The sequence below is a fragment of the Scyliorhinus canicula genome, chromosome 14 (assembly GCF_902713615.1).
Source record: "Scyliorhinus canicula chromosome 14, sScyCan1.1, whole genome shotgun sequence".
Lineage (NCBI taxonomy): Eukaryota > Metazoa > Chordata > Chondrichthyes > Carcharhiniformes > Scyliorhinidae > Scyliorhinus > Scyliorhinus canicula.
Window position 1 is genome coordinate 59399155 of NC_052159.1, and position 535913 is coordinate 59935067.

The 535913-nt window shown below is 44.7% G+C and overlaps 3 protein-coding genes across 8 annotated transcripts; 2 read left to right on the forward strand and 1 right to left on the reverse strand.

Annotated features, from left to right (window-relative positions):
* Positions 1-37031: 37031 nt before the first annotated feature.
* ddx10 (DEAD (Asp-Glu-Ala-Asp) box polypeptide 10) lies at positions 37032-347368 on the reverse strand. Its single transcript, XM_038818958.1, has 18 exons — positions 347127-347368; positions 331470-331530; positions 328476-328606; positions 325707-325865; positions 318713-318833; positions 314594-314783; positions 306541-306667; positions 305249-305411; positions 301113-301197; positions 286451-286552; positions 278544-278631; positions 277557-277645; positions 271054-271679; positions 200368-200486; positions 197014-197172; positions 168164-168214; positions 90762-90907; positions 37032-37783 (listed from the first exon to the last, which is right to left on the reverse strand). The coding sequence occupies exons 1-18, from the start codon at positions 347334-347336 to the stop codon at positions 37579-37581; spliced, it is 2832 nt and encodes a 943-aa protein (XP_038674886.1). The 5' UTR covers positions 347337-347368; the 3' UTR covers positions 37032-37578.
* Positions 347369-374111: 26743 nt separating this feature from the next.
* Positions 374112-447827, forward strand: LOC119977749. 3 transcript variants are annotated; one of them, XM_038818957.1, is made up of 6 exons: positions 374112-374445; positions 409478-409635; positions 423596-423764; positions 426135-426192; positions 429731-429851; positions 439474-447827. In XM_038818957.1, exons 2-6 carry the CDS (start codon positions 409596-409598, stop codon positions 446592-446594), a joined length of 7509 nt encoding a protein of 2502 aa, XP_038674885.1. In that variant the 5' UTR covers positions 374112-374445; positions 409478-409595; the 3' UTR covers positions 446595-447827. The 3 variants fall into 3 exon arrangements, with proteins under 3 accessions (XP_038674885.1, XP_038674883.1, XP_038674884.1); XM_038818955.1 differs by lacking the exon at positions 374112-374445 and adding an exon at positions 399176-399693; XM_038818956.1 differs by lacking the exon at positions 374112-374445 and adding an exon at positions 399534-399847.
* A 31957-nt stretch (positions 447828-479784) lies between these two features.
* poglut3 (protein O-glucosyltransferase 3) lies at positions 479785-509518 on the forward strand. 4 transcript variants are annotated; one of them, XM_038818301.1, is made up of 8 exons: positions 479786-480142; positions 480665-480862; positions 490414-490694; positions 490797-491007; positions 497841-498037; positions 498296-498490; positions 501042-501146; positions 508563-509518. In XM_038818301.1, the coding sequence occupies exons 1-8, from the start codon at positions 479935-479937 to the stop codon at positions 508686-508688; spliced, it is 1521 nt and encodes a 506-aa protein (XP_038674229.1). In that variant the 5' UTR covers positions 479786-479934; the 3' UTR covers positions 508689-509518. The 4 variants fall into 4 exon arrangements, with proteins under 4 accessions (XP_038674230.1, XP_038674231.1, XP_038674229.1 ...); XM_038818304.1 differs by having other exon boundaries at positions 479799-480021; XM_038818302.1 differs by lacking the exon at positions 498296-498490 and having other exon boundaries at positions 479785-480142.
* Positions 509519-535913: the final 26395 nt, after the last annotated feature.

The following is a 535913-nucleotide window of genomic DNA, read 5'->3' on the forward strand; positions in this document are numbered from 1 at the left end:
CTTTTGCAGCATGTCCATTTTCCCTGCATCCCCCCCCTATCCCCATATTCCCCTTTTTCCACCATTATCCCCCATTTTCCCTCTCCCCATATCCCCCATATCCCCCTCCCCCATATCCCCCATATTCCCCCTCCCCCACATCCTCCATATTCCCCCGGGTGCAGGAACCTCCAAGGGTCCACCCCTCCCATTTCCACCATTAGCCCAGCTAATACCTTCACCCCCCTGATGGGACCAGCGAGCGCGGCCATGATCTGTCCAACCGTGGCTCCTGCACCATGTTCTAGTCCCGTTCCCCCCCCCCCCCCCCCCCCCCCCCCCCCCCCAACTATCAGTTTGTGTGTGTCCAAGTCGGGGATGGCCCCAAACACCTTCTTTGCGAATCCCACATCGTTCCAATTGGGGCCATATACACTTAACAGCACCACTAATCTCCCCTCCAGCACCCCTGTCACAATCACATATCTACCCCCCTGATCTGCCACCACCTTGTCCATCTGGAAGCATACCCTTTTGCTGACCATTACCGCTACCCCTCGAGCCCTTCCGTCAAATCCAGAGTGAAACACCTGACTAACCCAGCTATTTTTAAGTCTCACCTGGTCTTTCACCCTCAGGTGAGTCTCCTGCAGCATTGCTACATCGGCTTTCAAACTATTAAGATGCGACAGCACCCTTGACCTCTTGACTGTGCCTCCCAGCCCCCTCACGTTCCACGTGACTATCCTAACTGTGGGTCTGTCACCCCCCCCACCCTTCTTATCCACCATCATCATACCACCGGGCCCCGCCCCATGAGCCTGACCCATCTCTATCCATTATTAACATCAAACCCCTTCCCCCCATCCCAAAAATCCCCCCTACATTTCCTCTCGAAAAAACATCTCCCAGCATCAGTCCCTCCCCCTCACCCCCCCCCACACCCTCCCTCCCCTCGCTCACCTCGTAGGCCCATTGAAACCTGCCAACCAGGCTCCAATGTCCGCAGCCCACACATAGTATTTCATAACCAGTGTTTGTGTGTGTTATAGTCTGAGTTGCAGAAGACTTAATTTCTCTTGAATAAATTATTTAATTTTAAATCTACCATTGTTGTAATCTCACCTTCCTTCCATTGTCCGCTCTGGGTGAGTCACAATAATTGCCAGGCCATAATTCCGTAGTCGAGGACCCAAAAGGAATCTGAGTGCTTTGAACACGCTCACTCAAGAGAGGCTACTGGTTAGGAACAAACAGTGATCCCTCTTTCTCTCTCTCTTGTTAAGTTGCATTAGTGGGGCACTTCCGGGTGACATTTCACCATCAACAGGAGAGAGACTCACACAGACGTAGGTGGCTGTCAAGGTAACTGGTGTGGCATAAGGACAATCCCACTGGTTAGGTATAAACAGTGAGACGTGTTCCCTCTCTCTTGTGAAGCGACACTTCTGGGTTGTGGTTTCAACACCTGTAGGAGAGAGACACCCACAGTTATCTGTGACACCCAATACCAGCCTGTTATGGAGTAAAGGAAACCCTTCTCGTTACAAGGCATAGAATTGCGGATGACCCAGAGAATACCGGGTCGGGCCCGCTAATGATGTGCCAACACCGTTTACTGTATGTGCGGAGTGGAACGCACTGACACCGTTGTCATGGCACTGGAGAATCGCGATTTGCCGTGAAATCGATGCCCGCCACTATTTGAGCATCGGACACGATTCTCCACCAATTGCAGTTCCTGATTCTGGCGTCAGCCGACAGAGAATCCCGCTCCTGATCTTTTGTGTCTACCTGAGAAGGTGGGTAAGACCTTAATTTAATGCCGCATGCAAAATAAACATTTCTCACACTGCAGAACTCCCTCAGTGGATTTACAGTCTAGTTTATGTGCTCATATCTCTGGAATGGGTTTCAACCCACAACGTTCTGACTCAGAGGCAACTATGTACCACGGAGACAAAAATAATTACTAAGTAGGAACCCCCCCATGAAATTATAAAATAAACAATTTACATGCCAGTTTGAATTTATTAAAGGTACACTGTACAAATACATTCATTTGAGGATTTCTTGAGTATCTTCACTCTTTGTTAAAATGATTGATAATGCCCCTCACAAGTGGCACATTGTGAATATGGAAGAAAAGAATGAATGAACTTGCATTTATACACTGCCTTTCCTACATTCAGGGTAACACAAAGCGCTTCTCAGCCAATTAATTACTTTGAAAGTGTTGTCTCTTTATATGATAATAGGCCTCGATGACAGGCTCAAGTGCCTGAAGTGAGGCTTGAATTCATGATATTCTAACTTAGTTGTGAGTGCCACTACTGAACCAATCAGACACTATTTGGTAATATGCTGGCAAAATAAGTGTTGCAATCTCAGTGTCAGTATCTCTGAGAAATAAATTTGAATTTCCAGTTATTAACTGAAAACACCACAGGCGTGATCTTCCGACCTCATTACCCTCGCGCTCAAGTGTAATGAGGCCGGTGAATAGCGGGAGAGGCCAAATATGAGACCCGCGCTGGGTGGCAACCAGTTTGCAATGCGGCCGGCCCGCTCTCATAGGCAAAATCGGGACCTCGCCGTAGCATAACATGAAACAATTATCACCACTTTCCATACAGTCAACGAGAGCGACCGCATATCCTTTCAACCTCCCGTCATTCATCATCCAATTAGTATTCGTTCTTAATATCAAAAAGCTGGTGGGAGGGATTCTGTGGGGAGCCGAGGAGGTGAGTAGCCATCTTTGAACACAGACAAAGAGCCCGGGTGTGCTGGACATGCCATCCCAGTGCTCGGTGGGGGTGGGGGCCCCTCCGCAGGGGTGGGTCACCATTGGAGGGTGGGGGGGGGGGGGGCGGAGGCACAGGGGGAGCAACTGGGGGGGCAATCGCTCGCAGCACCACCATGCCAACCCCTGGATCCCAACCCCATTCTGGGGGCAATCCTTGTCCCTCCCCATCTGCCCCACTGATCACCCATAAGCCCCCCGACCAGTGAGGACTCTGGCTGAAGGCTATCACTAATAGGGAATTGGTAATCATGGGTATGTGAGTACTTGACACATGCCAAGAGGGTTAGAACATAGAACATAGAACATAGAACAGTACAGCACAGAACAGGCCCTTCAGCCCTCGATGTTGTGCCGAGCAATGATCACCCTACTTAAACCCACGTAACCCGTATACCTGTAACCCAACAATCCCCCCATTAACCTTACACTACGGGCAATTTAACATGGCCAATCCACCTAACCCGCACATCTTTGGACTGTGGGAGGAAACCGGAGCACCCGGAGGAAACCCACGCACACACGGGGAGGACGTGCAGACTCCACACAGACAGTGACCCAGCCGGGAATCGAACCTGGGACCCTGGAGCTGTGAAGCATTGATGCTAACCACCATGCTACCGTGAGGCTCCCATGGGTGGGTGGGCCATGTCGCATGTGAGAGTCATTGCCTAGCATTTCAATCACACTTTGATCCCTGGACACTGTTTGAACACTGCGGGAGGCAATATCACACACTCAACATCCAAACACCCAGGGGATTGGACACAGCTCCGGGGACATGTTCACGGCCAGAGGGTGAGTGAGGCCACGGGAAGGGGAGATACCTGGAGAGATGGGAAAGGGACCAGGGATCAGTCCGCATTACAGAAGAAAGTGAGAGAGGCATCATGGTGGTTGTGCAGAGTTGTTTAATGTGCTGCACAATACCCCAACCCCAATAGTGCCACCCCATCAGCCCCCAACCCCACCCCCTACCTCCCCCAACCCACCTCCTACCCCAGTGCCTTCAGTGATCGTCAACTTGCTTGGCCCTCCTAGCTCTACCACTACGTCTAGGTGTTTCCCCAGAATGCACATCTGACGGGGAGGCAGCCAGCTGTTTTTCTCATCCCATGGCCCTCGATGCCCCTGGTGGGTGTCCTCTGGGGCCATGCACAGCCATGCCACCCTGTCCCATGTGTTGACGCAAAGACACAATCTCATCAGAGGGGTGGAACTCAGAGGAATTGGCGGCATGGGATGGGTCTGGGTTGGTATCCAGAACCCCCTCCTCCCAATCGGTTTACATAGGGCCCTGGGGTTCTCCTTGGTATGGAGGGGCAGCTGGTTTGAGCCCTGGCTGCCCCTGCATCGCCTGGCTCTGCCAGCCCTGGCGGTTCCCCGAGGTCCGCACTATGGTGTCGACACCCTCAGCGATGCTCCTCAGTGACTGGGACATGCTCCGCAGTGCCTCATCCGTGCCCATCTGAGAGCGGGACATGTCTCACAGAGCCTGGTACTGGGTCACATCCCCCAGCGATTCGGACCTTCTGCCGATACCCTCAGCCATAGCCGTCACCGACTGCGCGATGCCTTGGACACCTTCACTATTGGTGCCGACGGCGTGCACCAGGCTGTCCACTGCGGTCGCCACAGTGCCATTCATTGCCGGCGACATCTCCTGCGTCCGTGCCCTCTAGGATTCGCCCAAGCAGGGACGGATCTGCTGGAGTGACGTTGACATCTCCCTCTGAGCGGCCTGGCTGCTCATGACCATCACCAGCAAGTCCAGGTAACCCACCCCCAGAGGCTCAGCATCAGGCTGGGACCCAGTTGGGTGCTGGGATCAAGCAGCTCTCTGTCTGCTGTCTCACCTGGGGGGTTCCTGCCTCCACCTGATGTACATCATCAGCTGTGAGGTGCTCACCAGATTGTTCCCCAGGAGCCTGACCACTAACATGTCCCACCGAGATGTAGAAGTAGAACAGTACAGCACAGAACAGGCCCTTCGGCCCTCGATGTTGTGCCGAGCAATGATCACCCTACTTAAACCGACGTAACCCGTATACCCGTAACCCAACAATCCCCCCATTAACCTTACACTACGGGCAATTTAGCATGGCCAATCCACCTAACCCGCACATCTTTGGATGTGTGTATCTGTATTGGTGGAGGATGGGGATGACAACTGTACAGTGACTATTATGGTGTCGTCCTCAGAGTTCTCCTCCCCGGGTGGCTTTGAAGGATTGGAAAATGCAGCGTGGCCTGTCTGTCACATACTCTTCTGGCCTAGATTTGTTTTGCATTTTTTTGGGAGATTGGAGCAGTGTCTTTTGGTCTTGCCGGCTCTTGGGGCCCTTGAGGCACCTGAGTAGTCAATTAATGGCCACTTATCAGCCTCATTACTCCCCCACTATTTTCCCCATGCAAGCAGAAGACCACACCAAGTTGGTAGCCTGGCAGCTTTAGGTGTGCGGGTTGTTGTCAGGCAAGGCCGTATGCCTCCTTTGTGGGTTACCTGTAACCCCTCCCTCTGAAAGTCATATCACCCCTGGGCCAATGGCTGCGACCGGCTTTTAAAAAATGTTGGCCAAGTCCGTCTTTCAGAATGCCGGCCAACCCGTGCATGCGTGCCCCTTCAACAGTGCGCAGGCCGGGAGCCCAGCGAGGTAAACTGCCTTCTCCTGATGTCAGCACGCTGACCCAGGAGCAGATTCTTTTTTTTAAAATAGATACGGTCTTCCTGCCTGGAGCGGCAGCAGAGAGCTGGTCACAAGCCCCGCATACTGACATCACGTGCTCTGTGCACGGGAGAGATTCCTCCATTTTGAAAATGCCATCAGTGCTATGCGTTTATTAATTGTGGCCACTGCAAGTCTGAATGCAAAGCCCATGTGTGCTATATGCAGGGGAGTACTGGCAAATGAAAGATTAAAACCTGGAAAAGTTCAATGACATTTGAAGACGTGTTTGAGGACAAACCTCTTGATTTTTTTCAGTGAGTTCTTAAATCATCAGCTGAAGTCTTTAGCAGAAACGCAACATTGAATGACTAAGCAAGTGAGATCGTGACGACCAAGCAGGTTGACCTGTCACATTAAAGGTAAGTACAAATGGTGGCTCGCGAAGGTAGGCGGGCGTGGGTCACGAAGGTTGGCCAGTTGGTAAAAATGGGTCCCGGGCAAAAAACTTTGAAACCCATGGAGTTAGTCCAACTTCAAATATTGGAAAGACATCAGAATCGATTATTAAGGAAAGCATAGTTAGTATGGTTGCATGAAGGGAATATCATGGGCTGGATTCTCTGCTCTCCGATGTTTGGCGCCGGAGCGGAGAATCCGTTTTGACGGCAATATCGGGAGCGGCGCGGTTTTTGTATTCTCCGCCCCTGAAAGCGGCGTACTCTAGGATGACGCCGCGCCGATTATCCACGGCCTTAGGCCATTGCCTGAGGCCCCCCCTCCCCCCCGCCGGCCCTGACTAGCCGGGTTCCTGACGGAGTGGGTTACGTGTGCTCGGACCGTCCAGGAACCTCGCGTGGCTGCTGCGGACTCAGTCCGGCGCTGCCACAGTCAGGGGACGGCTGAGCCGTGGGCAGGGGGGCTTCATTCGGGGCTTGTGGGCCCTATGGGTCGGCATCCAGGCCGAATGGGGGCACTACTTTTGCGGTCCGGATCCGCCATGTAGCACGGCGCGGATGCTGCGGTCATGGAAACGGAAATGCTCAGGGCTGTATCGGCAGCTAGAGCTGTGAGCTCTAAGCTGCCTCCCAGCTAGCCCCCAGCAAAACAGTGAATCAGTGGCTGCTTTGCGCCAGTTTTCCTGGCGTAACAGACCACCGTTTTCACGCCAGCGTGCAGACTTAGTCTCCAAAACGGAGAATCCAGACCCATGGGTGCGATCTAACCAAAATAAAAATTGAGTCTGTTCTGGGCAGGAATCAAGGGGCTGTTCCTGGCGCTACAAGCAGCCCCCGCCCCGTGACCACACTCAGTCGCCTTTCCTGCACGGAGAGCTCTGCTTGCCAGAACCCTCAGTGCAGGAGGAGATTGGGATGGTGTTTTTAAATGGTGCCTTGATCGCTCAATCCCTCAACGTGACCCCTGGAACCCCCCCAATTCTCCAACTCACCTATAAGGGAGTCCTCAGGCCCCCTTCATCCCACCTCATACGACGATCGCTGGCATAGGCAAGATGCCAACCTGGCACCTTGGCACTGCCGGATTGGCATCCAGGTGGCACAGCCAAGGTGGCACCACCCGGGGGCCTACAAAGCAAAGGGATTAGATCCCAAAGTCTCGGGTAGATCAGGTGAACGCATGTTAGAGTGAGACCAACTATTCACTCTAATATGCTAATTTGCCAAATACTGATCAAGACCAGAATGGGCAAATTGAATGCTGGATTTTATTTCAAGGAGGATGAAGTTTAAAAGGAAAGAGGTGTTTCTGCAACTGTATAATGTATTAGTGAGGCCACATTTAGAATATTGGATACAGCTTTGGTCCCCTTATTTAAGCAAGGATATATTATCATTGGAGGCGGAATAGAAGAGTATTATTAGGATGGTCACAGATATAGGAGTCTGCCATACGAGAAAGGATTAAACAGGTTGAGGTTATACTTCTTGGAATTCAGAAGCAATGAATGATGATGTGATTGAAACATAAGCAGCTGAATTCTCCGTTCCTGAGACAAGTTGCTGATGTTGGGACAGAGTTTATGGACTTCAGCGACAGCAAAACTGGCGCCGCACCTTGACTGATACAGTTACTGTTGAGGGGCTAGAACCGGCGCCACGTGGAACACAATCGATTCCCATGAGAAACGATGCAGGATTCACGATTGACACTCAGGAGGCTAACAAGCTGCAGCCGCATATACAAGATGGCAGCGGGGAGAGCGACGCCCTGTTTCACGGACGCCGATCTGGAGACCCTCCTGGACGTGGTGGAGGAGATCCCTGTACCCCTGCCCGGGAAAGAGGCTGCCATCCGTCGCCATTCGCCGTGCCTGGGTGCAGGTGGCAAAGGTGATCAGCGCCACCAGCAACACCATCCGGACTGGTCTGCAGTGCTGTAAAAAACTGCATGGCCTCCTGAGGGCAGCCACGGTGAGTAGGCAACGCTGTGCTCCTGGCACCAACACCCATCTTACATACCCGTAACCCAATCCCCCACCCTGAGTGCGAGTGAACCCCGCCCACACGCACCACATGCACATATCGGTCGCCATGGCCGGGTGCCCTGACCACTGAGGCCATCAGCTACCCACCCCCTGGACTGTCTAACACTGTTGTTTTCTGTTTCCCCCCACCCCAGGAGAAGGCCAATATCTACTGCTCACCACACAGCTGATCCAGTGGGATTACTCCCGAGGGGGCAGACAGTCGGAGGGTGGGCCGACCCCAGGGATTAGCTGCCATCCTGATGGGTTTCGGGCTTGTGGAACAGACAGTCCCATCGATCGTGGAGATTCAGTCGCAGAGCCAGGAACTACAGGAGTGGTTGTCGGCGAGCACTCGGTAACTGCAGGTGCAGTTGGAGAAGCCCCACCGCATGCAGTAGCAGGAAGTGGTGCCAGGCATGCTTCACATGCCGGCCAGCGCTGCACGGGTGCTGTCCACGGTGGAGGCATTTCGGACGGGCATTTCTAAGGCCACGGGCATCCAGGTGCTGGCCGAGGCCCAGGACAGGGTTGCTGCCTCACAGGAAATTGCAATGGCATGGCCAAGTCACAGCAGACTGGGAACGTCGGTGGCATTGCCCAGGTGCTGGCTGATATGGTGAAGCCACAGAGGGAGGTGGCCCTGTCCCAGAGGGAGATGGTCCAGTTACTGGATGATGAGGTGGTGGCACAGTCAATGGTTGATGTGGCAATGTCCAAGCCAGCAATGGTTCACTCCCATTGTCTCTGGCTGCGAGCATGCAGATGCTGGTCATGATCAGAGCAGGCCTCCAGGACTGGCAGTGCCAGGTGGCAGGGGAGCCTCAGGGGATAGCTTCGCTCACCCCCCCCCCCATCATGTGGAGTTGCCTGGGGGCCATTGGGCACCTCGAGGGAGGAGGTGACGCGGGACCTGACCCGGTGACTCCTGCAGGGGAGCTGCCAGAACAGCCGGTGCCTCACCCCCTCCCCAACCACACACTTATGACCCTGGCGCATCTGGAGGGCAACAGGTAGAACGAGGTGCCACCATGTCACCTGAGGTACCTGAGCAGCAGCCAGGCCCATCCAGGGGGGATCACAGCAGGCTTCCTCCACTCCTGACGCACCATCTGGGGGTCCATCAAAACATACCGTTAGGGCCCATAAGGCCAGGAGGTTAGACACCAGTTAAGTGAGCACGAGTGCAGGGCACAGATTAGTTGCAGGAGCTAGGGCACGTATCTGTAAATAGTTGTGCACATTAAACACTGCTACAACGTGCCTGGGTGCTCTGTGTGAGGGGTGGGCTTGTCTGGGCTGGAGAGTGGGTGCGGGGGGAGGAAATGGATGGACAATGGGGCCTGGGCTCCCCACACTGCCCCCCTCCCCATCCCGACTGTCCCCATCATTGTCAACTGAGGGATCCAATGTCACCCTGTGCTGGAATGGCCAGCTCGCATGCAGGAATCACTCAGGTGGCCGGTATAAAGCGCTACCATGGGCAGGAATAAAACATTGCCAAATGATTCGGAGCACAGGCCTCATCGCAGAGCGGGTTCTCATCATTCTCCATCCCTCCCATGGACCAGACCCAGTGTTACTGCTAACCCAGGGCCCACACCTTGTAGTGAGACAGGTATGTATCAAGTTGCAGTCCGATGCGCACTGGCTGTGGAGCATATTTCATGCAGCCTCCCCTGCCTAGGCCCCATATCCTGTGTGATATGCCATCAATGAACACACGACGAATAGTGAATGTAACTGAGGCTTTAATAAACTAAACAGAAAGCCTCCTGGCCTCTGAACCCGAACTGGGGCAGAGGTGGAGACCAGCCACCTTTATACCGGGCCCGAGGGGAGGTGGAGCCATCGGGCAGTGGTTTACTACATTACGCATAATACAGTGGCCATTTACCACAATACACATATTATACACTACAGTGGTTTACCACATTCACCCCCTGTTAAAAAAAGAGACTAGTGGGGGTGAAGTGGACTCAAAGATCAAGACTGTCGGAGGCCTTGACCTTCCACCGTGATCGCCTCAGTCCCGGCTGTGGGGTGGGCACCGGTGTCGAGATCTGCGCGTCCGGCAGCGTGTTGTCCTCTTCTTCACCCAGTTATTGAGTAGGTGGAGGGGGGGGGGGGGGGGGGTGTATGGGCTGGGGTGGTGGTGATGGGCCTGCAGGTGCCAGTTCTTGAGGTATGTGGGTAGAGGTGGGGGAGATGGTGTAGTGTCGGGGGTGGTGGTGATGGTCGCTGGGGAACCTGCAGGTGCCCAATCTCAGAGGGAGACTGTGTCCTGTCGCCCGTCCTGGTGTGCCACGTAGGCATATTGTTGATTGGCATGGAGGAGCAGGACCTTCTTGACGAGGGGATCAGATTTATGACTCCTCGCATGCTTCCAGAGGAGGGCGGGCCCTGGGACTGTCAGCCAGGACGGGAGCAAGACTCCTGAGGTGGACTTCCTGGGAAAAGCAAACATACGTTCATGGGGGGTCTTGTTGGTGGCAGTGCACAGGAGCGACCGGATGGAGTGGAGCGCATCAGAGAGGACATCCTGCCAGTGGGAGACTGGGAGACTTCTAGACCGTAGGGCCAGGAGGACGGCCTTCCAGACCATTGCATTCTCCCTCTCCACCTGTCCGTTGCCCCGGGGATTGTAGCTGGTCGTCCTGCTGGAGGTGATGCCCTTGCTGAGCAGCAACTGACGCAACTCGTCGCTCATGAAGGAGGAACCCCGATCGCTGTGGATATAGGCGGGGAACCCGAACAGGGTGAAAAGGCTGTGTCGGGCCTTGATGACGGTGGCAGAGGTCATGTCAGGGCATGGGATGGCAAAGGGGAATCATGAGTATTCGTCAACAACGTTGAGGAAGTACACGTTACGGTCAGTAGACAGGAGGGGCCCTTTGAAGTCGATGCTGAGGCGCTCAAAGGGGCAGGAGGCCTTTACCATGTGTGCTCTGACTGGCCGGTAGAAGTGCGGTTTGCACTCCGCGCAGACCTGGCAGTCCCTGGTCATGGTCCTGAATCTCAATGGAGTAAGGCAGGTTGCGAGCCTTGATAAAGTGAAAAAAACAGAGACCCCCAGGTGACAGAGGTCATTGTGGAGGGCCCGAAGTCGGTCTACTTGTGCGCTGGCACATGTACCGCGGGATAGGGCATATGGGGGCTCATTGAGCTTCCCAGGTCGATACAGGTATTGTAGTTGTAAGTGGAGAGCTCGATCCTCCCCCTCAGAATCATGTCGATCTTGATCTTGCCCTGCTGTTAAACATGAAGGCATCCGACCGTTGGTCAGTGAGGAGAGTGAATCTCCTGCCGGCCAGGTAATGCCTCCAATGTCGCACAGCTTCCACAATGGCTTGGGCTTCCTTTTCAACGGAGGAGTGTCGAATTTCGGAGGTATAGAGGGTACGGGAGAAGAAAGCCATGGGTCTGCCCGCTTGGTTGAGGGTAGCGGCCAGAGCAAAATACGACGCATCGCTCTCCACCTGGAATGGGATGGACTCGTCCACAGCGTGCATCACGGCTTTGGCAATTATCTGCCTTGATGTGATTGAAGGCCAGTCAGGCCTCAGCCGTCAGGGGAAAAATGGGGGATTTAGTAAGAGGACAGGCCTTGTCCGCATAATTGGGGACCCACTGGGCATAATACGAGAAGAACCCCAAGCATCTCTTCAGGGCCTTGGGGCAGTGGGGGAGGGGGAGTTCCAGGAGGGGCACATGCGGTCGGGGTCAGGCCCTAGGACTCCGTGTTCCACGACGTAGCCGAGGATGGCTAGGCAGGTGGGGCGGAAGACGCATTTTTCTTTATTATATGAAATGAAATGAAATGAAAATCGCTTATTGTCACGAGTAGGCTTCAATGAAGTTACTGTAAAAAGCCCCTAAGTCGCCACATTCCGGCGCCTGTCTGGGGAGGCTGGTACGGGAATCGAACCGTGCTGCTGTCCTGCCTTGGTCTGCTTTAAAAGCCAGAGATTTAGCTCAGTGAGCTAAACCAGAGTTTAGCGGTGTGGAGGAAGTGCCGGAGTTTTTTGTCATGGTCCTGCTGGTCATGGCCACAGATGGTGACATTGTCTAAGTACGGGAACGTGGCCCGCAGCCCGTACTGGTCAACCATTCGGTCCATTTCTCTTTGGAAGACCGAGATCCCGTTGGTGACGCCGAAGGGAACCCGGAGGAAATGTAGAGGCGGCCATCTGCCTCGAAGGCAGTGTATTGGCGGTCCTCCGGGCGGATAGGTAGCTGGTGGTACGTGGACTTCAAGTCAATTGTGGAGAAGACTAGGGCAGCACGGTGGCCTAGTGGTTAGCACAACCGCCTCACGCCGCTGAGGTCCCAGGTTCGATCCCGGCTCTGGGTCACTGTCCGTGTGGAGTTTGCACATTCTCCCCGTGTTCGAGTGGGTTTCGCCCCCACAACCCAAAAATGTGCAGAGTAGGTGGATTGGCCACGCTAAATTGCCCCTTAATTGGAAAAAATAATTGGGTAATCTAAATTTATAAAAATAAAATGTAGGAATGGATTGCGCATGCGCAAATCGCTTTTCCTTTACTGTGCGCTTTTTCGTAAACTGCGCATGCACGGCTGGCGCATGCGCAGATCCCTCTTTGAGCTGTGCGCTCTTTTTGTTCAATTGGGCATGCGCGGCTGTCGTTTCCTGCGCATGCGCAGACCCAGATTTGCGACTTTTGTTCCCCGGGCTGTTTAAAATGTGCTCAGACGCCATTTTAACTTCTTCAGACCGATGGAATTGTGGAGAAGACTCGATACTGCGCAGTCTGGTTGACCATGTCAGATATGCGGGGGAGGGGTACACATTGAGCTGCATGTACCGGTTAATGGTCTGGCTGTAGTCGATGTCCATCCGGTGCTTCTCCCCAGTCTTGACGACCACCACTTGGGCTCTCCAGGGGCTGGTACTAGCCTCAATGATCCCCTCTCGCAGGGCTCCCGGGAGGCAGAGGAGTGGTCCCAAGATGGCGGCCTCCATGAGTCCCGCGTGGCGGGTGGCATCGGAGATGGTGTCAAATATGGCAGCCCCCATGGGTTGCTCGTGGCGGGTGGCGCGGCAGCTGGGGGCGGCCCTGGCAGACAGCAGGCAGCGCTGCTAGGCCTAGACGTTTTAGGGAGAGATTACGCCTAGCAGGCTTTCGCAAAGTGGCCCTTCCTCCCACACCCGTTGCAAGTCGCGTTCCGTGCAGGGCAGCGTTCTCTGGGATGATTACCCTGGCCGCAAAAGTAGCACTTCGGGCTTCCGGCATTGGTGGGCTGCTATGCGGCACAGGCTTTTACTGCACCTGGGTCTGATGATGGCAGTTCCCACGAAGTCCACGAGAGTGCTGCGCAGTCGGAGGTGTAGGCTTCCATGTTCTGGAAGACCACCTCCAGTGTGTTTGAGAGCAGCACTGTCTCTGGGAGGCCGAGTGTACCCCCTTTTAGCACTTGCTGGCGGATGTAGTTTGATTTCATGCCTGCGACATAAGCATCCATGATCAATAGCTCCGCGTGTTGGGTAGCCGATACCGCCCGGCAATCACAGTTCCGGCAGAGTACACGCAGAGCACGCAGGAATTCCGCGAGTGATTCCCCAGGGCGTTGTCGTCTCATGGCAAGAAGGTGCCTAGCATACACCTCGTTTACAGACTTCACGTATTGTCCCTTTAGCAGCATTATCGCCTCCGTATACGGGGGGGCGTCCCTGATGAGAAGAAAGACTCGTGGGCTCACCCGAGCGTGGAGGATCTGCTTCTTTTGGAGGTCGGTGAAGTCTTCGGTGAAGGATCCGAGGTACGCTTCGAAGCAGCTTAGCCAGTGCTCGAATGTTGCAGTGGCGTCGGCTGCCTGTGGGTCCAGCTCCAGGCATCAGGCTTGAGTGATAAATTCATCCTAGAAGTTTAGTTTATTAAATTGATATGCCCATCAATGAACACACGACGAGTAGTGGACGTAACGGAGGCTTTAATAAACTAAACAGAAAGCCTCCTGGCCTCTGATTCCGAACTGGGGCAGAGGCAGAGACCAGCCACCTTTATACCGGGCCCGAGGGAAGGCAGAGCCATCGGGCAGTGGTTTACCACACTACACATAATACAGTGGCCATTTACCACAATACACGTACATTACAGTGGTTTACCACACTGTCCATGGCTTTTAAAGCAGACCAAGGCAGGCCAGCAGCACGGTTCAATTCCTGTACCAGCCTCCCCGAATAGGCACCGGAATGTGATGACTAGGGGCTAGTAACTTCATTGAAGCCTACTTGTGACAATAAGCGATTTTCATTTCATTTCATTTTCATCCTCCATTCATCCGCATCCTCCTGGCCTGGCGTTCATTCTCCTCCTCCAGCACGTCACCTTGAATGACCCTCCCAGTATCATACTGGAGGCCCCTCCAGAGCTGTCCAGGCACCTGAACTGCATCTTCAGGAGGCCAAAGCACCGCTCGATCATGGCCCTGGCCGCTGCATGGGCATCGTTGTAGCTGGTCTCTGCTTCAGTCTGTGGCCTCCAGATAGGTGTTATCAGCCACGACCGCAGTGGATAACCCCTGTCGCCCAAGAGCCAACCCCCCCTGCCAGGGGGAGGGGCATCTTGAACATGTCAGGATTCGTCGAGTGTGCCAGGATGAGGTCCTGCCCAGGTACCTGGTGCAGGCGCCCGTGATGTGCAGCTGATGGTTACATATCAGCTGCACGTTCATTGACTGGAACCTCTTCCGGTTTGTGTAGAGCAGCCTGTCATCTGCAGGTTCTCGTAGGGCAACGTACACCCCGATCACCCCCTATACTTGGACCATCTTGGTGATGGCAGTGAACCCTGCTGCCCGGGTATCCTGGTGGGCTCAGTTCACATTGAAATGAATGTTTAGTGCTGACTGGGCATTCATGGGCTTTGTGACAGCGTGGATACATCTCTGCACCGAGCTCAATGAGATCTCAGACAGGTCCTAACTCGGCATTTGGAAGCACCCCATGGTTTAGGGCGGCTGTCACCTTGCTGGCCACAGGGAGCAGGTATCCTCCCCATTCCCCATATGTTGCACTGTCTCCCTACTCAGCCAGAGTCCTCGAATGACAGGTGCTGCCGGTACACGCGAGGCCTCATGTGGTGCCTCCTTGGCACCCCCTCCTCCTCGGTCTGTTGGGCGGCCAGCTCTCCATCCTGCCAGGTGTCACCTGTTCCTCTGCAGCACACTTGCTTTCCCAGAGGAAACCCACACAGACACGGGAAGAATGTACAAACTCCACAGTCACCGAAGGTTGGATTGAACCCATGTCCTTGGCACTGTGAGGCAACGGTGCTAACCACTGTGCCACCGTGCTGCCCTAAATTATTATAAAAGATTAACCCACCGAAAGAATGCTCTCTGATGTCACCTGCCTCTGCTCACTGATTCTGAATGGGAAGAAAAAGTGCAAATTGACAAACATAAAAGCTTACCTAACATCAGGACAAGCAGGCCGGGTTAGAGCTGTCCTGTGATTTCACATTCAGCTGTTTCAGCACAGCGCTTGCAGCAAAGGACTGCAAAAATACTGGAACTGAAGTTCGAACTTGGAGCTCTTTCAGCATGCAAGTCTGTGCACCGGGGCGTCTGCATAGTCCCGATGCGAATGTGCGGTGTACAATCTCCATATGCCAAAATACACTGGTACACAAACAACAGGTATAATTTCAGATTGAAATTAAATCATGTGTCAGGAAAAGATCTGTTTGCAATGGTGGAAGTGTCATTGCAATGAAAGGTCCAATTCCAAAGAGAAACATGTCGGCCTGTCCATTGAATACAAACCCGATAATGATGAAGTGGCCTTTACAAAGCAACAGAGCTCATTTGGAACAGCGTGGCCATTGTATGAACAAGAGCATGGAAATTCAAGGAAGGGTGAAAAGATGATAGCATCACTATGTATATGTAATCATATTCAGAAAAAGAAAATTAGGAATGCATACAATTCAGGCTTTAAGATAACCGACAATCAGTAGTCGAGAAAAAGAGTTACTTTCCAGACAGAAAATGCAATTGGTAGAATCAGAAAATGGTTACAACACAGATCATTTGCCCATCGAATTTGTGCCAGTTCTCTGCAACTCAGCTAGTCCCACTCATCCCCCCCTTTTTCTTGTAACCCTGCATTTGTTTTTACTTCAGATTATTATTTAATTCTCTTTTGAAAGCCAGAAGATTGAATCTGCCTCCAAGACTCTCTCAGGCAGTCCATTCCAGATCCTAACCACTCGATGCATAAAAAAGGTTTTACTCGTTTCACCTTTAGCTATTTTAACATTCACCTTGACTGATTCCAATAGCACTCGAACATTCTGTAAATGGAAGTTTCTCTATCTACCTCCCAGAGAGACCCGTGATAGTGCACTGGATTAAACACCTTTTAGAAATCCACATGCCCATCACCCTCATCAATCCTCTCTGCTATGTCATCAGAAAACTCAGTTAAGTTAATTAAACACGATTTGCATTTCACCAATCTGTGCTGGTCATTATTGAGATTAAATAATTGGTTTATAGTTGTTGGGCTTATCCTTAGAGTTTTTGAAACTTTTACAATTCTCCAGTCCTCTTGACATCACCCTTATGTCTAAGGAGAATTGGAAGATTATGGCTGGTGCCTCACAATTTCCACCCTTAACCTCTCTCAGTATCTCGGATGCATCTGATCCGTTCCTGGTGACTCATCAACGTACAGCCAGCCTTTCTAATAACGCATCTCAATTAATTTTTTGCCCATCTGGGCGTTCAGCTGTCTCCTCTTCCATTATGGTTTTGGCAGCAACATTTTTCTTGGTAAACACTGAGGCAGAGTACTCATTTAATACCACAGCCATGTTCTATGCATTTATGTGTAATTCCCCATTGTGGTCCATAATTTGTCCCACTCTTCCTTTTACCACCTTTTTATTATTTATATCCCTTTGGAAGATTTGGGGATTTTTCACACACAGCTGCTGGTATCTTCTCATACGTCCTCTATTTGTTTCACTTATTTCTTTTTACATTTTCCTTCTGAACTTTCGATATTCTGCCTGGTCTTCACCTGCAGTCAACCTAACATTTCTCTTTCACTGTTTCATCCAACCCTCTATCTTTCTCATCATCCAGGATTAACAATGGCATAAACCAAACCTGAAGGAGAAAAGTCTCATGAAAATATTTAATTTTCCATACAAATAATTCCTATCTGCATAATGTATATATATATATATTGTGTGTATATATATATATATATTGTGTGTATATATATATATATATATGCGCAGCAACATTTTCTTCCAGATTTTGGATGAGATATTAAACCAAGGTCTGTCTGCTCTTTCAGGAGAATCTAAATTATCCCGTGACACTACTTCAAAGAACAGCAGTGGAGCTATCCTTGTATGCTGGTACCATGATGTGTTGGGGTAAGCTGGGTCTGTGAAGACTGCATTTACCATAGCAGTGAGATAGACAGGCTTCCAACACTTGGAAAAATGCAACTCTATTTTATTGAACTACCAACTGTTAAACATACTTAGACTGTGGGTTGACACTATGCTGAGTTGACTGGAGACCTGAGGCTAACCTGACCAGACTATCTTACTACCACATGGTGTATGTTCTAGTTGTTGCTCACGAGCTCTGACTGTCTCAGAGGCTGGATCCCGAGAGAGCGGGAAAACTAGTGCCCTCTGGCTTTATAGTGGCCGTGTCCTGTCTGGTGATTGGTTGCTGTGTTCTGTGTGTTCATTGGTCATCCTGTGTGTCAATCAATGTCTGTCTGTGCACCATCATATACTTGTGAGTATATTATGACAGTAGTATTTATTCCTCAATCAACATCAGAAACATAGATGCTCTGGTCATTATTATGTTTCTGTTTCTGGGACATGCTGTGCACAAATTGGCTGCCATGTTTCTTACATTGCAGCAGTGACTACACTTCAGAAACACCTTGAGGTGTCTGGTAGTCAGGAGAGATGCTGTATAAATGCATGTCTTTCTTTATTCCTTGCTCATAGTGATCCTCTATTTCAGGTTGTCTGTTCTAATTGTGAGCCACTCTGATGATGTGGCATATAGCTTCCCAGTGCAGAGCAATTCATTTATGGGGAAATCACCTGTTTCAAAAAGGCCCATCGGAGTTCACAGCACAACACCAGACCATTAGGCCCAATGTGCTTGTCAGATCATTGCTATAACATTCCAATACAAATGTCATTATTCTCGATTCTCCACATAGGCTCATGTCCCACTCACCCCACCTCACCATTCACTAGCTCACTCACTCGCTGAAAGACACGGTCCTTTAAAAACTCACTTGAACACAGAAGCTGCTGGTAGAAAAAGTGGCATGTTCTCCCTTCTTCCATCTCCTTTTGTGCCCAATAATCTTTTCCCGTCGATGCTTCAGCCGGGACTGGAAGATACGGTTGAAAAATTTTGAAAGGATGGGTTTGCAGGAATGTTCATGGCAGCGTCAATGTACTCAGCATTGACACTGACTGCAAGGTTTGGACCAAAGGACAACTTGCGAGTTGTCTGCACAGTACCTCCCAAGTTGCTGCACATCTGGGCACCCTGAATGTTAGTTTAGGACCATGAAATGGAAGGCCTTGCTATTGGGCAGGTATATCCCAATTCCTGAACTGATAGAAAAATCAGCACAAACAAAGAAGGCAAATCAGGCCAACTAGTTCACCTTTCCTCCTTCTTCAATCAAAGTGTCTAACTACATCTTGAATGAGCATTTGCCTCCATAAGCCTATCTAGAAGACGGTTCTTGGTATAATTAACCATTGCATGAAGTGCTTCCTGATATCAGCTCTGAACTTGCCATTTGCCAGTTATTACTATTGTCCTGTAGTCACGCTTTAATTTGACATATTATCCCAGATTGACTATTTAAAAAACACTTAGCATCTAAAGATGCACCTACATTGCTGGTTCAGCAATTCGCATTTCACATTGATGCTGAACAATAGGTTGTATGTCCGTGTGGAGTTTGCATGTTCTCCCCCACCCCCACAACCCAAAGATTTTTATTTTTAAAAAATAAATTTAGATTACCCAATTATTTTTTCCAATTAAGGGGCAATTTAGCATGGCCAATCCACCTACCCTGCACATTTTTGGGTTGTGGGGGCGAAACCCACGCAGACACGGGGGGAATGTGCAAACTCCACACGGACAGTGACCCAGAGCCGGGATCGAACCTGGGACCTCAGCGCCGTGAGGCGGTTGTGCTAACCACTAGGCCACCGTGCTGCCCCCCACAACCCAAAGATGTGTAGGATAGGTGGATTGGCCACGCTAAATTGCCCCTTAATTGGAAAAAATAATTGGGTACTCTAAATTTATAAAAAAAAACAATAGGTTGTAATAGATTGGGGCCTGAGCTGCCTCCTCTAATGAACAATGACACTTTCCAGAGGCATCTGTCTCACACCACTTCAGTCTGACACTACATTTGAATGTAATTCCAGTTCAATGTCAACGCTGACTTAATTTAAATGTTTAGGAAGCAGAGATTCTTTCCAATATTTCAAGAGTTAACTTTTAAAATTGTGGGAAACTTGTGCATGAGAAAAGCACTGCCTTAAACAGAACCATTAAAATTCCAGCCAGACTAATCCAAGCAAATTGAACAGGCTTCTGTCTGGTTAGAACTCAAATTGCAAAGACCAGACTCAGATCAGCACCGACATAGAAAATAAAGCACACTGGCTATTCATTCCAACTAATAGGCGGTGAGGTTTATACTCCACACGTCTCCTCCCTTTCTATTGACTTCACCTCAACCTTATAGCTTCTTTCTACAGTATTTCCTTTCTTTTGAAAGCATCTAAAATATTTGCCTCAATCACTTTCTGTGGTAGCAAGTTCTGCAATAGAACCATTGGTAGGTAAAGAGATTGCTCTTTATTTCTTCATTGGATTTGTTCGTAACTAGTTTGTACCTTCGGTTCATAGATTTGGATTCTCTCACAAGTGGCAGCATTGTTGCTCCCTGCCCAACCCATTTGTAATGTTAAAGGCCTCTGCTTGAAGGAAAAATAAATCTAACCTATCCCAAGAGCTGGAATCACCTCAGTTGATACCATCCTTCAAAATCTTTCAGTATTTCTATGTCCTTTTTGATGTATGGATGCGACTGTATGAAGTATTCAGCTTCTTCTCTGGGTAGCACCCTTGATTATTTGAGGGTCACCAAATCATCGCTGCGATTTTACTACATGGCAGGATGAGAAAGTGGCTCCAAATATACCTCGGCCAGAACAGGAATAGACCCCGTTTTGCTGGCATTGTTCTGAACCACTAATGGGCAGCACGGTGGCACAGTGGTTAGCACTGTTGTTTCATGGCACCAGGGTCCCAGGTACAATTCCCCGTTTGGGTCACTGTCTGTGCAGAATCTGCACGTTCTCCCAGTGTCAGTATGGGTTTCCTCCGGGTGCTCCAGTTTCCTCCCACAAGTCCCAAAAGGCGTGCTGTTAAGTGATTTGGTTTAGCACAGGGCTAAATCGCTGGCTTTGAAAGCAGACCAAGGCAGGCCAGCAGCACGGTTCAATTCCCGTACCAGCACCCCCCCGAACAGGCGCTGGAATGTGGCGACTAGGGGCTTTTCACAGCAACTTCATTTGAAGCCTTCTTGTGACATTTCATTTTCCCCTATTACTACTGCCCTCCCGCTTTATTCTTTTAGCTATCCATTGAACATTTTGTCTTCTGACTCCACATGTCCCTACTATTGTCTTCAGACTATGTTGGACCTTATCAAAAGCCTTTTGAAAATCCAAGTATATTACTATTTATCTACTATTTTTGTTATCTCTTCAAAGAATTCTATCAGGTTAATAAGCATTCATTAGACTTTCGATAACCAAACATTTTATTACTTTTCAATGTTTTCACTTCTTTTAATATAGATTCCAATATCTTTCCTCTCATAGAACATAGAACAGTACAGCACAGTTCAGGCCTTCGGCCCACGATGTTGTGTTGACCAATTTTCCTAATCTAAGATCAACCTAACCTACACCCCTTCAACTTACTGCTGTCCATGTGCCTGTTCAAGAGTTGCTTAAGTGTCCCTAATGGCTTTGACTTCACCACCTCCGCTAGCAGTGTATTCCACACACCCACCACTCTCTGTGTAAAGAACCTACCTCTGACATCTCCCTTATACCTTCCTCCAATCACATAAAAATTATGTCCCCTCGTGACAGCTATTTCCACTCTGGAGAAAAGTCTCTGGCTATCCACACTATCCACGCCTCTCATCACCTTGTACACCTCTATCAAGTCACCTCTCTTTCTTCTTCGCTCCAGTGAGAAAAGCCCGAGCTCCCTCAACCTTTCTTCATAAGACATGCCCTCCAGTCCAGGCAGCATCCTGGTAAATCTCCTCTGCTCCCTCTCTAAAGCATCCACATCCTTCCTATAATGTGTCAAGTTGGCTTGTTTATTGTTCCCATGTTCCATTCTACCTCCCTTTTTGTTTTGAGGAACAGTAGCTGCCCATCACCTGGAGGCACTATTCCCATCTATATTACACACATATATATAGAACATCAAATATACAGTGCAGAAGGAGGCTATTCGGCCCAGCGAGTCTGCACCAACCAATTTAAGCCCTCACTTCCACCCTGTCCCCATAATCCAATAACCCCTCCTTAGAATACAAGACCAGGGATCTACTTCTGAGCCAGTATAAGGCTCTGGTCAGACCTCATTTGGAGTATTGTGAGCAGTTTTGGGCCCCGTATCTAAGGAAGGATGTGCTGGCCTTGGAAAGGGTCCAGAGGAGGTTCACAAAAATGATCCCTGGAATGAAGAACTTGTCGTATGAGAAACGGTTGAGGACTCTGGGTCTGTGCTCATTGGAGTTTAGAAGGATGAGGGGGGGATCTTATTGAAATTTACAGGATACTGCGAGGCCTGGATAGAGTGGACGTGGAGAGGATGTTTCCACTTGTAGGAAAAACTAGAACAAGAGAGCACCATCTCAGACTAAAGGGATGATCCTTTAAAACTGAGATGAGGAGGATTTTCTTCAGCCAGAGGGTGGTGAATCTGTGGAACTCTTTGCCGCAGAAGGCTGTGGAGGCCAAATCACTGAGTGTCATTAAGACAGAGATAGGTAGGTTATTCATTAATAAGGGGATCAGGGAGTGGATGGGTGGGGGAGGGGAGGGTCTCGGATATATATGAAGTTATGGGAGCAGTGGAGTCGCAGACCGAGGAGCTGAAGCTTAAGTGGGAAGAGGAGCTTGGAGATGAGATAGAAGAGGACTTATGATTGGAGGCGTTGAGCAGGGTTAACGCGACCGCAACACGCCAATTCAAGGTTGTCCACCGGGCCCACATGACAGTGCCCCGGGTGAGTAAATTCTTTGGACTGGAGAACAGATGTGCCAGGTGATCGGGAGGACCAGCGAACCATGTGCACATGTTCTGGGCAAAACTCAGGGGGTACTGGCAGGGATTCCCGGACATTATGTCCCGGGTACTGAAAACAAGGGTGCTGAGTCCAGAGGTGGCAATTTTTGGGGTTTCGGAGGACCCGGGAGTCCAGGAGAGAGAGGCTGACGTTTTGGCCTTTGCTTCCCTGGTAGCCCGCGACAAATTCTGCTGGCATGGAGGGACTCAAAACCCCCGAAGTTGGAGGCCTGGCTATCGGACATGGTGAGCTTTCTCAGTCTGGAGAAAATTAAGTTCGCTCTGAGAGGGTCACTGTCAGGGTTCGCCCGGAGGTGGCAACCATTTATCAACTTCTTCGCGGAAAATTAATCATCAGCAGGAGGGGGTTAGGGTAACGTAGATTAGGGGGGGTAGTTAGGTGGGTCCTTGTAGAAGGGGAGCTGGTTTTTGCACCATGTTGATTGTTCTTTGCACACTGTTTTGTATTGTTGTTGTTGTTGTTTACTATGCCAAAATGCCTTAATAAAATTGTTTATGGAAAAAAAATAAGGGGATCAGGGATTATGGGGAGAAGGTAGGAGTATGGGGATGAGAAAACATCAGCCATGATTGAATGGCGGAGCAGACTCGATGGATCGAGTGGCCTAATTCTACTCCTATGTCTTAAGGGCAATTCAGCAAGGCTAATCCACCTAACCTACACGTCTTTGGGCTGTGGGAGGAAACCGGAGCACCCGGAGGAAACCCAAGCAGACATGGGAAGAACGTGCAGAGTCTGCACAGTGACCCAGCGGGGAATCGAACCTTGGATAGCCACTGTGCTACCATGCTGCCCTAAAGCTTAAAAGAATATTAAAATAGTTGTGATAGGGAGAAAATAATAGACCAATGAACAAAATTGAAAGGGGAGAAAGCCCCAGGTTTTGGGTGACTTTGTGGGGTTTGTATGTTCTCCCCGTGTCGGTTTCCTCTGGGTGCTCTGATTTCCTCCCACAGTCCAAAGATGTATAGGTTAGGTGAGGTTGCGGAGAGAGGGCAGGGTGCTCTTTCAGAGGGTTGGTGAGTATCGATGGGCAAAATGGCCTCCTTCTGCACTGTAGGGATTCTATGGTTTGGATGATGTGCACTCATGGATATTCAAGGAAACAAGGGTGGAGATAGTAGAGGTGCTAATTTAGATATATATATTGTACAATATCAATATAGGTTATATTGTATGTATATATATATATATATATATAGTTATTTAGATATATATATATATATATAGATATACAAAATACAGTTCTGGAGCTTTCTCCCCTTTCAGTTTTGTTAGTTTGTCAAATTATCTTCTCACTCTCATAACTACATTATTATTATTTTAAGCTTATTTTCTAGTTGTCTGTTTTGTTATCTTATTTAGTAAAAGCTGAGGTAAAGTAGTCAATACTCCTGCCCCCTCATCCTTATTTTAATTTTCCTTTTATGTGTGGGTATCAAACACTATTTTAATGTTCCTTAATAATTTGATCGCATTGTTTCCCTTTGCCTTACTGATTCTCCTTTTTTTTATAACTTCTCCCCTCAGCTTTTCATGTTCCCTTTTTGTCCTTTCCTCCTTTAGTGTCGAATGACCTTGTACACATCTGTTTTATTAGATTCCATTTTTCCTTCAGTGCCCTGTCAGTAGCTTACTTGTTTTTTTGGCTTTTAGTGAAACACATTTCTCGAGAACTCTATTGATTACATTTTAAGATTTTTTTGTGTCACGGTTTTTCTTTATTTTCACCCTTATTTCCAAGGGGCTGGTTTAGCTCACAGGGGCTGGTTTAGCTCACAGGGGCTGGTTTAGCTCACTCAGCTAAATCGCTGGCTTTGAAAGCAGACCAAGCAGGCCAGCAGCACGGTTCGATTCCCGTACCAGCCTCTCCGGACAGGCGCTGGAATGTGGCGACTAGGGGCTTTTCACAGTAACTTCATTGAAGCCTACTCGTGACAATAAGCGATTTTCATTTCATTTTCATCTATTAGTTTAGTTGTTTTCCTTGTCTCACTCTTAATTCTAATCTCAAGTTTCAGATGTTGCCTATGCATTCTTATATGCCGATACAAGGCTTCATCTGGACTCAAAATGATGGCTCTTTTCTCTCCCTACAGATGCTGCCAGTCCTGTTGAGATTTTCCAGCATTTTCTCTTTGGTTGCTTTTAAGTTTGCTGTGTGAGGTTATCTCATTTTTCCTCTTAACTTTATGATACTACAAACTTAATCCTGATACTATGGAGCAAAGTAATGCCCCTGGTCTGCACCACTTCCAGGTCTTGGGATGTTTCTCCTGTACCTTTGTTTGTCATTTGTTCTTGGGATGTTGCAATTGTTAGCTGGGCCAGCATTTGTTGCCCATCCCTAATTTCTCTTGAACTGAGTGGCTTACTAGGCCCCTTCAGTGGGGGCAGATAAGAGTCAACCACATCCCTGTGTGGGTCAAGAGTCACATGTAAACCAGACCGGGTAAAGACGGCAGATGGGTTTTTACGACAATCGGCAATGGTTTCATTGTCACCTTTAAGACTTTTTAAATCCAGATTTTTATCGAATTCAAATTTCACCATCTGCCATGGTGGGATCCGAATCCAGGACCATAGAATCCCTACAGTGCAGAAGAGGTCCTCTAAACTGTACCAAGATGCAGCCTGATCAGATTACTGTACAGCTCTTGAGGACTGCAGATTTATATTTTACTGATGTAGCAACAGACATAGACATTTGTTTGCTTTATTCATTACTGCTCTGCAATTACTGGATAGAAAAGAACTCACATTTATATCAGCACCTGATATTACGCCCCCAAGCGTTTTACAGCCAATGAAGTACTTTTGAACAGCAGGCATTGTTGTAATGTAGAAAACACAGTAGCCAGTCCCACAAACAATGTGATTAATAGTTATGTGTTTTTATGGTGATATTGATCGTGAGATAAATATTGACTGGGCAAGGACATGGTCAGTGTTGAATTTATGACCATCCCCGGACCTATTTCAGGCTGTCTCCTAGTTCGGTCCACACGTTTCACTAATGGTTTTAAAAAAGATTGTGTGTAATACCTTGCGTTGTTTGACTTGAACTCATCTTTGCCCACTTGCACATTTTATTTAAGACTTTCTGAAATTCCTTGGCTGTTTTAGTGGATTTTGTCATTAGAGCAGTTACAATTCCCACTTAAAATGCAGAATTATAGCTTGCGAAGTCAGAAAAGAATCTCATTAACATACACTGCACTGTTACCCAGAGTAGTTTGGAAGGACATCAAAAATACAGCAGAAACACAGATACTAAAATCTAATTTTGGTTGACAATGTCGCAGATATTCTTTATTGCTGTACTGCATGTTCCATCTAAGGTGTTTGCAGGGCAATTTGCTTGGGTTGATGTAAATCAAAGGCACACTGCATTTTGCTTTGTTGATGGCTGTGATGAAGTAGACAAAATTGGTATTATTCAAAAATTACCAACCCCATCTCATTCCCGATACTGCCAACTCAAGGAGTAAACATTTTCTGCAATCTCTTCAATGCCCAACATTGTAAACTAAGAGGATAATACTTCCAAGTTTGTTGTGGTGGCAAATTTTGAAGTTGTGCCCTATAAATCTAAGTCCAGGTCATTATTATTGATCAGTGGCACTGATACCAACCCCCAAGCCCACCGTATACTTCCCGAGAGTCTGAAGAATAACCACTACTCTCAGTTTTACTCAAGTCAATTTCCATGCCACCACTTTCCCATTTGTCCCATGGATTTTGACTTTATTGACAAGCCTGTCATGTAGCACTTTGTCAAACGCCTTTTGGAAGGCCTGGTGCGCCATATCAACTAATCGGTTGGCTATCAAAAAAACCAAATCAAGTTAGTTAAACACGGATTGTTGTTAACAGATCTGAGCTGGCTTTTCTCAATTAATGCACTTACCCAATTCTGTTTTTAAACACTTTCCCACCACCAAGGTTAACTAACTGGCCTTTTACTGTTGGGCTTATCCTTACACCCATTTTAAACCAGGGTGTAAAATTTGCAATTCCCAGTTCTCTGGCACCACCCGTGTAGCTGATGGGTTGGAAAGATTATTGTTAGTGCTTCCAGAATTTCCACTCTTACTTCCTTCAGGCTTCTCAGATGCATTTCACCTGGTCCTGGTGATTTATCAGCTTACAATACAACCAGTTTCTGAATAACTCTTCTTTATCCAAATTTTAGCCCAGCTGGTGACTCACCTATCTCCTCTTTCATTATCACTTTGGCCAGTATTTCTCTCCTTTGTAAAGATTGCTCACTTGTGCCTCAACCATACCCGCTGCCTCCTTGTGCAAATCACCTTTTTGCTCCCGAATCAACTCCACCCCTCCTTTTACTATTTACATGCCTATTAAATACTTTTGGATTCCCTTTTATGTTAGCTGTATCTTACACATTTTTTTGGTTTACCTTATTCTACATTTCTTGATTCATCCAAGTATGTCAGGCTTTGCTTGTCCTATGTTTTCCCCCTCATGGCAATGCACCAATACTTGTACATGAACCAGTTCCTCTTTAAAGGCAACCTATTGTTCCATTACACCTTTGCCTGACAAGCTTTGATTTTAATTTACCTGTGCCAGATCTTCTTTTACAGCACTGAAATTGATCATTTATTTTGTTTTCATTTTGGATTGCTCCTTGTCCTTTTTGATAGCTAACCTAAATTTTAAGATATTATGACCACTATCCCCTAAATGTTCCCCTGCTTCCTCTTGATTCACTTGACTTACCTCATTCCTGATGACTAGGACCAACAATGCCTCCTTCCTCTTTGGATTGGAAACATACTGATCAAGAATATTCTCCTGAACATGCTTCAAAAACTTATTTCCCTCACTCTTCCCTTTGCAACATTATCCCAATCTATATTGGGATAATTAAAGTCAACCATTATAACTACTTAATAGTATTTGCACCTTTAGTTTCCTGGCAAATGTGTTCCTCTTTATCCAGATGGTGGTCTATAGAACATACCCCAGAGGGTAATGATATCTATATTGCTGCTTTACCAATACATTCTGTAAGATGATCTAGAGTTTTTCATTTTAGCCGTTAAGTTTTCCTAAGTTGCACCTTTGGAGTTCTAACTTCACAACAAGCCAAAACCAAATATCTGTTTCTGACTATGATCCACTTGCTGGCTAAAACAAAGATAGAAACATGCAAGAAGTGACTGTACAATATTTCCATAAGGCAGCCTAGAGGCTATTTAAAACTACACAAAGTCCTTTCAGCTTGAGCAAGCCACTTGATATATCATAGAACCGTGGCTGTGTGTGACAAAAATCTTTGGATCTTCACTGTCTTCAGGTGATGTCCCAGAGGACTGGAGAACAGCCAATGTTGTTCCTTTGTTTAAGAAGGGTAGCAAGGATAATCCAGGGAACTACAGGCCGGTGAGCTTTACATCAGTGGTAGGGAAATTACTGCAGAGAATTCTTCGAGACAGGGTCTACTCCCATTTGGAAGCAAATGGACGTATTAGTGAGAGGCAGCATGGTCTTGTGAAGGGGAGGTTGTGTCTCACTAACTTGATAAGAGTTTTTCAAAGAGGTCACAAAGATGATTGATGCAGGTAGGGCAGTGGATGTTGTCTATATGGACTTCAGTAAGGCCTTTGCAAAGGTCCCTCATGGTAGACTGGTGCAAAAGGTGAAGTCACATGGGATCAGGGGTGACCTGGCAAGGCGGATACAGAACTGGCTAGGTCATAGAAGACAGAGAGTAGCAATGGAAGGGTGCTTTTCTAATTGGAGGGCTGTGACTAGTGATGTTCCGCAGGGATCAGTGCTGGGACCTTTGCTGTTCGTAGTATATATAAATGACTTGGAGGAAAATGTAACTGGTCTGATTAGTAAGTTTGCAGACGACACAAAGGTTGGTGGAATTGTGGCTAGCGATGAGGACTGTCAGAGGATACAGCAGGATTTAGATCATTTGGAGACTTGGGCGGAGAGATGGCAGATGGAGTTGAATCCGGACAAATCTGAGGTAATGCATTTTGGAAGGTCTAATGCAGGTAGGGAATATACAGTGAATGGTAGAACCCTCAAGAGTATTAAAAGTCAGAGAGATATAGGTGTACAGGTCCACAGGTCACTGAAAGGGGCAACACAGGTGGAGAAGGTAGTCAAGAAGGCATACGGCATGCTTGCCTTCATTGGCCGGGACATTGAGTATAAGAATTGGCAAGTCATGTTGCAGCTGTATAGAACTTTAGTTAGGCCACACTTGGAGTATAGTGTTCAATTCTGGTCACCACACTACCAGAAGGATGTGGAGGGTTTAGAGAGGGTGCAGAAGAGATTTACCAGGATGTTGCCTGGTATGGAGGGCATTAGCTATGAGAAGCGGTTGAATAAACTCGGTTTGTTCTCACTGGAACGACGGAGGTTGAGGGGTGACTTGATAGAGGTCTACAGAATCATGAGGGGCATAAACAGAGTAGATAGTCAGAGGCTTTTCACCAGGGTAGAGAGGTCAATTACTAGGGGGCAAAGTTTAGAGTAGAGGTACGAGGCATGTTTATTTTTTACACAGAGGGTAGTGGGTGCCTGGAACTCGCTGCCGGAGGAGGTGGTGGAAGCAGGGACGATAGTGACATTTAAGGGGCATCTTCACAAATACATGAATAGGATGGGAATAGAGGGATACGGACCCAGGAAGTGTAGAAGATTGTAGTTTAGTCAGGCAGCATGGTCGGTACGGGCTTGGACGGCCGAAGGGCCTGTTCCTGTGCTGTACTTTTCTTTGTTCTTTGACAAGGGAACTTTTGTCCATGACCCCAACAGCACAAAATCCGAAACTACCCCATCCCACTTTGCCAAGCTCCATTAGATCCTCATTACCTGAAAACTGACCAGAATTCCCATCTTCGCTTTAAACCCACCACCTCCCATGCCTTGCCCACCCTGCATCAGCCATCTTTGCTCTTAAATAACTGCCACTCTCTTCAACTTGCTTCCCACTTCCTCCCCTCTCTCAGTGGTTGCCTTTCCTATCGTTGCAGTCTAATCTCGGACACTGCCTCCCTCAATTATTCCATTTTGTCAATCCCTCCCGGTCTTCAAAAGCCATTTGAAATCCCTTCTGGTTAACCGTGTTATTGTGTTTCTCAACCTGTGTCACACTTTTCCCCCTCCTGCTCAGCATCCATCGTTTTTTAAAATTTGATCATAACCTCTATACTTTTATAAAAAATAATTTTTACAGGATGTGGGTGTCGCTGGTTAGGTCAGCATTTAATGCCCGTCCCTAGTTGCCCTTCAGAAGGTGGTGGTGAATTGCCTTCTTGAACCGCTGCAGACCTTGCGCTGTAGGTACACACACTGTGCCGTTAGGGAGGGAGTTTCAGGATGACTTCCGGTTGCGGCTATGCGGAGCTAAGCCGCACGTTTGGCATCTCCCGCTACTAAAGGGCTTTCGGGCCTATTTGAGGGCCCCAAACGGCGCTGTTTCGACAAACCCCGGTGGGGGAAGGTGTTTGGAGGAGCATTACCCGAAATTTATGGTGCTCACCCGGAGTGGGGCAAAGGGAAAGGCTACAGCAGCTCCCCAAGAAAAGCGGGGGAAGAAGGACAAAATGGCGGCCGGCGGAACACCCGAGGACTGGTGGAAGTGGGCGCAGGAGCAGCAAGCTTCTCTTCCTGCACTGTTTTGCGGAGCTGAAGGCTGAGTTGCTGGACTCCCTGAATGCGGCTACCAACAAGCTGCTTGGGACCCAGGCGGCCCAGGAGGTGTCCATTCGGGAGTTGCAGCAGCAGGCCGCTGAGCGGGAGGAGGAGGCCGTGGTCCTCGTGGGAAAGTGGAGTTGCACGCGGCACTTCACAAAAAGTGGCAAGACCGCTTAGAGGAGCTGGACATTCGCACGAGGCGAAAGAATTTGAGGATCCTGGGCCTGGCGGAGGGGCTGGAGGGTCGGATCTTCCGTCTTATGTGACCACGATGTTGAGCTCGTTGATGGGAGCGGGGTCCTTCCATTTACCCCTGGAGCTTGAGGGAGCCCACAGAGTGCTGGCCAGGAGGCCCAAGACAAATGAACCCCCGCGGGCGGTACTGGTGCGGTTCCATCGATTTAGTGACCGGGAGTGTGTGCTGCGCTGGGCCAAGAAAGAGAGGAGCAGCAAGTGGGAGAATTCGGTAGTGCGAATCTACCAGGACTGGAGTGTGGAGGTGGCTAAGCGGCAGGGCCGGGTTCAACCGGACGAAGGCGGTGCTGCATGCCAAGCAGGTCAGATTTGGAATGCTGCAGCCTGCGCGTCTGTGGGTGACATATAAGGACCGGCACCACTACTTTGAGTCCCCGGAGGAGGAGTGGGCCTTTGTGCAGGCGGAGAAGCTGGACCGAACTAGGGTCTGGGGGCACACTATGGTCGTTGCTGTTTTAGCTGTTGCTGTTTTGTAATTTTGACATTTTTTTTTATGCTGGTTTTTTGCTCTGTTTCCGGGTTTGTCTGTTGGGTATGGTTTTGGGTTATGTGGGGAATATTGGGGGTTTGTGTTTTTTATTTTCTCTTCTGTACGGGGCTGGGGGTTGGGGTGAAAAAGTATTTTGGGGAGCTGCATCAGAAGGGTGGGGTGTGGCAGTATGAAAGCGCGGGCTTTCCTCTGGTTTCCCGCGCTGAAGCGGTGCCAAGGAGGTGTGACAAGAGGGGGATGACCCCATGTCGGGAGGGGCCGGGTTTTGACGGGAGTTGCCGGGATCAACAGAAGTCAGCTGACTCACGGAAGTACAATGGAGGGTGTGTCGCAGATAGGAGGGGTCCTAGCCTGGGGGTGGGGGGGGGGATACTGGGTTGCTGCTGGAATGGCCAGGAAGGAGCTGGTGTGGGCCGGGGGGGGGGGGGGGGGGGGGGTGTAGCGGAGAGGCGTTATTGCCATGGGGTACGGGTCGGGCGGGGCGCACTGGCCTGGGGCGAGCAGTCGATGAGCTATGGCTAGCCGGCGGGGGAGAGGGGCGGGTTGCCCTCTGATCCGGCTGATCACCTGGAACGTGAGGGGGCTGAATGGGCCGGTTAAGAGAACTAGGGTATTTTCTCATCTGAAGGGGCTGAAGGCGGACGTGGCTATGCTCCAGGAGACCCACTTGAAGGTGGCGGACCAGGTTCATCTGAGGAAGGGGTGGGTGGGGCAGGTTTTTCACTCAGGATTAGACGCGAAGAACCGGGGGGTGGCGATTCTGGTGGGGAAGAGGGTGGCGTTCGAGGCGTCTGAGGTGGTGTCGGATAAGGAGGGCAGATATATTATGGTGAAGGGTAGGCTGCAGGGAGAGAAGGTGGTGCTGGTTAATGTATATGCCCCGAACTGGGATGATGCTGGCTTCATGAGGCGCATGTTGGGCCGCATTCCGGACCTGGAGGCAGGGGACCTGATCATGGGGGGGAGACTTTAACACAGTGCTGGATCCCCCACTGGACCGGTCCAGTTCAAGGACGGGTAGGAGACCGGCGGCGGCCAAAGTGCTGAGGGGGTTTATGGACCAGATGGGAGGGGTGGATCCTGGAGGTTTGGAAGGCCGAGGGCGCTGGAGTATTCCTTTTTCTCTCATGTCCATAGGGTTTATTCCCGAATAGATTTTTTCGTCCTGAGCAGGGGATTGATCCTGAAGGTGCAGGATGCCGAGTATTCGGCCATAGCAATTTCAGACCATGCTCCGCACTGGGTTGATCTGGAGGTGGGGGAGGCGCAGGACCAGCGCCTGCTCTGGCGCCTGGATGTGGGGATGCTGGCAATTGAGGAGCTGTGTAAGAGGGTCCGGGGAAGTATTGAGGGGTATCTTGATACCAACGACACGGGGGAGGTCCGGGTGGGGATGGTCTGGGAGGCTCTGAAAGCAGTGATCCGGGGGGAGCTGATTTCCATCCTGGCCCATAGGGAAAGGAGGGAGAGGGCGAGACTGGGGGGGGGGGGGGGGAGCTCCTGGATGTGGATAGGAGGTACGCGGAGGCACCGGAGGAGGGGTTGCTGGGGAAACGGCGTAGTTTGCAGGCCAAGTTCGACTTGTTGACCACCAGAAAGGCGGAGACACAGTGGAGGAGGGCGCAGGGCGCGGTATAAGAGTATGGGGAGAAGGCGAGCAGGATGTTGGCGCATCAGCTCCGTAGGCGAGATGCGGCTAGGGAAATTGGTGGAGTGATGGATAAGGGTGGGAATGTGGTGCAGAAGGGGGCAGAGGTAAACGGGGTCTTTAGGGACTTCTATGAGGAACTGTACCGGTCGGAGCCACCGATGGGGGGGTGGGGGGTGGAGAGCTTCATGAACAGGCTATGTTTCCCAAAGGTTCAAGAGGAGCTGGTGGAGGGGCTGGGGGCGCCGATAGAGTTGGAGGAGCTAGTCAGGGGGATTGGTCAAATGCAGTCAGGTAAGGCGCCGGGGCCGGATGGGTTCCCGGTGGAATTTTATAAAAAGTATGCGGATCTGGTGGGCCCCCTGTTGGTGCGAGCCTTCAATGAGGCATGGGAGGGGGGCTTTGCCCCCGACGATGTCGCGGGCACTGATCTCTCTGATCCTGAAGCGGGATAAGGACCCCTTGCAGTGTGGATCATACAGGCCTATCTCGCTCCTCAATGTTGACGCTAAGTTACTGCCGAAGATCCTGGCCACCAGGATAGAGGACTGTGTGCCAGGGGTGATACACGAGGATCAGACAGGATTTGTCAAGGGATGGCAGCTCAACACCAATGTGCGGAGATTGCTAAATGTTATTATGATGCCGGCAGTGGAGGGGGAGGCGGAGATAGTGGTGGCGCTGGATGCAGAGAAAGCGCTTGATAGAGTTGAGTGGGGGTACCTGTGGGAGGTGCTGGAGCAGTTCGGATTCGGGGAGGGGTTCATCAAATGGGTGAGGTTGCTCTACGTGGCTCCAATGGTGAGTGTAGTTACCAATGGAAGGAGATCGGAGTACTTCAGGCTCTACCGTGGGACCAGGCAGGGGTGCCCCCTGTCCCCCTTGCTCTTTGCTTTGGCGATTGAACCTCTGGCTATGGCGTTGAGGGAGTCAGGGAGGTAGAGGGGTCTGGTGCGGGGTGGGGAGGAACATTGGGTATCGCTGTATGCGGACGACCTGCTGTTGTATGTGGCGGACCCAGAAGGGGGAATGCCGGGGGTGATGGAGCTGTTGGCGGAGTTTGGGAGCTTCTCGGGCTATAAGTTAAATTTAGGCAAGAGTGAGGTATTTGTAGTACACCCGGGTGATCAGGAGGAGGGAATTGGGAGACTCCCGTTTAAGAGGGCAGTGAAGAGTTTCAGATACCTGGGGGTGCAGGTGGCCAGGAGTTGGGGGACTCTCCATAAGCTTAACTTTACCAGGCTGGTGGAGCAGATGGAGGAGGAATTTAAAAGGTGGGACATGGTGCCGCTATCGCTGGCGGGTAGAGTGCAGTCCGTCAAAATGACGGTTCTCACGAGGTTCTTGTTCCTCTTTCAGTGTTTGCCCATCTTTATCCCTAGGGGCTTTTTTAGGAGGGTGACTAGCAGCATCATGAGCTTTGTTTGGGCGCATGGGGCCCCGAGGGTGAAGAGGGTCTTCTTGGAGCGGGGTAGAGATGGGGGGGGGGGGGGGGGGGGCTGGCGTTACCCAATCTCTCGGGGTATTATTGGGCAGCCAATGTGTCGATGGTGCGCAAGTGGGTGATGGAGGGGGAGGGGGCAGCATGAAAATGGATGGAGAGGGCGTCCTGTGGAGATACAAGCCTGGGGGGCCCTGGTAACGGCGCCGTGGCCGCTCCCTCCTACGAGGTATACCACGAGTCCGGTGGTGGCGGCTACCCTCACGATTTCGGGGCAGTGGAGGCGACATAGGGGAGAGGTGGGGGGCTCGATGGAGGCTCCATTAAGGGGGAACCATCGGTTCGTCCCGGGGAATATTGATGGGGGGTTCCAGGGTTGGCACAGAGCAGGCATCAGACAGCTGAGGGACCTGTTCATTGATGGAAGGTTTGCGAGCCTGGGGGAGTTGGAGGAGAAATTTGAGCTCCCCCGGGGAATATGTTCAGGTATCTGCAGGTAAAGGCGTTTGCTAGGCGGCAGGTGGAGGGATTCCCTTCGCTTCCCGCGAGGGGGGTGAGTGACAGGGTGCTTTCGGGGGTCTGGGTCGGAGAGGGGAAGATATCTGATATCTACAAGGTAATGCAGGAGGTGGAGGAGGCGCCAGTAGAGGAGCTGAAAGCTAAGTGGGAGGGGGAACTGATCGAAGATGGGACATGGGCTGATGCCCTGGAGAGGGTTAACTCTTCCTCCTCATGTGCGCGGCTTAGCCTCATCCAATTCAAGGTGCTGCACCTGGCCCACATGTCCGGGTCGAGGATGAGTAGGTTCTTTGGGGGTGAAGATAGGTGTGTCAGGTGTTCGGGGAGTCCAGCGAACCATGCCCATATGTTCTGGGCATGCCCGGCACTGGAGGAGTTCTGGAAGGGGGTGGCGAGGACGGTGTCGAGGGTGGTAGGATCCAGAGTCAAGCCAGGCTGGGGACTCGCGATTTTTGGGGTTGGGGTGGAGCCGGGAGTGCAGGAGGCGAAAGAGGCCGGTGTGCTGGCCTTTGCGTCCCTAGTAGCCCGGCGGAGGATCTTGCTACAGTGGAAGGATGCGAGACCCCCCAAGCGTGGAGACCTGGATCAACGACATGGCGGGTTTTATTAAGTTAGAGAAGGTCAAATTCGCCCTGAGAGGATCGGTACAAGGGTTCTTGAGGCGGTGGCAACCTTTCCTCGACTTTCTGGCTCAACGATAGGGTACGGGGTCAGCAGGGGGACGGGGGGGGGGAAGAGGGACGATGACTATGTTTGCTTATTTAATTTTAATTTATTTTTAAGTTTTCTTGTTGTTTACTGGGTTTGGGGGTGTGATACATGCGTTGATACGGTCTTGGTGGTGTTAGTTATTATGGGGTTATATTGTTGCTTTTCATTGTTTGTTGTTATATTTTCTGTAAAAAAATTCCAATAAAATTTTTTTAAAAAAAAGGGAGTTTGAGGTTGTTTCCCTAGCGACAGTGAAGGAGCAGCGATATATTTTCAAGTTAGGATAGTGAGTAACGTGAAGGGGAACCTCCAGATGCTGGGATTCCCAGGTATCTGCTGCCCTTGTCCTTCTAGATAATAGTGGTCATGGGTTTGGATGGTATTGTCTAAGGAACCTTGCTGAGTTACTGCAGTGCATCTTGTAGATGGTACACATGGCTGCCACTGTTCATCGCTGGTGGAGGGATTGAATGTTTATGGAAGGCAGAGCAATCAAGCGGCTGCTTTGTCCTGGATGCTGTCAAGCTTCTTGAGTGTTGGTGGAACTGCATTCATCCAGGCAAGTGGAGAGTATTCCATTACACTCCTGACTTGTGCCTTGTAGATGGTGGACAGGCTTTGCAGGGTCAGGAGATGAGTTACTCGCTGTAAGATTCCTAGTCTTTGACCTGCCCTGGTAGCCACAGTATTAAAGCAAATTACTGCGGATGCTGGAATCTGAAACGAAAGGGAAAGCTGAGCTTTGACAAAGAGTCATCGGACTCGAAACGTTAGCTCTTTTCTCTCCCCAAAGATGCTGCCAGACTTGCTGAGATTTTCCAGCATTTTCCCTTTCGTAGCCACAGTATTAATGTGGCTAGTCCAGTTCAGTTTCTGATCAATGGCACACAGAGGGGAAAGTTGTTTTGGCTGCAATATCTTAGTACTTTACCACTATCATGCTAAAATATCAATGGTTCTACAAACAAAAAGTAGCAGAATTGTTAATATGTTGATCTGCTGCCCATGCACTTTTATAAGCCAATTAGCTGACAAGCTTATTCTATGCAAACACTAGGAAAGTATGAAATCTTTCTAGGGCAGCACGGTTGGCGCAGTGGGTTAGCTCTGTTGCCTCACGGCACTGAGGTCCCAGGTTCGATCCCGGCTCTGGGTCACTGTCTGCGTGGAGTTTGCACATTCTCCCCGTGTTTGTGTGGGTTTCGCCCCCACAATCCAAAGATGTACAAGGTGGGTGGATTGACCACGCTAAATTGCCCCTTAATTGGAAAAAAAAATGAATTGGGTGCACTAAATTTATATTAAAAATTAAAGGCCGGAGCAAAAAAATCCAGGTTCGCCCAATGCAAGGACTGAGGGAGCACAGCATTTAGGGCAGCACGGTAGCATTGTGGGGAGCACAAATGCTTCACAGCTCCAGGGTCCCAGGTTCGAAAACAGCTTGGGTCACTGTCTGTGCGGAGTCTGCACATCCTCCCTGTGTGTGCGTGGGCTTCCTCCGGGTGCTCCGGTTTCCTCCCACAGTCCAAAGATGTGCAGGTTAGGTGGATTGGCCATGATAAATTGCCCTTAGTGTCCAAAATTGCCCTTAGTGTTGGGTGGGGTTACTGGGTTATGGGGATAGGGTGGTGATGACCTTGGGTAGGGTGCACTTTCCAAGAGCCGGTGCAGACTCGATGGGCCGAATGGCCTCCTTCTGCACTGTAAATTCTATGGGAAAAAAATCGATATTGCTAAAAGTTGACTTACAGAAATGCATGTTAATTTCATGTCATTTTTAGGGAAAGATAACAGCAAGTTAAATAACAAAGATCTATTACAACAAGTAGATACCGCAAGGCTGTGTGTGAACAGAGCAGACAAAGTAAATTGGGAGTACAAAGCACTCAACTGCAGAAATAAAACCTTTTATTTCAGACATATTTTTGCCCCAACAGCCTGGAAAATTAATGTCAGCAGACTTGCTCTTGTCCGTTCATTTTAGTTTTCCAGCTACCAGCTAACACCTGTGTGTAAATGGTACTTTATTATATATTGGTTGCTCCGATCATGCAGAAGGTGCACACACAGGAATCTATTTATAACTTACTGACGGCTGGCTTAATTTTCTCAGATACTCTTCATATCTGAAACCATTTATGAGTTGCTTGGAATTAAAACATTCATAAGAAACTGTCAATTATATAAATTCAACATTTTAACAAGAAAAGTTCTTCAGAAAGACCAAGTTTCGTCGTCCAGTGAAGGGTTACAAGATTTTTCACTCCTGCTGTAAAGCAGACAGTGTCTTGGCAGTCATCTACAGATCTACAGAAGCCTGTTCAGAAAGCATTCATCACTGTCAGACAGGGACCACCTGCTCTGGTTTGATTGCAAAAGCTCGAACGTGGCCAGCACAGTAAAAGGACTGACCCAGAAAACCGCCTGGGGACTGCAATTAGTTTCTGCTGTTCAACAGATGAAGCACCAGCTCTTCATCTTCAGCCAGAGACAGACCCGTGTCCAATGGCCTGTGCTCATCAGAGTCAATTTCAGAGTTCATTCTCCTCTTCCCCTTCTGAGCTGCTATCATCTCTTCACATTCGTCATTGCTACTGCAGCTATCATTTCTCTTCCTTTTGAATCCCCCTTCAACTGGTTTGCTGCATTGAAGATAGAGAGATGAAAAAAAAAACAAATCAATGGCGGTCTTTAAGCACGGCAATAAATTATCTATATTACAAGGTGAATCAATTATTTAATTTGGAAGATGAATTTTAGCATTCTGAAACGAAGGTAATCTATGAGTGGCACAAAGGAAGTACCCGATATCAGGACTCAGCAATCGTCACCTCGCTGAAGAAACTTAATTAAGCTGCTAATTCATTCCTGCCTTCGGCTTATTACAGGCAGAGTGACCGTGAAATATTTCTTTCAATTCATACAGTCTCGCATAAATTATCGCGCTAATGCATCCACAAAAATACAGATTTGTTATACTTTCTGGAGTAAATGCACATGCAATCAGGATTCATTGGCAGTTAATAAAGAAATTTATGATGCAAAATAGATATACTGTCTGTTGCACAGTGCTTACAGCACAGAGGGTCAGTCAGCTCAGCTGGCTAGATGGCTATAGTGTGATGCAGAACGATGCCAATAGCATGGGTGCAATCCCCGTGTCAGCTGAGGTAGTTCATGGAGGCCTGCCTCCTTTCCTTATCCCATGCTTGATTCAGAGTGATGTTCCTCAATCTACATAACCAACTGGCTCTCTCTAATGGGAAGAGATGTGTTGGGTCTTTGTTGCATCAAGGTTAAGTACCTACCTACCTCCTTACAGCTCAGAAACAGGCCTTTTGGTCCAACAGGTCCGTGCCAAAGTTTATATCCTACATGAGTTTCCTCCCATCCATCTTCAGAAAACCCTATCAGCATGGCCGCTTCTGCTCCTTTAGATGTTTATTTAGCTTCCCTTTCAGTACATTCAATGCTGGAAGCCCTAACTACTCCTTGTTGGAGGTTTCAAATTGTTGCCACTTTTGGGTGAAGAATTTCTCCTTGATTCCCTGCTGGATTTATTGTGGCTACTTTGTATTAGAAGTACCTATTTCTGGTCCCCTGTACAAGTGGAAACACCTTCCATACATTTCCCCTCTCAAATCCTTTCACAATCGTAAAGACCTCCATCCGGCCATTGCTCTATTTTCTTTGTGCTAGAAACATAACTCCAGTCTGTTCAATTTTTCATCCCTCAGGACTGATATCAGGCGATATGTTTCACCCCTCAGGCCTGACGTCACCCAAGTAAATCTGTTTCTCACCTTCGCCAGTGTCTCTATAGAATTTGTACAGCATTGAAAACGTAATCAAACTTAGTCCCAATGTGGTCCAATGGAAGACAAACATCTCTGCCTTTCAGTTCCATCCCTCGAGAAGTGAACCCAATGTTTTGCTGACTTTTTAATGGCCTTATTAACCTGCATCACTGTTTTTGGTGATTTGTGCATTTGTTCTTCCATTGTCCTGCAAATTCATTCAGACACTTGGCGTCGGTGGCTCCCTTATTCATACTACCAAAATTGCACCACTTCGTACCTGTTGTAATATGTACACACACATTGCAATGTTATCTCGGAGAGCAACACCTCTAAGTGCAACCATTTTATCACCGGCAGAGCTCATGTTCGGCGGACTAGTGTGTACCAATCTGCCTATCTTATCCATTCTACTCTCTCAGAAACTAGACTAGTGTGTTTAAACTAGTGTGTAAACTAGTGTGTTTAAAGCTACAAGAGAAAATGACCAATGTGCACAATAAAAATGCAGGTACAGAACTGACAAGCTGAGACAAGTTTATATCCAGGATCCCACAGAAGGTAGGTGACAACCAGCCAAGGTGACAAGGATTTGTTCAGAACCAAGGTCCTAAGAAGTCATTACAAACAGTCACCTACGGCCGGAATTGAACCCGGATCCCTGGTGCCATGAGGCAGCAGTGCTAACCACTGTGCCACCCCAGAAAGGAAGTGTGTTATGTGATTCTGTTTTAGTTTCACTTCGGCCTGGAGCACAGCACAGACTCTGCTAGATTGTTAATTATTGTCAAATATCAGTGTCACACAAAGCAAGTGCAGTTTACAAACATGTGCTTACAGAATTCAATAACCATATATATGACATCCCATAGAATTAATCATCTGACAAATTGCTATGAACTTCTCAGTTTGGCAAATATAATTTGCAGTAAAATTTAAACTTTTTTGAGCACAGTTAACTAATGCTTTAAAATTTTAAATTTGGAGTACCCAATCATTTTTTTTTCCGAAGGGGCAATTTAGCATGGCCAATCCACCTACCTTTGGGTTTGGTACATCTTTGGATTGTGGGGGTGACAGACAGACAGACAGTGAACCGGGGCAGGGATCGAACCTGGGTCCTCAGAGCCATAGGCAGCAGTGTTAATCACTGTGTCACCATGCTGCCTTTAAAGAATAGCTTGGCAAAACTGGTTAAATCGACCTCTAAAAGCTAATGCACATCAAATCCATCTCTGTTTATTCTCTCTTAATTCAATCTTTTCTTCCCCTCCCTATATTTCTCTTTCTGTACCTGATTGCACTAATTCACACACCTTCCCAATCTCAGTACTTAAATCTCTACGGATAGATTGTTGGTACTGCAGTTAGTTGAGTTCCCAGATGCCCCATTGCTCTCACCACACAGTTATCACCTTACTTTTAGATACACGTTAAGGCGGAAAGCATTTTGAGATGCAGCTAATTGACAGCATGCACTCAGGATGCTCTGCTCCAGAAAGATTTGGTGCATAATTAAGAAGGTGTAGAGTAGAACATTGGGAGTATTTCGACACGGAACATGTACCGTTGTTAACTTTATCTCTAGCATCCTAAGCTGTTAATTCTCCTCCCGTGAAGCCCGACAGATCTATTGTTCCCATTACCAATGAAGTGATTGAAAATATATCACAACAACCTGCCAAACTCAATGGCAACTTTTCACATTGAATTCACTAAAGCCACATACAGATGTCACCTCCTCAGCTGTAAATGCTATTGCTGCTTTCTCCGAACAGTTAATCACCTTTGTCTCCGTTTAAGCAGCAGGTTATCTCTTTGACAATCAGCATCTACTAACTCATGCTAAACATTTTATAGGAAGCAAGAGTTGCATTGATGCAAAGTTAAACATTTTAAATGGTTAACAATAACTTGGAAAAATAAAAGAACATTTAAAATATATAAACTGTGAACTAAAAATGTATAGCAATAACATTCCCTCTAAAATACTGAGTTTGTTTGTAAAGATTAGAGTGAACTGGTTCCTTTATTCCATTTACGTGCATTGTCTAGTGTCACTGTTGCTTAAGCAGCAGGGTAGCTCAGGCTACCTTTAAATATGTATGATTATAGAATATTTTCTCAGTTTGGACCAGTTGCTAAAACTGGAATGGTATTCTTATGAAATGAATTAATAAGGAATAACATTTTTTTTTAAATCTGTCTTAATTAACACTTAGAATCATAAAAGAGTTAGAGCACATAAGGGTGCCATTCAGCCCTTTATGCATCTCTGCTAGCCCCCTAGAACAGCAAATCAGCTGCTCCCAGGCCCCCATCTTTTCCCCATGACCCTGCAACTTTTCCCTCCTCGAGTGCTTATCCAATTTCTTTTTGAAAGCCATAACTAAACCTGCTTCCCAGCACTCTAAGGCAGCGCATTCCAGATCCTAACTAGTCACTGCATCAAATTATTTTTCCTCGTATTGTCTCGGGTCTTTTGCCATTCACTTCACCTTCTGAACCCCTCCATTAATTGGAACTGTTTTGCTCTATCTACTCTGTTATAGAGCCCTCATGATTTTGAACACCTCTATTAAATCATCTCGAAATCTTCAGTTCTCTAAAGGGAACAGGCCCACTTCTCCAATCTATCCACATAACCCTCATCCCTGGAACCATCCTTCTAAATCCATTCTGTGAACATAGAACATACAGTGCAGAAGGAGGCCATTCGGCCCATCGAGTCTGCACCGACCCATTTAAGCCCTCACTTCCACCCTATCCCCGTAATCCAATAACCCCATCTAACCTTTTTTGGTCACCAAGAGAAATTTATCATGGCCAATCCACCTAGCCTGCACGTCTTTGGACTGTGGGAGGAAACCCACGCAGACACGGGGAGAACGTGCAGACTCCGCACAGACAATGACCCAGCAGGGAATCGAACCTGGGACCCTGGCGTTGAGAAGCCATAGTGCTATCCACTTGTGCTACCGTGTGCCCTTTCTAAAGCCTTCAAATTCTTCCTGAGGTACAACACCCAGATGGCACACAATATTCCAGCTGAGGCAAAACCAATGTTTTATAAAGGTTCATCATAACCTCCTTGCATTTGCATTCTATGCCTCGATTTTTAAATGAAAATGAAAAAGATATGCAGGGTAGGTGGATTGGCAACACTAAATTGCCTCATAATTGGAAGAAAATAATTGAGTATTCTAAATTTATTTTAAAAAGTATTTACAAATCCCAGGATGGTAAGATGGGGCAGTGTTTAGCACTGCTGCTTCACGGCGCCGAGGACCCAGATTCGATCCTGGCTCCAGCTCATTGTCTGTATGGGTTTCTCCCCGTGTCTGTGTGGGTTTCTCCCCCACAATCCAAAGATATGCAGGGTAGGTGGATTGGCAACACTAAATTGCCTCATAATTGGAAGAAAATAATTGAGTATTCTAAATTTATTTAAAAAAGTATTTACAAATCCCAGCTTCCCATTTGGTTTGTTAACTGCTTTCTCAACCTGCCCTACCGCCATCAATGATTTTTGCACATATACTGTCTCTCTGTTCCTGCACTTCTCTTACATTTGCAACCATTATCTAATATTGTCTCTCCTCATTTTCCTACCAAAATGCACCATTTCACACTTTTCTATGTTAAATGTCATCTTCCACGTGGCTGCCATTTCAACCAGTCTTATGCTCTCTTGTAGGCTATCACTTTACTCACAGTTCACAATAGTTTCACATTTGGTCATTTTAAAATTGTGACCTGCACACCTAAGTGTAGATCATTAATATATATCAAGGAAAGCAGTGACCTGGCACCAATCCCTGTGGAACCACACAATATACACCCCTCCAGTTTGAAAAATGGCCATTTAACTACTACTTTATTTCCTGTCACTCAGCTAACTTTGTATTCATGCTGCCACTGCTCCTTTTATTCCAAGAGCTTTACCTCTGCTGGCAAGCCTAGTATTTGGCACATTGTCAAGTATCTTTTGTTTGGAAGTCCATGTACATCACATCTTAAAAGTCTGATTTGCTCTGCATTTATACTCAAAAAACAAATCACTCTTAACTGAATTATGATAATTGCCCAAATGTCACCAAGTAAGTACTAAATAAATACTAAATAAATTATCAGGGTCTGGAGAGAATAGACAGGAAAGAGTTTCCCATAGTCGAAGGGTCAATTATCAGGGTTCACGGATTTAAGGTGATTGATAGCAGGATCAGGCGGGGTATTATGAGAAACTTTTTCACCCAGAGGGTGGGGTGTGTGTGTGTGAAATGAAAAATGAAAGTGGAAGCTGCTGCCTGGTTTGGTGATTGAGGCACAAACCCTCTACTCGTTAAAATATGCCTGGAGTTGCACCTGGAGTCCTGGAGCCTGCAAGGCTACGGGCCAGCAAAGACACAATGAGCTGAATGGTCTCTTTTAGTGCCGTAGCTTTTCCATGGTGCAAAGTATAAAAATGTTCAGTGAAGATTTAGCAAACAGCAACATAAAATCATAAAGGACAAACACAAGACATTTTCTCAAGAAAATCTTCTGAAAATGGATTTCTGCCACAACCTTAACTTCCCAATAATTTTGTACTATCACCATCTCTGCTCCGCATCACTCCTATTCAAATATTCTACTGCCCTCTTGACTGCTATTTGAATAGGAATTCTTCCATGAATGTCAGCTCATTCAAAAACTTCGCAGTCCCCATTCTGGCTCACATCAAGTCCTGTTCATCAGCAGCCTTGAGCTCATTAACTCACACTGGCAGTGTGGATGGAACTGCCTACATTTTTTTAATTCTCACCCTTATATTCAATACTTTCCATGGCTTCAACCCTCCTCATCTCTGTAACACACTCCAACCTCTCACATCTCCAAGATACCTGCTCTCCTCCAATTTCAGCTTCACAATTTCCATCACCCTGGTGCTTGGTGGCTGTGATTTCAGCAGTCTGGGTCTTAAGCAAGTTCTTGTTAATATGTCAAAAAACAACATGCTGAAATTTCTGGATTTTGGACGGCAAAACTGGGAACGTGTTGGCTGCAGGGGCTAGAATTTCCATTTGTTTCTGTCCATGACCAAAAATTCCAATGGGAATAGAGTGCACAACTCTTGCACTCATCTCTCTTCAATCCGGAGTCAGGGGTCAGGCTGACAGGGTGATGTCATTCCAGCTGTCTTGTTGCCAGCATAAGATGCATTTCCATAATGCAGTGGTGTACAAAGGTGGAAAGGCCCAATTAATCAGTTGCCTTTAGAGAAGCAGCAAAAGACTAGGGGATTAAAAAATACTTTTATTTGTGGTCTACCCAAAAGCACACAGCAAAGTGCCACTCCAATATTCCAGATCTAAATGATCAAATTCACAGAACTTGAATGTTTCTGTGTGACAGGAGTCTGGATGGTAGCACAGTATGTGGAGGGCTGAGGCCAGAGTTTAATATTAGGATGTAGAAATGAATGTATTGGTACTCCTTCTAGCCTTCCCTAAAAATCGCTGTTCAAGATGTACAAGAATTGCACGCAGGACAAAAAACTAACGGAACCTTCTCCCTCAAAACTGCAGTTCATGATGTACAAGAATTGCGTGCAGGGAAAAAATTAAAGCAACCTTCCAATACGATGCACATCAAATAATGAACAACCGTGTTTTATGAAGAAAATTTTCTCCTTAAACAGGGCAAAAATGATCAGATCTATACACTGACGGATTTGCAATCATTTACCTGGCTTTCCAAATACTGAATTCAAAGGATGTGATCATCAAGCTGAGAGCAATTTTTAATAAAACTTCCCACTATAATTACTACACCATACGTGAGGCTAAGGCATGTGCTGATCACTGGGATTACCAAATTATGTTTACGAAGAGGAAATTACTACATCACAGTATACCCAAGGTTTGGAAGTACAGAAAACAATTTAACTGAGACAATATACTCACAATTGATCTTAATGCATTTTGCAATAATGTTAGAAAAGAAGATCAAATTAAGGCAGCAGGTAGGAACATTTAGTGACAGAGAAGATACTCTTTCTTTTGCAATGCTGGAAAGGCTAAAATAGTTTAAAACTGTCAATCAATACAAATGTTATTTTTTAAATAGTTCAGAATGTTTCATTTAATACACTCAGGATCCCGTATTCTCAAATATATTGCTGAGTAAATAATCAAGTAAAAATTTTGAAAAAATTACCTTCCAGGCATAGAGTTCTGTAATTGCAGTGACAGCACTTGGCGCATACACTTAGCATTGCCATTATTCTAAGAGATTGGGAATTTCATGAAGCCTTTGGTCATCTGACCTAACATCTCCTTATGTGGCCTGGTGTTATATTTTCTTTTGCAGTGCCTCTGCGAAGTTCCTTGGAAAGTTTTATTTTTTTATTTAGTGCATTTAATGTAAATTGTTGCAGACAATTAAGCAGATGGTTCGATGGTTTTATATAAATGCTTCAAACAAGAATGTTAATTTTGCTGGCTTGTCTGAAAAGACTATTGAAGCTCTTGCATCTTCATAAAACAGAATCGCTCTGGTGAAACGCTTGCTGCAATCACTGCCGGCTCAATGATATCACATAGCCGGCTATACCCCATGGGCTGCTGACTCAGCTAACTCACCTGCTCACACAGCATTCACAGAATCATTGAATTTACAGTGCAGAAGGAGGCCATTCGGCCCATCGAGTCTGCACTGGCCCTTGGAAAGAGCACCCGACTTAAGCCCACGCCTCCACCTTATCCCCATAACCCAGCAACCTCTACTTAACCTTTTTTGGACACTAAGGGCAATTTAGCATGGCCAAACCACCTAACCTGCAAATCTTTGGACTGTGGGAGGAAATCGGAGCACCCAGAGGAAACCCACGCAGACACGGGGAGAACGCGCAGACTCCGCACAGACAGTGACCCAAGCTGGGAATCAAACCTGGGACCCTGGTGAATGCTCCCACCACCACTATTGTTCATATGGAGTTGAATTTTTTTACGTTTCGTTAAGGACTAGAATTTATATTTTAGAAGGCTATTTTCTTACATTAACTGTCGCTAAAAAGATAGCTAGCTCTTCAATTTTTACTTTCCATCCATATTTTTAAAAAATACAAATGTGTACATACGCAAGACGTACATATGAAGTAGGAACAGGAGTAGGCCACGGCCCCTCGGGCCTGCCCTGCCACTCAATAAGATCATGGCTGATCTGATGGTAACCTCAACCCCACATCCCTGTCTACTCCTGATATCCTTTCACCCTCTTGTTAATCAAGAATCTATCTACCTCTGCCTTAAAAATATTCAAAGACTTTGTTTCTAATGCCATTTGAGGAAGAGAGTTCCAGAGACTCACAACCCTCTGTGAAATTTCTCCTCATCTCTGTCTTAAATGAGTGACTCCTTATTTTTTAAACAGTGACCCCTAGTTCTATGTTCTTCGACAGAAGGAAACATCTTCTCCAAACCCATCCTGTCAAGATCTCGCAGGATCTTAAAGGTTTCAATCAAGTCGCTTCTTGCTGTTCTAAACTCTAGTGGATGCAAACCTAACCTCTCCAATCTTTCCTCATAAGACAATCCACCCATTCCTGGTATCAAGTCTTGTAAACCATCTCTGAACTGTTTCTAATGCATTTACATATGTATTTAAATAAGAAGGCCAACACTATACACAGTACTCCAGATGTGGTCTCACTAGTGCCCTGTACAACTGAACCTCCCTACTTTTGTAATCAATTACCCTCACAATAAATGATAATATTGTTATTTACTTCCTGTGCCTGTATTGTGATTCATGTACTCGGACACCCAGATCCCCCTGAATCTCAAACCACTGCAATCTCTCACCATTCAAATAATAAGCTTCTTCCTTGTTCTTCTTGCTAAATGGACAATTTAACATTTGCCCACATTATACTCCATTTGCCAGTTTGTGCCCACTCACTCAAATTATCAATGTCCCTTTATAACCCCCTTATGTCTTCTTCCCAATTAATTTTTCTATCTATCTATGTGCCGCCAGCACATTCAGCAACCATACCTTCAGTCCTTTCATCCAAGTCATTTATATAAAGTGTAAAACATTGAGGCACTGATCCCTGTAGAACACCACTTTTTACATCGTACCAACCAGAAAAAGACCCATTTATGCCAACTCTCTTTCTGTTAGCTAGCTAATCTTCTATTCATGCCAATATTTTACCCCCTATGCCATGAGCTTTTATTTTCCACAATAATCTTTGATTGGGGGGGGGGGGGGGGGGCACCTTCTCAAATGCCTTCTGGAAATCGAAGTACAATATATCCACTACCCCTTTATCCACGGCACATATGACTCTCCGAAGAACTCCAATAAATTGGTTAAATATTATTTACCTTTCACAAAACCATGTTGACTCTGCCTGATTGCCGTGAATCTTTCCAAGTGCCCTGCTATAACATCTTCTTAAAAAATTATTAAAACATTTAAAAAAATTCAGAGTACCCAATTATTTTTTCCAATTAAGGGGCAATTTAGTGTGGTCAATCCACCTACCCTGCACATCTTTGGGTTGTGGGAGCGAAACCCACACAGACACGGGGAGAATGTGCAAACTCCAAACGGACAGTGACCCAGGGCCGGCATTTGAACCCGGGTCCACAGCGCCATAGACATCAGTGCTAACCACTGCGCCACGTGCTGCCGTTCTGCTATAACATCCTTAACAATGGCTTCTAACATTTTCCCTATGACAGATGTTAGGTGAACTGACCGATAGTTTCCTGCTTTCTGCCTCCCTCCCTTTTTGAATAAAGAAGTTACATTTGCTATCTTCCAATCTAATGGTAACTTCCCCGAATCTAGTGACGTTTGGAAAATTAAAACCAATGCACCAACTATGTTATTGCCACTTCTTTCAAGACCATAGGGTGAAGTCCATCTGGGCCAGAGGATGTCAGGCTGTAGACACAATAATTTGTTCAATACCACTTCCCTGGTGATTGTAATTTTCTTGAGTTCCCCCCTTCTTGCCATTTCCTGATTTACAGCTATTAGTGGAATATTACTTGTGTCCTTTGTAAGGTAAAATATCTGTTTAATTCATCTGCTATAACCCTATCTTCCATTATCAATCGCAGTAACAAATATAGGTTTAGTTTATTTCTTTCTAACAGCTGTTCGAAAAGCCCATTTGCAGCAACATTTTATATTTGAATAAATATTTTCAGTATTGAGTATCTATAATCATTTTTTATTAGGTTTCCCCCATTTTTTCATAACAACAAACACAAGTAACAGAAGAATTGATGCAAAACTGGTACAGACGTAACAAGAGTTATTGCCAGCAAGAATACAAGCAAAACAATACAGAATAAACTTGAAACAGGTCAGTTGACGAACGAGAGCCCAGAGCTTAAAAGCCGAATCAATCCAACAACGATATACCATAGTGAGTGGCGAAAAGAGGGTAAGGTCATACTAATATAGAAGGATAACAAACTAGGTCACACACCCCCTCCCCCAAGTGTAGCGGTTCAGACTAACAACTTGAAATGGATTAAATGGAGTTGAACTAAACTGAATTCGCTCATGGAAAGCTTAACAGAAGCAAATCAGCCAAAGTGAAGCCCAAAAATTTAAGACAGGGGTTCCATACTTTACGAAACGCATCGCATTTAGAAAGGAGAACAATCCATGGGAATGCATTCCATAGTCAGCCTATATTGGTTTTGGATCGAGGGACATTTGTCACTAATCCAGCTGCATAGGATATGTTTACGAGAAGCAAAGGTTAGAATATTATGTTGCCCTTTTTCATTAGAATTCTGTCTTGGAGACCTAGGATCAGAAATACAGGATTAGCCTCTACGGCTCTCTCAAAATTCCTCTCCAGTTCCCTGACTACACCTGACCAGTCGGATTAAATCCCGATACAGGCGCATGGTATAATCGCCCTCGACTACCTGGCACCTTAGGCACATCAGGGATAAAGCGTATAGAGGGAAAATGCCTGTTCTGCTTCAATGACAAGCCAGATGGATGCAAAGTCCATCCTAACCTAGTCTCTGACGATCTTGGAAGAGAGGCCAATTGGTATAACCTAATAATCGGGAGGACCAACCCGCCAACCCCCCAAATAAATGTGCTGATCGTTCCATTAATTTCTTTGATGACCCTAGCTGACAACAGAATAGGCAGCATTTGTAAAGGATACAGCAATCAGGCAAATACATTCATTTTAAATAGGGTAATCCAGAGCAACAGGGTGGCGCTGTGGTTAGCACTGCTGCCTCACATTGCGGAGCACCTGGATTCCATCCCGGCCCCGGAGTGGAGTTTGTGGAGTTTGCACATTCTCCCAATGTTTTCATGGGTCTCACCGCCCCCCCCCCCCCAACCCTAAAAAGATGTGCAGAGTATGGGATTGGCCACACCAAATTGCCCCATAATTGCAAAAATTGAAAAAGATTAATTAGGGCAAACCTCTCAAGCCATGAAACCAGGACCGCCAACCACCGAGCGAGATCCCATCTAATAGCCGCAATCCGTTTTGGGAAGTTAGCCCCATATAACTGATCAAAGGAAGGGGCAATGGAAACCCCAAAATATTTAAATCCTATGGGGGACCATCAAAAGGGGAAATTAGCAAGGGGTGGTGGGTTATCCCTCAGCTGCCCCCATCAGTATGACTTCTGACTTAGTAAAGTTAGTCTTGTGATCAGAAAATGCACTAAAACCGTCCACCACTCCATTAGCAGGCACCAAAATGCCAGGATTCGATACAAACAGCTGCACATCATCTGCATAAAGCATGATCTTTTGCTGTTTCATCCCACATTCCAACCCTGATATTAAAGGTCCGACCTAATGGCCTCTGCCAGTGGCTCAATGGCCAGCGCAAACAACAATGGGTGGGCAGAGGGCAACGCTGCCTAGTCTCTCTCTGAGCCCAATGTTCGATGACTCTAACCTGTTTGCAAGCACCATTGCCATGGGACCATGATATAATAATTTAATCCACATATGAATATGGGGAAAAAGTCAGCAGGATTTTGGCCCATCAGCTGAGGAAATAGGAGGAGGTGAGAGAGATTAGGAAAGTAAAGGATAGAGGGGGGGGAAGGTGGTTTTGGATCCGGCGGGGGTGAATCTTGTGTTGTAGGAGTTCTACAGTAGATTGTAAAAATCAGAACCCCCAGCCGGGGAGGAGGGTATGAAGTGATTCCTTGGGGGCTGGAGTTCCCAAGGATAGATGAGGAGTTGGTGGAGGGTTTGGGAGCCCCAATTGGGCTTGGGGAGGTTTTCGACGGGTTGGGGGCGATGCAATCAGGTCAGGCCCCGAGACCCGATGGATACCCGGTTGAGTTTTATAAAAAGTTTTCCGGGTTGCTGAGGCCGCTCCTGGTAAAGGCTTTTAATGAGTCCAAGGATCTGGGAGTGCTCCCCCCAATGTTATCGCAGGCATCGATTTCCCATATTTCGAAGTGGGATAAGTATCCGGAGAGTTGTGGGTCGTATAGGCCGATCTCCCTGTTGAATGTGGAAGCGAAATTGCTGGCAAATATCTTGGCCACACGCATAAAGAATTATGTTCCGGAGGTAATAGTGGAGGACCAGATGGGATTTGCCTCCGAGGACGAGGTGGTGGTGGCCATGGATGCAAAGAAGGCCTTTGATCAGGTGGAGTGGAGGTACCTGTAGGATGTCCTGGGAAGGTGCAAGTTGCGGGGTTCGGGCAGGGATTTGTGGATTGGGTCTGGTTGCTATATCAGGCACCGGTGGCAAATGTAAGGACCGATCGGGTCCGGTTGGAGTATTTTAGTCTGTGCAGGGGGACAAGGCAGGGGCGCCCACTCTCCCCACTACTGTTTGCCCTGGCCATAGAACCTTTGGCAATGGCACTAAGGACATCGAACATGTGGCGGGAATAGTGAGAGGGGGGGGGGGAAGAGAGCATAGGGTCCACTCTATGTGGCTGATTTGCTCCTGTATGTAACAGCCCTGTTGGGGGGGATTGCAGGAATTATGGGAATATTGTAGGAATTTGGCCGGTTCACAGGTTACAAACTAAGCATGAGCAAGGGGCATAGGGGCAGCACGGTAGCATAGGGGCAGCACGGTAGCATAGTGGTTAGCATAATTGCTTCACAGCTCCAGGGTCCATGGTTCGATTCCCGGCTGGGTCACTGTCTGTGCGGAGTCTGCACGTCCTCCCCGTGTGTACGTGGGTTTCCTCCGGGTGCTCCGGTTTCCTCCCACAGTCCAAAGATGTGCGGGTTAGGTGGATTGGCTATGCTAAATTGCCCGTAGTGTCCTAAAAAGTAAGGTTAAGGGGGGGTTGTTGGGTTACGGGTATGGGGTGGATACGTGGGTTTGGGTAGGGTGATCATTGCTCGGCACAACATCGAGGGCCGAAGGGCCTGTTCTGTGCTGTACTGTTCTATGTCTATGTTAAAGAGCAAGGTCTTCGCGATCCAGGCAAGGGGGCAGGAGAGGAGACTGAGGGAGATGCCATTCAAAGTGCTGGGAAGGAGTTTTAGGTATCTGGGGAGTCAGGTGGCAAGGGACTGGGGTCAGCTCCATAAATTAAATTTGGACAGGGTGATTGAGCAAATGAAAGGGGACTTCCGCAGGTGGGACGTGCACCTGCTGTCCTTGGCAAGGAGGGTACAGACTGTGAAAATGACAGTCCTCCCGAGATTGCTGTTTGTGTTTCAGTGTCTCCCGATCTTTATACCCAAGGCATTTTTTAGGAAAATGAACGCGGCGATCTCGGGTTTTATATGGGCTGGGAAAGTCCCGGGGGTAAAGAAGGTCCGTTTTGAGCGGAGGGCCCTTCCGGACTTTATTAACTACTACTGGGCAGCTAATATTTCGATGGTTAGGAAATGGGTAATGGGGGAGGGGTCTGTGCGGGAGCGAGTGGACGCGGCATCATGTAAGGGCACGGGTCTGGAAGCTCTGTTAACGGCACCTCTGCCGTTCTCGCTGGCTCGGTACTCCACAAGCCCAGTGGTAGTGGAAACCCTGACAGAGTCGGGGGGGCAATGGAAGCAGCACATGAGGTTGGAGGGGGCGTCGGTGTGGTCACCAATCTGTGACAATCGGTTCGCTCGGCTGCGGGTATGGGACTTGTCCGGAGGCAGGTTCCAAGCTTCCCTCGCTTTCCTCTAAGGAGACTACAGGATAAGGTGATGTCTAAAACAGGGATTGGGGAAGGGAGGGTCTCGGAAATATATAAGGAATTGATGGAGTGGGAAGGGGTCCTAATCGGGGAGGTGAAGAGGAAGTGGGAGGATGAGTTCAGAGGGAAGTTGGAAGTCGGGCTAAGGGAGAAGGCCCTGAGGAGAGTCAATGCATCCCCACCGTGTGCCAGGCTTAGCCTGATCCCATTCAAGGTGGTCCACAGGGCTCATAAGACTGTGGCCCAGATGAGTAGGTTTTTTGAGGAGGTGGAGGATAGGTGCGAGGGAAGTCTAGCGAATCATGTACATATGTTTTGGGCGTGTCCAAAGCTGAGGGGATTTTGGCAGGGAATCGCCGATGTCATATCAGAAGTCCTGGAAGGGAGGGTGACTCAGAGTCCAGAGGTGGCAATATTTGGAGTGTCGGAGCCCGGGGTGGGGAGAAAGGCCGACGTTTTAGCCTTTGCCTCCCTGGTGGCGCGGAGACGGATTTTGGTGGGATGGAGGGACGCGGAGCCTCCGAAGGCGGGGGTGTGGGTCAGGGACATGGCAGAGTTTCTCAGGCTAGAAAAGATTAAGTTTGCCTTAAAGGGTTCAATACAGGGGTTCACTCGGAGGTGGCAGCCGTTCATCGACTTCTTTAAGGAAGGGGCCGTTTCAGCACAGTGGGCTAAACAGTTGGCTTGTAATGCAGAACAAGGCCAGCAACTGGGTTCCCCGAACAGGTGCCGGAATGTGGCGGCTAGGGGCTTTTCACAGTAACTTCATTGAAGCCTACTTGTGACAATAAGCGATTATTATTATTAAAACTGACCGTCGGCAGAAGGGGGGGGGGGGGGGGGGGGGGGGAGAAGGAGAGGCATGGCAGTGAAGAATAGGGGCGGGGAATCTAAGGTATGGGTAGCTCGGAGTTGGGGGGGGGGGGGGGGGGGGGGAAAGCGAGAGAGAGAGAGTTGGGAGTGTTACTGCAAGGGTTTTGCGTGTTAAACCGCTCTGTTATTTAGAATATTAATATGATGAAATGTTAAAATTATAAATGCCTCAATAAAATGTTTTCCAAAAAAAAATAACAATTGGATCCACTTAATATATCCACTCAAAGCCTCGCAACATATAAACCAGACAATTTCACTCAACTCGGTCAAACGCTTTCTCTGCATCCAAGGAAATAACCCATCCATCCAGAGCATGCTTCGGAAAATCCGGAATCACATTTAGAAGCCTTCTAATGTTATTACTCGAAAATCTTAGAATCCATAGAATCCCTACAGTGCAGATTGTGCCAATCGAGTCTGCACAGCCCCTCCAAAAGAGTAGTCCTACCTAGGTCCACTCCTCTGCCCTATTCCTGTAACCCTGTTCATTGAATATGGCCAATGCACCGAACCTGCATATCTTTGGCCACTAAGGGGAAACTTAGCATTGCCAAATCACCTAACCTGCACATCTTTAGACCGTTGGAGGAAACCAGAGCACCAGGTGGCAACCCACGCAGACATGGAGAGATCGAGCAAACTCCACAGAGACATTCACCATAGCCAAAATTGAACCCAGGCCACTGGCGATGTGAGACAGCAGACTGACCACTGTGCCACCATGTTGCCCTAATTTACCGTTTTATAAACCCCATCTGGTCCTCCCTCACAATTGGAGGCAGGATGTCTTCCAGCCTCTTGGCCAGAACCTTAGGTAACAGTTTCAAGACGACATTTAGAAGAGATATTGACTGATAGTAGGCACATTACTCCGGGTCCTTATCTGCCTTCAGAACCAAAGACGTATTGGCCTCACGTAAAGTTGGCGGCAACATTCCAGACTCAACAGTGACAATACATATCCACCAACGGGTCAAACAATAAATCCTTAAACTCCCTATAAAACTCAAACCCAAAGCCCTCCGGTCCTGGTGCCTTACCTGGTTTAAGCTCCTTAAAAGCCTTTGATACATTCTTCCTGGAAAGAGAAGCATTAAGAGCCCCACGTTGGTTTTCCAAGGTCCCCAGCAGCTTTATGGAAGAGAAGAAATGCTTCATACCTGCCAATTCGCCACCAGAATGCCCAGGCTTGTGTAATTCTGCATAGAATTGCACTGCATAGGGTCAACTCCACCTCCACGTGCGCAAGGCTCGGCCTGACGCAACTAAAAGTGGTACATAGAGCCCACTTAACAAGAACTCGAATGAGTAGGTTCTTCCCAGAGGTGGAGGACAGATGTGAACGGTGCCAAGGAGGCCCGGCCATCCATGCCCAAATGTTCTGGTCCTGCCCCAGACTTGTGGAGTACTGGACTGCCTTCTTCGAGGCAATGTCCAAAGTGGTGGGGGTGAGGGTGGAGCCATGCCCGAAAGTGGCGGTCTTTGGGGTTTCAGACCAGCCAGATCGATTTCTGGGGAGGAGGCAGATGCCCTTGCCTCCCTGATCGCCTGCCGTAGAATCCTGTTCAGCTGGCGGTCAGCAGCACCACCCAAAGCTGCAGACTGGCTGTCCGACCTCTCGGAATCTCTCCAAATGGAGAAAATCAAATTTGCCATCTGAGGGTCAGACGACGGCTTCCACGGAACGTGGGAGCCATTCACTCAACTGATCCGGGATTTGTTTGTGGCCAACAAACAAGCAGAAGAAAAACCAGATAGCCAAGAACCAGGGGAAAGCAGCCAAAGCATGAGAGGGGGAGATAGACCGGGTGGAACTCAATCTAAGAGGAAGGAAAGGCGAACCACGGGGGTGGGGGGGGGGGGGGGGGGGGGGGTTGCAGGGAAACGTTAATTATCTTGACATTCACAGGAACAGAGAAAGGAGAACACAGGCGGAAGACGGGAGGATCGGCTGAAGCGGTAGTGTGCACAATAAGACAACGGGGGCAAAATCCGTCCGGGAGAAGCGAGGGGCAACACCGGCAGCTGACCCATTCGAGGATTGCCCTCCGGAATTGTCTCTCCGGCACAAACAGATGCCTACTTATACATATTTATCATACCCTGTGTACATAACGACAAATATACTTTGTTCAAAAATCCAATAAAAAACATTTGTTAAAAACAAATTCTGCACAAGAGCTCCATTTATCACTTCTGTATTCGTCACCCTTTCCCTCCATCAAGCCGCACAGAGGGGATCGTCCTAGAGTCAGCCTTTTCTTTGTCAAGCAGGCCACGTATTTGCTCGGTTTATTCCCAAACTCATACAACTTCTGCCTGGCAAACTTTTGAGCTTTTCTTGACCTGCTGAGTCAATAATGAGTCCAAAGCCACTCCTCCCTGTATCAACCTCCATAGAATCCCTGCAGTGCAGAAGGAGGCCATTCAGCCAATCGACTATGCACTGACCGTCTGAAAGAGCAATTTACCTAGGTCCACTCCCCGATAAAACCTCCTTCAACAACTGCCTATTGAGAGTCTTGTTAAATCTGTCCTCCGCCAAGCAACCGTACAACTGCAGTTGGTTCTCCAGCATCTTGTGCCTCTTACTAGCTGCGTATAAAATAAATTGCCCCCTTGCATAAAGTTTACACATCTTCCACAAAATGGAGGGGGAGATATCTCCGCTCGAGTTAACAGAGAGGAAAAACTCCAACTAATTTTGAAAATTGTGCAGTATCCCTTATCAGGGAGGCATCACACCTCCACACATTCTTTTTTTTTTTAATTTAATTTTTTGTTAAGAGATTACTCAATTATTTTCTTTTTTCAATTAAGGGGCAATTTTAGTGTGGCCAATCCACCTAGCCAGCACATCTTTGGGTTGTGGGGTGAAACCCACGCAGACACACGGACAGTGACTCAGGGCTGGGATTCGAACCCACATCCTCAGCGCCACAGTCCCAGTGCTAACCACTGTGCCATGTGCCACCCCGCATTCATGTCGAGAGGGCTCGAATACAAGAGCAGGGATGTACATCTGAGACTATTTAAGGCTCTGGTCAGACCCTAATTGGAGAATTGTGAACAGTTTTGGGCCCCATATCTAAGGAAGGATGTGCTGGCCTTGGAAAGGGTCTGGAGGAGGTTCACAAGAATGATCCCTGGAATGAAGAGCTTATAATATTAGGAGAGGTTAAGGACTCTGGGTCTGTTCTCATTAATAGTTTAGAAGGATGAGGGGGGGATCATATTGAAACTTACAGGAAAATTCGAGGCCTGGATAGAGTGGACGTGGAGAGGATGTTTCTACTTGTAGGAAAAACTAGAACCAGAGAGCACAAGCCCAGACTGAAGGGCCGATCCTTTAAAACAGAGATGAGGAGGAATTTCTTCAGCCAGAGGGTGGTTAATCTGTGGAACTCTTTGCCGTAGAAGGCTGTGGAGGCCAAATCACCGGGTGTCTTTCAGACAGAGATAGATTGGTTCTTCATTAATAAAAGGATCAGGGGTTATGGGGAGAAAGCAAGAGAATGGGGATGGGAGAAATATCAGCCATGATTGAACGGCGCAGCAGACACGATGGGCCGAATGGCCTAATTCTGCTCCTATGTCTTACGGTCTTATTATGCTGACGTCCCTAACCTCGATATCTGTAATGTCCCGCTCCTTGGTGAATACCAATTCAAAGTACTCATTAGGGTCTCACCCATTTCCTCTGACTCCACGCAGAACTTCCTTCTTTTGCCCTTGACTAGGCCTACTCTTTCTCTAGCTACCCTATTGATCCTTATGTATATATAAAAGGCCTTGGGATTTCCCTTGACCCTGCTTGCCAATGACATTTCATGACCTCTTTTAGCCCTCCTACTCCATTTGAGTTTGTTCCTACTTTCCCTATATTCTTCAAAAGCTTTGTCTATTTTAGCTGCGTAGACCTTATGGATGCTTCATGTTTCTTTTTTCTAGTCTCACAATTTCCCTCGTCATCCATGGTTCCCTATTCCTGCCATTTCTATCCTTTATTTTCACAGGGACATGCCTGTCCTGCACTCTAATCAACTGTTCTTTAAAAGACTCCCACGGATCAAATGTAGATTGGCCCTCAAACAGCCGTTCCAAATCCACATTCTCCAGCTCTTGCCGAATTCTGTTGTAGTTAGTTTCCCCCAATTTAGCACCCTCACTCGAGGACCACCCTTGTCCTTATCCATGAGCATTCGAAAACTTACAGAATTATGATCACTATTCCCAAAATGTTCCCCTACTGAAACTTTGGTCACTTGGCTGGGCTCATTCCCCAATACTAGGTCCATTAAGGCCCCCTCCCTGGTTGGACGATCAACGTATTGTTTCAAAAAATCCTCTTGGACACACTTAACAGATTGCCCTCCATCTGAACCTTTGGCACTAAAGGCATCCCAGTCAATATGGGGGAAATTAAAATCACCCACCACAAAAACTCTGCTATTTTCACATCTTTCCAGAATCTCACTACATATCTGTTCTTCTGTATCCCCTGGCTGTTGGGAGGCCTAAAGTACACCCCAACATTATGATTGCAATTATGTCCCTCCTGCAATATGGTGATCAGGATTATACACAAATTTCCAGCTGTGGCCTAACCAACACTTTATACAGTTTCACGTTATATCTGTTTTTGTAATCAATACCTTTCCCAATAAAGGAATGTATTCCACATGCATTCTTCACCACCCAGTCTACCTGCCCCATTCAAGGACCTGTGGATATGCACTACATGGTTTCTCACTTCCTCTAACCCTCTCATTATCTTCTAATTTGATTATTCAATAATAATAATAATGTATTATTGTCACAAGTAGGCTTACATTAACACTGCAATGAAGTTCCTATGAAAAGCCCCTAGTTGCCACACTTTGGTGCCTGTTCGGGTACACTGAGGGAGAATTCTGAATGGCTAATTTACCTAACCAGCATCATTTGGATCCAATTTGCCACATTCCCCTGTATCCTCATGGGATTTTACCTTTCTGACCAGTCTGCCATGTGGGACCTTGTCAAGTGCCTTACTAAAATCTATTGTGACCACATCCACTGCACTTACCTCCTCATCAATTCTCATTACTTCCTCAAAAAATTCAATTAAGTTAGTAAGTCATGATTTTCCCTTAACAAAACCATGCTGACTATCTCTGATTAATCCGTGCCTTTCTAAGTCACAGTTTATCCTGGGTTACTGAATTGATTGTGATAATTTGCCCACCACGAAAGTCAGACTGATAGGCCTATAATTATTTGACCTATCCATTTCACTCTGTTTAAACAATGGTATAACGTTTGCAGGCCGCCATTTCTCTGGTACCCTGTCCAGATCTAATGAGGACTGCAAAATTATTCTCAGGGTATCCGCTATTTCTCCCTGTCTGTCTTTAACAACCTGGGATGCAATCCATTCGGCCATGGTGATTTATCCACCTTCAATGGTGTCAGTCCCTCCAGTACTACCTCTCTTATTATGCTTACTGTATCTAATATTTCACACTCCTCTTTAACTAGAATGCCCGCATCATCCCTCATCTTGGGTGAAGACAGAGACAAAGTAATCATTACGAATCCTGCCCAGATCTTCTGCATCAACAGACAAGTTACCTTATACATCTCTGGCAGACACTACCCTTTCCTTAGTTATTCTCTTGTTCTTAATGTACTGGTAAAACATCTTTGGGTTTTCCTTGATTTTAGCTGTCAATATATTTCCATATCCTCTTTGTTTTCATGATTTCATTTTTTTATACTTCACCCCTGTATGTTCTACTCCCCTCAGCTGTGTAAACATTTTCTGCTTTCTCTTACCCTGTATGCTTCTAGATAACCAAGGCTCTAGATTTGGCAGTACAACCCTTTTTCTTCGTGCCCAAAGCAGCTCATTTTTGAATGCTTCCCACTGGTCTGTCTGATTTCCCTTCAATTAGCATTATCCAGTCAACTTTCGCCAGATCGCTTCTCAGCTTTGTAAAATTTGTCTTTCCCTAATTTAGAACTTTTACTCCTGTTCTATTATTATCCTTTTCTATAATGATGCTAAATCTATCATATTATGGTCACTATCTCCAAAACGGCCATTCACTGCTACTTCATCCACTTGCCCAGCTTCATTTCCTAAGACTGGAAATGTACTCCCTTTCATCGGGCTTGTTACATACTCACTTAAAAAGTTCTCCTGAATGCAGTTTAAGAATTTTGTGACCACCACACTGTGTGCATCCCAGTTGATATTAGTGTAGTTGAAGTCCCCAACTGTTACCGCCTTTTTGTTTTTGTACTCAGAAGTTGGCCGGCATGGGTGCTTTTCTATCTCCAACTCACTGTTTGGGGGTCTGTAGTATACTCTTAGTAGTGTGGCTGCCTGTTTTTTATTTTTGAGCTCAACCCATGTGGCCTCTTCACTCCTCACAGATGTAATTGATTCTTTAACCAAAATGCTACACGCCCACCTTTTCTTAGCTCTTCTCTATCCTTTCGGAACAGGATAATTTAATTCTACATATGAAGTTGCAAGAAATTGATGTCCACTTAACAGGGAACTTAGATAATCTCACAGTTACTTCTACTGCAAAATGCAGGTCAATTTATTTTACATGTTCGCCTATCACTTTTACCATTAAGAGGGTGGCTTTTCTGAAGCATTTCATAATATATTGAAATATATTGAAAGCCAACATTTTTTATTTTGAAAAATCTGTTTTGCATTATTTTAGTTATTGCGGTTCAACCTAGTGAATGTTTTCACACCTCCACTGGGGTTACTCTCTTCCATTCAATCCTTCCCATTCAGACCTTCTCTTGCACAAAATAATTCCACCTGTTAATCACAACATGCTCACATAAGAATTATTAAGTAACAATATCGTGCGACTCGGCCAATGTTGTCTACCTCATACGCTGCAGGAAAGGATGTCCCGAAGCGTGGTACATTGGCGAGACCATGCAGACACTGCGACAATGAATGAACGGGCATCGCACGACAATCATCAGGCAGGAATGTTCCCTTCCAGTCGGGGAACACTTCAGCAGTCAAGGGCATTCAGCCTCTGATCTTCGGGTAAGCGTTCTCCAAGGCGGCCTTCAGGACACGCGACAACGCAGAATTGCCGAGCAGAAACATATAGCCAAGTTCCGCACGCATGAGTGCGGCCTCAACCGGGATCTTGGATTCATGTCGCATTACATTCACCCCCCACCATCTGGCCTGGACTTGCAAAATCCTACCAAATGTCCTGTCTTGAGACAATTCACACCTCTTTAATTTGGGATTACCCCTATCTCTGGATCTGTAAAGATTTGATTACCCGCAAATGCTCGCATTCCAAACATTGTCTGGCATCTTTGACTTTGTATATACATATATATATATATATATATATATATATATATGTTTCTGGAACATACCTCTTCATTCACCTGAGGAAGGAGCAGTGCTCCGAAAGCTCGTGTTTGAAACAAACCTGTTGGACTTTAACCTGGTGTTGTAAGACTTCTTACTGTGCTCACTCCAGTCCAACGCCGGCATCTCCACATCATACAAAGACAGGAGAGAGGAGCTGACCAGAGTTGATTGGAAAAGGAGCCCAACAAGGAAGACAGTGGACCAGAAATGGCAGGAGTTTTTGGGGGATATTCGGGAGGCATAACAGAAATTCATCCCAAGATGGAAGAAACATGCTAAGGGGAGGACAAGGCATCCATGGCTGACGAGGGAAGTCAAGCACAGCATAAAAGAAAAAGAAAAAGTATATAAAGTGGCGAAGATTAGTGGGAAGCCAGAGGATTGGGAAGCCTTCAAAAGCAAGCAGAGGACAACTAAAAAAGCAATAAGGGGGGATAAGATGAAATACGAGTGCAAGCCAGCTAGCAATATAAAGGAAGACTATGAAGTAATATAAAGGAAGTTGTGAGGGTTCAGTCGCAGTTAGGCAGGCAAATGCAATGTTAGCATTCATGTCGAGAGGGCTAGAATACAAGACCAGGGATGTACTTCTGAGGCTGTATAAGGCTCTGGTCAGACCCCATTTGGAGCATTGTGAACAGTTTTGGGCCCCGTATCTAAGGAAGGATGTGCTGGCATTGGAAAGGGTCCAGAGGAGGTTGACAAGAAAAATCCCTGGAATGAACAGCTTATCGTATGAGGAATCTGGGTCTGTACTCGTTGGAGTTCAGAAAGATGGGGGGGGGGATCTTATTGAAGCTTACAGGATATTGCGAGGCCTGGGTAGAGTGGATGTGGAGTGGAGGTTTCCACCTGAAGGAAAAACAAGAACCAGAGGACACAATCTCAGACTAAAGGGACAATCCTTTAAAACAGAGATGAGGAGGAATTTCTTCAGCCAGAGGGTTGTGAGTCTGTGGAACTCTTTGCTGCAAAATGCTGTGAAGGCCAAATCACAGAATGTCTTTAAGACAGAGATAGATAGGTTCGTGATTAATAAGGGGGTCAGGGATTATGAGGAGAAGGCAGGAGAATGAGGATGAGAAAAATATCAGCCATTATTGAATTGTGGATCAGACTTGATGGGCCGAGTGGCCTAATTCTGCTCCTGTGTCTTATGGTCTAACATTCCCGTATCTGATACCATCGAGCTATGGTCCAAATTAATATGTCCAGTTTTTCGTAACTATTTCTACTATCCTTGTATAATTCCTCTCATACTGTCAATTATAATATCAAACTAAAGTTAATAATTTATTCCCTTACCTTAAAAAATAATTAAATGTATAATTCTCTTCCAGTAGTATATCAGTTTAACTGATCTTCCATTTTCAATTCAACTCCTAGCTCAAATCAATATAGAATTAATTTTTAACCACAGCAACTAGCATGAAATAATTTATTTAGCAAGACCACCTGACCCATTTTCCAAAAATGTAATAAATTATTTATTTTCTACAATCATACTTTATTTCAGTACTTAATTGCTACTTTTCTTCAAACACTAGTAAAATAATTTGCTAACAACTATCATTATACAGATTCGACATCTTAATCAAACATCCTTAATCCATGTAGATTTTGAGAAACAAGATGAACTAGTTATGTTAGGTGTGAAATTCGGCCTCATATCACACCCATTTTCCACCAGGTTCAATTTAGGGGGCCAATATGCTGTACCAGAACAGCATCAGAAACATGCCCATCATATTGGTCTATTCTTTCCTGGAGACTCTCAACAGATCTTTCAACCTACAATCAGGTTCTGCCCATGCCAAAGGACCAAAACAACTCTTTCCAAGTCAGAAAACACGTTACGGGATGTTAACAAAGTTAAACTACCCCTCTTCATCCTTCCTGACCTATCTGCAGCCTTTGACATGGCTGACCACACCATCTTCCTCCTCCATTGCCTCTGCACTGTCACCCATCTGGCACTGCACATGCCTAGTTCCATTCTTATCTATCTAATCGTACCCAGAGAATGAAATTGGCTTTGTTTCCTACCCCAGATCATTATCTCTGGTGTTCCCCTCCACCAAGGATCTGATTTTGACCCCTCCTATTTCTCATCTATATGCTGCCCCTCGGTGACATAATCTGAAAACACATATACCATGGCACCACCCAGTTTGACTTCAACACCACCTCGCTCCATGGTTTCATCCCTCCTCATCTCTGTAGCCTCCACCAACCCCACAATCTTGCAAGAATTCGGCACTACTCCAAGCTTGGCTCTTTGAGCATCACTGATTTTAATTGTTCCACCTTCAATTGCCAAAACGCTAGGCTCTGAAAATTCCTCCCCAAGTTCCTCTGCCTCTCAGCCCCTCATTTCGCAAATAAGACACTCCTTAAAACCGATCGTTGACCAAACAATGGTTCACCTTCCCTAATATCTTGTGTGGTTCGGTGTTAAATCTTGCTTTAATTATAATGCTCCTTCAAAATGCATTGGGATGTCTTATACACAAATACAAGCTTTTGATGTTTTGCTGTAGTGTGGTCTAATGCCATTTTTTACAATCCAAATTGGAAATTGGATTACCCCAAACACCCAGGGGGATGGGATGGGTGGGCTGCCTGTTAAATTGGATTAACTTGTCGACATTCAGTCTAACCATTAATCCTTAAAGGCAATGCCGGAGTTCGCAATTGGGAAGGCTGGGATGTTGAAGAAGTCCGCCTCTCAACTTTATATGAAAATTGACGGCTGCTGCTGCTGCAGGCCACCAAACACCCCACCTTCTTGACTGCTTCCCGTGAATGACATCCGGGGCCACAACTGATAATTTATGTGGTCCTTCTAGCAGCCTCTTTAGGCTCCCATAGCATAGGCAGTATCTAGTTCATGCCCTGATCCAAATTCTCCTAGTAAAGCAATAACCCCTCCCCTTTACAACTCACTTCCCTTGGTGTCTGAACCTAATTTATTTTACTTCTTCCCTAAAGTTTGAGTAAAGAAAAGTAATTAGTTTGATAGAAAATACTACAGTATTGCTTAGCAATATAAAGGTAATTTATCTGCAAATAAAATCACAAAGCACTCATGGATAAAATTATAGAACTCACAGATGTATTACAGAACTAATGAAACATTAAAATCTTCACAAATGGAGAGACTGGAGAAAAAGTTGCTGAAGTTAACGTCATTTGCATAGTTTTTGCTTGCACTTAAGTTTTATATGATGGGAAGAACAATCCATTATTCGTCCTTTCCCAAAGATACCAGTTCATCAGTAAGCTGGAAACCTGAACCTTAACTTACGGGAAAAGAATACAAAACAGATTAGGGTGGGAAGGATAAAATAGAGGAAGTAGAGATAAAGGGAACAATATCCAAATGGGAGAATGAGACAAAATGGTAATCCATATTTATTTACATTTGCATGTGTGTAAACAAAATAATGAGTAGTATATGCATGTGTGCAGATGACACTAAGTAGTTGCCAAAAGTTACCATGAGCAAGTCCTGAACTAGAAGCAGGAAGTTACAAAGGGAAACAAGGCAGACTAAAAGGGCGTGATTCAGCGATCTGGTTGCACCAGGCGCAGATCCACCGGGGGGGGAGGGGGTCAGAAAAATGGGATGTGCCTAAAAGGGGGAATGGGGAAAGATCGGGGCTGCTTGGCAAAATGGCACCCGAAATCCCTCTAAGTGTGGCCTCAACAAAGTCAAAAAAAGACAACAAAGTGCCGCTGGATAGCGGGATGTTTCTCGCCATTGCAGCCACCAAGAAACACCTTGCGGAAAGCAACGTCACTGGACTTTAACTAAGGTCCACTAAATCACACCCAAGGTTTTAAAAAAATATTTCACGGAACATGAACATTGCTGGCAAGGCCAACATTTATTGCCCATCCCTAGCTGCCCTTGAGAGGGTGGTAATGAGCCACCTTCTTAAATAGTCCATGTATGCTACACCTACAGGACTGTTACGGTAACAGGTTTTCAATCCATAGTGAAGGTTAGTTATAGTTTCAAGTCAGGAGGGTGCATGTCTGGAGGCGAACTTGCAGGTGATAGTGTTCCCATGCAGACATGACTTTGTCCTTCTAGGTGGTAGAGGTTATGGGTTTGGAAATTACTGTTGAAGGAGCCTTGGTGAGTTGTGGCACTGCATCTTATAGATGGAACACACTCTGACACTGTGCATCCGTGGTGGTGAGAGTGGATGTTGAAGGTGATGGATGGCGTGCTATTCAAGTGGGCTGCTTTGTCCTGGACAGTGTTGAATTTCTTGAGTGTTGTTCGAGCTGCACTCATGTAGCTAAGTGGAGAGTATTCCGTTACACTCCTGACTTGTGCCTTGATGATGGACAAGTTTTGGGAGGTCAGGAGGTGAATTATTTGCAGCATAATTCCCAGCCTCTGACCTGCTGGAGCCACTGGTCCAGTTCAGTTTCTGGTCATTGGCAAGATGTTGATAGTGTGGGATTCAGCAAAGGTATTTCCATGGAATATCAAGGGGCGATGGTTAGATTCTTTGTTGTTGGAGAAAAGTGGGCAAAGCTCTGTCAGGTGAGAGTTCAATATGAAGGGATTTGAGGTTATTTACTTCAGATTTGAGAAAGACAATTTATTTCTAAGTAGCAAGTTCTGAGCTGTTGTGTAGAGTTGTAGGTATCCATTTGTGTTGATGGCTAAAAGCTAGTATAGCAATCCAAAAAGTAATCAAAAAAGCTAATGGGATGTTGCACCTTATCTCAGATGGAATGGAATACAAAAGTGAAGAATTTGTTGAGATTCAGTCAGATTGTATCTGGAGCACTATATTCAGTTTCAGGTACAGAAGCTCAGTGGAGGTCATCAATATGAGGGCTTAAAACGTCAAAGTATGAGGACATCAGGATTCATAAAAATTTGTTTGAACTCAGGAGTTTAGGTTAAGCAGTGATGTAATCAAAGTCTCTAAAATGACAGACATTTAATAGGGTAGTAGCAGAGAAACTATTTCATGGGGTGGAGAATCCAAAATCTTACAATTAGAGCTAGGCAATTTAGGAGTGAAATTAGGGAGCACATTTTTCAAAAAGAAATTGATGAAAACCTGGAACAGGGAGGTAGAAGGGGGGGAGGAGTTGCATTACTCGTCAGAGATGATATCACAGCTGTGATTAAGGAGGGCACGATGGAGGATTCGAGCACCGAGGCAATATGGGTGGAGCTAAGAAATAGGAAGGGTGCAGTAACATTGTTGGGGCTTTACTACAGGCCTCCCAAAAGCGAGTGTGAAGTAGAGGTACAAATATGCAGACAGACTATAGAAAAATGTCGGAGCAATAGGGTGGTTGTGATGGGAGATTTTAACTTCCCCAACATCGAATGGGATTCATGTAGTGTTGGAGGCGTAGATGGAGCAGAGTTTGTAAGGAGCATCCAGGAGAGTTTTTTAGAGCAGTATGTAAATAGCCAACTCGGGAGGGGCCATACTGGACCTGGTATTGGGGAATGATCCCGGCCAGGTGGTTGATGTTTCAGTCGGTGATTACTTTGGGAATAGCGATCACACTTCCGTAAGTTTTAGAATACTCATGGACAAGGACAAGAGTCCGAAAGGAAGAGTGCTAAATTGGGGAAAGGCAGAGTATAACAAAATTCGGCAGGAGCTAGGGAATGTGGATAGGGAGCAGCTGTTTAAGGGTAAATCCACATTTGAAATGTGGGAGTCTTATAAGGAAAGGTTGATTAGAGTGCAGGACAGACATGTTCCTGTGAAAATAAGAGCTAGAAATGGCAAGATTAGGGAACCATGGATGACGGGTGAAATTGTGAGACTAGCTAAGATGAAAAAGGAAGCATTCATAAGATTGAGGCAACTCAAAACTGATGAAGCTTTGGAGGAATATCGGGAAAGTAGGACGAATCTCAAACACGCAATAAAGAGGGCTAAAAGGGGTCATGAAATATCTTTGGCTAACAGGGTTAAGGAAAATCCCAAAGCCTTTTATTCGTATGTAAGGAGCAAGAGGGTAACTAGAGAAAGGATTGGCCCACTCAAAGACAAAAGAGGGAATTTATGCGTGGACTCAGAGGAAATGGGTGAGATTCTTTTTTTTAAAATAATTTTTATTGAAAAATTTTGTATTTATACAACAACATCGAACCATAATAAAATGCCAACAATAACAATAATAATAGCAATCATAAACATTCGCCCCTCCTCAATGAACAACACAACATATTAACAACAACTTAAATTAACACAATGTTAAGTTACATAACCATAGAAAAAAAATTTAAAACTACAATAAGGAATACCCCCTTAACCTCCCCCCCTCATCTACCCCCCTTCTACCCCTCCCCACCTCCCTCCTACCCCCTACCCCTCCCCCACCCCCCATCCCCCTCCCCCACCCCCACCCCCACCCCCCCTCCTGTACCCTCCCCGCCAACGACAATGGCAGCATGTCCCACCTCTTGAACTCCTCCTCCATCTGATCCACAAGCCTGGTGAAATTATGCTTGTGAAGAGTCCCCCAGTCCCTGGCCACCTGCACCCCCAGGTACCTAAAACTCTCCCCTGCCCTCCTAAGGGGGAGCCTACCAATTCCTTCCTCCTGGTCCCCAGGGTGTACCACAAACACCTCACTCTTGCCTAGATTTAGTTTATAGCCTGAAAAGCTCCCAAACTCAGCTAACAGCTCCATCACCCCCGGCATCCCTCCCACAGGGTCCGCCATATACAGTAAAAGGTCATCGGCATACAACGACACCCTATGTTCCTCCCCACCTCGCACCAAACCTCTCCACCTCCCTGAATCCCTCAACACCATCGGCAATGGCTCGATTACCAATGCAAACAACAAGGGGGACAGGGGGCAACCCTGCCGGGTCCCTCGGTAAAGCCGGAAGTACTCCGACCTCCTCCCATTCGTGGCCACACACGCCATCGGGGCCTCATATAGCAGCCTCACCCATCTAATAAACCCTTCACCAAATTCAAACCTCCCCAACACCTCCGATAAGTACCCCCACTCCACTCTATCGAAGGCCTTCTCTGCATCCAGCGCCACCGCTATCTCAGCCTCCCCCTCAATCGCCGGCATCATGATGACATTCAACAATCTCCGCACATTTGTGTTCAACTGCCTTCCCTTCACAAAACCTGTCTGATCCTCGTGTACAACCTCTGGCACACAGTCCTCTATTCTGGTGGCCAGGATTTTTGCCAGCACCTTGGCATCCACATTAAGGAGAGATTTGGGCCTGTATGAACCACACTGCTGGGGGTCCTTGTCCCTTTTTAAGATTAACGAAATCAGCGCCCGCGACATCGTCGGGGGCAAAGTCCCCCCTTCCCACGCTTCATTAAGTGTCCTCACCAGCAAGGGGCCCACTAGGTCCACAAACTTTTTATAAAATTCCACCGGGAACCTATCCGGCCCCGGCGCCTTCCCTGACTGCATCTGCCCGATCTCCTTAACCAGCTCCTCCAGCTCAATCAGCGCCCCCAACCCCTCCACCTGCTCCTCCTGCACCTTCGGGAAAGATAGCCCGTCGAGAAACCTCTCCATTCCCCTCCTCTCCCCCGTTGGCTCCGACCGGTATAGTTCCCCGTAAAAGTCCTTGAAGAACTCATTCACCTCTACCCCCTTCCGCACCACATTCCCACTCGTCTCTCACTCCAGCAATTTCCTTAGCCACATCCCGCTTGCGGAGCTGATGAGCCAGCATCCTACTCGCCTTTTCGCCATGTTCATACACTGCCCTTTGTGCCTTCCTCCACTGTGCCTCCGCCTTTCTGGGTGAGATTCTTAATGAGTACTTTGCATCGGTATTCACAAAGGAGAGGGACAAGACAGATGTTGACGCTAGGGATGGATGTTTAAATACTCTAGGTCAAGTTGTCATACGGAGGGGGAAATTTTGGATATTCTAAAAGACATTAAGGTGGACAAGTGCCCAGGACCGGATGGGATCTATCCCAGGTTACTGAGGGAAGCGAGGGTCGAAATAGCTGGGGCATTAACAGATATCTTTACAGCATCCTTGAGCATGGGTGAGGTCCCAGAGGACTGGAGAATAGCTAATGTTGTCCCTTTGTTTAAGAAAGGTAGCAGGGATAATCCAGGGAATTATAGACCTGTGAGCTTGACGTCAGTGGTAGGCAAACTGTTGGAGAAGATACTGAGGGATAGGATCTATTCACATATGGAAGAAAATAGACTTATCAGTGATAGGCAGCATGGTTTTGTGCAGGGAAGGTCATGCCTTACAAACCTAATAGAATTCTTTGAGCAAGTGACAAAGTTAATTGATGATGGAAGGGCTGTACATGTCATATACATGGACTTTAGTAAGGTGTTTGATAAGGTTTCCCATGGCAGGTTGATGGAAAAAGTGAAGTTGTACGGGGTTCAGGGTGTACTAGCTAGATGGATAAAGAACTGGCTGGGTAACAGGAGACAGAGAGTAGTGGTGGAAGGGAGTGTCTCAAAATGGAGAAGGGTAACTAGTGGTGTTCCACAGGGATCCGTGCTCGGACCACTGTTGTTTATGATCTACATAAATGACCTGGAGGAAGGTATAGGTGGTCTGATTAGCAAGTTTGCAGATGATACAAAGATTGGTGGAGTTGCAGATAGCGAGGAGGACTGTCAGAGAATACAACAAAATATAGATAGATTGGAGAGTTGGGCAGAGAAATGGCAGATGGAGTTCAATCCAGGCAAATGTGAGGTGATGCATTTTGGAAGATCAAATTCAAGAGCGGACTATATGGTCAATGGAAGGGTCCTGGGGAAAATTGACGTACAGAGAGATCTGGGAGTTCAGGTCCATTGTACCCTGAAGGTGGCAACGCAGATTGATAGAGTGGTCAAGAAGGCATACAGCATGCTTGCCTTCATTGGACGGGGTATTGAGTACAAGAGTCGGCAGGTCATGTTACAGTTGTATAGGACTTTGGTTAGGCCACATTTGGAATACTGCGTGCAGCTCTGGTCGACACATCACCAGAAGGATGTGGATGCTTTGGAGAGGGTGCAGAGGAGGTTCACCAGGATGTTGCCTGGTATGGAGGGGGCTAGCTATGAAGAAAGGTTGAGTAGATTAGGATTGTTTTCATTGGAAAGACGGAGGTGGAGGGGGGGACCTGATTGAGCTCTACAAAATTATGAGAGGTATGGACAGGGTGGATAGCAACAAGCTTTTTCCAAGAGTGGGGGTGTCAGTTACAAGGGGTCACGATTTCAAGGTGAGAGGGGGAAAGTTTAAGGGAGATGTGCGTGGAAAGTTTTTTACGCAAAGGGTGGTGGGTGCCTGGAACGCTTTACCAGCGGAGATGGTAGAGGCGGGCACGATAGCATCATTTAAAAGGCATCTAGACGGGTATATGAACGGGCGGGAATAGAGGGAAGTAGACCTTGGAAAATAGGAGACAGGTTTAGATAAAGGATCTGGATTGGTGCAGGCTGGGAGGGCCGAAGGGCCTGTTCCTGTGCTGTAATTTTCTTTGTTCTTTGTCTTCCCAAATGGTTATGGGTGCTTAGTTAATTAGAATTTTCAACTGAGATTGTGAAATTTTGTTACATAAGGGATCAAAGGCATCTGAATGAAACTGGTCGGCATGGTGGTTAGCACTGCTGCCTCACAGCAGGAACCCGGGTTTGACTCTGACCTTGGGTGGGTGTCGGTGTGGGGTTTGCACACTCTCCCTGTGTCTGCGTGGGTTTCCTACAGGTCCTCAGGTTTCCTGCTCCAGTCCCAAGTTGTGTGCAGGTTAGGTGGATTGGCCATGATAAATCACTCCTTGGTGTTCAAAGATGTGCAGGTTATGTGGACTGGCAATCATAAATTACTCCTTGGTGTTCAAAGATGTGCAGGTTAGGTGGGGTTACAGGGATAGGGCAGGGAAGTGGGTGAGGGTAAGATGCTCTTTCAGAGGGTTGGTGCAGGCCTGATGGGCCGAATGGCTTCCTTCTGTACTGCAGGGATTCTCAGGTGCAGATCAGCCACAATCTAACTGAGGGCCTACTGTTCCCAGTTTCGATGAGGACAGATGGCTAGAGGGTTAAAAAGAGGAGACACACTGATGGAGAGGCAAAGCACCCATTTCACAAAAGATTCACAAACCTTCCTGTGACAAAGTTATAATCCTCCTCATTACTCTTTACCTTGTATTTAATTCAAAACTATGACATTTTATAATTTCCATTTTCCACTCAATCTAAAATACTTCATGCTCGAGTTTAATTATTGCTTGCAAATGCACAATGGCCTGTGCACTCCAGTTAAATCAATAAAACCAGCTTAGTCTTTTGAAAGATATAGACTACAATGCGCAGCTTTGCAGTCTGAATGAAATCAGCTGTCTAGTTAAATTACACCACCAATCCTTCAGTGCTGCTACACTGTAAAATGGGAACTCCATAATCAAAAAGATCAGCTAATGAGGGTTCCTTCTACTAAGGGAATTCAGCATACTGCAAGGATTTCTACAGAAGCTCATCGTTACACAAAGAAAAGATTTAGTTCTATTGTTCCTTGCACTGCTGATGTTAATTGTTACGGACCAATAGCTTTGATGCCTCACTGTGAAATATAACCTACAGGATTTGACTGAACTGTTTAGTAAAGATTAATAATTACAGTCTTCCAGCACAAGGCTTTTCATGTCACCTTCACCGAGCTGCTTTAGCCAAGTTGAAAGACATTACCGCTTCTGCCCCAACTTCTCAAATGACCCAGCGAGTTAACCTCGTGAGTAGGTGAGTGATTTGGACCAGCAAGATCTCAGGTTCAATTCTAGTCTTTGCCTAGTTAACCGATTAGTGAATAGCAGCAAAGTGTTGCAATTGGCCTCAACTTCCAGAGTTTGGGAGGTTGACTGCCTACAAAATGCAGGCCATGTTTCCTGCTACTAATGGGTGCTTGAATTTTGGATGAAGGCAGAGTCAGGCTGGGCTGTAATCCGTGAATGGTTAAATATCCTGTCACCATCGAGATTCACATATGAATAGCAGTCCCTTTGGTCTTCTTCTTCGATAGTCTTTCGGGATCGAGGATGACTTGCTGCCACTCTGGTTCAATGGATTCTGAGATGGGTGACAATTCCAATATGCAGCCTGCAAACCCTGCCACATGCAGTGCAGATGGTGCTTGAAGGGTTGGGTAGATGAGTTGCTTGGAGGTTTGTGCACTTCCTCTAATACCTTGATTTTGCCTCTGACGATTCCCGGTGAGTCGACGGGCAAATAGGACCTCTTCAGGGCTGCTTTGAGGACATCCCTAAAGGTTTCAGCTGTCCTCCGGCAAGTCTCTGCTGTGACCTCATTCAGAATACAGCAGTTGCTTTAGGAGTCTGTTATCAGGCATTTGAACAACATGTCCTGTTCAGCAGAGCTGGTTTTGAGTGGTTGGTGCCTTGATGCTGGAGCTGTTGGCTTGGGAGAGCCTTTCTTGCCGCTGGATCTGGAAGGCCGAGCAAAGATACTGAAGTGTTTCTTCTCCAGTGCTTTAAGGTGTCTGTTGTAGGTAGTCGAAGTCTCTAAAGCATACAGGAGTGTGCGGGACATTGTGCCTGGTAAACCATGACTATAGTCTTAGGTTTGATATCCTGCTCCTCATATAGTCTCTTCCTTAGTTAACTGAAGGCTGAGCTGGCACACTGATTTTAAATTATGTTGTCTATGTCTGCCTTCATAGAAAGAAGGCTCCCAAGATACTGGTGCTTGTAGAACCACACTCCAGCCATGATGCACTGTTTTCAACTTCTGGTGGCGGTCATGTGAGTGGTCGGACCTGCTTGAAGGCGTAGAAAGAGCTCGTTTTACCCGAAATCGGGTGCAACTTTGACAGAAAGGTGTAACTGAAGGTCGGAGGAGAAGTTCCCTCCTGGATGGGTGTGTCCGTTAAACATGGATTTGAAAGTGCTGGCCAAGTTAGTGGCGGGAAGGATGGAAGGTTGTGTCCCGAGTTTTGGAGGACGAAACAGACTTTGTAACGGGCAGGCAGCTTTCTAGTAATATAAGGCGCTGTAAAACGTGATCATGACCTCGTCGAGAGCCCAGGTGCTGGAGGTAGTGGTGTCCATGGACACGGAGAAGGCATTTGACCGGGTGGAGTGGTTTGTGGAGTATCGGTTTGAGGTCCTGGGAAGGTTCCGGTTTGGGCCAAAGTTTGTGGTATGGTGCACGGAACTTTGAACTGTATAGGGGAACAAGGCACAGGTGCCCGCTGTGTCCGCTGCTGTTTGCGCAGTTGAGAGAGCCTCTGGCAATGGTTCTTAGGGGGTTAACAGAGTGGCGAGGGAATACGAGGGGACGAGGGGAGCATCGGGTGTTACTATACGTGGATGAGCTACTATTGTATATTTAGGACCTGCTGGAGTGCATGGAGAGGATCATGGACCTGTTGGGGAAGTTTGGGGCGTTCTTGGGATATAAGTTAAATGTAGGGAGAAGCGAAGTGTTCAGAGTGAATGAGTTGGGTCGGCGGGCCAATCTTGGGGGGATGCCATTCAAGGTGGCCAGAGGCAGGTTTAGATTCCTGGGGATTCAGGTAGCAAGGGAATGGGCAATGCTACACAAATGGAATTTAACAAAACTGGTAGAGGTTAGGGAGGATCTGAAGACGTGAGACATGCTACACTTGACTCAGGCAGGGAGGGTCCAAGTGGTGAAGATGAACATTCTGCCAAGGTTACTATTCATATTCCAGACATTCCCGATCTTTGTACCGAAGGCCTTCTTTCAAAAACTGGATATGATTAACTCAGACTCTGTATGGGCAGGGAAGGTGCCATGGTTAAGAGGACCCTGTTACAGAGACAGAGGCAGAGGGAGGGTTGGCGTTGCTGAACCTGCAACATTATTACTGGGCATCGAACGTGGAGAAGGTGAGGCGATGGAGAGAAGGAGAAGGGGTAGAATGGTTTAGGATGGAGGAAGAATCCTGTAGGGGAGTCCAGCTTGAGGGCTATGGTGACGGCGGCATTGCCAATGGCGCCAAGGACACACTTGGAGAGCCCTGTAGTGCAGTCCACAGTGAAGGTCTGGAACCAGCTAAGGAAGCACTTTAGGATAGAGGGGATGCTGGTGTTAACGCCATTGTGCAAAAAACACGGTTTTGAGCCGGGGAGGGATAGATGGCATGTATAGGCAGTGGGGAGAAGTGGGCTGGTTAAAGTGAGGGATCTGTACATGGAAGAAGGGTTTGCTCTTATAAAAAGTGTTAGAATCTACCTTTTTAGTATAAATCTACCTTTTTAGTATATAACAAGTGTAAAGGAATAAATGGCCCAAGATTTAAAATGGCTTCTTGAAATGGTTTGTTAAAAAACCCACATTGCAAACAGGACAGTAAAAATGCTGAATCCCATGAGAAATATCAAGATAATGAGGCCAGGCAGACCAAGGACATATTTTGCTAATTTAAAGTTTTTGGGCTATATTCCCAGAAACTATTTGCATGACAATGGATATGGCTCATAAGGAAGAAGGCTTTCAATTACCTCATATTAAATATTTGATGGACAGACATCTTAATCGAATTGAATTAACTGTGTAATTACTTTAACGCAATCACAGCCAGAAAAGGGGAAATGCACGGGTTACAGTAATAATCTTATAAAGTACATGCTGCTTTGAACAATTCATTCCGGAATCATCTGACTTAATTTCTGAAGCTATTTTCTGCACTATCGCTTTGAACAGCCATTTTGTTTATTTTCAACTTTTCACAATTGTGTATTCAATTAGAAGAAATATCAAGAGCTGTAATTTGTACTGAAGTCAACTCAGTACTCTATATTTGCTTGAACAAAACGAACTTTGAAAAAACTCTGTATCTGCAAGAAAACTGACTTGATAAAAGACATCTGCAAAACTAACTGAATAAAAGACAATTTACTTCACGCATGAAGCTCAGTTTCAAAGCCTGTTGAGTAATATATAAAGTGCGGTGACACATAAGATATTAACCAAAGTATAGACCTATCATAAAGGAACTGAAGGAGAGAATAGAGCTCCCAAGAGGAAGTGGGTTTAGGTACCTCAGGTAAGGGACTTTGCACGGAAGGTCTGGAAAAAGTTCCCCAGGTTGCCGAGGTACACCCTGTTGAAGCGACTGCTGCTTCCAGATGTGGAAGGGGAGGGCAGGATCAGAGACATATATGCGTAGCTGGGAGAGCAGGGAGGTGAGCAGGTCATGAAGATTAAGGAGAAGTGGGAGAAGGAGCTGGGAGGGGAGATAAACTGGGGAGTATGGAGTGAGGCACTCCAATGAGTATATGCGACCACCTCGTGCACAAGGATGAGCCTGACACAGTTCAAGGTGGTACACAGAGTACATATGACTCAGGTAAGAATGAGTGGATTCTTCCAGGGAGTGACAGACGAGTGTGAGAAGTGTGTGCGAGGACTAGCAAATCATGTTCATATGTTCTGGGGTTTCAAAAAGTTGGGGAGATTTTGGGCAAGAGTGGTCGCAGCGCTAACAAGGATAGTGGGGGTGGAGGTTGAGCCGGGCCCATTGGTGGCTATATTTGGGATTATCGGAGAAACCAGAGCTGATGGAGAGAGGGAGGCCTTCGCCTCCCTGATTGCCCGGCAAGTATTCTGCTGGAGTGGAGGTTAGCAACCTCGGTTTGGCTTGGGGGGGTGTTTCTTGTATGACTTTCTTCGGTTGGAAAAGATTAAGTACGAATTAAGGGGTTCAGCAGAGGGCTTCGAGGCAAGGTGGGGGATGCTCGTGGCTGTGTTTGAGGAGCTGCCTGTCACCAGGGGATTGGGGGGGTGAAAAAGGGGAAATTCCGTACAAACTGTATAGCTGTGTGTTGGGAAGTTTGTTCCCCAAATTGTTTATGTTTTGTAACCTTTTGCATACGTTTGGAATAAAATACGTTGAAAAAAAAGAAGCACCGTCTTCAGAGGAAGGGATGAGTGGGAAGAAATTGGCAGGAATAACTAATGAAGAGAGGATTATGTGCACAACTAGCAATGTGAATAAAGCTGCAGAAATGCTGGGAACTCTTAAAAAAAATTGACCTGCCTTGCTTAAGAGCAAGGATAAATGGGTCATTTTCTGGTTGCCGAGATGTAATTAGTGTGGTGCCACAGGATTTGCTCCCCCCCCCCCCAATTATTTACAATCCATATTAATGGCTTGGATGTAGGGATAGGAGGTACTATAGCAAAGTCTGCACTAAAATAGGTGGGATAGTAAGTTGCAATGAGGAAATAAGAAATTTATAAATGGATATAGATAGGTTAGGTGAGTGGGCTGAAATGTGACAGATGGAGTTTAACGTAGCTAAGTGTCAGGTTATCCATTTTGATCAGAAAAATAGAAAGGCGACTTATTATCTAAATGGAGAGAAACTTCGGTGTAGAGGGATCTGGGTGTCCTTGTGCATGAATCTCAGAAAACTAGGATGCAGGTACAGCAAATAGAATTTTGATCTTCTAGCTAAAAGGATAGAGTGTAAAAGTAGGGAATTGCTATTGCAACTGTACAAGGCATTGGTGAGATCCCACCAGGAGTACTGAATAGAGTTTCAGTCCCTTTATTTGAGGAGGGACGAAGTTGCATTCGAGGTAGTTCAGAGGAGATTCCTTAAATTAATTCCAGAGATGAGGGATTTGTCATACGAGGAGAGATTGAACAAGTTTAGGCCTATACTCTCTAGTTTAGAAGAATGAGAGGAGATTCAATTCAGGTATCCAAGATGATAAAAGGTAGAAGCACAGAGGATGCTTCCTGTTGTGGGGCAATCTTGAATGAGAAGTCATAGTTTTAGGGCAAGGGGTAGCAGATTTAAATCAGAGATGAGGAGAAATTACTTCACTCAATGGGTCTTGAGTCTGTAGAATTCACTACCCCAGCAGTGGACACTGGGACTTTGAGTAAATTTGAGAAAGAGAGACAGATTTTTAATTAGTAATGGGTTAAAGTGTTATGGAGAACGAGCAGAAAAATGGAGTTGAGGCTGAGAGGAGATCAGCCATAATTGTATTGAATGGTGGAATGGGCTCGAGGGGCTGAATTGCCTACTCCTAGTTCCTACATTCTTAAGCTGTTGACTACATGAAAGGAACAGAGAGAAATTACATTAGTTAATTGTTACAACATTAAAACATTATTTCCATGTTTCTAACCTCTGAAACCTTGGAAAATAATTCACATTCACCCAACAGTTGAGTTTTTGGGTGCTACTTACTAAACATTAGAATTTTCATGCATTTTCTATTCATGTTACTTGTTTTGTACTAAAAATTGGTATTCTTTAGCAAATGCCATCAATCCTGAAACATTAGCTAATCGTGCAAACAGACATTTGTTGCACAGACTGCTAGGCTCATTCCTCACTTAAACACCTGACTAAAGACACAAATACAATTTTAAACTGACAACATTGAATTACCAATCATAAATAGCGCATATTATGAAGGACTAAAGGTCAGTGAACTCAGACTTAATTGCCTAATAGAATATTGTCTGCTGTATTATTATTGTAGCTAGAAAATTGTTTTTAGTTATACCAGATCATTATTATAATGGTAGATATTTGATACAGATTACAGATGGTTAGAACAAATGTGTGGCCTCTCTTCCTAATTCATGCTAGGGCTTTAGAAGTAGCTACAGTAAACCTAGCATTTGAACCAGAGTTATCAACTGTTGGTAAACATTAGAAATAAGGGATAGTTTTAAGTGGGTTTAATGGAATGTTTTGGTGCCTGGAAGGGTAAAACCTACAGTTAGATTCATGTCGGACAAAGGTGGTTGTATGTCCAAGGGCTGGTTAAGTTCCAAATGTGTTTCTATTGTCTTAGAGAGGGATATGGTGTGAAGAATAAATAAAAGGCATGGAGGCATTGCTTAGCAACTTGGGCCTTGTAACGTCGAGAAGTTTTTATAAGTTTAAGTTAGCATATTTGATTGCAGTAGGTAGTAAGAGAGGAAGAAGCCCTCAGCTCTGCTAGAAGCAGTGGTTTTAGAAGGTTAGAGAGAGAACATCTCTCTCAGCTTTGATAGAAATAAAAGCCATATCATGGAGTAATGGTTAAGAAAATAAGTGTAGAGATCTGAAGAACAGCTAGTTAAGAAAACTAGAAAAATGAAGAGAAATTTCCAAGAAGTCTGAGGCTAAAGGGACGGGAACAGAGCAGTGTTCAGTAATGCCAGGCCGAGCTGAGAAGACGACTGGGATGCCAGAAAGATATTTGAAGTGATTTTCAGATTTGTGAGATTTTACTACAACCAATGGAATGGGAGTTGAAATGCCTATGGAAATCAGTGGCTGGATCTTAAGAGTTTTTGTAAAAGCAGTTACGAAGAAGGAAATTCTAAAGATGTTAGTGTAAAATCCTGGATTGGATTCACTGTTAAAAGGGGAGTGGAAGCTTTGTATGAAGATGTCATTTGAAAAACCTGGTTTGGACCTAAGGGAAAGCATACTTGAGAGAGAAGATTTCAAATGTTGTCATTTATCTCAAGAGGCTTGGAATATAAAAGCAGGGATGTACTTCTGAGGCTTTATAAAGCACTAGTTAGGCCCCATTTAGAATACTGTGAGCAATTTTGGGCCCCACACCTCAGGAAGGACATACTGGCACTGGAGCGGGTCCAGCGGAGATTCACACGGATGATCCCACGAATGGTAGGCCTAACATACGATGAACGTCTGAGGATCGTGGGATTATATTCATTGGAGTTTAGGAGGTTGAGGGGAGATCTAATAGAAACTTACAAGATAATGAATGGCTTGGATAGGATGGACGTAGGGAAGTTGTTTCCATTAGCAGGGGAGACTAGGACGCGGGGGCACAGCCTTAGAATAAAAGGGAGTCACTTTAGAACAGAGATGAGGAGAAATTTCTTCAGCCAGAGAGTGGTAGGTCTGTGGAATTCATTGCCACAGAGGGCGGTGGAGGTCGGGACGTTGAGTGTCTTTAAGACAGAAATTGATAAATTTTTGATTTCTCGAGGAATTAAGGGCTATGGGGAGAGAGCGGGTAAATGGAGTTGAAATCAACCATGATTGAATGGTGGAGTGGACTCGATGGGCCGAATGGCCTTACTTCCGCTCCTATGTCTTATGGTCTAAAATGTGTTTTTGGGAGTGGAGTTTGGAAACTTTCACGTGACAATCATTTGGGGGGATTCTGGGGAGATAGCCATACCAACGTGCACTGGGGGTTCAGAGCAGAGTGTATCTATCTGACCACAGTCATCTTGTATGCTTAAAAGGGCCTTTTTTGTGTTAATGAGACCATTGTAGCTTAAGGTGTACTTTGCAATCCATGTTACTCTTTAAATCTGTGCATATTTGCTAAGCTAAGGGGGGGGAGGAGTAAAGGAGTATTTTACTCAACTTTCATGTTTAATAAATGTTTTTTTCTAATTGGCAGTCCTGTGACTTTGCTTCCCCACGTTTTATTTAAAAAAATAAAAGTTAGGGGGCTGTATTCTTCGCTGTCGGGATTCTCCGTTATGCCGGCAGCACACCCACGCCTAGGGATTTCCCGACGGTGTGGGGATGCCCACAATAGGAAATCCCACTAGCGGGCTGGTGGGACAGAGAATTCCGCTGCCGGCGGGGGCACTAAGGAAGCAAGCATAGCCTGAACTATTGGCACGAGTCTAATTTTTTTCAGTGAAGATCATGTCACGAAAATGGATTCTGATAATACCCTATAGCCAGGTTTGATGGGAACAGTCACAGATGCACATGGCGTGATAGTTTTGTTTTATTAAAAAACCATTTATGAGATGTGGGCGTCGCTGGTTAGGCCAGCATTGATTGCCCATCCCTAGTTGCCCTTTAGAAGGTGGTGGTGAATCATCTTCTTGAACCGCTGTAGTCCTTGAGGTGTAAGTTCACCGACTGTGCTGTTCTGGAGGAGTTCCAGGGTGTTGTCCCAGTGACAGTGAAGGAATGGCAATATAGTTGCAAATCAGGGTGGGTGAGTGATTTGGAGGGGAACCTTCAGGAGGTGGATTTCCCAGGTATCTGTTGCTCTTGTTCTCCTAGATGGTAGTGGTCATAGGTTTGGAAGGTACTGGCTAAGGAACCTTGGGGAGTTACTGCAGTGCATCTTGTAGATGGTACAAATGGCTGCCACTCCTTTGGTGATGGAGTGTTGGAACGTTTGTGAAAGGGGGAGCAATCATAGAATTTATAGTGCAGAAGGAGGCCCTTCAGCCAATTGAGTCTGCACCGGCTCTCGGAAAGAGCATCCTACGTCAGCCCATGTCGCCACCCTATCCCTGTAATCCAGTAATCCCACCTAACCTTTTTGGGCATTAAGGGCAATTTATCATGGTCAATCCACCTAACCTGCAAATCTTTGGACTGTGGGAGGAAACCGGAGCACCCGGATGAAACCCACACAGACACGGGAGAACGTGCAGACTCCGCACAGACAGTGACCCAAGCCAGGAATCAAACCCGGGACCCTGGAGCTATGAATGAACTGTGCTAACCACTGTGCTACCATGTTGCCCTAATCAAGGGGGCTGCTTTGTCCTGGATGATGTCAAGCATCCTGAGTATTATTGGAGCTGCATTCATCCAGGCAAGTGGAGAAATTTCCATTACACTCCTGACTTGTGCCTTATAGATGGTAGACAGGCTTTGGGGGGGTCAGGAGGTGAGTTACACACCATAGGATTCCTAGCCTTTGACAAGCACTGGTAACCACAGTATTAATATGGCTAGTTCAGTTCAGTTTCTGATCAATGGTAACCCCAGAATGTTGATTGTGGGGGATTCAGTCATGGTAATGCCATTGAATGTCAAGGGGCGGTGGTTAGATCCTCTCTTGTACGAGGTGGTCATTGCCTGGCACTTGTGTGCTGCGAATGTAACTTGCCACTCGTCAGCCCAAGCCTGGATATTGTCCAGGTCTTGCTGCATTTGGACATGGACTGCTTCATTATCTAAGGAGTCACAAATGGTGCTGAACATTGTGCAGACATCCACACTTCTGACCTTATGATGGAAGGCAGGTCATTGATGAAGCAGCTGAAGGTGGTTGAGCCTGGGACACTATCCTGAGGAACTCCTGCAATGTTGTCCTGTAGCTGAGATGATTGACCTCCAACCACCACAACCATCTTCCTTTGTGCCAGGTATGACTCCAATCAGCGTAGAATTTCCCCCCCGTGATTCCCACTGACTCCAGTTTAACTAGGGCTCCTTGATGCCATACTGGGTCAAATGCTGCCTTGATGTCAAGGGGCAGTCACTCTCACCTCACCTCTGGTATTCAACTCTTTTGTCCATGTTTGAACCAAGGTTTTAATGAGACCCAGGCAGAACTCAAACTGAGCGGCTGTGAGCAACGTATTTCTGAATTGTTATTGTTTGCCAAAACAACAGATATAGTGCAGCTTCAAGTTGGTTGCTGTGTTCCAAGAAGTGAAAAAGGTATGGATAAAATGTTTTGGCAGATAGTTAACCTAGGTTAATGACAGTAGCAGGAAATGTTGTTAAGGTGGAAGCAAGTGGATTGGGGGCAAATAGGATTTGGAGTTTAGGCTATTACAGGGAAGGTGATCATCGTGCCCTTTTTAGAGCAACGAACAACTAATCCTCTTCTCTACACTCTCCCTATGGACATGCATTTCCCTGCTTCAGATAATTAACATATCTATCTCATTTCATTTAAAAATCTCAACCATACAACCTTCCAAGTAAAGGCAATTCTGTTAATCTGTCAGCTCAATCTTGGGAAACCCCATTAAAGTTTGTTTTTAAGATGAATCCCCAGGTTTGGTTGTGTACCAACGTCTTGAAAGAATTGGACTGCAGAATGTGTTGGCTAGTGCTTTTTATTGGCAATAGACATGAAATAACATATTTTGGCATTGAATGCCATTTCCCATTGGTGCTGCCAATTTTGTAGTACCAGAAGGTTACTTGCAGTGAATTGATACGATCTAGAGTTTTCCCTGATGCATAAACAACAGTCACCTGCAAATAGTCGCATCCTGTTTTTAACTTGTTAGGAAAGTTGTCTATGTTTGTCAACAAGATTAAATGGTCCCAACACAGCATACCAACACTCTGGAAAGAGCATCATGAGGGGAGAATGATTCCCCAAGACACAGAACACTCTGGAAAGAGCATCATGAAGGGAGAATGATTCCCCAAGACACAGCACTTTGTCTTCTGTTGCTTGGGAAGTGCCAGATCCAAATTAACAATGTTCCCCTGATTCCATAGTAATAGAACAAAGAACAAAGAAAAGTACAGCACAGGAACAGGCCCTTCAAAGTTTGAATGAGAGCTTTTCATGAGGATGTTTGTCAAAGGCTTTTGAGAAATCTAGTATTGCCATGTGAGTGGTTTCACCACTTTTGAGACTTGAAGCTAGGCTATCGACAGTCTGTAAAAGCTACAATTTGGTAGATCTTTTTAACCTGGAGAGCTTGCTGACTAGCCATGAAGATAGTGTAAGGTTCAAAGTGCTTCATGACATGAGAATGAACAATATGTTTAAGCAATTTGTAAATGACACTGGTGAGAGATACCAGACTGTAGTTTCTAGATGACATTTATCCCCTTTTGTGAATATGCTGCGGCTATTAGCTTGTCTCTACATACTGGTCTGGTAAGTAGCCGATGTCGATTGACTCTTGAAAGAGATAGTATTGGAGTTAGTATTGGAGCCAGTTACTCAGGTACTACCTTTATGATCCAGGGAGGTATTTCATCCGGGACTTGGCAGCAGTTCAGGATTTTACCAATGGCAAAACCCATGTTACTGCTCCCTAATGGACTGTGGTCATCTTTTGCTCCAGGGCGAGCTCAGGAAGCTCCTTGTACTTAATCATGAAGGAATATATTTCTTCTGCTGAAAGAGACAAATTTTCACTGCACAAAATCATTGTTTCAGGCAATGCTCGGCTTGATGATTTTAAAGCCAGGGCATGCTACAAGTTAAAAATATCAAGTCAAAGTTGAAAACTCTGAATTGAAATGAATTGTTGAACCCAGAGGACAAAAGAAATTGTGGCCTTGTAGAGTAAAGGTTTGCGTTTCACTACAGGGAACAGTGCAATATGACTGAAAGAATAAAAATACTTGATGGTAGCAATGGAATTGTGGGGTGGAGCGGGTGAAAAAAAAATATGTTGTAGAGAATCTTAAAAGGGTTAATAGAGCAACTAGTTAAATTTATATATTTTCTTCATGGACAAAGGAAGATATAGATTCATATCCCTAATCAATTCCTTGATGGAAAAAAAAATCCCTCTCCCCTTTTACAAAGAGAGTTTATTCACCAGGATTTAATGGTTTTAACAGTGTTGCTGTAAAAGGGGTTTTTGTAAAGTGAGATAATGATGGCAGCTCTTATAAAAATAGTACAACTATCAAACACTTTTCAATCTCTGCTGTGAAAATGTTTCAATCCATTAAAATTTCTCAGTCCCACAACCGATGAGCTGTGTGCGCCAGGAAAGAGGCAATTAAGCTAGAAAGAATTTTCATGTATTTGAAAAATAAAACCAAGCAGACAATTCATGCACAGTTGGCGGAGACACTTTGGAACAGAAATTGAGACAGATAACTAGAGGTTAAAATTCATTCCACACGGAACAAAAATGTGAAGCATTACGAGATGATTTCTCAACCATGAACAACTGTAAGAAATATGATATAGCAGTAAACCTTGATGCTCAAAGGTGATACGCAGCAAGCATTTTAGGTAATCTTAAATGCTCATTTCATCTATATTTCAATGAAAATATATGTTGCAAAAATCCCAGCTGAAAAGTATTTTATATATTCTTTATCTGCTTCTCATTTATACAACCAATTTAAGCATAAATGACATGGATGGCTCCTCAACATATTGCTGCTTTCAGCTTTGCTGCCATAGTAATGTTTTCAAAAAGGATGAGTATGAAGTAACCCCATGACAACAATTATGTGTGGGAAAGCAAATTGCATTTTAAAGGTAACAGTGGAAAGCAGACATGGAGCTACTGGGACTGAGTCACAATGGCTTACTTGAAATCAAACATCACGATATACCAGTCACAATCCCAAATTCACCTGGATCTCCAATTACTATGAATGTTTTAACTCATTCCATGTTTGAAGAATGTATCCTATTGCTAAAAAAATATATTTGGAATTGACTGATAATTACCTGAATCCACTGAGAGTCAGAGGCAGGATGACTGACAAACAAATCTCAGAATCAAAATGGCAATTATGGTTATAAGACTGGTAACCGAGAACATTGGAATAACCAATAACTTTAATGTAACAAAACATCCCAATGTACTTTGCAAGACATGTCAAAGCAAATATGCTTCAATATGCAAATATCCAAACATTATGTTACATGAAGAGATATCAAAGCAGATGACCACAAGCATGGTCAAAGAGATAGGTCTTAGAAAGCGTCTTTAAGGAAGAAAGCAGAGGTTTTGGGAGGGAATTCCAGAGCTTAGTGCCGAGGCAGCCAAAGGCACTGCCGCTAATTTGAGATCATAGAATTTACAGTACAGACCATTCGGCCCATCGGGTCTGCACCAGGCCTTGGAAAGAGCACCCTACTTAAGCCCACAACTCCATCCTATCCCCATAACACACCCAACCTTTTGGACACTAAGGACAATTTATCATGTTCAATCCACCTAACCTGCACAACTTTGGACTGTAGGAGGAAACCGGGGAACCCGGAGGAAACCCACAGAGTATGTGGGTAAGGCCAGATTCAGAGCAGATGCTGATTACAGAGATACACAGATTTGAAAACAAGGTGAGAATGTGAAAATAAGAGATTCTGATTAAATGGAGGACTATGTAAGTCAGCAAGCACAAGTCACGACATACGCAGCAGAGTTTTAAGTGCTTTCAAGCTTAGAGTGTAGCATGTGGGAGGCCAGCTAGCAGTGCATTAGAATAGTTACATCTAGAGGTAACAAACACAAGGGATGATGCTTTTAGTCGTAGAAGATGAGCTGAGGCAGCGTGAAGCCTGGCAATATTAAGGAGGGAGAAATAGGCAGTGTTAATGATGATACGTGTATGACCATCAGCCAATTGTTAAAATATCCCAAATTCTAGCATATGATAATGGATTGAGGTTAATGTTGGGTAAAAAAACATTGTACAATTCTGAGGCGTTTTGCAGCTAAACCCATTTGAAAATCATGATCTCTGGACTGCAGTTGGGAAGAAATACTAAATTGCAGTTGCAAAGATCCATGAGGTCCAAGGATTATGCAATACAGCTTGAACATCTTTATGTTCTATCAGCAGCCATAAACTTCACATAATCATATAATAGTTAGAGCACAGAATGAGCCCATTGACCCATTGTATCTGTGCTTGCTCTCCAAAGAAGCAATTTACCCCATGCCACTCCCGCTTTCTCCCCATAACAATACATTGTTCACTCTCAGGTAATAATCAAATTCTCTTTTGACTGCCTCAACTGAACCTGCCTCTATCACACTCTGAGGCAGTGCATTCCAAATCCTAGCCACTTGCTGTTTTTCTTCAGAGAGCCATTGCTTAAATCTTTGTCCTCTTCTTCTGAACCTTCCACCAATGGGAACAGTTTCTCTCGATCTATTATGACAAGAGCCCTCATGATTTTGAATACCTCAAATCAAACCACTTCTGAACCTCCTTTTGTCCCAAGAAAAACAGTCTCCAATCAATCTATAGAAATGAAGTTCCTCTCCCTAGAACCTTGTGAATCTAAGGAAACGAAGGAAATTTGGTATGTCAGCTACGACTCTCAACAACTTGCACCATTGAAATCATTCTTTCTGGTTGTATCACAGCTTTGTTTGATTCCTGCTCTGCCCAAGACTTCAGGAACCTACAAAAGGTTGTGAATGGAGCCCAGTCCATCATGCAAACCAGCCTCCCATCCATTGACTCCGCCTATAATTCCTGCTGTCATCAGACTTTTGAGTGGACCTACCTCGTACTAAGTTGATATTTTCTCTACACCCTAGCCATAACTGTAACATACATTCTGTAGTCTCTCCTTCCTTCCCTATGTACGGTATGCATTGTTTGTACAGCATGCAAGAAACAATACTTTTCACTGTATACTAATACATGTGACAATAATAAATCAAATCATATCAAATCAAAATCTTATCTGCACTTCCTCTAATGCTTTCACATTCTTCCTGTGTAGCACCCAGAACTGGGCACAAAACTCCAGGAAGGCCAACTCAGTGTTCTGTATAAGTTTAACATGATTTCCTTTTAGTACTTTGTGGCCCTATTAATAAAGACTAGGATGTAGTATGCTTTATTAACCCGGGTGGTGAACCTGTGGAATTTTCTATCACAGATGGCTGTGGAGGCCTGGTCATTGAATGAAGAAGGAATTGGGTAGATTCCTGCACTCTAAGGGCAGCACGGTAGCATAGTGGTTAGCACAATTGCTTCACAGCTCCAGGGTCCCAGGTTTGATTCCCGGCTTGGGTCACTGTCTGTGCGGAGTCTGCATGTTCTCCCCGTGTGTGCGTGGGTTTCCTCCGGGTGCTCCGGTTTCCTCCTACAATCCAACGATGTGCAGGTTAAGTGCATTGGCCATGCTAAATTGCCCTTAGTGTCCAAAATTGCCCTTAATGTTGGGTGGGGTTACTGGATTATGGGGATAGGGCAGGGGGTGTGGGCTTGGGTAGGGTGCTCTTTCCAAGAGCCGGTGCAGACTTGATGGGCCGAATGGCCACCTTCTGCACTGTAAATTCTATGTAAAGGCATCAAGGGTATGGGAGAGAGTGAGAGTATGGTGTTGAGAAAGAGGATCAGCCATGATCATACTGAATGACGGAGCAGGCTCGAAAAGCCTAATAACCTACTCTTACTCTATTTTTCAATGTTTTTATTTTTCTAACCACTTTTTCAACCTATCCTGTCACCTTCAATCACTTATGCACATATACACCTAAGTCCCTCTGCTCCTGCAGCCCCTTTAAAATTACATCCTTTATGTTATATTGTCTCTCCATGTTCTTCCTACCAAATTGAATCACTTCACACCTTCCTGCATTAAATTTCATCTGCCACTTGTCCTCCCATTCCACTAACCAACCTATGCCCTTTTGATATTTTACACTCGCCTCACAGTTCACAATACTTTCAAGATTTGTACTGCCTGCAAATTTTGTTTTCCCTGTACACCAAGGTCTAGGTCATTAAAATATATTTGGAAGAGCAGCCCGACATCAATACCTTTCTTCCACTCCAAAAATAACATTGGCCACTATTCGGTTTCCTATTACTCAGCCATTTTGTAACTCTGTTGCTACTGTCCCTTCTATTCAGAGCTCTAACATAGCTCACAAGCCTGCTGTGTTGCACTTTATCAAATACCTTTTGGAAATCCATAGATACCACAATAACAGCATTATCCTCATCAACTTTCACTGTTATTGCATCAAAAGACACAATAAAGTTGGTCAAAGTGCTGGGCAGGCCATAATTTGACACAGATCTTCCTGTGAAAGGATCTTCAACACCTGCAAGTACGACTAAACCTGTGAGAATGTTTAAAGTACTGTTCATTGGAGCGAAGGTTAAGTTGGTTCAGCAAGTGGAATACCGTGGTGCCAAGTGAACATCGTCACAAAGTGGGAAATTCCATCATCAAGTTTGTCCACTTTTGTGAAACACAAGATGAACAGCTTCGAACAGTTTGACCAGTAGGCATTCTCTCCAGCAAGAGGATGAAAATGGCTGCCTATCCCAACACTGAAAACTCTGCTAATGAGGTTCAAGGCAGCCCGAGCAGACAACGTTTCCATCTCCTGTCCAATCCTTTTACAAGGTCAGGTCATTGTAAGGTGTGAACAAATTGAATAAAGACTTTTTCACACAATTACAGGGACTCTTCCTGGCCTACCCTTCTACACTCCCCATTAAATCTCGGTTGCTTTCCCAGCTTGATGGTGATGGTAAGTATGTAGCACCAGGAGGCTACAATATTTTTCTCTCTAGCCGTTCCTTAACCAAGTGGATTTTGTTCAGTGACTGTATGCTACTGATGCACACTGCACCAGCTAAGACCACAGGATCTGCTTTCAGTTACTGCTCTGGGCAAAAATATTAAAAGTCCCATCTCTTAGAGATAGAATACAAATTTTAATAAAGGCATGAAAAGGCAGAAAAGGCAAATGGTTGGAAAAATGTAGTTACTTCTTTGAAACATGATTTTTTTTAAAAGGTCTATTTTGAACATTGCAAATAACAGTTACCAAGGGAGGGTGGCATGGTGGCGGTGGTAAGCACTGCTGCCCCACGGCACAGAGGAGCAGGGTTCAATCTTGACCCCGGGTCACTGTCCACGTGGAGTTTGCACATTCTCCCCATGTCTGCATGGGTCTCACCCTCACAACCCAACAAGATGTGATTATGTGAGGACAGCACGGTAGCACAGTGGTTAGCTTTGTTGCCTCACGGAGCTGAGGTCCCAGGTTCGAACCCGGCTCTGGGTCAGTGTGTGTGGAGTTTGCACATTCTCCCCGTGTTTGCGCCCCCACAACCAAAAAGATGTGCAGGATAGGTGGATTGGCCACATTAAACTGCCCCTTCATTGGGAAAAAAAAATGAATTGGGTACTCAAAAAATTTTTTTTTTTTTTTAAATGTGATTAGGTGGATTGGCCACACTAAATTTCCCCTTAATTGGGAATAAAAGAATTGGGTACTCTAAATTTATATAAAAAACAGTTACCAAGGAATAAAAACAGTGGATGAATTTTCGTTGCAAAACGCATTTCGACTGCTTCAATTGGTTCATCAACAATCCAGTTGTGAAATATGTATTTGGATTCCCCACTTCTAGGGCGGAATTCTCCGCTCCCGGGAAAAATCGGGAAGGCTGTCGTGAACTCGGCCGAGTTTCACGACGGCCTCGGAGGCCGCTCCTCTCACCTTATTCACCCCCACCCAGGGGGCTAGGAGCGGCATTCCATTATTCTCGGCCGCCGGGCCTTGACACTTGCGTCAAGGCGGCGCGCCGAGAATGACACGACGGCGGCGCCTATGTCAGCCGCGCATGCGCAGATTGGCCGGCCCCAACCCGTGCATGCGCGGCTGACGTCACGACGGCTGAAAACCGCGCATGCGCGGTGGCCGTCTTCCCCTCCGCTGCCCCGCAAGACGTGGCGGCTTGATCTTGCGGGGCGGCGGAGGGGAAAGAGTGCGTCCCCTTGAGACGCCGGCCCGACGATCGGTGGGCACCGATCGCAGGCCAGTCCCCTCCCGAGCACGGCCGTGGTGCTCACTCCCCTCTCCGCTCCCCACAAGCTTCAAACGGGCCTTTGGCGCCCATGTTCACGACGGCAGCGACCAGGTGTGGTTGCCGCCGTCGCGAACCGGTCGCGAACGGCAGACCGCTCGGCCCATCCAGGCCGGAGAATCGCCAGTCGGCGTGAAAAACGGCGAGCGCGATTCTTCCGAGCGGGGGGGGGGTGGGAGAATCGCGGGGGGCGTGAAATGAGTCACCCGGCCCTCCCGCGATTCTCCCACCCGGCGTGGGGAGCGGAGAATTGCGCCCTTAATGTTTGCAAGAAGCAATAAGTATGGGCAGGAAATGCTCACCATCAGCAAAATTTGCAATTTAAATGAATTCGGTCAGAACAAAAGGATTTATGAGTAGATTGATTACTACAGTATATTTGTATATATAAAGTCACACTATAAAAATAATTAGTTTGTGCGCCAGACATTTCCAATTGTACAGTAAAGAAAAGGCTGTCAATTTGAATTGAATGTCATTTAAGAATCCAGGTTCCTCAATAGACAAGTTTGGTTAGTTCTTGTCTAGTCACTAGAGGGTGTAGTTGCAGTGTCATAAACCCGAAGGTCCAGACCCCTTCCTGCAGAGGGTCTCATGTTTGTGGCTTTGGTAGTTCCATGAAATAGCTGTGGTACATTCAACTCTAACCAGCACGGATGGAGCAGCAAATGTCAGAGGAGGAAGGGGTGTGGATCATTGGAGAGTGCACTGGGAAACAGATGTGGCCGTGGTGGATGAACAACTTGAAAACTAAAAGGCTAAACATGAAAAATAAATGAGCCTAAAAGTACTTTATTGCTTGTGTTGTTTTAAACATCTATGTTTATCTGATCTACATGTAAAGTTAAATAATTCTAAATGAAATGTACATCTCAACCTTCAGAATGCTTTCCAGTGGTATGCCAACACCAAATATTGAGTCTCCCACTTTCATATTAATATTACAGGTTCCGGGCATAATTTATACCCTAATCAATTCAATGAAGAATAAAATATACTGCTGGAGTATCAATAAAGCATCTTGCTTAATAAGACACATGAAAAAATGCATTTACACTACTCAAGGAAAATGTATTCAATTATTAAATCAGCACTTTACAAAGGCTGTGAAGAAAAGCACTTTGCAATTATCAAGTTGTAATTAATGTCAGATTATGAAGTGCATGTCTACTGGTACAACTGTCAGAGTAGCTTTTGCAATGTGAGCTAGGCACATCTTTAAAAGAACAGGGACAAGAAGTTGCATTGGACAGAGTGTACCTGAATGCGAAAATTTCCAACATTACAGGCAACATACTGTATTAATATCCAGCGGTCGAGAGAATTAGATTTAGTAATCCATTTAGACACATTATATTGAAAGAAAATCAAACCAAAATAAAGGCAAAATTAACCTGGGGCTAATACAATCAAATAAATAATCATGCTGGTAAGGCATAAGCATTTTCCTATATAGAGGCAGAGTGATAAATCAAGAAAACATTTACGAACAAACAAAAAGGATCTGTCTTTTGTTTTGTGTCAATAAAGATATATTTCAGTGAGGCTAAGATTGAAGAACATCTCGTCAAAATCAGACATTTTCTGGCTCAATTTGTGTATGGAAATATTCTGTTTAAAAATGGAAATCTATGGTCTCACACCTTTGTTCCAGCAGTGACGGGACTCAATTACTGTGCTGGTCTCAATCTTCACAATGATTCCTGTAGTTTCTCAAGTACACCATGGTCACAAATATATCTACCAGAATGACGCAATCCTTTTCATTGTATGTCACAAAATAGCTACCAGAATGATGCAATACTTTTCACTCTATGTAAAGTGAAATTAGTTTTTCAATTTAGCACAAGCTTCTATCGATTTTTCTTCTTTTGTTTGCTATAAAGATACCCAAGGCTGGTACAACCAACACCAGCCATAGCTCAGTTAAAGTATGCAGCAGTGAAGACATGTCACGTTCAGCACATTAGTCTTAACTCATTACTGGTATTCAGGGAACACTTTCAAATGATTCACACTACTTCCTCTTATGCCAGGACGAGTCAGTACCTTGTGAGAAAAGAAGAAATGAGATTCCACTGTGCAAAGTGAACTAACCTGCGATTGTCTTCAGCTTCAGAAATATCACGGCTGTCGTGCTCCTCATAATCTCGGCATTTATCAGGATCAGGAAGGTCAGCGGGGTCAAAATCATCTGAAGCATCACTCTGATCAAGGTAAGCAACGGTTTCCTCTTCAGATTGCTAAAATATCAAGCATAGTCTAATGGTTATTTAAATAAATAAATCTCAGCATAATAGTTCTTTATATGTGGTGCATCATGCAAAACTTTAGGAAATGTTGTCATTTTCACTTTGTCCCACAATAACTTCCATTCCATCTCACAATAAAAAGCTTATAGACTACAAAATTAAATGCACTATTACCATCAAGTGTTGTGAGATCCATTTTCCTTAATATAATGTGGCAAAAGCTAAGGGTTTGGAGACCTGTATAGCGAAGGCCCATGTGCTCAAATCTCTTCACTTGGCAAGTTGCACAGTGCAGATTGTGGATTGTACACAGCAGGAGAGATGGAATGTCTCAAGTGAACATGGGGCTGCTTCATCCTGGATAGTGTCCATAAGACCATAAGACATAGGAGCAGAATTAGGCCACTCAGCCCATCTGGTCTGCTCCGCCATTCAATCATGGCAGATATTGCTCTCATCCTCATTCTCCTCCTTTCTCCCCATAACCGCTGATCCCCTTATTAATCAAGAACCTATCTATCTCTGTCTTAAAAACACTCAGTGATTTGGCCTGCACAGCTTTCTGTGGCAAAGTGTTCCACAGATTCACCACCCTCTGGCTGAAGAAATTCCTCCTCATCTCTGTTTTAAAGGATTTTTCCCTACTCGTGGATACATTCTCTCCACGTCCACTCTATCTCGGCCTCTCAGTATCCTGTAAATTTTAACAAGATTTCCCCAACCCCCACATCCTTCTAAACTCCGATGAGCACAGAACCAGAGTCCTCAACCACTCCTCATATGAATAGTTCTTCATTCCAGAGATCATTCTTGTGAACCAGCTCTGGATCCTTTCCAAGGCCAGCACGTTCTTCCTGAGATATGGGGCCCAAAACTGCTCATAATATTCCAAATGGGGTCTGACTGGAGCCTTTTACGGCCTCAGACGTACATCCCTGCTCTTGTATTCCAGCCCTCTCGACATGAATGCTAACATTGCTTTTGCCTTCGTAACTGTCGACTGGACCTGCATGTTTACCTGAATAGAATCATGAACTTGGACTCCCAAGTCCCTTTGTGCTTCTGATTTCCGAAGCCTTTTCCTGTTTAGAAAATAGTCTATCCTTCTATTCTTCCGACCAAAGTGCATAATCTCACACTTTTCCACATTGTCTATCTGCCACTTCTTTGCCTACTCTCCTAGCCTCTCCATATCCTTCTGCAGCCCCCTGCTTCCTCGATAATACCTTATCCTCTACATATCTTTATATAATCTGAAAACTTAGCAACAGTTCCTTCAGTTCCTTAATCCAGATCATTAATATATATTGTAAACAGTTGTGGTCCCAGCACCGACTCTGGGGCACACTACTGGTCACCATCTGTCATCCTGAAAATAACCCCTTTATCCCACTCGTTGCCTTCTCCCAGTCAGACGATCCTCTATCCATGCCAGTATCTTACCCTTAACACCATGGCTCTTAACTTATTTAATAGCCTTCTGTATGGCACCTTGTCAAAGGCCTTCTGGAAATCTAAGTAGATCACATCCACTGGTTCTCCTTTGTCTAACCTCCTTGTTACCTCTTCAAATAATTCTAACAGATTTGTCAGACATGACCTGGCCTCCCCGTGACAAAGCCATGCTGACTCAGTCCTATTTTATCACTTCCAAGTACTCTGCAATCTCATCTTTAATAATGGACTCCAAAATCTTACTAATGACCAAAGTCAGGCTAACCGGCCTATAATTTCTCATCTTCTGCCTCACTCCCTTCTTAAACAGCGGTGTTACATTAGCCACTTTCCAGTTCTCTGGGACCCTTCCTGCCTCCAGTGATCACCACCAATGCCTCCACAATCTCCTCAGCTATCTCCTTCAGACCCCTGGGGTGTAGTCCATCCGGTCCAGGTGATATAGCCACCTTCAGACCTTTCAGTTTGCTTAGAACCTTCTCCTTAGTGATGGCCACTCCAGTCACCTCTGCCCCGATTCTCCTGGAGTTTCTTTGTTTTCTATTACTACTTCCCCAGTCTCATTTTCCATTGGTTCAATGTCTATTCTTACCTTTTATATATTGAAAAATACTCTTCCTATCTTCTTTTATATTGCTAGCTAGCTTACACTCATTTAATTCCCCCCCCCCCTTGCTTTTTTAGCTGTCCTCTGCTCGCTTTTAAAGGCTTCCCACTAATCCACACCACTGTGTGTGCTTTTTCCTTTGCTTTTAGGTGGTCCTCGACTTCCCTCATCAGGCATGGATGCCTTGTCCTCTCCTCCGCATGTTTCCACCTCCTTGGGATGAATTTCTGTTGTGCCTCCTGAATATCACTCAAAACACCTGCCATTGCTGTTCCATTGCCTTCCCTGCTAGGCTCTCCTTCCTATCAACTCCGGCGAGCTCCTCCCTCATGCCTTTGTAGTTACCCTTATTTAATTGTAGTACAATTACATCTGATTCCAGCTTCTCCCTCCCAAGCTGCAAGGTAAATTAGATCATATTGTGGTCACTGCCTCAAGGGCTCCTTCACCTTATGGTCCCTAATCAACCCTGCCTCATTAAACATCACCAAATCCAGAACTGCATGTTCCCTGGTGGGGTCTGTCACAAACTGTTCCAAAAACGACATTCTGCAAATAAGTTATCCGCTGCATAATTCTAAGCCTCTGACCTGCTCCTGAAGCCACTGTATTTTTATTGCTGGTCCGAATAATAGAATTCACAGCGCAGAAGGAGGCCATTCGGCATATCGAGTTTACACCAGCCTCTGAAAGGTCACCCTATCTAAGCCCAAACCTCCACACTATCTCCGTAACCCATGATAAATTGCCCATCGTGTCCAATAAAATGTTGGGTGAGGTTATGGGCTTAAGGGGATTGGGTGGAGGCGTGGACTGCTCTTTCCAAAGGCCGGTGCAGACGCGATGGGCCGAAATGGCCTCCTTCTGCACTGTAAATTCTATGAACCCAGCAAGCCCACCTAACTTTTGGACATTACAGGGGAATTTAGCGTGACCAATCCACCTAACCTGTACATTTTTGGACTGTGGGAGGAAGCCGGAGCACCCGGAGGATGCCCACACAGACCCGGGAATCGAACCCGGATCCCTGGTGTGGTGAAGTAACAGTGCTAACTGTCAGTATATACATCCAGGTATATGATGGTGTGCAGACAGGCAATGATTGACACACATGATGACCAGTGAGCACACAGAACACAGCAGCCAATCAACAGACAGGACACGACCACTATAAAGCCAGAGGGCACTAGTTTTCCCGCTCTCTCGGGATCCAGCCTCTGAGACAGTCAGAGCTAGTGAGCAGCAACTAGAACAAACACCATGTGGTAGTAAGATAGTCTGGTCAGGTTAGCCTCAGGTCTCCAGTCAAGTCAGCATAGCGTCAACCCACAGTTAAAGCACGTATTATAGTTAAGTGTTCAATAAAATCGAGTTGCATTTCTTCAAGTGTTAGAAGCCTGTCTCTCTCACTACTGCAGCCAATGCAGTCCTCGTAGACCCAGCTTACCCAACACACCACTAACCACTGTGCCTCCCAGTTAAGTTTCTGGGTGAACGGTAAAACCCAGAATACTGATAGTGTGGGATTGAGCGATGAACTGCATTCTCCCAAACAATTTGTTGAATACTGTAGAGACATTCATGCAACAATGGATAATACAGACAAATAACATATTCTGTTGTTCTAAAAACTGCAAGAGACTGTTCGACATAAGAGCAAGAGATCACAGTTAAAATCGCTTATGAAAGGCAAAAGTGGCAGGAAAGAGAGGGCGCGTGGACAAGGGAGGAGAGAGCAAGCAAGCGGGTGAGCGAGAAGAGGGCGCATGGGTGAGGGAAGAGGGAGTGCACGGTGAGGGAGGAAAGGGAGATAGCGAGAGCGTGGGTGAGGGAGGAGAGCGAGAGCGTGGGTGAGGGAGGAGGGAGAGAGCGTGGGTGAGGGAGGAGGGAGAGAGCGTGGTTGAGGGAGGAGAGAGAGTGCGGGTGAGGGTGGAGAGAGCGTGGGTGAGAGAGGAGAGAGAGCGTGGGTGAGGGAGGAGAGAGAGAGCGTGGGTGAGGGAGGAGAGAGAGCGCGGGTGAGGGAGGAGAGAACGTGGGTGAGGGAGGCGAGAGTGTGCGGGTGAGGGAGGAGAGAGAGTGCGGGTGAGGGAGGAGAGAGAGTGCGGGTGACGGAGAGTGGGTGAGGGAGGAGAGAGAGAGCGTGGGTGAGGGAGGAGAGAGTGTGGGTGAGGGAGGAGAGAGAGAGCGTGGGTGAGGGAGGAGAGAGAGAGCGTGGGTGGGGGAGGAGAGAGAGCGTGGGTGGGGGAGGAGAGAGAGTGCGGGTGAGGGAGGAGAGAGAGTGCGGGTGAGGGAGGAGAGAGAGTGCGGGTGAGGGAGGAGAGTGAGGGTGAGGGAGGAGGGAGAGGGCGGGTGAGGGAGGAGAGAGTGTGTGAGAGGGAGGAGAGAGTGTGTGGGTGAGGGAGGAGAGAGTGTGTGGGTGAGGGAGGAGAGAGTGAGGGTGAGGGAGGAGAGAGTGCGGGTGAGGTAGGAGAGAGAGTGGGTGAGGGAGGAGAGAGAGTGCGGGTGAGGGAGGCGAGAGAGGGCGGGTGAGGGAGGAGAGAGAGTGAGGGTGAGGGAGGAGAGAGAGGGCGGGTGAGGGAGGAGAGAGGGTGGGTGAGGGAGGAGAGAGTGTGTGGGTGAGGGAGGAGAGAGTGCGGGTGAGGTAGGAGAGAGAGTGGGGGAGGGAGGAGAGAGAGTGCGGGTGAGGGAGGCGAGAGAGGGCGGGTGAGGGAGGAGAGAGAGTGAGTGTGAGGGAGGAGAGAGGGGGCGGGTGAGGGAGGAGAGAGAGTGGGTGAGGGAGGAGAGTGTGTGGGTGAGGGAGGAGAGGGCGGGTGAGGGAGGAGAGAGTGTGCGGGTGAGGGAGGAGAGAGAGTGTGGGTGAGGGAGGAGAGAGTGTGGGTGAGGGAGGTGAGAGAGTGCGGGTGAGGGAGGAGAGAGTGTGGGTGAGGGAGGAGAGAGAGAGCGGGTGAGGGAGGAGAGAGTGTGGGTGAGGGAGGAGAGAGAGTGAGGATGAGGGAGGAGAGAGGGGGCGGGTGAGGGAGGAGAGAGTGTGTGGGTGAGGGAGGAGAGAGTGTGTGGGTGAGGGAGGAGAGAGTGCGGGGTGAGGTAGGAGAGAGAGTGGGGGAGGGAGGAGAGAGAGTGCGGGTGAGGGAGGCGAGAGAGGGCGGGTGAGGGAGGAGAGAGAGTGAGTGTGAGGGAGGAGAGAGGGGGCGGGTGAGGGAGGAGAGAGAGTGGGTGAGGGAGGAGAGAGTGTGTGGGTGAGGGAGGAGAGGGCGGGTGAGGGAGGAGAGAGTGTGCGGGGTGAGGGAGGAGAGAGAGTGTGGGTGAGGGAGGAGAGAGTGTGGGTGAGGGAGGTGAGAGAGTGGGGTGAGGGAGGAGAGAGTGTGGTGAGGGAGGAGAGAGAGAGCGGGTGAGGTGAGGGAGGAGAGAGTGTGGGTGAGGGAGGAGAGGAGAGTGAGGGTGAGGGAGGAGAGATGGGGGCGGGGTGAGGAGGAGAGAGTGTGTGGGTGAGGGAGGTGAGAGAGTGCGGGTGAGGGAGGAGAGAGTGTGGGTAAAGCAGGAGAGAGAGAGCGGGTGAGGGGAGGAGAGAGTGTGGGTGAGGGAGGAGAGTGTGTGCGGGTGAGGGAGGAGAGAGAGTGGGTGAGGGAGGAGAGAGAGAGAGCGGGTGAGGGAGGAGAGAGTGCGGGTGAGGGAGGAGAGAGTGTGCGGGTGAGGGAGGAGAGAGTGTGTGGGTGAGGGAGGTGAGAGAGTGCGGGTGAGGGAGGAGAGAGAGTGCGGGTGAGGGAGGAGAGAGTGTGGGTGAGGCAGGAGAGAGTGTGGGTGAGGCAGGAGAGAGAGAGCGGGTGAGGGAGGAGAGAGTGTGGGTGAGGGAGGAGAGTGTGTGCGGGTGAGGGAGGAGAGAGAGTGGGTGAGGGAGGAGAGAGTGTGTGGGTGAGGGAGGAGAGAGTGAGGGTGAGGGAGGAGAGAGTGCGGGTGAGGTAGGAGAGAGAGTGGGTGAGGGAGGGAGAGAGAGTGCGGGTGAGGGAGGCGAGAGAGGGGGTTGAGGGAGGAGAGAGAGTGAGGGTGAGGGAGGAGAGAGAGGGCGGGTGAGGGAGGAGAGAGGGTGGGTGAGGGGGAGAGAGTGTGTGGGTGAGGGAGGAGAGAGTGCGGGTGAGGTAGGAGAGAGAGTGGGGGAGGGAGGAGAGAGAGTGCGGGTGAGGGAGGCGAGAGAGGGCGGGTGAGGGAGGAGAGAGAGTGAGTGTGAGGGAGGAGAGAGGGGGCGGGTGAGGGAGGAGAGAGAGTGGGTGAGGGAGGAGAGAGTGTGTGGGTGAGGGAGGAGAGGGCGGGTGAGGGAGGAGAGAGTGTGCGGGTGAGGGAGGAGAGAGAGTGTGGGTGAGGGAGGAGAGAGTGTGGGTGAGGGAGGTGAGAGAGTGCGGGTGAGGGAGGAGAGAGTGTGGGTGAGGGAGGAGAGAGAGAGCGGGTGAGGGAGGAGAGAGTGTGGGTGAGGGAGGAGAGAGAGTGAGGGTGAGGGAGGAGAGAGGGGGCGGGTGAGGGAGGAGAGAGTGTGTGGGTGAGGGAGGTGAGAGAGTGCGGGTGAGGGAGGAGAGAGTGTGGGTAAAGCAGGAGAGAGAGAGCGGGTGAGGGAGGAGAGAGTGTGGGTGAGGGAGGAGAGTGTGTGCGGGTGAGGGAGGAGAGAGAGTGGGTGAGGGAGGAGAGAGAGAGAGCGGGTGAGGGAGGAGAGAGTGCGGGTGAGGGAGGAGAGAGTGTGCGGGTGAGGGAGGAGAGAGTGTGTGGGTGAGGGAGGTGAGAGAGTGCGGGTGAGGGAGGAGAGAGAGTGCGGGTGAGGGAGGAGAGAGTGTGGGTGAGGCAGGAGAGAGTGTGGGTGAGGCAGGAGAGAGAGAGCGGGTGAGGGAGGAGAGAGTGTGGGTGAGGGAGGAGAGTGTGTGCGGGTGAGGGAGGAGAGAGAGTGGGTGAGGGAGGAGAGAGAGTGGGTGAGGGAGGAGAGAGAGAGCGGGTTAGGGAGGAGAGAGTGTGGGTGAGGGAGGAGAGAGTGTAGGTGAGGAAGGAGAGAGAGTGCCACGCGGGCAAGGGTGGAGAGTGCACGGGTGGGAGAGGAGAGAAAGTAGAAGATGACGATGTTCGGGCAGCTTACATAATGTGGAAAATGTAGTATTTTTCTGGGTGATGAATAATAGCTTTCACATGAGACTCTTCAAGTATGTAAAAGACACCAAAACATTCTCTACGTCTGACAAAAATGGAGCAAGACAAAGGCACAAGAAGCAACAGTAAGTTTAGGAGAGGCAGTATAAGTGTCTGCCATAGAGATCAAAGAAACAAAACATAATGTGCTGCAGAATGATCTTTCCACAGAAGCTACTTTCACTTGAAACCAGCAGTTCTTATTAGGATGGAAACAGTACACACTCAGCTCGACGGGAGCTTTTTAAAAGAAAATGATCAAAATTTTAAAATCCTGCTATGGGCAGGATCCTGGGGAGAACACAGTTTGAAATGCTCGAGTAGAACTAGGTCAGATGGCATCAGCGATCTTCATCTCTAAGTACTTTTAGAATGAAGACACTTTGGATATTTAGAAATGGACTGAACATTTGTCTTCCATCCATTATCTGCTATAGCTGGTACCAATTTGAGATTCAGAGAAGATAATATGGTTTTTTTCGTGGTTGTGCGAATTGTGTAATGCTTGTGTACACTAAAGTATTAAGACACGACTGCAGCAACCTTGGTGCAGCATAGATGACAGCGATTAGTGATTCGAAGAACCATCCAGCTAAAATTATCAAGATATTCATATTTATTTCAAAACATACAAGTAATAACTACTAAGATATCCTAGTTGCTATTTCAAATAGTTGTCACAACTACACTCCGTTATATACAAACTGTTGTCTACTACGGATTAACAATTTTGCAATCAATGCCAAAACGGTAGCACTCACTATGACTTCAAATGTAGCTGCCCGCAAAGATGTAGTGATTTTGTTTTGGTGGATTCCACCTTTTCAGATGTTCGCTTGAATCCATAAGCCAAATCAAGGGGATCTTTTTAAATCATAATGCAGAAATCTGACATTGCCCAAGTATAAAAGTTAGCTTCTCGAGGCCAGTGAGGGTGTTCAACAGTAATTATAAACTGAGTGCCCCTTAAACAGTTATACCTCATTCAACAAAGTGCAATTTTTGCACAGAAAAGCTAAAATCCAAAAAGACAAAAAAATCTCATCAGTTCAGAACTTCTGCAACTTCTGTATCACCACATTTAACTGTGCGTGCATGGACTCCAAATGTTGCTGTGAAGTAGTGATACTGAACGCTAATAGTTTTGGTGGCATTTTCGACCCCAAAATACTCTTGTCTAAGTGGTCTCAGTGGAGTTTTTAAAACCTGAATCATACTTAGTTTCAAAAATAAATATACAATCATATTGCAGTGACAGAATTATATTGCTGTGGTAGAATTTGATTAACTATCTGTACATTCAGGGATGATTTCAAAACTGCATTAGTGAAAACATTTTCTCCAGACCCCTGTACTTGCAACAAGTACCTTAAATCAAGTCTTCTGGCAGAAGAGCTCCCAGTCGAGCTCATTTGTCACTGTTGGGATCTACAGACAGCTTGATGCTACAGGTAATGTAGTGTGACATCAGCAGCTAAGAAACTGCTCCAAAGGCCACATAACTTTGCTGATTTTCTTTAAGTGTCAAGGGATACTTGACCTAAAGGATTGGTCAAGTATGGAAAGAATGAATTTAACTGCTTTTACCAGATTCTGATTTCAAAAATATAAAATGGCCCCTGGGGTAACAGAATAGTCTTGTTAGATAATTTGTTAAAAAATCTTTTCTCCTATAGCATAAACTTGATAGAAAAGCAATCCTGAGCAATCGATGTCCAAATACCAACCTTGTTGTAACTTTAAAAAAAGATTAATCTGTCCATTAACTTTTGAGTGCAAAAATACGGCACGATTTAATCAAAATGTTTCCAAGTGTGGTAGCAAGCGGGAATTGCCGTGAACATCCCGACACTCGGTCCGGCTATGCTTTCATCGTGATAAAATATTAATTGGTCCACTTAACGAGACCCCACGGGCCTCTTGCTCCAAAACATTGTCCCGCCGACTGATTCACGGGGACCATGCTCACCAGCCCCCACCAAAAAGGGAGAGCAGCACTTCAACTGAACTTGAACAGCCAACCCCATTCAGCTGACAGCCATGCCGCCGAGATGACTGACCCCATGATTCGGGGATGCCAACCTGGGCAGAGTACTGGAGCGGCAGAGGCCAGACGGGATGCCCTTTTCACCCGAGGGCCAGTGCCGCCTGGGAGGAAGCGGCTGTCAGTTCGGTGAGCATAACCAGGAGGACCGTCATCCAGTGCCGCAAGACGGTCAACGACCTCCAATGGGCCGCTCGGGTGAGTTCAGAGTGCACCCTTGATCCCCCCTCCCACCCCTCAGAGAATGCGCCTGCAACCGGCCCTCCCAGCACCGTTCTATTCCCCGGATCCAGAAGGGGAGGCCGGCAATGACCCAAGGTATACAGGTTTTTCGAACAGATGACGGACAGAGTATGCCACAGGAAGCTCCACCTCAGCAAAGTGGCGGTGCAGCATCTATGCCTTGTTCTTGCGGACTTGGCATCACGTTGAGGAGGATATCCGCTCCCCGTGACCGTCAAGCTCACCGTAGCCCTGAACCACTATGCCTCAGGATCACTCCAGAACTCGAGCGGGGACCTCTGTGGCATCGCACAAGCTATAACCCACAGGTGCATCCGTGAGGTCACGGATGCCCTGTTTGCCTGAGCAGCGAACTTTACAAGCTTTGACATGGACTAGACCTAAAAATATGCCCGGGCAGTGGGATTCTTCGCCATTGCTGGGATTCCCCAGGCCCAGGGGCTATTGGTTGGCATGCATTGCACCTTGCGCTCACTGGGGTGCCAGGGAGTGCCCAACGTCAACGGGAAGGGGTTCTACTCCGAACATCCAGCTCGTGTGTGACCACCACATGAAGACCATGCATGTGGGTGCACGCTTCCCACGGTGTGTCCATGACTGCTACATCCTCGGGCAGTCGGACATCCCCGGCCTCTTTGAGGATCACCCCAGGATGGTCAGTTGGCTCTTGGGTGATAAGAGGTGCCCACTGAGGACCTGACTAATTACGCCAGTGCAGAGACCTGATACAACGAGGCCCACATGGACACCCGGGCTGTCATTGAAATGCAGTTCTGACGCCTTGACTGCTCTTGTGGTGCACTGCAGGACACCCCCTAGAGGGTCACCCGCTTTGTGGTGGTCTGCTGTGTCTTCCACAGCTGTGCTGGAAGTGGAGGGGGAGGAACATGTGGCCACCTCTGAGGAGGAGAGCCAGCCCAGGGAGGACTCACAGGACAGCCAGAGCATGGAGGACAGACAGGAGCAACAAGGCTCCAGCAAGCCCGGAAGGCCAGGGAGGCCCTCATCCTTGCCTGCTTCACAAAGGATGTGGTGCAGGCCATTATTCCTCCTCTCCCCGACTTCCAATCCCCCTCTTGCCCCTCCATCCCTCTTCTTCCTCCCCCCCCCCCCCATCCCTTCCCCCCCTCTCACCCCCTAAAATTCCCACCCTCCCAGGGTCTGTGTAACATCACTCCTGGGTGATGGGACTGTGGTGGCACTGTCAGCGGGTCACGGTCGACGACAGGGGGGGCAATTGCCAGGAAAGTATAAACGTCCGAGGGGCAATTTCCCTACACTGGGAACCATCCAAAAAGGCAACTTAAATCGCAATCTTCAGATGGTTCCGGCTCTGTTCCATCAATAGTTACCCAGAAAAGATTAGAATAATTAAAACCATTTCTAACTTCCAGGTAACTATTTTACAGGTCCACATTGAGCCTCCACGGTACACCTCCCACACCCACAGGGAGTGCCTCCACCCAAAGACACCCCACCCTCCCTCGGCCTCCACCCCTCTTCATTGCCTTCCAGAATATTGGAGAGATTGGGGTGGTGACCTCATATTACCGACCCAACATCATCATGCCTTATTTTACATTCATGCAGATGGGAGGCAGCTGTTCAATTTGCAGCCATATAAATGCATCCACCTGAATCTTTCTATGCTTCTGTGAGATCAAATTTAAACTGTGGACAATGCTGCTCTCAGATCTGTAGACAGGCACAAACCAGGAGCAAATTCCATCAAGTGTAAATAACCCTGACAAGATAACAGCACAATCTCTTGAAAAGACGGAATTAAAATGTCAAATTAGATGGAATTTCGAGTTCAAAATTATGTATAATGAGTCATCATAGTCTGCAAGCTCAAACCTTTATTTTAAAATACCACATTGCTCATGGGATGATTTCAACGGAGACAAAAATAGAACTCTTGGCCTGTTAGAAATATATTTTTATATATATATATATATATATATATATATGTTAAAAGACCCGTGGCCAAGTTTTGTAATGAATTAATGTACTGAAAATGAAATGGTTGCTTGGAGATGGTTGGGCTGTATTACTGACCTAGAGATGTTAGTCACGTTAAAAGCTATCTTTGATAGGAAAGGAGTCATTTATATCCAATTTCAGTGTTGATGAACATTGTTTGTTGCTGTGCCTTGTGGTGCTAATCTCCTTGTCACCTTACTTGATAAAGTGAGAAGATTTTCTTTCACAATGTTCTTCAAAGCAATTCAATAAGCTATGATCTGGAATGCACCACCTCAAAAGATGGCAGAAGTAGATACAACAGTAACTTTCATATGGGGATTGGATAGATCATTGAAAGAGAGAAAATTGCACAGCTATGAGGGAAACCCAGGTGAGTGGGCCTAATTGGATAAATCTTTTAAAGAGCCAGCACAGACAGAATGGGGTGAATGTCCTTCTTTGTTGGCGTTATGATGTTATGAAATTACTTGAACATCAAAGAGGAAAGATGTGATTGGAATACAGATATTGTAGTGCTCTCAGATGCTTATGCTCATCATATTGTAACGGTTACAGTTATCGAACTCTGCAATGAACAGTTAGGTTCTTACCAACAGGGATGGTACATTACCTACCAAGAATTTCACAGAAAGCCAAGCACACCACAGACTCTTTTGGAAAGTCAACACAGTTGAAGGTAGTGTAAATTAATGATTGGATTGGACATTATTTTTTGTGAATTGTTTTTATTCGAACATAGATCTCAACAATATTTTATTCTGCACAAAGTGGACTTGTATTATGAATATTTCCTGCCTTTTCAATGTAGTGCACATCCTTTGTGTTCTCCAGCAAATTAATTTAACTGGGGTAAAATGCTGAACAAAGGCTATGATAACTCAGTACAGCAAAGAATAAAAGATGTAGGCATCAGTTCCTGGGACACTGTCTAATGAAAACTGTCTTCAAATTATAAACATGAGAAAAGAGATGCTGGAGGATGATCATTACTCTAGAATCAAAATTTACTGCTGCTAAATCAGCTGTGCTGCCTCCTTTATGTTAGAGAAAAGTTAAGCCAATTTTCGTCAGGTCTTTGTGCAGAGACTGCAGCCCAAGGAGGTAAGGAAACAGCATTTTCGTCTGAGTGTCTAAGCTACCTGGTGACATGAGGAAGATATTTAACACTACAAAGCACACTCTGGACAACCAAATGTTTTCCTCTATGTGGCTTGATTCGGCCCTCAAGGGATACAGAAATTAAGAGGAGCACCAAGATTTGGTTTGATCATAGATCATAGAGGATCATGGAATTTACATTCCAGGAGGCCATTTGGCCCATCGAGTCTGCACCGGCCCTTGCAAAGAGCACCCTACCTGAACCCACACCTCCGTCTCATCCCCGTAACCCTACCTAACCTTTTTGGACACTAAGGGCCATTTAGCATGGCCGATCCACCTAACCTGCACATCTTTATACCGTGGGAGGAAACCAGAGTACCGGGAGGAAACCCACGAGAACATACAGACTCTAGAATCAAACCTGGAACCCTGGAGTTGTGAAGCAACTGTGCTAGCCACTGTGCTACAGTGCCCTCCCCATCTTCTTGATGACATCATAGCTCGGAAATTCTTGCTCCGGTCTCTCCTCTCCTTTCTCCCTGACCACTCAATTCCAAAGTGGAGCTGCAGTGATGTCAATCATGTTAGAAATTTCCCACGGACTCTGGGGCATCACTACAACGTAGTCTATTATAGTGCGGAACTCAATATAAATGTATCCTTGCACTTATCATTGCCACACATCATTTGTTTATGTATTTTACTTTGTGTTAGTCGCTATAGTAATAGCTTTAATCGTCTCCTGGTTTGAGAGACATCAAAGTCAATCCTCATTCCTGCTTTGTAGGTGAGGTGACTGAATCACTTGTGTTCAGGAATTTCATGAATACTCACAGTTGTGCCGGTCTTAAAAATCTCTTCAAAAGCAAAAGCTTCTTCTTTTTGAAACTTTTGCCTCCCTTTTGCTGTTTACCAGATCGCTCCTCTCCACCCAAACACTTTTATGATAAAGACTGAGATGTAAAATACTCTCATATAAAATACAGGAATCTCAGTGGAGAAGGCGGAATACATGAACTGGGTAGAGAAGCAAGCATTACAAACTCGCTGAATCTAAAGTTTGGGGTTCCGATGCTTTTTTTCTCTCTCAGCCCAAAACACAACCAGCACCTTACACGTCTCACCTAGGATAAACATAATGCTTACATAACTATATAAAGTTTTATATACCATATAATGTTCATCTTCGAAACCCATGACCACCATCACCTAGAAGGACAGGAGCAGCAGATACCTGGGAACCCCACCCCTGGAGGTTCCCCTCCAAGTCACTCAACACCCTGACTTGGAAATATATTGCCGTTCTTTCATGCAGTTCCTTCACCCAACCTTTGTTGGGTCAAAATCCGGGAACTCCCTCCCTGTCAGCACAGTGGATGTACCTGTGTCTTCAGGGACTGCAACAGCTAAAGAAGGCAACTCACTACCACCTTCTGAAGGGCAACTAGGGATGGGCAATAAATGCTGGCCTAACCAGCAACGCCCACATCCGTAAACAATTTTTAAAACGCAGTCCCACCTATAACGCAGTATCAAGCTATGGGCCCTGGGACCGCATGATAGTGGGGTGCCAGTTTGATCAAATCACTTTTTAAAAATTTTACCAAGAGCGAAATAAAGATTTTGACATATACATGGCACTAAGGTAAAAGCTGAAATATCATTAAACTAATTCTTTTAGTTTGTTTAAGAAGCTAGATCTCAAGAAAAACGGAGGCATTTAACAACATCCCACAAATATAACATTTTTCAGGGCCAGGTCAGTTGTTCAACAGTAGTGATTATTCAGATCGCTACCAAAAACCCAGTAACAGCTCATCAAACAAGGTTTAGCTTTTTGAGATTTCCAATAGCACCTAGAAATGGAAAAGGGGAACGATGTCACCAAAGCGATTGATGTTGCCCTCTGCTAACTCAGGATTGGGGTTCCACAGAGTAGCCTGTGGTGCAGCAGTGAACGACTAACCGCAGCTTCAGAACAAAAATGGCGGCGAAAGCAGAGTTCGCTGTCAAAAAAACCACAAGTTCTAGATTTGCGTCACTATCTCTTTCCGCACACTTCTGTTTAATGCACGATTCCAATCCAGCTAACAAAATAAATCACTTGATAATGCTTGATGCAACAGAATTGTGCCCAGGATCACTAAAAGACATTACACGATTGAAACAAAAAGTTTATCCCACTCCATTTGCTTAGTTCACTGCTATAGAATATTTTCATACCATTTCTAAGACTGTGTGTTGACAACACTAAACCAGGAAGAAAACCATAGAAACATTCTCTCTTGGAAACAAAAAAAAACTCAATGCAAATATCACTGCACAATATAGCAAGTAATTGTTGCAATATCAGGAAATCCCAAATGTTCAACCACTTGGAAAAACAGATGAGAGGAATCAATCTGCATCACTGAGCATGGACACAGCTAGATGCTACATTGCAGGGAAGTGGGAATCTAGAGCTGTCCTGAAGGCATTAGAAATTCTGGAAGGTCAAGCTTGGGAACATAACTTTCAATGGGATATGGAAAGCAATAAAATAGAGCGGAAGATAAGAACAATAACAACCTTATTTGGGGAAGTAAGAACAAGGAACTTGAACTGGGTGAACAGCCAGGAAAATGTAATATTAAATTGAGGGTGCAGTGGTTAAAAATTGCCAAAGCATCAAAGGGATATAAAATAGTTAACAAATCCTGGGCTTTCTTCAATGAGTGATAATTGCTGTAGGTTACAGTACTATGCCACTTACAGATTCCATGTATTGTTCAGTAAAAGCAGATATTTACACATCAGTATACCAGAATATTACTGCACAGCCACATCAAGTCTGCAATATATTAGTAGTCACATAATTTTATCCTACTCATTTGCAAATTTCCGATTCAGTTAACCTTTGCAAACAAGTTTAATTCCTTTTGAAAAGCATTTATGAATAAGTTTGTAGTGGAGAATGATAGATACTTATCACCCTTTATGTAAAGAATTCTTCTATATTTATTTTAGATACTCTCAAAGAAATAAAGATTTTAGCAAGATTTGTGCCATCTCATTAGCATGTGTCTTGCTGACTAACAGGAACGGTTTATCAATATTGAAAACGTCAATATCACCCAGCTTTAGTGGAAAAAAAGCTTCAACTTCTCAAATCTCTCTTTATAACGACTTCACATAGAAAAAGTGGATAAAGATGCACCAACGTTTCCACAGGATACAACCATGATTAAGGGGTTATAAGTTTCTTATCATAATTGCAACTCCTCAACTTTGGTAGCATCCTTGTTGAATTGTTACTGTATCTTTATCCATTGATTGATGTAATTCCAATAAGTGGTTCCCAAAGCTATATACAATGCTTTAACTATGGTCTAACTATCACCTTCTTATTTTTGTACTATATTGGGAGAATGCTCTGGGTTTCTCTGGTGGGGAGCTTGGACGTGGGAAGGGCATTTAATGAGGTGGTGTACTTGAATCGTGTTGTCCTGTTTCTGCCAGGATTAAGTTCTGGACGGGAAGGCCCACAGTCAACCCTCCTGTCCCCCTGCCAATGGAGGTACGTAAGTAGTCAATTAATGAGCACTTAAGGGTCTCAACCACCTATGCTGGTAACCCAGCTGCAGGTAGGCCTATTGCTATATGGTTTCCACGACAGCTAAAACCGTGTGGACATCTCCAGGTTGGAGGGAGGTCCATCATTTAAAGGCACAAAAGTCCTGATCGAGGAACTGGGCATCAAGAAAGTGTGCCCAGAGAACCAAGCCCTGCCCTTGCTGCCAACCCCTTCGTACTCCTCTCCCCACAATCCTCACCCAACAAGCCCCCCTCCCCCACCTGTCGTCTGGACCTCTCCATAATCCCTGGACTCCAGCGCCTGTCCTTCCTGCAGCAGCCACGACCTGCCTACTGAGCACAAGAACTGCCGGACTTTGATTGGCTGGCAGCTCTCAGTAGGCAAGACTTCCACCCACAAGTGGAATTCCAGGGGAACAGCCGCCACTGGCCTCACCATTGCCTAACTGGCTTGTGGTTCAGTAGGTCTTCCCAAAATGAGGCAGCACGAGTCTCTCGTCGGCTCTCCAGCTGGTAGGCGAGACCCCCAATGTCTCAACAGGATTCCGCCCTGTGCATCTACCTTCCTGTGTGTGGCCTCATCTATTTAGGATGTCACCTCCAATGTATCCATTCACAAAAAACTTTCTGCTCTCCCACTTCATGTAAAACCAATTCAGTTAAGGTGTACTAAATCTCCATTACAAATTTCAACAGCATTTTATCCAGATTACTTGTATGTAAGCACAGCAAATACAAGACTGGCCTAACAAATCCTTGCAAAACACTACTCATCACATCTTCCAGTTGGTGAAACTACCTTCTTTTTCTGCACTTTACCTATATATTACCACATTCCTCACAATTCCACGCACCAATATTTTTGCCATAAATCTCTTAAACGATACCTTATCAAACGTTTCTCGAAAATCTGAACAAACTATGTCAACAGTATTTCTTGTAGCTTTTTTCTATTTTGTTTTGAAGAATCCTTTAACAAACAGTCTTGTGTCCAGCGTAGATCAGTGATCAAGGATCAGTGATATCAATGGGCCCTCTTATGTGGTCAGAATGCTTTAGTTTTGTAGGAGCTGACATTGCCCGAGATCTACTTGTTTTATAACATCCCCATGCATTTTGAGCTGTATGCGCCGCCTTTGTATCACGGACAGTTGACAGTTAAAATAGAAATGGCAAAGCCTACTTTAAATCATTAAGCAACTTTATGCCACATTAAAGTAAATAGTTGTAATTAGGTTCACATTATTCACTTCATACAACTTGGTGCTGCATAACGATTGTGTTGCACTTTCACACTCGGCAGGGTTGCCTTAATCTCTCCAACCAGACTTAACCACCCAGTGCTCGAGTTTAAAAGCCTGACCTCAATGTCAGTTTTCAGTCAAATTGACTTCCCCCTCCTCCAATAGTGATGTTCATCAGACCAACTTTTTAATGACCTCTTCAAACAAAGAGGAGTGTTACTGCTGTAATGATGTGACTGGAAGGTCAAATTACTTTTCACCGGATGTTAATTCAGAAACCCCTTTTAACAAAAAAAAAGCAAACACACATCTGTTCTTGAAAATTTAAAACATAAAAGCACCATTTAAAACTATATCCAATCAATGGAGAAAGTTAAAGGATCATTATACGTTATACTTCACTCTAGAATACAAGACCAGGGATGTACTTCTGAGGCTGTATAAGGCTCTGGTCAGACCCCGTTTGGATGTATTGTGAGCAGTTTTGGGCCCCATATCCAAGGAAGGATGTGCTGGCCTTGGAAAGAGTCCAGAGGAGTTTCACAAGTATGATCCCTGGAATGAACAGCTTGTCGTATGAGAAATGGTTGTGGACTCTGGATCTGTACTTGGAGTTTAGAAAGATGAGGGGGGGGGATCTTATTGAAACTTATAGGATACTGCAAGGCCTGGATAGAGTGAACATGGAGAGAATGTTTCCACTTGTAGGAACAACTAGAACCAGAGGACACAATCTCAGACTAAAGAGACGATCCTTTAAACCAAGGATCTTCAACCTTTTTTAACCCATGGACCCCTTTGCCTCTTAATTTTTTTTGTGGACCCCCATAGCCATTCCACAGAAAAAAACAGCTTCTTATATTTTTACGGGCTTTTGATAATAAGTGAAAAACACGACTAAATCCTGATTCAACAAGGTAAGATGATGGAAAAGCTATAACGTAGAGCTGTGCTTTATCCCAGAGTAGTGGGTACTTTTTTTGCAGTGTCATTTGTTTTCCATATATTATGCTTCCCATCTTTGAATTTTGCGTGCAATATTTCATCACTTTGTAATTCAATGAGGGTCTCCTGTAAAGAAATGTCTACATCGGCAGCATTAACTTCAAAAGGAATTGCCACCCAAGTTGGTATATCCACCATGAGTAGGTCACTAAACCGAGTTTGCATATTTTCATGCAAATTTTCCAAATATTCAGCATAAATTAGATAGATTATAATCTCTCTTTGACCTTTGTCAGTGCGAGAGAGAGAGAGAGAGAGAGAGAGAGAGAAGAAGGTGAATATTCATCATGAAAACAAACATCTACGGTCGCTGCCTGCTACCTGAGAAAAGATGGGTGATTTTCACCTCCGTTTATTCTAGGTAACTTTAAATTTACGACACTGTCAAATGTAAAGTTTTTTTCTTCTACTTGATTGCCATAAAAAATTCATAGCTACATGAATATTTCTACTTTTAGTATTTTAATATGGCGTAGATTACTGTAAAAATGTAATTCTCAGTAATAACAATTGTTCTGAAGTAGAATTGCTCTATGGACCACTAAAATATCACCGTGGACCCCCGATTCGGTATTTTTTTTGTGTGGACCCCCAGTAATGTTACACCCCCAGGGTCCATGTGGACCCCGGTTGAAAATCACTGCTTTAAACAGAGATGAGGAGAAATTTCTTCAGCCAGAGGTTGGTGAATCTGTGGAACTCTTTTCCACAGAAAGCTGTGGATGCCAAATCACTGAGGACCTTTAAGACAGAGATAGATAGGTTTTTGATCAATAAGGGGATCAGGGGTTATGGGGAGAAGGCAGGAGAATGGAGATGAGAAAATTATCAGCCATGATTGAATGGCGGAACAGACGCGATGGGCCGAGTGGCCTAATTCTGCTCCTCTGTTTTCTGGCTAGTCATAGTCCACAGGTTATTTGGTGTAATCAATTCAATTCCAAACGTTAAATAAGCTAATAACAGTACCTTCAAATTATTTGATTAACATCAGATCTTAACAGAAACTACATCCCCTGAAAATATTAACAATGGTTTTTTTTTTGCAATCTCAGTCCTGAAAATCACCAGCAAAAACAATCACTATACATAATTCTGCTATCCTGCAAATCAGTTTTACATAGTTGGAGATGATCAGGTGTATAAAGACCGGGGGCGCGATTCTCCGACCCCTACGCCAGGTGGGAGAATCGCGGGAGTGCTGGGCGATTCCCGCCACGCCGCCCTGGCACCCGTACGCGATTGTCCCATCCCCCCCTCCCAAAACGGCATGCTGAGTTTTACGACAGGCCGCTCGGAGAATCTAACGGTCGAGCGGCGATTCACTGGCCTGGATGGGCCGAGCGGCCTGCCCAATCCGACCGGTTCACGCCGGCGCCAACCACACCTGGTCGCTGCCGGCGCGAACAGCGCGCGAACGCTGCGTGGGCGGCCTTTTGGGGGGGGGGGGGGAGGAGGATCGAGCACCGGGGGGGTGCTCAGGAGGGGTCTGTCCCGCGATCGGTGCCCATCGATCGGCGGGCCGGTGTCTATAAAGGACGCACTCTTTTTCCTCCGCCGCCCCGCAAGATCAATCCTCCATGTCTTGCGGGGCGTCCACGGGGAGGACGGCAACCGCACATGCGCGGGTTGGCGCCGGTCAACCTGCGCATGCGTGGGTGATGTCATTTAAGTGCCGCCAGCCGCGTCATTTATGCGGCGACGCTTTGACGCAGGCGCCGAGGTCCATCGCGCAAAATTGATGCGGCACCGCTCCTAGCCCCCTGGGGGTGGGAGAATAGGGGGCGAGGAGCAGCCTCCAACGCTGGAGTGAAACATTCCGGTTTTCACTCCGGCGTCGGCACTTAGTCTCCCGTTGGGAGAATCGCACCCCGGTTCTTTTCTACATGTGCATAATGCCCCACGATAATTGACAACGGCCCATTTTGACATTGAGTTGTTTCTTTCCATTAGTATACTTGTGTCATTATGTTATTTTGTGCCCCAACACAAGATGCTCTGAATCAATTTAAGATGTTCATCTGGCTGCAGGAGTTTACCTTTCTGATAGCCAATCAGAAGGCCCTCAAGTATTTGTGTCTCTGTGGTTGCTGATTGGGTCATTCCAATTTGGGAATGCTGTCAATTATGCAGACCATGTATACTGGCACTCTTATTAACAAAGGCGATTTATGATGTTTGGTAAGAAAATCTGTGAAATCATGCTTGAGCAGTCCTCCACCTGATTTGGCAGAGGTCGAGTCCATTTGGGAAAGGGGTTAATCATGGATCACTGCAATCTTCCAAAGTATGCCTCGTAGACTGACTGTTCACAAACCAAATTTTGATGAGAAGAAAATATTCTCCAATATTGTGGGGACATTCTTCAGCACTAAGGGGATGCTGTACTGTGCTATTTTTCAGACGGGACATTAAACCGAGGCCCTGTCTGTCGTCTCAGATGGGCTTAGAAATTCCAAGACACTATTAGGAAAAAGAGCAGGGGAACGATTCCCGTTATCTTGGTCAACATTTATTCCTCAACCAACATCAGTAAAAATAGATTTTCTGGTAATCATTGCATTATTGTTTCTGGGAGCTTATGGCATGAAAACTGGCTGCCACATTTCCTACATTATAACATGGACTACACTTCAGAAGTATTTGAGGGGCTGTAAAGTGCTTCCTGAGGTTATGAAGACTACATAAATTAACTCTTTTTAATCTTTCCTTCAAGTTATTTCACATCCTTCATTTTGGCCTGCGTTTGAACTCCCCTTCCTTCAATGATATGAATTCCTGAATTCACATTATGACTAGCAAACAGCATGATTTAGTAAATAGTACTGACTGGCTCAAGCTAGTCAAATCAATCTATTGTCAAAGCTTTCTTGCCCTGCAGGTTAATGTGGCAGAATGTTTTTTTTAAATCTATAGCTGTACAGAATACCCTTGATTACTAGATGTAAATTTATGCTCTTTGCTTTACATAAAATATTGTTTTGTTGGCAGCAATATTGAGATGCCTCAGTCAATTAATCTAACAAGTTCAGTTACTGTAATAGGAATGCGATGAGACCTTTCAGGTTTTCACTGGGATACCACCTATAGCCACAAGAATTTGCAGAAACTGTATATTGCTCATTCAATAAATTCAATTTTAGATATTTAATTTAGGTCACAGCTCATTAGCTAAATTTAATACATTTTCCAGGAGCCACATTTATATCGGAGGTAAAATGCATTCTCAATAAAAGCACTTAGTATTTGAACAAAGCTGATTTGAAATTGTGCCGGTAGGAGTTCAATTCCTGAGCATTCTGTATCTTTTTTTTTTATTTTTGTTTTTTTTTTGTTTTTTTATAAATTTAGAATATCCAATTCATTTTTTCCAATTAAGGGGCAATTCAACGTGGCCAATCCATCTAACCTGCACATCTTTGGGTTGTGGGGGTGAAACCCACGCAGACACGGGGAGAATGTGCAAACTCCTCACAGACAGTGACCCAGGGCCGGGATTCGAACCCGGGTCCTCAGCGCCGTAGGCAGCAATGCTAACCACTGTAGCATTCTGTATCTTAAAAAATATTTTTACTCTCTTGACTATTTCACATCACCACTGGTCAACTATTTCAGTCATGGGGAACCCAATAACACTGATCATGGATTGCAGCATGTGATTTTTCAACATCTGTATTTTTCAGAATCCTAACTCTGCTGTCTTCGCCTCACAAAGACCACAAATCAATTTGGCCAAGGAACAAATCTTTTCAAAACATTAGGTCGCAGTCCCACAGCTGCCTAGCGAACATGCAACTTTACTGCACAGACTTGTATAAATCTGAATTTACTGAACTATTTCACAGCACATTAACAGTTCCAGGTATAAGATTCTGGTTCTTTTTCCGCTCTGCATCCTAACTTGAAATTTCATGACTTGTACACCAAAGGGTTTCATGTTTACCAGTATGTTTTACTGTAACTGCAAAGTGTACAGAGTGGGGTTACACTAAGGAAGTGGAAATAGATCAACTTGTGTGGTTGGGAGTTTATCTTTGCATCCAATATGATTCCAGGGTTGCAAACAGTCTGGTCCAGCCTCAAATTCTTACCAAAGAGTGGGACGGAGTCTATTACAATGGAATTGTTTGTGGTGGGGGTGGACTTTCTCAGATCGAAAGAGATGACCTCGCATTTTTTCAAATTTAACTCTATTTGAGATAATTCCTCATTATAATGAGTGAATTTATTTGAGAAATTTGGAATAAGATGCAAAATCATTGAAGTACTTTCACATTTGTTTTCTGACAAAAAATTGGGTTGTGATATAAATTAGTTGTGTTTTCTTTTTCATAGCCGCCTTCACCCGTTTAATCTATCACAAATCATTTCACAACTAAAAGATAGATCAGGCCAAATTTGGGAACCTGCCATGTGTGAAACTATAGACAAAGATTAATCAACATGCACTGCATCGGGGCACCAACACGCAACTACTGATCAACCGTTCCCTTGTTATTCATCATTATGACGTTGGATCTGATGAACAATAATCAAAGGTGGCAGCTAATTTGAAAATTACAATGGACAATGCAGATCTGGGAAGGTCAGGATTGACATATTGTAATTGAGGTCAATGGTGCTTTAATAACACTCAACCAGTCAACTTCAATGGTCATAAACGGAAATCATTTAATTCAGACTAAAGAAGTGAAAGATCAAAGAATGTTTACCAGACTCAGCAGCAGCAAATGATTGCTGATATTTTTCTGTTGCCACAACCTTATTCATCACTATTCATGATCACCATTAACTTGTATTATGATATTGCAGAAAACTGTTAGTCTGCATTCAGCGAAGCATTTAACAAGATGCTGAAGTGCCATCACTGTTAACAGGAAGATGCCATGAACATTGATATCATCCAATCTATAAAACAGTACATCAAATAACAAGGATGCTTTGTGTGCTAAGATTACCATAGGTAATCTGTGGCTACAATTAAATTTCTGATCCAAAACTTGTGAAAGGGCAAATTATCACTTAGAAGTAAAACTATTTTTAAATCAACAAATTAAATGACACACAAAATATTTTTAAAGTTCCAGTAGTAGTAGCTTTTTGAACTATCAAAATGTGTATTCTGCTTCTACAGACATTTGGTTGACAAAGTTTATCGACCTGTTATCAAATATTTCAGTTGTATACAATCAACAAGTCATCCAAAATCAGCCTTTGGCAGCCTTACAATGAGCACAGGAAACATCCACAACAATATAAAATCACAGTCTCTAAAATTATTTCAGTTCAGAAATCTACTGAATACAGAAAAACTGAATTGGCATAGTCCAAAATTGTGCAGGTAGGTGGGGTTATGGGGATGGGACGGGGGAGTGGGCCTGAGCAGGGTGATCTTTTGGAGGGTCGGTGCAGACTCGATGAGCTGAATTGCTTCCTTCTGCATTGTAGGAATTCTACGATTCTAGGTTGAGCGTTTCTGGCCTTTTGTTCAGATTTTACAATTACCCTAGTTATCAATGATAACTAAAATAATACATAACAGCATACTAATACAGATAATATTTTAGGTGCAGACATCATAGAATGCGACCGAATAGTATCCCACGAGTTGCATTGCATGTTTATTTTACATTAGTTTACTCTTCTCAACATTTTGTTTAGTGACTTTGAATTAATTACTTTGCTGTGTTATTCGTATTATTCCCGTGCTGTGGGGGACTGAGGTGGTGAGCAGCCATTACCATTTTACAGCATGCAGCTCAAGGGCACTGGAGCTACTGCTCAGGGCTTTGGGCTTGCTCAAGGGAATGAAGCATTGCAGGTCGGTGGAGGTCGTTGGTCTTCTTCCAACTTTGGCGGCATAGTAGCACATGGTTAGCACAGTTGCTTCACAGCTCCAGGGTCCAGGTTTGATTCCTGGCTTGGGTCACTGTCTGTGCGGTGTCTGCACGTTCTCCCCATGTCTGCGTGGGTTTCCTCCGGGTGGTCTGGTTTCCCCCCACAGTCCAAAGATGTGTGGGTTAGGTGGATTGGCCATGCTAAATTGCCCTTAGGTTAGGTGGGGTTTCTGGGTTACGGGAACAAGGTGGAAGAGTGGGCTTAAGTAGGGTGCTCTTTCCAAGAGAGCCGGTGCAGAGCCGATTGGCTGAATGGCCTCTGTCTACACAAGAAAAGTAGACGGCTGTCATCCTGGCCATGCTGCCACTCCCTCCCAGGTGGTAGTGGTGATCTTGCTAATGGGCCTCCGACTCCCTAGGTGGAACAGGATTTCATGTTTCGTTTCTACGGCGTCGAAAAGCCTGGCCAGATCTGCATCCCCAAAGCGAGGAGCGTGTCTGCACGCTGCCATACGTGCATTTTAGCTGGGAGTGAGTGCTGAGGGAGTGTTTAAAAGCAGCTGCCCCTTGATAGCGACAAGACGCTGAGGCACGAGTCTGGCCAATCAGATGGTGAGTGCCAGTAATGGCGAGAAGCTCCTGGGGACTCATTTCCGGCACTAGGTGGCATTAAATATGGGCTGCAATCTTGCTAGACAGCCAATGACACTGTAAGGTGCAGCAACTTCATCAGCGGAACAAAAACGAACTGGACAAAGTTGTAAAAGGACATATTCCATTTTAAAAGGGCAAGCTGCTGTTCAGACTATGTCTGTAGGCAGACAACAGAATATACAAAAACAAGCCGGGCCATGAGTGATGACAGGAAAATTATGCAGGAAGATTAAACGGCCCAAACTTACTCCAAGAGGGACAATTGGAATGCAAATCATTTGTTGCCCATGCCAGACAAAATCACAGTACCTTAATGGGAAAACGATTAAAGTTGCCTCCAGCAACCATTTTCAAGAGATCAGTAGCCTCCGGAGACATTATGAATCTTTGTTGGGACACTAATCATATCTATGCCATCCTGTCAGCAATCAAGTGGCTTTTGATCTGGAACATAACTGTGGGAGGGGTCAGTACGCTCCATCCAGGCTTTTTGCCCTTAAAGATAAGGGACTCAGGGACTGTTTTAATTCTCTCCTGCTTGACACACCCTTCACTTGCTGTGAGCAGACCACAAAGACCAAAGAAACACCAGGATCACAGCCCAGCAGCCACACGGACCAGCCAGTGTTGAGGAAGAGCCAGAAATATCCATATCAGTTGGACTTTTCTTCCTGAGGACGGGCAGCATACTCTCTCAGCCACAGAAATCCCCAATTAGTCTAGATTATTGAGGTTTAGGGTGGGTGAGTGGATATATATGTATTTATGTTATAGTCTGAGTTATAGAGGACCTAATTCTCTTGAATAAATTATTTAATTTTAAATCTACCATTGTAATCTCACCTTCCTTCCATTGTCCGCTCTGGGTGAGTCACAATAATTGCCAGGACATAATTCCATAGTCAAGAACCCAAAAGGAATCCGAACGCGTCAAACACGCTCATTCAAGAGAGGCTACTGGTTAGGAACAAACAGTGGTCCCTCTTTCTCTCTCTCTTGTGAAGTTGCATTAGTGGGGCACTTCCGGGTGACATTTCACCATCAACAGGAGAGAGACTCACACAGGCGTAGGTGGCAGTCAAGGTAACTGGTGTGGCATAAGGACAATCCCACTGGTTAGGTATAAACAATGAGACTTGTTCCCTCTCGCTAGCAAAGCTTTCCCAGTGCGACACTTCTGGGTTGTGGCTGTAGGAGAGAGACACCCACAGTTATCTGTGACACCCAATACCAGCCTGTTATGGAGTAAAGGAAACCCTTTTCGTTACACCTTTTTCTGTTAAATTGCACCCATAGTTTTCCTTTTTAGAATAAAATCTCCAGTTACCAGTGAATAGTACTCGAGTTATCAATGGCAGAAAATTTACCAAGTGAAGGGATTTACAACAATTTATACTTAGAATTGTAGAATTTTACAGCAGAGAGAAATTTGAGGCCATCCTGTGAGTGTTGACCCAATGATGCGGCTTTTCACCATCAAATTCCTTTGTCTTACTCTTTAAATTTCATTTCCTTGAGTATTTCTATTACTTCTTTTCAAAACCATCACTAATTCGCTGGTAGAGGATCCCAGAGTAGCCCCGTGTATAAAAGTATTAACTTCACTTTATATGGCATCTTTACTTTAATGAAAAGTTTCACAGTGGTATACAATGGCAAATTTAACTAATACTAGCGTCGTTCAGCCACTTGCCGTTTCCATTCATAAAAACATGAATGGAAACGTCAAGTGACTGAACAATGCGAGTAAAGCCAGCTGGAAAGCTGTTCGAATCGCGAACAGCTTTCACAGCAGAATCCACTCTTCCCATCTTCCCATCAGAATACTACTGATTGTGACCACAGCATTCTGATGGGAAGATGTTCAGCCACTTGACGTTTCCATTCGTGTTTTTATGAATGGAAACGGAAAGTGGCTGAACAACGCGAGTAAAGCCAGCTGGAAAGCTGTTCGAATCGCGAACAGCTTTCACAGCAGAATCAACTCTGCAGAAACCATACACAATGATACCATTTGGAAGTTTTAGTTTCCAAAATTAATTTCCAAAAAAGTCACTCGCATGATACATGAGGTATACCATAAAATCATGTTTTGGGGACGAAAATTTAGGGGTCGCATGATACGCGAGATCGAAGGATACGCGAGTATATACGGTAGATATGTCTGATTGAGTGTTTTATTTAGTTAGGAAAATTATTCTTTACAGTCAAATAGCAGCGGGATAGAATTTCCCACTGGGATTGCCCAACATCTCACTGCAATGTGGCTGAACTCCACGAGCATTTCTGCTGAAGCTGTGGTGAGAACAGAAAAATCATCTTGGAAATTCCAAGTGCATAGTAACTGCACAAAACGACATTCAGTGGTGGCCGTGATGTGGGTGGTCGCACATTTGGTGGCTCATGCTCGTGGTGGACTTTTTGGACCTTTTCTCTTGGTAATGACGGAGTTGAGTGATTGTAAAAGGTACATGAGGGGTGGAAGAAGAGAGTATCCCACCGGTGGACCAGAAGTGATCGAAAAGGAGGGAACATCTGTTGAAAGCTGGTGCGGAGCCTGCGACACATGAGAAGATGGCGGAGGGTCAGGATCTGAGCCTTCCGGCCCAGTGGTCGACTGATCGGCTCGTGAGCTTTCTCACGAGAAATGTGCCCAGCAGAGGAAGGGGAGCTTGGAGGACCTGGTCAGGGTGGTGGATCTGATAAAGGTGGGGATCGACCGCATGGAGAAGAGGTTAGAGGCCCAGGGCCAGGTGATCCAGAAGGAGGAGGAGGCGGTGGGGGAGCATGAGGAGCAGCTTGCCTCGATGGCTGCGGAGATGGGGTTGATGCGAGATTAACAAAGGAGACTGCAGGAAAAGGTGGAGGATCTGGAGAATAGATTGCGCAGGCAGAACGTTAGGACCATCGGCCTGCCGGAGGGCAGCGAGGGAGCAGATGACGGATCATATGTGTTCGAGAAGCTGCTGGCTGAAGGGGCATTTGCTCAGTCCCTGGAAGTGGACCGGGGGCTTAGGACAGTAATGAGGAAGCCACAAGGGACCGAGCCGCCGAGGGCGATGGTGGAGCGACTGCACCGGTTCCTGGATAAGGAACGGATTTTGAGGTGCGCCAGGCAGACAAGGCGCCGCACTTGGGAAGGCAGCGAGCTGCGTATCTATCAGGGCCTGGGTGAGAGCTGGCCAAAAGGAGGGTGAGCTTCAATAAGGTGAAGACGTCCCTCTTTAAGGACAGGAATCGGGAGAAGTTAGCCGGGGGGGGGGGGGTCGTTATGGGGGTTTGACGGCAAGCTAAGGCCCAAAACCAAACTGTAAATAAATGCCTATAAACATGTGCCTCGGCCATATTGGGGAATGTAAAATATGTATGCCGGCTAAAGGGGGCGGCCACAGTTATTATTACGAAGATGCTTACCTGTAAATATATATGTTAATTTTTGCGTGTTTTTTTCTCTCTCTCTCTAACAATTTGTAATTTGTTCAATATAAAACATGAAAACCGAATAAAAAACATTTATAAAAAAAAAAGAATGGGGTGGTGTTTGGTATGTTATACCCAGCACATTTGTGGGCAACATATGAAGGCCGGGAATTCTACTTTGGGTCGCCAGAGGAGGCTATGGAATTTGTTAGAGACAATGGACTGGCAGGAGAAGGAGGACATTGAACTCTGGAGGAGATGTTCCTGTTTTGTATTTTTGGTTTCTTCTGGTTTGTATGAACCATGTTTGCACTGTACTCGGGCCGTTGCTCTGTTTTGGGTTTGTTTTGTTCTTCATGGGGCTTGGTGGGTTGCTCTTCTCTTTGCGTTTGATGGGGATTTTAAAGTTTGCACTGGGAGAATGATTGGGGGGGGGGGGGGGGGGGGGGATCAGTGGGGGGTAGGATGCAAAGCGCCATGGGCGGGGGGCTACCAGGCTAACTGAGCAGGTTAGTTCACGGAAGCGGATTGGGAGTTGATCAGATAGCATGTGTTGATGGTGGTTGGGATACAAAGAACAAAGAAAAGCACAGCACAGGTACAGGCCCTTCGGCCCTCCAAGCCTGTGCCAACCATGCTGCCCGTCTAAACTTAAATCTTCTACACTTCCGGGGTCCATTTCCCTCTATTCACATTCTATTCATGTATTTGTCAAGACGCCCCTTAAACGTCACTATCGTCCCTGCTTCCACCACCTCCTCCGGCAGCAAGTTCCAGATACCCACTACCTCGGTGTAAAAAAGCTTGCCTCGTACATCTCCTCTAAACCTTGCCCCTCGCGCCCCCTAGTAATTGACCGCTCTACCCTGGGAAAAAGCCTCTGACTATCCACTTTGTCTATGCCCCTCATAATTTTGTAGACCTCTATTAGGTCGCCCCTCACCCTCCGTCGTTCCAGTGAGAACAAACTAAGTTTATTCAACCTCTCCTCATAGCTAATGCCTTCCATACCAGGCAACATCCTGGTAAAGGATGGTTATCGGTGGGGGGGAGGATTGCTGACGGGGGGGGGGGGGGGTTGTTGAAGGGTGACATGGTGAGGGTTGATGATGGCGGGCACCCGAGGGCAGGCCTGAGGAGGTGTAGGACGCGGGCTGGAGGCTGGCCCAGAAGGACTATGCTATGCTTGATCGGAGGGCGGGGAGGGGTGGGGGTGCCCCCTGACCAGGCTGATCACTGGAATGTGAGGAGGTTGAATTGGCTAGTCAAGGGGGCCCATGTGTTCGTCCATTTGAGAAGCTTAAAGGCGGACATGGCACAGGAGACACACCTGAGGATGATGGATCAGACTAGGCTGAGGAAGGGGTGTGTAGGGCAGGTAATCCATTCAGGACTAGACTCTAAAACAAGGGGGGGTGTTGTAGCGATTCTGATTAACAAATGGGTGGCATTTGAAGTGGGAAGAATAGTGACGGACTTGGGGGGAGCAGGTAGGTTATGGTGATTGGGAAGTTGGATGGGATGCTGGTGGTGCTGATAAACATTTATGCAACGAACTGGGACAACGTAGCGTTCATGAGGCAGGTATTGGGGACGATCCCTGATCTGGACTCGCGTTGGCTGATTATTTGGGGGGGAGATGAGAGAAGAGACTTTAGTACAGTTATGGATCCAATGCTGGATCGGTCGAGTTTGAGGACAGGGAGGGTGTCGGCAGCTGCGAAGAAACTAAAGGGTTTATGAAACACATGGGGGGTGGATCTGTGGAGGTTTGGGCGGCCAAGAGCAAAAGAGTCCTCATTTTTCTTCCCTCATGTACACAAAGTTTACTCCCGAATTGGCATTTTGGTTATGGATAGGACATTGCTGGCAGGGGTGGTGGATGTTGAGTACGCGGCGATAGTAGTGTCGGATCATGCCCCGCACAGGGTGGACTTACGATGAGTAAGGGGGGTGGCCAGCGCCCGCATTGGAGATTAGATGTAGGGCTGTTCGCAGAAGAGGAGGTGTGTTTTCGGGTGAGGGAGGCCATTCAGAGGTATGTGGGGACAAATGATACGGGGGAGGTTTTGGCAGCTACGGTTGAAGGCAGTGGTGAGAGGGGAGTTTATTTTGATACGCATACAGGGAGACGGCGGAGCGGGTTGAGGTGGATAGATTAGTGAAGGAGATTCTCCAGGTGGACAGGAGGTACTCGGAGGCCCCGAAGGCGGGGTTGTTGAAGGAGCGGTAGAAGCTGCAGATGGAATTTGAGTTGCTATCTACAGGAAAGGCAGTGGGGCATTTGAGAGGGGCGGTGTACGAATATGGGAAGAAGGCTAGTAGGATGTTAGCACACCAGCCAAGGAAGCGGGAAGCGGCGAGGGAGATTAGGAAAGTGAAGGACAGAGGGAGGTATACGATCTTGGACCGGGGGGGGACTTTTAGTGCAGGTTATATGAGTCTGAACCCCCCCAGCCAGGGTGAAGGGGGGATGAGGTGGTCTTGGGAGGAATTGGAGTTTCCGAGGGTGGAAGAAGAGCTGGTGGAGGGTCTAGGGGCCCCAATTGGGCTGGTGGAAATGGTGGAGGGGCTGGAGGCGATGCAGTTAGGCCAGGCCCCAGGACCAGACAGGTACCCAGTGGAGTTCTATAAAATGTTTTGAGGAGTGCTGGGGCCCATGCTGGTAAGGGTGTTTAATGAAGCTAGGGAGTGAGGGGTACTCCCCCCGACGATGTCACAGGCCTCAATTTCTTTGAAGCGGGAAAGGGACCCGGAACAATGTGGATCGTACCTTCTAAATGTCGATGCCAAGCTATCGGCCAAGATCTTGGTCTCAAGAATAGAGGACTGTGTGCCAGGGGTTACAGGGGAGGACCAGACAGGGATTGTGAAGGGGGGCATTTAGCGGCAAAATTAGAAGGCTGCTAAATGTGATTATGATGCCCTCCGAGGGAAGGGAGGTGAAGGTGGGGGTCGCCATGGATGTGGAGAAGACCTTTGACTGGGTGGAATGGGAATACTTACGGGAGGTCCTGGGGTGGTTTAGGTTTGGGCAGGGTTTTGTGGACTGGGCCAGGTTATTGTACCAGGTACCGGTAGCGAGCATACGGATGAACTGAGTGAGCTCGGATTATTTTAGGCTGCACTCTCCCCATTGTATTGAGTCACTGGCGATGGCGCTGAGGGCATCAAAGGACTAGCAGGGGATACCGGGGGAGGGGGTTGGAGCAGAGGTCTCACTATATGCAGACAACCTACTTTTGTATATTTCTGACCCGCCGGGGGAATTGGAGAGATAATGGGGATCCTAGGGGAATTCGGCTGGTTTTCGGGGTACAAATTGAATATGGGCAAGAGAGAGGTCTTCGCGATTCAGGCGAGGGGACAAGAGAGGAGATGTGGGGGGTGGGGGGGGGGGGGTGTCATTCGAGGTGATGGGAAGGAGCTTTCGGTATTTGGGTATCCAGGTGGCTCGGGAGTGGGAACAGCTACACTAGCTGAATTTGGCTCGGTTAGTGGAGCAGATGAAGGGGGACTTTAAAAGGTGGGATATGCTCCTGTTGTCACTGGCGGGGAGGGTGCAGACAGTAAAGATGACGGTTCTCCCGAGGTTTCGGTTTGTATTTCAGTGCCTGGTTATTTTTATACCCAAGGTTTTCTTTAAGAGGGTGAATTCGGTGATCTCTGCGTTTGTGTGGCGGGTAAGGCCCCGCGGGTAAAGAAGGCGCTGCTGGAGCACGGTCGGGGGTGGGGGGGGGGGGGGGGGGGGGGGGGGGGGGGGCTGGCCCTACCGAATTTCAGGAACTAATACTGGGTGGCGAACATAGCAATGGTTAGGAAGTGGGTAGTGGATGAGGGGTCGGTGTGGGAGCGGGTGGAGGCGGACTCAAGCCCGGTGGTAGTGGCGGCTGTGGTGATATGCATCACTGTAAATCCACAAGGGGTTAATGCAAATACACTACGACTAAGTAAACACTAGAGGGAGCACCAGAGATGTCATGACATGCAGACATACAGCTAATGAACACATCGAATAGGACACGACCAATGGGCAGTCAAGACACCCAGAGGTGACACTACCACACGGGGGCATTACACAAGCCATATATAAGGATAGGGCACACATGCTCTGTCTCTTTCCACAAACAGACACTTAGAGTAGGATAGGGGCAGAACAGAAACATCACCCACCACGTGGCTTAGAGCAGACTGGTTAGTTAGACTGAGTTACTATAGCAAGATTAGCAGGAAAGTCAAACTCATGCTAATGGTTCAATAAATCACATTGAACTTACTTCAAAGTCTGGAGTATCTTTTGGTCAAAGCTGCATCGAGTTGCAGCCTGTGTTATCCCAGAGCACATAACACATCAGCGGCCTCGAGGGTGTGGGAACAGTGGTGGAAGCACATGGGAGTGGAGGGGGTGTCGGTATGGACACCTATTTGTGGCAACCACCAGTTTACATTTGGGGGTGGGCTGGATGGGGGGTTCTGGAGTTGGCAGCAAGCTGGGATGGAGTGGTTTAGGGACCTGTTTATTGACGGCAGCTTTCTGTGCTTGGAGGAGGAGTTTGAGCTGCCCGTTGGAAATGGGTTCCGATATCTGCAGGCAGGGACTTTGTGCAGAGGCAGGTTCCGGCCTTACCTCACCTACTGCCCCAGGGAATACAGGATAAGGTAGTGTTGAAAATGAGAGTGGGGGAGGGGAAGGTCTCAGAAATTTATAAAGAGCTCATGGAATGGGAGGGAGCCCCGATAGGGGAAGTAAAGCCAAAGTGGGAGGAAGAATTGGGCAAGGGGTTAGAGGCGGAGTTGTGGGAGGATGCTCTGAGCAGAGTCAACATGTCCTCATCATGTGTCAGATTCAGCCTGATACAATTCAAGGTGGTCCACAGAGCGCATATGCCTGAGGCCCGTATGAGCAGGTTGTTTGAAAGGGTGGAGGATAGGTGTGAGCAGTGTATGGGAGGGCCCGCAAATCATATCCACATGTTTTGGGCATGTCCGAAGTTTAGGGGATTTTGGCAAGGATTTGCCGAAGTCATGTCAACGGTATTAAAGGCACGGGTGATTCCAAGTCCAAAGGTGGCGACTTTTGGTCTGTCGGAAGACCGGGGAATCCAGGGGGCGAGAAAGGCTTATGTTTTGTCCTTTGCCTCCCTGATAGCCCGGATACGGACCTTATTGGTGTGGAGGGACTCAGAACCCCCGAAACCGGGGGTATGGGTCAGTGACAAAGCTGGGTTTCTCAGGCTGGAGTAGATCAAGTTTGCCCTGAAAGGATCGATGCTAGGGTTCGCCCAGAGGTGGCAGCCATTTATCAACTTCTTTGAGGAAAATTAAGCTGTCAGCAGATATAAGTTTGGGGGGGGGGGGGGTAAAGGGTAAAGGGAAAGAGGATGGGGGGAGGGGGTAAAAGGGAAAGAGGATGGGGGGGTAAAAGGGAAAGAGGATGGAGGCATGGGGGGGGGGGAGGATTAGCGAACTGTGTATGTAAGCCATGTTTGCTAGGTTTGGTTGTTGGGTGGGTGGGTGTTATTTGTTTTGTTGCTTTTTCCTCTTGAAAATTGTTAAAATTATATATGCCTTAATAAAATATTGTCAAAAAAAATTACTGTAAAGGCAAACTGCGACATTACTGTCATAAATCACCCATAAAATAAACTATTTGAGGTCATTGCTGTTCTGGCGGTTGACATGTTGACATGTTCCCCAATTCCCCTTTCCTACTAACTTTCCCACCTCAACTATCCCCCCCCCATGCCTCTCTCTTTCCTTCCCCCCCCCCCCCCCCCCCCAACTTAACTGGCCACAGAACCTGCATAATTAAATTGAACAAGAAGTCTAGACATTTTAGTGTCTTCGAAACCATGCGGCAAACCAACTAGGAAACTGTAGCTTTGACCACAATTCGCTTGAAGCTTTCCTATAACTTGATGCACGAGAAAACATTTTTTTGTGTTTAATTTTTCACAAATTTCAAGGAGAATTGGGTTTCAATAGAACAACTGGTTCCAAAACCAAACGAACACCAGTCTGAAACACCAGTAATGCTGCAAACTTAAGCCACTTAAGCCGTGGCATTTAATCCCATCGGGGATAACTTCCTGGCTCCCCAGGGTTGGATCTGGGGGCTACCCAGAAGAGCTAACTTCCCCATGACAACTGAACTGCTCTCCAAAGCATCCGACAGTCATTTAAATCACTAGCTTCAGATGGTTTCGCCAGTGTTACACCAGTTGTTACTCTGAAAGAATTAGAAGAAATAAAAGCACCATGAACTTCAGCGTAATTATTTTAATTTCCCCAACCGAGTACTGCACGGGACTACCCCTGACGTCCCCACATCACCCACCCCCAGCTAAGCATCCCACCCAGTATGTCCGACGTCCGACAACCCCCCCGTCCCCCAGTCGACTGACTCCTCCTCGCTGTTCGGCTCCCCCCAGTCGATGTCCCTGATGTCTGAATCCCCTCCCTGATGTCTGAAATCCAGCGATGCCCAACTCCCCAATGGTCGAATCCCCCCCTCACCTGCAATACCCAGATCACCCACCCCCACATCCCATTCACTTACCTTAGAAACTGACCATCTCCCTGGCCTGTTATTTTTGATAGGACATTTAAACTAGTGACTCGAAAAGAGGGCGGGGGTGGGGGGGGGGGGGGGGGGGGGGTGTGTGTCTTCATTCACCTGCTTTGTTTACACTTCACTGCTGGCGCTTTGCTGCTTGAATCTCACCTAGCCTGAGTCAGGTAGGTCAGGCGAGACAGGCAACTTTAGAATTTAAGCACTGGTCAGTCGGTACGGAGTGACAATCTGCCGCTGATTGCCACTCAGAAGAAGTTACAGCCCAATGGTTTTGCTGGAACATTACTTGACCACTTTTCTTTTGCCCAGGGTACTGCTTTCAACTTTAACAGAGGAGGAATTCTCCTATAAATTGAAGTGCTAGCTTGCTGTTATACTTTTCAAACCTGAAAGGTAGCATTTACTGAGAATTCACCATCGTGCAAGCCTAACAGTAAATTAGTGCAAATTATAGCTCCAAAGGTTTGCTGGATTTTCCCGAACAAAACACCCGTAAATGTAAACAGCGTGTCAGTGGCATGCATAGGTTGGATCCACCATTCCACCATTAGAAAGCACTTTCCTTTCCCCTCCCAATATTTCATTTTAATCAATTATACTTTTACTTTAAATATGGGCTCCATTAATTTGGTAAATATGCTTTTAAACCAATTTTCAACCAAACATAATCAAAGGCTGTTTAACAATTGCAACGTTGTGTTCCCACTCAGACAACTATGCTAGAGTGCCCATGAAGCTCAGGAAAGGCTGCTGTTGAATTCAAAGTGTCGCAATAAAATGAAACAGGACGAGAAATGTTGTACAGGCTTGTATCACTCTGATGTATGCTAGACCTTGTGGAGTTCAACTGGTAAGGTTTATAGCCACTTATCGAACAATAAAACTTTGCTACTAGAAAAGGCTAAAGACACTGCTTCCTGAACACTAACAGAACAATTTTCATGCAGACATACCTTGATGGCATTTACTTAAAGCAAAGTTCAGATAAAGGGAATGTTTTGCTTGTCACAGAATGATTTGCATAATGAGCCTCTATTCCTTTGTGACTATTGCTCCTCATCAACAAAATGTGATTTGTAGCTCATTTTATAATTTAATTCCAAACGTTCTTGCTTAAACTCTAACCGTGCAAATCTGGAACTTAATATTCATATCCGAAACACATTCCAAAATATCTTGCATCTAAAACTGTTAATCAGTTCTGCCTTTCGCCCTCAAATCTCAGTGAAAATGCTTTGTGACTATAGCAACAGCTCCAACCGTTAACATCTCAGTTCACCACATGCCCCATCAGATCAAAACACAATGCTGACAGCAAGACCTTAATGGTTGTGACAGTTCACATTTCAGAGGGAAAAGGCACCAAAGTGTGATTTCTTTTCTTTTAAATGGGAGTTTTTACATTAACCATTCTGCACTTCAAATTATAATGAATTGGTTATATTGAGTTGTACAATATCATTGTAGTTTTCTTTAGTGGCGCTTATAGAAAGCAGCTATGCAATAACACTGGCTTTTCATCTTTCTCCAGGATTCAAATTAATATTCATCAATCTGTTGCCTCAAAATCACTTGTATTCTGAAAGATTAATGTTGAGATGGGAAAATTACTAACTAGTAATAAATGGCTGCTACGAAGATTCAATAACATTGCAAATGCGGGGTAGCTGCAAAGGTCCTCACTCACACACATTAACGACCCTGGAATTTGTCCTTTTTTTCTACAAGGCAATGAATCAGCATTTTGGCTGAGGAAAATGCCTCATTATTTCAGTTTAGATGTAATGCATGGCTCACACATATTGCAGCTCACAGTCCCAATCAGACGACATTTGTATAGTCAGTTTAAGATAAACCTCAAGTACTAGTGAAATAGAATTTTACTTTGGCTTGATAATCCACTAATGGAAAGTAGTTGATTAATTAAGGATTCACATTTCAACAGGGGAATAACCTGGAGCAGCATTAAAGGTGTTGGAATGATGTGGCCATACTGTCAGGGTAATTAACCTTGAAAACGTTCCGATGATGTGTCAACTAAGCAATGTGAGTGAACTGTTTATGTCAAGCAAATTCACTTCAGGAGCATTACACTAGCAAAATTACACAGCTGTTAGAAAATGACAATGAAAGAAGGAATCAGCATTTCCTCAGCCTTAGCTTGTATTAATTTGCAGTTGTATAAATCATGGCTCCTAATAAGCACTTTTCGAGCATGAACAAGGGCGTCATTCTGACAGAAAGCATTGTCGTAATTACATTTACTCAAAGGTACAGTTACATTTCAAACAGTTTCCCTATTTAGCACATGAGGAATGATGGAAAATAACTGGTGGCAGTAATTTTTTGTTTTTAAAGGAAAAAAGTTTCATAAATCTATCTAATCTGCTGTCCATTTAGTTTAACGGGAAAGCAAAATCTATGGCAGTACTTTCTGTTCACAGGGCAGACAATTCAAGAAATGGAAACTTGACGCAACAGTCTGGGGTGGCAGTGCTTTTGCACAACTCGTTGAAGAGAATTCCAGCATTCTGGGACAGGTCTCCAGCGCCAGATCCCAATCAGCGGGGCCGTTCGGAAGACTATGTCCAGTTTGGGTGCCTGAGTCTGCCAGGAGAGCTGAGACACTTCCAATCTTCTATCTTCAGACATGTCACCTTGAAGTCAACTTTACTCCCCAAAAAAACCCTCCCATCTCCTCCCCAATCCAAAGAAGTGCCACTAGTTGCTCATTAGGGACTGGTTTAGCACACTGGGCTAAATCGCTGGCTTTGAAAGCAGACCAAGGCAGGCCAGCAGCACAGTTCAATTCCCGTACCAGCCTCCCCGAACAGGCGCCGGAATGTGGCGACTAGGGGCTTTTCACAGTAACTTCATTGAAGCCTACTTGTGACAATAAGCGATTTTCATTTTTCATTTTCATTAGACAAAACTCCCTGTGAGCAGTGAACACCACCATTAAAATACAACAACACATTTGTACAAGCTCCCAATTGTAGCATGGAGACTGCTAATAGATCACACAGCACTAAAATGGAGTTTCAATTGGAGGTGCAAAGGTTCGAAACACAGGCAATAAGAGCAGGAATAGACCATTTGGCCCCTCGAAGCTTGCCTCCCTATTCAATTAGATCAAGGTATCTGATCAGTCTCAACACCATTTTCCTGCACTATCCTCATATCCTTTGATGTGATTGCTATATAGAAACATATTGATCTCCGTTTTAAATATAGTCAGTGACTGAGCCTCCACAGCCCGCTGGAGTAGAGGATTCCAGAGATTTAACACCTGATGAGTGAAAAAATTCTTCCATAATCACAATCTTAAACGGCCTATCCCTTATTCTGAGACTGATACCCTGGTTCTAGGCCTCCCAGCCAGAGGAAACATCCTTCCTGCATCAATCTTGTCGGGGCTTGTAAGAATTTTGAGCGTTTCGATGAAATCACCTCTCAATCCTCTAGAGACCACAGGCCAGTCTCTTCAATCTCTCATCAGCAATCTCCCCTCAGATTTATCAGCAACTTCCTGCATTTCTTTGTCACAATCGTGCTAAGCACCAAACTCTGGACAGATGTGCTCGCAGTCTCAGCGGATGTGTTAAGCTGCAGTGTATTCTATACATGGCCAAATGTGTAGATAATGAGAAAACACTTAAACGCTTGTCACCTAAAGACTAGGTCTGAGACGATGAGTAGAATGGCCGACACAGCAGTTTGTGATGTGTTAATATCTTAACACGCTAAACAGCCAAGTCCTTTATCACACACCAGCAATTACTTCCCATGAAAAGCTTGGACAGCCCACTGAGGTTGATTCTCCCTCCAGGGTGCTGAGTCACACTTTAGCATCGATCAGATCTCTCTTTTCCCAGAACCATTTACACTTTATGCTGCAGGTTAGCACCAGGTCTTGAACGTGAGCCAAAAGAAAGTCCCTACTGCTACATGGCTAAATGGAAGGGCAGATAGACTTTACATTTTTTTGATTTTATACTAGGTATTCAATAAGGGTGCATTGTCCTCTTTGAACCAGATTGTATATTTCCCATAATTTTATATTTTATGGCTCAATATATTAAAACAACAGATACGTTTTCCTTAGTTGCCTCTAAACATATACCACAATTCTTCAGTGCTTTCACAGTGAACACTTGAAGCAAGTTATTGATAGAACAGTCTCTCTACTAGCTTCAAACTGACTAATGACCTGATTGTTGAGAGCCTTAAGGTCCATACGAGAAATGTACAACCACAAAGCTGTGTATCAAATACTATAGCTTGTCACAGACTCTGCTCCTTCTCAAAGATCTGTCATTACACTCCTCCATTCCAAGCTACCTTGCTTATTCAGTCTAGAGTGATCATAGGTTTGGAAGTTCAAAATGAATAACTTAGGCCAATAATTATTTGTTGCTTGACAGGAATCAAAACCCAGATACAAAGTAGCGGACGTCAGCTTCGTAGGTTTGAGTGTGAATTTCTATACCTTGCCAATACCAAAATTAATCATAGACATTGCGGCCGAACATAAACTAAACGAACACAAAATAGTACTTTGGTGTCACTGAAAAGATATGCAAGTCCAAAAATAATTTATCTTTTCTCAGCACGGGCTCAAAACACTAACAAGATTAAAATGAGCCTACGATTATAATTAGACAGAGGATATTGGATAGAAGTTTTGACTATTAGGGGGCTGGCAAAGTTAAGCGAAAATGATTTCCACTTGTCAGTAACAACAGTGCATAAGTTTGAAATTACCAGCAAAAGATAGAAGGGAGATTAATAGATTAATGTACAATGAGTTGTTAGGACATGGAATTCCCTACCATAAACAGAATAGGTAAATTTTAAAAGGGAAATCGATAAGTATTTGAAAATAAATATCAATGGCGACAGAGAAAGGGCAGGGAAACGCCAGTAATTGAACAGATCTGAAGAATGCTAGTACAGCCAAAACGCCAGTCTTCTGCACTAAAACATTGTTTGCGTCAAACTGCAATTTATGAGTTTTGATTGCAAATTTTTAATTTGATGCTGAAGAGATACTGGATCTGCTATGAGGATAAGGGAGCGGTCTGGCAGTGCTGTTTAAGTTTTGTTTACTGGCTGGAGCTCATGTCAAATAGAAGTCCACCACTCTTGCTTCCCCCACAACCATGCAGCCTCAACTATTATTTTCTTTTAACTTTTCCCCCATCCCATGGACTTTTCAAACATTGCTAAATTCAGCCCAAGTTATACTTCCCGTGCAACTGTAAAGGACAGAAAAAAAGTGGGAAGAAGCAAGAGAAAGAGCAATGGCAGAGATGGATCATGCAACATAAATATAACTAATTGCCCCTGGCATTGGACAGGATGCAGAATATGAAGCTTGACTCCAGATTAAACAAGGCACCAACATTCTGTTGAGGCTGGTTCACTATGAATGTTTTCTGGAAATGGGTATGAAATCCATTACTTCTCAAACATTAGTTAAACTAGATCACCACAAGTCTCAACTTGTGCAGAAGGACATGGCAAGTGGCCTCTACATAGCAGGGAGGTGTCATTTGAAAGTCTGAACAATGGTGAGGGAAGTTACAGATGTAGATCAAATCACAAAATTACAATTTTGAAACCATTAATCGATCAGTTAACAACTGATCTAAAGCAAACTTGAGTAAAGAAAAATATGCATTGTGAAAAATATTCACATAGAGTCCACATAAAGAATCTTGTATCCTACAAGTAGATGACAGTTATCATTACTGCCACGATTCAGGGCAGCACGGTGGCACAGAGAGTTAGCCCTGCTGCCTCATGGCGCCACGGTCCAAGGTTCAATCCCGGCTCTGGGTCACTGTCCGTGTGGAGTTCGCACATTCTCGCTGTGTATGCGTGGGTTTCACCCCCACAACCCAAAGATGTGCAGGCTAGGTGGATTGGCCAGGCTAAATTGCCCCTTAATTGGAAAATATGAATTGGGTACTCTAAAAAAAAATTTTTTTAATTACTGCCACGATTCACAGAAATGCTGTGCCCATATTTTGGATCCTGCTTGGACAGCAGTGCCTGAATGGCAGCAAACCTGCCTGGAAGGAAATTAATGGTAGCCCATCCTGAAGTTGAATCGGGCATCTTTAAAGGACTAGTTCTGAAATAGTGCTCGTACCAGGAAAATAGCCATTCAAGCTGGAAGAGTGAGTAGGAATATAGTGGTAATAGGGGCCAGTATAGTCAGGGGGATAGAAACAGTTCTCTGCAGCCAAGAGCGAGAGCCCAGAAGGTTGTGTTGCCTGGCCTGTGCCAGAGGTCAGGACAACAGTTCTGGGCTAGAGAGGAACTTCCAGTGAGAGGGGGAGGATTCAGTTGTCATGGTTTACATAGGTACCAGCGACATAGGTAGAATGAGTAGAGGTTCTGCTTGAAGAGGATGAGCAGCTAAGGGCAAAATCTCTGGATTATTACCCGAACCATGAGCAAATTGGAGTAGGATTAATCTGATTAGAGATTTAAATGTGGCTCAAAGATTTGTGTGGAAGAATGGTTTCAATTCACAAGGCAATGGAAACATAATTGGGGGAAGAGGAAGCTGTAACGTTGGAACGGTTGTCATGTGAACCATGCTGAGGCGTGTTTTGGTGAGGTGTATAACTAGGGCAGAAATTGGGGGGGGGGGGGGGGGGGGAGAGGTTCATCAAGTGAGCAAAGGTGTGACAAATTGGAGAGGACAAGGTAAGCAAGGTAGCAACAAAGGAATTAATAATCAGATTGTGGAAGGGACAGAGCATACAAACTTAAAAGTGTGCCAGCAGATAAGGTTGCAAAAATAATTTTTAAAAGGCAGAATTAAAGGCACTCTATCGGACTGCACACAGCATTCTTAATGAGGTAGGCGAATCGAGGGCACAAGTAACCAAGTATGATCTAATTACCATTATGGAAACATAATTGCAGGGTGACCAAGGCTAAGAACTGAATGTTCAAGGGTTGGGAACTGTATGTCCAAGGGTATTCGAGATTTAGGAAGGATAGGCAAAAGGGAAAAGAGCTGGGTTAGCACTGTTAGTAAAGGATGGGATCAGATGTAGAATCAATTTGGGTAGAGCTAACAGCAAGGGGCAGCAAACATAGACAGAAGTTGTTTATAGGCCAAACAGTAATCATAATGTTGATAGAAATCAAGAAAGCAGAGGTGCATGTAACAAGGGTGGTACAAAATTCATGGGAGACTTCAATCTACAAGGCATGGTGGAACAGTGGTTAGCACTGCTGCCTCACAGCGCCAGGGACTCCAAGCTCTGGTGATTGTCTGTGTGGAGTTTGCACAATCTCACTGGTCTGCGTGGGTTTCCTCCCACAGACAAAGTTGTGGTTAGTTGGATTAGCCATACTATATTGCCTCTTAATGTCCAAAAAAGGTTAGGTGGGGTTATGGGGATAGAGAGGGGATATGGGCCTGGGTGGGCAACTCCAAATATGAGTCAGATTATAGGAGGGAGATAGAGAACCGAGTGGAGTAACTTCTTCGGATCTGAGAGGTCAACGGTTATATTAGATCAAACCCTGAGTCAACTTGAGTGCACATCCTTGGGTTTCCTGGATATTAATATAGCCTTTCAAAGACTACAGGGAGTCAGTCTTTTAGAGCATATATGGCCTGCAGAAGAATCACCATCTCAAAATTTTCTAAGGATGGTCCTTAGGGGCGGCACGTGGCACAGTGGTTAGAGCTGCTGCCTATGGCATTGAGGATCTGGGTTTGAATCCCAGCCCTGAGACACGTCCATGTTGAGTTTGCACATTCTCCTCCTGCCTGCGTGTTTTTCACCCCCACAACCCAAAGATGTGCAGGGTACGTAGATTGGCCAAGCTAAATTGACCCAAGCTAAATTGACCCTTAATTTGGAAAAAAAGAATAATTGGGTATTCTAAATTTATTTACAAAAAGAATGGTCCTTATGATTCAGGATAGATTACAAACCCTGTGTATTAGAATTGTAAAGGGAGAAGTGAAGCCAGAAACAGCAGTTGGGAAAGGGGCGGCAGCCAGGTAGGGAGAAAAGGAGGATGAGAAAAGGAATAAAACAAAAGGAGAGAAAGAAAAAATGAGGGAAAAGAGAGGCAAGTCAAAAGTAGTGCTTTGAGAAAACTAGAGTGCTGGGACTGATGCGTCTGTTTTAAAGCCAAAAAACAGATTTTTGTACAACTAAATAATGGGGTTGAAAGTTAACCATACATGATGTCACCATTTTTCCCTGAGGAGCATTGTGCAGAAATGCATCACTGTTGTGGAGAGAGGCAGCAATTTTTTTTATAAATTTAGAGTGCCCAATTCATTTTTTCCAATTAAAGGGCAATTCAGCATGGCCAATCCACCTGCAGTGGACAGTGACCCAGAACCTGGGATCGAACCTGGGACCTCGGCGCCGCGAGGCAGCAGTGCTACCACTATGCCACCGTGTTGCCTGAGAGGCAGCAATTTGTTTGTATTTCTTAACTTATTTTGACTAAAGTGATTCTACAGTCCACATGGCCAGGTTTCAATCCACAATTAAGGACATCTTTAAAAAGCTATTTTCTCCCAATGAATTATCTGCTGTTTTGTTAAGCACAGAAAATAATTAATGGGCAAATTGTTATGAAAAGCACAATGTGAAGACTAACGTGCTGAGATAAATGACTGCATATTTCACAATGCATAGCAAGCATCATATGCCACTGTCAAAATTTGGCTATATATTTCATACTGAAAGGAAATACAGTGCTTTGTATTTGCAATTTTATATCTTTCAGCTTCACAAGGGCTTGGACTGCATTGCTGCAATGATCCTGAATACTGAAGGGAAAGCCTCTTCATCACAGAGTTGGTAAACAGACAGATATTCAGTAAACAACAAAGTTCTGGGTTTGTGGATGCAACAGCAGAAAAAGCAGGTCATTTCAAACTGCAGCGTATTTCATAAGTTCATAATATATAGGAACAGAATTAGACCATTCGGCCCATTAGGTCTGCTCCACCATGGCTGATATGTTCCTCATCTACTACCTACAATGTTACAGGCCAAGAGCTGAATTGCGATAACAGCCAGAGCATCTCCTCCCTAGAACACATGACCTAGGAGCGGGAGTAGGCAATTTCACAGTATAAGAAGTGAGCTTCTGTTTGAAGACCTATATGTTGAGAGTATGAGAATTTTTATTGATGTATCAAAAAGGATAACAAAGTGCACGACTCACTATTTCACACATAGCACTGTTCATTTGCTTGCTTTAATTCAATAAACCATCTGCTGTTTGGAGTCTGTGATACTGTCTGACAGAGTTTATGTTCAATGTGCTTTTCATAGAGGATATTCATGTGGTGGCACATAACACATTCCATTTGTTGATATAAAGTGTGAGGATTCTCAGAAGTGACCTGGGGGTCTTGAAGTCGAGATACTGGGCAGGAACCATATACTCCAGATCATTTGAGACACAGTCCATGTATGGGAGTAGTGGGTGACAGTGAACTCAAGGTATAAGAACTCAAAACTTACCTCTGGTGGCACACTGAGATTTGAACACTCGGACAGAAGGCTTGTTGAACATTGACAATTTAAAGTTAGCTGAAATTGTTTTCAAAAAAGTTCATAATTTTGGATATAAAAGAGTTGGTGTTCATTTATTTGACTCCAAAAAGAATACAAAGATTGGGCACTCCAGCTCGAAATAATGGAACTGGAGGTCAAGAATATGGTTCAAGGAGAAGAAAGAATAAGGGAGGTAACACTGCAAATCTGAGGAGCCTTTAGCCACCATCATTCTTTGCAATGGAATTTTCATCTTAAATTTCTCCACCTGCAGATGCCATCATAAAAAGTGGATTATTCGATCATGCCTCGAGTTAGCTCTTCTCCAAATTTCTGCTCAGTGTTTCAACCCATTCTTCCATGGAAAGTATTTTTTACTTCAAAAATTATCTCTTGCAGTCTGTACTTGTTTAATCTCCTCCACAGTGTAAATGAAATGCACCCCACCACCAGAAACTCCAGTATAATACAGAACTTATCCTCTGAAGAGCAATTCTTGAACAGAAAGAACGTGAGCGTCAAGGAGGGGAGCATAAGAAGAATGGAATTTACTACTGGTTTAACAGTCATCTTTCAATACCACTGGCTCCTCTAAGGTGTCCAATCATTTCCAACTTCTAAGGCGCTCTTTATTTTTAATAAATCCAAACTTCCATAATGATCTAATAATCTTTATTATTGTCACATGCAGACTTACATTAACACTGCAATGAAGTTACTGTGAAAATCCCCTAGTCGCCACAATCCGACGCCTGTTCAGGTGCACAGAGGGAGAATTCAGAATGTCCAGTTCACTTAATAAGGACGTCTTTCAGGACTTGAGGGAGGAAACGAGAGCACCCGAAGGAAACCCACGCTGACAAGGGGAGAACATGCAGACTGCACAAACAGTGAGCCAAGCCAGGAATCAAAGTCAGTTTCCAGGTACCGCAGGTTTGAAAGTTTATTACAGCAGGACCTTGACAGGCCTGACATTTTTGGTCAAGGCAGTAGACATTTTAATAGTGTAGTTTCTCCATATCGCATTCCAAATGAAACTTCCCAAAGAGCTTTAAGCTACTGCCAATATAGAACATAGAAAAATACAGCATAGAACAGGCCCTTCGGCCCACGATGTTGTGCCAAACTTTTGTCCTAGATTAAGAACAAATTAATCTACACTCCATCATTCTACCGTAATCCATGTACCTATTCAATAGCCGCTTGAAGGTCCCTAATGTTTCCGACTCAACTACTTCCACAGGCAGTGCATTCGATGCCCCTACTACTCTCTGGGTAAAGAACCTACCTCTGACATCCCTCCATATCTTCCACCATTCACCTTAAATGTTAATAATAATTAATAATAATCGCTTATTGTCACAAGTAGGCTTCAATGAAGTTACTATGAAAAGCCCCTAGTCGCCACATTCCGGCGCCTGTTCGGGGAGGCTGGAACGGGAACTGAACCCGTGCTGCTGGTCTTGTTCTGCATCACAAGCCAGCTGTCTTAGCCCGCTGTGCTAAACCAGCCCCTGTGTTGTCAGGTAAATGGCAAATTAGGGTAACATGGTACCACAGTAGTTAGCACTGTTCACCCCCCCCCCCCCCCCCCCCCATGGTCGATACGTGGGGTTTCCGCTTTTGCTTTTGGCAGATAGGGGAGGGAAGGAGGGGGGGTTTCCTCCAACCTTCGGATGGCATATTTTATCTTTTCCAGGTGGAGAAATTCTGAAAGGTCAGCAAGCCAATCTGCAGCTGTGGGTGGTGCTGCTGATCACCAGCTGAGCATGATTCTTCCGCGTGAGATTAGGGAAGCGAAAGTAAGGGCATCGGCCCTCTTCTCCATGTGCCGCTCTGGCTTCTCAGATACCCTGAAGATTGCCACATTTGGGTATGGCTTCACCCTCACCCCCACAACCATGGACATTGCCTTGGAGAAGGCTGTCCAGAACCCAACAAGTTCGGGACAAGTCCAGAACATGTGGGTGTGGTTGGCCGGTTTCCTCTGACACCGTTCACATTTATCCTCCACCTCCAGGAAGAACCTGCTCATTTGGGTTCTGATCAGGTGTGCTCTGTGTATCACTTTGAGCTGCATGAGGCTGAGCCTTGCGCAGGAGGTGGTGGAGTTGGCCCTGCTCAATGCCTCGCTCCAGATTCCCCACCCCACTTCTGTCCCCAGTTCGTCCTTCCATTTCTGTCTGGTCTTGTCCAGTGGTGTTCAGGATCTGTCCAGTAGCTGTCCAATTATTTTCCCACAGAGTCCCCTAGGTTTTGTCTCCTTAGTTAAAAACATATATAATCAAATTAGAGGAAGATCATAGAAGGTTCAATCGATTCATTCCTAGGATGAGGGGCTTATCTTAAGAAAGTTTTGACAGGTTAGGTCTATACCTGTTGGAGTTTAGAAGTTTAGAAGAATGAGACGTGACCTTATTGAAACAAACATATGATTCTGAGGGTTCTTGATGGGGTTTATATCGGGAGGATATTTTCACTTGTGGGAGAGACCAGAACCAGGGACACAATTAAAGAATAAGAGGTCGACTGTTTAAGATGGAGATGAAGTGAAATTCTCTCTTTCAAAGAGTCATCAGTATGTGGAACTCTCTTCCCAGAAAGTACTGGATCCTTGGACATTGAATTTCGACAAGGCAGCCAAGTCTTATGGGGGACAGATGGTAAAGTGGAGCTGAGATACAACCAGATCTTATTGAATGGTGGAGCAAGCGCTGAATAGCCTACTCCTAGCTGCTATGTTCCTATGTCATGTGTCACCAACAGACAGCAATTACTATGCAAATTGATACAACCAAATTTCTGGCATGCTGACAACTATTTGTTGCCAGCAGCCAAGAGTTGTTTTTAAGGGTGCAAAGCAACACTAGTTTCTGAACATGGCTACTGCAGTTTTTCTGTGGGCATTGCATAATCAAGGTTGTACTGGACTGCTCTCAGCACTATTTGGAATTCAACAATGAAAAAAAATTGAATATAATGACAATAAAACATTTCTCGGTGAAACTGTACAAAAATGACGGATAGTTTTTTGACATCCAGATAAAACAGTGAGATGAGGAGAAATGCAAATGAAAGCCCTAATCGCTGAGCTGCAGAAAACTAATGCGAAGAATAGTAATCCCATCACTGAAAACATCAGGGCTGCAATACTACAAGGACAGACCATTAAACAGATTAGAAGTTTGGAAACTTGCTCCTAATAATAAATAAAATATGAAACATTCATTTGTTGTTTCCTTCTCTGGTCAATTGAATGACCTCTTTGATCTGTGTTTACTTCAGAGATCTGATAAGAAACAGATGACTGATGGCTCTGTCATTTCTATAACTTGATTGTGGTAAGTAAGGTGACCACTCTGACTTTGAATCACGCTTACGCCTTTATTTCTCTTCTTGGAAAGAGCATGATCATAAACCTCCAGCTGCTCATCTCTTTACTTCTCCATCACACTCTGCCCTGGGCTTCCTACATTGTTAAAACAAACCTCAAGGAAAGCACCTAATTTTTATCCCAAAATTTTTTATCACGATTTTATACCTTGACGACAACTCCTATTTTCTCACAGAGTAGACCTTGACAACAACTATTTTCTCTGAGAGAGATGGGGTGTTCAGAGAGCAAGGGGTAGCCAAAGCCACTGCTAATAAAAGAGGAGAGGGCTAGTGTTTGATCTCCTATTGGTAACATCTCTGTGTCCATCCACCTTTTTTCTGTCAAATTTATGTCCATATTACCAGACTTTCTATATTTCCTTCCCCCTATTCTGTCATTTTCATTGGACCCATCGTTTGACATCTAAATTACTCTGTCCTCCAGTTTATCACACTCCTTCCAAAATTGTTCTTGTGGTATAAGAGCCTAGCACATAAAGGGTTAATGTGAGACTTAGTAGAGTACTGCCCATACACTGGTGTAAGAGAAGACATGACCCAAATCTAGGAATCAATGCACTGTTGGACAGAACCGTGTGGAGAAGCAAACATATGAAATAGGGGGAGTCGGCATCCGGTCCATCAAGCCTGTTCCATCATTCAACAAAATAATGGCTGATCTATTGATGTTTCAAGTTTCACATTCGCATCTACCCCAAGTAACCTTTGATTTCCTTGCCTAACAAGAATCTATCTACCTCTGACTTGTGAATATTCAATGACCCCACTTCCATCTCTTTGTAAAGCAGAGAGTTCCAAAGTTGCACAATCCTCAAAAAAAATTTCTCTTCATCTCTGCCCTTAAGGGCAACCCCTAATTTTCAAACAGTGCCCCCTCAATCTGGACTCACCCACAAGAGGAAACATCCTTTTCACATCCATCTTGTCGAGACCGCTCATTCTAGGTATTAATCTAGTAAAGCTCCTCTGATCCGCCTCCATGGAGGCAGCCGCTAGCTTGAACCTTTACTGTAGCTATGTATGTAGTTTCTAGTAGTTAATAAATACTTCCCATTTAACTACCCAAGACTACGACTATTTTAACAACACCTACCAAACTACGCCCAACACCCAACAACATGGTGACAGTGAATGGAACAACTCAAAATCTTGCAAAAACTGCAGAAAATAATTAAAAGCCTGAACAACTGAATGAAAAATCAAAGAAACATCTGAAGTAAAGGTTAAGACATGATGGTGCAGAAGGAAATCATCACAGGAAAGCTCCAAAGAAAGACTTGGGGCAGGATTCTCCCAAAAGGGAACAAAGTCCCCTAGTGAGCCAGAAACAAATAGCTATTCAACGTGACTCGCACATAGCCCCGTTTTGTACACTGGGGATCTCCACTCGCTGGAACTCTCCACTGTAGCGAGAGATCGAGATGCCATTAAGCAACCCTCGACCCTCCCCACCCAGAACTCAATATGAGAGGACACCCCCCCCCACCCCCCCACTGCGAGCAATCTCGGGCCCAATCACACGCGCACAATAATTGCCAACCTGTCACCCTGGCAGTGCCCAAACCAAATGGTAGTGCCACCTGAGCACCTTGACAGTGCCAGGCTGACAGCTAGGTGGCACTGTCAGATGCCCAGGTGGCACCAGCAGTGCCAGGGCACCACTGCTCGAAGGGCAGCTGGGGGCTTCCGATTCCCTGGGAGACTCTAACGAGTCCGTTCCATCTGGCCCGCGTTTGTGGGGACCACCGCTAAACGCTGCACATCCAAGGTCTCTGAGGCGATGGGGTTGAATCCCAAAGCCTCGGGTACCTCGGGAACCTGCACATTAGAGTGAGGCTTACTGCCTCGCTCCATTATGCAGATTTGCAGATGGGCAGGATTCACATCACAACATTTCACGAGATTGCGTTGAATCTCGCGAGGCATTGTGAGCTATGTAGATCCCAGGAGCAGGGTCTGACGGCTTTCAGTGGTCATGCTGCGCCGCGGCAAGCTGCTTTTCAGGCATGGCACGGCCCTTGGAGGCTGAAGGTAGAAATTAAATTCCTCACTGCAGCAGAAAACGCTATTGAATCCCATGGAAGCAGTTTCAATAGCCAGAATGTGCAGAGTCAGTAGATGTAATGGGGGTGAGCCAAAAATTTGAAATTCGGGAGAACACAAGTCCTGAAGAAAGTTAAATACTGCAATTGTCAGAAATTGCTGTTTAAAATCGCAGCCCCAGAATCCTGATTTTTCAGCTGCCGCTTGAATACGTGGCGGTCGAGCACACTCTGAACCAAGAAAATAAAATTAATTAAAAATTAACCATGTCCAAACAGGCAAAGTTAAAAACCTACCAAAAGCCGACACTTACACAACCCAAGAACATGGTACTAAAGCTGAGATGACTAATTAGTCGATCCAGGCAGCCATTGTTGAAAAAATTTAAAAGCTGAGTTTGCAAACACCATTATTGCGGGAGGTCATCAAATAGGGCAAGCACGGGCAACACTTCGTGCAGAAGTGCATGGCGGTTCCGTCTTGGATTTTTACAAAACTCTTGATGCTGAACCTGCGATTTAAATTTTTCTAACCCTGGAACAGAAATGCACCATTCCAGATTAGTTTGGACTCCCGCAAGGGTTAAACCTGACACAAAATTGGGCCTCCTAGACAAGAACATTTGAAATTACCGAGCACAGGTGGCATGGTGGCACAGTGGTTAGCACTGCTGCCTCACAACGCCAGGGATCTGGGTTTAATTCTGGGCTTGGGTGACTGTGTGGAGTTTGTACGTTCTCCCCGTGTCTGCGTGGGTTTCCTCCATGCTCCGGTTTCCTCCCACAGTCCAAAGATGGATTGGCCATCATCAATTACCCCTTAGTGTCCAGGGACGTGCAGGTTAGGTTACAGGTATAGGGCAGAGTGGATCGGTGCAGACCTGATGGGCCGAATGGCCTTCTTCTGCACTGTGGGGATTCTGTGATCTATCCAGCCTCAGTAGGAAATCAGAACAAGTCCGGATTTTTTTTTTTAATATAAATTTAGAATACCCAATTTTTTTTTCCCAATTAAGGGGCAATTTAGTGTGGTCAATTCGCCTACCCTGCACATCTTTTTCGGTTTGTGGTGGCGAGACTTGCGCAGACACTGGGAAATTGTGCAAACTCCACATGGACGGTGACTCGGGGCCGGGATTGAACTGGAACAGGATCGATCAGCGGCATGAGTTAGCAGTGGTCACCGTGCTGCCCTAGAATAAGTCCAGATTAATACATTTTAATACTCGTTCGGTGAATTTGCTGTCAAGTAATCCTCATTCAATGCACTGATGCAGTCTCAGCCAGCTGCGCCAAACAAATGGAAAATAAGCAAGTAATCAGAGAATTGGATACAATTGTGAAGCTAGCAGGAATGAAGGTTTAATTTTTGAAAAAAGAAAACATAAATTCAGGCATTGTAAAAAAGATGCAACAGTTGATGAATTACGAGGAAAAGCTAAATGCGTATACTCAAGTTAATTTAACATTCGAGGAGAAACACTAAGTGGCAGCACAGTAGCACAAGTGGATAGCACTGTGGCTTCACAACGCCAGGGTTCCAGGTTCGATTCCCCGTTGGGTCACTGTCTGTGCGGAGTCTGCATGTTCTCCCCGTGTTTGCGTGGGTTTCCTCCAGGCGCTCCGGTTTCCTCCCACAGTCCAAAGACGTGCAGGTTAGGCGAATTGGCCATGCTAAATTGCCCTTAGTGTCCAAAAAGGTTAGGAGGGGTTATTGGGTTACGGGGATAGGGTGGGAGTGAGAGCTTAAGTGGGTCGGTGCAGACTCGATGGGCTGAATGGCCTCCTTCTGCACTGTATGTTCTATGTTCTAAAATCTAGAATGTTGTGCCTGCGAGTGTGGTGGAGGCAGGTTCAATTGAAGCATTTAAGAGAGGATCGGATTATTATCTAAAAAGGAAGAATGTACAGGGAAGAGGCTGGGGAGTAGCACTAGGTAAAATACTCATTTGGGGAGCCGACGCAGTCTTGATTGGCCGAATGGCCTCCTTCTATGCTCTAACAATTCTGTGATTTGCCTATTGAAACTTATCCACCACCATTTTTCTCACTCACTTAATTTATCAATGTCTCTTTTGTAATTTAATGCTCTAAATTACACTATTTGCCGTACAACTAATCTTTGAGTAACCGCCAAAAGTGGATTTATGGCTTTCTATTGTGTTTTAAGACATTAATAAATAAACAGTTGAAGCCCCAATGCCGACTCTTTGGGGAAATCGCTAGCCACTTCCTACCAATTCAAGTGCATTTTCATTTTCAATCTGCTAATGCCCAACCAGACAATAATTTGCCTCTTGTTTTTCAACTCCAAGCTTTAATTTTAACCATTTTTATGTGGAATCTTATTGAATACCTTCTGGAAATCAATATAAACTACATTTCATGGCATTTCCCCTGTCTACTACTTTAGTTACTTGCTCAAAAAATTAATTAGGTTCATTAGCATCCATTGCAAATCCTTGTTTGCTGCCTCTAATCAGTCACTATGTCCTTTATTATGGATTCCCCACAACCGTGCCAGCCTTAAAGGTCTATAATTTCCCAGTTTCTGTGACTTTTCTTTAATAATGGAATTACATATGCAATTTTTGATCCCGAGAACTTAGTTCAAAGGCTATTAGGCATAGGAAATAAATGCTGGGCCAGCAATTAATTTTTTTAAATGTTCCCTGGTAGAATGGGGAAAAAAAAAAGGTTTTCTTGTATCACTATCCAATAATAACGTATTTAAATTATCAAATGTGGGTTCTTTTTAGCCGTTGTGGATACAGTACACAAGAAATATGATGAAATCAGTCATTTGTGGCTTGCTGCACAATCTCCATGTGGAATATCTAAAGAACTGGCTCCACCTATATAATCAACAATACTAGAACTGCAATATTCTCCAAAGAATAGAAGGGAATATTTTGTGAAATCAATGCTGAGGCATAACTAGGATGCTGTTGACGATCTTTTGCTGACCATTGATTTTTGAAAAAAACCATTATGTTTGAAATTGTTCATGCTATATAACGAAACAGAAATTAGATATTTTCATTCTTATAAAGTAACGGTGAAGTAATAATAATTAATAATAATCTTTATTAGTGTCACAAGGAGGCTTACATTAACACAACAATGAGGTTACTGTAAAAATCCCCTAGTCGCCTCACTCCGGCGCCTGTTCAGGTACACTTAGGGAGAATTCAGAATGACCAATTCACCTGACAAGCACGTCTTTCGGGACTTGTGGGAGGAAACCGGAGCACCTGGAGGAAATCCCCACAGACAAGGGAGAGTGTGCAGACTTTGCACAGACAGTGACCCAAGCCGGAAATTGAACCCGGGCCCCTGACGCTGTGAAGCAACACTTTGCTGCACTGGTACTAACATTATTTTTGCTTTACAAATCGTACAAATATATTGTGTTCTGGAATACACAATTTAAATGGAGAAATATTAAATAATATTGTGCACAAAGATGTAACTTCCTTCAAAGAAATGTTGCGATATATTCAGGGTGGCACAATGGCGCAGTGGTTAGCACTTCTGCCTGACAGCGCCAGGGACCCAGGTTCAATTTCTTTCTGCACTGTAGGTATTCTAGGATATTAAATTGGTGCTTTACAGGACATTCCCCTTCTTCAAGTCAGTTTAAATGTTGGAACATATTTGTTTGTTAGCCGTCTAATTTGGTTGTGCTAACATGCTGTTTACGAGTAAAGCAAACACTTCCAGTCCGCACAATTCCAGTAAACTAAACTAATGTAGTCATGCGCACTACATTGTTACATGGCACATAACATCTGGCAGTCGTCATTACATCCTTGATCCAAACATGGACAAAAGAACAGAATTCCTGAGGAGAGGTGAAAGTGACTGCCCTTGACATCAAGACAGCATTTGAGTCTTAAGTCAGGGAACACCAGCAAACATTCCTGGGAATCCGGGGGGGGGGGGGGGGGGGGGGGAGGGAATGCAGTCACACCTTGCACAAAAGGAAAATGGTTGTGGTTGTTGGAGGTCAATTATCTCAGCCCCAAGGCATCACTAGGAGTTCCTGCGGGTGGGTGGTCCTCAAACCAGCCAACTTCTCTTGTTTCATCAATGATCTTCACTCCAGCATAAGCGGAGAAGTTCAGATGCTTGCTGATAATTATAGAGTGCTCAGTACCATTCACCACTCCTCAAATGCTATGCAGCAAGATCCAGACGACATCTACCAGGCTCATGTCAGGAGTGTGCTGGAATACTTTGCACTTACCCGGATGAGTGGAGTCCAAATAGACTAAAGAAGCTGGGCATCATCCAAGACAAAACAGTCCACTTTTGGCATCACATACACCATTTTGAACATCCACTCCCTCGAACAGTGTGCACATAGTGGCAGCAGAGTGTACCATATACAGGATGCATTGAAGCAAGGCATCAAGCCTCCTTAAAAAGTTCTTCCAAACCTGTGACTACTATCTAGAAGAACAAGGGCAGTAGATGTGTCGATACACCATACTTACAAGTTTCTATTCAAATAACAGATTATTTTGGCTTGGCCGCAATATTACCGTTCCTTCCTGCGTCACTGGGTCAAAGTCCTGGAACTCTTAACAGCACTGTGTTTGTATCGACAACATACGGATTACAGCGGCTCATCACCACCTGCTCAAGGGCAATTGGAGATGGGAAATAAAGGCTGACCGTGTCAACAATACCCACATTTCTTAAGAACAAATTTAATAAAAGACCTCCTTAAACCCAGGAAGTCATTTCAGTTAAAAAAACAAATATTTATTTAGTTTGTTTGAAATAGAGAGGGTACAACAGCTGAGCAGACATCTCTTTTATGACCAAGGAATGTCAGAAGGCAGCTCATGCTTGAACGTTTTCCTACTCTGCAATTCAAAATGTGAAACACCCAATAATGGGATCCTCACCATGTAAAGCCCATTTACAAATTCACTCTGTATCCACAGTGTAGGCCTGTAGATGTTAACCATAGAAAAGGTAAATCATGCAAAAATACAGTTGAGACCTTTTCCAAGGTACACTAGATATTTAGCAAATCCTCAATTAAATCTGCAGACAACATTTCACTTTTAGATGGTTGAGGACCATTCTCAAAAATGCTCATGTTGCGTCACGGAGGAATGGGGCATTGATCTATACTCCAGGTTCTCCACATAATGAATACCTAATTTCACATGTGTTCCCAGGGCAAATGCTGCTGAACAGCAAGCACTTTCCTGGGAGAGAGGATGAGGCAGGGAGAATGTACACAGCCAACTTTAAAACAATGTGATTTACAGTTCTGTCATCTTTTCATATCTGTATGATATTGTACTAATTGTGATACCAAATACCTATCGAATACCTGGTCTCATTGAGAAGCAAGAAAAGAAAGCAGCACTGAGTCCAAGTTCTGGGAATCCAAGTTCTGGGAATCCAAGTTCTGGGAATCCCAGTTGTGGTATCTCCGACAGCGGAATGGCTCAGAGAATGCTTGGCTGCAAAGTCCTTCCCTTTAAAAGGGTATCCAATATTTCATGCAATAGTCCAACTGTTACCTAACCCAATGTTCAATATAAATATATCATTCCTTTGCTTTCATATTCAATGCCCCCATGTAAAAGCAAAATAACACTATTGCCTTTTCATTTAAAATGTTCTTCTTTACACCATTCCATTCACAAACATACAACTTCATATTTTGATTTCCCACCCACTAAGTACCACCCTGTATCTTGTTCTCATGTTTTTGGCTTTCACAAATTGCTGACCTTTATCCTGCTATTAACACCTACGCTGTGCCAATACCTTATTTCTTTTTTTTAAAAAAAGGTATTATATTCCAAACACATGTAACAACTACAGAATACAAAATACACAGTCCATAAAATCAACAGTCCACAGTTTGTACAATTTTTCCTCCTTTACCCTCTGACTTCCAACCTTCCCCCCGCCCCCGAACCCCTCAAATAGCGCCATGAACAACCCCACTGCAACTCAAAGCCCTCCTCTCACTCCCTCAACTTGAACTTAACCTTCAGCAATCGGAGAAAGTCGCACAAGTCCCTCAGCCAAGCCGCCACCTCCGGAGGTGTATCCAACCTTCAATTTAACAGGATCCTTCACCGGCAATTAGAGAGGCGAAAGCTGCAACATCAGCCACTTGCCCAAGCTCCAGCACTTCTGACTGCCCAAATATCAACACCTTTAGAGTCTGGCTTGTCCACCCCTCCCATATCTTGACGTTGCCTCCCAGTATCTCTCCATGTCTTGCAGCCCCAGAACATATGCGCATGATTTGTCATCATGGCCCTCAGACTGGATCCCCTGCAGGACCTCCTCTTCCAACCTGACCACCTCCAGCCCCTCTCGCCACCATCACCTCACCTTCTCCACATTCACAGCTCAATAATAATACGCCAACCCCCCCTTTCTGTCTCTATCTCTGCAACAGAGCCCTCTTCACCCTTGGCACCACCCGCCCACATGAACTCCAAGATCAGTGCCTCTACCGTCCGGAAGAAGGCCTTGGGGAGAAAGATTAGGAGGGTGTGAAAGACAAACAGGAATCTTGGCAGCATATTTATCTTCAGCAGCTGCACCATTCCTGCCAGCTTTGCCCCACTTCTTAAAGTCCCCCCCTAATGCTATCACATTCCACCTGTGCATCGTTGCCCACTCTCGCGCCACCTGAATCCCGAAATACCTAAACCTGTCTCTAGCTACCTTAAACTGCAGTGCCCCAAATTGGCCTCCCACCCCGCCACATTCACCGGATACACCTTGCAGTCCCATAATCCTGCCCATACTCTCCAATGGGTCCAACACAAAGAACAACAGGTTGACCGCGTGCAATGACACCTGATGCTCCCTGCCCCATCTCTCAATTCCTCGCCACTGAGCAGACTCCTGAAGGGCCATCAGCCCTTTCAATTGCCAACGCAAATAAGTGGCGAGAGCGGGCTTCCTGCTTCGTTCCTCTGTGCAATCCAAAAACCTGGTGAACTCATCTCGTTCGTGCGCATTGAGGACACATACAACAGATGCACCTATTCCACAAATTTCGGCCCAAACCAAACCTTCCCAGAATTTCAAACAATTACCTCCACTCCACCCGATCAAGGACTTCTCCGCATCCATAGAAAATAACTCCAGCGCGCCCCCCAGTACCCCCCTCCCCCCCTCCCCCCCCCCCCCCCCCCCCACACCCCCCAACTCAGTCACAACTACATTTACCAGGCTCCTGATGCTTCCAGAGAGCTGTCTGCCCTTCACAAAACTCGTTTGATCCTCAGAAACTACCCTGGCACCCACCTCTCCACCACCTTTTCCAATACTTTCACATCCATATTCAACAAACAGATGGGCCTATATGACCCACACTCCAGTGAATCATTCACCTTCTTCGGGATCCGTGTCATCAAAGCCTGTGTCAATGTCTCTGGCAACTCCCGCCTCTCCACCGCCTCACTAAACATCCCCAGTAAGTGAGGTGCCAACTCTGTCGCAAACACCTTATAAAACTCTGCCGGGAGGCTGTCTGGCCTCGGGGCCTTCCTTGACTGCATTCCCTTGATACTATCTATCACCTCGCTCAGCTCCATTGGCTTATCCAATGCCTGTCTCTTCCCTTCCTCCAAGTTTGGGAACTCCAACTCATCCAAGAATTGTCCCATCCCCCTTTCTGTCTGCCTGGCTCAGCCTAATACAACTTCTCGTAATACCCCCTGAACATCTCATTTATGCTCCCTGGCTATGACACCATCTCTCCCCTCTCTGCCCGCACCCGTACAATTTCCTGAGACGCCACCTGACGCCACCGCCGGTGGGCCAACAAGCGGTTCGCCTCCTCTCTGAACTCAGACTGTACCTCTCCCCCCCCCCCCCCCCCACCAGCTGCCCCACCACTTTGCCCATCATCAACCTATCACACAGCCCCTGCCTCCTCCACCACCGCCCCCCCTCCCCCACCCCCCGCAAGGTGTCTCCTACCCATCTCAACTATCTCATTCAGCAGTCATCTGTGCTCCTCCCTTCTATCCTTATGTGCCTTGGGATCATCTTGAACCACAGCCTTTAATGCCTCCCAGAAACTGGCCGCTGGCAGCTTCCCATTCTGATTAAGCTCCACATATTGTCTCACCTTTTGACAAAATGCCTTATCCGCCAAGAGGCCCGGATCTAACCTCCACCCCGTCCTCTGCACCTGCCCCGAGCTAAGCCTCACCTCGAGCCAACGTGGCGCATGATCCATTATCACAATTCCTGCAAAACCCGTCCCCACCACCCCCATCAGCACCACTCGACTCACCATCATCAAATCTCTCGAATACATCTTATACACATGCGAGAAGAGTACTCCCTCCCTCCCGGGTTCCTGAACCTCCACAAATCCGCCACCCCTACATGCTCCATAAATTCTGCCAACTCATTTGTCATCCTCGACCTTTCCGTTGACTTGGGTTCCATCTGTTCACCTTCGGCTCCATTACACAGTTAAAATCTTCGCCCAGAATCAGTTGCTGCGTATCCAAGTCAGGAATCACTCCCAATAACCCTTTATAAACCCAGCATTGTCCTAGTTAGGCACATATACGTTGACTAGCACCACTGGCATCCCCTCCGGAACCCCTCTCACTATCGCATACCTTCCCCTGGATCCCGCACCTCCCTGCCCCCACAAACCCCGACCTCTTGTTCAACAAAATGGCCACCCCCTCGACTTTGAATCAAACCCGAGTGAAATACTTGCCCTACCCACCCTTTCCTCAACCTCACCTGATCCGTCATCCAGAGATGCATCTCCTGTAGAAAAATCACCTCTGCTCTCAAACCCCTCAGGTGCACAAAAACCCAGGACCTCTTGACCGGTCCATTTAGCCCCTGGACGATCCACGTCATGACTCTTACCAGAGGTTTACGCCTCCATTCCCCTATAACCATCCACTATTATCTCCTACAAGTTCTGCCTCATTTAATCCCACCTAGAACCGGGCCCCCCTCTCCATCCATGACCACACTCCGCCTTCAACTCTGGCACATCGCATTTCTCGCCACCCCCAAACCTGGCCACCCCTAGTGACCCTCTCCGCCACCTCACCTCCTTTCACTATCATTCCTTGCTAGCGTGGCAACTCCCGCCTGAAGGCCCCCCTTGCACATATCCCACCCCTCCCCCCACCAGTCCCTCATTAGCCTGTGCAACTGACCCCTTACCCCATGAATACCAACAAAACCATCAACCTCCCCCAAAGAGTCCGTCATACACGCCCCTTACATGAAAAAGGCATCCAAATTCACAAATCACCTCCTCCCAAAAAAACAAGACAAAAGGCGGGGGTGGGGCCAACTGCCCCATTTACAACTCCCCCCCAAAATTCCCCCCTTTGGCAACACACAACTGCCATCGCATCCAACAATTTTGCAGACGTAACCCCTCCATCACACACACACCCCCGTTCTCACCAGTTCATGGTCCCTTATAAAGTGATTCACCTCCACTGGCATCTTAAAATAATACTCCCAGCCGTCGAATGGAACCCAAAGTCCTGCCAGGTATAGCTCCAAAAACAAATCTTCCATCGATACAACACAGCTTTGGCTCTGTTGAACCCTGCGCCTCTTAGCCAGCTCCGCGCCAATGTCCTGGTATATCCAGACTCAATTACACTCCCAGTCACAGGCTCACTTCGCGCTGACCCACCTCAGACTCGTATCCTTGTCCACGAACTTGTGCTGCCGTAAAATCACCGTCCACACGGGCTGCCCTGCTCTTGGCTTCTGACTCAAGGACCTGTGGGCCTGATCCACCAATTGGGCCTTATCCAGAACCTACTCCTCCATTAGCGCAGTCAACATCCGTACATCGTGGCTCCCGTTCCTCCCACACCCTCTGACAATTCGCAAGTTCTGCCGCCTAGACCTGTTGTCCTGCTCCTCCACCCGCAATGACTTGCATAGATCCCCTAGGAACCACACCTCCGCCTCTAAAGACACAATCCGATCGCTCCAGACGGCCATCACCTTCATGCATCATCACCTCCTGTGTCTGTGGCACTTCTCCACGCGGTCCAACGACCATTGCAGAGGTGCCACTGCAGACTCAACGGCCTTCGACAAGTCGTCATGCATCTCCTTCCTTTGCTGGTGAAATTCCTCCTCGATGAAGCTCATTAACTGCTCCATCTAAGGCTTCCCACTGGCGGCAACCCTTCCCCCTCCACCATTCTCAAAATTGGTGTAGCGCCACAGATCTCCTCCAACTCCTCAGACAGATCTTTAACTGCCTTCTGACAGGTCTGACAGCCAGTAGGCATGTCAATCTTGGGGAGAACCTTTTTGTCTACACCTTCCGCACCACCTTTCTGCCAAAACTACCCCACTAATGGGTTAAATGTGCACAAACCAATGCCTTCAAGCCAGAGCTGCCCTGTGTGCAACCACTCACTCCATGGTACCAATACCGTGTTTCTTTGCTATCATTATCACTCCTTTTGCCTTTTGTTCCATTACAACTTTGACATTTTATTTCCCCCACCCTCTAACTTATCCTTGACCTTCCCTTTGGTCCACCTGATCCTCCTCCCTTTTGCAACAGTGTAAAATCCATCACATTTCTACCTCTTTTCTGTTCTGAAGAGTCATCTGGGCTCAAAACATTAACTCGGTTTTTCTTTCCACAGATGCTGCTGCCAGACCTGATCTCCAGCATCCACAGGATTTTGCTCGAATTCACTTTTCACCACATTGAACCAGGGGCTGGTTTAGCACAGGGCTAAATAGCTGGCGTTTAAAGCAGACCAAGGCAGGCCAGAGGGCGGGTTCAATTCCCGTATCAGCCTCCCCAAACAAGCGCCGGAATGTGTCGACTAGGGGCTTTTCACAGTAACTTCATTTGAAGCCTACTTACGACAATAAGCAATTTTCATTTAATTTCATTAGCCACTCGTCTGTCCACTTTACAAACTCATCTATATTCTTCATCGTAGTAGGCTTTGTCCTCAAATTTGTATCAGATCTCCAGTATTTGCAGTATTTTGCTTTTATTCGCAGTTCTCTGCATTGAACTGCATTAGCCACTTTCCTGACCATTTAATCAACCAATCAAGATTCTTCCTCATGGTAGGATTTGTCCTTGAATTTTATAACAAGCTAATATTTTTTTTATTACTTTTCCTGGGCTTATGCCCAAATCCTTTATTGAATGGAACGTAAAGAGGTCCCAGCACAAATCTTAAAGGTATAAAGTGACCCAGATTCTTGCAACCTAAAACACCCAAGTAATCTCTTTATCCATGTAGGTATGCTGCCATTAATGAAAAGTGCATTAATTCTCTGCTGCAGCAATGTTACCCCATTTACCCAGTTGTTGCTCCAAACTGTTTTTTTGGTCTTTTATATATACAGTTGAATACCTTTTAAGTTTCTCCTGTTTGAACCCTCAGTTAGCCAGGCAGTGAGGAACAGAAGTCTCTGCACCGATACAAGTTAATTTACAGAGATTTGCATTACACACATATCATGCACCTCCAATTCAATAACCAGTTTCAACCTACTTTGATATATATGAACACAGGTGAAACTTGAATTAATGCCATCACCTGAACACACTTAAGTACCCAATTAAAATTAACACTTTTTTTTCCCTTTCCTTTTATCTTTTCATATGGATTAATAAGCAAGAGGCATACGTTTATGGTACAGAGGGATATATCTCCACCACAGAACTGAAGATATAATTTTCCATAACCTATTCCAAATTGTGGTAGGTGGAGTATCGCTGAAGACCACAAATCATGGGCATCAAACCTTAAATATTGTTCCCCTAGGCTTCCTCCATATTGCGCAAAGGGAAAAGTCTTCTGCTGATATGGTGTGAGAAAGTCTTTGTCTTCCCAGCTGAAGATGAAAATTCTCTATGGAAAGCATTATTTACCTAGAGTACGGCATTCAATTTATTAAAGTTACAAGCCTCTATGTTTTCTGCATTCAATTTAACGGCACAGTTAGAAAAAAAAGTTGAATAAAAATAGGTCATTTTTTTGGGTTAAAGAGAACAATATTTTTCAGACACAATATTTACCAAAGCTGGCAGATAAAGCCGAGATTAATATTTAAACACCACATTTTAAAATAATTTTATAAAGATTTCCTTGCACATCAATACAGGAATAATGCAGAGCCTGAAATGTACATTGCATAAAATCTGTTCGGTGACACACAACGCTCAGCACAGCAGAAGCTCCTTAATGGGCATATCCGGTGGTGAGCAAAATATTTCTTGTTAGTTGTTCCTTTGAAGCAGTTGCCATACAAAATACAAGAAAGATTCCATACCTGAGCAAGTGTTGTTTAAAGGAATACAGCAAAATAAAGTTTTATAACGACCCTTTCCTTTTTTATGTGGCATTCATAGTGGGGATGTAACCTTCTCACTATGATTGTCACATCGAAGAGAGATATACATTCCTTTCAGATCCTAATTGAATTTCAAACCAGGCAGTTTGATCAAATGCTTGACAGTTAACTGTTAATCACCTGGTGTATTTTCTATGGTAGTGCCGACTTGCCAACCAATCAGCACTTTCTTTCCATACAATATAAATTGTTGTTTTCCCTCATATTGGTATTCTTGCAAAATGTCCTGATGAGTGCATGATGAAAAGCTTCGATGTCTCTCTTTTTTTCAACAATACTCAAGCTCTGGATTTCCAACCAACTATTACAAAAATATTAAACTCCTATATCGGTCATTGAAAACTGCTGGAATTGCAATGTTGAAATGTTATGTGATAAGCAGATGCAGTTCCCCATCTTACCTGCAGTTGGTCCCCTAATAAGACTTTCCTTGGCAACATAATCAATGAGCTGTCACAATCTTGTCACATTGTTAAATCCATCTGTACCACTAGGTGGAGCTAGAGAGAATTATTATCCCTCTGACAGCTTTTTGCTCAGAGCCTGTTGCCGGTGATCTTGAAAGTATCTCGATTTCTTTAACCTTTGTAAAACTACAGTTGTACAATTTTGAAAATTCTCTCCTTTCAAGTCCCAATGGTTCCCAATGACTGCAGCATCCATCAATCTCTTCCACCACAACTGAATTAGCCCTTAGCTGTTCCGCAAGCTTTCCTCCTGCATTTTTCCAGCGTGATGATATTCACCCATTCCTGCACTCTCAGCCTAATCTTTGATATTTTAGTTCTGTCACAGGACTGCCCACCGTCCCAGCAAAGGCCCCCAAACTCCAGCTTTTGCATCACCAAACTCACATCCTCCTCTTCGTACTCCCAGAACACCAGAGGACAAACCTAATGCCACTGAGCCAACAGTATTTGGTTCCTGCTAGCTGATATTTGAAGCCTTTGCTTCAAGTGGCAACTTCAAAAATACCTGCAAGTTAGGGTTTCATTGGTGCTTGAATATCCGAACATTACAAACAAGTCCTGGAATGGGTCAGCACCGAAGGGGGAGAAGAATGTCATTGGTGGTGGCAGCACTGGAGGGCATAGGTATGGGGTACCAAGAGAAATTAGTGTCTTACAGAACTGGGGTGACCCGTACGAAAGGCGGCATCCCAAAATTCATTTTCTGGCTTGGTGTCTGCTAACTATATGCCTAAACATGGCTGTTAGCTTAAACAATTCACAGCTAAGGCATACATTCCTCAATAAAGTAATGTATCACAAAAACTAAACGTTTAAGCTAAAATAATGCCACCCATATAAAAACATTTAATAATCTTCATTGTCACAAGTAGGCTTATATTAACACTGCAATGAAGTTACTGTGAAAAGCCCCTAGTCGCCACATTCCGTTGCCTGTTCGGGTACACAGAGGGAAGATTCAGAACGTCCAAATTACCTAACAGCGCGTCTTTTGGGATTCTGGGAGGAAATTGGAGCACCTGGAGGAAACACACGCAGACACGGGGAAAACGTGCAGACTCCGCACAGACAGTGACCCAAGCCGGGAATCGAACCTGTGTCCCTGGCACTGTGAAGCAGTACTAACCACTGTGCTACTACACCGTAATTGAAAGTTTAACAAATTGAATAAAACATCCACAAATGTTAAATGAAATTCATGGATTGGAGCTGGTCAAGCCAGGGATTCGTCAGATAAGCCTTAAAAAGAAATAACTTGTGTCCATTTCGTCATTTGTAAAATGTTTTTTTTTAAGTCTAGCCACTGTTGTAATGTGTGGAAACATAGCAGCCAATTAGCACACAATCACATCAAACACAAACACATGCGATCAATGCCTGGATAAGCTGGTTGCATAGTCTGTACTTTGCCTGTTGCAAACAGCGGAAGGGACATGCTGTTTGATACAATCTGCCAGTTTTTGGAACATACACGATCCGCCAAGTAATCGGGTCATGGGTGTGAGACCTTGCTGAGTTTCTTCATTTGGAGAGAATTAAGTTCGCCATTAGAGATATGGATGAGGGGTTCTTTGTGAGATGGAAGCTGTTCATCAACTTTTCCAAGAAGTATTAGAACGACAGTGGGGGGAGTAGGGGAGGGTGACGGAGTACAGTAACTATTGGTTATCAAGGGGTGGGGGACATTTTATTTTATTTTTTAAAATTTGGGGGGCGTGGCTGATGTAATTGTATATATGAGGTGTTTCAGATGTGTTAAATTGCTAGGGTGTTATATGCATTGTTAATATGTTATGGAATGTTCAATATTGTTTTGTGTTATTGACTTCTTGTTTTTGCATTTTCTGGATATACCTTCAATAAATTATCTTGCTTTCCACACCAACCGATGTCATGTCTGGGTAAATCAGTTTCTTTGTCTTCATTTTTCTTGAAAGAAAACTCAAAACCTTCCGGCTTACTTCAATCTATTTTCCAGTCTCAGACCACTCCTGCTACAGTGAGTTTTTAATAAAAGAATCTTCACTTCCTTCATTCAGGTTGTTATGTTTCAGTTTATCACAGGTTATTGCGAACTGTAACGATTTTCTGACCCAGATATTGAGCACTGCTTGCTCAGCCGAATGCAGTGAGAAGTGGAAGACAGGTCATAGCCTTGCTTGATGCAGATTCTGGTAAATGTCAACTAAACAGCTTTCCCGACCAGTCACATTGTCAAATGCTAGTGAACAAATTCAGTGGGCAGTAAAATCTGATATTTGGAGCAGAGTGGCAGGTTTGATCATGATGTGGAGATGCCGGCGTTGGACTGGGGTGAGCACAGTAAGAAGTCTTACAACACCAGGTTAAAGTCCAACAGGTTTGTTTCAAACACAAGCTTTCGGAGCACGGCTCCCAGAAGGAGCCGTGCTCCGAAAGCTCGTGTTTGAAACAAACCTGTTGGACTTTAACCTGGTGTTGTAAGACTTCTTACAGGTTTGATCATGACATGAACATTATGAATTATATTCATCATTATCTTTATGCAACAGATAAATTTCATGAAAAACATCCTAAAATACAAAAGAACATGACAATTCATTTACTCTGAACGTTTAAATACTCTTAGCCATTAATTACTCTTCACTAAAAAAATCTAATTGTAACTCAATCAGTTACAGTGGGTGAGATTCTCGGTTTGGAAGACAGTGTTCTCCCGCTGAGGAGAATTGCCAACAATTTATGTTCTCCCTGGGATCGCAAATCAGGACGTAATTCAGTACTCAAACTAGGTGGGATTCTCGGGGACTCCAGCTAACGGGCTGCCATTTTGCTCAGGCAACCAGATAGCGAAATCCTGTGGCCGGAGCTCAAGCCTGTGATTGTAATGCACATACCTCTCTTTGATGTGGCTGATGTTTGTAAACATTGGGGTTTCAGCACTTAAGAGTCACTCACCTACAAAGGGTGAGCCCACTACTAGAAATGAATGAATGGCTTGCAGCTGCAGGATCTGAAGTGTTTAAACACAGGTTACAGCTGCTCTCTTTCAAGGAATGGGCACATAATGCCTCCCCGTAAGTGTTACAACAGTAATTTCACTGTCCCTGGGACTGCTATTTAGGGGTCTTTTTTAATGGGAATCCAGATTTTGAGATTCACTGCCGCATCGGTGACCCCACTACCAGCAGTGGGCTGGGAGAATCTAGACCAGTATTTATTCTCTATAAATATAATAGCACTCTCGTCGCATGTAGTATAAAGCTGCTGTGCTGCACAACTTGGAGAACTTTTGCGTTTGTCTAATTTTGGCCTTTTGTGCACCATTGACTTCCTTTGCACCTCACCACTGTGGTCGTGTCTTTATCTTCCCAAACCTTTGGAACTTTTTTCCTTCTTTTCCTGCCTCTCACCTCTCCTTCAAAACGCTCCTTTAAACATTTTTTCCTTGGATTAATGTCAATTTTTATCATCCTCAGTAAACTGGCTGGTACTTCATGGGGAATCACAGGTCAAGACCCTAAAGATATTTTTGCCATCATGGATTTAACTGCAGAATACTGCTCTCAGCAGGTTACCAATCTGCCCACATCCAAACTTAACCAATCTGCATCTCAACAATGGGCACCATTACAGCTACTCTTCAACCAACCCATCTCCCCTGACTCCCATTTCTGAGTAACATTGCACCCCCTCTCACCCCTTCGTCCACCCCCAACAGGAGGGTAATTGCAATGGGTGAGCTACTGGAGAAGGTCTACTCCAACCCAAGTCTCAACCTTGTTAACCCACCAGCAATGTACCTTCCCTCACATCATATATGTGGTCAAACCCAGCATGCTGAGTAATGGCTGGGGACCTATGACTGGAGGACTGGCAATTGAAAACATCCACCCTCTCATGGTGGACCCCACTGCTTGCTTCCCCAACTTTGATCTCCCATGGCAACAGTGGCCTCTTTTAAACCATTTCCACACTAGCCAAGGCCTCTGTGCAGCCACTCAACATCAGTGGGGCCATCAAGACCATCCAGATTTGTAGGTGTGGTAAAGTCCAAACAATGACTTGCATTGTCGAGGAGTGTCATTTAGCTAAACCTGAAGGCAGGTTACAAATATCGAAACAGCACAGATGACAAACAGCCGCTTTGAACAAAGCTTTTCAGACTAACTTATGTCACGTTTGGGTGAATCAATTTCTTTGTCTTCATTTTTACTTGAAAGAAAACTCAAACCCACTTGCTGACTTCAATCTCTATTTTCTCAATCTCGGGCCATCCATGGTGCAGCGAGTTTTTAATTTAAAAAATCTTCACTTCCCTCATTCAGGTTATATTTCAGTTTATCACAGGTTATTGCAAACTGCAATGAATTTCTGACCCAGATATTGAGCACTGCTTGCTCAGCCAACTGCAGTAAGAAGTAGAAGACAGGTAATAGCCTTGCTTGATGTGGATTCTGGTAAATGTCAACTTAACAGCATTTCTAATCCTCCCTATCGTAGGTCCTCAGCTGTTACTCCCAAGTGCGAGGTGCATTTAACTATATGGAGTGACGTGAAGGATGCTAGCATGTAGCCACTGTCAAAACTGCTGTTTAGCTCGGTGATTAAACTATATAAATACATTTTTGTTGTGGAATATTTGATGTTAAGGGTGCTATATTAATGGCAAGTTCTTATTTTCCAAGACAGCTGACTTTAAATTACACCATCGCTGATCTTAGGTGAGTTAAAGTATTACATTTTCAGATCATCAAATCTTGTTGCAGTCACTCAAAAGTTTTCAATATTCCTGACCCAAGCAGGTTTTAACGTTCAACACACAAAAAACAGCAATGCACGGCCGGACTTGCCAACTACAGAACAGCATATTTTATGAAGTCTACAGAATGTTTGACAGGTTGTTTTGTTACGAGTCTCTTCTCTGAAGTTGCATGATTAAAAAGATTTACTACCTTGTTTACATCTATGGGGTGGATGGTAACATTTATCACAAAAATTGGCAAAGAGCTAATCTTGAAAGAGCCAATTAAAGATGCATACACTTCATTAAAAAAAGTAATTTCTCATCTATTTCCATGTGGACCGTGCAAAAGGAAATCAAATTGAAGCACACCATCACTCATTAAAAATATTACACCACAGGAATTACAAACCACTGACCCTTCTCCCTAGACGGCCAACGAAAGGTTGGTTAAGTGCTTGTTCATGAAAATAGTACCTCTCTAACATATTGCACTGAAATGAAAAAGGCTGCTGAAGCACTTTGGATTAATGGTTATTTCTACAGTTATTAATTCAGCTCCCTCAAATGGCCAGGCCAGACTCAGTCAGTTCATCAAATCCATTCTTACAAGAAATAGGAGCAAGGATACAGCACAGTTATTACCACACAGAAAGAAGTAATTTGACACAACGAGTCAATGCCATCCCTCTCCGAGCAATCCAATCAGTCCCAGTACTCTGCTCTAACCCCGTACCGCCGCAAGTTTATTTCTCTCAAGTGTCCATCTAATTTCCGAATTGGTCTTTTTTCCCCAATGTTTATCAAATTATCTCCAAAACATTACTTATTTACCAAACAGTGCCTCGAAGCTGCTCTGCCATTCAACATGCTCAAGGCTAATCTTCTGCAGTAACTCCATTTCCCTGAATGCTGCCCATGTTCCTTCATCCCTTGATCTTGCTTTTATTATGCTTAACCTTGAAAAAAGATTTGATAATTCAGAAGGTAGCCTTTTCATTACCTCTTAATTTAAAAATGTCCTATCCATCTGTTCTTCCAAATCAGTGAAAACACAAACAATACATGAGACTGATTAAACGTAATGTGCATGTAATTTGGAGAATGCATGCATGAAGCTCTGCTATTCCACTACAGACATAAACAGGACTGCATGTCTGTGCTCTCTATTAAAATCCCTGCAGAGCTGATATCAATACCTCACTAAATAGCCGGAATAACACGATGCAAGCATAACAAGAGTTCTGCCTTTTTCAGAATTTCAGTCAAAACATAAAAAAATAAACTTTAAATTCATTCAATATTTTCTTTTTTTTTAATAAACATTTTATTGAGGTATTTTTGGTATAGTAACAACAACAAAATAAACAATATACATGAAACCATAAACATAAAAGCCGTTTTACCTTTCGTACAGGTCCCACCCTTATACCCCTCCTATTCTAACCTAAACAACCCCCCCGGTCTGCTGACGATTAATTTTCCGCAAAGAAGTCGACGAACAGTTGCCACCTCCAGGTGAACCCTAACAGTGAACCTCTCACGGTGAACTTAATTTTCCCCATACAAAGAAAGCTAGCCATGTCCGCTAGCCAGGTCTCCGACTTCGGGGGCTTGGAGTCTCTCCATGCTAATAGTATCTGTCTCCGGGCTACCAGGGAAGCAAAGGCCAGAACATCTGCCTCTTTCTCCTCCTGGATTTCTGGATCTTCAGACACCATGAAAATCGCCACCTCTGGACTCAGCGCCACCCTTGTTTTTAAAACTTTGGACATGACATCCGCAAACCGCTGCCAAAATCCCCTAAGCTTTGGACATGTCCAAAACATGTGGACATGGTTCGCTGGTCCTCCCGCGCATGTTGTGCACCTGTCCTCCACCCCAAAAAATCTGCTCATCTGGGCCACTGTCATGCGAGCCCGGTGAATGACCTTAAACTGAATCAGGCTGAGTCTGGCACAAGTTGCGGTCGCGTTGACTCTACTCAATGCGTCCGCCCAAAGGCCCTCCTCTATCTCTCCCCCCAGCTCCTCCTCCCACTTTCACTTCAACTCCTCAGTCTGCATCTGCTCTAATCCCATAAATTCATTATAAATATCAGAAACACTCCACTCCTCTTTCCATCCTCTGGAGACTACCCTGTCCTGAATCCCCCTTAGCGGCAGGAGCGGAAAGGTTGGTACCTGTCTACGCAGAAAGTCCCACACCTGCAGAAATCAAAATTTGTTTCTCCCCGCCAATGCAAACCTCTCCTCCAGCGCCCTTGTATTCGGAAAGCTCCCCTCTATAAACAAGTCCCCCATCCTCTCAATCCCCGCTCTCCACCATTACCGGAACCCCCCCCCCCATCCATACTCCCTGGGCAAATTGGTGTTTATCACCAATTGGGGCCCAGGCCGATGCTCCCACTGCTTCCACATGCCACCTCCACTGGCCCCAAACTCTCAGGGTCGCCACCACCATGGGGCTGGTGGAGTGCCATGCTGGTGGGAGCAGCAGAGTTGCAGTTATCAACGCCCCCAGGCTGGCGCCCTTACAAGGAGCCGCCTCCATACGCACCATGCAGACCCCTCCCCCACCACCCACTTCCTGATCATGGCTATATTAGCCGCCCAGTAATAGTTGCTCAAATTTGGCAGCACCAGCCCGCCCAATCGCGACTCCGCTCAAGCATTACCTTCCTTACCTGCGGGGTCTTGCCCGCCCAGACGAAGCCCGTGATAACTCTGTTGACCCACAAAAAAGGGACCGCAGAATAAAGATGGGGAGACACAAATGCAAATGGGAATCTCGGGAGGACCGTCATTTTCACCGTTTGCACCCTCCCGGCCAGAGACAACAGAAGCGCGTCCCATCTCCAAAAATAGTCCTTCATTTGGTCCATTAGCCGGGCCAGATACAATTTATGCAGCCGGTCACATTTCCACGCAACTTGGATGCTCAGGTACCTAAAGCGTACCCTACTGACCTAAATGGCAGCTCTCCCAGTCGTCCCTCCTGAACCACAAATATCTCACTCTTTTCCATATTTAGCTTATACCCCGAAAACCGGACGAATTCTCCTAGAATCTTCATGATTTCTTCCATCCCCTCTACTGAGTCCGAAACGTACGGAAGCAGATCCTTCGCATAGAGCAAAACCCTGTGCTCCACCTCCACCCCCCCCCCCCCCGACCAGTCCCTTGAGGCTCTCAGAGCAATTGCCAACGGTTCTCCAGCCATCGCAAACAACAGTGGGGAGAGGGGGCATCCTTGTCTTGTCCCCCCCGGTGCAGTCTAAAATAGTCCAAAGTTGTCCTATTCGTCCATACACTTGCCACAGGAGCTCGATACATTCACCTGATCCAGTCAATAAAGCCCCGCCCAAATCCGAACCGTCCCAGTACCTCCCACAGAAAATCCCATTCTACCCGATCAAAAGTCTTTTCTGCATCCATTGCGATCACTACCTCCACCTCCCTACCTTTTGGGGGAATCATGATCATATTTAACAGCCTTCTTACATTGGCCATCAATTGCCTACCCTAACAAACCCAGACTGGTCCTCCCCATAACATCCAGAACACAATCCTCAGTCCTGGAGGACAAGATTTTGGCCAGCAACTTGGCATCTACATTCAACAGGGATATCGGCCTGTGGGACCCACACAGCTCCGGGTTCTTGTCCCGCTTAAGAATCAGCGAAATCGTTGCCTGTGATATCGTTGGGGGGCAGCACCCCTCTTTCCCTTGCCTCATTGAACATCCTCAACAACACTGGCCCCAATATCCCAGAGAACTCTTTATAAAATTCCACTGGGTACCCGTCCGGACCCGGGGCCTTACTCGCCTGCATGGCCTTCAAGCCTGCCACTATCTCTTCCAACCTGATTGGGGCCGCCAGCCCTTCTACCCGCTCCCCGTTGGGAAATTTAGTCCCTCCAAGAAGTGCCTCATCCCCTCCGGCCCCGTAGGGGGTTCCGACCTGTACAGCCTGCTGTAAACATCTCTAAATGCCTTATTCACCCCTACTGAATCACCAACCAGGTTCCCATCTCCATCCTTTACTTTCCCTATCTCCCTAGCTGCCTCCCTCTTCCTAAGCTGCTGTGCAAGCATTCTGCTGGCCTTCTCTCCATGTTCATAAATCGCCCCATCGCCCTTCACAGCTGTTCAACTGTCCTCCTTGGGGTCAGCAAGCTAAACTCCGCCTGCAATCTTCACCGTTCACTTAAAAGTCCTGCCTCTGGGGTCTCTGCATACCTCCTATCAATCTGTAATATCTCCTTTACCAGTCGGTCCGTCTCTGCCCTGTCAACCTTCTCCCTATGAGCCCCGATCGAGATCAGCTCCCCCCTGACCACTGCCTTCAGTGCTTCCCAAACCACCGCTGCTGAAATTTCCCCCATGTCATTGACCTGCAGGTAGCTCTGAATGTATTTCCTCAGCCGCTCGCACCACCATCCACCAAATGTCCCACATCCAACCTCCAGTGTGGGCGCTGGTTAACGTCTTTGCTAACCTGCAGGTCAACCAGTGCGGTGCATGGTCTGAGATTGTAATCGTCGAATCCAGTACCCCCGCCAGAAAGGCCCTGCTCAAAATAAAAAAATCAATCCGGGAGTACACTTTATGCACGTGTGAGTAGAAGGAGAACTCCTTCACCATCGGCTGCCCAAATCTCCATGGATCCACACCACCCCACCAGCTCCATGAACCCAATTAGTTCCTTTGCCATTGTTGGCACCCTGCCCGATTTCGAGCTTGACCGGTCCAAGCCAGGATCCATAACTGTATTGAAGTCCCCTCCCATGACCAACCTGTGAGAGCCCAGGTCCGGTATCTTTCCCAGCATCCTCCTGGTACTGGGTTGGATTAGGAACCAGGTCAGGGAAATTCAGTCAAGCTAAAGCAGCTCAAATTTTGTCACTGTTGGGTTGCAAGAAATCATGGGTGTCAACTTCACAGGAGTGCCATTCAGCCACCCCGTACTGACTTGCCTGCTCTTAAATTCTGAAGCACCTGCCTCGTCCGACCTTCATGACTGATGCCAGGTGAAGCTCTCGGGCAGCAAAGCATGTGCCCAGCTCCAGTGGCGAAGAGTGAAAGATGTGGAGCGAAGGAGGACCTAGATGCCACAAAGCATGTGAGTTTAAAGGTCCCATTGAAAGAGAGACAGTAATTTCCCACGGTAAGTGAATGGAATGTGGAGTCTGGGTTCCGATGTCGGTGAGATGGGGTGGGGGAATGATGTGGGAATAGAAGAGGAGCAGATACTGGTAATGACGCAAGTGAGTAAGGAGAATAATGTGAATGAGTGGAGCAGCAGTGAATGATATAGCCATGGGTTATGAGATGCACTGGGAGTTAGCTGATGGGAGAAGCTCAAAATGATGGAGCAGGGTACAAAGCAGGAACTACTCAGGTCCTTGCAAACCCCACAGCAAAATACAACTGAAGTTGCCTGTGTTCTCTCCAAGTTAACCATGTGCAACAGTACAAGAGATCCACTTGTATAATTCTAGAATAAACATATTTGTTAACTATGATACTGTTTCATATTTTTCAAAATACACATTTTCTACTTTATAATCTTTTCAGAAAGACGGTGCAACTCTGATCTAGAATTAAGAATAATACAGAACCACGAACTATGACTCAATTCATTACATAATCTGAGAAAAAGTAAAAATTGAGTCATTGTCATTCCAGATCTTGAGGCAATGTCCAAAATAATTTAGATAACATCTAAAGCTTTTGAAAGAAAAGGTTTTCATCAACTATCTGAGTTAATGTAACCCAGTCCCTGTAAACCAAAAGCATGTTTACTTTAAAGTTTCAATAACTTGTTGTATATTCCTGTGAGACTCTTACTCCAGTTCACACTATAGTTTTGAGTTATCAACCCAATAAAAAATTATCAAAATTGATATGGATAACAGAGTAATTGAAAAGCTATTTCATTAGAGTTTATGCAGACAGAATTTTACATCTGTGTAGACATGTTTTTCATTTCTTTCAGTTGTCCAATGCACCATTATTTGGGAATCACCAAAGGATTTATCCTCTACACACTGATCTTCCTTATCAAAACTGGCAACATCAGACATGGTGTCAATGTCTACAAGTATGCTGCGTGCATATGCATATACACTCAGCTCTTTTTTGCCTTCCTCCACTATCACTGCTGTCAGACTGTCCAACAACCAGTCTCTAATGTGCTGCAGGAAGATCAAACCTTTGCCCTTGTGCGCATGGTGGCGCAGTGGTTAGCACGGCTGCCTCACGGCGCCGAGGACCCGGATTTGATCCTGATCCTGGGTCACTGTCCGTGTGGACTTTGCACATTCTCCCCGTGTCTGAATGGGTCTCACCCCCACAACCCAAAGATGTGCAGGGTAGGTTGATTGGCCACGCTAAATTGCCCCTTAATTGGGGGGGGAATGGGTACTCTGAATTTTTTTTTAAATTACCTCTGCCCCTTCACCTCCTTGTTCTCCTACAAGATCCTCCTTAACCAGTCACACATTCCCCATCTCACTGTTCAACCTCTATCGCCATCACCACCAGAGCAGAATGGGTCATGAAGAGAAGTGGAAGCAAAATAAGAACAGGCTAAATGGAGAATGAGCAGGTGCCTGATTAAGATGGGCCGGCAACCAAGCTTGCCCAACAGAGGAAGAGTTAAAATTCTGAGTGGTTTTAGCAGATAAGAATCAGCACCAATAAATAGTTGACAAAATGATTGTTTTTTTAAAAAAAAAACAAAATGTCTTCCCAAGGGCCTAACAGCAATGGCTGCAAAAATTTACTTGCAAGAAGCTAGCATCCCATACTTAGACCCTGTGCTGTAGTCTTGGTCAAGACATCACAATTCAAATTGAATGCAGCTTTTATCATTAAGCATGATTCATAGGTAGATGGGGCATCAAGTTATCAGAAGCTGTATTGCCAGCAAAGGCTAGGTGGCTAAAAATCGTGATGTTTGTGCAACATGCTCGAAAATTCACAATTAGTTTACTCCACCCTGATATAATTAACCTTTTCTGATACTATATTCTGCACAATGGGTTTAACAACATTAAAAGTTGTAAAATTGTAATCTGAGACTTTGGCCAATGTTCTAAAATACAAGAATTCACTTGGCTACCTGCCCAGTATTATCATTCATACTACCAAAAAGAGGTTTTGTGGTGACCAGGATTTATGCCTAGAGCTGCTTGGTTCTCCACCAAGATAATTTGTCACAGGCAACTTGCTCAATTAAGTTCTCAGCAGCAAACATTTCCTTCCTCTCATATTGCATGTCAATGAATATGGTCCCAGGAAGACTCACTATAGGTGTTCGATAGGACTCCTCCAGATGTAAAGTAACTTGTTGCTATCACCACACAAACACCTCCTGGCACCACAGTCAAGGGTCATTTTCTCTGGTTCATATTTAGGAAACTAAAGATTTCTGAAATTTTACTTTTGAGATCTCAAACAAAAGTAGATTTTATAATACATGAAGACTGATATATTGTGTGGTGGTTTACAGATTACTATAGATTTTTGCTTCAGCTGTCAATATCCCTCTGCCAATTTGAAAAGAAATGCCAAGATAAAATTACCTTGGGTAATGACTGTTTTTAAGACTTAAGTGGAAGATTAAATTTATTTCATGTATCCTAAATATGTGTATTTTACAGTTTTGAAGAGTCCCTACCCTAAACATTATCTTATCTCTTCTCTCCATAGATACTGCCGAGTGTGCTCAGAATCATTCTTGGCCACCTGAGTCGTCTTAAATTTTTTGCGCCCTTAATCATTTCCTTAAGCCAAACTATCACATTCGCCCCATTGCTGTATTCAAGTAATGCAATATGAAAATCTCATTTCTCATTCTGCAAATACAAAATGCTGCTCATTCCTGTTGTGTTTTCTTAAATATCTTCTCTTTCACCTTATGCGTACACTCAGTTTTTACTCACCTTGATGACCATGTACATGAAAATATACTTGCACTGCTTTAAAAAAAAACACACCTTCGCTTTGTTAAATGTTCTTAACTAATGCAGCTAGCAAAGCAAGCCACAAACAAAATTTACTGCAAGTATCATTAACTTACTCAAGAGATTCTGATCTTCGTTGGGATGATGAAAACGCAATGTAATAATGATATATAGAAGTTTTTAAAAAAGGATATATTATTAGGACAAAATGTAAACATTCACTTGAAAGCGGTCTGAAATACTGTCCTGTCCAGGATAACTAATTTACAACATGCTGTAAAACATCTGAGTTGACATAGATGCACACCTCAATGTCAGTCCACAATATAAATTCAAATAGTTGACTTGTATTAAAGTAGGTATTTTTAAACAGATGTCTTCTATTATTGTTGACCTATCTGCATTTGTAATGTTGGCTACATATCAAACATGCATCAATTCTGCCCTACCAGCAGGATAGGTTCCCTGGAGATTAGGACACTGCACACAAAGCAATGTAGTCTGTGAATTCAGGTCAAGCCTGGCTAAAAATAACTCCTGCTGATTAGTACCTACCATCCTTCCTCAACTGATGAATCAGGACTCTCCATCTATGACATCAATTGGAGGAGGTTCTCGCAGCACGCGGACAAGGGAGGCAATGACTTCAATGCAGTGGCCTTGTAGTATTTCCACCCACCACTGACAGAGCTGGCCAAGTCCTGGAAGGTACTGCTGGGATAGCATCATGTGCTGAAGGAACTAACTCGGGGAAGTAACCAACTTGAACATGTTCTCACCAACCAACATACCACAAATACATCTATCTACATATTTGGATGGGTACTGCCAAAACAGACACCCCCAAACTTCCCTTCAGTGAAAGAATCATGCTGATTTGGACATCCACTACCAATCTCATGTACCCATGAGCACAGCCCATTCTCACACATCCACTCATGATTCAGAAAGATTTAACAGTCAGAACACTCTAATGCACTTTATCACGAGGAGGTGGAAAAGAGAACTTGGTGTACACAAGCATCTCATCACATGCTCAGTAAATGTGGATAAAACGTGGATAAAGCAAATGCACTCCACACCTCCAGAAAAGTACCTTATTCTGCTGTTTGCCAACAACTTGTGGTGCATTTACAATTCTCACGAACAGTAACCTATTCATATCAGAACTACTTATTTCAACAGGACTCTAAACGAAACATCAGTTCAAGACCGCGACAGACTGAAAATTAAAAAACAAAAACAGGATTTGTATTCAATGAGCAAAGGATCTGTTATGATAACTCAGAAAAAGCTAAATGCTATTAAATTACTTCTAAGCAGTGATCATCATATCAAAATATTACTGGTATAGCCTTTGCTAATCAATTCATCCTAAAGTTGATTAAGGCAGCTGAAACTCTTAATATGATTGAAGCGGCTACTGCTGGAAGTCTATAGTTAGTTCATTGTTTTCATTCCTGAAAGTCAAGGGTGCAAATTGTGTTGGAGACATCCATTACAAAATGGAAATCATTTTAAGGCTGCATTTTAAAATAAAAAAGCAGTAATGTTCAATTGTCACACTGCATACATTTAGAACCTATTGGGAAGTCAGTGTTGATAAATTCAGTGCCATATTAGTTCTAGTTTGAATGCCTAAGCTGGAGAGGTAAACCATCTGTATCAAGTTATTAGTAGACTGCGTCTAGGATACTTCAATGTTGCTACAGTGTGCTATATTTGAATTATATACTTCCAACTTATAAGAAGACTGATAATATACTTACACTTACATCTTTCTTTCTGGTTGCCTGCCTTGCTGCTTTCTCCTTGAGCCTCTTTATCTTAAAACAGAAGAAAAATGAATTCATTTTGTTGAATCGCAATAGCCACAAAATACATAGTAAACCAATCCTTTATGTTCAATAATTTTTCAGCAAGAAGTAATTTCCATTTCTTTATCGCCTAGAGTATCAACCCTCGCTTCATAACCATTTTTTGCTTTTTGTGATTTTAAAGGTTTCCCATGAGGTTTGAGTGGTGCCAAGTATTAAGACCTGTGGTAATTCTGCCCAAGCTAACAGAATAAAAATCTCTTTTGTCTGATGGTTGAAAGTTCCTAACTCAAATTATTCTTGGCAGTCTCAGTCCAGTTCCTATTGGGATGGGGCACAGTGCATAAAAGTGAAATCAATATAAAATTTACAGATACATAACCAGGAAAGAGACAAATACCCTATGCTTATGAAAGAGGACAGGCCTTAATGGTCAAACTCAGTGGATACATTTCAGAGAGAAAATGGATTAATTCAAAGATTTTTTTGCAAATAGTTTCAAGTCTGGAAGAACTTAGAAACAGAAGTAGGCCATTAGGCCTCAAGTGTGCTTAGCACCCATTCAATTAGACCATACCACCTAACTCCATTTACTCACCCTCGCCCCACATCCGTTTATGGCTCTAATTTCTAGGCTATTTCCCCTAAACCCAAGATTCTGCAACCAGTTGAGATTGTTTCACTCTATCTAACCTGCCAGTTCCCCTTAAAATCTTGGGAGCAATTGTAAAGAGTATGCTGAAATATCTAAATTTCAAGGAATATAATCCTAATTTGACCTAATTTAACCCTTGGAGTTCAGGTATTATGCAAGCAAATCTACTCTGCACTTTGTCCAAGACCAATAAATTCTTCCTAATTTTTGGTGGCTGGAATTAAACACAATACTCTACAAATGATGTAATCAGGGCTTTGCATATCTTAGCTTCACTTCTAATCCTTGTATTCTATTCCTTCAGATCCATCGGCCAATATTTCATTATTTATATTTGTTGCAATGTCCACGACATTTTAATGGTCTATGTACATGTGCCATTATGTTTCTTTGAACTGTGTGATGAATGTAGAAATTGATATATATTACATTTCATATTTGTGGCAGTAATGTTAGTAAAAACTCTGGTTTGAAATGCATATAGGGTGTGTCTATTAAAGCTGTAATTAAAGAGTCATAAAAGGTGAGGTAATTATTTCTCCTAACCACTTACTTGATTACAGATAAAAGGGCTAATAGAATAGTGTTCTGATTGCTGGAGATTCTCTGGAGTGTAAATAATTTATGAGGAAGTGGTGTTTAGTCCTGTGCTAAGCATGTCATGGAACTTCGTGGGATACAGATGATGTAACTAATGGGAAGAGCCAGATCTGTCTGTAGTTTTGCAGACTATTATAGGATTTTAAGTTAAACAGCAGTTTTGTCAAATGCTGTTAGATTGAGCCAGTGTACAGGATCTGATCATGAAGGCAACTTTCTCCAAAAGTTTCTACACCTCTAAGCAAGTAAACATGTTGTGTTAACTTTATTTACAAATGGCATTTGAACTGTATTGGGTTGCTTAATTGGAATTAGTAGCAGGTATAGCTAGGAAGTTCAAATATTCCCTTTCATTTAAAAGTGTTTAACTGATAATTGTAAAGCCATTAATTTGATGTTAATGTGGTTAATTATGTGTTTAAATTAAAGTTTGTTTTAACATAAAAGACACCCATTGGTCAGAGTCATCACTCCTGGGGTGAATAATCCGTTCCTCAGTTTTACAATTTTTTAAAAAATGCTTGGGGTTCTCGTCTGGTATCCTAACAACTGCAACTACTTCCAGCTTTTCACCATTTGAAAAGTACTCCGATCTATCAATATTAGCAAATTTTCCTATATTGAACTAATTTGAATTCTGCCCATTTGCCACATTTCTGCCCAATTTATCTATTAGTATCTCTCCCATAGTTTGCTTCCATCTACATCACATACAAGGTTGCCTATTGTATCTTCAGCACATGTGCATATATGTGGATTTCTATCCTGTCATCTCAACTGTTAGTAGTTACAGTGAACAGTTGTGGTCCATCATAGATCATTGTTTGACTTTTTTGATTCTATTAGTCTTAGCCTGCCAATTAGAGTAGATACTCATTATCTCTATTCCCTGTTTCCTCCCTCTCAGCCAATTTCTGAACCTAGCCAATAAATTTCCATAAATTTCATGAGCTTAAACTTTCACTAACAGTCTCTTATGATGGCCTTTGAGAAATGCCTTCTGGAAGTCCATGTAAACGTCCACAGACATCCTCCATCTGTGACTTTAGTCATTTCTTCAAAACATTCAATTTGGTTAATCAGATAAGACCTGTTCGTCCCAAATCCATGCTGGCTACCTCTGAACAGCTGAAAACATTCAAGGCGTTGAGCAACTCTATTCTTAATTATAGCTTTATCAAGTTCCCAACAACGCATAATGGGCAAAGTGGTCTACAATTTTGTCATTTCCCTCTCTCACCTTAAATAGCAGAGAGACATATACAATTCTCCAATTAAAGGAATGGTTCCTGAATCAAGCGACTTTGGAAAGTCATAGTTAAGGCATTAGCAGCGCTCTCAGAGGCTGCAAAGGAATATAGACTGGTCGGGTGAGTGGACAAAAGCATGGAAGATGGAAGACAATGTGGCAAAGTGAAAAGTTATCCACTTTGGTTGGGGGGAAAAAAATCAGAATTCATTTGAAAGGTGAGAGAGTGGGAAACAATTGCATTCAGAGGATCTGGGTGCCTGATACATGGAATAACAGAAAATTAACATGCAGGTGCAGTCAATAAAAAAAATGGTGTATAAGAGCAAGGAATTGTTACTACAGTAATGCAGGACTTTGATGAAGCCAATGCTGTCTGCTGTTTTGATCTCCTTACATAAGGAAGAACTTTCCCTAGAGGAAGTGTGACAAAAGGTTCACTATACTTGTTCCAGGAATAAGGGGTTGTCCTAAGTGGAGGGATTCAGTAGAGGAGAATCTAACTGAAACTTAAAAGTTACAGAATCATAGAATGGTTACAGTACAGAATAAGGCCATTCATGTGATGGCTCTCTGCAAGAGCAACTTTACTAGTTCCAGTGTCCCACTTCTTCCCTGGAGCCCAACAATTTATTTGCCTTCAGATAATGATCCAATTCTCTTTTGAAAGGCAAAGATTGTCCAGTATTTTCTGTTTTTGTTTTAGATTCCAGCATCCAAAGTAATTTGCTTTTACCTCTGAAAGAGCACCTACCACGACCCAGCCCCCGCCCTATCCCAGTAATCACATCTAATCAGCACATTTTTGGACTGAGAGGAAACCAGAGCACCCAGAGGAAACCCTTCCAGATACAGGAACAAAGTATAAACTCCACACAGACGGTCACCCACTATTACGTGGCACTTTATCAGACATCTTATGGAAGTCCATGCAAAACCTAAGAACCGATTATCAACCCTCTCTATTAGCTCATAAAAAAACACAATCAAATTAGCTAAACAGGATTCACCCTGAATAAATATGTAACAGCTTTCCTTAATTGATTCATATTTTCCCAAATAACTAACAATTTTGTCCCTATTATCATTTTTAAAATCAGTCCAGCCATTGAGGTTAAACTGACTGGCTTCATCATGAAACGCGGTTTTGAACAAAGCCCTGTATCTAAGGAGGATTCAAAAATTATAGTCAGTGCCTCTGCAATTTTCACCCTTACTTCTCTCAGTATTCTCAGATGCAAGTGATCCAGTCCTGGTGATTATCAACTTTTGAGTAACAGAAAACTTTCTAATACCTCCACTGATATTTCGCCTATCCAATGCCTCAACTACCTCCTCTTTCGCCATGACTTGTGTAGCCATCTGGGATGGCCACTTTCAGAACATAAAATAGGCACTCAGAGACTCTAGGGAAATGTGGACAATACTAAATAACAAGCAGGCACAGAGCCTGAATGTATATTTGGGAAGCAGTTACCAGACGGAATCGAAACTCTGGGTCGATTAACACATTGATGGCCCATCTCCGAGGAACAAAGGACTAACACTCAGATAGTTGATACTGTCGCAGACATCTTGGCGCCAGTACCTCAACCAAAAGACACAAAGCCAGGCCAACGGCCACCTAGGACACGCCCAGCCATCAAAGCACCCACCACTTTATTGGTTAAGATCAATAACAATGATCAAGAAGCTGCCCAATTAATTGGGGCCAAGTTTAAGGCCCGCCTAATAGCATGCAAAGCCCCTCCAAGTATCAGAAGGAACCCTCACGAGAGATTCGCTCTCTTGGATTTGGCTCTCAGGCGGAAAGACCCATCCACCAGCATCACCAGAAGCAAGTAAGTCAAAGGTCAACGCTCGCTACCAGACGGACGACCTTTGCTGTTCTCATGTTACCTCTTCGAACCCAACAGCCTCAGATCCGAACAACGGCCATTGTTCCTCTGACTAAGTGGGCACCCAAAGTTAAGTATAGGCTTTTGCGTAAGAGATAGTTTCGTTTGTAGTACTGTTGTGCATAAGTAGATATTTTTGTGTGTAAATAAATAGTATTGACTTTGAACTAACTGGTGTATTGGTTCTTTGATCAGTATTCGGGTTTGTGGCGGTATCGAGAGATACCTGGCGATTCGAAAGTAAACATAATTATGATTAAGGAAGGCGACCATATTGACTGCTATATTTATAGCAAGTAAACCGGGCAACACTTGGCTGCATAATTCCTTGGTAGAGATGTAAACTGAAACACTCAATTTAGTATCTCAGCCATGCCCACTGCCCTATGTGCAAATCCTCCTTTTGGTCCCTAATCAACCCCAGTCCTCCTTTTATCACCCTTTATCTATTTCTACGTCAAGCAAAGACTTTTTCATTTCTTTTTGTTAGCTGCCGGTAGCTTCACATACTCTCTCTTTGCTTCTCATATTTCCTTTTTCACTTCCCTTGGTGCTTTATACATTCAGCCAGTTTCTCTCTCTTTGCTTCTCATATTTCCTTTTTCACTTCCCTCTGTGCTTCATACATTCAGCCAGTTTCTCACTTTTATTATCAACCTGACATCTATCACCTGACACTCTATTTCTTTTATCATTCACAGAGCTTTGCTTTGTTTGTCCTTCCTTTCTCCCTTGTGGGAATGTTCCTCAACTATACCTGAACCATCCTCTGATTCTAATTTACCTGGGCCAAAGCTGTTCTCACCCCATTGAAATTGCCCCTCTCATTATTTTTACTCTGGATCATTCCTAGTCCTTCTCTAGGACAATCAAAACCTTATGAAACTAAGAACACAATCAGGCCAAGCACAAGAGCGTACTAACAAGTCACCACCAACACGTCACCTGTTTCACCAGAGGCCCAAACATCCTGGAGCACTGCTACACAAATATCAAACATGCCTACCGCTCTATCGCCCGCCCACACTTTGGCAAATCTGACCACAAGGCTGCGCTCCTGCTTCCGGCTTATAAGCAAAAACTGAAGCGGGAAAATCCGTCAAAGAAAGTCGTGCATTGTTGGTCTGAGGAATCAATGATCTCCTACGCGACTGCTTAGTCAGTGGACTGGTCAGTATTTAAAAACTCTGCGACCAGCCTGAACGAGTACGCCACCACAGTAACTGACTTCATTAGGAAGTGTGTAGAAGGCTGTGTGCCAAAGAAGCAAATCCGCGTATTTCCCAACTGGAAACCCTGGATGAACAGGGATATCCACTGTTTGTTGAAGTCTAGGTCTGAGGCGTTCAAGTCAGACGACCCAGACATCTACAAGAAAGCCAGATGTGATCTAAAGAAATCCATCAAAGATGCCACAAGACAGTACCGGACCAAGCTCGAGTCCCAGGCTAGCCACATGGATCACCGCCGACTATGGCAAGGTCTGCAAGACATAGCGGGCTACAAGATGAAGGCATGTAAAATCGTTTGCTCCAACGCACCCCTCCCTGATGAGTTCAATGCATTCTATATCCGCTTTGAGCAAGAGGTCAGCGAGAGTGAGCCCTCCACCGCAGAAACTGCGGGTGAACTTGTATCTGAGATCACCACTGCAGACGTCAGAGCAGCCTTATCGAAGGTCAACCCACGGAAAGCCACTGGCCCGGATGGGGTACCCGGACGAGCACTCAGGTCTTGCGCGGATCAGCTGGCGGGGGTATTCGCAGACATCTTCAACCTCTCTTGACAACAATCTGAGATCCCTATCTGCTTCAAGATGATGACCATCATCCCTGTACCAAAAAAAAGCCAAGCAGCGTGCCATAATGACTATCATCCAGTGGCTCTGACATCCATCATCATGAAGTGCTTCGAAAGGTTAATCATGGCACGAATCAACTAGAGCCTCCCGGATTGCCTTGATCCACTACAGTTCGCCTACCGCAACAGCAGGTCCACAGCATACATAGAACATAGAACAGTACAGCACAGAACAGGCCCTTCGGCCCTCATTGTTGTGCCGAGCAATGATCACCCTACTCAAACCCACGTATCCACCCTATACCCGTAACCCAACAACCCCCCCCCCTTAACCTTACTTTTTAGGACACTACGGGCAATTTAGCATGGCCAATCCACCTAACCCGCACATCTTTGGACTGTGGGAGGAAACCGGAGCACCCGGAGGAAACCCACGCACACACGGGGAGGACGTGCAGACTCCACACAGACAGTGACCCAGCCGGGAATCGAACCTGGGACCCTGGAGCTGTGAAGCATTTATGCTAACCACCATGCTACCGTGCTACCCCAAGATGATACGTCATCTCCATGGCCCTGCACTCTACCCTGGAACATCTAGATAACAAAGACACCTATGAGAGACTCCTATTTATCGACTACAGTTCAGCCTTCAACACCATCATTCATACGAAACTCATCTCCAAACTCCGTGGCCTTGGCCTCGGCTCCTCCCTCTGTGACTGGATCCTGAACTTTCTAACCCACAGGCCACAATCAGTAAAGATAGGCAACAACACCTCCTCCACGATCATCCTCAACACCGGTGCCCCACAAGGCTGTGTCCTCAGCCCCCTACTATACTCCTTGTACACCTATGACTGTGTAGCCAAATTCCCCGCCAACTCGATTTTCAAATTTGCTGATGACACCACCATAGTGGGTCAGATTTCAAACAATGACGAGGCAGAGTACAGGAATGAGATAGAGAATCTGGTGAACTGGTGCGACGACAATAATCTCTCCCTCAATGGCAACAAAACGAAGGAGATTGTCATTGACTTCAGGAAACGTAGTGGAGAACATGCCCCTGTCTACATCAATGGGAACAAAGTAGAAAGGGTCCAGAGCTTCAAGTCTTCAGGTGTACAGATCACCAGCAGCCTGTCCTGGTCCCCCCATGCCGACACTATAGTTAAGAAAGCCCACCAACGACTCTACTTTCTCAGAAGACTAAGGAAATTTGGCATGTCAGCTCCGACCCTCACCAACTTCTACGGATGCACCATAGAAAGCATTCTTTCTGGTTGCATCACAGCTTGGTATGGAGCCTGCTCTGCCCAAGACCACAGGAAACTACAAAAGGTCGTGAATGTAGCCCAGTCATCACGCAAACCAACCTCCCATCCATTGACTCGATCTATAATTCCCGCTGTCTCAGAAAGGCAGCCAGCATAATGAAAGACCCCACGCACCCCGGACATACTCTCTTCCACCTTCTTCCGTCAGGAAAAATATATCAAAGTTTGAGGTCACGGACCAACCGACTCAAGAACAGCTTCTTCCCTACTGCCATCAGACTTTTGAATGGACCTGCCTCGTATTAAGTCGATATTTTCTCGACACCTTGCTATAACTGTAACATTATATTCTGCAGTCTCTCCTTCCTTCCCTATGTACAGTATGCATTGTTTGTACAGCATGCAAGAAACAATACTTTTCACTGTATACTAATACATGTGACAATAATAAATCAAATCAAAATCAAAGGGCTTGAGAGGAGCATTACTGAGAAAATATGTTTCCTCTGGCTGGGGAATTTAGAAGACAGTCACAGAATCATCACTAAGAGGTTGGCTATTTAGGACTGAACCGAGGAGAGATTAACTAAATTTGCACCTGCAATTCATTCAATTTGTTCTTTGTACTCCTAAATTAACATGCTTTTTATGCTTCAGCCCAAAACAAAAGTACTATAGAATCCTGAGATAATCAACAAAACAAAAGAGTAATACGTCCGGATAGGTTTTACAGGTTCCCTCTTTGTTTACTATTTTATTGTTAGCATCGAATGGACTCAAGTTTCCTTGACCTTAGAAGTTGACAGAACAAACATCATGGCAGCAAATAAGCCATCTGATGTCTGAGGAGATGTCGAGGAGTTTATTAAAATTTATGAATGGATATGTGAATAGTAACAATGAAATAATGTAGATTTACAATAGGTACAGTTAGTTATTCCACCTCCAAAAGATAGATAATAAAATGATTTGTGTTAAATTTTATGTGACCTCCTAAACTTGGCATAAGGTTACTGACTGATCTGGTGTTTCACTTCCACATATTCTCTCTCACTTAATGAAATGAAAATGAAATGAAATTAAACTTAGCAGTAATGCTTTCAAATAGACTATTTAATTTAAACAAAATAGACTGAGCTCTATTTTCAAAATTGCCCAGGACAAGAGATTTAAATGTAACTCAAGTGACCAAGGATAGGCATGAAGTAGATGGTTAGGAAACAGGAGGGTGGAAGGCAATGTCTTTGTTCTTTGCAGTTTTTGGTTGGAGGAAATTTCTGCTCCTTCAGGACTAGTTGGGTCTTTGGAGTTTAACTGGTTGGCAGGATGTGACGAGTAGTGCGCCACAGGTATCCGTTATGGGACCTCAACTTTTCACAATTGATATAAATGACTTGGATGAGAGGACTGAAGGTATAGTTGCTAAATTTGCTCATTACAGAAAGATAGGCAGGAAAAGAGGGCATAAGGAGGCTTCAAAAGGTCATAGATAGGTTAAGTGAGTGGGGGAAAATCTGCAAATGGAGTATAATGGGAGCAAATGTGACATTGCCCATTTTGGTAGGAAGAATAAGAAAGAAGCATATTATCCAAATGGTGAGAGATTGCAGAGCTCCGAGGTGCAGAGAGATCTGGGTGTTACAGTGCATAATGACAAAAGGCCAAGTAATTAGGAAAGCTAATAGAATGTTATCATTTATTTTACAGGGAATTGATTACAAAAATAGGAAAGTTATGCTTCAGTTGTACAAGGCATTAGTGAGACTACATCTGGAGTATTGTGTATAGTATTGGTTTCCTTATTTAAGGAAATATGTAATGCCTTAGAAGCAGTTCCGAGAAGGCTTACTAGGCTAATACCATGAATGGTTGAGTTATTTTCTGAGGAAAAATTGGACAGGCTAGGTTTGTATCCAATAAGGTTTAGAAGAATAAGAGCTGACTTGATCAAAACCTTCAAGGTCCTGAAGGTTATTCACAGGGTGGATGATTCCCCTTGTTGGAGAATTACACGTCACTGGTTAAAAATAAGGGGTTGCTTATTTAAGACCGAGATGAGGAGAAAAGTTTCCTCCCACAAAGTCATGCGTCTCTGATACTTTCTTCCTCACAAGGCAGTGGAAGCAAAGTCTTTGAATATATTAAAGGCAGAGCTAGATAGATTCTTGATTAACGAGGTGAAAGGTTATTGAGGATAGGTGAGAATGTGGAGTTGAAGTTACAATCAGATCAGACATGTTCTTATTGAATGGAGGAGCAGGCTAGAGGGGCCGATGGGTCTACTCCTGCTCCTAATTCACATGTTTGAGCAGTCAGAGCCATGCTATGGTGAGACAGAGATAGGTGCTGTCAGAGTACATGTCGATCTTGTCGATTTTTCAGATGATGTGACATGCAGCTAAGAAACAGGAAGAGAACAAGGATGGACCCTTAGATGACTCAAGATGATAGCGCAGTAGCAGAAAAAAGAGCAATTGCAGGTGATTCTCTGGCTCCTCATGTGGCAGCACCTGCATTTAAAATTTGTCATCCCGGTTTTCAAGTTTGACCATGGCCTCTCCTCATAATAATAATAATTTTTATTGTCACAAGTAGGCATACATTAACACTGCAATGAAGTTACTGTGAAAAGAACCTGCTCGCCACTTTCCGGCGCCTGCTCGGATACAGAGGGAGAATTCAAAATGGCCAAATTACCCAACAGCACACCTTCGGGACGTATGGGAGGAAACTAGAGCACCCGGAGGAAACCCACGCAGACATGAGGAGAATGTGCAGACTCCACACAGACAGAGACCCAAACCAGAATTGAACCTGCAGCTGTGAAGCAACAGTGCTACCCACTGTGCTACCATGCCTCCCCCTCTCTCTGTAACTTCCTCCAGCCCCACAAACCTTCATGGTTTCGGACCTCCAATTCTGGCATCCTGCACTTCATCTGTCCACCAATAATATCTGTGCCTGAGGCTTTGGAATTCCCTCCCTAATTCTCCCCTCCTTGTAAACTTATCCTTCCTCTTAAAATACTCCTTAAAACCCAGCTCTTTGGCTAAGCTTTGTTTACCTTTAATAATATGTCATGGGGTTTACTATCAAAGTCTCCTTGGTTAATTTCCAGTGAAGCATCTTGGGAAGTTTTGCCATGTCAAAGCGCATTAGAAATGTAATTTGTGGCTTTCTAATGGGGTTAGGAAAGAGCTGCTGACCAGATGAATTCAGAATGATGTAAATCCCCAAAGGGAATAAATCCTGGATATTTTCTTCTTTAGATGATGGAATGTTCATTTTTATCCAACGGTTGAACAAATGAGGAAGAACCAATTTTTATTTGCAATTAGGTTCAAATGAACCATTTCCCATGTTTAATGAGAACATATCGCTCACAAAGACATAACTTTTGTTCATTTTTAATTATCATTTCTTTTTTGTAAAATGAAATGCAGTAGGTTATGTATTGGCTTTTACAAGCTACATTTTACAGGCCACATTGGCTGCTTCCTGACCAATATAGATTTATATTATCTTCAGAAAGATCACAATGACATCATTCCTTTAACAACTAGAACATTGGCTTACATCAAGCAAAATTAGAAATCTCTAGCAAACAGCCTTGCTGCATTTCAAAGAAGTCAGTATTATTCCACTTAAAAGTCCTCAGTCAGGTTTGGTTAATCATTTGAGACTCCCTACAATAAATTGCCTGCTCTTATTGCCACAAGCTCGAAGGGAATTTTTTCAGTATTAATCTCGAGCATTACTATAAACATTTCATCCGCCCCTCAGCTCATCATTTATAGCAAATCACTGTCCTTATTAAATCAATGCCACTTCCAAGCAGCTAATCTAGCCATTCAAAATATCTATATCTCCTGTTGCAGATTCTTTACAAAATGCTTTGAATCAGCAAACCAAACTTTATCTAGAATCACTGTAAACTAAAAGTAGAATCCAGCAGTTCTACTTTCAAATTTGCGTGTCAAAATAGCCATTATTTAAAATAAATGGTGCAAAGCCTCCAAGATATCTGACATCAACCTATAAATAAGGGCTGGCAACTAGCTACGTATGTTTCTCTTGCAATTCTCCTATAGAGTGAAGCACTGTGTGGGAAAAGTGCATAACAGATATACAGCTAATGCTATTTTCCCACATTTGCCTGCATGGTGCAGAGGTCCATTATAATTCCAATACTTTTATTGATGCAGTGATGCATAATCAGAGAAGAAGTCTGCCCTCTGGGGTGGAAGTATCATTGCATTATTTCATAGAAAGTAAGATAGTTTCACTCCATGTAGTAGCCATTATTCAATGCTCACCACAGCACTAAAACAAATTATTTCAACATTATTTCATTATTTTTATGACCTTGCTGTGCACGGTTTAGCTCCTGTGCTTTGCAACATTACAAGGATGCTTACACTTCAAAATAATTTGCTGGCTGTAAGCACTTTGGGATATCCTGAGGTAGTAAAAAGAGCTACCTACATAAATGCTACCTTGTTCTTTCTTTCTACAACACTTTTTGTCACTTTAAACTGCATGCGTAAAGTGTTGATGGACCGTGTTTGTGCAGATAGAAGAAATGAGACAGATGTCCTCAGTGGGATTGAAGTGCTGAAATAGATTGACTTTAAATCTCTAAGACCAAGCAGGTAAATAGAAAAAAAAGGTTTTGCACTCAGCAAAGTAGTACTGCTGTGTTAAGAATATAGAAATACTGCACATGAGATGTGTGTATTATAATTCAAAATGACAAGACACGTGCACAAAGGTTCAATTGAGTAATTTAAAGAGGCAACCTGTGTGAGTATCAATTGTAGATTGTTAACTGAATGGCTGAGCTAGGATCAATGAGGAGACCAGTGATAAAAAGCCATAAGTAATCATCTTTAATACTTATAATTCTTCTCGGTCACATGTCAAGTGCAATTTGTGTATTCCACGTGAAAAGAGAGATGAATCAAACCTCCAACTTTCTATTCCAACACCAAAGTGGATGTAATTTGAGATCCTGCACTTTAAAGCAGCAGGACACAAATAATGACTACTTTCAGTGTCAGGCACGTCATTCAGGTAATCTGCTCAGCTGCCAGTTTCAACAATCAACCAACAGCATTCTTTAAATCAAATGTCTCAGCTGGAAAGTTTCATTTAAAATCTACAATACACTTACTTTATACCAGAGGTTAGCCCTCAGTGGATCTATTTGAAACCTGGGTGCCATGCAATCTAAGTGATACCTTTCTGTAACTATTTCAGACTCAGAGTTTGGCCCACAGTATGGATTAAACTTTGCTACATTGCTATAAATTATTCCTTCCTCCTGGGTTCGTTCCCGACTCTGGGTCACTGTCCGTGTGGAGTTTGCACATTCTCCCCGTGTTTGCGTGGGTTTCTCCCCTACAACCCAAAAGACGTGCAGGGTAGGTGGATTGGCCATGCTAAATTTCCCCTTAATTGGAAAAAATGAATTGGGTACTCTAAATTTATTTTTTCTAATTTTTCCTTCCAATTCCATTGAGCAACAGGTTCCGTGAAAAACAAGTCAAATGTGAACAATTTTTAGCTATAAAATGATTTATTACTAAAGCACTGTGGTGCATTGTCCACACAAGTAGGAGAAATGTGATGCCCTTTCCTTTCAGTTTCATATAGTTACAGGTTATTTTTATTTTACATTGTTAGGAAAAAAAAGAGTTTTAAGAGCTTTACATTTGTATTGGTAAACTTTTGAAATAAGGTATAATTTTAAGTCGGTTTAATTTAATGTTTCTGAGTCTAAAAAGGTAAAACCTACAGTTAGATTCATGCTGGTCAAATTGGGTGTTGGTTTCAGTTCCATCTGTGTTTCTATTTTGCTTCGAGGGGTTACAGCTCAAAGAATAAATAGGCTGGCAGAAGTAGCAGTGGTTGTTTAGAAACTGGGGGCCTTGATCCAGGGGCAAGGATGAGGGAGATTATGAGATCCAGGGGCAGGGATGAAGGAGATTATGACGATTATGGGGGAATTTGGTCGGTTTTCGGGATACAAACTGAATATAACGAAGAGTGGGATGTATGTAGTCCAGGCAAGAGGCCAGGAGGGTCGGCTGGGAGAGCTACCGTTCAGGTTAGTGAGGGGCAGCTTTAGGTATCTGGGGATACAAGTGGCGCGCGACTGGGGCCGGTTACACAAGTTGAACTTGTCCCAGCTGGTTGAGCAGATGAGGGGCGAGTTTCGGAGATGGGATGCGCTCCCGCCATCACTGGTGGGAAGGGTGCAGACGGTTAAGATGACGATATTGCCGAGATTTTTATTTGTGTTCCAATGCCTCCCGATTTTCATATCACGGTCTTTTTTTAAGAGGATCAACAAAATCATTTTGGGCTTTGTTTGGGCGGGTAAGTCCCCACGGGTGAAAAAGGTGATGCTCGAGAGGAATCGGGGGGATGGGGGGCTTGCCCTGCCAAAATTCAGTAATTATTACTGAGCGGCCAATATTGCGATGATAAGGAAGTGGGTGGTGGGGACGGGGGCGGTTTGAGAGCGGATGGAAGCGGCCTCATGCAGGGGCTCCAGCTTAGGGGCACTGATAATGGTGCCATTGCCGGTCCTGCCGGCGAGATATTCCACCCGCCCCGTGGTGGTGGCGGCCCTGAGGATCTGGGGTCAGTGGAGGAGATCTGTTGGTGCAGTGAGGGCGTCAGTTTGGTCCCCAATATGCAACAATCATCGGTTCACTCCGGGGAGCATAGAGGGGGGATTTCGGGTGTGTCAAAGGGCGGGGATTGAGAAGATGGGGGACCTGTTTCTGGAAGGGAGCTTTCCTAGCTTAAGGGCGCTGCAGGAGTCGTTCAGGCTGACAACAGGGAATGATTTCAGATATCTACTGGTGCAGGACTTTCTGCGCAGACAGGTACCATCCTTCCCACTCCTGCCACTCAGAGGGGTTCAAGATAGGGTAGTGTCTAGGGGATGGGTGGGGGAGGGGAGCATCTCGGACATCTACAAAGAATTAATGGGGGCGGAGCAGACGCATACAGAGGAGCAGAAGCGTAAGTGGGAAGAGAAACTGGGGGGCGAGATGGAGGACGGCCTATGGGCGGAGGCGCTAAGCAGGTTCAACAGCGATCGCTACATGCACAAGGCTCAGCTTGATCCAGTTTAAGGTGGTGCACCCGCCGCACATGACAGCGACCCAGATGAGTAGATTTTTTGGGGTGGAAGACAAGTGTGTCAGATGTGCGGTGGACCAGCGAACCATGTCCATATGTTCTGGGCATGCCCAAAACTTTGGGGATATTGGCAGGGGTTCGCGTACGTCTTATCTTGGGTATTGAAGACAAGGGTGGAAATTAGTCCAGGGGTAGCGATCTTTGGGGTGTTGGAGGACCCGGGTGTTCAGGAGGAGGGAGAGGCAGATGTTCTGGCCTTTTCCTCCTTGGTAGCCCAGCGACGGATACTACTGGCTTGGAGGGAGTCTAGGCCACCGAAGTCAGAGGCCTGGTTAACCGACATGGCGAGCTTTCTCGGCCTGGAAAAGATCAAGTTAGCCTTGAGAGGGTCGGTGTCAGGGTTCGCCCGGAGGTGGCAACCATTCATTGACTTCTTCGCAGGGAATTAATCGTCAGCAAGGTGGTTGGGGGCAGGGTAGTATAGAGTAGGGGGTTAAATAAGCGGGCCTTGGAGGGACGGATGTCGGCGGCTGTTTTTTTTTGATTATTGTTCTTTGCACTCTATTGTTTTTTGTACTGTGGTTGTTTGTTATGCCAAAAATACCTCATTAAAATTGTTTGTTAAAAAAAAAGATACTGCGGGCCTTTTAAGGTAGAAAGGGTTTTAAGTTTTAGTTTCAGCTGGATATGTTGCAGTTGGAGACAGGTCACTGGGGAGAGAACATCTCTCAACTTTGCCAGAAGAAACACTGGGCAGACCAAGTGACCTTCAAAGGGGCAGACATCCCCAAGAACCAGATACAGTCCAGATAACCAGGGAATTGGGACATAAAGAATGTCTGAAGTTAAGATATATTGTTCAGGAGAATTCAAGGGAAAGTAAATAAGGTGTTGAATTAAAGAGACAGTTGCAGTAGCCAGAGTTAAACCAGAGGTAAATCAAAAGCTTGATGTCATCTTAACAGAGTTTGGGAATCAGTAGTTAAAGCAATTGTGAACAGTTGGACAACAGTCAAGACAAAAAAATTCTAAAAAAGGGAAGTGGTAAAACCTGGATACTGGATTCATTGTTGAATGTGGAGCAGAAGCTTTGTTTAAGAATCATTTGGAAAACCTCGACTCGATTCCAGAATGCAAACCACTAATTGAAAATACTATTGTGAAAGAAGATTTTAAAGCGTGTTTTTGGAAATGCAGCATGGAAATTATCATATGACAATCACCTAGGGGGATTCCAAGGAGAAATCCACAGACCTTCACTTTGGGTTCAGAGCGAAGTGTGTATTTGACTACAGCCATCTTGTGTTTAAATGGATATTGTGCTTTGAGACCATTGTACATAGATACATAGAAGATAGGAGCAGGAGGAGGCTTTTTGGCCCTTAGAGCCTGCTCCGCCATTTATCACGATCATGGCTGATCATCCAACATCCTGCTTTGTCCCCATAGCTTTTGATCCCATTCTCACCAAGTGCTTTCTCTAGCTGCCTCTTGAATATATTCAATGTTGTAGCACCAAATACTTCCTGTGGTAATGAATTCCACAGGCTCACCACTCTTTGGGTGAAGAAATGTCTCCTCGTCTCTGCCCGAAATGGTTTATCTGAATCCTGTGGCTTAAGATATACTTTATAGTCCATGTTAATCTTAAAATCTGTGTGTCATTCTTAAGATAAAGGAGCAAAGATAAAAGTAAACGAGTATTGTAGCATAATCCATTTTCATATTCAATTTTTAAAAATTCCTGTTGTGAAAACCAATTAGCAGTCCAGTGACTCCGTTCCTCCACGTTTTACTTTATTAAAAAAATGAAAGTTATGGTCTTTTTAGCCAGGGTTCCATTCTGGAATCTTCTCATCCCATTATAACATCAACTGGGATTGTAACAATATCTCAACCTTATGATTTTTTTTATAAGATTATGCTCCTACTGGTAGGAATATATTGTGAAATACCATTGTGCTAACTCCCTTAAAAAAATATGATGGCCCAACAATAAAATTGGATAGAATTTTGTTTTTTTCAATTAAGGAGCAATTTAGCGTGGCCATCCACCTACCCTGCACATCTTTTTTTAAATAAATTCAGAGTACCCAATTCATTTTTTCCAATTAAGGGGCAATTTAGCATGGCCAATCCACCTACTCTGCACATCTTTGGGTTGTGGGGGCGATACCCACGCAAACACGGGGAGAATGCAAACTGCACACGGACAGTGACCCAGAGCCGGGATCAAACCTGGGACCTCGGCGTGTGAGGCTGCAGGGATAACCCACTGTGCCACCGTGCTGCCCATACCCTGCATATCTTTAGACACAGGGCAAATGTGCAATCTCCAACCACTGCGCCACCCTGCCACCCCCCGAATTTAACAAAAATAAGACCTTATTTATGAAGCACCTTTAATTTGGTAAAATGTACCAGACAAATCACAAAAGTGTTGTCAAACAGAGAGTGCACACTAAGTCACATTAGGAGGTAACAGATGAGCAACGGTTTTATCAAATGGGGTAATTTTTAAGGAGCTACTTTACGGAGGAGATAGGTCCCATACGTTTACAGGATGACAACTGCAAAACCAAGTATTCTTAAATGCGAGGAGGGTTTCTGTCTCTACCACTTTTTTAGGCAGTGAGTTCCAAACCTCCACCATTTTCTGGGCAAAAACAATTCTCCTCACCTCCTCCCTAATCTTTCTGCCAATTACTTAAATGTGGATACTTGGTTATTGACTCCAATGCCACTACATCTTTCCTCAAATAAGGAAGCCAAAATTGTGCATAATATTGTTTGGGGATCTACAGCATATTTTCAGGTTTCGGGTAAGAGCACCTCAAGTGCTGTAACCTGCAAGACTATGGGCCAAATGCTGGAAAGTGCGATTGGGCTGTGGGGCTCATTTTTCAGCTCGCACAGACACAATGGGCCAAGGGGTCTCTTTCCATGACATCAACCTTTTATGATTCAAAGAGCAGTTGAAGTACAAATCAGACAAGATTCTCATTCAATGGCAGGACGGGTTTAAGGGATTCAGTGGTCTGCTCCTGTTCCTATGTATTCAAGTCAAGTGGATCAAACCTCTGAGATATCAGGGCCCCCATTGACATTGTAATGTACACTTCCATTTGTGCATCAATCCTGCAAAAATAAACTTTTAGCAGCTACTTAACTAGCTATAGAGCAACAGATAGTCTTAACAAACTTGGCTATTCTTTTATACAGTTTCTTGTCTCTAAATCCTCAACATAGCAGGTAGCTCATTTTAAAATGGAATGTGAGGCATTCACATTGTATTTCATCCCACACCACCAAGTCATTCAATATATATTCTACAATAAGCATTTTCCTTAAATGTGTCTCTATTTTTCTCCCAGCGTAAAGATAGATCAGTTAATTTTCTGTTTCTCAACGGAATTCACGAGTCATAGGTCTTCTTCATTGTGTTAATGATGGCACCTGAGGTATCAATTTTGCAATATATTCACTCAGTTTCACAACAAAATATCTACTCCTGTTGAAAAACCTTTCCAGTTTTGTTTGCAGCAGTCCAAGTCTTCTGAAAACTGCACTTGGGTAATGGACTCTGGGGAAAAAAAAGATTCAGCCCAAAATGTACAGATGTTGAAATCTTCTACAGACACTGAGCATGTAGAAAATGAAGTGACCAGACATGCAACTGATAAAACAGATTGACAGATAGAGTGACACCTATTGGATTGAAAACAATACGCTTTCTAAGCATAAACTTCAATAGAGATGTGGAAATAAAAACGGAAATTCTAAATTGCTATATGGGTTTGCAAAGTATAAGACTGTTTTAACACAAATCCATACGTGGATACACTTATTTTAGTGACAGGAATGGGTTTTTCTAACGTCATGACGAGAATAATTACCAAAAATGAGAAAGTACAGGGAAGGTTCCATTTACACTGAAAGTGGAAAAGACTCTTATAAAAGACGAGTGTCTCAGGGAGATCTATCTTCTCCCCTTTGAATAAGCTATTCTTCAGTAAATGGTGTCCAAATGATGCTGCATATAGAAGGAACAATTAATTGACATGGGAAAGACAACAGAAAATTCAGAATCAAATGCAAATAATTTAGCTGAAAATTATTTCCAACGTTTACTGAGAAACAAATCAGAAAAGGCCTTACAAATATCGTGGATCAAGTAGAATCTATAAGCTTAGAATATGGATTGAATATGAACACCAAAAACAATGGTAGTTAGAAGAGGTACATTTGAAGAAACCAGAGCGAATATCAAAGTGGATGGTGTCACTCTGGAACAAGTACGTAAATTAGAGCAAATGATACCAGAAGAGTGCAGATGTGATGCTGAAGAAGGCGGAAGACAGTCAGAAGTCATTTCATGAAGGCAAAGGGTGTGTCAATAACAAGAAAGCTCAAGCTTGAAACAAGGAAAAAAAACTTGTCTGGTTCCACATTGTATCCACTTTCCTGTATGTCATGAAAAGCTTGACAATAAATGAAGGTCTGTGGAAGAAAACAGAGGCCTTTAAAATGTGGCTACTGAGACATTTTTTAAATCCCAAATACTGTCCATAAGACATACAAAGAGGTATTTGAAATTGGAAGGACAGAAATAATTCTAAAAAGTGACATCCAGAAATGAAAATGTTAATATTTCAGCCATTTGATCAGAGTCTTAAAGTGATGGAGATCTCTTAAATAAGGCAAAGTTGAGGGCAGCAGAAAGAGTGTTTGAGCTAAACCAGGGGTGGGCAAACTACGGCCCGTGGGCCGCATGCGGCCCGCCAAAGGTCTTTATGCGGCCCACCAAGATCAAGTCATTAAAAAAAAAAAAATTTTTTTTTTAAATTTTATTTTAAAAAATTTTTTTTTTAAAATAAGGTTAATTGGGGGGGGGGGGGGGGGGGCTGTTGGGTTGCTGGTATAGGGTGGATACGTTGACTTGAGTAGGGTGATCATTGCTCGGCACAACATCGAGGGCCGAAGGGCCTGTTCTGTGCTGTACTGTTCTATGTTCTATACGAGGCGCCCAGAATCATAACCGGGTGAAGCGCCATTTTTGAAAAGTAGAGAAAAAGAGGGCTAAAGGCAGGATGCCGCCGGGGGAAGCGCTGAGGTATATGCCGCACGCTAATTGGTTACAACCGGGACTATTAATTAATATACTATGCGGCCCTTTAAAATTGTGAATTTCTGAAAGTGGCCCTTGCACGGAAAAGTTTGCCCACCCTTGAGCTAAACATAGTCAGATGACAGACACTGAAGGAAGAGACAAATTCAGGTCTGATATTTGGAAAATCTTCTTCACAATGAGTGATCAGCACCCTCAAAGTAGAGGGGGGGATAAACCCAACGATGCTGCAGTATGGGGACTTTGGGATACTGCTGGATGAGTAAATTGAGATGAACTAAATGGTTTCTCTCATTCATAATTATTGTGCGATAGAAATGAAAAGAAATAGCTTTAACCATAAGTCTGTGGCACTGTGGAGGGAAAGGGGCATCTCTAATACCTTAATTGTGAAAGCGCTGGAATTTCATATTCTTTGGGCATTGTTTATATCCAAGCTATTGCATTTTGTTTTAAATTTGTGAAGGCCAGTGAATCTGTTTCAAGTGTTTGATGGCCAGTAGATTTGCTCCCATCTTCAACGACTTCCCACTCCATTTATAATATTTAATTTCTGCTGATGATCAGGGATGTCGTATTTTCTGTACATTATACTGATCACCACAAGCATAGAAAAATCTAGAAATTAGTAAAAACGTTTTCTCAATAGGCCAATCTCTAGGGATCAGTTTTATTTGTTGATCTATTGATACACTTAGTAATTGCCACATTGAAATAAATCTTTCCAAACTTATTCATATTTGGATTTTAGGCACTCATATATACTAAATCTAGTCACCAATCATCTATTTGAATTCCAGAGCGGCAGTGGTTAGCACTGCACCGAGAACCATGGTCATTGTCCATGTTGTCCCCGTGCCTGCATGGTTTCACCCCCACAGCCCAAGGATGTGCAGTGTAGGTGAATTGGCCGTGCTAAATTGCCCCTTAATTGGAAAAAACAGAATTGGTTACTCTAAAAAAAAATTCAAATCATCTATTTCCATTCGAAACTCAAACTTCCCATTTTGCAAAACTTGCAAATAAATTACATGTTGTTTTTAACAAAGTTTAAAATAAGTCTCAGTCTTCAGAAAGATATAGCAAAACAATTGCCTTATTCTCAACGAACTAGAGCACTTTTGGCATACAAGATTGAAACATTTCCTATGTCTGACATATTTTAACTTGCAAAGCAAACTCCACTGTGGTTTAATTAAACCTGGATCGAACCTGGGACCTCGGCGCCATGAGACTGCAGCGCTACCACTGCGCCACCGTGCTGCCCTTTCTGCACCACATATGTCCAATACTCTCAAAACCTAATTCATAGAATTTGTAGAATTTACAGTGCTGAAGGAGGCCATTCGGTCCATCGAGTCTGCACCGACCCTTGGAAAGAGCACCCTATCTCAGCCCACATATCTACCCTATCCCCGTAACCCAGTAACCCCACCTAGCCTTTTTTGAACACAAAGTGAAATTTAACACAGCCAATCCACCTAACCTGCACATCTTTGGACTGTGGGAGGAAACCGAACCTCCCAGATGAAACCCACACACACACACGGGGAGAACGTGCAGACTCTGCACAGTGATCCAAGCCGGGAATTGAACCTGGGACCCTGGAGCTGTGAAGCAACTGTGTGAACCACTGTGCTACCGTGCTGCCCACTATTTGTTCACTCACCTTCATTGTGCTTATATGCAACAAAACACGAGGGTAGAATCAGATTCTCTCATCGTCATACAATCCAATACATAGGGTGGACAGTTTACACTCCATACATTCAGTTTCAAATCTTTTAAAAATCTTTAGTTGTCCTTGTGACAAAGTTATAAATACAATAATTACTATAAGTGATGCAAGTTTAAATTTCTCTCAAACGCTGCTCGCAAAAAAAATGATTTAGAAACAGATTCAGAAGTAATTGATCATATTTTGCCTAAAAGCATCCTTTAATGCATCTGAAAGCCTTGCAGAAATACAATTTAAAGAGCTCCTGATGCAGTATTTTGTCCCTCATTATATTAGGATAAAAACTGAGTTAATGCCTTTTATCTTTGAAGATGTAGGTTTTAAGCCTTTAGAGAACATATCCAAAGGCAGCCTTGGTTTCACAGTTCATTTGAAAATAACTCAAAACTGCAACTCATTGAAAATTTTCAATTTCAATCTTAATTTTTAAACAAAATGTAAATCTTCCAAGTTTGAATTAAAGACTTACCTTTACATGCTGATATAATATTGCAAGTACTGACTTGTTAATGTGGTGCCTTTGAGAAAAAGATCCACATATGTTTATAAATCAGCACAATAAACACCTCCACCTGGAAGTTCCCCTCCAAGTCACTCACTGTTGACTTGGAAATACATGGCTGTTCCTTCACTGCCATTGGGTCAAAATCCTGGCACTCCCTCCAGAATAGCACAGTGGGTGTACCTACATGACAGGACTACAGTGGTTCAAGAAAGCAGTTCACCATCACCTTCTCATGGGCAATTAGAGAGATGGGCAATAAATGCAGATCTAGCCAGTGAAGCCCACATCCGTAAAAATGAATTTAAAAAAAATAAATTAGTAAAGTCAACAATATTGTGAGACTGGAATGCAGCCAGTAAGGTCTTTGGTTTCAAGGTCTCCAGATTGGGTCATTAACCCACAGACAATAAAAACCTGCAATGAGACCGAAAACAGAAGTAAGAAGAGACCAAGGACATCTGTGCCTGGAGAAGTTTGTTCCAACTCTATGGGACGTTACATGATTGGATGAGTGTTGCTGCAATTTTTAATTTAAAAAATTTTTTGTAACTTCTATTCTTTGATTATTTTAAATGACTGATTCCATCATCCACCTGATTATAACCCATGTCACGTCTTGCATTCTCAGTTCTAGGTAAAAAGCCTCAATTTCTAATGCCCAAGTGAAATCCCTCATTCTGTAATGACCAAATAAAAAAGAACAGAATTCAGCGGGGAATTCATTGTCCAGAGGCATTCCCAGAATCTATTATTCTAATTGGATGTCATCAATTAGAATTCAGAAGACCAAAAACGGAATTTTCCTTGATCTGTGGAAGGAGAGAAATTGCCACGAAGTAGCCATTGGTTTTCTCTCAGTGTGAGTTAGAATGCTGAGATACACAGTGAGGCAGAAAAACACACAAAGGTGGCTGACGGAAAAAAATTTTTTAAATTTAGAGTACCCAATTATTTTTTTCCAATTAAGGGGCAATTTAGTGTGGCCGATCCACTTACCCTGCACATCTTTGGGTTGTCGGGGCGAAAGCCACAAAGACACGTGTCACAGACAGTGACTCAGGGCCGGGATTGAACCCTGGACCTCAGCGCTGTAGGCAAAAGTGCTAACCACTGCGCCACCGTGCCGCCCATGGCTGAAGGAAATTAAATGTCACCCAGATGCAAAAGAGTTCATGCATATTCTGGGCTTCTTGATCCAATAGCAAAATGCTAAGGATGCTGGAAACAGAATCAGCAAATGCTGGAAATACTCAGCAGGTCTGGCAGCATCGGTGGAGAAACAGGATTAACATTTCAGGTCAAGACCCATCATCTAATGAAAGGTCACAGACGGGAAACATTAACTTTGTTTCTCTCTCCACAGATGCTGCCTGACCGGAGTATTTCCTGGATTTCCTGATGTAATTTTCAGATATTCATTTCATTGGTGTAATTGCTTTCAAGGCTTAACTAACACATACCGATAAGATCGTGGTTTCAGATTTGACTGAAACTTACTGTTACTATTTGACAATCTAATTTTCTTTTTGCTCTGGGCAGGTGCGGAGCAACAATTACCGACTTGTACCATAACATGGAGTCAAGAAGAAATGTAATTAACTCCAATCTTTTCACACAAACAGGAAATTAATCCAAGAAAAATATGCACAAAATTCTGAAGCTGTAGCGTTTTCTAAATAAGCTCAACATTGTAACCGTTACACGAAAGCTGCAAATGTTCATCATCATTCATAGCTGTCATTCTTTAACCTTTCATCTGCCGAGAGATGATAAAAACAATCCTCATCCCTTCTTTACAGAATATATAAAGCACTCGACAGGGATCCAGAATGGAGATTGGCGTGTGAGGAAAGAGAAAAGTCTAGACAAGGTAGGGGGAGTGATGCACTATCAATTACGACGAGACGAGAGTAGAGAGTAATCGAGGCTTTATTATGCAGAGATGTGTTGCCTCCTGCAGCTGCTGCCGAAATGGCCGCAGCTCGGTGAGCACACACATTTATACTCTACCTACTGGGCGGAGCCAGCAGGCAGGGATCTACCCTCGTACCTGTAGAAGAGGAGCCTTACCGTATTACCTCGAAGACACGTATTATGCAAACAGTGGTGACTACCACATTCACCTCCTGCTAAAAGAGAGTCCAACGGGGGTGGTGGAAAAAAACTATTTACAAGTATGCAAGAATTTGAAGTTTGCAGTATTTTGAAAAATTCACAAGTTTAGCCGTTCGGGTGCCTTGAAACTCGACTGAGGGCGCCGCAGTCCCGGTGGTGATGCAGACGCGCGGCTTGGTCGCCTGTGACTCCGGGAGGGTGTTGTCCTCGTCTTCATCCCCGGGTGGAACCAGTTGGAGGACGGATCGTCCTGGGGCGGGGGGCGCCGGGGCAATCGGAGGGGAGTGGTGTGGAGTCGTGGGTGGGGATCCAGCTGGTGCCAGGTCCCTGAGGGAGACTATGTCCTGGCGACCATCGGGGTACGCCACGTAGGCTTACTGCGGGTTTGCATGCAGCAGCTGTACCCTCGCGACCAACGGGTACGCCTTGTGGATTCGCACGTGCTTGCGGAGGAGAACGGGTTCTGGAGCTTCCAGCCACATTGGGAGCAAAACCCTGGAGGTGGACTTCCTAGGGAAGGCAAGGAGACGTTCATGGGGGGTTTAATTAGTCGCAGTGCAAAGTAGCGATCGAATAGAGTGGAGCGCATCGGGGAGGACCTCCTGCCAGCGGGAGACCAGGAGACTTTTAGACCGCAGGGCCAGTAGGACGGCCTTCTAGACCATCCCAATCTCCCTCTCCACCTGCCCGTTTCCCTGGGGGTTGTAGCTGGTCATCCTGCTCGAGGCAATGCCCTTGCTGAGCAGGAACTGACGCAGCTCAGCACTCATAAAGTAGGATCCCCGGTCGCTGTGGATGTAAGTGGGGAAACCGAACAGGGCGAAGATGATGTTGAGTGCTTTGATGACCGTGGCAGACGTCATATTGGGGCATGGGATGGCGAACGGGACTCTGGAGTATTCATCAACCACGTTCAGGAAGTACGTGTTTCAGTTGGTGGAGGGAAGTCCATGCTGAGGCGTTCAAAGGGGCGGGAGGGCTTCACCACGTGCACTCGGTCCAGCCGGTAGAAGAGCGACTACCACTCTGTGCAGACCTGGCAGTCTCTGGTCATAGCCCTGACCTCCGAAATGGAGTAGGGCAGGTTGCGGGCCTTTATGAAGTGAAAGAACCGGGTGACCCCTGGGTGACAGAGGGCATCGAGTAGGGCCCAGAGTCGGTCCACTTGTGCGCTGGCACATGTATCTCCGGATAGTGCATCGGGTGGCTCGTGGAGCTTACGGGGGCGATACAAATCTCGTAGTTGTAGGTGGAGAGCTCGATCCTCCACCTTAAGATTTTATCATTTTTGATCTTGCCCCGCTGCATATTATTAAACATGAAGGCAATCTACCATTGGTCAGTGAGGAAAGTGAATCTCCTGCCGGCCAGGTAATGCCTCCAATGCCGCACAGCTTCTACGATGGCTTGGGCCTCCTTTTCGACAAAGGAGTGCCGTATTGCGGAGGCATGGAGGGTGCGGGAAAAGAATGCCATGGGTCTGCCTGCCTGGTTGAGGGTGGCGGCCAGAGCGACGTCGGATGCATCGCTCTCGACCTAAAAAGGGAGGGTCTCGTCGACCGCGTGCATCGTGGCCTTGGCGATGTCGGCCTTGATGCGGTTGAAGGCCTCGCAGGCCTCAGGCATCGGGGGAAAACTGTAGAGTGGATGAGTGCGCGGGCCTTGTCCGCATAGTTCGGGACCCACTGGGCATAATAGGAGAAAAACCGCAGGCACCGTTTCAGGGCCTTGGGCAGTGGGGGAGGGGGAGTTCCATGAGGGGGCGCATGCGGTCGGGGTCGGGCCCTAAAACTCCATTTTGCACAACCAAGGATGGCTAAGCACTTGGTGCTGAACACGCACTTCTCCTTGTTATACGTGAGGTTCAGGAGTTTGGCGGTTTGGAGAAATTTGAAAAGGTTAGCGTCATGGTCCTGCTGGTCGTGCCCGCAGATGGTGACGTTATCTAGGTACGGGAAGGTGGCCCGCAGCCCGTACCGATCAACCATTCCGTCCATCTCACGTTGGAAGATCGAGACCCCATTAGTGACACCGAAGGGGACCCTAAGGAAATGGTAAAGGCGGCTGTCTGCTTCGAATGCAGTGTACTGGCGGTCTGCCTTGCGGATGGGGAGCTAGTGGTAGGCAGATTTCAGGTCCACTCCACTGTCGAAACGACCCGGTACTGTGCAATCTGATTGACCATATCAGATATGCGTGGGAGGAGGTGCGCGTTGAGCTGCGTGTACCAATTGCTGGTCTGACTGTAGTCAATGCCCATCCTCTGTTTCTCCCCAGTCTTTACCGCTACCACTTGGGCTCCCCAGGGGCTGTTGTTGGCCTCAATAATGCCTTCCCGCAGAAGCCGCTGGACCTCCGACCTGATGACGGTCCTGCCCTGGGCACTGTACCGTCTGCTCCTGGTGGCGACGGGTTTGCAATCCGGGGTGAGGTTTGCAAACAGGGAAGGTGGGTCGACCTTAAGGGTCGTGACGCCGCAGACGGTGAGGGGTGGTAGGGGTCCACCGAATTTTAGAGTTAGGCTCTGGAGGTTGCACTGGAAGTCCTGGCCGAGTAACAGAGCAGCGCAGAGGTTGGGGAGGACGTAGAGTCAGACTTTTTGAACTCTACGCCCTGGACGGTGAGGGTGACAATGCAGTACCCCCGGATTCCCACGGAATGGGATCCGGTGGCCAGGGAGATTCTCTGGGTAATGGGGTGTACCACGAGGGCGCAGCGCCTTACCGAAGCGGGGTGGATGAAGCTTTCCGTGCTCCAGGAGTCAAGAAGGCAGGATGTCTTGTGCCCATCGACTTTCACCGTCGTCGCCGCGGTTGCGAGGTTGTGCAGTCAGGACTAGTCGAGCGTGATGGAGGCGAGTTGCGGTTGGTGTTGGTAGGCCCCAGGCTTGTTGGCAGCTGTGGCAGGTGATGAACGGCCCGATGAAGTCCCCGACGAGCAGGGGTACTGAGGCGCCAACCAAAATGGCGCCGAAGATGGCGGCGCCCACGGGGCGCACATGACGGGCGTCGTTAAAGATGGCGGCACCCATGGGGCGCACATGGCAGGCATCATTAAAGATGGCGGCGCCCACGGGCCGCACGTGTTCTGCTGGGAGGAAGATGGCGGCGCCCACAAGCCGCACATGATCTGCGGGGACGAAAATGGCGGTGCCCATGGGTCGCACGTGGGGGGTGCAGGAACAATGGGCCTGGATACAACAGCGATCAACCAGGCCTGGCACACGGCAGAGATATGTCCCTTCTTTCTGCAGGCCTTGTAGGTTGCGCTCCACGCCGGGCAGCGTTGTCGGGGGTGCTTTGTCTGCCTGCAGAAATAGCACTTGAGCCCCCCGGGATGGCTGGCTGCCGGCGGCGCAGACTTGGGGTTGGTTGGGGGCGGTTGCTGGTGGGGCCCACAATGTCCATGAGGCCACTGTATGGTGGGGGTGTATGCCATGCGGTCGGGGGGGTTAGTGAGTTTGCGAGCTGCCTGGTCACGCGAGGTCGAGCGTTCCCCCCCCTTCTAATAGGCACTGGCGGATGTACGCCGACTGCATGCCCGTAACGAAAGCATCCCTGATTAAGAGTTCTGTATGTTCCACGGCCGAAACTGCCTGGCAATCGCAGTTCCTTGCCAGGATGTGCAGGTCACGTCAGAAATCGTCTAAAGACTCACCGGGGAGTTGCTGCCTCGTGGATAGGAGGTGCCTGGCATAGAGTTTGTTGACCGGCCGGATATAGTGTCCTTTCAGAAGCTCCATAGCTTCAGGGAAAGTGGGCACATCCCGGATAAGGGGAAAAATCTCGGAGCTCACCCGCGAGTACAGGATCTGAAGCTTCTGTGCGTCCGAGGGCTCTTCAGCCGCTGATCTGAGTTAGCTTTCGAAGCAGGGTAGCCAGTGGTCGAAGGCCGACACAGCATTGTCTGCTTGAGGGTGCAGCTGCAGGCGATCTGGCTTAATGCTTAGTTCCATCGTTGTAATATCTCTGCTTAATAAATTGATGCACTGTCAATTACGACGAGACGATAGTAGTGGGTAATCAAGGCTTTATTAAGCAGAGGTGTGTTGCCTCCTGCAGCTGCTACTAGAAATGGTAGCAGCTCGGTGTGCACACACATTTATACTCCGCCTACTGGGCGGCACCAGCAGGTAGGGATCTATCCCCGTACCTGTAGTACAGGAGCCTTACCATATTACCTCTCATGCACGTATTATACAAGCAGTGGTGACAACCACAGGGAGGGAGAACAAAGAGAGCGGAATGCGGGAGTGGGAGAGGCAACACAGAACATTGACCGAGACCTCACAGATCTCTGGTAGATTGCACTGTGGAGAACAGCATAGTCAGCTTTGCACATGAAAATAAGGAGCTGTAAGGACTTAAAAGTGAGTAAACAATATAGATTTCCAGGCATGCTAGATAGATGAGGCAGGACTACTGCAACAAGGAAGTATTATGAAAATTGCTGCATTTAGGTGAAGTGAAAATTATACTTAAGACCTTTAATATAGATATTCAATTCACCAAGAAACCTTTCAAGTTACTTCTCAACCTTCTTGAGAGGTAATTAAAGTCCAGCTCTCTCCACTATCCATGCTACCTTCAACAGAAACAAAATCTTGAAAGCTGTTCTTTTTTCAATGAACAATTTTAAATATTTCCACTTGGGTTCCATTCTTCAAATTACAGGATGACACTTACCCTATGTTTTTCTTTTATCTTTTTTCTATAAGCTTCCTTGTCATGTTTGTCCTCTTCACGAAGCCTCTCTTTTGCTTTTTCCATATCTATTCCTCCTGTATCATCGTCCGGATCGTTGTTCAGTTTGCTTTTTTGCACTGGTGGCCATTGCTGAACCATCTTCAAGATGTAAATAATAGTAAAATGTTATTGGTAGAAACAGCAGATTGGTCTTGGCCATTACTTGTCAATTGCTCCAACTGTACTGAGGAACAATGTCTCAAAACAATTTGTTGGCAGCCGATATTGTTATTAAAAATAACATGTACATATTGACTTGCCAACATCTTAAATTCTTTTAAACCAGGTTAAGAGGTCAAAATTCAAATCCAAACTTTAAATCAGATTTTGCCCACCATTAGATCAATAGAATGAGCTGAAATTAAAATATTTTTTTTAATTGGAAGGATGGTGGGAGAGAAATTTGACTGAACTAGATTCCTATGAAATATAAACAAAAAGCAATGTTGTAAATTTTAAGGAATTCACATCAAAAGCAGGTACAGGATTGTTTATTTATCATTTAACATTAATGTTAGGAAGCAGGTTACGGTTCAAATCTCTGAACCCACAATAGCTCTCCAAAACAATTAAAATAAAATGACAATTTAAAAAAAAATGATACTACCAAGTAATTGATTCCTGCAAAACATCCAAAGGTGTAATATGGGGTGCACTGTGTAACGTAATTAGGAAGGGAATTATTCTTTCGTTTGAATAATCCTTCTGTTTTTTAACCTCAGGTGAAAAGTTACACCTGCTGAACCTGATATTTTGATCATTCTGAAACATCCAGAACTCACTGCGTCTGCGTATAAATTCTTTAGATTCACTATAAGGCTGCTAAATAGAACCAAAATATAGTATTTCACAAACTGTTTAAATTCTCCATTCTAATTTCCATCGATCCTGATCCTACTGGTTCTCCGAAAGAGCAAGGTAATGTTTTAGATAATTTCTCTGCTCTAACTCTTATGCCCGAGCTGTTGCATCCACTATTACCTGAAGTCCAATAAAAACTCTGGCTCTTGATTTCTCAATCTTTAAAGTATATTCCTCTCAAATTTCCATGTGTTGTTTGAAGCCTCTTCACTTTTTTTTTACTTGCAGTCCATCCAGCTTTGTTTTTCCATGAAAATGTAGCTGTTCTCTAACTACATATCTATTTAATCATCCACTAGTATTTTCTCAAGTTATAAATGCTGCTCTAAACTATCAAATTTCCATCACTTTCAAAGTTTTCATGCAACCGATGATCTTTGACATAGGCATTCTACTGATGATACTTTTGTTGTGCATCCAGAACTCTGCTTTTAGTACCCCAGTGAATGATATTTCATTGCCTCAGACATCTCCAAAACCTTTGACAAGGTTTGGCATCAAGCAGTTCTAAACAACTTCACCCCATGGTCTTCTTGAAACTTACAGGATACTGCGAGGCCTGGATAGAGGAGTGTGGAGGTGTGGAGAGGATGTTTCTACTTGTCGGAAACACTGGAACCCAAGGGCACAATCTCAGACTAAAGGGATGATTCTTCAAAACAGAGATGAGGAAGAATTTATTCAGCCAGAGGCTGGTGAATCTGTGGAACTCTTTGCCGCCAAAGGCTGTGGAGGCCAAATCACAGTGTTTTTAAGACAAGATAGTTGGTTCTTGATTAATAAGGGGATCAGGGACTAAGGGGAGAAGGCAGGAGAATGGGGATGAGAAAAATATCAGCCATGATTGAATGATGGAGCAGACTCGATGGGCCGAGTGGCTTAATTCTGCTTCTTTGTCTTATGGTGTTATGGTCTGCCACCAAAGTTATACTGATAGCTATCAAGTTCTCTCTCATCTTTGTTTTACTCAATGGCTCATCCTCTTGACTCCTTTTCCATTCAGAGGGCTTCCCAGGAGTTTGTCCTCTCTCCTTTTGCCTCTTAGGATTTAATTTGCTTTTGTAATTAAGTGAGAGCAGGTGTAGGTGTGTTTGTTTCGGACAGACACATTAATTTGTCAGTCCATGCTACGTAATTGGATTGGGAACATGATTGGAAAAAGAAAATGAAGTACATCACTCTGCAGAAAAAACACACCTTATTTATCAAATTAGAGCAGCATTTATTGCATTAATGGAAAGCTGGTCAGAGTTTAGACCTAGAAATGATATTGCGGAATCTGAATGATAGCAATGAAATAAAATGGGAGAGGAAGAGTGCCATTTCGGAATTCACATTTTATGTAACATGCAGTTCAATCACAGTATGAATAAATTAACAGATACTGTACAATCTAACCATACTTCAAATAATTATTACTTTTATGTGCCTGTTTCACTAACCATATTCAAATATTTATTCATTCAATTCATCTGATTCATTGCAACATTACAGTGCATTTAATTAAAGTTAATTATTCAAACAATTTGGAACAACTAGTTTCATTTCAGTGACAGAAATTTACATTTGGCACAAATACCCCATAAAGCAAATACTCTAAATACAGATTTAATAAGTAAGCTTTCCAAAAAACTGTTTTTACAGTTCAGCTTTGATATTATTTTCTTGATTTCTAGATAAATTTATGAAAATAATGAATATTACAAACATACAAATGAACAAACAAATTAAGAGCAGAAATTGTCCACTCAGCCCCTCGAGCCTATTCAACCTATCTGTGACCTCGCGTTCTAGATTGCCCTGCAAGGGGGAACATTTGGTCTAAGTTTACTTTGTCAGTCCCCTTTGGTATCTTATATACCTCGATCAGATCCCCTCTCAGCCTTCTAAACTCCAGCGGGTATAAACCCAAACTGTTTAATCTCTCCTTGTACGTTTTAAAAGGGAAACCCTTATTTTTAAACATTGACACCTAGTTCTAAACTCTCCCACAAGAGGAAACATCCTTTCCACATCCACTCTTTCAAGACTGCAATCTTATGTGTTGCAATCAAGTATCTCTTACTTTAGAAATATAATGCGTTGTTCTGCAAAGGGTGTAGCCTGAACCCATGGCAATTGCTGGGAGTGTGAAGGGAAGAATAATGATTCCACAGCTTCTGTGAAATGACTGATACCTTATTAGAATTTAAAATAAACTTTCTTTCAAGATTTACACTGGCAAATGTTCTAAGTGTATAACGGGATGCAAATCAAAGATCTGTGAATGCTTCATGTCTCATATCTCATTAATCAAGCACTTCATTTTTTAAACTTATTTCTTAAGGCCTGAATATATATATATATTACATAAAATGTCGGACTACTGAAGTTCAATTAATAAAATGAATCATGAAAATAATCCACTTATTTGTGTGTCAACCTGAAACTCACCTCTCCTTCTTCATTGAAAGTAACTTTTGTATTCACTTTAAAATTTTTCTTCAAGACTTTCTTTGCTTCTTTGACTTTTGTTTTTTTTGTCGCTGTTTTTTTAATTATTTCTTTTTCTTCTTTGTCAGGTTTCTACGAAATAAAAATGGAGACATAAATGTCTTGACTTTTACTACTGGAACTCAATGCAACCAAATTATATGTACACATTTATCTTAAATAACAAGATTAATTTTTACTTACAAATCAACAATATTCAAAAAGAATGTTGCATTAGTATTGTTCAGGGACATTTGTAAATGCTTCTGTAAAACTCATCACAACTTGTCAATTTGCCTACAGAAAAACCTCACTAAACTTACTGTGAAGGAAATATTACAAAAGGATAGCAAAAATTCACTAAACCCTAAATATTTATCAGGGAGTAATACCCATCATAAAAGAACAGACTTTGATTCCCTGCTATTTTTCACATTTGTAATTCCTAGAAAAGCCAGAGGGTGGGATTCTTCATCCCGCCGCACCCGTTTTCAGGTGCGGTACGCCCCCGCCAGCAGCGGGATCCTCTGTTCCCACCAGCCGGCCAATGGGGTTTTCCATTATGGGCATCCCCACGCCGTCGAGAAATCGACATGAGTGAGTGGGCTGCAGGCGAAGTGGAGAATCATGCCGATGGAAAATCCAGTCCGGAAGAGATCAAAGTTGTAGAATTACAGTAACCTTTTTGCTGTTTTCAAATTAATGATATACATTTGAATAACATATTTAAAGCACCTCATTGTGTGTTTCGAATTAAGCAGTCCAGAAAGTTCGACCTTGATTTGTGGGGAAAATAGCTATTCTTATCAAAAATGCCAATAAAGGTCAGTATGGGGCCTCCCCTGTGCAAAGTGAGCACAATGGAGTTCCCATTCTGATTCTAATCCAGTATCTGATTTGCAAAGTGCAAAGCTGTACTACGTTGTGAAGCCCTTTATAGAATCTGGCTTATCTATAAACGTCTTTTTTGATTAAATTCTATTTAGCTCCTAGTGGCCATGAGTTTGAAGCTTTAGCAGGAAAGATGGAAAAAGAAAAAGCATTTATGATTGCAACTATAAATAATCCACTGATCGATGAATTTGACCTCATTTGTCAGGCATCGCAAAGTGGTGAAGTAGCACGAACCATGATTCGAAGACAATAGTTATGAATTTCATTGGAGCGAGTATTTTATAAAGATAAATCGATTCTAAATATTTTTATAATACGCAGAATACATGTAATCTAGCACAAATTCTCAGGCATACATCATAAAATTGTTGTTTGTGCTCTACTGGTTTAAGTTTAATCAAAGTGACTTTTTAAAAGTGCAATATGGCATCTTTCACAATCTCATGACACCCCAAACTATGGCTACTTTTATATTATAGGTAAATGCAGTAGCTGACGTGTGGGTCCCACAAACAACAATGAGACAAGTGGCCAGATGATTGATTTTACTATATTGGTAGAGGGTTAAATATTGGGCTGGATGCGGAGAACTCCCCGGCTCGAATAATGCCATGGGATCTTTTATGTCCATTAGAGGGCAAACAAGGCTTCAGTTCAACATATCTTACAAAAGACAGAACCTTAGGCAGTGGGGTACTTCCTCAGTACTGCATTGAAGTGTCAGCTTAACTATGGGTTCACGTTTCTGGAGCAGGGTTTGAATGCCTAGATTTCGAACTCCGAGGCAGGCTTTAAAAAAACTCAAACACTACTAAACAAACACTGCTTCAGTGAATACTTGTACTTCAATAATTTTTTTTAAAAATTCTTTCATGGAATGTGAGGTGGTGACTACATTCTTGAACAGTGCAGTCTATCTGGCATAGGTACACTTGCAATGCTATTAGGAAAGGAGTTCCAGGATTCTGAAGGAACGGCAGTGAAGGAACAGTGGTATGGTTCCAGGTCAGCATGGTATGTGGTTTGGAGGAGAACTTGCAGGTTGTGATGTCCCCATGTGTCTGTTGTCCTTGCCCTAGGTGGTAGAGGTTGCAGGTTTTGAAAATGTTGTCTAATGAGGCTTGGTGAGTTCCTGCAGTGTATCTTGCATCTGGTACACCCTGCTGCCATTGGGCAGCAGTGGTGTAGGAAGTGAGTGCTTAAGGTGGTGGTGGATGGGGTGCCAATAAAGCAAACTATTTTCTTCTGGATGGTGTTATTGAAGCTGCACTCATTCAGCCAAGTGTAGGGAATTCCATTACATTCCAGATTTGTGACTTGTGGGCAGGCTTTGGAGTTTCAGGTAAATTGCTCGCTGCAGAATTCTCAGCTTCTGATCTGCTCTTGTACACACAATATTCATATGACTGGTTCAATTAAGTTTCTTGTCAATTATGACCCCCAGGATGTTAATTGGTACGTGATTCAGCATTGGTACTGTCGGCAAATTGGGTGGCATAGTGGTTAGCACTGCTGCCTCACAGCGCCAGGGAACCGGGTTCAATTCAAACCCTGGGTGACTTCCTGCGTGGAGCTTGCACGTTCTCCCAGTGTCTGCGTGGGTTTCCCCCAGTTGCTCTGGTTCCCTTGCAAACTTGAATGTTGTCCAGGCTTTGGTCCCAGGCTGTTTCAATATCTGAGGAATCACAAATAGTACAAACACTACAGTCTTCAGTGAACATCCTCATTTCTGACCTGATGGAGGATGGGGGATTGATGAAGCAGCAGAAAATGGTTGGGCCGAGGACATTACCCTGAAGAACTCCTGCAACGGTGGGGCTGAGATCACTGGCTTCCAATCACAAACATCTTCCTTTTTGCTAGGTATGACTCCAAACAGAGCAGCGTTTTCACAATTCTCACTGACTTCAATTTTGCCACACTTGGTCAGACGTTGCCCGTCAATGTCAGTCACTCTCACCTCATCCTGGAATTCACCCCTTCTGTCCATGTTTAGATAAAGGCTGTCATGAGGATAGGAGCCAAGAGGCACTTGAATTTGGTCCAAAATAACTTCCCATTTCCTTACAATGCAACATGAAAACTAACTTGCAGAATAGCGATTATTATTATATTATGAATCACATGGACAACCAGTTCAGCATGCTAAACATTCTATTGTCTTCCTACATTGATCCATGTTTAGCTTCTGCAAATGCACCATACAGTATCCTAAATGATTAGCATTCTAAATGTTCAAATCCATGGCTTAAACATTTTTTTTGACCAAACAACATTAATGAATTGCTACCACTATATGGGTTTGTGCAGCAAGCAAGAATTTTAATATTTCATTTCAACAACAATGGTGTGGAATGTTACATTTTTGCTCTGCTATTACCAGCAAGCGCCCACAACAAGTTTACTTCCAAGGATGTATCAAACTTTTCCAATCCATTATCAAACATTTCTGTTACATGGTGCCCTTGATAATTTATTGTTTGTTCAGCTAAGCTCTCGTTTGTACCGTAAGTGCCTCCTCGTGTTTAGCCTGGGCTGTCATTACAAGCTTGCCTAGAACAGATGAAAAAGGTTGGCTGTATTTGGAAATATTCATGCAAATAGAACACTTCCCTCAAAAGTGGAATGCCTCATAAATTTGCTGTCATGATAAAACTGACCCGTTAAAATGTATGAGTTGCCCAATTCTATTTAATGCTAACCAATTATATTTAATAGGGATCCCTTAGAGTATAATGTATTCAACTATAACTAACCCAAGGATAAAAATGCTTACAGCTGTGAAAAGAGAAATCACTTTCGAATGATATATGTCAAGCTGAGGAGTTGCTATATAGTTGAATTTATATCCACTAAGATCTCAGTTTTCCAGTATGAAATATCTGACCACTTGGATGAAACTCAGGAAGCATTTCAGATCACCTTGAATCTTTCTACTGAATCTGCTTTGTTTCTTGGACTTTATATTTTTATTTTTAAATTGCAAAAATAATAACTAATCCGTGCCATTTTCAAAGTACCGTTTAGTCAATAATTATTTTAATTGACTCTGCATTTCAACAGGCCTGACTTAAAATGATCACAAATATGTTGAGCATAAAATTTGAGGCTGCTGAGAGGTGAGAAAGCAGAGCTTACTTCTTTTGTTTATTTATGTCAGCTGAAATAATCTACTTTACTTATTGAGGAGCAGTCTGCTGGGTTAGTACTCAAAAATACAAAAATAATAGACGTAAACTTTAAAATAATTAATTCTAGATCAAAATGAGCTAGACTTGATTCACATTTTTTCGGTTTTGTTTATAATAGAAACTAAAGTTAAATCAGGGAAACTGGGAGGAGAATAAAATTATTTGTTCCCACCTAATCCATAAATCTAGAGCATACAGAATGAACAAAAAGTAAACGCCTTGGTGTATTTAGTTTTCTGTAAGTGTGCAAACTGCATAGTCTTAACAGCGTAGATACTGATTTAGCTCCACATTAAATTACATAGCAGCGAATAAACATAGGATTCAAGAAATCGTATAATAAAAATTCTTGCTGTAAAAAGGTGCCTGCCATACTGTGCAAACCAAAGGCTGAAATAATCCAAAGCTATGCTTCTGCTGTTTTATAAAAACAAATAGGTTTGTAATTGAGACTTAAGAAAGAAAGGATTGCGCACACTGAACTTCTCAATATATCTTGGCAAATAAAATAATCTCGCAGTTTGGGCATTCTAAATTTTCCTCATTTCTGTACTAATTTTGTATTTCTGGTGTCACGCATTTCTATAGGGCATTTTATTCACCAGAAAATTCTTCAAGGCAAAATAATGCCAGCCAGTCTTTTAAAACTAAGAAAAATAATGTATGATTTACAAAACCATCTATTAGCTGGGCAGAATATGAATTAGCTGGACAGAATATGAATTAGCAAAGATAGAATCATAAAGGTCACGAGCCCTTGAGCCTGTTATTTATCAAGATCATGGCTGATCCTCAACCGACCTTTTAGCCCTAACCCTACGTCCCGTGATTCCCCGATGTTACGATCCCAGCTGATGTTCCGACTGGATGGGAAGGCCCCAGAATGAAACCCTGGGTCAAAAGGCCGTAACATTTACTTTCTGTTACAAAACATGGGTGACCATCCAATTAACTTTTAACAACAGAAAAAAACATTTATTGCATGCTACGTTTTGACTATAATACAATACTCCTTCACTCCCACTTTTCACAAATATATGTAGATTTTTAGGATAACACAGGTTACAAAATATATCAAATGCCATAATGTTTTTACTAAATACATAGTTCCTGTAAACAAACAGGCTAACTGTGGTCAAACACACCCCATTCTGAAACAAAGTGACAGATGCCACCCAATCGAACTTCTGTACATTTCTCCTCAAATCCCCAGATGATTATCACTCTGTGCGCTAACTGATCTCACTGGACTCCACCATCCAAATGAGTGTTTCCAAACTGCACTTTTGAAAAGACACGCCTTAGAATCTTCTTTCAAACAGTGCTTTCCCTCAGCTGTATCCAGCAAGGATCAACTTCCAGGATTTCCAACTCTCCTTTCAGTATTCCCTCATCTTGAATTGCTTCATTCATTCATGCTTTCACACAATCTCTCAGGTAACCAACCACTAATAGACCAACTATTATTGCTTCCCAGGCTGTCACCAGCCTTATGATTTCTTCAGATAGGTTCTCTCTACCCAACTTCACGAGATCTGCACTTTGGAGCTGTCTTCAATTTCAATGATTAGTAACTTATTAAAATTTCAGTTTCCTATTGTTCGTTTGACCTCAATCTTCCTGGAACTTCTGTTTTCATTCCCTGGTTTCTAGAACTATTTGTTAATTTCTGGGACTTGTTTTTTTGTCTATTGCTCTATTGTTCTGGTTCTGGCAGAGCTGCGAGAGATGCCTTCTCTCTCACTACCAAGCTCCAACTGCCTAAAGATGGTCCCAGATTGCTAAGCAACAGCAGTCTGTATTTACGTGTGTTTTTCACGTCATAAACTCTCAAACCACAGTACAGACACAGTTTAAAACGAAGCCACAACCCCCATATATGTAAACACCTTTGTTTCACATGAATCTAATTAGAGTTTAATCCTTCCATATACAGAAACATCAATATATACCTTATTTCGAATATCCAACTGTACAAACATTGATTATTTAAAACCACCTCTGCTTCTCGACACTGAGCACCCAAAAGTCTATCATTCTCAATCTTGAATAGACTCACTTAGAACTCTGTGGAGAAGAGAATTCCGAAGATTCACGACGCTCTGAATGATGAAATTCCACCACATCTCCATGCTAAATGGTTGATCTCTATCCTGAAGTTGGGAGCCCTAGTTCTAAACTCTCCCAGTTAAGGGAAACAGCCTCTCAACATCTACCTCGTCAAGACCTGTAAGATTTTAACACATTTAAAAATGTGAGATCACCTCTCATTCCTCTACACTCCAGAGAGCATAGGCATATTCTAAACAATATCTCTTCACGGGGCAGCCTTCTCTTCCCACAAAAAACGTCAGTTGTGAGAAAAATTTGATCGGAGTCTTGCGGTCAGAGCATTTTAAACAGTTAATAAATTATAGTCATGCGCATGTAAATCTCAAGAATGATTGCAACACGTTTTGCAAATTCACAATTTGCACGAGCACCAGCAACTACAGAAATGAAATGCAATTTTGGGGCCATTATAAGTTGTAGTCATACAAATCATATTGTTCATCTTCCTAAGTCAGCAAAATACCCACAGTTTACGATTAAATGATGTACTTATTTCAAATGTATTAAACTTTTGGTCTTGTAGCCTAATGATGCAGCAACTTAATTCTTGGTGCGCTGTGTAACAATATACTGGAAAATGGCAAAGTACAATTCTCCCCTAAATTTCTCTATATATAGAGATTCTAATATCCAATGAACCTATTGGAAAGAAATACTGTGTAGAGAAGTCTCAGAACAGCACACTGCAAATGGCACAACTCTTGCACATCCCCTAGTGACTGGTTTAGAATGACAGGCGGCTGGACACAGATCACCTGTTTGCCAGCTTTTTAAGAAATCAAATGGCACATGGGGAGCTCATGTTGCCATTATTATTGAGAATGAAATAAACCTTCAACACTTAAACAGAATAAATTCTAAACCACTTCAGAGTTTTAATAAATTAAAAATAACGCCATGCCTTTGCATGAAAACATTTTGCCTGAACATAAACAGCTTCACTTTCACATTATGCGCATTAAAAAGCTACTTTCATCTGATGTCACTCTCCTTTCGAATTTAAAACTATTTTAATGCTCAGTTTTGTTCTATTTTTAACATTTTCAAATATTGGAAATGAACTGCATTAGTAAGTATATAATTTTTTTAAATTTAAAATCCTGAATGCAATTCCCAAGTTTGTGGAGGGGAGGTGGTGGTATTGTCACTGGACTAGTAATCCAGAGACCCAGGGCAATGCTCTGGGGGCTGAGTTCGAATCCTACCATGGTGGAATTTGAATTCAATAAAAATCTGGAATTAAAAGTCAAAGACCATAGACGATTGTCCCAAAAACCCATCGAGGGAAGGAAATCTGCCACTTAATCCAGTCTGTTCTACATGTAACTCCAGATCCACATGGTCAAATTTCCACTCAGTTCAAGGGACTATTAGGGATGGGCAACAAATCATACACACCCCATAAAAGAATTTTAAAAAAAATATTTTATTCAGCTTCAGACAGTCTTTCATGTATATCACCCTTGTCCTTTAGCAGAAACTGGGTACACCACCTGTGGATTAATTTATAATCTGAAGTAAAGATCACAAAACTAACATCTAAAACTGCTATCCACAGCATTCCCACTTAATTATCAAACCAATATGGTGAGAAAAGATGATTATACTTTTGCAAAGAATGTTGTTTTCATCATTTTAACATGGCGTGAACTTCATTTTCTTACACTGAACAACCATTAAATTCAATGCGCATTCTGAGAGTTAGACTTTTACTTCAGATGTGTGAAAATCTAAATAATGCGTTTTAAATAGGTATGTGGCGTATCTATGGTTTGGTCACAGTCAAATAAAATTCAGGTAATCTTTTTTCTTCACCTGCTGGGAACCACTAAAATACACACTATCTGAAAGAAATGTTTACACGAAGAAAGCTTGTTTCAAACAGAAAATGCTAGATTATTTTTTTTCCATGAATTTAAAGTACCCAATTGTTTTTCCAATTAGGGGCAATACAGCATGTTCAATCCACCTACCTTGCACATCTTTTGGGGTGTGGGGGCGAAACCCACGCAAACAGGGGGAGAATGTGCAAACTCCACATGGACAGTGACCCAGAGCCAGGATCGAACCTGGGACCTCGGCGCCATGAGACTGCAGTGCTACCACTGTGCCACCGTGCTGTCCTAGTGTTAGATTCTGGCAGTTATTCTGACTGCCTATCAGGACATGGTCATCTGGCCATAGCCACAGCCTTCGTGTATGAATTCATGCCTAACCTCTCGTGTGGTTCACTCAATGGGTACAAACAGTGCAGTGTGTAGGAACGGTCATATTGAATAATTAGTTTCTAGGTTAGTTATGTGTAAAAATCAAGTAATTGAAGAATATCGATCAATTAACATATGATATTCTGCTTAATTGTAATCAGAGCAGGTCACGAGTATCAAGTTATCACATTGCTTCCTTACTTGACAAGTAAGATGTAAAGTAAAAGTAAAGTTGCTACATTTTGGAGGTTTAACTACAAAGTAAATGCTATGAAGTACGTCACAGTTGGATGAGTGGCACGGTAGCACGGTGGTTAGCACCGTTGCTTCACAGCACCAGGAACCCGGGTTCAATTCCTGGCTCGGGTCACGGCATTTTCTCCCAGTGTCTGCGTGGGTTTCCTCTGGGTGCTCTGGTTTCCTCCCACAAGTCCCAAAAGATGTGCTGTTAGGTAATTTGGACATTCTGAGTTCTCCCTCTGTGTACCCGAACAGGCGCTGGAATGTGGCGACTAGGGGCTTTTCACAGTAACTTCATTGCAATGTAAGCCTACTTATGACAAGATTATTATTATTACACATATACGACTTAATAAGACAGTCTCTCAGGCGAACAACTATTCCTTTTGGGTTGCACTCTACGTTCTGGAACCTGGCTGCTCAGAAACTTGGAAGTATCCTCTGTTCCTTCAGTAAGTAGGTGGCACGCCCTAGGACGTTACTCCAGTGTCTGTCTCAAAAGGTATTGGAAAGTCCTCAGAAATAGAATCTGAACTTGTCTCTGTGGTTGGTCTCTGTTCAGAAGAATCACTGTTTAGATTTTCCAATGGAAATACATCTTGAGAAGTTTCAGCGATTTCACTTTGTGAAGCTAGTATTTGGTCAGTATGATGTTGCCAAAATCTTTCCTAATCCGTCTGTACGGTGTACGATATTGGGCCTCTATGTGCTAGGTTGACAGCAGATATCCATTTACATAATAACTAGGAGCAGGAGTAGGCCATCTGGCCCCTCGAGCCTGCTCCGCCATTCAATGAGATCATTGCTGATCTTTTGTGGACTCAGCTCCACTTTCCGGCCCAAACACCATAACCCTTAATCCCTTTATTCTTCAAAAAACTATCTATCTTTACCTTAAAAACATTTAATGAAGGAGCCTCAACTGCTTCACTGGGCAAGGAATTCCATAGATTCACAACCCTTTGGGTGAAGAAGTTCCTCCTAAACTCAGTCCTAAATCTATTTCCAATTATTTTGAGGCTATGTCCCCTAGTTCTGCTTTCAACCGCCAGTGGAAACAACCTGCCCGCATCTATCCTATCTATTCCTTTCATAATTTTAAATGTTTCCATAAGATCCGCCCTCATCCTTCTAAATTCCAACGAGTACAGTCCCAGTCTACTCAACCTCTCCTCATAATGCAACCCCTTCAGCTCTGGGATTAACCTAGTGAATCTCCTCTGCACACCCTCCAGTGCCAGTATGTCCTTTCTCAAGTAAGGAGACCAAAACTGAACACAATATTCCAGGTGTGGCCTCACTAACATCTTATACAATTGCAACATAACCTCCCTAGTCTTAAACTCCATCCCTCTAGCAATGAAGGACAAAATTCCATTTGCCCTCTTAATCACCTGTTGTACCTGTAAACCAACTTTCTGTGACTCATGCACTAGCACACCCAGGTCTCTCTGCACAGTGGCATGCTTTAATATTTTATCATTTAAATAATAATCCCGTTTGCTGTTATTCCTACCAAAATGGATAACCTCACATTTGTCAACATTGTATTCCATCTGCCAGACCCTAGCCCATTCACTTAACCTATCCAAATCCCTCTGCAGACTTCCAGTATCCTCTGCACTTTTCGCTTTACCACTCATCTTAGTGTCGTCTGCAAACTTGGACACATTGCCCTTGGTCCCCAACTCCAAATCATCTATGTAAATTGTGAACAATTGTGGGCCCAACACGGATCCCTGAGGGACACCACTAGCTACTGATTGCCAACCAGAGAAACACCCATTAATCCCCACTCTTTGCTTTCTATTAATTAACCAATCCTCTATCCATGCTACTACTTTACCCTTAATGCCATGCATCTTTATCTTATGCAGCAACCTTTTGTGTGGCACCTTGTCAAAGACTTTCTGGAAAACCAGATATACCACATCCATTGGCTCCCCGTTATCTACTGCACTGGTAATGTCCTCAAAAAATTCCACTAAATTAGTTAGGCACGACCTGCCCTTTATGAACCCATGCTGCGTCTGCCCAATGGGACAATTTCTATCCAGATGCCTCGCTATTTCTTCCTTGATGATAGATTCCAGCAACTTCCCTACTACTGAAGTTAAACTCACTGGCCTATAATTTCCTGCTCTTTGCCTACCTCCTTTTTTAAACAGTGGTGTCACATTTGCTAATTTCCAATCCACCGGGACCACCCCAGAGTCTAGTGAATTTTGGTAAATCATCATTAGTGCATCTGCAATTTCCCTAGCCATCTCTTTTAGCACTCTGGGATGCATTCCTTCAGGGCCAGGAGACCTGTCTACCTTTAGTCCCATTAGCTTGCCCATCACTACCTCCTTAGTGATAACAATCCTCTCAAGGTCCTCACCTGTCATAGGCTCATTTCTATCAGTCGCTGGCCTGTTATTTGTGTCTTCCACTGTGAAGACCGACCCAAAAAACCTGTTCAGTTCCTCAGCCATTTCCTCATCTCCCATTATTAAAACTCCCTTCTCATCCTCTCTAAAGGACCAATATTTACTTTAGCCACTCTTTTTTGTTTTATATATTTGTAAAAACTTTTACTGTCTGTTTTTATATTCTGAGCAAGTTTACTCTCGTACTCTATCTTACTCTTCTTTATAGCTTTTTTAGTAGCTTTCTGTTGCCCCCTAAAGATTTCCCAGTCCTCTAGTCTCCCACCAATCTTTGCCACTTTGTATGCTTTTTCCTTCAATCTGATACTCTCCCTTATTTCCTTAGATATCCACGGTCGATTTTCCCTCTTTCTACCGTCATTCCTTTTTGTTGGTATAAACCTTTGCTGAGCACTGTGAAAAATCACTTGGAAGGTTCTCCACTGTTCCTCAACTGTTCCACCATAAAGTCTTTGCTCCCAGTCTACCTTAGCTAGTTCTTCTCTCATGTAATCTCCTTTGTTTAAACACAAAACACTAGTATTTGATTTTACTTTCTCCCCCTCCATCTGTATTTTAAATTCCACCATATTGTGATCGCTCCTTCCGAGAGGATCCCTAACTATGAGGTCATGAATCAATCCTGTCTCATTACACAGGACAAGATCTAGGACCGCTTGTTCCCTCGTAGGTTCCATTACATACTGTTCTAGGAAACTATCGCGGATACATTCTATAAACTCCTCCTCAAGGTTGCCTTGACCGACCTGGTTAAACCAATCGACATGTAGATTAAAATCCCCCATGATAACTGCTGTACCATTTCTACATGCATCAGTTATTTCTTTGTTTATTGCCTGTCCCACCATATCGTTACTATTTGGTGGCCGATAGACTACTCCTATCAGTGACTTTTTCGCCTTACTATTCCTGATTTCCACCCAAATGGATTCAACCTTATCCTCCATAGCACCGATGTCATCCCTTACTATTGCCCGGATGTCATCCTTAAATAACAGAGCAACACCACCTCCCTTACCATCCACTCTGTCCTTCCGAATAGTTTGATACCCTCGGATATTTAACTCCCAGTCGTGACCATCCTTTAACCATGTTTCAGTAATGGCCACTAAATCATAGTCATTTCTCATTGGTAGTGTAACTCCTTGCAAGCACTCACTTTCCTTGAGTGAATACTCATTTTTTTTTTTAAAAAAGAGTTTGTTCCCTCCTAGCAATCTGTGCTTGTTATCATAACAATCATTGAAGTATCAGGTGGTATCAACAGATCAAACTGTGTTCACAAATACTTTTTGAACTGCAGCATTGCTGGTGAACTCTGTCATTACATGTGCGGTGTTCCAGTAATATGTCAAGAATTTGTTCACTCTTCTTGTCAATGTACCTTGGTCCTTGATGGTCTTGATGGAATGTTTCTGTTATTATAGGAATTGCTCTGCCAAGTCTGAACATGTATCATTCAACTGGACCAGCATCGTCTATATGTATTCTCTGCCATGGCTGTGTCGGCCATTCCCATGGATGTAATGGTTGTAGTAGTGGTGTGTTTCTTAGTTTCGCGCAGGATTTGCATTCCCTCACTTTCTCTTTCATTTGAGTATCTAATCCTGGCCACTAAAAATAACTCTGTGCCAACTACTTCATCCTCACCACAACAGGATGTCCCTCATCAGTTGGTCAAGGACTTTATTACATATGCATGGAGAAATAATCACTCAGACTCCCCATAATAAAATTCCATTCTAGGCTGTCAACTGAAGTCTTCGTGTCATATCAGGCTCGAGGTCTGGATCATTGCGATTTACATCGGCCATCGTTCCTTTTTGAACCATGTCCATCACCTTCCCCATCACTGGATCGGTTCTTCTGTATCTCTGAACTGGAGATGAAGTCACGGTACATTATCCACGATGTTATTCAGGTTCTTGCTTAACTTGTGACAGCAATCTTGACAAAGCATCAGCATTTCCACGTTGCTCCGATTTACTATCTTCGATATCGTACGTGTGTGCCGATAATATCAAAGACCATTTCTGTAACCCAGTCATTTAAAAACTCAGGGTGGTGACCTGCAGGTGGTTCTCGGGCAAGTGTCGGGAGGGTCGCAGAGTGAGTGGTGGTGGTGTTCTCAGGAAGAAGTATTGATAAATGAAAGTTTAAAAATCTCAAAGGCACTTGAAGGCTAAGCATGGCGAATGGAGGACAAACCTCGACTTTTTTCAAAGCGAGAACTTAAATTGTCATCTGAAGTCCTTAGCAGAACTGTAACAATGAATGACAAAGCAAAGCAAGTGAGATTGTGATCACCAAGCAAGTAATAATCGTGGGTCGCCAATGTCGATGGCGTGGGTCGCCGAGGTCAATGGCGTGGGTCGCCGAGGTCAATGGCGTGGGTCGCCGAGGTCGATGGCGTGGGCCCTGAAGGCTGGCCAGTTGGTAAAAGTGGGCCCCAGGAAAAAAGTTTGAAAAATGCTGCTGTAACCTACTGGCTGCTAAAGAAGGCATACCTTTATACGGCCCAAAGATTATCGTCAACGGTCAATGATCGGTCAGAAGAGTAAAATGACGTCCATAAAGGTAGCAGTGAAACCTTCTTACCCTGAAAGGGATGCTCAAAGCCTCTTTTTCGAGCTGAGCGTATTAGGTTTTTGTGCTAGTACGAGGTTGTGAAGCAAATGATTTGGTTGGTCCTCTCCTGAAGGCATTCTGTACGAGACAACTGCACCAACCCCATAGGGTGATGCAAGACAAACAAGCTGTAACTTTATAGAATCATAGAATTTACAGTGCAAAAGGAGGCCATTCGACACATCGAGTCTGTACCGGCCCTTGGAAAGAGCACTCTACCAAAATCCACACCTCCACCTTATCCCCATAACCCTACCTAATCCAACCTTTTTGGATAGCAAGGAAAATTTAGCATAGCCAATCCACCTAACCTGTACATCTTTGGACTGTGGAAGGAAACCGGAACACCCGGAGGAAACCCACGCAGACACGGCAAAAACGTGCAGACTCCACACAGACAGTGACCCAAGCTGGGAATTGAACCTGCGACCCTGGAGCTGGGAAGCAACTGTGCTAACCACTGTGCTGCTGTGCTGCCCAGTTTGGGGCTGTAGTGAACCAACAGCTCTAACTTCTTGATGGCATATTTGACCTCATTTTAGGCCATCTCACATTCTTCTGACCTGTACTATACCTGTTTGGTACAAACCGTGTAACGGCTACAATAGTATTGCTAAATTTGAAACAAATTTGCCTTAATTATGGATTAATCCCAGAAACAACCTCAGTTGTGTCACGCTTTGAGGACGTGGTGCTTCTAAGATTGCTGTTATTTTTTCAGCTTCTTGTGTAGGCCATCTTTATCGATGATATGAGCCAGATAATTTATGGACATCTTGAAAAAGTCGCCTTTTTCTTTTTCCCTCATTGGGGAATGCATAATGTTATTCAGCAAAGAGCCATTGTTATTCAGGACATTGCATCAGGACCAGGCATCCTCCCATTAACAAAGTTTGATGACCTGGGCAGTATGGTGGCGCAGTGGTCATCACTGCTGTCTCATGGCGCCACGGTCCCAGGTTCGCTCCAAGCTCTGGGTCACTGTCCGTGTAGAGTTTGCTCATTCTCCCCATGTTTGCAAGGGTTTCGTCCCCACAACCCAAAAAAGCTGCAAAGTAGGTGAATTGTCCACGCTAAATTGCCCCTTAATTGGAAAACGTTAATTGGGTACTCTAAATTTATTTTAAAAACTAGCTCTGGCCTTTTGTATTGGCGCTAATGGGCTATCAGCCAAATAATGGGAATAGATTCAGGTTTGACCGCCTCAAGGTAGAAGCTTTGTTTGAAGCGCTGGGCAAAATTTAGTGAGATCCTTTCTGGGAACAAGGGCAGAGAAGCAGGTAGACAGCCAGTGGAAGAGGGCATGAAGAGCCAGAGAGAGAGAAAGCTTTGACAAAGGATTCTGAAAGAGATGTCCCGAACAGAAGGAAGATTGCTTCCCAAGTCAAAGTCTTGCCTTTGCCTGGATGTGTAAGTGGAACGAGAGCTGGGTTTAAGGCCAAGTGTTGTTTAATGGGAATTTGTGTTAAAGTTAAACTGTATATAATCTGTTATTGTTAGAACTGTGAAGTTTGAAAGTAAATAGTGCTTTCTTTTCTTTTATTTTAATAAAGTTTTGTTTATGAAATAACTATGCCAAATTTCTTATACTATCACTCCCGGAACAAATCTATCTTTCTCCATGGTCTTAAACTTGAAAACATTTACACGTCTGGTGCAGTATCTTAACTTTATTGAGGGCTGACCAGGCATCTGTAACACTTCTTGCTGACTATGACGGTGGAACCAAAACCTTTCTGCAATTCACAACGGTCTAGAGTTTTCATTAATTCATTATAGGTAATTCATCTCCCAGCTAGATGAACTAAGTTTTGCAGCAGCTTAAAAGTTTTACGCCCTACCAAACTGAGAAATGTTACAACCTTTAGATCCTCTGGTGTTTGATTCGCTAGGAGATAAAGTTAGAATCTCTCTTCATATGAGTTCCAAGTCTCACAGTCTTCATCAAATGCATCCATGGCACCTGTTTTTCCCACCGTTCAGCTCTTAGGGTCAATATTTAAACCAACTTCCTCCCTTCTGTTTATTTTGTATGGAACAAGCGATACCCTTATCCACAATACAGCTTAGACATGTTCTTTTTGCCTGACTGTCGTTTGACCTTTTCCTGAGTAGTAACCAATACAGTCGGAACACTTCCCACAGCCCGTTTAGCTTCGCCATGCACGCGGTGCCTGCAGCCTAGACTCTACCCACTTCAACGGCAAGCAACTTTTCAAGTGGTTGTTCTGCCTACTCACGGTTGTGTTCTGTTTATTTATTTCAAACCTTCAACGCCAGTGGATATTGCTTCATCATACGTGTGAGCGCAGTCCCGAGAATCTTTTCTACGCGCTCGATGCCGTCCTCACTTTCTTGGCAACGATTCTTTTACAGCAACTTTTGTTTCTTGCCTTGACCCTCCTCACCAGATTTCTCTTCTGTTATATTCTCTAAAGTGCCGCAAAGAGGAAGGTATGGAGGTGCCACACACTTGGATTGTTTTACAAACCAGATGGGAGGTTTATTAGATGCTGCTCATACAATCTAAGACGGAGAACTGAAAGCCCACGTAAAACACTCTGCTACGTCACTACAGATCACGTGATGATTCACCAGCAGGGATGTATTCTCTGATACATAACATGTATCCTGCTACCTCACCTTTAATACACTGATTATCTTTATGCACTGATTTTACAGACACTTTGTATAGATTTTATGTATGAAGTAACTTTGCAATTTCTGTATTATTTAAGGAATAAATGCCACGCTGTACTCTTTTAATTAACTTTGTTCAAGCACCAGCCATACAATACATACACTAGGCAGCAGTTTCCTCAACCATAAAACGCTGATAGCCTTAATGAAAGCTCTACATCAGGGGTGGGCAAACTTTTCTGTGCAAGGGCCACATTCAGAAATTCACAATTTTAAAGGGCCGCATAGTATATTAAGTAAAATAATTACTTCACCCTGTTATGATTCTGGGCGCCTCGTATAGAACATAGAACAGTACAGCACAGAACAGGCCCTTCGGCCCTCGATGTTGTGCCGAGCAATGATCACCCTACTCAAGTCAACGTATCCACCCTATACCAATAAGTAACCCAACAGCCCCCCCCCCCCCCCCCCCATTAACCTTAAAAAAAAAATTTTTTTTAATCTTTTTTTTTTAATGACTTGGTGGGCCGCATAAAGACCTTTGGCGGGCCGCATGCGGCCCGCGGGCCGTAGTTTGCCCACCCCTGCTCTACATGATGCCTATACACCAATTAGGCATTTGGGACAATGAGCCCAGAAATATTAGTTAATAAGACTTGACATCACATTCTTTCTTATCTCAAATAAGTGGACAAAGAAAACATTTAAGATGACCCATTTTTTTAGTAGAATACTACAAAAGCTAATGAACTAGTGGAAAAGGAAAATCAGGGAGACTATTCCATAAGTAATTGACACCTTATGGAACCAGATGGGAGATAACAGGAAGTGATATCAGTAGAAGACCAGGATTTCACATTCCAGAACCTCTTGTGAATGCTCAACTTATTTCTGTTTCTAGTTGAGCCCATCAACTTCAAATTATGCTCAGGCCTTCTTGATCTTAATTCGTGAATATAAGGAAAAAAACAAGAACTCAAGAGTTTAGAATGTTGGCAGGCATCTGATATTTATGATGGTATGAAGGCTTTAGAATTTGAGATTTATCTTCCTTGGTGTGGTGTTTATAGAGTCCACTTCCCACAGACATAGAGAAAAAAAACAACAGAGGCAATGCCATATACATTCAGTTAGTCTTAATTTCCAGCCCATGTTTATCCAATATATGGTTTTTAGTCGAACCCGAGCTGGCATTCCTAAATTGATAAACTATTTACATAACTAAGATGGGCGAGTTGCTGGCAGGTAAGTAAATTACTAGTCTGGACTCATTTGTGTTCAATGAACTGAAATAGTGGTGTGTAAATGAAGTGCCACCTAGAACGTAATTTCAATTTTCTTCAGACTGATCGATGGGCTGTAATTCTTAGCTGCAGACACAAAGCCTGGTCTAATACATGGGCAAACAAGTTAACAGTCAGAGCTGAACATTCACAGTAATATCTTATCTTGTTGGGCTCTTTGCTTGTAATCTTTTTAAATTCAGTAGCTTGAATTGGATGTATACTCCTTCTCAAAGATCTTCACTATGGCAGAGGGAAACAGTTCAAACAAGTGAGTGAGAGTTTTATATCATTCCATTGACAACGTGTTAGGCATCACCCCGCAACCATGGACTTTTAACTGTAAAATTGCTAATATCATCAAGACAGTCAAGCATTAGCAGAATTGTTTTTCACAGTTCCTGTCTGTTCAAAATGTAAAAGACCTTTGGCAAACAAAGAGATGCTTGTTTTGCCTTTATATTTCTCTTGTCTCCAACTTGCAACAAAATATCTTAACCATAATGCTTTCTCAAAATTAAATTATGCATCGTCTCTCAAGCAGAACATGGTCTCTGGTAATATTATTCAGATAGTAATCCGTAGGATCCCTACAGTGCAGAAGGAGGCCATTTGGCCCATCACGTCTGCACCAACCATCCAAAAGAGCACCTCACCTAGGCCCAATCCCTATCCACATAATAGGGCGGGGTAGTGGGCCAAGATAGAACTCTCTTTGGAGGGTCGGTGTGGACTCCATGGGCGAAATGGCCTTCTTCTGCATTGTAGGGATCCCATGGATTCTAAGGGGAGCAGGAATCTTCACAGACATTTTTTGTCAAACCAGTCTGAAGTGGTAATAAGAGTGGTCAGACTGATAGATAATTGGATTTCAGCTGGTTACCTAGAATGGAGGCCTCTGCTGATTTCCCTTATTGTGCCTATGACTGCCTGATCAAATCTGACATGAAATGGGGAGATACCAGGTAAATTACATGCAACCTTTTACATGGTCCTAACACCCATTATGATAAGATGCGGTTTTAAGTTGATTCGACAGTGACCTCCATCACCACAGTACAGGTCCTGTACGCATCTTGAATGACATACTACTGCCACAATACAAATCTTTTTAAAACAACACAGAACTTGCCCTTCAGGTTTGGCACTTCCATTAAAGAACGTAGAGACTCCAAGGTACCCAGTTTGTGGAACAATGTCAAATTGTTAACATTATCATGTCACTGGGACAATTAAAACAACATAATACAGAGTTAAGATGCTACAGGCCAGATTCACAAATTTCTTTCTGATTACTACTTAATTAAATAATTTTATGCAGTTTACCATCAACTGTACATTGTCGTTCGGCAGCAGTTGAATATATTTCCACCCCAACTTTTGGCATTCTGGAATTATACAAGGGGCCTAATATTGTAGAACGTATCAAACCCAAAATAATTAGTGGCTAGAAAAATAGCTTGTTACGCCCATTGTTTTGGTTCAACAAAATTCAATAATCAAGTCTCAAATACTACGAACTAAAGAGAACCATCTTTTAGAATGCACATATACTATTAGATACTGGAAAAGTTACTTTTTGTCTTGTTGAAATAGGCTCAGTGCAAACCATGTTGTTAGGCTCAACAATGATTCATTGCTAATTCTTGGATAAGTATCTTAAATTATGTTTACAGGGAAAACAGTCACAGACTGCTGACTCAGTTCCTAGTTTCATTAGATGATTCAAACTGGCCTCCAAATTCGAGAACTATTGCATGGCTCAGTTCCAAATCTATCATGAGGGATCCTAGTGTTAAGCCTTCTTTCAAAACATAGGGTTTTTTAAGTTACTTCCAGATGCAAAACTGTACATTTATGAAATACATATTATTTAGCAATAGGTAATGCATAGTACATGTGTATTTAAAAATAATACTGAAAAAAGCCTTTGATTTGGCAGATGCTGTACAATGCACTGAAGTGTGAAGTTGCATATTGAAAACCCTAAAAACACAGGATGGAGAAACAGAGTTCCAGGAAGCAGAGAAATAGAAGTTAAATTAGGCCATCGACATGCCACTTGCCTTGCCAACCCTATCTTCCTGGCCACTTACTGAGGCTGAACCAAATCCTGCTGTTAAGTCAAGGCCCGAGCTTCAATCCTCACTTCCTTTCCATCATGAAGATCATTGACTTCCACCACTGCAGCAAGAACTTTGGAGGAATTAAGTCTATGTGCTCGCTTTTGCTCTTAATTCTGTCTTTCTGATGTTCAAAACAGCCACATAGATTTAATTTCTCCAAAGTTCTTGCTGTCCTCCCATTCTCCATTAACTTCAATTTTCAATGCTGGCCATGTTCCACACGAGACCCTGCTCACCCATCAGTTTATATCCTCCTTAACCTATGTCTAATCCCCTCGACTACACAGCATTCTCTCGAAGGCCTAACTCAACTACTCTCTGCGCACCTTTTCTGATCTCGTATATCTTTCCACAACCTTTGACCTTCCAAGAACCTTTTATCATCCCGTTACTCTACCACTTGTGTCAGGGTCTACAGCTGACTTGTCATGCTGTGCCTCTGCGGAATTCTCTCGCTAAACCACACCAGCACAATCCAATTAAAAGAAAATACCTTCAAAACTGATTTTGTTTTTTGACCAGACCTTCAGTAACCTTGGAATTAGTGGACAAAATCGACTGAGCTTCATCTGTTTCACCTTCTACTATCCTAATTGCTCAACACTCTTCCTTTTATTGTTATTCTTTTTCTTTCTCCCACATTTTCAAAATTACCAATACTGTGGATGGATTTGTTAAGATAAGGTCGTGTCTGACTAATTTGAAGTTTTTGAGGGAGCATCAAGAAGGATTGATGAGCAGCATAGTGTGGTTGATGTGGTCTACATTGGTTTTAGCAAGGCTTTTGACAAGGTCTCACCTGACAGACTGGTTAAAGAAACAAACTTAGCAAACTGGATTAAAAAATTGGCTCAGTGGCAGGAAATAAAGGGGAATTGTCGATGGATGTTTTAGTGACTGGAATGCTGTTTCCAGCGAGATCCTGCAGTGTTCAGTATTAGATTCTTCGCTTTTTATTGGTATATGTAAATGATTTGGATGTAAATGTGCAGGGAAAGATCAAGAAATTTGCAAACAACTCAAAATATGGCCACATGGTTGATAGCTACAAGGATAGATCTCGACTGCAGGAAGATATCAATGAACAGGTCAGATGGGCAGAAACGTGGCAACTGGAATTCAACCCAGAAAAGTGTGAGGTGTTGCATTTGAAAAAGTTAAACAAGGCAAAGGATTACACAATAAATAGGATACAGAGAGGTGTGGAGGAAGTGAGGGACTTTGGAGTGAATGTCCACAGATCCCTAAAAGTAGGACAGGTTGATAAGGTGGTTAAAAAGGCATTTGAAATCCTTTCATGGATTCTATGCCTCAGCTGTTAGAGGAGAATGCAAGTCATGCTGGAACTATATATAACATTAGCTCGGCTGGAACTGGTGTATTCGGTGCAGGTCTGGTCACCTCATAATGGCACAAGAGAGGACACAGAAGAGATGTATGAGAATTTTGTCAGGACACAATAGTTAGAGCTATGAGAAGAGACTGGGGTTGTTCTCTTTGGAACAGAGGCTGAGGGGAAATTTGATTGAGATGTACAGAATTGAGGGGAGCCTGGATTATGGTTGGAATGTAATAGATTAGAGGGAAGTTTTTCATCCAGAGGGTTGTGAGGATCTGGAACTCACTGACTGAAAGGTGCTGTAACCTGCAGGGCTACGGACCAAATGCTGGAAAGTGGGATTAGGCTGGATTGTTCATTCTCTGGCTGGTGCAGACATGACGGGCCAAGTGGCCGCTTTCTGTGCTGTAAACATTCAATGATTCGATACCAATGGGGCGACACGGTAGTTAACACTGTTGCTTCACAGCCCCAGGGACCCAGGTTCGATACCGGTCTCTGGTGACTGTCTGTGTGGAGTTTTCACATTTGCATGGGTTTCCTCCTGATGTTCCCTTTTCCTCCCATAGTCCAAAGATGTACAGGTTATATGGATTGGCCACGCTAAACTGCCCCTTAGTGTCGAACGATGTGCAGGTTAGGTGGATTGGCTATGATCAATGCGCAGGGTTACGGGGATAGGGCAGGAACATGGGCCTAGGTAGAGTGAACGTTCAGAGGGTCAGTGCAGGCTCGATGGGCCGAATGGCCTCCTTCTGCACTATTGCATGCTGTCACTTATTGGTATGCCTTTACTAAATAAATAAATTGGGCATGTTTATTGACCAAAGTCATTGGAGTTTAGTTTACCACTCTACTTTACCACTTACCTTCTACTTTACCACTCCCCTAAACTGTGTTTTCCATTGGCTCTGCAATTAGTGCAACAACTAGAGAACAAATTGACACCCTTAAATAACACGGACTAAACTTGTTGATAAGACACATAAAGTACATGCATCCTAGATCAATTTCAAGGTGGAAAGAGAATTGGGAACATCTAGAATGAAAGGTCATCGTCTCAGGATAAGGGGTAGCAACTTTAAAACAGAAATGACGAGAAACTACTTCTCTCAAAGGGTCATGGATCTTTGGAACTCGCTACACCCGAGTGCGGTGGATGCACAGTGAGCAAATTTAAGGAGGAGTTAGACAGATTTTTAATTAGTAATGAGTTGCAGGGTTACGGAGAACAGACAGGGTAGTGGAGTTGAGGCCATGATGAGATCAGCAGAATATTGAATGGTAGCACAGGCTCGAGAGGCTAAAATTGCCTACTCCTGTTCCTAACTCTTATTAATAAAGAACTATTCTTTCTAATTCTATGGTCCAGCTCTTGGTCTGTAGCCATGTAGGTAACAGCAGCTCAAGCGGAAAGAGAGACAACAAGATGCAGAGATATAGAGGAAGAATCCCAGGTATTGTGCCTAGGCAGCTATAGGTCTGATGATCAATGGTGGAGCAATGAAACTGAAGTTATCTAAGAGGTATGCGGCAATCACAGAGTTGGAGAACTGGAGAAAGTGTAGAGTAGTCTCAACTTATGAACATTCTATTCCAGTACAATAGATAATGGCCCAAAGATCAAAGTTTTCTTGGAGTTTCTCTCTAGGTACCTATCTGCTAAATTGTGCTCCAAAGTCAGTCATTGATTATTTCAATTCTATAGGCAGACGATAGTTCATTTGTTAAACAAAGCCATAATTACATTTCACACCAGCATTATAGGTATAATGGAACTACTTTATGGTTGACTTGATCTGGTGAACAAAAATCAATATTCCAATTCGTTTCAAGCACAACTGAAATTAATTCCAATTACTGTCATACCAAAATGATGATCTATTTAGTGAAAAATGAATACTTATTGCCCAAGCTTTAGCTCATAAACAGTAATGGAACATGGCTCAGAGATCGATGGAAACGTGTGACTCCAGTCTCGACGAACTTAATCTTGCTCACTAGACTGACTGAATCACTTAAATAAAACATTCTATGCATTTAACTATATAAAGTAGGCTCAGGATTACAAACAAATCAACACAAGTCACAATCCCAAGCAACACAGCAGATCTCAATTCTCGGTTATTAATTTACATATATCAAGCTAATTCCCGTACATTTCCCTCAATGCAAGATGCTAACCAAGCAAACAGTAAATCAGTAAAACATCTGATGCATTGACTTTTCTCCCCACCATAGATTTTAGTTTCAAAATCCCACTATATTTTAGCATTTGGCAACCAAACAAACTTTTTGTTTAAAATGCTCCTGCAGATTGGATGTTGACATTTTTATGATTATTACTCCATATATAATTTTTCAGACCTTCCACAAGGTTTAAAAAAAACCTCTTGTTGGGCTAAAGTTCATGTTGGAAGATCTGACAAAATAAATGCCAATTGGCAAAAGTATTACATAGAAACAGAGAAATATAGAAAATAGAAGGAATATGCCATACGGCCCTTCAAACCTGCTCCACCATTCTTGATCATGGCTGATCATCCAACTCATCCAACTGTTCCTCCTTCGCCTCGCCCCCCCCCCCCCAATCCTTTGATCTATTTAGCTCCAACAGCTATATCTAACGCCTTGAAAACATATGTTTTGTCTCATCAACTTTCTGTGGTAGTGAATTCCACAGGCTGACCACTCTCTGGGTGAAGAAATTTCTCTTCATCTCAGTCCTGAATGGTTTACCCTGAGACTGTGACCGCATCGGTAACATCCTTCCTGGATCTACCCTGTTAGGTCTGTTGAAATTTTGTAGGTTTCTATGAGAGCCCACTCATTCTTCTGAACTCCAGCTAATATAATCCTAACCGACTCAATCTCTCAGTCTCGCCATCCCAGCAGTCAATCTGGTAAATCTTCGCTGCACTCCCTCTATAGCAAGAACATCCTTCCTCACATGAGACGACCAAAATTGCACACAATATTCCAGATGTGTTCTCACCAAGACCCCATATAATTGTAGCAAGATATCCCTGCTCCTATACGCGAATTATCTCGCAAACCATCATACCATTTGACTTCTTTAACGCCTGCATACTTACTTTCAGCGACTGGGGTACGAGGACATACAGATCTAATTGCACATTCCCCTCTGTCAATCTATAGTCATTCAGATAATAATCTGCCTTCCTTGTTTTGCTACCAAGGCGGATAACCGCCAATTTATCCACATTATACTGCATCTGCAGTATTTACCCACACACTCAGCTTGTCCAAATCACAATGAAACATCTCTGCATCCTTCGCACAGCTCACCCTCCCACCCAGCCTCTGCAAATTTAGAGATATTACATTTAGTTCCCGCATCTAAAACATTAATACATATTGTGAATAGCTGGGGTCCTAGCACCGATCCTTGCGGTAACCCACTAGTTACTGCCTGTCATTCGGAAAAAGACCAGTTTATTCCTACTCTATTTCCTGTCTGCCAACCAGCTTTCTATCCATCTCAATACACTACCCCCAAATCCCATGCATTTTAAATTATATGCTAATCTTTTTGTGGGACTTTGTCGAAAGCCTTTTGAAAGTCCAAATAGACTACAACCACTGCTCCCCTTCATCAACTCTATAGTTACATCCTTGAAGATTTTCAGCAGATTTGTCAAGCATGACTTCCATTTCGTCAATCCACGCTGACCCTGTCCAATCCTGCCACTGTTTTCCAATTGCTCTGCTATTAAATCTTTTATAATGAACTCTAGCATTTTCCCGAATACCGGCGTCAGGCTTATTGGTCGATAATTCCCTGCTTTCTCTCCACCTCCTTTTTTAAAAAGTGTGATTACATTAGCTGCCCTCCAATCTGTAGGGACTGTCTGAGAGGCTATAGAATCTTGGAGGATGACCACCAATACATCCACTATTTCTAGGGCTACTTTCTTAAATATTCTGGGATGTAGATTATCAGGCCAAGATGATTTACCAGCCATTAATCCCATCAACCTCCCCAACACCATTTCTCTACAGATATGGAGTTCCTTTAGTCCCCCACAAGCTTACCCACGTACCCTATGTCCCCCCTTCTTAATCAATCCCTTTGTCCTCCTTTGCTGAATTCTAAACTGCTCCCAATACTCAAGTCTGCTGCTTTTTCTGGCCAATTTGTATGCCTGTCCCTTGGATCTAATGCTATCTCTAATTTCCCTTGTAAGCCATGGTTTGGCCACCGTTCCCGTTTTATTTATGCGCCACACAGGAATGAACAATTGTTGCAATTCACCTGTAAGCTCTTTGAATGTTTGCTATTGCCTATCTACCATGATCCCTTTAAGTAATGTTCCCCAATCCATCATAGCCAAATTGTGCCTCCTACCATTATAATTTATTTTATTTGTATTAAGGTCCCTGGTCTGAGAATCAAATACATACTCTCCATCCTGATGAAGAATTCTATCAAATTTTCCAAAAGGGATTCTACCTAATTTCTGAAAGACCTACACAGATCCTTGTGTTTTTAAATACCTAAACAGGATTGGGGGAAGAGAGCATGAAAAGCTGGTAGGAGATGTAGCCACCTGGGGTGGCCACGTTCCGATTACAAAATGGACACTTTGCAAAGAATGAAGGGAAAAATGGACAATGCTGAGAAAGCAAGCAGGTGCAAGGTTTGCCTGTTGATTGGAGTTTGCAGCTCCCAGACAAGACCGATACTGCAAAACCATTAGCATACTAATGAGCCATCTCCGGGGACAAAACAGAAACATTTAGGTAAACGATACCTAAGCAGACACCCCGGCGCCAGAGGAGACTAGAACAAAGCAGGCCAACGGCCACCTAGGGCCCGCCCAGCAATCAGGACAGCCACCCCTTTATTGGAGGAAATCGATACCAATGATCAGGATATGGTCCAATAAATTGGGACCAAGTTCAAGGACCGCCCAAAAGCGCGCGAAGCCCCCTTCGGGTATAAGAAGAAGCCCCCAAGAGAGAATCTTTCTTCTTGGCCTTGGCTCTCAGCGACGAGAGGCCTGCCTAGCAGCTACACCAGAACAATTAAGTCAAAGTCAACGCACGCTACGAGACAGAAGCTCTTAGCTACTATTCCGTACCAGCTCGACCCCAGCAGCCTCAGAACCGGACAACGGCCATTGTTCCTCTGAGTATAGGCTTTAGTAGTAGTGATAGTTTAGTTGGTAGAGTTTGCGCATGAGTATAATTGACTGTGTGTGTAAATAAATGAGCATTGATTTCGAACTTACTAATAGTGTATCGAGTCTTTGATCAGTATTCAGTTTTGAACCTTGTGGCGGTATCGAAAGATACCTGGCGACTCTTGAGCAAACGTAATTAGAATCAAGGAAGGTGACCATATTAACCGCCATAAACAGAGCCAATTTAAGAGCGAACACAACGAGCAACAGAGAGAACCAATCAAAGCTATCATGAAAGGTTTCCTCATAGGTTGCACGAGTAGCAGATCATTACCCAGGATAGATTTTATGAAATTTGTAAACTTACAACAGCACGTTAAAGCACCAACATGATTTATTTTGATCTCAACTATGCTACCATTAAAGAGATTGAGCAAAGGTCAAGCACTTCCCAAAAAGAAAGAAAGACTTGCATTTATATAACAGTTTTCATAATCCCAGGACACTTCAAAGATCCCCTTGATCAAGGTGACTGAGCATACTTGCCCAACTTTTCAACTTCATCACTCGTATCTAAAATTGGAAATGAATAACTAAACGATTTTTAAAAACCTGCATCTTCTCGGCATGTGCTTTTAAAACACACCAATCAAAACATAGTAAAGTAATACATTTTCTCAAAGCAAATTAACATTTCACCACTAAACTGCCATCACAGAAAACTGCTCTGCAAAAGTACAGAAGCATGGCACGTACAATCAAAGAAATGTATTAAATATCCCGCCTACCTAAGTAAAGAAATGAATTTAAACAGTTTAAAGAAGAATACTCTTTTTCCACTGATTAGCAAAAATAAAATACATGCTGTTCAAGTCTACACAAAAAAAGAAAATTCAAGTGCTATAATTTATCTCCATTCTAAGAATACATCAGCACTATGTGGAAGGCCAATTTAGTCCTTCCCAATGCAACTTTATTGGCAAGAAAATGGCTGACAGCAACTATTTTTAATGACTGTACAATACCCAGTACACACACAACTCACTCCTGGAATCTGCAAAAAATGCAAATGCTTATTCACCAGGCACCTATAATGGTGATTACTTTTTATCCCGTTTCCACTTGGTACACAATTTGCAAACCTCCAGAGTCATAATTGAAGGAATTTTTTAATTAGCATAACTATAGCACTGCAGATGTATCTTTAGTCCCATTCCAGCATTGACATAAATGTTAATCTGATATTGAGAAACATTTTTGGGTGAAACAAAAAGGTTAATCAGCTCTATTAATTCATTTTGCCGAACACCTTCATTCAGTCCACAAGCTTGACCCTGAGCAGCTGGTGTCTGCCATTTTAATTCACTGTCCCGATCTCATTCCAACCTCTCCGTCCTTGGCCTCTTACACAGTTTCAATGAAGTTCAACAAAGCTGAAACAACAGCACCTCACCTTCCTGACAAGTTAAACAATTTCCAACAAATAACCAGCATTCCAATTTTTCCAGAGAACAAGTGTTGGTAATAATTCTTCTGTTGCCATTTACAACACCTCCAGCCGAGAGTCATCTTATCTTTCTTTACTTGTCCAATTACCCACCCTCTTTTTCCTTGTACCATCATTCCTCATGTCATTTAATCGATCCTACCTTCCACCCTATGACAGACCTACCTTTTGTTCTTTCCTCCCCTTCCCCTCATTCACCCTGCCCTCCTCTACACCTGCTTAAACCCTTTTACATCTCTTAAACTTTCCAGTTCTGAAAATTTACCAACCAGAACATTACCATTGTTTTTCTCTCTCCCCGGATACTGTCAGATCTGTTTGACCATGTCTCGCATTTTTTTGTTTATTGCTGAAGAATATATTTTGTCGAAGCTTTTTGTCTTGCATTCATCAGGACAATTGCCAAGAATGCCAATGTCAGCCGAAACAAGAACTTCATACTGTATGAGAAGAGAGTGCTGATGGGTTGGGACAGATACTAGAATACACTGATCCATGGTGACTGACAGTTAACAGCTTGAAAACTTGACTCTGATTGGTCACGGCATTGCCCTGAGCAAAGAACCATAAATGGCTGTCACTTATTTTGTTCAGTTGCAATAGGCACAATGTGTGTAGATGTTCTTTCTGCCTACAAACAACACTGGATCCTGTGTATTAATATGTAGGGTACACTATACGCTATTGCACCACAGTGCGAACCCAGCTAAGAATCTTAAATTGGTTGTCAGTATAATTTTTAGCACACCCAGGGTTATTTAGCAAATGTTTTCCAATGGCCGAATCACATCTTTGGACACTGCGTTTTGAGCATTGCAAAAATGGGCTAGTTGGGTACGGTCTGTAACTTGCCCATTGCAAGCAGTGGAAGGGACATGCTGAAATATACAATCTGCCAGTCTTTGGGACATATGGCCTACATAATTGGTATCACACTGGTACTGAAATTCATATACCACATTAATATTTTTTGTGTTAGGCAGAACATCTTTTTGGCTTCATGACAGCTTGATGGGGAGTTGGTTGCACAGTGCTATTGTCACTGGACTAGTAATCCAGTGATGCAATGCTCTGGGAGCCCGGGTTCTAATCCCACCATGGCAGATGGTGATATTTGAATTCATTTTTTAAAATCTGGAATTAAAAGTCCATTAAAAACCACTGTTGGGGCAGCACAGTGGTGCAGTGGTTAGCATTGCTACTAACTCACGGCACTGAGGACCCGGGTTCGATCCCGGCCCTGGGTCACTGTCCGTGTGGAGTTTGCACATTCACACCGCGTGTGTGTGGGTTTCACCCCACAACCCAAAGATGTGCAGGTTGGTGAATTGGCAATGCTAAATTGCCCCATAATTGGAAAAAAGGAAATTGGGTACTCAATTTTTTTTTAAAAGGAAACAATAACATTGTTGATTGTCATAAGAACCTAAGTGGTTTCCTTACCTGGTCTAGCCTACATCTGTCTCCAAACCCAATGTGGCTGACTGTTAAAAATATCCTCTGAAGTGGTCTAGCCAGACATTCAGTTCAAGGACAATTAGGATGGGCAATAAATGCTGGCCGAGCCAGCGACACCTATATCCCCAAATGAATATTTTTAAAATCCTGTTATTGGTGAATACCATGCATGTTGATACTGCATAGTAGCAGTATGAAACAGCTAGCTATACCTGTTGCTCAAATTTTCTAGAAATACCTCACCCTTCCAAGGTAATCTGAGATAGACTGTGCACTCTTTAGGGTTGAAAGCTACGGCCTGAGGCCCATGCATGAGTGATATATAACGCAAAATGATTTGATCAGGGTAGCTATTATCCCACAGGATGTCTCTGATGCACCCTATTCCAGTAACAAGCTGGCAGGGTGAACAAATGCTTGGGCCCTATTTACCAGCTGTCTGGTTTAAATTTTCAAACAATGCTTGGCAGTTAACTGCTAGTCATCATTAACTGGGGCATTCTCCATGAGAACACCTCTATCAATCAAAGTCCACTTGCCAACCAATCAGCACGCTCTTCTCATTCAGTATAAAGTTGATGTTTCCTGTGTCGCTGGTACTCTTGCGACTGTTCTGATAAGTGCAAGTCGGAAAGCTTTACAAAATGTATTTTTTTCAAGTACTATAGTTTAAACAACTATTTTCTCTTTATATGTATTCTTCCTTGCAGGTTCATGATTTCAACTCTGCTGTGTGTACATACTTTATAACTTGACTATCATCGAAACTTGGCGTATGCCCTAGATCAGTGCATCTCAAACTATCTGATGTGGTGTACCGGCAGTTTTTTTTTCAATGTGCCAGGGACCGGTAAGCGAAACAAGCCAATCCAGGATTACTGTCTCTTTCTTTTCTGGAAACACTCCAAGTACCGGCAGACAATGGCTCGAGTACCGGCACCGGTATTCGTACCACACTTTGAGAAGCACTGCCCTAGATAATTCATAGCTTCTACAGCAGAGTGGAATCTACAGAACAGTTAACAATTAGCATGAAATTGTTATATCTGCTCAATTTGGTGGTAGCCCTCTTATCAGATTTTCTTTATCCACAAATTAATCGTAACTGTGTTCAATTCCAACTAGATACAAGGACATTGCCGAACTGTCGTATCAGTTAAGAATCCACAGATCAATGTAAAAATGTTCAATTTCCTGTATTTATAAAAGGAGGGCATTGCATCCTTCTTGTCTGTTGCAGCTGAGAGCTGCTGTAACAAATTGTGTGCCCCTGGATCTGGAAGTTGGACCAAAATTGATCTGTGGCACATTTGTACATCTCCGGATTCAGCAAGATGAGTGCAAATTTAGAAGGATCAAGAACACGTTAATGTTGTGAGAGATTTCAATTTCTCATCTATTAAAAAGATTGAGGAACGCAGACAAGTCTAGAAGGAGGCATGGGAGATATATTTGTTAATTATGTTACCGATTGCTTTCTTGCTCCAAATGTCGGGGAGAATACAATCTATCAATTTAATTTAATTTAATTTAATTTAATTTAATTTAATCTAATCCTACGTAGCAAAACAGCTCTTAAACACAAGATCATAAGAGGCCGAAGTATGCCAATCGATACCTTGAGCCTTCTCCATCATCCAGTATCATAGAATTTACAGTGCAGAAGGAGGCCATTCGGTCCATCGAGTCTGCACCGGCTCTTGGAAAGAGCACCCTACCCAAGGTCAACACCTCCACCCAATCCCCATAACCCAGTAACCCCACCCAAAACCAAGAGCAATTTTGGACACTAAGGGCAATTTATCATGGCCAATCCACCTAACCTGCACATCTTTGGACTGTGGGAGGAAACGGGAGTACCCGGAGGAAACCCATGCAGACATGGAGAGGATGTGCAGACTCCGCACAGACAGTGACCCAAGCCAGAATCGAACCAGGGACCCTGGAGCTGTGAAGCAATTGTGCTATCCACAATGCTACCGTACTGTATGATCATGGTTGATCTGACTGTGGCCTTAAACACTTCATCTGTGCCCGCCCAACAAAACCCTCAGCTCCCGTGCAGATCAAAATCTGTCTAACTCAGTTTTGAATGTTGAAGGACCCAGCCTCCACTGCTCTGGGGAAGAGAATCCCAAAGGCCAACAACCCTCGAAGAGAAGAAATTCCTCCTTATCTCAGTTTAAATGAAAGACCCCTTATTTTTTAAACTGTGTCCCCAAGGTTTAGATTTCCCCATGAGGAAAAACATCCTCTCAGCGTCTACCCTGTCAAGCCTCCTCAGAATCTTTTGTTTCAAGATCAGTTCTTATTCTTCTAAACCCCCATAAGTTTTGGCCCAACCTGCTTAACCTTTCCTCATAAGGCAACCCCTTCATCACAGGAATCACTGTCGTGAACCTCATCTGAACTGCTGCCAATGCAAATATATACCCTTCCTTAAGTAAGCAGACAAAAACTGTAAACATTGGGGACATTAGTTTTATCAGAATTCAGTTGTTCGTAAAATTGCTGTAACACACATCATCCTGGTAAAACCTGATATCAGCAAGTGGCAGTTTTGAAACCAGAGGAGAGATTTGAGGAAGCTAGATTTGGGTGTGCAGCTCGACAGAAGCAACAGATAAATATAAGTTTTCAAAATGTCTAAGCCTTGGTATGGTCAAAGTCAGCTACGGTTCAGTTGGTAGCACTCTCATGTGAGTCAGGAGGTCTGAAAACAAAAAGAAGCACTCAAGTTAGGAGGTGCAGTTTAAGTCCCAGTCCAGGACCTGAGCATTAATAATCTAGGCTGACACTCTAGTGCATTGCTCGCGATATTATCTTGCTATAAAACTGAGACCCATCTCAGTTGGATGTGCAAGATTCCATGGCATTATTTTGAGGGAGAGTAGAAGAGTTACCCTGGTGCCCTGGCCAATATTTATCACTCAACGATCATAAAAGCAGAATAATTGGTTTTATTTCTTCATTGTTTATCGGAGCTTGCTGTGCACAAATTAGCTGCCATATTTCTTATATTACCACATATCAAAAAACTCTTAATTGCATGTAATTTGCTTTAGGATATCTTGTAGTTGCAAAAGGCACTATAACAATGCCAATATGTTTTGACATGGAGACATTTTAGGTTCTGCAGATTAAAAGGAAGGCACTATAGTGATAGCTAAAGGATAAAATAGGCTCGTGAAGAATTAGCATGCAAAAAGTAATACTTCAAACTATCACCAATGTAAAAAGAGATGGAAGACATTGAGGATAACGAAAACCACCTGTAGAAGTGATGCACAGGAAGATGGTCGAACATTTTTTAAAGGTACAAACCCCTGGAAATGACCATGGACCATGTGGATCTCTTTTTTTTTAAATTTAGAATACCCAATTCATTTTTTCCCAATTAAGGAGCAATTTAGCGTGGCCAATCTACCTACCCTGCACATCTTTTGGGTTTTGGAGGCAAAACCCACACAAACACGGGGAGAATGTGCAAACTCCACACGGAGAGTGACACAAAGCCGGGATCGAACCTTGGACCTCAGCGCCGTGAGGCTGCAGTGCTAACCCACTGTGACACCGTGCTGCCCTACCATGTGGATCTGAGAGACCTAGCAAGGCAGGGAACAACATTTGCATTTATATAGCGCCATGAAAGTAATAAAATGTCCCAAAGTGCTTCACAAAGGCATCATAAAACAAAATAGGACAGCAATGCACATAAGGAGATGTTAGTGAAAATGACTAAAAGCTTGATCAGATCATTTTAAGGAGCCTCAAAGGAAGAAAATTGAGGTTGAGGCAGAGAAGTTTAGGGAGAGAACCTGAGATGCAGGTAGCTGAAAACACAGCTTCAAAGGCAGAGTAATTAAAATTGAAGATGCTCACACCAGAATTAGCTGGGCTGGTATATCTCAGAGAGCTGAGAGGCAAGACCATGGAGGGGTTTGAAAACAAGGATGAGAATTTTAAATTCAAAGCATTGAATAACAGGGAACCAGTGTTGGTCAGCGAGTACAGGGATGATGGGTGAATAGGAATTGGTGTAAGTTGGGACATGGTAGGCAACGTTTTGGGTGATTTCTAATTTACAGAGGGTATAATGTATGAGGCCAGCCAGGAGTGCGTCAGAACAGTCTGGAAGTAACAAAGGCACAAATGGGGGTTAGGCAAGGGCAGAGTCACAGAAGTGGAAATAGATGGTCTATACAGGCAGCATGGACATGTGGTTCAAGTATCTTCTCGGGGTCAAATATGACAGAGGTTGCAAAATCTAGTTCAGCCTCAGACCAGAGTCACCAGAGGGAGGGACGGAGTTGGTGGGGAGGGAGCAGACATTGCGATGGGGGACCAAAGGCAATGACTTCAGTCTTCCCAATATTTAATTGGAGGAATTTTCTGCTCATGACTGAACGTCAGATAAACAAACAGTCAGACAACTTAGAGAGTTGATGCCATCAGCATACATGTGCGAACTGATATGTTTTCAATAAGGTTAAAGGAACAGGATTCTGCGGAAGAGTTGAACAGGTACTTTACAGTTATTTTTAATTATTGAAGATGATGCTAAGGTACAAGAAATGGCGGGAAGCAATGCTACAACAATTGAGTTTTAGAAAAGTGAGTGCAGAAATAGTCTTAGTAAGGATTAAAGTGCCCCTAAGTCAATTGGATAAAGGATCTGATGGCATTTATGAACCAAACAATCCCCACGGAAATTAGAAACTATTGATCCGGATATTCACTCCTATTCAACTGCTCGTTGAGACCTTCTCATGATCAGGAGGAAGGAACATGAAGTACCAATATTTAAGTACCAGAAATCATGCCTTGTTAATGGTCTACTCCAATATTAGAATGAAAAAACAAGCACATAATAAAGCGTGTCATTTTTCACACCTGAGAAGTTATCAGAGATTCCCAGTTTGGCTTTAGGGAAAAAAGATTCAGTCACACTAACCTTCAAGCTACAGTCTTTAAATTTGGAACACATTCATGGGAACTCAATCTAGCCGCTATACATAATAACAGCCATATAACAGTGATTGTATGAAGCATTAATTAAAACAAAAAGTAAGCATAAAACACAAAAATCTCAGGAGGGAGAATGGGATTTGAAGTCTTCAAACTGTTTAACGCAGATCTGAGTAATCTATGGCCTATGGGAGCTTCTAATCTAGCCCACTGATCTGCATTGGGAACCAGACGAGGTGCACCAGCGAGCGTGATACAACACAAGTGTAACTGCACATGCGCGGTGACTGGTCAATTGGTGTCAGGAGCTGTGAAAGTAAAATGCTGCTCCTGGAGAGAATAAGTGAAGTACTTCAAGTCGAACAGAAATACTTCCAGATGAGTAGGGATTGCGAGGATGGGGGATATGTTTATACAGGGGAGCTTTCCGAGTATGAGGGCACTGGAGGAGAAGTTTGGGTTGGCGAGGGGAAACAAATTCAGGTATTTGCAGGTGTGGGACTTTCTACGTAAACAGGTGCCAACCTTCCCGCTCCTACCGCTAAGGGGGATTCAGGACAGGGTAGTTTCCAGAGGGTGGGTAGGAGAGGGGAGCGTCTCGGACATTTACAAGGAACTTATGGGGTCAGAGGAGACGCAGACCGAGGAGCTGAAGCGCAAGTGGGAGGAGGAGCTGGGAAGAGAGATAGAGGATGGTCTATGGGCGGACGCGTTGAGTAGAGTCAACGCGTCCGCAACATGTGCCAGGGTCAGCTTGATACAATTCGAGGTCGTTCACCGGGCTCACATGACAGTGGCCCAGATGAGCAGATTCTTTGGGGTGGAAGACAGGGTGCAAAATGTGCGGGAAGACCAGCGACCCATGTCCACATGTTCTGGGCATGTCTGAAGCTTAGGGATTTTGGCAGGGGTTTGCAATGTCATGTCCACAGTGTTAAAAACAATGGTGGCGCTGAGTCCAGAGGTGGCGATTTTCAGGGTGTCAGAAGACCTGGGAACCCAGGAGGAGAAAGAGGCAGACGTTCTGGCCTTTGCTTCCCTGGTAGCCCAAATACGGATACTATTAGCTTGGAGGGACTCAAAGCCCCCGAAGTCAGAGACCTAGCTATCGGACATGGCTAGCTTTCTCTGTTTGGAGAAAATCAAGTTCGCCTTTAGAGGGTCATTGTTAGGACACTTCAGTTTTAAAACTCTTTATGAAAATTCAAGTCAACTCGTACAAAAGCAAAATACTGCTAAATGCTGGAAATGTGAAACAAAAACAGGAACTGCTAGAAAAACTCAGCAGGTCTAACAGCAATTGTGAAGAGAGAATAGAGAGTTAACGTTTTGAGTCCAATATGGCTCTTCTTCGGTTCCGAAGCATTCATTCTGTTTCTCCATCCACAGGTCCTGCCAGGCCTGCTGAATTTTTCCAGTGCTTTGTTTTTATTTTAACTGCCATATAGTTTTGTTTTCCCCATGTTTCTCTTTCCTGCACTGTAAGGGCTAATCCTTGTTGAGGTCTGGTGCCATGGGTGTTGGCAGTCCAGGATTTAAACCTGGGACCTTCAAGTCTACATTGCATTCATAATAATAACCACCAGAATGGTTAAATATTTATAATCTATTGAAGAATCTTGCATCTGTGTGTCTCAACAACTTTTGTTATAAATTCTTACTGCCACCTTAGAGCTCAGAAAGTTACGGGTAAATTTAATAGAGTTGTTCAAAATCATGAAGGGTATTGATTAAGTAAGAAGAAACTTTCTGCTAAGAGAAGGACCAGAGGATACAGATTTAAGGTAATTGGTAAAAGAAAGAGACGGTAGCAGATTTGTAGACCAAGCAAAAACTTCTACAATTCTGTCAGTGAACAAGGGATGAGATATTGAAGCAGAACTGCTGCTAGGTGCAGCAAATTCAAACATAGAAATGACTGAACGTCTCCTCAAGCAACAAAATAAAAGCAAAATACCATGAATACTGAAAATCTGAAATAAAAACACAAGTGCTGGAAAAACTCAGCAGGTCTGGCAGCATCTGTGGAGAGAGAAACTGAGTTAATGTTGCGTTGAATATGATCTTTCTCAAATCTGCTGTCGAAGCTGTTTGAGGTTGGGGGACAATGGAAGTTCTGAGGGAAAAAACTCCAGAGGAGATGAGGTCAGTGACAGTCCTGGAAACAATGGCTTGATGTTTTGTGGCAGGACTATGGTCAAGGGAGAAGTGGGAAGGAATGTCCGAGAGTTGGCTCTCAGCCGTTGCAAAGTAGAGGTTGTATGATAGCAGGTTTGATAACAATGTTAGAGGTAAACCTGAGAGAACAGAGTGCAGCAAGTTCAGAGGGAGATGGGCTGGAGTGAGTGAAGGCAGCAGAAAAATTAAGACGGTCAATGTCATATATTTTTTAAATATAAATTTAGAGTACCCAATTCTTTTTTCCCCAATTAAGGAGCAATTTAGCGTGGCCAATCCACTTACCCTGAACATATTTGGGTTGTGGGGGCAAGACCCATGCAGACACGGGGAGAATGTGCAAACTCCACATGGACAGTGACCTGGAGCCAGAATTGAAACTGGGTCTTAGGCGCGGTGAGGCAGAAGTGCTAAACACTGTGTCACTGTGCTGCCCGGTCCATGTCGTATTGATAGTTCTCAATGGAAAGATCAAGAGCAGATAAGAGGACAAAGTGAGGGGCCCAGGTGGAGGGAGGACACCTGACCAAAGTAGCCAGAATGGAGGGAAAGGTGACAGACAATGAGTCAATATCATGCCAAGTTGAGATGGGGTCCAAGGAGATAAAGTGGAGTCCTTTGCCAAAGACCAATCCTCAATCATTTGGTGTCTACGGTGGAGGTGGTCAGAAGGTATTGTAAATACATGGCAAGAGGTGGGATTAGAAGAAGAGATGGGGGTCAGAGAGAAGTGAAGGGAATTGTAGATTTGGAATTATTGTCACATAAATCCAGGTACAGTGAAAAGTATTGTTCTGCATACACTCCAGACAGATCGTTCCATACATGAAAAACATAGGACATACATAAATATGCTAAGTAAATACATAGACATAGGCATCGGGTGAAGCTTACGGAGTGTAGTACTACTCAGTAGAGAAGATGTGTGGAGCAATCAGTTCAGTCCATAAGAGGGTCATTTGGGTAACAGCAGGGATCTGTATGGGATTTTGGAGCTTGCATTAACAATTGAAAGAAAGAACAGCTTTTTGTTAAAGCATCAGATGAGAGACCAGAATAGCTTTGAGACAATGTGAGTCAGTGCTGCTGAAGAGAAGGGGGTTAATTGTGTGCATTGGCAACATGTGGCACTGAATATGGATCTCAGGGTTTGGCGAGATCAGTAGTTCAAAGAATATTGGCTGTCTCAGAAGTACCTGCAATCCTTGGTTGATTCAAAACATGAAGGATAGAACTTCAGTTGGAATAGACATGGAGTCCAGTTCTGAAGAAGCGTCATATTTAATTGAAAACATTAACTCTGTTTCGCTCTCCACAGATGCAGCCAGACGTGCCGTTTTTATTGCCTCCACAAGTAATCGCGGTTTAACATTTTGAGGTGGCCATATCAGTCTCCCATGCGGGATCTTGTGAAAAGCCATACTGAAGTACATGTAGATTACATCAAGTGCACTGCCCTCATCTACACACCTAGTCACTCAAAAAATTCAATGGACTTAATTGGACATAATCTCCCTCTGACAAAACCATAACTATCCTTGATTATCCTTGCCTCTCCAAGTGGAGGTTAATTCAGTCCCTCAAGAGTTGTTTCCAATATTTTCCCTGCACTGATGTTTGGCTCACTGCCCTGTAATTACCCGGTTTATCGCTACTCTCCCTCTTGAATAGGATAGCACATTAGCTGCCCTCCAGTCCTCTGGAACCTCTCCTGTGGTTAGCGGATCATAAAATGAGCATCAGAGCCCCTGCAAACTCCTCCCTTGACTCCTACAGATACGTCTAGTCTGGATCTTTGGGTTTATCCAATTTTAAACGCGTTAAAACCGTCAATACCCTAATACCTCCTGCAAGTGTAAAGATGTGCAGGTTAGGTGGATTGGCCATGCTAAATTTCCCTCAGTGTGCAAAAAGGTTAGGACGGGTTATTGGGTTATGGGGATAGGGTGGAAGTGAGGGCTTAAGTGGGTCGGTGCAGACTCGATGGACCGAATGGCCTCCTTCTGCACTGTATGTTCTATGTTCCATCCCAACGCTAATTTGTTCAATTAAATCACGGTACCCTTCCCCGATTTATATACCTAACATCATCCTTCTCCATAAGTGAACACAAATGCAAAAAAAGTAATTTAAAATCTGACCTACATCTTCCAGGTCCATGCACAGGTTGCCACTTTGGTCCCTAATGGCTTTACTCTTTCCCTGGTTGTCCTCTTGCCCTTAATATACTTATAAGACACATGGGGCTTTTTAAAATTTTGTCCACCAGTGTTTTTTCATGCCACCTCTTCTGCTCTTCTAATTTCTTAATTAAGTACCACCCAGCACTTTCTATACTCTTCTAGGGCTTCGAGCCCGTGGGAACATATTGGCCCAGTACTCTTCCTATTTCGTTTTTCAATATCTCCCACTGTTCTGATGTGGATGCAGCACAGTGGCTAGCACTGCTGCCTCACAGTTCCAGGGACCCAGGTTCAATTCCGGCCTCGGGTCACTGTCTGTGTGGAGTTTGCATTTTCTCCCTGTGTTTGCGTGGGTTTCCTCCGGATGCTCCGGTTTCCTCCCACAGTCCAAAGATGTGATGGTTAGGTGGATTGGCCATGCTAAATTGCTCATTAGTAACCAATCACTGTTTTGTCTATGTACCATCTGTCAATGTTCTCTGTTGATTATTCTTGTGTCTACTATGTACGTACTGTGTAAGTTCCTCGGCCACAGAAAAATACTTTTCACTGTACTTCGGTACATGTGACAATAAACCAAATCAAATGAATCAATCAAAAGGTTGGTGGGGTTACTGGGTTAGGGTGGAAACGTGGGCTTAATTTGGGTGTTCTTTCCAACGGCCCGTGCAGACTCGATGGGCCGAATGCCTCCTTGTAAATTCTAATTCTTTAACCCCACTAGTTTCCCTAGTATTTTTTTCCCTAGTGATTGTTATTGTATTTATTTCCTACCCCCGCCTGTCTGCCCTTTGATTCGACAGTTAAAACAGCAATGGAGGTCCACCAATAGCAGAAGAGCTTGAACGTTGTCTTCTTCTCCAGGTTCTTTCTCGTTATTCACCTCAATCTGAACTCACATCAACATCCAGCGGCAGTCCACGAAAGCGCGCAACTCAGAACTTACACTTGAGCTAAGCCAAAAGGTGAGAAGCAATCTCATTATTTTACATCTGGCAGGGTAGAAATGGGCTCCATGTTTTACACATGAAACCTGAAGCCCATTTATGACATAATCAAATTGAAGCAAGCTGCACTGTAATTCCTTCAGTGATATTGATTCAGCTGCATAGTACAGGGCATTTCACATCATCTCAAGGCATTGAACGGCAATGTGCCATACAACAGGTATGAGGTACTAAGCAATACAACACTGAACTGTGCATAAAGAAATATGCTTAACACATTGTTAAGCATATCCAATGTCAGATGCAACATATCACAATATTCAGCATCCTGAGATCACAAAGCTCGGAGCAAGGAAACATGAAAATGGATTTTCCAGTGAGGAATTGAAATAAGGCAAAATGGTAGAGATATGGTCTCAAGAGGCATTGGTATCATTGCTTTGGATAGTTTTCCATTTGGAGGGTACTTGGGGGCTCAGCTTCAGAATGAGGGGTTGATCATTTAGGACTGAGGGAGAGAAACGTCTTCACTAAAAGGCTTGCGAACTATTGGAATTCTCTACTTTTGAGGAATGATGGGTGTTCCATCATTAAATATATTCAAGATCAAGGCATACAAATCTTTCAGGGAATCAAGGAACATGGGGAGCAGGCAGGAAAGTGGAGCTGAGGCATGATCGTACTGGTTAGCAGAGCAGCCTCAAAGGGCCATCTGGTCTACGCCTGCTCCTATTTCCTATGTTATGTTCTTCCACCCTGGTACAAGAATGAGAAGCAAAAGATTAAGTGGCCCAGCAGTCCACAGAATTTCACTCAGGAGGAAGTTTTAATTGCAGGAAGGCAGCATGAACACATTCACTCGAAAACTAATGTCATTTACATTAACTAACTGTGACGAACCGGTCATAAGTCAAAAATAGCAGACAAATATAACTATAATGGTCAAAAGTTGGAACTGTTTCAACGAAGTATATATTATATGAATTTATATAACCGAAGGGTGCGGTTAACCTAATGAGACCTATAGCCACAGAACAGACAAAACAATGTCTAACTGGATAAATCATCTGTCAGCAACAGAGAAAGCTGACTATAGTCACAGTGCCCTGAACAGGTTCCCTTTCCTGCACCCCACAGCTTATTGTCTGTGAATGACAACAAGTATTGAAAGTGAGACGAAAACAAGTTAAACAAAGCCACAGCAGAAACTGCAGACTGGCCCACCCAGATACAACGGCACAATCCTTCCGTTACTAATCTGCAGCTGTAGTTATTATTGCAAATGCCACTGGGATCTTAAGTGATGTGAAAAATGTTGGGAGCAAGGCCAAACGTCAAATCTCAGATACTCTTTTCCCCTTAGTAATTGTCCACTTTTAATCAAAGAGGCAATGCTCCTTGGGAATGTCTAGGGCTAGCTGATCCCAGATTTTTGAAGGCCTGACAAAAGGCTGTTCTTCCCCTTTCATCTGATAAAATAAGAACCAACTACTACAGTATTCAATCAAATTAAACCGGTTTTGACACTAAATATAGTGTGCTTGGGTCAAGCATTAGTTAAGAAATTAATAAACGTCCCAGTAAAACATATGAATAAAGGACATAGTAGAACTATCCTCATCGCCCTCCAGGATCAAAGATTATTTTATGTTAAAACTGGAATTCTGAACCTGCTTGCTTGGAAAGGAATTGGGTTTTTTCTCCCCAAAATCCATTGCTGTGATGCAAAAACTTTCCACAACTTTATCGAGATTTGAAGATGCTCAGGGTGAGACTTTAGCAGCTGCAATTAACAAACTAGTGGTTTCAATCAGGATAACTTGTGACGGTTGCCAGACTGCCTTGCATCCAGACTAGGAAGCAGTCTGGATGCACTGACATTGCAGGTTCAACAAAGCAGAGTAGTTTTTGGCTTCACACCAACACTAAACCGGTGTTGTGTAAATCAGGTGATAATTGATTTCAATTGGCTCATGAGCCCGACTTCAATGTCAGGTCAAGTCCTTACAGATGTTGAGGCAATAATTTTGCTATAGCTGCAGCACCTGCATCAAGCAAAGCAGTTGCACAGGTACTTCAGTCTTATTACAAAAGCACCATCTGAATCAAAAGTAGGAGAATTTATGGTCACTAACAGCATATGAAATCAGATTAAACAAGTCAGCCTCAGTGTTAAATAATGATTGACTGGGTTTTTTTTTCCCATGGGGCAAATACACAAATATCACACTTTTTTAAAAATTATTTATTTTAAATATAAAGTACCTGATTCTTTTTTTTCTAGTTAAGGGACAATTTAGTGTGGCCAATCCACCTATCCAGCACATCTTTGGGTTGTGGGGGTGAGACCCACACAGATACGGAGAGAATCGCAAGAAACTGCAGGGTATGGTGAACTCAGCCCAACGCATTACACAAGCTTGCTACCCTCCCATTGATTCTGTCCACACCTCCTGCTGCCTCAGGAAGGCAGACAGCATTATCAGAGACCCTCACACCAGGCTTTGCCCTCCTCCAGACCCTTCCATCAAGCAGAAGATTAACAAGTCTGAAGACCTGCACATCCAGACATAGGAACAACTTCTTCCCCACAGCTACTGCACTCCTCAGCAACTCTCCCTCGGGCTGATCTGTTCCCTATAAGAACACTATTCACAATGCCCTATGCTGCTCATGCATTGCTTGTTTTGCCCTTGCTCCGCACTGTAACCAATCACTATTAGTTGATGTCCCATTTGTCAATGTACTATGTCGATTATTCTTTTCTCTACTATGTATGTACTGTGTACATTCCCTTGGCCGCAGAAAAATACTTTTCACTGTACTTCAGTACATGCGACAATAAATATCAATCAATCAATGTGCAAACTCTACACGGGCAGTGACCTGGAGCCGGGATCGACCCCGGCCCTCAGCACCAGGAGGCAGCAGTGCCGCCCCACAAATTTCACACTTGCAAAATATGCGTCGCTGAAAATGAAAGTGATGGAGAGATGGAGAAGGAGAGCTACTTGGTCAACGCCTATTAAGGAACAAAGAAGGCTTGTTTCACCATGCCCATCTACTCCAAGGCCATGAGCATTGTGAACTCCTTTGTGAATTATATTTTCACGTGTAGCAGTAGTTTCGGCCCACAACAACAAGTAATCGGCCTTAGCTGCAGAATGATCCCGACCAGCATGTGTCTGCTGCTGCCTGAGCACGAGATATCAGAAAGGACAACAGATGTGAAAAGAACACCTGTTCCAAGTAAAATTTCACAAGTTGCCAAAGAATCCTGCAAAACCCAAAGAAAAATGGTGCAAAAAAAACTAGTGAAGATGGGTGGGCACGGATATATTTAGCATGCAAATAGTCCAGGAGCATTCACAGCCTCTTCCAGATTCCCTCCTCTTACTCCCATTGATTTTTTTTAAAGTCAAATAGTACAGTGAAATAATTTCCATAAATGCGTGTTGGCTATATTACAATGTGTATTACAGTATATCTGCATCCATAGCGTTATTTTCTGTATTTTCGTAGATTGCACAATATACATACAAGATTTAAACATCAATATATCAAATATTATATGATCTCATTCACAAATCAATGTTAGTTTTAAGCAAATCACAAAAACAGAGAATGGCCAGTTAACAAACTAAATTTGTTAGCATGCCAACATTTACTTACTGCATTTAGCTGAAAGAATGGGGCTGTACGAAAAGCCACCGAGATATGAAGATCTTCCTTCAGAGTAGGAGTTCTCCAAATGAACTCAGTTAATAAATGTATCAGGTGCCTTATATTAAGCTTGGAAAGCAATAAGATTTGCATTCGTCCCTGCCCGGTAACTCTGGGCTTGGACAATCCAGCAGATGCTGGAAATCTGAAATAAACCAAACAATGCTGGAAAGACTCAGCAGCGTGGCAGCATTTGTAGAGAGAGAAACAGAGTTAACATTGAGTCTATATGACTCTACTTCAGCTCTGAAGAAAAGTCAATGGACTCAAAACATTAACTCTGTTCTCTCTCCAGATGCTGCCAGATCTGCTGAGCTTTTCCAACACTTTCGGTTTTTATTATCCCTGATTTCAGTGTTAACGATTGATCTGTGAATGTCTCAAGCCCACATCTGTGGAGTACGATACACAAGACTTCACTATTGCATGCTGCACCCATTCCTTTTTGCAATGAGAAGTTCCGCCTCTTCACTAATTTATTTAACATCAAGAAGGTGGGCAGGAGCATTCATGTTCCCCAAGTACTAAAATGATTTGAAAGTTTATAAAAACGCTCAGGCAATTGAGTAGATTCCTTGGTCACTTTTACTATAGGTTCATAGTGTACTAGAGCTATAATATGTCTCATCTAAAATCAAAGCAATATGAAACAATCGCTTGGACTGTAGCCCTCAGAACATGAGATCTCAATGTGCTTGGGCTCCCTCCAGAGTTACTCTAGTTTTTATGTATGCATCCAAAACAGCTTTTCACTGACACAAAAATGGAAGTGTAATCGGTCCTTTGTGCAGGACGGGGATTTACAGAACCAACTGCAGTACGGGACTGAGGAACTACACAAATTGAACAACAGTAACAACCAATGATAGAGCACTTCTGCATACTGTTGACCATGAAGTTTAACAAACCTTGTGTTGTATTGTGGCACCAGATAGTAATAGATAATTATTAATTCAACTGAGCTTAACAAGGTACAGGTGGCAGTGAAATTAGCAAACATAAGCATAAATGTATCCAATTTATGTACCTACACACCCAAATCAGTGAAGCTAAATGACTTCAATTCTGCTGTGATGTGGAGATGCCGGCGTTGGACTGGGGTGAGCACAGTAAGAAATCTTACAACACCAGGTTAAAGTTCAACAGGTTTGTTTCAAACACGAGCTTTCGGAGCACTGCTCCTTCCTCAGGTGAATGAAGAGGTATGTTCCAGAAACATTTATATAGACAAAGTCAGAGATGCCAGACAATGCTTGGAATGCAATTTGCAGGTAATCAAATCATTACAGATCCAGAGATAACCAATTCTGCTTGTTAAGGACCACTAATGTAAAAAAATATGGTCAGCGTTTCTATACATTAGCAGATATATTAAGACATTGTTCATATAGGCAGGGAAATGAGCAAATGTAAAGTGGACAACAAGAACGAGAAATTATGCTGATTCAAGTGACTGGGAACTCTGGGATAACTGTGATCAAAGGGAATGCGAGTGTCTGAGAACTGTTAGGAAGTCCGTTGTCAATACTAAATGCAAATGAGCACCGTAAGCACTTGAAACAGTAAGGAAAGTTCCTCGACTAAGTGGGTGGAGGAGAGCTTGGAGTTTCAAGGAGGGAGATATGACTGGAAGTTCCGAGGAGATTTTGAGCTGAAAGCAAGAGCATCAGAAGACAACAGAGAACAAGCAAATATATTTCTAAAATTAGCACAAAATTCAAACTTTCAACAGTTCCATTCTGCTTCTCCACCCTATTCCTTATATCTTTTTCAACATTGGAAATGGGACGAAAAGTCAGTCATTCAGCCCCTCAAACTTTTTCCTTCATTCAACAAGATCATTCCTGATGTCTATCACGACTCTATTCTAGCCTTTATTGCATCCCCACAATTGGCAGTCATGACTTCAGCTGTCTGGACCCCATACATTAGAACTCTCTCTTTATTCTCTGTTTCTGTACCTCTTCCCTCCTCCTTTAAGATGATCTTAAAAACTCTGTGACGCACCCTCACTCCCGAGAACCCTCCGATAAAGTGCTTTGGAATACCCAATGTAAAAAATGCTCTATAAATCCAAGTTGTTGTAGGAAAATGAAAGTTGTATTTTAAGGTGCCCTTAAAGATTCAGTACATTGCTGAGGGAGCTTTATTCAACATGACATGTTAGGCTTGATATTCAATGACATGTATTCTCAGAATACACTTGCACTAACAAAATTCACCAACACATACATGTTGAAAAACAGGGAACAATTCCAATTGCCTTCAGCTTCATTCATTATAATTCTACAAAACCCACAACTGCTGACTAATCAGTTAGCTTCAAAGAGTTTCACAAAGCACATACTTAAAAAGTGTGCTATTTATCTTTTTGAACTTTCTTCCAAAGTACTGCAGACCCACCTATTTCAATGAGTGTAATTCCTTCACTGAAAAGAGTTATTGTGTCTTAAAGCAAATATCTGAAAAGCACTGATGTAACTTTCTGAAATAGTGCCTCAGGATTTACCAATGCAGTTTATAAATTGAGTTCTTAAAAAAATAGACCTAATATTTTACCCTTAAGGTTTTTTAAGTTTTAAAAGTAGTTTTATCTAATGGAATGTTCAACAATTTATTCAAAATAGTGTATAGTGAAACCTGTAAATTACAGACACCTTGGAGACTGGCATCAGCTGTCCCTTTTTTGCAAGTGTCTTTATTTCGAATCGAATCGTTAAATCCCTACAGTGCAGGAGGCCATTCACACCACCGAGTTTGCACCAACCCTCCAAAAGAGCACTCTACCCTGGTCCACTCCTCAGCCCACCCCACCCTATCGCCACAACGTAACTTGCACAACTTTGGATACTAACGGTGAATTTAGCATGGTCAAACCACCTAACCTGCACATCTTTGGATTGTGGGAAGGAACCAGAGGGAATTCCTGCAGACATGGGGAGAAAGTGCAAACTCCACACAGTAACCAAATCCTGAATCAAATCCAGGTCCCTGGCACTGTACCACACAGTGCCACCCGTGTGGGGATCTAGAAAGACAGAACAGTCTCAGAATAACAGATAGGCTACTTAGGACTGAGATAGGAGGAATTTCTTCAGAGGGTGGTAAATATTTGAAATTCTCTACACCAGAGGGCTGTGGAGGCTCAGTCATGTTCAAAGCAAAGATTGATAGGTTTCTAAATACCAATGACAGCAAGGTATACAGCGTTATGTGGGAAGATGGCGTTAAGCTAGACGATCAGCCATGATCTAGTTAAATGGCAAGTAGGCTCAAAGGGCCAAATGGCCTACTCATGCTCCCATCCCTACTTTAAAGAGCGTCTTTTTTGAAAAATTTAATGTACTCAATTCACTTTTCCAATTAAGGGGCAATTTAGCGTGGTCAATATCCTGCACATCATTGGGTTGTGTCCCATGTTTGTCTTCTGAGGAGGTCGGTGCGGTTTTTTGCTGTGGCGCGTTGGAACTGTTGGAACGATAAGTCGAGCACCATATCCCGTTCGCACGAAGGCATCTTTCAGCGTCTGTAGATGTCTGTTATGCTCCTCCTCGTCTGAGCAGATCTTGTGTATACGGAGGTCTTGTCATAGAGGATGGCTTCTTTAATGTGTTTAGGGTGGAAGCTGGAGAAATGGAGCATCGTGAGGTTATTCGTGGGCTTGCGGTAAAGCGAAGTGCTGAGGTGACCGTCCGTGATGAAGATGAGTGTGTCCAAGAATGCAAACGATTTTGGAGAGTGGTCCATGGTGAGTCTGCTGGTGGGATGGAACTTATTGATATCATCGTGTAATCGTTTCAGTGATTCTTTGCCGTGGGTCCAAAGGGAAAAAATGGCATCAATGTATCTGGTGTATAACGTCGGTTGAAGGTCCAATGCAGTGAGAAGGTCTTGTTCAAACCTATGCATGAAGGTGTTGGCATATTGAGGTGCGAATTTAGTCCCCATGGCTGTTGCGGTGTCTGGATGAAGAACTTGTTGTCAAAGGTGAAGACGTTGTGATCCAGAATGAAGCGGATAAGGCGCAGAATTGCGTCTGGAGATTGGCAGTTGTTGGTGTTGAGCACTGAGGCTGTTGCAGCAATGCCGAAGTCATGGGGGATGCTGGTGTAGAGTGCCGAGACGTCCATTGTGACGAGGAACTAGGAACATTCCTCGTCACGATGGACGTCTCGGCACTCTACACCAACATCTCCCATGACAATGGCATTGCTGCAACAGCCTCAGCATCAACCTGAACTATGTTTAAAATAATACTGATTCACCTGAAGAAGGAGCCGTGCTCCGAAAGCTCGTGTTTGAAACAAACCTGTTGGACTTTAACCTGGTGTTGTAAGACTTCTTACTGTGCTCACCCCAGTCCAACGCCGGCATCTCCACATCATAAAATAATACTAGTCACTTAGATTACACAGATCAAAGTGACGGTTTATCTGCCATACATATTCTCAAAGTAGTGACAATCATTTAGTGTACAGAAGCATGGATAAAAATATTATGCATGTTCTGAATTAATATGCATACTTTTCTATGATTTAGATGGTTAATTTTTTAAATTCAATAATAGATTGAGATATTAATTCAGGCAATACAATATTTTCTGCAAGGCACTTAACTGGAACACAAAACTTGCCATGTGGAGGTAGGTGCAAGTGATTGTTTTCTATTTAAAGCTGAATATTAGGTCACTGACCATTTTCAACCCCAGGCTGAAAACAAACTGTATTCTGTCAGAAGAAAAGGTTACCACCTGGAGCAGGACACATGCACCATCTATACACAGTGACAGAATATAAAGGGTATGGGATATGGAAGTCACATGTTACAAATGAACATTGAAAGGTCAGACAATGCCTTTGTGCATTACTACGGTTGCCAAAAATAACAAGGTGCCTGTATTTCCAGGTGATTAACTATCTGGTTAGGGAAGAATTATGCATTTCTGAAATGTAGTCTCCTAACTATTAGATAGTGATTTCCCAACTGCTTTTGAGCCAGTCTAAACTTGCAGACCATAATTCACATCAATTAAATTGTTTCAGAGCAAATAACTAGAGTCAGAGCAATGAGAAATTTCGGCCTAATATTTAATTCTCCACACTGGCCATGCAATCAGTTTCTGCCATTTCCCACCTTTCCCCACTCCATTGGGTCAAACATTTTTTCAGCCATCCCCCCCCAACCCCACCTATAGCCCTGAACTTGCACATTCCTCTGGTTTCTCTCCTTGAGTCACTGTCTGTGTGGAGTTTGCACTTTCTCCGTGTCTGCGTGGGTTTCCTCTGGGTACTCCAGTTTCCTCCCACTGTCCAAAGATGCGCAGGTTAGGTGGATAGGCCATGCTAAATTGCCCCCAAGTGTCCAAAAGGTGAGGTGAGGTTACGGGTAAATTGGGCTTATATAGGGTGGTCTTTTGCAGGGTCGGTGCAGACACCATGAGCCGAATGGCCTCCTTCTGCACTGAAAGGATTCTATGATACTATTTTTTTTTTTAAATTCACATGACATGTTCGAGTCACGGCTTGGGCCACTGTCTGTGCGGAGTCTGCACGTTCGCCCTGTGTCTGCGTGGGTTTCCTCCGGGTGCTCCGGTTTCCTCCCACAGTCCAAAGATGTGCAGATAAAATGGATTGGCCATGATAAATTGCCCTTCGTGTCAAAATAGGGTAAGTGGGAATAGAGGGATAGGGTGGAGGGGTGGGCTTAAGTAGGGTATTCTTTTCAAGGGCCGGTGCAGACTCAACGGGCTGAATGGCCTGCTTCTGCACTGTAAATTCTATGATTCTATGACATGTGTGGCCAAATTTCCCTCCAACTCGATTTTCAAATTTGCTGATGACACCACGGTAGTGGGTCGGATTTCAAACAATGACGAGACAGAGTATAGGAATGAGATAGAGAATCTGGTGAACTGGTGTGATGACAATAATCGCTCCCTCAATGTCAACAAAACGAAGGAGATTATCATCGACTTCAGGAAGCATAGTGGAGAACATGCCCCTGTCTGCATCAAGGGGAAGGGAAGTAGAAAGGGTCGAGAACTTCAAGTTTTTAGGTGTACAGACCACGAACAGCCTGTCTTGGTCCCCCATGCTGACACACTAGTTAAGCCCACCAACGGGGCAGCACGGTGGCACAGTGGTTAGCATTGCTGCCTACAGCGCTGAGGACCCGGGTTCGAATCCCGGCCCTGGGTCACTGTCCATGTGGAGTTTGCACATTCTCCCCGTGTCTGCGTGGGTTTCACCCCCACAACCCAAAGATGTGCAGGGTAGGTAGATTGGCCACTCTAAATTGCCCCTTAATTGGAAAAAATAATTGGGTACTCTAAATTTATTTTTTAAAAAGAAAGCCCACCAACAACTCTACTTTCTCAGAGGACTAAGGAAATTTGGCATGTCAGCTACGACCCTCACCAACGTCTACAGATGCACAATAGAAAGCATTCTTTCCGGTTGTATCACAGCTTGGTATGGAGCCTGCTCTGCCCAAGACCGCCGGAAACTACAAAAGGCTGTGGATGTAGCCCAGTCCATCACGCAAACCAGCCTCCCATCCATTGACTCGATCTATAATTCTCGCTGCCTCAGAAAGGCAGCCAGCATAATTAAGGATCTCACGCACCCCGGACATTCTCCCTTACCTTCTTCCATCAGGAAAAAGATACCAAAGTTTGAGATCACGTACCAACCGACTCAAGAACAGCTTCTTCCCTACTGCCATCAGAATTTTGAATGGACCTACCTCATATTAAGTTGATCTTTTCTCTACACCTTGCTCTAACTGTAACATTATATTCTGCAGTCTCTCCTTCCTTCCCAATGTACGGTATGCATTGTCTGTGTAGCATGCAAGAAACAATATTTTCACTGTATACTGATACATGTGACAATAATAAATCAAATCAAAAATGTGAGCCGGCTTAACAAGGACAGGCATCTGATAAAAATGTCACCCTGGTGTTCGCTGAAAGTATAGAAAATCTTGAAGAAATTGCCAGTACCAACAACCAATCCATTATGCTCCAGCTACTCCAAGATATGTCCTAGATAAGTATTTTAATAACTTAGTTTTGAAAACATTCATTCCGGCAGCCCTTCAATCTGCCTGACAGCAAACTAAACCCACTGACATCAACACCAGGGGGCAGACACTGGACGGGCAGATCCTCATTTACTGAAGTCACCCGATCACTTCAGCTCCACTGAGCACCTCTAAGAAACGTTAGAACATTTACCAAAGCTTTGCGGCAAATACAAAAAGATACACAAGGATGAGCAATAGTCATATTTTCTCAATTCATGATATGGGAACATTCCAATTTCTGCAGTAACCACAGAAGCTAAAAGAGATTTGAAATGTAGAATTAAGATGCCTGAGAACTATGTAGGAACACTTTGCAACTTTCAAAATCGTGTGCAAAAGCCAAGCCACTGGAGGTTTACATTTGATGTTTTATGCAACCATCAAAAAACCTACACCAGATATCTGAAAGCTTTGAACATCACGCGTATTTATACAAAAGTACCACATAGAAATTATAGGGAACATTTTCTGCCAGATAAACTATAATTTCCACAAAAGATTTGGTATGAGTAGAAAAAAAAATAACACTAATATAAAATTACAGTGCTGCCTCACGGTTCTGAGGACCCGGATTCGATCCAGGGCCCGGGTCACTGTCCGTGTGGAGTTTGCACACTCACCGTGTCTGCGTGGGTTTCACCTCCACAACTGAAAAACGATGTGCAGGGCAGGCGAACTGGCCTCGCTAAATTGCCCCTTAATTGGGAAAAAAAATAATTGGGTACTCTAAGAATGTGACTCAGTGCCATAACATTGCAACATGTCGGATCACACACCTAGGAGATGGTAGTGGAAATCTTGGGAATTATTAGCAGCTGCTGCTGGGTAAACTATGGCAATTTGTTCAATGAAAGCTGGTGATGCAGTAAGAGGAATTAGAAATACTGAATATCCTCAAAGACTATTTAACAAAGACATATATTACGTTCCCAGTTGGTGTGATAACTGGACAGGAAGATCCCAGAATGGAACTCTGGCTCAGAAGTCCGTAAGTTTTTTCAAAGAAATTGTGGAGAAAGAGTCAAATGAACACTAATAAGTTTTAAGAACAAGGACAAAACATTTAAACATGAAAAATTGGATTATGATACAATACTCTGTCACTCCCCCCAATCCCCTTAGCATCACAAATATACACAGATTGATATCCTAAACTACAACGATCTCAGTAACACAATGTCCCTTTGAACACACAAGATGGCTGTGGTCAGAATCAACAGCCTGACTCAACCTGAAACAATGGTTGGAGATGGGGGTGGAATTAGTGGGTGAAGGTGTTTGTGGCAGGAGACAAAGACAACAACTCTAGAAACAAACAGGAGAGTCTATAATCTCAGTAGAAAGTAGCAGCAAAGGAGCAAGTTACATTTTAGCCCGGAAGCACACACATATCTATTTAAGACCCAGTACAGCAACAAAGTAAAGCTGAGAAGCCAGCAGTGCACTGAAGTACTGACCTAAAGCTCAAAAGCAGGTAGGGCAGGTGGGTAAGTTTGAACTTAGTTTGATATAAAACATCAGGCGGAGATCTTAAGCAATGGGAGAGAGGTGATCAGCAGAGAAATGGCAATGGATGGCCATGAGTAGAGTACCAAACCAGAGGAGCTCAGTAAAGCAGCATTTGAATTCGAATAAGGAATTAAAAAGAGTGGAAATATTTCTTTACACCAAATGGCAATGATGCAGAATGCATTAAAACAAACCTCTGTTGAAGCGGGATGTGTCAATTCCTTGAAAAGGAATTTAGATAGTTGCCTGAAAAAGAAGAAAATGAAAAGAGATGGGGAGCAAGCAGAAAATATATTTAAATTAGGCCGTGCAAAGAAAAACACCAGCACAAACTTGATGGACTAAATGGTCCCTTTTTGTGCTGTTATATTTTTGATTCTTTCTCCACCATAAGATTTAAGATCTTGTCAGCGCTGCTGGATGATTACAAAACAGCTAATCCACTCACAAGCAAGAAATTATTCCAAGTCAAATCTCTTGATAAAAGAATGCTATGCTGGTGAATCACATTCCCATGATACAAATTCATTGCATATAATGATGTACAGCCTTCGAAGGAGTATCTTATGAGCGGAGCTACTTTTACAGTTACTATGTGATACATTTTGACAGAAGTGCTTCTTAAACTTATAACATACCTATAACGACAGAAAGAGTGTTCAGATAAATTCAGTTGTGTGTACAGGGAACATATTTTGTTGTATTTTTTCTTAATGTGATGCAGAAAAGCACATCAAGTAGTTAGCTTTTTCCTAAAATAGAACCCTGCCAAATTGGGTTCTTCCAAACTTTTATGGGTGAAAAGTCATTAATTAAGTGAAAACTCATTAATTGAGTCACGCAAATTTGAATAGGCGAATAACCTTACCCTGTCACAGCAAGCAGCCACTTTCAATGGCATTTGAGTCCACTATAAATGGGCCTGATATTTTGTGCTGTCACTGCATTCCATCTTGAGAACAGGAAAACTGAAAGTGACCTTCTGCGGCAATACTGTACAACATTATACCCCGTGCAGTGCTACCCGAGGGTGAAGCTGGACCACACATTAACCTCCGACGAACATCTGAAGAAGACAGTAGCTATCAAGAGGAAGACAACTATGTACCTGGTCCAGAAACTGGCAAGCACAGGGGAGGCAGCATCATTATCAGCGCATTGGGCATGGGCGATCTCCCCTGTGAATTTTGCAGCCAAGTACTGTGCACTATGTGAACCAGAAGGAACCACACCCGACTTGTTGATGAGCACTAAGTGAACACTGCAATGTGCGGAATCACTGGAATCCCAAGTACACCCAGGCTGCACAGCTGTTACACATTACCCATCCCCTCCCTAATCTAGTATTTGACCCAAGTCAGAAAACTCCTGCCTCAAATCTTCCAAAAGTCCATGGACAAACTTGAACTGCATTCTCACAACCAGGTTAGATGCAGACACTTGATGCAAAATTAAAACTGATAAATTAAAAACTCTCCAGTGTATGACTGTGGTTGCCGTGAAATATATAACAATTCAATATTTGATTCGGAAGTACAAAGGAAGCATGACAGCAATGCATTCTGCTTACTCCTGATTGAATTATCTGGCTAAAGCACCTGAATGGAAAATTCTTGTTACTTTACCTCCAGATCAGCCATGAGATGGGCAAGAGGGGGAGAAATTTACATTTTTATATTACGTGTAGAGCAACAACTCGATCTGGATACTCAAATACCAAACCATGCTCCTAACACAGGCTCAGAAGAACAAATCTTTTCTGATAGTTATATTGATAATTGTAATAGTAATGTGGTATGAGCAAGAAAGCGGAGCTGTTGTAAATGTTTAACCATTTTCTTATTGAATGGTGGAGTAGGCGCGAGGGTTTGTGTGGCCCATTCCATTTTATGTTCTAACTAACTGAGGAAATGCAAACTTTTTATTCTTCCACGGGATATGGGTATTGCTGGCTCACTGCCCTTGAAACGAGTGGCATGCTGGGCCACATCAGAGGGCAGTTAAAAGTCAACCACATTGCTGTGGGTCGGGAGGCACATGTAACATATAAACATACAGATGAGGAGTAGGCCACTCGGCCCCTCAAGCCTGTTCCACCATTCAATAAGATCATGGCTGATCAGATTGTGACCCCCCAACTCCACATTACTGCCAACTCCCAAGAGCCTTACACTCCCTTCTCCATCTAGCTCTGCCTTGTCACGATCCTCTGTGACATCCAGCTAAGGATGGCAGATTTCCCCCTGAAGGACATTAGTGAACCAGGTGGTTTTTTACAACAATCGGTAATAGTTATCATGGCCGCCATTACTGAGACTAGTTTTACATTCCAGATTTATTAATTGAATTTAAATTCCACCAGCTGCCATAGTGGGATTTGATCCCCTGTCTCTGGAGCATTAACCCGGGCCTCTGGATTACTAGACCAGTGACAGATATTACCGCTATGCCATCATTTCCTCATGGTTGACCCATGTCTTAGTCTACATGGTATGAACTAAACCGTGTGTATTTCTATTGGCATTTCAATACCTTTACCATTATGTTTTCAAGTATTTAACCTTTGTGGGGAAGTCTGAAGATATTTTAAATTCACAGATTTCTTAAAAGAGTTTTGTTCTAAAAGGACAGAAATGCTCCCTCAAAAACAAGATATGCAGTGACGTGCACCTAGTAAACATTTACAAAGTGATAATGACTACAATCAGATCAGATTAATTATTAAAAGTAATAATATTCTATGGCCAATGTGTCCTCTAAGCTACGCAACTGTACAGGAACCACACATGATCCGCTCAAGTTGATTTTTAAAAATTAACGTGCATACATGGCAATATGCTCATGGAGGACCGGGATTTCAAACAATTTAAAGGAATCATACATCTGACAAATATCCAGTTCATGGTTTATGTTAAAATTTTAGAGGTAATGTTTAATTCCAGGATCATTAAAAGTTGAACTGTAGAAAATGGGATAAATCGCTTGGAGTCTATTATGCTTAAACTTTGGGGGTCATCTTGACTTTGAGAATGTGAAGCAAGGGTTAATAGCTAGAACAATCCAGAATTAATGGGACACATTAGTGGAAAGTTACAAATAAGGGAGTTATTATTGAATTCGTGAGCCGACTCATGACTATAAGCCAAATAGCCTTGAGAAACAAGGAAGATGGCTGGATGACGGAATATGAAATGTGGGAGCCATTGATACTGTGGCTAAACACCTGCTGTTTTTGCTAAAATTGCTATATACTCATGTGCCAATAGATAACTTTAAAGTCTGTAAAATCATGTATCGAAACTATGGCAAAAACAACCTATGCTTTGTAATGGGGGCAAGCTCAAGTGAATGTAAGGGACAGCCCCTTAAAAAACATATAAAGACAGGATGTTTTGAGCAAAACTTTGGCACTCTCAGAAGTGTTTCTTCGGAATACCTTGAGAGCAGCCCCGATCGCAATAAAGAATATTCTAAAGTACGAACGTGTTCGAGACCGTTTCTTCCGGACTGAGAGACAAGTGAATTAGAGACACATTCACAACTTAAGGGGTTAACAGCTAGAAAGACAAGATGCTGTGGAGACATGGTGCCCATGATGCTTGCAAAGAAATGTAATCCCGAAAGATGTTTGCGTTAGAGTTAAATTAGTTTAAAAGCATTCAGTGAACACGGAAAGGCTACGTTGTTATGGAGCTAAGCAGAGATTAAGGAGGTTCTCTGGTTTCAATTTATCGGAGTGTTCTTCAGCAGGCTAATAGGCTATACCAAAAGGGGTCTATTGTTAGCAGGGCCCAGACCATTAGGACTCAAAGAAGGCCTGGGAGCCATTGGTGCAGCTGTTGTTTGCAGTTAAGACCTTGTGTGGTTCGTAACTCAGAGAAGCCCTGGGAGCTGTAAGCAGGCTCCAGGCAGTTAGGGCTCATAAGTAGTGGGAGTAATTTAAAGCTCAGTGTAGACAAGAGGGTGGAATTCGGAGCAACTTGGGGAAAGTGCAAGTTTAGTGAAGCTAACAGTTTGCGAAAGATTTGAAGTATGCCAGTAATTAGATGCAGCAGTATAGCTTTGTAAATCCCATGGAACGCAGTCTCAGAAGAGATTGAATCATCGGGAGTGAGCTGTCGTTGGAGGAGTCCAAGTCACAGCAGCTTATGAGAAAATTCCACGGCTATGTCTTCAAAAGTGAAGAGTAAAAATACCTCGTGAGGAGACAGATTTAACGAGATTGTGAGACTCACAGTGGCCACTGACATCTGGTGGGTTACTGAGGAATCCATGGGATCTGGCTTGGTTGCACTGCCATTTAATGTGCAATGTGGTGTGTTCAAAAACAGTTTGCCTGTTAATTCATACTAATCTCATTTTCTGGATATAGGATATTGCAGTGTTTTATTTTTCTGACTTTGTATGGGAAAATTTACATTGTTTGCTGAAAACTGCGGAATCTTGGAGTTTTATTCTCCTCAGATAACCAGGATTTTAAACATTTTCTTAACTAAAGGTTATTGGTCCCTAACTGAATCGAAACGCACTTAAACAAATCATCCGTGCATTCCAAATTAAATTAGAGAGTACTGTCTGAAGCTTTTTACAGGAATATTATCAGTCAAAAGTTGACACTGTGCCATATAGTGATATTAGCACAAGGAGCAGATGCTTGGTCAAAAGTGGTTGGTTTTGAATTGACTAATTTAAAGGAGGAGAGAGGTAAGTAGCAGAAGATGTTTAGAGAAGATTCCAGAGTTTATGACATTGGCAGCTGAAGGAACAGTCATTAATAGTGGAGCAATTAAAATTGGAGATGTGCAAAAGGCCACAACTGGAGAAGCACGGATAGCCCAGGGACTTCAGGACTGGAAGAAGTTACAGATGTAGGGAGGGGCAAAGCCATGAAAGCATTTTAATACAAAGCTGAACATTTTTAAAAATAGTTGCCAATGGAGAAAAACAAAATAAATCATAAATCATTCTTAGTCACAAGAGAATTCGACCAGCACATTTAGCGGAGCAGCAAGATCAGGCACTAGTTCAACAAATAAAGGCTAATTTAAGGATTCTAGAATTGCAAGATAAAGTTGTCGATTGAGTGCTTCTTTAAACTATTACATCAGTCTTGCGCAAGACTAAAATCACAACTGTGCCTATTACTCACCGCCTCGCCTCACCAAAAAACATCCACACCTAGCTAGGAAATGATTCCACGGGTCATGGTCATTTTCTTGTACCCACCCATTCTGCAAATGTCAGCAGTAAACATTGAAGGTTCTCAGAATAGGCAAGTACCAGCTTTTAACTTGAGAATTTCCCAATCCAATATTACAGATACGGCCATTTTAGCAATTGTACAACAGGCACACTGACTCCCACTCAGTTGAGATGTTGGCAATTTATTGAGTATTTTTGCAGATTCACAACTTAAGAAAGATAGTTTAAGATTTTTGTGAAGGTGGGAGACTGGGAGGGAAGAACCACACCTAGCTGAACAAGAATACAGAAGAACTGCAAACACAACTCAAACTTAGTACTATCGGACAATTATAATTGTTCAGGTGGATATGATTAGAAATAAAGTTTACCTGAACAATTACAAATGCTACGCTGTCAACAGTATGCCAGCTTCAGTGGACATTTTAGCAATTCTATGTGAAAACCTTTTAAGCTGCTAAGGAGCTGCATTCTGCATTTTCACAGGTTTAGCTTCCATGCTAAATAGTTTCAAGTTAGTTAAGATGCAACAAGCAGGATGCAATCAGATTTGTTATTTTCCAGAATTCTCATAACGAAGAACAAAGAAACGTACAGCACAGGAACAGGCCCTTCGACCCTCCAAGTCCGGGGCGACCATGCTGCCCGTCTAAACTAAAATCCTCTACACTTCCTGGGTCCGTATCCCTCTATTCCCATCTTATTCATGTATTTGTCAAGATGCCCCTTAAATGTCACTATCGTCCCTGCTTCCACCACCTCCTCCGGCAGCGAGTTCCAGGCACCCACTACCCTCTGTGTAAAAAAACTTGCCTCGCATATCTCCTCTAAACCTTGCCCCTCGCACCTTAAAGCTATGCCCCCTAGTAATTGACCCCTCTACCGTGGAAAAAAGCCTCTGACTATCCACTCTGTCTATGCCTCTCATAATTTTGTAGACTTCTATCAAGTCGTCCCTCAACCTCCGTCATTCCAGTGAGAACAAACAGAGTTTATTCAACCGCTCCTCATAGCTAATGCCCTCCATAACCAGGCAACATCCTGGTAAATCTCTTCTGCACCCTCTCTAAAGCCTCCACATCCTTCTGGTAGTGTGGTGACCAGAATTGAACACTATACTCCAAGTGTGGCCTAACTAAGGTTCTATACAATTGCAACATGACTTGCCAATTCTTATACTCAATGGCCCGGCCAATGAAGGCAAGCATGCTGTATGCCTTCTTGACTACCTTCTCCACCTGTGTTTCCCCTTTCAGTGACCTGTGGACTTGTACACTTAGATCTCTCTGACTTTCAATACTCTTGAGGGTTCTACCATTCATTGTATATTCCCTACCTGCATTAGACCTTCCAAAATGCATTACCTCACATTTGTCCAGATTAAACTCCATCTGCCATCGCTCCACCCAAGTCTCCAAATGAACTCAATCCTGCTGTATCCTCTGACAGTCCTCATCATTATCCGCAATTCCACCAACTATTGTGTCGTCTCCAAATTTACTAATCAGACCAGTTACATTTTCCTCCAAATCATTTATATATATTATGAACAGCAACGGTCCCAGCACTGATCCCTGCGGAACACCACTAGTCACAGCCCTCCAATTAGAAAAGCACCTTTCCATTGCTACTCTCTTCCTTCTATGACCTAGCCAGTTCTATATCTATCTTGCCAGCTCACCCCTGATCTCGTGTGACTTCACCTTTTGGACCAGTCTGCCATGAGGGACCTTGTCAAAGGCCTTACTGAAGTCCATATAGACAACATCCGCTGCCCTACCCGCATCAATCATCTTTGTGACCTCTTTGAAAAACTCTATCAAGTTAGTAAGACACGACCTCCCCTTCACAAAATCGTGCTGCCTCATGATGACAATCTACATTTTGAAAGTGCTCTTTAAAATATATAGAGCGGGATTCTCCGTCCCACCGCACCCATTTTCGGCATCAGAAACCTCCAACCCGGCAGCCGACCAATGGTGTTTCCCATTGTGGGCAATCCACGCCGTCGGGAAATCTGTGGGCGTAAGTGCGCTGCCGGCAAAACGGACGATCCTGCCAACGGAGAATGATTGCCCATAATCTCTGAACACTCTATAGAGTGCTGGAAAACAAGTAAAAGCAGATCTATAGTGAGTAAAGAGAAGAGGATGAAACAGGGGGCGAAAATGGTCATGAGAAACTCCTGTCTCTTGATAGGGAAAGCGAGGACAAAGCAGACATGGAAGGAAGTCGCAGAAAGCCAGTCCAAGCTACTGGAGCAGTATAAGAGAGCAGGAACAGGGGCAGTATGGTTGCACAATGGTTAGCATAGTTGCTTCACAGCTCCAGGGTCACAGGTTTGACTCCAAGCTTGGGCCACTGTCTGTGCAGAGTCTGCACGTTCTCCCAGTGTGTGCGTGGGTTTCCTCCGGATGCTCTGGTTTCCTCCCGCAGTCCAAAGATGTGCAGGTTAGGTGGATTGGCCATGATAAATTTCCCTTCGGGAGGGCAGCACGGTGGCGCAGTGGTTAGCCTGCTGCCTCACGGCACCGAGGTCCCAGGTTCGATCCCGGCTCTGGGTCACTGCCGTGTGGAGTTTACACATTCTCCCTGTGTTTGTGTGGGTTTCACCCCACAACCCAAAAATGTGCAGGGTAAGTGGATTGGCCACGCTAAATTGCCCCTTAATTGGAAAAAAAAATGAATTGGGCACTCTAAATTTATTTTTAAAATATAAATAAATTGCCCTTAGTGTCAAGAAAAGGTGAGGTGGGGTTACTGGCTCATGGGGATAGGTTGAAGGTATGGGCTTAGGTGGGCTGCTCTTTCCAAGGGCCGGTGCAGACTCAATGGGCTGAATGGTCTCCTTCTATACTGTAAATTCTATGAGGAAAGAAGTAGATGTTAAAAGAGAGCACAAGCAAACACATAAGGACTTAACAAAGGAGGGAAGTCCAAGCAAGCACACAGGACCATAGTAAAGGAGGGAGAGTAAGGCTACTGAGAAATTTGAAGGCAAGGATGAGAAAACAATTCTCCAGTACACAGAAGCTAATGGAGCTCAGGGAAGATAGGGAGTTGGCATATGGACTTTGCATGGTTGGAGAACCGGCCTGTGGCATTTGGAGGCTCTGTTCCATGCTGAAATATCATGCAAAAACATACCGGGTGCGACTGTGATAGTTTTTAGGTAAAATTTATTTATACACTTCAGTAGCCTGCTTAGACAACCTGAAGAGCTATAATCCCAAAATTACTGTTCTGGACCACTGGTCCAGGACCCATTTGTATTTAAAAATTAAAGATCATGATCTCGTCCCTAATCCAGATTGGCCAGAAAATTCCAATCGACTGTCAGTTGCTTCATTACCTACTTCTTTCCCTTATCCATTTCTCTCAGATTTTCCAACCATTATAAATCTTGTTTTTAAATGAATCATGTGTTCTCAGGTGATAGTTCTTTCTGATTGCATGAACAGTTCATTATAAGGTATTATCCACTTAATACAAATCATTTCACTGTAACCTATACATTTTCTCCCAGCACATTTTACTATACCAGATTTACAAGAATGAATTTTGCCTGTAGTATTTACAGCAAGAGTTCAGTATGCCAGGCCTATTATTTATTTATTATTTTATAAATTTAGAGTACCCAATTCATTTTTTCCAATTAAAGGGCAATTTAGCGTGTTCAATCTACTTAGCTTGCACATCTTTGGGTTGTGGGGGCAAAACTCACACAAACACGGGGAGAATGTGCAAACTCCACACGGACAGTGACCCAGAGCCGGGATCGAACCTGGGTCTTAGGTGCCGTAAGACTGCAGGGCTAACCCACTGCGCCACCTTGCTGCCCTATGCCAGACTTATTATGGAAATTATTTAAATCGGGGCAGGGACCCACCCAAATTAATACGGTCAAAATAACAATAATGAGGAAAACAATGGCATTAAAGGGTGATAATTTACAGGACCAGATGGTTTCCAACCCGGGACTTGGAAAAGAAGTTGAGAATATCAAAAATGTTCTAAAGGAGAGCTCGATACTTCAGAGCAGTCATTAAAACTATAACAAGAAACTATACAATGGGCATTTAAAAAATACTGCTTCTGTATAAAGCTGTAGGCCACGTCTTCGGATAGATTCATGAATATACATTCTAAGTTTAGACCGTCTGGGTATACAATCCCATCTAAAATTTCCAGCTATAAATTAAAATCAAACTAGTTCTTCAGTATACCTGGACAAAAACAGAGATTTTGGGCGTTTCGGGAGAGATGCATCTGAAAATGAAAAAATGAAAATCACTTATTGTCACAAGTAGGCTTCAATGAAGTTACTGTGAAAAGCCCCTAGTCGCCACATTCCGGCGCCTGTCCGGGGAGGCTGGTACGGGAATCGAACCGTGCTGCTGGCCTGCTTGGTCTGCTTTAAAAGCCAGTGATTTAGCCCAGTGTGCTAAACCAGCCCCTAGGCTGCAGTCCCCCTGAATCTGCAGTCCATGAATGTCAGAGGAGGCACAATTCCAAATCATTTTCTCTTCTAAAAATTCCTCCATGGACTTGCTCTATTCTCTGCAATCACAGAAATACTTGGGTTACAAGACTTCTTCAATCATCCTGGCCGAAGTTAATCCTCAACCAACATCACTGAAGAAAAATTAATTGATTATTTATCTTATTGCTCTTTATGGGAACTCAATTACATTTTGTTGAGAACTGCTAATGCTTACGTCAGGGGTCGGAAGCTCCAGTTCCCAATGGCCCTCAGGCCTTCCGCGCATGCACCAGCCGGGAAGTGGCCACACATGCTCAGTTAGTGGTTTTTTTCCTGTTCTTCAGGCTAGGAAATGGCTCTGCACAGAAGAGAGGAAGTCAAGCATTGTGAAAAACAGGTGACTTGAATTGGAGCACCAATCCAGAGGTGTCCCAGGGAGCAGGACACAGGTAGAGGGAACAGGGTGAAGTCCCAGAATAAGTCCCGGACAGGGACAAAGCCATGGCTCAGAGGTTCATGATCCAGAAGTTAAGGTAAAAGAAAGGAACAGAGAAATAGGCTCCGTGTTAAAGGAAAAGTGCTGCAAGAGCAGATTTGAAACAAAGTGGGCTTGACAGAAGCTGGAAAGATCTGAGGGCACTCGAAGGTTTGTGAATCTGTTGCACGGGCTGTAGGGGAAAGGGTGTCACTTTGGAGCAGTGGTGTTCTGCTTGGCACGGCCAACGGTCTGAAATTGTGCTTGGAAGGTGAAGTATGAGTGTACTCATAAATCCAGGAGAAAGGAATCTCGGAAGACAAGTCTGAAACCCTGGAGTTGGATTCTTGTTGATGCCATCTGAGTAGGAGCAACATTTGGAGAGAATTCAAAGGCAAGTTCTTCAAATATGGAGATTGAAGAGCCTCATGAGTAACACACATGCTGTAACTCATGAGTAACTACAGATGTTGCCAGCCGTGATGAGGTTATTCAGCATTGTCTCTTCATTTTATGAGTAACACGATGTTTCCATGAGACTAGTTGGCTCACAATGTGATAAATGTTGAGAAATCCATGGAATGTGCTTTGGTCACATCTGTCACTTACTTGGAGTGTGGTGTTTCAGACCACGGTTCGTCTGTTAATTCACACACACATAAAATTCATTCTGGGATTAAGATATTTTATCTTTATAAATTTATCCATGTCTACAAAGATTTTACTGGGATAAAAGAGTAGTATGAGTTTGAACAGTTTTCTTATGCTCGTACTATGACCCTTTTCGCCTGGTGTAATATAGTTCATTTTTCTTGTTTAATAGTTATTTTATCTTTTGTTACAAGTTCATCAGCAGACGCCTGCAAATATGTTTAGTAGTGTTCCTCCATGGTTTTGAAAAAAAAGGTTAGGAGCCATCAACTCAGGTTTCACTCTGGAATCTGACTTCCAGCATTATTAGCTGGGATTGTAACAATTTCCTTAAATTATAACTGCAACTGTACTTCAATGACTGTGAAGCTCTTTCGAACTTCCTGAGATGGTGAATGGGTACTATTGATTGTAAGCTCATTCTTCTCATTTTCTGTAATCAGGCATGGAGATCATACAGTGTGCACTGATCAGAGTGGTTCCAAGGAATGGAAACTATGGCGATGAAGAGAAACATGAGACTATTTTTAGTTAAGAAACAAGGCTAAAAGAAAATGTATTAGCTTTGTGAAAAGTATTGAAGCGTTTTGAAAGGATGAAAAAGGAAAGATAATTTCTCTGGTTGGGGAGTTCCAGATGAGAGGTTACCGATTTAAAATTCCCATTAAGAGAGTGCTGAGAAACATTAGCAGAAATCTCTTTTACGCAGCAGGTCACTGTAGTTTAGATGAGTGGAATCAATTTTGGATAACTGTAACAAAAAATTGGCACAGGCACAAGACTAAAAAGCCCATTTTGTGCTCCAGAGCTGATGCCAAGAAATTGGATTTTTGTTTTACATGAAACAATTACTTTCTCTCAACAGCTCTTAACTCTCAATGAAGCCAAAGCACATTAGAAACTTCAATATTGTTTTCAACTGAGGACATTCTTCTAACACTTCTTATTCCCGGATAGCGTACAAGAAAAAGCTTGAATTCCAACAGGCAATTCTTCTTGCCTACAGACTCTGGTCACTGCATCTTTTTATGTTTCTCTATTTCATCAAATATTGTCACGGTACTTGTTAACTTTCAATTTTTGTTCCACTGAAGCTTCAAATATGCCAACCTACAGCTTTCATTCAAATGTAGCACTCTCACCAGATTTAGAAAAACATGAATTTAAGTGCCACTCGAGACCAAAGCACAAATAAGACAGGTATTACAGTGTGTGACTACGTTTGTTTACAAAGTTTTTCTTGGGGTGTGCGCAATGTTGAACTGCTGCAGTTACTGTTATCAGGGTACTTGAAAGATGGTGTCAGGTGGGATATTTCAGGACTTTAAGCCACTGATAATAGAATGGGGGTATATGTCAAGTCAAAATTACAAGTAACCTCTCAGGGAAAGGTACTGCAGCTTTTAGTGATAGAGATTGTGGACTCAGAAAGCACTGGTAACTTTAGCTGCACAAATTGAGAATGTAATAGATCTCATTAGCATTAAATATAAACCTTTGGAAAAAGCCAACAATCTCCATAAACAAGTTTGCAGAAGGTTAGTTTATTGGCACATGGGATGTTGTACAATCTTTTTGCTTCGGTGTTGATATAAATGCGTTTAGAGTTCAAAGTCATTTCAATGTAATTCCTTCTTTATCCACACACTGGTATCCACATATTTCATGTGTTGTATTTTGTTTCAATCAGCATCTGTTAGTACTATTTTCACTATACGAATAATTTATTTGTGCTCACATTCAACATTATGAAGTATAATACATTAGACCTGGAATACAAAGCCATAAGAGTGGTTTAGGTGAATAGAAAGAATTTATGTAGTGCCTGCTCGCATCTTTCAAATATGTCAAAACACTTAATTTACAATGAATTCCTTTGGAGTGACTATAATGGGGGCAAAAGTAGGAATAAAATAAGCTATTCAAAAAGCTTATGTGCCCAATTCTTTCTTTTAAACTTTTGATTTGTAGTTTATAACAGAAACATAAAGGCCAGAGACTATAATCAGTACCTTCCTGATAAACAACTGGAAATAAATTCTATCATGGTCATATTTATTAAACCACTACATTATTTGCAGGGCCAGTTTAGTTCACTTGGCTGCTGGTTTATGATGCAGAGCGAGGCCAACGGTGTGGGTTCAATTTCCATACTGGCTGAGGTTATTTATGAAGGCCCTCACCTTCTCAACCTTGCCCCTCGCCTCTGAGATGCGGTGATCCTCAGGGACTATGGCAACTTTCCATTACATTACTGTAACTTTACACAATCAGGGTCATTTTGTTTTAAATTCAAAGTGCCCCATTCTTTTTTTTCCAATTAAGGGGCAATTTAGCATGGCCCATACACTTACCGTGCACATCTTTGCATTGTGGGAATGAGACCCACGTAGACACGGGGAGAATGTACAAACTCCACGCGGACAGTGACCCAGAGCCAGGATCGAACCTGGGACTTCGGCGCCGTGAGGCAGCAGTGCTAACCACTGCACCACCGTGCTGCCCCCAATCAGGGTCAATTTTAAAATATTCACTACAGCTTATTAATTATGAATTCAAGATTTGCATCTTATTGGCTGCTTCGTTTCCTCTTCCAATTGCATCACAGTAACAAAACAGATTGCTGCTATTTTCATTAATTGTAGCAAAATCATTACCAGTTAACAGCTGAAAAATATAGCACTCAAAAAACATCAGGGATCGCCTTTCAGGTGGAGAAGTCAATACCTAACCTTTGGGGAGGTGGGGAGAGAAGAGGGGTATGGAACACCAGGCCATTTATAGGAATTTGGGGTGGAAGCATAAAAGTGGAATAATAACGTTGATTCTTTTCAAATTAAATGTAGGCTACTAAATGTTAAGTAAACTGGAGTTAAAATAGTAGTGGTTATCTGAGATATGTACTAAGTGATATGCAACTGTACTGCAGTATATTTATCATTAGAATCAGAAACCTCAGGGATCGGTGCTGGGTCCACTGTTATTTGTTATATATATTAATGATTTGGATGAGAATGTAGGAGGCACGGTTAGCAAGTTTGCAGATGACACCAAGATCAGTGGCATAGTGGATAGTGAAGAAGGTTATATAAAATTGCAACAGGATCTTGACCAATTGGGCCAGTGGGCCGATGAATGGCAGATGGAGTTTAATTTGGATAAATAGGAAGTGATGCATTTTGGTAGATCAAATCAGAGCAGAACCTACTCAGTTAATGGTAGGGAGTTGGGGAGAGTTGCAGAACAAAGAGATCTGGGAGTGCAGGTTCATAGCTCCTGGAAGGTGGAGTCGCAGGTGGACAGAGTGGTGAAGAAGGCATTCAGCATGCTCGGTTTTATTGACCACAATATTGAATACAAGAGTTGGGACGTCTTGTTGAAGTTGCACAAGACATTGGTAAGACCACATATGGAATACTATGTTCAGTTCTGGTCACCATATTATAGGAAGGATATTGTTAAACCAGAAAGAATGCAGAAGAAATTTACGAGTATGCTACCAGGACTTAATGGTCTGAATTATAAAGAGAGGCTGGATAGGATGGGACTTTTTCCCCTGGAGCGTAGAAGGCTTGGGGTGATCTTATGGAGGTCTATAAAATAATGAGGAGCATAGATAAGGTAGATAGTCAACAGCTTTTCCAAAGGTAGAGGAGTCTAGAACTAGAGGGAATAGGTTTAAGTTGAGAGGGGAGAGATACAAAAGAGACCAGAGGGGAAATTTCTTCAGAGGGTGGTGAGCATCTGGAACGAGCAGCCAGATGCAAAGGCAGAGGCAGGTACAATTGTTTCCTTTAAAATTCAGTTAGATAGTTACATGGGCAGGGTGGATAGAGGGATATGGAGCAAATGCAGGCAAGTGGGACTAGCTTAGTGATAGAAACTGGGTGGCATGGACAAGCTGGGCCAAAGGGCCTGTTTCCATGCTGTAAACATCTATGAGTCTATAAAATTCATCGCTTTGGCCTTTAATGTGCCTCTGGCTCCAATTACAGAACATGAACTAATACAATATAGGTATAGTAATTCATACAATATATATGGTAGCACAGTGGTTATCACTGTTGCTCCACAGCACCAGGGTCCCAGGTTGGATTCCCGGCTTGGGTAACTGTCTGTAGAGTCTGCACATTCTCCCCGTGTCTGCGTAGGTTTCCTCTGGGTGCTCCGATTTCCTCCCACAAGTCCCGAAAGACATGGAGCAGGATTCTCCAGTCTATGACGCTAACAAAAATCACGTTCGGCGATCGGCCAGAGAATCCTCTTTTGCGTCGCAATTGGGGGCGACGCCACTTTTGCAATGCACGGCCCCCTCCAAAACGTCGTACTCAGCACTCCATCGGGGCGGCCTCAGAACGTCACCCGAGGCACTCCCTGATGCTCCGGCCCCGATGGGTCGATTTCCCGGCAGCGTGGAACACTTATCCTATTCTTTTTTCCAGGGACCCAGCGTAGAGCCTGCGGACTGAATCCAACGCCGCCACTGTCAGGTGGGAGTCGTTACGCGGAGAGGGGGGGGCTTTGGTAGGGGCTGGGTGCACTGGTGGGGGGGGGGGGGGGGTCAGCTTTCGGCAGGCCAGGTCCACGCCCGACGGTGCCATGTTGCACGGCGCTGTCACTGCAGACTGCCACCGTACGCATGTGCGACCACGAACTCGGCAAATCTCCGGCCGTATCCGCAGCTAAAGCCGGGGGCTCTAACGCTGCGTGCCTGCTAGCCCTCCAGCAGACGGAGGATCGATGCAGCTTTAGCGCCGTTTTTGCGGGCGCTAAACGCCACTGTTCCCACGCCGGCTTCCGCAGTTAGTCTTCAAATCGGAGAATCCAGCCCATGCTGTTAGGTAATTTGGACATTCGGATTCTCCCTCCGTGTATCCGAACAGGCGCCGGAATGTGACAATTAGGGGCTTTTCACGGTAACGTCATTGCAGTGTTAATGTAAGCCTACTTGTGACAATAAAGATTATTATTTTATTTATTATATATAGATTCTAACCTTTTCTATTTTACTGTAATTACTTTAATGTTTTATTAATTTATTTGCTTTTTAAATAATAGTTACTTTCATCATTCCTTATGACTTAGTGTCCATCAGATTCTGCTCTTAAAGTCAAAAAGATGAAAATGTGAAAAAGGAGAGAATAAAAAAATATTTTTTTTAAAGTTAAAAAAAAGGCAACTTAAAGCAAGCACACTATTATTACTAAATCACACTACCAATCCTAAAGGTGCAAAGTCACTTCCAGCCCACCTTTAGCTTAGAGTCTCAATGGCTTTTGTAGACATGTTAACACTATGTTAATTTAAGATAGAGAAGTTGCAATAAGTCACCAATGACAATTAGCAGAGCATTAGCTGCAGTTAAAGTGAGATATTTGTCAGGTGTGTAATAGTCTTTCCAGGGCAATTTCAGCACTTTAAAAAAAACATTGCATTTGTTCCAATGTGGTTGATTGGCATAATGTCTTGTTCTTACAGTTAAGTAGTTCTCCTCAGGCCAATTCTGAAGATGGATAATACAATGAGAACAGGGCTAATTATTAAAGAGTATCCTGTATACAACTGAACAAGCAATCTGCATCAGATGTTGAATTGACCAGCATGACAAGTTTCATTGAAACAATCTGCAGGATCATTGTGTCGAGCTGCATGTGACCAGAGAATTGTTACGGTGCAGAAGGAGGCCATTTGACCCATTGTTTCTGCACCGGTTCTCCAAACAGGCATCATGACTTTGCCATATCCTAGCCTTTTCCCTATACCCCAGCACAATGTTTCTATTCAAGTAATCATCTAATGCCCTCTTGTATGCCTCAATTGAAACTGCCTCCACCACACTTCCAGACAATGCATTCATTCCACACCCGAATTACTTGCTATACGCAAAAGTTTTTCTCGGATCATATTTGCTTCTTTTGTCAATCACTTTAAATCGGTCCCCACTTGTTCTTGATCCTTTTACAAGCAGGAAACGTTGCTCCCTATTCACTCTGCCCAGCCCCCTCATGCTTTGAACATCTCTATCAATTCTTCTCTCCCAACTCCTCCAATCTATCCTCATAACTGAAGTTTCTCATCCCTGGAATCATTCTTACAAATCCCTTCTGCACTCTCTCCAATATGTTCACATCCTTCCTATAGTGTGGCAACTAGAACTGTACATATATTCCAGCTGAGGTATAACTAGTGCCTTGCATAAGTTCAGCATAACCTCCTTGCTCCTGTACTCTATGTACCTATATATAAAGCCCAGAATATTACATGCTCTTTCCTTTATTATGGGCCAGGGTTTAGAGAACACCAAAATATATCATGGAGTTCACCTAACCCACGACTTTCAATAGATTTTGGTTATGGGGACACAAGGGCCCACTTTACAGGTGTGATTTTAAACAAAACAATGTTTATTCTATGAATCCAGTTAACATTTTATAAACACACAGTAAACATCTAATCAACTACCAACGCTGATACCCCCACAAAGGTACAGTAATCTATAGGTAACCCTTAATAAATTTCCTAAAAACATCCATAAGCCAAACACCCTTTTTCTTTCCTACAAAAACAGTAGGTTTGCATTCCTTACAAAAACAGGTATTACTTTGAAATTATCAAGTAATCTGGAGACATTCTTTAGTATGCAGAGAGAGAGAGACCAAAATACACCTTCTTGGTTTGGATGCAGCTCCCCAACTGAAAACCTTAAGTAAAACCCAGAACCAAAAACAGCTTCCAGTTGGAAACGAAAGAAAAAAGTAGAGCCAGAGCCCAGCTCCACCCACGCAATGACATCACTGCAGCCACTTGAGAAGACAAAAAATTCTTAAAGTGACATTTTCATGACACCTTGAAACATCTATGTACATATACACTCGGGTCCCTCTGCTCCTGCACCCCTTTTAAAATGTTACCCCTTAAGAACTTTACCAGTTACTCATGACTCAAGAAGTGTACGCATTTAAAACATTGTAATCTCTGCAAACCATTACTTAGCACGGCAAACCAGAGATTTGTTTTTATACGCATATAACATTTAGCCAAAAAACGGGAAGTCTGCACGTCAATCCAAAGAAGAAAACCTGCAAGATTGAAGTTCAATCAGAGAGACAGTGACCTACGACACATGTACAAATAGGTTTGATAGAAAGCAAAATTGCGAATATAGAAATAGAAGATAGCTGTAAAAAAATACTTTTATCAAAGCTTTTCATCTTGCACTCAATAGGACAATCTCAAGAGAAAAGCCTCAACCAAATATATTTTTTCAGCAATATTCAAATTCCATGCTACCAAGAAGATAGATATTGGAAATATTCCAAAAGAAGTAAAACGCTGCCAGAAACCAATGATGTTAAAAATCTTATCAGTACTGCTGCAAAGCACATTCCACTGAGCGCTTGCAATCAAACGATTTCAGCTACACCAATGGGCTTACTGGGAGGAAACTGTCTTCGGACACTATAAAATAAGCTAAACATTTAATCTCAGAATAAAATCATAACCCATCATGTATATGTAATACCGCCACAAAGAAGTTGTTTTTAAAAGGCTACTAAACATATCACCTCAAATTCTAGCCCATAGACTTCATAGGAAATTACCGCAGACAAAACAAAAAGGTACGAAAAATTAATTATCTTATTGAGAAACAATAGAAAACCTTCAAAATTGTAAACTTCAATCAGGAAGAAAACAGAAACAATTGGACAGTGTGTTTGTACATATTTGGTATATTTTGCAGATTCCTTATATATGATTTTCTGTTTTCACAAGTGTTTAACACTTTCATCAGTCGGACCTTTTCTAATCATATTCCTCAATTTTATTTGAATGGTGTCCATCATCTTAATTTACGTGGTGCTGTTTAATAAAATTAATCAGTTGAGCCAAGGAATTTGCATACGCGTTGTGCTGACATGAAAAGAACACCTTAAGTGTGGTTATAAAACAGGAGTTAGAAATTCTTAAAAGTTTTAAACAAACTAGCATCTAATAGTGTTCCTTATCCTCAATAAGAAGGGGGGGAAAAAAGGACTTACTGTTTCATCTTCAGTTTCAAAGCCAAAAACATTCCTCCGTTTCACTATCAGCAGGTCATGGTTATCATCGTCGTCATCATCATCATCATCAGTAAACTGAAATGCTATGACTTCTTTATCCTTCTCTGCTTCAGCATTTTGGTCATTTGGATTTCCATCTTCATCACTAGATTTGCCAGCTTCATCACTGGATTCGCCAACTTCAACATTGGATTCACCAGCTTCATCACTGGATTCGCCAGCTTCATCACTGGATTCGCCAGCTTCATCACTGGATTCGCCAGCTTCATCACTGGATTCGCCAGCTTTACCACTGGATTCGCCAGCTTTACCACTGGATTCGCCACCTTTACCACACACATTTTCCTCAACAGCTTTGCTAACTTTGGTTTTCTCTCTGGTCTTCTGTTGGGAAGAGGGTTTGTGTTTCCTCAATTGAGCCTTAAAGTCTTCCAATTCCTCATCAGCATCTGAAGCATCTTGCCGCAAGCTTCCAGCTACAGTGTCTTTAGAAACAGTAGGGCAATTGACTTGTGGTGCATTTCTTGTATTAGACATATCTCTTTCTTTTTGTGCTTTCTGAAGAAATCTAATTCGAGGAGGTACTGCAAGGCCTAAGGAGCTGTAATTAAAAGGAATTATACATCTTTAATAACCTACACAGAATCATGTAGATTAGAATATGCAGCACAGAAATGGGTCATTCAGCCAAACTAGTCCACGCCGGCGTTTATACTTCACTCTACTCACCTCCCACCTTTCCTTATCTAAATCTATCAGCACAACCTTCTGTTCACTTCTTTTTCACATGCTTACCTAGCTACCTCTTAAATGTATCTATAGTATTTGCCTCAACCATTCCCGTTGATAGAGAGTTTCACATTCTCACCACACTTTGGGGAAAGACATTTCTTCTGAATTCCCCATTTGATTTCTTGGTGACCATCCCATCTTGATAGCCTTCAGTTATGCTCCTCCCATTAATGGAAATGCTCTCTCTCTCTCTGTCCTTTCTATAATTATAAATGGTTTTGTTAAAGATCTCAATTAGGTCTTTCCTCAGCCTTTCTCCAAGTTTTTATTTTTCTCAACCTTTTCTTTTCTCCTGAAAAGTGACCCAACCCATTCATCCTTTCCTGATAGGAATAAACTTGCAACCTGGTAACATTCTTCCAAATAGTTGGTTTGTAGTACAGACCTTGAATATTGCCGAAATGAGAAACATGTTGCCAAAGATTTTTGTCTTCCACTCATCAAGACAAATGCAAGAATGTCAAATTTCAAGCAATCACAACAATTTATACTACAGGAGAAAAAGGCGCCGACGGGTTAGCAAGTCAACTAACCGACCAAGACGTTTTCATGGAGAAAGAAATGGGGTACTACGGGTTTATTGAATCAGATAGCATGTTCCTTCAGTTGTTCTTTAATAGCAGAATACAGACTGTACTTGAGCATGTCTAAAACAAAAGGTCTACTTTTAGATATGGTTTTGCAATCGAACAACACTTGCTGAACAATCCTGAGTGTGCCAATAGCTGCACTAACACTAATTTAAGATAATCAGCCAAGCTCATAACATGGTTCAAAGACGTTTGGTAGGCATTACATACATTCATGCACAGGGGTTCATGCTTTGCAAAAAGCAATATGTTTGAGTCTTGTGAACTACCCTAGAACCTAATTTAAATATATGAATTAGGACTATGGAGCTTTATTTCCAGTGGCGTACCCTTGCATGTTTTGTAAATATGGCTTTATGAATGTGAAAAATCAGAAAATTGAAAAGGTAATTAAGGAATATGTAGGTTTCAACTGTACAGGTGAGGTGTCGACGGTAGTTGTCTGGGAGGCTCCAAAGGTAGTGGTGAGGGGTGAGGTAATTTTGTTTAAGGTCAGGGTGGACAAAGAGGAGAGGTTGGAGCGGCAGAGGGTAGTAGATGAGATGTTGGAGGTAGATAGGAGTTATGCAAAAGATGGGGACCCAGCGAAGCTGGAAAAGAGGAAGGAACTACAGGCGAGCTTCAACCAACTGTCTACTAGGAAGGCGATGCACCAACTGAGACAAGCAAGGGGTGCAGTTTATGAACATGGAGATAAGGTATGTTAGCAGGTCAGCTCCGGAGGGAAGCAGCGGCAAGGGGAATTCTTCAGGTGAGGGATAGGGCAGGGAAGTTGGTGGTGGCTCCTGAGCTCATTAACAAGGTTTTTGAGGAGTTCTATGAGAGGTTGTACAGGTCAGAGCCACCCGGGGGAGACCGTGAGATGCAGGAATTTCTAGATGGGTTGGAGTACCCGAGGGTCGGGGAGGGGGATAGGGCTACATTAGAAGGAGCAATAGTGGAGCAGGAGATAAAGGATGCGATTGGGAGGAGGCAGTCGGGAAGGTGGCAGGGCTGGATAGGTTTCCGGTGGAATATTATAAAAAATTCAAGGATAGGATGGCATCCCTGATGGTGGGGATGTTTGAACAGGCGATAGTCTATGGAAGGGGGTGTTGGCACAAACCTTGGGGCAGACATCAATTTCACTGTTGCTAAAAAAAGATAAGGATCCGATGGAGTGTGGGTCACATAGGCCCATATCACTTTTGAATGTGGACACAAGTATTGGTGAAGGTACTGGCGGGTAGGCTGGAGGAGTGCCTCCCGAAGGTGATAGGTGAGGATCAGACTGGGTTCGTGAGAGGGAGGCAGGTTTTTTCGAACATTAGGAGGGTTTTGAACGTCGTTATGGCACTGGCGGAAGGGAAGGAAACAGAGATGGTTGTGGCATTGGACGCAGAGAAGGCGTTCGACCGGGTAGAATGGGGGTACTTGATGGCAGTTCTGGAGCGGTTTGGGATTGGACCAAGATTTGTGAACTGGGTAAAGCTAGTATACAAGGAGCCGAAGACGAGTGTCCGCACAAACAACATCAGCTCGAGATACTTTTCTCTCCACTGTGGGACGAGGCAGGGATGTCCTATGCACCCCCCCCCCCCCCCCCCCGCCCTGCTCTTTGCACTTGCGATTCAGCCGTTGGCCATCGCATTAAGAAGTTCGGGAGCATGGAAAGGAATGGTGCGGGGGGAATGGAGCATAGGGTGTCCTTATATGCCGACGACTTGCTGCTGTATGTGTCGGAACCAAGTGTGTCGATAGGGGGAATATTGGAGCGAGTATTTGGGTCTTTCTCGGGGTACAAGTTGAACCTGGACAAGAGTGAGTATTTTGTGGTGTCTCGGCCGGGGATGGGGGCAGGGATGGGGGGGCTGCCATTCCATAGGGCAGGGACTCACTTTAGGTATATGGGGGCGCAGGTTGCCCGGGAATGGAGGAGGCTTCGAAGGTACAACATCTCTAGTTTGGTGGGGAGAGTGAAAGCCGACCTGGCAAGATAGGATGGTCTCCCTCTGTCACTGGCGGGTCGGGTACAGACGGTTAAAATGGATGCGTTGCTGCGATTTCTGTTTATTTTTCAATGCCTGCCGAGTTTCCTGCCAAAGACTTTCTTCAGGGAGATTGAGGGAAGGTTTACCTCGTTCATATGGGATGGGAAAGTGGCCAGAGAGAGAAAGGTGCTGCTACAGAGGGGAAGGCAGGCAGGGGGTTTGGGTCTTCCAAACCTGATGTACTACTACTGCACGGCGAATGTGGAGAAGGTGCGGTGCTGGGTCAGAGGGGTTGATTCCCAGTGGGTCAGAATGGAGGAGAGTCTGTGTAGGGGATTGGGACTGAAAGCAATAGCAACAGCGCCACTCCTGATAGCTCCGGGGAAATACTCAGGGAGTCCGGTAATAATAGCATCATTGGAAATCTGGAGGCAGTTTCGCCAACACTTCGGGTTGGGGGCAGGATCAAGGGAAATGCCGATTTGGGGAAACCACAGATTTGAGCCAGGGAGGTGGGATAGAAATTTTCGGAAACGGGAAGAGAAGGGGATTAAGACGCTAAAAAATTTGTTTCTTAGGGATTGGTTTGCAGGATTGAGGGAGCTGGAAGCGAAGTATGGGCTGGAGCAGGGAGAAACGTTTAGATACATGCAGGTTCGAGATTTTGCCAGAAAGGAGATACAGAGCTTCCCGGAGGAACCGGCCTCCACATTGCTGGAGGAGGTGCTGACGACAAGGGGACTGGAGAAGAGGGTATACAGAGCACACCTCACGAAGAGGAGAAGGCACCACTGGAAGGGATCAAAGCAAAGTGGGAGGAAGAGTTTGGAGAGGTTGGAGAGGAGGGGGTCTGGTGTGAGGTGCTCCGGAGAGTAAATGCCTCCACCTCATGTACGAGGTTGGGGCTGATACAGCTGAAGGTGGTATACAGAGCACACCTCACGAGGGCGAGTATGAGCCGATTCTTTGAAGGAATAGAAGATGTCTGTGAGCGTTGCGGAGGGGGGGGCCCGCTAATCATGTTCATATGTTTTGGTCCTGTCCAAAGCTAGAGGATTACTGGAAGGAGGTTTTTAGGGTAATTTCCAAGGTGGTGCATGTGAAACTGGACCCGTGTCCCCGGGAGGCCATATTCAGGATGTCGGACCAGCCAGGGTTGGAAACGGGTGCGGAGGCAGATATTGTAGCCTTCGCCTCGTTGATCGCCTGAAGGCGGATCCTGTTGGGATGGAGAGCAACCTCTCCACTGTGTGCCCTGGCGTGGCGGGGGGAACTGTTGGAATTCTTGACTCTTGAGACAGTTAAGTTTGAACTGAGTGGAAGGACGGAGGGGTTCTACAATTCATGGGCATTATTCATTATGCACTTTCAAGAACTGGATAACATCGAACATTAGTTGGGGGAGGGGGGGATGGGTGGGAGGGTTGGGGGGGGGTTGTGTGCATTAAGGGTGACTATGGGTAATCCCGGATTCCTTTTTGTCAGTTGTTTATGTAAACATGGGGCCAATGTTTGGTGTTTGGTGGGAGGATGGGATTGTTGTTATTGTTATGGGGATTGACATATTTGTTGCTGATTATGGTTTATTGTTGGTGGGTGTAAATTTGGGAGAAAATGTGAAAAAGGAGAATAAAAATATATATTTTTTTTTAAATGAATGTGAAAAAGCTTAAATCAACATCAATTAATTTCTTTCCCCCTACCAAAGAAAGCCTGTCCTATTACATGAGCAAATGGCTGGTCTGTCTATGGACTCTAAAATCATTTGTATAGGTCAGTGTCTAATTTACATACAGGTCTTACCATTGGGACATAAATAATAAAGAGCATGCTACACCAACAAAAATGGATGCTGCCGCCAGTCCATTCATCTTCTATTCCCGTTCTATTCTCCCACAAATAACTGCAGCAGAACTTCAATGCAATTGCAATTCTCCTAGTAACATGGGCTGAAGAAAGAACATTTGCCAAACTATTCATGTACCCATTACGTTAGTGGACAGGTGCAGAATAGAATTTTGCGCATTTTAACATGAAAGAGGGGATTACACCTAAAATTATATTACTCTCACAATAGAGGAACAGAAAACATAGGATTGTAGATATAGTTCATTGAAAGTGGAAAAGAACATAAAAGGAAAATATGGTTCTGCTTTCATAGCATGTAAGGAAGGCATGTAACATTTCTGCAAGACATTGGCTAGGCCACAAATGGATACAGCTCTGGACGTTCAAATAGGGGAGGAATTTACAGCTGTGGAAATTATATAGGAGAAATTCACTAAAATGATACCAGGAACAACAGATTGTAAAGAAAGTCTCAAAGTAAAACATTTGACTGAACAGGGTACAGTGATATGGATCTAATAAGGATTGTGGAAGGGACTGAAAAGATAAATAATAAAACATTATTTCTACTGTTGGCAAATTGGTAATAAGAGAACACAGATTGAAGGTTATCACCATAAGACACGGCGGGGAACAGGGATGGAATCCGGTTGGAAAAATGTCATTGCAATTCCTATTTTTACTTTCTAAATTGCAGCGGAAAATTCCCTGTCACATAAAAACACCTGCAGCCAAACCCTCATCCTACCCCACCGTACCAAATTAATTCAAATTAACTCTCACGATACAAATCATTCCTCTATAGTGAACAGCCAAATATAAATATTCAATTTATTCACTGGAATGATAGGCATCTATTAAAAATATTTCTTAAGGAAACAAAAAGCTTCACATTTACTCTACAGCATTGCAAGTCATGAAGGAATTTGGAGAAGGGAAATTAAAAATAACCTTAAAATTATTCCGGACTAAGATGGCACCACAAATTATACTAACCGTACAAATTGTTCCTCTTGTATGTAAGATCAGATGCAGAAAAATGGTACTGTCTAAATTGTGTGAATAAAAAAGATCTATCTGCAAGTGAAATTTAAATCTGAGAGGAAAGGAACCTTTAACTCATATCTGTCCATGCTGTGGTTGACCTGGAACTGCATGATTCTGCCCTTTGTTGCTGAAAGCAACCATGTGTTTTGTTCTAGGTAAATACATCCTGCATATTGCTGCTGTGAGCTCATCTGTCTGCAACATACAACAGACTCATCAAATGTTACTTACAATGCATATTCCTTTAATGGTATTGTGAAAACATCGAAGACGTCTTTGTTCTTCATAAGGTAGACTGAGCGTACATAAGACACAAAACACTGCAATAAAACAGAAGCTTTCATTGCACATTTTAGACATTATAAATAATCACAAAATAACAATTTACTTAAATCAACATGCATACCTCAAACCGCAACATGTTTAATGGGTGTTCATTCTCCCCGCGTTTGCGTGGGTTTTGCCCCCGCGACCCAAAGGTGTGCAGGGTAGGTGGATTGGCCGCGCTAAAATTGCTCCTTAATTGGAAGAAAATGAATTGGGTACTCTAATTTTTTTTTTATGTTTAATGGGTGTTTTAGAATTTAAAACTAAAGAGCTAAGTCCCTTTGAGGAACACAATTGTGGAAAAGCCCCCAACACAAGGATTTCCAAGCCTATCCTCACACATTAACGGCCAAGTTTGGAAAAGACTGAGGTTCTGGTCCCAGTAGGCCATAATGGCGACAGTAAGGCATAATCCAGTCCTTCTGGCATATTTCTCATTAAAGATATGGCAAGGAAATGCTGCAATGGTCACATTCTTGAGGCCCAAAGACTTCAAGATAGTTTGTCTCCTCCATTTGGTCGGCATTTTAAGAAATTTGGACGAATGAAAAAAGTTACCGAATTAAACAGGATAAACCTTTAACTGAATACTATTAAGGACATTGAACAAACCTTATCACAAAAAGCCTAATTTAACAGCACCATTCCAATGATAACTGTGTAAGTTTATTATACAATTTTCAAATTTCATTTGAGGTAAAACAAAAGTCCATATATCAACATGTGCAAGTATCTTTGCAATTACAAAGTGCCGAATGTAACAACAGCTTGGGGGGGGGGGGGGGGGGGGGGGATGATAATACATTGTATCCCTTACTACTTTTACACAAAATTAATCTATGCATCAAAATAGTATTATCACAGCTAAAATTGAGAAACGGAAAGACTCACCCGTTGTGCTCGTTCTTTCAGATCCTGTTCTTCAGCTAAAAAAGCTTCGAGCTTTGTCTGTACATTTGTTAGTTTTCCTGGGTTTATTCTGATTAAAAGGATCAAAAAACGATTAATTGTTCATTTTGTCTTCATTGGTAACCCGGTCAGCTTCAACAAAAATATGAAATCCATAGAATCCCAATAGTGCAGAAGGCCATTCGGTTCATCGGGTCTGCACCGACCCTATCTAAAGCACCCCTAACTAGACCCACTCCCCCGCCCTATCCCGGTAACCCCCACCTAACCTGCATATCTTTGGTCTGTGGGAGGAAACTGGAGCACCCGGAGGAAACCCACTCAAGACACAGGGATAAAATGCAAACTCCACACAGTCACCCAATGCCAGAATAGAACCTGTTGTGAGGCAGCAGTGCTAACCACTCTGCCGCCCAATAAAATAAGCTGATTCAAAATCAATAGCGCCAAAAACAATATTACAGGGTAGATTTTAAATTGTGTTACTGGTTATAATCAATGCCACAACCACAAGGTCAATTTACAGCTCCTTGGCACAACACTTCAATCAATTTTAGTGGTAAACATGTGTTGCTCTTTCTAAATGTGAAAAATATCAGCATCTTTCAGCGTGCTGACATGTCAGCTTTCCACAAACAAAGATGCAACAGACCCATGGAGGAAAAGAAGAATCGGCATTTAAAACAAAAACTGGTTATCTTGATTCCTAGCCCTGGTTATGAGGATCAAATTTTCACTGTTCAATTATCAAAAAAATTACACCAAATCACATAAAAGAGTTACGAGCACCTCAAAGTGCTAGATTTTAAGGAATATCCTTTCAGAAAGAGCTAGAGAGGGTAAGTGACTGAATTCCAAAATTTAGAGTCTAGAAAGCTGGATGACGGTTGTCAATAGATGGATATGAGAAATCACTGATGGATGTGGTCAGAATTAGAGGAACACAGAGGTTTGTCAGGCTGGAGACAGTCACAGTTATTGGAAAGAGTAAGGTTATGGAGGCATTTGGGCTCAAGGATGAGAATTCATTGTTACACCAGGAACTAATGGAGGTCAATGGGTGAACAGAACTTGATGGGAGTTAGAAAGTGGCCTGCACAGTATTGGATGAGTATCGGTTTACAGAAGATGGTAGTCCACCCAGCAAAGCACTGAAACAGCTGAGACCAAAGGTAACAAAAGCATAAATCCTAAACCAGGAGTGGATATGGGCAATATTATAGAGATGAAAATAGGCAGAAGAGAAGATATGGAGTCAGAATAATCTTCAGCCAGAAGTGCCGAGTGGATGATCCATCTCGGTCTCTACAGGTCCCCAGCATCACAGATGCCAGACTTCAGTGAATCTGATTCACCCCATGCGATATCAAGACAGACTGAAAACACTGGATACTACTATGGGCCCTGACAATATTCTGCCAATTGGAAATTGTGATCCAGAACTTGCTACACCCCTAGCCAAGCTGTTGCAGTACCAGGTACAACACTAGCATCAACCCGGTAATGTGGAAAATTGTGCAGGTAGGTCCTGTACACAAAAAGCAGGCTAAATCCAACCCAGCTAATTACTGCCCTATCAGTCTACTCTCAATCATCAGTGATGATGGGTGTCATCAACTGTGCTATCAAGCGGCACTTACTCAGCAATAACCTGTTCACTGGCGCTCAGTTTGGGTTCCACCAGGGTCACTCAGCCACTGACCTCATTACAGCCTTGGTTCAAACATGGACAAAAGAGCTGAACTCCAGAGGCGAGGTGAGAGACTTTGACATTAAGGCAGCATTTGATGGAGTATGGTATGAAGGAGCTCTAGTGTTACAGATGCTTAGTCAGCTTTCAACAGTAACTGAGATACTGGACCAGAATCATAAAGGTTTTAAGGCGGTGCGAAAAGATCAATTCGTTCCAGGAGTAATATCATAAGAGATGGGGCATGGGCATTTTATAAAACAAGCTTTATTAAAAAGTAAAAAAAGAATTGAAATTTTTACTTCAACCCTAACAACAACAGATTACTTGTGACCATGTTTGAGAGGCTGTTCATTGCAGGGGGTGTGAAAAGGGGGGGGGGAAATTTGTACAGACTGTATAGTTGTTTCCCGGGGTGTTTATGTGTTATAACCTGTTTTGATGCAGGTTTGTAATAAAAAATGTTTTAAAAATTGCTTCTCAAATTCAAATTGACAGATTACATGTAGTTTCTGAATCTTAACACACGAGTCCCAATAAGCAGCACTTCAACTGAACATGCAGTTCTCATACCACTTACACAGGAACCTTGGACCCAAGTTCCTAATATCTGCCTCTCGTAACACTAGCAAAACTGGAGTCAATGGGAATCAAGGGGGAAACTCTCCACTGGTTGGAGTCATACCTAGGAAAGTGATTGTGGTTTTTGGAGGTCAGTTATCTCAATTGCAGGATATCACTGCAAGAATTCCTCAGGGTAGTTGCCTAGGCCTGGCTAGCTTCAGCTGTTTCATCAATGATCTTCCCTCCAACATATGATCAGATGTGGGGATGTTTGCTGATGATTACACGGACTTCAGCGCCATTCACGACTCCTCAGACACTGAAGCTGTCCACATGCAAACGTAGCAAGGCATAGATAATATCCAGGTAACCTTCATGCCACACAAGTACCAGGCAATGACCATCTCCAATGAGAGAGAATCAAACCATCATCCCTTGATATTCAATGGCATTACCATAAATGAATCCCCTACTGTCAATATCCTGGGGGTTACCATTGACCAGAAGTTAAACTGGACTAGCTATATAAATGTTGTGTCTGCAAGCACAGGTGAGAGGCTAGGAATCCTGCGGTCAGGACCTCCCCTCATGCCTCCCCAAAGCCTGCCCACCACCTACAAGTTACAAGTCAGGAGTGTGATGGAATACACCGCACTTGCCTGGATGAGTGCAACTCCAACTACACTCAAGAAGCTCAACACTATCCAGGGCAAAGCAGCCCACTTGATCGGCACACCTTCCACAAACACTGACTCCCTCCACCACCGACGCACAGAAGCAGCCATATGTACCATCTACAAGGTGCACTGCAGGAACTCACAAAGGTTCCTGAGGCAGCACCTTCCAAACCCACGTCCACTATCATCTAGAAGGACAAGAGCAGCAGATATCTGGGGACACCACCACCTGGAGGTTCCGCTGCAAGTCACTCACCATCCTGACATAGAAATGTATCACCATTCCTTCACCATCGCCGAGTCAAAACCTGGAACTCCCTCCCTAACAGCACTGTGGGTCTGCCTACGCCACATGGACTGCAGGGATTCAAGAAGGCAGCTCACCACCACCTTCTCAAGGGCAAGTAGGGATGGACAACAAATGCTGGCCTAATCAGCAAAGCCCACGTCCCGTAAAAATGAATTTTAAAAACAAGAACCTCAGTTCAGTGTACAATAAAGATTAAATCTGCAGGGATGTGGGGTAAAGAGCAAGGGGTGTTGGATTAATTGGACAGCTCCACCAAAGAGCCAACCCAGGTCCAAATGGTCTCGGACTGTGCTGAATCTTAGATTCTATGATATGCACATCTTTTTGCCTCCTTTAAATTTTAATAGCTTTTGATTATTTTAAAATATAGCCCAAGTATTAAGATTCCCACTTGTAAATGGAATGTGGAAGATACTGTGCCTTACACTGCCTGTGGCTCGCATCTCTTTAAAAACATATATAAGCTCAACATAGGCGTTCTGTAAGGGTCCTTCCTATTTATCCCTTTATTTCCTCTTTCTTTTATTATTGGCCATTACATTTTGATTCATGGAGGATTATTGGACATGTCTCAAGGCAAAAAGCCTGTATCTTTAATTAAAGTAGGAAGAGTCCGGAGGCTGTGCTGGTTTAAACTGGAGATTGCAGAGTACCAGTGAGATGGGTTGAGACTCTTGTTTGATTGATTGGTTGGTGGCCAATGGATTGGCCAAAAAAGGCTACACTCTGCCCGGTAACAGGTGGTGATTGCCTATGATCCCACTGGAATGCTTTTGAGAGTTCCAGGTTTGAGTTTGGTTTCAGTTTGGATTCTGACAGCACAATGAAAGAAATATCCAAGTAACTCTCTCCAGAAGGCCATTGTGAGGGCTGATTCTCTCTCCAGAAAGCCTCTGAGAATTGTTTTCATGGAACTACATTGGCCTGAAAACAAACCACAAACTGAAAGTACAGTTTGATGAGAAATAAGGTGCCACTCCAGGAAAGGTCACAAGTAATGCATTTTCAAACTACAGAGACCCCGAATGAATTAATTTACAGAAAATATCATTATAGGCTACAAACCAAAGACTTTAATCTTCAGGCTTACTGTGAAGAAAGGTCTGCTGACACGATCTGAAACAAAGGCACTTCCTTCCCTCCATTTAGGATTTTTACCCCTTTCCACCCCACTGCCTTTGTCTGTCGTATGTGCATGTATGTATATTCTATATATAGAATGGGTATTAGGTATTAGCTTGTCATTAACCAGTTGTATTTACTGCATATTTCATTATAGTTCTTCTAATAGATAAACAGTCATGTGTTTACATTTACAAACTTGGTAACCATGATTATTGGGCAGCCAAGGGCCAAATACTTTGGGTAATTTTATAAGAATTATTGGTTAATTCACCCGGGTTGTGACTGCAGGGCACATGGGGCTGGATTTGCCCACACATTTGCCCAGGGTGTCAGAACAGTCCCCAAATTGTGGGTCGCAGGACGTGATTTTGTGGTCGCAAGCTCAGAGACCTTAATATTAGATGTGCAGTAGAAACTCTGGTAGGAAAGTCCAGAGACTGACTCCAAGGCCCCATGATATGCTTGCCTAATTTATTTTTCTCTGGCTCGCAGGTTGCTGGGAGGGGAGAGGAGTGATCAAGTTTTGCAAAGTTACCCTCAATGTCAGCTCTGAGTGCAACACTTTGTTTTGGCTCGAAGTTCGTAGGAAGGATAAGGGAGTGAACCTTCAATTGAACCCATGTGTGACAGGGTCAAACCAATCAGCGGAAATCCTGACTTAAAGAGCAATAAGTGGGGGGTGGAGGCTTCAATGGGAGACGGGGGCTGGTTAGTGTGAGGGGGGCGGGACCAATGAGTAGCCAGTGTACATAACGTTGTGCCTCATTTAGAAATGCAAACCAAGATGATAAGAAACATTTCCGCAAATATAATGAAGCTTTTCTACAAGTATGGGTTCACAAGTGTTTCAGTCAGATCCGTAGAAAGGCCATAATGCCTCATTTGTCTCCAAGTACTATCCAATGACAGTATAAAGCCAATTAAGCTCAAGTAACATTTGGAGACCATTTACAAGTACTGCTATAACATCTATAAACCACACCAGTACTTAGGAGGATTTTGTCCAGAACATTTGTTTAGAACATAAGAACTAGGAGCAGGAGTAGGCCATCTGGCCCTTCGAGCCTGCTCCGCCATTCAATGAGATCATGGCTGATCTTTTGTGGACTCAACTCCACCTTCCCGCCTCAACACCATAACCCTTAATTCCTTTGTCCCCGTTTTAAATACTGATTAATGTCTTGAACTTTTCTACGCCAATTCTATTTTTGTGACTGCCAACACATTCTGGCAAACTTACAAACTACACAAAAGTAAATATTCACATGGGGGAAACTGACCAACTCTACAGCACGTCCATAAAGGAAAATACTAAACAAGCACTTTTAAATGAAGAACAACGAACTTTCATCATTCATTCTTATAACTGCTAGACAGATGGAGGAGTTTGGTACAATTCTCTCACTTTCAATCCAAACTGAGCCGTATATAAAATTTAACTGATTCACTTGAATCTTCACTTTCAAGATAAATCGATCCTATGGCAAGTACAGCTGGAGCAGGGGGAAATATTTAGATACATGCAGGTTCGAGAATTTGCCAGGAAGGAGATACAGAGCTTCCCGGTGGAGCCGGCCTCCACATTGCTGGAGAAGGTGCTGACGACAGGGGACTGGAGAAGGGGTAGTGTCGGCGGTTTATGGGGCTATTTTGGAAGAGGAGAAGGCACCACTGGAAGGGACCAAGCAAAGTGGGAGGAATAATTGGGAGAAGGTATGGAGGAGGGGTTCTGATGTGGGGTGCTCCGGAGAGTGAACGCCTCCACCTCATGTGCGAGGTTGGGGCTGATACAGCTGAAGGTGGTGTATAGAGCACACCTCACAAGGGCAAGGATGAGCTGGCTCTTTTGAGAAGACGTGTGTGAACGTTGCCCGCGGGGGCGGGGGGGGGCAGGGGCGAGTGTAGGACTGTATGTGTTAATGGTGACTATGGGTGATATTGCTGATTCCTTTTTGTTTATGTTAACATGCGGGCAGTTGTTGATATGGGGATTGACATTATATCAGTTACTGCTTATTGTTTATTGTTGGTGTGCACATTTGGGAGAAAATGTGAAAAAGGAGGAAAATAAAAATATATATTTTTTTTTATAATCGACCCTACGGCATGGTGCACAACTACATAGATCAGGAGGATAGAGTTTGATCCCCAGCCTTTGCCAAGATAACTGATTCAGTTGAAGTAGTAGACATTCACGATTGATGTCTTTATATAGGATATGCAGAACAGAAGCAGGCCATTCGACCTGTTTTGGGTAAACCACCATCCGGTGCTGTTGGGTGTTCTGTATATGAGTTTACTGACAGAAAATATTAGTGGCAGTCCAGTGACCCCCACAGATAGCGTGTGCATTAACATCTGATGGAGACAGGATGAAGTTTAGCTGTGATGCACTCTGCTCTAAAAGCCTAGTAAAACTCAACATCTCGATTTACTTGTGACGAGCAGGTATTTAGGAAATGTACCAGAAAGATTTCACGTCTATGAAACCACAATCCAGTGTATCATTGCCTCTGGAGACAAAATGAATTGAAGCAAAATTCGTATACATTTCTTTGCAAATTTGGCATTTTCAGAGCACAAGATGCCTTTGCAGTGAACTGTATTGGGCAAGATGGAAAATAAAATTCTCGACTCACTGTTTTGTCCAATGTGAAGACTGTTTAAAGCACACTTGCCTCCAAATTCTCGATGATATGGATCTAATATTAAGGAAAATGCAGTCTACATTTTTTATGATGTGGAGATGCCGACGTTGGACTGGGGTGAGCACAGCAAGAAGTCTTACAACACCAGGTTAAAGTCCAACATGTTTGTTTCAAACACTAGCTATCGGAGCACTAATCCTTCCTCAGGTGAATGAGCTCCGAAAGCTAGTGTTTGAAACAAACATGTTGGACTTGAACCTGGTGTTGGAAGACTTCTTACTGTACATTATGCCCGGCAGCACTGTGTATAGCACAATCGCTTCACAGCTCCAGGGTCCCAGGTTCGATTCCCAGCTGGGTCACTGTCTGTGCGGAGTCTGCACATCCTCCCCGTGTGTGCGTGGGTTTCCTCCCACAGTCCAAAGATGTGCAGGTTAGGTGGATTGGCCATGATAAATTGCCCTTAGTGTCCAAAATTGCCCTTAGTGTTGGGTGGGGTTACTGGGTTATGGGGATAGGGTGGAGTTGTTGACCTTGGGTAGGGTGCTCTTTCCAAGAGCCGGTGCAGACTCGATGGGCTGAATGGCCTCCTTCTGCACTGTAAATGCTATGATTCTATGATTATTTAAGAACCTATCTAAGCATAAAACTTCAAAGTGTGTGAAAAAAACACGTAACCCAAGTTGTACACACGTAACCACATTATTGAAACTTTGAAACGTGACAGTACACTGCTTTAAGTACATTGCTTTGAACTTGTAACACTTTCATTTCCGGCAATGTAAATATTTTTTACATTTTCTTAGCCAGTGTAATATTCAAGTAGAAACACAATCAATAGTTAGTTCTGGATGTTATTTAGATAAATCTATTACTTTATTTTGTTGATGGGGATTTTCTTCTCCTCCAACTGTTTAACCATGGCTTTCTCTTCAGATGGAAGTAATATTAAAAGTGCTTCACCACCTTCCTTATACCTATGAAAGAAAGCAGACATTATGTTGAAATATCAATCTATGATTAGAGTCACATCAATTCAGTATCCAAACTCAAAGTAGCCCCCCTCATTGAGCTCATACTCCCTAAAATACAAGATATGGGGATCGCCAATAGGATTCAGGCATGTTATAACACCGTCTCCCACCATAGTAGCTCATAAAGCCTAGTGGCCTCGTCACTTTGCTGACGGAGATATTCACTGATTTATAGGGAAGAGCCCCCATGTTTCCTGTTGCCCGATAGCCATAACCTCTTAGTTCTGGTTTCAATCTCATACATTTCTTGTACCTTCTCCAGTGCTTCTAAATCTGTTTTTTTATAATATGGAGATCAAAACCGTTCACAGTACTCCAAGAATGATCAATAAATGGTCTATGATCTTAAATGTTACCCACCTGAAAAGCTGGGTTCTCTTTTTTACATGCTGTGACATGTAACATAACTGAACTCAGGTGATTGAATAGATGGACTCATGTTTTTATTGTAGACCTGACCATGAAGTCTCTCCTCCATCTTAACCCCTCCTTTCAATTCCTTTTTTCTTGCCACACACACACACACACACACACACACACACACACACACACACACGACACAACACACCTGTCACTTGTTCTTAAATTTTCCTTTCGCAGACCTTTGTTCTGCTATTAACATGTTCTGCTATATTACCTTAATACTAGTATCAGCACTTTCTTTAGTCTTTAACACTATCATTAACACTCCTTTTGTCTTATGCCCATAACATCTTTGTCAAATCTTTCTATGCTGCATCTGTAAAGATTGGTACGAGTCTATGTGTACATGCCAAGTTTCCTTAGTTTCCTGAGGAAGTATAGGCACTGTTGTGCTTTCTTGGTCGAGGATGGACCAGGACAGGGGTGTGTACGATACTTTTCTTCCTGAAATCAATAGTTTTTAGTTTTACTAGCTCTTTAGTTTCACTGACATTGAGGGAGAGATTGTTGTCGTTACATCATGCCACTAGGTTCTCTACCTTCCTCTTGCACTCTGAATCGTCGTTATTTGAGCTCCGACCCACTATGGTCGTATCATCAGCAAACCTGGGAATGGAGTTGGAGCCAAATTTTGTCTCACAGTATTGTGTGTGTATAGGGAGTATAGTAGGGGGCTAAGTACGCAGCCTTGCGGGGCCCCAGTATTGAGGACTATCGTGGAGGTGGTGTTGTTGTTTATCCTTATTGATTGTGGTCTGTGTGTCAGGAAGTGAAGGATCCAGTCACAGAGGGAGGAGTCAAGTCTTAGGTTTTGGAGATTTGATATGAGCTTGTCTGGGATTATGGTTTTGACGGTGGAGCTGTAATCAACCAATGAGATTGACGTAGGAGTCCTTGTTGTCGAGATGCCCAAGGGATAAGTGGAGGGCCAGGGAGATGGCGTCTGCTGTGGGCCAGTTGTGACAGTATGCAAATTGCAGTGGACCAAGGTGTTCTGGAAGCATGGAGTTGATGACGGTAGTCATTGAGGCATGTTGCCTAGTTCTTCTTTGGCACCGTTATGATGGTGGTCTTCTTGAGGCAGGTACCTCAGAACGAAGTAGGAGAGGTAGAAGATGTTCGCGAACACACTCGCCAGTTGGTCCGCACAGGATGAGTGCATGACCAGGGACTCCCGTCAGGACCCGTTGCTTTTTGAGGGTTCACTTTCATATATACCGTCTCTTGTGAGGGCGACAAAAAAATCCTGCACAAGTTTGTAGATTCAAACTGAAAGTAACTTTATTTACAATAATATATACACATCAGAAGTAACTCACCATAGCTTTCTACTTTAGCTGGTACCACACTGGCCAACTCTATTTTTACAGGTATAATTGCTGAAGATTTCCCCGCCCCCCTCATTGGGGGAGCTCATACTCCCTAAAATACAACATCAGGGGATCACCAATAGTCCTCAGCCAATAGGATTCAGGCATGCTATAACACCGTCTCCCACCATAGTAGCTCATAAAGCCGAGTGGCCTCGTCACTTTGCTGACGGAGATATTCACTGATTTACAGGGAAGAATATTAACCAATCTCAAAGATAGCTTCTGCTTCCACAGGGCAACATGAACCACATATCCAGGCATGCCACGTACCTAGGTAGAAATGCTAATTAGCTGTCATCTCAGTTCCAGGACATCACTGCAGGAGTAGCTTTGGGTAGTGTGCTAAGTCCAACCATCTTCGTCAAGACCTTCCTTCCATTGCAAGGCAAGATGTGGAGATATTCGTTAATGAATGCTCAGCACGAGGGACTTCCGGTGACAGCGGGCAGGAGGCAGTCGCACACTGGAGGGCTCCCGTACAGGAATAGAAACTTCGGAATTTTAACGCCCGGTCCCGGGGGCAACGGAGGCTGAACAAGCTGCAAGAGGCACAGGGAGGAGAAATGTCCAAATATGGGGAGAAAATGGCTGCGGAAAAGGGGGTTAATGAAAGTCTGCCGGTTAGTGGAAAAGTCAGAACAGGAACTGTAAAGAAAGCAGAGGCTGGGGCACCAGGGAAGGCCACATTGCTCACAGCAGAAGAAATGACCACGGTAATGGCTGTGGAACTTGGAAAAACAGTTCACAAAGCACATGGAAGCGATGAAGGAGGAGATGGGGGCAGTATTGAAAGTGCTAGTGGAGGAGGCGATTGCCCCGGTTAGAGCGGCGGTATCGAGCGCAGCGCCAGAGGTCCAGAAGCAAGGTGAGACACTGAAAGAAGTAGAAGAGGCATTATTGCAGCACAGTGATCAACTCACCTAGATAGGGAAGGAGCTGCGGAAGGTGATAGAGACCAACAAGGATCTGTGAGCCAAAATGGAAGAGCTGGAAAACAGATCCATGCGGCAGAATCTGAGGATCGTGGGTCTGCCTAAAGGGATGGAAGGCCCGAGGCCGACAGAGTATTTTGCCATGATGTTGACGAAGCTATTGGGGGAGGGGGACGATCCCTCTCTATATGAACTGGATCGGGCTCATCGGTCGTGGAGGCCAATACCAAAGACGAGTGAGCCGCCAGGAGTAGTAACTGGGTGTTTCCATAGGTATAGCGTGAAGGAGAAGGTCCTGTGCTGGGTAAAGCAGAAGCGGATGGTGCAGTGGGCTGGAGTTGGTATACGCATATACCAGGACATTACGGTGGAGCTGGCGAGGAGGCGGGCGACTTTCGGCCAGGTGAAGAAGGCACTGTACATCAGCAACGTGCAGTGCGGCATAGAATATCCAGATAAGTTGAGGGTGACCTACAAATCCAAGGAAGCGGCAGAGGAGTTTGCAACGGCAGAAGGACTGTGGCAGAATTGAGAAATGGGACTGAGAACGGGTCGTGTACCGATGTAGCCTCATTGGGGCAGCGCGGTAGCACAAGTGGATAGCACTGTGGCTTCACAGCGCCAGGGTCCCAGGTTCGATTCCCCGCTGGGTCACTGTCTGTGTGGAGTCTGCACGTTCTCCCCGTGTCTCGTGGGTTTCCTCCGTGCGCTCCTGTTTCCTCCCACAGTCCAAAGATATGCAGGTTAGATGGATTGGTCATGATAAATTGCCCTTAGTGTCCAAAAATGTTAGGAGGGGTTATTGGGTTACGGAGATAGGGTGGAAGTGAGGGCTTAGTGAGTCGGTGCAGACACGATGGGCCGAATGGCCTCCTTCTGCACTGTATGTTCATGTAATTTAAATTTTTCATTCGTGTTGGTGTATGTACTAAATAAATCGACGCTGTATATTTGGACAAGGGAAGAATTGGGACTTTCATTTGCAATGATGGTTCGTTGGGGCTTGGGTGTGTCTGCTGGGGTTGAGTGCAAGATGGGATTTCTTGATTTTCCTGGGACCGGGCAAGGGGGAAGGATACCCAGCTGGGGGCCTCCACGCTGGCCAGTGAACGGGAGTGAGGTGGGGGGAGGGGCCGCGGCCATCGGAGCCTGGTAGAACAGGTTTCGGTGAGTCTAGCCGGGGTGAAAAGTTGGGGAAAGGGAACCGAGGTTGGGGGGAGGAGTTTACAAGAGGAAGTGGAGGGAGTGGTCTGGGTTGTCTACAATTAATGGGTGTCATTCACAGTACTGTTTCGGGGATTGGATGGCGTTGAATATTAAAGGGGGGGGGGGGGGTTGGTGGGATGGACTATATATGTCAGTGGTGACCAGAGGCAATTCCTTATTCCTTTTTCTTTTTTTCCCTTTTTCCCACTTTGGGAGGTTTTGTTTTATTTGATGCTTATATCGCCAGGTGGGCCGTTGTGTGGTGGGCATTGGGAGGATGGGATCGTTGTTAATAAGGGGATTGACAGTGCATTCGTTACCGTTTACTGTTTGTTGGTGGGGTGTAAATTCAGAAGAAAATGTGAATATGGAGAATAAAAATGTTTTTAAAATGAATGCTCAGCACCATTTACAACTCCTCAGACACTGAGGCAGTCCATATCGAAATGCAACAAGGCCTGGACAGAATCTCAGCTGACAAGTGGCATTGGATTTGGATTTGATTTATTGCCACGTGTACCGAAGTACAGTGAAAAGTCTTGTTCTGCATACAGTCTATACATATCGCTCCATATATGAAATACGATAAATACTCAAAGTAAATACATAGATACATACATCGGGTGAAGTATACGGAGTGTAGTACTATCCAGTAGAGAGGATACGTGGAGAGATCAGTTCAGTTCATAAGAGGATCATTCAGGAGTTTGGTAACAGCGGGAAGAAGCTGGTTTTGAATCTATTAGTGCGTGTTCTCAGACTTTTGTATCTCCTGCCCGGCGGAAGAGGTTGGAAGAGAGAATAACCCAGGTGGGAGGGGTCTTTAATTATGCTGCCCGCTTTCTCAAGGCAGCGGGAGGTGTAGACAAAGTCAACCGATGGGAGGCGGGTTCGTAGGATGGACTGGGCTGTGTTCACGACTCTCTGTAGTTTCTTACGGTTTTGAGCCAAGCAGTTGCCATACCAGGCTGTGATGCAGGCATATAGGATGCTTTCTATGGCGCAACTGTAAAAAACTTTAAGAGTCAATGTGAACATGCTGAATTTCCTTAGTTTCCTGAGAAAGCATAGGTGCTGTTGTGCTTTCTTGTTCATAGCTTGTTCGTGGGTGGACCAGGACAGATTGTTGGTGATATGCACACTTTGGAATTTGAAGCTGTCAACCATCTTCACCTAGGCACCATTGATGCAGACCGGGGTGTGTACGATACTTTGCTTCCTAAAGTCAATGACCAGCTCCTTTGCTTTGCTGACGTTCAAGAAGTTTGCACCTGGGTAGGCAGTGGCATAGTTGTATTGTCGCTGGACTAGCAATCCAGAGACCCAGAGTCATGCTCTGGGGACCCAGGGTTCCAATCCCACCACAGCAGATCATAAAATTTTAATTCAATAAAAATCTGGAATTAAAAATCTAAAGGTGACCATGAAACCGTTGTTGATTATCGTAAAAACCCATCTGGTTCACTAATGTCCATTAGGGAAGAAAATCTGTCGTCTTACCTGGTCTGATCTACATGTGACTACAGAACCACAACAATATGGTTGACTCTTTTTTTTTAAAAAAAAATGCCCTCAGGGATGGGCAATAAATGCTGGCCCAGTTGCAACACACACATCCCATGAACGGATTTTATTTTTTTTTTTTTAAATGCCAGGTAGACCATTTCCAACACGAGATAATCTAACCATCTCCCTTTGGCATGACTATCACTGAATCCCCCACTATCAACATTCTAGGGGTTACCATTGACAAGAAACTGAACTGAGTCACCCATATCGATACTGTGGCTACAAAGGCAGATCAGAAGCTCAGAATACTGCTGCGAGTAACTCACCTCCTAACTCCCCAAAGCATGTCCACCATCTAAAAAGCACAAGTCAAGAGTGTGATGGAACACTCTCCACTTGCAAGGATGCATGCAGCTCCAACAACACGCAAGAAGCTTTATACGATCCAAGACAGAGTAGCCCGCTGATTGGCACCCCTTCCACAAACATTAACCCTCTCCACCACCATGCAGAGTACCATCCTACAAGATGCACTGCAGGAACTCACCAAGGCCCCTTGGTGAACTCACCAAGGCCCACAACCACTCCCAAGGCCAAGGACTCAAAAGTCAACTCATTATAAATTCACACTACTGCCATTGTCCCCAAGCCTAAATAGCTTGAACCTTCTCCTCAGTAAAACATCTAAGCCTCCCTTCATCTCTTAGCAATCAAATAATCCAGGCTTCCTATCAGGCAGACTGCAGACCTGGTCACATGAACCGGTTAATCTCACCTAAATTTAAAGCTCATCTCAAAATATAATAACCTTGTACACCTCATTATTGTGCCATCAGATTGAAGGCGATTGGCATTAAAAAAAAACAAAGACAACATAAGACGATACTTCTTCACACAATAAGTCATTTGGATTTGAAAAACGCTGCCTGACCGGGTGGAAAAATATTCAATATGCTGCTTGAAAAAGGAATTATATAAATATTCAAAGGAGAAAAAAATTACAAAGATATGGGAAAAGAGCAAGGAAATAGAACTAACTGGAATGTTCTTCGAAAGAGCCAGCACAGGCTTGATGAGTCAAGTGGCTTCTTTCTGTCCTGTAGTTTTCTACGACTGTAGAACTGGGTTGCCAAAAGGTCCCATGATCAATTTCCTGATGGTGCTGAATTACCTGATGTCAGTAAAGACACCCCTCTGCTACAGAGGAGAGTGAAGCAAACCGGGCAGAGTTCCTGCTCTATGCCACATCCAGTAGCCCCTCCTGAAAACTGCACACATCAATACTGGACAACGAGAAGCCTGGCCTCAGGAACAATATCTCCAAATAGCTTGCTGACACTCATTTCAATAGACTTAAAGACAAGTCAAGCAACTGGGGAACTGTACCCCAACAGAGTGAGAACTGGCAGAGAAAAATTGGAGAACAAAATACAAAGAACTTGTATGATTAATTGTCCTTACAAGGTGCTACAGAAATGCAAATAAACTGCAAAAAAACCTTCCTAACCACATAAGTCGTTAGAGCTGGATTTCAAGGCTCTCAACAGCCATTTATCAATGTGAATTGCATGGTGTACCCTTCAATTCTGTTCAACCATCCTACGTTTGCAGATAGTGCAAACATTGCTTAGTTATGTATTCCATTTTAAAGTACTTTACAATGGCATGAAAAATGCACCATATGCTACACCACATTTTATGTTTACCACCCATTTACTGTAATAGTTTTAATCAACTTATGTTATATTTATCAAACCAATCCAGATACTCTTATTCCAGAATTTTTGAAGGGCCTTCAGAATTGGATCAGACACCAGATAACTGAAAACCGGAATAGTCCAAAAACAGATAAAATAAAGTTCTATACCACACAGAAAACCAAAGGTCAATTGAAAGGTGAATGCAAAACAAAGGATTCAAATTCCGTTTTAAAGATTGAGTAATGTGAGCTCTAGAAACATAATGATCAGCTTCCTATTAAATTGGCATTTCCTCATCAACAGAAATACATTTAGAGAATAAAAGTAGAGCTTTTACTGCGTCAATATTGCTTTGAATAATTACTTCTGTCAGTATTCAGAGTACAGGAAGAGGATAATATATTTGACATTTCAAGGAACTCACTAAAGTTAAAGTAATCAGGAAAACAGTAAGTATGAGGGAAAATGACTAACCCCGGGGACATGATGGTTTCCCTCCGAGGATTTTAATGTGTGGGTAAGTTCATAGGAACTGACTAGTGATATCCCACAAGGATCTGTTTGAATCTTTCTTCACTGTTTTCATTAATAACTGAATAGAGAATCACATGTCCAAGTTTGCTGATTGCACAAAGGTTATTGAGAGTATGTAATCTAGTTGACAGCATTAAATTACAAAGAACATAGAACGATACAGCGCAGTACAGGCCCTTCGGCCCACGATGTTGCACCGACATGGGAAGAGACAATGAAAAATTAAGTGACTGAACAAAACTGTGGCAGATAGACTCCAACACAAGTGTGTGCGGGCCGTTTATTTTGGACCAAAACAAAGAATAGATTAGAGTATTCTTTATATGGTAGGAAAGCTAGAAACAGTATATGTCCAAGAGATTTTGGGGTCCAAGTAGACAGGTCACAATAAACAAAAATGGAAAAGAGGGCTGGAATATGAAGTGAAGGAAACTGCTACATCTTTACAAAGCCCTGGTTAAGCAACATGTGGAGAATTGCTTACTGTAAAGTTCTGGGCATCGCATGTGATCAATGACCTTGGAAGTAGTACAGTAAACATTCACCATGGGATAGATTATGAGGAGAGATGAAATAGACTAGATTTGTTTTCCCTGGTATATCGATGTTTTAGAGATGCTATTTCTTTTTTAGTTAAGATTTTAATAAAGCAGATAGAGAAAAATATTTTACAATGGGATGGAAAACATGGACAAGGGAACATATCCTTGAAATCAGAGTCAGGCAGTTCAAGAGACAAAAGAGAAAGGACACAGAGTAGTAGAAAAGGTGGAACACTCTCCAAAAAAAGCAGCATGCACTGGCTAAATTAATTATTTCAAATATGAGATAGACTTTTGCTAACCAAGGGTATAAAAGAATATGGAGCGACGGTAGATAGAGTTGATGCAGATAAGCCTTCATTTCACTGAAGACAGAACTGGCTTAAAGGACTGAATGGAATATACATACAGTATTATATCAATGTTCCTAACATAATTTGTTATGCACAGGGTCACCAGAACACGACATTTCCATCTCAAAAGATAATTCATTTATACAAACCCATTAAAAACCTTTTGCATTTGAAAAGATAATTTTAAGCATTGCAATTTATGAAATATTATAATAGTATTTTGATTGGTCAAAGTGCAATTCCCCAAATGTTCACTTGAGCCTCTCATAAAATGGTAAACTATAGATATTTTGACTGAATTGATTGAAACAGAGGACAAAATCTTCCCACTGCTGGTGGAAAAGCTAAACCTGGGGGAAAAAGTGATTCTGAGTAAATTACACAGCTGAGAAAATGCGAGAAGTTATGAATAATTTCTATTGCATCAAAAAGGTTCCACTTCATGCCTTTACTAGATTTAATTTTTTATATTTTTGAAAATGCACATCGCCACAGCAACTAAATGAAAATCAAATAGTTGAGACTGAACAGCAATAATAAAGGGCAGAACAGAATCAACCAACCAACCATAGAATGGAGTGTTAGAATTTAAATATACGGCATAATGATAGATTACATATTTGCAGAAACAGATCTCATGATAATCTGCAATTCAATTAGTTAAGAGATATAGAATTCATTTTGAACCATTACAGAGTTTTCTATTTTGGTACTCTAACATTTTAGACGGTGACATCTATAAAATATCAGGTGAACATTAACTGACATTGTTGTACATCAGCTCTGAATACTTCTCCATTCTCTTTAGCATTCCTGCAAAACAACTAGGCTAGAAAAACAAATAAGCTTGAAAACAGTCCTTGGAACACAGTATTCTCTCAACATGCAATCTACATCATTTTATTGGCAAGCATTTCATCACGCACTCTGCTATACAACTTCGAGTTGTTTCTGATGTAGGAGCTATGCTAACGTTACTTGTCTGCAGATGGCACTGTGACAAGGGATTGCTGCGGTCAGTTTCAAGGCGATTAACTCATAACTAATACAAGCAATGCACCATTTCCATTCAATACTTTGCAGCGAAATGCACGTCACAGGCTGAACCAAGGTCAGCTCATTTTGGACATTTGTCACAAAATTATCAAGGTGCAATGGAAAAAGGTATTTCTTCTGCTTCCCTGTTTCCTTCGTCTCATTCCAAATTGGATATAATCTTTTTATAGCATAAAGTTTCCACTGCTGTTTTGCAGTCCAATCTAATTCCATGAGAGCTTTAACCAATAATAACTTGCATTTATACAGCAATTTCAATACAATATCCCATGAACCTTCCCATATTATACTATGTACAGCTCCAAATACAATATTCTGTTATTTTAAAGATAATAAAAAAATTAATGCAATGGGGAACACGACTTTTATAAACAACAATCAACTGAAACAAAAATAATTTGTTTTCTATTGAATATATTATGGCAGTTTATAAATTATTACATAATACATCCTTTAAAATGTCATATGCTTTGAAAATAAATCATGTACTATCAAGCGCAATGGGAACTAGACTCTTCCGAACTATTTCACATAAATCTGCTGATTTCACAATCGAACATTATTTTTCCAAGAAAAAAGTGCATCCGTTCCCACCCCACAACCCACTGCCCCACCCCCACCAACCACAATTACTTGACCCTTTCCCCACTGCTTTCTGTTGCCACTGGAGGAATCTCAGTGGACCAACTGCCTAAAAATAAGACTTACAAATTTCACTTCTATCTTAGAATATGAATATGGCCCAGATCTTTCAGTCCCCAGATAGTTGGAAGTGAGACGTGTCATGGAAGATGCAGTTAGAGGACCCCTCAAAATCCCCAACTCGAGGACTTCGGGTGGCGGCTATGAAGGAGTAAGTTGCACATTTGGTGGCTCCCACTCTGGTCAGACTTTTGAACCCCCCCGACTTTTTTCTGGTTTTAAACTGTAACGCCTGTGAAAGCTGAGGCAATTGGGCACCGTTTCCACGTATCAGTGTATGGAGAAAAAGAACCAGAAGTGCACGAAAAGGCAGAAATAAAAAGACAGGCAAGGGCTGGGCCGAAGCTGCAGCAGGAGACAGTATGGCCGAGGACCGGACCCCTGGTGTGTCGTCCCAGCGATCAATGGAGCAGTTGATGCAGGTCATCCAGCATGGCTTTGCCAAGCAGAAACGGGACTGCCTAGACCCGATGAAAGAGTCGACTGATCGGCTGGAGCACAGATTGGACGCCCAGGATCGGCGACCCAGAAGGTGCTGACTGAGCAGGAGGAGCATCAAACTGCGGTGGAGCTGGAGGTGGGGATGCTGAGGGACCAACAAAAGAAGCTTCTGGAGAAGGTGGAGGACCTAGAGAATAGGTCCCGTCGGCAGAACTTAAGAATTGTCGGGCTCCCGGAGGGGTCTGAGGGAGCTGATGCTGGAGCATACATAGCGGGTATGTTCGAGAAGCTGCTGGGGGAGGGGACATTCTCCCGACCCTTGGAGGTGGACAGGGCTTACAGAGTGCTTGCGAGGAAGCAGCGAACGGGTGACCCTCTGAGGGCAATGGTGGTGAGGTTCCACAGGTTCCTGAACAAGGAATGTATTCTTCAGTGGGCCAAGCGAACGCGGAGCTATAAGTGGGACAACAGTATCCTGCGTGTTTACCAGGACCAGAGTGTGGAGGTGGCCAGGAAAAGGGCAGGCTTCAGCCAGATTAAGTCAATCTTCTTCAAGAAATAGGTGAAGTTTGGACTGCTGTATTCGGCTAGTCTCTGGGTCACATATGAGACGCCCGAAGACGCACTGGACTTCGCGAAAAGAAAAGGACTGGTGATGGGCTGAGAACTTTTGAACTTTGATACAACTTGTGAGCTTATATTGGTTATTTATTTTTCTCTTCTGTATCTGAGTTCTGTTTAAGAAGAGGGCAAAAGTTTTTCGTTTTCGGGTTTTCATTCTGGTGAATGTTGGCAATGCCTTTTGCTTTGATGTGCTTGTTTGGATTTCGGTGTTTTTCTTTTAGTTGGGTGATTGTGTGGGGATCGTTAGATGAGGGAACTTGTTTGTATGAGCGGGAGACTATTTGGCGCCGAGGGCGGGGGGGGCCACCAAGCTAGCTGGGTGAGCTAGTTCACGGAAGCACAGTGCGGGGTGTGCATATGTTTTGTTTATCGTATGGGTTAGGTATCAGAGTGGTGTTGCTGGGGGAGGGGGGGGATTGTTGTTGTTGTTCTGCTGACGAGGAAGGGACTTCGGTTGAGGGACAAAGAGGAGGTCGGTAGCGGGGGCTGCCGGGGGGCAGGCCGGTAGAGGCGCGGAGCATGGGCTGGAGGCGGGCCCAAGAGAGGGGATGGCTGATCGGCGGAGGGGGTGGGGCACTTTGCCCCCCAACCAGGCTGATCACCTGGAATGTTCAAGGGTTAAATGGGCCGGTTAAGAGGGCACATGTGTTCGCGCACCTGAGGGGACCGAAGGCGGACGTGGTAATGTTGCAGGAGACGCACCTTGGAGTAGTGGACCAGGTTAGATTGAGGAAAGGCTGAGTTAGTTAAGTCTTCCACTCGGGGCTGGACACAAAGACTAGAGGGGTTGCGATCTTGATTAATAAGCGGGTGATGTTTGAGGTGGGTAGAATAGTTTTGGATGTGGGAGGTCGACATATTATGGTTAGCGATAAGCTGGAGGGGATGAAGGTAGTGCTGGTTAATGTGAATGCGCCAAATTGAGATGACGTGGAATTCATAAAGAAGATGCTGGGGAAGATACCAGACCTGGACTCGCACAAGCTGGTCATGGGAGGGGACCGGCCTGGAGATGTAGGGCTGTTGGCGTACGAAGCGGTGTGCGAGAGGCTGAGGAAATGTGCGGGAGGGCCAGCGAACCATGTCCACATGTTCTGGGCATGTCCAAAGCTTAGGGGATTTTGGCAGGGGTTTGCAGATGTCATGTCCAGGGTATTAAAAACAAGGATGGCGATTTTCGGGGTGTCACAGGATCCGGGAATCCAGGAGGAAAAAGAGGCAGACGTTCTGGCATTTGCTTCCCTGGTAGCCCGGAGACGGATACTATTAGCTTGGAGGGATTCAAAGCCCCCGAAGTCGGAGACCTGGCTATCGGACAAGGCTAGCTTTCTCTGTTTGGAGAAAATCAAGTTTGCCTTGAGAGGGTCACTGTTAGGGTTCGCCCGGAGGTGGCAGCCGTTCATCGACTTCTTCGCGGAAAATTAATCATCAGCGGGGGGGGGGGGGGGGGGGGGAAGAGAGAGAGTTAGTGTAGGTTTGGGACGTTAATTAATGGTGGGACCTGTTGGGGAGGGAGGTGGTATTTGCACTATGTTTATATTCTCATGAACATTGTTTATATTGCTGCTGTTACAATGCCAAAAAATACCTCAATAAAATGTTTATTAAAAAAAAAGCCCCGACTCAAGGACTTTGTGGGAAATGCCCAGAAAGTTTGAACTTCCAATGGGCAATTCTACTGCTCCCTGGGACACTCCAAAAAAATCTCCAAGTCTGAGCTAGGGTCAGGGACTTCAAACGGTTCTGATTTCCTTAATTCAATAGCTACTCAGAGATAGCTACTTAGACAGGAAAAGACCTAGTCTGGTAACTTTGGTAAACTGGGTAACCACACAAATGACCCCACAATCTCTCACACTGACACGCCCCATCCCCTGCAATACGATCCCCCAGACGGGCTACTTATCAGACCCGACTAGCCCTCAACACCTGACTCCCTCCCTCCCAAACCAGACTACCTCCCCCCACAACCCACCTCACCCAGATGCCACCTATTGAACTATCTGCCTCACCCACCTACCACCCTACCTGTACTTTCTCCCCGTAGCTGTTTTCAAAGCAGCTTTTGGATATTTAAAATTTTACTTACTGAAGTGCTGTAATAATGGAGCATGGCTCCTGCTTCTGCATGGATTCCCTTCACTATTCCCTATAAGGTCTGCTGCAGTGGGTCAGATGTGAAGGATCCTCCATCGGAAGATCGCTCAGAAAAATCGGAGAGAGACAATTATGCATCAGGGTCGGAAATAGGGTTTCCAATCCTGATTGGAAGATCTGGGCCATTATGACAGGTTCAAAACACAGGACATACCCATAAGCAGCTCTTCCATCACACAGCCAGGAGTGCACTCCCCCCATCTCCAGAAAGTGGAATATCTGCAGAAACCCCACACTGAATCCAAATTACTAGTTTTATCTGAGCCATATTCATTGGTGTAGATCATTGTTGTGCAGCTGAAATGAAAATGAATGATCTAATGTTCCCGATAATGGAGCGCATCTTCAGTGTTTGGCTCACAAAAATATACACCCTTCTTTGCCTTCAGAGGATTGAGAATAACTGAACAGGATTGTGCATGTGTAATTTGGCCTCCAAATAAATTCAATGAAGTGAAACTAATTAATCTCAAATTTAAAATGATAAAATTGTAACCCGAGAATTAAAATCAAATCATGAAATAAAATAAAATTAGTACTTGGATTCAAGGTGTTTAAATTAAGTATTAACGTCCTTATTTATACATGTCAATTTTCACCATGGAGATTACTTTTCTCCCCCACATGCAGGAAGTTTTCTGCTAATATAGCAATCATGTACACGCATTATTTTGGCTCCTTTTGCTACTTCCAGTCACAAATGCATAGTGCAGGATATATCAACGCCATTTAAAATTTCATGACAATGTTAAGAAAACTCTCATTTCAGCTTAAAGAAAACAATTTGCCCCAATAGGAAAAAAAATGAAAATTTATGATCCATTAAAAAATATATATTTTTTTTAATCTATAATTTTCCACTTCATGTTCTGCACATGCGCCTGAGAAACCCATATTACAAGAATTCACAAAAGACATTTTGATATGCATGGCTGCACATCATCACAATACCTGGCTGTCCTCCCTGCTCTATGAATGTAAGTATTAGCATCCTCAGGACAATCCAACTGAAGAACCCAGTTTACAGCAGGAAAATCTGGAAAGAAAAACAGTCAAGCAGCTTCAGAAATAATCTACTAGTGCATATATTCCATGCCATGTTTTTCATTTTTGCTAAGTGCATTCCCAGCTGTGCGGAGTCTGCACATTCTCCCCGTGTCTGCGTGGGTTTCCTCCGGGTGTTCCGGTTTCATCCCATTAACTACGCTGATAGCTGTCAGAGCGTTTTCACCAGCACTGGAGCATAGACTTGCATCTGATTCATCACAGCGCCCTCTGCAGGGCGCCTGTGAGCAGGGAAAGACACAACAAATATCCATGAAGCATAAAACAGAAAGAGAAAGGGAAACAAAGATTGGGAAAGAAAGCTGGGATAGAATGAGGGATAAAAGACAGTGAAATTAAAACAAAGAAAGTTTACATTTTATTCTTCTTAAACCTCCACCACCAATCAAATTCTGAACAAATAGATACCATACTTCTAAAATTAAATTTCAAGGCCAGAGATTGTTTGTCACTAATTACAACTGATCATTCCATTAAAAATTCACTTATATCTGAATGCAGCAACCATAAACTTTTCCACTGTGTTTATGGGTTGCTACTGGAGAACCTCAAAGCTTACATTGATTGTACTGCAGTCTAGTGACAAATTTCAAAGTACAATAAGCACTGCAATTGTATAGGGCATTGGTGAGGCCACACCTGGAGTACTGGCTGCAGTTTTGGTGTCCTTATCTGAAGAAGAATGTTCTTGCTATGGAAAGAGTGCAGCGAAAATTTACCAGGCGGATTCCTAGGATGGTGGGACCATCAAATGAGGAGAGACTAAATCAGTTAGGATTATATTCATTGGCATTTAGGAGAGTTAGAGGGGATCTCATAGAAACTTAGAAAATTCTAACAGGATTAGACAGGGTAGATTCAGAAAGAATGTTTCTGATGATTACAGCCTTTGGGTATTTACACTGGTAAGGAGTCAATACTTCAGAGAGATGGAGCTGGAAGATTGTTTAAGACAAGGGGATAAATGGGGAGTGAGTGTTATCAATAACATACTCTAATTCTTTTTGTAGTGTGTGGTCAATTTGTTTAAGGGTGCTTTAAATCTTTTTGTGGAACCATGCACATGCAGTAATTTAAAAGGGAAAGACTTCTGAGCAGCTTACGTGAGAACCTTTGGGTTGCTGCATGGCTGCCGCGACTTAAGAGGAACATTGATAACCAACCTCCAAATTGGTCATCGTCCTTCAATTGTACCCTCCACAAATAAATATAGAACATACAGTGCAGAAGGAGGCTATTCGGCCCATCAAGTCTGCACCGACCCACTTAAGTCCTCACTTCCACCCCATCCCCATAACCCCTCCTAACCTTTTTTGGACACTGAGCAATTTATCATGGCCAATCCACCTAACCTGTACGTCTTTGGACTGTGGGAGCAAATCGGAGCACCCAGAGGAAACCCACGCAGACACGGGGAGAACGAGGAGAATAGGAAGCGAACATTTTCAAGTGGGCCATAGCTTCTTTTTTACCAGTTGATTACATTCCATGATATAGAAACAGACAAATTCAACAACAGATGCACATAGCCAAAACTTAAAGACTGAAAAGACAAATTTGATTTAATTACTTCACACTGAATGTGACAAACTTATTGAATTAACTGCCAAGTAAGGCGGCAAGAGGTTGATGGCATCAGCAAACTCAAGAGAAAGTAGCTTAAGTGTCTGAAACCAGCGAGATGGGCCATATAAGAATGTAAGAAATAGGAGCAGAAGTAGACCACACAGCATGTCGAGCCTGTCCCGCCTTTTAAGGTAATCATGGCTAATCTTCAACCTCAACTCCATTTCCTCCCCCTTCTACCCATATCCCTTATTACCTAACAAACCAAAAATCTGTCTATCTTGGACATTGAACACATCAATGCAGCTCCAAAGCTCACCACCATCCATGGCAAAGGTGTCCAGTGGATTGGTACCCTTTCCACAAAAATCCAATCCCTCCACCACTGACGAACAGTGACAGCAGAATGTTCCAACTAGAAGCTACACTGCAGGAACTCAACGAGGCTCCTTCGACAGCACCGTCCTAACACATGACCACTAGAATCCAGAGGACGTGGGCAGGAGATACATGAGAACACCACTAACTGCAAGTTTCCATTAAAGCCATGCACCATCCTGACTTCAAACTATATTGCCGTTCCTTCACAGTTTCTCGGTCAAAGTCCTAGAACTCTCTCCTAATAGCACTCTTGGTGTATCTGCACCACATGGACTTCAGCGGGTCAACAAGGCAATTCATCACCACCTTCTTAAAGGCAATGAAGCATGGGCTACAAATGCTGGCCTAGCCGGCCCCCATCCTATTAATGAATAATGTTTCCAATTAAGGGGCAAATTAGCATGGCCAATCCACCCAATATGCACATTTTTGGGTTATGAGGACGAAACCCATGCAAACATGGGGAGAATGTGCAACTCCACACGGACAGTGACCCAGAGTCGGATCGAACCTGGGACCTCGGCGCCATGAGTCAGCACAGCTACCCACGAATAAAAATAAATTCAATGATGGTGCATTCACAACCCTCAGGGTAGAGAATTCCAAAGATTCACAACCCTTTGAGTGGAGAACTTTCTCCTTAACTCAGCTCTAACTTGTCAGTCCATACGCTGAGACTGGGGCAATGTTCTAGATTCCCCAGTCAGGAGTCTACCCTATCAAGCCTTTTCAAATCTTGTAATTCAATAAGATCATTTATCATTCTTCTGAACTCAGGAAAGTATAGGTCCAATTTACCCAACCTTTCAATATAAGACAACCCTTTCATCCCTCCAAGAATCAATCTAGCGAATCTTCATTGTGACATGTCCACGGCAAGAATATCTTTCCTTAAATATGGAGACCAAAACTGTGCAAGGTATTCTAGGTTTAGTTTCACCGAAGTCCTGTACAATTGTAACAAGACTTCTTTATTCCTGTACTTCAATCCTCTTGCAATAAAAGCCAACATGCCATTTGCTTATTGGACTTAGTGCTAACTTTGTGTTTCATGCACAAGCACATCCAAATCCTTCTGAACATCAACATTTACCAATTTCAAGACTTTTTAAAAATATTCAGTTTTTCTCTTTACTGAAGTGAATAACCTCACATTATCACCACCCCACATTATACACCATCTGCCACATTGTTGCCCACTCACCAACCTGCCGATAGCTCTATGTGTCCTCCTCACAGCTTGCATGCCACCTAACTTTGTATCATCAGCAAACCTAGATGCATTACTTTCTGTCTCTTCATCTAAGTCAGTGGTGGGCAACCTGCAGTCCAGGGGCCACATGCGGCCCATCAGGGTTCCGAGTAAAGACCCACATGACATTTTGTTAACCCATGAAAGAGTTACCACATTCCACTGGTTTCCATCCACATAGTTTTATTCCTAACAGTATGACTGAATTAATATGCATGCAAAACAAGGGCAAGTGAAGGGAGGAGCCTGCTGATCATGCATGACATTGACTGGGGAGTTGTGCGCTCCCTCTGCGTCCAATCATGTATAAATATTTATTTTGTCTTTAATCATTTGAAGTTGATGATAGTTTTATTAATCTATGATTAAGCATTTTCTCTAACATTATTCAGCATGTAATAAATGTATTCAAGTATTTTCCATAACGTTATTCAGTTTGTATTAAATGCGTTCAATCTTATTCAAGGGCCATAGTTAGTGAGCAAGCCCGATTTCAATATTGTGACCCACTGAGATGAAGGAGGGCCACTCATGCGGCCCACTCACTAGCCTCGTTGCCCATTGATGATCTAAGTCATTCTGGTTTTCACCTTAGTATGGTAGGCAGGCGGGTTGGGAGAAAAAAGTATAAGGGAAGTTGAACACATGCATGACGGAGAACAAATAGTGAATGCATAAGCAAGCACGGAGAATAGATTTTAGAATAGAATAAAATTAGTTTTTCAAAAGCCAACCAAGTAGGAAGAGAGAAAGTTCAAAAAAAGAAAAGCTTCAAATTGTCTTATACTTTTAAACATGATCTTCACGTCTGTACTCCACCTACCAAGTCCTCGAGCAGCTATGTCTGTTGCAAATAATACAGCAGCCTTTTTCCGGCAAAAATCATTGTAGACCTCGACTCGTTTCATCTGCTGTTGCTTGCCATAAAGAGCGAGGATTGGCATACCAGGACGTAGACGGCAAAACACACGGAACAGATACTGGACCTAATGTATAGGAAAAGAGAGTGAAGGATTTCAAAAGTTTTCAAATCCCCATCCAAAAATACTTCAATTAAAGTTAATTCTGTTCCACCATTTTACTGATTTAAAGATGCAGGTCACAGTTTTCTAAATTTTGATTTTAAGAAAGCGGGAGTGCTTCTCTCAACCCAACATTTAATGAATGCAGGCTGACAGTCAAACAATTGTACCCTGCACACCTCGGAAAAGAACATGACCACGCTTGCAATTTGCAGCAGTTCTTCAAACTATTCACGCAATGCAGTACATTTCACAGCCTTCAACAACTCTTCAGCATGTATGTCTGCCTGCTGCTCCATTTTAATGAAGCCAACCAATGCAAAAAAAGCTATAAACCTTACAAAACAAAAAGAACTATAATTCCTGCCTTTTCAAAACTCAAACACAGCTGAAGAACAGCTGAAAGAGGAAAACCTCAAATATGTACAACTGTAAAGCCAGCTTGATTAAAGACCCCTGACAACGGTCACTGCCTCAAGGAAACATTTGGCTTGTTACATTTTACATTACATTGTTTGTAAAGCAAGATGGCGCCAGAGTGTGGCGACTCTCTGCGAGTTTTCCCTCACAGATCCAAATCCATTTCTGAATTTTTTAATGACTGTTTTGGGATCATAGTCCATTCTTCAGTGTGTTTCTATGCAAACTAAAGCCCAAAAGCTGCACATATACACAACTGCCAGCTATCTGCCTCTGATGCAGTCAGCCAGCCTTTTCTGCTGTTCATGCAGGGGTCTGGAGAACTTAATCTGAGGCTGCTTAAAATTCTCCCTGACTTATTACTTCTGTGTTCCTGTGGAAGTTGCTTTTCCTTCTGGTCAAGGCAGCCTCCCAGCTCAGGTGTGCACAATAGCTCAGCTCAGGTGTCCTCCACAAGCAGCAAATGGGAGATCGTAGATGTTTGGATACAAAATTTGCTGAGGGTAGCACACAGCTGGTATACTGCTCAAGGTTTGCTCTTGAAGCCGTGACTGCTCACAAAGAGGTTAACATACTGACGTGATTCTCTTGGGTATTTTGCCAGCAGTGTTGGGATGGTCACATTTTTTTATTGAGTGCAGGAATGGTTTGGTATTTCGGTATCGATACCTACCTCTTTGCAGCTTGAAAAAAAGACAATTATCTTCTTATTCAGGTGATTCTTCACAAAGGAGTACAACATGTTAATTTTCTGTTGTAACTCACAGACCACATAATTCTGTTCAAGCGTTCCTGGAGTGCTGCAAAGGAAAATACGTTTTAATGTCCTTGCAAAGAAATGAAGTGTGAAGCGGGAAAACCAAGTGTAGTTTTCGGGTATAATTTATACACATAAATACCAAAACCACTGACTGACGGAGAGCAAATTGTCCACAGGTTTAAATTCTTCTCACATTAAAAGGGCTTCTGTCCTTTTCAATGGATGCTTTGTTTCAATTTACTCTACCTTTGGCCAGTTTGTAATTATTCTTCAATCAATGTACAATTGCTTAATTCTCACATAATTTGATCACTTCTGATTGTGGTTTCCATTATGATGTGTTTAGTAAAATAGCAACTGGATGCAAATCATCACAAATCTACACGGTATTACCAAATTAGCAAGCAGGTAATCTGTCCAATTTATATTATCATTCCTTCAGCAAAACAATAATCCTGTCCCGCAGGTTAAAAGAGAGCCATTAAACTCTTACTTCCAGCCTCACCCAGTACCCAAGCTCCATCTTGTGGCCTCCTCCCCTTCCCAATCTCCCACTCACAGCCTCTTCCCTCCCTGATCTCCTCTTTACGGCCTCTTCCACTCCCCAGTCTCCCACTTGCAGCCTCTCCCCATGCCCAATTCACACACTCACTGAAGCTCCAACTCCCTGACTCATCCTCTTACTCTTTCCCTCTCTCGAATCTGCATTTCCCTTGATAATCCAGATCCGATCTGATGCAAGAGCTCAGGGTTATGAATTAACAGTCCAAATGGTACAGAAGTGTTCCTGCTGCCTCGCTGCTCATCTCCAGAGCCCTCGCTTACAGCTAGGGTTCAGGAGAGTGAAGCAGCAAGTACAAGCATTTTAATGAAGAAAATAATTAATTAATTTGTAGCTACCTTAATTAAGTAGCTATCTTCTAATTAATTTAGAGAAGAAAGAAATTGGTCAGTCTACTGTTTTATTTTAGGTGGCAAGGTGTATTTTACTGCATTACTAAGGTTCAAATTAGTATGGTTATGAGAAGACTCTGAGTTAATTTGAATAATTAAGAAAATAATGAATTTGTTAAAACAGATTATGGATATCAGAGCAGGTGATGTGCTGTGGCTACAATCCTTGAGAGCTCGTGAATGCCAATGTGATGTACGGCAACATGTCTGCAGGAAGTGTCTGCAGTTCAAGGAACTTTGGTTCTGAATTAATGAACTGGAGTTCGAGCTTTGGACACTGCGATGCATTAGGGAAGGGGAAAGTTACCTGGATATTCTTCAGCGATAAGAGCGTGTGATTGCAAGTGATGCAGGTAAGGGGATCGAAATGGCAGGAATATTTGAGCCTACAATTGTCCAACAGATTTGAGATTCCTCTAGCTTGTATCAATGAGACTGGGTGCTGCAAGATGAATTCTCTTCCACAGATAATTGAAAGGTCTACTCCAGCTACTAAGTTCTGTGTCCTTATGTTCCTTTTTCCCTCACACACTGAAACAGTCCATTGCCACCTGCAGCAAGACTTGAACAGCATTCAGACTTGGGTTGATAACGCAAGCAACATTCGTACTACACAAATGCCAGGCAATGACCATCTCCAACAAGAGAGAATCTAACCATTTCTCCATGGCTTTCAAATTGCATCACCATCACAAATCGCCCACGATCAAGATCCTTGAGGGGACATTACTATTAAACAGGAACTCAACTGGACTAGTCACATAAATACTGTGTCTACAAAAGAAGGTCAGGTACTGGGAATTCTGCAGTGAGTAACTTGCTTCCTGGCCTCGCAAAGCATCCGACAAGAAAGTCAGGAATGTGATGGCATACTCCCCACTTGTCTGGATGATTGTAGCTCCAACAACACTCCAGAATGTTGACACTATCCAGGACAAAGCAGCTCAGTTGATCAGGATCCCAGCCAAAATACTAAACATTCACCATTACTGCATGGTGCCAGCAGTGTGCGCTATCTAAAAGATGCACCGCAGCAATTCATTAAGCAACTTTAACACCTGAAAACATAACGCAGGATATGCACGGAAGCGCCACCACCTACAAGTTACCGTCAAACACAACACCATCCTGATTTGGAATTATAGTGCCATTTCTTCACTCTCACAGGGTCAAAATCCTGGAATTCCATCCATTACAGCACTGTGGGTTTAACTACATTAGCAATGCTCACATCCCATCAAAGAAATTTTTTAAAGACTGAAAGCCGTGATAAGTATCAAACTTGCACAGCAGAACAACACAATCATATTTATTGTCCTGCTTTTTCACGCTCAACCAACCATTTGGAAATCATTTTCTTATAGAAGCCATCCTGCCAGATTTAAACAACAAGCAGTGCTAATAGTAAAGGAAAGTAGATTGTGAAGCTCGTATCATTCAAGCCAAGTACACAGATTGGTACCTTATAGTGATATGGGGCTTTTGTTTCATGTGTCACAAACATGAATCAAACATGCAATCCCAAAAATTAAATTGAGCCATGAGAAGGTCAACAAGTTGAAAAGGAAACTCCCTCAATCATTATTTTCTTTTATTTCAAGAGACATAGGGCGGGATTTCCCAGCCTCCTCACGGTGTGTTTTCCGGTGGAGGCGGCGGCTTGCAATTGGCCACTAATGGGATCCTCTGGTCCCACCAATGTCTACGGTATTTTGTGTGGCTCGCCCACCCTGCCACCAGGAAACTCTAGGTTGGGGCACTATTACACAAAGTGCTGTTGTGAGGCACAGCAAACAATGGTAGACATTGTCTACTGACGGAAGAGATAAGTCTACACCAAAGTTGCTCTTGTGCAACAAAATCATATATAGGAGAATCTATGTGGATGTCATAAGAAAAGCAAGCAGTAAAGATCAGAGCTTTATGTGGCACAGCCTCACGATGAATTAAACAAATAAATGTGGGCATGGCCCAACTGAAAACCGCACAGAAAAATTGATAGCCCCTATATGAGCATGAACTTAGTGCTCTAGAGAGTATGCAGGGTGCATAAAATGTAAATAAACCTGAAGGAGATTCATATTATTCAGACTGATAAATCGTCCTTTGAATTACTAATAGCTTTAACAGAATCTGATCTCTTCAGCAACTGCACCAACGATTTGCCAAACCTTCGTGACTGATTGCCAGAGCTGGGAGGTTTGAAAACGCAGTTTATGTATACAGTGACTATGCCCCAAACATTCAAACCGCACAAATTGAGTTTCAATGTGATGGCCAGCTGAAGAGCAGGTCTAATGTGGTGTGTGTGTTGACGTTATACAACTACCAGAGGAATTCAGAGGTCTGCAGTGTCACATTCACTGCATTCTTTCATTACTCAGCAGCTACTGTGTGCGTGTGCAATGAAATGTTTCTCCTGGTGAACTAGCAGAAGACGTAGCTCAAAGTTCACTGAAAAACATCTGCAGTACATTCTTTCAGTAACCACAATAAAGATAATACCATGAATGAAAGACCCGACATGGCAAAAGCCAGGTTTATCCATGTTTAACATCCAGATCGCATAGAAAACCGACACACCAAAAATATGTGGAAATGTTTGTTCAGTAAATGTATTATGACAAAAAAATAAACAATTGTGCAGGGTATGATGTTCAAATATGATTTTGCCTCATTCCAAAGCAGATGTAGCCACACTATGGTTACAGATTGTGCAGCCAGCTCCCGATCCAAAAGTGTGAACTGCTTTGCTGCACAGCAGTACTTCAGGAGGGGTGGTTAAAAATGCACTGGGGAAACCCATCCCCCAGAAGCTCCCAGGTAAGGTTTGAATGGCCAGAGCCTGGAAGTGCAACATTCTCCAGCATAATTGTCCTGCATTGGGACCCATTCAAAAACGTGACTTAAATCACAAATTTCAGGTGGTTCCAATTGAATTACACCAATAGTTACCTAGAAAAAGTTTGAAGAGTTAAAATCTCTTCTGACCAAGGAGGCACCATTAATACTGGGCGTCAGTGCAGGTTTTGTTGCAATCTGCAGGAGTCATCCTTAATTCACTACCTTTGTCAATTACCACTGAGTTATCCACCAACAAGTGCTAGCGAGCGAGATTATTGAGTTTTCTCAATAATGACAGTTGTTGTCAAGATTGTGAACTCAATTTGTGCCGGAACTCCGTTGCATCGTTTGTTCAAATCGTTACTCGATGAGCTTGATGCCACCTCCGGTGAGCTAATCCTTCATGTGAGATGTGAAGTGGTTGAGGAAAGGTCCTTCAGAGATTTTTAGATCAGCTCCCTGAAATTGTCACCTCTCTTAAATCAAGAAATGAGGTGTACAGCGAGCTGTCAGATAATGCAGGGTTGCCGGACTTGACTTTGCATATGCACATAAGTGCTAAATTAAACTAGCTAAATCGTGAACTGCAGGGAGGGACAGAGTCTTGTCACATATGATTAGTGTAGTGAAACTGGGCCTGTGGTCCTTCCAGTTAAAGAACAAAATTACTGAGCACTTCCCAAATCTGGAGAAAATCCAACAACGGTCAAACAGAAAGGGTTCCATCAAAACAAATTCTGTGATGCAGAGGGTTTGGGACTGGAGAAGGGGATAGTATCGACAGTTTACGGGGCTATTTTGGAAGGGAGGGCACCATTGGAAGGGATCGAGGCAAAGTGGGAGGAAGAGTTGGGAGAGGGTACGGAGGAGGGGTTCTGGTGTGAGGTGCTACGGAGAGTGAACACCTCCACCTTGTGCGCGAGGTTGGGACTTACAAGCTGAAGGAGGTATCGAGCACACCTCACAAAGGCAAGGATGAGCCAGGTCTTTGAGGGGGTAGAAGATGTGTGTGAATGTTGCAGGGGGTGGGGGAGTGGCTCGCAAACTATGTTCATATGGAGGATTACTGGAAGGAGGTTTTTAGGGTAATCCCTATCCTTAGAAAGGTTGAGGGAGGGAGGGCCTTTCTCACTGGAAGGCAGAGAGGTGACTTAATAGAAGTGTATAACGTGATGAGAGACATGGATAGAGTGGATAGCCAGAGACTTTTCCCCAGAGTGGAAATAGCTGCCACGAGGGGACATAATTTTAAGGTGATTGGAGGACGGTATAGGGGAGATGTCAGAGGTAGGTTACACAGAGAGTGGTGGGTGTGTGGAATGCACTGCCAGCAGAGGTGGTGGAGTCAGAGTCATTAGGGACATTTAAGCGACTCTTAGACAGATACATGGACAGCAGTAAATTGAAGGGTGTAGGTTAGGTTGATCTTAGATTAGGATAGATGGTCGGCACAACATTGTGGGCTGAAGAGCCTGTACTGTGCTGTACTATTCGATGTTCTATGTTCTATGGTGCATGTGAAACTGGACCCGGGCCCTCAGGAGGCCATATTCAGGGTGTCAGACCAGCCAGGGTTGGAAACGGGTGCGGAGGCACATGTTGTAGCCTTCGCCTCGTTGATCGCCCGAAGGCGGATCCTGTTGGGATGGAGAGCAGCCTCTCCACCCTGTCCCCTGGCATGGCGGGGGGGCCTGCTGGAATTCTTAACTCTTGAGAAGGTCAAGTTTGAACTGAGAGGAAGGATGCAGGGGTTCTACAATTCATGGGCGTTATTCATTATGCACTTTCAAGAATTGGATTACATTGAACATTAGGGTTCGATCGCTTCTCGGCCTTTTGGCTAAGATCTCACATGTCTGTCTTGTGGGAGGTTGCGGGGAGGGGGACTGTATGTGTTAATAGTGACTATGGGCGATTCCTGATTCCTTTTTGTTATTTGTTTATGTTAACATGCGGGCTGCTGTTTGGGGGTTGGTGGGAGGATGGGATTGTTGTTGTTGATATGGGGATTGACAATGTATTTGTTACTGCTTATTGTTTATTGGTGGTGGGTGTAAATTGGGGAGAAAATGTGAAAAAGGAGAATAAAAATATTTTTTTTAAAAAGAAAAAATTCCATGACCAATGAACAAATTGGAAAAGGAATTTCAGGAGGTAGACGAGATTAAACAAATCATTATATGTTTCTCAAATCGTTTTCTTCAAGTGGACATTGGAGAAATGTCAGCAATATTTCAGCAGGTGTTACCAAAGCAGTGGACAAAGAGCAAGGGACAAAGACATTTGGGGACTTGTCGACAGAGAGAAGTCTCTCTTCAGACATCAAGCACTCTCAGGATAAAGGCCTACTTTGGTTTCACAAAACTCCATGAGATGGCTTTTTCATAGATCATCAAGTCCAAGTATTGCACTTGTCTCACAGATGCCCATCTGATGGACTGTATGAGATTGGCCATCTCAAACTACAACGCAGACTACACAGCACTCACAGATAATGTGCAAGCACAGATGTCACGCTAAGAATAGGTGAGCCTTACGCATAGTACACATTTTTGAGGGTTCGATCGCTTCTCGGCCTTTTGGCTAAGATCTGATATAGAACATAGAACAGTACAGCACAGAACAGGCCCTTCGGCCCTCGATGTTATGCCGAGCATTATCCGAAACCAAGATCAAGCTATCCCACTCCCTGTCATTCTGGTGTGCTCCATGTGCCTGTCCAATAACCACTTGAAAGTTCCTGAAGTGTCCGACTCCACTATCACAGCAGGCAGTCCATTCCACACCCTAACCACTCTGAGTAAAGAACCTACCTCGGATATCCCTCCTATATCTCCCACCCTGAATCTTATAGTTATGCCCCCTTGTAACAGCTACATCCACCCGAGGAAATAGTCTCTGAACGTCCACTCTATCTATCCCTCTCATCAGATATGTCTCTCTTGTGGGGACCATGAAATGGATTCAATTTGAATTTGAATTGGTTTTTGGAGCAGGCAAGGAGCTGGATTAGGGGTTCGCCCCTGTCCACACTCTGAGCTCTGGCTTTGTAACTCAGAAAAAGTAATTTTTTAAAAAAGATTTTGAGTGGGTTCAATTAAAGTCGAATTTCTAAAGAGTAGATCTGGTGCTGCATTTAAATTCTAAAAGTGATCTTGTATTTAAAAATGTTGGAGACCCCTGGTCTACAGGACACTCCGGATATAGTGTAGCCACCTGGGGTGGCCACGTCCCGATTCCAAAATTGACATTCGCAAAGAGTACAGGGAAAAATGGACAGTACAAGGAAAACAAGCAGGTGCAAGGTTTGCCTGTGGATTGGAACTTGCAGATCCCAGACAGAACTGATACTACAAGACATTAGCATAGTAATGAGCTATCTCCAGGGACAAAAGAGAAACATTTAAGCAATCGGTACCAGGGCAGACTCCCCGGCGGCAGTGGAGACTAAAACAAAGGCAGGCCAACGGTTACCTAGAGCCCGCCCAGCGATTGAGGAACAGCCCCTTTATTGGAGAGAATCGATAAAAAAGATTGGGACATGGTCCAATTAATTTGGACCAAGTTCAGGAACTGCCCAGAAAGGCGCAAAACCCTTTGGGGTATAAAACAGAGTCCCCAAGGTCAGAGCGCTCTCTTAAGAACTCTTGAACTCTTCATCTTCACCTTGGCATTTGGCTCTCAGCGACGAGAGGCCCGCCAAGCACCAGCCAAGTAAGTCTAAGGTCAACGCATGCTACGAGATAGGCGCTCCTAGCTACTATTCTATACCAGTTCGAAGCCAGCAGTATCAGAACCAGACAACGGCCATTGATCCTCTGAGTGGGCGCCCGAAGCTAAGTATAGGCTTTTAGTAGTAGTTGTAGTTTAGTGAGTAGAGTTTGTACATGAGTAATAATTGACTGTGTGTGTAAATAAATGTGCATTGATTTCAAAGTTACTAACTGGTGTATCGAGTCATTGATCAGTATTCGGTTTTGAACCTTGTGGTGGTATCAGAAAGATACCTGGCGACTCTTGAGCAAAAGTAATTAAAACAGAGCAAATTAAGGAAAGCATAACGAGCAACAATAAGCAATACACCAGTGATTATTATTTACATATATCTTACAGGAAATAAAAGTCTGAGTACTTACTGTTAGTTTACAGCAAAATAATGACAACCTACCTGAATTTCGCATTTTCATGAACCCAAACATACTCTGGGTCTTTCAGACTGAGTCGTGCCAAGTCCTTAACAGATTTAGTTTGGGTTGCTGAGAATAGCAGAGTTTGCCGTTTCTTCGGGAGGTTTTCTACAATGGCATTCATCGTCTCAGAAAATCCCATGTCCAGAATTCTATCAGCTTCATCTAAGACTGCAATGAGAGTTTAAAAAAAGCACATACTGTTGAAGGAAAAGGATTATATACACAACTCCAACCTGAGCACATTCACTGCTGAATCTTACACATTAATACAATAAATAAACGCAGATTCTCTTGTAATCAAATCTAGTTACTGACAGCTGCAGGAAAACGTAATCAAATATATACAAGTTTTCTTCTAATTTTGTGCAATGGAGCTCTGATACAATCAACCAAACATATCCCCTTAAGGATCACACACACACACCACCCACACACACACACCACCCACACACACACACCACCCACACACACTCCAAATTCAGTTAGGCTCACAACAGGATTGGTCACAGACATTACAAATTTTAGCAACTATCCCCCTCACAAGCTATTCCAATTATCTGCCTGTGCCCATCCTGTCCATCGCCTCAACTCCCATCTCCCGACACAAGTTATTCCAGTAGCCTACTAAGGGTACAGATCTTCATCACAATCATCCCACTGCAACATGCTTGGTGTGCAGGTCACTCATTCAATTCAATTCAGTGTTGGGTCACTATGTTCTCAGTTAACATCAAATATCTTCATACAATGCAATCCAAAAACACACAACTTCTGCTTCTATGATTACCTCCTGGTCCCGCTCTCAATATCATACAGCAATGTCAATTGGCACTAACTTGTGCACACTCCATGTCACAGTCCATGATAACGGTCTTCCACTTGAGCAATTTACATGGTCTGTTAAGATACTTGCAGATAAAACAATGCGTCTCCAGCATCTTCATACATCCTCTTCATCACGCATTGAACATCCCAAGGGTTACAAACTCATGCACAACTTCTACTGGCATCTACCTGGCAATGTGGAAAATTGCCAGGTTTGTCCCGTCCACAAATGCCAACCAGTCTACTCTCGATCATTAGCAAAGTAACGGAAGGAGTCGTAAACAGTACTCTTCATGTCAATGAATCAACAATAATCTCTTCACACTCAGTTTGGTTTGCACCAGACCACTCAGCTCCTAACCGCATAACAGTCTTGGTCCAAACATGGATAAAAATGCTGAACAAGAGGAGAGGTGAAAATGGCTGCCCTTGATATCACGGCAGCATTTCATTGATAGTGGCATCAAGTAACAGGCAAAACTAGAGTCAATAAATGAGGAAACTCGCCACAGGATGGAGTAATACCTAGCACAAAGGAAGATGGTTGTGGTTATCGGAAGTCAGTCATCTCAGTTCCAGGACATCACTGCCCGAGTTCCTCGGGGTAGTGAAAATGAAAATCGCTTATTGTCATAAGTAGGCTTCAATGAAGTTACCGTGAAAAGCCCCTAGTCGCCACATTCCGGCGCCTGTTCGGGGAGGCTGGTACGGGAATCGAACCGTGCTGCTGGCCTGCTTGAAAAACCAGCGATTTAGCCCAGTGAGCTAAGCCAGCCCCTGTGTCCTGGGCTCGACCACCTTCAACTGCTTTATCAATAACCTTCCCTGTATCACAAGGTCAAAAGTGGGGATGGATGTTCACTGTTCAACAAAATCTATGACTCCTCAGATACCGAAGCAGTCCACATCCAAATGCTGCAAGACCTGCTCAACACTCAGGACTGGGCTGATGAGTGGCAAGTAACACTTGCAACACTCAAGTGCAGGGAATGACCATCTCCAACATGTGAGAATCTAACTATCTCCCCATGACATTCAATTACATCGCCATTGTTGAATCCCAGTCTATCAGCATTCTGGGGATTACCATTGATCAGAAGTTGAACTGGGCCAGACATATAAAGACTATGACTGCAAGAGCAGGTCAGAGGCTGGGAATTCTATACATACTCCACTTGCCTGAATGAATGCAGTTCCAACAGTCAAGAAGCTCAACACAATCTAGGACAAAGCAAGCCATCCATCACCTTAAACATTCTATATCTGCAACACCTATACACAATGGCAGCAGCGTGTACCACCTATAAGATACACTCTGGAACTCACCAAGGCTCCGTCAACAGCATCTTCCAAACTCATTCATCTCTCCCTCTTAGGACAACGGCTGCAGATGCATGGGAACACCTCCACCTGCAAGTCCCCTCAAAATCACTCACCATCCTGACTTGGAAACACAGCGCTGTAATTGTCAGTGGGTCAAAATCCTAGAACTCACTCCCCCTAACCAATCATCTGTTCTAGTACCTTTAACCTGGACTTCTTGAAAACCTTTCTTTATTTCTCGAAGGTTCCTTAACTAGCTGTTCTTGAAACCTCCAGCATTTGCTTTTTTTAAGCCATTACCGTATAGTATGGCTTTCCTTCGAGCAAAGTTGAGAAAGATGTTTCCTCTCCAGCCTTCTGAAACAACTGTTTCTAGCAAAGCTGCGAGAGTTACCTTCTCTTTCACTATCTAGCTCCAACGGTTATATATCCAGCTAAAACTAAACTCAAAAGGCAGGTTGCTAAGTAATTGCTTTATGCTTTTGCCAGTTTGCTTATTTTTCACACGTAACTCTCCAAGCACAATCGAAGCAGTTTGATTTGACCAAACCCCCACACACACACAAACACCTTTATCTAGCATGAATCTTACTCGAGTTTTATTCCTCCTTGCACAGAAACACTAAATTAAACCCACTTAAAACTATATCTTATTTTTAAAATTAACAATACAAATATAGATCACTTGAAACTATCTGTTTTCCTGACAGATCTCCAAACCATTTTTCTCACAGCAGCTATGAAAAATATCAATCTTCCTTTGTCTTAACATACTTTTTATTTAAACACTGCAGGCAAACACCTATTCGGTTTTCATTAAGCCTTCCTTCCGTTCAGCATGATGGTCAAGAATACAATAACCAAGAATGCTGAATAAAGTACCTTCCTCCACAAGCTACAGTCTCTGGCCTACCCTTGGCGAACAAGATGGAGCCCAGTCAGAGGCCAACCTTCATTCCTAACCATTCTGATATTCTCATGTAAACTTTGGACATCATCTTTTGAAAGTTGATAATAAGATGCTGTTCAATGGCTCCAATTCCCACATGACATGTTCCAAATATCATGTGCATTGTGGAGGACAGAGTGAAAGACAGGCACTTAGCCATAGACTAGGTGGATAAGAAAATAAATCACTATGGCCAATCTTACTTAGACGTCAACTAAACGGCAATTAGATAATGCACAGCAAAGGGAAATCCTAAAAAGCAGAAGAAAAATAATTGAGAAAGCTTTGGCCTTTTTCCAGTAGAAGAAAACATGAACATTTTTTATCTCCAAACAAAGATGAAAGTTTCGTCAAGTAGAAGAAAACTATTTAAATATGAATGATTTTAAAACAAATAGATAAAAAAATTTATTTAAAAGAGAAAAGACAAATTGAAAGGTAGTAACTGTATTTCAAAGCTATTATTCATTTTATTGGGGAAAATGGTAATCAGAATCGTTTTTTAGTTGCAACATGGAAACCTCCAGTCAGATTTCCCTTACTACCTGACCATTCCAGTGTTTAGGAACAGAATGTGACCCCATTACTCCAAGAGACTCTGTAAAAATAACAACAGCCATAAACTCGGACCACACTGAAGGCCACTCCAGAGTTGAATAGTTCTTGGAACCCCTCTCTCTCATCAGGTACCCTGTAGTCCCAGAGTATGGTATTTCCCCATAATCCTACAGAGTTGTTTTCAACCTGGGCTAAACTGTATTACCCCCCCCCCCCCCCCCCCCCCCCCCCCTCCCCCTGTTCCTTTGCAGTTCTCTGGGTCACACAGGGATGTCATTGAAGAGGTTCAGGAAGAAAATGGATCCAAATTAAGGATTTCTAAGCAAATAATAACATTAGTGTTTGTACATATCATCAATGAAAACTCTGCTAAGAATGCTGTTGTTCTCCTGAACAGGAAGTACGGCCCCAGGTACATTTCCCTTAAATCAAATACACATACCAAGCATTTGCAGGTCAGAAGCATGGAAGTAGGTCGTCTCATCCATGTGCTGCAGCAGACGACCGGGTGTACAGATGACAATATTGGTACAATGGATCCTCTCAGACTCCACTTTGAGATCCTGTTGTAAATAAGAATAAGGCATGCCAGATCTAATTTAAATAATTGCCAACATCAGGCAAAATAAGCAGGTAAGAGAACTGATGCCGGTCTAAAACAGTCCCAAATTAAATTGTTCACAAAGGCCATCCAAGAAGTGGCAGTAGCACAGGGTTCATCAAATTCACCCAGCCCAACAGCTCTAAGATACTGACAAAAACATGAAACAAATAGAATTTTTAAAAAACATTCAAACTGGATGGGGGGGAAAAAAATCACATATACTTGCCAATATGAAAGATGAGCTACAGAGGGGAAATAGTGGAACAATGCAAGAAATGCATGGATTCAGAGCAAAAACTTGATTCTAAAGTAACAGAGTGTAATGGGACAAATAAAATATATGGTAAATAGAAGTCAAGAAACTGCTCAGAGAAATATCAAGTATTTCTATGAACATGTTCACCACAAGCAGGTGAAAGAAATGAGGACAATGAAAGATCCCAAAGGTGGCACAATATTAATGGACAAATACATTATTTTCTGTAGTCATAGGGAGTTGATTATCCCAAGGAGAGAGAGAGGGAGAGCCAGAGTAAGTAGAAGAAATGGACATTTCAGATATTTCAGATCACTTGCTAGTTTAGAAAGTTAAAAGAAAGCACTGACTCAGAACTCTCAACAAAGATAGATTCCATTGAGAATGAAGAACTCTACAAGGAGGAGGAGTGAGCCATCTGTGGCTCACTAAGAAAGTTAAGGATGGCATCAAGTTGAAAGAAAAGCTGCGAAACTGCTCCGAAGATTAGTGGCAGCCCAGAAAATTGGGAATTATTTTTAGAAACCAGCAACAGATGACTAAAAAATAAAGAGGGAGAATTTAGAACACAAGAGTAAACCAGTTAGAAATATAAAAGCAGAAAGTAAGAACTTGTATAAAGCGAGTAACTGAAGTAAAGATACTTAGTTGATGAGACTGAGGAACTAGAAATGGGAAACAAGGAAATCAAAGAGACTTTGAACAAGTATTTTGTATGTCGGCACACTAAAAGCATCCCAAGAACCATTGGAAAGCATGGGACTAAAATAAGGGGGGAACTGAAAACAACCACTATCACTGGAGAAACAATTCCAGGGAAACTACTGAGATGAAAGGGAGAATATCACAGCTGTACTTTGGGAGGACACCTCAGAGGGCAGTGAGGCTATATGGGTAGAGATCAGGAATAAGAAGGGTGCAGTCACAATGTTGGGGGTTTACTACAGGCTTCCCAACAGCCAGCGGGAGATAGAGGAGCAGATAGGTAGACAGATTTTGGAAAGGAGTAAAAACAACAGGGTTTTTGTGATGGGAGGCTTTAACTTCCCCAATATTGACTGGGACTCACTTAGTGCTAGGGGCCTGGACGGGGCAGAATTTGTAAGGAGCATCCAGGAGGGCTTTTTAAAACAATATGTAGACAGTCCAACTAGGGAATGGGCTGTACTGGACCTGGTATTGGGGAATGAGTCCAGCCAGGTGGTAGTAGTTTCAGTAGGGGAGCATTTCGAGAACAGTGACCACAATTCAGTAAGTTTTAAAGTGGTGGTGGACAAGGATAAGAGTGGTCCTAGGGTGAATGTGCTAAATTGGGGGACGGTTAATTATAACAATGTTAGGCGGGAATTGAAGAACCTAGATTGGGAGAGGATGTTTGAGGGTAAATCAACATCTGACATGTGGGAGACTTTCAAATGTCAGTTGAAAGGAATTCAGGACCGGCATGTTCCTGTGCGGAACAAGGATAAATATGGCAAATTTCGGGAACCTTGGATAACGAGAGATATTGATTGTAGGCCTCGTCAAAAAGAAAAAGGAGGCATTTGTCAGGGCTAGAAGGCTGGGAACAGACAAAGCCTGTGTGGAATACAAGGAAAGTAGGAAGGAGCTTAAGCAAGGAGTCAGGCGGGCGAGAAGGGGTCACAAAACATCATTGGCAAATAGTGTTAAGGAAAATCCCACGGCTTTTTACATGTACATAAAAAGCAAGAGGGTAGCCAGGGAAAGGGTTGGCCCACTGAAGGATAGGCAAGGGAATCGATGTGTGGAGCCAGAGGAAATGGGCGAGGTACTAAATGAATACTTTGCATCAGTATTCACCAAAGAGAAAGAATTGGTGGAAGCTGAGTCTGGAGAAGGGTGTGTAGATAGCCTGGGTCACATTGAGATCCAAAAAGACGAGGTGTTGGGCGTCTTGAAAAAATATTAAGGTAGATAAGTCCCCAGGGCCGGATGGGATCTATCCCAGAATACTGAAGGAGACTAGAGAGGAAATTGCTGAAGCCTTGACAGAAATCTTTGGATCCTCACTATCTTCAGGTGATGGCCCGGAGGACTGGGGAATAGCCAATGTTGTTCCTTTGTTTAAGAAGGGTAGCAAGGACAATCCAGGGAACTACAGGCCAGTGAGCTTTACGTCAGTGGTAGGGAAATTACTGGAGAGAATTCTTCAAGACAGGATCTACTCTCATTTGGAAGCAAATGGACATATTAGTGAGAGGCAGCATGGTTTTGTGAAGGGGAGTCGTGTCTCACTAACTTGATAGAGTTTTTCGAAGAGGTCACAAAGATGATTGATGCAGGTAGGACAATGGATGTTGTCTATATGGACTTCAGTAAGGCCTTTGACAAGGTCCCTCATGGTAGACTGGTACAAAAGGTGAAATCACACGGGATCAGGGGTGACCTGGCAAGGTGGATACAGAACTGGCTAGGTCATAGAAGGCAGAGAGTAGCAATGGAGGGCTGTGACTAGTGGTGTTCCGCAGGGATCAGTGCTGGGACCTTTGCTGTTCGTAGTATATATATATATAAATGATTTGGAGGAAAATGTAACTGGTCTGATTAGTAAGTTTGCAGACGACACAAAGGTTGATGGAATTGCGGATCGCGGTGAGGACTATCAGAGGATACAGCAGGATTTAGATCATTTGGAGACTTGGGCGGAGAGATGGCAGATGGAGTTTAATCCGGACAAATCTGAGGTAATTCATTTTGGAAGGTCTAATGCAGGTAGGGAATATACAGTGAATGGTAGAACTCTCAAGAGTATTGAAAGTCAGAGAGATCTAAGTGTACAGGTCCACAGGTCACTGAGAGGGGCAACACAGGTGGAGAAGGTAGTCAAGAAGGCATACGGCATGGTTGCCTTCAATGGCCGGGGCACCGAGTACAAGAATTAGCAAGTCATGTTGCAGCTGTATAGAACCTTAGTTAGGCCACACTTGGAGATAGTGTTCAATTCTGGTCGCCACACTACCAGAAGGATGTGGAGGCTTTAGCGAGGGTGCAGAAGAGATTTACCAGGATGTTGCCTGGTATGGAGGGCATTAGCTATGAAGAACGGTTGAATAAACGCGGTTTGTTCTCACTGGAACGACGGAGGTTGATGGGCGATCTAATAGAGGTCGACAAAATTATGAGGGGCATAGACAGAGTGGATAGTCAGATACGATCAATTACTAGGAGGCATAGCTTTAAGGTGCGAGGGGCAAGGTTTAGTGGAGATATACGAGGCAAGGTTTTTACACAGATGATGATCACCAATGCACTCACTATCTCTACAGCCACTCTCTCAACGCTGGGGTACAGATCATCAGGTCCAGGATATTTATCAAACGTCAGTCCCATTAATTTCCCCAGCACTACTTTTTTACTATTACTAATTTTTTCAGATCCTCAATCTCACTCATCCCTTGGCTGCCCTGCCCAAAATTTCAGAGAGTTGTCTTGTATCTTCATCCATGAAGTCTCCTCCTTTCCTGAACAGAGATGTTATATTTGCGGTTTTATAATCCGCTGGGAACTTTCCAGAATTTGGAGAATTTTGGAAGACTGAAAACTATGTATCTACTACCTCGGCGGCCATTTGTTTTAATACCCTATTTTGCAGCCCAATAAATTGTACAGTTCTGGTCATCATACTATAAACCAGGACACGCAGACTTCGGTAGCAGTTCAGAAAATGGCAACTATATGCTGTAGTACCTTAGGCCAATGGTTCTTAAACCGAGGTCAAGTGACCCCTGAAGGTTCACAAAAACTTTCCAGGGATTCTGCAAAATAATCTGAATAGTAAAATTCAGAGACCATGAGAGGAGAGCGATGTCACAGAATAACTGGGATGTATCAAGGGAATCGGCTTCCTTGTTTTTATCTATATACAATAATGAATGGCCACATAAGTGGTCCAGAGTAAGCAAAAGAGTGGCATCCATAAATGGGCTTGGCGCAAGCAAGGAAGTGGGAGCAGAATCCAGCCGCCATCATTTAAGGAAGGGCGTGTGCATGGAGCAGGGGCGTGTGCATGGAGCAGGGGCGTGTGCATGGAGCAGGGGCGTGTGCATGGAGCAGGGGCGTGTGCATGGAGCAGGGGCGTGTGCATGGAGCAGGGGCGTGTGCATGGAGCAGGGGCGTGTGCATGGAGCAGGGGCGTGTGCATGGAGCAGGGGCGTGTGCATGGAGCAGGGGCGTGTGCATGGAGCAGGGGCGTGTGCATGGAGCAGGGGCGTGTGCATGGAGCAGGGGCATGTGCATGGAGCAGGGGCATGTGCATGGAGCAGGGGCGTGTGCATGGAGCAGGGGCATGTGCATGGAGCAGGGGCGTGTGCATGGAGCAGGGGCGCGAGTGGCACAAAGATTTACAATTAAATAACCATCTAGTTGTCTCCTGATTTCTCCCGATTTGGTGTTGAACACTGGAAGAGAATTCATTAAATTGGTTTGAAAGTGCCAGCAAGCATATTATAGGTAGGCTAAGTTTACTAGATGTCAAATATTGTCATTAATTTGACAATAAATATTTATTCTCTTTGCATTCGTTAACATTTTATATTGTATTGTACATGAGATTGCCGTACTAATTTCACAAGTGAATATTAATTACATAGTTTATAATTTGGATCGGGGGGGATACATAATTACTCATTCAGTTTTAAAACAAGTCCTCCAACCAAAGGTTCAAGAATCATTGGCTGATGGCATCAGCTATAGAGAGTTTGAAAAATTTGAAAGAGAGGTAGTAGAAAAATAAGAGATGGTGATATTTAAGCATTCAGAGAACCTTAACATAACAGATAAATGGAAATTCAATATGTCACGGCCTAAAACTCTCTGTTCCTCCAATTCTCTCTCCTCCTTTAAGACACTCATTGAAACCCCACTCTTTCATCGGCCCCAATATCACTTTCTTGCTCAGTATTAAATTGTAATTAATAAATAACTCGTGAAGCAGATTAGGACATTTGATGATTTTAAAATTGCAACAACAAAAAAATGCAAATTATTATTGCTGCTGATGGTTGAAATTGTCAGAAACTGTAGAACCAGAGAAAACGGATTTCAAATCAGAAGCAGGAAAACGCACAGGTTGTTCAGAGATAGTAGAAAAATTTCAGGAGAAAACCGAAGATATATATGGGTGGGTGTAGGCAGTTGAAACGCATTAGATTTGCTGTGTTCCAAATAACAGGCAATGAAGTTCATGATATCATCAATTCGCAACATAAGTTTCAATGGAAATGAAAGAGAGGATGAGAGAAAGGAGAGGGAGAGGGAAGGAGCGAGGGATAAAGAATGGGCGGCACAGTAGCACAGTGGTTAGCACTGGTGCTGCACAGCTCCCGGGTCCCAGGTTTGATTCCCGGCTTGGGTCACTGTCTGTGCGGAGTCTGCACGTTCTCCCTGTGTCCGCATAGGTTTCCTCCGGATGCTCCGGTTTCCTCCCACAAGTCCCGAAAGACGTGCTGCTAGGTAATTGGACATTCTGAATTCTCCCAGTGTACCCGAACAGGCGCTGGAATGTATTGACCAGGATATTTTCACAGTAACTTCATTGCAGTGTTAATGTAAGCCTACCTGAGACAATAAAGATTATTAAGAGGGAGAGTTAGAGAGTGCAAACAGTAAAGTTAAAAAATTGTTAGAAATATAATTTGCAAAACCTGCAACAACAATTCATAACTAAGGAAATAACAGTTCATTTTCAGGGTGAGTGTTCATTGGCAGTAATTAACACTAATTAAATAATTAAAGGGTACGTAAACTTGAAGTGCTATTTAAATGTCTGTAGCAAACTTAATTTGTATGTAACAGGCAAATACAACATATGTTCGCCATTCAATGCATTTTAATGATGCATAGGCAGCAAGATGCCCTTATCACAAAGCCAACAGTGGGACATCGCAATTCGGACAGGCGATTTTGGATTTAGAATTAAACACTATTCAGCCTGATGTTTTGTACCAATTATACATAATTAACAGCAAGTGCCATTATTCTCATATGTTCAATTAGATTCCAATTTTAAGACAAAATTTGTTTTGTTTTTAATAAATTTAGAGTACCCAATTCTTTTTCTGAAAATTAAGGGGCAATTTAGCGTGGCCAATCCGCCTTCCCTGCACATCTATTTGGATTGTGGAGGTGAGACCCACGCAGACATGGGGAAAATGTGCAAACTCCACACGGACAGTGACTCAGGTGCCGTGAGACAACAGTGCTAACCACTGTGCCATTGTGCCGCCCGAAGACACAATATTTGCATACCTATGATTTCATTTTCTATTAAAAAATATTTTCAATCTTCCAAAGTAGATTTGACACCTAGAAACTGAAAGAAAATAACTTGCAAATTCAGGAACTTCAGTTGTAGCAATAATTCTAGACTACCCTGAACATTATAGTTCCCAGACAACACAGTTCATTGTCTGACATGTCAAACATCGTCCTTCTCTAACAGATTCCCACATTATAGGTTCACCTAATGTTATTCTTTTTAAAAACGGTATCTTTTCCGTGGGTTTAAATTTTAATCTACAAGTAAAATAGTTCTACAACTACATTTATATTGCCTACCTTTCCTCCTATTACAAGTCCAGCTGAAAATTCATGATTTTTTCCCACTTTACGCAGAATCTCAAAGGTCTGATAGGCCAGTTCTCTTGTAGGGGATATGATGAGAATGCCCAATCCATCTTCTGATGTCCATTGCTGACGATAGAGACATTCCAATACCTACAGAGTGGAAGGCACACTGTTAACAGCAGAAGTTTGCTCAATGAGTCGACAAAAATAGTTTAGTTTTCTGCTGCTTTATGATCAACTGTCCTGCGAACCATCAACATTATCATGAACCAAATGCAGTAAAGGAATACTAAAAATTATTTGTTGGTTGTACACTGACACATGTCGTAACTATGATATAGTCTAAATAAGCAGATTTGCACTACTTAACAAAACAATGCATACATAGCCAAAGTTTTTAACATTTAAAATAGAGTACCCAATCAACAGGTTAAATAACACTGCAATAATCAATATAATTATCCCATAGATCCACTCACCAACTCCTGAACAAATGTCATAATAGACTTGACCTTGTATAAATAACACCAATTAATTATTGGAGTGCAACTCCAATACTTGGTTAGCAACTTGCATTATTAAGCAGCAAGTGTACAAATCAGGGCAGCACTGCTGCCTCACAGCGCCAGTGACCCGGGTTCAATTCCGGCCTTGGATGACTGCCTGTGTGGAGTGTGCACGTTCACCCAGTGTCTGCATGGGTTCCCTCCGGGTGTCCCGGTTTCTTCCCACAGTCCAAAGATGTTCAGGTTAGGTGGATTGGACATGCTAAATCCCTTAGTGTCCAGGGATTTGTGGGTTAAGTGGGGTTACAGGGTTGCAGTGATAGGGTGGGATAGCCTGGGTAGGGTACTCTTTCAGAGGGTTGGTGTAGACTCAATGGGCTGAATGGCCTCCTTTTGCTCTGTAGGGATTCTATGAAATTCACAAGAACTGACAGAGGATTCTGTGTCATGCTGCACCTAGCTCTTTTCTCTCCCTACAGATGCTGCCAGAACTGCTGAGATTTTCCAGCATTTTCTCTTTTGTTTCAGATTCCAGCACCACAGTAATTTGTTTTTATAAAGAGGATCTTTTGGTGTGCAGTCGCAGTGAAGATCAGCCAATCACACTGAAATATTCACACACCGAACCAGGAAGTTAAAAATATTTAATATTCCTCAATTATATTTTACCTTTTAAGATAGTGAAATAAATTGATTATGATTATTTGAGAATCGACCCTAATCCAAAGACATTTATTAATATTTAAAATGTGGAATTGTTCAATGTGGAAAAATTTAATATTCTACAAATATGAACTTAGGAAGTTAGTATGCCATTAAAAATCTATTTCTGCCTCACTGTAGAAGATGTAACTTGTTCAAGTTTTTTTTAAACGGAGATTAACAGCGCAAGAGCAAAGGGTCTCGGGACTGTTTCATTAATCAAATTTTGGGGATCTCAACAGCACACCCTTTGGAAAAGCATAGAATAATTACTTATAATAATAATCTTTATTGTCACAAGTAGGCTTACATTAACACTGTAATGAAGTTACTGTGAAAAGTTCCAAGTCGCCACACTCCAGCGCCTGTTTGGGTACACGGAGGGAGAATTCAGAATGTTCAATTTACCTAACAGCACATCTTTCGGGACTTGTGGGAGGAAACCGGAGCACCCGGAGGAAACCCACGCAAACACAGGGAGAACGTGCAGACTCTGCACAGTGGCCCAAGCCGGGAATCGAACGTCGGATCGTGGCGCTGTGAAGCCATAGTGCTAACCATTATGCTACCAGGACAGCAGCTTCTGGATTTCCACATTATTCCTGCAGACTCCAGATGATGATATCAGTTTCAGTGGAATAATGTTGGTGGACTCTGACAGTGTCAGCACCATTACCATCGCTAAATCCTTATCTACACATAAAATAAGTCAATGTCCTATGGCAAAACATGCAGGGAGTCAAGGCCAAGCATTATGGGGTTAGAGGGCAGGGGAATAATTGGATATTGGGAATAATCAAAAGTGCACACCGATGCAAGATTATATCAAATCCTATTACCAAACACCATGGGCGAGATTCTCCGCAAATGCGGAGAATCGTAAAGGCTGAGTTGGGACAGGCCGTGACCCACGGCAGCCTTCACGCCCACTTCCGGGGCCGATTCTCTTCCCCCCCCCCCCCCCCCGGGCAGGGCTAGGAGCGCGGCCCCGTGCATCACGGCGGCGCAGCCTTGATCATTAAGTCCGCACGCCAAGCGTCACGCCAGCTGACGCGGCCGATGATGTCAGCCACGCATGCGCAGGTTGGACAACGCCAACCCGCGCATGCGCAATTGGAGTCTTTTCCCTCAGCCGCCCCGCAAGACGTGGCGGCTTGATCTTGCGGGGCAGCGGAGGGAAAAGAGTGCGTCCGTTACTGGCGCACGGCTCGCGATCGGTGGGCACCCGTTTCACGACGGCAGCAAGCAGGTGTGTTTGCTGCCGTGTTCAAACGGGCGCGAAGGCCAGGCCGCTCGGCCCATCGGCCTCAGAGAATCGCCGTAAAAAACGGTGAGCGGCGATTCGTGGCGTGGGGGGGGGGGGGGGGGGGGGGAATATAACGGGAGGGCGTGAAAAATGTCGGGAGGCCCTCCTGCTATTCTCCCACCCGGCGTGGGGGGCGGAGAATCGCGCCCCATATTTCATGAACTTCACTCTTCTTGTCTCGGCCTAGGTCTACCAAATCAGTTATTCGTCAATATAAACCCTCCTCCTTTAATCCCAGTTACTTACAGGAATAAGAAACGCCAACGTCTTTCCAGATCCAGTCTTTGCAGCACCGAGAATATCTTTACCTTGTAATGCTAGACCAATTGTCTGCTTCTGTATTTCAGTGGGCATACGATATTGCGCCTCCATCAAGCCTACAAAACATAATACAGCCTTTACAAATTTCCAGAACAGATCAAGCAAAATCTGCTATTTAATTCAATCACAGGTTATACTGTCAGAAGCTTTATTCCTCTCCACAACTCTAATTGATCGGAAGCACTGTACTGAACAGGGCAATATATGAACAAAATACAGCTATCTTGCAATAGTAAAAGTCATGGAACCTTTTGACATTCATATTTCAGTATTTCCCAAGAGCAATAACCCACCCAAGGTGAGATGCACAGTTACAATGGTTCTTGACCCCGAAGTAAATTGAGGGAAATGAATGACCTATTTTCAGAACCTAAATGTTGGAATATATTCTGCACTAAAAAAAAAACCTCATGTTAAATATGGCCCTATCAAAGGCCACTTGAAAAATATAAATATAGTACTGTCTCAATGGCTGGGTTGGAGGGGTGGTCACATCTTTTCATAATTTTGTTCTGGCATTCCAGTGACACGCAACAATCAAATACCTAGAACTCCACAATAATTATTACAAAAGCACAATTACAACATAAATGCTAAGTACTATACTGTGTGAAACAGTACCTTCAGTGAAGGCTACACAGAACCAACAAGGCTTCAAAATCAAATTACACCTACTCGTTTCTCTGATCATCACCGACTGTCATAGCTGCAAATTCAGCTAGATATTAATCTCATCTTTATTGTCACAAGTAAGCTCACATTATCACTGCAATAAAGTTAGTGAAAATTAACAGTTAAATCAAATAATTTGCAGCTTATTTCTGAAGGCAGGAGAAAATTTAACTTTCCCTTTTAGTTTGCTAAGCTAATTAAATTTAAAACATTGTCAACTAGAAACTACCCGTATATACTCGCGTATCATGCGACTTTTGAAGACCTAAATTGTAACCTAAATTTGGGGGGTCGCATGATACGCGAGATACAAAACTCGCGGGTGTTTTACTTGCTGTTTTTTCTGATGGGAAGATGTTCAGCTGCTTGCCGTTTCCATTCATAAAAACATGAATGGAAACGTCAAGTGGCTGAACATCTTCCCATCAGAATGCTGTGGTCAAAATCTGAAGAGTAGTATTCCTGATCATATGGGTAGTTTATTCAATACATGGCCGTCTTTTTCCGATACAGAATTCGCGGGTGTTTTACTTGCCGTTTTTATGAATGGAAACGTCAAGTGGCAGAACGACGGCAGTTAAGCCAGCTGGAAAGCTGTTCGATTCGCGAACAGCTTTCACAACAGAATCCACTCTGCAGAATCCACAGACAATGATACCATTTGGAAGTTTTAGTTTGGGCATTAATTTCCAAAAAAGTGACTCGCATGATACATGAGATATAGCATAAAATCATGTTTTGAGGACGAAAATTTAGGGGTCGCATGATACGCGAGATCGCATGATACGTGAGTATATACGGTAAATATGAATTCAAATCCCCTAAGCACTTAGAACAGTGGTTTACAAACATTTTGGCTGATAGACTACTTTTCAAATGTATCAACAATCACAGATACTCAATCCAAATTATTATATAATACTTACATTACAAAAATGTTGCAGTTTTAATAAAGCTTTCAAGAAAAGCGTAAATTACTTGGAATAGTAATTTGAGGGCAATTTGAAGCGATGAGACAGACCAGACAAACCAATGATAAATGATACGCATGATCCCATTAATGTTATAGTGGATGCCAAGTCAATGCCATTTTTTCAAATAAATTTAGAATATCCAATTATTTTTTTCCAATTAAGGGGAAATTTAGTGTGGCCAATCCACCTAACCTGCACATCTTTGGGTAGTGGGGGTGAAACCCACGCAGACACGGGGAGAATGTGCAAATTCCACATGAACAGTAACCTGGGGCCAGGGTCGAACCTGGGTCCTCAGCGCCATAGGCAGCAGTGCTAACCACTGTGCCACCGTGCTGCCCAGGCCTGTTAACGGGATACATACAGAAAAACATAAGAAATAGGAGTAGGTCATATAAACTTTCGAGCCTGCTCAGCTATGCAATACAATCACAGCCAATCATCAAGTTCAGGTCCATTCCCTGCTTGGTCCCCGAGACACCAAATCCAAGTCCCAAAAATTCACAACCCTTAAAGTGAAGAAATGTTTCTTCATTTCAGTTCTAAACGATCAGCCTCTTATACTGACGCTGTGCCCCATGTTCTTGATCGCTCAGTCAGGGGGGAAACGGTCTGAATAGCTACCTATCAAGCCCCTTCACAATCTTGTATGTTTCAATTAGATCAACTCCTATTCCTCTAAACTCCAGAAAATATAGACCCAATTTATTCAACTTCTCATCATAGGACAATCCTATGGAACCAATCCCAGTGTAGCTTTGCGGAACTAAACAGTTCCCAAACATAGAATTATATAGAATATATTTTTCATTCATTTTTAAATATACAGCACAGAAACAGGCACATTCAGCCCAACTGGTCACTACTGGTATTAATACTGCACACAGGCCTTGTTCTATCTCTCCAAAACATCTATCCCTTTCCTCTACTGCTGCCTATCTAACTCCATTTTAAATACATCTATACTGCTTGCCTCAGCTAGTTGAGAGAGTGAGCTCTATATTGAACCACACTCTAGCTTAAAGTAGATTAAAGAATCACTTCATTGGACCTGCTTGCAGTTCAAGCATCATTGAACTTGGCAAGAGGAAATGATCTACACCAGCCAACACAATTTGTCCAATGCATGGTCAAATTATTTTCTGAGACTGAATCTCACAATGTGACACAATTCCATTCACCACTTCCCTCTAGCCAAATGGACGGATTTAAATGAAAAAAATGTACGTATATATTACGAAGGAAGCATTGAGAAAGGCAGTGTAGCACTTACCTTTCACAGTTTTCTTAGACAATGGGAAATCTGAAAATCTCATCACCTCCTTGACATCTATCTGAAAGTAAAAAACAATAGATTTAAACACAGTGATATTTATATCCCTTCACTCCTCCTTCTGCGAGGCACTACAGGTAATTCTCGACTTTACGACGTTCAGGTTACAACGAACGGCACTAATAACATTTTTAAATTGACACCCATTGTTATTTTACAATGTTACGATGCCACACCAGCACGTTCATACGTGCACACTGACATTCTGTGCTGCCCATCTGTATAACTGGACAGGTTGAACCATCTTTATTATATAAATTTTGAATACCCAATACATTTTTCCAATTAGGGGGCAATTTAGCATGGCCAATCCACCTACCTTGCACATCTTTTGGGTTGTTGGGGTGAGACCCACACAGACACAGGGAGAATTGTGCAAACTCTGCACAGACAGAGACCCAGGGCCAGGATCGAACCCGGGTCCTCAACGCCATGAGGCAACAGTGCTAACCACTGCACCACCGAGCCACAGCAAACCACCTTTATTAATTTGGAAAGGAGTCTTCTATTCTGTTAAATTGTTTTGGGGCAACTGTCATGATTTAACTGCATTTACATATGTTTTCTTTAATATGCACTCAGACTCGCAGAAGTTAAAGGTTGAACAGGCAAGTAACAGTAATCGAATGGCTTCATTATATCCCCCACTCTAAATGAGGAACTTGAATTTACGATCCCCAGTTTCGGATAGCCCCACAAGTGAAAACATATTCTGTATGCCTCTGCAGTCAAACCCTTTCATAATCTTAAAGGCTTCTAAATGGTTGTCCAATACTCAACTGTTGAATATAATACAAGCCAGACAATAAATCATCAGTCAGATGGGGTCCAATTATGGGGTGCTGCCTTCAAGATATTTTTTAAATAGTCACACTTTCTTTTGCAAAAGCAGCACAAACCAAAGGAAATAATACAAATAAACAATGCCCAATAAGGCAGAAGATACAGCAAAAAGGAGATCTGTACATAAACTGTGTCTGCAATCCTGGTTCACCTCATCACTTTCCACATGCAATGAATGTCAGCAGGTGATCTCATTTTGAAGCACAGAAATGTCAAAATCATTGTCACATTCAGGTTAATAAAAAGATGGTTTCTCAAAAATGGAAAACATTTGCTGGCCTTTTGCCGGTTTTCAATGCAGACAAGCCAATTGTTCCAGCAGTTTGCAGCAATAGGGAACTGGGTTCGATTCCCAGCTTGGGTCACTGATTGTGCGGCGTCTGCACGTTCTCCCCGTGTCTGCGTGGATTTCCTCCGGGCACTTATAGAATTTAAAGTGCAGAAGGAGGCCATTCGGCCCATTGAGTCTGCACCGGCCCTTGGAAAGAGCACCCTACCGAAGCCCACACCCCAGTAACCCCACCGAACCTTTTTGAACACCAAGGGCAATTTAGCACGGCCAATCCACCTAACCTGCACATCTTTGGATTGTGGGAAGAAACCGGAGCACCCGGAGGAAACCCACGCAGACACGGGGAGAACGTGCAGACTCCGCACAGACAGTGACGCAAGCCAGGAATCAAACCTGGGACCCTGGAGCTGTGAAGCAACTGTGCTAACCACTATGCTGCCGTGCTGCCCAGTTCCTTCCCACAAGTCAAGAAAGACGTGCTTGTTAGGTGAATTCTCCCTCTGTGTACCCAAACAGGTGCCGTAGTGTGGCGATTAGGGGATTTACACACTAACTTCATTGCAGTTTAAATGTAACCTACTTGTGACACTAGTAAAGATTGTTAATGAAGATTATTATTTCAATTCATGACTAAATTTCAGTGGGAGAACTGGTGGTAAAGATTCAGACAGTGCAGAGAGAGAATGAGCCTACGGGGAAACTCCATTTGGATTATTGTGACCATTTTTAGGCTGGGTATCTAAGGAAGGATGTGCTAGCATTGGAAAGGGTCCAGAGGAGGTTCACAAGAATGATCCCTGGAATGAAGGATTTTTCAGAAGAGGAGCGGTTGAGGACTCTGGGTCTGTATTTGTAGGGAGTTCGAAGGATGATGGGGGATCTTATTGAAACTTACAGGATACTGAAAGGCCTAGATAGAGTGGATATGGAGAGGATGTTTCCGCTAGTCAGAAAAACTAGAACCTGAGGGCACAGCCTCAGACTGAAGGGACAATTCTTTAAAACAGAGATGAAGAAGAATTTCTTCAGCCAGAGGGTGGTGAATCTGTGGAACTCTTTGCTGCAGAAGGCTGTGGAGGACAAGACACCGAGTGCATTTAAGACAGAGATCAATAGGTTGTTGATTAATAAGGGGATCAGGGGTTATGGGGAGAAGGCAGGAGAATAGGGAGGAGGAAAGTGTTAGTCATGATTGAACGGCGGACAAGACCCGATGGGCCGTGTGGCCTAATTCTGCTCCTATGACTTAATGGTCTTAATGCAAGAAGATAAGAGATAAAAACAATAGAGCTGGCTACAAAAAAGTCAGTGAAAGCAGATTCAGTTAGAGTTGTAAGTCAGAGTGGGAGCTTTTTTTATTCTTTGAAGATGTGTGGGTCAATGGCAAGGCCAACATTTGCTGCCCATCCATAATTGCCATTGAACTGAGTGGTTTGTGAGGTATGGCACAGGGAAGTTAACAGTCAACCTTATTGCTCTGGATCTGGAGTCACATGTAAACCAGACCAGGTAAGGACGGTACATATCCTTCACAAAAGGACATACAGAATCCCTGCGGTGCAGAAGGAAGCAATTCGGCCTATCGAGTCTGCACTGACTCTCCCAAAGAGCACCCTACCTAGGCCCAATCCCCTGCCCCATCGCCTCATTTAACCTTTGGACACAAAGGGGCAATTTCAGCATGGCCAATCAACCTACCCTATGCCCTTTAACCTACCCTACTCCACTCCGAGGTCCCCACCTGCTTCAAGAAGACCACCATCATACCGGTACCAAAGAAGAACCAGGCAACGTGCCTCAATGACTACCACCCGGTGGCCCTGACATCAGTTGTAATGAAGTGCTTCGAGAGGCTGATCATGAAGCGCATCACCTCCATACTCCCGGAACGCCTCGACCCACTTCAATTCGCATACCGTCGCAACCGGTCCACATCAGACGCCATTTCCCAGGCCCTACACCCACCCCTAGAGCATCTCGAAAACAAGGACTCCTACATCAGACTCCTATTTATTGACTACAGCTCCGCCTTCAACACCATAATCCCAGCCAAGCTCATATCAAAGCTCCAAAACCTAGGACTTGGCTCTCCACTCTGCAACTGGATCCTTGACTTTCTGACCAACAGACCACAGTCAGTAAGAATGAACACCAACACCTCCTCCACAATAGTCCTCAATACCGGTGCCCCGCAAGGCTGCGTACTTAGCCCCTTACTCTACTCCACTCCCTGTACACACACGACTGCATGGCAAAACTTGGTTCCAACTCCATCTACAAGTTTGCTGACGATACGACCATAGTGGGCCGGATCTCGAATAACGACGAGTCCGAATACAGGAGGGAGATAGAGAACCTAGTGGAGTGGTGCAGCGACAACAATCTATCCCTTAATGCCAGCAAAACTAAAGAGCTGGTCATCGACTTCAGAAAGCAAAGTACTGTACACACCCCTGTCAGCATCAACGGAGCCGAGGTAGAGATGGTGAGCAGTTTCAAATTCCTACGGGTGCACATCACCAAAAATCTATCCTGGTCCACTCACGTCGACGCTATCACCAAGAAAGCACAACAGCGCCTATACTTCCTCAGGAAACTAAGGAAATTCGGCATGTCCACATTAACCCTTACCAACTTTTACAGATGCACTATAGAGAGCATCCTATCGGGCTGCATCACAGCCTGGTATGGCAACTGCTCGGCCCAGGACCGCAAGGAACTTCAGAGAGTCGTGAATACCGCCCAGTCCATCACACGAACCTGCCTCCCATCCATTGATTCCATCTACACCTCCCGCTGCCGGAGGAAAGCGGGCAGCATAATCAAGGATCCCTCCCACCCGGCTTACTCACTTTTCCAACTTCTTCCATCGGGCAGGAGATTCAGAAGTCTGAGAACACGCACGAACAGACTCAAAAACAGCTTCTTCCCCACTGTCACCAGACTCCTAAATGACCCTCTTATTGACTGACCTCATTAACACTACATCCTGTATGCTTCATCCGATGCCAATGCTTATGTAGTACATTGTATATATTGTGTTGCCCTATTATGTATTCTCATGTATTTCCTTAAATTCTGTTTAATTCCCTTTTCTTCCCATGTACTGAATGATCTGTTGAGCTGCTTGTAGAAAAATACTTTTCACTGTATCTCGGTACACGTGACAATAAACAAATCCAATCCAATCTTTGGACTGTGGGAGGAAATTGGAGCACTCAGAGGAAACCCATGCAGGCACGGGGAAAATGTGCAAACTCTACAGAGACAATCACCCGAGGTCGGAATCAAACCTGGGTCCCTGGCACTGTGAGGCAGTAGTGCTAAACACTGTGCCGCCCCAGAATACAGAATTCAAAAATGATGTCACTGCTGTGGAACAAGTGGCTTTGTAATAGAACAGTGTTTATTTATTGACCAAAACTGTTTTTACCATTGAAATTCACTTGATGACAATTTTCTTGGGTTTCGGTTCAAGCATATACTATCCAGTGGTTTTAGTTAATGTTTCCCTCTTTTAGTATCTCAATCTTTAAGAGGTCAGTTTCTTAACATTATGCAAATCAGTGACTTAGATGTCAGTTTCTAAGATTTTAGCGTTTAGTGTTGAGTGTTTTAACGGTCTGGGTCTCAGGTGATTTAGAGTTCACTGGATTGACTATCGTGGCAGTCTATGGAGACCTTTCCATGCACATCCTGTTCGATTTGCAAATGCTAGAAATAATTTGTGGATCCTGGATAACCAGATATTCAGGAAGCACCATTTATTGCTTGAGGCCAAGCTCCAAGGTTTGGAGCTTGAAGAACAAATGGGAGCCGGGAGTCCAAGATTCTGCTCAAACATACATCCCATCAAAGACCGGTGATGGAGATGAAGTGAGAATGAGCAAGCACCAGACAGAGTGGAACACTGGAATGCTCCATGAAAATGGCAATCACTAACTTGTTTTCAGCGTTAAATACCCAACATTGGAAGAATGCAAGAAGAGTCAAACCCCTGGCACCATGGAAGATTTGAGTGCAAACAGTGGGTGAGAGTGCGGAAAGAAGAAGTGCAATAGTTGCCGTCGATACGATAGTTAGGGATACCAGCAGGTAGTTCTGTAATCACAAACATGATTCTTGAAAGGTATGTTGTTTTTCTGAAGCCAAGGTAAAGGATATCACAACACAGGCGTAGGATATTCTGCAAGAAGGGGAATAGTCCAGATTATAGCGAATAACACACGTGGAGGAATTGGTGACAACTTTCAGGAAAAGTTTCAAATGCTACGGCAAAGATTTAAAAAATGTGTAATCAACCGCTAATCTCAAGATTCCGCCCAGTACCAAGTGCCAGTGAGTATAGAATATAGCATTTTATAAATAAGCCACATCTTACCAATAAAGGCAATAACTCAAGGCAAGTACATTTTGGAGGTATAAAGGGGGGATTAAAAAGACAGAATAATTGATTACCAGACAATTTATTCAAAAATTAACTTTATCAACAATTTAGAATGAGGTCAAAGGACAGGTCTGTCATCTTGCCCAATGTGCAAAAGATTTGAAAACCACTGTTGTACACAATAAAGCCCAAAGCCATTAAGTGGACAACCCTGTCTAGAAACCCCAGCAGATGAGTATGAATGGGACCATCTCTTAGCCCATTCACAGAGCATCCTGACCATATTTGTGTCATTGATCTGTTGGAGAAAGGGGCGATAAGCCAGCTAGCAACGTTGCGTTTAACAGACTGTTTTCTCCAGACCAGAGCCAGAAGCAGAAAAGATGTTGAAATGGACCCTGTGTGGTCCTCTCTCTCTACCCATCTTGCAATTTTGAACCCTGTCTGCTGTTTGCTAAGTGGTTAGCACTGCTGCCTCACATCGACAGGTTCAATTGCAGCCACAGCTGCTGTCTGTGTGGAGTTTGCACTTCCTCCCCGTGTCTGTGTGGGTTTCTTCCGGGTGCTCCGGTTTCCTCCCACAGTCCAAAGATGTGCTGGTTAGGTAGATTGGCCATGCTCAATTGTCCCTTAGTGCCCAAAAGGTTAGGTGGGGTTACTGGTTATTGGGATAGGGTGGAGGCATGGGCTTAAATGGGTGCTCTTTCCAAGGACCAGTGCAGACTCAATGGGCCAAATGGCCTCCTTCTGCACTGTAGGGATTCTATCCATGTGCCATAAACAGAGATTTTAAAGAAGTCTGCCCAGCAACAAGTATCTCCAGAAGAACAGATAAATCATCTTTTTACATTTTAAATCACATTGATCGGAAACCAGAAGGAACACCGAGTGCAGCCTGGATCCATCCAAATCATCAGCCGACAAGAATTGCATCACTTTAATCTTTAAAGGTTCACTTCATCTCATCCTCCCACTCTGTAATACATTGGTGTGCACATGAACTTCGAGTGTGCGTCTGTGTCTGAAAGCTGGAGGATTTATTATTTTGCTTCGACCAGGTTAAGTACAATAAATACTATTCTCTCTTCTTTTCAAAAGACTCGAGAAAGCCTGTCTCGCCGTGTCTTTTCGAGTCTCAGCCCAGAAACAGTCAAGCACTGAATTGGCCAGCAGGTCCTTTTGTAAAAGTTCTGTTGCAGTCAAATGAGGAATAGGGTAATTGGGGTAGTCATTCCACCTCTCTTCACCACATCATCATTTTAGCCTAGAACTCACAGTGGCATTCATTAAGCAAAGACAGCTTCACTGGCTCAGGGACTTTCACAGGTCAGTAAGATGGTCACATACCCAAGGATTTTCTTTTTGGTGAGGTGGTAGGACACCCAAAGTTCTGCTTCAACGACACCTGCAAGTGTGACTTACAGGCCCAAAACATAATTTCTTACACTTGGGAGACATTAGCTGATGATACGAAAATGGTGACATCACCTGTGGCCTGGCATAAGTCACCATGAGAATCAGTGACAGGGCAACGGGCATCAAAAACAACAACCCAGAACACCACCTGACAAGCACTTCACAGACAGCACTTCTGGCAGAATCTGCCTCTCATAAATTGGTCTCTTCAGCCAACAGCAAAGTGCACCCATGCAAAGCTACCCCATCCTCAATGGAATTGATTTGCTGCATGTCCATCATCTTACGCAGATGGAAGGAGGCCGATTAATATGTTAAACAGCATCAACCTATTTGGTCACATATGTTGCAAAGTTTATTGTCATTATGCTTCAGGTAAAAGGCTCGAGAGGCAGTCTTAGTGAGAAACGGATAAGGGAATCTTGTTCAGGATGAGGAGGTCTCTAGCCTCAACATCCAGAATTGAAGGGGAAAAGGGGCAGTGGGGAGGAAACAGTGAATGATGAGATATGGATAAAGTGAGCAACAGTAGGATTAGGGAAAGGGCAGCATGCAAGGGTTGAGTAAGCTAAAATTATGGTGCGGGTTCAATAATGGGAGGTAGGCAACAATTGGGAGCAGGAAGGTGAGTGAAGTTGTAGAGGATACATTAGCTGTGAAAGGGTAGAGAAAACAAGGAGGACGTCGAACAAGATCCAGGCACTTAAATGAAGACTTGAAAACATGTGCAGATATTTATAGGTTTAAAACAAAATGCGTATGGATCGGAGTTTTAGTTTATATAAAACAAAGGAATAAGATGGTTGTATTTTTTTAATGGTTTATGTAGGTATTATTATGATAATAGGAACACAAAAAATTAGTTAAGTATGTGACTGGGATCTGGAAAATTATTAACTATTTGATTTGTATTTCCGAAAAGGAGGTGGGATTTCTAATTTTGTACTTCTTCCTACTCTTTTTCCATTGTGTATGTGCTGCATATTATTTGGTATTTATTTTATTTATGTACTGTATGATATAGTATGTTATTATTGTAGTGTTCGAAATAAATAATAAATAAATGTGCTACCCCTATGCCTATGTACAGTTGGGGATGGGGAAGGTGATGCTATCGGCCGCATCTTCCTCACAACGCCCACCTTAAATGAAGCTGTCAGTAGCTCCTTTCTCCATCACACCAACGCCCATCTGAAAGAAAAGGGATGTGAGAGAGATGCAGAGAAAAGGGAGGCAGAGGCAAGATCAACTCAAACAGATATCAGAAACAGGCGAAAATGATTTATGCATGGACTCAAATTGGGCTTCAAAATCCAGGAGGAAGCATGAGTAAGAGTGTGGTGGGGGGTAGGAGGCAGTCAACTCCAGAAAATAAATTAACTGAGCCACTTACAGAAAGAAAACCTATTACACACTTATCTGAAGGATGTTTATCAATTAATATGTTTTCTTCCAAGTAATTACTTCTTTCAAAAGATCAGGAACAGAGAATCCCTCTGTATCAGAACTGTTGTTCAATATCCAACCAGCCAGAGACTATTTGGAGAGAATGATAATCTGACCCTCTAGCTCAGGCAGCCAATATGGAAATGAGTTACTTGAGAGCCAGGGTTTTTTCCAGCCAGAACAATATTATGAATAGGATTACCTATCAAGCTTCAGTAGTTCTGGGAATATGAGCAAAGAGACGAAATTCATAAGGGCAGCACAGTGGTTAGCACAGTTGCTTCACAGCTCCATGGTCCCAGGTTCGATTCCTGGCTTGGGTCACTGTCTGGGTTGAGTCTGCATGTTCACCCCGCGTCTGCGTGAGTTTCCTCCGGGTGCTCCGGTTTCCTCCCACAGTCCAAAGATGTGCAGGTTAGATGGATTGGCTATGCTAAATTGCCCTTAGTGTCCAAAAAAAGTAAAGGTGGATAGGGTGGAGGTGTGGGCTTGGGTGGGGTGCTCTTTCCAAGGGCCGGTGCAGACCTGATGGGCCGAATGGCCTTCTTCTGCACTGTAAATGCTATGGTTCCATGATAAAGAAACCTCTTTTCTCATCACAAAAGCAGCACATGCGTTCTGATTTCAACTAAACTGCAAAAACCTCCTATTACCGCATGCCGTAAACGAGTCTGGCTCCATGGAAACTTATATCAGAAAGAAAGTGCAACTGTCAAGAGCAGAAGCACCAGGCTCAAAGAACTTCACGTGGAGTCAATGAGAGCGAAGCCTAATCAACCCAGAATAAACAGCCAGAGATTAAGTTTCTTTAAACGTGTGTGCGAAACAGGAAACATTCAGCTTGAATTTCCAACAAGTAAATACATTTTAACAACACGCAAGGCATTCAATTCGTACATCAGCTGAGAAAAATTAGAAAAATTTCCCCCTTACGTTTTCTACATGCACAAAAGTTTAGTTCATGATATATGAATTATTCATGAGTGCGAATCATCTTCTCCAAATGCCATGAACATTTTGATTTCGGAAAAATATCAGAGCTATCCATTATCCCTGATGCTGGGACTCCTCTTATTTCACGTTATGTTGAGCATCAACAAACCCAAAAGATCGGTTAATTCTCTTCAGAAACCATTTATTTTCATTTTGACAAAGAGATACATGTTGTATACTGAGTGGTTCCAACATTGTTTCTCGCACCTCCTTTGCAAATCTTTTTCTCCTGCCCACTAAGCAACGTGGATCATCTCAGTGGAATCATTTCTGAGGAAGGAAAAGCAGAGGGCAGCAGTTAAGACCCCTGCCCCGGCCATGACCAGCAGAGGCTGTCAGGGGTGTCTAGAAGCTGGGAAGTGCGCTTATGCTGCTCCCAGCTACAAACTTTTTTTGAAAATGTTCTAGCCTTTTCAGCAGTCCCTGGCTAGCCTGCGACAAAGAATGAAAAGTCTGAGCAGCGAGCAGGCCTGACTGGTGTTCTGCTTACAGCAGACTAAATTCAAATAAAATGGCAGTTAGCAGGGATCTAACAATGACCGACTCCTGAGAAACTGCACAATTCAATTTCAGGGTGCTGGATGTGGGTCCTTGAAATTGGGCCTCATTGCACCAGTTTTACAGGTATAAAATAGATGCAACAGAGTTTAATTTATACTCCAAAATCTTTAACATTCCTTCCGCAGACCTTGCTAAAAATCCAGCTCAGAGCCAGTAATCTACTTGATCTTGAGTGGTTACTGGGAAAGATCTTCTAGCTCCCGATCATGATCGAAGGGAATACAAGGAAATAAATTAGAGTAACCTGAAATGGCACAGTTAGCCTCAAACACAATTATTAGGGTTGAGTGGCATGCTGTCTTTTCCTCTATCCGGCCCAATTTTGAATGCTTCCCACTTCAGTGAGGTTTAAATTTCCTCTTAAACAACCCCAACTCCAAGAGTCTTTTCTGAAAGCAGACGACACAATTACAATTAAATTCCTTATCAGTACAATTCTAAAGCACAGCTCTTACATTATACAATATAGGAGCTTACTGGTTATGTTAATAGCAATCCACAGGCATGGACTAATAATCTTATACAGAAGGCAAGTTGCTGGATTGTCACAAATCCCAACTGATTCACAAATATCACATATTTGCCAATGTATCAGCAAGCAGATGTTTTGGCAAACTAATTGTTACGCTAATTGCCAGGGCGGCACAGTGGTGCAGTGGTTAGCACTGCTGCCTACAGCACTGAGAACCCAGGTTCGGCCCCGGCCCCAGGTCACTGTCTGTGCACATTCTCCCCTGTCTGCGTGGGTTTGCCCCCCACAACCCAAAGATGTGCAGGGTAGATGGATTGGCCACACTAAATTGCCCCTTAATTGGAAAACAAATAATTGGGTACTCTGAATGTTAAAAAAGTTAAAAATTCACTAGACTCTGACGTGGTCCCGATGGATTGGAAATTAGCAAACGTGACACCACTGTTTAAAAAAGGAGGTAGGCAGAGAGCAGGAAATTATAGGCCAGTGAGCTTAACTTCGGTAGTAGGGAAGATGCTGGAATCTATCATCAAGGAAGAAATAGCGAGGCATCTGGATAGAAATTGTCCCATTGGGCAAACGCAGCATGGGTTCGTTAAAGGCAGGTCATGCCTAACTAATTCAGTGGAATTTTTTGAGGACATTACCAGTGCAGTAGATAACGGGGAGCCAATGGATGTGGTATATCTGGATTTCCAGAAAGCCTTTAACAAGGTGCCACACAAAAGGTTGCTGCATAAGATAAAGATGCATGGCATTAAGGGTAAAGTAGTAGCATCGATAGAGGATTGGTTAATTAATAGAAAGCAAAGAGTGGGGATTAATGGGTGTTTCTCTGGTTGGCAATCAGTAGCTAGTGGTGTCCCTCAGGGATCCGTGTTGGGCCCACAATTGTTCACAATTTACATAGATGATTTGGAGTTGGGGACCAAGGGCAATGTGTCCAAGTTTGCAGACGACACTAAGATGAGTGGTAAAGCGAAAAGTGCAGAGGATACTGGAAGTCTGCAGAGGGGTTTAGATAGGTTAAGTGAATGGGCTAGGGTCTGGCAGATGGAATACAATGTTGACAAATGTGAGGTTATCCATTTTGGTAGGAATAACAGCAAACGGGATTATTATTTAAACGATAAAATATTAAAGCATGCCGCTGTGCAGAGACCTGGGTGTGCTAGTGCATGAGTCACAGAAAGTTGGTTTACAGGTGCAACAGGTGATTAAGGCGGCAAATGGAATTTTGTCCTTCATTGCTAGAGGGATGGAGTTTAAGACTAGGGAGGTTATGCTGCAATTGTATAAGGTGTTAGTGAGGCCACACCTGGAGTATTGTGTTCAGTTTTGATCTCCTTACTTGAGAAAGGACATACTGGCACAGAGGGGATTCACTAGGTTAATCCCAGAGGTGAAGGGGCTGGATTATGGATTATGAGATTATGAGAGGTTGAGTAGACTGGGACTGTACTCGTTGGAATTTAGAAGGATGAGGGGGGATCTTATAGAAACATTTAAAATTATGAAGGGAATAGATAGGATAGATGCGGGCTGGTTGTTTCCACTGGCGGGTGAAAGCAGAACTAGGGGACATAGCCTCAAAATAAGGGGAAGTAGATTTAGGACTGAGTTTAGGAGGAACTTCTTCACCCAAAGGGTTGTGAATCTATGGAATTCCTTGCCCAGTGAAGCAGTTGAGGCTCCTTCATTACATGTTTTTAAGGTAAAGATAGATAGTTTTTTGAAGAATAAAGGGATTAAGGGTTATGGCGTTCGGGCCGGAAAGTGGAGCTGAGTCCACAAAAGATCAGCCATAATCTCATTGAATGGCGGAGCAGGCTCGAGGGGCCAAATGGCCTACTCCTGCTCCTAGTTCTTATGTTCTTATGTAATTGCCTTATTAAAGATAGGTATTGTTTATTAACTCAACCTCCAAAAGAGTATAAATGGACACAGTTGGATTTTATATGGAATTTGTATCTCTGCTGAGTTGGATGCACAATAAACTTGCTGAAGGTAATAGACAAGCCACTGGCAGCACGGTGGCGCAGTGAGTTAGCCCTGCTGCCTCACGGCGCCAAGGTCCCAGGTTTGATCCTGCCCGTGTGGAGTTTGCACATTCTCCCAGTGTTTGCGTGGGTTTCGCCCCCACAACCCAAAGATGTGCAGGATTGGTGGATTGGCCACACTAAATTGCCTCTTAATTGGACAAAAATAATTGGGTACTCTAAATTTAAAAAAAAAACACGCCACTGATTTATTTTTCCATCGTATACTATTAGGTAATATAAGCAGCCTTTAGGAAAATAAATCATTTCCATCGTTACACAGTCTAGCCTTTACACAATTCAAGATCCAAACCAGTGTGGATAGAACCATAGAATTTCTACAGCGTAGGATTGGATTTGTTTATTGTCACGTGTACCGAGGTAAAGTGAAAAGTATTTTTCTGCAAGCAGCTCAACAGATCATTCAGTACATGGAAGAAAAGGGAATTAAACAAAATTCAAGGAAATACATGAGAATACATAATAGGGCAACACAAGATATACAATGTAACTACATAAGCATTGGTATCAGGTGAAGCATACAGGGTGTAGTGTTAATGAGGTCAGTCAATAAGAGGGTCATTTAGGAGTCTGGTGACAGTGAGGAAGAAGCTGTTTTTGAGTTTGTTCGTGCGTGTTCTCAGACTTCTGTATCTCCTGCCCGATGGAAGAAGTTGGAAAAGTGAGTAAGCCGGGTGGGAGGGATCCTTGATTATGCTGCCTGCTTTCCCCCGGCAGCGGGAGGTGTAGATGGAGTCAATGGATGGGAGGCAGGTTCGTGTGATGGACTGGGCGGTATTCACGACTCTCTGAAGTTCCTTGCGGTCCTGGGCCGAGCAGTTGCCTTACCAGGCTGTGATGCTGCCCGATAGGATGCTTTCTATAGTGCATCTGTAAATGTTGGTAAGGATTAACGTGGACATGCCGAATTTCCTTAGTTTCCTGAGGAAGTATAGGAACTGTTGTGCTTTCTTGGTGAAAGCGTCGACGTGAGTGGACCAGGACAGATTTTTGGTGATGTGCACCCCTAGGAATTTGAAACTGCTAACCATCTCCACCTCGGCCCCGTTGATGCTGACAGGGGTGTGTACACTACTTTGCTTCCGGGGAAGTCGATGACCAGCTCTTTAGTTTTGCTGGCATTGAGGGAGAGATAGTTGTCGTTACACCACTCCACTAGGTTCTCTATCTCCCTCCTGTATTCGGACTCGTCGTTATTCGAGATCCGGCACACTTTGGTCGTATCGTCAGCAAACTTGTAGATGGAGTTAGAACCAAGTTTTGCCACACAGTCGTGTGTGTACAGGAAGTAGAGTAGGGGGCTAAGTACGCAGCCTTGCGGGGCACCGGTATTGAGGACTATTGTGGAGGAGGTGTTGGTGTTCATTCTTACTGATTGTGGTCTGTTGGTCAGAAAGGTAATCGGCCCATCGAGTCTGCATTGAACCTCTAAAAGAGCACCCTATCTAGTCCCACTTCTCTCCCCCTCCCCTTAATCCCATCTAACTTTTATGGGTTCTTTTATGGGCTATATTTTGCCTGTAACAAACAGCTGAAGGGACTTGCCGTTTGATACATTTCACCAGTCAGGACGAGCAACTTACTGGCATCACGCTGTCACTGAAATTCATATACTACAAAACTAATTTGTGTGTTAGGCAGAGCGACTTTATGGCAGCATCTTTTTGATGGAGAATACCACTCTTGTTGCTCCTGCATGGTGGTACTGTAGCGTTAAATGGCTAACTTCATCTGTTAATCAATTTTCGAGACAACTTACCTTTCTAGGGTAATCTGAAGCACTTTTAAAGACTGAACTCGCTGACCTTCGGCCCATTCATGAATTTGTACAATCCACAGGCTAGCTTTGATGCACCCTATTTTGACATCAAGCTTACATGGTGACCAAATGCCTCAGGCCCTATTTATGAGATTGCTGATATGGTCAATCCTATAGTGCGTGGAACTGTAGGATACCAATGTGTAGACTGACCAGGGCTTGCAGTAGACAATGCTGGAGAAGCCCTAGCATCCATTTTCCAACAAATGAGTACCAACTTCTCAGGCAGCATAATTTGTTGTTCCCTTTGAGATTTGGTATTCTTGCAAACCTGTCTCGATGAGCACAAGGTGAAACACATCAACAGCATGTCTGTTTTTCAGCAACTCTGGATTCAGGGTAGTCAGGTAAATAAATGGGCAAATAGAACATACAGTGCAGAAGGAGGCCAATGGGCCTATCGAGTCTGCCCCGATCCACTTAAGCCCACACTTCCACCCTATCCCCATAACCCAATAACCTCACCTAACCTTTTTGGTCACTAAGGGCAATTTATCATGGCCAATCCACCTAACCTGCACGTCTTTGGACTGTGGGTGGAAACCGGAGCACCCGGACGAAACCCACGAAAATAAATAACAATGGTAGAATAGGTATAAGACCTGAATGGCCTACACCTGTTTGATAATCCTATGGACAGACTGACAGAGAGTAATTCCTCAAAAATTAAGCTGGGCAGCTAACTAGCAATATCTCGGACTGGAGGTAAAACAGTTATCAATATGATCATCTGAACATGTTAATTTACTGGTTATAAAGGAGTTCTTTCTGTGAAAGGCACCAAACAAAGTTTGAAACGAAGGTGAGGATGATCAGTGTTCCGAAAATTCACTAAATTTCCTTACATGAACTTTCTCTCGGATTGAAACACTCCAACATTAGGAGTAGACTGGGCAAATAGCTTTACCTTGTTCCAACGTCTTGTCCCCATGTTAAATACAACTGGCACCTCATCTATCAGGTCAGCAGAGGGAAATGCCAAGCCAAAACAAGGAAGTGTCAGTTGATAGCGATAAACAGTTCAATATCCTCTCCTGATTATTTGAACACTTCACAATATTATCTCTTCTGCACTGTAACCTAGCCCCAACGATGACTACGCTCTATATTAATGATATTATTCCTATGAATTATCACACTGCTGTTAGCCTGTCTAGTTTCGTTTCCATGCACACGGGATTTGTGTACGGTTCAACCGTGCAGTCCAGACCGGGATCGAGACAAATGTTATTCCGACCCTGGCTCGGGCCCGCACTGCCCCAACCCTGCGGCTTTAAGCGGGCGCTGGCCGGGGGGCTGCGCTCCTACCTGGGGATAACGCTGCACCAGCCTGGCGATCACCTCCCTCTCCACTTGCCAGTCGGGTTTCCGCTGTTTCCTCTGTTGCTTTATCTTGGCCTTCTTGTGCTGATATTTATTTTTCCACTTCTCGTAGTTTTTAATGACATCGCCCCTTTCGGAGGCGGCTGCCCGAATGCCACTTTGCTGCCCAGTCAGACCCATGCCTGATTCCAGCATGGAGACAAACAACCTTCCGGCGCACAATGACAACGTCACCGGCAAGCGGGGGGGGGCGCGTCCCAATGACGTCAGGAACCAGACCTTTGTTACAGTCCCAGGAGGGGGAGCCCTGGAGTGACTAAACAAACTGAGGACAGATTAACCCAGAGAACCAGCTGCCCAACAACTTCAAAACTAGGGTGTCACGATGGCACAGTGGTTAGCACCCCAGGGAGCCGAAACCTCAAGTGTCGGTGTGGATTTTGCATGTTCTTCCCGTGTCTGCGTGGGTTTCCCCCAGGTGCTCCGGTTTCCTCCAAAGATGTGCAGGTGGATTGTGGCCATGCTCAATTGCTTGCCCCTCAAGTGTCCAAAGGTGAGGTGGCATTATGGGGATAGGATGGGGGAGTGGGCCTGGTTGGGGTGCTGTTTCGGAGGGTCAGTGCAGACTCGATGGGCCAAATGGCCTTCTTCTGCACCATAGGAATGCTATGATTCTCTGAAACTAGTTAATAACAAGCATAGCAAAATTGTGAGAATGGGGCAGTGAGATGCAAAGACAAGTAGATTGACAGGCCGATACACTGACCTGCAACATGTTTCAAGGTTAAGGATTTAGTGGCTCCTTTAAGCTTAATGAGGGGTTTTGCCAGTGTGAATAGGGAATTATTGATTAAAGAGTTAATTAAATTTATTGAGAGAATGATTTCGTTTAGATTTTTTAGGAGAATGTCATTACAGGGATTGACTGCTGTGCCATATGGGGAGTGATCAAAGCAAAATTTATGTAAGAGATAAAAGAAAAGAGTCAATGTGAAGGGGGAAAAAACAAAGAACTGGCATTATATTGGCACAAATACTACCTAATCTGTAAAATTCTGTTTATTATATGGCAACATTCCTTCACTTGTACTGGATAGAAAAAAGCATTAAGACCTCATATGTGTCAATCATCAGCATTTTGAGAGCCACTTCAGGATAAGTTAACAAAAATCTGCACTCTCCATTGTTCCTGTTTATACCCATGTCTTGTTGCCCCAAACTCCAACATGCAGCTAGCACTATTGGCTGTGATTGCAGCCTTTGGATAATGTAATCCTTGCAAGAACAGAAGTGCCCACCAACATTATACAGACTCCAGAATTCAACCATTAATGGTACAGAGTCTAACTCAAATAGTGAGGGAGCAAAATCAATAATCAATGGCAATGAAAGGGAATGGGGAATAGATAGTTATAACAGAATAGATAGCGGAGACCTCAGCAGTGACCTTTGTGGTAATCCACATTTTAGCATCTACCAACCTGAAAATGTATTTTTTATTCCCACTCTGTTTCTTGTCTGTTAACCAACAATTATCCATGTGAATATATTACCTCTAGCTCCATGCGCCTGCTCTTGTCTATTCACCTTTTGTGTGACACCTTATCAAATGCCTTTTGGAAATCCAGGTATAATATACATCCTCAAAAACTCTAATAAATTTATTAAACAGTATTTCTTTAGTGGCCACAGAGGAGTCCAAAACGAGAGGCATAAAGAAACTTATTTTATTGCAACGCAAACTATATACATAGTACAGTCCAGGTTCCAGTCAGGACTACTCTGCTCGGCTCCCAACTGGGCCGAGCTATTATGACCGAGTCAATTACTCCGCTGATGGGTCACCGCCCCTCAGAGGGAATGCTCTATTCTACAAGGCTCACGGGAAGACTAATTGGCCTGTTCCCGTAGTTCTCGTGTGGGTTATAACATCCATCCCCCAAAGTGGAGCAGGAGCGCCTGCCCTTTTTCACCTGTGGTTGCGCTGCTTGTGCCTGTGGGGCTGGATCAGCAGGCGTATATCTGAACGAAGACAACTGCTCCCTTGCTGATCGCCGTGGTGGGACTAACACTGGTGGCTGATCTCCGGCTTGTCCACCATCATAAACTTCCGATGTCTGGGTCTCCATGTTGGAGTCAGAGTCCTCAATCTCACGCGTTTCTGCATCGGGTCCCCCAGGGAGCAATGCCCTTGAATCCACTGGTGCTGGGGCTGTCTGATTAGGAGCCGGTCCCTTCGGAGGAGTTTTGGGTAGAGCTGCTCTCCTGTTTCTGAGGTAGTCTACGTGCGAATAAAAGGTGTGCCGTTTTCGGTGGCCAACACCTCCGGGATACCTTGTTTCTCAATCGTCACCTAAGAAGTAGTGGATGACATCCTGTGGACCTCTAGCCACTTCGAATGAACATCCAAAATAATCAGAAACATGAAGCCCTGAAAGGAACCAGCAAAGTTAGCATGAAGCCGCACCCAAGGGCGTCCCGACCATTCCCATGGGTGAAGAGGCGCAGCAGGTGGGAACTTCTGCTGTTCTTGGTAAATGCCGTACTGATGAGCCAGCTGCTCTATCTCAGTTTTGCCCAGTTTAAAGGATGGGGACTACTGATGTTACCAATTGGTAAATTTTACCAGCCGAATGATCCTGAGGTCTTCTAGTCGGCTTAGTTCAGCCTCAACCTTCGGCAGCAGCGCATAGGGGACAAGGCAGGCCCGAAAATACTGAGGCTGCGCTTCAGGGTCAACGTGTATTTTAGCCATAGCTCCCTTTATTTCAGCCATGGCTCCCTTTATTTCAGCCATGATTTTGATTTCCCCCATCTTGATTTTCCCCAGCCCAGTTTGGAAAGCTTTGGGTTATTCCCAACACCTTGTAGAGGCCTCCAGCGGCCATCTGCAAATCCCGCTGCCAATCTAGGCGAAGGCTTTGCAGCCAATTGCGGCCGATCAAACTAGGGCCTTGTCCTTTTACTACAATCAACGGCAGCCATACAGATTTGTATGTTGTCCGAAGTTTACCGGCGTCATCATGGACCCAGCTATGGCAAGTGGTTCTCCCGTGTAGTCTTGCCTCAGTATCTCGTAAGCTCAACCGTTGCACCCCTGACTGAATTGTTTCAAATGTTTATTTACCTATGACCAAGACAACCACTCCCCTGCCCAACTCTATTATGAGAGAGTGGCCGTTTACCTGAACATGAATACAAATGGGGCAACTTTGAGTGTTGCAATGCAATTCACCCCCATTTACATTCCCTTTGCTATCTGTCCACAACATCTTTGTCAGTCTCCACCTATCGCTGGCCCTCTATCCAGCCCCACTGCTCCATGTCTGTTGCCCCGGCACAGTATACATCACACCCTATTTCCAGTACTCTACGGTTTTGATAAAGAGTCATCTAGACTCGAAATGTTAGCTCCCTTCTCCCTTCACTGATGCTGTCAGACCTGCAGAGATTGTCCAGTAATTTGTTTTTATCCTTTTTTTTAAATGTAAAGTACCCAATAATTTTTTTTTCCAATTAAGGGGCAATTTAGCGTGGCCAATCCACCGACCCTGCACATCTTTGGGTTATGGGGGTGGGACCTACGCAGACACGGAGGAAAATATGCAAACTCCACACGGACAGTGGCCCGGGGCTGGGATCAAACTTCGGTCCTCGGCGCTTTGAGGCAGCAGTGCTAACCACTGCTCTACCGTCCCACCCAGTAATCTGCTTTTAATTAAAATTGTCAGCTGTGTTTTCTAAGTTCAAAGACCTATTGTGCAAAGAAAAATAAGTGGTAACATATTCGGCCTTGTGCATTAAATTAGTGCAGTTTAACTTGTGCTGTTTAGAAAAAGTAAGTCACTTCCTTTCACAATATGTAACCACCTTTGGTTTCATAAGTTTAGAATTAAATTCTTTAATTAGCCTTTGTAACTCTATAGTTCTTTTAAATTTAATATCTGTTAATTGCATGTGTTGTGTTATATTTAGCACTCCAAACACTTCTAATCATTGGTTTTATATGGACTTTGTGTAATTTATGTAACTTGTTAAGTTTTGTAAAGCTATTATGTATTTTTAATTGGCTTATACCAAGCACTGACAGAGACAACAAAAACATTCTGTGGAAAACAGTCCTCTCAGTGAAAAGCACCCATTTTAATGAAATTCTGCAGGACATGCTGATACCTATAGGTCAGTTAAATATCTGTACTGATGAATCCATGTTCCCAGACAGCACATTCTGCCTTATCGTGTTTTACAGCACAGAAAGTGGCCCTTTGGCCCATCGTGTTTCCTTGCCAGTAGCACTTATCTCAAATAAAGCAGACATCAAAACCATTCTCACCTAGATTCTATATATACATTACATAACTTCTCAATATAACTCACTAGGCAACTTTACTACTCTATCCATTTTAAAAATAAAGCAACTCATCCCAAGTAACCACAGAGAGAAATAATATCAATCTTCAAATGACCTTTGCAAAACATAAAGTCATTGATAGGGTCCTGACTTAATACCAGTTAAACAAAGTTTTGAGATGATGAGCTCAAGATATCAGTCGTGAGCGCATGACAGCATATTTCCTCTATCCTGAACAAATGGGCAAAGAAGATATCATAAAACATTCTTTTATCTTAACAAGAAGTAAGTAAAATCACAGAAACAAACATTCATGAGAGGAATGGTCTCAACTGACGCCTTAGAGAGCCCGTCAGAGGACAATGGGAAATTACATCAATAAATGGCCATCGCCCTTGAGAAACCAATTAGAAACTGACCAGGCACCACCGAGACTACATGTTTTATTTTAGGGCCCAATCAACTAAATGGAAGAACAGAAATTAACTGAGAGATAAAATAAAAGGGGGTCGCTCCTAAAAGACAAACAGCGCACAGTCTGAAAAGAACAAAGAGGAACGGAAACTTCAAAACATTAAATCGCACCACGGAGACCAAGCTCGCATCGATCACTTGATGCTTAAGTCAATTAGGAATTGACCTCACCTCATTTAGACCGATCAGAATGAAATAAAATCATTAATTTTGCTTGGAGTTGTACCTTGGAAAGTGTTAATACGCAGCAGCTTTCACTGACCAAGTTATGCAGAAAGCGCCTTCTGTCCACAGGGAAGCAGAAGTTGTGGAGAGAGAACAGAGACAAGTGTGAATCTGCGCCCAAGGCTGAACTGGAAAACAAGAGCTGTAGTAGACTAATCAAGTCCAGCGCTGCTTCTGATAAGCATTAATCTACAACTTCTTGAAACAATTCTTGAGTTACTTCACCAAACTGTTTCCTGTTCCCGACATAGTTAAAGTCTCAAATTAACACCATTCGGATTTAAGTTCAAATAGTACCTAGAACTTACACTACTCTTCCTTTGTATTTATTTTATAACAGCTCTTACATCTGCTTTGATATTACTAGCTAGTTTATTTTCATTGTGGTGGTATGATTTGCATAGCTGTCTGCCATTGGTGCAGAACACCGGCTTACCATTGGCCCTGGTTGGTCATGTGCCTCTCGACCGATTGGTTGAGACCAGTCATGTGACGGCTCTCTGATTGGTCGAGAGGCTGAGTTAACCACGCCTCTATACCGAGGTATAAATAGTTACAACGCTCGGCGGTCGTCCATTTACTGTAGTCGATCGCAGGGCTAACTTCTAGCTGATTAAAGCCTAACTTTTGTACAGCAACTCGTCTCGCGTTCGATTGATGGCTCATCACTAATATTCTATGTGTTTCCCTTTTTATCAACTTTCTAATTGCTCCTTGAGACCAGTTGTTTGAGAACCGCCATCTTTGGGGTCTCATCTCCCAGTCAATTGTGCTGGTTTGTTTTTATAAATGGTTTTTTTTGGCGGGGGGGGGGGGGTTTGAACAAAGTATATTTACAGTTATGTACACAGAATAATATATGTATGTATGGAAGAGAAAAAAAACTGGTATGATATTGTGCACTAGCTCAACAACAGCAACTCTGTACAGTTAGCAATATTTTAACAAATAAGTAGGCACCTGTTTGTGGGGGGGGGGGGGGGGAGAGAGAACTGGGGAGGTACATATATATTTGGGTGCCGGAGAAACAATTACATTAGTTATATCCAATACAGAGAGGGCAATACGAGAATGGATCTGGTGTTGGTGTTGTTACTTGCTTCGTCAATTGTGCTGTTGACCTGTGCAAGAAGTCTATTAAAATTAAGAGGAATGATTAACCTTTCCAAATTCCTAGGAGCAAATCTTTCCTATTCGCACGCCTCACACAATAGGCCCATTTCAACGGCATTTCAAAATTAGGCTCAAATTTCCCTCACTCATTTCCATGAAAGTATTTTACTTTATGAGAATAAAAGCAAATTGGGTTAGGTTTATAGTCCATGTACACAGTAGAAACAATGTTCCAACTTCATACTCTTGGATGGGATTCTTTCTTGTCAGCAGATCACATTAGAAATTTGGTGTTTCCTTGCCAGTAGCACTAATTCAGAACATTACCCCTCATGCATAGAGTAGCTAATAAGTTTCTCTGCTTCAAAAATCCATGAACTTCCCTAAACTATGAAATTATTTAAACTTAATAAAGAAACATTTCTTAAAATATTAAAATTAGATATTTTAATTTATTTCCAATATGTTCATTATAATGGTGAAAGCCATTTGGCAAAGGATAGAACGACAGCCAGTTTTTACACATTTTTATATTTATTTACAGATACTCGTTACAAGCATAAATCTCCTAACTCAGCAACCACAGTTTAAATCTGTGTTCATCATACCTCTTTTGATGAAATAAGGAGGTTAGATAATAAGATAATTTGTTTCTTGAAAAATCATCTTGGTGACAGGTGCCAAATTGTGATGATGATACAAGTAACATAAGAAATCATAACATTATTATAGACAATAATTAAAATACAGTATAACATAAAATGATTGGACAATTATAATCATTTCATCATAGAAATAATTACAGTATGTTGCAAAATGCAGGCCTCCTTAATTTACAGAATAGAAATGGAAGGTTGCCAATGAGCAGAACTTAGGGCTGTTTTGAAAAGGGACAGCACTAAACACTGCAACAAAAAAACTAAAACTTTAAAGGGAAACCTATTTTAATACAATATTTTGTTAAAGATTTTCATGGATACACATGAGCAACACAACCCAGAAAATAGCTCATATTTGTTACATTTGTCGTGCTGATGACAAAGAAAACCAAAACCCAGCTTCAACCACTCTCAGAATCCCCCAGTTCCACAACTATACCCTACTCCCCCTCCCCCACCCCCAAACAGCTGATGGTAATTAATTATTTGAATTATGGTTTAAATGGCTGTCACCTCAGGAAGGACCCCTCCACTGATCCCCTAACGGTGTACTTGCCTTCTCCAGATATAAGAACTTCATAAGGTTACCCAACCAGGCTGAGGCACCAGGCAGAGCAGAACGCTCCATCCCAGCAGAACACACCTCCAGGCAATTAGCGAGGCAAAGGTGAAGCATCCGCCTTCATCCCGGTCTTCAGCCCCAGCAAGTCCGGTACCCCAAAAATGGCCACCAACGGACAAGGCCCTAGGTCGAAGTTAAGAACCGCTGACTTGGTGCTAAAGGAGAGCCAAAAGCTTAACATCTTTGGACATGACCAGAACATGTGCATGTGATTAGCGGAACTACGAGAGCACCGTTCACACCTACTTCCGCAAAAAATCCACTCATCCTAGTTTTAGTGAGATGAGCTCTGTGCACCACCTTGAGGTGGGTCGTGTGTAGAAGGAGGTGGAATTCACCCTGCAAAGGGCCTCATTCCACACATCTTCATCTAGAATGGGTCCCAATTCTTCATCCTATTTTGCCCTCATCTGGTCCAGCAGTGCAGATTCCATTGAAATGGTCCGCCCATAGATATTCAAGATGCTCCCCCCCATCCCACCAACCTCGCCAACAATAAGATTTTCCCCAGCGAAGAGGTTTGCGGTGCTATGGGAAACGTAGGGCAAGCTCCACGGACTAAGTCGTGCAATTGAAAATATCGAAACAGGTATGTTCCTCATAGCTGGAATTTCGCCGAAAATGCCTCCTAGCCGGCATACCATCCCTCCTTTAAACAGTTTCCAAAAGCACTCTAGCCTCTTCCCCTCCCATGCCTTAAAAGCTGTATCCAAACCCAATGGGGCAAACAAATGACTACCGCATATGGGGGCCAATATTGACATGGCACTCAGCTTGTAGTGTTGCCTGAACTGTCTCCAAAGTAGAAATCACCACTGGGTTAGAAGTGTACTTCACTGGGGAAATGGGAGCAGCACCATCACCAGAGCCCATAGGCTTGTCCCCTTACATCCTCTCCCATATGATACCTGACTCTCTATGCCACCCCAACACTTTCTCTACATTAGCTGCCCAATAATACAGAAAAAGATTAGGTAATGCCAAGACCCCCGATTGCCAGTCCCTCTGAAGGTCCCTCTGCGAATCCTTGGTGCCATACCCGGCAACACAAAAGAATTCACAAACTTGTTCAACCTTGCGAAGAACGGTTTAGCCAGTAAAATAGGGAGGCATTGAAACAAAATAGGAACCATGGCAGAATATTCATCTTTATTGTCTGGACTCTCCCTGCCAGGGACAACAGGAGGCTATCCCACCTCTGCAAATCAGACCTCACCCTTCCCAACAGACTTGTATAGTTTATGAAGCCTCGGCCAATCATGCACCACTTGAATACCCAGACACTGGAAGCTACCTCTGGCAAGGCCAAATGGCAATACTCCAGATTGGTTCCCCTCCCTGGGAGATTAACTGGAAAATATTCACTCTTTTCGAGGCCAAAAAAGAGCCAAAGCACCTCAGCAGCTTCAGAATCAAATCCATAAAGGAGACTGGATCAGTGACAGTGAACCCTGTCCAGATCACCATCGCCCACCATCTTCCAAAACATCTGCACCAAGTATTCGGTGAGATTCGACCCCTCCATCCCCTCCAGCAACCCCATAATTCTGAGGTTCTGCCTCCTTGACCGACTTTCCAAGTTGTCAACTTTCACCTTCAACCTCTTATTCTCATCGGCCAGCACTGCCACCTCAGCCTCTAACGATGAAAGCTGCTCGCCCTCCCTCGTTAGCACCTCCTCCACACCTCCCAGCACCTCACCGTGCTTCTTCACCACCTTGGCAATTTATCAAGCTCCACCCGGACAGAGCCCAGTGTTTCCTTGATCGACCGACACAATCTCTCCTAGACCAACTTCCATTACCTCACAAAGTGTATAATAAACCCATTGGCCAGCACGTGCAAGAGCATGTCCATCGTAATCGGGGCTGCCAATACCTGTGACAATGCCATCGCCAACGACAATGCCGTTGCCAACTTTTCCACTGCTAATCATGCAAGGCCCCTGAATCTGCCGGAGCACTATCCGCTTTGGTTAGTGATGTATTGGGTAAGCTGGGTCTACGAGGACTGCGTTTGCTGCAGTAGTGAGAGAGACAGGCTTCCAACACTTGAAGAAATGCAACTTGATTTTATTGAACACTTAACTATAATACATGCTTTAACTGTGGGTTGACACTATGCTGAGTTGACTGGAGACCTGAGGCTAACCTGACCAGACTAACTGACTACCACATGGTGTTTGTTCTAGTTGCTGCTCACGAGCTCTGACTGTCTCAGAGGCTGGATCCCGAGAGAGCGGGAAAACTAGTGCCCTCTGGCTTTATAGTGGTCGTGTCCTGTCTGGTGATTGGCTGCTGTGTTCTGTATGTTCACTGGTCATCCTGTGTGTCAATCACTGCCTGTCTGCACTTCATCATATACCTGGATGTATATTATGAAATTTTTCTTGGTTCCTTTCATCTTTTTGGAATGAATTCAACACGGGGAACCTGTGGAACCGATCCAGGATTTATTTTGCAAAATATCCCAATTAAACGGGCAAAAAGGCCTAGCAAACGTGGGTCCCAGTTGGGACTCCCAAATGTGCAACCTTCCTCTCGCATGCCACCACCGGAAGTTCACTTTAAAAGGTAACTTAGCCAACCAAATTAAGGTGACAATTAGGGGGTGATGATGCACTCCAGTCCTCAAAGTCACAGGAGGCCTTAAGCAAACCAACAGACACTGCTACTCCCTATCCAGAGACACCCTACATCAGACAGCGAAAGGAGTTGCAAGCAGCCAGGCCAAGTGACCACCCCTGACCACCCGCTGCTTGTTAATAGCCAGCTAGGCCAAGCCATCATACAGGAGTGTTTCCCGATCTTCCATACTGTGGCCAAAGTTCAGGACTGAAGTGCAGCCAGAAATTGAAGAACGATGTAATGAAAAAGGGGCTGCGGCTTCCTCTATATCTTAGCAGCAAACTCGGGTGGAGAGATTAAAGTGACCAAGCAGTGCCACAGCACAGTGGCCACCAGTTGGTTTATGGCCAACACTTGATCTCTATAGGACAGAATTCACAGCAGTTTTATCCAGCCCCATAGGGAAAATGGTGACCTTCAGCTCCTGTCAGTTTCCTAGGCATCTTTGGCAGGCCTAAGATGGACCCTTAGTAGAGGAGGTGGGTGATGCTCCAGTTAAAAAGCCTGAAATCCTCTGGCAGTTAATCCAGCCACCACTGGGTCACTAGGAGCTCAGAATATCTTTACCTAATTGATCCTGGTGGAGGATACGATGGAGTTCACCTGGTGACATTAGTGAATCCTCTGCAGGTGGCCATAAGGAGCAACCATCAACATAAGGAGGGAGGACACCATCCATGCACAGATTATGCAGAGCCAATACTGTCAGCCTCCTCCACTAAAGACACCGGAAAGGCTCCACGCAGATGTCATGCAACATGCTAGACACGGGCACCCTGACACATTCCCCTCCAAAAGCAATGGAGCGCCATCAAGGACCTGGTAACCTCACTGAGACAATTCACAGCAATGTACAGGTCAGATCCAGGTAGTGAACTGTGCATGAACCTGAAGGTCCACAGTATCGGATACAAGTATCCATGATCCACCCTGCTGAATGCCTTCAGCTGAACACCTGGGACTGGATTGTCCGACGCTCCGCGCAGGAATCGCGCCCGGCGCGGTGGCGGAGAATAGCCATTCTTGCCAGAAATCCGGTGCGATGGCGCTTCCGCAATTCTCCGTGGACCCACCAGCCGCACGCGCACTGTCAATGCGACCGGGGCCCATTGGAAGAGCCCCCCGCAGCGATTCCCCACGGTCGACCTGCAAAGTTCCCTCCGGTGTGGTTTACATCTGGTACCACCCGGCGGGAGCTTAGACCCGCGGTGGCGGTCCTGGTGAGGGGGCGGGGGGGAATCTGACTCCGGGGGGGCGGGGGGGGGGGAGCCTCAGGGGTGGCCAGGCCCGCATTCGGGGGCCACTGATCGGCGGGCCATCGCAATCTGGGGGGTGGGGGGCCCGCTGTGTGGGTCCGCCATGTCGACGGCGCCCGGGCCGAAGTGGGCCACCGCATGCATGCACGGACCCGCTTGCGGCCGCCGTGAGTATGCACGGCCGCGCGGTATGGACAGCAGGGCTCCACCGGCAGCTAGAGTTGTGGGACGCACGACAGGGCCCTGCTAGCCCCCTGGAAAATGGGGAATCACCCCAAACCTTAGAGGAAAAAGTCCGCAGTGATTCTCGCCCGTTTTCCGGCGGACGTGGGGACTTAGTACCCAAAAGGGAGAATCCCCCCCAAGATGTAGGGAAAGGGTGACCACTCACAGACCAGTCTTCTGAGGATCGGACACTGGCACATATGGGCAACATGGATGCTGTCATGAATTGGCCAACCTGGGACCATATAGGACAGATCAGGGTTGATCATGTGAACCAGCATGGTGCCATGGCAAGCAGACCTGGCCGGAGCAAAGATCTTGTAGTCCATGCTGTGGACGGAGAACGAGTGCCAGTTCTTAAGCGTGCAGAGGTAACCCCTATTGGGTAGCAGGACAATGATAGCTCTGCACCAAGAGAGCATTTCCCTAGTCACGAAACACTCCCTTGAAGCCTCGTCCCTGCCTCAACCTCCCCCCTACCCCTACCCCTCCCCCTGCCCCTGCCACGCCAACTGTGATCAGCCCAACCAACCCTCGAGAACTCCAATCAGCGCCACTCCCTCGATGGACTCTGGGCCCGCATTCAGCAAATACTCCCACATAACTCTGCAAACATTCTTGCTGGACAGATCCAGAGAGCAACATATTAGGTCCAGGCCTGGGCACCGATTACCTCTGGATCCAAGACCACGGATCCATTGTTGATCAGAACTAAAAGCTGCTTATAGATCCCCTGCATTTTCCAACCAGTAGAAGGAGATGCAGTGGCTCAGGTCCTGGAGAAAGCAGATCTGTGACTTCATTAACATGCCTTAGGAACTGACAAACTGCAGGTCCTTCAGCACATCCTACTTCTACTTGTATGCCTTCAACTGGGCCAGGTCTTCAACAGCCTGACTGATACAGGATTCCAGGTTGAGTAACTCCTATTCCACAAATTTGACCTTAACCTTCTAAGCCTTGGTCAACCCCTCCTGTACATCTGACATGTGAGCCTTGTCCATTTCCCACCAGAGCCTCAAAGACCGGAATCACCACCCTTCCTTCTTCAGTCTGCCCAGAATCAATGGACGAGTACCAGAATGGCTCATACTCCAGCAGCATGTTGATAAAATGTTCGTACACAGACCCTCGCCTGCATACAGAATGCAACCAATTCCACCCACATCAGGCAGTGGTCCAAACGAGGTACACAAAGTCACTGGAATGCAGGAGACGTACACCTGAGAAATGTAAGTCGGTTGATTCTGCGCCCTCTTCCTCTCGATCTCTCAAAAGTGAAAGTGCTGGATTCAGAATGGAGATTCTGTGAAAGGTCCACCAAGCCATGGACTCAATCAGATCCCTCAATGTCCACATCGCTGCCTGGCAGTGTGGTGTGTACCTCAACAGTCCCTCGCCCCAAAGGTACTGTTGAAATTGCACTCCCCCACCTGAGGATGTTGCACTCAGCAATGTCAATGGAGCCATGATGAGTGGGCCTTCATCAAAGAAACACACTTGCTGCCTGCCAGCCTGGCGAGGGAGCACTTTCCATATGTGAAGAGACAGATCCTGCAACCAGACAGTGAAATGAAGAAAGCAACCTGACACAGGATCCTTGGTCCCAAAGTCGCCAGCTGAAAATGTGGGGGGGGGGGGAAACAAGATAGCCATCCAGTTAAATTGGAGATGAGGTGATTCATGTAGATTCCTTCTTACCACTCCAGGAGCCAAATAAACTTGCCTTGGCGTGGGTTTCTTTCTTGGGGGTAGCACTGCCTACTACCCCTCCTTAAGGAATGAGACGCTGCTTCCCGATAGCACTGGCCTCCACATTGCTGGAGGAGGTATTGACGGCAGGGAGAATGGAGAAGGGGGTGGTGAGGCGGTCTATGGGAGGATTCTGGGGGGTGGGGGGGGGAGGAAAAACAAGGTATCATTGGAGGGGATTAAAGCGAAGTGGGAGGAAGAGCTGGGGGAGGGTATGGAGGAAGGGCTGTGGAGTGAGGTGCTCCGAAGGGTGAATGCCTGAATCTCGTTCACGAGGTTGAGAGCACGATGGGTTGAGCTGAAGGTTGAAATTAGCAATGAGAAGTCACTAAGCAGATGTGGGAGTAGTCAATGCTGAGTCACTGTCTTCTGATTTCCTTATTCATAATTCACTCATTCGTCTTGCCAACTGCCACTCTCACTCAGATAACCCATGCACCTCTGGTTACACGATCACATTCAGCCTCCTCCTTAGGCTTCTGTTGTCTGACCTTACTCAAAGGATGGGTTCCAGGAGTGTGGAAATGACAGGGGAGGGGGAGGAGAAATAACTGCATGAGGGTAGGGATGTGCACTAAGAAGGAGGTGTCTTACGTATGGATGGGAAGGACAGCCCGAGGGGTAGTCTGAAAGATTGTATATTGTTCCACCTACAGAAAACATGTGGCAATGTGTTATATATTCTGGCAAACCAGGAAACACCGACAGGGTTTCTCAATGTTCTCAATTCTCCCTTTGTCACACAACAAAGAAATAGGATAAAATTCCAAAATATAGCAAAGGTGAACTGGCTTGATGTCGTCAGACCTGAAGTTAAGCTGTATCACAAGACAGACCCATAGGAACAGACATTATTGTGTACATTTTAACACTTCTTTGAATAATGAATATTTAGGATCCTACGTTGTATTCTTGTAGTCAGGTGAATTTCTAGAGGAGAAGCCTACAGAAATTCATGTTTTTAATCAGGGACATAAATTAACTGTAAAACAAATGTAGGATTCAGTATCAATTGCAATAGGAGTGTTTTAAATGCTGTTTTTTTATGTGATGTCAATTGCAAGATTAGAATGATGTTTGTTAAATGAGATGCACTTCAAAACAGGCACTCACTTAACAACATCTCTTTCTCTTACACCTACATAAATTCAGGGACTTCAGTAATTAGCTAGAGAATTACTGCAAAGTCACCTTGTCTGCCACTGAGCTGTTACTGTTCCATGACAATTGAGGCAGTTTAATATAATTATCAAAATTATATCAGCTTCTCACTCTCCCTTCCATGCAATAATGCAATTAAATTATACAGTAGAAAGATTAACTCTTACATTCCAAAAAGGTAATTTTTTTTGAACTGATCTATTACTTCATTCTGCATACCTCCAAAAGTCCCCGGCATCACAGATGTCAGTCTTAAACCAATACGATTCACTCCACGTGATAGCAAGAAACGGCTGAAGGTACTGGATACTACAAAGGCGATGGGTCCTGATAATATTCTGGCAATAGTACTGAAGACTTGTGCTCCAGAACTTGTTAACCCGAGCCAAGCTGTTCCAGTACAGCTACAACACTGGCACCTACCCAACAATGTGGAAAATTGCCCAGTTGTGTCCTGTACACAAGAAACAGGACAAATCCAACCCAGCCAATTACTGCCTTATCAGTCTACTCTCCATCATCAGCAAAGTGATGGAAGGAGTCATCAACAGTGCTATCAAGCGGCACTTACTCGGCAATAACCTGCTCACAGGTGCTCAATTTAGGTTCTGCCAGGGTTACTCAGCTCCTGACCTCATTACAGCCTTGGTTCAAATATGGACAAAAGGGCTCAATGCCAGAGGTGAGGTGAGAGTGACTTCCCTTGACACCAAGGCAGCATTTGACTGTGTATGGCATCAAGGCACCCTAGCTAAACTGGAGTCAATGGGAATCAGGGGGGAAACTCTCCGCTGGTTGGAGTCACACCTGGCACAAAGGAAGATGGTTGTGGTGGTTAGAGGTCAATCATCTCAGCTCCAGGACATCACTGCAGGAATTCCTCAGGGTAGTGTCCTCGGCTCAACCATCTTCAGCTGCTTCATCAATGACCTGCCTTCCATCATAAGGTCAGAAGTGGGGATGTTTGCAGTTGATTGCACCATTCGCAACTCCTCAGATAATGAAGCAGCCCATGTCAAAATGCAACAAGACCTGGACAATATCCAGGCGAGGGCTGACAAGTGGCAAGTTACATTTGCGCCACTACAAGAGAGGATCTAACCATTGTCCCTTGACATTATCATAGCTGAATCCCCAACAATCAACATCCTGGGGGTTACCATTGATCAGAAACTGAACTGGACTGTCCACATTAATATTGTGGCTACCAGGGCAGGTTAAAGGTTAGGAATCCTATGGCGAACTCACCTCCTGACCCCCCCAAAGTCTGGCAACCATCTGCAAGGCACAAGTCAGGAGTGTAATAGAATACTCTCCACTTTTGCCTGAATGAGAGTAGCTCCGACAACACTCGAAGTTCAACACCATCCAGGACAAAGCAACCTGCTTGATTGCTCCCCCTTCCACAAACATTCAAACTCTCCATCACCAACGAACAATGGCAGCCATGTGCACCACCTACAAGATGCACTGCAGTAATTCACCAAAGTTCCTTCAGACAGCAACTTCCAAACCCACGAGAACTACCCTCTAGAAGAACAAGAGCTGCAGATACCTGGGAACCCCTCCAAGTCACTCACCACCCTGACTTGGAAATATATCACCATTCCTTCGCTGTTGCTGGACCAAAATCCTGGAATTCCCTCCCTATCAGCACTGTGGGTGTACCTACACTTGATGGTCTGCAGCGATTCAAGAAGGCAACTCACCACCACCTTCTGAAGGGCAACTAGGGATGGGCAATAAATGCTGGCTTAACCAGGATGTCCACATCCTGTAAATTAATTTTAATATATCATGGGAAAAAATAATTTGGCAAACTGACTTCTAACTGACTGTATTTAGATTAAATTTACTGTACTGAGTTACAGTGAAAAGTATTGTTCTGCGTACAGTCCAGGCAGATCGTTCCATACATGAAAAACATAGGACATACACAATTTATATTCACAGACATAGACATCAGATGAAGCAGAGTGTAGTACTATAACAGTAGAGAAGATTGTGCACCAGATAAAGAGTTCAGGCATAAATTTACCACCAGAACTCTGCAAATAGAGTTTTTCAAAAGGTGTTATTGATCTAATTGAAGCTAACCAAATTCTGCTACTTTGCATTCTGTGTTGTTGAAGGTAATGGTTCCCAAGAGTCAAAAATCTGTATTTTGTTTCCCAGATACTTGGGGCTGTGGTATTTCTTGCCCTATTATGGACATTTCAGAACATCTACAACCTGTGGAATTATTCTCTTTAACCCTTTCAGCTAAGATGTTAAACCAGAGTTCCATTTTTTTCAGATGAAGGTAAAATATTTAATTACACCATTCAAAGTAAGGCAAAAGAGTTTTCTCGGTTTCCTTGCCAACATGTAAAACTAAATCAACACCATAAGAACAGAGGAACTCATTTGTTATCTCAATGCTGTCGTAGGAATATACCATGTACAGATTGGGTACTGTGTTTCAAAAATAATGCTTTGGCTGTAGACCTCTTTGGGATGTCCTCATGAAGTGAAAAGAGTACAGGTTATGTTTTCTTCTTTCTAATTGAATGTAACAATAAAAATGATCCATTATGGAGATTTTTCATATAAGTGGTGTTGTAGCCTGTACAGATCCTATTGGGTAAGGACAATTGGTTACCCCGTGGATCTTGATTGATATGAGCTCCCCCGATAAGGGGGCAGGGCAGGGCAATCATTAACCTTTTTGTTGTATAAATAAAGCCGGTCAGTTAGGTACCGGCTAGAGAGAAGACCAGTAGTGAGCTACAGGTGCTATGTAAATATTAGTGCAAATAAAGTTAAGTTTTGTTTGACTCTCAAACTCATGTTGGGCTCTTTCTGACCCTCACAAAAGCTGCCACCCAGGAAAGTGGCGACTACTCACAACTCATTGTCTTGAAAAATGTACATTTCTCAAATGTAAAGAAGTAAATCTTAAAGGAAAGCACAAGCAGACATCACTGCAGGAGTTACTCAGGGTAGTAGTGTCTTGGGGCTAAATATCTTTGGCAGCTTCATCAATGACCCTCCTTTCTTCATAGGAAATATGGGGATACTTGCTGATGGTAGAATAATGTTTAGAACCCTTCAACACCACATATATTGAATAGTCCTTGTCGAATAGCAACAAGACCTGGACAACATTCAGGCTTGGGCCAATGATGGCAAGTAACATTCCTTACCTAAAGAATGATTTACTTGCAATACACACATTCATCAAACTAATTCCTGAAATGGCGGGAATGAGATGATGAGGAATTCGCTCAGAGGGTGGTGAATCTTTGGAATTCTTTACCCCAGAGGTTCATAGAAGTCATATAATTTACAGTGCAGAAGGAGACCATTCGGCCCATTGGGTCTACATTGGCCCATGAAAGAGCATCCTACTTAAGTAAGACCATGCCTCCACCCTATCCCCGTAACCCACTAACCCCACCTAACCTTTTTGGACACTAAGGGGCAATTTAGCGTGGCCAATCTACCTATCCTGCAGATCAAGTCAGATCAATAAATTTCTACTTGATGATGACATCAAGGGATAGGGGGATAGCGTAGGAAAAGTGGTATTGAAGTAGGTGATCCAAACATAATCTTGTTGGGACCTCCGGAGGCGGCCATGAAGCGAGTGGTAGCACGCAGAGCAGCTCCAGCTCAAAGGCGTCAGTTTGTGCTGTTTGTACCCAAAAATATTTTGACCAGAAAGAGTAGCTGAAGATGTGGAGGTGAAGTTCCCCCCCCCCCCCCCCCCCCCCCGGGAGTGGCATGTCTGCTGGTTGTCAGACCTGCCAGAAGAAGGGTAAAGACCTGGCCAAGGAAGTGGGGGGGACCTGTGGCGCAGTAGCAGTTAGGAAGATGGTAGAGGGGGAAGGGTGGTCGTAAATTGGAAAACCCCAGAGGGAGTAGTTGATGGCGTTTATTAGAGAGGAGTAATAATAATAATTGCTTATTGTCACAAGTAGGCTTCAATAAAGATACTGTGAAAAGCCCCGAGTCGCCACATTCCGGTGCCTGTTTGGTACGGGAATTGAACCCACGCTGCTGACCTTGTTCTGCATTACAAGCCAGCTGTTTAGGCAACTGTGCTAAACCAGCCCCTGCACTGGCGATTCAAATCCTCCAGCAGCGAAAGGAGATGCGTGAGGACCAGTCGAAGACCATCAAAAGAGTGGAGGCACCTGTGAAAGGATTGATGGAGAGAGTGCGGAAATGTCTTGAGGCACAGGGGTCACAAATCAGGGAGATGGAGAAGGTGATGTCTGATTACAGTGATCCGGTGGTGGCGTTGGAGGCGGAGGTTGGGCTCCTGGGGGTCCTTTGCAAGTCGCTAAAGGCAAAGGTAGAGGAATAGGAGAGCAGGTCCAGAAGTCAGAACCTGCGTATCGTTGACTTGCCAGAGGGTGTGGAAGGCATGAGTGCCACGAGATATGTCTCAAGGAGGCTGGTGCTGGAGGAAGTGCTGGACAAGGCCCTGGAGGTGGGTATGGCACACAGGTCCCCAAGGCAGAAGCCAAGCGCGGGGGAGCCATCACGGTCGGTGATTGTGAGGCTCAATAGCTTTGCGGCTAAGGAGAAGACCCTGTTGTGGGCCAGGGAGGAACAGAACTGCAAATGGGAGGGGAACAGGGTCCGGATCTATAAGGATATTGGAGTGGAGCTGGTTAAAAGATGTGCTGGGTTCAGCAAGGCAAGTTGGTTATATATTGAAGGCAGATCAGGTTTGGGGTACTGTACCCGGCAAAATTGTGAGTGACCTTTGAAGGCCAGAAGTACTATTCTGAAACCCCAGAGGAGGCCAATGACTTCATTAGAGACCATAAACTGGGGGAGAACTGAATGCCGATGGGAGACGGAGGAGCTGGAACAACAGAGATCAGAAGATGCGGGTATTGTGGGAGCCAGAGGGTTGGAGGTTTCTTTTCAGGTTGGGTAATTTTACCGTTATGATTGTCTGCAAAGGGCAACAAGCTTTTAAGGGGGCAGCTGCCGCCCCCCCCCCCCCCCCCCCCCCCCCCCAACCCCCCGGCGCCATTTGTGGTGATTTTCTTTTTGGATGGGGTGACCTATGGTTTTGGATCTATCTTTGTTTGTGTGGGGATGGGTGGGGTCCCTGGGGAGCCGTTTGCACAGACCAAGGAGGGAAAGTGGGGGGAGGGGTAGATAGGAGGAATCTTTGGGCAGGAGCTGCCACACTGGCAGGTAATGCTGGTGAAAGGAAGTGAGGTGGGGGAGACGTCTGTGGGAGTTGGCCAAGTGGGAAGGGCGGGGTGTGCTTCTGGGGGAGGGGGTGCGACGTGGCAGGGTTGGAGAATTGAGTGGAGTTATGGGTGGAGAAGGGGGCCATCTTGGGTGGACCCGTTTCAGGGCAAAATTAAAGGAGGAAGAACTGGAAGGGGAGGATGGCGAGTAGTAGAGGGGAATGGAGGCGCAAGTCCGGTAAGGTTTGTAACGTGGAATCTATTGAGATTGAACGGGCCGGTGAAGAGGTCTCAGGCATTGGCGCACTTGAGGAGTTTGAGGGCAGGAGTTGTCTATCTGCAGGAGACACACCTCCAGGTGATGGATCAGGTCAGGTTGAGAAAGGGTTGGGTGGGTTAGGTATTCCACTCGGGGTTTGATTAAAAGTCGCGGGGTGTGGCCATCCTGCTGAGTATGGAGAATGCGGGAATCGTGAACTCGGATCATGCGCCACACTGGCTGGAGGTTAGACTTAGCTCGAGGCAGGGGCAGAGGCCAGAATGGAGATACGATTCGGGGCTTTTGGCGACAAGGGGTTCTGTGAGAAGGTGCAGTCCGTGATCATTGATCATGTGGAGTTGAATCAGAATGGGGAGGTGTCGTGGACGCATTTTGGGAGGCATTGAAGACAGTGATTCGGTGGGGGGGAGTTATCCCGTTCAAGGCGCATATGAGATAGGAGGGAGGAGTAGGACAGTTGTTGGATGTGATAGTGAGGCGGACAGAAATATTCAAATGCCCCCACCAAGGAGGGGTTGGTGGAGAGAAAGAGGTTACAGGGACAGTTTGACAGGCTGACGACGGGGAAGGCAGTGGGGCAGCTATTGAGGGAGAAGGGGGTGCAGTATGAATTTGGAGAGAATGTGAGCCGTATGCTAGCCCATCAGCTACGGAGGTAGGCCACATCCAAGGAAATCGGACAGGGAAGGGGGAGGTAATATCGGAGCTGGGGAATGTGGTGATGTGCCTTTAGGTTATATCATAGATGGATGGTGGGTGACCTCCAACAAGCAGGTGGCGCTGCAAACACACTATGCGGTCTCTCGACCAAGGTCATGTGACCAGTGACTCCCAAAGAAGGGGAAACACATCCGGCCATCTTCAGAAGAAGATTGAGAGGATAATCAGACGTACAGGTGAATGGTTGGTGCGAGGTGCAGATTCCAGAGGATTAATAATCGGACTCCATGATACCAAAGTGCTCTGGAGTAGATTGCTATCTTACCGCACGAGACTCAATAAAGGATTCTGGTTTGGACAAGTCAAAGTGTTTGGCAGATTCTTGAGCAAGGTATAAACGACCAAACACAACATGGTACAACGAGTATAAAGATATAAAGATAGCGACGGCAGTGGTAACGTTAGGCATTCGGCTTGAAGACCGGTCTGGTGAACTGCAGATTGAGACGGCCCAACGCGCAAGAAAATGCTAAAGTTTGAGATGGACAGACTGAGGGCCCCCGACCAGCTTCAGATGTCCGGTAGGTGAGAACTAGCGGTTGTTCAAACAGCAGTTTGAACTTTATGTTGCGGCCGCGGGCTTACAGGCCCAGCCTGATGAAAGGCTGCTAACAGTGGCAGGTCCACAAGCGCTCTAACTATACAACTCATTTGTGTTTGATAATGAGGAGATTCACAAGAAATTTGATGAAGAGGTGGAGCACTTCGATGAGCATTGTTCCCCAAATAAGAATGAAACGTTTGAGCGCTATATGTTCCGTATGCGTCTCCAGAGACCTGGTAAATCATTTGACAGTTTTGTTACAGACTTGAGGCTGAAGGCCCAGTCATGCAACTTCAGTGATCTGAAATCTTTGTTAATCCGCGACCAAATTGTCTTTGGTATAGCTGATGATTGGCTTCAGGCGGTATTATTGCAGGAGGAAGATTTGGTGCTGGAAAAGGTGATGAAGATTTGCAAGGCGAGTGAGAAAGCTGCACAAAGAATAGGCGCACTCTGTTCAGAAAGGTTTGGCACCAATGTGGAAGAAGAAGCCAGCACCATTCGTGCTGTGACGCACCTCATGAAGAAACATAGTCTCAGTGCGGGCGGCCATTTTAAGCGGCCGACAGGAGCCACCACCGTCATCTTGTGCAAAAAATGTGGCACTCGACATGCCCCACGGCAATGTCCGGCCATTGGAAAAGTTTGCTCCAGGTGCAGTTGTGGTGAATGTAATATATGTATGTATATATGATCATTCACACTGTCTTTGTAAGTGTAGTAGCGCTATCCTACCACTAGGGGGAGTAGCTCTGGGAGTACTCAGGAACTTGTACTGGGCTCCACCCTTGGCTCCGCCCACGACTCCTCCCCCTAGTGCAGCTGTATAAATACCCTTGTCCAGAGTCAGCCTGAGTTCACTAAGAGTTCATCAACGGGTAACAGGCTGGCTCTGAAGTAAGTCGATTAAAGCCTAGATTCATATCGGAAACACGTGTCTGGTGAATTGATGGTTCCTTCAGCAGTCATGTTGGACACTTTGCAAAACAATGTTTTGCGCTTTCTACCATGGACATTGCACGAGCGGTGCATGCAGCTGATGAGATAAATACTGAAGAATAGTTTTTTATCGATCTCATTGCAGCGAGGAACCAGAAGAGTCCGAAAAACAAAGATGAAAATAAAATCTGAATGAACATAACAACGCTCCAAAACCATTACGTCTGTATTAAAATCGATTGTGATGCTGAAAGATGCTTTCATATATTGCAACTTTGACCCTAAAGTGACGGCCAACCTCGTGAGTCAACATGCTTTGCAAAAGCTAAACGTGCAGCGGGACTTTGCTGATCGGCCAGGCTGATGATAGACTTCGGAACAAGAACTCTGGAGACCTTCGATGTTTGCAAACTACTGCTCTCAGTGGCAGGCATGAAGGACATTGTAGACATGGATGTGGACTCAATACTTGGGATAAGATCATGTGAATCCCTAAATCTAGTTGAGCGTCTATGCATCCGAGAAGATGCCTTGAGGTCTGAGCAAGACATCCCTGCAAGACATTACAGTGTGAACGGTGTATGAGGATTTAGAAGAAATCCTAGTGGTGGAAGATAAATCAGACGAGGGGACAGAGGTGAGCATTCCTCAAATCTGATTAACAGTCTTGAAGAACATGAAAAGGCTCAAATGTCATGATACGAGATAGTGATGCACCGTATTAAAGTATCTGCAAGATGTGAGTGTTAAATGGACAGAGATTGACAAGCTGTGGAGCTTCACTCTGAAGTTTACATTCGGGCCCAATGAGTATTCCACGAATGAGGTGATCACTGAATTGTATCAGGTGGCCTCACGGACGCTGAAATCATTCTTTGCTGAACCACAAATCACCGGCTGCACAGACTGTACAAACAACTGGAGGGAAGATAAAATGTAACAATGAAAACAGTCCGAACGAAACCAAAGTACAAGGTGCCGTGAGACCACCTGATACACTTTAGTGATCACCTCATTCATGAAATACTCATTGGGCCCGAAGGGGGAGTAACCGGAGACACTGCCCCGTCGCCGATCATTCCGAAGAAGGAGAAGGATCCTTTGGGATGTGGGTCATATGGGCCCATATCACAGTTGAACATGGATGTGAATGTTGGCCAAGTTAGTGGTGGGGAGGATGGAGGGATGTGTTCCATGGGGGGGTTGCAGAGGACCAAACGCGTTTTGTAAAGAGCAGTCAACTTTCCAGTACCATAAGGCGGTTATTAAATGTGATCATGACCCTATCAAAGGGACGGATACCAGAGATAATGGTCTCTAAGGACGCGGAGGAGGTTTTGAACCAGGTGGAGTGTCAGTACCTATTTAAGATTTTGGGAAGATTTGGGCCAAAGTTTGTGCGTCAGTTGGACGTGGCCCCAGTGGCAAGTGCACGGACAACCAAAATGAGTTCACGGAGCTTCGGGTTGCACAGGGGAACGAGGCAGGTGTGTCCGCTATCGCCGCTGCTATTCCTGCTGGTGATAGAGCCCTTGTCGATGGCCCTTAGGGGGTCCATAGAGTGGCAGGAGATTGTGAGGGGGAGTATGGAAAACCGAGGGCCACTATATGCTGTACGCGGATGGCCTGCTGTTGTTCGTGTCAGACCCATTGGGGTGTATGGGAATACTGGAGAGGTTCAGGGCCTTTTCAGGCTATAAACTGAATGTTGGAAAGAGTGAGGTGTTTCCGATGAATGTGGCGGGTCGTGGAGCCAATCTTGGAGTGTTGCCATTCAGGGTAGCAAGGGGCAGGTTCAGTTATTTGGGGGTTCAGGTGACGGGAGAATGGGTGACGATGCACAAATGGAACCTGACAAAGTTGGTGGAGGAGGTTAGGGAGGACTTTCGGAGATGGAATATGTTACACCTGACACTGGCGGGGAGGGACAAGGTGATAAAAATGAACGTTCTGCCAAGGTTTCTGTTTGTATTCCAAACCCTCCCAATCTTCATTCCAAAGGCCTTTTTCCGGAAACTGGATGCACCGATTTCGGAGTTTATACCGATGGGAAAGGTACCTAGGGTGATGAGGGCCCTGATACAGAGGCAGAAAGGGAGGTTAGCATTACCAAATCTGTTGCACTACTACTGGGTGGCAAATGCAGAGAAGATGAGGCGTGGGAAGGAGAGGGGTTAGTGTGGGTTAGGATGAAGGAGTGGTCCTGTAGGGGGTCCAGCGTGAGGGCCGTGGTGATAGGTGCGAGGGACAAGGTTCAGAGGAGATATACGAGGCAAGTTTTTCACACAGAGGGTAGTGGGTGCCTGGAACTCGCTGCCGGAGGAGGTGGTGGATGCTGAGAGGGACCCGATTCTAGTGCCAAATAAACAAAATGTGGGGCATGATCTGAAATCACCAAGTAACCCACCCCCCCACCAAAGGAAGGAGAGACCTAACCACCACAAAAAAAGTCGATACACAAGTATATCTGGTGAACATGGGAGAACATGCAGTTTATGTCAGCAAACTACCCCTTTCTTCTCCACCCCTCAGACACCACTACACCCAAATATACATATAGAACATAGTAAGGCAAATGTAAACCATTAAAATCTACTTCAAATAAACCTAACCTCAAACAGAACAAAAACACTAAGCTCATTAACTAATATAATGAGCTGTGGTCAACCCCCCAGCACCCCACCGGTTAGCAGGCTAGCAGAGCGGCTTCCATCTGGAGTGAAGAAAACTTTTTACAGAAATAAGACACAAAGTATAAAAACTCCTTAAAATATAGTACTCCAACAGGAAGCTGGATACTTTCACCACAGTTGGAAAAGAGCAAACACCTACATAGAATTAAACCCCCTACCCGTCACTATCCATGTGGAGCATTCTCCCATGTCTGCGTGGGTCTCTCCCCACAACCCAAAGATGTACAGGTTAGGTGGATTGACCATGCTAAATTGCCCCTTAATTGGAAAAAAATGAATTGGGTACTTTAAATTCATTTTTAAAAAGAATTAAACCCCGGACCCAAGCCCGACTTGCAAAACATTGAACAAGGAACCCCAACAATTCCACAAGCCCATCACCCCGCGCCCAGCTCATGCTTTTTTACAAAGGAATCCGCCTCCTCCAGCGCATCAAAAAAAAAGTATTTCCCCTCAAAAGTAACTCATAGCACCAATGGTGGGCGGGGAGGGGGGGGGGATATCATAGACCGATCCAGAGGGCAACAAAATGTAGATACAGTTAGTTAAATGAAGGACAAAACAAACCTCTCTGTAAAATAAAGCAAATTAGCACGGGCAAGAAAAATGTTATGTATATAAGCAACAACTGTTTATAAATATGAGAAAAGCCAATAAAAAGATTTTTTTTTAAAGTAACTCATAGCTTCTCTGGATACACCACCCCAAACAAGACATAGCTGTTATACAGGGTACCTTTGGCCTTGTTAAACGCCGCCCGTTTCTTTGCCAGCTCCACTTCCACATCCTGATAAAATCTGATTGCATGGCCTTCCCATTTGTAGTCGCGATGCTCCTTTGCCCATCTCAGAATCCACTATGAAACTTTACAATTACTTCTCTTGCAGAGATTCGATGGGATGGAGCATCTGGTGGGTACAGTCCAGCTTGGGAGGGGATGTGAGTCCACCCTCCACCACCATCTTCCCAAACAACTTCGCAAAATACTCCATCCCCTCTGGCAACCTCAGAATTTGGATATTTTGCCTCCTGAAACGATTCCCCGAATCATTCACTTTGGTCTTCAGCGCTTTACTTGCATCGGCCATCAGAGATATCTCTGCTTCCAGAGAGGCAATCTGGTTGCTGTGCCTTGAAAGAGCCACTTCCATGCCTTGTATTGTGTCACCAGGCACTTTTACCATTTCATTGGTCCTCTCTAATGCCAAACATTGGGAGCCAAAACCTTTTTCATCAATTTGCGGAGGTCCCCAGCGCAACCTACCAGAGCTTATGGGTACTGGTAAGCATCCTGGCTGTTAGTGAAATGGCTGGAGTCACAGAGGCTGCCTCCACCACTTGCTCTACCGACGAGACCCGAGAAGCCTCTGATTCAATTGATGGGCCTTTGCTTTCAGGCATTTCCCCTATATGGGTACCTTATTCCATTAACCAAGTCCGTTTGTAAATTTAAAAATCCCCTGAAACTGTTTCCAGTTTCCTCCCACAGTTCAAAGATGTGCAAGTTAGTTGGATTGGCCATGGTAAATAGTGTTCAAAGATGAGCAAGTTTGATGGGGTTACAGGGATAGGGAGGGGCAGTGGGCCTCGGTAGGATGTTCTTTTAGAGGGTAGGTGGAGACTCGATGGGCCGAGTAGCCTCCTTCTGCACTGTTGGTATTCTATGGAGGCTTCATCGGCAGGAGGGCTGCGTGTGGCGGTCACTCTAACCAACTACATGGCAGACACATCTGTGACAAATATATTGATGAGAACAGGGTCAGGCAGTTTATTCCCTGGTGTTGTGCTCCCACATCCTGCACCATGATGGTTTCAGTCTTACCAGTTGCAGTCTGAGGTGAAGTATTTACATCTTCTGACAACAACAGCTTGTCTGGCCAAAAGGATAAAAGTTTTATTCAGAGATAGGGTGTGGTTAATTGTTATTGTTAAAATGAGCTCACTTGGATTTGACTGCAAATTATACAGCTTCGCAATAGCTGTCTTTGTTGAAAACAGATCAGAAACATTATGAGCAAATTATGGAAACGTCAATAGAATATTACGAAGCTACTGGACCGAACCTCAAACGTTTAATAGTTTTGACATGTTTTGGCGAGTTGCACTTGGCGGAGTTAGGGATTCTCTAATTACTGGAGGAAGTATCAAGGGAAACGACTGAGCAATTATGAGCCTCTCCTTTCATCGTTGGGAGTGTCTCTGCTCCACCCAGTTTCAGCAAAAAAAAGTTTATTTTTGTCAGAGTTTATTCCTGCTTTCCTATTCAACGTAAGCGGTGTTAATGACCAGAGATGGACGCGGGCCTGCAAAGAAAGTGGGGAATTCAGTGAGCAGAAGTGATGCTGCCCCAAATCCCTCTGCACAAAAGCACGGGTTGGAAGTCTGAAGCCTACACGTCGGAGAGTAAATGCAACTTTGCTCTGCGGAGGCAGAACCACTACAGGAAAAAGCAAAAGGCAGTGACAGTGAGTTAATTATTGACAGAACATTTTAATTCAAAATGTTATCTGTATTGTAAAGTTTACTCGTGCAAAACTCTGAGTTTTTAAAATTGCACGATACACCTGCAATTATGTTGTTGCTGTGATGTTACCCACAAGTTATAAGGCAGGGTTGTACAGCAACATTTTTAAAACCTGTAAGAACCAGTTATGAATGCTTTTGAAAGGCGGGGTCAGATTTCTTTTAAAGCTGTGCAGGATTCTCTTCATAGATAATTTGTTGTCAGTCTGCACCCACTGTCATCCTGTCCTCGTGATGTGTCTCGCAACAGCCCATATGGCAGTGGGGAAAGCTGCAAGCCAGTTCACCTGGTCAACCCGGGCAGACAGGAGTGCAGTAAGAAGCCAATACAATATATATAGGAAACCCCCAAAAACAACGAAATGGTAACCCAGTGTGGTGATATGCATCATTGTAAATACACAAGGGGTTAATGTGAATACACTAAGACAAGGTAAACACTAGAGGGAGCACCAGAGACATCATGACATGCAGACATATAGCTAATGAACACATAGAATAGGACACGGCCAATGGGCAGTCAAGCCACCCAGAGGTGACACTACCACAAGGGGGCAACCCATAAAAAGAACAGGGCACACATGCTCTTTCTCTTTCCGCATGCGACACTCGGAGAGAGGCTCGGGGGTAGATCGGAAGCATCACACCCACCGCATGGCTTAGAGCAGACTGGTTAGTTAGACTGAGTTACTATAGCAAGATTAGCAGGAGAGTCGAACTCAAGTAGGATAATTGTTAACTGTTCAATAAATGTGTTAAACCTATCTCCAAGTCTGAACCTTCCTTTGTCAGAGCATACATCAAGGAAGCAGCTAATGCTACATGAAGAAGCATAACACAACATGGTACCAGTAGTGCCCTGTTGAATCTATATAGTTCAACTCAAGATCCGTGACTACCAGCAACAGCACCCAGGCAAGATGTTCAAGATTCCGGTTCCTCAGCAGCTCAGGTACCACGGCAATCTCAGTGCCAACTGGCGTGCATTCTAACAGAGATTTGAGATCTACATGGTAGCATCCGACCTAGATGGCGTGGCGGATGCAGAGAAAATAAAGCTCCTGCTCACCATTGCGGGTGCAAGTGCAGCAGAAATCTTCAAGACCTTCAAATGCAAGATAAGAGAGACTTCCAGACAGTCCTGGACAAGTTTGAAAAATACTGCAAGGAAAACACAAAAAAAATCAGTAAAACTGGAGCCTATACTCACCATGAGGCACAGGTAGGCTTGCTGCAGAAGTAAACAGCTGTTTTGATTGGCAGCCATCTTGCGAAAGGAGCCGCACATGCGCAGTTGCCCAGATGACGCAAACCGACAAAACAGTGTTTTGCGCATGCGCAATCCATTCCTTCGCTCTACATCACAAGCGTCACGACGTCAGAGGCCCCGGACCACGCCCACTTAAAGGGGAAATGCCCAAAAGTACGAAACAAAAATTTTAAAGCCGTAAAACATAATTATTTCACCTGGAATGACAGCACAATGCCTGAACTTCAACCAGTAGCTGAAAGTAACCTCCGCAGAACCCTGCGACAAGCAGTTAGCATCGCCCAAAGAAATGATTTGGTCCTTGAAGGCTACGACTCAGACGATGATTTTATCATTGGACGTGGTGACCTTAGTACCAAATCCAAACCGCAACGAGATGTGTTGTACAGTGAAGAATCCGATACAGACATGGACGAGTTCTTCGGATTTGAGGATCCTCAGCCCAGCACAGACGACATCCTAACCCAGAAGTATAGGATTCTGCTGCGGCCTGACGCCAAGAGACAGAGAGCAGTACAAGCCCACAGAGAGCGGCCTGACGCCAAGAGACAGAGAGCAGTACAAGCCCACAGAGAGCGGCCTGATGCCAAGAGACAGAGAGAGGTACAAGCCCACAGAGAGCGGTCTGACGCCAAGAAACAGAGAGAGTACAAGCCCACAGAGAGCGGTCTGATGCCACAGCAGTGGTCCATGCACCACGAACAGTGCTCCACGCACCATGAAGAGTCCCCGACTCCGCACAGAAAGCGATGACAGACTCCACAGCGAGACCACTGCACGCTCCCACACAGAGAACACAGAAAAACTCCACAGCGAGACCACTGCATGACTCCACAGAGAGAGCGATACAGGCCTCCACAGTGAGCTTGTTGACAGACTCCACGATGGAAGCAACGCAAGACTCCAGAGCCCAGTCCTTGCATGAACAAGACTATGAATGTCTAGCAACCTTATCTGAGTAACCAGCAGCAGACGATGCAAGTCTGCCACGCTCAAGTGCACAGCCAGACGACCATGACAGTCTACCACGCTCACGTGAACAACAAAAAGACTATGACAGTCTACCCAGATTATTTGAGCCACCAGAAGAAGACTCTGATAGTCTACCCAGCTCATCTAATCGACAAGAAGACACTGAAGGTCTACCCACTGTGCGTGTGACAAGTGACAAAAACATACAAGATTTGCGATGTCTCAGTGAGACTGACAGACTTCAGCTAGTATGTACAGAAGCACTCGACAATCAAAGTGAGGCTACTAGTGACTCCAGTGACACCACGTTAATTCAAACGTCATCTACTCGAGCCTCTCCACAAGAAAATGCATTCCTGAACGTTTCTGACTCCGGACTGGGAGCATCAAGACACCTCAGGTGATTCAAGTGAACCTGAAATGACTCCGAACGGGGAGTGTCAAGAAACCAAAGCTGGTTCAGGTGAACCAGAAAGGGCTCCAGACGGGGTTCATCGACAAGCCGAAGATGATTCCAGTGAACTGGACATGACTCCAGACGGGGAGCGCCGAGGAATCAGAGACGGCATGCTCAATGAAACAGCAGATGCCACAAAGGACACTGACACAAGTAACTTTGTGAGGACTCGAATTCTCCACTTGGTGTGGTCATTGAGCGCAACAAGCACAACAACAAAACCTACAACAACAACAACACTGGAACAACGACTGGTATGACATGGTACAACTCTGCAACTGCAGGACACTGTGACAGCACAGCTCCTAACACTGGCAAGAGTACAGCCATACCATGGCACGACAGCAAATCTCACCAATTCAAGTTTGCTCTATACGAACAAGCAAACCAGCTTTCAAGTTAGATGACATACTGCATCGCTACCACCAGCATAGAAATAAAGAGTCCAAATCAGACAACAAAGTGATTTGACCATCTGCACACCTCCTGATGACTTCTTGGTTCCTTAAGCGTAGGGACATTGATTGCGTTCACAAGGACATGCCACTATCAACATTACCACTTCACTAACAGAACGTGAAAGCCACTTGACCATATTAATTCATGAACTTTTGACTCATACATATTATTTGGTATTGTATAATCATCACTGTCATTATGATTTGTACATGTCTTCACTTATCTACTTATTTTGTTCAATTTTCTTTAACACTACAGAAAATATGTAACGAAAAAAGGGGGGATGTGGTGATATGCATCACTGTAAATACACAAGGGGTTAATGTGAATACACTAAGACTGGGTAAACACTAGAGGGAGCACCAGAGACATCATGACATGCAGACATACAGCTAATGAACAAATAGAATATGATGACCAATGACCAGTCAAGCCACCCAGAGGTGACACTACCACAAGGCGGCAAACCATATAAAAGAACAGGGCACACATGCTCTTTCTCTTTCCACAGGCGTCACTCAGAGAGAGGCACAGGGGCAGATCGGAAGCATCACACCCACCGCATGGCTTGGAGCAGACTGGTTAGTTAGACTGAGTTACTATGTCAAGATCAACAGGAGAGTCAAACTCAATTAGGAGAATTGTGAACTGTTCAATAAATGTGTTAAACCTATTTCCAAGTCTGAACCTTCCTTTGTCAGAGCATACATGAAGGAAGCAGCTTACACTACATGAAGAAGCATAACACAACACCCAGGATCTCTCCAGCAATGCTAATGGATTTTTGCGGCCTGTCACTCCAATTATCTTCCAGTCTCCTGGATATTCTGGAGGCTGGATGTACAACTCAGGATTCAATGGAAGTTTTGAGGCGCTAACCTCCGTGGGAATTTCCAAGTCATTTGAACTCCCAATGGGAAATGTGCCACCCCTCCTCAAACGTCTGACTCTGGCTTCCTCACAAAGTCCAAAGATGTACAGGTTAGGTGAGGAAGTGGACCTAGATAGGGTGATCTTTCAGAGGGACAGTGCAGATTCGATGGGCCAAAAGGCCTCTTCTGCACTTTAGGAATTCTATGGTTCTAATATGAGCAGCAACACTTTAACACTGCTGAGGAGAGACTGCTACAAATTGTATTTCTTCCTAAATCTCTCCAAAGAACAGAAACAGTAGACTACACACATTTTGAAAGCCTTAAAGAAGGCCTGCTTTGAACTCCAAGTGAATGTAACTTATGAACAGTATGTGCTCAACATTAGCGCTCAAGGTGAAAGAGTCCATTGATCAGTATGTGACTACAGTAACACAGCTCACAGAATCACATGAGTTTGGCAACTAAAAGATAATCTCATTAAATATAGAATTAGAACATAAAACATAGAACGATTACAGCGCAGTACAGGCCCTTCGGCCCACGATGTTGCACCGACATGGGAAGTCAAAAACTAAAGGCCATCTAACCTACACTATGCCATTATCATCCATATGCTTATCCAATAAACTTTTAAATGCCCTCAATGTTGGCGAGTTCACTACTGTTGCAGGTAGGGCATTCCACGGCCTCACCACTCTTTGCGTAAAAAACCTACCCCTGACCTCTGTCCTATATCTATTACCCCTCAATTTAAGGCTCCCTCGTGCTAGCCACCTCCATCCGCGGGAGAAGGCTCTCACTGTCCACCCTATCTAACCCTCTGATCATTTTGTATGCCTCTATTAAGTCACCTCTTAACCTTCTTCTCTCTAACGAAAACAACCTCAAGTCCATCAGCCTTTCCTCATAAGATTTTCCCTCCATACCAGGCAACATCCTGGTAAATCTCCTCTGCACCCGTTCCAAAGCTTCCACGTCCTTCCTATAATGAGGCGACCAGAACTGTATGCAATACTCCAAATGCGGCCGTACCAGAGTTTTGTACAGCTGCAACATGACCTCATGGCTCCGGAACTCAATCCCTCTACCAATAAAGGCCAACACACCATAGGCCTTCTTCACAACCCTATCAACCTGGGTGGCAATTTTCAGGGATCTATGTACATGGACACCGAGATCCCTCTGCTCATCCACACTACCAAGAATTTTACCATTAGCCAAGTATTCCGCATTCCTGTTATTCTTTCCAAAGTGAATCACCTCACACTTCTCTACATTAAACTCAATTTGCCACCTCTCAGCCCAGCTCTGCAGCTTATCTATGTCCCTCTGTAACCTGCAACATCCTTCCACACTGTCGACAACTCCACCGACTTTAGTGTCGTCGGCAAATTTACTCACCCAACCTTCTGTGCCCTCCTCTAGGTCATTTATAAAAATGACAAACAGCAACGGCCCCAGAACAGATCCTTGTGGTACGCCACTCGTAACTGAACTCCATTCTGAACATTTGCCATCAACCACCACTCTCTGTCTTCTTTCAACTAGCCAATTTCTGATCCACATCTCTAAATCACCCTCAATCCCCAGCCTCCGTATTTTCTGCAATAGTCGACCGTGGGGAACCTTATCAAACGCTTTACTGAAATCCATATACACCACATCAACTGCTCTACCCTCGTCTACCTGTTCAGTCACCTTCTCAAAGAACTCGATAAGGTTTGTGAGGCATGACCTACCCTTCACAAAACCATGCTGACTATCCCTAATCATATTATTCCTATCTAGATTATTATAAATCGTATCTCTTATAATCCTCTCCAAGACTTTACCCACAACAGACGTGAGGCTCACCGGCCTATAGTTACCGGGGTTATCTATAGAACATAGAATTGTCTCAGGATAAGAGATATGACAGTGAGGCAGGTCTACTAAGAGAGGAGAAACCTACCCTAAAGAAAATGATAGACATGGACAGAAGTGCAGTGGTTGTAAAACATCAGCTCGAGCACATGTGTGGCAGAACAAACCAGGAGTTACATTATGTGTAGATATTCCAGGCTGAAAGAACAGAACAATCGGTGGACAAAGAGCAGGATGCAAATTATGCAGAAGACATCAAACAAAGGGAAAGCAGAATCTATAGGTGATAAATGGTTTGTGACTTATGGAATGATGATCACAGAATGAGAGCCCATTGGGGTATGAACCTTCAATGTTCTCAACAGCAGTCAGTGCATATGGCAACTTGGGACATGCACAGAGCAATTATCACCTTGATCGTACATGGGCATTCATGAACAACTAGAGAAGTTACCAAAAAACAAAAAAAGGACTTGCAATGTGGACCAATTGGATGCCACACTTGGTTTTAGCTAAAAGTCCAAGAAATGGAAGGAGAGATTAAGAAAGCATTGGAGTGCAATGACCTCCAGAGCTTCACTCAATCAGTTGAAAGAATGGCTCCTTGCGTGGAAATGCTACTCCTTTTTTCTGATGCTGGAGAATGTCATGTTACACTTATCAGTACCAATATGGCTACTTGGCTTGTGGAGATTTTACATTGGGACTTTTGCTAATATATTTGTGCAGCAATTTGGGTATAATTTCGCTATAGCAAAATTGGCCACATGTCCAGTGTATCCTAGGCACATTTTCCTGGCTCCTAGTGGAAATCCATACCCATCTGTTGGTGACAGTAGAATCCATGGACTAAAATTCCCCACATCTGATATTCACTACTGGAATCTCTGTTACTGACCTTGCTGGATTTTTCTGGGCTCGGGGAAAATTCCAATTGCTGCCTTGTAGCATTGTAGGCATACTATTGTAGGCATAGGAAATGTGGAAAATAGGCACAATGCTCCCTATAGCAATTATTCTGCCTGACTACATCAGTGGCAATTTAAATATCTAAACCAGGAAACATTGTTATAATCCCCTTGGAGATCATTTACTTCTAAAAGAGATATGTGAATTTCCCAGTAACTGACTCAAAGGATCACATGACAAGATTTTACATTTGTTAAATTTTTACTGTAACATAGACACATTAACTAAACATTCCCTATAGGAAACTAATACAGTAAACTACAAAAAAGGCATTCCCAATTAACTTCTTAATACAACCACACCACATGTTACACTGCTGTAATTGCTAATAGACCGATAGGCAGTATAAGGACAAAATTGTGCAAATGCTTGAATGTTCTTCTGGGGGAGGGTGGGAAAAACATGTTGGAAGGATGACTGGCGAAAAAGTAGATCTCAAGTCACTAAAATCAGAGCACCCCTTCCAGGGCAGCACGGTAGCATTGTGGATAGCACAATCGCTTCACAGCTCCAGGGTCCCAGGTTCGATTCCGGGTTGGGTCACTGTCTGTGCGGAGTCTGCACATCCTCCCCGTGTGTGCGTGGGTTTCCTCCGGGTGCTCCGGTTTCCTCCCACAGTCCAAAGATGTGCAGGTTAGGTGGATTGGACATGATAAATTGCCCTTAGTGTCCAAAACCACCCTTAGTGTTGGGTGGGGTTTCTGGGTTATGGGGATAGGGTGGAGGTGTTAACCTTGGGTAGGGTGCTCTTTCCAGGAGCCGGTGCAGACTCGATGGGCCGAATGGCCTCCTTCTGCACTGTAAATTCTATGATCTATATCATGTCACATCGTTCTCTCTAAACTATTCCTTTTATCTTAAACTAAAGGAAACCATTTAAAACATAACCATCTTACAAAGTCTACTTTCTTAACAATATAAAGCAAGATATATGAATTGGATTTAAATAATGCATTTACAACGAGACAGATAAAAGAGAGAATGTGACTTCACACTTGTAAAATTTAATTTTCAGGGCCAGACGTGGTTCATGGGTAGTTGTCGGGCGGAAAGGTGGATCATGAGCAGATGTCATGGAGTTTAAAAACTGACTTACTCCTGAATGCATCAGCCCCAATGTTTTCAGCCATTTTCAGCGTAGAATTATTCGGAAAGTACACCAAATTCAGACAGTTGCATTCATTTCAGCGCTTATTCTGGCATGGACTACAGCAGTGCACTCAGTACCACTGACAGCAGCGTTGGGATTTGTGCAGCTACCTGCACATTTGCTGACTCCATAAGTTGCATTCTGTTTACTCCCATCATGACAGTGAATGCTGTTAGTTTTACCATTATTCTTATAGCAAATTCAAGCTTATCATGGATGCAGTTTACAATACACCACACTGCAATTAGCAACAGTGAGCATTAGTGGGACATATTAGAAAGTTTGACAAATGCCATACATTGTTTATTTAGATAAATTGTATTTCTGCATAGTGCTTAATTTTGTCGTAGAAAATGCAGAGTTGGGTTTATGCACCAGAAGTGCACATCCCTTTTGCATTGTAAAGTTAGTGTCCATCTTATTTTATACTCAAAATCTAATGCTCTCATCTTTGCTAATATTCAATGATTTTTGTTGGCACACCAGTGTTATAAATGGAGAATGCTCAATATTCAGCTGTTAAACATAATTGTGTGATAAACTATAATTGCAGAATTGCAAGCAGTTCCTATGTATGAAAGGTGAACACTTGATTTAACAGTATTTACATGGAAGTATAGTATACAACTTTTTAGTAAAGGTAAAGTTTGCCGCTTTTGGAGTGTTTTTCTGCTCATCCCCATTCTTGGCTTTCTTGTGGAATTCTTGGCTGAAATGTCATTCGTGACTTGGTTCTACATTTAGAGAATCCAGTTTTGCTTTTTTCCCTTTTGGGAAATATTTAACATTGGTTGGAAATCTCTTCATGATGGGCTTTCTGAGATTTGAAGTTCAGCACAGGTACAATCTTGGGGCAAAAACTTGCATCCTGTTCTCTGCTGTTTGGCAGATGTAATTCCTGCTCTCTGCACGATAGCCTTTACCTTAAAAAGGTATTTGTAATATGTTAAGAACCTCGCTGATGATAGATGCGAGGGAATCCTGAAACCTGGAAGGGTAACACCGGCTCTTAAGAGTGTTCTTTTCAATTTGATAAAATGAGATTAGATATACAAACCAGTAAGGGAAAGGATGTAACCACTCAAATAAAAGAAAGTTTATTAACATGTAAAACACACAAGATATGCCACAAAGAATCATCCTATCTAGTATAACTCTTTCCAGCAAATAATTACCACCCACAAGTTATCTTTAAGTTTAGGAAACTTTTTTTGATTTAATGAAGTATTTCTCAGAGCTTTTCAAATCAGCAGCTTTTAATCAAGAATTCTGCTTTCTGAGAGATATCTGCTTTCCATCTGGGCATGGCTATGATTCTAGCTGTTTCCCAGCTGCTTCTCTTCTTTCTCCTTTTCGCCTCTCCTATCAACACAGTTACACCATTCCCTTTTTATCTCCTCCTGTCTAAACAACTTTGCTTCAGAAGCCAGGCTTTTAGCACCAATGTGTGAAATGTATCCTCATGTCTCCATTTTGAACTCATCTCTTCTGCAGCTTTCACACCTAAAATTCTATAATCTACTGTTCCCCACTTCACTTAAGTACAAACTTGTTTACCTAGGTTCTCGGCTAATTCACACATCAAAACCCTTTCCAACAGCTGCACTCTTATCAATTCATCTTTCATCCCAGCCTTCAAACTTTATTTTATCTAAACTTCTTTAATCTTTATTATATCCCATTCTTAAATCTTACTTTAATTAGAACTTGAACTTTTAAACTATATACTGTTTCCGTTTGATTAGTAATGTCATGCTTGGTCAATTAGCTTTGATAGCATTTGAAAATTGGGAACAATTTTCAATTATGCTCCTCTTGTTGATAATATGAATTGATCACACTCTCGTAGCATTGATGGTTCAAAATCTGGACATTAAAAATGTTTCTAAAGCATGCTGCAATTTACCTGCAACTATAAATTATTTTTTTTAACACATTTTTATTTCAAAAAGTTCTCCATTTAAAGGAATGGAGTATTTAACATGGCACGTGGGTTTTAAGTACATAAAGGACCATTTAATAAATACATATGTAACATTATCATTCTGTCTAAAATAAAATTAATTTACTTGTGGCTGTAGATTTCAATACCGATAATGGCTCAAATCTGTGATGTTGATTTTTTAAATTTAATTCATTCTCAGAATGTGGACATTGTTGGAAAGGCCAACATTTATTGCCCATCCCTGCTTTCCCATATTAGGTGGTGGTGGGCTTTCTTCATGTATTGGGGCATGCATAGGATCAATAACATAGTCACATTATTGAAAATTTATAGGTAAACCATTTGCATTCATACTTGTCACCTATGCTGGGCGGCACTTTGGCGCAATAGTTAGCACTATTGCCTACGGCGCTGAGGACCCGGGTTCGATCCCGGCCCTGGGTCATCGTCTGTGAGGAGTTTGCACATTCTCCCCGTGTCTGCATGGGTTCACACCCATAAACCAAAGATGTACAGGGTACGTGAATTGGCCACACTAAGTTGCCCCTTAATTGGGAAAAATTTATTTAAAACAAAATACATGTCCCCTATATATATTCCATAATTTCTGTAGTGGTAGACTTGCCTCTGCTCAGCATCATCCAAAAGACTACTTCATGCTCCCATTAAGACAACATGGGATTTTGGAGTTTCATGTTGCAGAGGGGGTGAAACCACAGAAAGAAATCGTCTAGATTATCTCATGTCATCTGAGATGTTTATGTTTGGTTAGATGAAACACAATTGGATGATTAGTATTCTGGAAAGGAAATGCTCACATCCTACACTAGATGGTGCAAAAACAGCAAATATTCAGCATCAGTTGAACTACTTTGGATTCAAATGTTTGCCATGAATTTCAGACAATAGGCAGAGAGCAAGTATGGTGTCCATTATCGGTTTTTGTTAGGAGTGCCTGAAGCTGAGCAATAGATGGATGAGAAGACATCTCCAGTATCTGAAAGAAAATTATTGGTCTATCGCTGTCAATTTTTTAAAAAATTATTTGTTCATGGGACGTGGGCGTCGCAGGCTGTGCTAGCATTGATTGCCCATCTCTTCATGTCCCCTTGAGGGGACAGTTAAAAGTCAACCACATTGCTGTGGTTCTGGAGTCACGTGTAGGCCAGACCAGGTAAGGATGACAGATTTCCTTCACTAAAGGACATTAGTGAACCAGATGGGTTTTTACAACAATTGACAATAGTTTCATGGTTATCATTAGATGTTTAATTCCAGATATTTATTGAATTCAAATTTCACCATCTGCCATGGTGTGGTTTGAACATGGGTCCCCAGAGCAATGTTGTGGGTCTCTGGTTTACTAGTCCAGTGACAATACCACTATGCCATCGCCTCCTTCAAGAGGCCATATGCTAGCCTTAGCTCATATGGAGCGAGTCAATGGCCCCTTCATGACTCTCCACTGGCGCAATTCCAGAAATCCAAATTCAGATGTGGTGCAATTGAAAAGCTTAAGTGCTATACATTTAGGTCTAAAAATATGACCATTCCATAATTTATTATCCATCAGTGTATATCAATACGGGTCTCAGGATCAGGTATTACATATTTGCTCTCTGTCATTGTCTAGTAATTTCACTGCCCTTTGGCAGTCACATATGTAGAATGCACTGCAGCCTTTGATACTGTCAACAGAAACATTTTTTATGGATGCAAGACCTTTATGTCTTTGACATTCTCCTGATGCTAATTTAATATCTACACCAGGGTTTTCCAAACTGTGGCTTGCAACACCCAATGGAGTCGCAAGATGAAATTTGGGGTCATGAGTCCCAGGCAGCAGTGGCTGTCTCGGCGCTCAATTCAGTGCCAACAGTTTGAGGCCCCTTTAAATCCTCACCTTTTTTGATTGTTGGGCATGGGCCTAATGAACAGATCTTTGAGGCCTGACTCTTGTTCCAAAGAAAAGGCTGTGAAAAGATAGTTTTTTAAAAATCCTGCATTTTAAACATTTCCAATCACACTTAATCACCGCAGCCCACACTCGCAAATTTCTTCCCCCCCCCCCCCCCCCCCCCCCCCCCCCCCCACCTTTGCTCAAATCCACCCGCCATCTCACAGCTTTACACCCCCAACCAACTCTCACTATGGGGTCATGACAATTTTCAAGCTTAGAAGTGGGAGTACTGTGGGAATAAGTTTGTGAAGCTCTGGTTGACAGACGTTTGTGAAGCACTGGTCGACAGACGTTTGTGAAGCACTGCTTGACAGATTCAAGGCCATAAGTCCAACCAAGTGTAAAAGATTCTACATCAGATCTGGAACAAGTCCAAGATCCTATGTGGTTCCAATGTTGTTCAATCTCCTTGGGCAAAACATGAGTGATTTCAGAGATTCACTGGAAATATAATTGAATTTTTGGGATATTCTTTGGGATATTCTGCCCAATATCCCAAATTGGTAACAAATTGTCACCAAATGGGAGTAGTGAGTCTGCAAAACTGAGAAAAGTTGTTGTGGTGTTAGTCAGATCTTGCAGAGGATTTAAAAATCCCTGCAATAGCTGAAAATATCAAACGTATCTTTCCAATACTTTGATAAAGATCTGAATGGGTGCTGCTAAGCAAGACCAAGAGATTGGACGCATCTTAACTGTCAAGGTAACAGGTGAAAATGGGTTGGTGTTATTTTTATCTGCAACACAAACAAAACAACCAGAAGATTAAAGTTATCATTAATCATTAACACTGGGCACTTGGAGACAAACTTCCCCCTTAAATTAGGCACTGAAGGTCAAAATCCAGGTCAGACTGAGACACAACAATCTGGAGTTTGAAAGGGGCGACAGGATCATCCTCAGGTAAACTGGATCTTCTGCAGCCCATTTTTTACTCTGGTGCTTGAAACAAAAGCTACAAGATTCAGTCATGATCGGTCAGCTCTGCAGTCCTCTGCCACCTAAATGCAATTGCTCATTTATTGATTCAAATCACACTCCCAAGAAGTGAACACAATCTGAATAGACACTTTAGTGCATTACAAATGAAATGCTTCATTGTAGTAAATGTAATTTCGCTCAGATGAAATGTTAAATTGGGCCCAATCTATGTGTTCAATGTGTATCATAGTTCCTATGGAACTGTGCAAGGAACAGAAATTTCTACAGGTCCACTCTGAACAGTAAAGTAAATTATCGATGGCAAAAAAATGTAATGTATACACACAACTGTTTACAAACAAGAGAAAAGCCAATAAAAAGATTTTCCAAAAAAATACATTTCTACAGGTATTCAAGCTATTCTTTATCCCATTAACCAACAAGACCAAAACAGATTTACTGGGGATTGAATTTATTGCTGCTTGTGGGACCTTGTCATGCTCCAAATGGCTAATCATGTTTACCTATATATCATCAGTGACTACACTTCAAAAGTATCCTCTTGCGGATACCTTTTACCACAATATCAGAGCTTTATCGTAGGCAGGAACCACAATATGCAGAATGGGAATTCCATTGGGAAATCCAACAGTGGTATAATGTGTGGCATCTATCGTTTGTTTCAGTTCTTTCTTAAGTTCTGTCTGCGTGGGAACAGTATGGAGGCAGATTGCTGCTAATCACTGGGGAGCCTGTTAACAGAGCTATGATGCAATATCCCTCTTTGTTGAAACACAAGGGGATGACAAAATTGGCATTTTGGCCCCTGCACTGGCTGGCCTTTCCTGTCCATTATGAGGCATAATTTTCAACCTCTGAGGACTGGCTGGGTTGGGACTCTGTAACTGCTTCATTGATGCTTCATTTTGCTTTGTTTTAGCTACTGCGCATCTCCTAAAAGGTGACTGGAGATCGGTATGGGAACAGATCTTTGACAAATCTGGATAGTGTGAAAACCAGTGCCATATTTCTGGATTATTTGGTCATTTTCCTAGTGAGTAAATTTGGAAATGAGTTACTTTTTTAAAACTTCAGTATTAATATAAAATGTGTGATCACATGTTTAAAAAAGAGACATCTATATATTTTTTTTTAAATTTAGAGTACCCAATTATTTTTTCCAATTAAGGGGCAATTTAACATGGCCAATCCACCTAACCTGCACATCTTTGGGTTGTGGGGGCGAAACCCACGCAGACACGGGGAGAATGTGCAAACTCCTCACAGACAGTGACCCAGGGCCGGGATACGAACCCAGGTCCTCAGCGCCGTAGGCAGCAATGCTAACCACTGTGCCACCGTGCTGCCCCAAGAGACATCTATATAATGATATGCACATTGCTTATCCCAGGAACCAAGAGCAAGCGGATAGGCAGTGGCTAGACTTTTTTTATTCATTTGTGGAATGGGCCATTGTTGGCTCAGCCAGAATTTATTGCCCTTGAGAAGGTGGTGGTGCACTGCCTTCTTAAACCCTGCAGTTCATGTGATGTAGGAACACCCACACTGCTGTTAGGGAGGGACTTCCAGGATTTTGACCCAGTGACAGTAAAGGAGCTTTAATACTGTAACAGATTTTTTTCAAATCAGTACTGACAGTTGAGCTCTAGAAGACAGAACATTGCACATAAAGATAGACAGTTAAAAGCTGCAAAAGACAGGGGCATACAGGGTGAGTGAGTTAAAGGACGATTATTCTCTTCGAGGTAAGTAAGATGACTAACTGATATAGGGTTTTGACAATTTCTTGAATTCAAATCAATTGACTGATGTTGCTTTTCTCAAATCTGTTCTATACATTTCTCGTATTAAACAACTTTGAGTCCAATTTGCTGACAATACTAACTTTGTCGGTCCTTGTAATTGAAGTAATATGGGCAAGCGACACAAATATCCAGTTCAGATCATAAGTGAATGCTACCGTTACACCTGTATTGCACTATTCTACTAGTTGATAAACGGAAATGACAATGCTGCCCTAAAGCACAGAGGCATTCACGCCACTGATTGGGAGAAGGCTGCAGACTGCATGGCTCCATCTGGTCCATCAAGGCACAAGCTGCTCCGAGGTTTGGCGACTCGATAGCAAGGCAATTGGCGATGGCAAAAGGAAGGAGAAGGAAGCCAACCTACAGCTGCGAAATCCACTCCCCCATGCAACAACATGCCCCCATGGCTCCAGAATTGGGCTCCTCAGCTGTCTGAAGACTCATCAAGCCTGATGGACATCATCCGCGATTTCAAGGGACCACAGCCGATGATGATAGGGAAATGTGAGACATTCGGACTACTATGGGAGCGACTGGCACCACTCTTTCCACAAAGGTTTCCAAGGGACCCAACTTCACCAGTAACGTGTAAAAGAGCCACAGTCCATTTTCATGAGGGAGACCACATTTTGCATTGATATCTCTATGGGTTTCCATTGTGGTTATTCATTGTGATTGTGGAGGCCTGCAGGTTTTACAATACTTGCACAGATGTCAGAGCAGCACCTCCAGTGTACCATTCAGAAAGCTGAAATTTATGTAGGGCTCTTAGAATTCAGGAGTATGAGTCAATTAATGCTATTAAACACTTCATTTCAGGTTGAAAAATGAACTGTAGTGGTACCCTTTTGATGAGGTAGTTATATTTTATTCAGGTTAAGTAAGACTTCACACATTCGAGTTTCTAGAAGTAGTATCGAAATGCAACATCTTCACCATTACAAAAGCAGCATCAAAGTTGGCATTTCAGGTTAATGACCTCTTATCTGCCCTGGTTTACAAAGAACAAAGAAAATTACAGCATAGGAACATGCCCTTCGGCCCTCCCAGCCTGCGCCGATCCAGATCCTTTATCTAAACCTGTCACCTATTTTCCAAGGATCTACTTCCCTCTGTTCCCCGCCCTTTCATATACCTGTCTAGATGCATCTTAAATGATGCTATCGTGCCCGCCTCTGCCACCTCCGCTGGCAAAGCGTTCCAGGCACCCACCACCCTCTGCGTAAAAAACTTTCCATGCACATCTCCCTTAAACTTTCCCCCTCTCACCTTGAAATCGTGACCCCTTGTAATTTACACCCCCACTCTTGAAAAAAGCTTGTTGCTATCCACCCTGTCCATACCTCTCATAATTTTGTAGACCTCAATCAAGTCCCCCCCTCAACCTCTGTCTTTCCAACGAAAACAATCCTAATCTACTCAACCTTTCTTCATAGATAGCACCCTCAATACCAGGCAACATCCTGGTGAACCTCCTCTGCACCCTCTTTAAAGCATCCACATCCTTCTGGTAATGCGCCGACCAGAACTGCACACAGTATTCCAAATGTGGCCTAACCAAAGTCCTATACAACTGTAACATGACCTGCCAACTCTTGTACTCAATACCCCGTCCAATGAAGGCAAGCATGCTGTATGCCTTCTTGACCACTCTATCGACCTGCGTTGCCACCTTCAGGGTATAATGGACCTGAACTCCCAGATCTCTCTGTACATCAATTTTCCCCAGGACTCTTCCATTGACCGTATAGTCCGCTCTTGAATTAGATCTTCCAAAATGCATCACCTTGCATTTGCCTGGATTGAACTCCATCTGCCATTTCTCTGCCCAACTCTCCAACCTATTTATATGTTGTTGTATTCTCTGACAGTCCTCCTCGCTATCTGCAACTCCACCAATCTTAGTATCATCCGCAAACTTGCTCATCAGACCACCTATACCTTCCTCCAGATCATTTATGTATATCACAAACAACAGTGGTTCGAGCACGGATCCCTGTGGAACACCACTAGTCACCTGTCTCCATTTTGAGACACTCCCTTCCACCACTACTCTCTATTTCCTGTTGCCCAGCCAGTTCTTTATCCATCTAGCTAGTACACCCTGAACCCCATACGACTTCACTTTTTCCATCAACCTGCCATGGGAAACTTTATCAAACGCCTTACTGAAGTCCATGTATATGACATCTACAGCCCTTCCCTCATCAATTAACTTTGTCACTTCCTCAAATAATTCTATTAGGTTTGTAAGACATGACCTTCCCTGCACAAAACCATGCTGCCTATCACTGATAAGTCTATTTTCTTCCAAATGTGAATTGACCCTATCCCTCAGTATCTTCTCCATCAGTTTGCCTACCACTGACGTCAAGCTCACAGGTCTATAATTCCCTGGATCATCCCTGCTACCCTTCTTAAACAAAGGGACAACATTAGCAATTCTCCAGTCCTCCGGGACCTCACCCATACACAAGGATGCTGCAAAGATATCTGTTAAGGCCCCAGCTATTTCATCCCTCACTTGCCTCAGTAACCTGGGATAGATCCCATCCGGATCTGGGGACTTGTCCACCTTAATGCCTTTTAGAATACCCAAAACTTCCCCCTTCCTTATGCCGACTTGACCTAGAGTATTTAAACATCCATCCCTAGCCTCAACATCTATCATGTCCCTCTCATTGGTGAATACAGATGCAAAGTACTCATTAAGAATCTCACCCATTTCCTCTGACTCCACGCATAAATTCCCTCTTTTGTCTTTGAGTGGGCCAATCCTTTCTCTAGTTATCCTCTTGCTCTTTATATACGAATAAAAGGCTTTGGGATTTTCCTCAACCCTGTTAGCCAAAGATATTTCATGACCCCTTTTAGCCCTCTTTATTGCGCGTTTGAGATTCGTCCTACTTTCCCAATATTCCTCCAAAGCTTCATCAGTTTTAAGTCGCCTAGATCTTATGTATGCTTCCTTTTTCATTTTAGCTAGTTTCACAATTCCACCCGTCATCCATGGTTCCCTAATCTTGCCATTTCTATCCCTCATTTTCACAGGGACATGTCTGTCCTGCACTCTAATCAACCTTTCCTTAAAAGACTCCCACATTTCAAATGTGGATTTACCCTTAAACAGCTGCTCCCAATCCACATTCCCTAGCTCCTGACAAATATTGTTATATTTCGCCTTTCCCCAATTTAGCACTCTTCCTTTAGGACCACTCTTGTCTTTGTCCATGAGTATTCTAAAACTTGCGGAATTGTGATCGCTATTCCCAAAGTAATCACCGAATGAAACTTCAACCACCTGACCGGGATCATTCCCCAATACCAGGTCCAGTATGGCCCCTTCCCGAGTTGGACTATTTACATACTACTCTAAAAACCTCTCCTGGATGCTCCTTACAAATTCTGCTCCATCTACGCCTCCAGCACTACATAAGTCCCATTCAATGTTGGGGAAGTTAAAATCTCCCATCACGACCACCCTATTGCTCCTACATTTTTCTATAATCTGTCTACATATTTGTACCTCTACTTCACACTCGCTTTTGGGAGGCCTGTAGTAAAGTCCCAACAATGTTACTGCACCCTTCCTATTTCTTAGCTCTACCCATATTGCCTCAGTGCTCGAATCCTCCATTGTGCCCTCCTTAATCACAGCTGTGATATCATCTCTGACCAGTAATGCAACTCCTCCACGCCTTTTACCTCCCTCTCTATCCCTCCTGAAACATCTATACCCTGGGATACTTAGTTGCCAGTCTTGCCCTTCCCTCAACCAAGTCTCAGTAATACCAATAACATCATATTCCCAGGTACTAATCCAAGCCCTAAGTTCATCTGCCTTACCTGCTACACTTCTCACATTAAAACAAATGCACCTCAGACCATCTGTCCCTTTGCGTTCATCATCTCTTCCCTGTCTACTCTTCCCCTTAGTCACATTGAGTTTATTATCTAGTACTTTACTGTCTTTAGTTGCTGCCTCTTTACTGACCTCTAACTTCCTAATCTGGTTCCCACACCTGAAGAAGGAGCCGTGCTCCGAAAGCTCGTGTTTGAAACAAACCTGTTGGACTTTAACCTGGTGTTGTAAGACTTCTTACATTAGTTTAAAACCTCCCCAACAGTGTTAGCAAAAGCACCCCCAAGGACATTGGTTCCAGTTGGAAGTGTGATCTCCATGTGATTACACCAAATGGTCATGCTCTGGACACCATCACGCCAGTCAGTGCATCATGTATAGATGTCCACAAGGGTTCATTTGTGTGATGGGCCAAATCTTTTTCTGGCCAAATACCTCTACACTTTAAGTACTTAGATCACCCGATCTAAATTATTTTGAACAAGAAGGGGGAGATGCTGGCATTGTGGTATTGACACTGGTCTAGTCTAGGGACCCTTGTAATGCTTTGGAGACCTTGGATCAAATCCCTCCATAGCAGATGGTAGAATTTGAATTCAATAGCAATCTGGAATTAAAAGTCTAATGATGACAATGACACAATTGTTGTAAAAATGAATCCTCACTGGGTCTGGCCTACTTGTGACTCTAGACCCACATAAATATGGCTGACTCTTAACTGCCCTGTGGAATGGCCTAGTAAGAAATTCAGAATTTAGAAAGGCATGCAAAATACCAGCGATGACCGCAAACTATAAATGAATTTAAAGAAATTTAAAAACCCGTGATTTGGGAAGTCTTAATGATTTGCCCAATTAAAGAAGGTGTGACATCTAGTGTGTACTGATGCCTGTTTTTTTTCCTATTCTGTGACCCTTCTCAACATGTTGCTATTTCAAAACAGAAATTGCTGGGAAAACTCAGCAGGTCTGACAGCTTCTGTGGAGAAGAGACAGAGTTGATATTTTGAGCTCAATATGACTCTTCTTCAGAACTAACTAACATGGGATAAATACACTGGAAGTTCTTGATGTTGGATGTCTTCCATTTCCCAGAATGAACAGAACTCAATTTTTATTTGCAAGGAGGAGCAATAAGAAAGTTTTAAAAAGGACCTCCCTCTTGTTTAGGGTTGGGATTAAGCTTTCACTGTTCCACACATCCCGCTGTCTTGATTGTCATGATTGTTTAGGTTAATTTCTCAAATTGATTCAGAATATTGAGGTTGTCATGTGTGCCACCAGATTATCTTGTCCCTGTGGTGTGTGCAGCCTTCTCCAAAATAATTTAGAAAGGCATCCTAAAGCCCAGTGTACACCAATGTATAACTAATAGATTGAGTTGTTTCTGCTGGCATTTGGTAATGCTACATTGAGCAGGTGTGTGACATGACAAGGTTTTTTAGGTGTCAACCATCAAGTTCAAGTTGAAAAATCATGGTTGTAATTACCAGGGATATAGAAGGCAAACTGGATGGACCCTTTTTTTTATATCTAGCAATTTCTAGTTCCTAAAAATCACCAACATGAATTCTGAAATTTGATCAGAACCTTTCTAGAAAATGATAACCAAGAAGCTTTCATGATACAGACTGCAAGTCCAACCGACAGGTTAGGAAATTATGTAATTTGTTTTCATTATCTGAAGAGAAGGTCCATAATTTAAAATTGTTATTTATTTTGAGTGGAAGAAAGCAATCAAAGTTACAAATCATCAATATTTTATTAGAAATGCATGAAAGGGATGGGTTGGGCTAGATTCACTGAAGGCCTACTCTTCCCCAAAATAGCTACTATGAACAGATACCAAGCCACCACTATTAGAGGCGACTTTGGGTTTGAGAAGGCTTGTAAATAGAGAAATGGAGAGGTGGGAAAATATGTTTAAGTAAAGATGGGTTGGCACCAAAAGCATATAATTTATGGTTCCTCCTTTATTTGCACTCTGCAAATAAAGCAAAACAATTATTATGTAAATAATGTGTAATGAACATCAAATATGTACACTGTAGACTAAAATAGTTTCTGGTTACCTACTCACCAAATTATTATATTTATAGACTCAAAGTGCCCCATCCCAAAATATAAAGTACAAATTTGATACTGTATATCTAACTACATAATTATTCAGTTAAAGCTAGAACATAATTATTCAGTTAAAGCTGGTACAGTGTGAATAAATATTATCTATAGTTACTTCTTAAATGCCCTTTGAGTAGAATTTATCTCTGATTATTTTAAGATTCTGATTATCCAAAAAGATCCTTACTTAAAAATAAAAAAAATAAAATTGAAACTACGACCAATCTAATAAATCGTGACCAACTTGGAGTAAGTTTAATGTTTTTTTGTAAATTTAGAGTCCCCAATTATTATTTTTTTCCAATTAAGGGAAAATTTAGCGTGGCCAATCCACCTAACCTGCACATCTTTTGGGTTGTGGGGGTGAAACCCACGCAGACACGGGGAGAATGTGCAAAATCCACACTAGACAGTGACCCGGGGCCAGGATTGGAAGGCTACCAACCGTTGGTCAGGGAGGAGAGTGAATCTCCTGCCGGCCAGGTAATGCCTCCAAGGCCGCACAGCTTCAACGATGGCTTGGGCCTCTTTTTCGATGGAGGAATGCCGAATTTTGGAGGCGTGTAGGGTTCGTGAGAAAAATGCCATGGGCCTGCCTGCTTGTTTGAGGGTGGCAGCTAGAGCGACATCTGATGCATCGCTCTCTACTTGAAATGGTAACGTCTCGTCGACTGCGTGCATCGCGGCCTTGGCGATCTCAGCCTTAATACGGTTGGATGCCTGGTGAGCCTCGGCTGTCAGGGGAAACAGAATGGATTGAATGAGTGAACAGGCCTTGTCCGCATAGTTTGGGACCCACTGGGTGTAATAAGAGAAGAATCCCAGGCATCGTTTGAGGGCCTGGGGCTGTGGGGAAGGGGAAGTTCCATGAGGGGGCGCATGCGGTCGGGATCGGGTCCCAGAACTCTGTTCTGGACCACATAGCCGAGGATGGCTAAGCGGTTCGTGCTGCACACGCACTTCTCCTTGTTATAAGTTAGGTTGAGGAAAGTGGCGGTGTGGAGAAATTTGGCAAGGTTGGCATCATGGTACTGCTAATCGTGGCCACAGATGGTGACATTGTCCAGGTACGGGAAGGTGGCCCGCAGTCCGTACCGGTCAATCATTCGGTCCATTTCCCGTTGGAAAACCGAGACCCCGTTGGTGATGCCAAAGGGAACCCTGAGAAAGTGGTAAAGGTGGCCATCTGCTTCAAAGGCAGTGTATGGGTGGTCCGCCTTACGGATGGAGAGCCGGTGGTAGGCGGATTTCAGGTCCACAGTTGAGAAGACCCGGTACTGTGCAATCTGATTGACCATATCAGATATCCGTGGGAGGGGGTACGCGTCGAGCTGCGTGTACCTGTTGATGGTCTGGCTGTAGTCCACGACCATTCTGTGTTTTTCCCCAGTTTTCACCACTACCACTTGGGCTCTCCAGGGGCTGTTGCTGGCCTCGATAATGCCTTCCCGAAGCAGTTGCTGGACTTCGGACCTGATGAAGGTCCTGTCCTGGACGCTGTACCGTCTGCTCCTGGTGGCGAAGGGTTTGCAATCCAGAGTTAAGTTTGCAAATAGGGAAGGTGGGTCGACCTTTAGGGTCGCAAGGCCATACACAGTAGGGGGTGGTAGGGGCCCACCGAATTTGCACTGGAAGTCCAGGTCGAGTAGCAGGGCAGCGCAGAGGTTGGGGAGGACGTAGAGGTGGAAGCCGCTGAACTCCACGCCCTGGACAGTGACAGTGGCTATGCAGTGCCCCCGCATCGTCACGAGTGGGACCCGGAGGCCAGGGAGATTCTCTGGTTGGCGGGGTGTACCGCGAGGGAGCAGCGCCTTACCATATCGGAATGAATGAAGCTCTCAGTGCTCCCGGAGTCCAGCAAACAGGAGATCTCGTGCCCATCAATCTTCACATGGTGGAAGCAGTTGACAGGTTGTGTGGGCGAGACTGGTCAATCATGACATGATGGTGGCAGGCGATGAGGTGCCCGGGGGGTGCATGGGTCCTGGTAAGATGGCGGCGCCCACGGGCCGCACGTGGTGGGGGTTGAACAAGATGGTGGCGTCCACGGGCTGCATGTGGTCCGAGGAGGGGAAGTTGGCGGTGCTCACTGGTCACATGTGGGGGAGTCGGAACAATAGCGGCGACTACGCGGGGCTGGCACACCACAGCAAAGTGTCCCTTTTGGCCACAAGCATGGCAAAGGGCGCTCCGGGCCGGGCAGCGCTGTCGGGGGTATTTAGTCTGCCCACAGAAGTAACATTTGAGACCCCCAGGGTATGTTGGCTGCCACGTAGCACAGGTATGGGGTTGGCTGAGGGGGGGTTGCTGGTGAGGTCCATCATGGGGCTGCCATCTGCGGTGTCCACGATGTGCAGGAGGGGTGGGCCGCACGGCTGGGGGCGAAGGCCTGGATGTTGCGCGAAGCGACCGTAAGCGAGAGCGCTAGCTCTTTTGTCTCCGCAAGGACAAGCTTGGCCTCTTCTAAGAGGTGCTGTCAGATGTAATCGGACCCTATCCCTGTGACAAAAGCGTCTCTCATGAGCAAGTTTGAGTGTTCCGTGGCCGTGACGGCCTGGCAGTCACAGTCTCTAACTAGGGGAACCAGGGCACGCCAGAAATCTTCCACTGACTCACCAGGAAGCTGACGACGAGTGGAGAGGATGTGCCTGGCGTAGAGTGTGTTAGTCCTCTAAGCGTAGTTTTCTTTCAGTAGCACCATGGCTTCTGCGTAGGTCGGCATGTCCTGGATAAGTGGAAAGACATTGGAGCTCAGCCGTGTGTAGAGGATCTGAATCTTCTGAGCTTCAGGAATTGGGTCCGGCGCAGACCCGATGTACGCTTCGAAACAGGCTAGCCAATGTTGAAAGTCCTTTTTGGTGTTGTCTGATTGCGGATCCAGCGGCAGGCGATCCAGCTTGATGCGGAGGTCCACCTTCTGAAAACTTTGTGTAATAAATTGATGCACGATCAATTACACAAAGACGAGAGTTGGATGCAATCAAGGCTTTATTACACTAAGATGTATGGCCTCCTACAGCAGCTGGCAAAGTGGCTGCTGTACTGGGAGCACACATATTTATACTCCGCCTACTGGGCAGAGCCAACAGGCAGGGAACTACTCCCGTACCTGTAGTACAGGGCCTTACCACAAAACACCTACACCGACATCCTCTATATACAATATATACATCAGTGGCGACTATCACAAGGTATATGGGCTAAATGTAGGGAAGTGGGACTAGCTTAGGATGGAAACTGGGTGGCATGGACAAACTGACTGAGGAGCCTGTTTCCATGCTGTAAACATCTACGACTCTATGACCTGGGAACCACATCACCTGGCGGTTCCCCTCCAAGTCACTCACCCACCCTGACTTGGAAATATATTGCTGCCCCTTCACCGTCACTGGGGCAACTTGGAACTCCCCCCCTAACAGCACACTGTGTGTACCTACACCTCAAGGATTGCAGGGATTCAAGTAGGCAGCTCACCACCATCTTCTGAAGGGCAACTAGGAATGGGCAATAAATGCTGGTCTAACCAGCGACAGCCACATCCGCAAATGAATTAAAAAAATTACGTTTGAAGAACTCAATTTGTCATCTTTTGTTATTGTTTAAGAATTACCTTGTTTTTCTGGCCTCATGCATTAGTTATTTTACATAATCAGTCTGCCTTTAGAATCCTCTTTAAGCACCACATTTCAATGCTGTTAATTTTCTTCCTGACCTGATAAAGGTCCATAAAATTATGAAGGCATCTGATAGGGTGGAGAAAATGATTCAATTTGTTCATAACGAGGAGCCAGAAGTATAAGATCGTCACTAATAAATCCGAACTTTCCATCTTCGAGAAATATTAGAAAATCTTGGAAAAAATAGAGAATGTGGACCCAGCTAAATGCTTGAGGAAGAAAGTAGTATAAGGCGATGTTGATAGGTTGAAGTGGAGTCAGGTGAAAGCAGGTTACTGTGGAGCAGAAAACTTTGATCGAAAGCTGTTGCTGGTTTCTGTGCTTAAAATGCAGTCTGATCCTGTGCAAGGGGGGCGGGAAGTCAAGTGTTACTCTGCTGCTTTATGCCCATTTTCACTCGAGAGGAACAGTCGAAAGGGCCTTTTGAACTTTGTTTTTGCAGCTATTTAAGTTGGTCTTCCCTCCGCCCCACCCACAGGTTTTTGTTTGATGTGTGAGGGTTACTCCTTTCTCCAACGGGACCCACCTTGTGGAGGTGAGCGAAGGTCCCGTCGGCCTCCCTTGCGGCTGATTGGCGGCTGCCTTTGACAGCGGCGGTGAACGGATAGGCCGGGCCGGGGCGGATTACCCGAGTGACGGCGCTGTGGCTGGCTGTCAGTTGTGACCCCGGAGAGAGCCTGGAGCGGGCGGGAATGTGCGGAGCGTTTCCCGCGACCTGACGGCAATGTCTTCCCGCTCAAGGACGTCCAAATCCAAGCACTCCGTGGACCTGGGCTTCCTCAGCAAGGAGGAAGTCAATGCGGTCCTGGACGTGCTGGAGCGGGACAAGGAGGTGCAGAGGATGAACAGCGAGAGGCTGAGGTATGTAAGCTGGAACTACCCCGTGTGTTGTTCACAGGTAAGCTGCAGGGACGGGAGGACTTCTGACAGCAGCTGTTTTGAAACTCGTGGCGTCTTGAAATCTGGAGCCAGGGCACAGGATGTTGTCTCCAATTCTTTTTTGTGAAGCAAAGAGGTGAGCGATTACCGTTTTTTGTTAGAAGTAAATAATAAAATAAATGCTGGAAATACTCTACTAACCCAATGGCGCATCGATTGCCCGATTTTAAGTGTGTTCCCAGTCTCATTTTTTTAAATGTCTCATTTTGAAACCGAGTGATCGTGTCCGTTTCGATGCCAGAAACGGAAGAGAACCCAAATTTAACAGTAAAATACCGACCAACTGGAAAAGGACCTATTCCAGGTGACCAAACGAAAGCGCCGAAAGCACTGATTTACCCATAACCCATGAAAGTAAATTTGAGAACATGTTGTAAAGTCTCCCATCAATCGTCCAGTCTCCAGACTGTGACATTACAACATGATGATAAAAGGAAATTTAATCTTGGGCACTTGGGAAACCAACTAATATTACCATTAAAATGCCACATTAATATAAGCAAATAACAATGTAAATAATGTCACCAATCTTCGACCTGAGTGAGGTGCGTGTTAGGAGATATTTAGACCGTCTCCACGTTCTTTCAGTTGAGTGTCTCCACGCCCAGAATGACAGCTCCTGGATACTTACAATTCTATCGGTTCACTAACTCCTCCAGTGTGCTCTCCTCACCCATAAGATCAACGAAACAACATCACTGATTACAGCCACTGTTTCCACAATGCAGATCCTGCTCTTTTTAAAAAGTCACTGATGTGGATAAATATTTGCATCAGGACAACATACCTCTACCCATTATATCAATGTCTTGGGGATCACCGCTGACCAGAAACTCAACTGGACTAGCCATATAAATACTTTGTCTACAAGATCAGGGTCAGGGGCTAGGAATCCTGGCCAGAACTCATCCTGATTCCCCAAAGCCTGTCCACCACCTACAAGTCAGGACTGTGATGGAATATGACCCACTTGCCTGGATGAGTGCAGCTTCAACAACACTCAAGAATCTCGATGCTATCCAGGACAAAGCAGCCCACTTGATTGGCACCCCTTCCATAAACATTCAGTAGCTCCACCACTGACACCGTCACAACAATGTTACCATCTACAAGATGGACTGCAGGAACTCACCAATGTTCCTTAGGCAGCACCTTCCAAACCCATGACCACTACCACACCTAGAAGGACAAGGGCAGCAAATACCTGGGAGCACCACCACCTGGAGGTTCACCTCCAAGTCCTTTATTTAAAAAATAAATTTAGAGTACCCAATTGGTTTTTTTTCCAAGGGGCAATTTATTGTGGCCAATCCACCTAAACTGCACATCTTTGGGTTGTGGGGGTGAAACCCATGCATACACGGGGAGAATGTGCAAACTCCATTTGCACAGTAAGAAATCTTCCAACACCAGGTTAAAGTCCAACATGTTTGTTTCAAACACTAGCTTTCGGAGCACTGCTCCTTCCTCGGATGAATTAAGAGGTATGTTCTAGAAACACATATAGACAAATTCAAAGATGCCAGACAATGCTTAGAATGCAAGCATTTGCAGGTAATTGAGTTTTTACAGATCCAGAGATGGGGGTAACCCCAGGTTAAAGAGGTCTGAATTGTCTCAAGCCAGGACAGTTGGTAGGACTTTGCAAGCCCAGGCCAGATGGTGGGGGATGAATGTAATGCGACGTGAATACCAGGTCCCGGTTGAGGCCGTACTCGTGTGCGGAACTTGGCGATAAGTTTCTGCTCGGCGATTCTGCGTTGTCGTGCGCTCTGAAGGCCACCTTGGAGAACGCTTACCCGGAGATCCGAGGCTGCATGCCCTTGACAGCTGAAGTGTTCCCCGACTGGAAGGGAACATTCCTGCCTGGTGGTTGTTGCACGATGTCCGTTGATTCGTTGTCGCAGCGTCTGCATGGTCTCGCCAATGTACCATGCTTCGGGACATCCTTTCCTGCAGCATATGAGGTAGACAACGTTGGCCGAGTCGCACGAGTATGTACCGTGTACCTGGTGGGTGGTGTTCTCGCGTGTAATGGTGATATCCATGTCGATGATCTGGCCCGTCTTGCAGAGATTGCCATGGCAGTGTTGTGTGGTGTCGTGGTCACTGTTCTAAAGGCTGGGTAGTTTGCTGCAAACAATAGTTTGTTTGAGGTTGCGCGGTTGTTTGAAGGCAAGTAGTGGGGGTGTGGGGATGACCTTGGCAAGATGTTCATCTTCATCGATGACGTGTTGAAGGCTGCAAAGAAGATGTCGTAGTTTCTCTGCTCCAGGAAAGTACTGGACGACGAAGGGTACTCTGTTGGTTGTGTCCTGTGTTTGCCTTCTGATCTCTGACTTCTGAACTTTGACTTCTTAGTGCTCATCCCAGTCCAACGCCGGCATCTCTACATCATTTGCACAGTGACCCGGGGCCAGGATTGAACCCGGGTCGCAGTGACATAGGCAGCAGTGCTAACCACTGCCACCGTGCCTTCCGCGAGTCACACACCATCCTGACTTGGAAATATATTGCTGCTCCTTCACTGTCGCTAGGTCAAAATCCTCAAACTCCCTCCCTAACGGGTGTACCTACATCACATGGACTGCAGCAGTTCAAGAAGGCAGGTCACCACCACCTTCTCAATGGCAATTAGGGGTGGGCAACAAATGCTGACCTAGCCAATGAATCCCACATCCCATAAAAATGAATTTTAAAAAAATAATAATAAATAACATCCTGGAACATTGAATAACAGATTGTAGATGTGTGCTGACCACACCTTTTCTCCATACTAAGTTCTGCTTCTTGGCTAAGTTGCTGTGGTAGATTGTCAAAGGTCAATTACGCCCATGTATGGGGGATGGTATTGACTTTTATGTTCCTTGCGCCTTTGGTTGCTTGGTTACAAATGATTGTAAATACGTAACATGCTATGATTCTGTCATTTGGATTTTATTATAGTGTACTTCCCCATGTTTGGACTGATGTATTATGCATCCAATGTCACTTCCAGGAGAGAGAAAAAAGACTTGCAATTAGACATGTGCTTTTTAGGACCATCTCAATTTACAGCCAATGCAATACTTGAGGTGCAGTTACTATTGTCATTGTGCCGCCAAATGAGGATGATGTTGAATTGCCTGCTATTGGTGGTAGGGGAGCGGCTCCTTGTCTGATTCCTCTCCTTCCCCACCCTATTTTGTAAGCAGACGTTTTTAATTATGAGATTTTTTAGAATTGCATCTTCTGTATATTTTGATTATGGAACTGTTTCCAGAATATATGATTTTTAAAAATACCCCAGGCTTCCAGTGCCCAGTTTGTCAATTATGCTTTACTACTTTATTACTTCATTTCTAACCTTCAGCCCCCAATGGCAAGGAAAATTCACACAGACCAGTTATTGGGCAGCAGCGTTCCTTGGGCGCGGTCTACTGGCCATGTTGCGCTCAAGCAACACACCTGGTTGCCCCTGGCACTCTCCCTAGAACACAGGGCACCTTGGCACTGCCAAGGTGACAGTGCGAGGGTGCCTGGGTGTGGGGTAATGCCCATGTGTGAAGGGGGAACATTGCCCATGAGAGGGGGATGTGAGGGGCAACCTTTCAAAATGGCAGCCCGATCTCTGAGTTCGGATCCCCAGTGACACCACAGGGCCCAAAAAAGTGGTTACAGGCACCGATTCTCCAGAAAGATTTCTGTGTTGTAGCGAACAGGAACTGTCACAAGCTTCCGGCATTTGGCCCGGCAAGGCTGGCAATGCTATTCAACGTTAATTGGTCCACTTACGATGCCCCATGGACTTCACTCTGCAAATAAAGGCTTGTCAGCCAATTCTCCGGGACCCCGCTCGCCAGTCCCCCGCTGTCGAGGTTGAGCAGCACTTAAAAATCTCTTCCCAGGCAGCACGGTGGCACAGTGAGTAGCACTGCTGCCTCACGGCACCGAGATCCCAGGTTCGATCCCGGCTCTGGGTCACTGTCCGTGTGGAGTTTGCACATTCTCCCCGGGTTTGTGTGGGTTTCGCCCCCACAGCCCAAAGATGTGCACTGTAGGTGGATTGGCCATGCTAAATTGCCCCTTAATTGGAAAAAATGAATTGGGTACTCTAAATTTATTTTTAAAAAACAGCTCTTCCCAGCCAACCCCACTCAGTTCGCAATCATGCCGCCAATAAGACCAGCCCCAAGGTTTGGAGATGGGGACCTGGGCAGTCCCCGAGATGTGGTCGAGGCCAGGAGGGATGTCCTGTTCTCCCGAGGATCGTGGAAGCCAGTGCCACCTGGGACTAAGTGGCAGTGGCAGCAGCCGTCTGCTCGGGAAGTGAGACCAGGAGGACTGGCCTTTAGTGCTGCAAGAAGGTCAACGACCTACACCAGGCAGCACAGGTGCGGTGACACCAGCTACACCACACCCCCCCCTGAGATCTTTCCTCCCACATTTGAGCATCCCTCTCTCACTTCAAATCCCCCCCTCCAACCCTTCCTTCACACCCCACTACTGTGAACGACATGTGCGGCTAACAAAGTCCTCTCTGTGTCTCCCACAATTGCCGGAAGAGGGCCCAGACTGGTGGAGGGATGCCAGATATAACGGGCCCTGGAGGTGATGGGGGTGTCTGAGGACCGAGCGGTCACCAATGCGGAGGTTGACACAAGCCGCAGAGGTGAGGGTCCACCAGGCCCCGCCCAGTGGACCTGACAAACGTGAGTTGTTATTGCTATTCAGACTGACCCATCTCTCTCACTGACCACGTGATCATTTTCCCGCAGGTACTCCAGCGCCGGCCCATCCGGGGTGGCCCCCTCACCTGTCTTCCATGAATCACCCTGGAGGAGAGCTCTGAGGATGTCACAATCGACGAGTCACAGCTGTCATCCCCATCCTCCACCAGTGCAAAGACACACGCCTCGGTGGGCAACGTTAGTGGACAGGCTTCTGGGGCTCAATTTGATGAGCACCACGCAGTTGCTGATGTGCAACAGGTGGAGGCAACAACGCCTGGGCGAGACAGTAGTCGGAGGTCTGCTGGATCCTAGGACACAGCTGCGTCCCAGCCAGATGCTGTTCCTATGGACCAGGCTATCCCGGATCTGATGGAGAATTTAGGGAGCAGCCAGACATTCAGAGTGAGATGTGAGCGACACTGCAGCAGGTCCATAGCCAATTGGAGGAGTCCCAGAGGCTATGGGCACAGGAGATGTTGCCGGCAATGCGTGGCACCGAGGCCAACACTGCTCGGGAGGCGACCGCAGTGGAGATCCTGGTGCACAAAGTCAGCAGCATTCGTGAAGGTGTCCAAGACGTAGCACAGTCAGTGATGTCCAGCTTGATGGGGATGGTCCCAGTACCAGGCTAACCTTGATGATGTGCTGTCGGACATGTCTTACTTTCAGATAGGAATGGCCTTGGAGTTGCGGAGCTTTCCCAGGTGCAGGTGGGCATTGTCGAGGCACTACACTGCAAAGCATGTCCCAATCACTGAAGAGCATAGCCAAGGGCGTTAGCACGATGGTGCAAACATTGGGGAGCCACCAAGGCTGGCAGAGCCAGGTGACGCTGGGCTAGAACCAGCTGCCCTCTTGTCCCAAGGTGAACTTCAGGGCCTAATGGGCACCGAGCAGGAAGAGAGACCGCGGGGTGCCAACTCAGACCCGTTCCATGGAATGAGCTTGCCAGACCCTCGCCACTGCCACCTGTGCTGCAGCCTCTGACTGGTCCTTCAGTTCATCCCCGGGATTGTCCTCCAGCCCCTACTGGTCTGGTGCCTCCTCATCATCCTCATTCTCCTCCTCCTCAGGAGGTGGCCTGCTCATCATCCTCATTCTCCTCCTCCTCAGGAGGTGGCCTGCTCATCATCCTCATTCTCCTCCTCCTCAGGAGGTGGCTACATGTTCCTCATGCTCCAGCACATCATTCCACTGCTGTGCCAGATTGTGGAGGACATAGCAGAAAACCACAAAGCTGGCAACCCTCCAGGCCGTGTACTGCAGGGCACCACCGGAGCGATCGAAGCATCAGAACTGCATTTTGAGCAATCCGTGCACCGCTCAATGACAGCCCGAGTGGCCACACGCACCTCCGTTGTATTGGGCCTCCGCTTCGGACTCCAGTCTGTACTGGCGTCATTAGCCAGGTCCTCAGCGAGTACCCCTTATCCCCCAAGAGCCAACTGGCCATCCTGGGGTGGTTCTCTTCAAGGAAGGGGATGGCTGATTGCCCAAGTATGTAGCTGTCATGCACACTCCCTGGGAAGCATACACATACATGCATGATCTTCATGTTGTGGTCACACACTAGCTGTATGTACAGAGAGTGGAACCCCTTCCTGTTAATGTAGGGCACTCCCAGCTGACCCAGGCAAGGCATCAGTTCCTAGTCCTGGGGCAACCCAGCAATGGTGGAGAAACCTGCTGCCTGGGCATCTTGTTGGGCTTGGTGGATGTCCATGTTGATATAGTTTTCCGCCAGGGCAAACGGGCATCCCTGCTCAAGCCCTGGAATGATCCCGAAGAGTAAATGTTCAGGGCTGCGGCGACCTTGATGGACCCAGAGAACATGTGTCCTCTTCCTCCACGCAGTGCCAAAACTGCGAGGGAATGGCACAGGTGCTGCACCGCCTCCTTGTTGAGGGGAGCCTCCTGCGGCACATACCGTTTGTCATCTGTTCAAACGACTAGCGATGCCTGTACACCTTATGCTGCTGTGGATCTCCCCCTCTGATCTCACCCTGGCCTGATGGGCGGCTGGTCCTCGGGGTTTGAGGTGGGCCATCGCCTCAAGCCTCTGCAGACACTGCTGCTGCCGGTGTCTGGTCGCCCAGCCTACCAGCAGCACTTTGTGCCTATTCGCAGTGTCGCAGTGTCCAAAATACTGTTCAGTATCTGTAAGGAATTGGGAGAGGGCGTTAGACTGACAAACAGAGTGGCTCCTATCCCGGAACCTTCCATTCCCCCACTGGTTCTCACAAGCCCACTTAGAGATTGGGGCATCCTTTCAAAATGGCAGCCCGATCGGAGTTCAGCTCCCAAAGTGTAGGCTAAACCGGTGCGAAACTCCCCAGGCCCCAGAAAAGTGTCTTAAGTGTTGTTAGACAGCAATGGGAAACTCTCCTCCCAGCAAAGCCCACCACAGATGACACTTGGAAACGTTTCTGTTAAATTGCGCCCATTCTATAAGCATAAGTAATTCTTGATGATGGATTACCTCAGGGCAGAGAGAAATTTTAATCCTTCTCATTCTGTTGTTCATTATGTTAATTAATAGGCTTTTGTGTCATTTTCTGGAACAAGTACACTTCACTGTGTGGAATTTGGTGGCTTCATTAAATTCAAGAGATTTCTTTCAGGAGAATGTGTGAAGAATTGTGTTTTTTTAAAACTTTTGTCTAATGGGACTGGGTGGGGTCGTTATCGCCTTTTAGTCTTTTATCTTGTTTGTCTAGTTCAAATTTCCTTTATATCCTGTCCAGTACACTTTATTTGTATAATCTTAAAGTGTCTGGTGTATTGATTACCAAAAGAATAATTTTCTCAATTTAAAATGTTAATACAAGTTCAGCATAATAACTTGATGTGGCAGCATTGTCATTTGTCAAATTTCCATCTGTAAATCACACTATGTGAAAAGAAATGTTTGCATTTGAGAAAACGGCCGCAAAAGAGAAATGGAAACCAATCCAGCTGGTCACAGCACAAAACTCAGAATTCTGAGCAAGCTGCGAAGAATATTCTCCCTTGCAGGTATTCTCCCACGGTATCACAGTGGTCAGCACTATTGCTTCACAGCACCAGGGTCCCAGGTTCAATTCCTGGTTTGGGTCACTATCTATGCGAAGTCTGCACATTCTCCCTATGGCTGCGTGGGTTTCCTCAGCACTCCGGTTTCCTCCTGCAGGGCCCAAAAGACGTGCTGTAAGATCATTTGGACATTCTGAATTCTTCCTCTGTGTACCTGAATAGGCGCTGGAATATGGCGATTAGGGGCTTTTCACAGTAACTTCATTGCAGTGTTAATGTAAGCCTACTTGTGACAATAAAGATTATTATTATATAATCCTGCAATGGTATAAATGTGTCACTGAGCTAATCTGAGGCAGTTTGTGTGACAAGAAAACAAATAGGTGAAGAAGATACAGATATGGAGGAATACATATCACCAACAGACTGCATACTTTAGGGTAGACTTGCATCTAATTTTTATGTGCATTTTCACACACATTCATACGCGGTAACAAAGTCAGGTGGACACCAGTTAAACTGGATTGTCATCCCTGCCTTTGTTTCCAGACCCATTTGTGTCATGTTGGGAGAGTACATGAGGCAAGAATGACACGGTAACATCCTACACCCTCTTTCCATTACCAGTGCTTGTTTATTGCTGGAAATTTATCCACCTGTTCAAAACCAGTATCCAGCATTGCTTAAATTAAAAGCAGACGTGAATTTAAAAGGCAACCGCAAATATAGTAAAACCAAATGTAGCTAAATCCTAATACCTACCGTAAACCATTCCCTGACTGAATGTTGGCCCGGTATTTTTTGCCCCATTCCAACCCCAAAGAGACCACATCATTGAATGTTTATCATAAGGGTCAATTCCTAATTGGCATTTAAACATGGTCTTATCAAAGGTAGCTGCTACATTTTTGAAATTTAGCTTTATGTACAGAGTCCTCACTTCACACTGGAGTAATCGCTGGCACAGTGCAAATAAACATGAGCTATGTATTTACACCTGACTCTGGGAACTCTCTGAACTTTAATTCTGACTGCACTGTGAGGTCAAGGAAAAAGGTTATTATGGTATGTATGTGATATTGAGAGTCTTAACAATGGGAATGATGCCAAATGCTGGCTTTGTTTTGTATTATTGATGTTTTGTTCTATATTATATTATTACAAACCTATAACTGTGCTGGAATAAACAAATGCAATTGCCTGTCATAGTTTTGAGTGAATATATTTAACCCTCAAGACCTTATGTGTTCCTCTGATAGTAGCGGTTCCGTTCATAATTCTGATGTGAAAAATATCCTGCAGATAGGGTGGCGCAGTGGTTAGCACTGCTGCCTCACAGCGCTGAGGACCTGGGGTCAATACTGGCCCCAGGTCACTGTCCGGGTGGAGTTTGCACATTCTCCCTGTGTCTGTGTGGGTCTAACCCCCACAATTTTGGGTTGTTGGGTTACGGGTATAGGGTGGATACATGGGTTTGGGTAGGGTGATCATGGCTCGGCACAGCATTGAGGGCCGAAGGGCCTGTTCTGTGCTGTACTGTTCTATGTTCTAATCCAAAAAGATGTACAGGGTAGGTGGATTGGTCGTGCTAAATTGCCTCTTAATTCGGAAATAAAAATTGGGCCCTCAAAAATCCTGCAGATCTTGCAGATAGCAACTTGACAATATTAATAATACAAATGCTTCTTCCTCGTCACCAAAATTGCCATCTCCGTTTTGGTCTACTCTTGATGTAACAAAAGCTCAAAGTCATTTAAAAATCAACATATCAGTTTTCTGATGCTACCTGGGTGTTAGTAATAGAGAACCAGAGTTATTCTCCTATGTCCTATATCCACAGAAACATGAAGAATCATTGAAACACCCAATGACTTTCACATGATTGATAGAAATTGTTTACATCTCTGGAAAGAATATTTGGCTTAAATGGCTGCTGCAACTTTTTTCCTCTATAACACTACTAATGGTTGTTTCATTTTTAGGGAAATCAAGAAGACCAATCAAGATAAATTATGGTTGAAAGGTGTAACTGGTCAATGGTTTGAAGAAATAAGGAAAGCAAAATTTAAGGATCAGACTGACGTAGCCAAGATACTTAAAATGCCCCATACCTTGTGTTTGAGAAAGCAAAACAGGACAGGTTAGTAAATCATTTGTTGTTAACAAAACTTGATGGAGACCGAGATTGATTTTTCATTTTGTCTCGGTGTGAACATTTAATCTAAGCCAGCATTTTCATATTTGACAGGAATTGAAAACCACTTTTCCCGTCTCAATAAACTAACTTGTTCAGAAAAAAATTGCCATTGGTCGGACTTGGTGCTGCTCATCCGGTCTTCCTGCGCCTACGTTAAAGAGGCGGGAGACTCAGACGTTTCTGAGTAGTGCTGTTAGAAATCTTTTCTCGCCAGATTCCTGAGGGAACAGAGGGGCCTGCGCTCCTCTAGACTTTCGAGCACTGAAAAGGTGAAGGTAGCACTTTATTACTGACATGGAGGTGACCATAGCCAGCCTCAACATTAACAGCAGCAGGGACATGCTCCGCAGGTTCCAGAACTTCTCGGTCCTCCAAGATGGGAAGTTTGCGGCGTGCTTCCTGTAAGAAACACGCACAGCTCCAGGAGACAAAGCCACATTTTATTGGAGTGGTGGGGGGGGGGTCAACATGAGCCACCTAACATCACGTTTAGGCGGGGTGGCTGGCTATCTTGTTGGTGCATGTTCAGCCAGAGATCTTGGGGGGTCAAGGAGCCAGTGCCAGGCCGGTTGCTGCACTTGACGGTCTGCGAGGGGGTCTGAATGTCTACGCTCCCCAGGCTAGCCAGCAGCAGACGACTTTCTTCGAACAAGTGTCCACTCATCTTGGCACCATCGCCGTGGGCGAATGCATTGTTCTGGGGGGTGGGGGGGGGATTCTAATTGGGACAAAGGACCACAGAGTGTCTCGTTAAGGTGCGTCAGGGCAGCCCTTTGTCTGGCCAACTTTATTCTATTTGTGTGGAACCTTTCCTGTGCCTCCTGTAGAGGAGGCTGTCGGGACTGCTTCTGCGCACACCGGGCATTAGGGTGGTCCTTTCAGCTTACACTGATGACATGAAATGAAATGAAAATCACTTATTGTCACGAGTAGGCTTCAATGAAGTTACTGTGAAAAGCCCCTAGTCGCCACATTCCGGCGCCTGTCTGGGGAGGCTGGTACGGGAATCGAACCGTGCTGCTGGCCTGCTTGGTCTGCTTTATAAGCCAGCGATTTAGCCTTGTGAGCTAAACCAGCCCCTGGTTTGTGCTCCTCATGTTCACTGACCCTGCTGACATGCGGAGGATGTGAGTGTGCCAGGCTGTGAACTCTGACGCATCCTCTGCCAGGATCAACTGGGCCAAATGTTCCGGACTCCTATTTGGTCCGTGACAGATGGACCCTCTCCCAGAGGAGCTCAGGCCTTTCACCTGGAGGAGGACTAGCCTCCTCTACTTGGGAGTCCATCTTTTCCCGGCTGAGGAATCCTGGCTGGCTAACTGGCAGGAGCTGGAGACCCAAGATCGCTGGTCGCTTGAGACGCTGGACAGGAGCTCCAAGTGCTGTCTTACAGGGGTCGAGTTCTCGTCATAAACCAGCTGATAGCCTCCATGTTGTGACACTGGCTGGTCACTTTGACCCCTCCCCCTGACCTTGTCACAAAAGCTCCAGAGAATGCTTGTAGAGTTCGTCTGGGACAAGAGACTGCACCGGGTCGCTGCTGAGGTTCTGAGTCTCCCACTTAGGGAGGCCGGTCAGGTGATGGTGTGCCTTCGCACCCAGGTGGCGACCTGCACCCTTCAGACCCTGCAGTGATACCTTTACGTTGAGCCCCCTCCACCATGGTGTGCCCTGGCGACGCATTTCGACTGCCAAAGGCAGGCCTGAATTATGATGTGCAGCTCCTATTCATAGATGTGGGGTCTTCATTAACCCCTGTATGCGCTGCACGTCTTTTACCAGGATCTTTTCCAAGTCAGGAGCATGGGTGCCTTGCACACCAGCTCTCCCTCCCTGTGGCTGCTGGGGTGACCAGGATCGGTGACTTGCTGGGCGGCGGAGGAGTGGGCTGGATGTCACCCCGTGAGTTAGCACAATGTGCAGCAGTGGACGGCCGGCTCGCGGCCGATGCCATCTGAGACCTCAAAATGGTCGTGCTTGGACCTGATGGCACTTGTGGTTTGGAGGACACGGCAGTGTGCGGTGGTATCCCATCTGTGCGAACCCCTGCCTGGACGGAATTCCACAATGGCCCCAGGCTCCGAAACCTCTTTCGGGGGCTGGTGCCCCACAATCCTAGCCTCCTCGCGGAAATACCCTCCGTGTCTTTTTGTACTGCGCAGAGGGGTCTCCTGTACAGGCTGCTGCTGCATACCCTTCACCTCCTTACCCTCGACCGTCATCCGGACACGTCATGGCGTGCCTTGTTGCCGTCCAGCGGCGGAGGACCCCACAAGAGGGTTCCTCCATGGAGGAATTCTCCCCCTCAATCTTGGGGACCTGGCGTGGAGGGTGTTGCATGCAGCAGTAACGTACAATCACAGATTGCACCGGTTCACGGACTCCCAAGAAGCCTGCTATTTTTGCGGCCCTGTGGAGTTACATGTCTTAGGCTGCACTCCCCTTAGTTTTCTCACCAATGTTTTGCTGGAGTTTTGTTTGCACTTCAGCCCCACTTTCCTAATCTATGGGCACCTGCTGCGGAGAGGAGCGGGGAACGTGGAGAACCTCCTTGTGAACCTGCTCCTGGGTCTGGTGAAGCGCGCCATTTATAGATCCAGGCAGCAGGCAACCGAGGGGGGGTCGTCCGGCCAGACTGTCTGTCGTCTTCCGCGGCTACATTCGCGGCCGGGTGTCCCAGGAAAGGGAGCATGCGGTGTCCATGGGCACCATTGAGGCCTTCCTTGCCTGTTGGGCACCGCAGGGGTTCGGGTGCTTTATTGACCCCTTTAACTGCACTCTTATTTTATGTTTTTAAGTTGCTGTTGATCTTTATGTTCGGGCAGTGCCTCTAACAGGAGCGGCCCTTTTTTGCTTTGTCCCTCAGTTTGTTTTCCTTCTGTTCTGTTGGTGGATCTCAAAAGAGTGGTCAATCCACTTAACCTGCACGTTTTTGGATTGTGGGAATAAACCGGAGCATCCGGAGGCAACCCACACGGATACGGGAGAATGTGCAAACTCCACACAGACAGTCACCCAACGTCGGAATTGAACCCGGGTCCCTGGTGCTGTGAGTCAGCAGTGCTAGCCACTGTATCGCTCATTTCTTACCCAACGTTCACCTGTCAAATCTGTTTCGTTCCTCCGTTGCCTTATCTCTACGCTCCCCAAGTCTCAATCCTCGTTCTGAACCTTTAATATAAACCGTAAACTTATCTTTGCTTTAAACCCAGGGAGCAAGGAAGATGCAAACTCTTTTCTTGCACTGCAAGTCTTGAACTATCACAACTGTAGTTCGCATTTCTGGACACAGCTAATGGCTGTATTGTTTGACTGTTCACTGACATAAACTTCATTTCCTGCCTGAACATGAAAGGAAATTAAACCTATCCTAGATGGTCAATGTGAACTTGTAGCTGGTCTGTGTGCTGGCTTCCATGCCTCCACTACACTAGTCAATCTGATATTAACACGCCACATGAGATATTGCTGACGATCTGCTTGTTCCTGCTTCTCCATTGTCCCAACTAGTCCTCAATATTAACATATCCTCCTCTCCTTAGATAGTCTCTTGAGACTCTAGTTTGATGATTAGCGGTTATTGAGATGGCTGATATGTGCCATGCATGATCTACAGACTCTGCCACACGCAGGGCAGGCGGTGCATGGAAGATTGGGTAGATAGATTTGGAGGCTTGTTTGGGTGCTCCCTCTGATATCGCGACTTCACCTCTGCACATTTTTGGGGCTTGCAGCAGTGCTTAGCATGAGGTGAAGCTATGGATGTGAGACATAAATTTTGTTGATTGGTGAGTGAACGGGATGAGGCAGTGATAAGCAGTATCTGAGGCTAGTGTACTTCATTTCCAAGTTTACGGTATTTGAAGATGAAATCATTGATCTTTACCTTTGTGCAAGATCATTGAACCTCGTATGGCATTATATTCCTATTCTCCAGGCTATACTGCGGCAGCCATATGATTCCACTGCAATTACAATGCCTGTGTGGAAGGACTCATGGTTCCCTGTGAATGGAGAACCTCTCTGCTCCTGTCCACCTCTTGTACCCAGCACTGAATCAGGAGCCCACCCTCTGCACATTATTCTGTGTTCTCCTTACTCTGAGACCCTGACTCAGCCTATCTGTTGCACCTTCCAGAGCCACCTTTAAGTGATAGTAATTTGCGATTCAAATATGTTTGAAAATGTCCGAGTTCTTAGCTGAATCACTTCACTTGAAATTAATCTGCGGTATTAGTTACTTAATAATTTTATTGCAGTCACATGAGTTCATTATTTTATATCACATCAAACCAGTTCACTTTTTCAGGACATTCTTCATTTAAAAATAACTTTCATAAAGGCCATGTTTTTTGTGTGTAGCTAGTAAAACATTAACCAACTAAAATCCCTGGGTGTTGAATGTTTGGTTAGGCATTGATTAGCCTGCTTATGCCGAGGAACCCTGAGTACTACGTAAGGAACAGGGCCCAAAGAGGTTCAATGAGTTGATCTCACACAAAGATAAGTGACAGACTGAGAGAGAGTTTGGTCCTCACTGTATAGCCCAAGGTTCAAAAGTCTTTCTATCTCTAACAGCACTGTGGGTGTACCTGCAAGAAGGTAACTCATTGTACCTGCAAGAAAACGACTCACCACTATCTTCTCGAGGGCAGTTGGCGATGGCAATAAATGCTGGCTTAGCCAACGATGCCCATGTATGAATAAAATAAAAGTTGCCACTGCTCTGTTGGTGTTGCTGATGGTAATATCGTAATAAGAAGCTGACAGTCTGACTCGCCAGCAGCTACGAGTAGGAGGGACTAATACTGCCAGGGACCTCAGTCAGGGGAAGGCCTGATGCTGGCCATATATGTGTCTGAAGGGCACTTAATGCCTTTGGATTTCCCCCATGGGACTGAAGGGTGTTCCCCATTGGTTCTCTGACCAGTGGGCCATACTCCTGTCACTCCATTATATAATGGCTGACCTCCCTGAGGCAAACCAAAATCCTACGGTAACTAGAATGTTTGGGTGTTGTCGTGTTATGCTTGACTTAGCATAAGCTGCTTCCTTGATGTACACTCTTGACAAATTAAGGTTCAGACTTGGAGATAGGTTTAACACATTTATTGAACCGCTGACAATTCTCCTACTTGAGTTTGACTCTCTTGCTAATCTAACTATAGTAACTATATCTAACTAACAAGTCTGCTCTAATTCATGCGGTGGGAGTGAGGCTTTCCTGATCTGCTCCTGTCTTGAGTGTCGCCTATGGAAAGAGCAAGAGCATTTGTGACCTGTCCTTTTATATGGGTAGCCCCCTTGTGGTAGAGTCACCTCTGTGTGTGTCTTGAGTACCCACTGGTCATGTTCTATCTTACTGACCTATTGGTTGAATGTCTGTGTGTCATGATGTCTCTGGTGCTCCCTCTAGTGTTTATCTAGTCTAAGTGCATTTACATTAACCCCTTGTGTATTTGCAGTGATGCATATCACCACAGGTGTTACCTAAAGGACAGACTTGACTAGACAAGGTTTCAGTCATCTGTTGTTTGATTAACGTGCAAAATGTATTTGGAAAGCTGTTTTCTAATGGGGAAGTGTCATTCTTTAAGCTCTGAGCTTTATTCTGTACAAAAACTTTCTTCACACATGAAAACCTTCAAAGCAGAAGGAAGGAAGGGGTTAATTCTGTCTTCTGTATGAAGTAGGGCTAATAACTAAGTCACGGATTAGAGGGCAGGTTGTATTCTGTTATACATGCATATCCACTGTTTACATTTGGATTGAACAGCAGGCCATAGCTGAGCAGCCTATATCGACAAGGGGATTGTATACTTGGAGTTGAGAATATTGATCACTTCAAAGATTGTGTTGGAGTGTGTACTGGATGATAGAATTATAGCGTTATGGGCAAAAGACTGCCTTGATCACTGTATATTAGGAATTTATTTTGCTGCAGTTCATTGAGGACAATTTTTAGTTTAAAATCATTGGAGGGTGTAGTGCAAGTGGGGGATTTTGGGGGTAATTGAAGGATTTAATGCAATATTGTCAATGAGATAATGAATACAAAATAAAGAAGCCCAAATTGGAGACCAGAAGCATGTTGGGAGATGCATATCAGGACCCTGCAGAAATTATGACACACTGTTATATGTGGGAATTGCCCATGAAGTTTAAACTTCCAATGGGTTGATTTCCCAAGGTCATTCAAGGTTGTCTCTGACCCCGAGCTTTGGGTGGAGACCGAGCTAGATGGATGGGACTTACTCTGGAATAGTTAGACAGTGTAAAACATAGTCAAACAGCCGGGTAACTCCACAAGTGGTTACTGCCCACCCCATCATCTCATTGACTATCCAACCCAACCACCTAGCTACTCCACCGACCCAAGCAGAGTATGCTCCTGATGATGTGACTACTCTACTGACCACCCAACTATCCCCCAAGCCACCAGACAACCCCCCCCCCCCCCCCCACTGACCACCCAACTACTCCATTGACTATCTGATTAACCCCAACCCAACTAGACCACCTCCAATCACCCAACTAGCCCTTCCCTACCCAACTAGATAACTCCCAAATTAAGCATCATAATGTGGTTTCTGCAATCTGAAACAAATAGTGAATTCTGGAAAAAATCAGGAGAAAAACAGAGTTAACGTTTCAAGTCATAAACCCTTTGTTGGAACAAACCCCAACCACTTGACTACGCCCAACCCAACCAGACTACCACATCAACCCATCAACCACCTGGCTACCCCTTTGACCCAATCCAACTACCCCTGACCTCATCCCGATCAGACCTGACTACCCCACTGACTCAATCTGATGACCCACCTCATTTACCTACCTCCCTCCTACCCATTCATTCACTCATCCAATCATTCACCGACCCACATTAATTCATTAATAAACTGGACCTTAAAAACCTACTTGAATACAGTAGCTAGTGTCGTAAAAAGACAGCATGTCATCTCCTTTCCCAACTCTATTACAATCTGCTGGACTTGCAAGGGGGGTGCTGCGCTGCCCATTGCTCTGTCAGTCGGAATAAGAAGATCCCACAAGAAACTAGGGTGGAACAGCTGTCTAATCTAATCCAGATGTCCCAGCACTTTCTGCTTTTAACCCCAACATTTTTCTTGTTAGCCTCCTATCTTCCACTCTCCATTTTGTGGAGCTCATCCAATTATCTGCTACTCTTACCCTAACCCACTCAGCAATGATCTTTCTGCTTGCTGACATTTACTCCTGTTCCAACATCACCTTGATTTCAAATTTAGCATTCTTAGAAATTGTTCTAAGTTAGTTTTGGGTGGGCTCAACTTGTTCTTACTGGTAAAATGGGAGTTGCTTAGTTTGTCCACACTGTGGGGAAAGAAGCTGAACATTTTTTTCAATGGGGCGGTAGTAAGGTCCTCAGCAGAGATTTGATGGAGTGTCAAGTTTGCCATTTTATATAGGTGATTAGGTGGATAGGTGATCAAAAAGGTTAATCTTACCCTTGCTGGTAGGTTTAGCGTATCTGGGAGCAGGGTATGGTGGGGGGAATTAAAACAGCTCTCAGCTGTCCATAGGCCCACTTGCACAATGCATCCTAATCAAAGGATATTTCTGCAGATCAGAAGGCTGACCTGTGTGCTTAATAATGTGAGAGAAGTTGATCTGGTCACTATGTTCATAGCAATAAAATTAGTGGAAGAGCTTAAGTAGTAACCATGCTAATTGAATGATTAGAATAGATTCCGAGGGCCTAAATGCATCTTGACTCTATGTTGTTATTCTTCTGATGCTATTTTTATCTATCTTCGTAATGTAATTTAGTGGTAGTATGCATGGAATGTAGGGATCAATGGAAGAATGAGAATAGAGGTTGTGAGTGAACCATCAGTATGTTGTATTAATGCTGGGTTGTAGAATATGATATACCTGAGTGTTGGATCTTGTAATATGAGCTTGTCAAAATCCTGAGTTCCCATAATGGATCATATAGTGTAATGCCTCATTAAAGACATAATTCTGTGGCTGTGCCCATTTACTCTGTTGTTTGAAGTAATTAAACAAATTAGAACACAAAAACAGTGCCAACAACCCCAAGGAGAGATTACACAGGCTAGGGTTGTATTTCCTGGAATTAAGCTGAGCAAAGCTGATTTAATTAAAGTTTCCAAGATATTAAGGGGACAAGATAGCATGGGATCACAGAATCACCACAGTGCAGTAGAAGGCCATTCAGCTCATCGAGCACTAACCCTCCAAAGATCACCCTACCTCGGCCCACCCTATCCCAGTAACCCCACCTAATATTTTAGACACTAAGGGGCAATTTAGCATGGCCAATCCACTTAACCTTCACATCTTTGGACTGTGGGAGGAAACCCACGTACACATGGGTGGGATCCAACAGAAAAGTTTTTAAAGTCTCGATTTAATGAAAAAATCTTGTGTGTAACAAGTGGGAAATGCCATGAACTTGGCCCGGTGAGGCCGTCACTTCTATAAAATATTAATTAGTCCACTTAACGAGACCCCACAGGATTCACACCATAAATCGTGGTTCGCCAGCCCCCCCGTTAACCAGTGACAGCAGCACTTGAACCGCTCCTGCACAGCCAATCCCACTCCGCTTGCAGCAGTGCCGTCACGGAGACCAGCCCCACGCTTTGGTGACACTGACCTGGAATGACTGTTGGACGTGGTGGAGTCCAGAAGGGGATTCCCTGTTTTCCTGAGGATCCAGGAGGGTCAGCCATAGTGCAGCCACCGCCGCCTGGGGGGATGTGGCAGTGGCCGTCAGCTGGGGGAGCGTGACCAGGAGGACCAGCGCCCAGTGCTGTAAGAAGGTCCGCGACTAATAGTCACAGCACAGCTGTCATCGCTCCAACAGCGTACAGACACTTATCTTGGTCGGCTACGGTTGTGCCAGGCTTCTGGGGCACAATCTGGTGGGCACCACACAGTTGCTGATGCACATCAGGTGGAGGCAGCAAAGCCCAGGCCAGATAGCAACTGGAGGTCTGCTGGATCCCAGGACCCAGCTGAGTCCCAGACAGATGCTGAGCCTGTGGAACAGGTTTACCCAGAACTGATGCAGTCGTAAAGGTGTGGCCATCAGACTGAGGGTGATGTCAGCGACTCTCCAGCAGGTCCATAGCTGATTGGAACTGTCCCAGAGGCTACGGGCGCAGGAATTGACACCTGCAATGCGTGGCACCAAGTCCAACAATGCTAGGGTGGCGACCGCAGTGGAGAGCCTGGTGCACAATGTCAGCAGTATGAGTGGAGGTGTCCTAGGCATTGCACAGATAGTGGCCATGGCTGAAGGCCTCGGTAGAATTTCCATCTTGCTGGGGGACGTGACCCAGTACCAGGTGGACCTTGATGAGGAGGACATGTCCCAGTCTCGGATGGGAAAAGCGAGGCGCTGCGGAGCTTGGCCCATTCGCAGTGGGCATTTCCAATATGCAGCAGGGTATGGCTCAGTCACTGAGGAGCATCGCCGAGGGCGTCGACACCATGGTGCAGACATTGGGGGAGCCGCCAGGGATGGCAGAGCCAGATGACGCAGGCAGCCAGGGTTCGTGCCAGCTGCCCCACCAAACCGAGGTGAACCCCAGAGCCCTATAGGCAGCGGCCGGGGTGAGAGGTTGCTGGATGCCAATCCGGACCCATCGTATGGAGTGGCACTCCCGTATTCCACCCCTCTGACAAAGCAGTCAGCACACGATACAGTGGGGCAGGTGCCATGGCAAATGTGCCGGGGCCCTCCAGCCCCACAGGATGCCCGACAGGGGCATCGAAAGCCATGGGACGTGGTAAGCAGCAGGTTTCTATCTCTGATGTGCATCCTGGGGAAACACCTAGATGAGGCGGAAGTGCATGGAAGTCTGAGCACATCAAGGATCACTGGGGGGGGGGGTGCATGGGGGTGGAATTGTGCGATTACACCATCGGGAGATTGGGATAGTGGTGGTCACTGTGGAACCTAATAACGTATCGGCACTTCGACCAATATAACGCCTCTGGCACTTTCTTCCACTTGCGGCCACACACTGCGTGCAGATGATGAGTGTGAGCGTGCACTCGGCAGACAGGCAGTGGTCAGTCTATGGCATTGATTGAGGAACAACAGTGCTCAGCTTTCTACGAGTTATCACCTCCCTGCCCCTCGACAGTGACCCGCTGATGGTGCCGGCACAGTCCCATCATCCTGGAGTGATGTTACACAGACTCTGGGAGGGTGGGAAATGGCAGAGGAAGGGAGAGGTGAGGATGATGAATGGGTGGGATGTATAGGGATGGGGTAGGGGGAATGAGGGGCAAGGATGAGGGCCTCCTTGGCCCTCCTGGCTTGCCGGACCCTCTTCGTTGCCGCCTGTTGCCATCTTCCGGCTGGTCCTGCGGTCCTCCCCGGGCTCATCCTCCAGTCCCTTGTGATCTGACACCGTCTCAACCTCCTCCTTCTTCTCGGATGTGGCCACATATTCCTCCATCTCCAGCATGTCGCTCTGCTACTGTACCAGGTTGTGGAGGGCACAGCAGACCATCACCAAGCAGGCAACACTCTGGGAGCTGTACTTTAGCACCACCTGAGTGGTCGAGGCACCCGAACCACATTTTGAGGAGTCCGATGCACAGCTCAATGAGTGGCTGTGTGGGCCTAGTATCGGATCTCTGCAACGGTCACTGTCCACTGTACTGGCGTCATTAGCCAGGTCGTCAGCAGGTAGCACTTATCCCCCAAGAGCCAATCGGCCATCCTAAGGTGGTCTTCGAAGAGGCTGGGAATGTCTGACTGCCCCATGCGCATGCGTGCATGATCCTCATCTGCTGGTCGCACACGGGCTGGATATTCAGGGATGGATCATCTTCCTTTTGATGTAGAGCCCAAATGGCCTGCTGAGTGCAAGGCAACATCTAAGACTAAAAATCATAGAATCCCTACAGGAGGCCTTTCGGCCCATTGAGTCTGCACCAACCCTTCAAGGGCCCTATCCCTGTAATACTACCCAACCCTCTGACACTTGGGGGCAATTTAGCATAGCCAATCCACCTAACCTGCATATCATTGGACTGTGGGAGGAAACGGGAGCATCCGGAGGAAACCCACGCAGAAACAAGGAGAATATGCAAACTCCACACAGACAGTAACCCAAGGCCAGAATTGAACCCAGGTCCCTGGCACTGTGAGGCAGCAGTGCCACCATGCCACTCAACAAGACACCAGAATTTCGGGGGCAGCACGGTGGTGCAGTGGTTAGCGTTGCTGCCTCACAGCGCTGAGGACCTGGGTCGGATTCCGGCTCCGGGTCGCTACCCATGTGGAGTTTGCACATTCTCCCCGTGTCTGCATGGGTCTCACAGCCACAACCCAAAGATGTGCAATGGTAAAATCCAGCAACGCTATTTCAGGTATAGAAGGCATAGATAAAGTATATAGTCAACATCCTTTCCCAAAGGTAGGGGTGTCTACAACTAGAGGGCATAGGTTTAATGTGAGAGTGGGCAGATACAAAAGGGTCCAGAGGGGCAATTTTTTCTCACACAGGGTGGGGAGTGTCTAACAAACTTCCAGACGCTTTACTAGAGGCGGGTACAATTTTTGTTTTTTAAAATGCATTGAGACAGTTATATGGGTATAGAGGGATATGGGCCAAATGCGGCAATTGGGACTAGCTTAGTGGTAAAAACTGGGGCGGCATGAACAAGTTGGGCCGAAGGGCCTGTTTTCATGCTGTAAACCTCTGTGACCCTATGACTTGTGAGCCAGGATATCCAGATTCATTTGGCCATCAACACTTTACAACCACTCGCCATTTAAGAATCTCCATTCCTCCTACCAAAGTGGATCTCTTCACATTTTTCCACATTATGTTCCATCTACCATGTTCTTGCCCACTCACTAAACCTGTCTGAATCCCCATGGAGCCTCTTTGCGCTATTCAACACACTTTCCCATCCAGTTTTACCTGCAAACTTGGAAATATTACATTTTGATCCCCATATCAAATCATTGATATAATTGTGAACTCACAAATTGTCAAAAATGACATACCAGAAATAGAGGGCAACCAAGCAGTTAAAAAGAGTGAGGAAAAGCATGGAAGAAACAAAGGAACTAAAAGCTAACTGATCTCTAGGACCTGATGGTCTTTATCTTGGAGTTTTATAAAAGGTAGCTGCAGAGATAGTGGTTGCACAGGATATTCCAAAATTCCTTCGATTCAAGAGTGGCCCTTGGGGATTAGAAATGAGAAAATATAACACCACTGTTCTGGAAAGGAGCGAGAGAAAGCAGGGATCTATTGTCCGTTGTCTGGAAAATGTTGCAATCTATTATTAAGGAAGTCTTAATGATCCACTTAGAAAATCATATCATGATCAAACAGAATCAACATGGTTTTATGAAGGGAAATTGTATTTGACAATTGAATTAAGAGTTTTTGAGAGTGGGATAAACAAAAGGGAATTAATAGTAGTACATTCAATAGAAGTGAACTTTCAAAAGCCATTCGACAAGGTGCCACACAAAAGGTTGATATACAAGATAAGGGTTCATGGATTTGTGAGGTGATACATTAGCATGGCCAAAGGATGGGTTGATAGATAGACAGCCGAGTAGGAATAAACGGGGCGTATTCAATTTGGCAGGTTGTAATTAGTAGACTGCCACAAGGATCAGTTCTGGGACCTCAGCCATTTACAATCTATAATTAATAAATGACAAAGAGACCAAGAGTGTCTCATCTAAGTTGCTGGTGATACAAAGCTAGGTGAAAATGCAAGTTTGAGGGCACAAAAATTGCAAAGAAATATAGTCATGTTAAGTTAGTGGTCCACAAGATGACAGATGGGAGTATTATGTGTGGAAGGGTGAGATAGTGAGAATACATGGGAAAAATATTTTTAGAAGATTGGGGGTATTTATACAAGGAACACAGGAAGTTAGCATGTAATTAAAGCCCACAATTAAGATGGCAAATGTCATGTGGACCTTTATTGCAAAGGGATAAGACTGGAAAAAGGAAGACTTGCAACAATTGTACAGGGCTTTGGTTAGACCACACATGGATACTGTGCACGGTTTTAGTCTCCATATTTAAAGAAGGATCTACTTGCATTGGGGGCGGTATAGGAAAGGCTCACTAGATTGCTTCCTGCGATGAGAGGGTTTTCCTGTGGTGAGAGGATCCAGTTGTGGCTGTCACGTAACTTTAGGGCGGCACAATGGCAGTGTTTAGCAATGCTGCCTCACAGCATCAGGGTCGCAGGTTCGATTCCAGCCTTGGGGGAACTGCCTGTGTGGAGTTTGTAACTTCATTGAAGCCTACTTGTGACAATAAGCGATTATTATTATTATGTATGTTCTCCTCTGCGTTGGTTTCTTCCGGGTGCTTCGGTTTCCTCCTACAGTCCAAAGATGTGAAGGTTAGGTGGATTGGCTATGCTAAATTTCCCTTTAGTGTCCAAGGGTTAAAATGGGGTTGCGGGATAGGATGGGGGAGCGGGACTGTTGGAGTGAAACTTTGGTGGGTCAGTGTAGACTCGATGGGCTGAATGGCCTCGTGCACTGTCGGGATTTTATGATACCCCAATGTAATCAGTTAGTCACATGATATTGCAGTACCTTTAAAATGTTGAGATTGCACAGTTTTTAAATATATAATGGCTATGTTAGATCATTCCCATTAATGTATAATTCTTGATAGATCTTAATTGTACAATAGTTTATCCAGAGATTGTGCATTCTTGCTAATAGCTGTATTTTGTCACTGCTATAACAGCTTGTTTAAACTACTATTTAATTGAATTTTATTCCCACCTACATGAGAAGAATACTTTATAGTCATAGTGAATCATGAAGACAGTTCTGTAATATATCAATGCAATTTTCACCTGCTTGTTTCTCTTCCAGCTTTAAGTGACCGGAAGCTTCCACAATCAAAAAGCTGTCCCGAAAGCAAAAATGGGATCAATCATATAACATTTTCAGGTAACTCCAGGGGAGACGACCGTCTTGATCCTTTTTCCAGGCCTTCTGAATCTTCAAGCCAAAGCACAGAGTCTCATTCAGACCAAAACCAGTAAGTTTAATTGATGCACTGTTTTTTGGTTGTTGTTTAAAATAGAGGTGTAATTTTAAATAATAATTGTCAGTTCCAAATGTCTGAAATCAGACGAGAAAATATTAGGAATACCCAACAGGCCAATCCTCATTTGGAAGAGAAAGATTAGTGTTTCAAGTGTAAGTCATCTTTATCTTTCAGATTCAGGGCAGCAGGGTAGCATGGTGGTTAGCATAAATGCTTCACAGCTCCAGGGTCCCAGGTTCGATCCCCGGCTGGGTCACTGTCTGTGTGAAGTCTGCACGTCCTCCCCCTGTGTGCGTGGGTTTCCTCCGGGTGCTCCGGTTTCCTCCCACAGTCCAAAGATGTGCGGGTTAGGTGGATTGGCCATGCTAAATTGCCCGTAGTGTCCTAATAAAAAAGTAAGGTTAAGGGGGGGGTTGTTGGGTTACAGGTATAGGGTGGATACGTGGGTTTGAGTGGGGTGATCATGGCTCGGCACAACATTGAGGGCCGAAAGGGCCTGTGCTGTACTGTTCTATGTTCTATGCTGACCAACCTGCGGAGTTTTTTTTCAATCACTGATTGACTCCAGATCCAGGCTTTCTGCTACTGGATTGCACCACTGTAAACACTTGCTGATTCACATTTCACACCAATCTAGAACTAGGCCCTGAGGAGCTGTTCCTCTCCCTGTGGACAGTCAAACTTCCAGCCTCTGTCTGGCCCTCTATCCAAGCTAGGAGTTGGCAGATATGCAAGTTCCCTGCAACAAGTCTCAATGATTGCAAACCATGGGTCAGACAAGTATGGTCCAGTGAGGGTAACTATGGGAGTGTCAAAAATCATGGGATCATAGAATTTACAGTGCAGAAGGAGGCCATGCGGCCCATTGAGTCTGCACCAGCTCCTGGAAAGAGCACCCTACCTAAGGTTAACATCTCCACCCTATCCCCATAACCCAGTAACCCCACCCAACACTAAGGGCAATGATGGACACTAAGGGCAATTTATCATGGCCAATCCACCTAACCTGCACATCTTTGGACTGTGGGAGGAAACCGGAGCACCGGAAGAAACCCACGCACACACGGGGAGGATGTGCAGACTCCACACAGACAGTGACCCAAGCTGGAATCGAACCTAGGACCCTGGAGCTGTGAAGCGATTGTGCTATCCACAATGCTACCGTGCTGGGATTGTAGTGATTCCTGATGGCACAGTCTATTGTCAGGTGACACCGTGCCAGAGACATGAACAGAGAGAGTCTACACAGAGAGGAGATTCCTGACACATTGTCGCCAATCCTTTTCTGATCATCACAGCCACACCCACAAGTGACATTTATAGACCTCACTGCTGAAGGTCTATAACCAAATATGTGTAAGAACCAGGGTAAGTATTGGGCAATCACTGAGCAATCCAGGCAATCGGAAGTTTAAATTTCCCACCTAAGTACCGGAGATATGCTTGTGTTGGGACTTCCGACGGGTTCCATGCTTATCTTTTAGGATATCTGATTATCCGGAGATTGGAAGATCAAGGCTAATGGGCGCAATTCTCCCAAAGGGAGACAAACTGCTGACGCCGGAGTGAAGCCCGGAGTGTTTCACTCTGGCGCCGGAGGCTGCTCCTCGCCCCCTATTCTCTCACTCACACACCTCCGGGGGGGGGCTAGGAGCGGCGGCGGGTGAATTTTGCGCGGCGCGCCAGGAATGACGTGGCCAACGGCGCCTAAGTGGCGTCAGCCGCACGTGGCGGCTTGATCTTGCGGGGCGTAGGAGCGAAAAGAGTGCGTCTTTTAGAGATGCCGGCCCGACGATCGGTGGGTACCGATCGCTGGCCAGACACCTCCTGAGCACGCCCGTGGTGATCAATCCTCCCTCCGCCCCGCACAGGCCCCATACACAGCGGTCGTGCGCCATTCACGCCGGCAGCGACCAGGTGTGGTTGGCGCCAGCGTGAACCGGTCGGGTTCGGCAGGCCGCTCGGCCCATTTGGGCCGGAGAATCGCCGGTCGCCATTAGAAACGGCGAGCGGCGATTCTCCGAGCGGCCTGTCGCAAAACGCGACACGCCATTTTGGGGAGGGTGGGAGAATCGCGGGGGGTGCCAGGGTGGCGTGGCGTGATTCGCCCGGCCCTCCCGCGATTCTCCCACCCGGCGTGGGAGTCGCAGAATCGTGCCCAATATCTCTACAACATAAGAATCCAATGGATGGATACAAGGGATCCCGTTGTACTAGTTTGTTATATTTGTATGCGTAACGACAGTGACCACACTTGAAAAGTAATTCATTGGGTGCAAAGTGCTTTGTGATATCCTGAGGATATGAATGATATTATGTAAACACAAGTTTGTACTTGATATATAATATTTATTTTGGTAGATGCGGTAACTACAATTCATTGCAAATGGAATCATCAAATGTATTTTCACAACTCCAGGTAAGAGTTTTATTAATATTTTAAATATGAAGGACAAACCGCAGAACACTTTTAAAATTCTACCTTGGTAAGACCCAATGTTTACTGTCACCGCACATAAAAATTTTCATTGGACCACTACTAAACAATGATTTCATAGGTCTCACTGCTAAATCAAATTACAAGCTTGTAGTTTTATATTTATTTTCTTTCTGTGCTCCATAAGCATTACAAATTGAGAGAAGGGCAAGGCGTGGTTGTGAAGGAGTATCTTTAGAACATAGAACAGTACAGCACACTGCAGGACCTTCAGCCCACGATGTTGTGCCGACCATTTATCCTAATCTAAAATCAACCTAACCTACGCTCCTTCAATTTACTGCTGTCCATGTGCCTGTCTAAGAGTCGCTTAAATGTCCCTACTGACTTTGACTCTACCACCTCTGCTGGCAGTGCATTCCACACACCCATCACTCTCTGTGTAAAGAACCTACCTCTGACATCTCCTCTATACCTTCCTCCAATCACCTTAAAATTATTTCCCCTCGTGACAGCTATTTCCACTCTGGAGAAAAGTCTCTGGCTATCCACTCTATCCACACCTCTCATCACCTTGTACACCTCTATCAAGTCACCTCTCTGCCTTTGTCGCTCCAGTGAGAAACGCCCTGGCTCCCTCAACCTTTCTTCATAAGACATGCCCTCCAGTCCAGGCAGCATCCTGGTAAATCTCCTCTGTACCCTCTCCAAAGCATCCACATCCTTCATATGATGAGGTGACCAGAACTGGACACAATATTTCAAGTGTGGTCTAACTAGGGTTTCGTAAAGCTGCAGCAAAACCTCGCGGCTCTTGAACTCAATCCCCCTGTTAATGAAAGCCAACACACCATCTGCCTTCTTAACAACCCTATCAACCTGGGTGGCAACTTTGAGGGATCTATGTACATGGACCCCAAGTTCCCTCTGTTCCTCCACACTTCCAAGAATCCTGCCTTTAACCCTGTATTCAACATCCAGCTGAATTTACTCACTTGATATTGCTTTTCTTTCTCAAAACAACCAATTGAATTTTGAAGTCTATGAATTGTCTGCAACTCTGTGCTGCTGACATGTTAATGCTGATTGTTTACACTCGTGATACAAATTATAATTTCTAAAGGGAAAGATAAAACTCAATTAAGACAAAAAGGAAGGAAGGAAATTTGTTTCCTCATTCTGATTAGATTTTGTTTGAAAAAATATTGAACTTTGAAAAACGATATTTGAGGATATGAAATGGGGAGTAACATTAGGCATTGATCCCAGACAGAATCTGATTTCTGTTCACCAGGTTTCTGATTTGATGAGGTTTCACTTACTGAGTGACTTAGAGGTAATCCGCACATAGTTTCTATTTACAAAGACGTCATGATGAGTAGATTGTTCTTTGGACACATGTATTTCTATGTCTTGCTCTCTTGGAGCCTCTAGGTCATCTGACCCTGATGTCGTACTTGCATAATTAATAATGCCATTGTCTAATTAACATAACCATTAACCCTTTATTCTGTAGTTTTTGGCTGTCTAACCGTGCCTTGCCAATGGAAGGAGGCAGAATTCTCTGATGCCTAAAATCTACCGGAAAACAGCTTTGAGGCTGTTCAACTTTCCCAGGAATTCTGGGCAGGATTCTCTGATCCTCTGATCCTGGGGCTAAGTGTTGACGCCGTTGTAAACGCCGGAGTGTTTTATGCTGGTGTCGACAGGCCCCTAGGAGCAGCGATCCTGCGCCACACAGTGAGCCAGCATTGGAGAGCCTCGCGCTACTCCATCTTCTGATACCGGCAACATAAACTGAGCATTGCCGTTCAATTAGGTGAAAAATGCTCTTCTTTGACATTAAAAAGGGTTATATTTGGGAATTCTTGAAATGTAATCGCAATGATTCAACAAATAAAGTTTTTTTTTAAATGGCATGGACCCAGAATTGGATCGTGTCCCCCAATTGGGAGGCTGAGGCTTGTGGGCAGCACGGTAGCATTGTGGATAGCACAATTGCTTCACAGCTCCAGGGTCCCAGGTTCGATTCCCGGCTTGGTTCACTGTCTGTGTGGAGTCTGCACATCCTCCCTGAGTGTGTGTGGGTTTCCTCCGGGTGCTCCGGTTTCCCCCCACAGTCCAAAGATGTGCAGGTTAGGTGGATTGGCCACGATCAATTGCCCTTAGCGTCCAAAATTGCCCTTAGTGTTGGGTGGGGTTACTGGGTTATGGGGATAGGTGTTGACCTTGGGTAGGGTGCTCTTTCCAAGTGCTGGTGCAGACTCGATGGGCCGAATGGCCGCCTTCTGCACTGTAAATTCTATGATTCTATGATAATCTATGAACAGCTCAGGGCGTTTTTAGCATTTAAAAAATACTCAAGCTAGCTGTTTGTTGCAGTGACTGCTGAGGAATTCTGAGTGGGATCAGCCCAACACCTGCTCTACTCATTGTTGCCTGTGGATAACCCCTTCAGATACTGGAAGAAACCTATTAAGCAGTCGTATAACCAATTATTTTCTTATGAGGCAAAGTTCTTTACTTTAGGGTTCAGAGTCAACTTGGTACAAAAATAATAATTTTTATTATTGTCACAAGTATTATTGTCACCCTTGTCACAAGGGTGGAGGTGTTAGCCTTGGGTAGGGTGCTCTTTCCAGGAGCCGGTGCAGACTCGATGGGCCGAATGGCCTCCTTCTGCACTGTAAATTCTATGTCATAAGTAGGCTTACATTAACACTGCAATGACGTTACTGTGAAAATCCCCTAGTTGCTACATTCCGCCGACTGTTCGGGTGCACTCACCATAAGACATAAGAGCAGAATTAAGCCACTCGGCCTATCGAGTCTGCTCCGCCATTCAATCATGGCTGATACTTTCCTCATCCCTATTCTCCTGCCTTCTAGTGAAGGGGCCTAACCTCGGTGTCTAGTACATTTGGTACATCTCTGTTTTTGACTGTATGTCTCCTGTCCATCTTTGACTTGCCGTCTGGGTTCTTTTAACCATTTCCAGCCTAACTAACTAATACTACCTAAATACCTTGGGCTAACTTGTTTATTTCACCTGTTCCAATACTCATCAGGACCAAAGTTCTGTGAGGGGATGTAAATGGGTGTTACGGCACTCGTTTATATATTTAGGAAACCTAACAATAGATTTAGGTGACTACCAAGGACTCTTGGAAAATTATCCCACCAAATTTTGGGTTGAATATTTTTAGCTGTCCTTGGGGTCCCTGAAATTGAGCCTTGTTGCACCCGTTTTACACCCAAAATGGGCACAATTAAATCCACAATTTCCCATCCTTGATCTTTTACTAAGGAGGATAACTGTTGAAAGATAGAGAAAACGTTCTTTCAATACTTTAGCAGTGACTTTGAATGAAATGACAAAAGTTTCAGGAGCATATTTTAAAAAAAATATCTGTGCTATATTGTATGTGGTCTATGTAATATCCCTTCATAATTCTGTCATTTAAACTAAATTCCAGCTACGTATAAACATCATTAACTAAGAGAATGTAATTTACCTCAGGTCCGACTGAAGACAGTGACAGTCCCCCAGGTTGAAAGAAAAATACATGTGTATCGTGACTTTGGTAAAGAAAAACATTCTAAAGTCCGTGGTCAAGGCTTGGAAACAAAGACTATATTTGGTAAGTTAAAGCAGTCATGATATTTTAAAATAATGAAAGATTTTATATATTTTAAAAAAATATATATGTATCCAGGACTCGTATTATTCAACAACCAAGAAGATGAACAGATGTTTTGTTCAAGGCATTTTCAGTATTAATCCTACTTGCAATATATTTGAAAACATATTTGTACAGTCAAATGTCTTATCTTCATTATAGAATGTATTCTGTTCTCTGAGGTTTCAGTGCATACTTAATCTAAGCAAAATACTGTGGATGCTGGAATCTGATACAAAAACAGACAATGCTGGAAAAACTGACAATAGGAGATTCTTTAACTGGGCGGTAGGGAGATCCAGTAGTTAGCACTGTTGCCTCACGACACCGAGGACCCGGGTTCGATCTCAGCCCTGGGTCACTGTCCGTGTGGAGTTTTCACATTCTCTCCATGTCTGCGTGGACATGAACCCCACAACCCAAAAGATGTGCAGGGTAGGTGGATTGGCCATGCTAAATTGCCCCTTAATTGGAAAAAAATAATTGGGTACTCTTAAATTGTTTTTTAAAAAGAGCTCCTTTAAACACAAAAAGGAAGAGATTGGTCAAAGTGAACATCAGCCCCGTACAAAATGAATCTGGGACGATAGTTATGGGGAACAAGGAAATGGCAGAGGAGTTAAACAGATATTTTGTATGTCTTTACAGTGGAGCATCCTTCGAGCATACCATTAATTCTAAAGAATACGGGGGAGGAATTAAATACCATCAGTATCACGAGAGACTCTGGGCGCGATTCTCCGCCCCCCACGCCGGGTGGGAGAATAGTGGGAGGGCCTCCTGACATTTTTCATGACCTCCCGCTATTCTCCCCGCCACACGCCACGAATCGCCGCTTTTTACGGCGACCGCCGATTCTCCGAGGCTGATGGGCCGAGCGGCCGGGCCTTCAAGCCCATTTCAACACGGCAGCAACCACACCTGGTCGCTGCCGTCGTGAAACGGGCGGCAGATGCCCGTTTGGGGCATCTAGGGGCCCGATTGGCATGGCCGTACCACGGCCGTGCCAAGGGGGGCACAGGCCCGCGATCGGTGCCCACCGATCGCGGGCCTTGCGTCCGTAATGGACGCACTCTTTTCCCTCCGCCGCCCGGCAAGATCAAGTCACCACGTCTTCCGGGGCGGCTGAGGGAAAAGACGCCAACCTGCGTCCAAGCTGCGCATGCGCGACTGACGTCGCCGTGCGCGTCAGCCGGCGTGATGCTTGTCGTGCGGCCTTGACGACCGTCGTCAAGGCTGTGCCGGCAGGATGCCCGGGGCCCCGCTCCTAGCCCCGCTCGCGGGGGAGAATCGGGTCCCGGAAGTGGGCGCGGTGGCTGCCGTGGGTGACGGCCTGTCCCACGGCAGCCTTTGCGATTCTCCACATTTGCGGAGAATCTCGCCCATAGTATTAGACAAACTAATGGGGCTAAAGGCAGAAACTTTCCCTGGCCCCAAACTAATGGGGCTAAAGGAAGAAACGTTCCCTGGCCCTTGTGGCTTGCATCCTACGATCATAAAAGAAGTAGCTATAGAGAGAGTGTATGCATTGGTTTTAATTTTCCAAATATCCTTGGATTACCGAGAAGTACCGGAGGATTAGAACACTGGCAATGTGACACCCCTATTCAAAAAGGGAGGGAGGCAAAAAGTGAGTAATTATAGGCCGATTAGCCTAACTTCTATTGTTGGAAAAATGTTGGAATCAATTATTACGGAAGTAATAGCAACACATTTGGAAAATCATAATCTAATCAAGCTGATCAGCATGGCTTCATGAAAGGGAAACAGTGTCTGACTAATTTATTTTAAGTTTTTCAAGGAAGTTTCTATCAGAGTAGATAGAGTGGAACCAGTAGATGTGTTGTATTTGAACTTCAGAAGGCGCTCGACAAGGTACCTCACAAAAGGTTAAGTCATAAGATACGAGCCCATGGTGTTGGAGGTAGTACATTGGCTTGGATAGAGAATTGGCAGGAAACAGTGAATGGGGATAAGGGGATCTTTAACAGGTTGGCGACCTGTAACCAGTGGGTTTCCACATGAATCCTTGCTGGGACTGCAACTGTTTACAATATATAGTAATAACTTAGAGGAAGGAAGCAAATGCACTGTAGCCAAATTTGCAGATGGCACAAAAATATGTGGAACAGCAAGCTGCGAGATGGATTCAAACAGTTTGCAAAGAGATATTTTGATAGGTTAAGTAAGTGGACAAAAAGTTAGCAAATGGAGTATAATGTGGGAAAATGTGAAGTTCATTTTGGAAGGGAGAACAAAAGAACAGAGTATTATATAAATTGAGCAAAAGCTGCAACAGAAAGGGACTTGAGGGTACTTATGCACAAAACTCACAAAGCTAGCTCACACATGTAGCAGGTAATTAGGAAGGCTAATGGAATGTTGGCCCTTATTTCAAGAGGGTTGGATTACAAGAGTAGAGAAGCCTTGCTGCAACTATACAAGTTACTGGTGAGATCACATCTGGAGTACTGTTTGCAGTTTGGTCCCCTTATTTAAGGAAAGATAGTGTTTCATTGGAGGCAGTTCAGAGAAGGTTCACTAGGATGATCCCCAATATGGGAAGATTGTTTTTGAGCAAAGATTAATCAGGTTGGGACTCTACTCATTAGAATTTTGAAGCATGGAGGATTCTTAAGGGGCTTGACAGGGTAAATGCTGAGATGTTCCACTTATGGGAGAGTCTAGGACCAGAGGACATAGTCTCAGAATAAAGGGATGCCAATTTAGGACTGAGATGAAGAGGCATTTCTTCTCCTCGAGGGTTGTGAGTCTTTGGAACTCCTTGCCACAGAGAGCTGTTGGGGCAGTGCCCTTGTGTATATTTAAGGCTGAGGTAGATAGATTCCTGATTAGTAAGGGTTGATATAGATTGAATCTTGATCATTAAGGCTTAAGAGAAAAGAGCAGGAACGTGGATGTGAAGAATGTTGGATTATCCATGATCCTATTGAATGGTAGAGCAGGCTCAAAGGGCCAAACGGCCTACTCTTGTTTCTTATGGTCTGGCAGCATCTGTAAGGATAGAAACAGTTAATCTTTCAACTCCATCTGACTCTTCATCAAAACTAAAGAAAGGGAGAAATGTGTTGAATATTAAACTGTGGCTGTCAGAGATTGCAACAAGCCACAGCAACCTTAAAAACAAGAGCTCCATGGCCCCGAAGGCAGAGTTGTTGGCCAAGTGAAAGAGGCTTGAATCAATGGGGAGCCAGCTTTGTTGTTTGCCAGGGACATTTTATGAGTACAAGGATAAAGCCAGTCGATTATTGACTCACCAATTGAGACAGCAGGCAACCACATGGGAAATAGCTCCGGTTACAGGTGTGGGCGGAGAACTAGTTACTGCCCTGGACAAGATTAATGTAGCTTTTGAGGCTTTTAAATCAAGGGCTATACAAGTCTGAACTGTCGGAGGATGGCTTGGAGATGTAGCAATTTTTGGATCGATTGGACTTGGGGTGAAGAGGGAGGGGCTGGAGACACTGTTGGGGTTGGAGGAAGTTATAGACTGTATTGGTTCCATGCAATCGGGGAAAGCACCGGGGCCAGATGGTTTTCCAGCAGAATTTTTCGAACAGTTTGTAGCCTTGTTGTCACTGCACATACTGGGAATGTTCACTGACTCTCTGCTGAAAGGGATGCGGCCTGCCACGCTGATGCAGGCTTCAATTTCTCTAATCCCGAAAATGGACAAAGATCCCCATGAGTATGGGTCTTGCAGGCCTTTTCACTATTAAACACTGATGCTAGAGGAGGGTCTGGCAAAACGTTTGGAGGGGTGCTTACCAGATGTTATCTCAGGACCAGACAGGATTTGTCAGGGGCCGACACTTGTCATCCAACATCAGGAGGCTTTTGAATGTGGTCATGTCACCCTCTGTAGAGCAGATACTGAAGGTAACCATCTCTATGGATGTGGAGAAGGCCTTTGATCGTGTGGCGTGGAGCAATGACTTTGAGGTCTTGGGGTGATTTGGGTTTGGTCCTACTTTTATTTCCTGGGTGAAACTGCTATATAATTCCCCTCGGCTAATGTCCGGGCCAATGCTGTGAGCTCAGGATATTTCCGACTACACTGGCACGAGATAGGGATTCCCGCGGTCTCCACTATTGTTTGCGCTAGCGATTGAAACAGTGGCCATTGCGCTTAGATTGTCAGGAAAATGGAACGGTATTACAAAGAACAATACAGCACAGAAACAGGCCTTTCAACCCTCCAAACCTGCGCCGATCATGTGTCCTATCTAGATCAACCACCTATATTCTTCTGTTCATGTGCCTATCCAGATAAATCTTAAAGGTCACTAACGTATCTGTCTGAACCACCTCACTTGGCAATGCATTCCAGGCCACCTGTGTATAAAAAATAAAAAATTTCCCCCGCACATCTCCCCCTCACCTTGAACTTGTGCCGCCTTGTAATTGTAATTTCCGCCCTTGGAAAAAGCCTCCAACTATTCATCCTATCTATACCCCTAATAATTTTATACACTTCTATCAGGTCACCCCTCGGCCTCCGTCTCTCTAGGGAGAACAATCCCAGTTTATTCAGTCTCTGCTCATAGCTAATACCCTCCATACCAGGCAACACCCTGGTAAACCTTTTCTGTACTCTCTCCAAAGCCTCCACGTCCTTCCTGGTAGCGTTGTGACCAGAATTGAACACAGTATTCCAAATGTGGCCTAACCAACGTTCTATATAACTGTGACAATTTTTGAGCTTGTATACTCTATACCCTGTCCTATGAATGCAAGCATGCCATATGCTTTCTTTACCACCATTTCCACATGTGCTGCCACGTTTGAGGATCTGTGGACCTGCACGCCCAGAGCTCTCTCTGTCTCTATGCTCCTGATGGTTCTGCCATTTATTTTACAGCGCTACCCTTTTCTGTGGCCAAGCCAAGTTCTGGATCCATCCAGCTAGTTCACCTCTGATCCCATGTGATCTAATCTTTTACAACAGCCTGCCATGATGGACCTTACCAAATGCTTTATTAAAGTCAACGTAAACAACATCCACAGCCCTTCCCTCGTCAATCATTTTTGTCACCTCCTCAAAAATTCAATTAAATCAGTGAGACATGATCTCCCTCGTGCAAAACCGTGCTGTCTGTTGCTAATAAGACCATTCATTTCAAATGTGCATAGATCCTAAGAATCTTTTCCAACAATTTCACTATCACTGACATCAAGCTCACTGGCCTATAATTACCCGGATTATCTTTCAAACCCTTCTTAAATAACGGTTCAACATTGGATATCCTCCAATCCTCTTGGATCTCACCTGTAGACAATGAGGACACAAAGTTTTCTGTTAGAGGCCCAGCGATTTAATCACTTGTCTCCCTCAGTAATCTGGGATAGGTGCCACCTGGCCCTGGGGATTTGTCTATTTTAATGCTTTTGAACACACCTAACACTTCCTCCCTCGTAATAACGACCTGTTATAAAATGTTCACACATCCCTCTGATACACCACCAATCAACATGTCCCTCTCCTTTGTGAATACTGATGCAAAATACTCATTAAGGACCTCACCTACTTCCTCTGGTTCTACACATAATTTCCCTCCTTTGTCCTGAGTGGACCAATTGTTTCTCTAGCTACCCTCTTGTTCCTAATATACCTATAAAATGCCTTGGGATTCTCCTTAATCCTGTCTGACAAGGAATTTTTCATGATCCCATTTTGCCCTCAACTCCCTGCTTGAGCTCTTTTCTACTTTTCTTTTATTCCTCAAGTGCTTTTTAGTTGCCTGCACCTCACATGTGGGTAGCACAAGTGGTTAGCGCTGTGGCTTCACAGCGCCATCCCAGGTTCGATTCCCCGCTGGGTCACTGTCTGTGCGGAGTCTGCACATTCTCCCCGTGTCTGCGTGGGTTTCCTCCGGGTGCTCCGGTTTCCTCCCACAGTCCAGGTTAGGTGGATTGGCCATGATAAATTGCCTTACTGGCTTACGGGATGAGGGTGGAAGTGAGGGCTTAAGTGGGTCGGTGTAGACTCGATGGGCCAAATGTCCTCCTTCTGCACTGTTTGTTCTATAAGCACCTTTTTTATTTTTGATAAGATTCTCAATTTCCCTGGTCATCCATGGTTCCCAAATTCTGCCTTTCCTGTCCTTCCCGGCACTCCCATCAACTGCTCCTTAAAAGTCTCCCACATGCCAAATGTGGATTTACCCTCCAATAGCCTCTCCCAAACAACAGCCTCCAAATCCTGCCTAATCTGGTTGTAGTTGGCCTTCCCCCAATTTTGCACCTTAACCCTAGGACAACATTGAGAGAGGTGGTGAGGATCATGAGTGTCCCTTTTACACAGATGATTTGTTGTTACAAATTTCTGGTCCTCTGACAGGTATGGGAGAAATTATGGAATCGTTGGAAAAATTTGTATCCTTTTCAGGGTATAGATTGAATATAAGCAAGAGTGAGATCTTCCTCGTGTTTCCTGGGGAAGCTGCCTTTTAAACTGGCCAAGGCACAGTTCAAATATTTAGGGATTCATGTGGCGCGTGATTGGACACTGTTACATAAAATGAACTTGGCCAGTCTGGTGGAAGAGGTGAAGGGGCACCTGAAGAGGTGGGATCCCTCCCCTCTCTCCCCCCCCCCCCCCCCCCCCCCCCCCCCCCCTCCAACTAACCTTGGAGGGTAGAGGATACACGGCAAAATGAATGTTTTAACAAAATTTCTATTCTTGTTCCAGAGTCTTCCAACCTTCCTCCCTAAATCTTTTTTCACTAGGGCTGATAGTTTAATCTCTGGTTTTGGCTGGGCGAGAAAGACTCCCAGGATTAGAAGAGCTTTCCTGCAGAGTGGGCAACAATAGGGTGGGTTGGCGCTGCCAAACCCGATTCTCTTATTACTGGGCGGCGAACATTGGGACAGTGTGAAGATGGTTTGAGGAGTGGGGTGGGTTCAGATGGAGGAGACCTCTTTTGTGTAGGGTCATGTCTAAGTGTAGGGTCGTGTCAAAGGGCGTTGGCTACTGCCCCTCTTCCCCGGCCAGCCTCTTGATGAGCCCGGTGGTAGTGGCATCTTTTAAGAACTTGGAACCAGGAGTGGGAATTAGAGATGGGCCTAGGGCTTGCTGGAGGGGTGTGGAGTGAGATCCTTCATAGGGCGAACTTTATCTCCTCGTGCGCTAGGTTTAGCCTGATCAAGTTTAAAGTAGTACATAGTGTGCACTTAACTAAAACGCGTATGAGTGGATTCTTCTCTGGAGTGGAGGACTGGGGTGAGCGTTGATCAGGGGGCCTGTGAATCATTCAACATGTCCTGATCCTGCCCCAAGCTAGTTGGGTTCTGTGTCACATCTTTTGAGATAATGTCGGGGATTGTTGGGAGTCAAACTAGAGCCATGTCCGCTAGTGGCAATCTTTGGAGTGTCAGACTCCTCGGAGCTCCTTGAGGGGGGGGGGGGGGGGGGGGGGGGGGGGATAGAGAGAGAGGTTGGCGTTTTTGCCTTTGCCTCATTGGTGGTTCGGAGGCGACTCCTGCTTGGATGGAGGTGAGCGGTGCCACCCGGGGCCTTGGCATGATTGAGTGACCTGGCAGAATTCCTGCGATTGGAAAAGATTAAATATACCCTGAGAGGGTCGGAAGAAAGGTTCTATTCCAAGTGAATGCCGTTCATCACTTTCTTCAAGGACCTGTACATGGCCAGCAGTTGGGGGGATGGACAGGAGGGTTAGATGGGGAGGGGATAAGGCAGTGGGGATAGGGGATTTAGGGTTGTTGCTGTTACGTTGTTAAAATAAAAATGACAAACTGTATGATGTATGCCTTTGTATGGAAGAATGATGATTTTTAGAATAAAATACCTATTTTTAAAAACTAGGCACGTGGCATGATTGATAGAACATAGAACAGTACAGCACAGAACAGGCCCTTCGGCCCTCGATGTTGTGCCGAGCAATGATCACCCTACTTAAACCCAGGTTACCCGTAATCCAACAATCCCCCCCATTAACCTTACACTACAGGCAATTTAGCATGGCCAATCCACCTAACCCGCACATCTTTGGACTTTGGTGCAGAGTTTTTCCATTGAGACAATAAATGTATGGGATATTTTAAAAAGGGGTTTAAGATGGAGGAGAATGGTCATAGTGTAAAGTTGTTGAACTCAGTATTGAGTCCGGAGGGCTGGTGTGCCTAAATGGGGAGGAGGTATAGGAGCAGGTGTTTTACCTTCTGTGATTGCAAGGGCAGGTGCAGTGGGAAGGGGATGGGGAGTTGGGCATGATGTAAGAGGGAACCAAGGTGTCACAGTGGTTCTTGCAGAATGCTGATGGAAGGGAGTGAAGGGAAGATGTATTTCATGGGTCATGTTGCTAGAACTGGCAGATGATGATCCTTTGAATGCAGAGGCTGATGAGGTGAAAAGTGACGAGGAGGACCCTATAATGGTTCTGCGAGGGAGGGGAAGGGAGGTGGGGGGGGAACCTTGGTTAGGGAAAAAGGCAGACATTTCGGAAGCATCATTTTCATAGGTGGAATCATTGGAACAGATACGATCGAAGTGGAAACACTGGGACAATGGGATGCAGCCCTACAGGAAACGGGGTAGTTGAAGTAACTGTGGGAGTTGGTGGGTTTGTAATGAATATTGGTGGTCAGTTTATCACCAGAAATAGAGGCAGAGAAGCCTAGGAAGGCAAGTGTCGCAGATGTGAAGGTGAGAAAGGGGTGGAAATTGGAAACAAAATGATTGATCTTTTCTAGGTCCAGATGAGAGCATGAAACGGCACCAATACAGTTATCGATGTCATGGAAAAAGAGTTATGGGAGCGGGCCAGAGTAGGACTGGAACAAGAAACATTCCATATAACCCACAGAAAGACGGGCATAACTAGGGCCCATGCGGGTACACATAGGCCACACCTTTTATTTTCAGGAAGTGAGACAAGTTAAAGGAGAAATTATTTAGTGACAGAACAAGTTCAGTCAGGCAGAGGAGAATGGAGGTGGAGATTGTTTGGACTTCTGCTCAAGGAAGAAGCAAGACCCCTCATACCCTCCTGATGGGTGATGGAGGTTGTGATGATTGTCCCTTTAAGGGCAACACAGCAGATTAAGAGTCACCTCGCCAGGGGTACCAATTGGGACTCTGGGGAATCACCCCAGGGGTGGAGCTTTCTCAGGCAAAGAGACATTTTGGTAGCCAGCTACAGCCATGCGGCTGCTGTACAATTCTTGTTAATAAATCCTTTTTTGTGTTCACTGATGGAGTCTCTGAAAGTGCATCATTGCAGAGGTGTGAAAGGATTGGACATCCATAATGAAGAGGAGGCAGTTAGGACCAGGCAACTGGAAATTGTCAGTGACAGTCCTGGAACAATGGCTTGCTGTTCGGTGGTGGGTTTGTGGTCCAGGGGGAGGTAGGACGAAGTGTCTGCGAGTTGATGCTCCACCTCTGCAAGGTAGAGGTCAGTACGCCAGATAATAACGTCATCACCATTGTCCGCAGGTTTGATCAGAAGGTCAGGATTGAACCTAAGAGAACGGAGTCAGCAAGCTCCGAGGGATACTTATTATTTGTTGATGCTATTTCTTTATAATTTTGTATTTTCAGTGGATGAATATGAAAAGATCTTGGGAACTGAAGATTCAAGCAATTCCAAGTTGCAAAAAACCATCACAGATGAAGAAGGTGTTAAAAATGATAACCACCAACTAAAACAATATATAAATGACCATGAAACCAATATTTTGCTGAATTCTTCGGGGTTAAGTGAAAATGCTGAACTACAGTCAGTGTCAACTTGGTGCAACATTGAAAATGTGAGGAACACTCCTCTGTTGAGAAACATTCATACACAAGGAAATGAACATGTTTCTGTCGAAACGGCTCAATACAAAATTGATAATCCAGCATTACCAAATTCAGCATCTGGCCCACAGTCTTCTATCACTGAGCCTAAAAAGATTTTTCAAAATCAGCCAATAAACCATACTGATGACATTCTGACAACAAATACTGATGGTTGTCTGTCGAACAGCAAGTGTGAAAACACCAGAACATTATTGCTGGATCTATTCACCAAATCACAGTCTGCTCTAGTTGTTGCCAATAGCAACGTAAATAGTCAGCAAAGCTGCTCATCAAACAATATTTGTGTCCCTTCAATGAGAGACCAAGATCATTCACAAAGCAACAGCGATTCTTCATTGTTAAGCTCAATTACGGGCTCAAGAAGTCTTAATGTTGGCAACAGAGATGTGGAACAACTGAATTTGTCAAATAGTTCACTCAATATTTCACAAAAAAAGAACGACGCTGCTGATGACGGGAAATCAAAATCCATCCCTCCAATTTCATCAACTGTTCCAGTACACACTCTATTTTCCATATATGCTCACAAGTGGAATACTAATTCTCAAAATTGTGATAACACCGCTTTTTTCCAAAGAGGTGGTAACGATTTTTTGCAAACCCGTAAACATAAACCCATTAGTTCCCTTTCTTTGTCAGAACCAGTGTGTCAACCGAGGGCTACTTCATTTATCAGGGTCAGCAGCAAAACTAAGCATCAATATTCTGGGTCAGACAACACTAACATCACTCCACAAAGTGCATGTAATGATGATCATTTACAAAGCAGTAGGGGTGGAAGAGAATGCACCCCTTTGTCTCCAGGGATAGGGAAAGAAAAACCTTCAGTAGATAATCTCGTATTGAACAAAACCAGAATGGAACCATTAAGAGACGCTGAAGACCCTTTGCCAGAAAGTGAAGGTAACAGCTGGAAACACAGTTGTAAAAATGAGGGAAGATGCACGTCTTTATTACCAACTAAGCTCATTTGTTCACATCTTCCCATATGTGTAAAAACATGCATGGACAATAATGTGTTACAGACTTGTCCACCAAATGGAACAAGTCCTGACTTGCAATCAGGTGGTAACAATTTTCTAGAAAAAGTTAAACATGAAACAAGTCATGAACTGTCGGCAGATCCAAAATCTGCAACAAAATGTGTAAGAAATATAATTCATCACAACAGTGAATTACTGAGCAATCAATCGAAAACTGATGACGTCTCCTTAGTCAGTGTAAGTAATGCTTCTTTACGAAATGGTGAATCAGAAACTATTAATGTGACAGAAATGGCTATAACACAACCTCCAAACTACAAAACATTTGCTTCCCAAAGTCTGTCATCAACCAACAGTGCCCTTAATTTAGATATAAATTCTAAACAAAACTATAGAGAAGCATCTGGCTTAACAATATCAACAGATTGCATGCTTAGCTACAGGTTTCCTATACGTTCCAGCTATAAATACCTTTTACTGGATGATTCAGTCAAGAGTATTGACATAACTGCAGACGCAACAGGAAATGAGCATAAATCTGCTCCAAACTGTGTGCCTCCATTATCAGACATGTTAGCAGAAGAAGCATCTCCTTCAGATATCAAAAATATTTTGAAAAATGCTTCACAGAATTGGGCATCTCAAACAGTCAACAGCAATTTACCCAAAATACATAGTGTTAATGACATTCAAAATGATAAATCTGAAAAGATGAGAACACCATCATCAGTTGTAGCAATGCAATGGTTGTCTACAAATACCAACAAAGGTAACTCACCAAAAAATTACCAAAATGATGGAAACAGCAATAATGGACAGAAAAACATATCTGAAACAGTAAATGAGGAACAGTCTTCAGCAACTATCGCATCCCAGTTGAAGCAAAATGCATTATTGACATACACTTCCCTTGAAGGAGTCAATGAATATTTACCAAAGTATAAATCTGCCACCGACCGTAAACCTTCACAAGATTCGCTGAGTGGCCAAGTGCCTCTTAGAAATTTCATAGACAGTCAAGATAAATCAATGACTGATTTCCCACTCGGTGATAATACCACCATTAAGAATGCAGAAAATTACCAATCTGAAAAAAACATTCCAATTTCATCACATGATACAATGAGTGTCCAACAGTTCCCTACAGATACTCATGTTAATATGAACAAGTTACCGATTCATTCCTCCATGAGATCAGGTGTTACCAAGAATTTGGAAAATGACCAATCTGAAAACTACAAAGTTGATTCATTATTAGACACACAAACTGCCCTGATGACTCCTTCGGGTATTATACATGGTACAAAAAGCACATTTCAAAATTGGGGCCAAAACAGTGCTGATAACACTATGCTTAGAGGAATTATTAAAGATGGCAAAGAACCTGATAAATCTAAGATGAAAAGTGCCCATTCTGTACTGGATCCAGTTTTTAACAAGTTGTCCCTCATACATAACAAATCTTGCAATGAACACGACCCACGGAGTCATTCTCTAAGCAATGCTGATGTCACAGGGAACAGGCAAAGCCTTGGCCTTTTGAAAAATAGTGAATCTGAAATCCACTCTGCCGTCGTGTCAAATAAAGGGGCTCGCCAGTTGTCTCCGATAAATACCACATACAACGAAGTTCAGCAACTGATTTATTTGCCAAACAGTGCTGAAATACCAAGAGAAACCGAGCAAGAGAAAGCAAAAGCTACTCATCCTTCTTCTTGCTTGGGACCAGTGATTAACAAACCATCTCCTATAACTATCACACACAAATATAGTGACGAGTCACTGAATTGTTCATTCAGCCATTCTACTTTCACCGTGGATACTGAATTTAATAAGCTTTTGCAGAAGGACAACCCAGAAATCAGTGATGTGGCTCCTTCAGCAGATTCACTGCAAAGTACTGCTGTGGAATATCTGCAAGAATCTCCTACAGAAATCACCATTATGAGGAAAAATGGACTTGAGCATTACTCAAGAAATGTAACTGATAACTATTGTGATGAAGTGTCCTGTGATCAATACAAATCTAAACGTTTTGGTAAAACAAATACTGCATTTTCATCACCACCTGGGATTACCATGCTGTGGCTGCCTTCAAGTATCATATGTAATAACCAAAACAAACCACTGATTCATGTGGACAGAGAAAGCAATCAGTTTTTACAAAAGAACAAATCTGAAAGCCATGGTACAGATCCATCACCAGAAATATTAACAGTTTTGCAGTCCACTACCACTGATATTAAGAAATGTGCTATGCACATTGATCCATCAAAGGTAACTGAAATTGTTTATGATCAGAAATCTTGTGACAAAAATGTGGAAGATTACCAATCAGAAAATCATGGTGAAATTTTACTGGGTAGAGTCACTGACCAGAGAACGGCAAGGGAAAAATCTCAGCAGAATTTGCCCTCAAATAATGATGACACTACTTTGGATAGAACATTGAATGAATATAATGTGCAGCAAAACAAATCTGAAATTGCCCATGTATCTTCAGCAGTGGATACAGTGATCGGGCAACAGTTTTCATCAAATATTCCACACAGGAGTAAATATCTGTCACTGAATTATTCACCAAATTGCCCGGCTGTCACTCTGGACAGAGGAAACAATAAACATTTACAAAAGGACAACACTGGATCTAGACTGCCTGATTCATTGTCTGACCAACCATCTATAAATCTACACAACAAAGTCAAACCGTTGACCCATTTCCCACTCCATAATGACAGCAATCTAGCTGCAGAAATTACCAAGGTAGCTGAAAATCATCAATCTGAGGAAAGCAGTTTGATTCCATCACCAGATGCATTAATTGATCAAAAGTCTCTTACAAATTCACACTGTAACTTAAACAAGCCATTAACTCATTCTTTGGAGAACAGTGACATAGAAATAGATGAGAATGTACAAAAGCACAAATCTAAAATCAGCCCTGTCACTTCACCGACATATCCTTTCACTTCCTATCGCTCTGCTATGAATGTAAAGAAAAATACATTGCAGCATAATGCAACAAAGGTAACTGACATCTACCTTCGTAAGAGACCTTCTGGTAAATTAAAATTAAATGTCTTGCTTAAAGCAAAGAGTGTGCCCTCCCCATCAGCTGCAGAGAGCACCCAGTCAATCTTTGAAAATATCTCACAAAGCAGTAACCAAGACAAATCAAAGGATCTTCGCCTGGTCAGAGATGACATCAGCCTATTGGTAGGTAGAGAAAATATAGACAAGTGCCAAACCTACACAAGCAGTGCCGTTTCACCAACAGATAAACTGAATGGACAGTTGGCCCCCAAAAATATCTCACAAGACTGGAGAAATATATTACCGAATTGCTCGCCAAATGTTGATGGCACAACTGTGGACAGAGACATTAATAATACTTGTGATGCAGTGGATAAATTTGAGACTACGTGCATGCTTTCAGCACTGAATCAGGTATCCAGTCAGTTGTCTGCTACAGACACTGTGCGTAGCAATGAACACAAGCCACTCAATCATTTGTTAAACAGTACTGCTGTCAATGTACACCGAGAAAGTCCTGACTATTTAGAAAAATGCAAACATAAAACTAAAAGTGCACTTTTGCCAGTGGATAAAGGTATCCAACAAAAATCTCCTACAAGTGCAACAGACAGCTATAAAGACAAGCCACTGACTCATTCAACTGTCCAGACTGATGTTGATGTGATTATTCGGGATTATAATCAGGACAAATTAAAGTTGAGCCATGTAATTCCACCAATCGATCTAGTTTCCAGCCACCAGTCTGCTAAGAATATCACACACAGCGATAAACGTGAAACACTGAATTGTTCACTGAACTGTGCTACCGTCATTGCAGATACTGGAGTCAATGAATATTTAAGAAAGGACTCGCCAGAAACTAACCCAATTCCAGCAGTAGATTTGTTAAATGACACACAGTCCACAACCACTATCACAGATATCAAGAAAAATACCCGGCATAATTATTCATCACATCTTGCCGAAACCTGTCTCGATAAAATACCTTACAAAACATTTAATTTTAAAGATTTACATGAAACTAATAGTGCACCCTCATCACCACCTAAAGTGACCGGACAATGGCCCATCACTAATACCATTCACAACAACCAAGACAAGTCATCAACTCGTTCCACACTGAGTGGGGAATTTAAAATGAACAGAAGAAATAATAGTTGTTTACAGAAGTGCAAATCTGAAACCAACGATGAATTTTCATTATCAACTTCGTTGGCTGGGCAGCAATCTCCTTTAAATATCAGAAAAAGCAAACCAGACACGTCACTGGCTCATTCTCCAAATAGAAGTGGCTTTGTGAGGGACACAGGAGTTATCAAGAATCTCAAAAATTGTCAACCCAAAAACAATAGAGCAACTTTCTTATGGCCTGATGCAGACATTGCATGTGACATTAATACAAAATTTCAGAATTGGTTTCCAACCAGGGATCTATCTTTGAATCAACAGTGTGATGTTAATATGAAGCACTATCAATCAGAAACTGGCAATACTGTTTCATCACAGGATCTGCTGATTGACCATAAGTCTTTTATAGGTGTCACATGCAGCAAGAAAATTAAGTATTTGAGAGAATCAACAAAAAGTGGATATACCACTCTGGCTAGAAGATATCATGGCAGTTGTGAACAAATTGACAAGGATTTAATCAACATTTCTTCACCACATGATTTGTCACCCACTCTTCTGTCTCCTTCTGATATTGTACGTAGCAACAAGAATGTAACATGTGATCATTCACCAATTTGTGCTGACTTGCCTGCACATGACGGCGACAATGCAAAAGGAAATGGAAAAATATTCAGACATGGGAGGAAATCGTTCTGTGGAGAAATGTTTCAGAATCGGACATTGGGAATGAAAAATGCAAATGTTTCTAACTTCCTGCAGCAAAGTTCTCCAAAGAAGAATCAAATTGATTCAGATATCACAGAGATTAATAACTTTCGGAATAGGTTAAATGCCTACAGTGATATTTCTCAATACAGAGCTAGTATTGATGAAGATGATTCAGCAAACAATAACTTGCAGGCAGGGACAGCTAGATTCTCAAAAAGGTACTGCAGGTTTACACGTTCCCTGAGGCCCAGTCTGCAGAATATTCCACATAGATGTGGTAATATGTATAAGGCAAAAAGTTTGAAAGACATTAATTCAGATTACAACCAATCCCCCCTCCAAGATCATGAATATTTTTTTGCCACCAATAGCTTGCCGAATTCTAAACTAACTGTTCGCAACAGGCAAGTTCGCCCCAGTCTCCAGTTTTCAAATAGTATAAAATCTAGCAGACTTTGCCGATCTTATTCTGATCTCCCTTCTTCTGATGGGAATGAGTCTGGCTATAACAATTGTATTTCATACCATGACAGTAAATTTAGTGAGTTACTGAGCGGAAATGTTTCTAAAGAAGATAAAAAGAAGGAAACACACCTTGAGAACATGAAAAGAGTTTTGGTAGCGGACAGATTGTGGAAACCTGGATATCTTCACAAGGAATCCTCATCTCCAAAAAGTGAGGATGTTTTCGATCCATGCACCAGTGAAGTAAACCAGGATCCAGGGGTGAATGATGATACGGGACAGAATGATGAGTATTTTCCTGTAGACATTAAAATATTTTGGCCCAAGGAAAATCCTTCAGATATAATGAGACTTTTGAGTTCTTCATCCACAGGGAGTAAATTATCAGAGAACAGTCTTTCACCACCGCAACACCACGCACCAGCTGTGATTGACAAACCGAACTTCTCTTGTTACTCGGATACAAACTCAGACACCACTACTGATGATGAGTACTTTTTGGACGGCAATGAAACTGAAAAGGAATCTGCGTTATAATACTGTTCACTATATAGAAGTCTCAGTAAGAGTGTATTTTATGATTTGTAACAAATCATGTTTTATGATCCCTGTTGTTGGCAGTCATAATTATCCCAATATGTGTCAATATGCTCTCAAGTATGACACAAAAATACTTAGTAGTATTGATATTATTTGTCTGTATTTTCAAAATGTATAATATAGTTGTCTTTCAGTTCTCTTTGGCAGTTATGTGACTTTTCTAAACTGGGAAATAGCCCCCTTATTGCTGGAACCATTTATATTTTACTTTTACATTTTTTAGGTGAACTTCATTCATACCCACATTGAATCATAGAATCCCAGCAGTGCAGAAAGAGGCCATTGGGTCCATCAGGTCTGCACCAACCCTTTGAAACCCATGTCCACTTCCCCGTCCAATCCCCATAACCGAACCTCCACATTCTTGGACACTAAGGGACAATTTAGCATGGCCAATCCTTCTAACCCGCACATCTTTGGACTGTGCACAGAGCACCCAAAGGAAACCCACACAGACATGGGGGGAAAGTACAAACTCCACACAGACAATGCCCCAAAGCCAAAATTAAACCTGGATCCCTGGTGATGTGAGGCACCAGTGCTAACCATGTGCTGCCCAACAACATGTTAAATAGCAGTGGAAAATACATATTTAATTGCAGTTGTGCATATTTATAGTCATCTGCACAAAACATGTACTCAAAGCATAAATACATAGGTTTTGGGTTTTATACAAAATATTATATATTTTGTGGAAGCTGTTTTGTCACATTTCTAATGCAGGATCTCATCTGAAACATTAACCGATCATTATCTCTCATATACTATGGACCTGTTGTGCAATTCAATCTTTTCTGTTTTCATGTTTTCAATTTCTGCAATTTTTTTTATCAGATGTGATTTTAAGTCTTCACTGCTAGAAATTCTTTGATCATCAAAAATATATTTAAGGAACAAGGAAAAACATTTTGCAATAGAACATGCTGCTTGTTTGATCATAGATTTTGCACAGTATGTATAAATAATACTGTTAACCAAATAGATGTTAAAATAGATGAGAAATTATGGTGCTAATAAAATAGCGTCTTTATTTTTGCATTGTGGTAAACTTCCAAATGTTTGGGCCTTGAACAAAATAATTGTATGATTTCTCATAGAAAATGTGCACTTTGTCTTGTGTATTTTCCTATCTATGAACTATACATAAATAAAGACAGTAGGCAAAGCTTTTATTGTATGCTGAGGCCTTGAATGTAAGTACAAGGGAACGATTCCAACCCCCCTCCCCATGGCGTGTTTACTGGTGGCTCAGAATCTGGAGCTGAGAGTCAGAGCAGAGATTTAAAAAGAGGTAGGGTGCGGAGCTGGGTCAGAGGGTTTGATTCCTAATGGGTCAGAATGGAGGAGAGTTTGTGCAGGGGGTCAGGATTGAAGGCGGTAGCAACAGCGCCGCTCCCAATAGCCCCGGGGAAATACTCAGGGACTCCGGTAATAATAGCTTCATTGAGAATTTGGAGGTAGTTTCGCCATAACTTCGGGTTGGGGGCAGGGGCAAAGGAGAAGCCAATTCATGGGAACCACAGATTTGAGCCAGGGAGGTGGGATGGAAATTTTCAGAAATGGGAGGAGAAAGGGATTAAGACACTAAAAGATTTGTTTCGTAGGGGTCGCTTTGCAGGATTGAAGGAGCTGGAAGCGAAGTATGGGCTGGAGCAGGGGGAAATGTTTAGATGCATGCAGGTTCGAGATTTTGCCAGAAAGGAGATACAGAGCTTACCGGTGGAGCCGGCCTCCACATTGCTGGAGGAGGTGTTGACGAGAAGGAGACTGTAGAAGGGGGTAGTGTTAGCGGTTTACGGAGCTATTTTGGAAGAGGAGAAGGCACCACTGGAAGGGATCAAAGCAAAGTGGGAGGAAAAGTTGGGAGAGAATATGGAGGAGGGTTCTGGTGTGAGGTGCTCCGGAGAGTAAATGCCTCCACCTCATGCGCGAGGTTGGGGCTGATACAGCTGAAGGTGGTGTACAGAGCACATCTCACGAGGGTGAGGATGAGCCGATTCTTTGAAGGAGTTGAAGGTGTGTGTGAACCTTGTGGGGGGGGGGGGGGGGGGGGGGGGCGCTAATCACGTTCATATGTTTTGGTCCTGTCCAAAGCTAGAGGATTATTGGAAGAAGGTTTTTAGGATAGGATAATTTCTAAAGTGGTGCATGTGAAACTGGACCCGGGCCCCCGGGAGGCCATATTCGGAGTGTCGGACCAGCCAGGGTTGGAAACTGGTGCGGAGGCAGATGTTGTAGCCTTCGCCTCATTGATCGCCCGAAGGCGGATTCTGATAGGTTGGAGAGCAACCTCTCCACCCTGTGCCCTGGCGTTGAGGGGGACCTGTTGGAATTCTTGACTCTTGAGAAGGCTAAGTTTGAACTGAGTGGAAGGATGGAGAGGTTCTACAATTCATGGGCATTATTCATTATGCACTTTCAAGAACTGGATAACATCGAACATTAGTTGGGGCGTTTAGGTGGGGGAGGAGGGGGCTGTGTGTGTTAATGGCGACTATGGGTGATCCCCAATTCCTTTTTGGCATTTGTGTAAACATGCAGGCTAATGTTTGGGGTTTGGTGGGAGGATGGGATCATTGTTATTGATATGGGGATTGACATATTTGTTACTGATTATTGTTTATTGTTGGTGGGTGTAAATTTGGGACAAAATGTGAAAAAGGAGGAGAATAAAACATTTTTTTAAAAGGAGGTGGGAGCTGAGAATCAGAGCGAAGATTTATCAACAGCAGGAGCTGAGAGGGACCCTCTGAACAATGGGCTGAGTTTGAAAATAAATTCGGGAGGGACATAACAGAATAGGGTAAGTTCATTGACTGGTAAGTAACTGCTAATTAACATACATATATATATATATATATATATATATATGTAAATCTTTATAGTCACAAGTAGGCTTACATTAATACGGCAATTAAGTTATTGTGAAAAGCCCCTCGTTACCACATTCCGGCGCCTGTTCAGGTACATAAAGGGAGAATTCAGAATATGGCGGAGCAGACTCAATGGGCCAAGTGGCCTAATTCTGCTCCTATGTCTTATGGTCTTATGATCTGTAGTAAGTGTTGGTTACTTGAGGAACTCCGGCTCAGAGTTGACGGGCTGAATTCTGAGCTTCGGACTCTGCGACACATCAGGGAGGGGGAGAGGTACCTAGACACTGTTTCAGGAGACAGTCACACGCCTTAGACTAACTATCTTGAATTCGGCCAGTGGTCAGGGATAGGAGGATGTGGCTTTGAGTGAGGTAGGTAGAGGGATCCAGGAGGTAGGGTTGCAGGAGCCTCAGTCCTTGACCTTGTCCCAACAGGTTTGAGATTCTGTGGACAGGATTCTGCAGGGAGGATGAGCAAAATGACCACAGCACCGTGGTACAGGGAGCCATTCAAATAGGGGAAGGGAAAAGGAATGGAGTCGTAATTGGAGATAGTATAGTTAGGGGCACTGACACTGTTCTCTGTGATCAGGATCGAGAGTCCCGAAGGTTGTGTTGGTTGCCTGGTGCTTGGGATCCGGATATCTCATCTGAGCTGCAGAGGAACTTGGAATGGGAGGGTAAAAATCTAGTTGTGGTCTACATTGGCATCAACGACATAGGTAGAACCAGAATAGAGGTTCTGCTGAAGGAATATGAGCAGCTAGGGATTAAATTTTTTTTTTTAAATAATTTTTATTGGAATTTTTTACAGAAAATATAAAAATATAACAACAAGTATAGCAACAAGCAGTAATATGCAACTAACAGCCCCATAACAATTCCCCCATACCGTAACATCACATGTATCACACTCCCCCCACCCCCCCCCCAACAAGAGAACTGAACCATAAATTAAAATTAAATAAATCAAATTTAAATAAAATAAGCAAACATAATCAACGCCCCACCCCCCCCCCCCCCCCCCCCCCCCCCCGGGTTGCTGCTGCTACTGTCCCAGTACCCTATCATTGAGCCAGAAAGTCGAGGAAAGGTTGCCACTGTTTAAAGAACCCTTGCACCGATCCTCTCAGGGCGAATTTAACCTTCTCAAGCTTAATGAAGCCCGCCATGTCATTGATCCAGGTCTCCACGCTTGGAGGCCTCGCGTCCTTCCACTGTAGCAAAATCCTTCGCCGGGCTTCTAGGGACGCAAAGGCCAGCACACCGGCCTCTTTCGCCTCCTGCAGTCCCGGCTCTACCCCAACCCCAAAGATCACGAGTCCCCATCCTGGCTTGACCCTGGATCCCACCACCCTTGACACCGTCCTTGCCACCCCCTTCCAGAACTCCTCCAATGCCGGGCATGCCCAGAACATATGGGCATGGTTCGCTGGACTCCCCGAGCACCTGACACACCTATCTTCACCCCCAAAGAACCTACTCATCCTCGTCCCAGTCATGTGGGCCCTATGTAGCACCTTGAATTGGATGAGGCTAAGCCGCGCACACGAGGAGGAAGAATTTACCCTCTCCAGGGCATCAGCCCATGTCCCGTCTTCGATCTGTTCCCCCAGTTCCCCCTCCCACTTCGTTTTCAGCTCCTCTACTGACGCCTCTTCCACCTCCTGCATAAGCTTGTAGATATCGGATATCTTCCCCTCCCCGACCCAGACCCCCAAGAGCACCCTGTCACTCGCCCCCCCTCGCGGGGAGCGCAGGGAATCCCTCCACCTGCCGTCTAGCAAATGCCTTTACCTGCAGATATCTAAACATGTTTCCCGGCGGGAGCCCAAATTTCTCCTCCAACTCCCCCAGGCTCGCAAACCTTCCGTCGATAAACAGGTCCCTCAGCTGTCTAATGCCCGCTCTATACCATCCCCGAAATCCCCCATCCATGTTCCCCGGGACGAACCTATGGTTCCCCCTTAACGGAGCCTCCATCGAGCCCCCCACTTCTCCCCTATGTCGCCTCCACTGCCCCCAAGTCTTGAGGGTAGCCGCCACCACCGGACTCGTGGTATACCTCATGGGAGGGAGCGGCCACGGCGCCGTTACCAGGGCCCCCAGGCTTGTATCCCCACAGGACGCTCTCTCCATCCGTTTCCATGCTGCCGTCTCCCCCTCCATCACCCACTTATGCACCATCGACACGTTGGCCGCCCAGTAGTACCCCGAGAGGTTGGGCAACGCCAGCCCCCCCCATCTCTACTCCGCTCCAAGAAGACCCTCTTCACCCTCGGGGTGCCATGCGCCCAAACAAATCCCATGACGCTGCTGGTCACCCTTTTAAAAAAGGCCCTAGGGATAAAGATGGTCAAGCAGTGGAAGAGGAACAAGAACCTCGGGTGAACCGTCATTTTGACGGATTGCACTCTGCCCGCCAACGACAGCGGCACCATGTCCCACCTTTTAAATTCCTCCTCCATCTGTTCCACTAGTCTGGTGAAGTTAAGCTTATGAAGAGCCCCCCAACTCCTGGCCACCTGCACCCCCAGGTACCTGAAACTCTTCACTGCCCTCCTGAAGGGGAGCCTCCCAATTCCCTCCTCCTGATCTCCCGGGTGCACTACAAATACCTCGCTTTTTCCTAAATTTAGCTTATAGCCCGAAAAGCCCCCAAATTCCGCTAACAGCTCCATCACCCCCGGCATTCCCCCCTCTGGGTCCGCCACATATAACAGCAGGTCGTCCGCATACAGCGATACCCGGTGCTCCTCCCCACCCCGCACCAGACCCCTCCACTTCCCTGACTCCCTCAACGCCATGGCCAGCGGTTCAATCGCCAGTGCAAAGAGCAGGGGGGACAGGGGACACCCCTGCCTGGTCCCACGATAAAGCCTAAAATACTCCGATCTCCTTCCATTTGTGACTACACTCGTCATCGGCGCCGCGTAAAGCAGCCTCACCCATTTGATGAATCCTTCCCCGAATCCAAACCTCTCCAGCACCTCCCACAGGTACCCCCACTCAACTCTATCAAACGCTTTCTCTGCATCCAGTGCCACCACTATCTCCGCCTCCCCCTCCACTGCCGGCATCATGATAACATTGAGCAGTCTCCGCACATTCGTGTTGAGCTGCCGCCCCTTGACAAATCCTGTCTGATCTTCATGAATTACATCTGGCACACAATCCTCTATCCTGGTAGCCAGGATCTTCGCCAGCAACTTAGCGTCTACGTTAAGGAGCGAGATAGGCCTATATGATCCGCACTGCAAGGGGTCCTTATCCCGTTTTAGGATCAAAGAGATCAGTGCCCGCGACATCGTCGGGGGAAAAGCCCCCCCCTCCCACGCCTCAACGAAAGTTCGCACCAGCAGGGGACCCACCAGGTCCGCATATTTTTTGTAAAATTCTGCCGGGAACCCGTCCGGCCCTGGGGCCTTACCTGACTGCATTTGCCCAATCCCCCTGACTAGCTCCTCCAACTCTATCGGCGCCCCAGCCCCTCTACCAGCCTCTCTTGAACCCTTGGGAAACATAGCCTGTTCATGAAGCTCTCCATCCCCTCTCTCCCCCTCGGAGGTTCCGACCGGTACAATCCCTCGTAAAAGTCCCTAAAGACCCCGTTTACTTCTGTCCCCTTCTGCACTACATTTCCACCCCCATCCTTCACTCCCCCAATTTCCCTAGCCGCATCTCGCCTACGGAGCTGATGCGCCAACATCCTGCTCGCCTTCTCTCCATACTCATATACCGCGCCCTGCGACCTCCTCCACTGTGTCTCCGCCTTTCTGGTGGTCAACAAGTCAAAATTGGCCTGCAACCTGCGCCGTTCTCCCAGCAACCCTTCCTCCGGTGCCTCCGCATATCTCCTGTCCACCTCCAGAAGCTCTCCCACCAGTCTCTCCCTCGCCTTCCTCTCCCTCCTTTCCCTGTGGGCCCGGATGGAGATCAGCTCCCCCCGGATCACTGCTTTCAGAGCCTCCCAGACCATCCCCACCTGGACCTCCCCCGTATCATTGGTATCCAGATATCCCTCAATGCTTCTCCGAACCCTCTTACACACCTCCTCCTCCGCCAGCATCCCCACATCCAGGCGCCAGAGCGGGCGCTGGTCCCGTGCCTCCCCCATCTCCAGATCAACCCAGTGCGGGGCATGGTCCGAAATCGCTATGGCCGAATACTCGGCATCCTGCACCCTCGGGATCAATCCCCAGCTCAGGACAAAAAAGTCTATCCGGGAATAAACCCTATGGACGTGAGAGAAAAAGGAATACTCCCGCGCTCTTGGTCTCCCAAACCTCCAGGGATCCACCCCTCCCATCTGGTCCATGTATCCCCTCAGCACTTTGGCCGCCGCCGGTCTCCTACCCGTCCTTGAACTGGACCGGTCCAGTGTGGGATCCAGCACTGTGTTAAAATCTCCCCCCATGATCAGGCCCCCTGCCTCCAGGTCCGGGATGCGGCCCAACAATCACCTCATGAAGCCAGCATCATCCCAATTCGGGGCATATACGTTCACCAGCATCACCTTCTCTCCCTGCAGCCTACCCCTCACCATGATATATCTGCCCTCCTTGTCCGACACCACCTCAACCGCCTCAAACGCCATCCTCTTCCCCACTAGAATCGCCATCCCCCCGGTTCTTCGCGTCCAATCCTGAATGATAAACCTGCCCCACCCACCCCTTCCTCAGACGGACCTGGTCCGCCACCTTCAGGTGGGTCTCCTGGAGCATAGCCACGTCCGCCTTCAACCCCCTTAGATGGGAGAACACCCTGGTTCTCTTAACCGGTCCGTTCAGCCCCCTCACGTTCCAGGTAATCAGCCGGATCAGAGGGCAACCCGCCCCCCTCCCCCGCCGACTAGCCATAGCTTGGCAGATGTTCGCCCCAGGCCAGCACACCCCGCTCGACTCGTTCCCCATGGCTATAGCGCCTCTTCTCTTCCCCCCCCCCGGCCCCCATCGGCTCCTTCCTAGTCGTTCCAGCAGCAACCCGGTATCCCCCCCCCCCCCCCCCCCCCCCCCCCCCCCCCCGGGCTAGGACCGCTCCTAGCCGCGACGCACCCTCCATGGTACTTCCGTGAGTCAGCTGACTTCTGCTGACCCCGGCAGCTCCCGCCAAAACCTATCCCCTCCCGGCATGGGGTCATCCCCCTCTTGCCACACCTCCTTGGCATTGCTGCAGCGCAGGAAAAAAGACCCGTAGAGGCCACGCCCCCACCGCAAGCTCCACCCCCCCTGCCCCGCAGCGCGGGAGACCAGAGGAAAGCCCGCGCTTTCACACTGCCACACCCCACCCTTCTGACGCAGTTCCCCAAAATCCAGTTTCCCCTCAATCCCCAGCCCCGTACAGAAGAGAACATATAGAACACAAACCCCCAACACTCCCCACCTACCCCACAACCATACCCAACAGACAAACCCACCCGTAAACAGAGCAAACAGAAAACCAGCATACATAACACACATGTCGAAGTTGAAAAAGTTGAAACAGTTGGAACAAAACAGCCACAGCGGAAACAACGCCGGCCAAAGTATGTCCCCAGGCCCTAGTTCGAGTCCAGCTTCTCCGCCTGTACAAAGGCCCACGCCTCCTCCGGGGACTCGAAGTAATTGTGCCGGTCCTTGTATGTCACCCACAGGCTGCAGCATTCCAAACCTGACCTGCTTAGCATGAAGCACCGCCTTCGTCCGGTTGAACCCGGCCTGCCGCTTAGCCACCTCCGCACTCCAGTCCTGGTAGATCCTCACTACCGAATTCTCCCATTTACAGCTCCTCTCTTTCTTGGCCCAGCGCAGCACACACTCCCGGTCACTGAATCGGTGGAACCGCACCAGCACCGCCCTCGGGGGCTCAACTGCCTTGGGCCACCTGGCCATCACTCTGTGCGCTCCCTCGAGCTCCAGGGGCAAATGGAAGGACCCCACTCCCATCAACGAGCTCAACATCGTGGTCACATACGCCGGGAGATCTGACCCCTCCAGCCCCTCCGCCAGGCCCAGGATCCTCAGATTCTTTCGCCTCGTGCGAATGTCCAGCTCCTCCAAGCGGTCCTGCCACTTTTTACGAAGTGCCTCGTGCAACTCCACTTTCCCAACGAGGACCACGGCCTCCTCCTCTCTTTCAACGGCCTGCTGCTGCAACTCCCGAATAGACTCCTCCTGTGTCGCCTGGGTCCCAAGCAGCTTGGTCGTAGTTGCATTCATGGAGTCCAGCAGCTCAGCCTTCAGCTCAGAAAAACAACGTAGGAGCGAGGCCTGTTGCTCCTGCGCCCACTTCCACCAGTCCTCGGGTGTTACGCCGGCCGCCATTTTGTTTTTCTTCCCCCGTTTTTTTGGGGGAGTTACTGCAGCCTTTTTCACCATATAATGTGGGGCAAATTCTTCCAGGCACCTTCCCCCACCGGGATACGTAGGAACAGCACTGTTTGGGGCCCTCAAAACGGCCCAAAAGTCCTTAAATAGCGGGAGCGCCGTCCGCCATTTTGTTTTTCTTCCCCCTTTTTTGGGGGGAGTTACTGCAGCCTTTTTCTTCTTCCCACTCCAGGTGAGCACCATATAGTTTGGGGCAAGTTCTTCCAGGCACCTTCCCCCACCAGGATGTGTTGAAACAGCGCCGTTTGGGGCCCTCGAAACAGCCCAAAAGTCCCTAAATAGCGGGAGCTGCCGAACGTGCGGCTTAGCTCCGCATAGCCGCAACCGGAAGTCCGCTAGGGATTAAATTTAAAAAGCAGAACCAAAAAGATAATAATCTATGGATTACTGCCGGAGCCATGAGCTAATTGGCAGCAGTACTGGGGAAGAAGGGAGCTGTACCGATGGGACGATCCTCACCCGAACCAAGCTCGGACCAGAGTCCTGGCGAATCGCATAACTAGGTGCTGTAGAAAGGGCTTTAAACTAAATAGTTGGAAGGGGGGGGGGGTTTAGTTGTATGGGAAATTAGGAAACCAAAGTCAAGGGACAAGGTGAGAGTGCAGATTAATGATGAGGACTTTAAATGAGCTAAAGAGGCCGAGGGCTCAGGAGAGGTTAGTAAAGTTTCCAGAACACATAATAGAGCAGAGATTGGCTTGGATCCAACTTCAGACAGCAAAAAGGGGGATAACTATGAGACTTGGGCAGTCAGGCTTTAAAAGTGAGGAGAGGGCAACTAAAAGTACAATAAGTAGGGGATGAAATATGAGTGTAAGCTAGCTAGTAAGACAAAAGATTGCAAGAGTTTTTGTCAATATATAAAAAGGTAAGAGAGAGACAAGAATGGGCTTTGAACCATTGGAAAATGAGGTGGGAGAAGTAGTAATAGAGAACAAAGAAATAGCGGAGGAACTGAGAACAAAGAAATAACGGAGGAACTGAATAGGTACTTTGTGATGGAACCATCAATTCAGCGAACATGTGTAGTTGGATCTGAACAGAGGCTTTAATACACTTACAACAGAGCCAGCCTATTCGTCATTGAACTTCAGATGAACTGGCAGGCTGGCTCTAAGGCACTGATCTTTATACATCAGTCCCAGGGGGAGGAGTCCTGGGCGGAGCCAAGGGAGGAGCCCAGTACAAACTCTTGCAACTATATACAGCATTGATCATACAATGGATAGATAACAAACATATATACATGGAGTGATATTGGCAACTATATATAGTGTGAATCACATTCACCCCCTGTTAAAAAAAATCAAGTCCGGCGGGGGTGATGGCTCAAAGAGTCAGTCTGTCCGGTGGACGAATTGTCCGTTTTGCTCTGCGGAGCACCGGGGTTGCAGCCTCTTGCGGTACGGTACGGTTGCCGGCTCCGGGGCGAGTCTTGTCCGAGCTTCCTACACCTCCTGGTCGAATGGAGACTGGGGGCGCGGGGGGAGGGCTGGTGCTGGCGCTCGGGACTGGTGGGGTGAGCTCGCAGAATCGAGCAAGGGGGCGGCCGCATAGGGAACGGGGAAAGGAGTTCCTCGGTGGGGGTAGATGGGCATTGTTACTAAGTTTTCTGATGATACAAACATATTCAGAAGGCCAGGTTGTGTTAAGGAAGCAGAGAGGCTGCAGAAGGACCTGGACAGGCCAGGAGTCGGCAAAGAGGTGGCAGATGGAATACAGTGTGCAAAAGTGGAAGGTTGTGCACTTTGGTAGGAAGAATAGAGGCATAGACTATTTTCTAAATGGGAAAAGGCTTCAGAAATCAGAAGCACAAAGGTGGCACAGTAGCACAGTGGTTAGCACTGTCGCTTCACAGCTCGAGGGTCTCGGGTTCGATTCCCGCTTGAGTCACTGTCTGTGCAGAGTCTGCATGTTCTCCTCGTGTCTGCGTGGGTTTCCTCCAGGTGCTCCGGTTTCCTCCCACAGTCCAAAATGTGCAGGTTAGGTGGATTGGCCATGCTAAATTGTCCTTAGTGTCCAAAGGGGTTGGGTGGGGTTGCTGGGTTATGGATATGGGGTGGAGGTGTGGGCTTAAGAGGGGTGTTCTTTTGAAGTGCCGGTGCAGACTCGGTGGGCCGAATGGCCTCCTTCCGCCCTGTAAAATCTATGTCTAGGAGTCCCAGTTCAGGATTTTCTTATGGTTGACATACAGGTTCAGTTGGCAGTTAGGAAGGCAAATGCAATGATGGCATTCACATCAAGAGGGCTAGAATACAAGAGTAGGGATTAGGGATGTGTTGTTAAGGCTGTGTAATACTCTGGTCAGACCCCATTTGGAGTATTGTGAGCAGTTTTGGGCCCAGTATCTAAGGAAGGATGTGCTGGCCTTGGAGAGTGTCCAGAGGAGGTTCACAAGAATGATCCCCAGAATGAAGGACTTGTCATATAGAAGTGGTTGAGGAATCTGGGTCTGTACTTGTTGGAGTTCAGAAGGATGAGGGAGGATCTCCTTGAAACTTACAGGATACTGCGAGGCCTAGATAGAGTGGGCATGGAGAGGATATTTCCACTTGTCGGAGAAACGGAAATCTGAGGGCACAGCCTCAGACTGAAGGGACGATTCTTTAAAACTGAGATGAGGAGGAATTTCTTCAGCCAGAGGGTGGTGAATCTGTGGAACTCATTGCCGTAGAAGGCTGTGGAGGCCAAATCACTGAGTCTCTTTAAGACAGAGATAGATAGGTTCTTGATTAATAAGGGGATCAGGGGTTATGGAGCGAAGGCAGGAGAATGGGGATGAGAAACATATCAGTCATTATTGTATGGCCAAGCAGACTCGATGGGCCGAAAGGAGTGTCTTATGGTCTTATGCATCCATCTCAACACTTACATAATATTTGTCAATGCAATGGTTAACCTATCCTTTTAAAGACAGAGCTCTATGATCAATACTTGTAGTAAAAACTAACTTACAAGACAGAGGGCTGGATTCACTGCTGCCTGATGCTGGCAGTGACAATCACAATCAGCCAGAGCATATAGGGTGAAGGAAAAATCATAAATTGCACCCTGTGCTGATTCTGATGTGATGCTCCAGTCCCCCGCTGGCGGCAGCAGTGGGGTTTGTGCCTGGCTGCATGGATTTGACTGCAATTAACGGGTTGAACACTAAATGCTCCACCCCTTTCAGGAGGAGTCACATGGCATGAATTGGTGCAAGTATTACAAGTGGGGCATACGCACCATGACTGTTGAGGGGGAACAAGAAGGTACGAAAATTCACTTTTGGCAGCGTTACTGGGTGGTGGCTGCCTGGACTGCAGAGAGTAGCGGAGAAAACTTAACGCCAAGTCTGTCATGATATGCACTTGTGCACATAATGAGATACAGACAGGTAGTGACAGACACCCAGTCAACACACAGGACAGAACACAACCAATCACCAGGCAGAACACTAGAGAGGGGTTTCCCACTATAAAACACACGAGGCATCAACACTCTGCCTCTTTCCACTGGTGACAACTGTAGTGACAGTCAGGGTGTATATATCAGTTAGCACCTTCTACACGTGGCTCAGAGATAGTCCGGTCTAGTTAGTTATAGTTAGCACACTTAGATTAGTAGAGTTTCAACCCACAGCAAGTTGTGTGCACTGCTCCAGAAGTTCAATAAAACGTATTGAACTAACATCTACGTTTGGTGTCTACTTTCCAGTACAACTGCATCCAGTTGCAGTCCGTGTTACCCCAAGGTGAATAACACGACATGGTACCAGTCGTCTACTTTATCTAGGTGGTTTACCTCGAGTGATTCAGTGACGACCAGCAAGTGCCTTCCAGCGGCATGGAGAAGATCCAGGCTCCACCACAGCTCCAGATCTCCGGCACTTTTGACGCCAATTTGCGGGTCTTCAAGCAGAGGTTCCTTCTCTACATTGAGGCCTCGGGCCTCGAGGATGCATCCGAGGCCATAAAAATCGCGCTACTCCTATCAACTGCAGGGGACCAAGCCACCCAAATTTTCACTCGCTCACTTTTGCCAACGGCCAGGACAAGACCAAATTCAAGACCGTTTTAGCTAAATTCGACAGTCACTGTGAAGTCGAAATGAACAAGAGCTTTGAGCGCTATGTCTTCCAGCAACACCTTCAGGGTAAGGATGAACCTTTCCAATCCTTTATAACTCATCTCCCTATATTAGTGCAGTCCTATGGTGACACCGCTGATTCCATCATCAGGGATCAGATCGTGTTTAGGTCCACTCCAACTCTTTGCAGGAGCATCTCCTCAAAATTAAAAACATGAAGCTGCCAGTCGCAATCGAGACGTGTAAAGTGCATGAACAGGCGAGAAATTGGTACTCACGTTTCAAATCGGCGGAATAGGAACAACTTGCTCCCATGAGGCAGAGAGTATACAGGCCATCGCCCGGATGCGGCGCCTCAGTATCGATGAAGGCGGCTATTTTGCGCACTTTTCCCGGGGTCCCACGTATGCGCACCACGAACGGGAGAACGAAGCGGTCAAAGACCAAGCTGCACAAGTGCAAACGTTGGCTGACCGCACTGTGGATGTGCGACAACGCACGGAGTGTAACGATGTCAACGTCATGACGTGCTCGAACTGCGGCACCACCCACTTAAAGCTGCAATGCCCTGCAAAAGGCAGGCAATGTTTAAATTATGGGAAGCCTGGACATTGTGCAGCCTTGTGCAGGTCTGCACCACCAGTCAAGGGCCAGCGCTCCCATTTCCAATGCAAACGCCTTCGATGTGTACAGCAAGGGCCACTGGATTCTGATCCTGGTAGCACAACGGATCCAGAGGACGACTTCCTGGAGTCCCCCTATCGTGTGGGCATCATCACTACATGTGAGTATGCCTCCTCAAATTCAGCAAGATGCCTGTCTATCCTCAATGTGGATTCTGCGGATGAATGGCGTGCTGTCATACACGTCAACCGATGCAGCATCCAGTTTAAGCTGGAAACTGGTGCTTCAGCCAATCTCATCTCTCAAGCTGATTTTGACCGCATTAAAAAGCAACCCAAAATTCCTCCGCCAGCCTGCCAGCTCCTTGATTATAATGGCAATGCCATAACTGCATTAGGATCTTGTCATCTGTTTGTCTCCAACAAGACCATCAATGCCACACTGCACTTCAAAATCGTCAAGCCTGACAAGGCATCCCTGCTTGGCGCCGTGCATGTAAGCTACTCAACCTCGTACAGCGAGTCCATGACATGTCCTCTTCCAATGTGGATCTTCAGGCTGACATTGATGACATCCTGGCACAATACCTGGATGTGTTTAGTGGAATGGGTACTCTGCCATACTGCTGCAAGATCTCACTCCGGCCTGATGCCACGCCTGTAATCCATGCACCACGCCGGGTGCCGGCTCCTCTGAAGAAATGTTTAAAGGCACAGCTACAGGAGCTCCAAGACCAGGGTATAACCTCAAAAGTGACAGAACCGACTGACTGGGTCAGCTCGATGGTCTGTGTGAAGAAGCCCTCAGGAGACTTGCGGATATGCATAGATCCCAAAGATCTTAACCGGAACATAATGCGGGAACACTACCCGATCCTGAAGCGGGAGGAACTGACCGGTGAGATGGCACACGCCAAATTCTTCACAAAGCTAGATGCATCGCGTGGTTTCTGGCAGATACAACTGGACGAGTCCAGCAGGAAGCTCTGCATGATCAATACACCTTTCGGAAGGTACTGTTATAACCGGATGGCGTTCGGCATTGTTTCAGCCTCTGAATCTTCCACAGGATCATGGAGCAGATGATGGAGGGCATTGAGGGTGTGCGTGTCTACGTAGATGATGTAATCATATGGTCCACGACCCCCAAGGAACACATATCTTGTCTCAAACAAGTCTTTCAACGTGTCCATGCAAATGGCCTCAAGTTGAGCAAGGCCAAGTGCTACTTTGGCATGTCATCCATCAAGTTCTTGGGCGACCAGATATCCCAGCAGGCTGTGCAACCAGATTCAGACAAAGTCAAGGCCATGAAGACCCCGGAAGACAAAAAGGCTGTACTATGCTTCCTCGGTATGGTAAACTTCTTGGGAAAGTTCATTCCTAACCTGGCCTCACACACCATGGCTCTCAGGCATCTGGTAAAGAAGTCCACAGCATTCCAGTGGCTACCCACACATCAAGCAGAGTGGCTTGAGCTAAAGGCGAAGCTCACCACTGCTCCGGTATTAGCATTTTTTGACCCGGAGAGGGAGACAAAAACTCCACGGACGCAAGCCAGGACGGCATTGGTGCGGTGCTCCTCCAGAGGGATGACTCCTCGTCCTGGGCTCCAGTGGCTTATGCATTAAGGGCCATGACTCCTACTGAACAGAGGTATGCCCAGATAGAAAAAGAGTGCCTGGGCCTCCTAACCGGCATTGTAAAGTTCCATGACTACGTCTATGGTCTACCAACCTTCACAGTGGAGACTGACCACAGACCGTTGGCCCATATCATTCATAAGGACTTGAATGACATGACACCCAGGCTTCAGCGCATTCTCCTTCGACCGCAGATATAATTTTGAGTTAGTATACACACCAGGCAAGGAACTGATAGTTGTGGATGCCCTGTCCCGGGCTCCATCACCTCGCCCTGTGAACAGGTTGACTTCATCCGCCAAATTGAGGCGCAGGTGCAACTGTGAGCCAGCAATCCCCCGGCCTCAGATGAAAGAGTGATCAATATTCGAGAAGAGACTGCCAAATACCCTCTTCTGCAGCGTGTAATGCACCATGTCACAAATGGCTGGCAAAAAGGGCAATGCCCTCAGTTCCTTAATGTCAAGGACGACCTGACAGTCTCAAGGGGATCCTCCTCAAGTTAGATCATATTGTTATCCCTCGCAGCCTGTGGAGCTTAGTGCTCAAACAAATCCATGAGTGTCGAAGAGGGTAGGCGCAGGGTACGGCAAGCTGTATATTGGCCTGAAATCAAGCAGGACATATCCAACATGGTCCTCAATTGTGCGACTTGCCAACAATACCAACTCCCAATACTTCCAGCTGCACAGGGGCACCAGACAAGGATGCCCACTGTCCCCGCTGCTGTTCGCACTAGCAATCGAACCGCTAGCAATCGCGCTCAGGGCAGCAAAAAATTGGAGGGGGATCCGAAGGGGAGGTAGAGAGCACAGAGTCTCACTCTATGCGGATGATCTGCTCCTCTATATCTCGGACCCACAAAGCAGCATGGACGGAATCATCGCGCTCCTGAAAGAGTTTGGAGCCTTCTCGGGCTACAAACTCAACATGAGCAAAAGTGAGATCTTCCCATTACACCCGCAAGGGGGGGGGGGGGGGCAGCACTAAAGGGGCTGCCGTTCAAACAAGCCCGACATAAATTCCGCTACCTGGGGATCCAAATAGCCCATGACTGGAAAGGGATCCACAAATGGAACCTCACCAGCCTGACGGAGGAAGTTAAAAAGGACCTGCAAAGATGGAACACACTCCCGCTCTCCCTCGCGGGGAGAGTTCAGACGATCAAAATGAACGTACTGCCCAGGTTCCTCTTCCTGTTTAGATCCATTCCGATCTACATCCCCAAGGCCTTTTTCAAAGCGCTGGACAAACTCATCATGGCGTTCGTATGGGGGGGTAAAAATGCTAGGATCCCAAAGAAGGTCTTACAAAAAACAAAAACCAGGGGAGGGTTAGCCCTCCCGAATCTACAATTCTACCACTGGGCAGCAACAGCCGAGCGAGTAAGGGGATGGATCCAGGAGCCAGAAGCTGAGTGGGTGCGTGCGGAGGAGGCCTCCTGCATGGGAACCTCCCTCCGGGCCCTCGCCACGGCAGCACTCCCATCCCCACCCAAAAAACACTCCAGCAGCCCAGTGGTGACAGCCACCCTCCAATCCTGGAACCAACTGCGGCAGCAACTTGGCCTGACCAAAATGTCGAACAGGGCTCCCATCTGCAACAACCATAGGTTCAAACCAGCACTGACCGACGCCACCTTCAAAAGGTGGAGGCAGGACGGGGGGACACTGACAGTCAGGGACCTATACACGGACGACAGGATCGCAACACTGGACGAACTGACAGAGAAATTTCAGCTAGCTGGGGGGAACGAGCTACGGTACCTGCAGCTCAAAAACTTCCTACGAAAGGAGACAAGGACGTACCCACAACCGCCACGACAGACACTACTGGAAGACCTACTGGACGCAAGTATCCTAGAGAAAGGGAACTGTAGTGACATGTATGACCGACTGGTAGATAGGGACGACACCGTACTGGACGCAACAAGGAGGAAATGGGAGGACGACCTGGGGATGGAGATCGGGTGGGGACTCTGGAGCGAAGCACTGCATAGGGTCAACTCCACCTCCACGTGCGCAAGGCTCAGCCTGACGCAACTAAAAGTGGTACATAGAGCCCACTTAACAAGAACCCGTATGAGTAGGTTCTTCCCAGAGGTGGAAGACAGATGTGAACGGTGCCAAAGAGGCCCGGCCAACCACGCCCACATGTTCTGGTCTTGCCCCAGACTCGTGGAGTACTGGACAGCCTTCTTCGAGGTTATGTCCAAAGTGGTGGGAGTGAGGGTGGAGCCATGCCCGATAGTGGCGGTCTTCGGGGTTTCAGAACAGCCAGATCTATTCCTGGGGAGGAGGGCAGACGCCCTTGCCTTTGCCTCCCTGATCGCCCGCCGTAGAATCCTGTTTGGCTGGCGGTCAGCAGCACCGCCCAGAGCTGCGGACTGGCTGTCCGACCTCTCGGAATCTCTCCAAATGGAGAAAATCAAATTTGCCATCCGAGGGTCGGACGACGGCTTCCACAGAACGTGGGAGCCATTCATGCGACTGTTCCGGGACCTATTTGTGGCCAATGTACAAGAGGAAGAATAGTCGGGGGAAGGTAGCGGGAGGGGGGGGGGGGGGCTACAGGTTCGTTACGGGGGTTCGATGGCTAGCTAAGGCCCAAAACCAAGCTAAATAAACATGTTGAGGGGGGGAGGGGGGGGGGGGGGGGGGGCGCAGTTACTACTACGAAGATGCTTACCTGTAAATATGTGTGTTAATTTTTGCGTGTTTGTTTTTGTTTGTTTTTTTTTTCTCTCTCCTAACAATTTGTAATTTGTTCAATATAAAATACGAAAACTGAATAAAAACATTTATAAAAAAAAAAAAAATTGTGCGACTTGCCAGCACTTCCAGCCTGCTCAGGCGAAAGAAACACTCCAGCAACACAAGATCGTGACCTCTCTGTGGTCCAAGGTGGGAATCGACCTTTTTCGCGCCAATGGGCGTGACTATGTGCTCATCATAGATTACTTCTCAAGTTACCCAGAAGTTGTGAAGCTGTCAGACCTCACATCAAGGAGTCATCAAGGCCTGCAAGGAGACATTTGCCAGGCATGACATTCCACTCACTGTCATGGGTGACAATGGTCCCTGCTTCCATAGCCAAGAGTGGTCCAATTTCGCCAAGTCGTACCAATTCAAATACACTATCTCAAGCCCACACTACCCGCAGTCCAACGGGAAGGTCGAAAAAGGGGTCCATCTAGTGAAGCAACTGCTGAACAAGGCTGCGGATTCTGTTTCGGACTTCAACCTTGTGCTGCTGGAATACAGGGCAACCCCTCTGTCCACCGGTATGTCTCCGGCACAACTCCTCATGAATAGAGACCTGCGGACGACTGTTCCGACAATACACTTGCCAAATCTGGATCACCTCCCAGTGCTGCAAAAGGTGCAGCCATTCAGGAACCGACAAAAGCTGACATACGATGCTCATGCTACCGATTTGCCTGTGCAATCTCCGGAAGATGTTGTTCGCATCAAGCTACCTGATGGAAGCTGGTCAGCTCCAGCTGTTGTTGTTCGACAGGCTGCTCCCAGATCGTTTGTGGTTCGTATGGCTGATGGCTCCATTGTCAGGCGCAACAGAAGGGTACTACGCAAACTTGCCTGCCCAGCACCAAATCTTACCTTTCCAGATGTTGTCATGCCTCCTCCAGATATCTTGCACAACAAGGCCACCAATCTGGCAGCAATCCCACCTGTCAAGGTGCCATCGTCCCCACCTCCACCTCTCAGGCGGTCGACAAGGATCCAACGCCAGCCCCAAAGATTGGACTTATAGACAATTATCTTTCAAATATTGTCCTGTATCTGCATGCTAGACACTTTTCATGTACATATTCATTCACTCGCCATTTAATATAAATAGTTATACATGTACATACAGTCGCATATGCTCTACGCAACTGGTGATTTTTTTTTTAAAAGTGGGATGTCACGATATGCACTCATACACATAATGACATGCAGTGACAAATACACAGGACAGAACACAACCAATCACCAGGCAGAACACTAGAGGGGGGTTTCCCACTATAAAACACACGAGGCATCAGCACTCTGCCTCTTTCCACTGGTGACAACTGTAGTGACAGTCAGGGTGTATATATCAGTTAGCACCTTCTACATGTGGTTCAGAGCTAGTCTGGTCTAGTTAGTGACAGTTAGCACATTTAGATTAGTAGAGTGTCAACCCACAGCAAGCTGTGTGCACTGCTACAGACGTTCAATAAAACGTATTGAACTAACGTCCAAGTTTGGTGTCCACTTTACAGTACAACTGCATCCAGTTGCAGTCCGTGTTCCCCCCGGGTGAATAACATGACAAAGTCCCCCTTGGAATCGGGTTGGCCAGACTCAGACCGCCATTGCAGCAATATGTAAATTAAATGCACTCGTTTGGTGCAACTTACAGGCTGCTGGCTGTATCCTATAAATGCTCCTAGAGCCTCTGGTCATGTAGGAACTCACCCATCCAGCCCCTCTGAAAACCCTCAGAACACAACAGTATCATCAACGGGAAGGGCGTGTCCATGCTCAATCACTAGCCCACCACCTGTTGGCACTCTTCAGTGCATTCTTCAGAAATGCAGCCCCACAGCAGACAAAGCAGGGAATTAGCCAGCCAGTTGTGCTGGGGGACCCCACTTTGCATAAACAACCCTGACCACAGCTGGGGCCCTTGGGCACTGGACCCCTGACCTCCGCCGAGAACAGTACTGGGACCAGGCTCAGGTATCCCCCCCCCACCCCCGATCTACCCACCCCCCTTTGGCTGCGGTGGTATCCTCAGTTGTGCGGCCCAGCTCTTGGGTGCTTGATTGTTAGCTGCTGCCCCTGCGATTTTGAAGCCTCCAGTGTTCAGACGAAGTGTCCAGGCCTCACAGTCTGATCGGAGTGCTAGGCAGTAACACTTGCCTGCGGCATGGCACGTCTACCCAAGGCAATCCACATGGGAATATTTTGTTTATTAAACTGTCAACAATACCTTTATACAAAAAGATGCAAACAATTGAACAGTCCATATATCACATCAACCATCAACCATCAAGGAAAAGGCATCGTGCCATACACTCACAAGTATCTTTCTGCTATAGAATATCAGTACAAAGTCAAAATAGTACATTTATACAAAGAAAACCCAATATATATTTTTTTTAAAACAATTTAGAGTACCCAATTATGGAGCAATTTAGCATGGCCAGTCCACCTAATCTGCACATCTTTGGGTTGTGGGGGTGAAACCCACAGAGACACGGGGAGAATGTGCAAACTCCACACAGACAGTGAGCTGGGGCCGGGATCGAACCCGTAGGCAGCAGTACTAACCACTGCAGCACTGTGCCACCCAAAATACACATTAAACATTAAACAACCAACAGTGCAATAAAGCCACAAACAATCTGCAAAAGCATTGCTTCATCATCTTCATCAAGTTCCTCAGTCAGATTGATCCACCATCTCTTCCCTCCCGCACTGGCAGTAGGTCATCTTACTCCCTCACTTTACTTGCTCCAGGCCACCGAGCAAAAAATGTGGCAGCAAACAAGCCCACAGCCTCCAGATGTTAAACAGTAAACAGTAACAGTACAATAGCAAGCATACAGCATCCAAACATTAAACAGAAACAAGCAAGGCACCAGCGATTTGCACGGTCTCCAAACCTGAAAGAGTTCACAATCATCAGCACAATAAAGCCATCAACAATCATCAAAGGCCTTTCGTCACGACCTTCAATTTGATCAGTTGAAGCGAGCCACCACCTTTCCACTCCTGCAGTACTGCCTCTGGTTACCAACCCAGCTCCATCCTTAGTCCAGGCCACAGAAGTAAAAGAGGCAGTAGCAAGCACCCACACGGCTTCCAGACATGAAACAATGCACAGACATCAGTACAATAAAAACACCAGCAAGTTACAAGAACAGTTCTGCAAACCTGCAGCAGACTACTCAGTTGAATCGGGTCACCACTCTTCCTTCCTGTAGTACTGACATCTGGTCACCTGACTCCGCCCAGTCCTTGGTCCAGGTCACAGATGTGAAAGAGGCAGTAGAAAGCAACTACATGGCTTCCAGATATTGAACATTAAAAGGTCAGTAGTACAATAAAAGAGCAGTTCACCATACCATCAGCAAGTTGCTCAGTTGAATCAGGCCACCGCCCTGCCTCTGTCATCAGTACTGGCAGTAGTTGCAGCTCATTTTCCCTTTCCTCGCTCCAGGCAACAGAAGCTAAAGAGGTGGCAGCAAGCAAACATACAGCTTCCATTTTTAAAAATAAATTTAGAGTACCCAATTCTTTTTTTTCCAATTAAGGGGCAATTTATCTTGGTTAATCCACCTACCCTGCACATCTTTGGGTTGTAGAGGTGAGACCCACGCAGACACGGGGAGAATGCGCAAACACCACATGGACAGTGATCCGGGGCTGGGATTGAACCACTGCACCACCGTGTTGCCCACACACACAGCTTCCAAGTAGCAGCAACAGCATTTAGGCCACTCTCACTCCCCCTCTCGCAGCTCCAGCTGCAGACTTTCAAGGCAGGAACAATTAGTACCTGAAACCACAGCAACACACAGCATAGCAGAGGGGGTGAGAAAAGCACCCCTCCCCCTTCTTCAGTCTGGTAGCAGGCCAGCCAAACCCTCCCCTTGGCTTACTCCAGGTCAAAGACTTGCAACAGTGAAAAGTTGCTTGGGGATAGCGCAACAATACATCGGAAATACAATCACACTGAGCGAGAGAGTATGGATATCCTTTATGGATTCCAGACTGCAGATAAAAGGAGCTGCAACAAATAGAACATAGAACATACAGTGCAGAAGGAGGTCATTCAGCCCATCGAGTCTGCACCGACCCACGTAAGCCCTCACTTCCACCCTATCCCTGTAACCCAATAACCTCTCCTAACCTTTATGGACACTAAGGGTAATTTACCATGGCCAATCCACCTAACCTGCACATCTTTGGACTGTGGGAGGAAACTGGAGCGACCGGATGAATCCCATGCAGACATGGAGAGAACGTGCAAACTCCACACAGACAGTGACCCAGCGGGGAATCAAACCTGGGACCCTGGCGCTGTGAAGCCACAGTGCTATCCACTGTGCTACCGTGCTGCAGTAGCTGAACTGATGTTCATAATAACAGATGAACATATGGTCTCCAGACGGCGAATAACAAACATGCAACAGTACCACAAAGTTATGTCATGCGAGTGTCCCTTTAAGAAATGTTTCTGTCTTATCACATGGCTTCAGTTATGTCATTATGTGGGTGGAGCTGGGCTGTGGCTCTAGGAGTTGGTTTTACTTTCGCTTTGAGTTTGAACTGGTTTTGTTCTGCACAGGTTGAAATAAGGTTTTTTTCTCTATCTGCATTTTAAAAGCTGTTTCCAGACTGCTTGATAACTTGAAAAGAAATAACTGTTTCCTGGAAGAAATTTAAACCTGCTGTTATGGAAAGGAAACAGGAGCATCCATACCAGATCTTGAGTGCTATGTTCTGGGCCACACTTTGAAAAGGGTTTTCTGGTTTATGGGATCTTGTTATTAAATTGGAACAGCTAAGGGGGGAATTTATTAAGGGCTATACATAGAGTACTATAGCTGTGTGTAGTATTTATGTTATAGTTGATAAAAATGCTTCCTGTGTGTGCTTATAAAAATGTTAACTAAATTCGTAGAATAAGCTTAGTTTTTGATTAAAAGTGCTTAAGGTCTCTGTTGAATAACACCTGAAAAGCAGGCCCTTGTGCTCATTGGAACCAAAATCAATGAACAGTTGTGGGTCAGGTGAACTCCATGATATGCTTAGGAGTTTGGCCCATAACAGTTACCAGCATCCGAATCAACCCGGCACTCACCGCCCCCCCCCCCCCCCCCCCCCCCCCCCTGCAGTTCCCAGCAGCAGACCAGCATCAGTGGAAAGTTGTTTGGAGGTAACCCAACAGTACAACGGAAAATAACACTGACGCAAAGCATGACGGAGAGCGAGAGAGAACCCCCATGCAGGATCCAGACCTCAGACGAAAGGAGCTGCAGCAGACAACATATGGTCTCCAGACATTAAATAGTAACAAGCAACACCTCCTGCAGCAGACCCACATCAGTGGAAAAGTCGTCTCAAGAATTAGCATAACAATATACCAGAAAAGTCACAGCAACACAGAGCATGCTGGAAGATCGAGAGAGTACCTTTCCCCTCTCCAGCATTGGCAGTTAGTTCCGGATTACAAACCACAGAAACAAAAGGGGCTAGAGCAGACAATTCACGGCATCCAGGCAGTAAACAGTACGTAGCAACAATACAGTAGCAAACACACAACTTCCAGAGACATTAAACATAAACAGATAACAGCACAAAATGACACCAGCAATTTGCACAGCCTCCAAACCTGAAACAATTAACAATCATCAGCACAATAAAGCCACCGACAATTTACAAGATACTTCTTCATGACCTTCGAGTTGCTCAATTGAAGCAAACCGCCACCCTTCCCCTCCTGTAGTGCCGATGTCTGGTCACCAACTCCACCCAGTCCTTGGTCCAGGCCACAGAAGTAAAAGAGGTAATAGCAAGCAACCACACAGCTTCTGGACATTGAACAGTAAACAAACAGCAGTACAACAAAAGCACCAGCAAATGGCAAGAGCAGCTCTGCATACCTGCAGCAAGATGTTCAGTCGAATTGGGCCACCGCCCTTCCACTCCTGCAGTACCGGTATCTGGTCAGCAACTCCACCCAGTCCTTGGTCCAGGCCACAGAAGTAAAAGAGGCAGTAGCAAGTAACCACGCGGCTTCCACCATGAAACAATGCACAGACATCAGTACAATTCTTTACTGGAGTAACTAATTATTTATTTTCCAATTAAGGGGCAATTTAGCATGGCCAATCCACCTACCCTGCAATCATTGGGTTGTGGGAGTGAGACCCACGCAGACACGGTAAGAATGGGCAAACTCCACACGGGCAGTGTCTTAGGGCCAGGTTCGAACCCAGATCCTCGGCGTCATGAGGCAGCAGTGCTAACCACTGTGCCACCATGCCGGCCCTCTGACATCAGTACAATAAAAGCACCAGCAAGCTGCAATAGCAGCGCCACATACACAGCAAGTTGTTCAGTTGAACCGGGCCGCCACCCTTCCCTCCTGTAGTGTCGGCATCTGGTCACCAACTCCAGGGCGGCACGGTAGCACAGAGGTTAGCACTGTTGCTTCAGAGCTCCAGGGTCTCAGGTTCAATTCCCATCTTGGGTCACGGCCCATGTGGAGGTTGCACATTCTCCCATGTCTACTTCTGTGCCACCCCCAGAACCCAAAAAGATTTGCAGGGTAGGCGAATTGGCTAAATTGCCTCAGGAAAAAAAAAGAATTGGGTACTTTAAATTTATTTTTAAAAATGATAAACTCTAATAATTTTCCATAAACAGATGTTAGGCTTACTGGTGTATAATTTCCTGGTTTCCCACTCTCACCTTTCAGAAATAGCAGTGACATTCACGAACGGTTCCTGAATTGAGAGAATTTCAGAAGATTGTAATCAGGGTATCTGAAATGTTCTTAATTCTTCCTTTAAAACCTTGGGATGAAAATTATATGATCCTAAGGGTTCATCACTGTTTAGTACCATTAATTTATTCATTACTACTATCTTGCTTATATTCATATTGTTGAGTTCTTGTCCTGGATTCAATATTAATTTCATTGGGATTGCCTCACGGCGCCGAGGTCCCGGGTTCGATCCCAGCCGTGGGACACTGTCCTTGTGGAGTTTGCACATTCTCCCCGTGTCTGTGTGGGCCTCAACCCCATAACCCAAAGATGTGCAGGGTAGGTGAATTGGCTGTTTTGTTATGCTCTTGACGTAGCATAAGCTGCTTCCTTGATGTGCACTCTGACAAAGGAAGGTTCAGACTTGGAGATAGCTTCAACACATTTATTAAACTGTTAACTATTCTCCTATTTGGATTCGACGCTCCTGTTAATCCTGCTATAGCTACTCAGACTGACAAACCAGTCTGCTACAATCCACGTGGTGGGTGTGATGTGTTTCAATCAACCCTGTGTACTCACTAAGTGTCTCCACTGGAAAGAGACTGAGCATGTGTGCTGTGTCCTGTTATATGGGTTGGTGTAATGCCCTCCTGTGGTAGTGTCACCTCTGTGTGTATTGTGAATGCCCATTGGTTGTGTCCTATCTTACTGACCTATTGGTTGAATGTCTGTGTGTCATGTCTCTGGTACTCCCTCTAGTGTCTAGCTAGTCTACGTGTATTTACATTAACCCCTTGTGTATTTACAGTGATGCATATCACCACATTGGCCACCCTAAATTGCCCCCTAATTGGAAAGTAAAATGAATTGGATACTCTAAATTTAAAAACAATAATAATTTAATTGGGATATCCAGCATTCTGGCCTCTTCCTCTACTGTAAATACCGGAGTAAAGTTGTTGTTCAGCATGTAAACCATTTCCTTATCTTTACTGACAAAATCATCATTTTCAGTTTTTAAGGGGTGCACATTGCTTCTGACCAAACTTTTTCTATTAAAAAACATTTGTATTGATTTTGATATCATTTGCGAGTTTCTTTTCATTCACTCTTTTTGTAGCCCTTACTATCTACTTTGTCACCCCCTGCTGTTCTTTATATGTTTCCCATTTGCCATGATCAAAAATATTTTGTGCATTTTTGTATGTGTTTTCCTTTAGTGATATGTTGTCTCTTGGCTCTTTAGTTATGTATGACTGTCTGTTTCCAACAACTCATCCAATAATACATACAAAACTGAACTGTTCAGCATGGTGCAAATCATCACCTCCATGCCAAAAAACAGGAACAACAATTTTTTTTAGCTCCATATATTTTATAGCAGTGCCCTATGATACTGCTGGATATGGACAAGTCAAATCAAAACTTTAGCTTCCCTCCAATAATTTTGTTTTCTTCGTAATTATACCTTTCTATATTTCTCTTTTAAATTAAAATGTTGTGCTTCTTTTTACTTATCAATGGAATACTTGCCTTTGATGGAACCTCTTTACTACTAATCAGAATGTATTTATCTTCCATTGGTATTTTCCTTTTTTTATTATTATTGCAAAAACAAAAATGGTTATAATCATTGTCCTCCTGCTTTCAGGCCAATTACTTTTTCTCTTTCATTCATTAACCAGAGCCAAATTCAGCAATAGATATTTCCCTTTTGAATATAAGATATGGAGGAGAGGCACCTTCTGTGTGATAGACAGTTATAGGCATCCAAAATGGCATCCAAGGTGCACATGAAGGTGAATTATATCTTTTTTTAAATATAAATTTAGAGTACCCAATTATTTTTTTCCAATTAAGGGGGAATTTAGCGAGGCCAATCCACATAACCTGCACATCTTTGGGTTGTGGAGGTGAAATGTACGCAAACACGGGGAGAATGTCCAAACACCACATGGACAGTGACACAGAGCCGGTTTGAACCTGGGACCTCGCGCCGTGAGGCAGCAGTGCTATCCACTGAGCCACCGTGCTGCCCCGGTGGATGCCATCTTGATGCTGGCATTAAGGTGTGTGCAGTGAATGTCTGTTGAAAGTATGCAGAGTAGGCATCATGACAACAATCAGCATATCTTCTCTCGAAGTCCCCCAACTGAACACGTGTTAAACCCATCTGTACTATTTAATGGGATCATCAACCAATTACAGGTTAGTTGTTGGTTGATTATCTTTTTCTGGCTGTTGCTACAATTTTACATGTTTTTGGTACTATGCATAATTTTTTCAAGTTTCAGAAGTGTACAGGAAGTGGTGCGGTCGGTGCTGAAGTACTTCTTGCTTTTGCACAACCCAATTGCTGCCTGACATGGGCGTAGTGGTAGGGTGTTGCTGGGAGAAAGAGCAGAGGTCAGAAAGAGTAGGACATGCTGCTGAAAGTGGTAGAAGAGGAAAGGGCGAAGGTCAGTTGCAGGCCATATCTATTCCGCATGTTCAGGGAGCAATTATCCTACCTGAACCTAGCAAAGAACAATCTGTGAGACATCTAAGGAGGTCTTCATTGAAATTTGCCATCTGCTTCAAACCACAACTCTAATCTTAGAGAAGGGCAAGGACTGCAGTGCTAATTTATATGATAAACATTGATGTATCTGGTTCCTTCCAGTTGGGAGATGGAGATATTAGAGATATCCTGAAGTTTTCTATTCACTGTTGCATAAGGGAAATTACTAAGGCTCACTACTCAAAGCGAGCTAACTACATTTAACTCTCTCTAGCCAGAAACAAGTAGTTGAAGCAAGCACAAAGGGTTGATTGGATGGTGCAAGCTGGCATTGAAGTCAGATTTTGATCAAAACTGCAATCCTTTTTTCTGGATCACTGACACTATTTCTTTTTTAAAATAAATTTAGTGTGCCCAATTAATTATTGTTTTCCAATTAAGGGGCAATTTAGCGTGGCCAATTCACCTAGCATGCACATTTTGGGTTGTGGGGGCGAAACCCACGCAAGCACGGGGAGAATATGCAAACTCCACACAGTGATCCAGAGCCAGGATCGAACCTGGGACCTCGGCGCTGTGAGTCAGCAATGCTCTGACACTATTTCTGATGAATGTGTATTCATATATAAAAGTATTCACATCCCTCAGACCCCTTTTCCTTTTTCTAAATCTTTCTTTTACTATTCTACTTAACTGATGTCCAATCTATCCTATGGCTTCCAGCCACTCATTTATAATTATTTTGGTCATCATCCACTTTACTGGTTCCTCATTTCCGCATTAATCCATTTTGTTAATATATTGATATCCCTCTAGTTTGGAAGAAGCCCATTCCACCTATGTGCTGTCTGCTGGCCACACAACCTCTTTGAACACCCCAAGAACCTGAAGCCCTCCATTTTACATTGTCATTCTGCATAAAACAATCAAATAGAATCTCAATTAGAAACTCACTTGTATGGAGCAATGTGAACTTTTCATGTGAAATGCATTAAAATCATAGACATGTAACAAGTCCAAGTCTGAATGATATATAGTTCTGATTTAATTTTCATCATGGAATTTGGCAATACATGGTTCCTCAGGCTCTCTCAAAGCCCCATGTCAGGGAGCTGCATTTCCCCAGTGTGTGTGATAAAGAAACATGTTACCTGTTGTATATTTTCTTATTCTCTTCAATGCCCCTGAATTTCATCTTTATGTGTATATTTCCATCTCCATAACATCATCTATTTCCCCCTAACTGCCTCAGCTGATCTGCTGCTGGAACCCTCATCCATGCCTTTGTCACTCCTACAAAACACTCCTGGTCAGCCTCCCATTTTCCACCCCTCATAGACTGATCCAAAACTCTGTTTCCCATATCCTAACACATCGGCGGCGATTCTCCAATATTGGGCCCAAGCGTTCGCGCTGCCGCAAACGCTGTCGCGTTTCACGACAGTGCAAACGGGGCCCAGGTACGACAGATTCCCCTGCACAGCGCTGGAGCGGTTCACACCGCTCCAGGGCCTCCTTACGCGGCGCCAAATGGGCCAAATGGGCGCCACACCAACCCGCGCATGCGCATGTTGGGCCGCGCCAACCTGCGCATGCGTTGGGGACTTCTTTAGCGCGCCAACCTAGACCAACATGGGGTCGGTGTTCAGGGGCCGGCCGCGCCCGTGGGGAGAGAGGCCGGCCTGCCGATTGGTGGGTGGCGATCGTGTGCCAGACCCCATCGGAGGCCCCCTCGGTAAAGGAGCCCCCCTCCCCCCCACAGGCCACCCCCCCCCCCACCCCCGACCATTCCCGCAGAGTTCCTGCCGGCAGCGAACAGGGGTGAACCGCACCTCGGAGAATCGCGCGCCGGCGTCGGGCCGTCGTGGCGCAGTTGTGGTGATTCTCCGGCACGGGGCTCGGAAAATCGCCCCCGTCAAGTCTGTTCATCTTGCAATTCTGTGCTTGTTTAGTTACTTTGGCTCCCAGTTTGGCAACATCTCAAATTAAAAATTATTTTCCTTGTTTTTAAATCCCTCTATTGTCTTTATCCTCCCTATAACTGTAACCTTCCACAATCCTGTTTGTGCTCATCCAACATTAGCCTCTTGCACATCTTCCAATTATAATGTCACTTCATATTTTCACAGTAACTTCATTGCAGTGTTAATGTAAGCCTACTGTGACACTAATAAAGATTATTATTATCATTGGTTACCTATCCTTTTAGCTCCTGCCTGTATCAATGTCAAATTTTAAAAAAATTATTGGAATTTTTACGTTTTTACAAACAATACACATGGTTTGCACTGTTGTGTCACAGCGCCTGGGACTGCACGATGACTGCGTGGAGTTTGCACGTTCTCACCTTGTCTGTGTGGGTTTCCTCCATATGTTCCTGTTTCCTACCACAATCAAAGGATGTGCACGTTAGGTGGATTGACCATGCTAAATTGCCCCTTGGTGTCCAAAGATTAGGTGGGGTCATAGGCGAGGAGTGATATTGGGTGAAGTGCAGACCTGATGGGCCAAATGGCCTCCTTCTGCACTGTAGGGATTCTATGATTCTACGAATACCACACACACTCAAAATTGGTATAGTACAGCATGATCAATATCAAGAGGAAACCAACGCAGTTGGTTCAGTAAACCCAACACTTCCATATATACAAGTAGAGAGGACAAGTAATAGGATGGTGAAAAAAGGTAAAGCCAGGAAAACATGACGAAGTGGTGCACACCCTTGCATCTAGTGTATTAGAGACGATACTACATGACCTCAGGAAAACCTTGTAGGAGTAAGTCAGATGCTACGGAGCCTGAGTATTTGAGATAGGGCCCCAGACATTTTGGAATGCATCTGATTTGGGTCAGATATACAAGTTTAATTGGGATGCAATTATTAATAATTTAGTTAATTCTGAACAGAAGTAGGCTTATCGCTAATTGCAAATGTTAGGGTATTGCACAGCCTTTTCTCATTGGCATCAATTATCTTTTTGTTTAGGAGTCCCTGAACCAAGAACAAAGGATCAAACTCTAAGGCCATATAAAATATCTTCTCGAGCTCTTATGCCCAATCAGTAGGATTTATTTTTTACACAGGACCAGATACAATGGGGACGATTCTCCCAAGTGTCATTTTGGGTGGGAAAACCAGTGAGAATCCCACCAGCTGTTCTGGCACAATTCTCATTGTAATCCACCACACATGGCAGGGCACTTCCCTTCCGTGTCCCTAGCCACCCAGAGGCTCCAATGGCTTCTGAGAGCCTCCCCCCGGAATGGGCATCAAGTGAGTAGTTCATGTCAGACAAAATGATGCTTCCCTCTCACTGTCCACATTTCCATTCTTTCACAGGATCTCCATCTGATGAGGCCGAGCTGTCCAGAGTCATCCCCTCCCCCCGCCACCCAAGAGACCACCATTGAGATGTACCTATCACCCCTACCTTCCACCAGCGCAGTGAGCAAAATTATTGTACAGGCTTCTGAGGCACCATCTGGTGAGCACCAAACAGTTGTTGCTGCACACCAGGTAGAGGCAGGAACATCCATAGGAGACAGCAGCTGGGTATTAGTTAGATGCCAAGCCTCTGGATAAGATTCTCCCAGAACTGATGCAATTTATAGGCCTGAGCCGCGACATTCAGGAAGGGTGCCAGCGACATTTCAGTGACGGAAAAGCCGTATGGAGGAGTCCCAAAGGCTTCAGGCATAGGAGATGGTGCTGACAATGCATGGCACTGAGGCCAATATTGCTACCACAGTAGAAAGCTTGGAGCATGACGTCCTTGACTTGAGTGGTGATGCCCAAAACATGGCTTAGACTGTGACAACCATGGCATCATGTCCCTTATGCAGGTGGATTTTGCCAAGGCACTCCAGAGTGTGGCCTAGTAAACTGAAGAGTATTGCTGAGGGCTTCAACATCATGATGAGAAATTGGGGAGCATCCAGAACTGTCAGCGCAGATGACTCTGTGTCCTCTGGAGCTCACTCCATCTGCTGCTCCATCCCATGGAGTCCCTCAGGGCCCTACGGCACTGTCAGGAAGAAGGAGGTGCTGGACGTTAATCTTCAATTCTTCCAAATCCCTCCTGACACCAGCGCATTCCAAGGGCAGTGATCAGAAAAGGGCCTGTGACACCAGTAAGTCAGCTGGGACCCTCCAGCTTCAGGCCCTTCAGAGGACATGTGCATCCTGGTGACACACCTAACCATTGCACTAGACCACAAAAGATCAAGAAGAGTGAGGAGCACTGAGTGGACACTGAGGCTTCACTATCTTTAGCTGGGGAGAATGGAAATGTAAAATGTTCATTATTAAAACATGTAACACCTGAGACATGTGAAGCCTCTGTAATGTTACATAGGATGGAAGTGAGCATACTGTCAGCTGAAAGACAGGAGTCAGACTTTCTCCCAAACCGAGGAGCACTAGAGCTTACTGCAAAGTGAGTTATCATCACTCACCTGTCTTATGTAGTGATCCGCTGACCTTGTCAACACAAGCCCATCACCCTGGAATGATATTACACAGACCCTTGGAGGATGGAACAGGGTGTCGGGGAGGGGGTGGTGTGATGGGGGGATGGGGTTGGGGTAAGGGTGTATTGGGGAAGAAGGGAAATGGGGGGGAAGAAGGGAAATGGGGGGGGGGAGGAAGGGAAATGGGGGGGGGGGGGGGAGGGAGGGAAATGGGGTGTTGAGCTGATGGACACAGCCCCATCCAAGAGAATCTGGTGACGATGAGAGTCTCCCAAGTCCTCTTGGCATGTTGGACCCTTGCCACCGCATATCCTCCAGCCTCTGACTCCTCCTTGGTCTTGTCCTCCAGACCCTCCTGGTCTGCCTCCTCCTCCAGGTATAACAGCGGACACTATATGCTCCCTTTCCAGGCACACCCGGACGTGGACATACCAGGAGAAGAAAGGCAGATATCTATAGTGAGCATCAATTGCACTATGCCTGGATCTGTTAAATATCACCTAATTAGGCAACCCCAAGAGCAAGTCCTTTGGGTTGCCTGCTCCTCTCTCTATCAGGTGATCAAACATCAGGAGCATGAAACTAAAGATTAGCCAGAGGTAATGGAGCAACCCTCTCAGACTCAGTTATGAAACACAAACTCATCCAGGCTGCAAAAATTACAGTAAAAACAAAATATTGCAGGTGCTGGAAATCTGAAGTCATATGGACTTGAAATTCTGTTTCTCTCTGCATGGAAGCTGCCAGACCTGTTGAGTTTTTCTGGCATTTTCTGTTTAAAATCGCAAAAACTAGAGTCAGCACTGCACTCTGGGAATTGACTTAAAAACATATCTGAAGGGTCTGCACGGTGCAACACTCTACGTGCCCAGATATCCAATGGAACAGGGGAGAAGTCCAACGAGAGCCCTCCACCTCAGACCCCCCATCTCCACTCGACAGCAGGGTGGACGTTTCCGCACCGCCGAGGACAAATCTGGTTTGATAACACTCCTGTGAAGAGCCTTGAGGCACCGTACTGGGTTACAGGCGCTATACAAATGCACGTGGTTGTTATTCGGTTCGCTTCCACCAGAGATCTGTTCCAGGTTTTCCTCTCATTCCGACGCAGGCGTTGGGGTTTCCGCACTCCAGTCAAAGATAGACAACGATGTCGAGTAGCCCCGGGTGGTATTGAAGTTTTTTGTGTGGTGTGGCGGGATGTCTTCGCGCTGAATTGGAGCCGGGCAGACAACAAAACGATGCAGCGGCAGCGATTGTTCTGGGTGTTTTCGGTGGAGTTGTTTTTGATGGTTTCTGTTGGTAAATGTGAAACAGGGAAAGAGGAAGTGAGTGCTGCAAAAAGTTTGGTGTGGGGGCCGGGTCTGAGGGCTGATGTTGTGCTGCCGGTTCGATATTTCTATATCCAGGCAGTTTACTCCACAGGAGAAAATGTCACCTCTTCTCCCGGTATGTAAAATTCCTCCTGGGAATTTGGGCCTTTTGGACCATTTTGTTCACTTCCAGTTAACAACATGCTCATCAGTTTTGGATCTGTTGCTGTGATGTACTTTTAAAACTATATTGATTGTAATTTTTCACTGCAGCCAGGTGTAGGTGAACTTTATTGAAGTCCAGCAGTAAGTACAGCCATAATTGTTGAGCATTTCTGTCAGTATTCTGCATCTTGCAGTAGAACAAGAAAATAGATCCCCAGATTGAATTATAATGGACTCATGACCACTACCAGACATCTGGGAGTCATTTAAAGACTGTAATCAAATTTCTGTGCTCACATGTTTGTGCAAATTAAAGGCCACTCTAATGTGGATTTTCTGTTGAGACTCCTCTCAAGCCAAAAACCCAATCTTATAAAATTACACTGCTGTAACTTTGGAGATTTTTTTCTAAATCTGTATCTATAAATTAATAGGGATGATATATAGTGCGAGAAATTGAAAAGTAGTCATTCATTTTGCCCATTTAATTCAGGAAGTGATACATTCAATGTGGTGATCCAAGTGCTGTCGTCCAGAGAACATGTTCGGCGTTACGTACCTGCACCCTTGGATCGAAATGATGGAACATTTCTTATGAGATATCGAATGTATGGGACAGCCAGTGAGGGGCTAAAGATTGAAATATTTCACCAAGGTCAACACGTAGGCCAGTCTCCATTTATTTTGAAAGGTAAATTCAGATTTTAAAGCAGCATTTGGGTAGAGGAGTTGGGAGAAAATATCTCAGTGAATGGAGGTTGGCCCAAACTGGAGCTAAGCGCTGAGATATAATTGGTTTGACGTTACAACAATGCTATTTAGTACGATGGGCTAGCGGAATGACATAATAAGGCGGAACTGGAAGCCACAAATGAAATTTAGCTCCAGAGATAACTGGAGAAACTCTGCCTAGTGTAGGAGTCCTGAATACATGCTCTGCAGGCGGCTCGGGCAAGAGGAAGTGCCACAGGAATCGTACAATCATAGAATAGATTACAACACAAAAGGAGGCAATTTGGCCTGCTGTGATGGTGCTGGCCCTCTGAAGGAGCAGTCCACCTCCTGTCATGCCCAAAACGTTTCTCCTTAGGTTTGCAATTTTCTTCTCTTCAGATATTGAACAAGTTCCCCTTTGAATCGCTCGATTGAGCCTGCCTCCATCACAGTCTCAGACAGTGCGTTTTAGATGCTAACAACTGGCTCCGTGAAATCTTTTCCTCAGGTCTCCATTGCTTCTTTTGTTAATTACCTCAAATCTGTGCTGTCTTGTTCTCGAGCTTCCCCCAATGGTAACTTATTCAACCTATCTACTCTTTCCAGATTCCTCATAATTTTGAATACATTAATCAGATCTCCTCCATCTTTTCTTCAAGGAAAACGGTGAGGCTCCTTGACCCTGGAATCACTTTTGTGAACCTTTATTGCACCCTCTCTAATATTTTCACCATCTTACGAAAGTATGATGTCCAGAACAGGGCACAATACTCCAGTGAGGCCAAACCAATGTTTTATGCAGGTTTAACATAACTTCCTTGCTTTTGTACTCTTTGCCCCATTGAACAAGCCCAGTATACCATATATTTTATTAACCACTCTCTACCTTTCCTGCCATCTTCAATGATTTATGCACATCTACACCAAAGTCCTTCTGCTTCTGCACCCCCTTTACAGTTGTGCCCTTTTTATTATCTCTCCTTGTTCTCCCTAAATAAATAATTTCATACTTCTGCTTTATATATCTGTTACTTGCTCCTCCTGCACCATTTCACCAACCTATGTATTTGAAGTCCTACACTAGTCTCCTCATAGTTCACAGTACTTCCAAGTTTCATATCATCTGTAAATTTTGAAATTATGCCTTGTACACCAAGGTCTAGTCATTAATATATGCCAGGAGGGTGGCACAGTGGGTTAGCCCTGTTGCCTCACGGCGCCGAGGTCCCAGGTTCGAATCCCGGCTCTGGGTCACTGTCTGTGTGGAGTTTGCACATTCTCCCCGTGTTTGCGTTGGTTTCGCCCCCACAACCCAAAGATGTGCAGAGTAGGTGGATTGGCCGCACTAAATTGCCCCTTAATTGGAAAAATGAATTGGGTATTCTAAATTTTAAAAAATTTTTTAAATTAATATATGCCAGGAAGATCAGGGGTCCTAACACTATTTTTGCGGAGTTCTACTACAAACCGTCTTCTAGTCCGAAAAACAACTATTCACCATCACTTTGTTTCCTGTCAGACATTCCAGTTATGTATCCATGTTGTTGCTCTCCCTTCTATTCCATGAATTCTAAATTTGCCCACCAGTCTGTTGTGCTGCACTTTATCAAATGCCTTTTGGAAGTCGATGCACACCACTTCCACATCACCCTCATCACCCCTCTCCGTTACCTCATCAAAAACTCCAGCAAGGGAGTTAAACATGATTGTCTTGTAACAAATCTGTGCTGGCTTTCAATAATTAACCTGCATTTTCCCCAGTGACTATTAATTTTGATCTGAATTGTTGTTTCTAAGATTTCCCCACCACTAAAAAACTGATTGGTCTGTAGTTGCTGGGATCATCTTTACACTTTTTTTGAACAAGAGCACCATTCCGAAATCTAAGAGAAAATTGAAAAATTATGGTCAGTGCTCCTGAAATTTTCACACTCACTTACATCCCTATTCTTGGACGCATTTCATCTGGCCCTGGGCCCTTATCAACTTCAACTTTTAAATACAGACAGCCTATTCAGTTACCACTTCCTTTCAAATTTTTGAACTACCTCCTCTTTCACCATGACCTGAGCAGCATATTCCTTAGTAAAGACAGATCCAAAGTACTAATTTAATACTTAAGTCATATCCCTTGTCTCCCCTTTTTTGTCCCTATGCGGCCCCACTCCGCTTACCACTCTTGCACTATTTATTTGCCGACAGAAGATTTTTGGATTTGAAATGAAAATCACTTATTGTCACAAGTCGGCTTCAAATGAAGTTACTGTGAAAAGTTGTCACATTCCGGTGCCTGTTCGGGAAGGCTGGTGTGGGATTTCCTTCATGGTAGCTGCCAGTTTTTTCTCATACTTTCTCTTTGCTTCTCTTATTTGCTTTCTCAATTTCCCTCTGAACCTTCTGTATTTGACGTGGTTTTCAATTATCCACGCGACATAAGCACACTTATAAGTATACTTTTTCTGCTTCATATTACTCTATCTCGTTTGTCATCCAAATTATTTTGGATTTGTTTGCTCTACCTTTCCGCTCCGTGGGAATATACATTGGCTGGACTTGAACTACCTCTTCCTTAAAGGCACCATATTATTCAGTTGATATTTTGCCTGCTAATCTTTGATTCGTGCTTATCTGGTTCAGATTCATCAATTGAAGTTGTCTTTCTCCGGATACAAGAATTCCACTAGGTTACCCAACCATACCTTTTAATTTTCTTTATTTAAAAAAAAAAATTGAGAGCCCCCAATTATTATTGTTTTTCCAATTAAGGGGCAATTTAACATGGCCAATCCACCTAACATGGCCAATCTTTGGGTTGTGAAGGTGAAATTGGGAGAATGTGCAAACTCCACACGGACAGTGACCCAGGGCCGGGATTCGAACCTGATCCTCGGTGCCGCAGTCCCAGTGCTAACCATTGCCACATGCCACCCCTACCCAACCATACCTAGCCACTGGGAAGAGAAGGAGACCACAATCACAGCAGAACTCACCTCCTGAGCAATTAAGAAAGCAAGGTGAAGTCATCCGCCTTCACACTCATTTGCAGCCCTGGCGAGTCCAACATGCCCAAAATGGCCACCAAAGGACAAGGCTTCAGATCAATATTCAGAATCGCTGACATGGTGCTAAAGAAGGAGAGCCAAAAAATCTTACCAGTTTGGGGGCACACAAGAAACCCTTGCCCCTCTCTGCCCTTTACACTATTATTATCCCAGTCTCCATTTGAATAACATAACTATCCACCTTTATAACTACTCTTTAACTCTCGCACTTGTCCTGTAATTTCTTTGACCTTTCACACCTATTGGTGGCCTATACATTATACCGAGCAATAAAATTGTACCTTTTTTGATCATTATCTCTAGCCAAGTTAATTTTGTCTTTGACCCCTCTGACACATCCTCTCCAGCACGGCCACTCCTCCTCTTTTCCTTTCTATTCAATCCTTTCTGAACACCTTGCATCCAGGAATATTTAATACCCAGTCCTGCCCTTTTTGCCAGATCCCTGTTGTAGCCACAACTTCATGAGCTGGATTTTCATGTTAGAGGTTAGTAGCGGGAGTTTGGAAATTGTCTTGGTTTGGTGCACGTGCCTCAGGAAAACCAACCTGGAAAGGTGCGAACCACAAACTGAAAGCAAGGTTTGAGGAAACAAAGTCTCTGGCCCTCCATAAAGGTGTTAGTACCATGGTTTTAAAACTGAAGGAAAGCCAGTATGGGCTGCAAAACAAAGACTAATGTACATGCTTACTGTGAAGAGAGAGAGAAAATAGACTTTCTTTCAGATGATTGTTCCTTGCATGCTTATTTGAAGGAAGCATGCAAGGAACAATCATCTGAAAGAAAGTCTATTTTCTCTCTCACTTAGTTTGTGGTCCCCTTTTCCACCCCTCTATGTTTGCCTGTCTGGTGCGTGTGTGTAGAGGATGGGGAGGCAAATTAAAGGGGGAGTTGGGTACTTATTAATATTTTACCAACTGCATTTGCATATTTCATTATAGTTCTCGTTATAAATAAACAATAATTGTGTTTAAACTTTCAAACCTGGTGACTGTAAGTATCGGGCAGCCAAAAGCCAAAGACTTTAGGAATTTTTGTAAGAATTATTAGTTAATTCACTCGTGTGTGACACCAGGTGTGTGGGGCTGGAATTAGAACATAGAACAGTACAGGCCCTTTGGCCCACAATGTTGTGCCGACCATTTATCTGAATCGAAGGTCAACTTAATTTACCGTCCACTTGCCCAGGGTGTAGTAACCCTATCTATGCCCCTCATAATTTTATACACCTCAATCAGGTCCCCCCCTCAGCCTTCTCTGCTCCAAGGGAAAATGTAAATAAACATTAAGCAATTGACATATTCGGCTTTGAAAAAGGCTGTCAGTTGGTGTTTTCCTCATGTGTACCTATTTCAGGCATTATGGTCTCCATCAATAAATGGAGATGATGTGGAGGGAGGATGCTTGGCAGGTAACTGTCAGCCAATGTTAACTGGTGCATTCTTCGTGGCAATACCTCTACTAATCAGTCCACTTGCCAACTATTCAGCACTCTCTTCTCATACCGTATAAAATTGTTGTTTCCCCAGACATTGGTACTCTTGCAACTGTCCTGCTGAGTGCAAGATAAAAAGCTTTGACAAAACGTTGTCTTTCAGCAATATAAAAAGTCTTGTGGAGGCAGAAGGCATGGAGCATTTGTGAATACCGTATGCAACGAGTGCAACAGTAAAGGAGAAGATTGTAGTGATAATGGGTAGGAGATACAAAAGCTAAAAGGGCGGTACTTAACATTGGCAGTCCTCGATGTAAAAGGCCACCCTGGTTTGGATGTGATGCATCCTAGGTTACTGAGATCAATAAACTTGTGGAGGTTCTGAAAACAGTATTCCAATTCTCCTTGGCCACGGTGCCAGAGGGCTGAAGGATTGAAAATACTAAACTCTTGTTTCTCTTTGTAAGGAAAGTTGAGGAAGAGGGATGAATCTGGCAATTATAAGCCTAATATCGGTGGCATGGAACCATTCGGAGGATTATCATCATTTGAATGGTTCCATGCCACCAATATTAGGCTGACTGGCTTATAATTAATTGAAATTTAAAAGTCAATAAAAGTCAACGCAAGTGTGTCGAGGGCAAATTTTATTGGACTGACTTGTCAGTTCTTTGAACTAATAGAAAGGGTTGATGAGGGTAATTCAGTTGATATCATGTAAACGGTCCATCAGAAGGCATTTAACAAAGTATCACATTGGCTTTAATTTTCCTAATACATCTATGTAATTAAAGCGACACTGGCAGCATGGATACAAAATTGGCTTTCGGTCAGAAAGCAGAACAATGGTTTGTGGTAGTTTTTCAGATTGGACAGAAGGATACAATGGTGTTCCGCAGCAGTCGGTGTTAGGACCATTGCTGTTCTTGATGTATATTATTTATCTGGACATAAGACCTAAGACAAAGCGCAGAATTCGGCCACTCGGCCCATCGAGTCTGCTCCGCCATTCAACCATAGCTGATATTTTCTCATCCCCATTCTCCTGCCTTCTCCCCATAACCCCTGATCCCCTTATTAACCAAGAACCTATCTATCTCTGTTTTAAAGACACTCAGTGATTTGGCCTCCACAGCCTTCTGCGGCAAAGAGTTCCACAGATTCATCACCCTCTGGCTGAAGAAATTCCTCCTCATCTCTGTTTTAAAGGATTGTCCCTTTAGTCTGAGATGGCGTACTCTGGTTCTAGTTTTTCCTATAAGTGTTTGTAAACAGCCACTCTATCCAGACCTCACAGTATCCTGTAAGTTCCAACGAGTACAGCCCCAGAGTCCTCAACCTTTCCTCATACGACAAATTCTTAATTCCAATGAAGCTCCTCTGGACCCTTTCCAAGGCCAGCACATCCTTCCTTAGATGCGGGGCCGAAAACTGCTCATACTCCAAATGGGGTCTGACCAAAGCCTTATACACCCTCATGAGTACATCCCTGGTCTTGTATTCTAGCCCTCTTGACATGAATGCTAACATTGCGTTTGCCTTCTTAACTGCAGACTGAACCTGTACATTAACCTGAAGAGAGTTGTGAACAAGGACTCCCAAGTCCCTCTGTGCTTCTGATTTCCTAAGCATTTTCCCAATTAGAAAATAGTCTATACCTAAATTCTTCTTTCCAAAATGCATAACCTCACACTTTTCCATATTGTATTTCATTTGCTACTTCACTGCCCACTCTCCTAGCTTGTCCAAATCCTTCTGCAGCCCCCTTGCTTCCTCAATACTACCTGTCCCTCTACAGATCTTTGTATCATCTGCAAACTTAGCAACAGTGCCTTAAGTTCCTTCTTATCATTAATGTATATTGTGAAAAGTTGTGGTCCCAGCACAGACTCCTGAGGCACACCACTAGTCACTAGACTTGGTTGTAGAGGGCAGCGCATCAGTGTTTGTAGATGACATAAAATCTCACAAATATAGTAAACATTTGTGGAGGATAGTAACAGACTTCAGTACGATATACAGGTCAGTGAACTGGGTAGACAGATGGCAGATGAAATTTAAAGCAGAAAAGTGTTACGTGATATATCTTCGTAGAAAGAATGAGAAGAGGCAATCTGTACTGAATGGCACAATTTTAAATACAGTGCAAGACCTGGGAGACATGGGGTGATTACACAAACCTTTGAAGTTTGCAGGACAAGTTGAGAAGAACATAGAACAGTACAGCACAGAACAGGCCCTTCAGCCCTCGATGTTGTGCCGAGCAATGATCACCCCACTTAAACCCACGTAACCCATATACCCGTAACCCAACAATCCCCCCATTAACCTTACACTACGGGCAATTTAGCATGGCCAATCCACCTAACCCGCACATCTTTGGACTGTTTAATAAAATTAAATCTGTGGGATCCTTGATTTAATTAAAGAGTATTAAAAGCAAGGATATAGTGTAAAATCTTTGTAAAACACTAGGCCTCATCTGGAGTAGTGTGTTCATTTCTGGGCATCACACTTTAGGACGAAGTTAGACCTTTGAGAGTGTGGAGAAGAGATTTACTAGAATAGTACCAGGAATGAGGAACTGGAAAAGTGAGATTGTTCCCAAACAGGAGCTGGTTGTGTGAGATGTTTATTAGCTGATAGTTCTTTTCAGCCAAGTCTTTATTTTACCTCTCCCAAGGATGCTGGTTTTTGACGTTGAACGTTGCTGAGAGACTTTGTGAACCAGATGTCCTCCTCGGGTGCTGTAACCATTTTACTGCCTGTAGGGTCTCTGATCCCCAGTCTTCAGTAGCAGGAAATGTAAAATGGTTGGGCATTGAAACTACCATGTTGCTCTTAACTTGCTTTACTTTGATTTTAACATTTAAATAGAAGCAAAGAACAAGCTCTCATTGCCTTACATTGTTCTTTACCCACATTCCCCTTCTCCCTTTCCATTCCCCTTCTCCCTTTCAAGCCCATTTCAATCTCCCCAAAGTCACTTATTCCTGCACTCTAATTCCCTAGTATCTGGACTTCGGTCTTTAATTCATTAGGCTATTTTGACAGATAAGTGATTTGCGAAATTATTTCTTTATTTTTTATTACACTGCAGGTGATATATAAATGCAGGTTTAAAAAAAAATGTTTTTGTTGGGTTTTGTACATGGTATATATACAAATATACACACACAAAAACAAAGGAAGGAAAAATAAGTAATGAGAAAGGGGTTCCACCCCTTTTTTTTTACAAAACCAAACCAGGGAGGGTGACACCTGGGTGGTGCCCCTAATGCTATTTACATTTTGGTTAGCTTTTTATTACTGTTCAGTGGCATAAGCTTTGGCCATGGCTTGTTCCTTCTTCCCGTACTTTCTCTTTTCACCTAGCTGTGTTTGTTGTGGCTATTGTCCTTCCCTGTGATTTTTTCCCACCCCCTCCCCTTCCCTGCTACCTTCTTTCTCTCTTGTTGGGTTTGGCTCCCTGTTCTTGTTCCCCCAGGTCTTCCTTCACTCCCCTCCCTTCTATCAAGTCTTGACTACCTCTTCCTTGCTCCTGGCTACTTAGATGTTGGCCACAAACAGGTCCCGGAACAGTCGGGTGAATGGCTCCCATGTTTTGAGGAAGCCATTATCCGACCCACGGATGATGAATTTGATTTTCTCCATTTGGAGAAATTCCGATAGGTCGGACAGCCAGTCTGCAGCTTTGGGTGGTGCTGCTGATCGCCAGCCGAGCAGGATTCTACGGTGGGCGAACAGGGAGGCAAAGGCAAGGTCATTGGGCCTCCTCCCCATGAACAGATCTGGCTGGTCTGATACCTCGAAGCCCGCCACTTTCGGACATGGCTCCACCCTCATCCCCACCACTTTGGACATAGCCTCGAAGAAGTCTGGGGCAAGACCAGAACATGTGGGCGTGGTTGGCCAGGTCTCCTTGGCACCATTCACATCTGTCCTCCACCCCTGGGAAAAACCTACTCATTCGGGTTCTAGTCAAGTGGGCTCTATGTACCACTTTTAGTTGCGTTAGGTTGAGTCTTGTGGAGGTGGAGTTGACCCTATGTAGTGCTTCGCTCCAGAATGCCCACCCTATTTCAAACCCCAGGCCTTCCTCCCATCTCCTCCTCATCGCGTCCAGTTTGGTGGCGGCCCTCTCTATCAGTTGTTCGTACATGCTACAGTTCCGACTGCCTAGAAAGTCTGTGGCCAGTATTTCTTCCAGTAGCGGTGGTCACGAGTACGTCCTTGTCTCCTTTCGCCGGAAGTTTTTAAGCTGCAGGTACCTGAGTTCGTTGCCCCTTGCTAGCTGAAATCTCTTTGCCAGCTCATCCAGTGTTGTGACCCTACCGTCTCTGACTGTCAATGTCCCCCCTGTCCTGTCTCCATCTTTTAAAGGTGGCATCGGTGAGTGCTGGTGTGCATCTGCGTTTATTGTAGATTGTGGCCTTGTATGAATGCAAGTTGTAGTTGTTCTGAAGAAGCATCGCATTCAATTTGAAACGTTAATTGTTTATCTCCCATGTATGGATGCTGCCAGACCTGTGATTTTTTTTCAGCACTTATTTTTATTTCCAGCATCTGCAGTAATTCGCTTTTATTGTAGTTGTTGTTATCGGTCTTCTCATCCCTTTCCCCAAATTCGGAAATGCATAAGCCCAAAAATGTAAAGTTACAGAGATGATTATAGGTAATCTTTTGCGCTTTTTTTACTGCCCTCTAGTCAAGTTGTTGTGTCTGGAACAATCCTCTCAATAACTAACCTGGGCGTGCTTTCCAGCTGCAATAGGAAGGAAACAACTTGCAAATTTGCAAGTTGCATTATTGATGGTCATTCTTACGCACATGTCGAGGCATTCTTTTTTGTAAAATTTAGTAATATCTTTTCCAAATTGTTTGAACTTTGCCCCGTGTAGTTTATATTTGTGGGGAATTGATACAAGGAAGCATTTGCTGAACAATCACTTTTGATAGAGCTAATTATTACAGAAGTAATGTGTAATTACATGTAGCTGTAATATGTTGTGTTCCTGCTTCTGTTAACAGGGCCAGTTTATCATGAATACTGTTACTGTCCAGAAGAAGAGCCTCAGAAATGGAAAGATACGGTATCTTGTCCTGCAGAAGAGGAACAGATTTCTAGCGACTTCACTAATTTTCCCAGTATAGACCTTGCACTCCTACTAGAAGAAGTGCCAAACCGATTCGGCGATCGAGGAATTGTTCACTACACCATATTGGATAACCAGATTTATCGACGAACCATGGGACGGTACACAGACTTCAAAATGTTTTCAGATGAAATGCTGCTTTCTTTAACAAGGAAAGTAAGTGTCAAAAAAGCTATAATCTAAAAATGTTATTCTTTGTACCGTAATCTGTCAGAAAAGGGCTCATTATTTAGTTTTTTTTTGTGGACTTCTCTTTAGGTTCGATTGCCCAATGTTGAATTCTATGTAAATGTTGGAGATTGGCCACTAGAAACCCGTCAAATGAAGGATAACCCCTTGCCCATTATTTCTTGGTGTGGCTCTGAGGATACTGCAGATATTGTCCTTCCAACATATGACATAACACGCTCTACATTAGAAACACTCCGTGGTGTAACAAATGATCTTCTCTCCATTCAAGGACAGACTGGTAGGTGGTTTGCTTATATTTCTATTAATTTTTACATTGAATTTTATGATGAATTCAATGATCTGACACCTACTGTTGCAGCGGGTTTTCCTTATTTAAAATTAGGTTTTTCATGCAGGTGCATATTTGCCCAGCCATTTTATTTGTTCTCCCTCATTCCCCTTCCCCTTTTCTACATTTTGTTTTGTAGTTATGAATTGGTCATTTCTATAGAAGCTGGAGATTTTCTGTTGTGCCAAATAAGTTGAGGTTTAATCAGAGAAATGGAGGTTGAAGTTTTTATTGCCCACACCTAACTGTTCTGAGCAGGCGGTGGTGAGCCCCCATGATGAATACAACAGAGAGGTTTGCTACAACAAAAACAGAAAATACTGGACAGTCTCAGCAAGTCTGACAGCATCTGTGGAGAGAGAACGGAGCTGACACTTTGAGTCTGGATGACTCTTTGTCAAAACTTGGTAGGCTATTTCAGAGGGTAATTAAGAGTCAACCACATCATTGTGGGCCTGGAGTCACATAAACCTGACTGGATAATGGTGGTGGTTTCCTTCGTTAAAGATCATTCATGAACCAAATGAACTTTCACAACGATCCAATAGCTCCATAGACACCGTTACTGATACAAGATTTTTATTCCCGATGTATTTAATTAACTGAATTTAAATCCCCAACTGTCTTGTTGAGCTTTAAGGTCATGTCACAAAATCACTAGTCCAGGCTTTAGGATTACTAGTCCTCACAGCACACGGACTACAGTGGTTTACGATCACCTTTATGAGCAATTAAGGGTGCTCAATAAATGACAGCAACACTATAAAATCATGAATGAATGGAAAAACATGTTGTCACTGGCTCTATTCTGTCCACTCCAAAAGCTAATTGAACATTCTTGAATTCAGTAAAGAAAAAATTCTAACATTCCGATTTTAATTTCTGATCCCCAATTTTAAGTTTCTTTCAGAATTTAAACATTTTCTAAATAAGCCACCAGAATGTAACTCAACCAATGTATCCCTGTAATGTACATTTTGGCCCAGATTTTTCAGTCAGCACCGAATAAACACACAAGCAGCCCTTGCCATTTGTTACATTTACAGTTGCCCACAGAATTTGCCTTGCCTTTTACACTGCTACATGCAGTTATCAGGTGGTCAGAAAAGTGCATAACCCTCTGCAGGGGATCTGGGACCTTTACCCCCTAACCAATCCAATTGAAGAATCTTCACTGATATACTATCAATATCTAGTTTAATGTACAAAAAGTGAAATAATGGAATATGGAAGGGAAAGTTTTAAAAGTTTTTAAATTTCCAACACTAATTACAATCTGAAGCAATGAGGTTTAATGCTGGTGAAAGGAAATTTTCAGTGTCAGAGAGGTTTTATAGTAATTAAGAATTGTCCACTATTTAAAAAAATTAGCTGCACTTATATGAGCAAACACTTTTTTTCCTGGTGTGTTTAGTGGGTAAATATTGCAATTTCATACCCTTCAGCCACCAGCTGTATAACTTATCACATCACATAACTTGCCAATTAATTGTAAGTTAAGATTTCCGACCTTTTAATGTCATATTAGAAGCATTTCCTGTATTCGGGCGGCATAGTGGCGCATTGGTTAGCACTTCTGCCTTATGGCGCCGAATACCCGGCTTCGATCCCGGCCCTGGGTCACTGTCTGTGTGGAGTTTGCACATTCTCCCTGTGTCTGCGTGGGTCTTACCACCACAACCCAAAGATATACAGGTTAGGTAGATTAGCTACGCTAAATTGCCCATTAATTGCCGGGGGGGGGGGGGGGAATTGGGTACTCTAAATTTATATTTAAAAAGATGTACTTCTTGTAGAACAGAAGAAAAAAGGCGCGGGATTCCCCCCCCCCCCCAAACCTTCCGGGCTGCCCGACGCCGGAGTGGTTCACACAACTCCTCGGCGCAGGTACAGCCCGCCCTGCCGAGTAGAGGAGAATCCCGCCCAAGGTCTTTGAAGCAATATATTTGAATTAAAGCACATTCTTAAAAACACAACCATTCCTCATCTCTAGTTAGTCTAATTCTTTTTGCAAGCTTCTCTGGCTCTCTAGCTCCCAGCCACCTTTAAAAACCATCTCAAAATGCAAATCTTCAATCAAACTCTTGTTTGTCCCTTCTAACTCTTGCTTGAGGGGAACTTATTCAATGTAACATTCTATTAGGTTGCAGATGACACTTGTATATCCCGAGTTACTATTGGAGAGCAACAACATCTTATATTTATATATCGCCTTTAACCTGATGAAATGTTCCAAGGCCCTTTTATGTGAGCAATATAAAACAGAGTATGACACAGAGCCAGGTACGGAGATATAAGGTAGATGACCAAAAACTTGGACAAATATGTTTTGAAGAGTGTCTTTAAAGAGGAATGTGCGATACAGAGTTGTAGGGAAGCAATTCCAGACCTTAGTACTATAGCCACCAATGGTGGTGAGATTAAAACTGAAGATGCTCAAAGACGCCAGAATTAGATGAGTGTAAATATCTCAGGAATGTGGGTCTGGAGGAGATTATCAAACTAGGAAGGGACAGATCATGGGGGGGATTAGAAAACAAGGATAAGGATTTTAAAATCAAAACGTTGCTTGACCAGGACCCAGTGTGCGTCAACAAGCACAGTGCTGACAGGACAACTAGACTTAGTACGAGTTAGGACACAAAGCTTTGGATGACTTCAAGTTAACCTAGTATAGAATGTGGATACCAGCCAGGAGCACTTTGGAATAATCAAGTCTGAGCATTAATCAGAACTTCAGTCTAGCTGAGGCAGGTGCGAAGTCAGGAGATGTTATGGAAATGGAAATAATTTGCCCTAGCTATAGTGCAAATATATGTGCAGGAAATCATCTTGGAGGTCAAGCCTGCTACCCAGGTTGTGAACAGGCTGTTTTAATCTTAGACTATTACCAAGGAGAGCGATGGAGTAATTAGCGATGGAGTAATAATCGAGTTTGGAGTATGGAAGAAACAGTAGGCTAAATTTTACGTGGGACATATTGATCATGCCCCCATTTCAAAAATCGGTTGAAAGCTCACTGACATAAAAAAAGCACTGCCATGCAGCAATAACACGCTATAGGTGACCGTGAGCACCTGAGACTGGAACTGACCCTGAGTTGGAGGAGGTCCTCACACATGAGGCCAAGCAGTGTTAGCAGTGCCAGAATGGCAAGCAGGCACCAGGAAGCAAAGGATCCCGCATTAAGGTAAGTCATGGGTTTTTAGGGCAGAAAGGAATTTGGGAGAGTAGGGAGGAAGATGAAGGGGGTGGCGAGCAGATTTTGGAAGCAAAGAGAGGGAGGACATCATTGTTGGGGGGGGGGGGGTGCTACCCCTGATGTACGCAGGGCACGTATCCGAATGACGTACCACCCCCCCGCCTTTTCAATAAATTATTTTAAAAACAACAGCTCCCCACACCTGCTGTTTTATAGCATGGGCAGTGAAATATTTGGGTCATCTGGCTTGTTAACAAGTTCAATTGCCTGTTCATGTATTATGAGGACAGACCAGGGGTGGGAGGGAAGGCAGTGGGCTAGTCAGTTGTCCTATTTTAAGTGCCCCTCCCCACTGAAAACGTGCCTGACAAGGGGGTTATTAAATCCAGCCCAATGGCTTCAGTGTTCCCAATATTTAATTGGAAGAAATGTTTCCTCATGCAGCACTGCATGCCAGGAAAGCGGTTTGATAGTTTAGCAACAGTGCAGGAGTCAACGAAGATGGTGGTGAGGTACAGCTTGGGTGTCGCCAGTGTACATGTGAAAAATAATGTGCTTTTGAACGATGTTGTTGAGGGCAGAATGTAGATGAGAAATAGGAGAGGGCCAGGGATAGGTCCTTTGATAACTCTGTAGGATCAGGAAGAGAAGCCACTGTATATGACACTAGGTAAGAATGGAACTAGGTGAGAGGAATTCCACCCAGCTGGGCAAAAGTGGAGAGGTGTTGGAAAAGGATGGTGTGGTTAACTGTGTAAAAGGCTACAAACAGGTCAAGAAGGATGAGGAAAGAAAGTTTACATTTGTCACGGCCACAAAGGGTGTCATTTGTAACTTTTGGTAAGAGCTGTTTAGTACTGTCTTGAGGGTGGAAACATGAGGGATTCAAACACGGAGGTTTGGAAAAGATGGGCACTGATTTGGATGGTGACAATATGGCCAAGGCCTTTGCAAATCAATGGGTTGTTGGAGATAGGATGATAGTTTGGGATGCTGTGGTTAAGGATTTCCTTTTTGCATGGAGGGGCATTGACAAATCTAAAAATGAGAGAGAGGACTTCCGGTGGCGGCCAAGGAGTGAGCGGGCGTACATTTGGTGGCTCCCAATCACGGTGGTATTTTTTGGTCCTTTCCCCGTCTTCAGGGATGAAGATTTGGATGGAAAGAGCTGCAGGAGAACCAGAAGAAGGTGTAGCTGGTCTGGTGTGGCTGGTGGATGGATCACGAACTAGAGAAGAAAGGATTTGATTTGATTTATTGTCACATGTACCGAAGTACAGTGAAAAGTATTTTTCTGCGGCCAAGGGAATGTACACAGTATGAACGTACACAGTATGTACAGATTAGACAAAAACAGAATAATTGACAGCGTACATTGACAAATGGTACATCGACAGTGATTGGTTACAGTGTGGAACAAAGGGTCAAACAAAGCAAATACATTAGGAAGAGCAGTATAGGGCGACGTGAATAGTGTTCTTGCAGGGAACAGATCAGTCCAAGGGAGAATCATTGAGGAGTCTAGTAGCTGTGGGGAAGAAGCTGTTCCTATATCTGGATGTGCGGGTCTTCAGACTTCTGTATCTTCTGCCTGATTGAAGTATCTGGAAGAAGGCAATGCCTCGGTGGGAGAGGTCTCTGATAATGCTGTCTGCCTTCCTGAAGCAGCGGGAGATGTAGATAGAATCAATGGGAGTGTGGCAAGCTTGTGTGATGCGTTGGGCTGAGTTCACCACACTCTGCAGTTTCTTGCGATCTTGGGCCGAGCAGTTGCTATAACAAGCTGTGATGCAGCCAGATAGGATAAAAGCAAATTACTGCAGATACTGGCATTGAGAGAGTGGAGCAGAGGGTCAGGTGATCCAGAAGGTGGAGGAAGTGGTGGGGGAGCATGAGGAGCAGTTAGCCTCATTGGTGGCTGAGGTGGGGATGATGTGGGAGACTCAGAAGAGGCTGATGGAGAAGGTGGAGGATCTGGAGAACCACCAGAAGGCAAACTTTGAGGTTCACGGAGATGCCCGAAGGCAATAAAGATGCAGAGGCCAACACGTACATGGCCAAAATGTTGGAGCAGTTGATGGGGGAGGGGGCTTTTGACCGGCCCCTGGAGTCAACCAAGTACACAGGGCGCTGATGCAGAAACCGCAGGCAGGCGAGCCGCCGAGGGCGATGGTGCAGTTGCACCGCTTTCTGGACAAGGAGAAGGTTCTTTGATGTGTGCGGCAGACGAAGAAGTGCACCTGGGAAGGAAACAAGCTGCGTGTGTATCAAGACCTGGGTACAGAGCTGGTGAAATGGAGGGCTGGGTTCAATCGGGACAAGGCTGCCCCTTCAAGAAGGGGGTGAAGTTTATCAGTGAGCCCAGTGGTGGTGTCGGCCTTGAGGGTATGGCGGCAATGGAGGCATCATTTGGGACTGGAGGGCACCTCGGTGTGGACCTCGATCTCTGATAATCATTGGTTTGCACCAGGGGGTTTTGCAGGTGGTGGCAGGCAGAGATTGAGTGAGTTCGGTGGCCTGTTTATGGGGGTAGTTTCACTAAATTGGAGGACCTGGAGGAAGAATAAGATCTGTCCAGGGGGAACGGTTTCAGGTACCTGCTGTTTCAGACAAGGTGCTATCGAAGGAGGGGATAGGGGAGAGGAAGGTGTCGGAAGTCTATAAAGAGCTGATGGATTGGGAGGGGGCCCTGGTGGGGGATATAAAGCTGAAGTGGAAGGAGGAGCTGGGAGGGGTGGTGGAGGCCGGGTTGTAGGCTGGGGCTCTGCAGAGGGTGAATGCGTCCTCGTCGTATACGAGGCTCAGCCTCATTCAGTTTCAGGTATTTTGCAGAGCACATATGATGATAACGCATATGAGTAGGTTTTTCAAGGTGGTAGAGGATAGGTATAGACGGTGCGCGGGGAGGCCTGTGAAACACGGTCTGGTCATGTCCGAAGCTAAAGGGGTTCTGGCAAAGGCTTGCGGATTTAATGTCCGAGGTGTTGGAGGTAAAGGTGGCCTCGGGTCCGGGGGTAGCTATATCTGGGGTGTCGGAAGACCCAGGAGTCCAGAGGCCGATGTTTTGGCCTTTGCCTCCCGGATAGTCCGGAGATGGATCTCACTTGGATGGAGAGACTTAGAACCGCCGAAAGCGGGGGTGTGGGTGAGTGACCTGGTAGAATTCCTGAGGCTGGAGACGGTCAAGTTTGTCCTGAGGGGGTCAGTTGATGGGTTTGCTCAAAGGTGGAAGTTGTTCATTGACTTCTTTGAGGAGTCAGCAAAGGGAAGGGGTGGTTGGAATAAGGGGGTTAAAGTGGAGCTGGGAGGAGGGGCAAGAGTAGGGAGCAGGGGAGTGGGTGTTGGTTATTTATAATGTTGTATAATTTTTCTTCTGCTTTGGTTTGTCTTTTATGAAAATGCCTGAATAAAATATTTTATAAAAAATAAAAGTGAGAGAGAGAGACAATATGTTAAGAAAGAGAACTGTTAACAATGTTGGTTGACATGGGAAGCAGATGGGGAAGTTCTAAGATTGAGAATCATTAACATACTGTATTTAAAATGGCTCAAATCATTTCTATTTATTACAAAATCCAAGGTCCTGCCTGGTGTAATAAAACAGAGCAAGCTTTTTGGAGAGGCAGGGATAGTCGCGAAGAGAGATTGAAACTAGTAAGGATTTCCAGAAACAATCCTGAGGTGTTGGATGCAGGAATAACTGCCTATTTCTTCTTTCGTGAAGAAGAGAAAGAACTTGGAAAGGCGCCATTGATCAGTTTCTTTGACTTCTTTAAGGTATGATTCGATGGGCAAATTAAACCATTATTTTAAAATCTCGTGTTATTTTAATTTTCAAATATTTTGAATTATATTAAGTGACCTTGTAATTATTGAAATTTAACTTTGGATATTTTTTCCTCATTATTACTATTGAAACAAATATGCCAATAAAATAGAAAAAATAGAACAATTTTTGTGGATGCAATTTTTTAAAATATTGATGTGAACTTTTTTTTTTATTGAGATGAGATGTGTTTCTGAACATTTTTCCAGTATAAATACCAAGTGAATGTGGATGGTACTGTGGCAGCTTACAGGTTCCCGTACCTTATGTTGGGTGACAGCCTTGTATTGAAGCAGGATTCTAAATATTATGAGCACTTCTACAGATCTCTGAAGCCATGGAAACACTATGTTCCGCTGAAAAGAGATATGAGTGATGTTATTGAGAGGATTAAATGGGTGAAGGTAAGTAAGTGAGTTGTGATGCTATTAGATTTTACTATGTAGAATTTCCCCAAAGGCTCAATGGGTAAATGTGGTGTATCACTGAACCATACAGATTCTAGTTCGGGTTCTGATTTCTGCTGAGTTAGTCTCTCTTTGAGGGCCTGTTATCTCAATTGGCTGGGTGGCTTGCGTGTGGTTCAGATTGTTGCCAATGGCATGGGCTCAATTCCCATTCTAGTTGAGGTAGACTTTTGGATCCCTCCTTGTCCCTGCCCCTGAGAATGGAAGGTAATGGCAAACCACCACTGACATAAAAAACTGCTTAGAAAAACAGCTCTGGACAAAGCATCACCAGACAGACCCATGGAAGGATCTGTTCTCAGACACAGCACATGTGAAGGAAGAAAATATTTTTTCAGTATAGGTGCTACAATAAACCTTGACTTCATAGGCTGAATAGAGAATAAAATAGCCACAGTTCCTGATTTCTACATAGTGATTAATTACATCAAAATCAACTTTTGCTGTTGAATCGTGTCTTAATATGCATTTGGTTACATAGAACCACATCGCACCAGAACCTGTATTAACCCCTTGAGGAAAGGAGAGTCTTGAGGACAAAGTGGAAGGGGAGCTGGGATCACTGCTGACTTTGTGATTGGCTAATTTAATTGTAGGGGCCAAATTTGGAACCTCCAGTCGTTTAAGCTTTAGTGCTGTTTACCCATTGAGCCATGGGGAGGGCTCCTGTCATTTAATCTGAAGTTCACTACACTTGCCACACTAATTATTACCATTTTCTGTTTAATTTCAACTTTAAAAACCGTAGAAATGTATGGGGTGGGGAAAGGTGCAAAATTAGTATTTAGTTATGTGACTTAAGATAATAAGCAACAAAATAAAGTAAATTGTGCACAATGTTACAGCAGCAGAATATGTATAGTACTTCTCAAAACTAGCTACAACTAACATAATAGTGAATTATATATTTTAAAGCAACTTTATTCAACATGTCAACACTTTTGATACCTAGATGTTTCTAGATTGGGTTTTCAAATCATTACCAAAGAAAAGAATCTAGATTTTATAAACCTTTCTTTAGTCAGCTGAAAAGACTTGGATCAAGAAAGCCTGTTCTGAAGTGAGGGTGCCCTTTTTAAGTCAAATTAATTATAGAATTCTGCAGTGCAGAAGGAAGCCATTTGGCCCATTGAGTCTGCACTGACCCTCTGAAAGACCACCGTATCACTCCCCTTCCCTATCCCGTAACTCTACAACACCACCTAACCTGCACATGGCCCGTTAGCTCAGATGGTTAGAGCGTGGTGCTAATAATGCCAGGGTCGAAGGTTTGATCCCCATACTGGCCACGATGCAAACCTGTCATGAGATCATCTTCATGCCTTGTGGGTAGCACTGTTGCTTTAGAGCTCCAGGGTCCCAGGTTTGATTCCCGGCTTGGGTCACTATCTGTGTGGAGTCTGCACGTTCTCCTCGTGTCTGCGTGGGTTTCCTCCGGGTGCTCCAGTTTCCTCCCACAAGTCCCGAAAGACATGCTTGTTAGGTGAATTGGACATTCTGAATTCTCCCTCTGTATACCTGAACAAGCGCTGGAATTTGGCGACTAAGGGCTTTTCACAGTAACTTCATTGCAGTGTTAATGTAAGCCTACTTGTGACAATAAAGACTATTATTACTACTATTTTTAGACACTAATGGTGAATTTAGCATGGCCAGTACACCTAACTGCACATCTTTGGACTGTGGGGGAAACGGGAACACTCGGAGTAACCCACACAAACACTGTGGAAAATCCAAACTCCGCACAGTCACTCAAGATCGGAATTGAATTTGGGTCCCTGGTGCTGTGAGGTAGTAGTGCTAACCAGTGTGCCACTCGTTGCTTCAGCATGAATCGTGTGTAATAATGGCTTGAGTTACTGTTAAGTTATTAAGTTCAATGCCTGTTAACGTAAACACTTTGCAAAGCTTCCTCTTGGGATACATTGTTTTATTGATAACAGCTGCAAGTTATCTACTCATGGGACATATCTTAGGACAGTACTATATCATTCTGTCATATTGGCGAGACTTTAACTTAATTCTTAACCTTATTAGGTTCACATATTAATTTGATGTGGAAAATGTGCAATTAATGAAGCAATGTGCCACAAGGGAGTGAAGCAGTTGGCCATTACTTAATTTTCTATTGCAATTGTTGCTAGGAACATGCGTGATTTATTCTTTCATAATTAAAATAACAGTATGTTTGTGGAATAGTTGAATCTTTTCTTTTTGTAAAGCTTTATTTTCCATCTTGTAAATCAGTTTTGGCAATACAGTATATTAGAAAAGTACATGGAATGCTTGCAACACATTTACAAAATGAATACACAACAGTCAAAAGCAGTAATCTTGTTTGTCATGGATACAATACCTGTGCAAGATACTCATTAAAGGGTAATCCTTGTTTTATATTTGTAACAATGCAATAGCTAATAGAAGTGTCTGAATGGTGTGCAAAATGCATCTTGCTAATATCTTTTTAATTTGCTTGCTCTTCTCTTAGGACAATGATGCTGAAGCTCAGAAAATTGCCAGATCAGGACAAGCTCTAGCTAGAGAGCTCCTGCAGCCCTCCAGTCTTTACTGTTACTATTACATAGTCTTACAGGTTTGAGAGACTTAATAGATCCATTTATTAGATTGCATAGTCCTGCAAGGCAGTTTTGTGCTGAATTATCTAGGATGTGGTACTCTGATTCAACTGGATCAGTGGATGATAACATTAATGGAAGGAAACATTAGGGATAACCACTCATCCTGGATGGATCCTTGGTAATTTCTTTAAAAACACTTTTTGCATTTTTACATGTTCTAATATTTACAAACTTGGGGGGTTCCTATGTGGAACCTTGTACATTCTTAAATTTGTCATTGAAATAGTCATGGGGATTTACTAGGATGAAATCAACAAAGGGAAAATCACTGGAATATGTGTGCATCTCGTTTTTAAAAAAATAATTTTATTCTCCTTTTTCGCATTTTCTCCCAGATTTACACCCAACAATAAACAATAATCAGTAACAAATGCAATGTCAATCTCTATATCAGTAACAACGATCCCACCCTCCCACCAAACCCCCAAACATTAGCCTGTATGTTAACATAAACAAATGACAAAAAGGAAACAGGATTCACCCATAGTCACCATTAACACATACAGTCCCCCCCTCCCCCAATGCTCGATGTAATCCAATTCTCGAAAGTGCATAATGAATAACGCCCATGAATTGTAGAACCCCTCTATCCTTCCCCTCTGTTCAAATTTGACCTTCTCAAACGTCAAGAATTCCAGCAGGTCCCCCCGCCATGCCAGGGCACAGGGTGGAAAGGTTGATCTCCACCCTAACACGATCCACCTTCGGATGATCAACAAGGCAAAGGCTACAACATCTGCCTCTGCACACGTTTCCAACTCCAGCTGGTCTGACACCCCGAATGTGGCCTCCCAAGGGCCCGGGTCCAGTTTCATGTGCACCACTTTAGAGATTATCCTAAAAACCTACTTCCAATAATCCTCCAGCTTTGGACAGGACCAAAACATATGAATGTGGTTTGTGCCCCCCCGCAACGTTCACACACATCTTCTACCCCCTCAAAGAGCCGGCTCATCCTCATCCTTGTAAGGTGCGCTCTATACACCACCTTCAGCTGTATCAGCCCCAACCTCGCGCATGAGGTGGAGGCATTCACTCTCCGGAGCACCTCACACCAGAACCCCTCCTCCATACCCTCTCCCAGCTCTTCCACTTTGCCTTGATTCCTTCCAAATGCGCCGTCTCCTCTTCCAAAATAGCCTCTTAAACCACCGATACTACCCCTTTCTCCAGTCCCCCTGTCTTCAGCACCTCCTCCAGCAATGTGGAAACGGGCTCTACTGGGAAGCTCTGTATCTCCTTTCTGGCAAAGTCTCAAACCTGCATATATCTAAATATTCCCCCCTGCTCTAGCTTATACTTCGCTCCCAGCTCCTTCAGTCCTGCAAACCGACCCCCAGGAAACAAATCTTTTAGTGTCCTAATTCCCCATATGAACGAGGTAATTATCCCTTCAATCTCTCTAAAAAATGCCTTTGGCCGGAAAATTGGCAGGCGTTAGAAAAAATCGTGGCAGCACATTCGTTTTTTTATATTTTTAAAATAATTTTTATTGAAATTTTTACAAAATAGGAACATCTTGACTCTATTAATAAACAACCGCAGTAACACCCCAAGAACAATACCCCCCAACTTCAAGAGCAACTTCAAACAAAAGGAAAAAGGAAAAGAAAAACAAAAAAACACCCAACCAACAAAAGGGAAGATAGCACCCGCCACATCCCACAGACCCATGTGCACAGTTCTTCCTCCCCCATTCCAGACCCCTGCCCCCGGGTTGCTGCTGCTGTCGGCCTATTTCCCTACCGTTCCGCCAGGAAGTCCAGGAAAGGCTGCCACCGCCTGAAAAACCCTTGTACTGATCCCCTCAGGGCAAATTTCACCCTCTCTAATTTAATGAACCCCGCCATATCATTGATCCAGGACTCCACGCTTGGGGGCCTCGCATCCTTCCACTGGAGCAAGATCTTCCGCCGGGCTACTAGGGACGCAAAGGCCAGAACACCGGCCTCTATCGCCTCCTGCACTCCCGGCTCCACTGCCACCCCAAAAATTGCGAGTCCCCAGCCTGGCTTGACCCTGGATCCCACCACCCTCGACACCGTCCTTGCTACCCCCTTCCAAAACTCCCCCAACGCTGGGCACGCCCAAAACATATGGGCGTGGTTCACTGGGCTCCCCGAGCACCTAGCACACCTGTCCTCGCCCCCGAAAAACCTACTCATCCTCGACCCAGTCATGTGGGCCCTATGCAGCACCTTGAACTGTATGAGGCTAAGCCTCGCACAGGAATAGGAGGAATTCACTCTCTCCAGGGCATCCGCCCACGTCCCCCCCTCAATCTCCTCACCCAGCTCCTCTTCCCATTTACCCTTCAGTTCCTCCACCGAGGTCTCGTCTGCCTCCTGCATTACCCGGTATATGTCCGAAATCCTCCCTCCTCCAACCCACACCCCCGAGAGCACCCTGTCCCGTACCCCCGTGGGGGCAACAAGGGGAACCCCTCCATCTGCCGTCTGGCAAACGCCCTAACCTGCATGTACCGAAACATGTTCCCCGGGGGGAGCCCAAACTTCCCCTCTAACTCCCCCAAGCTCGCGAACCTCCCCTCCACAAACAGGTCCCTCAACCTCCTAACCCCTGCCCTGTGCCAGCCCAGAAATCCACCATCAATGATCCTTGGAACGAACCGATGGTTCCCCCGTATCGGGGCCTCCATCGAGCCCCCCATTTCTCCCCTGTGCCGTCTCCATTGCCCCCAAATTTTGAGGGTAGCCGCCACCACCGGGCTCCTGGTATACCTCGTTGGAGGGAGCGGCAAAGGCGCCGTCACTAGCACCTCCAAGCTCGTGCCCACACAAGACGCTGCCTCCATCCTCTTCCATGCTGCCCCCTCCTTGTCCATTACCCACTTACGCACCAACGCTGCATTGGCAGCCCAATAGTACCCACAGAGGTTGGGCAACGCCAGCCCCCCCTATCCCTGCCTCGTTCCAGGAACATTCTTCTACCCTCGGAGTCCCATGCGCCCACACAAATCCCGTGATACTCCTGTTGACCCTCCTAAAAAAGGCCTTCGGGATAAGGATGGGAAGGCACTGGAACAGGAACAAAAACCTCGGGAGCACCGTCATCTTAACGGACTGCACCCTCCCCGCCAGTGACAGCGGTAACATATCCCACCTCTTAAACTCCTCCTCCATCTGCTCCACCAACCTTGTGAGGTTGAGCTTGTACAGGGCCCCCCAACTCCCTGCCACCTGGACCCCTAGGTACCTGAAGCTCTTCCCTGCCTGCTTCAATGGGAGCCTACCAATCCCCTCCTCTTGATCCCCCAGATGCACCACAAACACCTCACTCTTGCCCAGGTTCAACTTGTACCCCAAGAAATCCCCAAATTCACTAAGAATCCTCATCACCTCCGGCATCCCCCCCCCACCGGGTCCGCCACATACAGCAACAGGTCGTCCGCGTACAACGACACTCGATGCTCCTCCCCACCCCGCACCAGGCCCCTCCAGTTCCCTGACTCCCTCAGTGCCATGGCCAGGGGCTCAATTGCCAGCGCGAAGAGCAAGGGGGACAGGGGGCACCCCTGTCTCGTCCCTCGGTACAGCCGAAAGTACTCCGACCTCCTCCTATTTGTGGCTACACTCGCCATCGGGGCCTCGTAGAGCAGCCTCACCCACCAGATAAACCCCTCCCCAAACCCAAACCTCTCCAACACCTCCCACAAATACTCCCACTCAACCCTATCGAAGGCCTTCTCCGCATCTAATGCCACCACTATCTCCGCCTCCCCTTCCACAGCCGGCATCATAATAACATTGAGGAGCCTTCGTACGTTTGTGTTCAGCTGCCTTCCCTTCACAAACCCCGTCTGGTCCTCGTGAATGACCCCGGGCACGCAATCCTCAATTCTAGTGGCCAGGATCTTTGCCAGCAGTTTAGCGTCGGCGTTCAGCAGCGAAATCGGCCTATATGATCCGCACTGCAGAGGGTCCTTGTCCCGCTTCAGGATCAAGGAAATCAGCGCCCGTGACATAGTTGGGGGCAAAGCCCCCCCCCCCTCCCTTGCCTCATTAAAGGTCCGGACCAACAGGGGGCCCAACAGGTCCACATACCTTTTATAGAATTCCGCCGGAAACCCGTCCGGCCCCAGCGCCTTGCAGCACATTCATTTTAACCGCCTGTACCCGACCCGCCAGTGACCGAGGGAGACCACCCCACCTTGCCAGATCAGTGTGATGTCCATTATGTATTTTTTTTTTATTGCAAACTGCGGGGTTATTTTCTCTCTATCCAGTTTCTGCACAAAAATTAAAAACCTATTGATTATCTTTAAATTATACTCATTTCTACGTACTAACAACTTTCCAATTTTCTCATTTGGTTGTGTAATGGTGAGGGGAGATTTGCATTGGAATTTGTATGAATTTGCCCCATGTCTTGCGTTGGATTGACCTGGAAGCCAAGAAACATCATTCTGTGCCGAGAAAGAGATGAAGATGTATTAACATGATCCGCACTTGGTACATTTATACTTCCAGTGGCAAGGTGAAGCTTCTACTGAAGCTAAATAGATTCTAAATTGAAAAATAATCTATTATGACAAATGTATTTTGCCAGTAAGGAATATTGTTGCTAAAGGATGGGCAAATACTGTAAACTAGGATATTATTAAAGTATAAAAGCAAATTAATGCGGATGCTAGAATCTGAAACCAAAGAGAAAATGCTGGAAAATCTCAGCAAGTCTGGCAGCATCTGGAGGGAGAGAAAAGAGCTAACGTTTCGAGTCCAGATGACCCTTTGTCAAAGCATTATTAGAGTACATTGTCAGACCAATGATGAAAATTGCCTATAAACAAGTTACTGTTAATACTCACGACTTGCACTTCTGCAAAAATTAGAGTTGTTAGATGTAGGTTTGGTTGCGAAAACCTGAGGTGTGAATCAACATTCCTTTTGAAAAACTTTTGCATTTATTATCTCGTTGGCAGAAATGGATGAGGTGTTTCTCCATGATGAAAAAAGCCTTTCTTTTATTTAGAGATAATTTGAGGAGTGAGTGATTTTATTGAGTGATTTGCTAAGTGGGTTCTTTCCTCTATTTTCCTTTTCTGTGTTCGCCCTGGTGGTGAACCAATGAGATGGACAAAACTGACAGGTCAAACATAAAAGTTTTAAAAGAAAAGACTAAATTTCATAACCTTCAGTCCTTCCAACGGCATGAAGAACCTTATGAAGTGTAATGTAGGAAGTGTAGCACCCAAATTGCACACAGACAAGGCCTCGCAAACAGAAAATGTGTTTATGGCCAGATCATCTGTTCTGGTGATGGTTTCTTTTTATAAATTTAGATTACCCAATTATTTTTTCCAATTAAGGGGCAATTTAGTGTGGCCAATCCACCTACTCTACGCATTTTTGGGTTGTGGGGGTGAAACCCACGCAGACACGGGGAGAATGTGCAAACTCCACACGGACAGTGACCCAGAGCTGGGATCGAACCTGGGACCTCAGTGCCGTGAGGCAGCTGTGCTAACCACTAGGCCACCGTGCTGCCCTGTTCTGGTGATGTTAATTGTCCTGGTCAATGTTCATCCCTCAAAGAGGAGAAATCTTTTGCTCCTTAAAATTACACCGTGGAATCTTTTATGTCTATCTGAGAGAGCAGATTGTTTAACGAGTCATTCAAAAGACGGCAATTGTGACAGCACCGCATTCCCTCAGTAATGCACTGGAATCTTTGTGCTCATGTTTCTGGAGTGGGGAGGTCTGATTCCGCGGCGAGACTGCTACCCACTGAGCCATGCTGGCACAGTAAAGAGAATGTCGTTATACAGATTATTATAATGATGCAGGAGTTCTCCTTTGATCATAAACTCAGTTTCCGGGCAGCACGGTGGCGCAATGGTTAGCATTGCTGCCTCACGGCGCCGAGGTCCCAGGTTCGATCCTGGCTCTGGGTCACTGTCCATGTGGAGTTTGCACATTCTCCCCATGTTTGTGTGGGTTTCGCCTCCACAACCCAAAGATGTGCAGGATAGGTGGATTGGCCACGCTAAATTGCCCCTTAATTGGAAAAAATTAATTGGGTACTCTAAATTTTTTTTAAAACTCAGTTTCCAAAGTCACTGATCACACAAAAAGCTGAGGTTCAGAAAAGCTGAAATTGCAGGAACACTCAGCAGGTCAGACAGTCTCAATGGGGAGAACAGCTACTTCAGTTGTGAGCCCATCATCAGAACAGGATGATTATTACAGATAAACATACTGAATGTTTTGAGCATCTTCTGTTTTTCTTCCAATTTTATTGCAATTTTTATTTCAAAATCTGATATTTTTTGTGGGGGAAGGATGGTTTTGTTTCTGAGCTGTGTGAATCCTGTACTGGATTCACATTTAGCAAAAAACATATTTTTCTCCAAATGCTATGACATGGGATATAACTTTGCAAATAATGATTTTTATTTGTATAAACTGCACTTTTAGATTGTTAATGGTGTAACTAATATTTCTGTAATTCTTTGAGCTAATAGGAAAATAAAAGAGAATGCACATCATTTAACTAGTTTGATATGACATGGAAGTAGGATTCTTAATTGTTGCCAGTAAAGCTTTGGATTAACTGATTCCTAACCCCATCCAATGATTTAAGTTGCTGTTTTGTGTAAGCTTTAGGAAGTGGAAGTTTATTCCCTTTGTTACCAAGTGCTTTTTAACATTAAAAAAAAAATAAATTTAGATTACCCAATTCTTTATTTCCCAATTAAGGGGCAATATACTGCGGCCAATCCACCTACCTGCACATCTTTTTGGGTTGTGGAGGTGAGACCCACGCAAACATCTGGAGAATGTGCAAACTCCACACGGACTGAGGGCCGGGATCGAACCTGAGTCCTCGTCGCCTTGGGGCAGCAGTGCTAACCACTGCACCACCGTGCTGCCCCTCCTAAGTGTTGTTTTTAACGTGATTCTCTGTTTTTCACAGACTGCCAACCATTCAAATATTTGTTTGACAATGTTGACCAGTCACCATGGTCACAGATTATGTTGTGCTTTCATCAGTGGTCTGTTTAATGTTCTTCAAAAAGTTAATATGTCAGATTGATCAAAATCGCAACACTATCCCTGCCGGTCAGAAATTACCCATTTATCAACAAAATGATCAGAACTTACAATTCCGAAACTTGATAGAAATTGAAATATGATATGCTGTTTTTCCACTTGTAATAAATCCCTCCATCTAGAGTAGCACACCATTGATCCTGATAAATGTATTTGTACTGTCTTGTCACCACCTGTCATTGGAAAGTAATTAACCTTGCTGGATATTATCCTCTATTGGATATGAATATTATAACTGCAATGTTGATCTGGTAGCAATTCTTCTAATTCAAATTATTTTTCATTTTTACTGTTTAGGAGTATGCCAAAAGGCAGACTACTAAGCCAGAAATTCGAGAGGGAATGGAACATGTTCTTCAGCCAACTGACAATGAATCCTTTTGTAACTGCAAGAGAAAGGCCAATATAAAGGAAGAACTTTAATTGTAATCAATGTCGATGCCTCCGTTAATTTTGTATACATTACTTGAAAAATCCCTCTTTCTTTCTTAGACTGTTTCTAGAAAGGGCCTGAATAGACACTTAGACGTGAACTCTAATGTCATTTTCAGTAGCTATTATTCACCACCTCTAAACCTAATGCTGCTTTTGTGTATCATGTTAATTCTACACACATGGTGTCAAACTGCCAATATGAAATGTGAAATTAGAAGCTGAACTTGTAGCAGGAGTGATATGCTGAAGTCGGTAACTTGGAATTAGTTTGTAGTCGTTACTTGAAAATAGTTCAAGCTGTAATTTGCAATTCAAAACACAGCAAATGTATTTCATCTGGATTTATTTGTCAATAAGCATGATGCAAAGTGTTGTGTCTATCAGGGCTCACCTCACTTGATCCTAGAATCAGATTTGTATTTATTACGGAACAGTTTTCAAAACCAATTTACTTCAACATAGGCTTGCTGCATATATAGATATACTGGATTCTTTAAAACGTCTTTTGTAAAATACAATTCTAATATACTTTCACCAGATATATATTAAATAGTCATAACAATTGTGCTGAAACTTGCAAGAAATACCGAACTGTACGTTTGTAAAGTAACTATCTGTAGTGTAAAGAACTGATTTGGGGAGATAAGCATGAGTTATGATCCAACGGTTGGCGATATCTCTGGTGCAATGTGGTTCATTTATTTCTCAAGTACAGATTTTCAATCCCAAACCGTTCACCTTTAGGGAAGGAAATAATTAAGGAATTGGAGATCATATAGACTGAAAAATATCTTGACCATAAATGATTCATGACAAACTGGTTCTATCTTTAAAGAAGAGTGCTTGCCCATGTATTCTTGGATTCACTGAGACTGATATCTGAACACTTGACGTATCTAACATGTTCTGTAACCACATCCTGTCCTAAATAGTTAATATCTCAATTCCTCGCCATGTACCAAAAATGTGGAGAGATGAGCTATCCATCCCTTAGGTTTTACATGCGCACATATTGATTTGTTTATGTACAATAAATAACAACTAGTATGGTTACAGCTAGCAAGCTATCCAACAGGTAGCAGCAAATGGGACAAATCCATACCACAAGTCCTGAATTTTTTATATCTTTCGTGGGGTCTGAGCTTCACTGGCGCGGCCAGTTTATTGCTTACTCTTATTGCCCTTTAGAAGATGGTGGTGAGCCACCTTCTTGAACTGCTGCAGTATCTCCGGTGTAGGGAGTTCCAGGATTTTGACCCAGCAACAGTGAAGAAACTTGCAAGAAATACCGAACTGTATGTTTGTAAAGTAACTATCTGTAGTGTAAAGAACTGATTTGGGGAGATAAGCATGAGTTATGATCCAACGGTTGGCGATATCTCTGGTGCAATGTGGTTCATTTATTTCTCAAGTACAGATTTTCGATCCCAAACCGTTCATCTTTTAGGGAAGGAACATACTGCAACATTTCCAACTCAAAATGGCATGTGGTTTGGAGGCAAACTTGTGGTGGTTCCCATGTGTCTGCTACCCTGACCTGGTAGAAATTCATGTTTGGAAGGTACAGTTGAAGGATCCTTGTAAATGGTACACACTGCTGCCACTGTGCGTCATTGTTGGAGGGAGTGAATGTTTGAAAGTGGTGGATTGGGAGCCAATCATCAAGCTGCTTCTTCAGGTTTGTGTGGAGCTTTGTGAGTGTCGTTCCCATACTCATCCAGGCAAGTGGAGAGCATTCCATCATATCCCTGACTTCTACCTTGTGGATGGTGGACAAGCTTTGGAAGTCATTTACTGCAACATTTCCAGCCTCTGATCTGCTCTTACCACAATATTTATCTGGCTAGTCCAGTAAAAGTTTCTGGTCAATGTTAATCTTCAGGATATTGATGGTGGGAAATTCAGTGATGCTAATGCTATTGAATGTTAAGAGGAGATAGTTAGTTTGTCTTGCTGGAGATGGTGATTGTGTAGTGCAAACTTTACTTGTCACTTAAAAATTCCATTCTGAATATTATCAAGGTGTTTCTGCATATGGACACAGACTGCTTCAGTATCTGAAATGTATTGAACACTACAATCACCAGCGAACATCCCCACTTCCAATCTTAAAGAATCAAGCCTTTGAATTGTGTTTGTGCTAAATTCTGTCTCTCACTGCCCAAGTTCTGAATTATGGTCATTGCTGGGAAAATAAAGGGCAGCATTGTGGCATAGTGGTTAGCACTGCTGCCTCACGGCGCCGAGGTCCCAGGTTTGATTCTGGGTCACTGTCCGTGTGGAGTTTGCACATTCTCCTCATGTCTGCGTGGGTATCACCCCCACAACTCAAAGATGTGCAGGGTAGGTGGATTGGCCACACTAAATTGCCCCATAATTGAAAAAAAATGAATTGTGTACTCTAAATTTATTTTAAGAAAGATTAATGGGAAAATAAAATGCCTGGCTCCATGAAACTGCACTGCATGCTTGTGCAGTGTTCGAGACTGCACAGTTCAAGAGATAAATCAATGCAGTTACCTTTTACTGTCGACTCACAATGAGGACCAAAAACTGTCAAATATTGGAAGCTATAGTCAACAACCTGTCTGCATTGACAATAATGTAGAAAACCAAATGTTAGCTTTACAGAACATGTGCATTGTTGTAAGAAATCTTTGTTTTTATTGAATTAAGAGTGAAACTTTGGAAGTTAGAAGTACTAAGTATTTTGATGGATTCCATCACTGTCAATATAAACTTGCTGCCTTCAGAATCCGTTTATATTAACAAATATTTATACACTGCGGTTTGTAGTTGTGGTTTGTGCACTTGATGCAAAATTTGTATTTTCATTGTGTAGTTAAATAGTGACACTGCAGGACAACTTTGAATCAACTTGCATTTTATATCGTAACTTTTTAAAATAACTAAACATACTAAGGAAATAGGCAGAGAACAACCAGAAGGAATTAAGAGCTGAGAACATGATGGAAGATAGAATGTTTTGAGGGAGTTTTGGAAGGTGGAAATGAAATGAAAATCGCTTATTGTCACAAGTAGGCTTTGAATGAAGTTACTGTGAAAAGCCCCTAGGAGAGGTGTTTCAAAGTGAAGGTTCTTGCAAGAGAATTCCAGAGTGCGAGATTATAGTATCTACAGTCAGAGTATGGGTTGGATTTCAGGAGCAATGTCTGGTGAGAGCAAATTAAGTGACTTTGGTTTTGCTTGTGTGGAAATGATTTTTAAACGCATGACTATAAATGTCATAATAGTTGTCTCTGAGGTACAGACGAGGTAAAGGAGATGATTGCATTTGATAAGTGCCACATAGTCTTAGCAAAGTTATAGCTTAAGAAACATAAGGGACGGTAGCTGAATGGATATAATATTGGTTGAGCAACAGGAGGCTGAGATTAATATTCAATGGTTGTTTTCAGACTGGTAGAAGATAGTCCATGTTGGGACCCTGTTTTACTTGATATATATTTATGACCTAAATTTGGATGTGCAGGACACAATTTCAAAATTTGCAAATGATACAAAACTAGGAAGTATTGTGATGTCTGGAATGGATAGTGATGGACTTCGAGAGGACATAGCCAGGTGGGTGGAATAGATGAATGCATGACATATTAAAGAATGCAGAGAAATATGAAGCGATACGTTTTGGGATCAGGAATGAGGAGACACAATATAAAATAGTGTGTTCTGGAACAGAGACACCTGGGAATATAATATGCACAAATCAGTTGAAAATGAAATGAAAATCGCTTATTGTCACGAGTAGGCTTCAATGAAATCAGGTGACAGTTGAAAATACATACAGAATCCTGGGTTTTATAAATACTTTTGGAGGCATTGGGTGGAATGTAATGCTGCTCCTGGGAGTGGGAAATGAGATGAGGACATATATTTTGCCTCCCACACAATTACAAGCATCCCAACAATTGGATGAAAGTCATGAATTAAATTGGTAGCAGATTGTGGCTTCTAATGACAAGTGGTGGAAACTTATTTTTAATGGATCAGCAAGTCAGGCATACTCATTAAGACACATGGTCACCAGATTAAATTGTACCTTTGCGATTAAGTGAGCAACAACCATGAAACACAACTTTAGATTCATAGCTGGCAGGCAGTGTGCAGAAGGTGAGGTAGCCTTATTTGTGAATTTTGAGTGAGTGGAAGTTGCTTCTGTTGCATTTGGAAATTTCTTGGACCTGGGTTGTGCCTGTTGCACTAAACCCGAGTGGTGACTGTACATGGGTGTCAGGTGGTGGATGTCAAGGATCCAAATGTGGTAGGTTGGGAAGAGGTATAGCTAACTTCAGGCAATAATGTACTCTAGCTGGCTTGTGGGGAGTGGATGCCTGTCTGAGGTGTTGTACGTGGAGCAGCCAGGCATTGTGACCCCGTGAGGAAACTGCAGGGTTGGTGACTTCCTGCCCACCGTGCTGCACAATTGGCTGGGCATTATTCTTCTGAACGCATAATTGGCTGGTTGCCACATGATTCAGTGTGGCGGGACATTCTGCTACTGAGTGGATGTCCCGCACACTTTTGATAATGTCATTGAGAGAGTTGCCATTACTACGAAACACCGCTTATAGAGTATAAAGGTAAAGAAGCTTTGATGAACCATTACAAAACACTGGTTCAGCCTCAACTGGAATATTGTGCGTATTTCTGGGTGGAACGTTTTAATAAGGCTATAAAGATAAGGCAGAAAAGATTTCCGACAATGGTTCCAGGGTTTTTTTAATAAATGTTTTTTGAGCAAGGTATAATTACCGTTATGTACACAGAATAAGAAACACACATATATATATATATATATATACACACACACATTTAGAGGAGAAGGGCACACCCCAACATTAAAAAAAATACAATAACATATGCAATGGAATAACTGGTGGGGTATTGTGCACCTGCTCGACAGCGGCATCTCTGTACATCTGGCAAAATTACCCACCCCACAGAAGTAGGCGACTGCCTGGGGGGGCAAGCACACCTTTGGGTGCCGGGGAGAAAATCACAGCGTGCGATATTTGGCTATGCTGTGTGCTGCTGTCGCCTGCCGTTCCCGGATGTCTCGCTGCTGCTCCTCCCGTCCTCCACCTCCAGTTTCCTCGTTCCCCGCTCCTGGAGATGTCATGCACGTTTTGGCATCTCGTGTCCTCCCTCCGGCTCCTGCTTCCCTGTCCCCCCCCCCCCCCCCCCTCCACGGTTCGCCTCCCTTTCCCCAGGTTTAGCTCTCTTTCCCCCCCCCCCCCGTGGTTCGCCCCTCTCTCCTCAGGTTTAGCCGTTCCCCTGCCCCAGTCCATCTCTCCCCTCCCTGCCCCGGCTCCCGACCATTTTCCCCTGATTCTTGGCCACCCGGCTATTCTTCCTCTTGTTCGTTGGCCACAAACTGGTCCCGGAACAGTTGCATGAATGGCTCCCACGTTCTGTGGAAGCCGTCATCTGACCCTCGGATGGCGAATTTGATTTTCTCCATTTGGAGAGATTCCGAGAGGCCGGACAGCCAGTCTGCAGCTCTGGGTGGTGCTGCTGACCGCCAGCCAAACAGGATTCTACGGCGGGCAATCAGGGAGGCAAGGGCGTCCGCCCTCCTCCCCAGGAATAGATCTGGCTGGTCTGAAACACCGAAGACCGCCACTATCGGGCATGGCTCCATCCTCACCCCCACCACTTTGGACATAGCCTTGAAGAAGGCTGTCCAGTATGCCACAACTCTGGGGCAAGACCAGAACATGTGGGCGTGGTTGGCCAGGCCTCTTTGGCACCGTTCACATCTGTCCTCCACCTCCGGGAAGAACCTACTCATTCGGGTTCTTGTTAAGTGGGCTCTATGTACCACTTTTTGTTGCGTCAGGCTGAGCCTTGCGCACGTGGCGGTGGAGTTGACCCTATGCAGTGCCTCACTCCAGATTCCCCACCCTATCTCAATCCCTAGGTCCTCCTCCCATTTCTTTCTTGTTGCGTCCAGCACAGTGTCAGCCCTTTTTACCAGTCGGTCATACATGTCGCTACAGTTCTCTTTATCTAGGATGCCTGCGTCCAGTAGGTCTTCCAGTAGTGTCTGTCATGGCGTGGCAGTTGTGGGTACGTCCTTGTCGCCTTTCATAAGAAGTTTTTGAGCTGCAGATACCGTAGCTCGTTCCCCCTGGCTAGCCGAAATTTCTCTGTCAGTTCGTCCAGTGTTGTGATCCTGCCATCCGTGTATAGGTCCCTGACTGTCAGTGTCCCTCAGTCCTGCCTCCACCTTTTAAAGGTGGCGTCAGTCAGTGCTGGTGTGAACCTATGGTTGTTGCAGATGGGAGCCTTGTCTGACATTTTGGTCAGGCCAAATTGCTGCCGCAGTTGGTTCCAGGATTGGAGGGTGGCTGTCACCACTGGGCTGCTGGAGTGTTTTTTGGGTGGGGATGGGAGTGCTGCCGTGGCGAGGGCCCGGAGGGAGGTCCCCACGCAGGAGGCATCCTCCGCACGCACCCACTCGGCCTCTGGCTCCTGGATCCATCCCCTTACTCGCTCGGCTGTTGCCGCCCAGTGGTAGAATTGTAGGTCTGGGAGGGCTAGCCCCCCCCCCCCCCCCGATTTTGTTTTTTGTAGGACATTCTTTGTGATCCTAGCATTCCCCCCCCCCCCCCCCATACAAACGCCATGCTGCCCCCCCCCCCCCCCCCCCCCCCCCCCACTTGTGGGTATACCGGGAAGATCTCGCTTTTGCTCATGTTCAGTTTGTAGCCCGAGAAGGCTCCAAACTCTTTCAGGAGCACAATGATTCCGTCCATGCTGCTCTGTGGGTCCGAGATGTAGAGGAGCAGGTGATCTGCATAGAGTGAGACTCTCTGCTCTCTGCCTCCCCTTCGGATCCCCCTCCAATTTTTTGCTGCCCTGAGCGTGATTGCTAGCAGTTCGATTGCTAGTGCGAACAGCAGCGGGGACAGTGGGCATCCTTGTCTGGTGCCCCTGTGCAGCTGGAAGTATTGGGAGTTGGTATTGTTGGTCTGTACGCTCGCCATGGGAGTGTTGTATAGGAGCTTTACCCAAGCGGTGAACCCTGTTCCAAGCCTGAACCGCTCCAGTACCTCTATGAGGTATTTCCATTCGACTCTGTCGAAGGCCTTTTCTGCGTCCAGGGAGACGATCACCTCTTGTGTTCTCTCCCCGGAGGGGGTCATTATCACGTTCAGCAGGCGCCTGATATTCGAGGTAAGCTGTCTACCTTTGACGAAGCCCATCTGGTCCTCTGTGACCATCTCGGATACAAAGTCTTCTAGCCTTTTGGCCAGTATTTTGGCGCCTGCGTTCTGCAGTGAGATGGGTCTGTGACCCACATTCCGTTGGGTCTTTGTCTTTCTTAGGTATCAGCGAGATTGAGGCCTGTGCTAACGTGGGTGGCAGTGTGCCCCTAGCTAGTGAGTCTGTGAACATCTCCCGCAGGTGCGGGGCCAGCGCTGTCGCAAATGTTTTGTAGAAGTCCGCCGGGAATCCATCCGGTCCCGGCGCCTTCCCTGCCTGCATGGAGCTAACGCTGTCCATGATATCTCCCAGTGCTAGTGGTGCTTCCAGGTCCTGTTTTCTGCCCTCTCCCACGACTGGTATGTCCAGTCCATCAAGGAACCGGTTCATCCCAGCCTTCCCCGTTGGGGGCTCTGAGGTGTACAGCTCTTTGTAGAAGGCCCTGAAAGTTTTGTTAATCCTCTCTGGTTCTGTTTCCAACGTGCCTCCGGTACCCCTGATTTGCGCAATTTCTCTGGTGGCTGCCTGCTTTCTCAGCTGGTGTGCCAACAGGTGGCTGGCTTTGTCTCCGTGTTCGTGCAGGGTCCCGCGCGCCTGGCGGAGTTGGTGCACTGCTTTCCTGGTGGAGAGCAGGTCAAAGTTCCTTTGTAGTTCTTTCCTCTCCGCCAGGAGCTCTACAGTCGGGGCCTCGGAGTATTTACGGTCTACCTCCAGTATGGAGTCGACCAGCTTCTGCCTAGCCACCCTTTCCTCCCTATCTCTTTGCGCTTTGAAGGCAATGATTTCCCCTCTTAGTACGGCCTTTAGCGTTTCCCAGAACGTGGAGGGTGAGACCTCCCCGTTTTGGTTGTTCTCCGTGTACTCTGCTATGGCCCGCACTATCCTTTTGCTGAAGGTCTTGTCAGCTAGTAAGGCACCGTCCAACCTCCATGTGGGGCGCTGGGCCCTTCCCGTCTCTAGCCGCACGTCCATGTAATGTGGAGCATGGTCTGATATCACAATTGTGGAGTATTCCACTTTGTCTATCCCTGGAAGCACCGTTTTCCCCACCACAAAGAAGTCAATTCTGGTGTACACATTGTGTACTGGGGAGAAGAAGGAGAATTCTTTCTCCCCCGGGTGGGCGAACCTCCAGGGGTCCACTGCTCCCATCTGCTCCATAAAGTGACTGAGTTCCCTTGCCATGCTTGAGGTTTTCCCCGTTTTGGGGTTTGATCTGTCCGTCTTTGGATCCTGTACACAGTTGAATTCCCCCCCCCCCCCCCCCCCCCCCAATGATTAGTCGATGCGTCGCTATGTCCGGGATTTCTGCCATGGCCTTTTTGATGAAACTCGTGTCGTCCCAGTTGGGCATGTACACGTTGACTAGAACTACCGGTGCCCCATCCAGGGCCCCGCTGACCATGACATACCGCCCCCCTGGGTCTGTAACCGTCTTTGTCGCCCTAAACATTGTCCTCTTGCCGATCAGGATCGCCACCCCCCCTGGCCCTTGTCCCATAGCAGGAATGGTAGGTTTGTCCCACCCAACCCTTTCTTACCCGCAGTTGGTCCTGCTCCCTCAGGTGCGTCTCTTGGAGGAAGACTATGTCGGCCCTCATATTTCTGAGGTGGGTGAGGACTCTGGATCTCTTCACTGGGCCGTTAAGTCCCCTTACGTTACAGGTGACTATCCTGGTGGGGGGCTTCTGCCCCCTCGCTCCTGTGGGATTAACCATACTTAGCTGGTGGACGCGCCCCTGCCCTCCAGGGTTTCCCTTTGTTAGGGGGCCGTCCAGGATGGCCGCTGTCACTGCTCTCCCCATGCGGTCGGGTCTCTGCGCTCTGGGGTTTCCCCTTGTCCCGGGGGCACCCGCCCTGGCCGTCCACTGTGTGTCCGCCACGCGGGTAGTCCCCTGCACTCTGGGGGCCCCCTTCGCCCACAGACCGTACTGGATGGGTGCTTGCAGCGGTTCCTTGTTTCGAGACCTTGGTTGTGGCACTTTGTAGCCCTGTTCCTTTTCTGGCCTCTTTTGTCCCTTTGTCCCTGCATTTCCCCTCCCTGGTCTCTCGCTCCCTGTGTGCCCCCCCCCCCCACCCCCTCCCCGGTCTCTCCCTTTTCCCTTCTCCCCCGTATACCCCTCCTTTGCCCCTCTATCCCCTATTCCTGTCCCCGTTTGTTCTCCTGACTTTGATGGGTGTCCCCCCCCCCCCCCCCCCCAGCCTGGCGCCTTCCCCCCCGTTAGGGGTGTGCTGCGGCCCTGCTTTGTTGCGTGCCCCCGGCGCTAGCTTTCCTGCTAGTACGGTGGCTCCCCTCTCGGGGGTTATTGTCTCGCTTCTCCCCTGCCTGGCCTCTACGGTTTTCTGCCCGCTCTTCCCCCATCCTACCCTGCACCTCTCTCGCCTGCTCTCCCTTCTCCATTACTCTCATGGTTCCAGGGTTGAAGGACTTCAGTTATGTGGAGAAGTTGGAGTTGATAAAGAAGAGAAGATCGAGCGGAGATTTGATAAAAGGTGCACAATGTTGACTCTGAACAAAAGTAAATAGAAATGATTCTCAGTGAGGTAGGGTCGAGAACCAGTGGACACTGATACAAGGTGATTGGCAAAAGAATCAATGGTGAGGACAAACTTTATACAGTGAGTGGTTAGGATCTGAAATGCAGTGCTTGAGAATGTGGCAGAGATTGATGGCTTTCAAAAGGGAATTGGATGATCATGTGAAGAGAAAATCTAGAGGTATGGGGATGAAGCTGGGGAGTGGAATTAGCTGATTTACTCTTGTAGCAAGCTGACATAGGCATGACAGACTAAATAGTCTCCTTTAGTGCTTTATAATCATTCTATGATTCCAGAAATCTGGAGATAATTGCAGTGAGCAGGAGCATACTCTGATTTTTAACAATAGAGATACTATTGCTGAAAGTGTTATAAGATCCAACTGTTACAGGGAGTAAACGTTAACACATGTAACTTGCCAAGGTTTTAGCATCATCTCCCACATCTGTGACCTCTACCACCTAGAAGACCAAGGGTGGTGAGTGAATGGAAACTCCACCAAGCAGCCACTCTTAAGTCAGCCCAACCTGCAGGGAAATGTGCTCAGATGCTGAACACAACAGGGGTGACACAGTGGTTAGCACTGCTGCCTCACAGTGCCAACTCTAGCCTTGGGTAACTGGAGTTTGCAAATTCTCCCTGTGTCTGTGTGTGTTTCCACTGGGTGCTCAGATTTCCTCCCACACTTCAAAAATGTGCAGGTTAGGTGGGGTTACGGGGGTAGGTGGGGTTCTTTTTCGGAGGGTCAGTCCAAACATAATGGGCCGAATGGCCTCCTTCTGCACTGTAGAGATTCTATGATTCTTTAAGTTCCATCCTGACTTGGAAGTATGTCACTGTTCCTGTTTCATTGCTGGATCAAATTCCCTATATAACAACGACATGAGAACACCTTCACCACATAGACTGCAATTGTTCACGAAGGTAGTTTATAATTTTCTTAAGAGCAAGTCGGGTTGGGCAATAAATGCCCACAGCCAATAAATGAATGCATACAAAGTTTACAAATCCAGGAATTCCTTTTTTTAAAAAAAAAGATGAAGATCATTCACTTTTTTTTTAAATTTAGAGTACGCAATTTTGTTTTCCAATTCAGGGACAATTTAACATGGCTAATCCACCTATCAGGCACATCTTTAGACACACGGAGAATGTGCAAACTCTACAAGGACAGTGACCCGGGGCCGGGATTGAACTTGGGTCCTCGTTGCCGTCAGGTAGCAGTGCGAACCACCATGCCGCCCAAAATCCAGGAATTCCAAGCACCACTCAGGAATTAGATAGTAAGGAATAATGTTTTAGTGTGAATCTAGTCTGATAGACACAACAGACTACCTTTTGTAGTGTAATTTGTAGGAAGGCATTTTTTAAAAAAGCTTATTCATGGATATTGCCATTATTGATAAAGTTGGTATTTATTGCCTATTCGTAAGTGCCAAGAGGTGATTGCCTTCTTGAATTCGTACCATCAGTGTGGTGAAGGTGCTTCCATAATGCTTTTATTCTTTGTAGCAGTTTGATACAAATGGATGGCTTGCTATGTAACTTAATATTGTAACTATGAATCGGCCATATTGAGGTGGGACTGGAGGGCATTAATAAAACAGTTGGGTTTTTACGATAATCTGGTAGCTTCATTGTTTCTCTTCCCGCACCTAGTGATAAACAAGGCAGACTTTCATTTGTTCCCATCGTGAGGTGTTTCCTGGAACAGGTTGCTAGCCTGTCATCAGAGGCTTATAGGTTGAGGGGTGCCACTTCGTATCACTCATGGCTGGGAACAAGAGTCTTTCCTGCTCTTACTGCCTGTCATTGTTATGATGGAAGGATTTTGCAGGTTGAGATTCACCTGTTGGTCACCTTATGAACACACCTTCTTTGGCCATCAGGTCCTGAACTGGATTATGAACCCAGAGCTTCTAACTTGGAGGAAGTGACACCATCCACTATACCACCTTTGGCAGCTTCATGATCACGCTTAAATATAATTTTTGTAGCCTAATGAAAAAAACAGTTGAAATTACCCATGGCATCCAGCAACCAAAAATGTACTACTGAATAAACGCATCTACTGAATCTGCCCCTGCTATTCTGCCTTTACCAACATTTGTCAAGAATCCTGTCAATTAAACATTGAACAATCAGCACAGTGACATTGTTACCAGCACACAGAAATTGGTTAGAAAACGTGCATGTTATTTTTGGCCAGTGAGATTCCAAGACAACATTAACAACTTTCCAACAAACTTGCAATTACCACTGACCTATACCTCATACCTAACCTGTATGTCTTTGGACTGTGGGAGGAAACCCACGTAGACACAGTGAGAACGTGCAGACTACGCACAGACAGTGACCCAGCGGGGAATCGAACTTGGGACCCTGGCGCTGTGAAACCACAGTGCTATCCACTTGTGCTACCGGCTGTACAACCGTCATATATCCATTCTGCTTGGAGAAGAAATCCTTCTTGGTTAAAATTGTTTGAAATCTGTTAATTTATATTTGTTTGCACTCACAGTCCAACTTAAATAACCTACATGTTTAAATTATCCACTTGTCAAACATATAAACTTGGACTCGTATTTTGACTTGATCTTAATTTCTTCAGTGAAAATTAAATCAGTTCGATAAATCTCTTTTCCTAACTTAGACAAGCTAGTCATCATTTTTCTTTGATCTCGCAGCAATCAAAGATAGTACAGGAATGCCAGAAATAGTTCACTCTCAAATCTTACCAAGATGTAGCTGTCAGTTTCACAGCATAAAATGTAGACCATTCAGTCCATCACATTTGCTGATTCTCTGAAAAGAGCATCTTGATTATTACCATTCCATCTCTCCATTCTCCAACACTTTCAATCTCTTCATTTCCAAACACTGATCCATTTCCCTTTGAAAAATTATTTTAAATTCTATTTCCACTATTTTGGTAGGGCATTCCACAACCATCTTGTAGTATCAAAATGTTTGTGATATGGTTTTCTGATTTTCATTCTAGCTTTTCTTTCAATTGTACAGTGCAAACATCAATATTTTTAACTAAGGTACAATTGCTCAAACATATTAAACCAATTTTTGCTGTAGCAAGGTACCTAAAGTTAATCGTACCCTTGCACATGAAGATTTTTTTTACATTCTGCATTACTGAAAATGACAATGGTACAGCAAGGGGCAAGGCAAACAGGGCATCTGGGACTTGAGTAGACAAGGCAAGCCGTTGTGAACCCCTTTAAACAATCAGACAGTAGAATTGAGAAATAAATAGAACAAGACTGAGAGGGAAGTGTAAATTAGAGTGGGTGAATTCAATATCAAATCAGACACAGAAAATGAAATAAAAGAGAGGAAAGAAAAATTGGATAGAGAGGTGCCAGGTCCCGGAGGGAGACCGTGTCCTGCCGACCGTCGGGATACTCCACATATGCATACTGGAGGTTAGCGTGGAGTAACTGGACTTGTTCCACCAACGGGTTGGACTTGTGCACCCGCACATGCTTCCGGAGCAAGATGGGTCCGGGGGCGGCCAGCCACGTCGGAAGAGGGGATCCAGAGGACGACTTCCTGGGAAAAACAAGACGACGTTCATGAGGTGTCTGATTTGTTGTGGTACAGAGGAGTGAGCGGATAGAGTGTAGGGCATCGGGGATAACCTCTTGCCATCGGGAAATAGGGAGATCTCTGGACCGGAGGGCCAGTAGTATGGTCTTCCAGATGGTACCATTCTCCGGCTCGACCTGTCCGTTACCCCGAGGGTTATAACTGGTTGTCCTGCTAGAGGTAATGCCCCTGTTGAGCAGGAATTGACGCAGCTCGTCGCTCATAAATGAGGACCCCCGATCGCTCTGTATGCAGGGTAGCTGAACAGGGAGAAGATGGAGAGGAGGGCCTTAATGACAGTCGATGTGGTCATGTCGGGGCAGGGAATGGGGAAGGGGAAGCGGGAGTATTCGTCGATTACCGCCAGGAAGTAAATGTTGCGGTAGCTAGAGGGGAGGAGCCCCTTGAAGTCAATGCTGAGACGTTCGAAGGGACGAGATGCTTTGATCAGATGTGCGCGCTCGGGGCGGTAGAAGTGCAGTTTGCACTCTGCGCAGATGTGGCAGTCACGGGTTACTGTCCTGACTTCCTCGATGGAGAAAGGCAGGTTGCGGGCCTTTATGAAATGGTAGAAACAGGTCACCCCTGGATGGCAGAGGTCCGCGTGGAGGGAGCGGAGGCGGTCTATCTGCGCGCTGGCGCAGGTACCGCGGGACAGGGCATCAGGAGGCTCATTGAGCTTCCCAGGACGATACAAGATCTCATAGTTGTACGTGGACAACGCGATCCGCCACCGTAAGATCTTGTCATTCTTAATCTTGCCCCTTTGTGCATTATCAAACATGAAGGCCACTGACCGTTGGTCTGTGAGGAGGGTAAACTTCCTGCCGGCCAAATAGTGCCTCCAATGTCGCACAGCTTCGACTATGGCCTGGGCTTCCTTTTCCACAGTGGAGTGGCGGAGTTCGGTAGCCTGGAAGGTTTTGGAGAAGAAGGCCACGGGTCTGCCTGCTTGGTTCAGGGTGGCCGCCAGAGCTACTTCTGATGCGTCGCTCTCGACCTGGAAGGGGAGGGCCTCGTCGATGGCGCGCATCGTGGCCTTGGCGATGTCCGCTTTGATGCGTCTAAAGGCCTGGCAGGCCTCTGTCAACGGCGGGAAGGTCGTGGTTTGAATGAGGGGACGGGCCTTGTCCGCGTAGTTGGGAACCCATTGGGCGTAGTATGCGAAAAACCCCAGGCAGCGTTTGAGGGATTTGAGGGTATTGGGGAGAGGGAGTTCCATCAGGGAGCGCATGCGTTTGGGGTCGGGGCCTATCACTCCATTACGCACTACGTAGCCGAGGATGGCTAGACAGTCGGTACTAAACATGCACTTATTGTATGTGAGGTTAAGGAGTTTTGCGGTTTGAAGGAATTTCCGGAGGTTGGCATCATGGTCCTGCTGGTCGTGGCCGCAGATGGTGACATTATCGAGGTACGGGAAGGTAGCCCGTAATCCGTACTTGTCGACCATTCGGTCCATCTCCCGTTGGAAGACCGAGACCCCATTTGTGACACCGAATGGAACTCTAAGGAAATGGTAGAGGTGCCCATCTGCCTCGAACGCGGTGTACTCGCGCGGAAGGGGAGCTGGTGATAAGCGGACTTAAGGTCCACAGTGGAGAAGACTTTGTATTCCGCGATATCGTTTACCATGGCGGAAATACGGGGGAGAAGATAGGTTGATGGTCTGGTTATAGTCGATGACCATCCGGTTTTTCTCCCCAGTCCGGACCACCAGCACTTGGGACCGCTGCTGCCCTCGATGACCCCTTCCTTCAGCAACCTCTGGACCTCGGACCTGATGAAGGTCCGGTCCTGGGCACTGTACCGTCTGCTCCGTGTCGCGACGGGTTTGCAATTGGGGGTGAGATTAGCAAACAAGGAGGGGGGGTCCACTTTGAGGGACGCGAGGCTGCAGACAGTGAGGGGGGTGTATAGGGCCGCTGAATTGGAAGGTCAAGCTCTGCAGGTTGCACTGGAAGTCCAGTCCTAGGCGTGCCGGTGCGCAAAGGTCAGGGAGGACAAGGAGTTTGTAATTTTTAAAAAGCTTCCCTTGGACCGTGAGGTCCGCGATGCAGCAGCCGGTGATGCGGACAGAGTGCGAACCTGAGGCTAACCCGATTTTGTGTTTTACAGGATGGACAGGGAGCACGCAGCGTCTTACCGTGGCAGGGTGAACGAAGCTTTCCGTGCTCCCGGAGTCCAGCAGGCAGCCCATCTCGTGGCCGTTGAGGTGGATCAGCGTCGTTGTTTTGGCGAGCGTGCGTGGCCGTGACTGGTCGAGTTGAATGGCCGCGAGCCGTGGAGAAGAACCATCGTCGCAGTCGTCAGCGGCCGAGTAGTATCTGGCAGAACCTTGCGTGCCAGTCCAGGATGGTGGTGCCCAGGATCCGCACGTGGAGTCGAGGTCCCAAGATGGCGGTGCCCAGGACCCGCACGTGGAGTCGGGGCCCCAAGATGGCGGCGCCCAGGACCCGCACGTGGAGTCGGCGCCCCCAAGATGGCGGCGCCCAGGACCCGCACGTGGAGTCAGCGCCCCAATATGGCGGCGCCCAGGACCTGCACGTGGCATCCAGGGCCCAAGATGGCGTCGCCCGCGGGGCCCTCGTGGTTGCTGGGGGCGGGGTTAGCGGTGCCAGCGGGCCGACCGGAGCGGCTGAGAGCGGGGGCAGAGAGGCGCGCAGGCCAGGCGCAGGGGCCCGGGGGCGGGGGGGAGAGATTGGCGTGGTGTACTGGAAGGCCCGCAAGGGCCCGGAGGGGGGGATCCCCGGTCGCTGCGCAGTACAGCTGCGACCAATTTGGCCTGGCAGACGGATGAAAAGTGGCCCTTCTTACCGCAGCTCTTACAGAGGGCGGAGCGGGCTGGGCAGCACGGGCGAGGGTGTTTAGCAAACCCACAGAAATAGCAGCGGGGCCCCGTGGACTTGTCGGGGCGTCCCGCGGCGCAGGCCTGAGGGAGGTCGGGAGCGGCGGATGGCAGTGGGGAAGCGTGCCAGGAGGTCCAGGGTGCTGCAGCGCGGCTGGGTACATAGGCGCGGGCGTTTAAATCGGTGACCTCCAGGGAGGTGGAGAGAGTCCGTGCCTCAGTTCGGCTGAGGTCGTCTTTCTCCAGCATCCGCTGGCGGATAGCGGCAGACTGCATCCCAGCCACGTAAGCATCTCTAATCAGAAATTCCATGTGCTCCCTGGCTGAAACTTGGAGGCAGGCGCAATTCCTCCCCAGAACAGCGAGGGCCCAGTAAAATTGGTCTAATGACTCACCGGGGAGCTGTTGTCTGGTAGCCAGCAGATGTCGGGCGAATACTCTGTTCACCGGTTTAAGAAACTGTCCATTCAGCTTAAGCATGGCGACATCGTAATCTTTCTCCTCCGCAATCATCGCGTAGGCTGCCGTGCCATGCTGGAGTGGAGGATGTGAAGCTTCTGTGCCATGGTGGGGGGGCTGTTTGCGGACGCCAGGTATCCCTCGAGACATGCCAGCCAATGTTGAAAGATTTCTGAAGCGTTCTGAGTTTGTGGGCTGATGCAGAGGCATTCGGGCTTGATCCGGAGCTCCATCTTCAAAATTCTAGCTTATTAAATTGATGAACCATCAATCGAACGCGAGACGAGTTGCTGTACAAAAGTTAGGCTTTAATAAGCTAGAAGTTAGCCCTGCGGTCGACTACAGTAAATGGATGACCGCCGGGCGTTCTGGGTATTTATACCTTGCTCTGGAGGTGGGGTTAACTCAGCCTCTATACCAATCAGAGAGCCGTCACATGACTGGTCTCAACCAATCGGTCGAGAGGCACATGACCGACCAGGGCCAATGGTAAGCCAGTGTTCTGCACCAATAGCAGACAGCTATGCAAATCATACCACCACAACAACTTAACTTACTGTGGCAAGTTTAGTTTGTATCTTGCACAAAAATGCATTCAGTGCATTTCAATGGTGAGACAGCAAGATAGATTGAGGCGCTGGCAACTGAGTAAAACCCCTCGGACTATTTACTTAATCTTAATTGTATGTAACTGTGTTGAAGCACCTTAGAGTGGAATATGACCAATGTATAGTTTGAACAGAATTGTATTCTCTGTAACAAAAATATTGAAATGTTTGCAATGTCCTCATTATTGAATTGACGCACATCAGATTGCATCTTGATCTCCAGGGGGGATGTGAATATCTTTGCATTTTGCTTTTATGGGAATTTGAAATATTTTGTAATGTTTCAGATATTTTAAAAATAAAGTATATTTATGCAAAACAAAAATGCTGTTTTTATGAAGCTAAGATGGAACAAAGCATCATGGACACCAATAATTGAATATTGACATCTAATATGTGTCTGCCTCTTGAAGTTGCTATAGCACTTATGCATAATTGACAGTGAGCACCATTCTCCTCAAAGCTACTTTGGGATCAAAAACTGGCACAGTGTTGATTATAAACCTTGTGGCTTATAAACCTTGGGAATGAATGTTTATCATTATTAGATGGCAATACCATTTTGAAAATTCCAGATTAAAATAATCAGGCATGCTTTGCAGATGACAACAAGACAGAATATTACCTGTTGTTATTTCCCAGTGAATCAGAATCACGCCGTTCAGATTGAGGCCATTCGGCCCATCGAGTCTGCACCGGCCCTCTCAAAGATTACCCTACCTAGGCCCACAACCCACCCTATCCTCGTAACTCAATAACCCCATCTAACCTTTTGAACACTAAGGGGTAATTTAGGGCGGCACGGTAGCACAGTGGTTAACACTGTTGCTTCATAGCGCTAGGATCCCAGGAGTATGCATGTTCTCCCCGTGTCTGCGTGGGTTTCCTCCAGGTGCTCTGGTTTCCTCCCACAGTCCAGAGACGTGCAGGTTAGGTGGATTGGCCATGCTAAATTGCCCTTAGTGACCAAAAAGGTTAGGAGGGACTATTGGGTTACGGGAATAGGGTGGAAGTTAGCGCTTAAGTGGGTTTGTGCAGACTCGATAGGCCGAATGGCCTCCTTCTGCACTGTGTGTTCTAATTGTCAAATTAATAAAATCAAGCAGTGTCAAATTCTCACTTTCTAATAATCCCATAAGAAGCTGATACAGCTGAAGTTATTACCTCTCTTTATCAGATCTATTAAGCATCTCTCTTTCACAACATAAACATTCATTTCAATCTACAAAACCTGCTTCACAGTTCTGATTGCCATAGTGCCTATGCTTTTAATTCAAATTTCCAGGCAGATTTTTATATCCCTAAAATACCCTTAGAAGATAAACAGCAACAATTTGCACTTATAGTGCCTTTAACATAGTGAAATATCACAAGTCGAATCATAGAATCATTGGCTCCATTATCAATCAAAGATCGGCCTAACTCAGCCCTATATTCAACTAGCCTCCACTGCTCAATGTGGAAGAATATCAAACATCAATGATTCCCTGATAGAAGAAAATCCTGCTCATCTCCGTCTTAAATGGGAGATCCTTTATTTTTAAACTGTGCCCCCTAGTTCTAGAGTCCCCCATGAAAGGAAACATCCACCCAACATCAGCCCTGTCAAAGCCCCTCAGAATCACATACGTTTCAATCAGATCACCTGTCATTCTTCTAAACTCCAGTAATTGGTCCAACCTACACAACCTTTTCTCATAAGACAACCCTTTTTTCGCAGGAATCAGCCTAGTGAACCTTCTCTGAACTGCTTCCAATGCAAGCATGTCCTTCCTTATTTAAGGAGACCAAAACTGTACACAGTACTGTAGGTCAGTGTTCTTCAAACTTTTTTTCCGGGGACCCATTTTTACCAACCAGCCAACCTTCGGGACCCAACCCGGCCGACCTTCGCGACCCATGCTGGCCGACCTGCACGACCCACCATTTTCTCTTACCTTGTTTGCTGCTGACCAAAATGGAGGAAATGGTTTTGGGTCCCTTTGGCCCTCGTACACGCTCCTCCAATGGAACCTTTTGGATGAAAGTGAAGCCTTCCGGTGTCGGAAAGTATGGAGTCTCCAACTGTCCAAAGTTCTACATTTTTTCCTGTACAATTTTATAAAATAAAACCCCGCCGAACTTGTAAAAAAAATAAAATTAATGAAAAAAATAAAAATTAAATGAATAAAATAAATGAAAAAAAACCTAAATGAATAAAATAAATGAATTAAATGAATAAACCCCCCCCCCCCCGAACTTGTAAAACAAAAAGCTGCGACTGTTTAAAAAAAATGTGGTCGCATTGCGCATGCGGGCACGATCATCGGCACACATGCGCATAGTTTTGCGCATGTGTGCTGATGGTCTAGCACACATGCGCAGTTCGGCTGCATTTTTTTTACATGTTTGGAGCCATTTTGAAGGCTGCTTGCAGCCGGCGTTATTAACAGCCGGCTGTTGCGCGCAGATTTGCACGATCAGGAGCAGCGTATGGATGGCTCCGCAACTCTCCCGACACCCGCCCGTGGGCCGCGCTCCCAAGTTTGACAATGTCTCACTAATACCTGTAAGAAGTCTTACAACACCAGGTTAAAGTCCAACAGGTTTGTTTCAAACACGAGCTTTCGGAGCACTGCTCCTTCCTCAGGTGAATGTTGTAAGACTTCTTACTGTGCTCACCCCAGTCCAACGCCGGCATCTCCACATCATCACTAATACCTGTACAATTGTAGCAAGACTTTATACTCTATCCTCTCTGTAATAAAGGCTACCATTCCATGTGCTTTCCTAATTTATTGTTATACTGCATGCTTTTTGTGTTTTATATACAAGAACAGCTAAGTCCCCCTCTAACTGAAGCATTTTGCAGTCTCTCTCCATTTAAATAATATCCAGATTTTTTATTCTTCCTGCCATTATAGTCCATCTGTCAATTTTTTGTCTGCTCACTTAGCCGTTTGCAGACCCTTTGTATCTTCCTCAGAACCTGCTTTCTTACCTATCTTTCTGTCATCAGCAAATTTGGCTACAATACAGTTTGTCCCTTCGTCCAAATAATTAATATAGATCGTAAATATAATAATAGTTGAAGTCCTAGTAATCTTCCCTGCAACACTCCAGTAGTTGCAGTTTGCCAACCTGAAATGATCCATTTACCTCAATTCTCTATTTCCTATTTGGTAGCCAATTCTCTATCCATGCTAATATATCATGCCCACCACAATGAGCTCTTATCATGTGCAGTAACCAGGGAGCACTTTATCGAATGCCTTTTGAAACTCCAAAACACCACATCTACTCATTTTCCTTTGTCCATCCTTCTTGTTACATTCTTAAAGAACAAAAATAGATTTGTCACCATAGTTACCCTTTCCCAACGGTGATGGTGGCACGGTGGTACAGTAGTTAGCACTGTTATCTCACAGCGCCAGGGACCGGGGTTCAATTCCGGCCTCGTGTGAGCGTCTGTGTGGAGTTAGCACTTTTTCCCCGTGTCTGCATGGGTTTCCTGTGGCCTGCTCTGGTTTCCTCCCACAGTCCAAAGATGTGCAGGTTAGGTGGATTGGCCATGCTAAATTGCCCCTTAGTGTCTAAAAGATTAGGTGGGGTTACAGGGATAGGGTCAGGGCGTGGGCCGAGGCAGGGCACTCTCTTCAATCGTCAGTGCAGACTCGATGGGCCAATGGCCTCCTTCTGCACTGTAGAGATTCTATGATTCTATTCTAAAATCATGTTGACTCTGCTTGATTGTATTATGATTTTCTAAATGTCCTGCTACTACCTCTTGAATAATGGATTCCAGTATTTTCCCAATGTGAGATGTTAGACTAACTGGCCTATAGTTTCCTGCTTTCTATCTCCCTCCTTTCTTGAATAGTGGCGTTACATTTGAGGTTTTCCAATCCACTGGGACTTTTCCAGAATCTAGGGAATTTTGGAAGATTACAATCAATGCGTCTGTATTTCTGCAGAATCTAGGATGCAGGCCATCAAATCCAGAGGACTTGTCAGCTGTTAATCCCATTAATTTTCCTAATATTTTTTCTCCAGTGATAATGGTGACAGAGGTTAGTATTACTGCCTTCCAGCGCCAGGTACCCGGGTTCAATTCAGACCTTGGGTGGAGTCTGCACATTCTCCCCATGTCTGCGTGGGTTTCCTCCAAGTGCTCTGGTTTTTTCCCACACTCCAAAGGTGTGCAGGTTAGATGGATTGACCATGCTAAAATTTCCCTAGTGTCCAAAAATATGCATGTTAGGTGGGGATAGGGCGGGGGAGTGGGCCTCGGTAGTGTGCTCTTTCAGAGGGCCAGTGCGGACTTGATGGCTGAATGGCCACCTTCTGCACTGTAGGGATTCTATGGATGATTATTTTAAGTTCTTCCCTCCCTCTCGCCCCCTGGTTTTCTCCTATTTTTTTCAGCACCAAATGCATTGATGCAGTGAAGTCAGGCAGTGGGACAGAATTAGACACATTTACTGACAAAGTGTCATCACTTTGACAAAGAGTCATCCTAACTCGAAACGTTAGCTCCCTCATCTCTGCACAGTTGCTGTCAGACCTGCTGAGATTGTTCAGGATTTTCTCTATTTGTCTTACTGATGGTGTCAATTTGAGGTTAAAGGTTTATCTCGGGGGGCAGCACGGTGGCCTAGTGGTTAGCACAACCGCCTCACGGCGCTGAGGTCCCAGGTTTGATCCTGGCTCTGGGTCACTGTCCGTGTGGAGTTTGCACATTCTCCCCGTGTCTGCGTGGGTTTTGCCCCCACAACCCAAAAATGTGCAGAGTAGGTGGATTGGCCACGCTAAATTGCCCCTTAATTGGAAAAAATAATTGGGTAATCTAAATTTATTTTAAAAAAGGTTCATCTCGGAGTCAAATATGGCAACAAAATTGTGAACAGTGTGGTCCAACCTCAAGCAGTTGCCAAGCAGTGGGACAGAGTTAGCGGCTAGGGAATTGGGTTTGTGGCATAGTCCAGACTGCGGCTTCAGTCTTCTGTGTCAGATATGTGTCACCTGGTTCCACTGCCACCTCAGAGTCATGAGGTTGTGGGTTCAAGTCCCACTTCAGAACTTGAACATAGAAAGCAAGGTTGACACTTAGAGTGCTGTTCTGTTGGAGCCACCTTTCTGATGAGACATTAAACCAAGCCCCCCCCCCCCCCCTGCTCTCTCAGATGGGCATAGAAGCTCCATGTCTCTATTTTGAAAAGGAGTTAGAATCATAGAATTTACAGTGCAGAAGGAGGCCATTCGGCCCATCGAGTCAGCACCGGCTCTTGGAAAGAGCACCCAACCCAAGCCCACACCTCCACCCTACCCCATAACCCAATAACACCACCCAACACTAAGGGCAATTTTGGACACTAAGGGCAATTAAGCATGGCCAATCCACCTAACCTGCACATCTTTGGAGGAAACCCACGCAGACACGGGGAGAACGTGGGGTCTCCGCACAGATAGTGACCCAGCGGGGAATCGAACTTGGGACCCTGGCGCTGTGAAGCCACAGTGCTATCCACTTGGGCTACCGTGCAGCCCAATTATATTATAGTATGTTCCCATATTATTATTACCCAACATATTATAGTATATTCTATAATTATTAATTATCATAGTATATTCTATGTATTTATGTATGGAGTGATCTTCTAGGACTGTAAGCAGAACAATACTTTTCACTGTACCTCGGTATATATGAAAATAAATAAATCAAATCAGAAATCAAAGTCCGTGCCCACCTTGCCTGCAACTCCACATTTCAATCCCTCCAATCAGATTTCCGCCCCTGCCGCAGTAATAAAGTAGCTCTTATCAAAGACACAAATGACATCCTATGTTACTGTGGCAAAGGTAAACCAACTTCCTAATTTTTCTCAGCCGGCTTTAGCTTTTGACCACACCATCCTCCTTTCTACTGCCATCCAGCTGATTGGGACTGCACTCACCTAGTCACATTCTTATGAAATGAAATGAAAATCGCTTATTGTCACGAGTAGGCTTCAATGAAGTTACTGTGAAAAGCCCCTAGTCACCACATTCCGCCGCCTGGTACGGGAATCGAACCGTGCTGCTGGCCTGCTTGGTCTGCTTTAAAAGCCAGTGATTTAGCCTGGTGAGCTAAACCAGCCCCTTATCATCAAGTCAGAGAATTGGCTGCAAGGTCTTCCCACGCCAGCACCTCTGCTGTCTCCCGAAGATCTCTCCCTGGCTCCTTCCTATTTATCATCGACATGCGGCCCCTTGGTGATATCATCCAAAAATACAGCATCCGTTGCCACATGTACACTGCCAACCCAGATCTACCTCACCACCACCTCGCTTGACCCCGCCACTGTCTCAAAATTATCAGACTGCTTGTTTGACATCCAGTGCCAGGGGAGCAGAAATTTCCTCAAACTAAATATTGAGAGAAATAAATACTTGCATTTATTTCGTACCTTGCATGAGTAGGATACCTCAAAGTGCTTTATAGGCAATAAGTACTTTTTAACTGTCGTCATTGTTTTTTTTTAGTTTTTCCAATTAAGGGGCAATTTCGCTTGGCCAATCCACCTACCCTGCTCACCTTTTGGGTTGTGGGGGTGAGACCCACGCAAACACAGGGAGAATCTGCAACATCCACACAGACAGTGACCCGGGCCGGGATCTAACCTGAGTCCTCGGCACCGTGAGGCAGCAGTTCTGACCATAGTGCCACCATGCCACCCGAACTGTAGTCATTGTTATAGTAAATGTGCAAATCTGAGCACAGGAAGCTTTCCTAAACAATGTGGTAACAACCAGATAATCTGTTTTGTGGTGTTGATTGAGAGATAAATATTTGCCAGAACCTTCAGGATAACCTTTGGGCAGCACGGTAACATAGTGGTCCAAAGACGTGCAGGTTAGGTGGATTGGCCATGATAAATTGCCCTTAGTGACCAAAAAGGTTAGGAGGGGTTACTGGGTTACAAGAATAGGGTAGAAGTGAGGGCTTAAGTGGGTCAATGCAGACTCGGTGGGCCGAATGGCTTCCTTCAGCACTGTATGTTCTATGTTCTATGTTGTTCTAATAACGCTTATAAAAGGTGTAGGGTGAGGATCTGTAGGGGAGAGCCCGCAGAGTCGCCATGCTCTGGCACCATCTTGGGAATTTTAAAAAAAATTCAGTTGCTGCCTGCTGTTGCTTTTTTTGTGTCCCATGCCAGTCAGAAAGAGGACGAGCTGGTCCAATTCCCTTGTATTTGGCCTCCTTGGCTTGGTACTGGTGTTTGAAGAAATGCTCGATCAGCTCTCCAATCTCTTTGCTCCTGCTGCCCTGACCAGGCTCAGTCAGGCTGGCCTGCTGCCACATTGGTACATGCCTCAATCCACTCCCCAAACCACACAGCTTCAACTGGCCTCTTCCTGTAATATACTGCTGGGGCTGTGGCCCATGGCCCCGCTGCCGCCGAACCGATCTCAACCTTCACTGCAGCTCTCTCCGCCCAGCAAGCCAGCTGCTTTTTGGGGAACGATGGCACCCTTCCCTTGAGGTTGTAACTGAATCAAGAAGTGACAGCCCGTTCAAGGACCTTCGGAAGAAAAGGGAGGTTGGAGATGGAGTTGTGGTTTGCAGGGACTGAAAGGTCTCCAGTTGGTGTTTGAGGATGGCAGATTTGAATGGGAGGCTAATGAAGGAGAGAAGCATTAAACAATATTGGCTAACATGGGTTCCAGGAAGGGATGTTGGGTAATTAGCAGTTTAGGGTGAATAGGATCGAGGAATGCGGGTTCCATGGACAATTCGAGCTAGGAGAGGGCATGGAGGAAGATCGGAGTGAAATTCAAGAAAGCTGCTAGTTCAGATCTAGGGCAGGGGTGGGAGGAACCTTAGAGGAAGTTAGGCTTGGTTGGCTGGTTCAAGAGAAGGAAGTGGCAAAGGCAACTTTTTTAATGACCATGAAGCCAATGGCATCCTCAATTTTTGGAGATGAGACGGGAGAGGGAGTTAAGAAGACGGTTTGCAGTAGAGAAAGGAAGGTGATGGTTATCTTTGCTTTCCAGGATGATTCTGGAATTGAGAGAAATTTTGGCAGGCAAGAGCAGGACCCGACAGTGCTTTTATGTTTTCTAACCAAATTTGGCTGTGGCTGGCCACCAAACCTGTTCTCCATCATATCCTTTCAAACTTGAGTCCCAAGGACTTAAGGGAACAGAGATGAGAGCCATTCTGGAAAAAATGTCCAAGGTGAGAGAAAATGGCCTTAATAGTATAAAAACAGAGATTCTCCTTTGGAATATGAAGAAGTCACATTGGACACCAAATGTTAACTCTGTCTCTCTCTCTCCACAGATGCTGCCAGACCTGCTGAAAATTTCCAACACTGTTTTTATTTCAGATTTCCAGCGTCCACTGTTTTGCTCTTATTTTAATGGGGATTTAAAAGCAAATAGGGAGTCAACGGAGGAAGTGAGAGTATGGTTGAGCATGTTGGTAGTTGCAGGAATACCTTGATGAATGGAATGCCAAAGGCGATATAGTAGGGATTTTTGAAAATGTAGTTCAAAATTAATTGTGAGAGCTGTTTCCGAATTTAGGAAGAAAGAGGATTTGGGGTGGGGCAGGAGGATGGAGAGCAATATGAGGGAGTGATCAAAGAAGGCATTATCTGGGACTGGCACAATGAGGGTAGCACGGTCACATAAAATCAAAGGAATGGTCATGCATATAGATTAGGGAGTGATATTAATTAAATATAATCTTGCGGTGATTTGCTTTTATCTTTGTGGCAGCATCTTTTAATAATAATCTTTATTGTCACATGTAGGCTTACATTAACACTGCAATTAAGTTACTGTGAAAATCCCCTAGTTGCCACATTCCGGCGCCTATTCAGGTACACAGAGGGAGAATTCAGAATGTCCAATTCACTGAACAGCACGTCTTCTCAGGGTATATGGGAGGAACCCAGAGCACTCAGAGGAAAACAACGCAGACACAGGGAGAACATGCAGACTCCGCACAGTGACCCAAGCCGGGAATCGAACTTGGGACACTGCCGCTGTGAAGCAGCAATGCTAATCACTGTGCTACCTTGTGTTCTGATAAAAATCATGGCCACAAAACGTTAACTCTTGTTTCTCTCTCTCCACCCATACACTTTCTGTCCTGATTTTGGTTTTCCAGCATCCACAGTACATTGTTTTTGGATTAATCTAGCGGCAAAACAAAATTGCGAGTCGAAACATAGCACAAGGTCACATTTTGAAAGCGCAAATTACTGCGGGGGAAGTAATCAATGAGCTCCTGTTCAGAAACACAAAACAACCCAGTCAAAAGATGGATCCGGTGCTGAACTTGGCAATGTCTCACTGCCACTCAGTGCTGGTGGTCCAGGGCCACACCTGGCTGAGGAGGGACTTGGCGATGGCCCAGTGCAGGTGGTCCAGGGCCACACCTGGCTGAGGAGGGAATTGGCGATGGCTCACTGCCACTCAGCGCAGATAGAACATAGAACAGTACAGCACAGAACAGGCCCTTCGGCCCTCAATGTTGTGCCGAGCCATGATCACCCCACTCAAACCCACGTATCCACCCTATACCTGTAACCCAACAACCCCCCCCCTTAACCTTACTTTATTAGGACACTATGGGCAATTTAGCATGGCCAATCCACCTAACCCGCACATCTTTGGACTGTGGGAGGAAACCGGAGCACCCGGAGGAAACCCACGCACACAGGGGGAGGACGTGCAGACTCCACACAGACAGTGACCCAGCCGGGAATCGAACCTGGGACCCTGGAGCTGTGAAGCATTTATGCTAACCACCATGCTACCCTGCTGCCCCTAATGGTCCAGGGCCACACCTGGCTGAGGAGGGGCTTGGCGATGGCTCAGTGCAGGTGGTCCAGGGCCACACCTGGCTGAGGACAGACTTGGCGATAGCTCACTGCAGGTGGTCCAGTGCCACACCTGGCT

Bases quoted from the DNA above. Each gene is read 5' to 3' on its own strand.
- ddx10 (XM_038818958.1), bottom strand. From the start codon at position 347,336: ATGCTGGAATCAGGCATGGGTCTGACTGGGCAGCAAAGTGGCATTCGG. The intron at 331,531-347,126 runs GTAGGAGCGCAG...TTTTACTTTCAG, and splicing joins TGGTGCAGCGTTATCCCCAG to ATAGATGTCAAGGAGGTGAT. The intron at 305,412-306,540 runs GTAGGTATCGAT...CCTATACATTAG, and splicing joins TTTTTTCAAGCTGCAAAGAG to GTCCAGTATCTGTTCCGTGT.
- LOC119977749 (XM_038818955.1), top strand. From the start codon at position 399,557: ATGTCTTCCCGCTCAAGGACGTCCAAATCCAAGCACTCCGTGGACCTG. The intron at 399,694-409,477 runs GTATGTAAGCTG...TTTCATTTTTAG, and splicing joins ATGAACAGCGAGAGGCTGAG to GGAAATCAAGAAGACCAATC. The intron at 409,636-423,595 runs GTTAGTAAATCA...TTTCTCTTCCAG, and splicing joins GAGAAAGCAAAACAGGACAG to CTTTAAGTGACCGGAAGCTT.
- poglut3 (XM_038818301.1), top strand. From the start codon at position 479,935: ATGCAGCGGCAGCGATTGTTCTGGGTGTTTTCGGTGGAGTTGTTTTTG. The intron at 490,695-490,796 runs GTAAGTGTCAAA...ACTTCTCTTTAG, and splicing joins TGCTTTCTTTAACAAGGAAA to GTTCGATTGCCCAATGTTGA. The intron at 501,147-508,562 runs GTTTGAGAGACT...TTTACTGTTTAG, and splicing joins ACTATTACATAGTCTTACAG to GAGTATGCCAAAAGGCAGAC.